The following is a 576,716-nucleotide window of genomic DNA, read 5'->3' on the forward strand; positions in this document are numbered from 1 at the left end:
AGTCAGGTTGTGCAGCTTTGGCACAAACAGCACGGCAGCGCCACAGCATCCCTCCCTGGGCATCGCGTCAGGCAGGAGGCACTCGAGACCCGTTTGTCCATTTTTCATGATAGGAATGTTGGTCCCTTGGCTAAGATGATGTCTCCGGTTTTCTTCTCCATGATAAAGTTACCATCTCACCCCTTTGTAATTAATAAGCAGCTTGTGAAGAGAAACCTTGAGACTATCTAGGTTTATTTCTCATCATTCACCCGTTGATTTTACTGTCCATAAATGATTTTTACCTGAAGCAACTACTGATGTGGTAGCTGCCAAGGGGTGATTAATTCCATCCTTTCTCCTACATTTACTAGTTGGAATCCTACTGTAAGGAAGAGTTTCCCCTTCACCCCCATTCATTCATTCATTCGTATTGGTATGGACTCCCTCATGGATTCTTTTTTATCCTAGAATCCATATCTCTTGTCACCTAAGTCCATTCTCTTTCCATGCTATGGCCCAGCTGCTCATAACAGCATTATTTCAGAGATGACCTCTTAGTTCATCATGTTGGTTCAAAAACCAAACTGAAAAATTTTTTTCAGGCCATAAACTTTATGATAGATCTCCCCTTTGTCGCCCTTGCAGGTTCTAAGCTAGAGCCTGGAAATCCCAGCAGTCTTAAGGGTCCTTGAGCTATTGCTCTGGGTCATATTTTCCAGAGTTACATTAACAATTTAAAATTTTTTGCCTTGTGGGGAGGGTGTAGCTCAAGTGGTAGAGCGCATGCTTAGCATGCATGAGGTCCTGGGTTCAATCCCCAGTACCTCCTCCAAATATAAATAAATAAACCTAATTACCTCCTCCTCATAAAACAAACGAAAAAATTAATAAATTTTTTCGCCTTAAAGCAACGCCTTCATCCATTCCCACCCACCTAATTCCTCTTGGGCCACATGTGTATCGAGTCTGCTCATGCTCATGTTCTGGTTCTTGAGCTAAAGGGGGAGCCCACCCCTGAACTCAGATAACGGGAGAGGGGTAGGCAGAGCTGGTCATGGCCAAATCTGGGTTTCTATGAGGGGAAAACCTGCCTTAGCTGGCAAGGTCTCTCTTTCCTGGTCCTCCCACTCCACTGTCCCAGGGTATTTGAAGGCAGGACACTTGGCTTGTACTGGCAGTTGGTTGCACGAGTCCAAAGGAGAATGCCAAGTCACAAGTCAATATTTGACTACTAAGTACATTATAAGGTTTAAAAAAACAATAAGAACACAAGCGTTTACCACAGCCTTGATTTCACCATCATGTCATTGTGCAAGAAAAATAAATCAGCTATTTAGCGGAGGCAAGATGTGACTTCAAAAAAATCTAAATGTTTTTGTTTTTAGTAGCAAATAGAGCTGACTCAGAATCATAAAGAAACAAAAATTTCATTTTGGGTTCCTCATACCTCTGTCCTCTAAGATGTAGTCCAAGGGAAATTCCTCTCAGGATTTAGCCACTTATAACCAGTATGAGACTTCTCTGGGAATAAGACATCCAAGTGGACCAGGCTGAGCTGGAATGTCTAATGCAGCCGTCCTCAAACTATGCTGATACTGCCCCCACAAGGGGCACTTGGTAGAGTGTGGATGCTTTTCTGTGGTTGTCACAATCAGTAGGGTGGGGGTGCTACTGGTATCCAACAGGCAGGAGCCAACATGTTAACCATCCGGCCATGCACGGGACCGCTCCCTACGGCATGAATTGCCCTGCCCAAAATGCGAATAACATCCATGGAGAACCAATCAAAGAGTTTTCCCAGGAATTTGGAATTAGACTACGATTCCAACTCAGTATAACTGCTCTCTTGAATTGAGGAGTTGTAACCGTAGGAGCTGTTGGCTGTGAGCATCATTTATGTGGTGAACTGGGGAGCACTGAGAGCTCTTCTACAGTGAGAGAGGACTGACTCAGATACATAGAAAGAAATGGGGGGGGGGAGTGACAGAATGAGACTCTCGCTCATTCTCTTATTCAAGCCTGTGGCTCTCGTGACACTTCAGGCCCGTCTACAATCCTGTTGTTGGTCTCTGTGACAGCCTGTTGCTTGCAAAACAGAGTCTCAACTTTGGAGAGATTACCTGCTGTCTTCTGCCACTAGGAAGAGCAGCAGAGAAAGCTAATGTGTAGAAGGAGACAGGGAAGGAGAATCAGAGAGGCATGGATGCTCCAGTGGATGCTGCCTGAGGGCCTTAAGGTTCCTGCTCAGTTTCTGAGGCCCAGCTGCCTCTGGACTAATCAGATGTGGCCTGGGTCCTAGAGGATGGGTCTCTCGAGAAACTGCATTGTGATTGGAGGGGTCAGGGCAGTTCCAGAAGAGGAGGAAGGGCTGGGCAGCAAATTGTACAAGATTCCACTGCACCCCTAGGAGGAGGTCAGCCCAGGCTGAGACTGGAGCTTCTTAACTCCCTCCCATGGAAAGGACCAGCATGAGTTTGAATTAGTGAAGCTGTCCGGTTGACTGCCAGGGGGTTGCATCTGCAGATTAGGGGTCAGTTAATGAAATACCCCTGAGCAGAAAATAAGAAAGTCACTCTCTTTAAAAGGAAAGCAAAACCTGCCGCACTCAAGGGGAAACATCTCTTAAAATATTAGCCTTGGTTTCTTAATTAGCTTTTTACCTGCTTGACTAAGATACTCAAGTCTGTGTTGAAGATGGGAGGTTTCATTTCCGTCACTGCTGCAACTTGATGAGATGGAGAGGGAGGTGGTGGCTTCGTGGTGAATTTCTGTGGGCTGGTGCTTCATCACGTGGCTGTTGCTTCTTGAGCTTTTTAAAAAGGGAAATTAGAGAGGGAGAATATAATTCCAAGAACTCGGGGTTTTGCTAGACTGCAAATCATTTAATGGTGATAAAGTTACGGCTTCAGAAGGGGTAGCTGTCATTTTCACCCACTATTTCCAGGCATGAGTACAGACAGAGGAAGGAAATGTGGTAGGTGAGACTGTACTCTGTGACACGGTTTGGGCTGTGAGATCTGAGTTCTTCCCTGCAAGCCTTCCATCCCAATGTTGCTTTCCTTGGATTTCAAAGGCAATCTGGGATGCCCGTGGCCGATCACCAACCCTGCTCACCTGCGCCTCGACCCTCGGTACGTCCCTACCCAGCGTTCCCTTAACAGAGTCCTCTCATTCCTCCCGCTGTTAACACAGGATTAACTTCAGAACTGGCTGCTTGAAAACATGCATGGTTCCAAAAACTGGATCTCACTTTCAGGAATGGAAACATTTTAAAAAACAAGGCGAAAATCAAGTCTTGTGACAGAGTCATCCGAGTAAATCCCTGCAGCTGTCTTACGTGAACACGTCCCCAGCGGCAGAATTTCACCAGCCCTGCCAAGCCTGAGAAAGCCCCGGACCGACAGGTAGAAAACAGGACCTGACACGTGGTGGGCAATCAGTAAACGTTCGCTGAATTGAATTGAAGCCAAGCCTCAGTTCTAATCCTATTTTGCGCCATCAGTTATCAGAGTGGGCTGGGCCTTGCTTTTTGTATTTGTCACAGGGGAAAACTGAAGGACTGACTATCTTATCTATATAGTGTCTCGCAACCCTCAGATCTATGAGAAATAAAGTGTTTTGTGGTGCAGTTGGTGTTCTGAACCATTTCTCAGGGTTTATGTGTAACATTCTGAAGATTGGTTACGTTATTGACCCCTGTGCCTCTCTCCAGTTTGCTTGTTACATGCTCAGTAGCCTTCTCTCTGATCCATGAATAGGCCAAGTTCTGCCCCCAAGAAATTGCTTTTGCTGTTCCCTCTGCCTGGGATGTTTTCCTCCCACACTCTGCAAGGTTGGCTGCTTCTCATCACTTGGGCCTCAGCCGAAATGTCATCTTCTAAGAAGTCTTTCCTGACGACTGAGCTCCAGGATCTCCCCAAGCCTGACGCTCTCCGTTATGTCATGCTATTTCCTTCTATGCAGAGCTTATAACAATTTATTGTTATGTTTACTGGCTTGTTGGAACCCTCTCCCCCTAGACCACAAGCTCCACAAGGGCAGGCAATTGTCTATATTCTTTCTCACTGTCTCTTCAGAACCAGACTTCCAGGAATCCATGTACATATAATGCCTTTTCCAAAACAGAAAAGGCTCCGTCTTCCTCTGAGAAGACCCAGCCCCTTGCTGGGCACCTGGCTTGGTGAGCCAGGCATGGGCTGGCTTTCAGCCCTTCCGACCAATTGGCCAGGTACCCTTGTCAGTGAACACAACTGTGAGCAATCTCTCTCTGCCCAGCACCATGCAAAGTGCCTACAGGTAAAAGAAACATAATATTAGTTGGACAAATCAATTAACACTATTGAGGTTTAATTTACTTACAATAAAATGCACTGTTTCAAGCATTCAGTTCAATGAATTTTGACAAATGCATGTAACGCAGGCAACCTCTTCTACAATCAAAATATAGAAATTCCATTACCCCCCAAAGTTCCCTCATGTCCTTCTGCAGTTGTCTCCCCACCCCCCACAGACCACTCCCCACCCTGCCAAACGCAAGCAATCACTGAGTCTTTTAAATTTTTTGGTTATATCTCGCTTCTTCACAAAGGAATTTCAAAATGACCTTAAGAGAGAATAAATATATCAAAATTAATAAAAGAGAGAATACAGGGGAGAGAGCACGAGTAAGAGGTGAAGGCAGATATCCCAACCATAAGGGTCAGTAGAGTGTCTGTGATTGAGCTTGAAGGCTGAGGCTTGGCTGTGGCCTCCTTAAAGTCAAGACAAATAGGGAAAGTGGTACTTCAGTTATCATCTGAGAAGAAGATTTCATTCATCTCGAGGGAGACAAATTTTCCCTAGCACAAAGATCTGAGACATTCCTCTCTTGGGTAACCACACAGAAGTTTTTGAAGGATGCTCTGAATCGTACCTTCAAGTGAGAGCTCCATAGCAAATGCAGTAGGAATAGTCACTTGTCAATTTCATCCAGATAATCTTCATAAACGTTCCTATAGCACATATTAAACTATTTGCCCTAAATAAGATGATCTCCCTGGGTTTCTCAGAAAATCAGGATGGCAAACAATTCAAAATTGCCTTCTCTAGTGAGATCTGGAACTCAGGAATTCTTTACTGTCCTTAAGAGCAGAGCATTTGCTTTGAAACCCAGGTGGGCAGGTTGGGAGGGTTAACGCTCAGTTGTGAAACTTTAAAGAGCCTGGCCAGGAGCCCTGTCTTGATCAAAGGCCTCCCCATCCTTGCCTGGAGCTGCTCTGTGAGTGGGGGATATGCCTGAAAAAAAGCTAAGATTTTCTTAAAGAATAATTTTTGGAGGTGGGCCAACATAAGCCAGGGCTTCACTGAGATGCCAGACTTCTATATAGCAGAACATTCAAATACTTGAACATGAAAGATATTGTGGGCAAGTGTCAACAGCTTCTCACCAGAGCCATAGAAATGTCTTTGTAACGTCCTTGGAAGACTGAGTTCTGAGCCATCTCAGCCCTGCCTGTTAGTGGGTTAGAGAGATCCTGAAGTTAATACCCTCTTTCCTGCTGGGTTCTGAATCAATTGAGAAATAAGACAAAGGGGTAAAGCAAATGGGAGCAAAAATAATCTGCTTGTAGGAGATAAGCCCAGTGTTTGTGGACAAGTAAGTTTGCCAGGTCTGAGCCCCAGAATCAGGCAGGCTTTCCCACCCCATTGTAGGCAATACCTGGCCAGCACAGGCTTCTGTAAGAAGTGGGACAAGGAAGGACTGAGAACATCTGGTCCCTAATGGGAACTTGCTCCCAAGGGGGAGAGAGAGAGAGAAGAAGGGACTAGGCACCCCCTAGCCCCCATTCATCCTCCAAACTCACCAGTCAGGAGAGTGGCTCCCTTCCTCTGGGCCACCAGAGCAGTTTATTCCCTATGTGTCTGCTGGGACAAATTAGACACAAAAGTACCAGGGAAGGGCCTGAAGGCACGCATGCACTTGTTTGATATTAACCATTTAAATGCTGGGGCTGCCTGCCCAAGATAGCATTCTCTGTGTAACACCTTTGGTGGCTGAGGGTAAACCTTTCTTTTCAAAAATGGATAGCCGCCAGCACTATTTTCTTTCTACTTTTTGATAAGAGGACTGTACTGGTGGTTGATTTTGGCAGCTGGTATGTCTATGTTATCTAAAAGTGGTGTCGGCCATTGAGATCCATATTAAAAGAAGGAGGAAGAGGGTGGCTCCCAGTGCACTTTGGTTTTACTCTACTTAACCCTCACTTGGTCCTTCGAGGTCATTCTTGCTACTCCTGGATTTGCTAGGAATTTCAAGCAAGATTTTGCTAGGGCATTAAGAACAGTGATTTTCTTTTTTAATTGAAGCATAGTTGACTTACAATGTTGTGTTAGTTTCTGGTGTACAGCATAATGATTCAGTTATACATACATGTATTCTTTTTCATTATAAGTTATTACAAGCTATTGAATATAGTTCCCTGTGCTATACAGTAGGACCTTGTTGTTTACCTATTTTATATATAGTAGTTTGTATCTGCTAATCCCAAACTCCTAATTTATCCCTCCCACCCCTTCCCCTTTGGTAACCAGAAGTTTGTTTTCAATGTCTGTGAGTCCGTGTCTAAGAACAGTGACCTTGATATGTTTATGTTGCCAGATCTACAGCTGGTTCTGCTCAGTGGAGTGCTGGTAAGTGCATTAAAAAAAAAAAGAAAGAAAAAAAACCTCCCTAAAATAAAGAAGTTCTGATTTATACTGTTCTCTATTTTCCGATTTCTGTGGGGTAAATACTCCCTCCAGGGTGGGTTTCAAGCTACCAGTGTGACATGACCAAACGTGGAGGTGGGATGAGGAACACAGCTGCACACCACTTCGTGGTGCTTCCACCAGACGGGTACCATCAGCCTAAAGAATCTCAAGAGCATAGATATTATACGTTAGTTTTTAAAAAGGAGTAAAGTGATTAGGAAGTGATACATTTTGAGTATTTATTACATTTGTTTTTGATACAATTTAATCATAAGTTTATATAATTGAGTTTGTTATCATGGTTGCTTTTAACAAATCGGCTCAAAAAATCCTGAAATTTAAGGATCACCTCTTGTGAGCTGGCACAAGCCAGCTCCAGCACATCACTGGTTCTGATTAACATAATTAACATAATTAAAAGCCAAGAAAAGATCAGTATCACTAAGAGGCGAAAATGTGCCAATCAGTGGTCAGTATGCCCAAGTCTAGTTTGGACAGAGCCCCAGCCCTGCCATTTGTTAGGAAAAGAGCTTAATGTTTTGACCAGCTATCCAGCAACATCAACTGTCCTTTGAAAAAGATGGGATAGTTTCTACTCTCAGTCAATCTAGAGGGAAGATCAGCTCGACAGGGGTTAGAGCCCATCTGTTAGAACTCATCAACAGTTGTGACAAGACATTTTGGCATTTGACATCAACTTGAGTCTTGGGTAGTTTGCGGTGGCTGAAGGCGCCCTCGGGAGCCTACTGTGCCCCACCCCAGCCCGCCTGCCAGCGGGGTGGCCGCCAGAAGGGCTGAGTGAGGGACGTGGGAGGGAGACCAGAGCAGAAGGGCTGAGGCAGAGTCAGAACGGACCCTCTCCTATGTTCAGCAGGACAGAGGCCAGAGGCCAGAGGCAGAGCATCAGTAACCTCCTCGTAAACAAAAATCCAGAAACGTTTCCATCTCATTTTATTTTTTTAAAATTATAGTTGATTTACAATGTTGTGTTAGTTTCTAGTGATTCATTTATACTTATGTTGTTTTTCATATTATTTTCATTACAGCCTGTTACAAGGTATTGAATATAGTTCCCTGTGCTATACAGTAGGACCTTGCTGTTTGTCTATTTTAGATATAGTTGTTAGTATCTGCAAATCTCGAACTACCAGTTTATTCCTCCCCCCTGCTTTTTCCCCTGGTAACCATAAGTTTGTTTGCTATGTCTGTGAGTCTGTTTCTGTTTTGTAAATAAGTTAATTTGTGTCATCTTTTTAGATTCCATACATAAGGGATATAAAATGGTATTTTTCTTTCTCTTTCTGACTTACTTTACTTAGTATGACGATCTCCAGGTCCATCCATGTTGCTGCAAATGGCATTATTGTATTCTTTTTTGTGGCTGAGTAGTATTCCATTGTATATATGTACCATATCTCCTTTATCCAGTCATCCGTTGATGACACTTAGGCTGATTCCATGTCCTGGCTACTGTAAATGCTGCTGCTATTACAGTGAACATTGGAGTGTATCTCACTTAAAAGGGGACTTTTTACCCTAAAGATAGTCAGCAAATGGAGATGATGATATCAGAGCAACAAATTAGCATTTCCTCCTTCTTTTTAAAAAGAAACAAGATGATTTTGCCGCTGACATGCCCAGGTGCAGAGCAGAAAGAGAAGTGTGTTTGGAGTCAGCACACCTCTGAGCAGTTCTGCCTCACAAATCACTTAGCCTCTGTTCCCTCCTCTGCAAAATCGGAGAGAGTGGGCTTCATGCCGTCCTGTGTTAATGTAGGTCAGGTGAGAGTGCGTGTGTGAAAGCATCTCGCACGCTCTAAAACACTAGCAACCCTTTAAAACCAATATGCTGCCCTTGCAAATAGCTTTTAAAACTTTTTTTCTTGTATTTTAAACATTTTTCTTGCCACAGTTTACTGAACTATGGAACGAGACACTTGCCTTGCAGTCCCTCCTCTGCAAGCTCACTGCCCACCCTGCTGAGAACAGCTTTTTCTTTGAGGTGCAGCCCCCTCGTCTCCAACATGGGAGGAGAAACCGCAGATCACCGTCAACATAACAAAATCCCCTTTACTCTTGTCTTTCTGCTCCTCTTACAAAAACCTTTATCTATGCTTTGACTTAAAAGCTAACTCTGAATTCTCTCCATATCTGTGAGAGAATTGTTGTAAGAGGCCATCTTCACAGGAGTGACATTTCTATCTTTGTTTTCAGACCTTGACTGGAGGACAAAGAGGACGATTCTGTTTTCTCCCTCAGCCTTCCGAGTCAAACCAAAGAAAACAAACCCCAAAGGTCCCAAGTCCCAGTGGGTTGCATATCCCTTGACATGGTAAAGACCCTGAAAAGTGACCTGGGATCCTTCCACCAATTTGGCCTTTTTGCTGAGTTCAAGGTCATTCCGGGTTCAGCAGAATGTCATGCTGTTTTTCCAGCCTTTGGACAGCGAGAGCATGCAAAGCACATTTTGAGGTTAGGTTTTACACACCCAGGGTTCCAAGATAAATTCCATACATATGTTCTGATTCATTCACACTTTACTCACTAAATAACTATTTGATATCTAAGAAGGCTTCAGAGTGTTAATGAAAAATCTCTTCCAAGTATTCTTTCCTTTGAACTCAGCAGTCATATTTTCCTAAGAATGAATAATATCCAGAAGAGTCCGTGGGTGTTTGAAACACTGCCCAAATCCCTCTTTTCTCAACTTCAGGCTTCCTTCAAAATGTGTAAGGATTTTTTAAACATTCATATACATGGTGTGTGTGTCAACCATGTGGGCATGTGCCAGGAATTGTGCCAAGCACTTTATATACATCACTAATATTTATAACAATATTTGAAGGTAGGTTTTACTTCTCTCATTTATAGGCTAAGAAGCTGGGGCTCAGAAGGTTTTACGGCTTGCCCAAGGCCAGAGCTGACGAGTCACTATGCCAAGATCCTATTGAACTCCCTCTGTTTGAATCTTCTTAGTTAATTTTGTTCAATTCAGCAAATATTTATCTAGGGCTTCTATGTGCCAGGTGCTGTCCCAAGCCTGAGGAGAAAAACAAGGAAAGACCTTGAGATGCTCTCAATGAAGGGCTTTTTATTTTTATCCATCAGCATGTGATTGGAGATAGAAGGCAATTGCTGGGGGTTATGGGGTTGTATCAGTTAGGATGTGTTTAATTGTAAATAACAGGAAACCCAATTCAAACTGCCTTAAATAATAAGGAAGATACACAGTGGCTGAGAATGCTAGTTATCCCCTAATATTCATTTCCCCCTTCTACCAGGAGAAGAACCCACAATTTTTAGCCAGGCATATGGCCTCCCAGAAGAAAAACATTTCTCAACCACACCTGAAGCCAGGTGTAGCCATATAATGAAGTTCTGTCATGTAAACAGTGTTATGTGCGTCTTCTGAAAAGTGACTTTCCCTTTTCTTCTTCTTGCTGACTGGACTCAGATGTGATGGCAGTAGCTGGAGCAGCCATCTTGGAATACAGAGGAATAAATTATGTGTTCAGATGTCAGGTCTTTCAGATGGAAGGGACTTTTATCCCTGGACTATCTGCCTAGGCTTTTTTTTTTTTTTCCCCACCCTGAGAAAGAAACATCCCTTTAACTTATTTAAGTCACTGTCACTGGAGTTTTCAGTTACTTGCAACTGAACCTAATCCTAACTCATATATTCCCATAGTTTGAAGTCCAGAGGTAGGGTGGGCTTCAGTGATAATTTGATTCAGCAGCTCAATGATGGTGTCATGGAATCAGTTTTGTTCTAGAGGCTGTTTTACCTTAGCTGTCAGTTTCATCCTGTGTCTGGCTCTCCTTCATGGAACAAGGTGGCTGCTAACAAAAAGATGGATACATGCTGCCTGATCAATTTTCAGAGAGAGAGAGAGAGAGTGACATCCAGAAGTATCCTCATGAAAACAATGAAGTTCCCTTACGAGAAACCCTCTGACATCTTCTTACTTCTCGCTGCCCTTAATTAGGTCAGATGTAGCCAGGGGAATGCCATGAACTGATTGGCTTAGTTTGATAAAACCAGTCGCTGTGGCAAGGGAGCCGGGTTGTCACTAATTGACTTGAATTAATCAGGGTCCACTGCTGGAGATGGGGTATTTTTTCTTTTTAAATTCAGGATCATATACTAATTCAGGTTCAGTACAGTCAGTTCTCGGCATTGATGAATTTAACCTTCACAGTCTGTACTGTCCTTGAAGGGATCCAGTGGTCCACTGTGCAAGGGACAACATAACCCCTTCCTGTGTGGTTACTAAGAGGGTCAGTGAAGCACATAGCCCCTCTATTTCAGGAAAACAGAGGCTGGCAGGCTAGAGGGAGGCATTTTACTGGTGAGTCCAAACAATGGAACCATGGAGTCCTCAGATAAATCCCTTGGAAATGTGCATGGCTGGTCGGAACTACCCCCCTCCCAGGGTGTTGTGGCTCAGGGAAGGCTCTACCTGAGAATTTCTCTTCCACCAACACCCCCTGCCCCCCACCCCTCCTCCAAGGCTACCTGAAGTGCCTATAATTCCTGGAATTTCTATTCTTTGGAATTAAAATATCTTTCCAGAAAGTCCTCAGTAACCTGGGGGAAGTGACACATTAAACTTCCATGCAAATATACAAATAATCAGAGTCCCACCCCTCAGCCTCACCTCCCAGCACCCCCTCTACCCCCTCTAACATCAGGGACACTGAGCCAAGTGGATAGGTTGGGTGTCGTCATAGAAAAGAAGAAGTTCCCAGGTTCCAGCTACTCAGAAAGGGCATGGTGGGATATCAAAAATGGGGGTCCTCAGTCCCTGGCCAGGACAGCAGGCAGGGGTAATAAGAGTGATCAGGAAGTGAAGATAGCAGGCAAACATCAAAGTCAATTTCACTGACTTCATAGTTTAGCCCAGGGCTAGCCCTGTGCAATCTATTCTGAATGACAAAATAGCTCTTATTGGAGTTTGTGGCTGTTGAGAGACTACAGCTCTCTTACTTCCCATCTTGGAACCCAGTGGTTGCCAGAATCTCTGAAGCTTTATTTCCTCCCCACGCGTCTGGCCTGTGGCATGCCCACATGGCTCAGTACACAACCTGGTTTAAACGACAGGACTCCATTAGTCTGCCCAGAATGGGAAGGAGGCCGTTCATTCAGTACAGAAATCATGTCAGATAAGGGAGAAGCCAGAAACACTGGCCCAAAATAGGATTAGAGGGAGCTAAGGTATAGTGGAAAACGAAGGTCTTTTCCATTATTTTCATCCAACTCTAGGAGCAATTCTACTGTTATCTTTTTCTGTAGTGAATTCATTGGAGGAACATCTTCCAACAAGCCATCAGTTCGTTAGCTGGTTTAAGCTTATTACTTAAAGCAAGTAAGTATCTGATACTTAACTCACAGTGGTCAGGACCTAACTTATTCCTCTGAAGGGCCATTTCTGAAGTTCTTCTGAAGTGTTTTACTTTACTCTTACATTAGTATTTCTCTAAATGCCATCCCTAGACCATTCACACACAAACCACACAGCAGGGGAAGGTGGTGGTGTTGAGGGATAAAAATGGACACCTCCAAGCTCCACCTAGAATCTACTAAACTAGACTCTCGGGGAGCAGGGCAGAAAAATGAACGTTTTAAACCAGCGAGTCTTGTGATTTTAATACACTCAAGGGTTTAAGCACGTTGGGTTCCTAGAGAGCGCCAATAATGACACCTTACGATTTATGGTGCTGCGTGCTTTACAAAGACTTTTCTATACTATCTCATTTGAGCCTCACCACAAGCCGCAGGGAACAATGGCAGAGCAGGTATCATCACTTCCATTTTATGAAGGAGATTGCACAGCTCTGTGTGGTCAAGCTACCTGCACAAGGTCACAGGCTCATAGGTGGGGTAGCCGGGACTGAAACTCAGCACCATGTTCAGAGCTCCTGCCATCACCCCACATGGTTACCACACTTCAGTTGACAAAACTTGGAACCTCATCTTGGGCCTCTGTCTAAAGGGAAAGAAAACAGACAGTGAGTAGCCACAGGAAGGAGCATTGTTTCCAGAGAGAGAAAATAAAACTATAAAAACTTGGAAGGCATTAATAACCAGCCTACTTAAGGTCGTTAATGGTCTAATCATAATGCTGAATATGTTCAAACTACAAGTTTAGTGAATAATTAGTTTTATTACACATTTGTATTGGGCCTGGTTTGAGCAGGATGAGCACTTTTTTTTTTTTTTTTACAGTAGTGAACCATGTGATTAGAAATTCAATTAAGTGAATGCTAGCCACATTCACTTACTTTTAGTGATAATGGTGTTGAATGAAAATCCACTTGACTCAAACATGAGTCAAGGACATCATTCACACCTATTTTCCTTTTGTTAGCCATCCATGATGTCCCAGTTTCATTCTGAAATTTTAGTGGAATTAAAGCTGAGGAATTCAAAAAATTATAGCATGAAGCTTGGTTACAATGATGAGCGCGAGCCAAGCCTGCTAATGAGACACGCATGGGCAGCTAATTAGTTTCACAACCGTAGCGTTAGGCAGAGTCGTCCCTGCTGGACTCCAACATACATGTGAGATGGTTAATTTTATGTATAGACTTGACTGGGTCACGGGGTACCCAGATATCTAGTTAAACATGATTTGGGGCGTGTCTGTAAGAGTGTTTCCATACTTACAAAGCAGATCGCCCTCCCTACTGCAGGTGAGCAGCACCCATTCCCTTGAGGGCCTGACGTGGTCTGTTGAAACACTGATTTTCTCCTGCACTCAGACTGGGACTTACATCACTGCCTGCCTCCCCGGGTTCTCGGGCCTTCAGGCTTGGACTTGGACTGCCCCAGCTTTCCTGGGTCCCTGACTTACAGATGACAGATTATGGACTCTCTCAGCCTCCACAACTGCATAAGCCAATATCTTATCATCTCAAATCTCTGTCTCTCTGTTGAGAGGGAGAAAGAGAAGTGTTGGTCTGTTTCTCTGGAGAATCCTAACACCCTTTTTCCATCTCGAAGTCTCAGTGGCCGCATTATAGTGTCAGATAGGAGACGTTTAGCCTTGACCCCCTTGCCAGCTATTGGATGTATAACATAACGCTGAGGAGACCTGGGTTTTGTGCTGGGCGCGTATGGAACAGCTTTTTCATGGCCTCAGGCTTGGCTCTACATCACGAGCAGCCGTCTGGCGGTGGGAGAGGATAAGTGGCTGGTTTATAAGGGTCCAGAAGCCCAGCCCCATTTCCACAATTGCTTCAGAAAGCATCCTCTGGTGGGACACTGTATAAGCTGAGTGAGTCCTTTGTTAACTTGGGAGTCTGCACAAAGGTTTAGGTCACATTTGGTGAAAAATGCAGATTATACCACTCAGTTTAACACCACCATAATTAAAACATTTTGCTAATAGTCATTTATAGATTAATTACAGTTGATCTTGAGTTAGAATAAATCCTGGACATTTGGGGGCCACCTGGGTGCACCATGTGATCGTATTTCTGTAAGTGCCAGTCAGGCTGTATATTTTCCCATGACCCCTCTGTCTAATCTTCGATTTTTGATTTTTTATTTTTGTGATCCCAGAAATGCATCTGTCCTCCACCACTGGGATAAATATACTAGCTTCTTTTCTATTTTTCAAAATAGTTTGTGCTTGTTGTTTATTTATTCTCTGAACAACCTGGGTTTATCAAAATGTCAGAAGTGTTTAATAGGTATGAATTCTCCCACTGCCGAGGTGGAAGAAATGTCACTTTATTTCTCTTGCTCAGGGTCTACTCTCTGAGCCCAGTAGTACTTACTTAGGAAAGGGGTCTCGCTCTCCCTTGCCCCTCCCTGGGTTGTGCCAGGCCCTCAGGGCCCACTCAACCTAGGAGGATGGGGAAAGAGGGCTCTGTCATTAATCCATCTGGTCACCACAGAAGATACTCCTTTCCTGAGTGTGCACAGACCTCCAGACAGCTGGTGGGCGCTGTGGCTGCACTCTCTCCTCACAGTGTGAAACAGTATGACAGCTGCTCCCAAGCTGAGGGGCTTGGTACTGGCCTTGACAACATCCCTGCAGCCATCCCCGGCTCAAGGCCCTGCCACCTCCTGGGCACTGTGTGTTCCCCTCAACTTAGAGACCTCAAAACAGAGAACCAACCACTCTCAGCCTGGCATCAGACCTCTCCCCAACTCCAGTCACTGCCTGGTCCCCCATCCCACCCCTCCCCCAGCCCCCTCCTGCCTGGGAACCAGGGCTCCCAAACAAAGGCTTGATTCCAAAACCCAAAATGTGTCCCTTGGGAGCCAGGAACACAGGAACACAAAGGCTGGCTGCCTCTGCTGCGAGGGGTAAGGGAAAAATTCCCTTCAGTCTTTGCTGATGAGTCCACAGCAGGGAAGAAAAAAAAAAAAAACCCCACAAACTTCCACAAAACAATAAACCACAAAAGAAGGCAAGACACCAGATACTTTCTCAATAATTCACTCTAAGTATGACATGTCTATACATACAATTATTCCTGTTTCTCCTACAGATTTGCCTACATAATGTTTCTTTTAGCTACTGCTACACTGCTCATGCTCCCTTCCCTCCTGAAATATATTTTGTCCCTAAAGCTGCTGAATTTATTTCTGGAATACCCATTTTATTCAGTAAGTGATTTTTTTTCCCTCTCACTGTTTTGATGTCAAAACCATATAATTGTCATAAAGACTTAGTTGTTATATGTCTCAAAGTCTAGTAGGATACTTAAATAAATTAAAAAACATTTTTGTTATTCTTGATTGCTCTTTATTTTGGACTAACTTCACATTACTTGTCAAGCTGTATAAATTGTCTTTGGGAAACTTAAGCTGCACTAAATTCACACACTAATTTAAGATGTGTTATCTTTACTGTATTCTCTTCTTAACAAGAAGCAAGGAGATTTTTTGCCTTTATTTTGTCTCCTTTTACTTTTCCTATTATGATGTTTCACATTTCTTTCAATAAGATAAAACAAATTTTTCTTCCAAGTTGAGTTAATACTCAAGAATTTATGTTTTTCAGTATGGAGATTCCTTAAAAGACTAGGAATAGATTTACCATATGACCCACTAATCCCACGCCTGGGCATTATCCAGAAGGAACCCTACTTCAAAAAGACATCTGCACCCCAATGTTCATAGCAGCACTATTTACAATAGCCTAGACACAGAAACAGCCTAAATATCCATCGACAGATGACTGGATAAAGATGTGGTATATTTATATGGAATACTATTCAGCCATAAAAATGACAACATAATGCCATTTACAGCAACATAGATGTCCCTAGAGAATGTCATTCTAAGTGAAGTAAGACAGAAAGAGAAAGAAAAATACCATATGAGATTGCTCATATGTGGAATATAAAAAAAGAAAAAGAAAAAAAAGACAAATGAACATAAATACAAAACAGAAACAGACTCATAGACATAGAATACAAACTTGTGGTTGCCAAGGGGAGGTAGGTGGGAAGGGACAGAATGGGAGCTCGAAATTTGTAGATACTGATAAGTTTATATAGAATAGATAAACAAGATTATACTGTATAGCACAGGGAAATATATGCAAGATTTTGTGGTAGCTCATGATGAAAAAGAATAAAACAATGAGTATATGTATGTTCATGTGTGACTGAAAAATTGTGCTCTGCGCTGGAAATTGACACAACATTGTAAACCGACTATAACTCAATAAAATAAAATAAAATAAAATAAAATAAAATAAAATAAAATAAAATAAATTTATGTTTTTGTTACTCTTATAGAATGGAATCTCTTCTACTACAAGACCACCACTCAGTGTGGTGGCTTTGTCTCATACTCCATAGCGTGTATGTTTTATAAGTATGTGATAACATCATGTCTCACAGATACTTTGGTCCTTCCTGTCCTGTGTAGATGGCTCTGTTTCTTGCCCTTCTCAGAACACTGTTGTCCACTCTTCAGTATCGTGCTGAAAGCAATGACGGCAGAGGGCACACCAGCTCTGATTCTGCTTTGATGAGATTTGTCATTTTATATAATATTGGCTCATAGTTTGGGTTTCTTTAAGAAATTTTAGTACAGAAACTCTTGTTAAAATATTCAGAATTTTCAAAAGGAATACATGTTGATTTGATTTGAATTATTTCTTGGTATCCATTGAGATGCTGAAGTCATTGTACAAGTTTTTCCTAATAGCATGATGATTTAAAACCTATCCCTTGGATGGCTATGCGGGTAATGCAGTAATATCTGGATTTGGCTCATAACTCAAAGCTGACAAACAAAGAAGCAAGCAAGCAAGTAAACACACAAACCAACCCAGCAGCACGGGAAGGCCTGAGCTTCTTTATGAAAGAAGCAGTTTACTTGGGAGTGTCCATCCCCAGGAAGCCACCTCCGGCGGTCCTTTGAAAGATGCTCAGCTGATACCCAGACTGCTTCCTGGCCCCTCCTGCTCACCTCTGCACTCAATTGTCCTGTAGATCGTAGTCAGGCCTCTGCCCGGTGCTGAGAATGCCCTGCTCTGATAGTCTTCAGCTGAGCTTTGCAATCATAGAGCACTCTTTTTGGTCATTCAGTCACAGGGATGAAAAATTTTAGTTACTGCCTCCTACTATGAACCATAGCAGTTTTATGTCATAAGATGACTTTCATATCCCACTCTAAACAGGGGTGGGCTTTCGTTGCTAGATGTACACTGACAATGAACAATGAAGAGCAGATTGTGGTTAAGTAGATACTGAGGGGAAATATTACAACCCTGAGTTACACAATCTTGGTTAAGAGTATTGTGTGATTACCTGTTATATTTTGGACTGTGCCCAATACACTCTGTATTGGTCAATGATGGAAACTTTTTCTTTACAAGCATTTTGTAAAAGAATTCTTTGAAAAAAAAAACCCATTATCAAGTCAACACACATTGAAAAAGAAGATTTAACCCATAGTAAGTGAAGGTGAGGGCGTGTGGCAATGTCTATCAAAGTCATAAAGGAAAATGTGCTTTTACCCAGTCATTCCACTGCTCGGTAGTTATTGCTCATATGCAATTAAATGTGTGTACAATATATACGGGCATAAACGTAGTGTATTTATCATTTAACATATCAAAAAAATCTAGAAATATCTTAAATATGTCTAAAAAATGGATTGATTAGATAAATGATGGCACATCTATTCAATGAAATCCCATACAGCTGCTAAAGAATGAGGCAGATCCATAGGTCTTGATATGAAAATATGACTAAGGGATATTAAGTGAAAAACACAAGGATGTGTATTATGCCCTTATTGGTGTTTTTAAAAAAATAGAATTAGCTTCTATATGTATAGAAAATTCTGAAAGAACACTATTTGACTGTTTTACCATGAGAAGAAATAATATTTATAATGAAAACTTACTGTTTTTACTTAAAGGTAGCATAATTCTATTGCAGAAATTTTAGAAGACGTTGAAGGAGAAAGTGAGAAAAATAAGAATTATCCAGATAAAAATAAGAATGACTTAAAAACAATTTGATATTTTCCTTTTTGATGTTTTTTCCATTCATGTTTATACTTTAAAAAAGATTAGTACCACATGCGCATATGGTTTTATCATCAACCTTTTCTCTACTGGTATCATATCATGAGCGTTTTTCCATATCATTAGTGAATGATGAAGATATTTTTCCTGAATTATCCATTCTTTTTCTCTCTATCATAATGCAAAGAAGTTTTCATTCGATCTGTCCCTGGATGTGTAGCCTGGTGCAGTGGACAGAGAACAGACTTTAGAACCTGAAGACCTACATTCAAGTCATGCTTCTGGTTAGTCGTGTGATCTTGGGCAAGTTGCATAACTGAATTGAACCACAGTTTCCTCTTCAGTAACATGAGTGATATAAAGGCCAGCCTTATCTAGATTATAATGATAGCAGAAAGGTCAGATGAGATCTCACAGGCAAGGTGCTCTTTGAACGGTATAGAATGGTAGGAATCTACCCGCTACCCTGTGGACCGTGAGGTGGCACCTGGATGTCCAGGCAGAGATCAGGCCGTGGGACAGACCAGTCTAATGGTGGGGGCTAGACCAGCTGGAGAGGATTTGCAGCCTGCTAGCTGAGGAGTGTTTTTAAATTTTTATCATTTATTGAGGGTAGCCTCCAAGCGCAGTCACTTTTCTAGCTCACAGAGAGGTGTTCTGGCTGTGAAGAACAAGCAGCGGGCCCCACCCCCGATCAGCTTCTGAGACAGGGCGTGATGTGTAGCGCCCAGTGCCTTGAAGCCAGGTGGCTTCTCAGAGAGGTCTAAAATTAGCAGAGCAGCTGCGCTTGGTGGGTGGCTCACTCGGCTGCGAATTGGGCCTTCCTGCCACGGACTCCGTCTGTAGGAGCAGGTCGGAGATCAAGCAGGAATCTGTTTCTTTGAAGGACTCCCCCAGGAGCCGCATGTCATGTCAGTGTGCTCTAAGGGGACGGAAAATGCCTGCTGTTGCCAGGGGAAAGGGAAAAACAGAGAGGGGTGTGCTAGAAAGGAGACTCACAAAAGGGTGATTTTTCAAGAAAGTGTCCTGTAGCAATGACAGCCGTAAAGGCAAGTGAGGAGGCAGTTTGCACTGGGGGAGTCAGAATTAGGTCTGAAACTGAAAACCTGCTGTGGGGCTCTGTGTTTTGTGCAGAAGAGTGCTATGCAAATGCTTCCTGCTTGTGGTTTTGACTCTCTGGAGTGGTTCAACCTGGCCCCCAGATCAGGGCTCTGCTGCCAATTCCACCAACTGGGGAGGATTTGAGGAGGGGAGCCCGGGTGTGTGTGTGTGTGTGTGTGTGTGTACATAAATAGATAGGTAGGTAGTTAGGTAGGTAGATAAAATCTCAAACCTCAAACAGATGAAAGGCTGGGGAGATTTAGAAGGGGAAGGTAGTAAATGACAGACTGTTCCAGCCTGGTTCCATCATGTAGGAGTCTCCCTGCCTTGAGTTTTGGTCTGCAGATCATCACACATGCAGAGAAAATTAAAAACGGTCGGGTACAGAACTCATCATCTAACTGAAAAGTGAATCAGTAACAAGCTGTAGGGAATTGAAAATCCAGGGGTATCAATTCCCGTAGCATTTATCTGGGGATGCTTTTTCTACAAATACCACCATAATCCCAGATAACCCCAAAGATATTTAGTGGCAAAATTAAAAAAAAATCTTGATGTGTCCCTTGGGTGAAGGTCCTTCAGTGGCACGAGGAGTCCCCATTCCCTGTCCTGAGAGGCGCCCTCAGCTCTCTCCATAACTGCTGGGTGTTGGTGAAATGCCAGGAGTGGCGGTGAGAGGGAGGAGGGGGCATATAAGGTCCGAAAAGGAGGACTTTGGGGCTGGGTCTCCTGGATTAGTATAGAGTTGGAGAAAAGAAACCGCCCAAGCACCTCTGTCAGTGTGGCCGTGTGCGCCCAGATGTGTGCTCTCCTAGGTCGTGCTGTGTCTGTGCTCTGAAATGCTTTTCTTGCTTGGAATATTCTCTGTTGTAATCTTAGATGTGTTTTCAAGGGATTCCTTGGATGAATTTAAAGGGAGCTTCCAAAGCCAGGAGAGCAAGAGAGCGAGTTCCCCTTGTGAGGGAGGGCAGACAGAGTCCCAGTGGCGAGGGAAACGGCGGGGGTGAGTCTTAGTGGTGGGGGCTTTGGAAGGAGGAAGTTGGAAGCAGCTGGGACTGATGATGCCATACAACACCCTCCTTCTTCTTTATTCTTCTTAATTTTTTGTTGACTATTCAACATTCAGCCCATTTACTTACTTACTTATGTATATATGTATGTATGTTTGTATGTATTTATGTATATATTTAAATATCACTTTTTTTAAATTTATTTTTGAGTTTTTTGGGGGGGAGTAATTAGGCTTATATATTTATTATTATTATTTTTTTGTTTAACAGAGGTACTGGGGATTGAACCCGTGACCTCATGTGTGCTAAGCATGGCACTCTACCACTGAGCTATGCCCTCCCCTGACTTTATTTTTTATAGCTGGCAAAGGCTTTTCTAATCCTCCTCCAGGGGTGAAGAGAAACCATTGGGCCAGTGCACTCTGGGTCTCTCCCCAACAGCTAATGAAGCAGGCCAGTGCACCCCCACCAACACACACACAGAGGCCTCAGGCCCCCGAGCCAGGTGTCTCCCCTGCTTCTCAGCTCCCCCTCCTCCAGCCCCCAACTGGGGGTCTTGGTGGCTTCTCTTTGCCTCCCTTCAGTCCCCTCCCCTTCTAGTCAGACTTCAGGGTGTGGTACACGTCCCGGGGCTGCTCACGTTTCACAGATACCCCTCGTCAGCTTGAGCCAATGTCAGGCTACTTGCCAGGCAAAGGAGAGGAATTTCTGAACGTGCAGCTGACTTCGTGGATCATCTAGAGGAGCTATTTATTGAGGGGGTAGTAGGCTCCAGAGAGAACACATCACCCACCTTTATCTGTGCTTATGTCTCATGCATTCAGATGTGGCAGCTAAACCACAACACCCAACACAACAGAAGACCAGAAAGCGGGCGTCTCAGTGTTTCTGCATGCATTACTTACAGGATTCCTTTGACCTTGACCAACAGAGAGCAAATCTGCCCTTATTTGAGGCTGCAGGAGTGGCAGAGAGGCAGGATGTCTCTTTCATGGCATTTCAGGCTCAGTTTATAAAGCTTCTTAAAGTGGTGACGCAGGATATTTTGGTAATAACTTGCCAAAGGAGCTATGAGAAGTGACTACAATGAAGGCTGATGATCTAGACTCAAGGATTCTGCTCCCTTCTTGTCCCTATTTGGTTGACCATTTGGAGAAGCTCTCAGGATCTCCCTTTGTTTCTCTGTAAGCATTACAAGAAGCCAACATTTATTGAATAGCCAGTTTTGTGCACGTTGCTGAACATGTCATATAGTTATATCTGTGAAATTTAACCCTTGAAACAATTCTGGGAGATAGGCGTCTGCGGTCCCATGTTACAGATGAAAACCCTTTAAGAGTCACTGCGAGGTGAAGTAACTTGACAGAAATCTGAGTGCTGATAAGTGGCGGATCTGGAATCCTAATCCAAGCTCATCTGGTGTCAAAGTCCATGTACTTTCTTTACTGCCACCCTACCTCCCAGTAAAGAACCAGACCCCTATTTTTATTGAGTAAAACCTCAAGAGGTTTGAAAGAATGAATAAGGAACTACATGAAAAAGCTTTGATAATTGTAAATCAAAGTATCTGTAGATCTTAGATTCCTAGGTATAATGGAAAGAAAATTGAAAGGGATCAGTTAAAACCTCACAAATTCAAAATGTCTTACTGAGGAATCCTCGGAATTAGAAACTGTGAGTAAAAGCATGGATCTCAGCCTTTTCATTTGGAGGTAAGAAGCTACTGAGGCCCAGTTTTACTGCAGATTCCAAACTGCTTAATGTGTATGTGCACATGGATAGACCAGCTTCCCAAACGGGAAGAGCTCCCAGTGATCAAAAAATGAAGGGTTTGTGATGACCGCAATCTTAAAGAAGGCTATTAGGAAAGGAAATCTAGACTTCTGATGGATTAAAACAGAATTATAAAGAATCTATGACTGCTTTACAAAGTGCATGTGTGATGGACGTAAGATAGCAACATTAATTTCCATTTTTCTGCAAGGGAAGGTTTATCACATTTAATTCAAATCAACCCAACAGTCCTCAGGATTTGGAGACCTAGATCATTCTTCAGATTTGAGCCAGGCCAGTGTACAACATGTACAGACTTTAGATGTCTTAAGAAAGTCATATCATTTCAGAGGAAAGGTGAACACCTCACTGAGGCTCTGAGGATAACCCATGACTTCAAATGTTTTGTAAAGAAAGTGAGACTCCTTTGAACTGTGACCCTCCTCCTAGCACCGCAGGATCAAATCAGCCTAGGTTCCCTGGATAGCTTGGCTTCAGTGCATTTGGTTCTGAACTGCTCTAAACAAAGACATAGTGTCCTTTCTCACCTAAAAAGGTATCTGAAACAAACCAATCAAAAAATGGGCAGATTGTCACTATATGCGGATGACATGATACTATATATGGAAAACCCTAAAATCTCCACACACAAACTATTAGAGCTGATAAATTAATTCAGCAAGGATTTGCCCATGGCCTGCCATTCCTTGCATTTCCTGAATTGCAATTTTCCTGGCTATTCCCAAATAAACCCACTTTTGCTGATAAAAAATAATAGTAATAATTAGTAAATTTCAAAAATTTAAAGATAAAAAATAATTTTAAAAAGGAAATAAAAAAATAAAAAGTTATCTAGTCTACCAGCAGAGTTCTCTGATGGTAGATGCCACCAAACTAGAGAAGATTCCTTGTCTTCTTTTCACAGTCTCTCTCTTTTTGGATAAGATGATTTTCCTATGTGACTACATTCTTCATGTTGGTAACTCCACTTGAAGAATATGTCAGAGCCCATTCAGGCACTTGGCCGAGATTCTGAGAGGTTGCAGGCTGTAAACAGAATGTGTAGTCTCTTTCTGGGGGAGAGAGAAGGAGTATTTACAGAATCTGAGGGCTGGGAGGGGCCTTGGAGAGAACGTGTGATAGGAAGCCTCTGAAATTGCTCCCACTGAGCCCTGCCTCCTGGAATCCATGCCCTTGTGTTCTCCCCTCCCCTGGGTATGGGGCTGGATTTAGTGAGTCAGTTCCACGGAACAGAATACAGCAAAAGCGATGGGATGTCACAAAGACTGGATTCCATCTTGCTGGCCCTACCTTGCTCATGCTAACAAAAGCTGGCCGCCGTGTTGTGAGCTGCCCTTGCAGCAAGAGACCGAGGGAGGCCTCCAGCCAACACCCAGTCAGGAACTGAGCTCTTATTCCAACTGAGACTCTTATTCCAGAATTCAGAAGGGAACTGAACCCTGCCACAACCTCTCGAGTGAGCTAGAAAGCAGATCCTCTCCACGTTGAACCCTGAGATGATCGCAGCCCCAGCTAACACCTTAACTGCAGCCTCAGAGAGACCCTAAGTCAGAGGACTTGGCTACACGGTGCCTGGATTCCTGACCCACAGAATCTGAGATAATAAAATTTGTGGTTTTAAGCCCCTAAGTTCTGGGTTGATTTGCTTCATCCAATCCATTCTCTATCCTCAGTGAGCTCTTGGAGACCTGAAGAGGTTTGGTGCTGTGACTCAGACCAGCCCAGAAGCCAGGCCCCTGAATTCCCAGGTGGGGCTCTCTCGGCAATTTACAGTGCCCTCCAGCAATTTGGCATTATGGAAATTTGCCTGGCGTGGCTTTTCTTTAACTCCCCTTTAAATGAGCCCACCCTTTTTCCTAATAGGATATCTCTGTTTCCAGCTGACGGGGAAGAAGACAGGGCAGAGTCTGAAAGCCTGATATTGAAGCCAATCTGTCCCTCCCATGGCCTCCAGGCAGGGCTCCCCACTCCCGGCCAACCCTATTCTAAGCGCTGGGCTTTCTCATCTACAGTTGGCCCTCTACATCCACTGATTCCACTTCCACGGATTCAACCAACCTCATGTCAAAAACATTTGGAGAAAAAATTCCAGAACGCTCCAAAAAGCAAAACTTGAATTTGCTGCATGCTGGAAGCTATCTACATATCATTTACATTTTACTTACAACTCTTTACATAAATTACATCGGATTAGGTATTACAAGTAATCTAGAGATGATTCAAAGTATACGAAGAGAGGATGTGCCTAGGGTATACGAAAATACTATACCATTTTAAACAAGGGACTTGAACACCTGTGGATTTTGGTATCCTGGGGGGTGAGGATCCTGGGACCAATCTCCTGTGGATACCAAGGGATGACTGTACTCTGAAAAAACCTGAAATTCCTTCATCCCTCTAGATAACAGGTGCTAGCATTTTACAGCCTCTCTCTCTCCTGCTGCAATTTAGAGCTATCTTCTCCTGTTAATTCTTAGTGAAATGAGCCCTCTCTTCCCATCCCATTTTCTTCAAGTCAGATTTACTTCGTGTACTGCTGTTAGCCCTGGGCCTTTGAAGGAGAGGCAACGAGGTGGCTCTGGGAGGGGCAGGACTGTCCCAGCAGCACAGCTTGTGTCTGGGTAGAGGCTGGAGAGGATGGGGTGGGGTGAGGATGGGGTGGGGTGAGCCTGGGTGAATCTGGGAGCAGAGGGTGTGGCTGGGCCAGGGGAGACTGGACCAAGGTAGAGGTGGAAATAGAGAGGCAGTCTTTGCTGGGGAAGAGGCCTGCTGTGTTGTGCACTGAGGGTAGGAGCAATGGTATAAGAGTCAAAACCAGACTGAGAGGCAGGAGGAGCTCACAGCGTGGGAAGCAGGACAGCTAAGAGCCAAAAAAAAAAAAAAAAAAAAAAAAAAGAGTGGGGGCATGGCCAGGCGCGGGATCAGGGCCTCAAACACAGGAGTCAGCATCGAGTAGACCCTTGACCATGCTCAGCACTGGGCCTTGACATGAAAACAGCTGGCTGCCCAGTTACAGCGGGAACCAACCCCGGGCATGGACATCCTTCATCTTCAGAAAACTCCCCACCTCCTATCCAGGGCCCTCACACTCAGAGGAAGGAGGAAGCAGCTCAGGGCTGTTTCATGCGCCACAAACTGGCTCCCCAGGGGCCCCTGGGGTGAGGGTGGGGTGCCAGGCAGTGGTGGTAGTGGGGTGGGGTGTGGTGGACAGTGTGTTTTCTAGAGTATCTGTGTCCAATAATGAAAGGAAAAGAGGGGGGAGGTCTCCTCAGTGGTGGCTGCTTTAAGATTTGGGAAGCAGTGGTTGGTGGGGCCAAGAGGACAGCTGCTTTTTAAGATTCCAGATGGATCCACAGAAATCTTCCTCGACTCCAGAGAGGTCGCCAAGCACAGGAGACTGTCTACCTCTTCCTGCCACCTGGTGGATGCTCCAGCTAATTTATAGACCATTTCTAAGCTTCTTGTTACTGAAATGAACTTTGAATGGAATGGAGCAGGGTCACAAAATGGCAGCCTGCCAGATCCTACTCTGGGATAAATTTTATTTGACCCAGCTCAGTATCAGGAAAAAAAAAAATAAATAGAGCCACTTAAAAGTCAGGCTACTTCACTCAAGTCCAGATTCGTGGCTTTGCTGGCCACATCGGGCCTCATTCCCCTATGGTGTCATGGCGCGGAGGCAGGCAGCCTCCTTCAGATGCAGCAAGCACTCTCCCCAAGCCCAGGCCTCGCTGGTCCTCACTCACACGACAAAGGCACAAACCCTTGAACCTCGTCTACCTGACTCTTTTACCTTATCTTCCTGGCCCCTGTACACATCTGAGATTTTACCCCATGAAACTGAGGGATCAACGTGGCCCTGAAGAAGATACAGGAATCATTATACAAAGATCCAGAGTCCTATACTTCAAATACATTTGCGATACCCAGGGAGGATCTTCACAATCTCCCTAATTACAGGTCTGTTCCATTTGATTCTTTCTTCTGTGTTATACTTGCAAGAGCTCTCATAATAGAAATTGTCTACAAGAGCCAACTGTACTTACATAATTAGCATAATGATGTTGGTCAAGATAAATTAGCTCTGCACAAGCATGGGATGAATAGAGGAACCAGTTCTCATTAACTGAAAGAGGTCATACGGTTTAGATCATATCCAGAGACGCTGGTTTGGTCAAAAGTAATCTGCTCTGATTAAAACAGAAATAAAGTAGCTGAATTATAACAACAGAGCGGCTGCTAAACTCACTGCTGATTTCATCAGGAGACAAGGGATTGGGGATGACTGACGATTCCTGAGTCGCATCCAGGAAGGGGCACAGTGAGGTCATTTTCCCATCTAGTGTCAAGTTATTAGCTATTCAAATGAATATTCCTAGTTAAGTTCAGTCGATAAATTGGATTATTTGCTTGTGCTCCACGTGTTTTTTAATGTGCACCTTATATGAGCATGCTTAACCAACACCCCACAAAACAAAGCCCCACACACAGCTGTTCAAAATACTCTAACTTAATTTGAAAATGTGCTTCTCAAAAAGATCATTGGGAACCAGTGACTTCCGGTTTCTAGTTTGACTTAATTGCAATTTGCTCTATAATATTGAACAGGTGATTTTTTTTCCCGGGTCCCCCCTTTCCCATGTCTCCCACACTCTGGGAAATCATGAACCCAGGGCTGGAGTTCTAGGTCTGTAACAAAGCTCTTTTTTATTTAGGCTGAGGTGCAGGGAGAGACCGTGAGGGTGTGCGGCCTGGAACGCCCTTTCAAGGTAGTGGGCCACCATAGTCACATTTGCCCTCAGAATACTCTCCTGGATGTCACAAGGGATTATGGTTTTTGGAGGATCACATGAGGAAAAGTAGTTAACTTTAAAAAGTAGACAGAATTTAAAAAACTGTACATATCAAAGTATAAAGAAAGAATATAGATCAAACTGTTTCCAACTAGAATGAGGAACTAATATAGAAACGAATATATGTATGTATGTGCATGCCTGGAACCCTGTGCTGTACACCAGAAATCAACACATTATAACTGACTGTACTTCAATTAAAAAATAAAATAAAGAATGCTACTTGGACAGTCGTCTATGCAATCTTATTAAAAGATTTCTGGAAATTAAAAATAAAAAAGAATGACAAACTAGGTCTAAAAAGGATTTAACTATGAAACCAGGAGTTCCTTCGTTATTCAAACACAGACCCCGTGGCAGGCTCTGTGGGTTGGCAACTGGTTCTAAGTCACGATGAAGGGGTACCAGCAAATGATTGTCCCTAAGGAAAGGAATCAAATCCATTTCCACTTGCTGTTCTGGTGCTCCGCATTAATTTAATCCAGTGACGTGTACGGAGCTACTGCAATGCAGAGGACTGTCTAATTAATAAATATTGATAACTGAACAATGCCCCACTCTCAATTTGAAGTTTCCCCTATTTAATGTCTTTCCTACCTGCCGCCACAGGGACTGAAATCTTAGTAAAGACGCATTTCAAGCAGTATGGGTGTGTGAAACGGGCAAGCATGCTGAAAACAAAACTTCTATATAATCTCATTATAATCTGTGTGGAGACCACCAAAACAACAATACAGTACCCTCTCGTTTTGCTGGCATGCAAAAATTTTCTCTCTACTCTCTCTCCAAACATCTGATTTTTTAAAATTTAGCTTTGTTTTTAATATGACATGAACTTGTTTTTTTCCTTCTCCTTCAGAACATATCAGGGGATACGTGCATCGTGGGGTGTGGAGATGTTAAAATCCTACTGTTTGTCCCTGCAATTTCTGTTGCTTTCTCCCATTCCAAGCGTGAATGTTTACCTCCAACTAAGCCAAAGCTGAAATGCTCAGTTCTTTATTGTTTTCTTTTAAGTAATTCATTCTTGGAGAAATGTGCAGTTTGAGGGGAAAAAAGAACTTAGAGTAAACAAGGGGAAGACTGTTTTTATGGACTTGTTAGTGCGGGACAACTGTGCTGGCGAGAGCAGGATGGAGATGCCGAGGGGACCCCCTGGACCACAACCCAGTGTCCATTAGCCTGCCTCGCCCCCACGAGCTGAGTGCAAACCCCTGTCCTCGCTGCAGCAAAAAGGGATGTTTCAATATGAAAACAAATAGATGTATGTGCACGTATGACTGAAGCATTGTGCCGTACACCAGAATGGACACAGCATTGTAAACTGACTGTACTTTAATGAAAATGCATATATACAAAAAATTGAGGGCAGGGGGAATGTTTCTTTTCTCTCTTCCTTCTTTCTTCCCTAAAGCCATCTTTTTCCTGACCAAGGACTCAGAGAGGGTGGGATAAATCTTCTCTCTTTTGGTTAGAAAAGCAAACACACCCTCTGCTCCTCCAGCTTCTTTCTGGCCCAGCACGGCCTCCCTTATCTGCTTTGCTCAAGCGCGGGATAAGCTGCTCTGCCTAACAACCCCGAGCATCAGAGTTCCACATCCCAGCCTCGGATACCCAGCCCCCACCCCCAGGCCTTGGCAGGGAACCCCTCCTTTAATGCATGGAAATTTGATTGTCGCTGAGGCCCCAGGATTTGCTCTTTATCACTCTGAGGCATTTTCTTTGAATGCAATCCAGTCTCTCAGATTCCCACATCCCAAGAAGCTGCTCTCTGTCCAATGGAACATTCTGTTGCTGTTCGCTGTGAAGCAGTCTTATTTTGTTCTTTTTATTAGGGAATGTTTTCATCAGGGGCCTGCGCGTTGAAAAGGCTCCTTGCTCAGAAAGAGGGTGGCTCTGTCTCTCCCCCTTTTGTGACCTCTGTCAGGAGTTCTTTGAGGCTGCAGACAAGACAGAATGGGGAGAAATGCTGAGAGCTGCACTGATAAAATTTTGAGATTTGCAAAGAAACTGCTAGCCAGGCTGCCTGGATATATTAAAATGTCATCTCTACATTTTGGACGTGACTGGCTTGTTTAGTTAATGCTAGCGGGGGAAATAGAGTTTGTTCTCAAGGGAGAGAAGCAGAAGGAGAAAACAGGCAGACGGACAGCTGACAGCGTTCCAGCCACTTTGTCACAGACAGCCAACTCCACCATTATTAAATCCCCAAATCACCAGCCAATTCCAGTCCCCTGGGAATGAAGCGGGGGCTCCAGCAGAGGTGGGAAGGGCCCCTCAACGTGGAGGCAGAAGGTTAGATTCTATTCTATTCGCTCAGGTTCTTGGGAAGGGAAGCAGGGCTCCTTAACATTGGTTAGCAGGTATGTGTCAGGCCCTGGGCGTGGTGCTTTTATGTGTGCTGTTTAATCCTCACGGCAATTCGCATAGTGGGTATTATTACCACTGCACATCTTTGGATTTATTTGATTTATTTTCATTTACATTCACATCCTTACTCAGTCAGGTCACTGCTCAGACATCACCTTTGACAAGCCTTTCCTGAGCCCCCAATACATAACCACAGTACCTGTCATTCTCTATCTTATTATATGGCCCCATAAAGCTGTTAACCTTTGGGTGAATTCCTCCCAGTTCCAATTTGTTAATTCTCTCTTCAACTACATTTAGTTTAGGATTTATCCTACTGAGTCAAAAAAAAAAAAAAGTCAATGGTTATATTTTCATAATTTCTAATTTTCTATCCATCTGTGTTTATTTCACTTCTGCCTGTTTCAATGCAGAATATATTGGTGGCATCTTTTTTTTTAAGGATATAATGCTTTCATTTATCTCTTTAAGGAGTCTAAATGTGTATATTTTCAAGTATTCTTCATACTTTTTTTTATTATTTGGGTTTTTTTTCTTTTTCTGGCAAAGCTCACCTTCCAACTACTGATTTTATTGGCTGTCTTTTTTGGTGTATGATTTCTTCCTGCATTTTAAAATTGGGTTTACAGGACCATTGATATGTTTGATGTCTTCCCCTGCCTTTCTTTTTCTCTATGCATTGCCCTTCTGGGGTTTGTGTTTGAGCCTGATTCTCAAGGCACTAAGCTATGCCCCAGGCAGGGGTGGGCAGCAGGTTTTCCGGCTCACTTCCCAGGCTAGGGAAGTCCTGTGCTGTGAGCAACACTCCGGTTCCCTTGCCTCCCATGGTGTGGTTTATCTGCAGAAGCCAAACTCACAGCTCTTACTAGCTACTCCCAGATCCAGAGCCTGGCAGGCCCTCAGATCAGCCTTGACTCACTTTGCATTTTGATTGTGTTCCAGGACCATGGACATATGGATCTCATTTTTGAATGTGGCTATGACTTTAAAAATTCTCTTTTATGTATCATCTAGTATCGCCATGTGTAGGCCCAAGGGGGCTTCAAAGCAGTCACTTGCAATGCCCCTGAATCTGGTACACAGGAATAGAATCTGGGGAAAATATTAACAGTGGGATAGAGCTGGGAGGTGAAATGGGCAATGATGTGCAGGCTGGAAGAGTAAAGAACTGGAAGAAGTGGTGAGTTCAAGCATCGCTGGCGAGGTGATATGAAGGAACACCAGTTATTAAAATGGAGAGAAAAAGCATACCACTTAGAGCTGGCTTAGATGGCCATGACTTCCCAGGTCCTCCCTCCCTCTCCTTCCTTCTCCTCAAACCCCTCTCTCTCTCCCCCTTTCATGTTGGTGATGCCCCCTAGGCTGACCAGCCATAGGCCCGTCCTGGCTGTATCATTGAAAGTCCTGCGTCCCAGGGAAGCCTCAGCCCTAAGCCATCGGGGTCGGTTGGCGACCTGAAGTCCCTTCCTTTCACCTCACGAGCCCTAATAGAAGCCCCTCTAACACCAAACTCAACTCTGCTAAGGGATGGGCTTGAGAGACAGTAACGGGAGGGGGAGACACAGGAGCAGGCAATGGGCTCTGCATGTTTTGCTTGGATGGAGGAAGCCACGGCCCAAGAAAGACCTTTCACTTTGAATTGCGTAGCAACGTAGACTAGAAAGGGCTCTTTGAAGTATGTGATTCTCAGAAATTACTTGCTTGGAGAAGCCCGAACAACCAGTGCAAATGGTGCTTATTGGGTTCTGAAATTACTTGCTTTTGCAAAGGAAGGTTGTATAAATGTTACTTGATTTGATTTCTCCGTAGTCTTCTTGAGTTCAATAAGCCATGCTGTCATTTTTTAAGTATGTAATATTAGATAATGTTCAGTTCCACTGACTCCATATTCATTATCAGTGATCAAAGTCATACGTCATTTCACTATATTCAGAGTACCTTTATCTTAGGAAAACAGTGGTCAGTCTTACAGCTGTCATCAGTGCAGCCAAAAATACGCTGCCAAGGCTGCCCTTGACTGTCGGTAGTCGTTGCTAACACAACACTAATTTTGTTTGAATGATGTGATGGGTAGCAACAACGTACCTTGACTCAGAGAATATATTAAGATGGATAAATTCAGTCACTCATGGTTGTTCTGTTTCTCTTCGAAAAATACTTTCCCATCCTCCCTTGCTGCTAGGAGTGAAATGTTACCAGCTGGGAACAATGAGACATAAAATAAAAGTTGGCTGGGAGTTTTCCAGGAAACATTTGCTTTTCTGATAAAAGAGACAGACTTGACAGAAAGCTTGCTGCCATTCCTTTCCCCCTTCTTCCTATCTGGAAAATTGATGTGATGCCTGGAACAGAGGTAGCCACATTGAGTCCATGAGGCAATAAGCATGATGTCTAGGAAGTTAGAGTGAGAAAGAGCGAGCCTGAGCCATTGATAACACAGTTGAGTTCTCAGACTACCCTGAGACCATTCCTAGGGACTTCTTGTTTAATAAAAACAAATGTCCTTATCCTTGGAGCCATTGTTGATAGTTATCTCTTTACTTGCAACTAAAAAAAAAAATGTTATACTGAAAAGCAAAGTAAATAATGCATAGCAATGGTATACAGCTATGGAAATGGGGACACATGTGGCCTGACTTGCCATGGTTTGGGGTGGATGTTTTCTCATTCCATAGCTTTTTATGCTAAATAGGAAAGGAAAGACACTCTTTTTGTTCCCCTCAGTCCTCAATGATTATCAAGTACAAAGAAAACACGCTACAATGCACTCTCACTACAGTGGCTATTAAGGGATGAGATACGTAAGTCTATAGGTCGATGATGCCACACTAAAATCCTTCTGTGCATCTCAGAAATTTACTCTCATCTGTGCTATACTGTTTTGGGGCAACAGGAAATAGGCTGAGGACCAGATCTCCCATGACAATGCTTTTGCTGGGAGCCTGGATTAAGTGCACTGCAAGAGCAAGACAATTGCCTGTAGTGGGCTGGGAGCTATACCATGAACCTGCTCCCATCTATAGAACTAAGATAAGAATTCAGCCAGTACTCAAGTGGACCATGAGCCCAACCCAAAGCAGTCCAAACAGCCTCTCCGTTGGTGGGAGGATAGATCTTACCTTGGTCAATGATGAGTAAAGAGGTCAAAAATGAATTAGGTGAGGAAATGCTATAGAGCAAGGTAAAGGGAACATCACCGCAAAGACTCAGAGGAAGAACATGCCTCTGAAAATAGTTTACTGCAGGAACCACATTTGGGGAAATGTGTGGCATCCTTAACAGACAGAAAAAAGAAATGTAAGGAGGAAGAAAAAACACACTAATAGAAACCCAAAGAAACATATATGTTAAAAATGAACCATAAGACCTCTGAGTACCATTACTCTCTAAGAACCTACCATGGACCAGCACTGCACTGGGAGCTGTAGCTCAGAGGTGGCATAAACGTAGCTCCTGACCATCAGGGGCTCACAGTGCAGTGATCCCATCCCAACCAAATAACTTGTTCCAAATTGAATTGTAACAGTGAGCTATGGTATCATGAGATACTACTGTATTTAAAAGGAAACACTGATGTCTTCTGGACACAGTCATTCTATTTCGGAAAGAAATTTAATTACCATCTCCTAAGTAAGTAAATGCAGCAGGGGATGCACAGAGGAATGGAAACTGAGTGTTTTATTCAGCCCTGCTTGTTTCATGCAGGACATTCTAAGAAAATCCATCATTTTTTAGAAGATATATTTCTCCTTGCTTAACAAAGAAGTGATGGAAGATGCCCAGGAAGAGAGGTCAGGTAATGAGAACAGCAAAAACTCCTGCCTCCATCCAACCAGCACGCAGCCTTGGGTTGAGCCGTGAGCTCTTTAAGGACTCAGGTGGGTCTTTGCACCGGCACGAGGACTCGCCAGGGACGCTCACTCACTGCTTCTGATACTGACAAACGTCGATCCAATTCTGGCTGCCCCTCTACCTCCATCCTTCCCCTGCCCTATTCTGAAAACTGAAATTAAGCCAACACACCCAGAACTTCCTATCCTCTCTTCCTCGCCGTTGAGGAGATAGCAGTTCCCAGCAGAGGAGTGCAGGGGTAAGAGGACAACCACTTCTCAACCCATTAACTAAGCTCTTTCCCCAGGACCCTGCCTCCAGGGCCACACTGATAAACCCAAGGGTGAGAGCAGGCCACAAGCTGGGCCAGTTAGAGATTACCACCATGCCCTGGGCACAGTGGCCGGGAAAGGGACAGACAGCTGACCCAGTGGGGCCAACTGCAGCGTAGCTTTGGAATTTATGACCTAGGGACCAGAGAGCACAGTGCCCATTTCTTCTCTGTGGTGGAGACCAGCAGCTCTGAACTCATCAGGATGCTGCTGCCTGCCCTGTGGAGGAAGCTGGAATGAAAGCAATGATACCAGCACCCAGAGGTTCAGGACGCCAGATGCGTTCCCAGCTACTCCCGTGGCACAGCCACACTGAGACCTTCCTGAAGTCAGTCATGTTAGCCTTCCAGACACGTTTTCCTTTAAGTCTAAATGAGTTTAAACTGGGTTTTGACATTTACAACCAAACCAAACCAAACAAAACAAACCCACTGATTGTTATACCCTTTGTATGTTTTGGTTTTCCAAAAAAAATATTTTTTCCTGATTATAAAAATGAGACATAATTCAGTGTAATTTTTTTTAATTACTAGAATTCCACCATCCGGACATAAACACTGTCTTTTAATATTCTTGTAGGCATTTTTTTCCTTTGAAAATAAATAGATCATTTTACAAGAGTGCAATTTTATCACATACCATTTCACCTAAAAATATGTTTTTGTCATTTTGATAGAACAATACTTCTAAATCTCCATTTTAAAAATGGGTATGTAGTATTTTATTACATTAACCATCTTAATTAATGTACCCAGTCCCTTTCGTAGGACATGTAGGTTATTTCAAAAGCTTCATTGTTACAAAGAACACAACAGTGAACATCTTTGTATGCATGTTTTGGACCACTTGATTACCCATTTCTCACTTCTCAAATTCTAATAGTGTTATCTGTCTTTTGAGACTTAACAAGTTTCGGCACCTCTTCCCGTAGCCGGTCCTATCAGTTTCACATATGCCCTCGTGATTCATTCCGTATTCATTCACACTATCAACAAACATTTCCTGAGCGTACATTATGTGCCAGCCACAATACTAGATGTGGGAGAAAGAAATGTGGATAAACTTTGGCTTCTATCCCTAAGGAAGAAAGAGAAATTAGCATCTATTGAAATCTGACTCTGTGCCAAAAACTGTACAGAAGTCTGTATCTCATTTCTTCTTCGTTTACAAGCAAAACACCAACCTGATGCCGTGGTTCATATTATCTCTTTTCTGTAAGTGAGGAAAAGGAAGTTCAGAGAGGTTGAGTAGCTCATCCAAGATCATACAGTTAGTAAGTGCAAAGCTGGAACTTAAACCCAGTTCTGTCTGATTTCTTTCTGTCCCACATAGTTTAAGGAAAGAGGTATTGACAAAAGCAAGCTGTGAGGGCTTTGTAAAATCTGAACAGAAAGGATGTATTTAGGTCCACCAACCATGATGATCAGCAGAGGTAGACCTTAGACAAGTCTTGCAGGCAGCTTTTCAATAGCCTGGGTTAAAGGGTCAAAACCCAACCTTAAATGATTTGCCCAACCCCACACAGCTCCAGGGCGCCCTTTGTAAGCCAGAATATTTGCCAACTGGGAAGTCAGGGAGAGTAGGAGGCTGTTTCTAAACAGCCCCTGTTTAGAGAAGCTGAAACCAGCAGGTGTAATAAAGGTTCCTGGAAAGATCAGAACAGCAGTGAGAGAGCAGACAGTCATAGGAAAAAGGAGCTTGGAGAAAAGGGACAAACTGCCGGGAAGCCTTAGGGCTCAGGCTGGTGGGGGGTGACACCCTGAGTGGCCTCACTCTATGAACAGGTGATGTCCCAGCATCAGCTAACTCTAGGAAAAAGCATGCATTTCACTTGAGGCTGGGCATGGAGGCGCCTGGAGGCACCGCTCACCAGGCATGAGGCTGCAGTAGCTGATTTAGCCTGGATGGTCTGTGACTCAGAGTCTGCTGAGGGCTTTGGATTTGTCTGGACGGGATCCACAGAGCTGACCAGGCAGCACCCCATGGTGCAGAGCCAGGAAGAACTTCCCCAAATGGACAGGCCTCAGCTCTTTCTTTCTCTAAGAAAAGACCTGAAGTGCTGAGCATGTACATGTGAGGAGTTTGCCTCTGGAGCTGCCATCCCCACCCCTCCCTTCCTTGTACCAGTTCCAAGTGGGCTGCTTGTCCTGTGGCCAAATCCCCACCAGAGGGATCATGGCAGAGTGGTGAATTTCCACCCTATTTTAACCCCCTCTTTTCTTTTACAAACAAAATGGAACACGGATAGAGAAAGTAAAAAAAAAAAAAAAAAAAAATGGAAGCTGCTCCTGTCTGAGAGGGGATGCCAGGATTCCCTTCCTCGCCAAGAATGTTGTGTTGGGAATACAGTTTAAAAACCACTACCACCGCTGGCAGAGCCCTGAATTTGAAGTTAAAATGCCCAGGTTCTAATCCAGGCCCTGCCATGTCGAAAGTGTGGCTTTCAATATGTCATTTAACCTCTCCTGGACTCCAATGTTTTCATCTGTAAAACGAAGACAGTCATTCGTGCCCACTTCAGACATTGCTGTGAGCATCAGGTACAACCAGGTGGGTGGACAGAAGCCGCTGTAAAATGCCACATAAGAATGCCACATCCCTTTCCTGGGCTTCTCCACATGTGCAGAGCCCACGGCTCCTCCACATCCTTGGATCCTGGACAAAGCCACACCCCTTGGGACCCAGTGGGATCTTACTTTTATGGTTTCCAAAGAGGAACAGTCATTTCAAAGGTACATTTCTTGGGTTTTTCTCCCCTCCATGTTGTTATTCTTGGATTGCCCTTTTCACTTTTCTCTGACAAGCAGACCTACATCTGTGCCTCAGTCCCCGCACCAGGAGACCCAGACCTGCTGCCCTCAGGTGCTGTCACCTGAATCGGTGTCTTCCACAGCAGGTGCACCACATGTTTCAGCTGATTTAGGACTCTCTGGGAAATCCCTTTTAGTGGGGAGTGACAAGCCCATCCCCTCTCATCCTCTAAGTATGCCCCAGGTCCATACAAAGCTAAAACACCAATTCTTTCCTCTGAGTTGTGCCAGAGAAGCCGTTCAGTCGGGCGGTTCTCCTGGTGCTCAGTACTGGAGGTGGCAGCCCTACACGTGGTGAAAGACAGTCGAAGGTGGTGACAACACACCTGCTCCAGGCCCTCGCACCAGCAAAGCAAGAGATGGTGAGAATGAAGGCTGTGGTGGTAGCAGTGGTTTATTGGAGGGGAACATGTCAATTTCTCGAAGTCATGGGCTGACTTAAATCATGGGCTTGATTTGGAGGGTGGTTCAGTAAATTATGGCACCCATGCTGGTCCCAGCGGCCCCCACTGCTAGAGCTCTCCTTCTATTGTGTGACACTCAGGATGGGTGACCGGAGTTGTAGTTCCATGTTCCCAGATAATCACCAGCTGTATACCAAAGGCGTATGTGTGTTTGTTCTATAAAATTGGATAGACTTGTCTTCTGGGTAGGAGCGCAGCCCGTGATGTGAATTCTACTAGTAGAGTGGTTTCAGGTCTGTGGCACCAACAGTCACCCCTTAAGAGAGAGCAGGGGTGGTCCTCCTGGAGGGCCAGTGGTTTGGATGGCCCATTGTGCGCAGGATAGGAATCGGATTTCAAATGGGGGCAATCATTCTACCCTACATCCCATGGATGAACAGAGTTTAATTTAGCAGTTACTTACTCAAGAGGAGATTTACTTCCTCCTTTCGCACCTGTTTTGACATTTCCTCTACGTTCACAGACCACTTGACTTCAACAGAGCCACAGACTCTCAGGAAACTCATAGCCCATCTTTGCATTTTGTTCCTTCTTCTTAAAAAATCTTGACCCTTCGTTTTATTCAAATTTTTTTCTGTTTTTTTATTGAAGTACAGTGGCTGTACAATATTATGTAAGTTACAGGTATACAATATAGTGATTCACACTTTTTAGAGGTTACACTCCATTTACAGTTATTACAGAATATTGGCTAATTCCCCACGGTGTGTGATATATCCTCGTAGCTTATTTATATTATAATAGTAGCTTGTACCTCTTCATCCCCTGCCCCTATCTTGCCCCCTCCCCACTGGTAACCACTAGTTTGTTCTCCGTATCAGGGAGTTTGTTCCTTTTTTTGTTGTTGTTACATCCATTAGTGTGTTGTATGTTTCAGATTCCGTATGTAAGGATATCATACAGCATTTATCTGTCTCTGTCTGACTTACTTCGCCAAGCATTGCGTTTTCTCTTGAGGGACGCAGCCCAGTGAAGAGAACGAACACACGCGGTGAAAGGAGTGAGGCCCCGGCAGAGGATCCAGCCCTGAGACTCCTGGCAGCTAGAGCTGCCCTTCTCGCCAGAGGGGCACTCGAGGCTTCCACCGTTTGGCCTCTTCCCACCCTCAGCTCTGTTCCTCGATGTCCCTTTGCAACGGGGTAACCCCTCAGGGCCGGGTGTCAGGACCATGGTGTTCTCCCAGAGTACGATGGGGGAAGAGGCAATGAGGTTGAAAGAGACTTTTTTTGTCTCTTTCACACGCTCCACTCCCACAGCCCATCCTTGGGTCTTTCCCTGGTGCCAATGAGACATCACATACACTCCCGGCAGATGCTGCCCACCTCCCTCTTCACAGGCAAGGCTTCCTGTCCTTCAGCCTGCAGGGCGCACATGGGTGTGGTGACACCTGGTGTCATGGTTCCCAGTGGAGCATCGTAACCCCAAGGCTTACCAGCTTTCAAGCTGAAGACCAGCGAACTCATTGGTAAATGAGTGTTAAATGTGTTTTGTGCCTACACCCAACATTTATTTCTATCTGCCATAAAGGGGCTGGAGAGTGTATGGGATAATCGAAATCTTAATTGGTTAATTGGTTTTAAATTCCCTCCCCATCAGGCCTTTTACACAAGCTATTAATTCTCCATTTTCCTCCTTTCATTTTCTCTTTCCAACCTCTGTTTGGGGAGCCATTCAACCATGACAGGACACAAGGCCAGCGGCCGGGGAAGGGGGAAGATGGGAGCCTGGACCCTCTGCAGGCTGGACCATGGGCTCCCGAACTGATAGGATCCCATCTCACAGGGGCGAGTCGGCTCACCACCCTTCACTCTGCTTGTAACTCAGGGGCAGACCTGCTCCGTGAGGCCCCTCCCCTCCATGGAGCGCACCCGCCAGGGCAGAAGTGCAGACAGTGTGACTTTGCTCCTGGGGTGGGAGAGGAGGAAGGAGCTGACTGTTGCCAAGGGAAACAAGGAGTCCTGTGTGAGTCTAGGATGTTCTCAGCCTCAGAACTGGCCGGGTGAGCTCTCAGACATGCAAACCCCCACAGGTGCAGAATGGAAAACAGAAGTGGCCCTGGGTGAGGCTGGAGCAGCGGGTTACCCACTTTGCATATGCTCCTAGGAGGCTAAAGTTAGGTTCTGGGTCAGCCAGGTGGAGGGGCTACATGCAGCTATTCCCCACCACCGAGCTGGGGGCTTGCATGTGACTTGGCTGGGACAGAGTCTGGCTTTCAGGGTCCTGGATTAGGCTCCAGGTCACCACTGTGTTGGGGGAAAGTGGGGGAAAGAGCACAGCTGCTTCCTTCTCCCCCAGGTCTGACCATCACAGATTTAAAATCTGCCTGAAATGGATAGAAGGATTGTCAAGTCTGGCCTAACCATCCCGACGCCGTCAGGTCTACCTCCCTCTCCACTCCTCTCCAGACCTGAAACATCACCAGGTCCCACAAGAGAGGCCCCAGCCTGGCACTGCTCATGGACTCCACCAGACCCGTTTCCGCTAACCTGTCTCCTACCGCATTGCTTGCTTCTGACCTCTGACCCAGTGATGGGCCTTCCTTTCTGTGGTCTGGCCTCCTCCCCTTACACCCCACGCTCAGCTTCTCTGGCCTTCAATTTTGCTTCCTTCCTTCCTCAGCCATGGTTTGCATTTCTTTAGCTGTGAGACTCCTTGAGCCGTGCAATCCCTCAGCTGTGCAGGACTCAGGAGACAGGTGTCAACCAAAGAGTCTAGGGGGCGAGCAGGTCTGCCCGTTGCGTGTGCCAAACGCAGACGCCTGCGCCCCGCAGTCTCGTCAGTGGCGCCCAGCAACCCCAGCCTCCGCTCAGCTGTGGGATCTGAGCAGACCCCTTGAGTGCAGGCCAGGAAACAAGGGCCCTGTCTGCTGTACCCCAGGGCACCCACGCTGTGCTAAAGGCATGGTCCCCCTCTGTGCCTTTGGAAGACTGCACCTTAGACAGAGGATTCTTTTTTGTAAGGGCTAGAGGCAGGGAGGAGAGGGTGGTGGTTTTAGGCAGGATGTGAGGCTTCCAGTGAGCTGCTTTGCATCACAGGTTGTCAGGGATGGATGGAGGCCCGTCTGTCCACAGCGGTCTCCGCGGCCCTGTGTGAGCATGGCAGGGAGGGGAGCAGCCGGGGTGGAGACCGAGGAGAGCTGAGAACCGCTGCCTGTCCCTACCTCGGGCAGCCGGCCAGCCCCACCGAGTGAGCACACATCCCCTTTTTTGGTCCTGGAGATGAAGGGCTGTTTTCTCGTCAGGAGAAAGTTACACATTCTAATGCTTCCAAAACCAAGAGGCTGGCTGTGACTGGATTCAGGTCACCGGGACAGCAGGTGAGCGAGAGGAGAGGCTGAAAAGGACGGTGGGTGACGTTCAAGAAGCTGTCGCCTCTAATCCCACCTGGACTCTTTTTTAACGTGTTGTTCCCAGCTCGCCGACGGCGTGGCCACCACCCGGCAGGCCACTGTGCTCGGCCTGCCGGGTGGTGCCCCGGTGACAAAACAGCACAGAAGGCTCTAATCACAAGGAGTTAAATATCTGATGGGGGGGGGGGGGGAATGGGACCCAGGAACACCCAGCGGGATCTGCCCGAACAAGCATGAGAATTATGTGAGGATAGACAGGAGCCGGGCAGCCATCACAGCACAGAGACAAGCACAACCACGGGGCCCCGAGATCAGCCTTGGAGGTTGATCCAGATTCCTCCCATCTGTTTCCAGCTCTCAAATATTGTTTCCAGGGGTTTATCCTGAAAGAGATGTTGGCTCCTCTGGGAATCATTTGGGAGCACCGTCCATCTAGAGACCAGCTACAATCATCAGGGGCCAGGTCCCTACAAAGCAAAGTCGCTCCGTGTAGATGGTGGACCAGGACCTGACAGAGGAGGACCAGGAGTAAGACTGCCTCAGAAACAGTAAAGTGACCGAGCCCATCAAACCTCCATGCTTAACGCAAGCCAGTCACATGACTGACCTCACACCTGAGGGACTGTTTCACTCGCCTGTCTGTTTCTTCCGTGTGGGAGGAAACAGGTGCCAAGAAAGGTAAATTATAAAAGGAAACTCCTGCCTTGTCCTGATTACCTGGGAACAAACACAGAGAAGGCTTCCTTCCTATAAAAGTTAAAGCTGTAGAGAGCGGAGCCAGGGGTTCTAACCTGGGCACCACTGGCGTTACGGCCTGGAGGGTGCTTTGTTATGGGGGCTGTCCTGTGCACTGTAGGCTGAGAAGCAACATCTCTGGTCTCTGCTGACTAGGCTCCACCTCCAGGTGTTACCATCAAACCTGTGTCATGACACTGTCAAATGTCCCCTGGAGGCAAAGTCGTCTACAGATGAGGGGCTGGGGTCCCTGGCTGCACCAGGGACACACCCTGCCACTTGCTTTAGAAAGGTCTTAACTTCCAAAACGGAAACAGAATCACAGGAGGCTCAGTGGAGATCACTGGGGTTCAGTGCAGCTCAAATTTGAATGACATGTGGGGGCCTCCTCAAGAAAAAAATGTTTGAGGATTTTTCAGTGTGGATGCAAATTACTTTTATAAGATTGTTAGTTAAATATGTACAAACATGAAACTGGGCGTATGTCTGCAGGCTTATAACTTCTACAACTATAAAATCAAAACAACATCATGATTTTGATAACCAAATAGCAAACCAATAAATCTCAAGCTAGCAGCATTAATTTAAGGAGACAGATGGCGTGATTCTGCAGAGTAAACTGCCCCTCACTTTGTCCTGGGCACCTAATCACTTCCTGAGGTTGGGCATCGTCCCCTGACTCAGATCTCACAGAACGTGGTCTCTTCAAACTCCCGTGAAAACTCTGGTTGTGAGCCTTGCATGAGGTCACCTGGCAAACGCAGGCTGTACTCATCAAGGTCACCCGTGTTTTCATCTGGCTGGCCTGAGACAATTGGAACAGCACATCTGGGCCCCAATGTGGTCATCATCACAGAGCAGTGCTGGCGCTGTCAGCTCTAAGGTGGACACACAGAGGACCCGGATAATGCGTGTGTTCTGTAGATTGTCATCAAAGTGAAAGGAATTTCTTATTTAAAAAAAAAAAAGTTCCCATAGAGAACGCCCAAGAATACACTAGGAGACTCTCAAGAGGAGTTCTAATCGGGTCTGATCCCTTTTACAGATGAGGATTGAGGCCCAGGGAACAGCGCGGGGAAACGGTCCTTGAGGGTCAGGGCTGGCTGGCAAGGAGCCTCTGCTCTGGCGGCTAGCGCTCTCCCCTCTCCTCCGGCTGTCTTTCCAGCTCCACGTTCTAGGAATCTCATGGGAAACTATGCATAAGATTTGGCTTATTGTTTTAAATGTTCATGAAACTGAACTGAATACTTAAAGCTTATCTTTCAAAGGAACTAAACTGAATTAGGGAGTTTCTTTTTGCAAATCTTGATCTCTTTCGTGCACGCATGTGCACGTGCATGTGTGAAATATAACATACGTACATAAAAGTGCATTAAACGTTCACATCCAGTTTAGTGAGAACTGTAAAGTGAAAACCCATGAAACCACAGCAGGGTCAAGAAATAAAACATTTCCGGTGCCCAGAAGTCTCGAGTGCTCTTTGTGATCACAATCCTTCCCTTCCTCTAGAAGAAACCACCATCCTGACCTTTATTATGATTTCCTTGCTTTCCTTTATAGCTCTCCCCTCTCTCCAAGCATCCCGAAGCAGACTTAGTTTTGCCGGTTCATAAGCTTTTTCATCAGTGGACACTTATTCTACGGATTCCTGTCCTGCTTCTTTTGCTCAGCTTCTTTTGCTCAGCGTTAATGTGTGTGAAATTCATCCCTGCTGTTACCAGTGGCTCTAATGCTCCCTTATCCTTTCTTTGTCGGGCAGACATTTGGGTTGTTTCCAGCTTGGGGCTATTATGCACAACGCTTCTCTAAACATTCTTGTATATATCCCGGTCCACAGGACGCACACGCATCCACCTCCAGGGCGTTTTCCCACAGCGGCATTTCTTCAGTTGAAAACAGGGTGTGTGAATCTTCAACTTCAGTCAGCAATGGCAGCTATTTTCCAAAACCACTGCTTCCACTGAAACGCCCACTAGCAGCATTTCCCACTCTCTGTCCTCATTAGTCCTTGTTATTGTCAAACTTTAAAATTGTAACTGGTTGCGTGGGTGTATGGTGATATCTCATTACAGGTTTAACTTGCATTTCCCTGAATACTAAAAAAATAAAAAAATTAAATAAAGCATCTCTTGCCACAGTTATTGGCTACATGAATTTCTTCTCATGTGACATCCCTGTCCAAGCCTTTTGCCATCTTCCTGTTGTCAGACTTTAAATTTCTTTTTAAATACATTTTTCTTTTCATCAAAATTTCATTTGACAGAAACATGTGCCCATTTTCCAAGGTACTTCTGTTTACCCGAAGACTGTATACGGTTAAAGGCAAAAACCTAAGATCTGTAAGCTTGGAACTAATTGTTTTTCTACTCCAAATCATTAAAAAGGTTAACAGTAGAGGTCCACAGAAAGTCACCAATCCAGATCTTTTTTCTGTCTCCATTTCCCAAATCTAACATCATTTCATTGAACTTTGCTCCCTCTTGTTTCCCTGTATTTTCAGAGAACAAACATACCCATATATTTATCACAGTCCTTTGTTGTGATCAAGCACAGACAAGGCCATTCATTACCCTATTCTATATTTCCCAGTGCTGTGTGTTGTATGCACTGTTACGAGTCAGCTAAATGTCAACAATAAAGTGGTGTCTCGATTATATACACGACAGCGCAGCTGAGATAATATTAAGTAAAATACACGGCTCTAACAGTTACGCATATCTAAGAAAAGAAACAGACAGCTCGCTCAAGCCTGAGCTCTAGTTTTGCTCACCTTATCTCCTTTAGACATTTGGGGATGAGCTCATTGGCAAAGCGTGACGCCCATATAATCTACCATTAAATAAATTATTCAGTAATCTATGATGTCCTCGTAACGTGAGAATCCCCTGTTAAAAAAATAAATAGCCGCACTGCTTTCAGAGGCATGTGCCTACTATATACAGTCTTTTCAGAAACTGCTTTGCTAGTGAACCTAGTGGGGACTCCCTGGTAACCTACAGATTTGATGTTTGTTGCAGGGTTTCTACGCAAGCCGCTCATTCCATGCATGTATGTGGGTGTGAGATGCAAACACATACGCTCAGAGGACCAGCGGAGAGAGCCCAAGCAGGTGAGAGCTATTTGTTAAACTGGCTCATTCTCCCCTCAACACTTTGGACACTCAAGTAGGGCCAAAGTAACTACGGGTCACCTGCAGATTCAATGACATGCATTCCTGACTGTCTCCCGGCCAAGGGGTCTCTACTTTTTTCAAAGTAAACATTTCAGCTGTCTGCTAAAAACATCAGTTTCACTCACAGACCGATAAAAGCTTGAACACTGAGCTTCTGCTCTTACGTTTCGTCTTCCCCCAGGGGCAAGGATGATGGCCTGAAAGCTGGGGTGGGACCTGGGCCGCATGGAGTTGAGGACCAAGGAGGCAGCTTGCACATCAGAGCTGGGCAGGTGGCCTAAATGAATTCTCACTCCTGAAGGGCTGGAAAAGAAATAGTCAGGTGTCTATTTTTCATAGTTTAATTTTTTGATTAGAAAAAATATTTTATGAATATGGAAATATAATTGGTATGTCGACAAAGCAATCCCCTTTACAATAGGCCCATGAAGGCTAGCATAGCCCATTAACTACACTATTCATGCAGCAGGTGTCATGTTAACTTTTGAGTTGACAGTCACTGAAAACATTTCAACAAAGTGCATCAAGTCATGTCTCAAAAGTAGACACTGATAGAATTCTCAGCATAATAAAAACTGTGTGCACTGATGAGTGAAATGAGATTATGTGAATACTAGCAGAAATTCGGTGGAATATATGAATTTTTCCAACACTTTACTCAGCTGTTTAATAGTAAAGAAGCTTCTGAAAAACAGTACATGAGACAGAGAAAGACAAATACTGTATGATATCACTTACATGTGGAATCTAAAAAATACAACAAATTAGTGAATATAACAAAAAAGAGGCAGACTCACAGATATAGAGAACAAACTAGTGGTTACCAGTAGGGAGAGGGACGGGAGGAGGGGCAGTATAAGAACAGGGGATTAGGAGGTACAACCAACTGTGTATAAAATAAGCCACAAAGATGTATCATACAATATGGGGAATTAGCCAATATTCTATAATAACTATAAATGGAATATAACCTTTAAAAACTGTAAATCACTAGATTGTACACCTATAACTTATATAATATTGTACAGCAACTATACATCAATTAAAAAAAAGTAAAAAACAAAATATTGTATTACAAAATAAAACAATACAGGAAAGCTGCACAAATCAGTTTACAATTAAAAGCTGAAATATAAAAATAGATTTAAAAACCTTAAACCACCACCATGAGATTTCACTACACGCCTATCAGAATGGCTAAAAGAAAAAGCAGTGACAGTAGCAGTTGCTGGCAAGGATGCACAGGAACTGAATCACTCACACGTCGCTGGTGGGAAACCAGTTGGTGGTCTCCTGTAAAACTAAACGGGCAATTACCACGTGACCCAGCAACTGCCCTCTTGGGCAATTATCCCAGAGAATGAACACTTATATTTTATCTTTATACAAAAACCTATATATATGGTATTCTTTTTTTTTTCCTCTTTCAGGGGGGTAATTAAGTTTATTTATTTTTTTTAATGGGGATACTGGGGATTGAACCCAGGACCTTTGCATGCTAAGCATGAGCTCTACCACTGAGCTATATACCCTCCCCCTAAAACCTGTATATATGAATGTTCACAGCAGCCTTACATAATAGCCCCAAACTGAAACAACCCAGATGTCCCTCACTGGGTAAATGGTTAAATTAACCATGGTACCTCCATTCCTTGGAATACTACCCAGCAACCAAAAGGAACAACTTATGGAAACATGCAAAAACTAGGATGGGTCTCAAGAGAATTAGGCTGAGAGGAAAAAGCCAATCCCAAAAGGATACATAGGGTACAATTTCCTTTATACAACATTCTTGACATGACAAAATTACAGCAATAGAGAACAGGTTGCCAGGGGTTAGGGCTGGGGAGTCGAGAAGGGAGCAGGAAGAAGATGGGTAGAGTTATGATAAAAAAATTTTTTTTCACCTATTGAGACTTTAGGAAGACATTCTGGCTTACACGTGAGTCAACTTGAATCTCATGCTAACTAAAATAGCCGGTTTGTGGCCTATCAAACAGACATTGTACACCTGCTTTAATTATTAAAAGAAAGGGCACATTGACCAGAAATAAAGAACGTCCATGCTGAAGACTAAATGCTCCTCTTCCCGAGATGCCAGTGCTGGTACTCCTTTCATGGTAAGACTTCCGTCCCAAGTGCCACGGCCATACTGTACGTGCTGTATATGTACGTGCTGGTCTGGTTTTTTTTTAAAACCTTGAGAAGTACATTCCTGACTTGTTTAATGTTCTTGGTTCTGACAAGATATAAAACAGTGCTGGAAACCATGCTTCTCCGGAGCAGTTTCTCAGAGTCATCTGGGAAGCGGGCTCCTGGGCTAGTCCACAGTTTGGCTCAAATAAAACTCATTTCTATTCTTATTTTTGATGATTTTCATTCTTGATTATTTTTGACAGTTTCACAAAGGCAGCACAAGAGATGGTGACTGATACACAAAACTCCACATGTGGTAAAAGAGCATAGAGCTAAATACACACACACACACACACACACACACACACACACACACACACACGACAAGGGAAATATGAGTAAGATCTGAGGACTATACCAATGTTAATATCCTGAGTGTGCTATTATACCATAGTTTTGCCAAGATGCTACCATGGGGAATACTGGGTAAAGAGCTCGTGGTATCTCCCTGTGTCATTTCTCACCGCTGCACATGAATCGACAACTACCTCAAAATAAAGTGTTTGACTAAATTTTAAAAATTAAATGCAATCTGGTATTCTCATGTTAGACATCTGTTAACCTTGTTGTAGCGAGAAAGAATTCCACTGTGAAGCAACAGAAAGACCAGTGGGGAAGCCTGGAGAAAGTTCAAAGTGGAGGACCAAGGCAGAGGCTAAAGTTATCCCTGCGCCTGTGTGCTCGTGAAGGGGAGGTAATAGCAGAGGTTATTTTGGGGGTGCCAGGGCGCGGAGGGGGCTATTGGCAATGGGGACCCTCTGTGTGCTAGTGAGGAGACTTTTAGAAGCAAAAGAGGGGGACAGATGGCAGCTTCTATGGGGCCCAAATTCCAACCAGGAGTTTAACTGCCGGGGCTCAAACATCCACCATTGGACAGAGCTAGAATTACTCTAGCTGCTGGAACCCAATCTTCTGTGTGTGTGTGATGGATTCCAACCACAGAGAACAGTGGATTATCTTTGGGTGGCAGTGAATGGGGCCACAGCTGTATTAGTCACCGCAGCTTCAATTGTGCTTCAGTTTGGTTACCAAACTGCAACTCCATTGCTACCCGCCTGGGTGAGTGTATCCTCTGTGAACCATGTGAAAAGGAGCTCCGGTTGGATTGAAAACTTGTCCTGAGTTTGTAATTACAATACGACCTTACTTATTCAGGTCTCAATTAACTCAGCTTTAGGATAATCCGAGGTGAAGGAAAATAAAGAGTCGACAAAGAAAGAAAAGAAATGGGTGAGTTAAGGCAGGCATTGGAGTCTGTTGCCGTAGACCTTGGGGGGGGCTCAAGGGAACCTTAAGTCCTGGGCTTACTCTGGGCCCCACCCACCCCAGAGCCAGATGTGAGTGGAACGGACTACCAATAACCTACTAACTGGTTGGAGCAGGGTTAGGAGTCCGGGAGATTAGTGAGAAAAACAAAACAAACTTAGTACTTAGTGTTCTGTTCAAGATTATAAACTTCAATACTGATTCCTTAACAGCAACTCACAGCCTGTACCTTACTGGTTCCTTAATCCCATTTCAGACAGCAAGTAAGTTCTACAGCGTTTGTTTCTTAATAGCTCTAGTTCTGAGTATCTGTCATCTTGGTCCATTTGCTGGCCTTTGGGTGCCGATTGTTGTCCTGTGTTTAAAAGACACCCAATGCACTTGATTCAGGCATATTAATGAACCAGGCATTTTCAGCATGAACAGTGGGGTCTGTTTTTCCCATTCTCTTGATGGCCTACCAGAGTAAACTAGATGACTTGGGGTAAATAATGGAAAAAAGATGAACTTTGGGGTCAGACAGATCTGCACCTGCTAACTCTGTGACCTCATCAAGTTATTTAACTTCTCTGAATCTGTATGGCAGAATGGTTAAAAGTACAGCCTTAAGGATCAGACTACATGATTTGAATCCTAGCCACCACTACATACTGGCTGGGTGTCCTTGAATAAATTACTGAGCTTCTTTAAACCTCAGTTTCTTCACCTGTCAAATACATGCGGCAGCTAGTTTACCTCCTTTCTTAGTAATAAACTCTTAATTTTTAGCTGCACACATGGCCTCCTAAATAAAGACCATATTTCTCAAGCTCTCATGTAGCTAGGTGTGGCTCTGTAACTATGGTTTGAAATATCATGTGCAATTTCTGGGAGGTGTACTTAAAAGGAAGGGTGTGTGCTTTTCTTCCTTCATCTTGTTTCCTGGAATGCAGATGTGATCGCTGGAGCTGAGCAGTCATCTCAAAACATGAAAATAGGGGCCACACTCTAGGACTGGCAGAGTTGAAAGCTAAAAGAAGCTGCTGTCCCTGAACAATTTGAAGTTATTTTTAAATTTTAATGTGAGAGAATACAACTTGTGTATTTAAGCCATTGTTAACTTATATTTTTGGTCACATGATCCTAACTGCTATAACAGAGATCAAAATAGCTACCAAGGAACATGAGTGAAAAAGGATCTTCAAAAAAATCTTTCCTCCATAACAGCAATGAGAAAACTTGCAAAAATGATCAGAATCAACTTTTTTCAAAACTCTGAAAATTAACAAAAGGCTTTTTGGTTAGCCTATGTAGTCAATAAAAATATAGATTTTTTTTTTTTTTCCAAGAAAAACCACTGGATCTCAGTAAGAACAAACAAGTTTGTGGCATTTTAACATGATCCCTCTCCAGTTCCACTGTGGCCTTGAAAACCAAAAGCTTCCAATACTGGTGAGAACCAGAAACCTGCCAGCCACTGGAGGGGGCACGTTTAAAACCCAATTCTCAGAGAATTGTCATTATTTGACCTGTCTCATTATTTTTCTGAACGACTTCACTAGCAAGATTATCTTTATTTGACCTAACTTGGAGCTTACTCAGTGTAAAAAGCCTTTTACCCTGGTGTGTTTGTTGACAACAATTAGAGGGAATTATTTAAATTTACAGCTGCCTAAAGTGGTGGGTAACAGTTGGGGCAAACAATAAGCTAACCAAAAAGTTTAAAAGGAAAAACAGTGGAATGAAATGTTTTTGAGGACTTTAGGAAAACCTTGACACATTCTTGGGAATCTACAAGAATATGTATGCATATGTATAGCTGTGAGCATGTTCAGGGAAGACCTGAGAAAGCCCTAAATTCTCAGCTCTCGCTGACCTTGAGGCTCTGAAAAGGAGGAAGTAAAGGCTAGGACAGTTGTCAACTGCCTGGCTTAGTCTTGAAGGTGTGCTTCAACACTCACACAAAGTCCTCAGCAAAGACTGGGAGATACATTAGTTCTGGGCATTTAAAGAAATTTCTGTGTAATTACTAACTGACCACTAAGCTAATTAAGCAGAGACTTTAATGGCCAACCTAACAAAGAAAACAGACTTAGTTCGGAAAAGCCACTGAACAAACAAACAATGACAAACAGCAGCAGCAAAACAAACCTGGGAAAGGTGGAAAAATCTGATTTCCAGAGTTGTCACATTATATTATTTAAAATATCTAATGTTCAATAAAATATCATCAGACAAATAAATAAGCAAGAAAGTACAGCCCATACATGGGGGGAAAAGCAATCAATAGAAACTGTCCCTGAAGAAGTCCAGACATTGGACTTACTAGACAAAGACTTTAAATCAACCTATTTTAAATACATTCAAAGAACTGAAAGAAGTCATGTCTCAAGAACTAAAGGAAAATATAAGAATTATATATTACCAGATAGAGAATATTAATAAAGAGATAGAAATTCCATATACATATAAAGAACCAAATAGAAATTCTGATGTTGAAATGGAAAATTCACTAGAGGAGATCAAAAGAAGATATGAGCAGGCAGAAGAGAGAATTAGCAAACTTGAAGATCGGTCAATTGAAGTTATCCAGTCCCAGGAACAGAAAGAAAAAAGAATGAAGAAAAAAGGATAGAACCTCAAAGACTTGTGTGGGACTCCATCAGGTGTAAACATATGCAGAATTGGAGTTAGACACAAATATGGAAAAGATATACCATGTAAATAGTAGCCAAAGAAAGCTGGAGTAACTATACTGATATCAGATAAAACATTACACAAATTAATTATACTATGTTATATTAATACATGGCAAAATTTTTGCTAGAGAAAAGAAGAAAATGTTATAATAAAATGGTCAATCTATCAAAAAAGATAAAACAGTTACAAACATATATGTACCTATGAACAGAGTCCCAAAATACATAAAGCAAAAATGACAGAATTGAAAGAAGAAATAGATAATTCAGCAATAATAGTTGGAAACTTCAATACCTCACTTTCAATAATAAATATAAAAATTACACAGAAGATCAACAAAAAAAGAAGAGAATTTGGAAAATTCACAAATATCTAGAAATTACACAACATATCAAAAAGAGAGAGAAAAACAAAGGAAATTAGAATAAAGACTTATATGAATGTAAATGAAAACACAACACGCTAAATCTTACGGGACACAGCAAAAACATGCATAGAGGAAATTTATAACTGTAAGTGCTTATATTTAAAAAGAAGAAAGATCCCAAATTAATAATGTATAATCTCCTACCTTTAGAAATTAGGAAGGTGGAACTTTGAGTCTTTGAAAATATTAAAAAATTGACAAGCCTTTAGCTCCACTGACCGGGAAAAAAGAGAGAAAGCTCAAATTATTAAAATCAGGGATGACAGGGATTACACTTGACTTTACAGAAATAAAATAATAATAAGGGGATACTATGAACAGGTGGACAAATCCCTAGAAAGATGCTATCAAAACTGAGCACATGGCACATAGTAGATACTCCATAAATGTTCATTTCTTTCCTGTTTTCCCCTGGACGAGTGTGACAGAATCACCCCTGTTCATCGGTCTGTGTTCCCTCTCTCATGTGTACTTAATCCTCATTATTTGTGAGTTCTGCATTTGCAAATTCACCTCCTTAACTAAACTTTATTTGCAACCCCCAAATCAGTCCTCATGTTGTTCTCATTCTCATTTATGGACTTGTGCTGAGTGGTAGAAAAAAATTGGAGTTGTCTGACGCACATGTTCCCAGCTGAGGTAAAACAAGCCGTCTTGTTTCAGTTCTTGGGGTATAAACATTGTATCCTTTGGGGGGGGTTGTTTAGTGATTTTTTTCCCCATATTTGTGTGCTTTTTATTGGCAATCTCGCTGTTTAAATGACTTCCAACTGTAATGCTGAAGTGCTGTCCAGTGTTCCTAAGCACATGAAGGCTGTGATGTGCCTTATGGAGGAAATACATGTATTTTTAATAAGCTTCATTCAGACATGAGTTATAGTGGTACTGGCCATAAGTTCAATGTAAATGAGTCAACCATGTGTATTAAATAAGATGTCTTTAAATTGATACACACATAAAATAAAGTTATTATTGATCAGTTGATAAAAATGTTGTATCCAGAGGCTTATAGGAACCTAACCTTGTATTTCCCCTTGGAGCAATGATTCAATATTTTCTATTTGCAACGACTTTATAGACTATAACTACCATAAATAACAAGAATCACCTGTTCATGTACCCTACTGTAATAGGTTAAAACACATGGCTACAATATCTACAGCTCCTCCCATCAAGAGACTATTGCCCTATACTTTGAATCTGGGATGGCCTTGTTACTAGCCTTGACCAAAAGAACGTGGCAGGAGTGCTGCGCAGTTCTGGAGCCTGGGTTGGAGATCTTGCAGCTTTTGCCTTTGTCCTCATGGACCACTGTCCTGAGGCTATCGTGTAAAGAAGTCAGCTGAGTCTACTGAGGCTGAGAAGCCACGTGAGGAACCGAGGCCCCCAGCCAACAGCCAGGACCAAAGCTAGACACATGTGTGAGGACATCGAGGACTTTTCAGCCCTGCTGATCCACCCAAGTACAGCTGTATGAGGAAACTCAAGCAAAACCAGCAAAGAAGTTGTCCATCCCACCCACAGAATCACAAAAATAACAAAGCATTATCGGAAATAAGTTTGGGGTGGTTTTTGTTGTTTGTTTTTGTTTTTACAGGCGCCAACATCTGATACACCTGCCTGCTCAGAGTTCGGTGTGGCCCTGGGTCTCGGTTTTGCAAATTAAGTATGACAATGTCACCTCCAGGTGGGAGCGTTTGTTCTTCCTTGCTTTTTCTCTGCTGTGGCAATTAGGAAAATGTGTGTTGGTAAGGAAGCGCCTTAAAATCGAAATGGAATGCTGAGTCAGCATGTGAAGACAGTTGATCTGGATAATTGCTCAGACCTCAGAAGTGGTCTGCACCATAAATAAACTTCTGCTTGCATAAATCCTAAGGTGGAAGGGCTGTTTGTTACTATAGCATATCTAGCTTATCCTGACCAATTGGCATAGCAGGACTGGAGATTTAAACAGACTTTTGCCATGCAAGGTATTTTTCCCAACTATCCAAGAATTTCTAGACCCACTTAGAAAAAGGAATTTCAGCTGATAAGTCAGCGCAAAGCTGGCACTAATTACAGGTACTAATCAGTCTCTTTGAATCCATTCATTCCATATACAGATGGTGTCCCTACCGGTTAATTGCACAGAAGACGTTGGTGTGAATCTAATAGTCGTTTGGAGAACAAGGAAGTGATCCTGAACCAGGTCAGTAGGTACAGCGTGCAGAGGCGAACAGAAAACTGGGCAGCTGACCTTGCTGTCTTTGCTGAGCTGTGTCCCATTGTCATAGTCAAGTTCACCTTACAGCTCAACTAGCTCGCAACAATTTTCTCATGTGTCAAGTAAAATGAGAAGTAAAATGTGCCCTGAAATCTAAATGGCTGATAAAAACAATGGTCCTTAAAAATAGATGTATTGTCATTTAAGACCTAGTCACCTTCCCTGTCTTTGATATGTTAATATACCACACATGCATATACGTACATATTGGATAAATATTTGCATCTTTATTTTTAAAAAATACACACCAAAACCTCTAATTATCACTATAGGTGGGGCCCTGCATGGAGGCAGACACTAGTTAAGTTTGCAAATTGTAGCACTGTTGTGGTCTGAATGTTTGTGTGCCTCCGAAATTCATACGTGGAATCCTAAAGCCCAGTGTGCCGGTATTGGAAGGTGGAGCCTTTGGGAGGTGATGAGGATCAGGTCAGAGGCCTCATAATGGGATTAGCGCCCTTTTAATAAAAGAGGCCCCAGAGAGATAACCTAGCCCCTTGTGCCATGTGAGGACACAACGAGAAGTCTGACCTGGGGACAGCTCAGTGGTAGAGCGCATGCTTAGTAAGCTCAAGGCCCTGGGTTCAATCCCCAGTGCCTCCAATTAAAAAAAAAAAAAAGAAAGAAAGAAAGTCTGACCTGGAAGATGGTCCTCACCTGTCCGTGCCAGCACCCTGATCTCAGGCTTCCAGCCCTTAAATTTCTGTTGTTTACATGCTGCCCGGCCTCTGGCATTTCACTATAGCAGCTGAATGGACTGAGACAAGCACCTGGTGGACTTCTGTGCAAAACACCCTGAGCGTAGCAGGGTGGGGCTGCATTAACAAGCAAGAAGGATCCTCACTGCTGAGAAGCAGACGTGGGCTTGTATCTGCCCATCACACACAGAGGCAGAAGGTGGATTTGCATGACAGGACAGGGCCAAGGACACTAAATAGTGCTTAACAAACTCTGGAAACATGCGGACTACCAGTGAACGCTGTGAGTCCACGCTGCCGTCAGTATTGTTGGCCTCTTGGGTTTGCTGTCAGTCAGCATTAGACTTTACACCACCGGCAGGGCCAGGTATTTCTGAGTTCCCTGATAACTTGTTTCACCAAGTGGTAATGACTCACTGCCTCTTCTGAAGAACAGTAATAGCTCCTTCGTATGGCTACAGCCCTGGCCTCCGTACTAGTATAACTCATCTTCCAGAACTGCTCGGCCCACAGTTTCCACTGATTCTGGCCAGAGCCATTGTCCTTCCCCAGCTGCCCCCTCTCCTGCAGTTCTGGATGTTGTGAGCCAAAGTTTGGGACACCAGCAAGGATTCAGCTTGAGCCAAACCAGAGGAAATGGGCTTGAATTTGAGTTAAAAGAGGAATGATTTGAACAGACATAAAAGAAGAATTCTTGATAAACACTTATCTCTCGATTTGGAAACAGGTGCCCTGATGAGTTAGGCCAGCCACAGACCCCCCGCTTCTGTGATGAAATCCTCCGTATGTGACCTGCACGTGGCTAAGCACAGTTGAGCTGCCTCTGCTTCCCCTCATGCCCACCCAGTCCCATCCCACTGCTGCCACCCCACTTCCCTTAACTCCAAAAGCTCCAACCAGTAACGAGTGTCTGACTGAAGCTCTCACGGGGAACAAAGGAAGGTGCACGCATATCACATAGCCACATTCCATCCACTTTAGTATCTCTGCTCTTTCTCTGAAGCTCCTCTGCCAACATTTTTCTGCCTCTCCAGCCCCTGCTCACTCTACTCCCACCCCTCAGATCCCCTCTCAGAATCCCATGTCCTTGCATAGTCCCCTGAGAAAAACAGAACCCAACAGAATGACATTCTGCACAATAAGAGACCTGTCGGTCTCCAGTCTGGCCATCATGCCTCTGGAGGTGGAGGGTAAGGCTCAGGTCTCCCCACCATGAGAAGAGCCCCCAAGGCCTCCCCTGAGCTCAAGGCAGGAGGCTGGCCGTGTGGTCTTGGGCCGTCCCCTCAGGGCTGCGTGGTTCTGCGACTTACTTGGTGAGTCAAAGCAGCTGTGTTACCAAGAGCACACGCCCCTGCCAGGGGCCGGACACTTTCCCCGGAGACAGAAGTACTTGTGAAAGTCAAGAATAAAGGGGGAAAGGACAGGTGGAAGTGACGCAGCAGTGTTGCACAGAAGATACTTAGAGGACACGATTTCTCATTTGCTCTGGTTTCAGACTGGCTGTTTCGGGTCTTGGTCAAATCACTCAGTTTTTTGGAACCTCTGCTTCCTCTACTGTAAAAATGGAGACGCCCTTCCTACCTCATAGGGGTTATTGGGAGGCTAAAATGAAACCATGCATAGGAAAGGGTGTTGAGGGGGGGAAAAAAAGGCTTAGCAGTGAAGCAAACAAGCCACCTGCATTTCTTCCCAGCCTGAAGAGTGACTGCAGGATACAGTCAGACCAGCTTTTCCCATGCAAGTTGTTATGGCTCCTGACATGTTGCTACTTGTGCAGGGCTTACTCATTGTTTCAAAAGAAAGCTCCTTTTATTGTGAAATTGTGAAATCATTGCCCTTGCAAATCATTACAGCTTAAAAGAGTAAGAACCCTGATGCGAACGTCAGAATTCTCCCTAATAGAGTGCCAAAGAGAGGTTATTCCAAGGGACAGATGACCTTGAAGGAGCAAATGGGGTTGGGGCCAGCACTGGAGAGATTCTTGCTAGGAACACAGCTGGAACCAAGCCCAAGAAGGCCTGAGAAAGAAGCCAGAATGTCTCAAGAGGGACGGTGGGTGGGGCTGCAGGAAGAGAGGGGAGTACTAACAAGAGCCTTAGAGAGCACACCAAAGTATTCAAAGTGCTTGTGCATCTGTTATTTCACTGACTTCGCAAAAGGACCTTCCATTGTATGTATTACGATGACTCTCATGAAATTGCGGCACCAGCTCAGAGAGGTCAAGTGACTTTCACGACGTCACACAGTAAGGAGTCGAGCATGGCAGAGCAATGAGATGGGGTGATTTGGGAAGTGAAGACATTTGAAATTTTTCCCCCACAACTTCTCCAGGACTTTCCTTTTCCCTGTCATATGCTGATAAAGACAGACGCCAGTCTCAAGAAAGAAGCTATAAATGGCATTTGGAGGTCTAGCAGGGACAGAGTTTCAGTGAAAAGGCAAACAAACAACAATAACAAACAAACAAACCCGCCTTTTTATTTTATCCCTAACTCCTTGTTTATCGCTGAATCAAATCCAGTTTATGAGTCTTCCCAGCCCCACCTGTCCTCTGGCTTCAGCAGCTGCTCTTAACAACCCTGGGTGAATGTGGGGCTCTGTATGTTTTTTACGGATCTGATGCCAGGCCCAATGTGAACGAATGAAATGTGGAGCCCAGGGTCCAGCTTCCCAGTGACTGCCTGGAGGAGGCAGGTAGTGTGGTCAGAACTGTGGGGGAATTAACATGCCATGGAGAGAATTTGACCAGAGAAAGACGGGATCCAGGAGATAAAGTCCTTTTTCTTCCTCTCCTCCCCTGAAGTGTGGTGGATTCCCTTGGCCTGCCTAGAAGACATCCTGTGTGACCAAGCTGAAGGCTGCATCTTCTTGTGACACAGCAGCTGGCTTTTCATGCCCCACCTGGCCCGTCCTTCCTTCCTTCCTGGCCTCACCTCCCTTTCCCCTCACTTTTGCTGCAGGACCTCCAAATTAAGCGCCAACCCACAAACTCTCTAGGGAGTTAAGACAAGTACCCCCCTGACCCCCATCCCTGTTTCCTACCTGTGAGTCCATAGTCCCCACGAGGTCTCGACTGCAGGCCCAGGGCCCCGTCTCCGGGTGAAGCCTCTCTCCAGGAAGAGGACCAGCAGCATTTACAGGGCTGCCATTCTGGGCGGAGCCCTAAACCGGGTGCCTGGGATGAGCATAAAGGCAGCAGGAGGCAAATTTCCCAGGTGAGTTTTTCCTGGTAAAATGGTTTTCTCAGGCCCAAGGGGACCACCCACAAAGATACAGCCTTTGTTAATACAAAAGGGACAAGTCTAAGAAAAGAGCCAATTAGAATCTCTAAATCTAGGGAGCCATTTATATCCAGGAATGAGCCATGTCTGTCAAATGACATTAAGTCTCCCACTGCTTCATAGCAAACGAAGAAGAAAAATAACCTTCACACTTGTATGTGACAATCCATTGTGTACATTTAGAAAAAAAAAGCCCCAGGGTCACAACGCCCATGGAGTCGAGGCATTTTTTAAATCCCCCAGAAGAGGAAGGTTCTGGAAACGTCAGGTGCAGCTGTTATCATTGAGTTTGGGAAGCGAAAGACAGCCCTTTGGGATCAGCCGTGGTTTCCACTCTCCGCCCCCGTCCAGGAATCTGTCACACTTGGCATTTGGTAACTTTATCAGGCAGGGCCATGGAGAGGCCGTGTTTGAGGCCAGGGCACAGCTGTAACCTGAACATCCCACAGAGCGGCCCTGGCTTGTCCCCAGAGGGAAAGCTGCTGTCAGGGGAGCAGAGCCAGCTGGAGCCGGACGGAGGAGACATGGCCCAGGCCCCCTCTCATCGTGTGTGAGCGCCCCACGTCCTGCTGGAAAGGGGGTGCTGGCCTGGACACAGGCGGGAGAGCGCCCGGCCCCTCCCACCCGTCTTCCTCTGCCCCTGGAGTCTGTCTCCTCCTCTTCCTCTCTCTGGCGGTGCCTTTGCCTGGTCGCCCTGGCATCTCTCACACATGATGCAGGCTCCACACTGACCTCCTGACCTCCAGCTTCGCCTCCCTCTCATCCAGGTCCAACATCAATGCATCAGAATCGTGAGGGTGGAGGTGAGGGTGAGACAGGTGCAGGAGTTTAAAATGCAGCTTCTCAAGCCCCTCCCTGGCCTAGTGAATGACGTTATCCAGGCAGGGCCCAGGAGTTTGTATTTTTAACAAGTGTTCCAGGAGATTCTGCTGCAGGCTAAATCACCCTGTCCTTGGCTGCCAGTCTAATCTTATTTAAACACAGATTTGGTCATTGCACCTGCTTGGTTTAGGCACTGGGGTCGGGGATGGGAGGAGGTAAGTGTGTCTAGAAATGCCAGGTGAACTGGTGGGATCAGCCCACCTACAGTCTCCTTACCCGAGGGACCGAGGTGCTGCCCAGCCTGGGAAAGAACTCATCCTAAGAGAGGAGGCAAGACAACCTTGACTGTGAGGATTGCAGGCCTCAGAGAAGGTTGAGGAAAGGTTAGTGTTTGACACCAAATCGATGCCTAGCTAGGACCTACGGACTGGCACCTAAGGAGAGGGGGAGCTGGAAGCAAAAGCTGGAAATACCATTGCACTAAACTTTGTAACACACACACACACACACACACACACACACACACGCACGGCACAGTAGAACTTTTTCGAGGCCCCTTCAGAAGGGCATTTCTCCCACTTCACCCCAGGGTGATCCTAGCCCCGTGAGGACTCCCTGCGTGCTGGCTGGAGAATGCGGAGACGGCTTGAATGGGCAGCAATGCCCGCAAAGAGACGCCAGGCCTCCTGCTTTAAAATGAAGGTTCTTTCCCCTTCTCTCCTCAATGTCTAACCTCTACTTATTGAGTTTTTTTTTTAATTAAAGTATAGTTGATTTACAGTGTTGTGTTGATTTCTGGTGTACAGCAAAAATAATTATACATACATATATTCTTTTTCAGATTCTTTTCCATTATAGGTTATTGCAAGGTATGGAGTATAGTTCCCTGTGCTCTGCAGTAGGACCTTGCTGTCTTTCTAGTCTACATATAGCAGTACCTACCATTTTAAATTCATCATCCTCTTCCCCAGACAAGCACCCTGACTTCTAGTCATTCTAAACTTCCCCTCCACCCGCTGCGTGGAGTTAAGCTGCAACTTCTATGGTAGGTCAGACAAGTGGTGATTGAGGAAGCTAAACTCTTATCCGAAAAACTGAGAGCTGGGGGTTAATTTAAGGCAAGAGAGAAGCTACAAAAACCTGTGTAAATACTTAGCATTCACACATTAAAGTAACGAGGGCATCACACAGAATAAAGACAATAGATGTGATATTTTGCTCATTTTTTATTAGTTTCCATTAGAATTTGTAGAAAAATGTCAGGATCTTCTTTCCCTATATTTTCAAGGAAATCCTTGTGAATTAATTTTGCTTTACCTCCTATGCTATACACACTAAGGTACTGCCTTGTTTTGTTTCTTTATTTAAAAAACATTCTGATTTTTTAAAACTCAGAATTGCCAGCTGTTAGCTGTGGGACTGTTCATAGGTCCCCCAGCGGCCGTGTCACCTGGGGAATTGAGTAACTTGGATGTTTGGACCAAAAACACGCAGTTGTCCCCTTGCCAGGGTCACAGAGTCCTCTCTGCTTGAGATCTTTGGGCCAAAGCTCATGCGTCTCTTGGATCCCACCCACGCTCAAGGCCAAGGTCGATCTCCCCCTCTTTTTTTCCCCTCCACTCCTCCCTGGCCATCTGCTTTCTGTCTCTAACCTCCATGTGTTTGTTAGAACTCCTTCAGCTAACAGCTCTGGAATCAGAGGAAGAGCTGCAGGAAGCCTGGCGGCCCTGGGACCTCAGGGCAGGCAGCTGCGGCCTTGATGCTGCCCCGCCCCCTTTCTCTGGCTCCTCCACGTGGCAGAGGTTGCAGCTCAGTACCAAAGAGAGGAGGGCATCTGTCCTTCTAACTTCCACAGAAACACCAGGCCCCCAGGGGGGCACAGACCCCCTCCTGCACTCACCTCCGAAGGAAGAAGACAGATGCTATGATTGGTCACTGTGTTTACTCACCTCCTTACTCTCAGCCTCCTGTAACCCAGGCTCCATGGAGTAACGGTTGAAAAATGGAAATTGATCTTATCACTCCCCTACTTAGGATTCTCCAACCACTTCCCATTCCAATTAGAAGAGAATCCAAGTGGGGAGGGCATAGCTCAGCGGTAGAGCACGTGCTTAGCATGCATGAGGTGCTGGGTTCAGTCCCCAGTACCTCCATTTAAAAAAAAGAAAGAAGCCAACAAAATCAAATTAGAGGTATAATTTATGTATAATAGAATTCACTCTTTAAAAAAAAGAAGAGAATCCAAGAGTTTGGCCTAGAAGACCACAGGATCTGGCCTGGGTAACTTCTCCACCCGCATCTTCCACTCTCTCCCCTTCTCCAGTTCAGCTACATCTGGTACCTTCTTGCTCATCTCACACTCCTCCCTGCCCCGGGGCCCTGGTACTTGCTCTGTCGGCAGTGCTCTCCCCTGGAGCTCCCCGGCCCACTCCTTCCCTGCTAAGATGTCACAACCTCACGGAGACCTTCCCTAATCACCTGTTTAAACAGCCCTCCTGTCCCTCCATCACACTCAATCCCCTTACCTTGCTTGATTCTCATCACAGCACAAATCGCCATCTGCATCTCCTCCCACAATTATTTATCTACTTGTTTACGACCGTCTCCTCTGACCAGAACATCAGCTTTAGAGGTCAGGGACCTGTTCTCCTTGTAAATGGGTGTGACCCCAACCCAGCCCAGCACCTGGCACATAATTAGTGCTCAAAAAACGCTTACTCTGGACCAGAGAATCCAGACCTGGAGGTGAGGAGGCTTAGGAAGGCTGGGCCGTGGCAGTGACACACCTGCTCCCGGCACCTGGATGTGGGAGATCAGCAGACAGAGGGCTCCGACAGGTGAGCAGCGCTTCCTGGCGGAAGTGGGGGTGTTGGGTGTCCTCCTCTGCCATCTTTTCCAGTCTCCTTGTCCCCTTCCAGTTTCCATCTGATTCCCGTTCTCTGCTTTTCTCAGATCCCTTCTCATTCAAACCTGCTTCCTCAAGTTTTTCGTTAACGCCTATCCCATAGATTAGATGACACCAACGCTTTATTTACAGCGGAGAAAGCTGCTAGGTGTCAACCTGCCTTCTGATACACAGAGACAGTTTCCTTAGCTGGCGTCAAATTTGGAAGCATTTTCCTTTTTAGCTGTTCAGAAGCCTGGTACAGTTAGCAGTTAGATGAATTCGCCATTAAAAATCTTATAAAATGATACAACATAACTATATCGTTCCTTTGTTAAGCAGCTCTCAAACCATGTGAAATGGGAGGGTCAAAGGGAGATAAGCTGTCCCTGAGAAGCGTAACCAGCTTTCTTTTGCGTCTGAATTCATGTCTGTCCGCAGTATGATGAACTTCACAAAATCGCCCTTCCACGGGACCAGATTCTTAATTAAATGAGTGCCAGTGCAGTTCTCGGATAAATAAAATGAGCGTTTCCACATGAATTAGATATGCCAACTTGTTAATAGCCTCCCTGAGGTTTTGTTACAGAATCATCACTGTTTTTGTCATCGTTCAAGCATAACACATACCACATTCCAATCTGGAAATGAGAATGTTCTCCCGGCAGTCAGGTTCCCAAGTGAAGACTGGAGAGGCCATAAGACAGTTTTCCCCCTCATTCCTATTATAATCCATGACAATAACAATGCATGGTTAAAAAAAAATACCTCATATTGTTTTACTTGAATGAAACCCACTGAATTCAGATCAGTTGGAAGATGAAGCTGGTCTGAGCCTATTAAAATTAGAAAATTTACAACATTAAAAAAAATTACTAGGCAATAAACCTCCTAAAGGCAGAGAGCATATGGGACCTATCTTTGTATCCCTAGTATTTAGCTGGTTAATTTGGGCAGGGCCCTTGGCCTCTTCGCTAGCTACCTCAGTTTCCTCATCTGTAAAATGGCCATAATACTAGTACCCAACACTTCTTAGGCTTGTAGTGAGGGCTAAATGCTGGGAAAGCACTCAACCAATGACCTAGCAGGTAGTGAACACCTGAAAGATATTACCTGTTGTTGTTAGACTGGATGAGGAGGAAATGCAATTTGCTGCCTTTCAGCAATGCAGGAGGCCTCCTTCAAAGAATGGATGACTCATTTACAGTTCACAACACTCTTTAAGTGCCAACAATCATGGTGCTAAAATCCTTTAAAGAATTGATTTTTTTTTTAATTGAGGTACCATTGATTTACAACACTCTGTTAGTTTCAGGTGTACAGCAAAGTGATTCAGTTATACACACACACATACACACACACACATACACATATATATATATTTTTTTCCAATCCTTTTCCATTTTAGGTTATTACCAGGTATTGAACATAGTTTCCTGTGCTAGACAAGGAGCTGATTTCTTAATGAAACCTAACATTCCCCTTGCACTCTTGCTTGTCCTCAATTTTCTTAATAAATCTTGTCTTTTAAATAGCATAGAAGAAAGGGTCAGCCCAGCCTGACCGTGAACACTGACCCACGCTGTGAGTTAGCGGCATCTCAAAGAATGCAGCTGTGCTGTGTTTTAAATTCACAGAGCAACAAACAGAATTTTGCTACACATAACCCACATTTGCATTTGAGATAGAGCCTGGGTGTAGTCTCAGCTCAGCGTCGGTCTCCTTTCTCTCCTGGCCACCTCCCCTGCCTTAAACGCCCTTATTTAACATTATTTCCATCTTGGAACAGAGTCTTTGAATTCATTAAAGGGACCTGCAGTGTCCACTTCATTTTTCGTAACTTATTTCTTTAGAAAGTCCCCATAATTTTGACTGGAAGCTTAGCTAGGCATTGCATTATTTTGGCGACTCATTTCTTAGCTCCAAATAACTGCTAGCTATAGCAGGGTGAGAATTCAACAGAGCTTTCAGGGACTGAGCTAGACAGGACACACTCAGGGCGCCTCGAACATCCGTGGGGCCTAGAAGAAGAGACCGAGAGCAGCCCACAGTCCTCGTGCAGGAGACCTCCCCTCGCCCCTCCACTCCAGCCAGGCAACCTCTGCCCAGAAAGTGCCTCTATCTAATTGTTTCCTTAAGTTTCTCAGAGCAACACAAGGCTGGGAAGTCCAGTTCAAATGTAGACTTCCTGGCCTCCTCGGAACTCTGCACTAGAACGCGGTGCCCCAGGTAGACGGTCCTGGTGCCCCGTCTGCAGTCCAGCCCCCTTTCCTTCCAGCAGGTCCGGTGCCAGGAAAGCTCTCCCATGGGGCACGTGGACACCCAGCTCTGTGTCCAAGCCAACCCCCTGCAGGACTCTCCTTGGCCATTTCAGGGACTGGCAAAACAGTCTATCCAGGAAAGACAGGCCTGTAAAGGGGGCTGTGTGGCCCTGAGTACCTGGAGAATATTCTGGAAGGGAGGAAGTGGGCTTATTCCATGAGAGTGCTGCGCCAGGACCAGGACCCCCTCGCCTGGATCTAAAGGAGGAGCTTTCTTCTCAGTGAAGAGACAGTTCTGAACCCACAGTGGGTATTGGAGAAAGGCGTTCAGCCAAATACGAGTGGGTTGTTCCGAATACCATGGTGTATACCACGGTGCACGTCACAGAACTCCAGGTGAGGTCAAAGAGGCAGACGAGCTTGGGTGCGGTCTCAAATGAAGTCGGGGAACGTCGGTCCATCATGTTTTTCATGAGAATTTGTGATGACTTTTTTATTTTATGTCATCGTCAGTCGCCTCATGCATTTTCTTAGACATCTTTTCTCTTTCAGTTTTGTCTGGAAAACCACCCTGGCAAGACCTGTTCTGCGCCCATGTCACTTCTGCCTGGCCCTCCAGGAGGAGACAGCCCCTGAAAGGCCACCGCTCCTGCTCCTTGCCGCCACCACGTGGGCTCACGTGGGCTCGGAAGCGTCCGGGTGAGCTCTGCCCCATCCAAGGGCCAAGAAGGTTTCAAGAGTTTCAGAAGCAAGACGTTTTGTCTGAAACAGGCTGCTCTGGACTGTGTCTACATGACACAGGGTGCCTTCCAAGTCTGGCCCACAGTCGTCCCCTCTGTCACTTGCTTGGTGTTATGACAACTAACAAATCAGAGCAGGAGCACTCACTTTCTCTGTCTATTTTGAAAATGTGGTACTGGGATGGCCTCATGGTGACCTCCAAGGCTCTGTGGAGCTGTCCTGCAGGTGCTTGTCTTCCCCGTGGACCAGAGCCTGTCCTTTCTAATGTTCTTATTTATCACTGTAGAGTTTATTCTTTGGTTTAGGGTATGAAATGATGGTTGGCTTACAGAGAATTAAAGCAGAGAAGACAGGGAAGCAGATTTCTAAGGTCTTCAATGAAAAAGTGAAAGATCATTGGCCTGGATTTTGATGAAGTGGACAGAATTTGGATTGTGAATCACAACTGGTCTTGACCCCCGAGACCCCTCCTGCCCTTCTGCATGCACACACACTTAACTGAAGCCCTTGGCGCTCTGGGCTCCTGGGATGCCCAGGTGGGCGGGTGCGCATCCAGCAGGGGCTTGTGACTTGGGGCCAGGCTGTTAGCCTCCCTCAGCCTCGCCTTCCTCCTCTGTAAACAGGCAATGACACGGGCCCCTCTCAGGGAGAATGGGGCCACTTAAGAAGTGGGAATCACACACTTGGCACTTACGTGGTCAAAACAGATCTTGCAGAGTCAGCATCCTGGAGCCCAGCAGCTGCCTGGAGGACCAGGTGTGGTCCCATTCTGGTCCCAGGGCGGGGGGTCCTGCCCAGCCTGCGGGGTCCTCAGATGGCTGGTTCTACGTGGTTAGCAAACAAAACTAACTGCTGTTTCTGTAGCTACAGCTGAGAAGATTCTGGCAAGTTAAGCACCCTCCTAGGACCCAACAAGAACACATATTATCGCTTTCTTGAAGCACCCCTGAATAATGGAAAACAAATCAAACTTCAAAATACAATTTTTTAAAAGTGACAAACATTTTAGAAAAATAAAAGTTTCAGAGAGTTCTAGATGAATCTGGAACTCAGTTAGGACCCTCCCCAGGATCTGTCATCACACACAGAACCTGTCTGCCCTCACAGAGCTGAGAGAACGTTCCTCAACCCCCACCAGCAGTTTCTCTCCGGACCCGGCTCCATGTAACTGGGCAGCCAGTGTCTCGGGGACACAAAGTCGGAGGAAATTCTGAGCAAGGCCCCATATTTGCTGGGAAGAGAAAGAGACCACTTTCCATTTCCCACTTCTTGCTCAAAGGTGCAGAAAAACGGGCCTGTCCGGCCTCGTTACTGCTTTCTGTCCCTGCAGCCCTCCCGGCGCCAGCCCGCAGCCTTTCCACCTTGCGCATGTTCTGCGAGGATCCCTTCCTGGTGCTGCGCGTCCACCCACGGGGCGATGAGAGGGCAGACACCAGCAGGGAAGCTGCTGTTGACTCACTCTCACAAGTACTGTCCCTCGTATTATCTGGACAATTACAAAATGCTGCTCTTAATGCAACAAGGAAAAGCCCAACTTTGAGGACTGACTCTCTGTATAATTTATCTGCCAACTTTCTATGTTTATGATAGAAGGTGGTGGGTGGAGGGGTGGGGAGAATCAATCCCAGAAAAATGTGGTTACTTTAAGTTCTTCCAGGAGATAAAGAAATTTAGACATTTTCTAACTTTTGTTAAAGAACATTTTTTTCTTTGGCCCCTCTTATTCCATGAGGACTAAAAAGAATGAAAGAAACTGTGATGGATAGCCCAGAGGGCAGGAGTTCAGGAGGCTCAAGGACTTGGGGTGGGAGTGGAGGGGGTGGTTTAGGCTCAAATCAGAACCATTTAAGAAAAGCAAATGAAGTGGCTGCAGGGTGCAGGCTCTCCAAGAATGGCTTAGAAGATGAACACGCCAGGCCTTGCAGAATTTACCCAGTGCTGCACAACTGTTTGAGGCGTCCTAAAGGTCCAGGTTGATGCCAATAGAGAGCTTACCTTCTGAAAGAAGGGGCTCAGCATTCCAGTGAGGTCGGGAAAAAGAAAAAGGAAAAAGGAAACACCAGGCCTGGAGAGCTGAAGAGGCTGAGGGCAGGGGACAGACTGGGAGGAGCCGAGCCTGAAGCCACAGCAAGCCAGAGGGATGCCCAGAAAGGAAGGAGGGACTGCCGACTCCAGGCTTCTCACTGTGGGACAGTAGTGCCCAAGAGCTTTGGCCGACATCTCTCCAAGTGCGGCTAACCCACCGCGGCTCAGAAGCTCTTGGGGGTGCTTGTTAAAATGCAGATTCCTGGGCCATCTCCCGGAATTAGAACCTTTGAGAACGAGAAGGTGGAATCTGCATTTTATACAAATAGCCCGGGGGCATGTCATTCTGATGTCTCTCCAGCTCCCTCTCCCAGGACAGACAAGAAACTCTGGGTCCCCACAGGCCATGGAGAAACATCCCAGGTGTCGTGTGGCTGTGCCAAAGATGTGGGTTTGTGCCCTAAGGTGTACACTCCAGGTGTCCGGAAATCCTCAGGTGCCCGTTCCAGGTCCACTTCCTGGCTTCCCCTGACAGTGTTCCAGAAAGCTCCAGTGCCTCGCTCCTCGCCCTCACCCCCACCCCACCCCCAGTGCCTTGCTCCTCGCTTGTTTCTCACATGGAACAAGTACATTCTAACTGGGCAAATGGTGCATTGCCCAGATGTGGAAGAACGGTCAAGTCAGGAGTAGGGTGAGAGGGTAGTTTCCCACAAGAATCTGAGAACCTCCGGAGAAAATTGTAAACAACAGTACCCAGGAGATGAGGGAGAGGAAATGCTGGGGTGATGGAGGGGGGCTCCACTTCATTCCTGCAGGCTTGGGCCCTACCTGACAAGGTGTCTAGTCCGGCCCCCTCCACTTCTCTCCACCCTCCCCAGTCCCGGCCTGGTTCCGCTCTCCCGGCAGAGCCTCCCATTCCCCCGCAGCATCTGCACTAGAACCCCAAGGTCAGGTCCCAGCAGGCTGGTTAACTATCAAACCAAGAAAGCTGACCACAGGTCTGGCCTTGACCACTGACTACCCTGCGCTTCCTCATTTCACTCTGCAAGAGCTTCCCCTCCCCTCTCCCCCCTCCGCAGAAACTTCCTTACCCCTATTCCAGTAGATCTGTGGCCAAGCCTGTGACCTTGGAGCCTGCTCTTCGAGATGCGGATCCCCAAGGAGAAAGTTTCTGGAAAGCAAAGGAAAGGCCTTTGTCGGAACCCGAGCCCGGGTGAGGACGCAGCGGACCTCCCAGGTCGGGGCTGTGACGTGGGGTTCCTCTGTCACAGATAGGGGTCCTCTCCACCCTCTTCCCAGGACCCCTCTCCCCGAGGTCAGCGCACCTCCCCCAGCACCCGGCTCCCGACAGAGTGGGCGCCTGCGCCACCAAGTGGGCGCCTCGGGAACTGCACCCCTACGACCGCGGCGCCCTCCCGCGGCTCGCGCCGGACACCAAGACCATTAAGGACAATGCCTGGCGCCGAGTGGAGCGCGGGGTGAGATTGCTATCATTCCTGTGCCAGGAACGAATCCCCTTTTAGCAAAAGAAGAAACCGGCATGGTAGTAATCTCAACAATGCCGACGAAGACAGTAACATCTACTGTTTCGGCGGCGCTTGAAATTTCCCCCGGTGTCCTGCTCTGGGCCAGTGGACCGACCGCTTCACAGGCTGTGGCAGAAGCCAGAGGCCTGCGGGACTCTCACCAGTCTGTGTCTTGGGGTCCTGGGCTACACATGTCTCAGAAGCATTCATTCATTCACTGAGCTGCCCTTGTCCTTAAACCTCAGTCCCTGAAATCCAGGGGAAGCTGCCCAGGGAACTGCATCCCCTCCTTCAGCCAGGATAGCTCTCCCATGGGTCTCCGTGCCCTTCCCTTTCAGCCTCGGGAAAGCAAAGGGATATTTTCCCCTGGGGACTTCCCCCACCCGTGGGGTAGAGGAAGGCTCAGAGAGGGGAAGCCAGGCTTCAGAGAAGGGGAGGCTGTTGTGTTTTCATTCTTGCCCTGAGGATGCTGCTTCAAGCCTGGCAAGAACACCTGAATCCCCCGGGCTTGTCCTCCACCCACCAGCCCCGACACTGCCCTCTGGCTGATGTGGGGATAGGAAGGTGGTGCTTGGCGCAGAGCAGGACCCCTCCAGCCGACCAGGTCTGCCTCCCCACGCCTGAGGCTGCTTTAAACCTCTGGATACCTCCCTGCAGGGGTTTGGGAGCCTCCCTGAGCACCACCTGTAGAAAATCAGGTCATTGTGAAGACAAGTATGTATACCTGCATGTAAGTAGGCTTCCTCCCACCAGGTGTTTGCCTGGCTTTCTCCACCAGTTATTCGGGTGTGTCCACATGTCACCTCCTCAGAGGAATTCCCCTCACCACCCTCGGAAAACAGCCCCTGATTCACCCCCTCGTCTCTGGCATCATCCTAGGCAGAGGGGACAAGGGTAAAGGAGGGATCAAGTGACACTCAGAGCCGAGGGAGTGGCAGGAGATGAGGTGGCCATGCACCGGAACAGACGGGGGTGTCAGCCACAGTAAGGGCTGTGGCTTGTGTTCTGAGTCTGAAAAGGAGGGAGATGATCTGATTTACACTTTTAAGAGATCATTCTGGCTGCCACTACGGATGTGGGGAGAATGGTGACAACAGGAGGAGGGGGACCAGTTCAGAGGCCATCGGAAGCGACGACGTGGCTTAGACTGTGCTGGTAGCAATAGAGATGGGGCGAGGAGGTCAGATTTGGGATATGGATGGGAAGAGGGAATGGACAGGAATCCCTGATGGAGCTGGATGTGATATGTAAGGGAAAGCGACATGAAGTCTCCTTCTTAGGGTTCTGTCCCCAGCCACTGGAAGAATGACAATTCCTCACATGCATTTAGCCCGGAACTGTTCTGAACGCTTGACATATTTTAAAGCTGTTTAAATTTGACAACACTCCTATGGACTAGGTGTTATTATTGTCCCCATTTTACAGAAGAAGAAATTGAGGCACAGAGAGTTTAATCCATTTGCATAATTTCACATGGCTAGCAAATGGGAAAGCTGGGATTTGAACTCAGTGTTTATTACATGTCCTCCCTCTTTATAAAAAAGCAGATTAACTGTGCTAGAGAAGGCTGGGGGATGAATGCGGCTTGGGGGAGTGGTAGGGTGTGAATCCAGAGTTCTGGTTTGGACGTGTTCAGGGGAGATGCCTTTTAAACATCCAGGTTGTGTGTAGGACTCTGGTCCTAGGTGGCAGGGAGGGAGCATTTGGGGCTGGAGTAGTAACCATGGCAAGGAGAGAGGAGAGGATGGAAACTGATCTTTCAGAGCAGTCCATCATGGCTTTGGGGCATCTGGAAGGTGTTGAGGAAATTATTCTAGAGGCATGCTTGTTTCCATCTGGACAACCCATGAAAAGCCCCAATTTTGCTCCAGAAAAACTGCCTGTGCACACATGCAGTGTCTTCCACTCAGTTTCAGGGAGCTCATGGGCCCTCGGAGCCAACCTCGGGCCATTCTGCTGTTACTGTCAAGCCTCCCCTCACCACTGGCAACAACCAGATGTCACCACATCCCATCGGGTCTGACGGGACCTCTGACTAAGCCTCCAGAGGTCCCAGCACTCTGTCTGCGGGAGGTAGGAACCACACTGACAGAAAGGCAAGCTCTCTGGAGGGTAAGCATTGAGTCACTTTGGAATGCCTGCGCAGAGCGGAGCTCCTCACCCACCCCTCCACCCACAGGGGTCACAAATGTTTGCTTTGGGCATGGCCCATGTAGACGGGCCCACGCGGAGTCTTTTGCTCTTTCATTCATCTGTAGGTGATGTCATTAACCTGGTTACTCTCTAGGTTTAAAGACAAGACTACTCATCGTGGGCATTTGCTGCTGTCCCTGTGTGTGTGTGTTTGGGCTGCCTGGCAACCAGCCCGCTTCCTGCTTCGGAGGGAATCCCCGTGTGTGAGTCTCGGGGGAGGGAGGAGCCATCAGGTGCTCCCACTTCTCACCCCTGCAGAGCTTGCAGGCGCCCCATCCTGGCCCAGGCAACTGGGGCCTCTGACCTGGGATGGGTAAGGTGCAGGGACAGAAGAGAATTCCTCCGGGGCTGTGGCAGCTTGACCAGGAGACCATGTGTGAAGGCTGAGTTCCATGCCCACGAGCAGCAGGCCCAGCAGTGGCATCCTGACTGTAGCGTGGCCTCGGCTGGGTCTCCTGCCACGAGCCAGCCTTGCAATGTTTCCCCAGCGTGGTCCTCCAGTCTCCCCATGGATGACATCTGTGTGGGTCCCCACATCCATTCAGGAGGCTCCTTTCCTGCTGAAGCCAGTCAGCCAGTTCTGTGCCCATCACCGTGGACTCCCCCTGCCCTGGTTGTGCTGAGCAACCACCCGGCTCTGCCTTCAGTAACAGTGTTTGGGCTTTTTTTCCTTCCCGTCCCTGTAGTTAGGATTCCTGGTCTGTCAAAGCCTTCCTGGGTGACTCCTGCCAGATCCCCACTGATACCCAGTACAGAGGAGGGCTCCTCTCCCAGCAAAGTCTCTGCAAGCAGTGAGCAGCCAGCCCCTATCACAGAGGTTGTAACTACAACCGTCATGTGTCAGGGACAATCTTTTGATTTTCCTGGCTCTAAATGAGGTTTGACCAGTCATCAAATCTCCCCGTCTCATGTCTCTGAAACTTTTGTTCTGACTTCACAGGACCAATCAAGGCTGGATCTACCTCCCAAGGAAGATGGCAAGCCTCCAAGTTGGAGACAGGGCTGGGAGGCACCCAGCTTCTCTTGGGTGGGGCCCGGGCTATGGCTGGGTGATGGCTGGGCCCGGATAGAGATGTCACAGCTTTTCCAAAAGCAGTGGGTGCCTGCAGGGTCCTCTACACTAGGCTGGAACAAACCATCCTTTTCGAGAAGGAGGGAAAACCAGCAGCTCCTGACTCACGACTGTGTCCTCCTGCCGACAGTATGCAGCTAAGGGGTCCCATCAGGAGGGTCTGTGTGTGGGCTCACATCTCATGTCCCGGGCTGGGCAGAGCTTCACCAGTGCACACTACTCACAGCCCTGAGGGTTGTTGAAATCCTGAGCCACTTCCATCCTGGTTAGTACATAGCTGCTGCTCTGAGCTTCTACCCACAACCAGACTGCAACCTGCCCATCATCACCCTGGTCCTTCTGCAAAACCCCCCAGACCGCCCCACAATCCAGCAGCTGGAGGGTCCCACCTGGCACAGCCAGCACTTCCAGGTTCAGGTGGGTCAGGACCAGGGACTAAAAATTTTGGGTATCACTCTTGCCCACAAGGGTTCTCAGAGCCCAATCACTCCTGATTTGTTTCCTGTCACCATGCACACGGCTGCCCAGTCCCAGCACCAAACTAATGTCCAGCCTGAGCCCCTTACCTGCTTCAGGTCCCGCCTCCTCCAGAAAACTGTCCTGATTCCACAGTCCACAGACCTTGCCCTCCCACCCACATCACACTGTCTTCCTCCAGCCTCATATGGACCCTGCTTCACCAAGATGTCTCGCTTGAAGGTGGCTGAGTCTTAAACTCATCATTGCCCAGTTGATTGGATACAGATCCCCCTGCCTTTTTGCTACCTAGTAGCAGGTAAGTGATGTCAGGACCTCTGGGGACAAGGCCCAAGAGGGGAGTGTCCCAGGAAGGCCAGGTCATCTTTGGTTGGGCAGCCTGAGAAGGGAAATTCTTGAGTGAGGCCAAGCCAGGAGGACCCCAGGGCTAGGAGCCGTGAACAATGCTGAGCTGGTCAGCGGTCAGAGCAGGTACACACAGGTGGGGCTTAGGCAGAGGGAAGATCACAGTGTGGGTCACACCCAGAGCAGAGAGAGACAGAGCGGGGGGCGGGGGGTGGTAGGAGGTCAGCTTAGTCACTACCCCTACATGGGGGTGGGGCCTTCCCTCTGGGCCAAGACGGGCCTGGGGTGATAGGCTCCTGCTGGACCGGAGGGAGGCCAGGCAGCACCTACACAGGCCAGGGAGACGTCCAGCCACCCCCACTTGGCAAGGAGGCTGCAGTGAGGGCGGTCTTGCTGCGCCGTGGCACGTACCGGGGGGGTGAAATTTTGGAAACTCAAATCACATTTTCCCATAATGTGTCCTGATTGCTCAGAAACTGCCCTCCTCCACTGCCAGGGTTCAGTGGCTCCTGACATACTGACTTTTAATCTCTCTGTTCCCCGTCAATTAGCCAGTTTAACTTTCTACTGTGGCGCTGACGAAAGCCACTATTCGGCGCCAGACCCAGATCCTGCAGGAGGGATTCCATCACTGTGGAGATGGAATCCAGGCGCGGCACTCCCACTCAGCCACTGGGTGTTCCTCGGGGCTGACTCACAGCCCAGGGCGTGGCAGGAGGCCGTCCTTGTGCACCCCAAACCCTTCCTTCCCCACCCGGATGCAGACCATGACCTCTGCCGGCCAGCTGTTTACCCCTCGTACCCGCTGCGTGCTGCTAAAACCTGCCACCCTGGGAGCCCCCGGCCGAGCCCACAGGAGCCAACCTTTGGCCTCATTGGATCTCAGCCACCCCCGGACACCCAGAGAGGAGTGACTCAGGTTGCACACAGTGGCTCCAGATGACCTCAGGTGACTCACAGCAAACAGAATGAAGTTAACACCCAGTGTTTCACTTACCAATTCACCTTGTCATTTACCCGGCAGAGGCTGTCACCATTTCCCAGCAGGTTTACCCAGCTTGTGGGCAGGCCGGCTGCAGTCCCAGATTTGCCTGTCCTGACACCAAGAGTCTCCATCTGGCTGCGTATACGGTCAAGTCCCTGGGGGAGCACTGGCTGTCACTGAAGCCGCGGGCCTCCTGCGGGATCTCAATTTAATTGGGCATCTGTGTTTCGAGAGCTTTCCAGGTGATTCGAATGTGCAGCCAGGGTTGAAAGCCATGGCTCTCACATTAGATTCTTTTGGGGAGAAGGATACTAAACAGACATGCTATTTCCACCCCCGACATGGTCATGACACAGCACAGCCTGGCTCTAGCCCTCGGTCGCTGGGCCTCTGGAGTGAACTCAGCTGGGCTCATTTCTGACCTGCAATTATTTCTGTATCTAAGTCTTTCTCCTTGAGTTTTCATAACTTTTAGTTTCTGCTTCATTCTCTGGACTGTGAGTTGATTGTCTCATTCTGTAGAACACCACTGAAGGCAAATTATTACATTACAAAAAAATCTAGTTACTGGAAAGTAGGTTGAGAAGAAAATAAGAAAGGTCATCTTATTCTTGCAGCTACAGATCCTGCACCTAAGCTCTGCTTTGCTTCCCTTATGTGTGTGTGGGGTTTTTTACGTCAACACTTTGTTATAAATCTTTCGCTTGTTTGTTTTAGCCTTTTAAACTTTAGAGACTTCTGAACATACACAGAAGTAGACAGAATACTGTCATAAACCAGCACACACCTACCACCCCCTCAGCCCCAGCAATGGCCAAGCGGGTTGCACCCCCCACACCGTCAGCTTAGCCCATCTTCTATTATTTTGAAACAAATCCCAGATAGCATACGATTGCATTTCGAAACGTTCTAGTAAATCACTACAAAAGAATGCTTTTTACATTACAACCAGCAATTCCTAGTGTTTAAGTTTCTCACTTGTCTCAAAATTGTCATTAACGGAGTTTTCAAAAAAACAGTTTGACTCCGGGTTCAAATGAGGTTCACGTGTTCAATTTGGATGCTCTGACTTTTAAGCCTGTTTTAATCTATAAGTTACTCCTCCATCTTTTCTCCCCTTGCAATTCGTTTGTTGAAGACACTGGGTTGTTTATTCTGGAGACTTGTGCACAATCTCTGTCCCTGTTTTTCCTGTAAATTGGCACTCGATCTAGAGCTTAATCACATTCAGGTTTGTTTTGAGTGGTGGGAAATTCTTCCAGCAAGAGGCACATGACGTCTGGTTGTCTCCTTCTGTGATATTAGATGCTGCAGACGATCAATGCCTGAATCTTCTGAAATATCACTGTTTCAAAATAGTGATTTCAGGGTCTATCATTGTCTTCTTCGTAGAAGCATGCCAGCTTATAAAGGAAAGGGGAATGACAGAATCAGACAGACATCACTACCTGCCGTTTGACACCCAGAATAACTGCTTGATTTCCTCCTTTTGTTTACCATTTTCAAAGTAATGCGTGAATTACTTTCCTAGCATCCTCCAACAGGGAACAATGAGAGTTGTTTAGTTTTCAGTATTACTATGAATTCATGGATTTTTAACACAGCTGATGCGTTTCAATTCATTGCAGTTAATATTCTCATCGATGCTCAAGTGGCCCTGTTCTGACCAGTGGGAATCTCTTCCAGCTGGTTCCTGAACCCTTTGAACGTGACCTGAGAAGTCTGGCACATTTTAAACAAGCCTCATCTTGTCCATTTCCTGCCTAGACCTAGAATCGGCCATTTCTCCCAAAGCCCTGATGCCTTTCGGTGGGAAGTGGTGTTTGGAGATCTCACTTCAGATGTCCAGAATTTACATACTCTTTTATCTGACCACAGTGTCCCCAGATTTTAGTCTCTCTATCCTGGTCTTAAGAGTAGCTGCTGGCTTTAGTTCTGAGGCCACTAGCACTGAATCCACAAATGTTGGCTAGCATTAGGTGGGGAGAGACAAAGACAATCTTGAACATAGGCAGAAGTGGAGGGGGAGAGGGGAGGAAGCCTTCCGGAGCAATGTTTCTCGAACATTAATGTGCATACAAATCACCTGGTGATCTCGTTGAAAGGCAGAGTCTGATTTAGCAGGTCTGGGTGGCCTGAGAGGCTGCACATCTAACAAGCCCCCAAGGGATGCAGGGATGTTGGTCCACAGCCGCACTGAGTGGCCAGGATCTACGAGCAGTAAGTAGTAAGCAGGTTGTTGGCACTAAATGCTAAAGGATCTTGGGGGTGGGGGTGGGGGTGATGAGGGAGACTTCATAGAGGAGGTGGCACTTTTGGTGTGACTTTTTTAAAACCTCAGGAGCCACGGCAACAGAGTAGTGGCATCTTCACTTTTAAACTTAAATATATATATATATATATATTATTAAGAGATCAAAGGGAACAAATCATAAAGGTACAGCTTGATCCTGTTTTTGAGCTCTAATTCACACACTGTAGAATTCACACCTTTTAAGTGTACACTTCAGTACAGCCGCAGAGTTGTACAACTGTTGCCACTAATTCCAGAACATTTTCATTCCCCGCCTAAAGAAATCCCACATCCATTAGCAGTCACCCCCCACTTCCCTCTCCCCCAGCCCCTGGCAATCAGTAATCCATTTTCTATCTCTGTGGAATTGGCTCTTCTGGACTTCCTTATAAATAAAATCATACAATATGTCATCTTTTGTGGCTGTTTTCTTTCACTTAAGCATGTTTCCAAGGTCCATTCATGTCATAGCATGTATCAGGCCATCATTCCTTTTTATGGCTGAGTAATATTCCGTGGTATGAATAGATCACATTTTCTTTATCAGTCATCAACAGCTGAGGGACATCTGGGTTATAGCCGTCTCTCAGCTATTATGAATAATGCTGAATTCATTATAATGAAGAATGCTACTATGAACAATGCTGCCACTCACAGATACTTTTTGTGTGTGGCATATATTTTCAGGTTTTTGGGGCATGTACCTAGGAGTGGAATTGCTGGCTCTTAGTGGTAACTCCATGCTAAATTTTTTTTTTTTGAGGACCTGCACCATCTAACATCTGCAGTTTGATGAATAACATTTTACACAGAGCACACAATCATGTCACCACCACCCAGATCAAGAAATAGGATGTTATCAGCACTCTAGTGCCCTCCCCTGCACCTCTACCCTGTCTTCCCCCCCGGCCCCACCCTCGCCCTGCAGGTAACCACTAGTGTGACTTCTGTCACCACTGCTGGCTGGGACTTTAAGAGGTAGACCTGGAGGAACATTCCCTGTGGTGAGAGCAGCATTAGCGAAGACACAATGAACAAGGCAGGGCAATGTCAGCTTTACTTCCTTCTGTGTGGACAGGCATCCGGATTTTCCTGTGGTACCAATGCCTGTTGAGCAAACACTGTGTGAGACCCCCTTGGCAGCTGCTCAGGTCTTGCTCCCAAAACTCCATCCCCGATACAGCCTGAAACTGTCATGGCCCGCCAGCCCACTGTCTGGAATGTTACCACTTTGAGATGAATTTGGGTACTCTTGGAAAGTCACACACATCCCTGGGTGGGCCAGTCTGCCACACATCAGGGCACATTTGTTTATAGGACTACCTGGCTACCAACCCTGAGCTGAGGAGGGCAGCTGCGGGTCTGGGGGTGTGGACGGGGAGCGGAGAGGAGAAAGCTCCTGAGCGCGGTGGCCACAACCAGCAGGGCAGGCGGGGGGCGTGCTGCAGGGGCTCCGGGCTTGCTCCCTGCAGTCCCAGGCTCTGCAGAAACTGTCCCAAGTCAGGGTCTAGAAAGGGAAGTGGGAGGAAGCCAAAGACAAACTTTTGAAAGTTCTATATTGTATACGCACCAGGCAGGGATGGAAGCCAACCTCCCCTCCTGTTCCCCAGGGTCCTCCTGCTCCTGCTTGGCTCCCCTACTTCTTCTCTCCCCACGTGGTCATCCCTCTCCTCCGCTCTGCCCTTCCCCTGTTCCTTTTCTTCGACCTCAGAACAGGAAACAGTCTCGTTTGTTCTAGTATCTCTCTATTAGAGATTTACAAGGCTTAGGGGGCTGGCCTCCATCTAACTATTGTGATGGCACCCCTTATGCAAAAGGCATGGTCTTGCTCTATGTCTGGCTCACAGCAGGTGCTCACCAAAGGCTGGTTAAGTAAATAAAGGAGTGGCCTCACTTTTTTGTGAGTTCCAAATATTAGATGTTGGAGGAGCCTTTTGGAATGGACCCCTATGTGGGTGACCACTGGCTTTCCTGTAGGCACAAATGAGAGGTGTCAGGAGTCCTGGGCTCCCACAAGATTCCAAAGACAAAACCAGGAGGGGCCCCAGGGCCCAGACCTCCAATCCTATCTGATTTCCTTTCTTGCGTCTTTGCAGCTTTTCCTTCCTGGAGAGGTCAGTGGGCAGGGACCAGTGGGGTCACAGCGCCCTCTGCTGGTGTTTTCGTAGTCGGCTTTTTGCATACTTGGGTTCACAGAGACATACACCCTTGTTTTTAGTGGGCTTGGGCAAGCCTGGGAGTGAGGATTTTGAGTTTTATTACAGGCCCATTCTTCATGAATGTCAAGACTGAAGGTGGTACTTGGTGATAAAAATGGGTAAAAGGGTGGGCTCCCGGGCTTTAATAATTTAATTGAAAATAGATATTGTTTTGTTCTCACAACCTCCCCAGCCCAAGTGCCTAAGTGTCAGGTGGAAACAGCTTCTACTCCAGGCTCGGTGCCACATCTCTGATGCCCATAGGGTCTTTCACACGCTTTTAAGAGGCACAGGTATGGTTTTTCCTAAGTGAACTGAGAGGCTTTCCTCCAAGAAAGAGAAGTCCCACAGCAGGACTGGCTCCCGGACAGAGGCTGGCACTGAGCTTCTGCCAGTCATAGCGAAGTTTGGTCCCCCCTCTCCAGAGCCCGGCAGATACTAAAGAGCTCTCATCTCTAGGGGTAGCAGGCAACCCACGGGGGGACAGAACCCACGGCCAAACTAACCCAGACCACGGGCAGCCCCTGGCTCAGAGGGAGGTCCCCTATTTTGCACACACCTGAGGGCATGCAGAGAGCACAACTTCTGACTACAGTGAGCACTCGCGTCACCTGGGAGGTCTCATTAAAACGCGGGTCCTGGTTCTGTAGGGCTGGCACGCAGCCTGGGACTCTGCATTTCTAAGTTCCAGATACTGCTGACACTGCTGGCTCAGGGACCACACAGTGAGAAGCAAGAGGGTAGAGGAAGGAGATTCTGACATCGGGATGCTCAGGTTCAAATTTCAGCTCTGCCACTTACTTTGTGACCTTGGACAGATTACTTTCATTACCTTCTCTCTCTGAGCCGGCTCCTCCTGTATAAAACGGGGAGAAGGACCGTTTAAATGTCTGTTCAATGTCTATTCAGTGGGAAGGCAGGCAGAATGACTTCATAGGGTTGTTGTAAGAATAAGATAAAATAATGCAGAGGAAGCTCTGAGCGCAGAGCCTGCGGGGTCCGGGACAGAGTAGGTATCTTTACACTCACCTGTCCCTTTGGGGAGTGTCCATCAGTCCCCTGCTGTACCCTCAGCACCGCCCTAGCGCCTGGAATAGAGCAGTGGCCGAAACACCACCTCTGCTCTCAAGGAACCCACATTCCGGCAGGAGACAGACAACAAACAAGTGAAGTGTGTAAGCTGCCACTGGGTGCTCAGGGTGCTGGAGAGGAAGATACAGCAGAGTAAGGAACGCTGGGGCGGGGATACTGTTATCTGTGCTGGGTAACAGGGAACGTCTCACTGAGAGAGGTACTTTTGAGTGGACGGCCACGTGGAGAGCTGAGGAAATGGGAGGGGATATTTGCGAGTGCAAAGGCCCTGAGGTGAGAATGCACATGGCGGGTTTGAAGAGGGAGGAAAACAGCGGCGGGAGCCGGGCGAGGCAGCGGGAGGGCCGCGCGTGCGCAGTGGGCGGGCCGCGCGTGCGCAGTGGGCGTGCCGGCGGCAGGGCTGACCCGGAGGCACGGCCGGCCCTGAGCATGGATTCCGCTCCGAGAGGAACGGGAAGCCCGGGGGTGCTGAGCAGAAGAGCAACGTGATCTAACTAACTTTCTAAAAGGACAAGCTTGGCTTGCTGGGGAGAGACTGCAGGGACTCCTCCTCTACTCCAGGACGTTGTAATCGCTCAGTCCGGAGAAGAGGGTGGCAGACCACTGAGGGTCGGATGATACGCACTGAGCGAGTGTCACTCGTGGCTAGAGACATACAGCCATTTTCACTGGTTTTCTGTTGTCCTTTTAAATTGTCCTTTTAGTGAGATGAAGCCACCCCCTTCCTCCGGATGAACATTTGGACAATGCATGACTTCACCGGTCACTCCCAGGAAACCAGAAAGGTCCTAGGTGCTTTCCATCAGAAAGGACTTCAGGAAATCTCAGCTGACTTTGTCTCCATCCTTAAGGGTCCTTCCTGGGCCATCTTTCTCCTTAAAATAAGGGGAAAAAATTATGAAAATTGTTATACAAATAATGCATAGAAAAGTTAGAAATTATAGTTAAGTACAAAGAATGACATAAAAAATTGTCACAATCCTACTACTCAGAGAAAACCACTGTTATTCTTGTGTGTATCCTGTCTTTTCAGTTTGTGCATGCCTCCCTATGTGAGTGTGCACACACACACACATAAAAATTTTTACCAAAAACAGGACTATAATACTATTTCATAATTTGCTTTTTTTCATTTAACATTATATCATTCATAACTCTTGATGGTATCAAATATATTTCAACAACATACTATTCTTTTTTAAATTTTTATTGTTTGATTTATCATGTTGTATTAGTTTCTGGTGTACAGCATAGTGATTCAGTTATACACACATATATATGTTCTTTTTCATATTCTTTTTCATTACAGTTACTCCAAGCCATTGAATATAGTTGCCTCTGCTCTATAGTAGGACCTTACTGTTTATCTATTCTGTACATCATAGTTTGTATCAGCCAATCCCAAACTCCTAATTTATCCCACCCTCCTCCTTTCCCCCCTGGTAACCATAAGTTTGTTTTCTATGTCTATGAGTCTCTTTATGTTTTTTAAGTAAGTTCATTTGTGTCTTTTTTTTTTTTTTAGATTCCACATATAAGTGATATCATATGGTATTTGTCTTTGACTGATTTACCTCACTTGGAATGATGACATCCAGGTCCATCCATGTTCAACAACAAATAATAAAATTAATATTACTTTTAATGTCAGTGGAACACTCCATTTTATGGGTGTGCCATAATTTATTTAACCACTGGTGTCCGCTTATGTTGTTTCTGATTTTTCTATACATAAATGACTCTGTGTTGAGTACCCCGTAGCTAAATCCTGGCGGCCATCTGCAGTGTTTTCCTGTCTTTCAAAGCATCTGATACGTATCGCCAAATTGCCCTTCAGAAATACTGCATAAATTAGACTATTATTGGAGTTGCTCATCACCTCACAAATTCATTGCTCATAAAAAACAAGACAGAACAGAACAAAGCCCCCTCGGTCACCACGTTTAAAAGCTGGTATTGGTATCAGCCTGTCCAGTGGGCAGAACCTCCCGCATTCTCCTCCATCACCTGCTGAGGGCACGTCCTTCACCTTCTCGGTCCCCTGTGGTTGGACCCAGGGTCAGGCTCTCAGACTCACTGTGCAATCTCCAGAATTGAGACTTGGATTGTGTTTGGCTGTGTTTTGTCCTGATATAGAGAGAAGAACCAGAGCCACCTTGATCACAGGCACAGGAGGGTAAATCACCTTTGAAATACTGAAGGGGGTTCAGGGAGGGCTCTGTGGCCCCCTTAGCGAGGTGGATGGGTAGCCCATTGCCATGGAAATGGATACACTCAGACCTGTGGCATCTGGTAGGGATGGGGCTCCCCTCTGTCAGGTAGACGCCTGAGCCCATCCTCACCCACCTTCTGAGGCTGGCTGTAGCCTGTGACCTGGGAGAAGGGAGGCTGGGGGGGGGGGGCGCCGTGCCAGGGCCCAGGGCAGTGAGGGAAATGGATGACACAGCCCGGCCTCATCCCGGCCCTGCCCACCTAATTGCTGCCAAGTGACTCACCCTCCTGGTTCTCTGGTGACTGCTTGAGTTGGGGCTTGGGGCCACAGCACCTGTTCCCCGTGGGTGGGCTGGGTGAGCCCCTCACTCTGCGGGAATCAGGCACCAAAGTGACAGGAGGGGTGCTGTGTTACCAGTCCTCATACCACTCTCCTATTTTCCTGTTGATTGATTTCCTCATACACATCACTACACCCCTAAGAACCAGGGTCATTATCCCCATGTTCCAGATGGAAACACTGAGTCTCAGGGAGGTGAAGTGACTTACCTGCTGCCACAGCACTGATTCATGTCTCGACCCAGCTGACCTGAGGTCTGTCCTCCTTCTTCCTCATCTCGTTGCCTTTGGAAGTACTGGCAGCCCCCGAGAGTCACAGAGCACTGGCCCAGGAGTCAGGAAATCTGGGTTCAGGTCCTGGCTTTGCTGCAAATGGGCTGTGTGACTGAGGGCACCTCACTGTGCCTCTTTGGGCCTCAGAATCCTCATTATAAGTTGAAGAGATTAGACCAGATAATCTCCGAGGGTCTTCTAACTGCGGGGCCTAGTTCAGGCTTGTCTGGTGGTAAGTAACAGCCACTCTGCGGTCCAGGGGCCCAGGGGCTCTCACTGAGCCAAGGCAGGGGCCAGCAGGGCCGGGCCAGACACTGGCTCTTGCATCCCCCTCTCCGGAACTACACGGTCTCCGCTTCTCTCAGCATTTCCGTTTCATTCTTCTCTTCACAAAGTGGTTTCCTTTTTCCATAGATCAGCAATCTCTGCTTCTTTGGCCGATGGTGGCAGATGCCTCCCCATCTCCTGATTACAAATCCTCAATTCTGGGGGCTGAGTCTCACGAAATTCCAATCTCAAATTCCCTGGGAAAGGAGTCCGATTGGGCAGATGGCCTATCCACCTTGCTCTGATGAAGTGGGTCCTCCAGCACAAAGAAGTGATGCCCCAAGTCAGGGAAGTGCCCCCCAAGAGGCTCTGCACACAGGACAGGAATAGCGCATTTGGGAGGAGAGACAAGGTTAAGTACGATTTCCTTCCAGATGAGGTGACATTGAGACCCACTGAAAAGGCACACACTCACCAGCAAAGCTGGCCCATGTGCACTGTCAGCAGGAATGACAGGCTGCGGCTCCCCAAAGGTCCATCCCCAAGGACAGACATGACAGCCGTGTGACAGCCAGGCAAACCTGCCCCGTAACACACGGTGGTGTCCTTCTGTTGCCTCTGCATTGGATGACACGGAACCAGGGCACAGGGGAGCTTGGGAAGGGTTAAGGGACAGGGACTGCAGAAACCACTGCCCCCAGCCCTGGGGGCTTGATCAGCACGGCACAACCACTTGCACTCAGCTGATCCTGGCAGCTGTTTCCCTGACGACCTTGTTTTTGTGCTTCAAATTGGCACTGGTGTTATCTATTGCTGCCTGACAAACTGCCTCCAAATCTAGCAACTTGAATCAACAGGCATTTATTATTTCACAGTTCCTGCAGGTCAGGTGTGTAAGAGACATCTAACTGGGCTCTGGTTCAAGGTCATCTCACGAGGCTGCAGTCAAGATGTGGGCCAGGACTACCGTCATCTCTGGGCTCGGCTGGGGCTGGAAAACGACTCCTCACATCTTGGCAGGAGGCCTCCGTTCCTGGACACGCGGCCCTTCCCCTAGGACCACTTGGGTGTCCCACCACATGGCAGTGAGCTTTACCCAGGATAAGCATCCAAGAGACAGCAAGGCGGACGCCACATGCCTTTTATGATTTCGCCTCGGAAGTAAGACACCATCACTTCTGCCATATTCTGTTCTTCACTATGTCTAGCCCTCCCTCAAGGGGAGAGGAATTAGCTTCCTCTTGAAAGAGTTTCAAAGAATTTCTGGGCCTATTTTAAAACCACCCCAACACAGAACTGAGTGAGGCAGTGTTCCCAAGTGTTTGGAGGTTTGGTAGTCAAGAGATGGGGTCTGGGGGTCCCCTTTGGTAGGCAGACTATTGGCCCCCAAAGATACCCATGTTCTAATCCCCAGAGCCTGCTAACATGTTCCGTTACGTGGCAGAGGGGGAGCAAGACTGATCATCAGGTGACCTTAAGCCCAGGAGAGCGTCCTGGATTCCCAGGTGAGCCCAGTGTAATCCCAAGTGTCCTTGAAAGCAGAAGCAGGAGGCAGAAGAATCAGTGTTGCAGAGTGAGACAGACTTGACTGGCCACTGCTGGCTTTGGGGAGGGAAGGAGGCCACGAGGCCAGGAATGCAGGCAGCCTCTGGGATCTGAAAAAGGCAAGACTCTCCTCTGAGTCTCCAGAAGGAATGCAGACCTGCCAAGACCTTGACTTTAGCCCAGTGAGACCAATTTTGAACCAATTTTGTGTTGTCTTAAGCCATTAAATGTGTGGTAATCTGTTACAGCTGCAACAGGAAACTAACAGCGGGCTATACCCTCCCTTCTCCTTCTCCCACCCCTAATCCACCTCTGCTTTCGTCAGCGGCTAATGATGGTTGTGCTTATTTATACACGGTCCATATTTTTAATAGATGCGTCTACCATCTCTCCTTTAAAACTATAAGCTCCTTGAGGGCAAGGCCTGTGTTTTATTTTGCTTTTGGTTGTTCTTTAAACGTGTATCAGAAGCACCCAAGGCATCACTCATGATGATGTAGATGTTAACAACTTGATCGAGGGGAGGGTGTAGCTCAAGCAGTAGAGCGCATGCTTAGCATGCATGAGGTCCTAGGTTCAATCCCCAGTACCTCCTCTAAAAATAAAAAACCAAGTAAACCTAATTACCTGCCCCCACCAAAAAAAGTTAAAAATCAAAAAAGAAAATATATTAAAAAAAGAACTTGATCAACTATTTACAATAGCCAAGACATGGAAACAACCTAAATGTCCATCAACAGATGACTGGATAAAGAAGCTGTGGTATATTTATATAATGGAATACTGCTCAGCCATAAAAAAATAAAATAATGCTATTTGCAGCAACATGGATGGACCTGGAGGTCATCATTCTAAGTGAAGTAAGCCAGAAAGAGAAAGAAAAATACCATATGCTATCACTTATAGGTGGAATCTAAAAAGAAGACAAACGAACTTTTTACAAAACAGAAACAGACTCAGACATAGAAAACAAACTTACGGTTACTGGAGGGGGAAAGGGAGTGGGAAGGGATAAATTGGGAGTTCAAGATTTGCAAATACTAAAATATATATAATGTAAACAAGTTTCCACTATATAGCACAGGGAACAATATTCAATATCTTGCAGTAACTTATGTATGACTGAAGCATTGTGCTGCACACCAGAAGTTGACACAACACTGTAAACTGACTACACTTCAATAAAATATATATATATAAATTTTTAAAAAATAAGAATTTGATCATTTGCTGGACCATCTAAAAGCTGAAGCAGCCAACTTAGCAAAGAGATGAAACAAGAAAGAGCTGGTGAGAAAAAAATATGGAACCCCATTAATTCCTTCTTCACTGAACCACACCCACGGCGGGGAGGTTTGTTGAAATACGGTTTTCCCTGTATCTTTGCTCTTATTTCAAGCCAGCAGGCAAGCTTCGTCCTCCTCAGTCGAGAGATCTGGGGCCGGACAGAGTGGAGTGGTAGGCAGTTAATGGCTCATCCCCACCTTCAAAGTCCTCTGAAGGGCTAGGTCTTCTTTGAGGGGGGGTGGGGTAGGGGTGAGGAAACCTTCCAGAAGGCAAGGAGGATGGGTCCTTAGAATCCAAGAAAGGGATCCAGTTCATACAAGGAGCGGAGCCTCAAGTCCTGCTTGGGGACAAGACCCCAGAGGGAAGCAGTACTGGCTAGGCACTGGGCGCCCCGGACATGGGGACACACACACACACACACACACACACACACGCACATTCTGGGATCACACAGAATGGCATCTCATATCTTCAGGGCCAGTCCTTTTGACCTGGGACTTTTGCAGAACTGGGGGAAGTGTCAGGAGGCGATGGGGGAGAGGGGAGGGGAAAAACCCCAAGGATGACCCCAAGAATTTTCCACTAAACCATCAGGAAGCACGAGGAAGGGTTGGGGTCTGAAATACGCTGATTTTGATCCAAAAGAAGTGACACCGCACACTCAAGCTGGGGGCTGATATTCATAATGCTGACTCCCGTTTTGGCTTTAAAGGAAGATCTTCCTCTCCGGGTGGAGGGAGCCGGGGCAGGGTGGTATTCGTGAGGGCAGTGAGCCTTGCAGCTCTCGGCTGCGTCCAAGGCTCAAGGAGTCGGGGGAGGTGAACCTGAGCGGAGCTGCCCACAGTCCTGCCAGGGCTCTAGGTGGGAAGCACGTCCTCCGTCACACAGGAGTTGAAGCACAGATAAATCAGAAGGCAGATCCAGATGCCAAGGGTGAAAAGGGTGCCCAGGCCTGGTGCGGAATTGTCCTGTTGCATGGAGAGAAAGTCAGGAGCCTGAGGCAAGTTCAGCTCAGCAGCTACAGAGGCACCCTCCCCTCCATGAGGTCTGTGGGCAGCAGCCGCCAGGCTGGGCTGAGTGAGTCCTTCCTGTGCCACATCCTCCAAGACTGAGTGCGTGGGGCGGGGGGCTAGGGGGATGGCAGCACCTGCACAACCTGGGTGAGATTTGCCAGGAATGCACCCTGGGCACACTGCCTTTGGGAGGCCCGGGCACCCGACTGAGACAAGGCGCTTGCATGGATCTACCTACCCCTGATTGTAGTTGTTCTTTGGGGCACACAACAAACATTTCTCCTGTGGAGGACAGAAACAGCACAAGAAAGATCATTTTTCACTGGTCCAAGATGGCCAGCCTGCTGGGCACCTCATCGAAGTCTTGCTATAGGAAAGGACAGAACAGTACAGTTGCACTTGGAGGGCAGGCACATTTGGGGTTGGGTCCTACTTGGTTAGGGTTTAGGAATCTCCCCAGACCTAGAGGCCAAGCCCCCAGAGCAGACTCAAGACAAGGGCGGCACCGCGGGCTGGGAGAGGAGTGGAACCAGTCCCTTTACAGGGACTGAGAGGGCCCAGGGGAGGTCGGGGGAGAACAGGAGTCCGGGGTGTCGCATCAGTGCAGGGTGGGGGAGGGCTTCACTTACACAGCAAGTCTCACACTGGTGAAGGGAATCCACTGGGTCCTTTTTTGATTTTTGCAGCTGCCATCATCTTCTTTTGAAGACTGAGCGGTGCTCCCTCAGCTCCATCCCTTTTCTCGAGGCGGAGCTGTGGGTCTGTGTCCGTCTTTCCTATTAGCCTGAGTTCTTGCTGCTCCTTTCCTCTTCTAAGGGGACTGGGGAGTCAGGGAGGGGCAGAGTTGGGGAGATAATTTCCAACGTGAAAGGAGATAACCAGTAGCGTGGGTGACCGTGGAAGGCCTTGACTCCAAGCCATGGGACAAGAGAAACCAAGACAGCTCCTCGAAGAGCCTGGGGATCCTCTGAACCCCAAGGACATTTAAAAAAGTGAGGGAGGAGGTTCTTTAGGGGTTAGGAGAGATGGGTGCAGGTTACACTTACAGCTTGCTGTTCTGTATATTCATTAAAACATCCATCTTCTCATCCATATCCTTTTGCATTTCCTTCAAGAGAGAATTCAAAGCTAGAATCATCATCTTGAAGGGCTTCTGACACCCTTTCTCTTTGCCTCACTTTGCAAACCATTCAGAGACCACCTCAGCACCTTACTGCCTCAAGAATCCTCACTGGCCCTGGGTGAGGTGACTTCTAGGATGTACAGGGCACGTACCAGCTCTCCCTTTCCCTTCCCCCATTCCATGGTGAAGCTGAGGCATAGACAGAGTCATGAGGGGCTTGTCCAAACTCTCCATGTGGGTCACAGGCCAGGATCTGTTTTGCCTGATCTCACACTTGGATAGAACCATTATCTGCCTTGGGCCAATGTCTATAAAATCATGGAACCAAGAAAATAAATCTTTTGACCCCCAAAGACACTTCTGACTCCAGAGTTTCACTGTGCACCTAGATTCTGTGTATTTGGATTTGCTCCATCTTTTAATACTGGCGGAAATGGTCAACACAAAATAAAACTGACAGAAGTTCAAAAGGCATTTCACATTCATTATTCACTAAGAACTGAAAGAAGAATAAAATTTTCTTGGTGAAGTTTAAATCTATAAAATTTGACCTGAAGAAACTGAATAGAAGCAGTGGTCACAAAAGAAATCCTAAGATGGCAGATGTTACTGACATTATCTGTTATGTACAAAAACAGGGTTGGACTGAACATCACAGAATACAAGTGAAAAATAATCTGCTTCAAGGAAAACCATTTTGTTAAAATATGAAAGACGTGGGAAGAGTTTACTGATCTGAGGCAGAAAATTGATTAAGGAGTTACACTGTGAAATGGAAATGATTTTTAAAAAAATACCTTCTTGAAAAGCATTTTTAAATGTCACTATAAATTTGGAATAAAATATTGGTATTCATAAAGTCAAAATATCCTTGAAGTCAAAATGTTCCTGGGTCCGAAACATCAGAGTCAAAATATCCCATCTTTTAAAAAGTCTCACCATCACTTCAAACTCATGTCCCAAACTGACCTCCTCATTTTCTCTCCTAATTCAGCTGTTTCCCAACTATCCTTGTCACCACCACTTTCTTCTAACCGTCCGGATGAAGACTCTGCTGTCATCATGGATGCTTCGCCATGGACGATTCATGCTGAATCAGTCACCAAGAATGCCATTTTTCCAGCGATGCATCTTTCAGATTTACCCCTTTCCTTCTGTTCTTACACCTGGTCCAGCTTCCTTCACCTTGAGCGGGGATGCGGCTTCCGGTTTGACAGCCTGGCTCCAGACGGCCCCCACCGGCGCCCCCGCGCCCCCAGGCCACCGTGCACACAGCTGCCAGCTCAGCTTTCGGAAGCGCTGCTCCTAGCAGGTTCTTTGATTAAGACTCTCCAGAGGCCTCTTACTGCTTACACAACCAAGTCCCAACCTGTCTGCCTGTCTTTCAAAAGCCTTCATTATCCCCTGCCTTTGTGCTCGCTCCATTTTCCTGCTCAGGGTTTCCCCCAACGATCCCACTTTGACGACTGATTCTCCCCACTGACCACGATGTGCTTCGCCTTCAGCCGGCTCCCATGCTGGGTGCAAGCTACTTCCGCGCCCGAAATAGCTTCCTTTGTGTCTTGTGATATCCAGTCCTACCCACTAACAAAACGCTCACTGTGTTCACATTTTAATACAGAGATAATATATGCTCTTGGTAGAAAATTCGGACCATACAGAGGTATACGAAAGAAAAAAAGTTAATCTCATCACCTAGCAATGACTGATGTCAACCCTTTTGGTATATTTCTTTCCAGTCTTTTTTCCATATATTTACTTACCTATTTGTAGGGGGGAGTAGACTGACCTACCTATCTATCTATCTATCTATCTATCTATCTATCTATCTATCTATCTTTATTGAAGTGTAGTTGGTTTACAATGTTGTGTTAATTCCTAGTGTACAGCATAGTGATTCAGTTAATACATATATATTCCTTTTCATATTCTTTTTCATTACAGGCTATTACAAGGTAGTGACTATAGTTCCCTGTGCTGTACAGTATAAACTTGTTTTTCTATTTTATATATACCAGTCAGTATCTGCAAATCTTTTTTTTTACCTAGTTGAGATAAGCCTGTACGTATTATTTGTATCTTGTTTTTTAACTTCTCATTATAAGTATTCTTTCTAAACAGTCTCCTATAGTTCTTAATTTTCATTATATGTGTATATCATAATTTGCTCAGCTACCCCTCTACTGTTGAAAATTGTGGTTGTTTACGCATTTTTGCTATTATAGATAATCCTGTGATGAACATCTTTTTATATATACCCATGCTGGCATTTCTGAGCATTCTCATAGGTTAAATTCTGTCACTGAGTTTTGATATTTTTTGATACCTATTGTCCAAATCCTTTTCAGTTTTGCACAATGCCCTCCCACCAGCAGTACAAGAGCATTCCTAAAAACACACAAAAAAAAACACACACACACACACAAAAAAGAAAAAAGAAACAAAAAACCCCCACGTACAATGAATATTTTGTATCATAAGGAAAATGATGCTGTTAAGTCATTTTCAAGAAACAAGTTTCAAAAGCATAATATAAAATTGGATGGATTTATAATAAAATATATAGAGAGTAAAAACAAAACAAAACAAAAAAACAAATAAACAAGAGCAATCCTGCCTTGCTTTGTTTCGTTTTTTTTTTTTTTTTTTCCTGTCTTGCTTTGTAATTGCCACAAAGTCAAACTCAGCTTATTTGAGTGTGGCAGTTATCGCAGTATTATTGTCATTTGCATTTATTTGATTATTCATGAGGGAAAGCTTTTTAACATATTCATTGCTTTTTAGTTATATTCTTCCATGGATTGCTCATACATACCCTTTGCCCGTTTTCCTATTTGGTTCTTACTGATTTGTGTGCGCTTTATATGTTACTTATAAAAACCTTTTGTCTATGTCTATCATAGTTGTGAAAAATTGTTTCCCCAAAACTGCTGGTTACTTTTTAATTCTGTGTATGGTGCTTTTCTGTTATAATTTTTTAATTTTTATACTATTAAATGTATATTTCTTTTGTGATTTCTTCCACTGTATTTATATGTAGACCATCCAGTTAAATACATACAGTTTCTTATAGATTTTTATGTTTTGAATTCACTTTATAAACTGTTTCAGTTTACAGTGTTAAGAGAATTAAGTTTTTCCTCATACGGTCAAGCAGCGTTCTTAATATTAATAATCCCTCTCTTCTCACTGATAGTTTAGAAAATCAGCTTTATTATATTTTATATTTTAAGTTTTATAGAGCTGTGGTGCCCAACTTGGAGTATATAATTGAATCAGCTGGGGATCTTTAAAAATTACCACTGCCTGGACCTCATATTGAGAGGTTCTGACTGAATTGCTAAGGAGTGCAGGCAGGTGTAAAATGGAGGCAGGTCAAAGGCACAGTACAGGCGATTCCAACGTGCAGCCAACGTTCGTAACTACTGCTGAAGTGGTGAGGACCTGGTTCTCATCAGGGGAAATTACCTGAATCACTTACCTGAATTTTGAACAACTGTGCCCGCCTTGGGGGTTTTATTCAGTTCATTTGTGCCAGGGACTGGGTAAACAGATTTTAGAAATCCTCACAAGGGAGTCTCAGGGCATCCCTGGTAGAGAGGCTGTTACAGGGTCTTCTATGCTGGTTTCTTTCATTTGTCTGGTGATCCTTGGGCTACACTGCCTTGATTTGATTACTGTGACTTTATTATGAATGTTAGAATCTGGTAGGGGTAGTGTCCCCTTACAGCTCCAGAAAAATTTATAGATGAATACTTTTGCCTATTTATGCTTCTACATTGCTTGTTCTCAAACTTCTACCTGGGGGACATGAACAAAATCCAAAGGCGCAAGCCCCATCCAAACAGGACTTGGGCTCTGTTTCCTATATTAGTGCCCCAGGTGATTCTGAAACTCACCAAAGTCTGAGAACCACTATTCTAGAATCTAGAAGATCCTTTTAGTAATTATTGAGTTCAAAAATAATCGTATTGGGCTCTTGGTTAGATTTGCATTAAGCTTCCAATGCATCCTTCAAGGCTTACCTTGAGACTCACTTTCTTTAAAAGGACTTTTCTGGTTACCCCAGCCCTCATTCATTCCTCACTTCTCCAAACTCCTAATTCATTGACAGTCAGTCATCATTTAGCTTGGTACTTGCTATTTAATTCTTTCTTGCAGTAGAGTTTGGGTCTCTTACTAGCTTGTAAGTACTCACAGGGCAGGCTCTGGCATCTCCCTCCATGATTCCTAGTATGGTACTGGCCCATGGAGGGCACTCAAGAAATGCTTACCTTCATAATCTCCACGAATTCCTGGAGTTTATCAAAATCCTTGTCCATTACATCCTTTATCTAGTGAGGAAGAAAGGCACAGAACATACTATTGAATATGGAGCTGTCTCTGGGGCATTTTAAGCAAAGGACAGTAGCTGCTTCTCTGGAATGAGATGGATAAAGCTTAACGAATGGACTAACAATGGCCTGTTAAAGCCACTTTCTTCCCAAGAGTCTATGAAGGGACTTGGGTGCAGTGCCATCGAGTCACCACCAGCAGCAGCCTGGGCACAGCTTGGATCTGGCCACTGCAAATCTTCCACGTGGAGCTCAGACCACAGCTTCAATTACACCTTCTTGCTTGAGCATTTCCCTTGTTCACAAGTATGCTGTGGGTGGTTCCATCAAAGAAACAAGAAGAGGGCTCTTGCTCTGCTGCTTGCTCAGGGGAGGTGAATAAAGGGAGGTGAATAATTGGTCCCTGACTGCCCCCAAGTTCCAAGTTAGCCTCTCTCCCTCTGTCACTAAGGTTGTATCTCTCCACCCGTATTGATGAGACACTTTAGAGAGTCCTTATCACTCAAACATTGTGTTAAACATCAAACAAGTAAGAAATACATAACTTAAACACTCCAGAGGATTCGGGCTCAGGTAGTTTGATTGCTTTTTCCATGCAGTTCCTCATTTCCTTCGTTATTCACAGTTAGGCACTGCATTTTCCTTGAAGCTACCCTTTTTCTCCGTGTGATGGGAAATCCTATCCTGTTACCTGTTTTATCTCCTCCATTTTTTCCTTGAGCTCTTCCCTCACCTCCTGAGTTCATTCTGAGGAAATAAAATAGAGAAGGGGTAAAGAAATGTCTTCGATGGAAGGGAAAAGGTCCAAAGGAGAAAAGGAAAGACCCTGGGGCATTGCCAAAGAGGAGCAGAGATAGTTGTGAGGAAGGAGGAAGGAAAGGGGGCTGTTAAGAAAATAGAACAGTGAGACACCCAGCCATCCAGCATCCTCCAGATGTGATGTACTCTGAAACGGTCATAACTTCGCTCGGTGACGCGACTGCCAAAAATGAACAGCCTAAGTCTAATGGTGAGGAAGCCTCAGACAACCCAGATTCAGGGTCACTCTACAAAATGATCTTTCATCCTCAAAAATGTCCCAAAAGACAAGGCTGAAGAGCTGGTCCAGGTGAAAAAAGACTAAAGAGATACAGAAACTGGATGCAAAGTGTGATTCTGGACTGGCTCCCAGACCAAAAAGGTGTCTTTTCACTTGTTGTGAAAGACATTCATGAGGTAACTGGTGGAATTAAAATAAGGGCTGTAGATGAAAACTGTATCAATGTTAATTTCCTGATTTTGCTATTTCAGTAACTGTACGGTGGCTGTGTAAGAGAGTGTTCTTGTTTTTAGGACCTATACATTGAAATTTGAGAGAAACATATGCTCACAAGTGGTTGAGGAAATACATATATTATATATATGGGTGTGTGAATATGAGAGAAAGTGAAAACAATGATAAAATGCCAACATTCTGGGAATCTGGGTGAACTCATTGTACCACTTATTGAAAATTTTCTGTAAGTCTGAAATTATTTAAAAATATAGAGTTAAAAAAAAAAGAGCCAAAAGTAGGGGGGGATGTGCTCAGTGGTGGAGCATGTGCTTAGCATGCATGGGTTCAATCCAATAATAATCATATCAATAATCATATTAATAATAATAATAATAATAATAATAATAATAATAATAATAATAAATTAACTAAATTACCTCCCCCCAAAAAACAAAACAAAACAACCAGGAGGAATGAGTCACAAAAGCTGCCTCAGAATCGTAAATGCCAGCAGTTCATCCGCAGTAGAAGTTGTTCTGTCGGGCCCCCCCTCTTCCCTGTGCTGATCCAACCTCCTGCCTCCTGGGTCCACACACCTACCTTTAGCTCCTTTGTCCCTCCTGGTTTGGTAAATGGCCCTTCTTGTTTAACGCCTTTGTAGTCATATGTCTGTTGGTTGAAAGCAGAAACACAGACAATTGGAAACTGCAGGTGTGGGGTGGCTGAGACAGGAGACATCGCCCCGAGTTTTTGTTCCTCCCTTTGAGCCAGGGCAGAGGTGAGAGCTGGTGGCCTGGCCCCACCTGCGCAGAGGTGTCCTCCGTCCTTCTCTCTCGCCCAGCTCATCTCATCCTACCCCTTCCCGGCCCACTGGGCCTCAGCTCTGTCCCCGGCACAGCCAAGCTCACTCCCACCTTGGGGCCTGTGGACGCCGCTGCCTCCCCTCGCTGAGCCCTTCCTCAGCCTCGCGGTAGCAGCCGACTCGCCCTTCAGCCCTCAGCTCAAATGAAGGCCCTTCCTGACCACCCGGCCCACGGCAGCCACCCGGTCACGTCTCCCTGCTTTCATTCTCTGTGTCGTAGGTAACCCGACCGACATTTTCCCTGCTTATGTACGTGTGTATCTGATTCGAGTGTGCAGTTCTCTGAGAGCAGACAGCTTGCCTGTCCCTCAGTGTTTCCCCCAGCACCTGGGACAAGTCTTGGGCACCAGCAACAGCGAAAGCCCCCTGACTCCAAGACACCTCCCCACGGGTCTCAGGGCTGGCTGCCGGCATGGCCTCAAAAAAGCTTCTTACTTTGATTGTCTCTGGCTTCAATTCCAGGCAAACTGCCTTGTAGTTCTTGCTCTGTGGAGAGAGGGGGTTGGGATTCGGCCTGTCAGGCATCAGGATTGGGGAGAATAAAACAGCCAGCTCTTCACCTAACCTGGCCTGTCCACATGCACTCAAGCCCAGGCCCACCAGGCCCCCAGCACGCGAGCCCGGGCCGCTCCGTTCGGCCAGGGTCTGCTCTCACGAGTAGCACCTGCCCGGGAGCACTGCGAGGGAACTGAAGGAGGCCGTCTAAGTATTATTTCAGGAGCACCGGCTTTGAAAGTGGACAGACTTGAATTCTAGTCTCAGCTCTCCTCCTTACTGGCTGTGGTGACTTAGCCGAGTTATTTAGTCTCTCTGAGCCTCCATTTCTTCATCTGTAAATTGGGTGTGATAATTACATTTATCTAATGAGGTTCTCATGCACCTTAAACATGCAGGTCAGATGTGGGTCTGGCCCAGGTCACGGCTCCCAGAGGGGTCGGGGGTGGGTGGGGCGTTTCAGTGCTCCTTGTCCCAAAAGGGTCCTTCCCACTCCAGCACGAGGGGTTCATTCCCCACCCTCCTTCCAGGCTGAGAGGCCACGTCATGCTTCGAAGGAGAGAGAAAAGCCCGGGTTTGCTGGGGCATTCTCTCTCCCTCCCCACCCCCCACCTCCATTCAGTGGGGGCTCACGGGGCGCCCAGCAGCGTCTCCCCTTTACCGGGCTTGTTTTCTTCAGCTCTGCCTTCTTGGCCGACATGATGGAGGAGGCCAGAGTGTTCTTCGACTTCCCAACCTCCCCACAACGGGCCCCCGTGACCAGGCCACTGTCCTATGCAGGTTACAGGCCAAGGTGAGGGCAGGATGACCACCTCTCTGTGTGCGGAACAGCTGAGGTCACAATGCCCAGGACCTACACGCCAGCCCGGAGTGTCACCGCAGCTTGAGCCTGGGGTGCCTCAGCCACTGAGAAGAGGCCCTCAGGCCAGCTTCCAAAGCCAAGAAGTCTCCCTCCACCACGGCAGAGCGGGGCTCTCCTGAAAAGTTCACCCCAAAGGGCCATGGCTTGTATGGCCCAAGCGCAGGGCACACCCAGGAAAAGCAAAACTTGCCAGCTCCTCCCCAGCAGGACCTCCCCAACATCTCCCTCAACAACAAGCTTCTCCTGGGAGCCCACACACGTAGTCTTCTGACCCCGCCTCAGACTTGAAGCTGTTTTGAGTTGAGATGCCCTGAAGTCTCTCTGGTTCAAAGAGACCGTGTGTGCTAACCCCGGGGCCCTCTGTGCTGTGGGAGGGGCGCCAATCTCCAGTCTCGGCTGGCTGGTCTCCGGTGCTGGGGCCTGACTGCACAGGGCTTCCTCCCCAGGCTCCTCTCCCCCTTGTAAATGAGGAGTTGGAACATTAACATCCTTGGACCACTGAGCTCAGTCCTCCCCTCTCCCCTCCTCCACCCACTCCATTCTTTCCCCCTGGTTTTTCTATCATCCTAGAAGAGCGTTGCAGGCAAGAAGCAATATTCAGACAGTGCTGATGGTGAGAAGCCCAGGTGACGCACGGGGAAGGATACTGAGGCCATTCTGAGGGTAGCTGTGACTTGTGCTCAAGGAGTCAAAGAAGCGGGGCCTCCCCTGGGACCTAACATCATTCAGCACCTGGGTTAGCAAGCTTAATTTTTTCTTTGCTCTTAACCCTGGCATTCCATTCCCTTCTTCTCTCTCATTTCAACTACTACTTACTACAGAAAAGGCCAACCCGGAAGTTCCTTGAACAGACGGCACAGGAGCAAAGGAAAGGATGCAAGTTGCACGTGAAGTCTGCGCCTGCACCCGGACCTGACTTACACACTCACCCTCCCACTTCCTACACCTGTGCCTGCCCTTCCCGGAGGCCCCGAGCGCTGGAACTTCCTTGGAGCCACCTGCAGCATTTCTGATGCATTTCCTATTTTGCATTTATTCTGCAGCCCCCATCCTGATGACAGCCCTCAGTCTCACCCCATCACAACCAAAGGAGAATGTCTGTTACTGTTCGGTTGTGGAGGGAGGGAGGGGAGTGGTGGGGAGTTTCCCAGGCTCCTCTCCCCCTCGTAAATGAGGGGTTGGAATGCTAAGACCCTTGGACCACTGTGCTCAGTCCTCCCAGATCCACTGGCCACATCACAGGACCCCACAGGCTTGTGCAGGGAACTGCCGTGAAGGTGACTGCCTCCTTCCTCCACATTCACCAGCCCCGTGAGAATGGGCACCATCACCTCCTTGTTTTGGGTTGAGCTCCTCCTGGACCTGCAGCAAAGTATTCTGTTCTGGGCGGAGCAGTTGTTAAATGAGCCTCCTCTTAGCCAAGCCTGTCACGTGAGCCCCTGGCCTACAGAGCAGGAAACTGAGTGTAAAAGAAATCAAGGTCTCATTGTGAAACTGCTTTGTAAAGTAGAACATTATACACACATGCACATACACACATCATCATCATTTGGACAGAAATTTAACAACAGACCCACAGCTCCAGGCTTGTGCCTTGTACGTGTGCCCCCAGATACATCACTGTTGTCATCAGGATGTTCTGGAAGAGCTGGGAATATGTTTAATGAACCTAAATAAATGAGTCTGTTATTTTCTTCTCTAAAACTTTGCAACTGCACCAGGCCCTAGGTGGGAGCAGCGCTGCAATCTGGTTATTGCTGGTGTAACATCATTACAGGCAGTCGATGGGGCCGTTCTTACCTGGAGAACGCCAGGTATGCTCTCCCTAACCCGCCTTCACGGCGAAATCCACAGGCCCAGGACAAGAAGCATAAAGCCCTCCGATGTCCAGTGAAGTCTGGGGAAGGGAGATGCCCAGTGGAGAGACAGAGGCAGCCCTGTGTCTCTACTCTCCCAATTGATGGCATTTGGATTTCCTTTTCTTTACAAGGGTCCTGGTTTTTCAGTTTCATGAAGACAGTGCTGCATGGGGAGGCAGGGGAAGAGGGAGGGGGGATTGAAGATGGCCTTAGGCCTCTGCGTTTGGCATCTTGTGATTCCAAGGGTACAGACTTCCAGGATCTGACCTCCAATGCAGCCGGGCTCAGCCACAACTCACATCCAGGCCCAGAGAAGGTGAAGAGAACCGTGCTGAGGGGCCCAGTGTTCTAATGCCCTTTGATCAGGGTGGAACATTTCACAAAGGTGCCCAGAATCGTGACTGCCATGGTCTCCGGTCAACCTCGTGAGACATGGCTCACACACGTCATCTAGACGATTTGCTCCTGGAGCACCCTGCTGACCTGCTGCAGAGTCTGGTGCTGTCCTCCGCCAGGGGGCTGTCTGGTTCCTAGCCCTGGGGAACCTCTCACATGACCGCGTTGTCCCACATAACTGATTTATAGACACCTTACCTCTCCACTGTGCAGGGTTCAGGCATCAGTGACACATGGGTTACCAGGCAATTTCTGATCACTCCTATAAATAGTGTATCAGACCTTGGCTAGAATCATAGTCCCATTTTTTTCTATGGAACAATCACATCCAGTTTCTGTCATGGGAACTTCTAGTACCTCTATTTCAGGAACAAAACATGATATTCTGAACAGTTGATGGTAAATTTCCAGCTATGTCAATACAGCTAATGATAAGTGAAAAGTCAGAGCAAAAGCTTTGTTTGAGGATTGCAGGCTTTTTCGTCCCATGTGCTCACCACGACGGAGACGTACTTGCCACAACCTCCCAGGACAAAGGGAAACTGTCACTACTCCCGCAGCCAACTCTTACGGAGCAGCCTGCCGTGTGAGATAAAGCAGGAGCCACCAGCCATCAGAGGCTGCCCTGTTCCTGCCAAATACGGCTCCTGGGGCCCCTTACTTGGCTGGTGTCCCTTTATCCTCTTTGGATGGAGTCCAAATAGAGGATGGTACACTCCTGCCTCTTTTGGCTTCCTGGCTCTGAGGCTCTCTACAATTGCTATCCCAGGTCCCTAGCCTCCTGTCCACCTCTCACACCTCCAAATTCCCATTTATCACTGAAGCTGGTGCAGCAAAACTAGGGTAGTAGCCTGTCTGGGCTGCCCTTGCTGGGGGACTATGGTGTCCCTGGAGGGTCACAAATGGGAGGATTCCAGGGGAGGTATAGCTCAGTGGTAGAGCTCATGCTTAGCAGGTGTAAGGTCCTGGGTTCAGTCCCCAGTACCTCCATCAAAGAATAAAATAAATTGATTAAACCAACCAACCAACCAACAAACAAAAAAACACAAATGGGAGGATTCCATGGGTTAGTCCTGGGAGCAGCCTGCCTCACTCCCACTCACATTTCTTTGGCTACAACCAACCACAAGGCCACACCTGACCAGGAAGGATGCTGGGATGTAAGGCCAAGTTTCTCCCAAGAGTAAGAGGAAATAAGTTGAAGGAGCCCGTAGGCAATCTCCGCCATACCTTCCTAATGCATCTCATTTTTCCTATTTCACTTTAACAAGTCCTCACGTAAGAAAACTTGGTTTAGACTTCTGTTTTTGGTGTAAGAGGGAGGCAGCCAACTGAAAGGGAAGATCACACCAGATTCTCGAGCTGAGATAAATCTCCTAGCAAATGTGAACTGGCAGAGTTCGGGTTAGGGATCTACCTCTTTGTCACCTGAATGGCCAGTGGGTGAGATGTCGTGACAGAGACTGTGATAATGAGCCTGTCTGTCCAGGGCTTTGCAGCACAACAGTCCCAGTGTGTCCCAGTCTAGGTCTGTCTCGGTCTGCCCCAGGCCCAGTCTGCCCCAGTTCCATTCTGGAGAAGGGTATGCACACCTCCCTTCCCTCCTGCAGGCATCAGAATGTGGGTCTGGTCTGAAGCTTCCCTGGCTGTTGTAAGCCCTCCGAGCAGCACTGGGAGCTGACCTTTGCCAGCCTCTTCCCTGGGGCGTGCTGTCCTCTTGGCTAAGAACCCCATACCTACTTCAGATGAGCCTTTGTGTCTAGTCCCATGAAGCCCCTGAGCATGACCCCTGCCTGGGAACGCCTACTGCTGGGCCCCACCACCAGACATGGACAACAACCCAGACTGGACCAGAGTTTTCCGGAACCTGGAGACACTGGCCCCTGGTTGGCCCCCTGGGGTGGGTGGCGGACAGCCTGGCCAGTGCCTTTTTCACATCTGACTTTCTTCCTTCTCTTGGCCATTCTGCCCCTGGGACCATGAGTATCTCAGAGCTGAGTCCACATGAAGAATGGCCCGGAAGGAGTCCGTTTCCCTCAATAGGAGTTCTGGGGCCCGGCTGGGGAAAGCCTTTCTCCCCTGGAGCTGCGGGTGGTGATGAAAGCGAGGAAGCTGGTAGAGCCCAGGGTCAGGTGGCGAGGTCAAGGATCTGGAGCAGGCTGTTTACACCAGCCTCCAAACAGAGGAGCCAGACGCAGGTTCTGAGAACCATTGTGGAGGCGGTCAGGGTGAGGACAGCTCCTGGCACAGGCGGCCGGATCGGACCAGCCTGGAAGGTTCCCGCAGGTGGCTGAGTTGCAAGTGGGGGAAACCTTGGCGCGTTTAAAGACCGAGAAGTAGGCAGCTCCTACAGGTTTGCTTCTTCCTCCTTGTGACATGTCTGAGCTCTCAACAGGGCTGTGGATTTTTTTCCTCTGTTGGCAAAAGCCTTGTAGAAGGCTCATAAACAGGCTGCCTGGTTTTCTGGATCTTGAATTCAGTGGATTCCATGTTCATCTTGCATTTCATGCCGAAATACTTGGCTGTTCTGATTTAGTTCAGGTTTAACAAAGCCAAGAAAAAGATCCACTTGGATAGGCTGCTGGTGACACTGGGTTTCATTCAGCTCCCCGTCTCGCCGGGGGAAATTCTGCCCAAGTCTCCTGTTTGCAGGTGCAGGTGGGGCAGAGCCCTGGCTCTGAATCAGCCAGTCCCCTGATGTGGGGCTGAACGCTGTCCTGGAAGCTGGGAGCCCAGCCTGTCTCTCCAGCCCTCCCAACAATTAAACTAGCTACTGTGGATTCCTTTTGCAACCAAGAACCTGACTGATGGACAGAGACGGCTGCACGTTCCTGCTAATTGTAGATCTTTGGAAACTCACACATGTGCAGCAGTAACTCCTGGCTGGTGACCCACCAGCACGTTTCCTGGGGAAATGTGGGGGACTTCTGTGTGGTGATATCTCGAGGATTCTTAGAGTTGGTCATTTTAATTAGTGGCAATAAAAAGGGGGGATCTGATGCCTGTCTATTCAAGTCCTGCATGATTTTTTTTACAGTGAAGGCTTTCGCTTGGCTGGTTCTTTTGTAGCCAAACACCAGACAGATACTGTCTTTTGCTTGAGGACCCCTCAGTGATGGCCTTTTCCTCACAAGAGGTTGATGGCTCATCACCCAGGTGCTGGTTCTGCAAGGAGACCTTTCTCCAGTAGGCCTGCCCCCCTGCTCAGGGACTGAACCCACAAGCCTACCCTGGCCCATCCCGGCCTTCTCCCTTCAGGGCCACGGGCAGCACCCTGCTCCTCCCCCTGCTCCTCTCCACAGGGCTCTGCGTGGGGCGGGGGGAGGTCCCTGGGCCATGTGACAGACAAAGGCTTTGCGAAGAACCCTCTGGGCCCTGGGCTCCCACTTGAAGCTGAGGAAGGAGATGTCACTGACGTCGCTCCTCTGAGTGGCAAAAACTCGTGTGAAAATTGCTCCCTAAGGAAAGATGACTTGAATGGAATCGAACACTGAAGCAGGCCACTGTCATTTGCCGAGACCCCCTAAACACAGCATTAATTTATTTCTATCTAATTATTAAGACAAAGCAATCACCCTCTTGTGCCCCCAACCCTCTAAAAAATGTGACAACAATCATCCATGCAGAGAGCCGGGAATCCCGGGGCCTGCCTGGGTCTCAGCCCCACTGCCCACTGGCAGGGCCCCTTACCCAGGCTCAGGGCCTGGCTGGGTCTTAGCAAGGAGCTCTGGGTCACCATTCAGGGGACTCCACAGCAAGTCCCCTGTGCACTCAGCACGTGTTTACTGAGCCCTGACTATGTGCCAAGCACCCTGCTAGGCACCAGGAGCACAAAGACACTTGACATGGTCCCCGCCCTCAGGAACTCATCACTACTGGGGCTGACGGGCCATCAGGAGAATCGCACCTACAGTGTGGTTCCCAGGCTTAGGGTGCTGATGGAGCCCAGAGGAGGGGCACAGCCGGGTTCTTGGAGCTGGCTCTCTGCCATGGTCTTCTCGATCCCATTCCTGGCCTTGTGAGCGTCCCAGTACCCTTTACTTTAGAGAGTTTCTTCTCTAAACCCAGAGCAGGAGGCAGGGAGGGCCATGCTACCTACCATGTGCCAGGCTTTCCCAGCCAACACCTACCTGAGTCTCTGAAGATGACATGTTCCCTCCACCTGTCAGTGGGGCCATCCCCTCCATGCTGGGCCCTGGACGGTGAGTGTATACCTGTCTCCAGCATATCAAATGTGTCTTCTTTCAGCATAGGGTTGCTAGCCTGTCCCCGCAGGTGTACTGCATACCAAATCAGCCTTCTCTGTCTGCTCCATCTGGCCAAGTTCACCTTTACCTGGCCTTGTCACTGTACACAGCACTGCACTGGACTTAAACCTACACATCCTGTAACAGCACAGAGCTAGGAGGTGTCCTCTGAGGTGTGCGTGTGTCTGGCTGAAACTTCACCATGTGGCAGTGTGTGCAGGTAACACACGCCCATTCTCAGAGGTCCTGCGGGTTCCCGCCTCAGGAAATAGGGGGATATTCATAAACATAACAACTCTTGGGTTTGTGCATGAGGTTTTGAGCAACTCTCAGCTCTCAGCACCCAGAGAACTGAAAAAATGGAAGCCCCAGAGACCACACGAAGAGACTTTGCAGTGCTGACCTGGCGTCAATGATTCCTCTTGCCGACCTCTCAGTAACCTTACCTAACCCCCATCCGGCTGCTCCCTGCCAGACACTCGCCCCCTCCGCCCCAATTCTATGAGCCTTCTATTTTGCCTTCAATCCGGTTACCTGTGTGAGTCAGGGTTCTCCAGAGAAACAGAATCAATAGGATATGAATCTACCTACCTACCTATCATCTATCTGTTTAGAGATTTATTTTAAGGAATTGGCTCACTTTCTAGGAGCCTGAAAAGTCCCACAATCTGCCATCTGCAGCTGGAGACCCAAGAGAGCCGGTGGTGGGTGTTCCCATCAGAGTGCAGAACACAGACGTCCCAACCCTAAAACAGGCAGAGCAAGAATTACTTCTCACCCAGCCTTTTATTCTACCCAGGCTTTCAAACAGTCTGGATGGGGCCTAGCCACCCTCGGGACGGTGGTCAGCCTTCCTCAGTGAACCTGTTCAAATGTTTACCTCATCCAAAGCACCCTCACAGACACACCCGGAGTAATATTCAAGCAAATTCAGTTGACTCTTGAACACGGGTTGGAACTGCTCGGGTCCCCGGATCCGCGGATTTTTCTCGGTAGTAAACACTACAGTATTACAGGACCTGCAGTTGGTTACAACAGCAGACACAGAACCCCGGACACCAGGCTGACTGTAAGGTAATTTACTCGGATTTTTTACTGCACGAGGTTGGCACCCCTAACCCCCACGCTGTTCAAGGGCCACCTGTATCTGAGCACCCCGTTACCTGGTCAAGTTGACACGTAAGATGAAGCATCACATTACCTGTCTCTCCGGCCGTCCTGGCCCATCACTTCATCTGCTGGACCACAGCTCGTTTCCTTCCTTCAGTCCCGGCCTGTGTGATCTGACCTGCGGCTTGGCCTCAGGCCCCTTCCCTCGGGACCTTCCTTCCAGGGACGGCCCAGCAGGAGCCCCCACCCCCCACCCCGCTCTCAGGCCCCGCCCCCTCGGGCCCTGGCCCCGGCTGTTCTGATTGCAGACCCTCCGCCCTCCCCTCCCACCCACTGCTGTGGCTGCTGGTATCAGGGCAAAGTCTCCCGCGAAGACATTTCTCTTTCTGCTGGGCTGTAAGAACCGGCCCGTTCCTCTGCTCCCTCCTGCTGCTCTGCCCCCTGAGACCCATCTGGTAGGAGGGTGTTTGTCCGCAACACCCCCATCCCTCGTTCTTCCAGGAGGGACGAGAACACCCTGTTTTTCAGATTCCCTCGAGCAGCCCTTGGGCGCGGCTCAGTCTCAGACCTGGTCTGGAGGCTGCGAACCGCCGCTCGGGGCCCCCCACCCCCAGCCTCCGGGCTCCCGCCTCCCCCAGCCTGCTGCACCGCTCGGTTAGCGCCAGGCGGCTGTGCGGAGTAGCCGGCTGCGTGGCGTGGTTTCCGGGCGCAAGGGCGGGGCCGCTGGGCCTTGGCTAAGAAGGGGCTCCTGGTTCCCCTGGGGAGGGACTTGGGGCCTGTGGACCTGGATTGTCTGGTCCAGTGGTTTCCTGGTGACCCTGCCAGTCTCCCGTCCTTGCAGGTTGAACTAGAGTCAGGGGCTCCCCCACAGGGATACGGGGAATCACTGCAATAAATAGCTAGCGCCTTAACTGAGAATTTTGAACGTGTTTATTTCCCTGAATCCACACAACTACCCTAAGAGGTAGGCACTAGTGTTTCCCTCCTTTTACAGACAAGGAAGCTGTTTAACTCGAAAGGTAAATAATTTTTCTGAAGTCGCAGATGTAGGTGGGGGAGCCGGGAAATGAACCCAGGCAGCCTGGCTGCACGGCCAGCACGTTTAACCCCCTCCCCAGCCCACCTCGGCCCAGGGGCAAGGACCCACCGCCATCCTTACCTGGGGGGAGGACACGTGGACTGTCCCAGCCACTGTGGCCCATGTTGGCAGCTCCCACTTGACATTTGTAAAACGGGTTAAAAGAGATAAATGAGTAGCCTGGGGACCTGCCTGCCTGTAGGACGATATCGCACACAAGGCAGATGTGGGACTCCATCCCTCCCCGCTCTGATTCAGTAGCCCTGACATGAGGCCTTGAATGACAGCCTCGGGGGACACAGCCCTGCGGGGTGGGAGCCTGTGCTGCAACACCAGGCAGATGGGGCTGCGAACCCCAGGTCCCCCCCCTCCCCCCGCTAGTTACATGACCGTGGCAAGTTTCTTAGCCTTTCTGAGCTTGTTTCCTCATCCAGAAAATGGGATACTAGTAAAGTACCTACTTCACAGGGTTTTTGAACTTCATCTCTCAGAATTAAATAAGATAACCTATGTAAGGGGTGCGACACGTGCTCTTGGTGAAGTGTGGCTGCTCCAAAGACCTCACGTTCCCAGGGACAAAGCCTGACTCTCCTCCTCAGGGCAGCAGCACTGGGGATTCCTCTTTTTTATTTCTAGCCTCACCCCCAGCCCCAGGGCTCTGGACTGTGTTGGGGTGAAGATGGGGATAACAGGGGGTGGGGTGGGGGAGATTTAACTGATGTAGATATATACCCAGGCACATGTGGTGTGCACCCAACTAACGTTCTCCTCCCAGAGCACCCCACTTCATCCCTAAAATGAAATAAGATAATAAAAGGAAATCATTTGACACATTGTAAAATGACTATAACTCAATTTAAAAAATGTTAAAAAATAAAAGGAAATCAATAATGAATCTAGTAAGTTTTTGAACCTGCTAAGAGGATTGAAACAACAACCGAAGAAAATTATGTGAAACAGAACAGAAAAGTTCGCACGTACACACATACATTTATACAAAACAAAAAGAATTCAGTCATCTAAGAGATAATATGATCACAATGGGAGATAATGCACATAATAGGCTAATGAAAAAAATAGTCAAATTAGGTAAATAATATTAACTCAGGAAACATTTACTTTTCCCCCAAATTTTGTATTTAAAATTTACCATCTCAACCATTTTTAAAGGTGCAGTTCGGCGATGTTAAACGCATTCACAATGTTGTTCAGCCACCATCACCATCCACCTCTGTACCCATCTGTTACCAAACCGAACTGGGATCTGCTCGCCTCACCGGCAGCAAAGCCAATCTACCGACACCAGGTTGTGCTGAAGGCAAGTACAGTGTTCCTGCAGGGGGCCAAACGAGGAGACGAGGCACTCATGCTCAACAGACCCCAACTCCTCGATGACTTTCAGGGAAGAGTTTCTAAAGGTGACATTAGGGGTGAGGGGTGCAGGGTGCAGGGTGATTAGCTTGTGGACTTTCTTCTGATTGGTTGGTGGTGAGATATCACGGTGATGTTTCAGGAATCTTAATCATCAACCTTCTGGTTCCAACCAGTCTGGGGTCCACACGATTGTGCTCAGCATGTGATCATTATCCTCGTGGGCAGGGTGGGTGGGTGGGGTCATAGTTTGTGCAGAGCAACTCAAAGATATGCGTCAGATTGTTTATACTCTTTCAGGAGGAACTAGGGTCCTGTGACCCTGTTTCATGGGTGAACGATTGTTTCAGCTGTCAATACTTTTCTTGCTTGACTGCTTTCCCTTTGTTTCTGCATTCCTTCACTTCTCTAATTAGTAATTGCTTGAGTCTGCTCGTTGAAACTCAGGGAAGGTCTAGGAGACTAAAGCTTTTTTTTTTTTTTAAACAAACAAGAAAGAGACACGGAAGAGCTTTTATACCAGGGAAGGCCCTGCAGAGTTCCGCTCGGTTTCACATTCAACAACCGTCGCTCCCTCCTTCCCCGGCTCCTGGCAACCGCCATTCTACTCTCTGTCTCTGCGAATTTGGCTAAGTACCTCACAGAAGTGGAATCGTATGACATTTGCCCTTTGGTGACTGGCTTATTTTCCTCAGCATGATGTCCTCAAGTTTCATCCATGTTGCAGCGTGTGTCAGAATTTCCTTCCTTTTAAAGCTGAATAATATCCCATTGTATGTGTACACCACATTCTGTTTATCCATTCATCCTCAGTGGACACTTGGGATGCTACCATGTTTTAGCTATTATGAATGATGCTGCTATGAATATGAGTATACAAATTTCTCTTTGAGTCCCTGTTTCAGTTCTTTTGGGCATCTATCTAGAAGTGGAGTTTCTGGGTCATATGGCAATTCTGTTTAATTTTTTGAGGAACCTCCATACTGTTTTCCACAGTGGCTGCACCAATTTACATTTCCCCTAACAGTGCACAAGGGTCCCCTTATCTCCACATCCTCACCAGCACTTGTTATTTTCTGTTGTTTTGATAGTAGCCATCCTAATGGGTGTGAGGTGGTATCTCGCTGTAGTTTTATTTTGCATTTCCCTAATGGTTAGTGATGTTGAGCGTCTTTTCCTGTTCCTACTGGCCAAAACATTTACTTTAAAAGGAATAAAGTAGAAAAACAGTTTAAAGATCAGTTATTAAACAGAGGTGAGAAAATAAATGCAAAATACGAGCAGCAGTAGATTAGAGTCTAATGGTTGATTTACTTTCCCTCTCAGGCTCCAGTAAAAATGTTTCTTCGGGATGAAGGAAGCAAAGCTGTCTGCCCAGTACTGCGTTCTGGCCCCTAGGGGGCGCCCAAGAGCAAAGGACCTGGGATGGCTCTCCAAGGGATCCAAGCGTCCAAGGCAGGCCCCAGTGGCCTGTCTCCTGAGCCCCGCTGCCTCCCCCAGCGGGAGCTGTGTGGGAATTTAGAGAAGCTGGCTGTAGCAGAACCTTCTTCTAGAGCCGAGATGGCCCCACGAGGCACAACTGTCTTCAAGAGTTCACGTCCACATCTATAAAATTTACAACAGTAAACCATCCATTCATTCATCCAACTGCCCCTGTTTGCTGAGCACTGAGATCTACCTTTGCAACAGAGGATGGTCAAAATGGGTTAGGGTTCCAAGCTGAGTAAATGGTTCATAACAGTGAGCAGGAATAAACAGAAAGGTCTTCTCACCCCAAAACCCCAGTTTTTAGGGTGGGGAATGTGGCAAGGGTTGAGGAGGACAAACTTCCCTCCTCTTTGGGGAAAGGAAACAACATTCATCAAGTGTCTTCTATGAGCCTGGGTGCTAAGTGCTTTATATATATGACAGGATAACAGTTTTAGGTACTAATTAGTACTTTTCTTCTAATGCCTTGGGCAGGAGAAGGACCTCAGGGAGGAGCAGCTGTGTGGGTCCCAGACTCTGGGACCATCCTCAGTCACTGGGGTGGCTCAGCCCTGGTGGGGTTGGCAGACCTGAAATGACAGGATAATGGAGGTCTTAGTGGTGAGCAGTGCAGACAGGGCACACGGTAAAACCCAGCCTCTCTGTTCTTCCCCTACTGTGTGTATGTGTGTGCGTGTGTTGTGGGAATAGTCCTGACAATAGATAAGGCTGAATTTCTTCCTTACCTGGTAGAGTGAGGGCTCAGAGTCAAAAATAAGTTGATTTACATGTTTCCAAGGCATCGGAGTAACTGGAATTGTCATGCATTGCTGGTAAGAGTGGGAAATGTTATAGCCACTTTGGACGAGAGTTAGCAGTTTCTTATAAGCATACATTTACCACACCACCCCGCAGTCCCTCCCCTCGCCATTTGCCCCAAAGAAATAAGAACACAGTCCTTACAAAGACTTGTTCATGAATGTTCGTCGCAGCTTCATTTATACTGGCCTCAAACTGGAAAACAACACCAAATCCACCAGCAGAACAAATAAACAAATTGTAGTATTTTCCTACAATAGAATACCCTTCGACGATAAAAAGGAGTGACCTATGGATGCGTGTGACAAGATGGGTGACTCTTTCAGACATTTTACTGAGTGAAATTCCATTCAAACAAAATGCTAGAAAATGAATCTCTAGTGACAGAAAGCAGATCAGTGGTTGTCTGAAGCTGGGGTGCAGGGCGGGACTACTGCAAAAGGGCAGGGGGACCACTTTGGAGTATTGGAAATGTTCTAAACTTGATTGTGGTGGCGCTTCCACAGGCGCATACCTTCTGCAAAACCAGTCAGACTGTGTACTTAACGTGGGTGCATGTGATTGTGAGTACGCCTGAAGACTTTTGAGTTGACTCAGAGACAGATAAAGAGATGCCATGTTTTCTGTACACTGGGATTTGCATAGTGTATCAAAACCGCTACAAAGATTCATTCATTTAATCCTCACAATTCCATTGTAACATGGCAACTATTACCCTCATTTTGCAGATAAGGAAAACCACCCCCCAGGGTTTCCTCTTGACTGTCTCCTTTACTCTCCCACCACACCACACCCCACCACTTCTGACACCGAACATGCGGGGGTTCCCCCCCTTAAGGAGCAATTCTCTGGGGCACCAGCTGGCTGTCCTACAATTTTCCTCAGCTCTGACACTATCTGCCTGGAGACAGGATCAGATCCCACAGGTTAAGGGTTCAGTCCTACAAGGTTCTCCACTCCCCCCACCCCGCCTCCAGACACCAGGCCCAAGTCCAGGTTGTTAGCTGTGCTTCTGACCAACCTGCTATAGATTAGAGGCGCCCACCACCCCGCCTCAGGTTCAATGAATTCGCTAAAATGGCTCAGAGAAACATTTGACTCACTAGGTGACTGATTTACTACAAAAGGAGATGTGTAACTCAGGAGCAGCCAGATGGAAGAGAGCCCCCGGGCGAGGCCAGAGGAAAGGGCACAGAGCTTCCTTGCCCTCTCCGGGCACCCCACTCTCCCCAAATCTCCATGCGTTCACCAACCCAGAAGCTCCCTGAATCCCATATTTTGGGGATTTTTATGGTGGTTTCATGATGCAGGCATGAGCAATCATTAACTCTGAAGGATGAGGGGGATGGGACTGAAAATTCTAAGCTTCTCATCATGGCTTAGTCTTTTTGGAGGCCAACCCCCAACCAGGAGCTCACCAGAGCCACCATTAGGGAAAAAAAAAAAGACTCTCCTGTTGCTCAGGAAATCACAATGATTTTAGGAGCTCTGAGCCAGGAACCGGGGGCAGAGACCAATATATATTTTTTCTATTATCTCACAGAAATCAAGGCTTAGAGAAAACCACTCAGCTGTGCTTGGCCAGGGCATTGCGGCCACAATGCACATCTCTAACTAAGATCCCGCACAGTCGGTCGTTAGCAGCTCACTTTGCAGAAGAACCCCTGGCTGCTCTCAGGGGTGCTGAGAGCATGTCCGAGGAACAGAGCAAGTGTGGGAGACGTAGCTTCCACTCTGGGGGTGCAGACCTAGCTGGTCTGGGGGAAAACATATACAGAGACTGTGGGAGAGCTAAAGCTGTAGACCCGCACCTCTGGGTGGAACGTGTCTGGGTGGAAATGCATTCCTACTTCGGGGACAGGAGTTTCCATAAACTCCTTTGCTTCCTGCAGCTCATGCAAACCAAGTGTTTGCTCCTGGGTCACCCGGGAAGGCTGCTGCTGCCTCCTCTCTGTTCCTTTTACCCAGTGGGGTTTTCTCACACAACAGAGAGGGTGAGACGGGCATCCTGGGAGCAGGGTTGACCTCGCTCCCCTATCACTGCCCCTCCACGTCCAGGGGAGGGCTCCTCGTTCACGCATGTACTCAAGAGCTCCATGTACGAGGCAGGGTCCTAGGTAGGAGTGGGACTCCAAAGGGAAGAATAATGGTAAATCTCCCTAAAACAAACCACAGCGCTCGCTCTTCACGGAGGGGTGAGTGCTTCGTGACCCTGCGTGGTCCCAGCTTGCAGGGAGCTCACAGACCAGAGGGACAGAAGAGGACGCGTGAGGAATTCCCACCCAGAGGGCAGCCATCTGGCGAGGCTGCGCCTGACCCCACACACTCACTCTCCTGCCCACGGTTCTCTCCGCTCCCAGAGGGAAGCGCAGGGCGCCTAGCAGGGCGCTTAAATCAACAGAGGTGAGGACCCTGGGGGAATGGCCAGGGGGGAGGGTCCTGGCGGAGGTGGGGTTTCGGGGGCCAGGACTGTCAGGCTCGCCTCTGTCCCCGGAGAGTGGCCCTGAGCGGCCTGGCACACACGGGTTCTGCCACCGGGAAGAAGTCATCTGAGGCCATCCCCGCACAAGAGGTTATTGTGCAGGACATTGTTGTCGAAGCCTGAACAATTTTTTCCTCTTTCCCTTTGCCCTTCCAGTCAGAAGGGCTGTTTGCCCTTCCCTCCAGGAAGGGTGTGAAGGGGTGGAGAGCAACAGAAAAGAGTCTTCCAGGCTTTGACTTCCAAAAGCTTAACTCTTAGAGGAATAGAGAGAGCTCTGGGCATAAACAGGATGTTGGGAGGGAGGGAGGGAGGAAGAGACAGACAGAGAAAGAGAGAGAGAGAGAGAGAGCTGCTCTTGGTTCCTCCCCCAGAAAAAGTGCCTGGGTGCCTGGTCTGTGGAGACCAGATTAGGGAGCCGGAGCCTAGACCAGCATGGGGGAGTTCTGGCCTCACTCAGGCAGGACCAGCTGGGGGCGCATCACCTCCCACCTCGTGCTCTGCGGTGACCTGAGCTGGCATTGCTGCCCTGCTACAATTCTACCCTGTCGTCTTGAGCAAGCTCTTTCCCTTTTTGGAGCCACAACTTTCTCCTCCATAAAATGGGGATCATGATGGCCTCTGCCTGGCGATGTGGCTGTTGAGAGGGCGGGCAGGGAGGAGAGGGCAGGAGATCCTGGCCCACACATGCCAGCTCCTTGTCCCTCCTCTGTCCTCCCTCTCCTCTCCTTCCACGGTCTCAGTCTCTTGCTCCTCCGACCCTTGAGGACCCCAGGGGTCTCACCTAGCCTGCCCCCTCCCATTTGACTCCCTGCTCCCCCCACCACCTCCAGCCAGCCTGGCCTGGGTTCGCCCTTCCCGTCTCTGCTCATTAATTACCCATCCCTGTCACTTGTCTTCCTGTAACTTGCAGGAGCACAGGGATCTTTCCTGCTTTATTCAGGCTGCAGCCCCCGCACCTCACACAGCAGCTGGCATGCAGTAGGCACTGCATAAGTATTTGTTTAGTAAAATCTGTCAATCTGGGCAGGAAGGAGGAGGAGAGTGGAGATCAAGTAAGAAATAACCAGCAGGCCAGTCACAGCCTCTGCCGGGAGAGGGGAGACTTTCTACCAGCTGCCTTGTCCTGTCGCAGCCATGTGGGTCCCGGGGCTGGGGCTGTCCCTCTGTGTGACAGGTAAGGCCCCACTGGGACCCACAGGAGGGCACCAGGTTCAACGACTGTCCAGGGTGCTGGCCTCAGGGGAGGGTGCCTCTCCCTGCGGCGCCCAGATTTTGAGGTTGAAGGGGAGACAAGGTGGAAAGAAGTGACTGTCTTTGCATGACAGAAGCCTCCTCGCCTCCCTCCTGTCCAGAGCCACCTGCCCGGGGGCCGGAACCTGGGGTTGCTGTCCTGCTTAGAACCTCACTCATTCATTTCTTCATTATGCATCGATCAACACAGAGCTTAAGTGCTAGTAGGTGCCACTCAGCAGGGGTCCCTGACTTCACGGAGCCTAGCTGCAGTGGGGGTTAGAGACACTCGGCAAGAAGACGGTAAACAAGATCCTCACAGGTGACAAAAGCACTGTGGGAGATAATCAGGGTGGTGACAAGGGACAGTCACAGGGAGAAGCACGTGGGGGATTCTTTAGGTCAAGTAGGTGGGAAGGTTTCTCTGAGGAAGGGAGATGTGGGCTGAGCCTACGGGGTAAATGAAGGAACCTCAAAGAATAAAGTTGGTACAGAGCTGAGCCTAATGGATGAGTCGTGGGGGCGAGGGGATGGGGAATTCGGGGGTCTGGCGAGGCCTTCTATGACAGCAGGCCTGTGGACTGTGGGATGGAGCTGGCCCTGTAACCCGCGGGAGCGACAAGGTGAACATCTCAAAAAGGCCCTTCTGGCCGCTGAGTGGGGAGCATATTGTGACAGAAGCAGAGGAGACCATTGGGGCCAGTGCTGTCAGTCCCAGGGAGGGGATGGGGAGCATCCAGGGTACACGCTGGCTGTAGCACTGATGGGACTTGCTGAGACTGGGAAACCGGGAGGCACCCACCGTGGCTCCTGGGCGGGGACTGGAGGTGCTGGGGTGAGGGGTCCCCTGTGATGAGCCGGGAGGACTCGGACCGGCCGGTCGGCAGGGTGAGCCGGTGAGCCCGTGAGCTCGTGCGAAACGGACAGGCAGACACACACTCCGAGCTTGGGGTGGAGGCTGGACTCCCAGAGTTGTCGGCTCACGGTGTTTAAAGCCAGAAGATCAGCTGGGGCAGTAGGGTTTTTCCAGCTGTGGGTGGGGACCCATGTGATCCGAAAGTCAATCTAGTGGGCTACAGCCAGTGATTTTTAAACAATTAAACAGAAGAGGATTAAAAAAAAATTCAAAGTGAGTCATACATCATAAGAAAGAGTGATTTTTTTCTGTTCTCTTCCTCCCGCCCAGGGATCCTCCAGCTGTTCTCAGCGACAGGCAGCATCTTCTTGGCCTCTGGTGGGTGTCAGGAGTGGCGTTCTTTTCCGCAGGTGCCCTGTCAGTCCTTTCCCGTGTCTTCCCCTGCTATTCACATCCTTGCCCTCTGTGTGCCTGGTTCTTCTTTTTTCTTGCTTTTTTATTTTCCTCTCCAAGGGCGTCTGGTTTGAGGCTGGTTCCTTAAGGCCTAGGCCCCCCTCCCCCACCCCAAGATCTTGGCAGCACATCCGTCCTTCATCCCTCTCTCCCCCTCTGCCCACAGGCCCTGGGTGAAGCAGAGTAGTCCTCACCAGCCCTCATGTAATGGGCCCTCCACCACCAGGGGATGGAGTCAGGAAGGAAAGAAGCACACACTGAGATCTTGGGGTTCGGGGTGAAGTTTAATGTGTTCATTCATTGTTCTCTCATTCATTCGTTTTCATTACATCCAGCCCCTCTGACATGCTGGGCATGGGAAATAGATGGATGAATAAGGCTGGTTCTTTGTCCCAAGTTGCCTGGACCTGGTGATGAAGACAGACAAGCCAGAAGGTCCTTTTCTTTTCCCCGGGGGCTTTAAAAAAGAATTCTGATGCTGGTCCCAGCAAGAGACTCAGATCCTTGTTGTTGGGTGGCCTGGGCACCGGTGTATTTGAAAAGCTCCCCAGGTGGTTCTAATGTGCAGCCCTAGTTACGAGCCATGACACCTCCTACACCAGGGCAGAACCACGCTCTGAGGGCTGCGCCCTGGGAGCCCCGCCTGTGGTCCCTGGGCCCTGGCTTTCTCTCTCCCCACTGGGTGGCCTTGGCTAAGTCACTTAACTTTCAGTGACTTGGTCTTTTAATTTGCAAAACAAGCGTAGTAGTGTTTATCCTGGGGAGTCGTTGGACAGGATTCAATAAGCTAGCGGCACAGGGTGAGCGCTCAGTACACAGGTTCTATCATTATTAAGCACTAACTAAGGCGCGCTGCCTCTTACAGGAAGCCCACCCGGGATGGGGCAGAGGGAAGGGGGGATAAATGGGAAGAGTCGGGGATTGAGGGAACAGGTGGGGATGGCCAGCCTTTCAGGCCAAGAAAGCGGCTTGTGCAAAGGCCCAGAGCTGTGCGCACGTGGAGGGCCGGCGGTGCGGGGCGGCGTGGCAGAGGAGAGGCTGGGGAGGCTGCCGGTGCTGTGGCTGAGCGCCTGGGATTCGGGGGGAGCACGGGGGCAGCCATGTGGTGACCACCTCTCCCTCCCCAGCCCTGCAGCTGACCAGTGACAGCAAGACCTTCTGGAGGGTGGAGGAGGAGATGAGCTGGTACGAGGCCCTGGACTACTGCCGGCGGCACCACACAGACCTGGCCGACCTGCAGAGCACGAGCGGCTGGAGCAGCCTCGCGGCCCTCTACGCCCTCAGCAGCAGCACCGCGGCCTGGGTTGGGCTCTTCTTTGACGGGCATGTGGGTGGCCTGAGATGGTCCAGCGGCTCCACCTTCAGCGACCCAGAGTGGGGCTCCCTGCCGATCTTCGAGGACGGCCTCTGTGCCACTCTGTACTCGATAACCGATGTCCCCAGCCTGGGGGCCGCCTCGTGCACAGCTCCGAAGCCCTTCATCTGCTACTACGGTGCGTCCGCTCCTGCTCTGGGCCTGGTCCTCCTCCCAGTGGTGCTTCTCAAGAGCAGATGAGAAAGAGAGAGGGAGAGAGAGGAAGCATAGGTCTGGCTCAAGTCTTTCAGAGAATAACTGACTATTATCTTAACCCTTTTTGCTATATTCCTCTCTGCTGCCTTGTTTCTATCTATCTCCTCTGTCCCTCATTCCCAGGACCCTCAGAGAAATGGGTGTAAATCAGGGTAGACAAAAAGTAAAATCTGGAATGTTCCATCACATCTCCCGCTTCTGCTGATTAAGGATCTGGGGAAAGAGAAAAAAGAAAAGGACGGGAAAAAGGAAGGTCAGGATGGGGATCCATCTGAATCTACGCAGAAACCAGAGTCCGAGGTCTCTCTCCCCATAAAGCGCAGTGCGGCTTTGCGTCACGGGGTGAGGGGCGAACACTCACTCTCTGGGAGAACCCCTGCTTCGGGGAGGAAGGTGGGTGGGACCCTGCGCCTTCAGGCATCTCTGCAGAAAATCTATTTACTCAGTGCGCATAGTGCTGGCTGTGGGGGAACAGCACTTGATCCTTGCCCCTGTCTGGCCCCACCTCTGCCCAAGCAGTCCACGCCACTGAGCCTTGTCTTAAAGGTGCTGAGGTCACTTAGGGGATGGTAATAGACAGTACTTTCCCAGTAAAAAGTGCCAATTTATGCTTTTCTCTCAGTCAGCCAAGGCCCAGCCCAAATCTATACCACCCCACCCCCTCAACTAGGGATTTGGAGGACCAAGCTGTTGTGTCCACAGTTCTCTGCCACACTGTCTGTCACGGGGCCTTGCAATGTAGCCCAAGGTAGCTGAGGTTTGATCTTGGCATTCCCAGGCCAGTAGCGAGATTCCCATGGGCGGTGCGTGGGTGTGTGGGAGTGGGGATCCCCCTGAAGGAAGGGCTTTGTGTGCAGGGCTTTCTCTGACGCACCCTGGAGTCTTTGGACCCTGCCCAGACCTGTCCTCGCTGCATCCACTCCTCCTCATCTCTGCAAGTCCGCACACCAGCATGGCTCTTCTCGGAGTCTGCCTGGCCCCCTCTGGTCTCTTTTCTACGAGGGAACTCTTAGAATGTAAATCCCACCACTCTGCTTAAACACGTTCAGTCAGTTCTTAGCACTTAGCATCACATCCTTTTCGGAGCCAACCAGGCCCTGCTTGAGCTCTCTGGCCTGGTCTCCTGTGTCCCCAGCCACAATGACTGCTTTCTGCTCCTCAAACCCCGGGGCTGCGTTTCACCCTAGCACTGCCAGGGCTATTCCTTCCTACCTCTCAGCAAGCCTGGCTCCTTCTCACATTCTCTTCAAGAGCAAAGACCTTGCTTGTCTTATTCCTGCTCTTTCCCCAGGGCCTAGAATAGCGTCTGCCACACAACAGGTGCATACACTCTTTCTCTCTCTCTCTATGTATATGTTTATGGACTATATATGTAGGTGGAAACAAAGAAGCCTGTGTACCCTGGAGCCAGGCTTCTCCAGGCTTCAACTTGGCAGTTCCTGGTGACTGCAGACGACCCCGGGCAGCCCCTCTCCCGCCCCATAACACGTGGCCTGTTTCACAGATCCCACCGTCGAGTCCCGCACCTTCCTGGGGCCGGCTCTCAGCCTGACCACCTTTCCGAAACCAGGTACACGCCCAGGGCTTTGCCTTCCCAGGTCTGTCTGGACCAGCTGGCTCCCTGCACCCCTGGCTGGCTGTGGGGTCCCCTGGTTTTGCTGCCCCCAGCCTGCCACCCAAGCAGAGACTCAATGCCTTCGTTATTCAGCTGGCCCCCCCCGGGGGGGGCTCCACCCGGGCTGCAGCCCAGTCTTCTGATGCCCCCATTTTAGCAGCTTCGGGGGGAGGCGTGGGTAATGCATCTTCACAGGCCAGCCCCATCCGTCCGGTGAGGGGGATATTACTGCCTTTGTATGTTTAGAAAGAGTTTCTTCGTGTCTGGTGTAGAGAAATTTCAAAGGAAATGTACTGCCCAATCTGTAAAGTCGGTTCTCTGCCTGTAGGAAAACGCGGAGTTGTGAAGACAGCGCAGGCTCCCAAGGCGGGAGGACTTGCGTTTGAGTCTCATCCTGACGCTTAATAAGGCATGAGCTCGGGCAAGTCATCACGCCCCACCCTGCCCCGCCCCCGTCTCCCTTTTCTCCTCTGTAAAATGAGGTTAATCACACCCGCATCTCAGGATTAGAGCGAGGATTTTAAAAGATGATGTGTGCTACATGCAAAGCTCAGGGCTGGCGAGGACTAGGTGCTTTAAAAAGGGGCAGCTTTAAAGGATCAGTTTAGATAGGAAAATTAAGGAAATAGCAGGCAAATCTTGATGGGGCTTATGTGAGCAGACATGTGCCAGAGAGTCTGGGAGGCCCGATTTGAATCTGTGATTTCCAATTCTGCAAACAGAGGTGTTTCCTTTAACAGGAATCAGTCCCTCGGGTGGTGCCAAAGCACATCCTTTCCAAACTCCCTTTGTTCAGAATCACAGCTGCTTATGTGCTGCAGATGAGACAGGCTGTGAAGGCTGGGGTCTGGGTCTGCCTGGCTCCACTGGAGATCAGGGCCACAGAAGGTGAGCCTGGTCTGCCTTTCGTCTGGCAAGTGTGCCCTTCACCGGGCTCTCCTCTTCTCCCTGGCTGTCCCAATGCTGGGAGTATCACACACTTCCTCTATTCTGCCTCAGCCTTGGAGCCTCCTGAGAGCCGGTGCGCCAGGCACAGACCCTGGATATCACAAATGAGGCTGATTCTAAACCAGATTGTCCTATCTCCCTCATTACCTCCCCGCAAAGTTTAAGTCTACCATTTAATTGAGTGTTTGCGATTTGCATACACTGTGGAAAACCATTATATACACGGTTTCATTTACTCCTTCAACATTAAATAAATTTAGGTACCACTGTTATCCCCATTGTACAGATGGAGAAACTGAGACTTAGACTGGACTTGTAAGGCCACACAGCCAAGAGGACAGTTCTTAACCCCTGCTTTTCCTAATTAATATTCTTCCCCCTAGCTGCTGCTGGGATAGCTCATTCGTTCTCCCAGTCTGTTATTTAGTTTGCCTATAAAATTGATCAGACCTAATAGCTGAGGACCAGGGATGAGGGCCAGGGTCAAACCAGAGCTCCGTCCTGGGGGCGATGAGGACTAAGCAGGCGGAGATTCTGGACCTCAGACCTGCGGTCTCTGTGTTCTCTGCCCGCAGCTGAGGTCCGCATTGGTGGGCTGATCTTCAAGCGATTTGACCAAGAAAGGGACTGGCTGTCGGCCTTGAGGTTCTGCCGCACACACTACACAGACCTGGCCGACCTGCAGACGGTGACTGACAAGATGGGCAAGGAGGCCTTGAAATCCATCACGACTAAGGTTGAGGCCTGGATCGGCCTCTACATTGACAAGGCCTCCGGGTCTCTGAGATGGTCCAGCGACTTGGGACCCAACAGCATCCCCGCCTGGCTGCAGGTGCCCCAGTTCGGGGCAGGACTGTGTGCAGGGCTCCGCAGCTACTGGAGTTTCTCCCCCAGAGTTTCTGCGGTGATCTGCTCCTCCCTGAAACCCTTCATCTGCTTTGACGGTGCGTGATGGTCGCCCCTGCTGGCCCTCGGCCAACCAAGGCTAGGCCGGGGTGGGAGGTGGTTCTTCTTGACAGCAGGAGACACTGGGGAGAGACGTAAAGAAGTACTTCTAGACCCCGAGGGCAATGGAGTTCTGGAGCAGGCTTTATTGTAATTCTGGGGGGATCTTTAACGAATAGGACAGACCCACATCCAGCCACAGGGCTTTAGCAGTTATTACAATGGCAATTACTTACTGGGCAACGAGGAGGTTGCAAGTGTGGGCTTTGGAGTCAGACTTCATTACTTGATAGAAACAAGGTGGGCAGCATCCTCGTCCTCAGCTGGAAAATAAATTCAGCAAAATGGTACTGATGGCCCACTTGATAGGATGGCTTTGAAGAATGGGTGAGAATGAACATAAAGGACCTAACAGAGACCCCAGCACAGAGTAAGCACCCAACAGATACCACCTACTGTGTCTGTGGTTGTCACTGCACACACGTGGGACCCAGAGGCCTGCCTGGTTATTCTGGGTAATACGTGTAACGTGTTCCCCAGCACCAGGCTCCATCCTGCCTGTCCCTCCCTTCTCTCTTTTCTTCTCTTTCCTCCCTTCCTTCTTTCTTTCCGTCTGGTTTGTATCAGCTTTATTGAGATGTAATTCACATATCTTAAAATCCACTCCTTTGAAATGCCCAGTATAGTGGGATTGACTACACACCCAGGTGGTCCAGCCATCACTATCTAAAGATGTAGGGCACCTTTATCACCCCCAGTAAGAAGCTCCTCGCCCTTAGCAGTCATTCCCCATTCTCGCCCACCCTCAGCCCTGGCAACCACTAATCTACTTTCTGTCTCTGTGGATTCGCCTTTTCTTGGCTGTTTCTTTTTGTGCTTTGGGTTTGATGAGAATCATGATCCTTATGTGTAAAATAGGAACGCTGGTTCCTCCCGTGAAGAGCAGTTGTGAGGAATGAAGACTGTGAAAGGACCTATCCTGTGACAGGCGCCCTCCCGAGTTTGGCTCCTGTGAGGGGAGGCTGGTCCCTCAGTGCCTGGAGGGACTTCTCACAGGCCCCTTAGCTGTGGCAGGCCTGGGGGCTGTGTGTCCCAGCCTCGTCAGCCCTCCCCTCACTCACTTTTGGGGTTTTCTTGCAGACCCTGCCATCGGACACCGGGAGTCAGCTGAGCTCCCTCAGCTCTTCTACACGCCCTTTGCAGAAGCGGCCGCGGGGACGGCATCCAGGCCAAGTACACTGTATTCTGCTCTATATGGGTGCTCTGAGCCTGTTCTTGGCTGCATCCTGGGGTCTCCAGGGCCTGGGAAGTGGAGAGGGTGGATCCTCCCCAAAGGGCCAGGGAGGGGCCAGAAAAGAGGTGGTGACCAAGGGCCACTTATGGAGAGAGATTTCCCTGGGAACCTCTCCCTGCAACTCTGCTGGGCCAGCTGGGGTTTGGAGGCGAACTCAGTAACCATCAACCTCCCGCCTTGAACTGGGCCACTGAACTTGCAGATCTGAGGTTCAGTATCCAGAGGGTGAAGGGCACAGAGGTGCCTGTCAAACCCCTTCTGACCTGGGGCATTTCTGGAAGGAGAAATGAGGAATGAGCAGTTGGAACTACGTGTGGGGACATGGCAGGGAATGACAGTGACAGTGTCCCTGTGGCATGTTTAAATTCCTCAAACATTTTCACAGCTATTACTTCATTTTGCTTCCCAAGAGTTCTGAAGCTAACTAGGATGACTGAGGGCAAAATCACAGTTCTTCTGGCTTTTTAGATTCCTACAACAGACAAAGGTATCATTGCCTTTTCTGAGGACACAGAGAAGTTAGGGGACTTGCTCATAGTCTCAAGAGCTTTGTTAATTCCAGGGACACAAGGAAAGGCAGGTACTGTGAGCACACAAAGGAGGAGATTGTCCCAGCTCTTGTAATGATCTGAGGATTTCCTGGCGGAGGTGACTTTGAACAATGAGCAGGAGTCAGCTTGCAAAGGGGAGTGGGGGTGGAGTGGGGACTGCAGGTAGGAGTTGCAGGTGGGTCTGGGGCTCTTAGCGCTGAGTGAGGAGGCCCAGATCCTGCAGGAGTGGGGGCCCTGAGCTATTAAGCAGCGTTGGGGCCGGTGTCTGTGGTCAGATTTGGTTGAGAAGGTGGGTGAGCACCTGTCTTCTGCTTCCCATCAAGGTCTCACCTGGCTTGCTGGAGGCCCAGGCCGTACCTAACGGGCTCAGGAGGCCCTCTCTGCTCAGGCCTGTCTGCTATGGGTGTGCAGGGCCGGGCCTGGGAGAACCGCCCGGCAGCTTCCAGGACCCGGGAGCCGCGGCCGGACGCCGGGTGCCTCCCGCCGCTGGGCGCCCGGCGGTCCCGGGAGCCCCGCACTCCTCCCCTCGGCGCTCGACACACAGAGTGCTCGGCCCGGGTCCCCGGGACAGCGGCCCCCACGGAAGCTCTCTGTGTGCCGTAGGGCCCCGCGCCAGCCCCGCGGGCGCCTCGCACGGCCAGGCTTCGGCGGCGGGGCTCCCGCAGCGAGTCAGCACGGAGCCCGCCGAGCTCGACCCTGGCACCGGCGTCCCCCGCGCTTCTGCCTCCGCGGGCCCCGCGGCGCCCCAGCACCACGGGACGGCGGCCCCGAGCCCTCTGGCCAACCCCGCGTCCTCGGGGGTCAGCGCGGCCCCCAGGGGAGGGCCCTGGACCCCGCCGGTCACCGCCCAGGGCGCATCCTTCCGCCCCGCGGCCCGGGCCTCCCCGGGGACCCCCGCCCCGAGTCCAGCGCCCCTGGGGAGCCCCTCGGTCCCCCGGGAAGTGACTAGCATCCCTCTGGCCCCAACTTCGAGCCCTGCTCCAGGCCCCGCGCCCCCGGAGGACCCCGTTCCCAGGCGCGGGCCCGAGACGCCGCGGGAGGCCGCAGGGAGACCCTCGCTCGGCTTCCCCCGCGGAGCCTCAGCTCCCCCCGGGGGGACCCCGTCCAGCTGGGCCCGCGGCCCCGAGCCTCCGCGGACCGAAGAAAGCACCTCGGAGCCTCCCGGCTCAGGGAGCTCAGCTGCGCCCCACGAGTGGGCAACCCCGAGCCAGGCCTCGCGCCCGAAGGCAGCTGGGAGCCGGCCAGGGCCCGAGACAGGTGCCCGCACCCCGCCGGCCGCCGCGCGCCTGCGTTTGGAGACCCCGTCCGGGCGGGCCCAGCGCCGGGCCCTCTTTTGGCTGGAGAGGTCTGAGGGTCAAGGATTGAAACGTTGGCTCTTCTACTTACTGTGTGGCCTTAGGCAAATTTCCTAAGCGCTTGGAAGTTCATTTTTCTCATCTTTAAAGTGAAGAAAACGCCAATGTTATGAGGTATCTTTCAGTGCCTGGCACCTGGCAGACATTCATAAATGGTAGTTATTACTATTCTAATCTGAATTCAGTAGTGAGATGTTTAGAGATTCACTCAGTCTTCCATCTTTGTCCTTACCTTGTTCAATAGACTGGGCTGGCTTCATTTTCATTTTATTCATTATTAATGACCATGAATGATCACAAGGATTAATTATTGAGATTGTATTGTCTTACAGGGCAGGGGCTGTTTTACGTCTCTGTACCTTTCCCAGGACTAAAATAGTGTTTTGCACATTTGCAGATGATTTAATTCAACAATCATTTCCTGAGTAGCTGTTTTGAACAAGGCAGTGGATACCAAGATGAGCAGAACCCACTTCCTGTTTTTAAAAGAGCTTAGTACAATCAGGATGGTCTGATAAATGCTACCCCAGAAGTGTGAACCAAGAGCCTTGGCAGGAAAGTGACTCCTTCATTCTGCCTGGAAAGGTGGTGGTAGTTGGATGAAAGGTAACGGAGGATTTCGTCAGGCAGCAAAGACTAGAAGGTTCTTCCTGGCAGAGGGGACAGCATAGGCAGAGATAGGCAGATGTGAAAATGTGCGGGATAGGAAAGACAAGCTGTCTGATGTGACTGGAGTGTAGGTCACCTATCTGGGAAAGAAGTGGCAAGGGAGGAGAGGAAAGAGGTGGACTGAGGCCAAATTCTGAAGGACTGGATCCTGCAGTCGGTGCAGCTCTCAGAGGCTTCTAGTAAGTGAAATGCTCAGATCTGTCGTTAATGCAAGCAAGGTGGTTATAATGTCATGGGACAATGCCCGTGTCAGGATGCTAAAGGAAAAATGATGATTCAACGTTACACATGTGACAGTCACAACAACACTGAAAGGAAGCGTCAACCTATGCTTAGCCAAAAAGATGGGAAGGAAATTTGTGACAATGTTAATGGTTATATTTCGGTAACTAGAATATCAGTGTTTCTCTGCTGCCTTTCTGTATTTCTGGACTGTACAAATTTATTCATTTGACTAAAGAAATTTACAATGCTTTGGGTGGGGAGAGAAGGGGACACTTGGAGAGGAGACACAGGAAGTGCACGTGTGGCAAAGAGGCTTGCATAGTCTGGATGAGTGGAACCAAAGCCAGATCTGGAGCACTGGAGAGAGGAAGGACTTGAGAGAACAGATTTTACATCATTTGCAAGTGACATTAACTGAAGAAATATATATAAACACATTTTTAAAAATGCTCAGCTCTGTTCATTGAATCATACAAATGCAAATAAAAGCAAGATGCATTTAAAATTTTTATTTTTTTACTTACCAGTTTGGCAAAGATTTGGGGTGATAATGCCGGTAAGAATGAGAAAATCAGTGCTCTCAGACACTGAATAGCACGGTCAACTGGTGCTACCATCCTGGCAATGCGTGTCAGTTCTGAAATGTGCATACTCTTTCACACTGAAGTTCTGCCCTTGGAAATTTATTAAGGAAATAATAGTATAGGGTGCACACACACATATATACATATCCTCCACGCACAAGTTGTTTATTGCAGCATTGTTTATTACAGTGAAAGACTGGAGGCAATCTAATGTCCATTGAAAGCAGATTGATACGGTACATTCAATGAAATACAGCCTTTAAAGGGAATAGGGTAGATCTTTATGCATTCAAATTAAAAAATTCAAGTATGTGAAGGATATTCTCTAGCAAACTCTTAATAGTGGCTGTCCCTGGCTGGGTCAGGGATGGGCGTACTTTTGGCTTAAATATTTTACAATATACCACGAAAAATTATGGTTATTTCCTTATTTGAAAAAAAAAAAAGACATCTGCAAGGCACTGACAGGACTTTGGTGACTGAACATGAGAGCAAGGGAGAGGGAGTAGGGGAGCAGCTGGGGCTGTGTGGGGTCTGGCTGGAGAGCCCCAGGAGATGGGCGACCACATGGGGGGTGAGGAGGTTGCTGGGGGAGACTGAGCTTGGTTATGGAATGTGTACTTTGAGGTGCTATCCCTTGATGGAGGTGTGTGTGTGGGGGGTCCCTGGGTGCCATGGTGGGGGCTTTGTGTAGCTGGCAGACAACCTAAGGGCACTGGGCCTCTTGGGGTAGGAAAACATTCAGTCCTGATAGCCGGGACTTTGTGAGAGATGATGGTACAGCTGGGTGTATGCACCTCTGGCCGGGACTGAGCTTCCCACACTGGAAGCTCCCGCAGGTCGGTGGCTGCCCAGGCCTGTCTGCTGGCTCAGAGGCAGTCCGCAATCTCAGACCGCTGTGCTCCTGGCTGTATTTGCAGTAACTCCTTTATTTCCCCCTCCTGTAGCTGTGACCAGTGAAAGCAGTGACACCGATGGGAGAGAGACAGCTACTGCCACTCAGGCCCAGCACTGGAGCTCATCTGATCACCCAGATTCTAAAGAAAAAACGCCAGCGCCACAACCAGGTAACTGCTTCTGGTTACCAAGTTCCCACTCTGCACAGCCAAGCAGTTAAGTCTGGACAGCCAGTCCTCAGCACAGGGCACTCAAGCCCTTTTTATGAAAGTCAGCGTGGAATGTTGGGAAGGGAACAAGGATGCGGACTCTAGAGGTAGCTCTCCGACTCCTGGGAAAGCTCAGGGAGCAGATTTTCTCACTTCAGAATCTCCGATCTCATCTGCAAACGGAATATAGTGAAAACTACTCTGCCTACATCACAGGGTTGTCTCAAGTACCCCAGGAGATAATTCTGCAAAGCTACTTTATAAACTATAAAATGCTATACAAATACAAAGTTCCCCTGATTCCAGTGCTCATGGCCAAAGGCTGAGCTTGTTCACAGGCTTAGAGAACTTAGGTGTTTTCTGGGATAGAGCTGGCCTTTATAAATGTGGGCCCAGGGAGAGGTGACTATTTCTAGCATGGTGTGGAACCTCTACTCAACAGACTTATTAAAAGGAAGGCAGAAAATACAGAAGAAACAGAACTGCCCGAGGGTGGCCCAGAAGTGGGAGGAGAGCCAGCCGGTACTCCATGCATGAGACTCTTCTGTCTGCCATTAGCTGGTTGGGGCTGAGCATTTTTCTGGCCAGCAATTTCTTTCTTCTTTTTGAAATCCTAAATCACCATGTGATGATCGCACTGTGGTGTCCAATGGGCTCTCCTGACTGCTAAGAGATTGAAGTTTTCCAGTGACAGTGGGGTAATTTCCCCTGAATCAGGTAGCACTTTGTTTTTCAGGGCAACTCTTTGGCATCCTGAAAGCAGATTTTATCATCCCAATTCTGATGGACCCAGAAGACATGAAAGATCAATTTTTGAGTGAGGTGAGACTTCTGTCCACTTCTAATTTTGATCAGTCAAATGACTTGGTAATGCAGAGCATTACTGTCAAAGCCAATTTATGAGGATGAAAAGCTTTGGAAAATTAGCTCATCTGTTCCCACTGCCATCATTCTGGCCCATGGTGACAGGCTGGTTCATGTGCTCAGATCTTTTCTGACTCTTTCCAACATTTTTCCTGAGCTCTTAAAAAAAAAAAATCAATACAGCATAGTCAGAAGGACCTAAATTTGGGTCTTGGCTTCGCACTTATTAGCTATGTGACCTTGAGCAAGTCACTTAATCTTTCTGAGCCTCAGTTTCCTCATGAATCAGGAACAATATGGTTGGTATTATGATTAAATGAAATATTCCATAAAAAGTGCTTAGCAAATTATCTGGCACATAGTAACTCCTCAATAAATATTAGCTATTATTATTATCAAATTACTGTTCTGAATATACATTTGTTCCAGGCTCTCCCCCCTTTCTGTTCTTTTAAAGTATTATGAGATAGGAGACTGTGAAGAGGAAGCATTGTTCCTAAATATTGTGACAAAAACCTCAAGCTGATTTTCGAATATGTCCTAAAGACACATTTTTCATTGATATAAGATAATAATCATACGATGTCAGAGCCAGAGAGTTCTTCATGGGCCATCTAGCCAAAATCATGATTTTACAGACAAGGAAACGGGTTGGCATTGATCTGGTAGCTTACTGCAACTTACTTATAGGCCAAAGAAATAGCACCCAGGCAATTCATTCTAAAATCTCACAAACTGAAGTTCCTAGGAAGAAAGGTGGTGTGGGGGTGCACATGCCAGTGCACACGCGTGCCTGCCAGGTAGTGGGGAGGGGACTGGAGAGCTTTTGGTGCATTTTGCTATTGAAGGAAGAACAGGGGAAAATGATGCAATTTGGCATCTGATAAATTTTTTAGTAAACATTCCAGTAATAAGACTGCAGTGCTGAGTTACAGTATTAAGTCTACAAAAGTCAAGAACTTTTTTTTTTTGGCAGAGGAGTGGGTACCAAACCAGAAACCATTTACCCTTTGTTTTAAATTAAAGCCAATAATGGGAAAGTTGGGGGCAAGACGGGGAATTCCGTCTTCTGGTCACCTTTGTTGGGATATGTCTACCATATATTAATGGAGAGAATTTGTACCTCACGGATTTAAAGAATGGAACTGGCCGAGACAAGGTGTGTGTGTGGGAAGGTAGAGTATATATTATTAGTTTCAGGAGCACTTAAAATTCCAAATAGAAGGCAAAAATAAACAAACAAACAAACAAACAACCCACCTATTATAGTCAACTTATCCAGTTTCGTGGATGGGGACAGAGGAAACTTTACAACAGACACAGTGCTCAGAATGAGACACGGATGAGCGGCTGAAGGCAGAATCCCCTGAGAAAGTGTCAGCCTGGGCCCACGCCTTAGAGAGGTTCCATTTAACTGTTCAGTGGTGGACCGAAAGGGGCAGCCCTACTCTTATTTTTTCGAGATCCCAAGTGATTCTGATGAGCAGACAGGAATGATGACCCTGATTAAGTCATGTTCCATTTAACTGTTCAGTGGTGGACCGAAAGGGGCAGCCCTACTGTTATTTTTTCGAGATCCCAAGTGATTCTGATGAGCAGACAGGAATGATGACCCTGATTAAGTCATTTGTTTTCGTCTCCTTGGTCATTAAACAATTTTTTTTTTCTTTTTGGGCTGGACGTGTGGTGGGACCAGGGCGGCCTACCAAGCTGCTCTCCGTACTTTCCTACTGGTGAGGGTGCTAATGACAGAAGGCAGGCAGCTGGAGGGAGCCTAGAAAAATAAAGGGTGTGGCAGGACATGAAGAGTGTACAGGTGGACAGTTTAGGGCTAAGATGACTAGGAGGTCACAAACTAGCATCAACATTTTTTCTTTCTTTTTTGATGTTTCAGATCCAAGAAGCCTTGAAGCTTACACTGGGTCATGAGCAATTCAGATTGAAATGGGTCGGCTTTGAAGTGAACAAAAAATAGCACGAGTCTGCTGATCTGGGGTGCCCTCACACAGGATAGTATGTTCGTGCTAGCTCTTTGACCTACGTCTCAGTAGTTTTCACCTGCAATTTGGGAAACTGTAAGACAGTTTTTAATATTAAAGTATACCTTCAGAATAATGTTCCTGCGTAACATTTTGTTTCTGGTTTTCCTCCAAGTGTCCTAATCACCCAGATACATGCTACAAGTCAGACAGCCAATAGGTCAAATACAGTAGCAACTTTAGTCTGAAATGTTTAAAGTTAAAGTTTATTTGTATTCTTTGTAGGAATATCAATAAAAGACCTCAAACGTATCTATATCTGTACATGTACAAGAACCGTCAAAAATTATTCACAGAACAAAAATAAATCTTCTTTTAGAACAAACCCAGGTAATGAAATGCAGATATGGATCTCACATATGGAACAATCTAAGTGCTACTAGCACAAAAATATGGCTTTAAAAATAAAATAAAATCTTGGGTTTTGTTTTTCTAAGGTGTATTTCTCTTTCTTGAAATAAAAAATAAATTATTTAGAGCTATCATTGTAAAATAGTCATGTGTATTATTAACACACTCTTATTAAGGCCCTGGAGATGCAAAACAAAATCAAATTTAGAAGGTAAGTTCCTCACAGGTGGGACTCAGGTTAATGTGCTGCTGTCTGCTTGAGTTAATTTCAGTGTAACTAGGAAATGTCTAAGCACCAGTCACAATTTAACCTTCACTATTTATTTCAAATTTTCTGCAGAATAGTGGTCATTGAGTCAATTAGTATTTAACCTTTCGGTGAACTGGGAATTGAAATTTTTCCCTTGGGAGTTTAAAAATGACACAAGTACGATATTTATTTTTAAATATTTGTACCCTCACACAGATAATCAAGGCCCCTAACACACAGCTTCTGTGGAAATCTCTCTACAACAGATAAACTGGTTTAAGTCCTGAACTAAAACATTTCCTAGGGGAAGACAAGGGCACTGAAAGATGAGAAAGGAGCAGGAATTTAAAATGCATGCTGAACGATGGGCAAAAATGACCACTTTGCTTTCCTTGGTTGGCTCACCACCAAGCCTTGCTGGGCTGGTTACTCAAACACCTGAGGGCTAACTGATCAGGAATCAAAGCTACTTCCTTCTGGATCCTCTCAGATCAGAGATATTCAACTTTCTCTCTATGATTCCCCAAGGTACCAATAATGATATCAAGGGTTCTGGAGACAATGTCAAACCAAATCAATTTCAAGTTTAACTTATATGTACGTGTAACACATACAGTACATTTTAAAGAGGAAGGAACCACATCTAACAAAAGAAAGCATAAAAATCTAAAAAACTCAAGGAAATTTGGGAATCACTGCTCTATAAAATGGACTCACATTCTGAAAAAGAAAGTCCTAGGAATTGTGTGTTTTGTCGGGGTGTGCAACAGGATCGGTTTCCTGGAGCCTCTGGGCCGTGGAGAAGGCTGCTGTGTGTCAGCCGCCTTCTGGATCATGTAGCTTTCTTAGGTTCTTTCACTCCTCATAAGATATTTATTCTCTCATGCAAATTTCATCACTTTTGTCCTTCCTAAACTCAAGCACAGTCATAACTGGGTCATGACAGGAGAATGCTTCTAGAACTAATAACAGTCACTCAAATACCAAAAGAGATTCTATTTAAAATTCAACACACCAACATATCTTGCTTTTCAAAAAACTAGTAAAAGAGGTCATTTCGATTGACATATTGATGAAAAAAGAGTCTTGAAGCTCTTGGCCCGAAATTCTTGGCCTTCTGGTAGGGGGTAGGAAAGAAGCTATTTACTGTGGAAGTGAGCAGGAGATTTCACTACTAGACTTGAGAAAGGGAAAGGGATGCAGAGAAGGAAGCCCCCTTTGTCTCCCACTGTCTGTGGGAGAAGGTGCCCCCCAGTGGTGGCGCCGACAACACAGGGAGGGTGTGGCCTGGGCTGAGCTGGGCCCAGGAACAAGTCTAGTCTGGTGTCCACTCCATCAGGGTCACACGGGCCTTAGGTAATCCCAAAGAGGCTTCCTTCCCCAAGTTCAGTCCCACAACCAGCCTTCTCAGAAACTCCAAACTGGAGACAACTAAAACTAAATCCAGGTGGAAGGTGGAACTAATTGTAATCAAACTCACTTGATGGAAATGGTCTCGCTCTGGGGCTTCCGAAAAGGAATGGCTCTCAACCCAGTGCGCCTCGGAGGGTCGGCAGAACTACAGATACATAAACAAAGACCTGAAAAACTTTACTCAAGTTAATTCTCAAGGGCATACAGCAGTTGTAGACACAAAATTCTACTCTTTCTTTCACTGTCCAGTGAAAGGCAGAAGCAGACCAGAGAAAGCTAATTCTGACCAACTCAATACCAAGTGAAAAAGGCCCAATGTTCCAGCAGCACTGTCACCTCACTCTGCCACATTTCCCTGACCAACAGACTGCCCTGACTTCAGCAGGACCTCGGGGATAGTGCCTGGAACACAGCAAGTGCTCAAGGGTTTGTCACTGTCACCCAGTTAGAATCTCCCCCCGTCACAGCTTGCACTGCAGAGACTCAGGGTCTATGATGACCTGATGGAAATGTCACTCCTTTTGGCAGCTTCGGCTCAGGAAGCTTATTGCTCCAGTGATAATGACAGTGAAATAGCAAGCTCTTTTCCTAAATCCTACCAGCATTGTTCTTGTTCACGGCCACGTCTGGTTGCCAGCCAGACAAGCACTTTGCAAGCCCTTCACCTGAATTCCAAATTCCATTCAGCCCTGGTCTGTGCCGCACCCGTCTGTGCTGTGATGTGCTGGGTGTCAGGAGTGCAGGACGTGGCTGTCTTCTCTCACTCCTTTTTTGTCAACTATGCACCTCCTCCCAGCAAAACAGGGCTAGGTACTTACTAGGGCTGAAGAAAAGCCAATTAAGCAATACCGCCATAAAAATTATCATCTGTTGCTGCCTTCTTCCATACTTAAAAAAAAGTATCTTTCAGGATAAGATCTCTACAGATTGCAGCATTCTTTAAAGAAATCCTCAGAAGAGTATTTGGATAGGAATAAGCTCAAAGGATAATCTAAAATTTAACATCTGGCAACTACACTGAACTTGTAGCTTACTTCTAACTTTATTTACTCTCTTTATTCAAGACGACCTGGTAATAGAGGGCTGCACAATCTATCCAAACGTTTTGGGCATTTAATCTTCCAACAGAGGCAGCCCTCTAAGGTGCTCCCATGATGCTGGCAAGATATGCCTGTGTCCATCATAAACATATTTGATTTTTGGTGTCTCCCCAACCCTCCAATATAGTCTCTCAGCCCTCTGTCATCCATAGCCACCACCTGAGAGCTTCCAAACTTCAACGCAAGACGTCACCCATGTTACATACTTAAGGCCACTGAAACTGACCATTCTTTTACCAGGTTTCTGAAGGCTTTTACAAAGAATGAATTAAACATGGCTAGAGCTGAGAACAGCTGCAAACAAGAACAGATCTATGTTTACATACCCTCTTCTGCAACAAAGGGCACTCCTTCCTTCAGAATTGGTAATGTTTTTTTCCTACTAAAATAAGTGATTTTGGCCACCGTGCACCCTCAGCTTGGAGGGAAGAGATAAGAATCTGTAAAATAATCATCCAGGGTCAAGAAGCTCCCCAAAACACGTGGGCATGGAGCCTGCAGATCAGACAGCCACCAGGACAGCCCCTGTTTTAGATCTCTGGCTGGCAGAGGCGGGGGTGTTACAAAGGGAAATGTTTTCACAGGTTGTGGGGTGGGGACCACGGTGAGGCTGCTGAGACGCAAGGTCCAACACAGAGATCCTCCTGGTGCTGAAGAGGTCGGGATGCCAGCCTGGGGTGTGGGGACAAGGGACGCTCGGTTCTCTGTTGGGGCTTCACCCAAAAGGGGACATAATAAAAGTTCCTTGTCCTCTTATAAATATTCTGTTATGTGGAAACACTAGCTCCATGCATATGGCTTTCTCAGGTCTTTTTTTTTTTGTTGTTGTTTAACCCTCCTCTCCCCTTTTCCTTTTTAAAAAAATTCCTTTAAGTTTATAATTTAAAATAAACATCCTTAACTTATTGGAGAAATGTTGTTTCTCAATATGAACAATTGCTTAGATCTTGCTTAAAGAGATTCAAATCCCTTTTAACATTATATCTGACAGCAGAGAAGGCAGGAACTTTTCCTATTTGTGCAGTCGTATGTACATCTGTGTGGATATATATATGTATATATACTTGTATATGTAATGTCTGCTTAACTTGTAACATTCCATACTTCTGGAAATCAAGGTTGCATTCAAGATGACATTTCACACCTCTGGGAAAAAGGAAGCAAATTAGTTTCCATGAAGGTTTCTGTCCAACAATAAAGCCAAGGATGACAACTAGTGAAACTGGGTTATTATTGCCAAATCTGCAAAGAGCATGGGAATAAAAACTGGAATGTGCTGACCTTGCACTTCTAGTATTTTATTTTTTTATTAAGAGTAATCATGACTTTCAAGAGAGCAATGCTTCAGATGTGGATTTCTTTTCCAAATTTTACTGAGATTAGAGGAAGGAGCAATTTAAAAGTTAAAGACTGAGAAAAAAATTACCCTGCCCAGAGATTTGCTAGTACACTGGATAAAATCTTTATCCCAAACAAAAATGATGACTTACAAATAGAAAAAAAAAAATCAGTAGGAAATATTCAGAGATTTTGGCTATGGTATGGTTAGCCCTTTTCTGTATGGAAGAAAGGGTGTATATTTCAGATGGCTTATGGACAGCATATTTGAATAACCTCTCCAGGGGAGAGTAAACCCTGTTGGTGATGGCTGCTCCCACATGGGGAAGGAAAGGGCAGTGGGTGTGTGAAGATGAAGATGGTATACAGAGACACAAATATTTATAGTGTTGTAAACTCTAAAGAGGAAAAAGAACACCCTTTATTACAACTGGGGTTAAAAAAAAGCCCCCTATCTAAAATGGAAAACTCCCATCTGCTACAGACAGAAGGAAATGAACACGAACAGGAATTCCATTAGAAATGACTCCTCAAGTTCAGTTTTGATGCAACAGCTCTTATCTGTGTCCTCTGGAACAGTGTATCCCCAAATCAGATTAGCTGTCCACCCAGAACTAGTCTTGGTTGATCAATGGGATAAACTATTTTGTTTGGATCTTGGTATTCGCACCTTTTCCTAAAGGACAAGGGAACCAGAGTGGGGTTTTTAAACTGGCAGATGAATCCCTGAAAAATTCATTCCAGCCATGTCCTACTGTGGTCTGCGTGCTCGATCTGACAGACTCGTGGTCTCTACCTACTGAGCGCCGGGCTCGTCTCTCACTCACAGGCGCTTCCTACTCTGCCTCCTCTAAGAACTGCAGTGCTTTCAATGAGAGGACAACAATCATAAAAATAGCAATAGTTAAAAAGGTAATCTACATTATTAACTTCCTTTGGGTATATTACAGTGGTCTTTTCTGTACATGGCCCAGAACTAAGTATTCCCTATGTACACAGAGACACGGGGGGAAAGCGTCGACCTTGTAAGTCTCAGCCTTATGCCCTGAAAGACAAGGTTCCTTTCTCCATTCGAGAGCTTCTCGCCACCCTGCTGTTCTGAAGTAGCAACGTTCTGTAAACCTGGCGGGGCTGGGGAGAGGGCTGGGGGGAGGAGAGCGGGGACACTTCCTTCTGCCTCCTCCCGCAGTCTGTCTATTCACAAAGCCCGTCAGCAGCTGCTGTTTTTGAATTCACCATTCTCCGTGATGGAAAGCTTGGTGGGGTTGGTGGGGGAGATGCCATTGCGGACCTGCATGCTGTACCGCTCCTTCACTTGCGTCAGCGCGCTCATCAGTCTGGTGTTGGCCGAATCCAGCGACACGATCCGTTTTTCCTACAACACACCAATCATGGCTTTATTCTGGCTCCAGGCAGGCAACCACACCGTAACACTCTAGTGAGTGACTGTTCTAATGCTTTCTATCCAACAGCAGTACACGTGATGCTTCCCAGACAAATGGAACGTCTCTGCCTCTTTCTGCACCCTAGTCAGGCCAGCTTCCCGTGAGCTCAATGGGTCTGTGTTTATTTTCTCTCTTTTTTCCTTTCGGCATAGAAGTATTTGTTATTAATCATCCCTCGGGACCCTATGACATGGCGTAAAAATGACACCGTGTGTTACTTAAGGCTATGAAACAGAGGTGTCAAGCTGCCTTACTGTATTAAATACTTTGGGTCAAAACCAAAACATGGGAATTAGGTGGTAAAGAAAGAAGCACCAGAGGTTTCATTTCACAGAGGAGAAGTGCATGTGATCTATGGGTTCTTAGCCCCCAAAGAGGGCACATGGGTCACACTGGGGAAGAAGTCACATTGTGCTCAGAACTGAAACAATACATGGTGGCAGCTTATAGTCACCAACAAAGTGAGGATGCAACAGCAAGAGGGGAGAAGCAGCCAGAAGCTCAGACTGAGGAGTTATCTGAATGTGGGGAGGGAGATGTGGCCGAGGGGGGATGCCAAAAACAGAACACATGGAAACAAACAGAGAACACAAGCTCCTTGACTCATTCCAGCTCAGAGGTACTCCAGGGAAGCTACCCAGTGAAGAGACTGCTTTCATTTTACTTTTGAGTCTTGGGGGGGGGGGAAGCCTTAGAACCAATATTTTGGAACCATACTCATGAATATACAAAAAAAAAAAAAACAAAAAACAAAACTCCACAAAAAAAAGGGTGAAAAAAAGGGCAATCTAAGAGTAAAGCAGGTTCATCCAAATTAAAAAAGTAAAAAATCATCCCATCAAAATATTATCAGTCTCGCAAAGATTAGGAGAGAAACCCTAGTCTTAGCTTTAGCAGCTAGGGAAATCATTCTAGAACCTTTCCAACATGAAGGCGTCATTTTTCAGAAATCAAGTTAATGCTGAGAAGGACCCTCTTTACCTAGGTCTATGAAATTAAAAAGAAAGCAGCATACGAGGAACAACCCCCAAAACCAAAGGAGTTTTCCTGCCCTGGGAAAGCACGTTGGGGACAGTCGCGCTGAGGCTCGGAGGGGACAGACAGGGCTGAGGCTGGGACGCTGTCCCCCGCTATGAAAGCAGAGGCTCTCCAGCGCCCGGAGCAGCGCTGCTTTGCCCCGAGATGTGCTGCCCAAGGATGCAGAGGAGAGATCACTGCCCTGGGGGGAAATTTAGGTAAAAGCACACACACCACCAGCATCAAGTAACGCTTCTCTTTAATCTCCTGCTTTGGGGGTGGGGGTGGGTATCCACCGGGTAGCAGTGCTGGTGGTCACAGTTTCAAAAGTGGGGGAAAAAAACCAGCTCACACTTATTATTATCATTAAAAAAAAGTTCTTCTTTTCCCTGATGGAGAACTCGGGAGGTAAGACATAAAAAAATCAGCATTATTAACTAACCACTAATCTAGTATAAGATGCTTTTTACTTTGGGAAGGTAACTCATTTTAAGGATAGGTAAAACAGAAAGAAAGAAAGAACTACAAGGCTTTTAAAAGATAATAATTTAAAAAATCACAGCCAGTGGAGTTTACTGGGATAATGAGTATCGATCTTTTAAAAACCGGTAAGTAAGGGCTGGCCAGTGGTTACCAAGAAACAGGGGTAGGAACCAGATATGATCGTTCGTCCTATGGGTAGAAATAATCTCTAAACAGAAAGACTGGTAATATCTTGAAATGGTTAAAAAATATTTCAGCATTAGGATAAATTATAACGCCCCAGCTCTAAGGAATGCAGGATTTTCCAGGGTTGATCCCCAAAAAATTAGGCTTCCATGAAAAAATACTTGATTCTTAAAGGGTCAAAAAGGAGACTAAAAATGATCGCATTTATTTATTTCCTGCAAGAGTAAAAGCTGAAGCCGAGCAATCCTCATTCTAAACAGCTGAAAATTTTCAAGTGGAGAAACTCCCTTTGTTACTCCCCCTACTACCAACTTCTTAAAGTAAAATAAAAAGTGAAAAAGAGGGGGAAAAAAAAAATCAAACAGGGACTTTTGAAAGTCAAGTTCAGCTGGCAAAAGATGCCCTGACATTTAGACTCTGCCTGGATTGAAAGGCAAAGTAATCTAGTTCACGGGTGACAGGAAGGGCTTCGAGTGCGGGGAGCGCAGGAGCTGGAATGTGTAGGAGGCCAGTGCACTGGGCCAGGGCTGGGAACTGCTCAGCTAGAGAACGGACCGGGTTACTTGCCTGTTTGAATAATCTCATCTCCATTTATGACCTGTAATTTAACACAGCGGAGATATCACTTGCAACAGTAACTAGGCAGCTGCTTGCTTCTCCTAGGAAGAAGCCCTTCTCTGTTCTCCATCTGAGTCCCATGGAGAGACCCTGGGGGTGAAAGGTGGCACAGCCCCTGGCCTGACGTTTAAGAAACGGTCCCTTAGTACCACCACCAGGATCCCCAGGGTCGTGCTATAGGGTCCAGGACAGGGGCACCAGTGGAGCACTCATCCTTTTCCAGCTCCAGTGAGAAAGCGGCTGACCCGGGTGGGGCCTTGGAGCACGAACTGGCTCTAGGAGATGGAGAGACTGAATTCAGGGACAAGGCTTGTCTGCAGGGGCACAGGGTTGCTGAGAGACATGAAAACAGGTTCACTGAGCCTGGCCTTCAGTGTTCTGGGAAATGTTGGGCTCGACTCTAGTATAAGGAAAGCAACTGTATTCGTTTCAGAAATATTTTTTACTGTCAGCAGCACTACGGCAGATTTCAGGGACATAGCAGTCTGGGTTACCTCACTGGGAAGCTTTCGCCCCCAAACATGTCCTCAGTCTATTAAGTGACGCCAGAAGGGCTGCTCTGCTCCATCAAACACTTGAGACATGAGATTTATCCTTACAAAGGAAAGGATCTGATGTAAAAAGTCATTCATTACAAAGGATGCCAAAGGATGCTCATAGTCTTTTGCTAAAATACGATTTCAGTATATTGACAACAGCTGGAACTGGGAAACCTTCCTTTCAGGGAGATTATAATTTTTTAAAAAACTATGCTCAGTGATTTAAAACTGTTTATAACTTGTGATTTACACAGTTGAGGAGATTCTCCAAGTATTCTTTAGGGATCCATGGTGAGCTTCCCGTAGAAAATTTATTATACAGGCACACCTGGGAAATATGGCAGGTTCGGTTCCAGACCATCTCAATAGAGTGAATATTGCAATAAAATGGGTCACAATTTTTTTGGTTTCCCAGTGCATATAAAAGTCATAGTTACAGTATACCACAGTCTGTGTGCAATAGCATTATGTCAAAAAAAGAAAAAAAACCAACAGTGTACGTACCTTAATTAAAAAATACTTCATTGCTTAAAAATGCTACAATCTGACAGCGCAAGGGTATCACAAACCTTCAGTTTGTAAAAAAAAACACATGATCTGTTAAGCGCAATAAAATGAGGTATGCCTGTACAGTAAGGCTTGTGTTCGAATAGGTAATTGATGGTATTTGGCCAACCTTGGTGTGATGTGACCCAACAGCTGAGAGGAGTCCTTGTTGCGCAGTCAGTAGGAGCAGCTGGAAAGTGCCTGTCTACGCAAGGTGCCTCTGGTTCCACCAAAACAGTCCACAGAATCAAACCATTTGAAAACCACTGCCTTGAGGTATGGACCCAAACTATTATCTAGTTTAGCCAGACCACTCGTCTGACACTGACTGATGCTCTGAGGACAATATTTCTCCCATTCCTGAATGGTGACACCCTCCTGTTAACTGAGAAAAGGTCCTTACTTTCCAGCGCTTTTGAGCCCTGATCACTCTAATTCCCTTCCTTGCTTTCACTGTCTATGCCTATGACTCCTGCTTCATCATCCAGTCATCTTACCCTAGATGTCAAAATTGGGGGGGTGGATAGAAACCTTCAGAAGCTAACGATGAGGCTGTCCGGACAGGCAGCCGAGAAAGGGGAAGTAGCGTGTGCAGAGCCGCGACTACGATGCCCACGAGCCCGCTCCGCCTCAGACAGACATGGCATCAGACCAGCTGAGTATCAAAGCGGTCTGTTTGATCTCATTAGAACCAAAATCTCTTCTGGTGTGGTTACTAATATACCTCTCCCTGCTTTATGCTGTCATACCGAAAACCCCAGAGTGAAAACTTATCCACACTAGTTTTCCTAACTAAACTGCCCCCCTTACCCAGGCTGTTTCTCGGAAGCCTCTCAGGTGAATTTTTACAGTATGTCTAGCGAGATGGCTATGTCCCTGCCACCCTTTCCTCACCCACCTGGGGACACCCAGAAAGGTTTAAAAAAAGGACCAAGTGAGACAATCACAGCAGAACTTTCCTCTGACTCTCAGGGGGTCTAAATATCCAGAAACTGCCGAGTTCAAGGGTCCAAATGTCCCGGGAGCTGTGCTCACGAGAGACCGTCGCAGCTCACGCTGGCCTCCCGGGGCTCATGTGCGCGGCCCGTGACACGGTCCTCCCATAGCTCTGCCTTCAGCCTCACTCCCAATTCCTTTGAAAAATAAACCCCATCCCACAGTAGCCCTGCCGGGAAACCAGACTGGAGGCGTTAAGTGCTTGTGTAAAGAATCTGGGGGGGCTCCACCATAGACCGATACTGGCTGACGTGTACAGGAGAGAGCAGGATATAAAGTCCTGGCTCCTGTTTTTATTTCATGGCTTAGGGAAATGATATGGCATCTAAGGGTGAGAAACGCAAACTGGCTGGGTGGCCTCCAGGGAGGTGACACATTCCGGGGCCAGACCAGCCACGCCCCAGCTGCACCTGCCTTTGTTATTTGTTTCACTCTAAGAAATAGGAGGTGTTGCACTGATGAAATGAACAGGACTTAGAAACATTTCCTGCCTCCTGGATTTTGCTCCGATCACTGACATGTCCCTGTGAGGTGCTTGTGGCCATCATCATGCCATAAGTGTCACGGGTTTGAGCTCCAGTGAGCAGAGAGGCCCAGGCTCTGATTCTGTCAGCTGAAAGAGGCTCTCTAAGCACAGCGGCAACAAAGAGGGGCAGCCAAGCGAGTCCCGAGCATCATCATCAAACCCTGAACCAAAAGAACAACAAGAGAGGACCTTCTGCAACCCTGTCTGTCCCCGGCTGTTATACAGCTGCCCGGGGCTGGAGGCTGATGGCACAGTGACGTGACTGACAAGACCGTGAACATCATAGCCAAGCGATGGGCAGTGGAGGTCACAAGCCAGACACATGCAGTGTACTTCTCACAGGTACCTCTTGGAGAGTGCCCTCCTTTCCAGAAGGAAAGAAGTAAACCCATCATGCACTAGGCTGAGACTCGTCGAGCAACCGCACTAAGCGCGCTAGAGCTTGGCTGGGTTAACAGACTTGTCACCAGGGAAGGAAAGGAAAAGTCATAGAGGTCACACAGAAACTTTTAAACTTTAAAAGGTCGTGCCGAGAACTTTCCAATGACCCATTTTCCAGTGTGTGTCTTGGCATTTGCAAGGGGTGGGAAGTCAGGAAATAACAATTATAAATCAGTGTCTTCTAGTAGCTCAAGAACCTGCTTACCTGTGCATCAATTATTTTTTGCTTTGCATCAATGACTGCTTGCATCTCAGCATGGTCCTTCTTCAATTCCTCTTCCACAGCCATTAGCCTAGAATGGGGCAGGAAGGAGAGAGATCAATGTCTTCAAGGAGAGGGCTGGCCAGGGGAGAGGACGAGAAACCCACACTCACGACAGCTCAGAGCTGCCACGTCTCCCTCACCCCCGCTGCACCGTCTCTCCCACCTTGGGAGAAGACATCCAAAGTCGACTTCTCTCCTGTGATTGCATCCCACACATTTTCATCTCCTCCGGGACACTGTCCCCACGGTCATTCTCTCTCCCTCTTCTATCAAATCCCTCCCTCGGCACAACCTACTTCATCTTCAAACATCGAACCAACTAACAAAACCCAAACCCTCTCCTGACCTTGTTACCTCATAACAACTGACCTGTGTCTTCCCCTGAGCAGCTGTTTCCTCAGAGCATGCTCGATGCTTAGTAGGTCTACTTTCTTTCTCAACTACCACTCACATCTTAACGGCCTGATGTGTATTTAACTCCATGAGATGGCTCTCAGTAAGACTGCTAAATACCTCTGTGCTGCTAAAAACAACTTCTCCTGTCTTTAATGTACCCGACCTGCCTACAGCATTTAACAATACTGGAGCACAGCGCTCATGAGCATGGCCTCTGGGCCGGGACGACCTGGCTTCAAACCCCAGCTGCACCACTAAGTAGCCTTGGGCAAGAGACTTCACGAATTTGTTGCCCGTTTCTTTATTTGTAAAATGAGAATAATAATAATGCCTACCCTCAGAGGTTGGTATCGAACAAATTACTATTAACAGATTAAACAAATTTAATTTGTGAAGTGCTTCGAAAAGGGCCTGGCCCATGGTAAGTGCTACGTGAGTGTCTGGTAAAACTGCCCTCCCCTTCGTCTCCCCTTGGCATCCTTGGCCCTCCCCCTTGGTTCTCTGGCCCCAAAGACAGCCAGTGGAACTCCTTTCCACCTCTCTGGACTTGCTGTGAAAAACTAAGGTAATCTTGGACATTGAATACTTAAGATTTTTAAAATTCAATTTTCCTCTAAGACTTCTCAAGTGAGACACTGAGATTTTATTCTTTCTAATTATTACAATTAAAAGAAAGTACGCTTACCTCTTTCTTCAAAGGAAGTGCACCAAGGGCTCACATTTAGAAGGTTGTAAGAGAGAGAGCCAGTTACACGGCGTACACGGAGAGCTGAAAGCGGCTGCTGCTGCCCCGGCTCTGGGCCCCTGCCCAGCCCACGTCCTCCACGCGGCGGGCCCCTCACCTGCTGATGATGCTCTTCATCTGGCTGTCCTTCTCCTCCTGCTGCCGGCGCAGCCGCTCCTCGCTGTCCTCCAGCCGGGCCTTGTACTCCAGCAGCAGCTTCTGCATCTGCTGCTCCTGCACCAGCAGCCGGCGCTCATACTCCTCCAGCCGCCGGCTCGACACTCGCAGGCGCTCCTTCAGTTTAGTAATTTCCTGTTCGTACTACAGCGGAGGCGAAGAGGCGCCAAAGACAGGGAGAGAAAAGCTGGAGTTACCCTGGTTTTAGACATTAGCGGTTTATTTTTTATGAAAGAATCCCTAGGCATTGCAGCTGGATGCTGGAGGAGCTGCCATTCCAGGTGCTACCAATGTTCTTTCTTTAAAATGATCAATGGGCATAAACGGTAATTCTAAAATTACATTTTGAATCTTACCTTGGCATTCTAAATCTATGTATTTATGTATCATTCTCTACATTAAACTACCAGTTGCTGTAAGCCACATCTAATCTGTGATGGTATCAGATGGGAGCAGGAAAAAAAAAAGATCAAGCACTTAGAAGTCTGACAACTCACTGAAAATAAGCCAAAAGCCAGCTGTCTACGAGAGAAAAGATTCCTGCATCATCACAGGTACTGCAGGATCAGACACGGCTTAACTCATCAGACTGCCCTTCCCTCACTCCACCACAGCCAGCCCTTCAGAGAACGAGCATCATTCCTACTATGTTGAGCTGCTAAACCAATACAGAGAATTTTGTGGCAAAATAGGTGACTGCTTTCTCCCCAACTATAAAAGTGTAAAACAGTCAGGTCATGAGCTCTAAGCAGAAGGCCTACGTGTTCTCTGGGCTGATTACTACTACCTCTTGGCCTGTCTTCATGAAGTGGTTCATTTCTGTCCAATTTGGTACTGCTTGTTGGAATACACAGGTCCGCTTCTCACTAAAGCTTTATTTAATTCAACTGGTTACACGGCCCTTTCTTGCACTGACATTGCTATGGTTGGGTTTGAGTAACTGGAGTGTCAAGTTTCTAGGTGAGGTGAGAAGCATTATGCTTTCCTGTAGACGATCTAATTAAATTCATTAGTAATTCATAGTAAATCTGTATGGTGCTCTGTAAAATGCTATGTATTTTCACATAATGTCCCCATTAATTGACAATCAGACAATTAGCTTCTGCTTACCCAACATCATGGTCCTAAACTATGTCTATTAACCTAGAAGGTCAAAGATGGCAATTCTGATGACAGTTTGAAGAGGTAGAATGCATCAATAAGCATCGTTTAGGAGCACGATGACAAGTGAGCAGAAGCTAGTTGTCTGGCTGGTAATTAAATGAGATAATGCCATACAACATGTCGACGCTCTTATTTGATAATCTTTTTTCTCCTTGTCAGCTTTTCTTAACAAAACAAAACTGAAGCAATAGTTAGTTAATATTTTTTTTTGGTTTCTTCTTTTAGTTAATGTTTCTTAAAAGATCATCTATAGATTTAGTAGTTCTTTATCCAGAAAAGGCAAAAAGAAAAAAAAAAAGACAAAATTATTACAAAGATACAGAAAGGAAGTCTAATTCAAGGGTAATTTGGACCTTGGTTAGTTTATAAGAAACACTAAGTATTCACCTAAAACAACTAGAAATGAAGAGCAGAATATTCTCCCAATTAAGGCAACTGATATAAAAAAAATTAGAGCTAATGTCCCCTACCTCAGCTTGATGGACACTTCTGCGTATTTTCACACACACTGAATTATACGCAGAGGTGTATGTGATGGAGTTGAGTTGGGGACTGGGGGAGACCGTCTTCTTGGCTAAACAACCCTTTTGGGAGCCAATCACTATGTGTGTGGGGACAGTAAATTGACAAAGACAGACCAGGTTCTACCTTCTCAGCATGCTTGGCTTCATCCTGATTTTGCTCAGCTTCTTCCACATCCTCTTCATACTGCCCATTGTTCAGAACCCAGGCTGCTGTCCTCTCCACTGGGGACATCGTGGCAGAGTCCACAGGTGACTGAACCTGCATGAGAAATACTCATTAGCATCTCCCAAAAGAGCTCATCCACTAGTTATTTTTCACAAAGAGTGCTATTCTTGGAAGACCTAACTGTGACCCCTGTTTTCTGATAAATGCTCTCAGTACTAAATAATATTTTCTTACTCTCAGGGCTGGTGGGGAGGGAAGAGAATAACCATCTGTAAAAGAATAAAATACTCTGAAATACTGTGACTAGAAATCACATCAAAAACCTGCCTTTTTTCCCCCCCAGAGACGGAAAGCCAAGGCCTTAAAATTGTTAATTAGTCCAGCGGTTTCATTAGGTCATCACCTAATGAAATTACGATGGTGACAGAATGACAGAACAAAGGCACAACTTGATGGATGGTTGCTCAGGTGAGGAAACATCTGTTTAACCCAAGGACAATCAGGAACCCAAGAACTGAGTAATGCTGAATAACTCACAAGGTACCCATTTATGTTTTCAGAATGCCGAATTCTTAATTTTCACATCAGCTATTTAGGGGAAGAGGAAAAACAAAAAGTGATATTGGTCCTCTTGACAGAGCACTGACTTCTTGATGTTAAGTTAAGCTCACTCAGAAATCCGTATTGTACCAGAAAGTTTCTTGATGAACACAGGGTCAAAACAATGGATGCCGCCTCAGTCTAAGGGACACTTCTCTCCAGTTAGGACAGCTAGATAAACTGGCCTTTTCCAATACAGATACACAGAGTGATGAGAATTCTGGCCTTGAGTAGCAACTCTGCCACTTACATTGTCACTTAACCTCTTAAATACTCTTTTCCAAATCTACTGACCAGGGATGTGACCACCAGCACTATCACCACCGATCCTGACCATCTCACAGGGAGTCCTTAAGGACTGAGTAAGGTAGTGACTGCGGAAGTTCTTTGGAAACTACAGAGTACTATAGAGCTTAGATGTTATTACTATAACTTATGCTTAAAAAACTGGCACTGGATATTAGAGTTTATATTAGACTACTGAACATTAGTGCTTTCTCCATAAACAATGCTGGAAATATACAACAAATTTGTTTTCACTGGCCTTCCCGAGAGACAGACAGAACAAAGCGCTGTAGGTGAGTTAGCCTTCTTATAATTAAAATGAATTTCTATTTTGAGGACCAATACTCTATAATCCCATAAGTGGAAGGGAATTTTCTCTCACATGCAGAGCTACATACCTTAAGAGTCTTTATGCCATTCTGGAATAGAACCCACTTAAACTCTAAATATACAGATATTTTAAAATATAGGTATTTAAATGAGGGGTTTAGGTTTTCATTTGATATATGTACACCTGAGAGGCAAAATATTGTAGTTCTGAGTCTTAGAACATTAATAGAAAGTCAATATTTAAAGGAGACAAACTTTTAAAAATTTTAGAATCTTACCAGTTTACCACACAGGGCACAGGAAAGCCATTTTCCTGTGAAACCAGGATTTTCTATTCAACTGATGCTTGAGATCAAGTAGCTGCTAAAACAAACAACTTTACTATTTGGGATTTGTAACTCCAAGGAAGCTAATTCAATAGCTTTCTGCTTTATAGTTAAGATATTGCTTGAGTAAACTTTCCTTCCCTATGATTGGCTATGAGTAACTATTTATTGAGTGTCAATCCCTAAAAATATACTAAGGAGAGATCTTTGCCCCTAAAAACATATTTAGAACAACAACTCCGTACGTAACCTGGCTGTAACTGTTAAGTGAGAAGAGTTGGTTCTCTTCTTACTTAAAACAAGAGTTGGTTCATTTCACTGGTGATGGTGGTAGCTACCTTATCTTCAGAAGGACTAACAATGTTCAATGAATTATGAGAGAGTGTACAATGGGAACTGGGCATTCGAGTCTATTCCTATTTTATTGGTTGAATCTGTTTTTCAACCATTTCTTAATATATCCTAGCACTTTGCATGGCATATGGTAGGTGGTCAATATGTGCTGAAAAAAATTAAATTTATGTAACTATTCCTTGTATTCATGATAAAAACCTTTACATAATTACAAAGAGATGGAAAAGTAATTTTGAAGAAATCAGAAATAGTTATTGTGTTAGACTGGAAGAATACAGAGGTGATTTTTATTTTAAAATTTTCTTTCAAAATTATTTTTTATTATAATATGCTCTTCGTATGAAAGAACTACATACTACCTTTTACAGTTATTCTATTGGTCTTATGCGTGCTGGTCTTATTTCCCGGTGAGATTGTCAACCCTTGAAGTATGGCACCATATCATAGTTTTTTTCTAAATGGTAGTGACTATGTAATTGCATAATAGATGCCCAATAAAATATTCATTTATTAATACTTTGGATTCTCTTCAGAATTCAGTACCCAAGTATAGTTTACTACTAAGAGAAGGATACCCTGTGTTTTCCCTCTAATCCTTTGGAAGTACTTCAAAGGCTTTCCTCAGTGATCATTCAATCTCCTGTAAAAGCTGCATAGATAGCAAAGTTTATTCTCTCTAGTTTATAGTCAAAGAAATTGAGAAAAGAGGTTGGTAAGGGGTTCAGATCCCATCTTGCTTAGCTATAGCCTTAGGATGAGCATTTTATCCACCCACTTTCAACAGTGGATCATTAAAGAAAATGAAGGACGAAAAGACAAAATGAAAAGGAGAGGGATTCCTATTAGGAATATCTCCCTTTTGAGATAAAGCTTGTATAGGGTTTCTCTGGGAAAAATAAAGATTTAGGGCAAAAGGGCCTCAGACGGCAGGCCCACTGATCCTAGTCAGTCAGCCTGGCTGTGCTGAGAAAGATTGAGAACAGGTCGGTTCCCTGCTCCCTGCTGGTACTTACTAGATATAAACAAGACTTGTTGCTTTCAGCTTCTCCATAGCCTGAAATCGCCAGGTTCCCATAAATGAATAACACTTCTGCTACCAACACCAAAGAAAGGGCTGTCTAAATTAGAGAGTAAACTCTGAGAATCCTTGAAGAGGTTGCTTAGGAGAGGGTTCAACAAACCCAAATGTGAAAACCACAGCATCATTCTGACAGGCTTGTCAAACACCTATTTTAAAAGCCTCTTGAAATTTGAATTTCTAAAGTTAGGTAACATGCTATATCTATACAAAGTCAATTATATATACAGAGTACAAGATACACAAAGAAACAAAATGGAAAGGAAGATGATTAAAAAGAAATCCAAACAAAGGCTGAAAAGGGGCAAAAAATTTAAAGACAGTTTTCTAAAAAAAAAATTCCTTCCCTATAGATTGTTCCACCAGGATTTTATTTCCTTCCCACTCAGAAGATGGAGAAGACTGAAGCTAGTTACACTGCCGACAATGGCCGCTCCTTTGTGCTAAGATACAAGTGGAATTTGCATGGGACAAAGCCACCAATAATTACAGATGCCTACAGAACAATCCCCGCAAAGAAATCCTCCAGTGCTGGGGAGAGAAGAATTCCCCAGCACAAATTTGCAATTAAAATATGTAAAGGAATTTATGTAAAAAATGTGCTGATTACATAGAACATCAGAAGTTGCAAGGGAGTGAGATGAGAAAAGCGTGCAAGAAACAGAAAGAGAAGGAACTAAAAAAACAACGTAAGTTCAAAAGAATAAACCATCTGCATAGAAAAAGCCAGTGTAGAAAACAACAGAAATTTGAGGAATCAAAATACAGTGATTTATGGTTTAACTGATATGACAGTGGCAGTACCAGCAAAGGCATAAACAAAGGTGAAAGTTTAAAACTGTGCTGAGACATCTCACTGTGACCAGGCCCCACTTCACGCTGATAAAATATAGACATTCTCCCACACAATAATGCATGTGGCACAAAAATTTTAAACCGGTTATATGGAGACCCTATGTTCTTCCTACCCCCATGCATCCAGATAGCTTTTTTCCACCCACAGAAACACGTACTGAGTGCTTATGTGATAGGTACTCTATCTTCCTATAGCGCAAGTATCATAAATGACAGTTGGTTTCAGATGCCCACACAAAAGGCTATTCAATTTATAATGGTTAGAAATAATCAGTCTGAGTTGTAGACGCTGGGAACTGAGGACTACATGATGCAGGAGGACAAGGTAAGCATTCTTCTTTCTGTCCAGGGCTGGGTCTAACGCAACTTTTGAAAAGTAGGCAGAGGGCCCTTTCCCAGTCCTGCCCCTCTGCCAATCTGATTGTCTTCTCTACTCCTTATCTCATCCTCAGGGCCCTTGTGCTGCACTGAGCCCCCACGTGGATACTTGCTTCACATAGTATTCCATCTCTAAAATTACTTATCTTTCTTTTCTCCTCTCCGTAAACACTTTAATTCTCTGAAGGGAGTTGCTCTCAACCAGAAGCTAGCATAAAAGCAATGTGTGTACACTAATTCACGGTAAGATGTGAATGACGGATAGTCTCTTAACTTACAAATCAAATGTACAAATATATATATATAAAAGACACATACAAAAAAGCATTTTCATCTAAAGAAAAGGAAAAAATTATTTAATTGCTATATATACTAACATAATATAATCTTTTTTCCTTTTCTTTAAATGAAAATACTTATTAAATCAAATGAATTGGGGAAACTGGGAAATATAAACAGAATAAAAAGGAAAAATTTAAGACTTATTTCTTAGGAAAGAATGACTAGCTAAGAGGTTTTGCCCAGGAAATCAGATACCAGTATCAGCTTAAGTTTTTCACCCATTCCTCTACTTCTGTATTCAAGGATTCTGTAAATGTTCTTATTTTTTTTTTAAACAGTAATTATCAAAGTGGGGGCAAGGGCTCTGATCACAGCAGAGGGGAGGGAGAAGCAGCCAAATCAGGAAATGCCTACCTATAAAAATACAAATATATGAAGGAGATACACTGGTGTCTCATTGCAGCCTCCTCTGACCAGCGATCTTTGCTGACAAAAGGATTTGTCATAGTACTCTTTTAACCACAAAGCTCCCTAATACATATAAAGCATGATTAGGTTTCAAAAAAAATCAACAAATCTTTTTTAGGAGAAAAATCTTTTTTAGCTGAAAGTAAGAAACGTATATATGCATTCATAAGGTTATTAGTTTATTTCGAGAGCAAAGTATGCACTGGTGCCTCAAAATGTAACATGTAAGGAAGAAATGATTAAATTCTTGGGAAACTTTTCTATTTGTGAAGAAAAAAGTTTGATAATCTTCTATTGAGATGAGGTACGACACTGGCTGGGCTTGTCCATATAAATAGAAATGTAAGAGATTTATAAATGCTTAGAGGGTCCTTGTCAATCACCCGTGTTTCTATCTTTCTACCTCTCTCCTTTACTTTGCCTCTGTAGGGGTTCAGTTGTTTATTTTTCCAGCCATTTCCAGGAAAAGGCATATGGGATTTGCCATTTCCAGAGGGAGTTGGGGGATGGAGTAGAGTGCAGTTATATTAAACTCTTAGCTCAGAATGCAAAACTTTATTCTGAAAACTTAAGGAAAAAAAATTAAAGATTAATGTCCAGATTCCCAGAATATATCCTAGTTGATTTGGCCTGTCGATTTCATAGTTGAAGTGTCCAACTATTCACTCAACATCACAGATCTGCTCTCAGTGCAAACTGAGGTGGCAGCTCTGTTGCTGGAAGAGACGAAAGCCACCCCCCACCGCCCCTCGTGGCTGTTACAGTCTCCTGGGGGTAGTGAGTCAAGCGTATTCTGCTGCCTCCCCAAGCCAGAAACCTCCCCAAACTTTTCATTTCCTCTTTCCAGGAAAAGGTTGCAGAAAATATTTCAAAGCGGAATCCCCAAAAGCAACTGGACTTCCCAACGACTCATCTACGCAAAGAACCGAGGAAAGGGCCGGACCCTCCCGCGCCCAGCCCTACCTGCTGCGTCTGCTGCCTCTGGATCGCCCTCACTTTGGGAACAGGGCTCTCCCTGGAGGAAGAGGACTGCTGCCGGGACCGGCTCCCGTGCTGCACAGGCTCAACCAGCAGGGCTGCAGACGCCGCCGACATGCTCCCCGTGCTCCGTAAGGAAGCGCTGTGCGGCAGGGACGGCGGGGCTTTGGCTCGGGCGCCCAGCCCAGCCTGGTCCATTTTCCGGACCTGGGCCTGCCCGGTGCTGCTCTGCCGAGGCAGAGCAAGAGGTACGTGCCTGTCCGGCACGGTGTGCGGCCGGGAGAGGCCCTCACTCTGGGCGCTGCGCCTGCTGAAATCTTCCATGCTGCTGTTGCTGGGCCCGCTGAGCCTGAGGTCTTCACTGTTGCTTTGGCTTCTGGAACTGGCAGTGCTTAGGTTCTCCAGACTGGAGTCCACAGAGGCCTTTGGCACGGCTGGGATTGGGTTGCTGAGGTGATAGACAGGGTTCTGGAATGACAAGGGCTGGAGGCTGCCTGGCTGGTTCAAGGCCGGGTGCAGGGGCCTTCGCACTTGGGGTGCACTCTGGGGGGTGCTCTGGGCTTCCCGCAGCTGTTTGATGCTGGCCACCTGGGTTATGGACAGCTGGCTTCCGGTCAAGCGCACAGGCACATCAAGCATGACGGACGCGTGCTCCACCTGAGCGGCGTGCGTGTCCTGGAGGTCCATGAGGGAGATGCTCCGGCCGTTAGGGAGGCTACTTTCCTTTTCATCCTTTTCCGAGTAAGTCATGCTCTGTGAGGAGGCCTGCTGAACCAGCAGTAACGTTCTCCCTCTGAAATAGCTGTCTGTGTTGTCCTGGCTTGGAGATTTCAGTTTATGTAAATCACTGTGGAAGAAGAAAGGACCTTAATTACTCTTGAGGCAAATTTAACAAAGTTAAGACTCCTCATCTCAGGCATATGAACTCTTCTGAGGGCTCACAGGCCCCATGTGGATGCCTACATCGGTTCCTACACCGAGATGACATCATCACAATTCTTAGAATAAGATCCAACATTTTTAGTTTTCTCCAAAGGTAGAGAATAACACTGTGTCTATCGCTCCACCCTTGACTTTGATTTTTATGAGAATTCCCATCACTTCCTAGTTAGGTTTTAAACCTCCCAAGGTATTCCAATTCGTAGTTAACTGGTTCTGCCTAAACCTTCAGAGGAGAAGCTCTGAGCGCACCACCAAAGGGTCCCTACTAAAGGCACGTCTTGCCAATATGAAAACAAAGTCTAAGCATTGACATTGTATCCTGTCCAGCTGACACAGACAGCTCTGAAATGATTTCAGCTGAGGTTCTCCAGGTTCTTGAATGCTACCATACATGCAAACATCAACTTCACAGAGCCCTTAGCCCTCTATTAAGCAAGACAGTTTTTAAAAGAAAGTTTGTCGAATATATCATAACTCTACAATGTCATTCTAGACAATAAGTGTCCTAGATCTTGTGTTTTTATTACGACAAACAATTGGATTTATCTCAAGTCAGATGATTCTTTCCAACTGCTCGTGACTTTAAAGTTGAAAATTCAACAAGTGAGTTAAATAGATTTTCCCCAAATCTCTATAAACATTATCTCTCTCTGAGATAACGAGTTCAAATTCTCTCTAAAATTCATACCTGTCAGTAGGGTCTTCAAATATTTTCTGCAGCCCAGAGGAGAGGCTCCCACTGACATTTGGACTGGAGTTATGCTCGGTGAAGCGTCTCAGCTGCTGTTGTATTGGTGTGGGGTTAGTCAGAGATTTGGTAATGTCAGCGAGAACACGAGGGAGAGGTCCCAATTTTGCCACGGTCGCCTGTAGGAAGGAATTTTCACCCTAATTGGATAATAAGCATTGCGATATCCACCACAGATTGTTTTTGGGACAACGATGCCCATTGATGGAGAGGTGTAGGTTGGAGGGAAGGGTAGGTGTTTGCGTATGGGAGTGGCAGGTTCATAATGCATTGTTATGGAGCAGCAGAACCATGGCGTCGAGATGAATGGAGGAGGCGAAACAAGATGCAGCAGACATTGAGGAAAGAAAGGAAATAGAAATTAGGATTATGCAAATAAAAATTAAAAAGACATGCTTACACAACCAAACTATTGCCATTCCAACTAAAATAGGCATGCAAAGCAAACTAAATCTTTGGGAGGCTGGTAGATCAAGGTGGGGAGACGGGAGGGGAAGAACCAAACACCTTTTAACCAAAAAGGACTTTAAGACCAGAGGATTGGCTGGTGTGATGAAACTTCCAAAGAAAAGGGATTACGTGAGGAAAGAAATGCATGCCAACATACAAGAAGGTGTTGCATTCAGGGATCCAGAGCACTGCAGGGCACACAGTTGATATTACAATCCACTAGCCCATTTAATCTTGGGAACGCCGACCTAGTGCCAACTGAGTTTGCATTAGCAAGACAATTTTTTGTTTTAAAAAGCAGCAAAATCAGGTAAACTCTTTGAGCTATGTCTAGATGTACTCCTGGTTCCCAGGACCAAACAGAGATTAAAAAGGAGAAAATGTGCTTACACAGCAAAGCCTGTTAAAAAGACCCTGACCCTGAATAAACCAGGTTGATTTCACAAGATAACTGTATCTGTATCCCACTGATGCAGTTATTCAATGAAGAGTAACTTTTTATGACTTGCTTTATCCATCTCAATCATCTTTTTCTTTAGGGAATTCTCATTCTCATGGGGTCTTATGGGAACCCTCAACCATTAGGCAATTTTACATGGCTGCCCCATTGTTTTCTCAACAACCAGTAGACTCTTCTACCCTACTTAAATGAGTACAAACGCCATCAGGAGAATGTCTTTACTTGCTCGACTTTCTTGAGCCATGATTCACATTCAAGAAATTTACCTTCAGCATAGCTGCCAACTGAAAATCTAGCTAGCATTTCTACAAGTGAAGAAGGGGTCACTGAGAATAAGAAACAGTTTCTTACTTTACAAATGTTTTAAGCAGCAGTGGGCATACTACCATTTACATGTCCTCAGGAAACTGGTCTTTGTTAATAGGTTTACTCCCCACTCCACCCCCCATTTTGTTGGTGCAATATTTTTAAAGATAATAGGAAAATGGAGGAAAGCAAACAATCAAATTCTTATCACAGAAAAATAACTTTGCTTTGTGAAGTTATTCTAACATACCACCACAGATATTTATAATGTACCTGCAGCAAACAAAAACATTAATAAATAATTATTGGGATAAACCTAGCCAAAGTCTGTTAGACAGTTTTCCATAACAAATTCTATCCCTCTTTGCAAAATTCCAGAAGGAAGAAAATGATTGGCATGGTATACATTTAGTTACTAATACGACATACAATAAAATCCTTAGGTTGTAGTCAGAAAATAAATGATTAAAAATGATCATTGTTTTCTATATTCTTAATTCACATCTGCAAAGAAAAAGAGAACGTCAGGATTTTCAGATCCCATGTAAGTCTTTAGTACTAATAGTTATATAAAACCCTCTGACTTGCATGATAAAAACAAATCTCATGGGTAAGTTACTTAAACACAATCGTCTCAGTATTTTTCCAAGTCCACACTTTCATTAGAAGTTACTATATGAGGTTCATGTCATTCTACAATACATGAATAAGGCTGAAAACACCAGTATTTGATATTAGTTTCTAGGCAAATACACACACATACGTGTATCTGTCTACAGAAATGTATACCCCATTAATTTATGTAACTACTTCAAACTATGCTAATAATTTCATGGCTTTCTAGAATTTCCTGGTTTGTAGGGCACATATTTTACTCAGAAATAATAACTACTTCCTCCCAGACTTCTAGGGCAAAAGGCTGCTTTCAACTAGCACAAAGCATGAGTGTGATTGCTCCATAGACACTCTCCAGAATTCAGGCCCTTTAGGATTCTCTGCCTCCCATCTCCCATTGCCCTTCCAGCCTACTTTACCTTATCAAGTTGGGAAACCACTTCCCATAGTAAGGAATGCAAAACTGAAAGCTCTCGGCCCAGATCAATGTAGCCATCAAAGCCTGGGGTGTTTGAGATGGTGTCAGGATTAGAGATCTCCAGAAGAAAGCGCTTCATTCCACCCCACTCGTGTTCTAGAAAGTCATTCATGAAGGCCATGTATTCCTCTTTGTTACCAAATCTAAAGTAGAGGGAATGAAAATGAGAAAGAGCATATTCAGGAAAAGATGTGATCACTTTGAATTGAATTCACACTTTTTTGTGGGGGAGGGGATAGGTGACTAATTTGTTTATATCTGTGAGTGATAAATACTAAAATATACTTTCTTAATATTATGTTAATACTCAAAAACTTTGAATAGCTTTCTGTTCTCTCCAGGGGAAAGACAAAAGTCTTTTTTTCTGGTATTTAAAGTCAGTATAAACATTCGTCATCAGTATAAATCTTCAATATCACCAGCTTCTTCAAAGTCTCCCAAATATGTTACCTTCTTTTTCCTCTCCAAGACCTCGCTTGTGCTAGAGAAGAACGCCCTCTCCTCTGTGCCTGTCTAGGTTCTAGCTGCCTTCCGGGCCCAGCTCAAGTCCATAAAACATGTTCCCAAATAAACTAGAAACAACTTGGACAAGAATTAGCTCAAATATGGGTCAACATGCATATTTCAGGGGCACACAAAGTTAAAACAGTGCACTTCTAAAAAGCCACTGTTATATGCTAGAAAACAATGTCTCGTTAAAGTTCAAATTTTTTCCTTCAATACATTGCTACTAGAAACTTATCCTTAAGCTTCAATATTGAGTAAATCTGGGATTGATTCTGCCAGTGTGAATTCCTTCTCAGTGATTTCTTAAAATTATTTTCTATAAATTATAAAAATTAAACAAATTTAAGAAAAAGTTGAAAACAATTCAAAGAAGAAAAAAGGGTGTGTACCCATTCCATCACCCAAATATATCTGCTGTTTCCATTTCAGTGCATTTCTTCCCCAACTGCTTTCACCTAACTTTGTTTTGAAAAATTTAAAGCTACAGAAAAATGGAAAGAATACAATGTACACCCAACCATTCACCTACATTAACCCATTGTTCACATGTTACCAAGTTTGTTTTCACTCTCTCTACATATACATGTACTTTTTTTTGATTGAACTGTTTTAAACCGAATTGTAGACATAAGCTTTAGGTACATTAGTACCTACTTCTCCAGAATAAGTAATAATGGTTATGTAAATCAATGCCATCATCACGCTAAAACTTTTAAAAGACATTATTAATAAATTATCTGATATATAATCGTATTTAAGTTTCACCAATTGTCCCCAAAATGATTTTTATAATTTTTTTTCCCAGTTCAAATCCAATTAAGATTCAAGTACTGGATTTAGTTTCATTTAATCTAGTATAGTCCCTCCTCCATCTTTCCATTTTTCACGACATTGACTTTTTCGAAGGGGCCAAGCCAACTGTCCTAGACAATGTAACCACAGAATTCTGTCTGACTGGCCTTCCCAACTTTCTTGTACTTAGGTTTTTGTGTTTTCATACTGCTGGGATAAAAGCATATGCACCACTTTGGTATCCTTTTCTGGGGTGGCGGGGGGAGCTAAAGTTTTTAGTAGCACTTTTCATTTAATATATCTTTATCATTTTCCATATTATTGGTACTTTGTTAACATAACTTGCAGCAGCTGCTGACAGTCCATTAAATGAAGAGGTTATTTAACCATTCCTCTATTAAGTGAAAATTCAAAGTGAGTCCAATTTTTTTTTGCTATTTTTAGTAACATCACAATGACAATCACATGACATAAATGATGTGGCCCCCACCACCTGAATTTTAGGTCTCATGTACTTTTTTAAACAATGTTTTTTAAAAAGTGGTGATGGTAGCTACACCTACTTGGCAAAGTTGGCCAGGTTCTGGATGACCTTGGCAATGAGCGTTAGAGTCCGAGACGTGCGGTCGTCAGGGTATTCCTGCATGAGGTTGAAGAGACTGGGCGACATGATGGCCGGGCACAGAAAGCGGAGGAACAGCGAGGCGCTGATGAGCCGCTCGCTGATGTCCTGCTTGCCACGGTTCAGGCACTGCTGCTTCCATGACGCAAACACTTCTTTCAACTCACGAGGGAAAACACTGGGGAAGGAAAAAAAGACCAAAACCTCTCAGTAGAAAAGAACCACAACCCAAGAAAGCACAGGTGATCCCACTCTGGCCCAAGAGAGCCAGGCTGGGAGGAGGGCCTAACAGAGCTCTGCCTGACTCATGGCTGAGAGGTGGTGGAAACTTCCGATGGAGACTGGAAATCCAAAGCTGCAAAACTCGGGATCAGTGTAAATTTAGTTTTGCAAAGTGGGAAAACGGCACAAGGCTCCTGACTAAACTGTGTAGTTTACCAGAGTGTATCATAGTCTCTCTAAAGAATGTTCATCAAAAATCTTCCAAAAGTTCACCGATTGCTGGGGTTGGCGTAATGATCAAAAACCGTCAACACACTTGTTGGACACTAGCAAACATGTTAAAAAGTCCTTAAAATTCTTCTGGTATTAGAGAAGAGAATGTGGTGCTAATATTCTGGGGAAATGTTACATTTATGTAGATAGTTCAGAGACACTTCTGCTTACAATGGAGGTTTAGATTTTAGAAAAACTGTATGAGGGAAACTTTCAATTTTTCCCCTAAGCCCTTCCTTTAGTTAGGAAATAACAGTGTGATCACTTTTACTTGGAGGCGTTTAAGTTCCATACGCAGGGGATGAAGCACTGACACCAGCTCACCAGTAAGAATTGATGATCTTGCAGAAAGCCAGCTCACAGCACATCTTCAGGTTGCTCTGATGGTCTGTCAGCTCACTGGATGAACATTTGCTGGGATCCACTTCACAGTTCTCATCTGACTCATACAAAGCTTTGATGAACTCTCCTATTTGGAGAGAGAAGATGATGAATAGTGCAGCTATAAATAGTGTTTTCCTGAATAGAATAAAAGAATTTAGGATTTTTGTACTAAAACTGTATAGTGGGGAATTCTTTCTGATGCCTGACATGGAGGGCACAAAAGATTCTTCACGGAGGGTTCCTGCTCTGGAAGCCAAGAGTTATTTACCACCTCCCAGAGAGCATGTTTATTTTCCTTATCCCGAAAGTGGGAAAACAGTCCTCACTAACATCACCATCATCGTGGTATTTATAAAAATCATAATGATACTACTTTAAACAATGCTACAACGTTAAATCTTTTATCTGAAACCACCAATATATTTAATTAGTAGGATTCATCATTTATTATAAGGCCTCTCTACCAGGATGAATAATGCTTTTACTATTTTAGAAGAATAAATAACCAAGTGAGGGTCTCCAGGCCTACCTCTTGAAATGGGGTAGTCATTCAACATAGCACACAGGAGAATATCCCTTTATATAAGCTGTGTATGTTCTTCCAAATACATTTAGCTTAGAAGCCCCGTTCATAGATCCTATCCTCTGTAGAGATAGGCCTGATATTTCCTGGAAGAACAAATCCTTACCTCATCTGTTTTTTTCTTTTTACCTGATTATGGTAGATTTTAAACCTTTCAAAACTGAGAAAATTCTTTTCACTTTTGAAACTATAACCTATGTCCAATAGTGTGGAAAGTACCACACTGAAAGGCGAAGTCTTATAGACCTGCACCTAGAAGCTCTTTAGCCGACCACCAATTACTGAGACAGATTCCATGCTCCCTTCATGTCTGCTCGCTTTCTTGCCTTTGAAAAAGAGACCAGGGCCAAAGAGGGTGAGCACTCAATATGCTGTTTAAATATGAGTTTATGCCTGGAATGTCCTGTGGTGTGTCTTCTGTGTAAATCATTAACTCATTACTATCTAGCATCCAAATTTCATGTGTAGAAATAAGCCAGTAGGTATGGACATATTATTGCTAAAAGGAAATTTGCCTCTGTCACCAAGGATGGAAATCAGGCCTTTTCAGGGACTTCTTTTTTACAAGTCACAGAAAATGGTGTTTCCTGTGTGTTACAGGACATCAGCATGCAATTTGATTTCAATTAGAAAGGTAAAAGGGGTTAACAGGTAGAAGATTTAATTTGAGTCTAATTGAGGCAGAATCTGTGCTATAAAGAGTAATGCCTTTAATCAGGATAAATGAAGACTGGCTAAAAAGCAGGTAGGTATTATCTAATTTTTAACTCAGTTTTCTCTTGAGAATTCTTCAGGCAACCTGGAAATAACATCTATTTTTTTGCCCAAAGTGTATGAAATACAACAAAACTTTTATTACTGAGTGCTCAGCTGTACTTATTAATTTAAATTAATTTTTTTGTTTACTGAGACTTCACTGTGAAGCCTTTTTATTTAAATCTCACCGTGAAACCCTTCTCAATTACCATGTTAGAGGCTCCTGCCATAGCAAGTACAGTATCCTGTGAAAATAGAGGAGTCCTTCTCCGGGAACTGAAAATGTTGCCATTCTTCAGGGTTACTATTGGAAAATCACTTATTACTATTTTCAGCCATTTAATGTAAGTCTGAATTTACACTGGCGCTAAGACACATGCTGTAAGCTGTTTTCAAAACAGAATTTCTGCCACAAAAATAAAATACAGGAGAAAAATCCTGGTAGGATGTTAAGGCTACCTAGAAATACGGGGAGTTAGATGGGAAGGAGACAGCAGAATCTCTGTCCTGAAGATGCTTACCAATGAATTTGGCTGCGCTCTGTGTGAAGCAGCAGCCATTTCCACCACCCTGGCCCTGGCTCTTGGGTTACAAATATGACAATAGAGATCTTTGTGGGGTAACTTAAATTTCTTCCCCTGCTCACTGAATTAATTTTCATGTCTCATTGAGCCAATCAGCTATTTAATTATTAACTGTCCTATCAAAGGACTTGTCTCTCCCTTTCATTTCAGAAATGATTTCATCTGGAAATCCTGTCTGGCACGCAGAGTGGTAGAATATGAATATTTGATTTTTAAGAGGCAGATGGTCAACAAATATTTACCCTTTTACCTCCCCAGGATAGACTGCTGTTTGGGAAGCTTCAACAGTGCTTTTCATAAGGCAGTACAAATCATTAAAGCAAACCATGAGATATAATTTATGATCTGACTGTAATGAGCTCTTTCTGTGAGACTATGATTTGGTGCCTTGCCTAATGTCAATGAAAATCCATTCTCACCATGCTTCTTATAAATTCCCATTAGATCGTAAACTAAAGCACATGACTTAGAGAAAAGAAAACAAAAACACAAAGATAGAAAGCAGGAAGAGAAAAAATTTATTTCTCCAGGGTAGGAATTAATTGCTACTTCAGTGAGTCTAGGTCGCATAAACACAGTGGTCCTGTTTCTTGAGAAGTCATTCACTTTCACCCTTTCAGCCCAGCCCCTGTCCTCCTGAGCGTGGTCCTCGTCATCACTAATCATCTGCAAGTTGCCGACTGAATAGCCATTTTTATTTTTCAATCTTTACCCTCCTCAATCTCTGCCTCCATTGATACTTCTTTTTCTCTTGGTGTCAAAGACTCAGGACCTTCTGGGATTTCTTTCTTTTTTTGTATGTGTGTATGCACGCTGCCTCTGATCACTTCTCTGATTTCTCTTCTTCCTTAGACACCAGAAACCAGGTGTACTGGAAGATCTGTCTTGGGCCCTATTCTCTGCCTCCTCCTGTAATCTTGTTGCTTCACTGATTCCCTCCACACGGGTAACTTAGTTCTAAATTTCCAACAGCCAGCTGGACAGATGTCTTGGGATTTCCTACCAAGAAGCCCTAGGATTTCCTACTTGAACTTCAAGTTGAATATATGTGAAGTGGAAATGTCATTTCTCCTTCTTTCAAGTCTACCTCTCCTATGTTCTCTATTTCTATTAAGAATCTTACCATTTACCTTGTCCCTCAAAAGGCCCCCAGTTCACTGTAATATCTGATCTCCCCTACCACCCCCTGCCCCTTCCCACAAACTGAAAAGTTGCCATATCCAATCAGTTCAACCTCTTTAATACTTCTCAGATCTACCTTTTCTCTGACTCTTGGCGATCGCCTCACTCAGAGTCTTGTTGTTTCTTGCCTTCCTTACTGCATTGGCTTCTTAACTGGTCTCTGCTTTCAGCTGCTTTCTTCACCAACCCATTTAAATCACTGTTATTGACTGTATTGAAAACACCCTGCTCAAAACTTCCAGTGGCTCACCTGAACTCCTCGGCCAGGCAGTCAGGCTCTCTACTAAGTGGTTCTAATTGTTTTTCTAATCTTTTTTGTTGTTGACTTGTCTTTTCACGTCATTTTCCAGCTAAGTGGTTTTATTCCCAACCTGCCTGGTTCTCTGGCGTCTCTGCACTTTTTGTACAGGAGCTTCTCTCCCCTACGCTAATCCCTGCTGCTTCCCTAGTCCAGTCTCTGTTTTTATATGATCTTGCTACTCTTCAAACTACATACACTTCGTAAATGTACTTCGCAAGAGAAATTTTATAATTCCATCAGCTAGGATCAGTTTTTAAAATTATTTGCAAAGGCATAGGATTCCCTTCCTTTTTGGTTATAGGGACACCCTTAGCTTTCTTATCTCTCTATGCTGTAGGTGCCAGAGGGGCAAAGGTTTATCCATTCATTTGACATATCTTACTGTGTACTCTTGACGGTCACACGTGACTGCTGAGCACTTTAAATGTGGCTCGTGCAAACTGAAGCTGTAATGTAAAATACACTCAGTTTTAAAGAGTATGAAAAAAGTAAAATACTTCATTAATCATTTTTATATTGATAAACTGCTAAATAATATCTGGATACACTGGGTTAAATACAATGTTATTAAAATTAATTTTCACCTGTTTCTCTTTACACTTTTTATACTGTGACTACCAGAAAATTTAAATTACTCACATTTGGCTCACATTATGTTTCTTTAGGCTAGCGCTGCTTTACATTCTGTGTGAAGTACTGGGGATATGGAGAGAAAGAACACGATGCTGTTCTTCAAAGAACTCATGTCTGCTTTACCGTAATGTACATCAAAGTCCCCAGCACGGTGCCTTATGCTAGTGGTTAACTCCTGAGTTTCATGACCAAGGCTGGAACTGCAAATGAGTGGCCGAGTCAACAAGAACGACTGATAGGAGAAAAATTAGTTATTGTGACAAATTCTGTAGGCCTTAAAGGCAGAAACTGGGAGTTGTGGAAATTGGCAAGAGTCTCTTCATTTTTCATGCATGATAACAAAGGCTAACACTTTTAAGACTCAGGTATATACTTATATCATGATATAAATGCCTGGCACTTTGGGAGAAACAAGTCTCCTAGTAGTGGCATCTTGTTACTGATGTTACTAACATAACTGGGCACCTCAGCATCTCAGGAACTCGAGGGCCTGGGGGCAGCTGCACATGCTGATGGCCTTTCTCCTTCCGTACATACTGTAAGACACCAATCTGTTGTTCCTCCACTGGTGACAACTGCAGGGACTTCTGACACCTGAAATGCCACCTTTAACACTTTAATCAGCTAGCACTAACTATAACATCGCAGAGTTTGAGTTCAATTTGGCTGTTTCATGAGGGTGAAATAAACATCGAAAGGGAAAAGAAAGAAAACAGGTGTTTTTCTTCTCCATACCTAGTGCATCATGAAGATACTGCTGTCCCACCAACTTGAGGTACTCCTCAATGGACTTGGTGGCAATGGTGTTCTCTCTGAAGATCAAGACATCATGCTCTCCACAGCGATCCACCTCAGACATCACCAAGTCGGTCAGAAAATCCTGGTAGAATAATGTTCAGTCAGGCAGAAAGCAACTGAATAAATAATATACATTACAAGAGACTGATGAAATATTAGACATCTTGGGAACACGCCTTTAAAACTAAAGCTACTAGATTCATTTGAAAGAAAAAAGTTAGGGTAAAATCTAAGGTGTCACCACCTAAGTTTGAAACTAAAAAAAAAAAATTAAAATTCCTTCAGAGGTTTTTCATGCGCTTTTGATAAAGACCATGATGCAGAATGTGGCTGACCAGCCTCTGTATTTTCTGTTCTATCTGCCTTCCCAGCCTCATCTGGTGCCATTCTCTCTGCTTTGTGCTCCAGTCTCAAGAACCCATTTTTCAGCCCTTGAATACATCAAGCCCTTTCTACCACAAAACATTGTCTATTCACAGGGCTTTTTACAAACGCTGTTCTCCGTTCTGCTTCACGCCCACCCTCGCTCTGCCCCCACCATCATGGACTTCATTCCTCAGATCCTTTGGATTTTAGTTTGCGTATCGCTTCCTCAGTGAAGCCTTCTCTGACCAGCACGGCCCTCAACTCCATGAGTCAAGTCTCCTTAATCCTCATTCTCACAGCACCATATATCTTTTTTACAACTGCACTTTTCACTGTAATCACACATTTATTTCTGTAATTATTTGATTAACATGTTTTCCCCAGAAGACTGTAAACCCCATGAGACCAAAGACAGCATCTATTTTTATTCAACTCTTTATTTCCAGCATTTAAGAGTTTCTGACACATATTAAGTGTCTCATATATAATAGTTACAAATTGGTCCTCAGTATCAACAGGAAATTTCTTGACCTAACATTCGAACTTATTCAATGTTTACTGTTGTTCAATTTGTAACGGGATAACATCATGTATTTTGAATGTTATCTGTTCATTAGGTACTTCAAAAGTCTCCAAAACCAAATACAAAGGGAATGTGCAGATTTACTTTCACTTTAGAATTTAGCATTTTAAACATTAATGGGATTTATTTGGGGGTAGCTCAGTGTACAAGACTTATAGACTTAGGAATCACCATTAAAACTCTTATGCTAAGGGACAGGAAGAAATCTGGGAGTGATGGCAACATGCTGTATCTTTTTTTTTAATTTATTTTTTATTTTTATTTTGGGGGGAGGTAATTAGGTTTTTTTTTTTTTTAAATGGAGGTACTAGGGATTAAACCCAGGACCTCGTGCATGCTAAGCACACACTCTACCTCTGAGCTATACCTTCTCCTCAACATTCTGTATCTTGATTGCTGTGGTTTCCATAGGTGCATAGTCTGTCAAAACTCACTCAATTTTTCACTTCAAATGGGTAGTTTATGGCATATAAATTGTACCTCAATAAATCTGCTAAAAAATCCTACATATATCCTAGAACCTGAGCAAATGAAGAACAGAAAGAACATATCCATACAATTTCAAGGATGAGACTCAAATTTCAAAGACACCTTTGTTAACACCACAAAGCTCAAAATTATAAGCAGAAAATTCAACCATAAAAATGATCATCAATAGGAAAGCATTTAGATAAGGTGTTAAATACTGAATATATTGATATATTCTGATTTGTATCAAGAAATCTTAAAAACATTTATCTTTATTATTTGGTTCTAAAAAAATTATTCTAGCTGTGAACTCCTCTAGATCTAAAACACAATTTTACCATGACCAATTTGCATACAAGATAATGGAAACTTAGCCTTGTTAAGTGACTATGCCTCACAGAGGCGATAATCACTACAGTTCAGGCTGATCAAAGACTCTATTGATTGTTCAGTGTTCTTCATAGAATTAGCATACTTCTCTTTTCCATCTCCCTGAATTTTTACTTCTTTCCAGGTTGGATTGAAACTAAGGCTATCGTAAGACAGCTAACAAATAATACCCCCTGAGTATTTTAATTCCAAATTTAGATGTTACTCTCATGAAGACTCCTGTGAATTACCAGCATGCTTCTGGAATACTTCTTTCTGTGACTATGGGTTACAGTCATCAGTCAATCTTAACTTAAAATATTGGAGTAGAATCATCATACAACACACTTCAGAACTAAATATAAACAATCTTGAACACACTGTGGGCTTATCACACCAAATCCACCATTTATTTTGTCAGACAATAAAAGGGCGAGCTGTGGTATCTATATTCCATTGCAAGTGGACTTTAAATGAATACTTGTTCGTTTCTCCATTTTACTTCTTTACTTCTATAATCCCCAGCTTTTCTGGATCTAAGAACCACTAATAGGTTTCCTTCCTAATTTTTTTTTTTTGAACCAATATAGCAAAGCACATTTCTCTAATGTGAATCACCGCAGTAAATACGTGTTTGCTTCTTCATAAAAGGTAGGGAAGAGAGCTGGGGTAACGCAATCCTCCTTTCCCACTTACCTTTGCTCTGCCAGTACTCTGAAGAATGTGCACTAAGGCACAGGCCAACTCCTCTTTATTTCTCACGCTAATTACTGGTTCAAGAACAGAACACAACATGGTGTAGTTGCTGGTGACAAATTCTGCAAATTCTTTGTATTGCTCCATAGGCAGAATGGTGATAGTTTGGAAACGTGATTTAATCCGAATAGAAGGTCCTCCTGTCTTTCCTTTGTTGGGTGTAGGCGTGCTTACTGGATACCACTTTTCCACAAACTGGCGACCAGTCACACTGGCAGTGGGGATGTTGACGAGCCCTACATAATTATTCTTGTCTTTTTTTTTCTTTTTTTCCACATCTTTATAAATGTGAACTGTGATGCTATGAAGATGTGGAAGGCTGTAGAACTCAAAATGTTCGCCCCAGAAAATATTGTCTGCTTTGGTCTTGCTGGTTGTACGAGCGAAGAGGGTGTCGTCAAGGCACAGTTCACAGAAGTACTTCTTTTTAGGGGCGAGGTCCTTGGCTTCAATGATCCATAAACGGAGGACATTCTCAGCTCGTCTGCAGTTGTCCTACAAAGAAGCAGCAAAGTTGTGTGTGAGAGCTCAAATCCCAGAAGGAGAACATTCTCCTCTTAAAGTAGGTGACGTTATGTACTTCGCTGAGGGCAATCAATAAGTAATGAAGGGGATTTCTATCTCATTTTCAAGACAACAGCAAGCTCTCAGAGAGCCACATACACCCTCATTTTACTTGAGTTAAAAAAAATCATCCTGTAAGTTCTCGTGGCAACTGAATTAGCTCTCTGCAAATAAAATAAAGTAAGTAAGTAAGAAACTTCGTGTTCTAGTCCCATTTCTATCATGTACTTGGTAAAATCACTTGTCTGAGTCTTCTTATCTACACTGGCAAAATCATGATAATATCTGCAATAGGATTATTTTGAGCATAAAATGATATAACATGTACACGTGCTTTACAAGTTCTATCAAATTTAAGGTATTATTACTGTATCTACCTTCTATCAACTTACTGCTTATAGAGTTATACAGTTTTTAGACATTCAAAGTCACCATTACCTTATTTGGTTGAACTGTCCTGCGAAGGTTTTCCATCCACTTATCTCTCTCTGAAGCAGAGTTGCAGCTGAAGCATTTACTTCCACTTAAGTAGGTAACCTTCAACATAAACATCAGAGATAAGGACAAGGAAACATGGCGCTTGAGGGCTCTATCTTCCGAGTTGTATCATTTAAGAGTTAGGGATATGCTAGGAATCCAAATTATACGACCTGGAAATCAAAATGACATTTGCTGGTTTTGTGTGATCTGTATCTACAACCACATTCACTTTCTGCCTTTATTATCTGGATAGCATCTATATTCATCTCCAGGTATGAAGACCAAGGCCATCGAGAATTCAGCTCAGGAACCTAAAACTGGCCTACAGTTTAGAAGGAACAAAACTAAAGACCTTTAATTAAATTTAAACCTGTAAAAATTACCTGCAAATAAATATGCTAAATTCTAAGTGACTTACTAAAAAATAACTAGAAAGGGGAGAGAGTCTCTAAAACAGTTTACCAAATTTCTCGGGACTGCCTTCAGTATAATATTACAGAAGGGAACTACATGAAATTGAAAAGGAGTTACCAGTATTGAATCACTCTGCAACCCATTTCTCCTCTACTAGGCAACCAATCTGTTGACGTGCAGTCATTCATTAGGTTAGCCTGACAATTATTACCACTGTCCTTTAAAAATGAAACACGTTTTCTCTATGCCTAGCACCTAACATTGCGCTTGGCATACAATCTGTCGAACCGAGTTCCACAAATACGGCAAAGTTCAAGGGACTTTTATAAAAAGATCACCAATAAATGACTTGCCCAAATTGCTAAAGGGTGCCCACATATTAACTCAATCTCAGGTTATAACCTAGTAAATTAGATCAGATGTTACGTTCTCCCTAATATGGTAGCTACTAACCACACATGGCTAGCGAGCACCTGAAATACAGCTAGTCCAGACTGAGATGTGCTGTAAGTGTAAAATACACATCAGACTTTAAAGCCTTAGTTTAAAAAATGTAAAAATTTTCATTGATAATTTTATTTTATTTACACATTGAAGTCTAACATTTGGGTTTAATAAAATTTAAAATTACCCATGTGGCTTGCCCTGTGGATAGTGCAGGTCCCCAACAACAGGTATCAAACGTCTTTCAACTTCTACAACATCTAACACAGGACTCATCACTAGCAAATTTGTAAGTTCATGCTAACTGATTAAATCATAACCCTAACAAGCACACGGATGGTTTTGAAATTAACTTTGCAAATGGCCAATTGTGTACATTTAGTTTGGGAGGCGAAAACGACCTTATAAAAGGTGATAGTCACAGTTCTCTGGTGAAGGGCTACTTGTTCATTCAAGAAATCAGGCACCTGCAACATGCCAGGGACTGGGCTGGGTGCAGGGATTACAAAAAGAATTAACACATGGTCCCAGATCTCGAACTGCCCATGTTTTAGTTAGAAAAAATATGGTTTTGGTCAACTTCCTCAAAGAATCATTAAAATTGGGGGCTTAGGCTTTGGGGAGAAAAATAATGTCTTAGGTGATATCTTTATCAATACTAAAAAATTAAAATACTAACTTAATAAATTAGTCTTGTGACCTCTGCTGAGAATGCACTAAGAACTCACTTATTTTGAAAGCAGAAGTAGGCCAAAAGGAATGAGAAGCCGTCATTAATAACATCGATCACCGACATAATTAGGTTAGCAGATTTCCAATTTCCTTCCCGCAAGTAGGCAATTTTCAGCAACTGAAAACCAGTTAAGATGATTGGATCATCAACACCATAGTAATGGAACCACAAGAAGACTGGACAGAAAACCTCTTTGCTGTCTCATTGCTCTTACTTCTTCCTACATTTTTACCTCAAAGCAGAAGTCTTGGCCAAGGATGCTGCTGTGCAGTGGCTTCACGGACACAGGCTCCCCTCTGCCTAGGTCCAGGCATTCCACCGCACTGCACGGGCTCAGCAAGGACTCATGGGAGCGGGACTCTTTTAGTTTAGGCAGCCCACGAGACCTAAGAGTACAAAAAGATATTTATGATGGTGTAACCATTAGCCAACGAAGAAATAAAGGTCAAATGCAGTGGAGACTCACAGCAAAGGTAAAAACGCCTAAGGGAGAACTAAACAAGGAGCAAATTCACAGTTAATCTGTAATAATAATAATAATAGTAGTAGTAATAATAATAATACCATATTCCTGTGGCACATATAAACCATATATATTTGTATGTGCATGCACACACACACACACTTTTTCTTTTTTCAAACAAAACACAAAAATTTACTATAATTTTATTAGTCTCAAGGGCGCTCAATGCCCCATCACAGACATTGTTTTTATCCTCATTCCTGTACTGGAGATGGAGAAATATATACTATCCAAGGTTATCTTGGGTTCTTTTTTATGCAAAGGTGTTATTCCTTTTTTTTTACCCATGCTATAGCTTTGTCCTCTGCTATCACTGACAAAACAGTAGTGGCGGAATCTTCATTCTGTTTCTTTCTGCTTTGGCAGAATGAACACACACACACACACCCCAAAGCCAAATTTTTCAGCACAAGACCCTGCTTTTCAAAAGGTCTGATTTCCACCTCAATATGGAATTCTTTTCTGGCAAGATTTTGGTTCTATCTATGCTTTACTGTACAAATGTGAATAAAGAAAAAAATGCCTTGAAGAAACTTCCCACCCTCAAAAGAAACGTTCAAACGCTCCTCTAGAAGTACAGATCTTTGTCAGCCTTTCAGGCATCCTGGCTGGTTCTGTCCCCGAGTTGTTTAAAAAAAAAAAAAAAAAATGCTGCGAAGCACTTTTGTTACTGCAGAAGCCAGTACTCCACTGCCTTCCCCTTGGAGGAATAAACGAAGCCAAACAACAGGAGACACAATATTCTTGAATCTAGAACTGGCTAGCCATGCAGTTTTACTCAATAATTATAGTATTTATTGACTGAAATGCCCGGCGTTAAATACACATGTTTCAAGCAGAAGTACCTAGTAATAGGGATAAAAAGAAATGCCTTGTGTAAAGACATTTGTTTTTGTAAAACACATGAAATAAGCAGCCTCATTGACTTGCTTGAAATAACCATGTTAACACTCGAAATACCTAGTGCCACAGTAGCTTTCAGTTAAATTATAAAGTAATGAGAGATGGGGAACCAGCACTGAAGGCTGCTCTTTCCCTTCTGTTTCCATTCTAACACTGTTTAATCAAATCCATACAGTTAGGAACATCTTTAGCAACAGGATTTTAGTTCATTCTTCTTTTCCACACACATCAAAAAACAGTCACCATTTAATGTTTGGAGTGAAAAAGTGTGTTCTAATATTCAGCAGTCTTTTTAAGGCAAAAAACATCAGTAATTATATTTACTATTGATAACACAAAGTATGCACAAAAGCTGCCTAGTGTTTTATACGTAAAAACAAAACAATGTAATGGCTCCGCATTTACTTCCTTTCGTTCTATTGGTTAAGACAATGACATGTTAGATACTGTCAACACAGCGCACCAATTATAAGTAACTAAATGCAAAAACAATTTTACTTTAAGGTAATTACCAACCTTTCCCAATATACTTCATAGGAAGCCTGGCTTAGGCAACAGGATATTGCCAGCTTTCTTAAAACACATACGAAACAACAATTCCAGCCCATTTTCCCAGGAGGAGTTGCTTGGAGGGGAAAACCCTCTCCTGCTCTGAGAGTGAGTCTCTCAACAGAAAAGATGAGGCATATTTAAAATAGAAGGAGGCTGACTTTTGTTTCTTAAATTCTCTAGGAAGATATTCGAAAACATAAATTAATTGTATTTCAAACCAAATAAATGTCTACCTACATGAAGCAACCGTACAGCCATCGTGCAGTGCAACCCCAAATCATAGCGGCGCCACATGTCACGGTAGAGCAAGTCACTTTCTGAACTACATCTCAGGAAACAACTCTCTGTTTAGAAGACGAGAACCAAGAGAAGATGGTTTCCCCTGCTGCCTTCGGTTCCTGATAGCATCTTTGGCTAAATGTTTTCCAGGTGTAATTTCAAGTCTTCAGTAGCAGAACAGACACACATACAACAGAACATGAAGCCATCTCCCAAACAGGCTGCAGGACAGGATAATATTCCTTCTTCTCTTCCTCAGGCTGCATCCAGCCGCTCAGGTAACACAAACAAGGTTCCTGGGCTCTAGGCTGGGCCTGTTGCCATGGTGCTACACCTAGAAGGAGATTAGAGCTGAGGGCAGCAGGGAGAAGCTGCGGCTGGAAGGACTCAAGGAGCATGCTCTGCCAACGTGACATCTTAAGACAGAGAGGAAGGAACGGCAAGGCCCCATCCATTTCAAGAACAGTTTTGGAGTCAAAAGCTGTAGGGAAAAAACAGAGGCAACTCTGGGGTGGAGAAGAATCTCCTAACTCTGACAGAGAACAAAGCTGAGAAGTTTCAGCTGTTTCCTAGCTGATCCCCAGCCCCTTCTAAAAGGTATTCGCCACGTCCCACCGTGCAAGTTCAATCTTTCTCTCCTGTCTGCTCTATTTCCTTTGCACTGCTTACCTTCGTTTAATGTTTCTAGGTATTATTTTACATTAACTTATCTGAGTCACACATTTTTTTTTCTTTTAGAGAGAGTTGGATCAAATTCTTTATTCACTCTACTTCCAATGCTGAACAAATTTCATTTTGATACTCGGGTTTAACTTTCAAATACAGCCATTGACAGATATTACAACACAGCCATCTGGAATTCGAATTCAAAACTTTTCCTGGTTACTGAATTTCAATTATTAATGTATAGCTCAGAATCCCATATTGTACAGCATTTACGTATGTTTGTGTGTTTACCCACCTACACCCAGGAATTGAACACTGAAGTTGCTAATATGACTAACATGGCTGATGAATAAGTAAGCAAGGCCTTCCTGTACTGGGAAGAAAGGATCTCTGAGAAGACAGGTAATTCCCAGAGAAGCAGGATTACGGTAAACAGGAAGATCAAGCAGCCTGGGATTGGTGTGCGGGTGGCAGGGAGGGGAGGCACTATCTGTGCAAATGCTTCTATATAGCATCACGAGTAACCCCAAGTCCCCTCTGAATCCTGTTTACCGCCTGTACCTTCCTATGAGTTGATTTTTCTTAGATCTGCTAACTAGAGTTTTAGCAGCTCCATATGGCACTACAGCTTACTTCTCTAACGGAAAGCAGAATGCGGATTTATTGAGAGAATAATATGAGCTTAAAACAGCTTCTCCCAGTCCAATCTGACAATGGCCTTCATCGAGGACCCTGGCCTCGAAACTCGACATTGCGAATCCCTTGACTACTGGTCAAGGTTCTCTTCCTGACCGCTGCAGTCCTACTCCCCAACCCCCAGCATCACAAACACCATGTAATAATTCAGAGCTCAAGTATGACTACTTCTTGGTTTAACTGGGGAGAAGAAGCAATCTTACCTCTAATTAGGGAACACCGTAGCCTTTACATTTTTGCTTTCAGGTCAGCAGACAATCTTCAATTCTGTGTAAACTCCAAGCAAACTAGCAATGTGATTGGTAAGGGTTAAAAAATCTAATTGCTTTGCTGATGAAGATTACCTGCTGCTTCTGACCTATTTAAGAGATAAACTACAGGCAGGAGGGGCTTTCTATTCTCACTACAGTGAATGAATATTATATTGCTTTAACCCACATCCTTATGTGAAATCAGTCTTAAAAGACAAAAGTGAAGGGCTGGGGGATGGGAGCCAACACACACCATTGGATACACTGATGAAGAAAAAAAAGGAGTCAAAGAACTCTGATTAGAGCAACGTTAAGTAAAACACAGCTGCATTTTTCCCAGCTCAACCATCCAATTTTTCAAAAAGCATATTTCCCCCAAAGCGCCAATAGTGCTTGGATGTGCTAGCTTGCTCAATCTGCCACAGGTTTACAGATTCAGTTCCAAACTTGGGAAACTTTTAATTAAAAATGCTTATTGCCACACAAAATCCTGTACTCCACTGCAGGTGAATTTCTGCTTGGTGTGGCAGTTACACGATTCCAGACTGCTTCGCTGAATTCTTGAAAAGACAGCTCAGTCATAAACTCGGTACAGCGATACATGCTTGTATTCACCAGTATGTGTTCCTAACGCACTTCACCTTGTTTGAAAATTTCCCAGGTAGTAACTAACAAAATTCGGTATCCTAATACCCTACCAACAAATTTACACAGGGTCTAATCAGTTTTTTAAAAGCTGCATCTGAGCTTTCACTTTGAGAAAAATGCAGCTTGTGCCCCAGATTTTATAGTTTTTCAACCTGCTATCTGTGAATTCAACTGATGTTTTCTGTTTGAAAGAGCAGATCCTTTCCTATACTATAAAGGTTTCCCTACCTGGATTTTTCTTTTTAAAGGAAAAAAAGAAAAGAAAGAAATTAAAGCTCATTCACAAGAGTTGTACTTGAGTGCTAAAAAACAGCCCTCCCCGGGGACCGTGATGGCACTCGCTGCTCTGATTCACCCGCTGCAGTTACAGCTGTCCCCACTGCTGATGTCACTCACTGGTTTTTGTGTCAGATTAAAAAACAAACAAACAAAAAACACCACACAGCCACTCACACAAAACGCTATTTATGGAAACGTAACATGTACGGCTGATCTTCCTTCTCCCTGCTCTCAGCTGCTAGACAGGATGGGCTAATGAGCCCAGCTACCCAATGGTAAAGAAGGATGTTTGTCAGCCTGAGTTTTTACTTAAAATGAATAAACTCATGGTAAGGAAACTTATCATCACAATCAAAAATGACATTCAGCCTATTCTGGTACATATACATGTGTGCAGACAATGAAGGTGGACACAGAATGAGGACAAGATTATAAATATTAAAACATGTTCTGAAGAGCAGAAAACTCAACTAACCTCCAGTATGACAGACACTAGGAAACAATCTCCTTACAGAAACTGTACCATATCGTAATACACCTCTTTTGTCCTTAAATTGCAAATTGAATAAAATCTACTAATGTCTATGAAACAAACTGAATATAAACATACTCAATTAAAAAACCATGAACTAAATCAAATGACACTCATAAATCAACTCAATCAACATACTAGTTTAAGAGTGAGTGGAAAGACTAGTAACTTTTCGTTCTCTTTGCCTTAGATTTTTAGTCTCATCGTTACCATAAAATTAAGTATAGGTGAAAGGAGGATAAATAAGGAAGAAACTGACCAAGTTCAATGACATTTACTTCTTAATCATTCCTAAATTCATGACTGTTTGCTTTCTCATTAGCTCTCATTTGGTTGAACAAGTGAATCTTTGTATGAATCCATCTATCCACTCAATGGTTACTTGGTGTGCATTACGCATCAGGCAGTGCACTAGAGGTGGATGCCAGGAACAAATGGTGAAGAAGGAAGGCAAGGTCCTTGGCTCACACACAGTTTATATAGTTCACAAGCAGTTATAATACAGTGTGGTAAGACCTATGAAAAAGGATACAAAAGAGGCTCTGTGAACACTTAGAAGAGCTCTGGATATTCAGATGGGGATTCAAAAAGGCTTTTTTTTTGGTAGGAAAAAGTAATGTGATGTGGCCGTAAGGACAGAGTAGAATTAGCTACATGCAGATGTGAAGGTACTGAGAGTTCTAGGGGGAATGACCAGCACGTGGGAAGGCCAGTAGGGAGAATATACAAACCTAGGGTGTTTGAGGAACTCAAAAGAACTCCAAACTCAAAAAGCGTGGCTCTGGTGCAGCTGTGGATGTGTGTTGGGGCTGCGAGAAAAGGGCGAGGGAACAATGAGGACTGAGGGGGTACCATGATTGGACCTGGTGTAACGTGAGTGTTTTGGTGTGACCACAAGACCATGGATGGACAGAGAAAGGCTGTGGGTGGTGGATCAGATGTGCATCTCTGCAAGAGTGCTTTGGCTAAGCAGTGGGAAAAGGAGTACACAGAGGGGAGAGAAAAAAATGAGAGACTCATAGAGACTGGTTCATAAATTGTGACAGGAATCCGAGTAAAGGTCACAAACCAGAGCAGCAGAAATGCAGAAGTGGATGGACCTGGGTGGAGATTAGGGGGTAAGCAGGCCTTAACGACTACAATACTGGGGGCATCAGGGAGAGGGCAGAGTCAAGGACCAGCCTCTGGCTACGAAGACGGTGTCCTTCACAGACGTGACAGGCGATGCTGGTTGAGGAGAGGGTGGAAATAAAATCAAGTTTAGTACAAGTTTGAGGTTCCTGTGGGAGTAGATCTTTGCCACAGATTGAATGTTTGCATCCACTCCAAATTTACATTGAAATGCTAACCTCCAACGTGACTGTATTAGATGTGACCTTTGAGAGGTGATAACTGTCTTTATTAAATAGATCCCAAAGAGATCCATCGCCCATTCGCCCATCTGAGGACACAGAGAAAAGTCAGTCTTTGGACCCAGGAAGCAGGTCCTTACTAGAGACCAAATCTGCCAGAACCCTGATCGTGGACTTCTTAGACCCCAGAACTGTGAGAAATACGTTTCTGTAGGTTGTAAAGCACCTAGTCTATGATGTTTTTATTACAGCAGCCTCAATACACCAAGACAATGTGAATCCTGAAAGACAACACGCAGACTGATAAATGGTCCTCAGAAAACAACCTGAGAAGTGCTAACATTTAAATCTACAAAGCTGATAGAGAGGCTGAAGAATTTAAAAGACAGAAGGAGAACTGGGAGACTCAAGTATCATAAAGCCCAGGGAAGAGAGCTCTTAAGAAGGATGGACTGTCCATTACTGCAGAAGATAGAGTGTTAAAATATTAATAGTAGCCATGGGGTATATGAACTGGGAGATAATTGGAGACTTTGACAAGAGCAGTTTCAGCGAAATGATGAGGACAAAAATGAGACTGCAGAGGGTTGAGAAAATGAATGGGAAGTGAGACAGTGGAGTCCGGTGGTGAATGAGTGGCAACTGGGAAATAGAGGGAGGCATGAGGTTGAAATAGGGTTAAAGGAGGCTTTCTCTAATCACATTTTCCCCTTCAAATAGTAAAGTAGTAAGTGTTCTTGGTAATAAATTCCAAGAGCTCAGAAGAATAGAAGGTGAAAAGTATAAACGAGGGTACCTCCCTCAAGCTTCTATGGAAAACACCATTAACAACTGTGACGCACTCCCAGAAATTTTTTGCACATAGACAACCAAATATGATACATATACATATACATATGTGTGTGTGTATGCATGTTTACACACACAAATGGGATTCTACTATACTTTTTTTCCTTAAAAGTGTATTTTGGAATTCTGTCCACACTGGAACATATAGATGTAGCTTGCCTCTTTTTAATGACCACAAAATATTCCCTTACATAGGCCTACAGAATTTTAACCAGTCCTTGATTACCACCTAAGTTTTTAATTTTTCTTTTCTTTTCTTTTCTGGGGGATTACCACCCAGGTTCAAAAAATATCTTAGTACATATACCTTAAGTACATGTGCATGTATTCATGGTTTAAATTTCCAGATGTAAAACTGCTAGACCAAAGAGCACATATATTTAAAGTTTCGATATTGCTAATCTACCCTCCATAATAGATGGCAGCAATTTAAATTCCTACCAGCAGTGCATGTTTCTATACACTACTGCCAAAATGAGACATGCTGAACTTCAAACACCTTTGCCAGTGTAACTGGTGGTAAGTGGTATTTCATTTTTGCTTTAGTATGAATTTCTTTACTTAGGAGGTTGAGGACATTTTAACATGTCTATTGGCAATCTCAGTTCCCTCTTCTGTGAATTACGAACTGCTATTTCATATTCTTAAACCATTTTTCTATTTGTTGAACTTAACTGATATGTAAATATGACTTGTAAATTAGTACTTTTTCTGTCATCTTTGTAACTACTTCCCCCAGTTTATGCTTAGGAGGGGTTCCTCCATTCCAAGATCGTAAGAACTCTAGCTATATTTTCTTTTAGTTTTTACCCAATCCACTTGGATTTAGAGGGAAGGGAAAAGGAAAGTATAGTCGGGAATATCTTCATATTTTACCAAATTGTGGAAATATAATGACCATAAATTGACTCATTAATTATTACTGTATAGTAATCAACTCTTATTAAGAGTTGTTGTTTTGAGTGTGTGAGTGTATGTATATTTTTCCCTTTGATTCTTCCTTTTTTCTCAGTCATTTTCTCAGCAGGTTAGAATTCCTATCAACACACGCAACAAAGAGTATATTGGAAAATGCACTCAACTTGGAGTCAAAAGCCCTATGTATTCATGTCAGCTCCAGTCACTCACTAGCCATGTGACGTGGAACCTCTTCTTCCTGAACCTTAGTTATCTAATTTGTAAAATGTGGATAATGACTGCTCTTCCTATCTCTCAGTTAGTCTGAGAATCAAATGTAATCATCTATGATTTTATAAATATCTCATAAACTGCAGTACTATACAAATGGGACTATCATTACAAACACAGTTTTTTCACAGTGACATGACATGCATTAGTTCATTTTATGTAAATTATTCATCTGGCTGAGGTTAGGATAGCTATTCTTGAATATATTCTTTGCTGGAAGAATATGAAGACAGAAGGAATAAATGTAAGGAAATAATATTCTTCTATTAAGATAAAACTTTCTAATGAATTTAACATGCTACTGTGATACAATTAGAAACTTCAACTGGGCTTGAATTCACAAAACTAAGGGATCTTTAATTGGCCCATACCAGTAAACACTGGTAAGAGAAACTCTATAATCTACAGCTAGGCTGTATTGATTTAATTAATGGCCTGGAAGCCAATAATTTCTGAGAAGTTGTCATTCTATCCAAGTACACCATACTGGAGAGTCTTCTTCTTACTATCTAGAATTTGTTGGGACACTCCCCTGTTGTCTCAGGCCAAGAAATTAAGTTCCTTAATAGGACAGGCATTGTGGTAGGGATGGGGATACAAAGACTGTCCACTTGAGGAGCTTCCAATCTGCTGCAGTAAGCAGAAACGTGAAAAGATAAATTCAACAGAAAGTAGTCAGTCCTACAGTGAGGTGTATACAGTTGGCCATGGGTGGGTGTGTGGGGTAGGTGCTTAGTCTAGGATGATGTATAGGAAGAACAAGGAAAAGAAGTCAGGGAGCATACGACTCCTGACTTGGGTACTGTTGCATGAGTATGAATTAGAAGTAAGCCTGACAAAGGACAGGGTGTGAGAATAGGCAACGGTATTTGGGATAGAGAGGGCAGCAAGACGAAAGCAGAGAAATATGAAGCAGTATAGTGTAAGTAAATGATGAGCTTTTAGAAGGAGTGGTAGGAGCCAGTGCTGAGAGTTAGTTCCATTTTGTACGATTGTAGATTTCAATAAAATTATTATATACATATGTAATGAGATATTAAAATTGAAGTTTCAATTGAGATTCTAAGATAAAACATGTTGCATACCAAAGTGAAGTACTAGACAAACTGTAGACTTTACAAAGGAAGTGTTTTGGAACCAATTCCATTAACTTGAACCTCTCAGAACAAGACTACAAAAAGTGGTGAGAATATGGAGAAGGAATTTTATCAGAGAGAATTTCTGGAGAAAGCTGTAAGGCTCATCACCCGACCCCACCCCACCACATGTATACATGAGGGATATGGGGAGGGAATGCACACAGCATGGGGTTTGATTTTATCTGGGAAATCTGGACGAGGAGAAATGAGGAACTGTTGGTAGCACAGCCCAAGTTGATGTTTCTGGATTAGGCTGCACTCCTGGAGGTTTGTCAGGGCAAAGGATGTGTGAGTATTTCCTTGTGGCCCAGAGGACTGGAAGGGTGAAGAGGCCAGAACAGCAAGAATTCCTACTTAGAAACAGTAGGAGGAGCTGCAAATGAACATTTAGAATAGAAATGTACTCACCAAACTCAATAAAACCATAGATGAGAACTCTTCAAAGAGGAGACATTTCTGAAGAATTCCTCAAAGTATCCCATTATGGAGGAGTCAGCTTTCGGCATCTGCCAGGCTCAGAGAGTATTATGGAAGGCTAAGAGAGAACTAAAACTTTCTTACTCTCTTTCCCCTCCTTTCTGTCTCCTCTTGCCCTAAATCTGGAGGGCACCTAAAACCACGGGTAGTTCAGCTGGACGGGAAGAGTAGATGAGGAGAGAAGGAGGTGGTTTACAACAGTTCCTTCTCCAAAAGCAAGGAGACTCTCTGCAATTGGCTTGGCTGGGGTAAGTTTGCAGTTTTGATTACTATCTTGAACTGAACACCACAAGGCTCTGAGTCAAGACCTTTTATTTAGAGTAACCACAGATTAACTACATGGATCACAGACCTAAATATAAAGGCTAAAAATCATAAAAATTCTAGAAGAAAACATAGGTGAAAATCTCTTGGGATGCAAAAAAACCCCTAAAAATTGCCGGTGGACATGTAGATTGGTACAGGCACTCTGGAAAATAGGCGGTTTTTCTAAACCTAAACAAGTACTTATCATACAACCCACCAACTGCACTTGTGTATTTACCCCAGAAAAGTTGAAACTTACACTTGCACAACTGTTCACAGCAGCTTTATTCCTTAACAGCCCAAAACTAGATACAAATGCTTTTCAGTGGGTGAATGGTTTGACAAACTCCAGTATATCCATACAATGGAATATTACTCAGCCACAATAAGGAACAAACTATTGACAGATACAGCAACTTGCATGGATTTCAAGGGCATCCTATTTAGTAGGAAAAAAGCCTATCTTAAATGGTTACATACTATATGATTCCACTTATGTAACATTCTTGAAGTAACAAAACTAAAGAGATGGAAAAGAAAAAGTGGTTGATAGGATACAGGGGTGGGTGTGGGGAGGTGGGGATGACTATAAAGGGGTAGCAGAGGGAGTTTGTTTCTGGTAATAGAATAATTCTGTAGCTTGACTTTGGTGGTGGTCACACAAATCTATACATAGGATTAAACTGCACAGAACTATAAACACACAAATGAATGCATATAAAAACTGGCCCAAACTGAATGAAGTCTGTAGTCTAGTTAACAGCACCTGTACCAATGTCAATTACCTGGCTTTGATATTACACTACAGCTGTAAGGTATCCCTACTGTGGGAAGTGCCTGAAGACTCTATGCACTATTTTTACAACTTATGGGTATACAAATTCAAAATAAAGAGCTAAAAAACTAGGTCTAGGCGGGTGGGGGAATAGCTCAGTGGTAAAGTGCATGCTTAGCACACACAAGGTCCTGCTCTCAATCCCTCAGTACCTCCATTAAAAAAATGTTTTTTAATTAAAAAAAAACCCTAGTTCTAATTAGGAGAAACTCAAGAAGCTGAGTATATTATTCCAAAATAACCCCTATAAATGAATACCACACTTATTATTAGGTATCTCCTGACAAAGGACAAGCAGACTACTTTAAAACCATGCTTTGTCAGTGAGCCTCAGAATCAAAGACATTATTGCAAAGGTTTTCACTTGAGGGATGTTTGAAGGAGGTGAGTACATTCTATTCCACATGCTTATCTTTACCTCAAGGTGTTGGTAAATTTAAGTAGCACTTCCAGAACAAATTTGGCAACCAGCCAGGCATTCAGAATCCTGGAATGCCTGACTGTGTGGTATGACCATAGTTTTTCAGCATTTCCTAGTTTTTCAAACTTTTCAAAGCGCATTTCAACAAAAGGCAGAAACATCAGAGTCTTCTGTCCCAGCACCCTTCCACATGACATGGCTTTAATGTGAAGATGCTGCCAGTATTGATCCTACAAAATCAGTTTACTGGCTTTTATCTGGTTAGATGGCTTTGGAACAATGATGACTTTGTGACATCCTATCGATTTTGCCTCTAGAATGTCCCTTCTGTCTTATCTCTGACTCTTCATTCCCACTACCACTACCCTCTTTAGAGCCTTTATTATGTCTTATCCTAGCTTTTTGCCAACTGGTCTCCGAAATTTAGTCTCTGTAAATCAAGTCATTTGGAATTTCACTGCTGGATTAATTTATACATAGCACAATTCTGATTATGTAATTTCCTTGCTCAAAAATGTTTAAAGGCTCCCCATTATTGCTTATATGATAAAACCCAAACTCCTCAGTCTGACATTCAAGGACCATTCTGTGTATGAAATATTGGGTTGAAAATAATCTCCACTCAGAATTTTGAAAACATTGCTCCATTGACTTTTGACTTTCAGTATTTCTATTGAGAATTCCAATTCAATCCTTCCACACCTCCTTTGTATGTAATCTATTTTTTCCTATCTAGAGGCTCTGAAGTTTTTTTTAAAGCCTTGGTGGTGTGCTCTTTCATGATAAGAATTGACATGTGTACAAGTTTTGTTTTTCATTCACTGTATTGGGAATTTGATGGCTTTTCTGATCTGGATATTTATATTTCCTTGTTTTGGGAAACTTTCTTGCATTATTTCTTTGACAATTTCTTCTCAAAATTTTCTAAGTTTTCTTTTACTAGATTCTTCTGGATTGATTTTCTCATTTTCTGTTCCACTTCCTGGAAGAGTGACTTGACTTTAGCTTTTATATTTTAATTTCTAAGCTCTCTTTCTTGTGTCATTGAAGTTTCTTACAGCATCCTGCTATTGTTTCATAGATGCACAATCTTATCTTTTGAAAATATTTATTATGCTTTGAAGTTGTTTTTGGCCTTATGCATTATCTTTCTTTCTTCTGGGTTCTTCTTTCTCTCTCTCCTATTTATTTGTTTTTTCCTCTGTATTTCAGGTTAGAGAATTTCCTCAAATATCTGGTGATTCTTGGCCATCTGTTTATATTTAAGATTAAAGCACTGGGGGGAGGGTATAGCTCAGTGGTAGAGTGCAGTGCTTAGTATGCATGAGGTCCTGGGTTCAATCCTGGGTACAATCCTGGGTACCTCCAACAAAAAACAAACAAACAAACAAACCTAATTACCCCTCTCATTTAAAAAAAAAAAGATTAAAGTACTAAAGAACTCAGTGGAAGCTTTGTGTACTAGAATAGAACTTCCAGATTAATGAGTTTCATTTCAGAGTACTTCCTGGCCAGCTGTTTTTTTTTTTTTAAATCATTTAACATCTTAATTGAGATATAATTAACATACCATAAAATCTACTCATTTAAAGTGTAACATTTTCATTATATTCAGAGTTGTGCAACTGTCACCACAATCTGAGCTTAAAACATTTCATCACTTCAAAAAGAAAGAAACCTCATGTCCATTAACAGTCATTTTATTCATCACTCCCCCTACCCTGTATCTCCAGTCTCTGGCAACCATTAATCTACTGTCATACTGTAAATAGATTTGCCTCTTCTGGACATTTCACATAAATGGAATCATACAATATATGGTCTTTTATAACTGGCTTCTTTCTCTTAGCATGAAGTTTTTAAGGTTTATCCATGCTTTAGCACGTATCAGTACTTCATTCTTTTTATGACTGAATAATACTGCATTCTATGGATATGCCATGCTTTGTATATCCACTCAGCAGCTGATGGACATCTGGGTCATTACCACTTTGGGGCTATTATAAATAATGTTGCTATGAACATTCATGTACATGTTTTTGTGGAGACATACATTTTCATTTCTCTTGGATCTACCTAGGAGTGGAATTACCAGCTGAAATTGTAATGGGGGTACACAAATGTTGGTATCTGTAGGTCTTTTCATCTGGGTTGGTTCAATTTTTCAAATTTGCTCTGTGATAAATGTAAGCCTGGCTACTGGCCTTCTAGAGCTGGGGGGGAGTTGGACTTTTCCAAAGTTCTGGTGGGTGATTGGATAAACCAATCTCCTTCTTATGTTAGAGGCTGCTAGCTGTCTTTCTAATGCCCATCCTTTTCTCTTTCCTTAATAACAGACTCTTGTATTATTGGGGGCAACAACGTATTCAGGTATAACATTTCCTAGTCTTGCAGATAAAGGTGACAATAAGACATAAAAAGAAGTCATTGGATGGTGTTTCAGGGAAATTGCTTTAAAGGGAGTAATGTGGCTGGAAGACAGGTGTCCTTTTATGGGCCCCTGTTTTCCGGTGCCTGAAACATGGATGCTATGGCTGGAGCTTCAGTAACTGGCTTGTGTTTATAAAGAGATTCTGGAAGATCTTAAGACAGCAGAGGAAAAAGCCCACAAAGAGGCTGAACTCTTAGTCCTAGACTGCCCACCCTCAGAGTTCTCATACGTGAGGAATATATAACTCTACCTTGTTTAAGCCGTTGCTGTTTTGAGTATGTGTTAATCAGCAACTGATCTGAATCGTAAGTGACAGACTTCTTTTCAGAATTTCCTTCTGCAGGCAACTACGTCTGATCTTCCTCTAATTTTAAGTAATATATTATCCAGATTTCTCCTAGTTTCAACAAACTAGAAAATGGAGTTCATATTTCTGTTTCTTATACTGTGTCATTTTTAAGACAAAAAAACACAGAGTTTTTTATCTATCAACTTAAAAACTGGAACTTTACCTTTCCAATCATGGCCTACCTCATGCTTTACATATCGTGAAATATCCAGTATTTCTTTTCAAGCCCTGTAATTTCCTACTCTCTGCTTCTGCCTTCTATTTCCATTGTGAGGAATGCTCTCTCCATGTATCTGTTTCCAAGTTCAAATGGTACCTGTTTTTTAAGGTTCACTTCACAGGCCACTGCCCTCGAAAGTCTTTTCTGATCCATCCAACAAGAAGTAATCTCACCTCATCTATACGCCCCCTTCCTAGACATTTACTTCTTTTAGAGGACTCTTTGAGGTTGGGGGCGGTGTCTTACTTTTCTATATTCCCTGGTAGTACATGGCTTTCTAGTCTGTACATAACTGTCACAATTAGATATGCTACTGTGTATCAAGAAATTTGTTTTTTAGAAACATTAATTATTTGGCAAGTTTTCATTCCTTATGCCTATGCCCCACAATTTTACAAAGGAAATTCTGAATTTAAGGATCATTATAAATTGATCCCCAAAGCAACACTGGTACCAAATTCCTTCAGGGCCTTAGAGCAGAGTTTGTGATTTGCAGATCATCGGCTAGACAAACCTGGAGCCATCAGGGTCTTTTTGACCAATTAAGTCTGCATGTTAAAATACCCTATGGTCTTTTGCACAGAGAAGCTTACTGATTATTTGTAGTAAACTTTCTTTAGAGGAAATTAAGTCATTTAAAACTATTTTTCTGCCATCTTAAAGCAGTAACTCAGACCTCACGGGAATAATTTTATCTTTTTAAAAATGTAATGAGGGCAGATAAGGTTTGTGGTTATAAAAGCCTTGAAGAATTCAAAATATCATGATCACTACTTCATTATCCTCCTGATATCCCAGATACACTGTTCCCTCCTCTTGAAGAGCAGAGAGAGAAATTTGCACAGTGTCATAATGAGAAATTTAATAAGAAAGAGATCCCTGGCTTCTTGAGTTTAGCATTCTGGTCAAATTTGGCCAGGTAAGCCACAAAGAAAAAGACTGACAAGTTGGACCAAATGAAAATCTAAAACTTTTATATAATTTAGAGGTATGATTCTGAAACACAAGAAACAGATTGGAAGAAAAATTTAACAGTGTGCGTAACAGTGGCTTACAATCCCTAGTGACAATAAAGCACTGTCCTAAACCATAAGAAAAAGACAAACAGCTCAGAAGAACAATAGGCGAAGATAAATAAGCAAGTCACAGGAGACAACATGTGAAAAGATGGTCAACTTACTAGGCATTACGGAAATACAAATTAAAACAAAGAAATGGCTCCCGCTTGTCTTTATTTTGAGAGGCAACATAGCATAAAGGTTAAGAACGCAGACTCCAGCTTTCAAGGGTGGTGACTGAGTCTGTGGAGAGCCCCCAGGAGCTGAAGCTGTCACATTCCCTCCACTTTAACTTCCTACTGCAAACAATAAAGTCTGTTCATACTGGGTATTTTTTTGTTTTTTTTTTTTAAAGTGTGTAGACCCCAGAGCTAAGAGTTCTTGGATTTGAACCACAGTACTGCCACTTTCTAAGCTGTGTGACCCTGTACAATTTATTGATTTCTGTTTCAGTTTTCTCATCTTCAAAATGAGGTCATGACTATAACTAGGGTTCTTGTAATGATTGAATGAGTTAGTTTATGTAAAGTGCTTAGAACAGCATATGACATATAGTATATATACTGCAGACGTATTATTACTATTCATCCATCATACTGACAAAATGTAAATGGTTGTTCAAAGGATAAAAGTAACCTTAATCTGTTGGTGGGAAAGGAAATTAGTACAGCTTTTTTGAAGGACAATTTGATAATGTGCATACTCTAAACCTAGTAGTTCTATCTCAGAAATCTAACCCAATCACATAAGGACAGAAAGGTACATATCAAAAATGGTCATTACATCCCTATTTTGTGCCAGAAAAAGGGAAACAATTAAATATATGTCAACAGAGAAGTGAAGTACATATGTTACAAAACAATGTAGCATACTAAGAAAGCAGCTGTTAAAAAGAATGATGTAGATTTATACTGACATATAAAGTTGTCCAAAATATTCACACTAAAAAGCTAAGTCACAAAGTTACACGATATGATCTCCCTCACATGAAAACAGGAAAAACAAACATATATGTGCATTTATGTATGGATTTTTAAAATGGTTTGAAAATATAAGAACTGTTAATGAGGTTATTTATATGGGGAGAAAAGGAAGGGAAAGAGGCATTTTAGTTTTTTAAGCTGTATTTATGTATTGGAACTTTTTCTTTTAAACAACAAAGATACAAGCATATTTTACTGTACAACTTAAAAACTGAAAAAGGGGGCTGTTTACTAGGTTTGTCTAGAGTTTCTATTGATTTGATATAAGAATAGGAATGTTTTTCTACTTAGATTTAGATATCATATACCATTTTGGAAGAAAGGGCCTGATTGTGGCAACTGATGGATTTCACACAAGACCAGGGGGTTTTGGAAAATCACACCTGCAAGGGTACCAATTTAAAGAACTCAGTTGATTAATATCTTGTACTTTAGTTCTATTTATCTGTGTCTGCAGATGATCTGAAGGTAAGAGAGCCCATTTAAAAAAACAAAAATAAAAAACTGATACATTCAAACTTCTATTTAGTACATCCCTATATAAGAATAAAGTTTTTGAAACATTTCTTTATAGGAAACTATCATTCAAATGGATTTGAAAAATAGAAAGGGTTGTCTAATGCTTGAGATTCACTAGCACTTTTTTTTTTATTATGCTGTATTTGAGACAGAAAGATACTACTATTGACTGAAGTAAAACACCATAGAAGGCACATATAATGAATTTAAGTCATTGGAAAGGCTACAGAAGCACTGACTGTATAAAAGTAACAGCAGACTCTAGCAGAATATCATCTTTTGGTAATTCAATCCAAGAATCCCTTTAGGCTACCTAAAGCAAAACAGAATAGGAGAGAGCACTTTGAAATTAAGAAGGTGATATTTAGTGCAAGTTTAAAAAATAAAATACATCTACAAAAAATATCTCCTTGTCTCTCAGATTCATACATGAGGCTGCAGAGTTTAAGAAACAGGGTGTTGAATTGGGTGTTTTAGTTGCTGCGCCATATCCTTGTTCTTAAAAACCAGTACTTTGAAAAAATTTGTCATTCTACTTTGCTGAGACTTATTAAAATACTTTGAATTCTTACAATGATGAAAGTTGCAGAATAATAGAAATCCAAGGAAAAATATGAGAAAAAAGGTCTTCTTTAAATGATTACCTTAAAACAAAGAGATATAAAGGATATCTAACGATAACAATTACATTGCAAATTGACAGATTGCAGCTTTCACAGAACATCTCTAATGTGGTTCAGGGCTCTCAGAAGACCTTCTCATCAACTCAGTATGGGGGACCAGTTATTTCATGTATAAAATAAGGAGAGTAATTATCTGCCTGGCAAATCTATAATCTGCCATGATAGAGATTATAGTTCTATATTTCTGTTTCTTATGTAGGTAACTGAAAATAATGGACTGATTACCAAAAGAAAAAAAAAACCGAGTATAAATAAGAGTATCATTATGAATGACAGACATGAATTTAAATCCAAACTCTACTACTTAGCTGTGTGACCTTGGGCAAGTTTCTCAATCTCTTTTGCTTTAGTTCCTCATCTGTAAAATGAGGATAATAATGGTATTGAGGGTTGTATTAAATCAGAGACTATATTAAAAATGCTTGGCACAGAGTAAGCACTCAATAAATACTGGTGATGGTGGTGATGTGTTAAGACCCAACAAGTACCATGTCCTAAACTTTGGGCATCACGGAGACATGAAGTGTTAAAGATATGTTCCAGCACACGCAGTCATCTTAGAACGTTGTTCTCCTTAGCGAGGTATCCATCTGAAGTTTGCTCAAGCCAGGAGTCCTAATTATTGAAATCCATGCTTGCTTTTCATACATGTCTTCTAGATGTGACTGCAAATTAATGAGACTGATTCCATATACTATACCCAAAGAACAACGTAGCAGTGAAGGCCATGGACTCTAGAGCCAAACTGCCCAAGTTCAAATACCATTTTTGCTGTTTACTAAGCAGTACAACCTTGAGCAAGATTACTTAACTTCTCTGTTTCTCAGATTCTTCATCTATAAAATGATAATAATAATGTTTATCTTAATAAAGAGCAAGATCCTACTGTACAGCACAGTGAACTATATTCAATACCTTGTATAACCTATAATGGAAAAGAATATGAAAAGGAATATATATATGTATAATTGAATCACTATGCTGTACACTAGAAATTAATACAACATTGTAAATCAACTATACTTCAATAAAAAACTATTAAAAATAATATTAATCTTATGGGGTTATTATAAAAAATTAAGGAATATAAAGCACTTAGTACAATGCTCAAAAAATGTTATCTGTCGTCAGCATCATCTTATAGTCATCCTGCAAAAGAAAGATATGCCTCTAATCACCAGAACTTGATTCTACAGAAATAGCACAACTGATTCTGAAATAAGTTCTTAGGTATCCATACACTTTCCAATATTGTAAGATTTTAAAACTGGTTGGGTATTTGAGCCACCGTTGGCTATCTGAGCTCCTCAATAGGAGCAAGACCAAAAAGTAAATTCTGTGTCAGATCTTTTCAACAGTCATTCATGCAAAGTAAGAGAAGACCAACATGCTTTATCAAAATCCACTGTAAAACTGCTTTCTTTGTCTTTAGCAAGTTAAGTCCTACCTGTCATCTGTATTGCGAAGTGAGGGAAGTCGAAAGCTCGTGTTTCTGTCAAGCTTTGACTGGCTTTTGGTCCTCTTGATGGAGCCTTTCAGTCGCTTGCTGAAGAACCCCTAGAATGAAAAGGCAGAAGGTGATGGGGAAAAGGGAACCTCGCTGTCTCCTAACTCATCTGCACGCCTTTGCAAAAGATATTCAGTCTTATAATGAAGACTAGAAACAGAACTCAGCTTTTAATATTTTTAATTTGTAAAAAATAGTTGCTTGAAATCATTTGATAATGTGATAATTCTTTTCTTCTATGCTAATTGGGAAAATTAAACTTTTTCATAGCCCTTAATTCCTTATTTCTTAAATATTCTCTATACTAGCTATGGTAAAGGAACTTCTAACTTCTAAGGTAATATGTTGGTGGTCTCAAAAGTGGTAATATTTGGTCTGTGTCACCTTGGATATGGTATTTGTGAAGCTAACTTTTAAGTGTAGCTGAGGGATGTATCATTTATGAACCAACGAAGCAGCGAGACTTCAGAAGAACAAAGTGCCTTACAGTTTTTGGCCCCTGCTTGCCGTCTGCCACTTCTACCAAACTATCTAGAATGCCTTGAACATCTTCCTAGTCTTAGCACCTGGCAAATAGTGGGCATTCAAGAAAGTTCGTTGAATGAAAGAAAAAATTGCAGAGAATGAATGACAGTGATCACCACTTTCAAGAAACAATTCTACTGCTGGCAGATGAAAGGACTTCTTACAGAAGCATTATCAAAATGTCTTAAAAAAAAGGTTTTAAGAGTATTTTGCTGCGTGGAAGTAACTCTTTCTAATCATCTTGTGATGAATATTAGCTTATAGAGGCTCTGTAAATAAATATTTCTACAAGGAAAAAACTATTTTATTTTTTGCAGTATCAGCACATTGAATCTGTTATATGCTTTTAGTTACCACTAAAGGCCACTGTTTTGGGGTGAAGACTGTATTTAAGATAAGCTAGGTTATGCTTGCCTAATCACCCCACAATCTTAATGGCATAAGACATACCATGTCTATGAGCGGGTCGAATAACGGAGATGGGGACCTGGCTCTACACTGTCCTCGCTCAGGGACTGAGACTAAGGAGGCTCCACCTCTGTGCTCCTGCAGTTGCTGCAGCAGGATAAAGGAAGTGTGACACATTACGTACCTGCTCTTAAAGCTTCCATGTCACTTGTGGTCTCCTTTTATTGGACAAAAAGGTCACATGACCACACTTAACTCCAATGGGGAAAGAATGTACAACCCTATCATGTATCCAGAAAGAGAGCTGGAAATACTTGGTCAGCAGCAGCGTGGACCCCAGTGCTTTTCCACCCCAACCAGTTTGTAAACACACAAGAGAAAAATGGAAACCAACTTATCTGAATCAGAAATAGAACTATTTAGCTGGCGAAAGAAAAATGCTCATGTTATGTCTTGCTTTTGTAGCCCAAAGAACGAGGGTAAAGACTTCTAGAGAATATCACACAGACATCATTCCCCAGGCTGTTTCATGTCCTCTAGGCTGTTTTTTTTTTTTTATTATAGGTGTATTGAGATTGATTGCAAGGGAAAAAAAAACAAGGCTATTTTTTAAAGTACAATATTTCTCAGAGACAGGCATTTGCCTGGTCTTCTGTACAATCTTAGCATCATTAGGGAAAGTCACTGTTATTTGTTCTCTAAGACAAAAGCTTTATTTACTACTTGCCATAATTCAGTCAAGATGAGTCACCACATTTGCTCATAAATGTAGTCAGCAAACCAGACCTAAATTTATAGAATTCTATTAGGATCACTTATAGTTGGCTCAGAAACCACTGGCCTTAAGCTGAGATTCAGCCCAAGGACCTGACCAAATACCATATCTAAATACAAGTCTAACAAAAACACAGTTAAGCAGGTAACTGAGAATATACTACTAGACAGTCACTCATTAGTACTTTACCTTTCTGTGGCACTTTATTACATCATGCTTCATATTTTAATCCATTTGTTTATTAAATATTTATTTTATGTGTATATGTTACAAATCACCATACGGTGTTGTAAGGGAATCACAGATAAAACAAATACCAATTCTGCCCTCAAAAAGCCTGTCGTTTAATATAGGATTAGAAATTAAGTACAAATAAATATGACACGACATGCCTTAGGCAGGCACATGTGCCTGGCATATTTAATCACAAAATAAAACTGTCATATTCCTTTGAATCTAGGACACCCGTGACTGCAAGTCACACCACTATTTTATGTGTAAACTAAGAAAAAAGCTGCCAATTAAACTATAATACAGTGCCTTGCCGCTTAGAATTTTAATTTTGTATTAAAGAGCTTGGTTTTTAAAAGACTTATTTAGGGAACTCTTGTCTTATATCACATAGTGTATACACAAAAAGAATATACAAAATAAATCGGTTAAAGTATTCCCAACGCTGCTTCATTCTTCTGAACTACTTTCTGACTCTGAGTAGTTGTTGTTCAAATTTCCCCACAGAATACCATGATATATTCTTTCTTTCAAGAATGTTGATGACAAATAGCATAGTGTAAAAGAGTAATCTACAGAGATTACTGGGATTGCTGGGGTCTTCCTAGTTTACCATGGCTGCTTCCAAACCTTTATTCCATAAAATAATGGTTTGGAGTAAAGCATGTTGTTTGAGGTTCATACCATCTAGATTTAACATCCTTTATCATTCTTTGCTTTTCTCATGCATTAATCTCTTGTTCACTTTCCTTTTTCCATGAAGGACTTTAGCCTCTCACTTGCAATATTTCTGTCTCTTAACTCCTAAACACCATGCCAGTAAATAACCAGGTAGCGATCCGTCTGATATCCTGGCTTCACAATTCCTTAACCCCAATAACCCTTAACCACCTCTCCAGTCACCCACTCCTATACCCGCACACTAGATATTATCATTATTCAGATCTGCCGCCTCAGGCATCTTAGGCAGTAATTCTCTTCTTCCTGACTTTTCTTTCTGACCCAGTATCTCTTTCTCCAAATACATCTGCTCTTTAACTTCACAGAAACCTCCAGTCTCTTGACCACCCCATTTTCTCCCTGGCCCTGTTTTTCTCTCTAGTCAACCTAGATTCCTGGACTAATCATCTGAAGCTATTCAATTACCAGTAACTTCCATTCTCTTAATGATCATCTATCCAAAATCAAAACCAGATCAATGTTTAAAATCTGCTCCCATGATCAGGCTGCTCAGGAAGACCACAGAGCTCATTAGGCTGATGCCCCTAAATATTCACTGTCTCCAAGCTTGGCTTGGTTTCTGCTGTGCCTCTGCCTGGACCAGCCAGGCACTGAGGCTTCCAGCAACATTATCCACTCTGGGAAACCTCAGAGTGTATGGCACGCCCTCTTGCCCACCTGGTCCCTTCTGAGCAATTCCTTACATACAGGTCAGTATGCTTTGTATCATGTACAGCCCTGGCTATAGCTGAGTGGACCAGGAGTGAGCAACTGACCTAAACGTACCTAACAGAGTGGTCCTGGTAAGAGTTCTGCCTATAGGATATGGTATCATCTGGTAGCTACTAACTGCTCTTACCTGACCCCTGGCCATTCCCTGCTTTGTGCTTTACACGCCAGCAACTATAAAAGCCTACAATTCTCTCCATTCACCAAGCATCTTTGCTATTGCTCATCCTCCCTCCTTTTCCCCTGGCTAAGTCATCCTTTCAGACTCAGCTCAGGCATGATCTCTTTCGAAGATGCCTTTTTTGGCACGTCTTGACCCTGCTCTAGATTAGCTGGCCCTCCTCTGTGCTTTCAAGTATCTATATATAAATAGAGCCAGGCTTACATCTAGCACACTGCATGCCCACTGATGTGTCAACAGCCTTCCCTTCTAAACTGTGAAATCCTTCAGCCAGGGACTAAACACTTTGCATTCCCAGGGCAGATCTGATATCTGGCATTTAGTAGGGGCTCAACATATGTTTGTAGAACTGAAACAATAAAGGCAGTGAAATGAATAAAAGCCATCATGGTGTTTTTGCTACAAGTGCCACTATGGAAAGAACAGGCAACTCTGAATCAGGAAGTGTGGCTTCAAGTCCTGGCTCCAATTTCCCCCGGTTGAATGACCTTGAACAAGTCACAACTTCTAAGTTTCAGATTTCTTATTCATAAAATGAGGACTGAAAAATTCCTAAGGCCAGGGGGAGGGTATAGCTCTATGGCAGAGTGCATGCTTAGCACACACAAGATCCTGGGTTCAATTCCCAGCACCTTTAAAAAATAATAATAAAATACCTCCCTCTCCCCCTCCAAAAAAAAAAAAAAAAAAAAAAAACCAAACAAAAAAAACAAACCAAAATTTAAAAAATTAAATTAAAAAATTCCTGAGGCCACCCCCAAAGAATAACTGAATGCAAAAGTACTTTTAAAATAATGGAAAACAGGAACCTATGAGTATTAACTGAACAGAAACCTAGGATGAGAGACTATGAACAGGCTCAGTGAAATCATAATTTTTCCTCTTAGAAATCACCACAACAAAGGAAGGGAAATAAACTCCACAACAGCAGGGATTTGGGGCTGTTCAGTTATGTATGCCATTGCCTGTAAGTGATACTTGGTACATCACAAATGTTCAAAAAACATTTGTTGACTGAATAAAGTTTACTGAAGTCTTCCTGGGTATCAAGCACTAGCCAGGTGCTTTCCAATATGTAACACAATTTAATCCATGCAACAACTCCAAGAAGCCGGTATTTAGTAATGGGCTTTAGTTAACACAGTTAGAAGAGGAGTTAGGATTTAAACCCAGTGTATTGCTAGTACTTAAAAAGCTTCATTTGTTCACATATTTACTGAGTACCTATTATTTGCCAGACACTTTAGGCTCTTGAGATATGTCAGTGAACAAAACAAACAAAAATCTTTGCCTTCATTAAGCTTATATATCGGTGGAAGGAGACAGACAATCAACAAAGAACAAAATTAATTAGCAAAAGACAAGCACTACAGAAAAACAGAGCTGTGTAAAGAGGGTTGGGAATATAAAGTGGTCATGGTAAGCCTTATGGAGGAAGATCACACTGAGTAAAGACTTGAACGGGTGAGTCAGCGTGCAGATATCAGAAGGGAAAAGCATGGCAGGCAACAGGACAAGGCTTGGCAAAGACTTTAAGGTAAAAGCACACCTAGCATGATCAAGAAAGAGCCAAGAAGTCAGTGTGGCAGGAATGGAGAAAGCAGTAAGAAGGGTGGTGGGAAACAAGGTCAGAGAGGCAGCAAGGTGGGGCTGGTCCTGGTAGTGGGGTAGGTGCTAAAGCGTGCAAGTCCTGTAGGCCACTGTAAGGGTGTCACCTTTTACTGTGACTTCTAAGGAAATCAATAATGAGACAAGACCATTCAAATCAGTCATAAATAAATAAGCACATGCTTTTCTGAGAGAAATACTTTAAACTATGAACATTTAACAGGATTTTGAGCAAGAATGCACAATATATGAAGTTCATTTTCTTCAACAGTAGATCACACAGCAATAGCCGAGATACAGGGAAGGTATCTGACTCTTCCCAAGTCACACAGCTGCTAAGTGAGAGAGGAAAACTCCACACTCAGCCAGCCTGACCCTGGAACTCTTGCTTTTTAATCACTATACTGTATCAATTCTCCAATTCTCTTCAAATACTGTAGGCACTATAATATAATGCATTTTCCCCACGTGTACTACTTAATTTCTACACATATCTTACTGTAGAATTATATACCACAAAGAGGCAGAAATACAATATGATAATTCAAAACTGAAAGAAAAAAGAAAACAAGCAAAACCCCCACTAATGTGACATTTGACTTAGAAAAATTTGTTAAGATTCCTATCTATATAATTAAACTAAAGTACAATTGAAATCCTATTGAAATTACTTTTATATGTAACTGATTCAGTGGTCACTGAGAGAAAAATATCCAAATATAAAATTTACAAATAGATGGATGCCAATAGGAAAATGTTTCTTTCTTTCTTTCACATAAAGTTATATCTATGTCTTATGTTAATTTGAAGAGCAAATGATGTTCCCATAGGTGTACTCTAAAAATCCTACAGCATAAATGGAAACAAAGGAGAAGACAACAAATAAACTTGATTTCATCTCTCTGACGCCAATCTAGTCTGAAAGAACATCAATAAAACCCTCCCAAAAATCCTACCTCATCCAGTTCTCCTCTGAAATGCTCTTGCTACCATCTACAATTCTTAAAAAGAGTAAAAAGCTTCTTATTTTAAACAACTACACTGTCATAGCAATGATACAACTAAAATGACTTAACTTGAAGTAGTTGGTACTCACTATGTTCTGTCAAAATGAGGCTTAAAACCGGCAGCTGCCAGTGGAAGGAAAAGTGAAATGGTGTGTTTCTCTGGAGCTTGGTAAATGCTAAGAGAATGGTAAAAGTTGTCCGCTGCCTGCAAATTGGAGTAACCCCCAAAGACAGAATCTGGCTATCAGGGCATGATTGGTAACTGAAATAAAACTGCTGCTACGCAACCACTCTCAGAAGCCTCAGTGGTGGGAATCAGACACGCTGACTTGCCGGCGTCCTGGTGCTGCTGCCAGTCCCTTAAGACACGGAGAAGAGGGAGAAAAGTGTCATCACCTCCCACACAAAAACACAGTGATGTGCAACAGAACCCTGCCTTAATCCTGTCTGAGACTTTTCTTTACCAGCGACCACACAAGGGATTAAGCAATTCATGGTGATTAAGTAAATTTAATAGCAGTTCCTTAAAAATGTTGCATGACTTACACTAAGAAATGTCAACTAGAAAGGACTCAGGTGAGAACTGTTTTCGTTCCTACTTTTTAAGTTTTGGTTTAATTAGTACATTAATCTCTGTGTATTTTGCATATTTCATCAGTTCATATTATTATGAATTTTAATTACATGAGAAGAATGGCCATATCATACATAAATTATTCCCTTCCTCGATCTCGTAACGTAGCTTAAGAACTTGTAGATGTTCGATAAACGTTGACTAAAATCTGATTGCAGAAAATAAACAAGGAAAAGGGAAAAGGAAGGGTGACTGAAAATGTTAAACTCTACTTTTCAGTGATCATGTTTTATTTAGTTTTATCTTCCAGTTATTGCACATCCAAACAGAAAGGAAAGCTAGGTAGTAAGAACAGTAACAGAACAACAGTTACAAAATGCTTTATAGTTAACAAGCAGTTTCAATGTGGGTAATCTCTCTCCTTGTGGGGGTTTTTGATTTTGGGTTTTTGTTTTTGCTTTTATTTTTGTTTTGTTTGTTTGTAAATTTAAACATCACAGGGAAAAAGAAAAGATTCTGTCATTAAGTTACAATTGTTTTTCTAGCCCAGAGCTGATGAATCAGAATCTTTGATCTGGATTTTTGACAAGCATTTAATGATTCTCTTTTATTAAATAAAGTTAGATTTTTATTATGAAACTCTTAAACATACAAAAACATAGAAATTAATATTGTAAATCATACTCCTTAATCAGATCTAACCAATGCTAATGTATTAATGTTATTAGACTATATTAAAATATAAAAATAAAACATGTATATTACATTATATGATATAACATATTATAATTGTTATATATAATAATAATATAACACTGATACACTAGGGGAGCAAGCAGAAGATATTTAGCATACCTTCTCTATGCCTAATAATATTCTTTGTCTTAAAGGTTCATTTTCATTTAACAGACCACTGTTACCTCAGATTTATTTTGATTATTATCTTCCTGTTAAATTTTTTCAAACCTTTTATTTTCAACTTTTATAAATTATGTCTTAAATTTATCTTTTCTATTAAAAAATTAGGTTCATTGAGGTACAATTTATACAAGGCAAAATTCACTATTTTTAGTTGTACAGCTTGATGAGTTTTGACAAACGTATACCACCACAACTGAGATATAGAACATTTCTATCACCCCACCCCAAATTTCTTCATGCCCTTTTATAGTCAACCCTTTCCTCCACCCTCAGCCTCTTGAAATCACTAATCTGATTTGTTGCTACAGTTTCATCTTTTCTACAATGTTATACAAATAGAATTATGCAGTAAGGAGTCTTCTTTCAGTTAGCATACTGGTTTTGAAATTTATCTATGTTGGTGCATGTATCAGTAGTCGGTTCCTTTTTATTCTACTGTATGGACATACCAAAATTGTTTACATTTGCCAATGGACGGACATTTGGGATGTTTCCAGTTTGGGTCTATAAAGATTAAAACTGCTTAAAAAATGTGTGAATAAGTCTTTAATTTTGACATGAATTAAAAGCCTACTTGGAAATTCACAAAGGAATAGCAGGAAAGAAATGACAACTTCAATAAGAATGGCAACTAACAACAAGATGTTAATGAGGTGGGGGGCGGGGATCTTGAGAAGAGAAGGAATGTTTTTTTCCTTTATATTTGAAATAATTTTAGATTTACAGAAAATTTGGGAAAATAGTACAGAAAGTTTTCATTTGCCCAGCTTCGCCTAATGTTAACATCTTACATAACCACAGTATAATTATGAAAACCAGGAAATTTAAATAGGTACCACACTGACTGAAATTATAGACTTAATTCCAATTTCACCAGTTTTTTCCACTGTATTAGTTTTCTATTGCCACTGTAACAAATTACCACAAACATGGTGGCTTAAACAGTACAAATTTATTACCTTATAGCTCTGTAGGTCAGAAGTCCAACACAGGTCTCATCTGGCTAAAATCAAGGTGTCAGCAGGGCTGCATTCCTTTCTGAAAGCTCTGGGAGAATCTGTTCTTTGCTTTTTCCAGCTTCTAAAGGCCACTAACGTTCCTTGGTTTGTGGCCCCCTTCCTCCATCTTCAAAGCCAGCAATGTTGCCTCTCTCTGAAAGGTTCTCAATTTCTAAGGCCTCATGTGATTAGAATGAACCCACCTGGGTAATCTAGGGTACTCTCCCCACCTCAAAGACTTCAGCCTTAATCACATCCACAGCAGTCTCTTTAGCCATGTAAGACAACATAGTCACAGATTCTGTTTATTAGGATGTGGACATCTCTGGGGGGAACCATTACTCTACCTTTCACACATAGTTCATGTAATGACTTTCTTAGGATTTAGGTCTTTTTCTAATATTGTGCAATTATAAACAATGCTGCAAAAAATACTTTGTATTTTCATACTGATGGAAGTGTATTTTCAGGGTAGACTGCTAAAAGCGGGACTGCTGGGTGGGAAGATAAGTGTGTGTATAGCTTTGCCAAAATCCCCTCTAGAAAGGTTGGACCAGTTTGCACTCCCATCAGCAATGTAGGAGAGTGTCTTTCCCATAACCTCACCAACTGAATTTCTATATACTATACTTTTTGCTAAAAGGTGAAATAGTATCTCCATGTTGTTTTAATTTGCATTTCTCTGATTCTAAGTTTGAACATTGTTTTAAAAATTGTTCAGAACAATTATTATTGTTTTTTAGAACTACCTATTCATATCTTCTTTCACTATTTCTATTGGGGTTTTGGTCATTTGTCCCTCATCTTAAAATAATTCTTTATATGTTGTGAATTTTTTCTCCCAGTCAGCTGGTTTTAACTCTATGTTTTTAGCCATGCACTTTAAAAAAAAAAGAACATTTTTGCCTCTGGCTTTTCAGCAATCATTACAGAAAGGTTTTTTTGTTTTGTTTTGTTTTTTCCTATATCAAGGTTAGACAGGATTTCATCTATGTTTTCTCCTAGTAGCTGTATGGTTTATTTATTTATTTGTTTATTTTTAACACTTAGATCCCTAATCCATTTGGAGTTTACTCTTGTGTAAGATGTGAAATACACCTTACATCTAATTTTATCTTTTTTCCCAAATGGCCACTCACTTGTTCCTACACTGTTTATTTTGAATACTAACTCCTCAGAAAACCATTCTTGATTTCTCTAATAGGAGTTAGTCTCTTGCTTCTGGACCTAAGATCTTTTGTTTATAATACTGTTTTCCTCTGTTTTGACCAATTAGTTCTATTCTTATTTTATACTCCCTACTGAGTCTTGACTCCTGAAGGCAAACATTATCAAGCTCATCTTTTTATTTCTTCAATGCTTAGTACACAGTGGGCTACTTAATATGCACCTGCAGAATGCTGGACCTGAATCATTACAAAAATCCCAATTCACTCAAAGTAGAGAAGTATCTAACACATCTGAGGGGGAAGAAAAAAACACCCTCAACATTATTAAAATAAAACCACAACTGGCGTTCAAAGAGGGCAGGTTTAGTATCTGAAATGCTCACTTCTGCAAACCACCTCAGTTCCTGCTAATGAGGTGGCTGTTGATTTTCTTATAACCAGAAGAGACTGTGGATCTTACTCAGAGTATGAATATTAAGGAAGATGGCTTTCAGGGATAAAATAATGAGAAATGAAGAGTCAAAACTAAGAAAGAGAACATTCCCCCTAAGTGAGGTCTGTTAGTCTGTTGGACAGTCTCCCAGAGGTTATCACGGAAGCCTGAAAAGCATCAGATAATATAATGTGAAAGACGTTTTCTCACTGTCAGGGGAGATGGACTAGATGAATTAAATTGAAGTTTTTCTCTCCCAATTCTAGGACTCTAAGAATAAGAGCATCACAGATGAGGGGGAGCTTTGGAGTCTATTAGTTGTTCAAAAAAATAAAATCCTTCCTGCCTCTGGTGAAACAAAATGCACCTAAACTCACATTATGGAAATGGTGGTGAGCAAAAGGTACAAAGTAAAACAATATAATAATTACTCTTTACTAATGCCTATCAGGGTAGATGCTTTTTTTTTTTTTAAAGTATAGAATAAAGTGGGGGGGAGGGAGGGAGAAACACACATGGAAGAGATGTGACTCGGCATATTTATGTAACTTCTAGAGGCTATTTCCTAATGTATTGCATCTACTCTGCAAGCATTTTTTTCCATTATGAATTTAGGCCCCAAAATATTAACAAGTTGGTCCTTACTATATAGTACTTCTTAACCTGCATGGGGTTCTTAAAATATTTCTGTAGTATCTCATTACCATAAAAAGGCACCACAGGCCTTAGAGGAGGTCAAACTAATCTGCTCTTGGTCACACAAGGGAGACACTAGCTAACCATACATTGAAAAAGATGGTTTTTACCACTCCTTTCCTGTTCTAAGGTCCAAAATCTTAAATGATAAAAACATGAAATCTTTGTACTGATACTCTGGCAGAATTAAAAAGGCAGGAAACACTGGCCCTAGATCAGAAGGTCGGAAGAGTACAAAGACTTTTTCAAATGCAGGTACCTGATCTCAATGAAGAAGTGCTCCTGAGTGACAAGGATGGTCCCGCTGACTGAGTAGGAGAGAAGCCCAGGTGGCTAAGGACAGAGCATCAGGTTATGGCCTCACTTCTGCTGGATGTATTATCTTTGTTTTGTTTTGTTTTTTGTTTTTTTTTTTCATTTAACTTTTAAATAGCTGAGAGCAGACCACATTCCTAAATATCCAATTATTCCTTGAGTGAGAAGCAAACTAACCCAGTCCCCATGAGTCACTCTTTCTACCGTTTAATCTCACAGGGCTTCCAGTGAAGGAAAGTGATTTGCTTCTTCTCACTATATTCCACCCTTAATTCTATTTTACTTAACAGATTAATATAGAATCTTAAAAAAAATCCAGTATACAATGCTGATTAACTTAAAGCCATCAACTAATGAAGGTGCTATGGCATGAAAGGTTAATGTCTTTGCAACATGCACACCTTGGGCGATCACGAAAGTCACCCATATATTGAGATTTCATAAACAGATTAGGCAAAAGAAAAGGTCAGTGCTGGAACTCTAAGATGAATAAGACATAGTTTTGATCTAGAAGAATGGTTTCTAAATTATCTTGACCGTGTATCAAGTGAGTAGAATATGGCTGGTGTGCATTCATAAAATATAAGAATGTCCCAATGTATGACTTTAAAGCAGTCAATAACACAAAACGTTAAAAACAGTGAAATTAAAAAAAATCAAAACATTATTTTCTTTCTGCAATGCAAATGGATTGTGCTGTGTACCCTCTGAGGTATGTACATCCCATTCTGGAAACCACCAACTGGAATGTCACAGACCAGACATGGTAAGCAACTATACACAGAATGGCCCTACAATACAATGGTATCAGTATTATGATGGATAAATGCACAGTCCTATGGAAGGACAGAGAAGGTCAAGGCTAACGTTGCCTACATGAGGTAGGGAGAGCTGGAGCTGGGTTATGAAGGATGACGACATTTTTACACAGTATAGAAGGTGGCCTTACTAGGTAGAAATGTGCAAAGATACTGGAGAAAACTTGTTTGGGGAACTTTAGTTTGGTAAAGACGGAGCACTAAGATGGAGCACTCTCTAAGTTTGGAGGCTCTGAGAACTGGGGTTGGGGATGGGGATACTGAGTATAAAAAACTGAGACTGGAAGGGCAGCCAAAAGCTAGACAACAAAAGGCTCTTTGTGCCAAGTTAACTTTGGTTTGGTCATTCTGTAAAACGTGAGTTAAACAGAAAAACCTTTAGCAGGTGACTGATGCTTTTTGAAGGAAAAGCTAGCTAGCTATGTCTGAAGACGTTCAAATGAGGGCAAGGAGGAAGGGAGAGAAGGAGGAGAGGGGAAAGAACCCATTGTGTGAGCCAAATAAAACGTACAAAATTTGATCATGCCCATGGCCGTGGGACCATAGAGAGTTACTAAAAAGCTTTAAGCAAGGGAGAGTCAAGGTTAGTGATTAGGTTTAAATTTTAAAGAGACTGCTCTGGCAGCTGTGTGAAAGCTGAACTGGGTGAAGGAGGACTTGGAGGCCAGGAGATGAGTTAAAGTCTCCACTGTGTTAGATGGGACTAGCTATATATTTTGAGGGGCTCAGTGCAAAATACTAGTGCCCTTGTTAAAAAACCAGCAAAATGGTAGCATTAAAGGCACTAAAACAGTAATCGTTTCCCTTCCTTCAGCAGTTTCTCTCCCCATCTGCCATGGTATTTTTAATTTGTTGTTTAATGTCATGTTCCTTTGGGCACCAAGGCAAGTGCAGACCTTCACAGGTGCCTAGGATCAGGGTCCACAACTTGGTGTGGGGGTGTGTGTGTGTGACCCACTAGCTGCCAAGTTGCTGTTCCGCAGCCACCAAACACACGTGGTGTGCCCTGGCCCCGGGCAGGGAAGTCGAGCCAAGCTTCTTCTCTTCCCGCAGCTGCCATTCCAACTCACTAGGTACCTGGAATTGGGGGTGAGCAAGGTTTGTTTCAGCTGAGTTGTGGTCCCTGGCCACCTGGCAGACACCAGTGAAGGGCACAGGCAGGGGCAGGGACGGCCCCACCATGAGCAGGCCCCGTATTCCCTATTATGTTTGTGCACAGGCCTGCTAGGGTCAGAGAGTGACCGCTGTGGCTGGGTCAGGCAGAGAGAGAGGGGGTAGCTGGGGTTCCTGGGGGTGGGAAAAGTGGGGAATGTAGAATCCATCCCAAAGAGGCAATGGGAGATAGTACCGTGCCTTGTTTCCAAGTCCTTGCACATGTTCCATTGTCCCACCAGACTTCACTTACAAAATACAAACCCAAAGATGAGTCATTAAGAATTTTGAGATGGTTATTAAACTCCATGCAAAGGGCTTTTCTGAGTGTAGGCCCTGTGCACTAAAGAAATTTGTAGTACTACAGAGTCAAAAATTCAGGGGGAAAACAGTTTTGGGGAAATCATAAGTGGGTACAGTTAGGGGCAAACTGAATTTAAATTACTATCGGGCACCGTAACTAAGCATTAGCAGAATACTAACAGAAGACGCTTAGAAGAAGATTGTTCAAACAATATCACCTTCTATTTCCTAATTTGTAGATTATTCATTATCCATTATCCTGATATAAAAGAGTAATAAAAAATCCTTCTAGATAAATTATCAGCTGGATGAAAGTATCTGTCCTGCTGTTAATCAGGAAGCATTGTGAGACTGGAGATGAGCCCCTGGAAGCGTCACTAAGTGTGCTCTCCGAGGCACTCATCCCTCTTCTGCCCTGACTCCACTTTCAGTTTCATTAATAGTGAAGCTTAATGGGCATTTCAGTCTTTTTAAGCTTTAACCACATTAAGAAAGTCAGAAATTGAAGTTTCTATGCCACATAAGGGTAATAATAGTGTATTTTAAACAATGAGAACATAAAAGCCTTAAAACTGAAGGTGGATTTGCAGCACATGGACAGACTTGGAGAGCATTATGCTAAGTGAAATGTGTCAGACAGAGAAAGCTAAATAATGTATGATATCACCTATATGTGGCTGATATGATGTACATATATGTGGAATCTAAAAATACAGCAATCTAGTGAACATAAGAAAAAAGAAGTAGACTCACAGATACAGAGAATAAACTAATAGTTACCAGTGAGGAGCAGGGAGGGACAGTAAAGGGGTGAAGAAGTGGGAAGTCAACACTGTTGGGTGTAAGACAGGCTCAAGGATGTATTGTGCAACATGGGAATATAGTCACTATTTTGTAATAACTATAAATGGAAAGTAACCATTGAAAGTTGTATAAAAATTAAAAATTAAAAAAACCCTGACAGCAGTATCTATTGCTGTAACCACACAAACAAACTTATTTTACTTACTTATATTACCTACTTTGATGCCAAAAAAACTTATTTTTGACATGAGCCACATATATAATAAATTTAGAACATTAACATTCCAAAATTTTTAGCTGGTGCCTTCTTAAAAATAGACAATATAATATAAAATACATAATAGTTTAGTATAAACTATGTAAGCACATTTTCCTGAAAGAAGAGAACCATGGTAAATAGTTGGGGAGCATGTGACAATGATCCTAAAAGAAAGGAGACGAAAATAGAGAGAATCTTTAAAGGCTGTTCTATTTGTCTTGATGTATATTTCACTCTCCCGCTAACCCTGGGTTTTCTATCACTTAACTTGCCTCTGCATAGAGAAATAGAAATAAAAAGTTAAGCAAAAAATAGCTTTGCTCAACAATCAGGATAATCCAGGTCCTTCTTTCATAAGTAATAAAGTTGTTTTGCTGACATGATCTGAATAAATCTGAACTCCCAATACAGCAAAAAAAAAAAAAAAAAAAAAAAAAAAAATCCTTCTAATATGAAGATCTCAGAACTAGAAAAAGCTACAAGAGTATGCCATGAAAATGGAAATGAAAAGAAAGCTGGAGCAGCAATACTTAGACAAAATAGAGATTAAAAGAGATTGTAACAAGAACAAAGAAGGACATTACATGATGATAAAGGAATCAATCTAACAATAAGGTGTAACAATTGTAAACACATGTGTACCTAACACAGCAGCAGATATTAACATAAGAGGAGCAAATATATAAAGCAAATATTAACATAAGAGGAGAAATTGACAGTAAGGCCAAAATGCACTAATAGCAGGGGACTTTAGTATCCCACTTACACCAATGGACAAATTATCCAGACAGAAAATCAGTAAGGAAACACTGGCCTTGAATGATACATTAGATGAGATGGATTAATAGATATATTTCACAACATTTCCTCAATGCACATTCTTTTCGGGTACACATGGGCATTCTTGACCATGGAACAAGTCTAAATCATATCAAGCATCTTTCTGACCATTAACAGTTTAAAACTAGAAATCAACCACTAGAAAAAAACTCCCAAAACAACATGCTAGTAAATAACCAATGGGTCACTGGAGAAATCATAAGAGATTTAAAACTACCTGGAGAAAAATGATAAATAAACACAATGATCCAAAATCTAATGGACGCAGCAAAAGTTGTTCTAAGAGGGAAGTTTATAGTGATACAAGCCTCCCTCAGGTAACAAAAAAAATCTCAAATAAACAGCTTAACCTTACACTGAAAGGAACTAAAACATGAACAAGCAAAATCCAAAGTTAGTAGAAGGAAGGAAATAATAAAAATCAGAGCAGAAATAAATGAAATAGACTAAAAAGACATTAAAAAAAAAGTGAAACTACAAGCTGGCTCTTTGAAAAGACAAGACAAATTGATAGACTTTTAACCAGATTCATCAAGAAAAAAAGAGAGAGGGCTCAAATTAATAAAATCAGAAGTGAAAAAGGAGAAGTTACAACTGACAGCATAAAAATACAAAGGATCATAAGAGACTACTACAAATGACTGACTGTGTGCCAATAAAATGGATGACCTAGATGAAAAGGGCCAATTTCTAGAAATGTACAATCTTTCAAGACTGAACCAGGAAGAAAAAGAAAATACAAACAGACCTACTACCAGTAACAAAATTGAATCAGTAATTAAAAAACAAACAAACCAACCAAAACTCTCAACAAACAAAATTCCAGGATTTAATGGCTTCACAGGTGAATTCTATCAAACATTTAGAGAAGAGCTAACACCTATCCTTCTGAAATTATTTAAAAAAACTGAAGAGGAAGGAACACTTCCAAACCCATTCCATGAGGCCAGCATCACCCTGATACCAAAACAAAACAGATATTACACAAAAAAAAGAAAATTATAGGCCAATATCCCTGATGAACATAGATGCAAAAATCATCAACAAAATATTAGCAAATGGAATCCAACAATATATTAAAAAAGTATACACCATGATCAAGTGGGATTTGTCCCAGGGATGCAAGAATTTTTCAATATCTGCAAATCAATCAATGTGATAAACCACATTAACAAATTGAAGATGAAAAAACTTTTGACAAAATTCTACACCCATTTATGATAAAAATTCTCCAGAAAGTGGGCATAGATGGAACATACTTCAAAATAATAAAGGCCATATATGACAAGCCCATAGTTAATACCATCATCAATGGTGAAAAGCTGAAATCATTTCCTCTAAGATCAGGAACAAGACAAGGGTGCCGACTCTCGCCACTTTTATTCAACATAGTATTGGTAGTTCTAGCCACAGCAATCAGACAAGAAAAAGAAATAAAAGAAATCCAAAATGGAAAGGAAGAAGTAAAACTGTCACTTGTTTGCAGATGATATGATATGATACATAGAAAATCCTAAAGATGTCACCAGAAAACTATTAGAGCTCATCAAAGGAATTCAGTAAAGCTGCAGAATACAAAATACACAGAAATCCGTTGCATTTACATACACTAACAACAAACTATCAGACAGAAAAATGAAGGAAATAATCCCATTTATAATCACATCAAAAATAAAATACCTAAGAATAAACCTATCTAAGAAGGTAAAAAGATCTGTACTTGGAAAACTATAAGACACTCATGAAAGAAATTGAAGACAACACAAACAGACGGAAAGATATACTGTGTTCTTGGATTAGAAGAAACAATATAGTTAAATTAGCCATAATACCCAAGGTAATCTACAGATTCAGTGTGATCCCTATCAAAATACTAATGGTATTTTTCACAGAATTAGAACAAATAATTTAAAAATTAGTATGGAAACATAAAGGACTCCAAATAGTCAGAACAATCTTGAGAAAGAAGAACAAAGCTAGAGGAATCACACTCCCTGATTTCAAACAATACTACAAAGCTACAGTAATCCCAGCACGGAACTGGGCCAAAAACAGACACACAGACCAATGGAATAGAATAGAAAGAACCATGTACTTATGGTCAGAAATAAACCCATGCACTTATGGTCAATTAATCTATAACAAAGGAGAACAGACAGTTTTTTCAATAAGTGGTGCTGGGAAAACCAGACATCTACATATAAAAGAATGAAATTAGAGCATTCTCTAATACCATACACAAAAATAAACTCAAGATAGATTAAAGACCTAAATGTAAGACTGTATGCTACAAAAACTCCTAGAGGAAAACACAGGCAGAATACTCGTTGACATAAATCAGCGATATTTTTTTGGATCCATCTCCTAAAGTAAAGGAAATAAAAGCAAAAATAAACAAATGAGACCTAATTAAACCTAAAAGCTTTTGCATGGCAAAAGAAACCATTGACAAAACAAAGAGACAACCTACTGAATGGGAGAAGATATTTGCAAATGATATGACCAATAAGGGATTAATATCCAGCACATACAAACAGCTCATACAACTCAACATCAAAAAACCAAATAATCCAATTAAAAAATGGGCGGAAGAACTGAATAGACATTTTTCCAAAGAAGAGATGCAGATGGCCAAGAGGCACAGGGAAAGATGCTAAATATCACTAATTATCAGGGAAATACAAATCACAACCACAATGAGATACCACCTCACACCTGTCAGAATGGCGATCATCAAAAAGAACACGAACAACAAATGTTGGTGAGGATGTGGAGAAAAGGAAACCCTCCTGCACTGCTGGTGGAAATGTAAATTGGTGCAGCCACTGTAGAAAACAGTATGGAGGTTTCTCAAAAAACCAAAAATATAACTACCATATTTATTACTCAGCAATTCCACTCCTGGGTATACATCTGAAAAAAACAAAAACACCAATTCAAAAAGACACATGATTCCCAATGTTCAAAGCAGCATTATTTACAATTGCCAGGATATGGAAGCAACCTAAGTGTCTATCAACAGATGAATGGATAAAGAAGATGTGGTGTGTATACACACATACAATGGAATACTACTCATCCATTAAAACATTTTTTTGCCATTTCCAGCAACATGGATGGACTTGGAGGGCATTATGCTAAGTAAAATAATTCAGGGGAAGACAAAATACTGTATAATATCACCCATATGTGGAATCTGAAAAACACAACAAACTACTGGATATAACAAAAAAGCAGCAGGCTCACAGATAATAGAGAACAAAGCAGTAGTTACCAGTGGCGGGGAAGGGGCAATACAGGGATGGGGGAGTGGGAGGTACAAACTGTTGGGTATAGCATAAGCTCAAGGATGTACTGCACAACGATATAGCTAGTATTTTGCAATAACTGTAAATGGAAAGTAACCTTTAAAAATTGTATAAAAATTTTTAAAAAACACTAAATTGAAAAGATATGTGCACACCAATGTTCACTGTGGCAGCACTGTTTTTAACAGCCAAGACACGGAAGTAACTTCAGTATTATCTATTGACAGATGAATGGATGAAGACGTGGTATGTGCATGTATATGTATGTATGTTTGTGTGTAACACACACACACAAGAATATAACTTAGCCATTAAAAAAATGAAATCTTGCCATTTGTGGCAATATGGACGGATCTAGAGGGTATTATGCTAAGCGAAATTAAGTCAGACAGAGAATGACAAATACACCATGATCTCACTTATATAGGGAACCTAAAAAGAAAACAAACAAATAAAACAAAATGAAAAGAGACTCACAGATACAGAAAATAAAGAAGTGGATGCCAGAGAAGAGGGAACAAAACAGGTGAAGGGGATTAAGAGGTACAAACCTCCAGTTATAAAATAAATAAGTCATGGGGATGTAATATACAGCATAAGGAATATGGTGAATAATACTGTAATAACTTTTTATGGGGACAGATGGTTACCAGAGTTATGGGGATCATTTCATTATGTATGTAAATGTCAAAACACTACAGCAGTACACCTGAAAAGAACATAACATTGTACCTCAACTAGACTTCAATAAAAAATAAATAATAAACTGAAATTTACAGATGTTTAATATAAAACAAAGCATTTAAAGATCCAATGAAATGGTACTGGCATTGGTTATAAAATTAAACGGTCTGATGGTAGGAGGACACCTTAGGGGTATTATGGTTTACCAGCAATGCTTGTACCTTGCTGAGTATAGGTATAGCTGAGAAGTACAAAAATACTTTTCTGTTACAGCTAGCCCTAGCCAAATCGAGAAGCTGGCAAGGTTTCCTTTATGTATCTCTAGCTTCATAACTTTGAAGGGAGAAAGCATCGGATATCAATTACACTTAGTGGCCAATTTTATGCTCCCCTAAGTGGATGCTAGCCCTTTAAAACGTTTATCTCTAAGTGTGAGATGAAAGGTGTTAAGCCTCGACTCCCCCGTTAAAGCAGAAGAAAAATTTCTTGACTTGGAGAAGATGGCCATATAGTACAACACCTATAAGAATGAACTATAATTGGGTTCATCCTGTCCTCTCTCTCAAACAGCCCTCTTCTCCCGGGCGGGATAAGTTGGAATCTCCACCAGTGAGCACTGCTGCAAACCTATTTCTTAGGAATGACCATAGACTGAAGAGGGTTTCCATCATGCTCTGATTCTTTCAAGTTTAGGGTCTTGGCAATATTCCCTGCTGTGTCTGCTCCCTTTTCCTCCAGATGTCTGCTTTCTATCCCCCTCAAGGAGTCATATCTAACCTTATTCCTTTTTTCTCTTCTCTAAATTTTATATTTTCTGGGGTATTTCTCATTAAAAGACTTAAAAATTATACCCATTCTGACTACAAAATGATTTAAAGGTAGAATTAATATTTAATATCCTCAGAATATAATTTTTGTTTTCTGACATTCCTATGTTTATTATACCATTTTACCTCTGGTAGTAATATTTTGATAGACACATAGTATGAATACATTCATATATTACATATTCATACATATATGAATATAAATGTACTCTTTATTAAAAGAAGTATCACTGCAGGGTGATCCTATTATGGATTTTAACTCCATGCAGATGATCAGGAGAGAGAAGGGAGAAAGATGAATAAAGAATCTTTAAGCAGCAGAGGAAACTTTAAGTGTCCTGGAATACAACAGCAACAAGAATACAGAGACTGAAATGATATCGTAACTTGGGTGCTATGAATTCAAATGGATTATTTCACCGCTAAGACTGAGATTCCTAGGCCGGTCAGTTGTCACTGTGCCACAATAAAGTCGGTATCTTGTAAAATTAGACTGGTCATTTGAACTGACTGTGAAGGGCAACTGATGCACCACACAGCAACCTGTCTGTGAGCAACCGCAGGCCACTGAGAAACCATTCCTTGCTAGGTTTTTTTTTTTTGTCAGCCTTGAAGGCACAAAAGGTGCTGATGTCCATAAGGAAAACATTGACCAAAATGGGTTCCGAATATTTTAACCAATTATTTAGACAAATAGTTCTCAACCCTGGTTGCATGTTAGAATCACTTGAAAAGGTTTTAAAAATGCAGAAGACTGGGTTCTAGTCCAGAGACTTTGATTTAACCGGTCTAGGTAGCCCAGGAAGTAGTGGGGTTTTTCTTGTTTTTTGGTTTTTTTTGAAGTTCCTTAGATGATTTTTATGGATAGCCAAGTTGAAAACCACTGGTTTGGACAATGAATGTTTTCTGGTCTTTCTCTTTCTTAAGCGGGTATGAAGCTTTCTGTCTCTTTGTTTAACTTGGAAAAAACAAAGATCTTTTTGAGGATTTTGTTCAAAACAGAGACCAATACCAACTGAACCTGATACCGCAATACTTCAGAATGGGTGTAACATTTCTTTTTTTTTTTTTAACAGGAATTTAACTTAGTCTACATTTATTCTTCTAAAGCTTTACTTTCTTTTAAAAACAACGCAGAGATTTCATCTTTTGACAGTCTTTAGTATCTGGTATATAAGACTGGAAATGCTCAGGTGTCATTGTGACAAGAACACAAGGAGGGTTACACAGGAATAGTTCAGCTATGCTTTCTGGTTGTCTTGGCATATATTTTAGTGCCTGAATTCTTTCAGAGCCAAGCCCGAAGCTAATACAAATGAAGCAGCTGCGACTGCATTGTGTTACATTCATATGGAAGGGCAACTCAGACCACTGTGTTATGGAAATGAGGACACGGAGCGGAGCACCTGGCCGGGAACACAAGCGGCTTTCTTTTAGCCAAAGCTAAATGGATAGCATCGTCTAAGGAGAAGTGATACAAAAATCATAAATATCCATAGTCACTTTATAAATAGAATATTAAAGAAAGAAACCTGTTCCAAAAACTCAGGCAAGGTGAAACAAATATATACAATTACAAAATGTTAGCACATTCACTTTCTGAATTACATTTAAGCACCTGGATAACTTTTCATTAGTTTACTCATTTCTTCCCGATCACTCTTGTAATACCATTTAAATGCAGTTTTAACAACATATAATATACAATGGCTATTTAATGGAAAACACAAATATGACAAAGGCAGAAAGTCTAGAAGGATGTTGAAGAAAAAAATGAAAAATAGGAGCTTCAAAAGAGGCCAAAATGTTGAAATGGCTAAAATTGTTCTTGAAGAACCTAGCATTCAAAACCCAGATCTGCAAAAGCATCATGAGCTTACACATATTTATGACATCTAGGGGACTCAAAGAAATATCCACGGAGATAAATCATTAAATAAAGAATCCCATCCAGTTTCACTTCCTATAAGTAGAAATCACATACACTATATACGTAAAACACCATAGCCCTGAATTTCAAATATAAATTAAGATCTATGTTGAAGAAAGAAATCTGTTTTGACAGGTATTCCTCGTTTACTCCAAATGATCTCTTAGTGATTACTCAGTGGTTCTGTGATCCATTTAACTAGAGGTATCTGTAATACCAAGAGAGCAGGTGTGAGTTATACTCACTTGATTCTGGCTCTTAGATAATTCATGTATATTTTATCCATTCAACAATTATTTGTTCAGTGTTTCCTATGTGCAAGGTACTTGTGCTGCCACTGGGGCAGCTACAAAGATAAGTAGGATAGATATTTATATCTAATGAGGGACACAGACCTACAAACAAACCACAATTGGAATTAAAATAAAGAAATACTGAATGTGAAGGAAGAACAGAAAACGTACCCTTCAGATCTCTGCTTTTCTTATGGCTACGACTAGATAAAAATACAAATACACTAAAACATTGCTAAAAGCCAAGACCCTGCCTTAATCCATAGGTTCAATGGTCATATAAGTTCCCTCTTTTATTTCTTATGTTCTTATTTTTAAACTTATTGACTCTGCTGTCTAATACCTGCATAAAGACGGCTTAGACTAAGTAAGGAAAATACATGAATATAATGCTTACTCATTATCCATTTTAAGTTTTAAAAAATATAAATTTGGGTGAATGAGGAAGATACGTAACAGCTGAAAGGTTTTAGGCTTCCCTGCTTTGGGCTCACTGCTACAGTTATTCCTTGGGTCCTTTCTGCCTTATCTAGCAGCAGTCAGCAGGATTTAAGCAGCTCTTACCCACTGGCTTCTAGGGATCTCCTAAGGTGAACCAGTCCTCTACAATTACCAGCAGTGTTAGCTGATAGCCAGCGGTGGGTGCTGGACTGGCCATCTACGGAACGACAGTCAGTGAAAGCAAGAAGAGTCATCTGGGATAGAGTCAACTAATTTAGCAGTACTTCACAGTATTTATATATAACTTGGTTTAGCTATTGAGCCAAGACAAGTATTTCAGTTAAACCAATTTCTAATGCTTTAGTGGCTAGCAAAATTTAGTTAAGCTTGATAACAAACCCACTCACAGTTTTGCCCCAACCTACCTCTCAACCCACTCTCTTGCCATTTTTGCCTGCACCCTTTTCAATTTTTGCCTCACTGAACCCTTTCTATGTTCCCTAGAAGCATGAGTCACCTTATAAAGTATGTCTTCCCAAAATGCAACTCCCTCAGCCTGGAATACTCTCCTTTCTCTGTCAACTACTTTCATTCAGCCTTTGAAACTCAGCTGAAATACTGGCTCCTTGACAAAGCCTTGGCTTACACAGTGCATTGTTAAAAACCTGTGTCACCATGATCATCTACCTCCTTAGGAATCTGGTCATTTTTCTGTCTCCTGCTATTAGACTATAAGTTCTCTGGGATGGAAATTCTGTTGTATTCATTTCTGTTTCCTCAGTACCAAGTAGAGTGCCAAGAAAGTATCAATACTTTCATCAATATCAACTGGTGAATCACCAATACTTTGCCCAAAGTATGCATTCAATAAGTGTGTCACTGTCAATGATTTCCATCAGAGCTTGTTAAAATCTATATCATCAGCCCTCAGTAAGCCTGAACCCAGAGCTAGGAAGAATAGGGCCCTTTTGGAGAGTCCACGATTAGCTATCTTTTGAGTCTTCCTGATGGGTAAGCTGTTTACCATAGTAAAGGCACTTGAATCCTAGAACCACAAGTGCTTCTGCCTAAATCTCATTTCTGCCCCTTTATAACATTAATTCGGAAATGATCTTTGAGATACTACGTAAGTAACTGATTTATCTCAAAGTTTCGTTCTTTTTTGTACTGCTTTCCCATATTCAGAAAGTCCTTTGTGATGTTTATTACAAAAATATTTTGTGTTGATCTAAAAACTAGACATACTTCTTCCTGCATTACATTTAAGTGATGTAAGTCACATTAGGTATTGGTATTATATGGAAATTTAAAAAATACAATGTGCTTCCATAGACATCCCAAGTACTTCAGTGCCTCATTTAGCCAGCATATTTGTTTCTCTTAAAAGAATATAAATTATTTATCCAGCATTATCAAGGAGTGAGGTATTTCACAAACAAGATTTTTCTGGATAACAAGTGTTATAAAGCCTCACATATTTTTAAGATTTTTAAATATTCTCAACGGATCTATATCACACAACATTACACAGTTCCACTTTGTAAAAAGTCCAATACAAACAATATAATTTCACTTTTCCTTGATGATTCAGGATTATTATTATCAATGTCAATTACCGCACTATGTATCACTCATCCTGTAATACAATGGTACCCTTAAGGACTATTGATAAGTATAAGGCTATCTGCCTTTCCCCTAAGTGGATCCAGATTGTTTTTATGACTCTTTGTTTTTCCTTTTCTCTGCCTCTTGCCTCTACTCACTGCCATTTTTTTTTTAATTGCCATCAGTGTGTTCTGACGGTTATTCTTCCAAACAATTGTCTAGGTGAAGGCTTATGAATAGCTAAATTCTCCTTGAGAGCTAAATGCATGGGCTTTGTGACTGTAATTTGCTAGTCAGAGGCCCCTTCGTTCCCTCAATATTTCTAAATCCACATGGTGGCTGAATTTGTCAAAAGAATAACAAATGAATAAATAGTCTGTAAGAAATGCTAGTCTTATGTACATGCATCATTGGTTTATTACTTTTACTCACATAATTAGTCTTATTATTAAGGTAAACCTTAAATTAGCTATCAATTTATTGTTTAAATATAAATGAAAATTGAAAATTGATATTGCTAAGTAATTCAAGTTTTAAATATCCAGCCATGAACTTCAGATTCAATATAGGAAGTACTTCAATGTTACCACATTGCAGAGGTATATTCTTCTTCAGCTAGTGATGTTAAAAAAAAAAACAAAACCCAACAACTTAAGAATTCACCATTCTATTTTAGATGATGGTAGAAAACTTCAAATTCTAAATCAAACCTTTTCACCAAACTCTGTATATAGATGGTTAGCTTCACTATATTTGACTTGTTTCATGAGGAAAACAAGAAGGGGAAGGGAGAGAAAAAAATGCTTTTTTCATTCATGAAAATAAATTTTAAATAATTATGTCTAGAGAACAAAGAAATTTAGTAAAAGGCATGAAGACTCATATTTTAAAATTCCTGTCACAATTTGGTTAGACTATTAATCCAGCACTTGTTTGTGATCTTTAAAAATGAGAAAATTTGTAAAAATTTCAAAGGTGTCACAGTAAAAGATACCTACAAACTCTACAAGGCACTGAGATATAAAAAGGGGAAATCTTGGTTCTCAGGATTAATGCAAAATAAAACATTCACTTTGATTAACTTACAAGTGAAAGCCAGCTTATACAACTCAAAATACCAGTTCTACTTAAAAGGTCATCCTAACTTAAAAAAATAGTATTGGAATAAATAAATAAAGAATATAACATATTAACTTGGCTGAAATAAAAGAAAAAAAAACTTTCTCTCCCCCTATAGAAAAGGCTATTTCTACTTTATACTGATTTCTGCTATATCTACAATAATGATCAACTTCACGGATGTAATTCTTTTCAAGTTTAAAAACAATGAATTTTAGGGCGGGGGAGGGTACAGCTCAGTGGTACATTACATGCTTAGCATGCATGAGGTCCTCGGTTCAACCCTCAGTACCTCCATAAATAATAAATTTTTAAAAACAATTTTAATAAAAAATATGATTAGAAAGTAACTATACTTTTTAATCAATAAACAAAGAAAATGGATGAATTAAAATCTGGGTTATTCCAAGTCATGCCAAAAAGGTCCAAACTGGGGCTGCAACTGGTGGTCAGCTGACCTAATCACTTCCAGCCTTTCCATCTCAGCATTTTTTTATATTTAATACCGCTTCTCAGTACTGCCTAGTCAGTTTAAGGGGTATTTTTAACTGGGATATTTCTTCAAGGGTATTTCTTAAGCACTTTCATGGTCATCTAAAAGATGGCTTAGGCAAAGCACAAGCCAGGTTTCAGGCTTAGATCTCCTAACTGTCTAATTCTCTGCTAATTTGCTGTGCAACTTTATGAGTCTCATCCTTCTCTGCTTAAGCTTCACTACTAAAAAAAGTTACACCCCATCCTTTAAGAAAAAAAAAATACTATCAGCATCTTTATAAAACTGTGATAGGTTTTACCTAGTAACATGATAAAAGGACATCTTACAAAGATTTGCACTCTATAGTTCAGAGAGATTTGAATTTAATGTGTTTAGATACATATTTTGGAAATACTCCATATGTAAAAATAATATTCCCTAAAACCTAAAAAAACCTTATTATTGAAAACAGTGGACTTTAACCATAGTTAATCTATGTAAGTTGATAACTCTGTCCTTTAACCTCAGTATTGCAAAGAAATTCTTGAGAAGAAAAATGTTTTGATTTCTTAGCAACTGCATCTAACTCTAAGAAGAAAGGAGAAAAGTAAAATAATCATTTAGAGAAGGGAAACTACTTACTGGTACTTTGAAGGGTGAGGTATTTGCAGTGTCCATAGAATTGGGTTTCTCTGATGTACTGGTCCCTGAGATACTCCGTCTGCGGGGGGACCTTTCTGCTGGCACCTCTGGTAAAGAAGAAAGAAACATAATTAAAAACTCTAATTAAGGATCTTTCACTAACCTGTAAAATTATTTTTTTCCCACACAAAAAATCCTTTTGCTTTAAAGATGCATTACATTCTATATTCACATAATCTGTCTCTTTATTTCTAAAGAGATACTATCAAGGTACTGGGGAGACTTGGTCACCGTCAGGAATCTCCTTTAGCTTAAATCTTTATCTATGCACGTAAAAAAGTAATTTCCTCTGAGTTATGTTTAATATCCCTAAGCTCTTAATATTTGTATCTCACAGTGTATGAATCTACTTCTCTATGTCAGCAATATAGGAGTTGATAGAATCCAATGAAATTTTTTTATACTCTTGTGAACAAAATAGAGTCTAGTGTTGCACATGATTTGATGGTGTCTGCACAAAGGTCAAAGTTCAGTTCTGTGCAGATAAGATGATTCACCAGCCTGCAACCAAAGGTCTGTGAGAAAACTAAAAGCTGCTGCTGGGATAAAATAACATATATGCCTATGCAGATATAAAAATAGATCAGCTTCTCCTTGCTCTGGCAATATGACCTCACTAAGATCTTACTCTGGAATCCTAAATCTGTTCAAACTGACCTAACAAGCTTCAGATTTCTCAGATGATGTGGTATTCTCCAATTTAATCACTATATACTATATTAAGGTTACATTTAAAATTTTTTTCATAGAGTGATACATATATATATATATGCATATATATGCACATCCACACACACACACAGATGATAGATATATACATATTATACCTTTATCACAACTGCTTCCCATCTCCACTTCAACTGACAGACATATAGGAATCCAGCTTCTCAGATAACATTAGACAATCTCAACATGGACAAGGAAAAAAAAAATACATCCTAAAAAAAGTATTCTGTGTTATCTTCCAGATCTTAAAAAATAAGGAGTAAATCGTGACTCCGGAGACTGACATTTTGATTCCTGCTGTTCTCCCTTTAAAAGACAGATGCAGTTTAAACTTCCATTTCTGGCCTCCTGGCCCCTGGGATCCGTGCTACTTCCACTTAAGAGCAAGCGTTTTTTCTCTCGCTCCCTCCCTGTGTCTTGCTCTCCCCCTCCCTCTCTACAGCTTGCAGAGAGAGCAAGCGAGAAAGAAACATACAGGACTGCAGCTATTCAATCAATCGTTCCGACTGCACATCCTCATTAGTTACTTTCAGGCTATTAGCAGACGCCCAACTGCTGCCTCCCCTCAGTTACAGCAAATTTCACTGTATTACACTAAAGCTGCAGCAAGAAAAAAACATTTACTGAAATTTATATTCAGCTAGTGCCAAAAGGACACCATTTTACACGGACCCAGTAATGCACAGAAATCAATCCCTCCCAGGAAAATCCAGCTGGAAGTGCTTACCCTATTACTATCTTTGCAGCTGGACACTAATTTTCTTCCCATGACTAAACATTTCTTCACTGTGACATCCTGACTGGTAAGACATAAGCCAAATGACAATATGCCTAATGACTGAGAGGCTGAAAACACAGCGTCTTATACGCCTGCAGTACAGGAAAGTTCCATGCTATCACTGTGTTTTAAAATTAAGATCAATAACTGTAAGTCTCTCAACTTCTCTCTAACCATCACCATCAGTGGTTAAATGAGCCTTAATGCACAAAGCCACTTTCAGAATTAGGCACACATGAATTCTAATGCATATTTCTAAAAAAAAAAAAAAAAAAAAAGAGGCAGTATAATTAGCTAAAAATCATGGAAATGGCACAAAGCACTGAATTTAAACACATCAGTTTTGTCAAAGCACACTGAACAACAAGACCTTCAGACTTCAGGAATATGACTTTAAAGGGCGATTATTCAAGTCAGGCAACTCCATGGGGGGTAGGCAGGTGGGGACAGAAGCTAGTGAAAGGAGAGGAAAATCTCATCTTTCCTCTCATAATTACTGATCGCTAGAAGATATATGAGATTGAGTATTACAATATAATATATTTTAATCTCTGAATAAGTGATGGAGAAACCAAATTGGGAGGAAAAATAAGTTCCATTAGCAAGGATAAAATGACCTAGTAAACAGTTTTTCTTAATTTGCAATGTTCTGGCTAAGGGGAAAAAAAAGAAACTTATTTCTTCACTGTCTTCTAAACATCTAATTTTAGTTTTTAGGCATATGAATTCATTAAGTAAATATATTTCAATGCTTTTAGCTATTTAAAATTATTTTGGCTAAAATGAGCAACCACATTTCAAACTCTAACAAATATGTTCTTTGTTGTACTTCTAAAGAAAAAAATTCTTTAGATCCTCTTTCTTTACCATGAAAACAAAATCATAACTCTGATGTAGCTTAAAAAATGTCATTGGGTTCAAAAAGAGGACATTAAGTTATTCTTGAAGGTTGAACAATTGCCATTAAAGAGGGAAAAGTAAGGAAACAACGTATGCTAAATCAACCAGTGGGGTAAGGGAAGGAAGTCTACACTTCTTGACTTTCTCAGACCCCACAACAATGCAACTTATCTGCTAATGCAGAAAAGGCCTTTGAACGTTAAGCGTCTTTAGTTCTCAGAAGATTCATAACTATTTCAAAGCTGAGAAGAATATACACCCCAAGAACCAATGTCCACTTAGAAACAGGGGAGCAGCAACAGCAAGAGCAGAATTAACACCTTGCTACAACAGTCACAGGCTGACCTGCCTTTAAACTAGTCCAGCTACCTTTAACTTTCAATCTCCAAGCAGAGGGAAAGTTGCTACTATGCTCTTACAGCTACATTTCTGCTGATTTGGAAGGAAAATCTGTATCAGTTCCAGTAGGCCAAAATCAGACAGCTCTCTGCCCTACCCCACTCATGCTACACACTACTGTATTATTTTCACCTGCTATAAAAATTAATATTCTTTCATAGTCACAATATTTAATTACAGTCATTTAAAAATATGCTAACTCTCTGAGACAAGAGGCATACAATACTGTTTCGGAAGACAGAGGATTGAAATTGTTTTGTTCACTTTCTCATCCTCTAAAAATACTAATTTTCATCTTCAGATTGAAAGACAAACAACAGTTTTAAAAAAACGCAGTTAAGTTTTAAATTTATCTCTTCATGTCCTTTTCCACTGGGTATGAACTAAGATGAGGTGATGACTTATAATAATGAGAGAACCTCCAATACTGCTCCACATAGGATGATGCACTGAACACAGAGAATATTTGGGTGCTTTTCTTAGCAGCTCTACCGACTATCTGTGTGATTATGTGTAAGCCATTTCAACCTTTCCTGCTCTGGTCTTTATTACTAAGCTGGGTTATTCAGACCAACCAGAGATGAAGACAAGATGAATGAGTTTATATGCTTTAATACAAAATTAGCTTTTTGGAAGAATGGGGCTCTCTAAATCCAAAGTATATTATTATAATGTAATTTCCTTAACATATACATTTTCCTCTGTGTCAATGTGCTTTCTTTGAAAAGAGTGGCAAAGAAATTGACACCTGGATGATTCCAGGGACAGAGGCACTTTTGGTGGAAGCTGTGCCTATTCAATGAACAGAACTCATGTGTTCATGCCCTATAGTTTACTTATAGGAAAGCCAACGTAAAAAAAGATAGTTCAGGGAATGAAAAAGAGTAGGACAGGGTAAGGGAGATAAAGATGTACAGTAATTTTACTACAATAACTATAGGCAGATGCATAGAGGAGGTAGGTGAGAGCCAATACTTAAGTGAAGAGGTCAGCCTTGCAGATTTATCAGGGAGGAACACTGCAGGCAGAGGAGGCCAATACAAAGCCTCTGGGTTAAATGCAGCTGGGAGACCAATGGGACAGGTGTCAGTAAGTGGGGACAAGCAACAGCAAAAGTCTAAGAGGAATTAGGGCATGCGTGCTCAAATCATGCAGGCCTTGGAGGCCTACACATCGGAGCTTTTTACTCTGAAAGAAAAACCAGCTGGTGATATGCACTTCAGCAAAACACAGAAATCCCGTAGAAATGCCACAGAGATACACTTACTGACACTTCCTTAATTATTTTCTTTTTTAGGATTTTGAATAATGGATGTGACTGAAATAATTCTAGAATATTATTATGTTTGGAAAGACAGTAAGGGAAATATTTATCATATTAACTGAGGATTAGGTTCTAAAAGCCTCTGCAAATAAGTTAGATGAGAAAGGTATCAGTTATGTAATGCCATTATGGACGAATATCTATAATCGTCAACTATATTTACTTTTTGTTTAGTCACATGTAACCAAATTTCATATACCACCACGTTATCTATGTGTATACTTAACATAAACAGCAGAGCTTATCGTGTCATGAATTCTGACATGTCTATCTCTCACTTTTAGAATGAGTTACCATAGTTTGTTTCTTTTTAGTAGAGGAAATGATTAAAAAAACTTTTCTTAGGACAAAAAAGTGTACTACAAAATTATTTAAGCACCTCTTTTATGAATAATTTGTCTAGGACAGAAATATTTTTCTATTTTTATGATACTTGGAGCTACTATTGAATGTGTGTTATGTGCTAACCATTGGGTCTAGTTATCTATCTTACTTAATTCTTGGGGCAGCCCCTGAGGTAGAACCAATTACTCTGTTAGATGAAAGTGGAGGCAAAATTTTAAAAAGAGAATAACCTTATCAGTGTAACAGTAATTTCAGAAAATTCAAAGCGAACAATAAACAAAAAGAAGAAAGATGTTTATAAAGTTTTAATCTGGTGGACAAGGATGTAAGGAACCAAAATACCCTTCTCACAGCAAAATTCTCTAGTTATGACAGACCAGAAAAACATGACATGTTCATAGATGCAGTCAGTTTGGCACATACAGTATGTCTAAACACTTCACACCAATAGCAACCCAAGCCAACTCCTAGTAACGCTGTACAGAGAATTATAAAGCATGAACTAATGTGAATGCTCTGCCAGTTATAATTATTCACAGGCCCCTTTAATATTTTTGATACTATATTTAGGAAAACAAGTGTTCCTATATTATTATTATTATTATTATTATTATTATTATTATTATTATTAAAAGGGAATTCTTTAATTCATTTCAATAACTTTTCTAAAAATCAGTAACATTTCAACAAAGCATAATAGAAAATTGAATACACACCAAACTCTGTTCACCCATTCAAGTAACTGAAATTTCAGTGTGTACAGTGCTGCTGTGAATGAATTCACTTCACTGTCATCTATTTTCCCCTATATTGTGTAAATCATGACAACAATAAATAGGATATATGTCCATGGCTCAAGTTATTAATGAATGAGTTAGGCAAATAACTTATCTTCCCATGCTGTGAATTCTAAATTAGGAGAACTGTTCTTCCACAGGAGGCATAGAAGACATTTAAGGAACAGAATAGGAAGGAAAGACTAGTATTAGGAAATGGGTTGTGTACCTCTTCAGTAACGAGGGGCTTTAATAAAAAATGGCAAATGTGAAAGAAAAAAGGGTTTCACAAAACTTAGTACTTTTTGTTGGAGGATTCCTAAAGGTAATGGGAGCCAAAGATGCAGGCAGAGAACAATTTTATAAAGGAAAAGTGACAACAGCAAAGAGAAGAAGATCACATCCTGCCTCTCTGTAGCTGCTAACAGCACAGCACCTGGGTGTCGCACAGATGTCGTCCACCTGATCTGCAGTGGGACGTTTTCTGTTGCGTCCCACTTTTACTGCTGCAAAGCCAGTGCACTGACAGTCACTGACAGTCAACTGCTCCAAAGTATAGCTCCCCAGAGCCACTTTAATTCATCTGATTTGTATCACTCAGACTGCACTACTTCACTCAAACAAGCAGGCCTTTCAAGTTTGCATGCCCGTGACACTTATTTCGATACGTACAAATTGGTGCTAAGTACAGAAATGTGGTGAATTCTCAGAAAGCAGAGCCATCTAGTCTCCCCCATCTTTTCTTTACTTCAACAAACTTATTCTCTATTATTATTATTATTATTTAAAAAATTCTTCTTGTTACTATAATAGGAAAACAGATTTCTGTCTGGTCAAGCAATCTGAACACCCACAAGTATTCCGTTTCTTCAGCTTAGGGTTTCACGTGATGATACTGGATAAGATGACAGAGAACAGTTTTAATGCAAACAGTAGCTAGCCAGAAAGGCTGAAAAAACAGCTCAGGGATATTAACATGGTATCTTAAGTTTCAAATGCAAAGCGTATCTCTGGTTCTTAGTGATAACAACAGGGATCTTAACAGTAATAATAAAAACTTACCAAGGATAACTGTGACATCAAACTATCACTGATTATTCCTTATTCCATGCTAAGTGTTTACGCTAATCTTCTCTGTGATTCTCACCGTGATTCTCTGGAATTGGCATTATCACCCCCATTTTACAGATGAGGAAACGGGGAGAAGTCCTCTCAGCCCTCTGCCCCTGCCTGCACGCTGGTAACGGGCAGAAGCAGGATCAGAACCCACGTGGTCTGGATCTAGCGCCTGTACCTCTAGTCACCACGCATGCTATCTGTTCTCTGTGTGTTTCGCATAATGGGCTGTCTCGGAGAAAAAATAAGATAAACAATCATGGAAACTCCAATTGTCTTACTTCTTCCTAAAAGTAACTCAAAGAACTTTAACAATATGCACACAATTCTTCACATATTTAAAGAATTAAATCATACTCTTTGGGGATAATTTACTGCAAACAAAATCCCATCAAAGAAAACTCTCAATCCTGGAATGCTGATGCTAATAAGGATACCCCAGTCAAGGAACAAAGAGGGGTGAGGCAATGGGGTAAAGACGGAGAGAGGTTCCTTTCATGTAATGGTGAAAGAATGTGAACAGAATAGGAGTCACACTATAAAGAATACCTACTACTGATTCCTTGAATAGAAAAATGACAAAAAACCTTTTCAAAAAAATAACCTGCCCTTAGGGAGTGGGATGAAAAGGTAGAGCACAGAGGACTTTCAGGGCAGCGAAAATACTCTGTATGATACTGTAAAAAATTACACATTTGTCCAAACCCACAGAATGTACAACATCAAGAATGAATCCGAATGTAAACTGTGGACTTGCGGGGATTATGATGTATCAGTGTAGATTCATCAACTGTAAAAAATGTATCACTCTGGTGGGGGATGATGATGCGGGAGGCTGTGCATTAGTGGGGGCAGGGTATATGTATGGGAAATCTCTGTAACTTCCTCTTAATTTTGCTGTGAATCTAAAACTGCTCTTAAAAAGTGTTAAAAGAACCTGCCTTTCTATCCTCATAAAGTAATCTTCAGTACCACTTAGGCCAAACACAGATAGAAAGCATTAAGATTTTAGGTTTTACAAAGAACAAACTCTAAATAACTAGAAAGCATTGTTCAGCATAAAATGACTGTTTTGAATATTTCAATCTAGTTATTTACAAGGTTTTTTAAATCTCATAGCTTCATTTTGGTGAATAATATTTTGTCTTCAACTCTGGGAGACAATACATCTTCTAATTTACACAGATGTTCTAAGAGCTTACTTTTTCTATAGCTGACTTAATATGTTCTCATTACTGGCATGTTTCATATATAATTCTGGGTATAATTAGATTATTCATACCATGATTTCAGTATTCATCTCTAAATCTTTTTTAAAAAAATCTGATCCTTGATTATGCCCCAGGGTTTTTAAAACTAGTTTGGGTTTTACTCCAAAACAAACATTAATAAAAAGCATTGTAAGTATTGAAAACATACAAATATTTAAGCCTCTAATATGAAGATGAGAACTTGGTCATTTACTGAGATATGCATGTGGCACTGTATAAAAAACAAAAACCCTTTACACTGGACACCACTTACTAGTGAAAGTAACAGAAAAGGCAGGAGTCTATGATGTTCATCTGTACCACTTCAGCTACTGGACACTATTAAGTCTTCACAATGACTGTTGGCTTCTTTCTGTTCTCTTTATTTACACTACCATGTATCACTCTAGCCCAGGACTTTTTATTTTTCTCCTGTAAATTATGGCAGGGCCGTCCTAACTGATCTCACTGATGCCTGGTTTCTCTCTGCTTAAAGCTATCCTGCTCACCATTACCAGATTAATCTCCCTAAAACACTACTTTCTTGATGTAATTATCTTCCCAGAGATCTTAAAGACAGACAATCAGGCATTGAACAAAAATCACCTAGCCCCCACCTTACACAGTCACTCTTTTCTGCCAACACTCTCCAACAAATTGCCTTAGTCAGATGATCTTTGATCTTAAAACAGGCCATCTTCATTCCCTTGCGCCTGTCTTTGCTAATGGTTTTCATGTATCTGCCAAATCTTAGGTTACCATCAATACCAATTTCAATTCATCTACTTCCATAAAATTAGGCCTAATTATTCACATTTCTTTGACTTCTAAGTAATACATTTGTATAAATTCATATGACTTGATTATATGCTCTCTAGTTTTGGGTACCAGATTATAGTCCTGCCCATTACACTGTTCTAAAACTCAGGTCGTGTGCTGCAAGATTTGAATAATGGGGATCCTGTCTAGATTTTCAAATAAAACAAATTTCAATAAATATAATTCTCTCAATTTTAAGTATTTCTCCCACAATGCTTCCATAAACCATTTGCACCCATTCTTGCTTGTCTCACAGAGTACTGAAACAGAATAAAAGATAATTGGTAACAACTAAATTCTAACTAAACAACTAAGAAAAAGTTGAGCACAGTCTGGCCACTTTTTGTCTCCTTCAATAAACACGTGTGATCATACATTTTTTTTATATGTTAAGATGGTAAAATATCAGCAATTTCAGATGGTTTAATGTAATTCATAATAAAATCATTAATAAATTTTCTAGCTATTTCTAATTCACAAATGGCATTAAAGTGTACCATCTAGTCAAGTGTAAGAATCACTCTTATTTTATGTATACTAACTTGAATCTTCCACCATAATTGAGATTTTGATAAAGAAGCTTCATGGGAGATCAAGTTTTTCCTTCTATGCACCATTCTATTTAAAAATTCACAAAATTTCAGGTTTTATTAAGAAGCACACTTAAACATAATCAGGTTTAAGTCTTGATGGTTTCTTATTCATTTCCATTTTCTTTAGATAACTGTTCAGCTTGATTTCCTTTAGTTTTTTATTTGCATATAAGGAAAATTTTTGAAAGAACTTCTCTTTTTTTCTTCTTTTCTTTTCTAAGGCTACCCCCTAGACAAAGAAGGTAAGACTTAAAAACCCTAAGGTAACCATGACCATCTGTGGGACTCAATATGGATTCAATTGCAAAGCTTAGGTTTTAGTATGGTTCTTAGCATTTTTTAAAAAAAATTTTAGATACCAGAATGTCCATTTATTCATTTGCAATGAAAATGCCTTATCATTGATTGTAAATATTAATCCAAGTGTGATTCAGCGTTCATTCTTTTTCAGAAGTCAAGTTATATAAGAAATCAAACCATAATTGGTGGTAGACTTTAAACTACTGATTCAATTCCTTTAATGGTTATAGGTAGCAGGCCTACTTACTTTTTAAATTCCTACTACAGTCAATTGTAATAAATTATATCTTTCCTTAAAATGTCCATTTTCTGTAAGTTTCAAATATATTAGCATAAAGTTGTTCATGATAGTCTATTTTTTAGGTCTCTGATTTTCTATAATTGTGTCCTTTCCCCCACTTTTAACATTGTTTATTTATGCTTTCTCTTTTGTCTTGATCAAATCTTGACAGTGTTATCTGTTTTCATTGGACTTCTTAAAAAACAGCTCTTAGCTTTTGACTCTATTACGTTTAATCTCTGTCCTCCACTTCATTATCATCTGCTGTTATCTTCATTCTTTCTTTCCCTATTTAGGTCTATTTTTTCTTTTTTCTAACCTATTGGGTTTAATGCTTCATTGATTCACTTAATTTTATCCTTTTCAATATAAAAGATTAGGGCTATAACTTTCCATTAGTAACTATTTTAGCAATATCTTACAAGTTTTGATATGTGCTATTTTCAGGATGTTCAGGTCTAAGTATTTTATAATTTTCATTATTATTTCTTCATTGAATAAAGAGTTATAATAAATAACCTTAAAAGTTTCCAAAAGTAAAGGTTTTTAAAAGTAAAATTTTTGGTACTAATTTCTGACTTAGTTCATCTATGATCAAGAGAATATGTTTGTATGCTCTAAAGACTTGGATTTGTTGAGATTTGTTTATGTCCCAATCTATTATCTGTTTGCATAAAGATTCCACACATACTTGAGAAGACTCCATAACTGCGGGATGCGTGAATCTCTGATTCCTGTATGAGTTCCTCCCTTCTCCCTCTCAAAAGGTCAGTTCTGTGCCCTTAATCCCACCCTCACTCTCAGACCTATAAAGGATTTTATTCTCTTAGTTATCCTCCTCTCTCGTAAGTTCAATATTTTGCTCTCTCCTCTATCTAAAAATATGCACAAGTCTCCCCAATTTTAAAAAAGGTAACTTCCTTTCTATTATTAGTCACAGATTTCTCCAGGCAAGAGAGGTACCCGTGACTGTTTCACAGTCTGCTGTCTTTCTCAATCCTGTAATATCTGACTACTCCGCCCTCAACTCTAATGAATGAAATAGCATTGATATAGCTTCACAGTTTATCAAGAATCTTCTAATTATCAAATCCAGTAGTCTTTTTTGACTTCTCTTGGGATTTTGTAACCAGTGACACTACTGACCACATTGTTAACCTTTTCTGCCTTATCACTTGCTATGACACACCATCCTGGCTTTCCTCCCCATTAGGATTGCCCAGTGTCTCCTCTTCCTCTCTAGCCCATCCCCACCCCCACCTCTGCGGCTCTTCAAGATTCAGTCCCTGCTCTCTGCTTATTCTTGACAGTCCCTCAACAGAGGTCACCATAACTGCTCAGAGCTTCAACTATCTTCTCTAATGGCTCCCAGGTGTTGCTCTCTACCTGTGACTTCATTTCCAAACATCAAAACTATATTTCTACCCAGAGGTGTACTAGTCACCTCAAAGTCAATATATCTAAACAGAACTCACCTTTTCCCTCAAAAACTGGGCACCCTTCCCCAACTTCTCTATTTCTGTTAATAGTACCACCATCCTCCCAACTTCAAAAACAGTCTTTGACTCATGTTGTTCCCCATTCCTCCTATCAGTCACCAGATCTTTTGTAATCTGTCCATCTTTTCATCGCAGTTACTCATCTGAGCTGTGCAAATGTTCATCTGCAACTAGAGTGCACTGGGTGCTGAAAAGACAACCCCTGCTGCAAAGACAGTTACAATCTAGATTAAATAAATAAGCAAACAACTAACTACAATATACAGGGTTAAGTGTTAAAACAGAGGCATTTATTTCATATCTGGACCACTTAATAGCTTTCAAACAGATTTAACTACTTCTAATCTCTTCCCCCTCATATGACAGTTTCAGATATATCTTCCTAAAGAACTACTTTGACCATATCTTTTTCTAGCTCAAGAATCTTTAATTCTACCCCAACTGCTTTCAGGATAAAAAAAACTGTCACTAATTAGCCTGCCCTGAAAGGCCCTAAACAGTGAGCCATCAAATATCATTCAAGTATCATCTCTCATTACTTCTTTACGTGAACTTCCCATTCTGTTCAAATCCGTTTACTCACTGGGCATGAACATAAATTAATATTCCTTGTAACACTCCCTTCACGCAAAAAATTTCACCATTTCCATGAAAATATATTCTTTCTTTTAAGATTGAGATTAAATGCTATCTCTGTAAGGCAATCATCAGTGTTCCTAATCAAAAATGGTATCTCCCTTCTTCAAATCCCCAAAGCGGTTTTTGCCTGGATAATTCAACTCACAATCAGGTATTGCCATATTTTATTTTCTCCATGGTTGTCTTGAATTATCATTAAATCTTTCTCACTTAGTTGTGCGTAATTCATGTTTAATCCCCAAACTCTGTGCTTCTCACAAGCGGCTTTATCTTATAATCCTTTGTATCCAGCCATAGCACCTAGCATGGTATCTTGTTCATGAGCAAGATAGGAAACACGGCTAGGGTTTTGGAAAGTTCAGTTTGGATGAAGGGACATTGCCAATAGAAGAAACAGCACACACAAAGGTAAGAAAGGGCAATGTTTGTCCAAGATCCAGAAAGTTAATCAGTTTGGCGAAATGTAGGGTCCTCCTCACCCTCAACCTGCTACCATGGAAAGGAACACTGGACTGTCAGGTGGAAGGGCCAGAATAAGTTCCAGAGTAAGGTGTTTTAATTTTATCTGATAGGTGATGAAGGAACCATGGAAGTTTTTAAATAGAATGATGAAGGGGGCACAGTTTTATGAAGTTTCATGAAACAAGCAGTGCACTAATTAATAGGAAGGCCTGGACATCAGGTAAGTGGCTACTATGCAGAGATGAAGTAGTGAAGCACAAACAGCACTGAGGGCTTTTCTTTCGTCTCCTCTCCTAGAGGGAAATCTGCCATGAAACTCCTTAGGCCAAGAAAGCACAGTTGCACAGGTTCTCTGATTCAATGTCCCTTTCAGTTCCACTTGTCCTAGATTCACCATAAAGCAGATTCTTTTCTATTAGCGTCATCACTGGAGAAAGCACATTCTCATTAACGGTAACTACATTAGCAAACGACTCACTGCAAGGGCTCTGCTTAATCGCCAAGCTATTCCAAGCTATATCAATGAGAGTTTTGCTTCTAGTTCCTCTAGAACAGTTTAGTAAAAATCCCGTCTATCCACAGATGGAGGTGTTTGCTGCCTGTGGTCAGGACTGGGCTTCAATCCCCCAAGTATGACCTGCTGACAAGCAGGGCTCGGCCCTGCCACAGCAGAGCCTGGGATACACAGCCATCTACACACTCAGCAACTAACTTCTCGTTTTAGTGCTTGAGTAGAATCATGACTCTGACTTACTTGTGTTTTATCTATTACATATGCTCAGGTTACCTTCCATTACGTGGATAATTTGTAGGAATTTGCGTTTTTCTTCTAAGCATGCTCTAACATCCTTTGTCTGTATTACCCCCATCAATGCCTAAACAGCAATGGGAGTGGGGTGGGAAGGGGCACAAAAGATAGTACTTTTTATTTGCTCATCTCTATTTATTTGATCAAATTCTTTTTAGGCATAGTAAGGTAATGGTCCAAAAAGGAAATACATTAATCTTGAAGACAGATAATTAGAATTCATAAAAATATCATGCAAGAGCAAGGGGACGATGTTTAGTGATGACCACTTTCCCTTCCCACAATGCAGTGGGGTCTAAGTGGTTGGTTTTACTCAGGGATATTTGTATTTGCTTTTCTTCGCTGATGTTTCTGTGTGGGGGGGGAGGGGAATGTGAAGCAAGTAGATTAAGAGCAGCTTCAGAGAAATGAGGAGCTAAGAGGTACATGTGTTTTCTTAAAGTCACCCAAATGCCCAAGGTAAGTGAGGCCACAATAAACAAATTAAGAATAGGATTAATATTTAAATAGATATACCTGAGTCTTTATAGAATCAGAAAAAATTTGATTAGGATGACTCTTCAGATCAAAAGTGCATAAAAAAATCATTTATAGAATGCTAAGATTAAAAACATAATTCAACTAAATAAAACGAAACAGAAACTTATGCTAAATATAATAAAGAAGGTAAAATAAGATAGAGATATCTTTTGGAATGGCAGAAGACTTTTCATAGGTCACAGAGAATATTCATGAGGCATAAATTAGGACACCATAAATTGTGCCCATTTATAATAAAGGTATACTTATATTTAGGGAAATACATTATGATAAATCACATTGATAAAAAAGATAAATTTGAAAACAATTATTAATCTAACAAAGTAGTATTCACACACAGGATTTTTATAAGCATCAAGTTCTATTATATTTAAGATACAACTGGATTTATAACCTAACTTTCCTAGGAATTTATTATATCAGTAATCCCACGATCAATCACTGCTTTACTAAGACATTTATTAGCAAGCACCCACAAATGGGGAGTTAAAGTCATAGCTGGTCCCTGTGTCCTATATTGTATTCTTGGTCGAAATCTTTCATATGAACATTGCAAATATTTCAAGCATTGCATAAAAGCTACTTCTCAATCTGTATGCTGGCTTTTCTTGCACACAAAGCCTACTCACAATGTCACACAGCAAGCCTCATCACCACTGGATTGAAAAGTATAGTAAAACAATAATATATTTTGGCTAGGAGAAGTTCTCTAAATACCATGAACAGCTGACCAGATGACACGGTAAGCCCTGCACACGGAACTGGCACTCTTTGTTAAAGCCAAGCAAACTGTCTCTTATTTCTCATAGCCACTGTTGGTGGCACTATGTCTACAGACATAAACAAAACTTGAAAAGCAAATGGCTTAAACATATTCCGTTAATTCCTCTTCCCCCTTTTTAAAAATACAAAAGTGGATTTTAGAAAATTCGGGGTTTTACTCCCCAAAGTAAGAGAAGTTCAGACAACAAAGGGTTAAAAGAACAAGCGGAGCCCTACCGTACCCAGAAATGACAGAAGGCTCTTCTCCTCTTCCGTGCTACTATCCAACCACTCGGCCACATCACCGGGGGAAAGGAGACTCATTCTCCAGCCAGAAAACTTTTCCATACAGAGCACAATTACTGAATGATGGAGCGGGAAAAGAAAGACACAGAGATTCAATTCTTGGGGGGGGGGGGTCTAACACTTAAACTGCTGGCTAGGCTGTAACGATGAAAGAGAAAATGTGATCCTCCCTCCACTCTGAATTCTGTCTCTGTGACATCAATCTAATACAACGGGGTGGGGAGAGGGGAGGAAGCAGAGAGGGTTAAAAGAGGGTGATAGAAAAGAAGGGAAGAGAGATTTGTCCTTCAGTCTCTTGGTGTTAAGCTTTAGCCTGAAAGAGAAAGCCAGGATAAAAGTGAATAATGATTTGTGTTCAATGTCAGGAGAAAGCAAAGGAAAATAAAGAATAAAGATACTCAACGAAAAGAAACAGGTTCCTACACTGAAGCAGCTTCGATAACCACTCAGCACAATAGCTAATCAGTTAAGTAAATCATATCATCAAACAAAAACAAAGGCAAAAGAACAAATTCAGCATTTTGTTTTGTTCTGAGAAGAAAGGTTTTCAAATTTCCTTTCAGTCAGCCCAAGAAAAATGCAGCCCCCCTAACCCCTTCCTGCTTTAGCTGTTTCAACAGCATCCCAGCCCCCTTTAACGAAGATTTCCTGCGAGCAAAGGCAGGTTGATAAATCTGTGAATAGGAAGCTCTCGTCCCTCCTTTCTTCTGCTCCTCCTCCATTCCTCCCCCCACCTCGCATGGCGACTGCATTGATCGACAATAATGGAATCTGTAACTGACTGCCAACAGCAGCATTAAGGATATTACAAGTCCACTTCATAAGAATTCGAGCCGGTGGTCGGAACTTGGGGGCAACTCTGGGCTTGTTGTCAATAGCTTTGTCTTTCTTGGCGAGAAAGAAAAGGGTGTGTGTGTGTGAGTGTGTGTGTACGCGCGCGCGCGTGTGCGTAAAGGAAAGAAGGCTGAAATCTGAAAGAAGTAAGAGAAGTGAGCTTGTTGGGCTGAAGATTCAAAGATCCATCAATGTAGCAAATGACTGTCCTTCAACTGCTGTCACACTTATAATGTCATTGTGAAGGAGTCAGATCCAGATGGATTTTTTTTTTAACATGATTTACATTACATATTTACATGGGTTTGATTTAGGGTTATTTCACAGGCTTATATCTTATTAATAGGCAGAGATAAAAAAATCAAGCAGAAGAGGTATTTTCACAGACCCATAAATCACTAACATTCCTGTTCTCTGGAGATTGACTGGGTTTGTTACTGTGAGGGGAAAAAAAAGCACTCTTAAAAAGACAGGGCTTTCCTCTGCCTTAGCAAAACATTAGCTCTGTTTCTAATAATCTACGCTTTCTCTGTATTCTAGCAATCTGCCTTCAGAGAGAATTCTCACTGCTTAGAGTTACTATCTCAATATATCCTGAATCCATGCCCTTCTCTCCATGTGTTTCATTATTCTTCATTTGGACCCTTAGTAACTTTGTAAGTTCCCTAAGGACACAGCTTTGTAACCCTGGGGCTGGAGCAGTGCCTGGCACTTACGAGTTCACTTAATATTTACTGAAGTTTTGGTTGGCTGCTCTAAAAGTTTTAACAGCTTCCACATTGGCAGGAGATCTCAGGCTGAATATTTTAGGATCTCTTTTTAAAATTAGTCATTTTGACAGACAGTGACTTAAAAGTAGTTGTAGTAACAGTACCAACTGATTGAGAAGACTTAAAAAAGAAAAGTATTACAAATTCATTCTTTTTTTTTTTTTAACAGCAGCCTTATCAAGATAATAAATACACTGACCAAGATGCAGCAGTGAAGCAGCCTGCAGCCTTGTAATTGGATGTCCAGTTAAGGAAAAACTTGTGTCCCCTTTCTCAAACCCATTTCCCAGCTCCAACATCAGAAGAGTTAGAACCAGAAAAGGAAGGGATACCTATGGATAGAAGGAGTGAAAAAATCAACTGGGCATCTTCCACTCAAAGTTGGGGTGGTGGGAGGGAATTAATTTGAGTATCAGATAGAATTTTAAATTGAAGTAGAGTAAATGGACTGTTTAATTACTGAAAGTAACCAAAAAACTATCTGCTTTGCATTGTATCATTAGAGCTCAGCCTTCCAGCAGTTTTAGCACAGATGGGGGCCAGGACTGGAAGAAACAAGCACCCCCTCCTCCTCTTGGCTTACATGCAGAGGCAGACTTGGGGGTTGAGGGGCCTGAAGCTTGTACAGTTTGGGGGCTATCTTTAGGAAAAATAACACAAAATTACAAACACAAATCTCTCTTTTCTTGTGTTCTCTATTTTATTAAGGTCTTATATGCTGAAAAGATCTTGAGGTTTGGGGCAGCAGAAGCTGCCACAGACAGGAGAACGTAATTCAACAACAACAACAACTCAGTTAAAGGTTTATCAAAGTCCTACAGCCACTTAGAACAGTCTCATTCACAGTTCACCTAAAGACATCACCATTTGGCTACGGTGTAGAAACTATGGTGATAAGTCACTGCCTTGCCTTCCTTAAATGTGTCCTTATGTTTCAGCAGTGATGTATTTAGTGAGAATGAAAAGAGATTCTCAGATTTTTTTGAAGATAATTAATAAATAATACAAGTTTAAATCTCTTGGAAAACTCATTAATGATGTTTACTAAAAAAAATGAGACAGAGTAAGAGGACAAGCACAGCGTCCGTCTGCTGGATGACAAACACACAGTCTAAGGATTCTAAAGAATATTAAAAAGGACAAGTTTATATTATCAACGACCTGTTGGCTTTGGTCTTCCTGGCTTTGTATCTGTGACTTGGGAGAAATAAATAAACATTTTAATATAGTATTGTGATAGATTAAAAGATAAAAACCAAATAATCATATCAAGAGATGCTGAAAAGGCAACTAAAAACACCCAGTACCCCTTCTGAAAGTAATCTTAGAATATCTGGGACAGACTGAAACTTCCTTAACTTAATAAAGGATACAGAAACCAGTGGTAATATTATGCACAATTAAAAACATTTTATCAAGGTTAGGATCAGCATAAAGCTATCCATTATCAGCATTATTTTTTAACAGGATGGAGGCTCACCAGGGCCTATTACATGTTACTGGTAAGAGGTTCTAGCAATGTGGTAAGACAAGCAATAAGGGCATACATATCAGGAAAAAAGAAACGAGTGATAAATATTTGCAGAAAATAAGATGTATTCCTAAGTGGGGATGGCAAAAGGGGATAAGATAATCAATTGAAAAACAATAAAAGGATTTAGTAAGAAGGTTAGAGTAAAGATAAATAAACAGAAATTGAGAGTTTCCTTATGTATCAGCAATTGCCAATTAGAAAAATTAAAGGGAGAAAAGGTCCCATTCCAAAAAAAAAAAAAAAAAAAAAAAAAAGAAAAGAAGAAACTATAAACTAGGGATAAGCTCAATAAGGAAAATTGAGGACATTTGCAAAAAAAATGTGAAACTTTACATATGACAGATGGGGTGCTCTTAGGTCCATGGGGGGAAAGAAAGATTATTCAATAAATATGGCAGGAAAAAGTTATCAACATTAAAAAAAAGTATAAACATGTAAAAACCAGCTCTTGGTGGAGTAAGGATTTAAATGTCAAGAATAAAAATTTAAAACTCCTAATAAAAAATATCTTGAGATCTTGGGGTAGGAAATAATTTTGTAAATAAGAAATAAGAAATATTGACTATAAAATATAAGATTGATGGGTTTGTACAAAATTATGAACTTTTGTCCATCCAACGACCTTAAACACAGAAAGTGAAAAGACTAGTTACAAATTGAGAATATACTCACAATACACACAACTGTTTAAAGGTTACTACCAAGATACATAAAAAGAATGCCTAAATATTAATGGAAAGACCATAACAACTCAACAAAAAATGAGCAAGAGAGGAAAATAATTTCACAAAAGCATTAACATATAAAGCCAGACTTATGAAAGATTGTTCAATATCACTGGTAATCAGGTTATATTAATCACTTATTTTCATTATGGAGATTAAAAATTCTGACAATATCTAGTATTAGGCAGAATGTGGATCTCTCTGGAGTTCATGTACATTACTGGTAGGAAAACAGTCTGGCATTATTTGCTGAAGTTGAACATTTATTCTCCCTAATACCCTGAAATTCCACTCCTAGGTGGAAAGAGGAACTCCTAGCAAAGAGGAACTCCTGCAAATAGATAAAAGAAGATACATAGAAGAAAGTTCGTGACAGCACTGATATCAACAGCAAAGTTCTGTTAACAAACCAAATATCCCTCAATGAGAGATGGAATCTCAGTACCAAACCCAACCTAAAGTTGTCTGGTACATTCGAACAATTTAAAAATCATACAGTAGTCAAATGAATGAGCTGCAGCAGCAACATGGAAAGATATTAGTCATATAATACTTAAGTGAAAAAAGTAAGTCCCAAAAGAATATATAAAACTTGCTCTTTGTATATAGTTAAAAACAACTAAAACTTAGAAATGTGTATGAAAGTTAATTTTCCAACAAATAATCTTTACACTCAGTGGAATTCCAGTTGAAATGTCAACACACATTTTTCTTTTTGGGCTGGAGGTGGGGAACAACTTGAACTCATTTGGAGCCAAACACATTCGGAAAGGAAGAACTAATTAGAAGGAGTTTGCTATAGCGGTAAGAGAAACACCTTAAAATCTAACGCCATTAAAACATTGTGATATTGATGTAATAAGAACAGAACAATAGATCTGTGGAACATAAAAAAAATCCAGGCAGACAGATAGGCATTTAGCTGATAATAAAGGGCACTTTTCAAATCAGTGTGGAAAAAGCAGGCTATTCAATAAAAGGTATTGAGATAATTGGCTACACAGCTGAAAAAGTCTCATTTCAAAAAACCAAAAATAAATTCCAAATAAAGACCTAATCTTAAATTGAGAAAGGTCTTTCTAAGCATGGCACAAAAGCCAGAAATTACAATGGAAAAGAGAGACAGATTGAAAAACACAAAAATTAAAAGCTTCAAATAGCAAAAAATGAAAAGAACCCCCAAAACAACAAAAAAAACCCCAAACACCCTGAACAAATGTGCAAGGTTATTTAACAGTGTCTACCAAAATACGAAATGCAAACTATCTTTGATCCTATTTCTAGGAACCACTCCTACAGAGATATCAGCACAAGCAACTGAACACAGACATATGTAAAAAGATATTTAACACAAAGTTGTTAACGGCAAAAACTAAAAACATTAAATATTTATAAGGAGGGAAATAGATAAATCTACAATAAAATAATATGCATGCAACCTTTAAGGATCTAGAGGTGTAGATACAATAAAATGAAAAGATGTCTTTAATATATTATTTCACTTTTATTTGAAATATTAAAATAATGTACAATGTAAGTGTAGACTTTAATGAATTATATAATACCACAAAAGCAAGATTTAGAACACTGCAAGCAATTCACGTCCCCAAATACTCCATCTCATCCCAATTTCCCCTACCCAATAGAAAACCACAACCCTGACTTCTTTGCTAAACATTCTTTGCTTCTGTTTACAATTTTAGCGCCCAAATGTGTGTCCTTCAATATACAGTTTTATTTTCTCCTTTCCTGAATTTTATGTAAATAATGTAATACAACATACATTTTTGAGTGTGGTCTCTTTTACTCAAGATTGTCTTTCTAAGATTCATTAATGTTGTGTGTCACTGTAGTTTATTTTCATTGCTGTATTCCACTGCGTAACTATCTTACTTTTTGAAAAATCATTTTACTGATTTTTTTCCTAGGTTGTATATATTTGGGGGCTATTATGGATATCTGATTATTCTTGTGCATGTATCATCATGTACATAAACATGTATTTCTTTTGGGTTAGCATTATCTTCAATTTTTCTAAATAATGCCAAATCATTTTCTAAAGAAACTGTATGCAATTTTCACACACACTAGCAATGTTAGAGTTCCCATTGCTCTTATAGCCTTGATAAATTTGGTTTCTTCAGATTTTAAGTTTCAGCCAAATTGTGTGGTAGGATCTTGTAGTTTTAATTTGGGTTTCCTTGATTAGTAATCAGGATGAGCACCTCTTCAAATGGTTATGATCATTTGATTATTTTCTTTTGTAAAGAGCTTATTCAAGTCTTTTGCCCACTTTTCTACTGAGCTTTGTTAATTTGTAGGAGTACATTTTCTTTGTTAGTTTATATAGCTTGCCTTTTTGCTCTCTGAGCAGTATATTTTGATAAACAGAAGTCCTTAACACAGTAAAATTTATCACTTTTTTCTTCTTTACAGTTAGTGCTTTTTCTGTCTGATTTAAAATTTATTTCTATCCTAAAGCTATAAAGATGTTATGATATATTTCAGGGTTATCATTTTTGTCTTATATATTTCAGTCTACAATTTACATGGAACTGATTTTGTGTAAGATGTGAAGAAGGAATCCACTTCTATTTTTAAAATTTGAACAAACAGTTGGGCCAGTACCATTTATTGGAAAGACCATAATTTCCCCACCACTCTGCAGTGTCAATTTTATCATAAATTAAATGTACATATGTGCACATCTGTTTCAGGACTCTTTGCTCCACTGGTCTGTTTCTAAAACCAATACCACTTTGTCTCACTTACTGTAGCTTTATAAAATGTCTCGATAGCTGATACAGCAAGTCCACCCAACTAATATTTCTTTAGAGCTGCTGGTTACACCGGGGCCTTTGTACAGCCGTATAAATTTTATACTCCATTTGTAAAATTCCTCTAAAAAACCCTCATGAGATTTTTACTGGGATTGCACTTTAAAAAAACCCAAAACATCTTATGCTCATGTGTCATTCACACACATACACAAACTCAACAGTCTGGAAGGATAAATACTGTTAATTTTAGTTACAGGTCCAGAAAATAATAGAATTCCTGGAGTGCAGGGGATGGAAGGGCTTTTATATCTGGACCTATGTATTTGTCAGAAGTACCAGTTCTTACTGTTATTTTTTAAATTAAGCTTTTATTTAAAATAGACACACAATAAATTCAATTATTATAATAGATTAGAAAACTGTATATAATCAGAGTGGCACAGAATTGAAACTTTATTCAATTAATTTCTTTGGCCTTCAGATGGGGTTCATTTGACCTAAGGAAAAATAAGACTTAACTTATGATGTCTCACGAAGAAGAGCCTAAGACTCTCAGTCTTAGAGCCAAAAGCCTACATACTTCTATTTCACTCAGATTCTGCCTACTGCTGCGTTCTCTTTTTTCTCCTCTTGATGGATAGGGGAAATAGTCGGTGACTATGTTTTCATGTATGTTTTGTATTTCTGTTTCTCACGCTGGACAAACTCAGTGTCTAAGTGTTCCTCCAGATCTTATTTTCTAACCTTTCCATCACTGAAAACATGCCGAAAGTTTTTAAATATGGCACAAGAAAGAGAACACAATACTCTAGTAAGGATAACAAACTAGAACAGAAAATTACATCTCTTAAGTGTTATGCTTAAAAACATAATCTAATAAACAAAGCAAAATACATAAAAATTCAAGGAAGAAGAGTGGCACAGGTTGCCAGGAACTATGAGGCATTAAATGACAGGCATTTGGAAAGGTCTGTAACTGGAAGGCAGGATTGAAATGGGCAGGAAACTGTCATGATGGTGAGATTATACAACATCTTTACAGGCCCAGGGACTCCCTTAGAGTTCAGATCATTCTTCAACAGCAACATAATTTAAGAATGGATAGGTCTGTAACTTTTTAATTTAGTAATTTTGTAAAATTCAGGACTGTCATTTATCAGTTGATGATAAATATGAAGTCAGCATGCTCATGCTCATCAACAGTTAATCTGGCATCAGAATCTGTTCACCAATGTTTGCACAATTAAACATTTTACTGTGTTTTCCATTATTTTATTAAAAATGGGTAGCAGACTGAAAATGAAAATGCTGATATCACAGAAAAAAGCACAGGCCTCATAAAACTAATATTAACTGAACTGAAATGAAGATGAGATTGTTAATCTGCCGGAATTTCGAGTATCATTAACTTCAATGGGATAGTCCACATTCGACTTGAAAGAGGGCGGGGTGGAAAGCACAATTAAGAATCATGCACGGAGGCTTGGTGTCTGTGATGTGGGTGTGGATGGTACCCGCATCTTTGTTTAGTCCTCTACCTTTGGGTGTAAGTGAGGCCCGGGATGTGTTAATATGAGGGGATAGTCACTCCCTTGATTAGGCTGTATTATATGGCAAAGATGATGGTACAGTCACTCTCAGGACTGTGTCACATTTTACACTGGATTCCACCATAGCAGACTAGAGTAAGATTCTCTCACTGGCTTTGAAGAAGTAAGCTGCTGTGTTCTGAGAGTGCCACAGGAATGGGACCCAAAGCTGGTCTCCAGCAGCTAAGAACGACTCCCTGCCAACAGCCAGCAAGGAAATAGGGACCTCAGTCCCACAACTACAAGAGGACTCTGAGCACCAGGTAAGAATGCTGCCCATCTAGTACTTTGGTTTTGACCTTGTGATATTCTGAGCAAACAACCAGCTACACTCTGCCTGTACTTAGGATCTACAGAAACTCGGAAATAACAAATGGGTGCTGTTGTGAGTCACTAAGTGTGTGGTCATTTGTTCTAACAGCAATAGAAAATGAATGTAGTATGCTAACAGGAAAACACTGAGTTTGAGTAAAACAGGTGAAATATGAAGGATCCACTGGAGAAGACTGCTATAAATAAATCCAGAAATAGAACTAAACACATTCATTTAATGATTAAGAATGGCAGGACAGGATAGAGGGGAAATTTATCTGAGAAGAGAAGAAATGTATGTTCAAGAATATGTCATCTTTGTATTTTTAGAAAGAAAAAGAAGGAAATTAACATTTATTAAGTATCTTCCATCTTTGTGTTGGATACTTCCACATTTCACAGTGATGACAAGGCTGTTTTAAAATGTTTTATTTTTCTTCCATACAAGTAATCACATATCCTTTAAAAGCATAGAAGTATGTTTTTAAGGCAAAAGTGTGTTAAAATCAAAAGTACAGAAAACTCTTATTATTTGTATCATGAAGTAATTAATAACTATATATAAAAATTAATGTGTTTGGTATGAGTACATATATATCTTTATATACACTACAGTGACATATATAAATTGTTACTACTATAAAATACTGAAGACATATGAAAATCAGTGTTTTACGTGGTACACTGAAAGCTTATGAAAAGCCTAGAAGTTCTATTATTCACATACTGAAATTTTGTTTCGAAGATGTACATACAAACCCGGTCTATCAGAGGCTTTCCCCATCTAACCCTTTAAATGACCTCAAATGTTAAGTCCTTGACTGTACACATAGAGTAGCCAGCCTTAAATGTGAGATTAAACCTGGGGTCGTTCTTTACCTCCTCCATAAGCAAAACAGACTTTCAAAGAATATCACACCATCATCCTGGAAGTTTGCTTACAGTTTTTTGTTTTTGTTTTGTGGGTTTTTTTTTTTTTAAAGCAAAGTAGAGAAATTATAGAAATATCTTTTCTCAAACTCTTTACTAAAGGATAACATACATTCAGAATATATCGTACAGGTCAATCAAGTTTTTCAAAAGGAACTCATCCCAGTAACTAGCATCTGAATTAAACAAAACAAAACAGAACAACAACAACAACAACAACAAAGCAGCCTCCCCTGTACGCCCTTCCCAAGTCATTCCCCCATAAGGATAATCACTATCCTGACTTCTATCACCTCAGATGAATCTGAACTCTGTATAAATGGAATCAAACTGTGTTTATTCTTTTGAGACTAACTTTTCATGCTCAATATACATTTGTGAGATTTACCCATCCTGTTGCTTGAAGGAGTCATTTGTCTTTTTCAATGCTGTATAGAATTCGATTGTGTAAGCAAACCACAATTTACACATTCTAGTGCTAATGAACATTTGGGTGGTTTCTAATTTTTAGCTGTTATGAATATTTCTGTACAGGTCTTTTGGGACCCAATGTATGCATTTCTTTTGGGTACGTATAAGGAGCAGAAGTGCTGGGTCATAGAGCAGACTTCTTCAAAGCAGTTGTACAAATGTATACTCTCATCGGTAGTGTGAGAAAACTGCTTTTGCTCCAGATCCGTGGTGGGGAGGGAATCTCTGAAATAAAGTGGTGTCATCAAGGATTGACCTAAACAGTTCTACTGAGGCACAGGGGACAAACAGATATACTACCTCTAGACTTCTGCTTCTTATATTACAATAAATTCCCCTTGAAAAGTACATTCTGGTTCTGTTAATAAAAACGCTTCCAAAGGAGGCGGTTTTCATTTTTTGTAATGACAGCAATAACTCTGAGGATATCTTCCTTACACCATGTTTTTGGTTTTGCTAGTAAAAATGGTCAATAGTGGCTCCAACTGAAATTAAAAAAAAGGTTACTTATTTGGAAAATTTACCTTTAAAAACTGATCATTAATCAAGTATTTACTGAGTGTTGTATTTTTAAGGGAAGGAAATGAATAAAACTAAAATTACTAAAAATATATTTCATAGTTTTAGTGATTGTCACTGCAAATATTTACAAGTAAAATAATGGTACTCGTAAAATAGAGTGACATTTATTGCTTCAGGAAACTACCATGATGTTTCACTTAGCTTCAAGTGGAGATAAAATATTTTAAGAAAAATCTCAAGATGTATGTAAGCTAAGTGTATGGAAGATAAAGATCTTACTTCATTAAAAATCTCCTTAAATTTCAGCTGTTTAATAGAGACTCACAAAAATCAGACTAAATAGTTACTGTGGTGCAATTCCTCTACTAAATGGAGAAATTAAATTATCTATTGCCCTTTCTTTGAGTGATTAGTTTCCTATACTTTGAGAAAATGCTAATAAATATAACTATACAGCACCAACTCATAGAAATGAGCTTTACATAATGAGCTCTTAGTACACAAAGATGATGACCCTTCCTATTAGCAGACACATCGCATCTTGTTCTGTCCTTTGACTGAGCAAACCTAGTTCTCTCTATGTGTTCACACAGCCTAGATTTTTTTTTTTTTTTGGCTCTTCTTACACTCCCTTTGACACACCATTCCTTCTTTAAAAAAAAAAACAAAAACAAATTATTTCATCTACTTAGTTGACACTTTATAGAGTCTAGGTGTTCCTAGAAAAAGAATCATTGAAGTAGGGACCCAAACATCTTACCTTCTCCATCTGACCCACGAGACCAGAAATCAATCAACTACACACAACCCATTTGAAGTATAAGTTAGCAAAAAAGTTACCAACTAGAATATTAAACAGTGAGAGACTATCCAGTTTTTCTAGTCTTCATAAACTAAAGGTAGTATCTATGGGTAGTTAACTACACAACAGTGCTGCTAAGTTTTTCAAAGGTATTCTATTGTCTATGGAATAAAATGTATTACATCAGAGTAAGCGACCTGTCCAACAGGTTGGCTAACCTAGGTGACACTTGATTCTGAATGACACCTGCTTGATCCTGGAAGCTAAAGTTGCTTACCTTTGAAAGTGTGACATAAAAAACAGCAAGCAGAATTAGGTAATTTTTCTTCTTCAAAGAACAGAACTCTATGAACCTAAACTAACTTTTCAAATTGCTGTTTCAGCAATTATTTACTTATAAAATACTGCAAACCTAAGAATGACAGAAATGTGGAGTTGTAGAGAGTCAAATTATTGGTTAAGAATGCCTTACTGGCTCCCTTCCCATGTCTGTAAGTTCAGAGTGTTCCTAATTCAGCAGAACAGTAACGTCTGAGTAGTAGGGGTAAGAAAGGTCCCAGAGAAGATAAAGACCTTCCTCTGAATTTTAATGATGATTCAGTAAGTCGCTCCTACTTGTCAAGTGTGTACAAAGAAAGTATTCTCAGTGGCAATGCTTAAAGCTTCCAAACACAAGCTGACATCATACCTATAATTAAATGTGGAATTTTGATAGACTGAATCCCCATCAGCACAAAAAAAAAAAAAAAGGAAAGAAAGAAAGAAAAGGAAAATAATAAAAAGAAGACAGCTTCGAGAGGATTCATATTGCTGAGTAATAAGGCACATTCTTGAATCACTGTTCACTAGGAAACAAAAGGACATAAACAGTTTTTCCCTCTCCCTACTCAAGAATTTGATATTTCGGAAAGTTTATGCACGTCAAGTGTAAGAATCTGGTGAAACTTATTTCACCACAGTCACCTGCTTCTTCACTAAAACTGATACACAGGGAACTGAAAACAAGAACCACCACGAACAACCACTAGAGAGCGTGAAAGAACAGAAAGAACAAAACCAGTCTGTAACACTGTCCCTCTTGAGAGGCTGCTGAAGGTCATGGCTGGAGCAGGAGGTAAAACACAGCCATGTCTGCGTTCCCAGAGCTTTGAGTGGCTAATCAGGTAACTTTTATGAGTAAAGAATTAAGGGAAAAATCATGAGTAGTGAAATTGTGCCTGCCTTCAAAAAAACAACTGTCAAAAGAAAATTATTTCACGTACACATGAGAGTTTCTTTCCTCATGCCATTCATTTCACTCTGCCCACTCCCTCTCATTTAGTTTGTCTTTACTCACAAAATGGGCACCTTATTACCACAGTGCTTTGCTCTAACACACAAAGTATAAATCTGGTGAACCTGACATTTGTATTCAGGAGAGAAGGAATATGTGTTTCCTTCTAATATTTTTCTCTCTCTAATGTGTAGTAGTGATTTCTGATGATAAGGATGGTTAATAAAGTAGTTTCTTTCAAGTTAGGTGAGTAAAATAGCAGCAATAGATTAATGTCCTAATTGTTTCCAGTATGGGGAGACGAATGCACTCAGGCCAAAGGTCCACCCTAACACCTGTCATACACACACATAACATAATATACGCACACACGTCATGGCAGTCCTTCCACATACTCCAGGCAGGAGAGAAGGAGTGAGGAAAATCTCAGCCCCGCGTAACACAACATGAACACTGTTAAGTTGTAGAGAGCATTACGTCCTCATTCTCACAGCCACCAGTCCTCTTGTAGACAGTGTGCTTTAACAATGGATTCGGCAGTAAGACAAACAGTCTCTTGTTTCCTACTGGGTGGAGGATGCACTTTGTAATTTGGTTTCCGATAGCTGAGAGCAGTAATGAAACTATTCCTTACAACTTACTGCTCCTCCTTCACAGACTTGTGAATCACAACTGCATTTCCACAGACCCAGCTGAAAACTGGAATGAACAGGTCAAGCTTTAACACAAAAAGACTACATCCCTTCACTGTGCTTAGGGCCACATCAGGCTCACTTGTTCCCAGGAGTTGTGAAGAGCCATGACAGATCCTTTTGACAGTGGCTATCTTTACTATTTAGTTCACTAGAATAGTGTGGCCTCTCTTAACCCCACAATGGTCCCCAGAAAAATGGAAAGGGCAGTAACCTTTTCAGGGACTAAATGAAAATGTATGAAGACAGATGTGCACTGTCTGTTGTGACTCTCAAGATCCTCCACTTAAGTTACCCTCTAACACATAATTCATGAAGTTAAGTAACAGAGGACCCTTACAAATCGAGAGAAACAGAGCTGGACCCTGGATAAGGAAGCAATTGGTCCAAATAGTTGGGTAACTTTAAAATGTTATCTTACATTAAAAAAAATAAATTTAGAGAAGGCAGTGAATACGGGATGATTTTTTGCTTCCAGTAAATACATCCAAGTTACAAAAAAAAAAAAAGGCTTTACTAATAAATTATATAGAAAACTGCTGGGTCCTAAAGTCTTTAAAAGATATTAATACCAATTTGAAAGAGTTTTAATTTTACATAGAGATATTCAGGACATGCCACAGCTATGTAATTGCTTATATAAAAGCAGCATCCAACCTATAGTCCATTTCCTTAACTGAAAGCTTTTCTTCTTCTGACAAATATTTTGTCATACACCATGATCAAAAGCATGGTATCAATATTGATTTGATGACATCCATCCCCTAGTATCTCCTCCTCATAAGATTTCAATCTAGGTAGGTTTATGATGCATTTGGTTTTTAGGCAATAACTCAAACGGTACCTGATACCAGCAGATATGGTACAAAGCCTAAATGTAGCTGGTACCATGAAAAAACCAGTCAACTGAAAATGAGGAGACTTGGATTTTCATTTCAGTTCTGTTCTAACACTGTGATTTTGAACAAGCACAACATGCCTTAGACCTCAATGTTCTCAGTGAAAATGGAGAGTGTGGACTGTAGCAGATGCTCTCCTAAAGTCTCTTTGAGATTGAACTTTCAAGGAGCTAATCAGTTAAAGTTGCTAAACTGTCATCTTCTGGCAGAGGATGTTAAAAGCATGCCTTGGGCAAAAAGAACAAGCAAAGTTCTCACCTGAACTCTTAGTGTTGTCTCCATAGAGACATCCAACCTGCTGAACTTGCCGAATGACACAGATTTATTACTAGCTACTGCAATTCAAGCAAGGCTGTTACAGTATTAATGATGGTCAAGATATTTTGTCTCCCTCAGAAAGAAACGGACTGCATCCATGCCCATGTATCTTAATGTTTCATAAAGCATCTAGAGAAGATCCAGAATAAGAATCCACTTCATATTATTAAAAGAACAGTAAACATTGCAGTGTTAGTATTTTGCTGTGATCATTACACTTGTAATTTATCTGAGTTTCTCAGAAGGCTATTCTTGAGCTGGATTTTGTGCTGGTTGCTGACAGCCTCCACACAGTATTCCTGTGAACTCAAAGTAATGAAAACCAACTATTTTTTTTTAAGCCAATAATCACAAAAGTAAACAGTCTTTGCATCTGTGTAATTTAAAAAAAAAACCCACACATTCCCTTTAAATATATACAAACTTTAATTTCTGTCTGAGACAGACTCTAGGAACTCTTACCTGGGGTCTGCATTCTGTTAAGTTTCTGGGTGTTGCTAACATGATCTTTCCGGCACGCCAGTCAGAAACTCAAAACACTTTCTATACGGTACTGGTCCGAGCTCGTTCTCTCGCGCGCTCTCTCTCTGTTTTTTTTTTTTGCTCTCGCTCTATGCCTCAGACAGTTTGGAATGCAGAAAAGCCAGAGCCAACGCCAGTCAAACTGAATCCTTTTTTCCCCCCAGTTCTTTTGCGAGAGCACTGAACAATAGCCATCCTTCCCACTCACAGCGCAGCGCTCAGCCATCCAGCTCAGGAGAAGCAATGTTAGTTACCAAACGAGGTAATTCATTTCCCCTGTCCCAGGAGTAGATGTATATATATACATTTGTGTGTTTTAAGAAGTGATTTATTTTTTTTAAGCAATCTATTTCAAAATCTCTCCTATTTTAGGGACAGAAAAATAAAGCAAACTTCAGAGATTCTTATTTTGAACATCCTTACGCTGAATTAAAATATAAACTTTTCAAAGTACAAAAACCAGGGAAATATCTTACAGCTGATAGAGACAGAAGTCTGCTAACACACATTACTATCTTAAACTCACTCAGTACATCACCTTATCACAACAGAAATATTTTAAATTCAGAAAATTTTTATTTCTCTAAAACCTTTCATCCAAGTCTCAAGCTAGCATTTCACTTTAAAAATAAAGAATAATCAAAAATTAACTTTATAAACAGAATGGCTCATAACTAGTCAGCTAGATGTGGTAATACTATAGATGACAGCACTGTCCTTAGTCATCATTTCGGTTTGTTTTAAAATCTGACATATTTCTAGGGTTTGTTGTTTCTACATTCCAAAAAAGGAAGGCAGGTAAATGATGTAATCGTCACCATTGGTATGATTACCTAACACATTATGCAGCTGCTTTGTTGCTGAGGTTAGCAGGTCAGGATTGATCAATTAAAAAATTCACAGTTTTGGGGGGAGGGTATAGCTTAGTGGTAGAGTGCATGCCTAGCATGCACAAGGTCCTGGGTTCAATCTCCAGTACCTCTGTTCAAAAAAATAAACAAATAAATAAACCTCAAATTACTTCCCCCATTAAAAATTTTTTCTTTTAAAACATTGAAGAAAATTCACAGTTTAAATCACTGATAGATTCCACCTGCCACTTCAGACAGTGGAACAGGATAGACTTGAGAAGAGCACAGTATCGATCTGTCATTTACCACTTAACAAACAGCTGACGGGAATACATATATTCTATGCATTTATATAAATGTGTTATATGTAATATACCTCTCACATACTAGCTAGATACACAGATATACATACGTGTGTGTATCTGTATGTCTATGTGAATGTAAGTATCTTTGGCACGCCTTTTTCCTCCTCTTTTTCTCGCCAAGTTTCAATGGTTTACACTTAAAGATTCCTTTCATTCCATCATAACCTGGTTTTTGTTATCTAATTTCATCTTCCTTCAAGGATCATAATATTTTAACAATGCATTTTCTTCTACCTTTACTTTGGGCTTCCTATTTCTACTTCAGATGAACTGCTCCTCAACTCTGTTGCTACTCAAATAAAAATCATGGTGGGTGGGGAGAGAGGCATAAGCAAAAATTTATACAAAAAAGAACAAACTCAGGGCCTAACTATGAAGACTTACAGACCAGATTCTCACCCTGCCTTGAACACCAACAACCCCTACCCTCTGCTCACCCAGGTGAATACACAGCTTTATCACTATTAGTGTCATTTATAATCAACCTTAAAATAGTGCAAAGCATACTGAAATAATTTGGACTTACTATTTCTCAGAATAATTCTAAGAATAGGTCATGATTTCCATAATTCTATCCAAGAGTTACAGTGTAAGAATCTCAGCAGTGAGTCTAAGTTATCAGGGAGAGAGAGCTCAGCTCAATAAAAGGAAGTTAGGGCCACTGCAAGTGGCTTTCCAAAAAGCCTGCCTGCTTTAAGAGACAGTGACTCCCTAAGTCTTCCCACACAGGATGACAGTCCATTTGATGAATAACTGTAGTGCAGCAGTTCTCCAACTACGCCACTTAACAACCCTGGTGTTCTGATGATAAAACAGAGTAACAGTAATCCTTCCCAAAATAACAGAAAAAAATTCATGTATACGATTTTCTCAAGTGTGAGTTTTTCTTCTTAAATATATTTTAAAATGTTAGAATCTATTACTGTTAATTAACCTTAAAGATGCCTCGAATGGCTCCAAATTCAGATCAGTAATGACATTTTCAGATATCTGAAAGTGAATTATAACAATAATTTATTGTGTTCTGCAAAAAATACTTTTACTTCCTGGAGTTCTGATACTTGAGTAAATATGAGAGCCACTGTTGAGGAAACAATTTTTCTTAAATCCCAGTATGATGTTATTCCATTATTCAGCATTCTTCCAAGGATATTATACATCATATTTTATTAATTTCTATACTAAATCTTTTTTCAAAAGCTTGTATTACTATTTGTATCCCCCTACTTTATGCTTTCTAGCCTTGGTGTTGCTACTTCTCTATCTAGAAGTTCCGTCCTTGCATGGTCTGCCTGCCATTCTCTAATGTACCCTTCAAAACCCAGATTTAAAATTACTTTCTTAGTGCGGTTTACCCTGTTTCCTACCCAGAGTTGATCATATTCTCCTCTGAACTTTTTAACTCTCCACTATTTTTTCCTTTATAGCCTTCATCATTACCTAACATTATATTATGTTTATTGTTTATTTTTTTTCCCCACCAAAACATGACATAGATGGGGGCAGGACTTTGTCTTGTTTTCAGCTTATGGCTAGATCCTAGAACAATGCTTGGCATTAGTAGGTACTTAATACATGATGGATGGATGGATGGATGGGTGGATGGATGGATATAGGTGGATGGGTGGGTGGATGGGTGGATGAAAGAATATATTACATTTATCAAACTTTTTGTAAGTACTTAGACTAAGGAGTGCTTTAGAATAACTTGAGGACAGGGACCATAGTGTATCTACTTTCTGATGCCAGAGCCTACCACTGTGTACGTCATGTAGTAAAAACAAAAATATAAAGGAATTCGTCTCAGGTTTGTACAGTCTCAAGGAACTATTCGAAGTCAATCAAATAATATACCAAGGGAAAATGGTCATTTCATCATTTTACCCAAGTAGGACCTCCCTGTAACAGGTGAAATCCTGATCCCTAGGAGTTGCTTCTTGGAGTAATTTTTTAACATCTATGAACCCACAGCCATGTGTTGTGCTGTCATGGCCGGGGCAATGCAGCTTCTGGGGTAGAGACTGAAGAGACTGATACAACCTTAATCTACAGCAGCAGGGAGGAGTTCTCTCAGGAGCTGGAGAGGCATGAGTAAGTGGCTCACCCTCTGGCCAGGAGCTCAAGTTTAAAGCTACTGAAACCCACATCTATACAGAAAATCCCTCATTGGTTAGAAGAGCCTCATAGAGTCTGAAGGAGTTTCGAGCTGATATATCGGCTCACACAACTAGAATGCTCAGCTCAGCACCCAGGATGTTCGTTCTGACTACATGAGGGCACGTGAGTCATTTTATTTCTGCAAATGGTCACTATGCTGTCAATATCTAGTTTCACATTTCTCCTCTGTATGGAGTGCTGGATGGCATTTCCTTGACTAATCCATTTAGTCATGGTCCAGCACTGTGCTGTTTAAATGGTTCTCTTAGGTTGAACTACCTGAAAATGTAAGTCAAAAATAGTCAAATATCAGTAACAATCAAAGAATATAAAAAATATTCAAACACTGAATGAAGGATTGGAGTAGATAATTTTAAAGGTCTCTAATAGTTCTGGGATTCCGTGTTATAATCCAAACATAAATAAGAGCATCAATCAAATTCAAAGTTTGGTTACCACCTTGTCGAACTATGGTCTTATTTTAACCTAACACAGAACTCTGTTCTTGTCCTTCTTGGAACTTATATAGTGTCTGCCACATAATAAGTGCTTAATAAATATTTGCTGAATAAACAAATAGCTTGAAAATGGGTACAAGTGGACTGCTGAAGGCTGCAGCTCTGCGAGTTTCCAAATTCAGTATCAACAAATACTGGTTTTGTTTCTAAAAGGCTAGGATACTTTTTCCTAGTTATGAATCAATCAAAGAGGGTATTTTGAGAATTTTGAAGAATATAGATAGCATATTTTCTCCCTACCCCTTACAGAAGTAATTATAGATTTCTGACTTTGGTACTGGTATAGAAGTCTATGTGACAGCCATGAAGAAACCCTAAGATCACAGATGCATGATTTTCTAAGAATCAAAGGGCACAAAAAATAAGCTAGCTGCATGTAATTAAAAGTTACTTGCATATCCATTTTATTTCTTACCGAACAAATTAACAAATGAGCAAAAAGACAAAAACCCCTCTTAATACACATCTTCTCCTCTTCCAAGCAGACACACGTATCAATAGCCGTCAAACCGAGGTGTCCACCAGTCTGTACGTGCGCTCGCTCTTTTGACCAGCGGATGATCAGAAACACAGCTTCTTCTAACTATAAACACAGTTTCTTTCAATGTCTCCCCATAAACCAGAGTGACATTCTGATACTGTGGTCTTCCCACAGCATTCTTTTTAGAGTTCATGTTAGAAAAGGAAATCACTGTTTGTTACTGGAATGACAAACACCAAAGTCACCCACTTATTCAGAAAGGTCTGAAATTCTAATTTTTATTTCATTTTATTTGTGTATAATGGGATAAGACACACTTCTCTTCTGATAAAAAGGCATTATAAAAACCAGAGGATCTGTTAGTCATAGGGTTAGCAAAGTACTCGCATATGCCAAACAAGTGACAATTTTGATAGCCACATGATGTTTTTACAACTTCTGGCCAGGCATGAGGACTTTACCTGGCTTTTTCCAGCTAAGGGAATTTGGTAGACTGCATCTGCTCACCTGAAATGGCCGAGAGGAAGCACTACAGAGAGCAGGCAAAATCACACCAGTCACCTTTCTCAATACTCAGGCTCTCGTAGGAATAAGACCATACTTCAAAGAAGAAGAAGCAAAACCTTTGTGGAAAAATCTAGGCAAATGTTTTTCTAGTTTTATTTCAGAGTATGAGTGATATAGGAACAAAAGCAACCCTTCTATTTCGGTGAAAAAAATTCATTAATAAATAGCAAAAAGCAACTAAAAACATTCTGGGATAAGGCTGGATATTAACGGATATCTCAATGTGCTCACAGAGCCAAGGACATGCCTGTGACATTGACTCTATAAACGAGAGCTTAAATTGTACTTTACTAAAGCCTTCAAAAACTCATTTTCTTCAGCAGCTTTAAACACACACACACACACACACACACACACACACACACACAATCAAGGCTTCTTGATTTCCTGTTAAGCTAATCTGCTGTCATAACTGAAGTATTACTAGTCCACCTTTCCCATATAATGCAGATTTCAGTAAAAAAAAAAAAAAAGTCATTAGGCATTTGTTTTGTCTTAATTTTAAAGAATATTTGCAAGTGTGGGCTACTGTTTCCACAAATCCACTTAGAAAAAGCAAAGTACTGTACAGAACAGTCACCTCTGGCATACCACTGATACAACAACGTACGTATGTACTATATACAGCTCAAAACACTACTGCATACTGTAGGTAAAGTCCACGTCACTCAGTTTCCATGAGTCTCTCACAACTAACTGAAGCAAGCTAAAACCCAGCAGAACTCCAAGAAGAGATAAGTCAAGAAGCAAAGAGGACATCAAAATGGACAACAGACATGAAAAGATGCTCAACATCACTAGCCATCAGGGAAACGCAAATCAAACTCACAATGAGACACGTCTCATACCGTCAGAATGGTTATCATTCAAAAGACAAGGGACAACAGGTGCTAGTGAAGGTGTGGTGAAAAGGGAAACCTGTACGCTGTTAGTGGGAATATAAATTGGTCTAATATTATGGAAAACAATATGGAGGTTCCTCAAAAAATTAAAAAAAAATCTGCCATACAATCCAGCAATTCCACTACTGGGCACATACTCAAAGGAAATGAAAACAGTATTTTGAAGAGATATATACACTCCAATGTTTACTGCAGGATTATTCATGGAAGCCAAGAGATGAAAACAACCTAAATGCCCATCAATAGATGAATGGTTAAAAAAAAGATACGGTTTATATACACAGTGGAATATTATTCAGCTATGAGAAAGGAAGATACCCTGTCATTTGTAACAACATGTATGGACCTTGAACACATCATGCTAAATGAGGTAAGTCAAAGACAAGGGCTGTATGACATCACTTATATGTGAAATCTAAAAAAGTCACACTCAAAAAAACCAAAAACAATAAAACCCCCAGAGAATAAAATGGTGGTTACCAGGGAATGAGTCTGGGGGAACAATTGATATTGTTTAAGGGTACAAATTTGCAACAAATAGTAAATAAGACAGTGATTTAATGTACAGTATAATAAACACAGACAACAAAACTGTATTACAATTATCTAACATATAAATATCACAATCATATTATAATATATAAAAAATCAAAGTAATGCACTGTACATCTTAAATTTATACAATGTTATATGACAAATATATTCAATTTCTAAAAAGACAGTTCTGATTATTTTTAATAAAAAAATTCACTCCCCAAAGGAAAATTTAATTCTTAAGCAAGGGAAAAATTAATCTGTGGTACTTCTATCCATCACTACTGAACCATTAGGATGGTAATAATAATAAAAATTAGACCCTTTTATTCAATTATATTCTAGGCTCCAAGAGGGCAGTCCTGTCCCACTTTATGATACTAGTCTTACTGCATTTTCACTTCCAATATTACATTTCGAAATACAATTATTTCCCCCATATTTCCTGAGGAGGGTTTTTGTTTTTTTTTTAAGTTTCTACGTAATGGCATGAAGATTTTCCTTTTTTCTTTTTTTTTTAAGTTAAAATGAATAATCTGCTAATCTGTTAAAGCCAAGGGTAAAACATTGTGGACGTGAAAAACAACTCCATAAATAATCATTTCTAGTTTTAGAAAATATCAGTAAATATGAAAAACAACTTTCAAGAGGTTAAAACTTTCTTGTAAGTTTCTTCACATATGGTAATAAAAAAATTTTTATAGTTACCAAATAAAGTTCTACATCATAAGAAATAAATTAGATACTCTCCCAGAAAAGGCAAAAGGCACAGAGTCAATTCCAAACCAGCAATCCCACAAAGAAAACATGATGTGGTGCAGCAACACACATACTGCATTCAAGGACTGATTTATCATCTGCTTTGAAAACAAGCCAAATTTTCCTGTCCATCACAAGGGTAATGCATTTTCCCTCAGCAATAAAACATGGTATCTAAATTCATTATGCTGAAGCTAAAGACAAAAAATAATCACTACCAATGAAAAACTTGAAAATCCTCTATGAGAGATTTGTTTCAGTGACAGTAGTATGTAATTCCGGTTTAAAAAAAAATTTGCTTTTCAACATATTCAAGAATTATGATTATGTGTCTGTACTATTCTTTAACCTACCTTCAGAAGTGGTTACTATTAACGGATAAATCTGCCCCAGGATATAATAAACTTAGAATATTGCTTGGGTTTTTGAATTAATCTAAAACTAAATAATGTATTTAACATGCTAACAATGTCACATTGATAGGAGACAGAAATAAGTGAAAGACAGCTATATTATCAGGGAAGTATCATATTTAAGTGATATTTTATGGGTGACAAAAATTGAGAAGTAAAAGAGAGATTAATCAGTCTGCTAAGGAAAGAGCTACTGGTGACTAAGGGCAGAGTCCCAGCCCCGCTACGGGGTCTCTCCAGATGCCACCCAGAGAATGAAGGGCAGGGACGTCTGCGTGTGGGAACTGGGGCTATCCCTTTCCCACTCAGGTCAGGAAATAAATACAATGGTTTCTCTCTCATTGGCAAGAGAAAGGCCACAACACTGATTTTAAGGATACTGTTTTGTGCTCAGAGAATTTCTACACTTGAACTTGTAACGTGATTATTACAGGTTCTGCTTTACCCTGTACCCGTCTGTGGTTGCATTAAAATGACCTCTCACAAAACATTCAAAATTTCCTAAAATTCGTACGATACGAACTTTAAGTTCCATATCATACCCATGCAAACATGAAATTAAAAAGAATGTAAATTGGGAAATGCTGAATATTGTGCGTCCTTGTTCAGTGTTTAATTGGACTCAGTATTTACTGAGTGTGATTAAGTGCTGAATGGCTTTGTGGTAGAGACGTCCTCTAAATGATGCATGAAGCTGCATCTTCAGTAAACAGAATTTCATTCATCACAGTTTTTCCTAAGACTGCCAATAGCAACAAAACTCCTACATATTCTGTTTTTATATTTTCGAACTGATGACTACACATCATTTTCCACTAAATAACCGTAAAGCAGACATCTCTGCTGATGAATGTGTTTTTGTAGCAGCACACGGAGGTAAACACTGACAACGTCATAGGACCCAGGAGTACTAAACCCTGCCTCTCATGCTCGCCACTCTAGGGTGGTATGAGCAGGGGAAAGCACAGAGGTAAGGGGACTAACTCTGGGGCCAGATCACCAGCTTCAAATACCAGCTGTGGCTCTTACTACCTGCAAAGTCTTGGAAAAGCATTACCTCAGTTTCATTAAATATTAAAAAACAAACAGGGATAATAATAGTACCAAGAACATAAAGTAAATATTTGCAAAGTGCTTAGAACAATCCCAGGCACAAACCACTATGCAAGCATTTGTTGGGTAAAATAAAATAAAAACAGTACTCTGTGTACTTGGGGTGGGGGTGGGGCTTTAAAAAGTGGGGGGATGAGAAATAAGAACAATTTTTATCATTCATCCCTGATTTGACATGGTATTCTTTCCCTCAAAACGCTTACCGTTTTGTGATAAATATCTTTACGGATTTCTTCATTTACCAGGACTCACAAGCTATCACTTCGGATTCTCTGAAATCAGTTTCTTTTCCTTCCACTTATAGAAATGTTTAATTCTTTTACCAGGGAACACTTTTAATATGTTCATTATGTGGTACATCCCCCTGCAACTATAATCATGGGGAAAAGTCTGCAACTTTGTCAAAACGTATTCCTCTTACCAAGAGCACTGTTCAGTCCTTTGTTCCATACAGAGAACAGCAGAAACAAGACACTACATACTCTATACTGTAACAGTAGATGCCTCGATAAGATAATGCTGACACCTTAAATTATTTAAGGAGAGGTACAAACGAAATGCTTTGTGAAATAATTCTCAGTAGGTATGTGGGACAGTAACTTGCAGAATCTTAGGTATATATTCCAAGCAAAAACATTAAAACAAAATAACACATCACTTATGTCCCTCATATTATGAGCTAGTGTCAGCGCAATCTTCTGGACTTTCCCAGTCAAACAATTTTGAGAAAAGACTGTGCAGGTCTTACTAGCTACCTGATTATAATGCTGTCATAAAGTGGAACATAAATAAACTAATGCCTTCACTCTAGTTGTCAACAACATTTACACCTCGCCCCCCACAAATGACTCTGATGACTTAAGGCAATTTAGTCAACAATATTATCAACCAAGATTTATTGAATGTATAATAAAAGCTGACCTAAATATTGCCGGAGATAGAATCTCCTGTCTTGTTGGTAGCAAGAAGTATGTCCAAAGTGGTTCAAGGAAACGATGTTAAATTTCATCAAATTAATTTTTTGGTATGTACTTCACTTCTGATTACATATTTATTACTTGTGACTTTTTTAATGAAAGGAATTGTTCTCACAAAAAAAGTCTGGCATCTTGAATGTTTTGTCATAATCTATTAATGTATAATTTGTACTAAAAGTCTGAAATTACAGTACCCTACTTAAAAACTAGCTGAGTTTTAAATGTGTCCATATATCAACTGTTTGGAACTCAAGATTTCTTTTCTTACAGAAAATACAGCAAAACTGGCAGAGAGGAAGAAACTAACATTTAATGTGCTAGCACTCTCTCGGGAAACTTAATTTTAGTATCTAATTTTTCACAACCCTGCTGTAGTATCATACTGACTTTACACATTCAAAAGGTTGTTCCCTTAAATTACACATTACTTTATTAAATAATATACGTTCTTTGGGGGGGAGAGCCAACCATACTTAAAATCAAATAGGCTAATAAAAATAGCAGCCCCATAACCCACCCCACCAAACACATCCCTCGTTTTAATTTTTAGCCTTTTCTTTTGGTATTGATCTCAGCATGTCTAAATAAACCTAGTGGTGTAAGAACATTATTAAGAAATGTTGAGATTACACTAAGAAGGCCCTAAAAGCCTTCCATCCTCCTCCCCCAGTTTGGACCGGATTGTCAGCTACACAGCTGCCATCCTGAGACTACCCCCTTCACCAATATTCCGGGGATTGCCTTTGTCATCTTGTCCCTTTTGATTTACCCTGACAGTAACCTGACAGCTACTTCAGCTTGGAGTCTAATTTCAGTTTAGAAGTTACGTTCACTTGGAACTTGAAGGGCACTGCTCTCTGGTCTTAGCTTCTACCAGTTTTCAAAGAAGTCAGATGCTACTCTTTTTCGAATCCTACATGCTGTATTTTTGTTTCTGTTTTAAATCCCTGAAAACTTTTAGAAGGCTCTCCTCATCACAGATGTTCTGAAATTTCCGGAACATGTGCTTCGAAATAGGTCTTTATTTATTCACTATGCTGAGCACTTAACAGACTCATTTAACCTGGAAACTCATAACCTTTAGTTCTGGGAACTTTTCCTTCAAGTCTTCACCAAATGTCTCTTAAATTGTGAGATTTTTCTCTGATCATCTCATATGGAGTAATGTTCCCCGGACCCTTTCTCACCCATAGCACTCCCTTGCTCCATTACCCGATCTCACTTTTTCTCCATTGCGTTCATCACTACATGGCATAATGTGGAGCTGTTTCTTTTTGTCAGTCTGCTCCTACCAGAATGTAAGCTCCATGAAGACATGGGCTTTGGTCTGCACTGCTGACTATTCTGAATGCTTTGTTCGCACAGGCCAGAACACTGTGTGGCACATAACAGGAACAATTTTTAAGTGTATATGATGAATAAAAAGATAACTCCATAAGGAAAGGTAATTTGCTAAGTCAGTCACTCTGTAAGGCTTTGAAGCAGGAAAAAAATCTAGTTGGGAAGAGGAAGAGAAGAGAGACAAGCTCCCACAGCTGCCTGTCAGTATTTTAAGTCATTTTTAAACCAGAAATAGCTGATCAGTAATTGCGATTTGTACAAAATGATGGGGAAGCACCACAAAAAAAGTGGATTTTAAGTCACACATATTTGGGCTTAAATTCGGTTCTGCCACTCCTCTGGCATCAGTATTCTTATCTACAAAACAAGGATAACACAGCACCTCTTTCGCTGTTTCATCTTCGTTATGTCTACCTGGTCACACTTCTTGCTTCTTCACATTTGTAACTATTCTTTACTTTTATTCCAAAAATATAAAGAGAGAAAACTGAGGGGGCAATCAGTGATACCAAGAAATAGGAAGAAACAGAATCTTCTGTGTTTCCATATAAATTTTTTAATTATTTGTTCTAGTTCTGTGAAAAATGCCACTGGTAATTTGACAGGATTGCACTGAATCTGGAGATTACCTTGGGTAGTGTGGCCATTTTAACAATATTGGTTCTTCCAACTCAAGAACACAGTATATCTTCCCACCTGTTTCTTTCATCAGCGCCTTATGGTTTTCAGAGTACAGGTTATTTGCCTCCTTAGGGAGATTTATTCCCAGGTATTTTATTCTTTTTGATGTGATGGTAAATGAGATCATTTCCTTAATTTCTCTTTCTGATATTTCGCTGTTAGTGTATAGAAATGCAACAGATTTCTGAATATGTGAATCAGAGACTCACACTTAAAATTAACCATTTCATGGAACCGTATCTAAAAAAACATGACAGGAGGTGAGATAAAGCTTACACAGCACACTAATTATCCAAGAATTTATCAGAAAAAAGTAAATAACCAAGTGTATTCATTTCCCAGGGATGCTAGACCAAATTATTACGAACTGAGGGGCTTAAGAACAACAGAAGATTATCTCTCACGGCTTTCTGGAGACCACATGTTCAAAAGTCAAGGTGTAGGCAAAGCTGCACTTCTTCCAAAGTCCAAAGGGGAGAATCCTTCCTTGCTTCTTCCAGCTTCTGGTAGCTTCGGGCACTTTTATGGCTCGTGTCTACATAACTCCAATCCTTGCTTTTGCTCCACAAAGCTTTCTCCTCTGCGCCTGTGTCTTCCTCTCTTCTCTCTCTTATAAGGACACTTGTCATTGTATTTAGAACCCCTCCAGATAATCCAGGATGGTCTCATCTAGAGATCCTTCATTCAATTACTTCTGCAAAGACCCTTGTCCCACATGAAGTCACATCCACAGGTTCTGAAGATTAGGCCGTGGACATATCTTTCTGAAGACCACCCTCAATTCACTACGCCGGTATACACTTTGTTCTTCCTGCTGGATTTTGTACTGGATACTCCCGTTGGACTTTCTGTGCTGTTTTTGTAGCTACAAGAATCTGTCAGGTTGTCTATCTTCCTGCCTGTTATGTCTTCAGATTCAAAAACAAATTATGATGCTATTAATTACAGTCTCCATGGTATTTTAATAGTTCTCTGACATCTAGTTTCTAATTTAAGAAGACTTACTAGCCTCAAGAATCCACCTTCTAATGCAAACCGATACTAGAATAATAGCGTGCTTTTGCAAAACTATTAAGAGGTCTCAATGACGGCAACCTGGATATATACAAATACTTAAATTTTAAAAAGAGTTTGGCAATTTTTAAGTTTCATTCAAAATAGAGAAGAAATGTTCGTTAGAAGGACATTATTCAGTTCGCCTGGACATTATCATTACATCAAACTGGTCCTGCAGTAAGGGTCTTACAATATTTATAAGATGGCGTGGCGACAGTACTGCAATGGACTAAATGCTGGTGTCCCTCCAAAATTCATGTGTTGAATTCCTAACTCCCATGAGGTGGTATTAGGGGGTGGGGCCTTTAGGATGTCATTAGGTGATGAGGGTGGAGCTCTCATGAATAGGATTGGTGCCCTTGTAAAAGGGACCCCAGAGAGCTCCCATGCCCTCTCCCCACCATGTGAGGATAGAAGAAGTTGGCAGTCTGTAACCCAGAAGAGGACCCTTAGCAGACATCAAATCTGCTTGCTGTTTAAACCAACCGGTCCACGGCACTCTATTCCAGCAGCGAGAAGTGACTAAGATAAGCACTACACTGAAATGTATTACTTAGGCATAAATACAACAGAGCAGTAAAATTCATTGCTAAGCCTCAGGAAAGCTTATGAAAATTTGAGTATCATTCTAATTTACTAACCGAAGAAACACATTTAGTTATAAAAGCTCATCTTTACCAATAACCCTATGCTACATCACTGAGGTCAAACATTATTAGAAGAGGCTAAATTTTCTCCTCCTATTTTGCATGCGGTTTCTTTTTTTGGGAGGCTCACCTATCACTGTGGAACATTCTAGATTTTAGTGGCTATTCCCACAGCTATTTGTATCTGTTATGCACACTGCTAATGATATTCTGCTTTTAAATATATTTTCCTTTCTTATTTTCAGTCACTCCCAATGTATTATTTCACTGGCCCTCCTCCCTAGCTCCTCTAGTTCCTAACACATACATCTGAATACTTCCCTGCAATTCCTACTTTTAAACCTTAATCACAAAAGCTTCATTTAAATATGTTGTTGTCTCTTTGATGGCACTACCCTGATTAAAGTCAGAGAGAAAAAAACCCAAAGGCCTTTAAGTTGAAGAAATGAACTGAGATAAAGTAATAATTTTTATTACAGTCCTTTCTAATTCAGTCTCTTTTACTTCCCTCTTATCCTATGAATTCATCTTCTTTTCACTCTTTTCTACCTTGGATTTTTCCTATTATTCTCTACTCTCTAGAGTTAGAAAGACCATGCCAAGGACAGGCAAACCAAACATTATTTTGTAAGCAGAAGGAAAAAAATGAGATGGATGGGAATTTCCTGCTGTGATATACTAAGTATCAATCAAAATGGGAAAAAAAATTTTAATGCACAAATTTCTGAAGACAACAGAAAAGAAACAGGCTGCACATTTCAGAGAGAAGCAAGTCGTCAGAACAACTCAGCAAACACAGCAGCTTCATGAGAAGCTTGGGCGCTTCCTTTCTTGAGTAACGTCACTAGAGAAATGAGATGGCAGGTGAGTGCCTACAAGGTCCTTAACACAACAGCCTCCTCCCTGGAGGCAGCTCCATCCAGTCTGTTTTGGACACAAACTCAACTAGATTTTCCACCAGCCTGGTTTATAAATCCTCCTGTTTGAAATATAAACTAAAAAGGCTTTGGTAAATAGCTTAGCCAATTCTGCTGCCCCACCTCCCCTGCCCCTCCAAAAGGGAGGGGGGAGAAAGAGAGAGAGAGGCCGCGCACACACAACTGATGTAAGCAATGTTTAGCAATGTTTACACAATTTTGCCCAACTTATCTGAATCATATATTTTTCCTTTTGGAAAAGGTTCTTTGGCAGCCAAGAACCTAGATCAAGTCTCAAAAATAAATCTTAAGATGTATTATAAACAACTCCACCCCCATCTTTCTACCTCAAGTTACATAACAGGATGGTGAATTATGACTGTACTTTAGAAGAAAGGAATTTGCCAAACTGTGCAAGTGAAAATGGAAACAACATGAGTAAAGTCATGAGATACAGAGACAGGATGCTTCCTAAGACGTCACACCTCACATTTTTTTTTACTGGGTTGATTTAAACCTGTCCAAGCAAAATGAGAAACATAACACTTACTCTATTATCTCACTGGTTCCATGGTTTCATAAGAGTCTGAGAGAACTGAAGGTTGTCTCAAATCAAAATTTATGTTGTTGGTCTTGCATTCTTCTTTCAAATCATAATAAAAATCTCATCAGATAAGGAAGTTGACCCTGAGAGTTAATGATGAGAATCTGAATCCAGTTAAGGCAACTTCAAAGCCTTTGCCATTTCCACTGCCCCACGGCTGCCTCTGATAAAGGCAGGCCTTCCAGAGAGAATGGAGAGTTTCGGTCACCAACATGCAGTTCCTTTCCTGCAGCAGTAAACTCCTTATCTGTGAAACAATTGCCAAATCTGCTCTTGTGATTATGATATACTAATTAATCTCTTAACCTAAACGCCAAATGATGCTATCAACCTGAAATGCAGCAAAAACAAATGAAAATAAAAAAAAATAAAATAAAAGATCACTTTCTTTCATTAAAAGAACTTATTTTCCCTTACCTTTCTGTATAGGAACAAGAAAATAGTTACTAAAAGCTATTTACTACTAACAAAATCTTAGAAGTAAAGCACAGATGCCACGCTCACTGACACAGCTGTGGTTACTGAATCAGGCAGCAGCCGTCTGAGACTTCAGATCTGACATTTGCAACCAGGCACACTGGATGCTGTGACCTGGTAACTTGGACAGTGGCACATAGCAACTAGGCACTTATCAGAACCAACACTGGTAACTGTAATAACAGTTTACAGTCTTTGTGGCCACACAATGATATTAATTCTCTAATTTTGTTCCTAAAATATTTCTCTGAAGTGGATGTGGTTTTCCCTGCAGGGGCAAAAAAAAAAAAAACCTTCCCACATCTAAGATTATTCTTCACTTGGAAGTGCCCCACCTGAAAAAGTCAAGCAAGGGCTTCTCTACTGTGTCCCACATCAATCACGTGCTCAACAATCAAGTCACTCAAGTCACTCGCTCAACCTGCACGTGACAACCTGCTAGTTGCTGTGGCAAAAACGACGTCAGGACAGCAGTTCTGGCCACTAAGAGGTTCCAGTCTGGTAAAGACGACACATACCAACAACTTGATAAAAGCTAAGGACTTGCATTCAGTATGAGAGGTAAAAAAAAAAAAAAAAAAAGCTGTTTATCAAAGATAAATGTTTCGAAATCTGATTAGTGAAATGAAGGAAACAATTGCCAAAGGTGATATCTGACTGGGCCTCAGGACAAACAGGATTATCATACACGGAGGGTGAGGGGTGGAGTGAGAGAACAGAGCCAGACAATCCAGGTAGATGGCCTGACATGTCAAAGCCCACGTATGAGGATGCCCGGGGGAATGAGAGTCCCTGCGGTGGGTAAAGAAAGATGACATCAGAGAGCCAAGTGTGGGTCAGAAGACGAGGCCCGTCAATGTCACTGCACATCTGGATTTTAGCTATAGATAACGGAGATCCAGTCAAAGTGTTTAAACAAGTAAAGTAATGTGACTTTGTTTGTTTTCCTTGCTCAAGTCAGTTTATTAAATACTAAAAACCAGAGGTACTGGAGAGAGGCTCACAAGACAAGTCCTGCTACCCTGCATCTCAGTCTCTGATACAATATTTGTATCCTCACCAGTGAAATAATGATAATGAAGCTTCCTAATCAAAGAATGGATGTGACTTTTAAGGCAATAATGCCAAACAAGCAGTGAAAAGAGTAACAGAGAAGGAAGAAAATAGAGACAAGAAGAGACTGATGGGTAGCTACAATGATATTTAGGCAAAAACAACTGAGTCACATCATGTTAGGAGGATTAGAAGGACGGTGGTCTTATCAACAGAAGCAGCAGTCACATGAGGGTGGGGGGGGGGGAGGAGATGAAGAAAGGAACTACCCAAAGATAACAGCTTTAGTTTCGACCACTCTGGTAGAGGTGTTCAGTTGACCAGTTGGGAATTCAGGTCTGGAGCTGAGAAACTAAAGCCAGAAACAAAGACTTAAAAGTTGGTGGCATCAAGGTGATATTTGGAAACATGAAAATAGGTGAGGTCATCTACAGAGAAAGGACGAAGCAAGCGAAAAAGGGTAAGGGTTAGACCTTCAGACACCTGCACACCTGCGCTTACAGAGAGGGAAACAGAGGAGGCACAGCGCGGGAGAAGGACAACAGATAGCGGGACAGTCAACCAGGTTAGGAACAGGGAGCTCCAAAGAGGGGAGGGAAGTCACTACCACTAACTCGGAACAGAGTTAGAGGGTGAAGAGGACGGCAGTTCTCGAACTTATCACATCTCTGATGGAGGAAATTTCAGTGACAGATTAAGTCAGACTTCGGGCTACAGAAACACTTTATTAGGTAGTGAGCGCAAATAAAGTGCTTTTTGGAAAAGGCTGAAGAAGAAATTAGATAGCCCTAGAGCACCGTCACTTTTACAGTCAGTTCTAGAGCCAGCTAATAGAGTAAAACCTTAAAATGTGTCTGTTACTGGAGAAGGATGTTAAGTGAATGTGTGAAAGAGGGCATAACTGGGAATGACTCAAGTGTGCTGGTTTAGTTTTAACTTATCTAGCTAGCTTCTAAAATAGAGTACATTTTATGGACTGAACACTTACAATACTAAAGTGGGAGGAAGCTGGTTCTCATCATAAAGCCATTTGTCAATGTTGCTTATCACCTCGAGTCTCAGAGGATGTCACCACTGGTACTGATCAAGCATGGAAACTGGCTTTAGTCACAGTCTGATTATTCATTTACTTAGGTTTCTACGTCCTCATTGTTAATTCAATCCCAAATTCACGTCCTGTTGTTTCAGTTCTATTCACTGTGCCGCCTTGTGGACGTCTTCACGACAGCCTTCTGACTGCTCCAGTCTGAACTGGCTGTCCTCACTCTGCGGCTGGTACCTGGCTGTGGAACTGCTGAGGGCTCCCCCTGTCTCTCCTCTGTGTTGGATCTCCTGTAATACAGCCCACATCCTGCTCACTCTTGGTGAAGAATACATTCCATTAGCTTCAGGAGAAATGATGTGTAGGAGGTGATTTGTTTAACCTTGCATGCCTGAAAATGTCTTTATTTTATCTTCATGTGCGATCAGTGGCTTATAGACAAGTATAGAATTCTACACTGAATTTCTTCATTAGTCTGAGGGCATTCCTTATTGTTTTCTAGCTTCTGATATTGCTGATAGGAAGCCATTCTGATATCTGATCTTCAGTTTGCAACCCGTTTTTCCTTTCTTTGGCAGTTTGTAAAACAGCCCCTTTGTCACCAGACACAAACTGAAAATTTCCCCAAAATGTGCCCTGTCATAGGTGCTTAGTAACCCTTTAAGCTGGAATCTCTTAGTAACCCCTTTAGTTGTGGGACATTTTCTTAAATTACTTTGCTAGTGATTTCCTCTCGTTTTTCTTTTTCTGGAACTCACTGTTTTGACTTCCTAGACTGACACTCTATTTTTTTTCCTCTACTTTCTAGGGTATTTCCTCATTTTCATCTTCTAACCCTTCTTTTTTTTCTTTTCTTTTCTTTTTTTTAATTGAAGTACCATCAGTTACAATGTGTCAATTTCTGGTGTGCAGCACAATGTCCCAGTCATGAATATACATACATATATTCGTTTTCATATTCCTTTTCATTAAAGGTTATTACAAGCTATTGAATATAGTTCCCTGTGCTGTACAGAAGAAACTTTTTTAAAAATCCATCTTCTAAACCTTCTGTTGAGTTTTGTTTCTGTTACCATTTTTTAAAATATACAGCAGCACTTTGCCTTTGTAGAGCATTCAGTTCTTGTCTCATGTATGTAATGTTTTCTCTCTCTGAGGATAATGATTTTTTTTAAAATTTTCTACTTCCAGCCTATCTCTGTTCCTCCAAAGTTCTTTTGCCTTTAGTTTTATTTGTCTTTGGCTTTCTCTTTCATGCTGGAGGCTCTCCCTCGGTGTCTGCTAGTCTTGGGAATGTCAGCATCCTTAGGTCTCCCCTTGGCTAGTTAACACCCCGATGGCACTCTTCTGGTCTCTTGCCTGAAGGATAAAGACCAGTGAGGGAGACAGGCGGAGGAGTCTCATTATTCCGTGTGCAGGTGTTTATTCTAGTCCCTTGTATTTGGTAAAGTCCCCTGTGCTCTCAATTTTGCCTGGTGTGCCCCAGTCCAGAGACCCTGTGAGTTTTTTTCCCCCAGAGGATTAACCTGCAGTCTTGTATCAGGGTAGAGGTGGGGATGGGAAGAGCAACTGTCCAGTGGTCTGCAGACTAGGAGAAGACCGAGGGACCTCCCACCTGTGTTCCTGATGCCATCGATTCCCGAGCTATTTGAAGATTCTGCAGCAAAAATCATGTTGGTTCTTGGCTTTCTTCATTGCCGGATTAAGATTTGGCTTTCTTAGGTCAGCGAGGTCATTCACCATACTCCATCTAGTTTCCAGCCTTCAACTTACTATTATGTATGATTATTTTTTGTGGTTGCTTTCTTCTTTGTCACTCTCCTTATCCTTATCCTTGAAGGACCATGTCTTTAAAAGAATATCCCATTACTATACTTATAATGGGGTTTCTGGAAGGAACACAATTACATGCTTATGTTCAGCCCACTGAGTTCCTCCCCAGAAGTCCTAGTGAATCTAAAAACCATTCCTGACTGTTTTTGCCACTCATTATCATTCTCACCCAATTCTCCAACCACCATAGTGGTTTACTAAGATTACTATTGCCTTAGGACTGGTCAGGAGAGGCCCCTCACCTGGGCATCACATTTTAGAGGACTCTACTTGGGTTTGGGGGGACACCAACCCTGACAGAGCTTGAATGTACCAGCCTGGCTGTCCACATGTATGTCTGTGGGGCCTCTTGTGACATGGGACAAAATCTGAAAATTCTAGCCTGACCTTCCAGATTGTTATAAAAGTATATAGTAAACTTGAAGGAGAGAACGAATTTTATTTAAGTTTAAAAAAAAAGTTTAAAAGTTTGTTAGATTAACCTAAATATTAACACATAAGATACAGCTTTCTAAACTTAGCAAGTAGCTGGTCCACAGCTAAATACTGACCTCCTTCATTTCTTCTTCCCAGGTCTTCTGGATTTACAGCAACCCTGACAATAGCCTATACAAATGACTTAACTGAATCAGAAAAGGAATCCTTTATTTAAGACACTTTACTGCCACCTGCTGGACATATTATGAAATAATGACAAATCAACAATGACAATTAACTGACATGGACCCCTTAGTTGCTGGGCAACACATAATTTGCACAACCAGATGGGAAGCACTGCCTTGGACTCACCTTTCACAAAACTGAATTAATCTCTATCGGACCAGGATGAGGATGGGGAGGAAGATAAAACAGCAAATCAAGAATCTAAAGGTTCACTCATAATTTAGCAGAAATTGTGCTTTGGCACCTTGACTTAGAACTGAAAATTGATTTCCTCTTTAAAAAAAAAAGTTTTAACTGCTAATCTAAATCTAGCTCCTAAGAGTGAAATAAAGATGGCTTTAGTGCCATACCAGGACCAGCCTCACCCGCTAGCAGCCGGCAGCCCCAGAACGGCATTGTTTATTTATTTAATGCCATTTGCAGCCTCTTCAATAAATGGTGCTGGGAAGTCAGGACAGCTATATGCAAAAGATTCAAACTGGGGTACTTTTTCACACCACATACAAAATAAACTCAGAATAGATTAAAGATTTAAAAGTAAGACCCAAAACCATAAAACTCTTAGAAGAAACACAGGCACCATGCTCTTTGACATTTTTCTTAGTAGTATTTTTTGGCTCTGTCTCCTTAGGCAAAGGAAACAAAAGCAAAAATAAAGAAATGGGACTACATCAAGCTAAAAAGTTTAAATACAGTGAACAATATATATCACATATACTTTTATACATAAAAATTTAATAGCCAATCTAAATGCTGAATGCTACCACACACAGTCATTATTTATCAACATTTTAAAATCTATTATCTGAAAAATGGAATATGTTTCTTGTAATATGAGATCTTCATTACTTTCATTTCCCCTTCTTTCAATATTATCATTACTACCCTGTAGTTTTATAGACGATTCTAGCATCTTGAAAATACTTCATAAATTATCTAGAAACTCCTAATAGTAAATGCCTTGGGAATAAAAAGTGAGTCCTCATTAGTTTATACATAAAGTTAGAATTCAGGCTAATTTAACAGAGAAGGTCAGAGTTAAAGCTAAGACTTGAATAATCAATATCCTCTAATAATTCTGATTAAAAGAATTCTCCTTTCCAATAATTTTATGAATGCCCTAGAGAGTATATTTTGCTTTCTAATATTCATTTTCTTCAAAATTTCCTCAAATTTTTATCAGTTGGGCCAATAAACTTAGGAAGACAGGTGCAAAGTTGGCTCTTCCTCAAGGTTTTTCCAATTTGATTTCTTCTTTTGGTGGTGTTATTTAAAATTTTTTTGTTTGACTTCTTTATTTACATAAACATGAAATTTCTGCATAGCTAACTTTGACTCTAAAAGACTTCTGATACATTCTTCCCTAAGGCTTGCTAACTTGTGTCAAAGGCATGCTATGTGAAATTGCAATCTTAAGGACATTTAACAATTGGTTCTAGGTTTTGAGGACTCCATGACAATGAAACAAATTTACTTATCACAGCCAGTTTTTTAAAAATCCAGAGATTCTTAAGTAAGACCATGAGGTAATTTTAAGATTTTGTCATAATATGAAAAAACAGAGGCCTGAAGATGCAGCTTTGGGTTAGTTACCAGAAATTTGGTTTTGAATCTGCCAGTTCAATGTGAACCCTTTAAGAATTGAGAAAGTGTGGACTTAAGAATGTTCGCACTTCCTAACTAAACCAGCTTTATGATCATGTTTCTGATGCCACCTGCAAACAAGTATTCTTGCTCACTTGAGGCTCCAACTTTGCTTTGCCCACTTGGACACGAGAGCATGAACTCTACTGGAATGTCAAAGAAATGCAACCACCAGGTTGGACAGGGTTCTCCACCCACCTTTGTGCTGTCCCCCGCAGACAACACGCTGCAGTAGAGACATGTTTTCTCCCATAAACCTGTGTGTCACAAAAATGCTGTCCACTGTTCAGCTTTCGCCCTATTTAACAGTATTCTTGAAAGGTATCTGATGGTTTTTTTTTTAAATGTTGAATTCATGTAGGTTATATTTACACTGAAAATGAAATTTTAGTAGTTCTAGTTCATGTGGCCAGTGAACACACGTCCCTGTATTGTTTACATGCAAAGACCCTATGATCTGAAGAAGTAATTTCCTTTTCATAATTCAGCAAATCATGCTTTTTTGTACGTTAAATTTGAAAAATCTATTTTTGATGAATAAATTAAAATCTGGATAGTGTCACCAGAGGAAAATAGCTTTTTCCAGGTTCTTCTAAATCTGGAAATGGGTGCTTTAGACGTGATGTTCATGTGCCTTAGGAAAGCATCCCATTTTCAGTGGAAAAGAATTTGCTGTATCAAAATCTGTGTCAAACGCCAGGGTAAAAATACATTTTAGTATCCTGGGTAATCTGTAAACTGCTGAATGCAAAAGAGCCTGAGAACTAGTGAGTGAGAAGTACACACTCTGCTTACCCACTCCAGCCCTTCTGCCTCCCTAAACACACTTTATTCCCCTAAGCTCTTGACATTTATGAGGTTTCTTGTCACTGTGAACTTGCTCATGTTAAACAAAAGACAGGCCTTCCCACCTTTTAACTTGCAAGTGTCTTCACCAGTTTGAAATCACTGATGTACAGTAAAGCTGGCGCCACTAACAGAAGCTCTTCACAAATCCTTCACATTCACAGGGCTCCTTTCTGTGCTGACTTCTCTGAGGTAGAATAAAAGGTGTGTGTTTTTCATGAGTGGGTGTTTCTCCAGAGCTGACTGCCTCAGCCCTGAAATCAAAATCTATGCCCTGGTTTTACATCTGCAGAAACTGATCCGACCTCCGTTGGGTTCCTCTGCTGGAGAGGAACAAAGAACACAGACCTTGCAAAGGGAGAGAACCGAGCAAAACAGAAGGGCTTCCCCACACACACTCGGCTTGCTTATTTGGAAACCAAATTCTGGATTTTCATCCTTCTCTGGTCCGTCCCTTGCCAGGGCTTCCTCATCTTCCTAACCTCCAAATGTTTCAGGGCTCCGTCTTGAACTTTCCTCTTCTACCTAAACACATTTCGTGGCTGATTTCATTCAATCTCATGGCTTCAAACATCCTCTGTCTGCTAAAGGCCTGCAATCTGTACTGTCGGTCTGCACCTCTCCATTTCCACACTCACATATTTCCACTTGTGTATCTAATAAGATCCTCAAACTTAACATGTGCAAACTGAGTTCCCGGTCAGCCCTACTGTCAAACTTGCTTCCTCTCCCAGTCTTCCTTCCTTTAAAAAATAACAACTTCCTTCTTCCAGCTGTTCTAGCCAAAATTCTTCACTCTTCTGTTTCTCATTTTCCACGTTGAATCCAGCAAGCAAATTGGCTTATTGGCTCTACCTTCCAATATACCCAGAAGGTGATCACTTCTTAGCCCTTCCACCACTACATTATGGCCCAAGTTCTATCATCTCTTGTCTAAATTATTGCAATAATATCCTAATTGGTTTCTCAACTCCCATCCTTGCATCCCTACTCTCAAGATAGAAGTCAGTGGCTCCCCATCTCATAGAGCAAAACCCAAAGTTCCTGCGATGATCTGTACGACCTTTATGGTCTGCTGGCCAGAGTTCAGTGACGTCATCTCCATCTACTCTCCCCCTCATTCTTCCCACTCCAGCCTCACTGGCCTCTATGCTGTTCCTACTTTACACGAGCTGTTCCCGAGTGGAACCCCTCCCTCACAGGCATCCACGTGTCTTATTCCCACACTTTTATCAGGTCTTTAGTCACATGTCACTTAACAGTGAAGCATCCCTTGGTCACCTCAGCTAACATACTTCGACACTTCCTACCCCTGCTCCCTACTTTATTTTTGTCTTTGCACTTATCACCATCTAGCAGAGTATGTATTTTAGTTATTACTCTTGCTTATTGTCTGTCACTACTCAACAGAATGTGAACTCCACCAAGGGGGTGGTTTTGGTCTAGTTTTTTTCATTGCTACACATCAAGTGCCTAAAACAGTGTCTGGCACATAATTATCACTCAATAATTACTTGCTGCATAAATGAATGTTTTTTAAAAAGTTAAAAATCAATAAAAGCCACACAATATACAACAATAATACTGTGTAATATGAACAGTCATCAATAATCTATCTTCCGAACTACATAAGAATCTTCTAAAGGCAGAAATCTCATCTTCTATTTCTTTTCATTCTTACGGACTGGCATAAAATGTTACATATATAGCAATTACCCAATTAAATATCTGACAGCAGGAATTTTGCCTGAAGACAAATCACTGGGAAATGAAAACAGAACAGAATAATTATCTAGTTCAACATCAGATTGGCAATGTAAGAAAAAACGGCTCTAAAAGTAGTCTTTCCCCTTTAATATTTATAAGTGACAGCTTTCAGTGCTAATGCAGGACACCCACTCCAAATATGCCTGAGGGCTGCCATGAGCCAAGGTGGCTGCCAGACGTGTTGTCAAGGACAGAGGTGGAGGGCTGACTCTGGACTACACAGCGCGGCCACCTCATCTCAGTTTGTCTTTGGAACCTGTACCTGGACTGTTGGAGATGTTTCACAATTTACTACCTATAGCTTTCTTCCGGAAAACCGTAATAATTATTCAGACTATAATTACACTTCCTCAAAATCAGCTGACTTGTGTGGGTCAAAGTGTGATTAATCAAAGGTTCCTAGAGAAGTGGCAAAGACAGTCATCAACATAACACTACAAATAATGACGGCAAAGGAGCTGAAACAAGGAGACTCTGAGCCAGTCCAAGTCACATAGAACTTGTAAGCGAAATACAAACAGGCTATAAAATGGCTACACCCAGACAGGCTTGCAGTATAATTTTAGTCACACCTAAACTGGTTTCAACACATGCTAAAGAAGTACAGTAGAAATAGGATGAGAGAAAAATTTGATTTTTCCCAGTATGACTCGTTAGAGAAAAGTGTTTGCTAACCTGACTAATTTCTAGAAAAGCAACCAATGTCACAGGATAAAAAGAGAACTAAAGGATTCAAATTGTGGCTAAGACTCTGAGTTCCATTTAGAAAATGAAAAAAAAAAAAAATGAAGAAAAAGGCAAAAACAAAAAACCAAAACCCTGATTTTCAAAAATACAACAAGATCACAGAAGTATCCATATTAGCCAACACAGAGACAATAAATGATTCTGTTTTATCTATCGACTAAGTGTCTATGACTAAATGTCTAAGTCCGCTAAACAAATAATACCACAACGGAAAACACCAAAGCAACTCCTACTTTTCAAATTCTTTTTTTTTTTTTTTTTTACTGAATCTTAATTATATTCCCTTAAAACTACCTGACTGGCCTAATTATCTAAACAACCATTGATAAGCATGCAAAATACCAAATAAGGTCATTTGGTAGGTAGGAAACAGGGAAAGAGCTGCTTTCATACTGACATTAATTTCTTTAGTGCATAACAACTCAAGTGGGGTCCTTCTGATGTCTCCCTTCCGTCACCCACTCCTGAGTATAACTTACATGGGCCATATAAAACTAGCTCAGCTAAACTAGCCTGATCTGACATTACATTATACAAGACAACATCAGTAGCTGTGTGAACAGGGCACAAACCACTGAATACTAAGTTCCCATCTCAAACTGGCTCCCGGGTGAATCTCAGTGCTTCAGCAAGACACCTAACGCTCTTTCAAAATTTAAAGCCAAGCAGTAAATTCAGAAATAGCGCATCAACCAACTTACCGAGGACTGCAGGGTAACCTTACCAGTGCTCAGATAAATTTTATCTCTGTAAAATAACTTTGCTGCCATTTGGTTATAAAGAATAAAACTCACCACTGACCTCTAACTCTTGGTACACATACATATTTTAAAGCACTAACTTAGCAGTAAATGCAGGATGTTTTGTTTTATTGTAACACTCAATAACAAGTCCATAAATTACCGGATAAAAACCAGCAATTCCTTTCCTTTCATAAATTAGCTTACCCAGTTTAGCGGCGCCCTCTGGTGGGTACTCAGGAAACTGACCCTCGGAAGGGACACTGACAGTTCTCCTCAGGCATCGTCCTTTGGTGGAATCCGTCTGCTGCTCCTGTCCGCCCTCCACGGGTATCTAGTTAACCAAAAAGGAGATGAAACTCAATAGCACCATTACTACCTTCTGACTGAATAACGTTTTCAGTTAATGAAGATAGGAGCTTTTAACCATCAGAGCCAAACAGAAGAAATGTAGAAACAAAGGATATACAATGGTTAAAAGTATTAGCAATCCCTTTTCAGGAGGCCTTTCTTTAAAAAGAAAACTGAAAGGACAGGAAAGGTGAGTATGTAAATTAGCTTACATGACGTATGTGCCAATCACATCCAGGTGTTTACCTACTTAGGGAGCTCGGAAAACAAAACAAAACACCCACACAAATAAGATTCTTCTACATCAGAAACTGGTTCATAAACCCCAGTCCTGCCCAATGTTCAATAAGGTAAGTGGAAATAAAAGCTGACCACAAAGAGTTTGCTCCACAATTCTCTTAAAGGAAGGTTTGTTAGATAAAAGTAGTAAAATCACCCAAATTTTCTTCGATTTTAGAATTAAGCACTTAGACATAGTTAATAAAATATAGTTTCAGTCAAAATTTGTATAGATATTGACATAAAATGGCATATTTTCTTCCAAAAGTGAGATTAGTTTTTGAAATCCTAAAAATATTTTTTTCTGGCACAAGTTTTTTCTCTTTGTATATGTGGAACGAGAACTGTGAACGATACAAAATATCTCTAATGCTGCTATTTTACAGCTTATGGACTGGTTATCATTGTAGAGAAGTGCAACTGAGAGACATCGCCCACCAGGATCACACCCTGCCCTTCCCTTGAATAATAACCAATTACTCTAATCCAGGTTTCAGCTGCAAAGAGAAAAAAACCAAGAACCAGTTAGAAACAACTAAGCCCAAGATGGCAGAGGATCTGACCCCCCATAGACCATGAGCCTCATTATACACTAATTGTAATACATTAGCATACTAAATGACACACCCACCAGCACCATGACAGTTGGTGGTTGCCATGGCAACAACCAGAAAAGCCCATACAAGGACTGGAAAGGAGAGCTGCATCAGTTCCAGGCCCAAACCATCCCCCTGTTCTCTGATAATGCATGAATATTCCTCCCACTCTTTCCAATTCCCTTCCTTTTACCTTCATCCTCCTACATAAATGGTGTCTCTACCCGAATTGGGTGGAGAAGTTGATTTATGAACTAGGGTCCTGCTCCTCCATTCTTTGGCCATTGAATAAAGCTTGTGCTAAATACGTGTAAAACAAAACAAAACAAAACTTCAATTAAAAAAAAAAAAAAGTGCTGTTCCAGCCTCAGCATCAGTTCGTTGTTGGCTGTGAAAATCAGAGCAGAAAAAGAACCTCCCTGGCAGAGACTAGGGGTCTCTGCTTGGGCTAGGACCCCAACGCAGGTCCAGACAACTAACTTGGTAACAATTAATCATGTTAGTCTCTAACTTCTTATGGCTCCAATATAGAAATTTTAACAAATTTCAATAATGACAAGCATTAAGTTCTTACCAGGTGCAAGGCAAAGGAATTTAACAATGTGTGAAATTATCAGGGAGCCATTATTATTATCCCCTTTGTACAGATGAGGAGTAATTTATTTCTCCATATGATTATAATAGGCACATATCACATCAACTGATCCAGCAAAACTGGGGTGGACACGGACCTAAGTGTATATGCTTTCTGCTTTGTCTCAGTAATCCAACTCTTATGTCTAGGGTCAAGGGGATGATAGCAAGGAAAACTCCGTGTTAGGGAGACTCTGAAGAAAAATTCTAATGTCTTCATGGACTGGAAATTTCACATTCTTTATAGGACTAAAAAGTCCCCATTTCCTCATCCCCATAGCTATGGTTATTGCTTGAACATTGAGAAAAAATGGCAGAATTAAGAAAAGTAAAATTCTAAAAAAAGGGGGGGGGGAGGGTGGATACCAGATAACAGCATCAGTAAAGACACGAACCTCCCCAAAGCTCTCTGTAACACAAAACTTCACAGAGGGTAACCTAAGTCGTCCACCCTCTTCAGGATGGAAATGATCTCTACTTAAATAATTAAAAGAGTAACACCAAGAGGTGAAATAACTCCCTCCCAGTAAGAAAGGTAAAAATGAATCCTCCGCCTGCATTAGGAAAGACTGGGGGTAAATCTGAGGGAAGAAACAGTTTGGATCTTTGAACAAACAGATGAACCTAAATAAACCTAACTATTTTTGTAATAGTTCTTACTTAAAAAAAAAAAAAAAGCCTATTGCCTGAAATAATAAAGGCCTAAGCCACATAGAAAACAGACAGGAGTTATTTTTGATATTTTAGGAAGTTATGGCACGTGATCTTTTCTGTAGAAATTTACAAAGGCCACATCCAGGAAAAACAGTAAGAAATGGCTTCTATATCATATACTTTGCCTCTACCGTATCTAAGAAAATAAATAAATAAAATATATCAAATTCTTATTTGGGCCTAAACTTCACTCACAATTATATTCTCAAAGTTCTAATGTAGATGCTTCATTTCCCACTGTTGAAACTTAAAATATGATTAAAGGTTTTATTCAAAGTATCACACTTAAAGTTCAGGGCCCTTTATACCTGACTCAGAATTTAAGGTGTTTAATAGTGTTTACTTTTATTCTAAACTTGCGTTTCTTTTTTTTTTAATTAATTTATTTTTTATTTTTTTAACATTTTTATTGATTTATAATTATTTTACAATGTTGTGTCAAATTCCAGTGTTAAGCATAATTTTTCAGTTATACATGAACATATATATTCATTGTCACATTTCTTTCTCTGTGAGCTACCATAAGATCTTGTATATATTTCCCTGTGCATACAGTATAATCTTGTTTATCTATTCTACAATTTTGAAATCCCAGTCTATCCCTTCACACCCTCTGCCCTCTTGGCAACCACTAGTTTGTATTCTATGTGTATGAGTCTATTTCTGTTTTGTATTTTTGCTTTGTTTGTTTTTTCTTTTTTTTTTTTAGATTCCACATTTGAGCGATCTCATATGGTATTTTTCTTTCTCTTTCTGGCTTACTTCACTTAGAATGACATTCTCCAGGAAAATCCATGTTGCTGCAAATGGCGTTATGTTGTCAGTTTTTATGGCTGAGTATTCCATTGTATAAATATACCACATCTTCTTTATCTAGTCATCTGTTGATGGACATTTAGGCTGTTTCCATGTCTTGGCTATTGTAAATAGTGCTGCTATGAACATTGGGGTGCAGGTGTCATTCTGAAGAAGGGTTCCTTCTGGATATATGCCCAGGAGCGGGATTCCTGGGTCATATGGTAAGTCTATTCCTAGTCTTTAGAGGAATCTCCATACTGTTTTCCACAGTGGCTGCACCAAACTGCATTCCCACCAGCAGTGTAGGAGCGTTCCCCTTCCTCCACAGCCTCTCCAACATGTCATTTGTGAATTTTTGAATGATGGCCATTCTGACTGGTGTGAGGTGATAGCTCATTGTAGTTTTGATTTGCATTTCTCTGATAATTAGTGATATTGAGCATTTTTCATGTGCCTATTGATCATTTGTATGCCTTCCTTGGAGAATTGCTTGTTTAGGTCTTTTGCCCATTTTTGGACTGGGTTGTTTGGTTGTTTCTTATTAAGTCATATGAGCTGCTTATATATTCTGGAGATCAAGCCTTTGTCAGTTTCATCTGCAAAAATTTTCTCCCATTCCATAGGTTGTCTTTTTGTTTTACTTATGGTTTCCTAAATTTGCGTTTCTTAAGAATCATTTGCTTTTACGACACCATCAGTTGCTTCTTACATAAATTATTCTTTTAAAGATATTGATGTACTTCTTGAAAGTTAGAGGGATAATATTTCAAGTATCTTCAAGTGAACTAAGCTGGAGTTTACAAATTTCACTATACAACTGAAGAAAATCAGTTTCAGAAAAGTCAATTTGAGAAAAGCAATTTTGTCCATTCTGATGGCCCTAATTTAGCTTACTAGTTCACATTTACTTGTTTATACTGAATTATTCTTTAAAAACTATACATTGTCCAAGTTCTGCAGCATGAGAGAAAAAATTTTTTTCTTTCTGTTTTAACCTCTTTCGCCTTGTGCTATGCCTCTGCTGGGTCCTCTTTCCTCAGGGGGAATGGCGGCCGTCACGATCTTTGGCTGCCCACTGTCCAATGCCTGAAAATAGCTGCTAGATACCCTTTTTTTTTTGGTCCAGCCTTACACTGTTTGCAACAGGAAGGCTAGTCTTGTACCAGTTACTCCATCATAGCTGGTGCCAAAAGCCTCTTATGGTCTTTTACCCAAACTACTAACATGGCCTCTTCACTGGTGACATTCTTTCCCTTAAATCTATCCTTTACATAGTTACCAGCGCATTTCCAAATTGCAGTTATGATCGTATCATCCTGAGGCTTACAGCCCTTCAGCTGCTCTCCTTTGCAGTGGTTTTCAAAGCAGTGATGGTACGTTTGTGCGTGGAAGTCTGTGACAAGGGGGTATCTCTCTGCTCCAACCAGAGCATCATCTGGAGTCTGCCTGTTGTACAGGACCTCTGCGCAAGCCTTCTACAAAGGAAGAAGCCTACTAAAAGTGTTTTACAACTACTCTCTTACACAGTAAATGCAAGATCCCTATTGGTATGTTATACCAGGATTTCCCCGAATCAGGCCACTGATGAGCATCCAGCTTCAGACTTCATATTCTAGGAACACCAAATTGCTTGCATTTCCCTAATATATCCCCTATGTTGTAGCTCAGTGCCTTTGCTTAATGTGTTCTCTCAGCCTGAAACATTTTCCCTCACTTTCTTTTCTATTCTATACCTGCCAGGTAAACTCTTACTCATCCTCAGGCTTAGGACAGGCGCTTCCTCTTCCAGGAATCCTCCCTTCTATCAGTCCCCTAAGGGGAAGTGAAGTGCACCTCCCTGAGGTTCCTCCAATAACAGAGCTTTCTCTGTCACTATACTTACACGGAATTATAATTATTTATTTGTGCAACTAATTCCATGTAACTCAACAGCTTATCTCTCAGCAGTCAACCCCCAAACCTTAGAATAGTTCTAACTCACAAATGAATAAATGAATATTTGATAGGTAGAGATGGGGGCCATTCTGGGCAAAGGAAAAAACACAACATCAGCCCAGAGGTTGGTAAGCACACAGGCTTTTGGTTGTTGTTGTTGTTGTTCTTACTTTATTTGGAACAAGGAGTAGGCCAGTTTAGCCAGAGCAGTGGGGTAGAACACCCAGACATATTATAACCACATGGGGGGCTTTAATACCAGGCCATGCATAATTCAGGAAGCACTGGGAAACCATTCAAGTGTTCAGATCAGAGAACTAGTAGTCTCTTAATTGGTCTGTCTCCTTCCTATCTTTCCCTCTTCCAATACATCCTACAGATTAATATTCATCACACATAACATTGATCCCCTTCCTTTCTTAAGCTTCCTTTGGTAACTGCCCATTGCCAACAGCATCTTAATGACACAGATTATAGTCCTTCAGAATAAATGGAATTCTTTCTTTTATTCTATCCAGTTTACTTGTGCTATTTATCAAATACCGTTTTTAAATGGTTTGTCTTATTCCCACAACTAAATGTGGTATTGGGCAGAGAGGAAAGAATTGTGTCTTATTCTTTGTAACTCCTAACACAGTGAATTCACATACGGGGGTATGTCATGTATCTGCTGAATAACATGAACGTGGTTCTGAATGAAATATGCCATGGGTAGTTTACCTCAGGATAAATAACAGTTGATTTTAGCTGTTCGCACAAAGCCTAACTGCTATTTTCATCAACATATCTGAGTGTAAAAACTGCTTTCCAAAAGCAAGAAAAATATTTTGAAATTGTATTGTTACATTGCTGCCTATACACTAGCAACTAGCTTTTAAAATTCCAAATACAAAAAGTAGTATGAATGAAGAAAAAGGGACCCCTAAATGGCTTGTTATTGCTAAAAGGAAGAACTCACAAATTCAGCTTTCCTTTGTATTTTTATACTGGCTGCACCTCAGAAGGGTTCCTGATTGCCTTCGCTACCATTTCCCTCAACTCCTTCATCTCTGGTTTACTTGGGTTTATCTCTCGCAAGCAAAGTGGAATTCAAATGGCCTCCTACGCCCTCTTTGAACCGGGCTGGTGCCAAGCCAGCCAGGGCCTCTCCTGGCATCCGGGCAGGGAAGCATATTTCCTAACGCAGAAGCAAAGTCTGTTTGGCACAATTTGCATGAAGCAATTTACTGACTCAATGAGTCACTTCTCAAGGTGATACTCCTGGCAGACTTCTCTTTCCAGCACTCTGCCCAGACCTACCCTTCTGCTACATTTCCCAGATTGGTAATCGGTGTATTTAACCCTCTTCCCGTGTACAGCCCCCAAGCAGACTTTTTCCCATTTCTGACAGGAAACATGCAGAGTTAAGAGAGAGCATTAAAAGATCCCACACACTGAATACATGAGTGATACCAGACTAATATAATCCTCCCACATTCCAACAGTGCCTGGCTAAGGATTCAGTGTAAATCCTTATAGAACCCTCCTAATTGATCTTATTAACACAGCAATAAACACCCCCGTGATTAGTTGATTAAGGTTTAAAACAGCTTTTTTAAGATAATTTTAGCAGGAAATTCCTTGAACTCCTTGTTTCAAGGAATTCTAAATTGTTCAGCACAAAACTCCAAGGGTAGGAGTTATATTCTTCGTGACAGTGTGGGTGGAAGGTAGAAGAGTGACAGCATATTCTGGTATTTCCACCCCCCACCCCAAAAAAAAAGATTTCTAATCTTTTTCTATCATGAAATTAACAGAATATGAAATAAAATTCAAGTAGCAGGTAGAGCCATGTCTTAACATTTTCTTACCCTAGAGACTTAATCTGAGTTTTTTCCAACTTAATAGTGATAGAACATCCCTGCCTCAGGGCATTAAACTGTGTTTGTAAACTCACCGTCCCTCCGTCATCCCTTAGCTGTTCCACTGCAGTAATGTGACTCTTCTATTTCCTTTCAATCCCTTTGACTCAATTTTCCACATGATCAACAAAGTTACTTTTCTAAGAAGCAAATGTGATGATGTCATAGCCCTATTAAATACCTATCCATGGTCCAAATCATTTCCAGAATAAAGTCCAAATTCCTTAGCATGGCCTTCAAAGCGATTATTCAGCCCTTGCCAGCTATCACTTTTCCTCTTGCAAATTATATTCCAAGGATTCTGACCATTTTGCAGCTTACCAAAGAGATACAAATTGTTTCCTGACTTTGTACCTTTATACATACATGGAATAGCCTTCCCGTCTTTTCCTTTTCTGGCCATCTCCACTTTAAACCATGACGCACCCCAAGCAGTATCTTAACCTTTCTTTTGTGGTAATATTATAATCTTTAAAAAAATGTATTGAGGTGAAATTCACATAATATAAAATGAACCACTGCTAAGTGAGTAATTCAGAGACAGTACCTTCATGATGCTGCGTAACTGCCACCTCTGCATCTAGTTCCAAATGGTTATAACTTTTAATTTACCTCAGTGTGTCCCCAACAAAACTGCATCTTTGTAACCAGAATACTGCACATATAACAGATGCTCAACAAATAAAGATGGAATTACATATTCCAGTGGAATAGCATCGTATGGATTATCTTTCCCCATATTTATTATCCAGTTTTAGAAAAAATATGTAATTAAGCCTCTTGTTGTGGGAAGACATCACACAAAAAAGAAAAAATAGAAGGTTCGTTTCCTCTCAAACTTACATTAAGGAAATTCAGGAATCAAAGTTTATAATTTGGCTTTTTCAAAATTTATTCGACAAATATTTATTGAGAATTTACTCATATGTCTGCAACTGTTCTAAGCGCTGAGGGATACAGCACTGAAAAATAGACAAAAATCCCTACCCTAAAAGCTTATAAAGGAGAAAAGAGACAATAAACACAAAAAATTAATTATATAGCATTTTTGAAGGTGGTAAATGCTATGGGGTGAGGGGGATAGAGCCGGGTAATTAGATCAGGAGTTCTAAATGAAGATAGAGGGAGAGGATGCAATTTTAAATAATTTGGTGAGTGTAGGCCTTATTGAGCAGATGATATGCAAGCAAAGAGCTGAAGAAGGTCAGAAAGTGAGTCATGTAAATATCAGAGGGAAAAGTCAAGGCTAAGTAAGGTCTTGAGGCAGGAACATGCTTGATGTGCTTAATAGCTGAAACAGTGAGTGGGAAGGGGTTGGGGGGGGTGGGGGCTTGGAAGGATGGGACTGTCAGTAACGGAGATGGTTTCGGAGGCAGAATTAGCAGCTCAGTGTGGAGCATGTTGGAAATGACTATTACATATCTAAGCAGAGGTGCATAATGGGCAGATGGATATATGACTCTAGAGAAGGGAGATGTGTAGGCTTCAGATATAAAATCAGGATCATCAGCATTAGACAGTATTTGAAGTCATAAGATTGGATGAGATTCCTAACGAAGTGAGGTCCACAGACTGAACTCTGTACCACTCCCTGTTGGCATGTGGAGAGTAGAAGAGAAATCTGCAGAGATGACTCAGAAGGAAATGCCAGGGAGGCAGGAGGAAAACTAAGAGAGCGCAGAGTCATGGAAGTCAAGTGAAGAAAGTGGTTCTAGAAGAAGGAATGAGTGACTGGTTGCATTAAATGTCACTAACAGATTAAGTAAGATGAGATGTGAGAACTGACCACTGAATTTACCAGTGTGAGGTCACCAATGAGCTTAACAAGAGCAATTTTCACAAAGTGATGGAGGTCAGAGTGTGACTGAACTAGGTTTAAGAGAAATGAGAGGAGCCCTTAAAAGTCCCTGCCTCCCTCCCTCAGTCCCCCACGCTCTCTCTGGACCCCAGTCACACCAGCTGTCTCCAGGTCCTTCAGCATCCCTCGCTTCTGCCTTCTCCTGAGCCGGGGAAAGCTCTAAGCCTAGACTGTTCCTTCTTCCTCCACTTCATCTTCTTAATGCCCGTCCACCCTCCATGTCAATCATTAGAAAACCCTTTGTGCTTCCACCCCAGACTAGTTCACCCCTGGGAAAAGGACAGGAAAAGGAGTCACTCTATGGTGGCTTAGACAGGCATAGAAAGGAGAAAGGGCACAAGATCCAAGTCATAGTCTTCTTGTCTTGACATGATCTATGTGTGTGAATAGCCACCAGGAGTAAACTCAAAACTCAGCTAGACTTTAATGGGTATTATTTCCAATAGACCTTTGGATTGAAGAGCAAGTGGATTGTCCACTTCAAAGTTGATGTGCTTATGTGGGCACAGAGCTGTATATAGAAGACAGAATTTTAAAAATCAAAATATATAAACACTGAAGTACTGGGGAAAAAAAAGAGAGAATAACAGAAGAATTAGAGACAGTGAGTTTAGAAGTTCTGAGAATTTTTGCTGGTAAGGGAAACAAAGGGGTGGTAACTGGAGGTACAAGTGAAGGTTAACACAGGCTTACTTTTTTCTTTAAGATGGGAAAAATAACAGCATGCTGATGGGAATGATCTGGCAGAGAGCAGAGCTGAAGATGTAAGAGAGGTAAGAGAGAGGTAAGAGAGAACTGAAAAGGCAAGAAGTAACAAAATGGGCGTAAGGGGAGGGGCTGATAATCAGACTGTGGGCAGTTCAACCACAGTTAAAGGAGGGAAATCAGGGTTTAAGGAAATAGTTGTTGGTGGACAGACAGACAAGGTAATAGAGTTCTCTTCTGAGTGCCTGAATTTTCTCAGTGAAGCACAAAGCAAAGTAATTAGCTATAATTGAAGGTAATAGAGAAGGAATTAGAATAGAAAAGGAAGTGTGAAAAAAAAATCTTAGAAATCATTTTGGATTGTGCTATTCAAAGTGTGGTCCACAGATCTGTGCTGTCCTGCAAACTGTTAATGGTCCACGATACACAACAACACAGAAACTGAGAAGTGTACCTGGTGTGACCAGTGGATTCACCTCATTGTACAGCACACTCTCCATGAACAGGTACAATTTTTGTAATTTTGTTCCTTCTTTTCTTATGTTATGACTATTTATTGAACTGTAATTTCATTTCTGTTAAACCTAATAAAAATTTGGACTTACATTTTTATCTTTTTAAAACTTTATTTTTCTTAACAATTCATATTACTGAATTCTACTATGCATGATGAGGTAGGGAAAATACTGGCCCTTCACCACACACAGACTGAGCAGCACTAGTCCAGGAGGGCTGGACAGTGATCAGACTGGGAAATGTTCTGTGAAGGCCAAGCAACCCTCACATGAGGTTTGCTGCCATTAGTTTAAACACCATCAGCATGGTGGAGTGGTTTTCTCCAAACACACTATGCTGCTCGGAAGCTGGGCAGGACAGATGAGGAGCAGGATTTAACTGACCTATGACACTGCCAAGTGAGTACAATGATGCAAAAAAAGGACAGGGAAATGGTGTGCAAAGATTAAAATGTCTGGTCACAGTATTCAAGCTGGGAGAGAGGGAATAGAGGATATCAGAGACATGAGGGGCAGAAAGGTGACAGGGACAATGGACCATAAGTCCCAAAAGTACTGAAAAGTTGTTGGGAAAAGGGGATGAGCCAGAAAGAGAGCAGGTGATGGTCAGACAGTAAGATGCACGCAGAGAATATGAAGAAGTCATAGCAATGAGGCAGAGTGGAGGAAAAGATTCTTGGAGGTGAGGAGTACAAGGAACTGAGAGCCAGTGTGCTGAAGCAATCATCTCTGTAGATATTGGACCATCTCAAATTGAGGCTAGGGTACTGCTGCAGATAATGATAATGAGCCAGGAATGAAAATCAACAAAAAATGAGGAGGAATGACTGGGATTGGATGACTACAACATGGGATGCAGGAAAATGAAGAATAGACAGGAGGCGCTATGAGAGGAGAAGGGTACCTCTTTCAGGCAGCATGGTGCGAGGGCTGTGGGAGAAACACAGGACTTCATGGAGGACAGTGACCTCAAGGAAGCTAGACCAAGAAGTTAAGGACTTCCTTCAGAGAAGAGGCAAAGAAATAGCTGATCTGGCTGATGACGGACCATGAGTCGCAGAGGGCACAGTGAAAGGGCTGTAAGACTGGGAAAGGATGAGCAGAAGGCAGGGACACAGAAGGGGATACTCAGAGCCACAGTGGAGTGGAAGATGAGGGGCTCCCCAGAAGTCTAGGGCTCCTCATGATGGCTGGTATAAAACAGGATAAAGTACATAAAAATTGTTTTAGAAAATTATTCATCATGGATAGTTATTTTACGGGACTAAAGTTGTTTTATGGGGCCCAAGCCTGAATTACTCAATTGATCAGTAACATTTAATCCACAGATTACATCTTGCTTCTAGAGAAGCCGTGCTTTTGACTTTATGCTATCCATCTTTGGGCTATTTAATTTCTTACATTACTAAATTGAATAAAATGTAGGTAAGGGCAAAAAGATGGCGTATGATTTGTTCATATCACTCCTGATTAACATAGTTCTGATAAAATACTGCTGACAGAGTAGATTGGTTTAAGTGCACATTTTGAATTATCTGTTTATGCAAACTGGATAGTTAGAAATCTTCTATACTAACATTCACTCCACCAATTTTTATTATGTATCTACTTAATATAAACAAAGCAACATGTACTATACTGCTCCAGAATGGGCTGGCTTTGATTAAATTATTTTAATACAATAAAATTTAATTATATTAAAATACCGGAAAAGGGTCATGGGTAGTGAGACGGTAACAAAAGCAAGAGACATTTTTCAAATGGCTGGAGAAAAAAAAAATAAGCCAGGTCATAGAGGGCACATTCACCAGGCCCTTCCAAATAAAAACTGCCTCTGAAAACAAAAGAAGAAACTGAAACGGCTTTATTGTTATGACCTTGCCTTTACGATATTAAAAATGTTGAGTAAAAGAAGAGGTGGAAGAGAAAAGGGACAGCAAGGGGGAGAAGAGAGGAAGAGAAAAGGAAGGTAGGGATCACAGGCGAGAATTAAGAAAAGTCGTTTCTGTGCCCTGCTGCCTCTGAACTCACTTTTCCTGAGGGATGACTTACAAAACTGACACCCTACCTGAAGCTCTCCAGTTATTTACATATATTCTGGCAATATATCTTTCTCCTGCACTGAATGAGATCTCTTCTTCTCCTTCCCTCCCATTATCCGTCTTCTTTGTCAAGAAGGATACTTCTTCTCATACTCATTTTTTTGTGTTTGTGGAGGTTGGAAGTGGGGTGGTTTTATGGTCCTACCAAGTCAACCAGCTGATAAGTCACCAATAAGCAAATGAATTACTTGGATATGGAAGGATTTGTACCCTGTAATAGTTTGAGGAGTAAAACAGCAATAGTATATGATGAGCTCAAGAGTTTTTTTTTAACTTCGAGGGACAGAGAGTCTGTGTTCTCTAGATGTCATCCCAGAACTAGATGTCTGTGCTCATTCCATTCTATCTGCTAGTCCAGATCTACTCTCTGCCCTTCGCTCCCTTGCTGGGTCTCAGGAAGCAAATCTCTAGAGAACACATCAAAAGCAATCTTTTCCTTTGGCTTCAACTTAGGTCTGGCCAGCAGGTAACACTGGCAAGGAATCAGAAAGCAGGAAAAGAGAGCTGCTCTGTTCGTCCTGTGTTGTGTCTCCTTGCTGGCCATTTGAGGTTTGACAGAGGCTGTGTTCTTTTATAGCCACAGCAACTGCCACGTGGCCCTCTCATGCAACACAGTTCTCCGGGTTCCAGGAACACTGCTCCCTTCCCTTGCCCTGAAGGTCTAGGGTGACAAGTTGCTGGCTCATCACCCTCCGGTGGGTCCCCTATGCATCCCATGCTTCTGGAAACAGTCCCTTCATTAAATCTCTTTCAATTAATCTACTGACTGTGCCATTTGTTACTTGCTAGGAGCTAGACCAATATAATTTCCAATAGTCCCCCTGGACCACTTTCGGGGACAGGCCTACACAATCCAAGCCATTCTCACTCTAAATTACTCAACTCAGTGTCTCTGTCACTGCTGCTCAGTGAAAATCCAGCCCTGTCTTATGGGAGTCACTCCTTCATGGCAATCACATATCATTATGACATTATCAGCCCTTTAGACCTACTTAACAGTGTAACATTCATAAAGCCTCCATTTTCATAAATGCAATTTATCAAAATGCAAGTAAAAACTAGATTATTTAGGAATTTGGTCAGAAAAGGGAAGTAGCTCTTCTCAGAAGTGTCCCCCTCACCTCCTTCTCCTTATTGAGCAGCACCAGCTGGCTGTCCGTGAGGATGCAGTACTTCCGCTCCCATGTTGTCGTCTCAGTGTAGGGTGACTGACCACAAGACAGACGGTGGGTGGGTGGCCCTTTCACATCTGTGTGACGAACACAATAAACAAAAAAGACAAATCATTACCATCCTTGGGAAACTAGTATTTCCAATGTAAGGGTCTTCAAAATCAAATTAAAGAGCTCTAAACATAAGTCTAAATGGCAAACTGAAAACTTAAATTCCTCTGAAGAAAATAAAAAGTTATATACAGAAGGAAAAATTTGCCCGAGAATCTGCAGAAAAGAGGGCTGAAACACTCTCGGAAGAATTGTTAGCACAAACTTGACAGAGTAATCACCACTGTATGTGCACCAAAATAACGGAAGGTCTCTTCAGAGCAAAACCAGTATCACTCAAAATAAAGAGATGGGGGTGACTCAGAGACAAGAACAAAAGATAGACAGTCTTCAGGAAGAAGATGATGTTGAATGTACGTTTGGAAAGTACTACTGATCCAGAACTGAAAGAGTGAAGTTATTGGTAGCCTACACCTTCAAAATGGCTTTATTTCTAATCGGTCATAAGATTAGAAATGGCTAGCATTATATTACCACTAGAGGCCAGTAAGATCTTAAAAACACAGAAGGCAATTTCCTCAAGGGAAGATCTAAATATATTACCATCATGTCTCTTAAAGGCGGAGGTACACAATATCAAATTTCAATGTTTCACCTCTTCTAAACATCTCATTTCCTATGTTACTTTAATATTTTTCAAACTGAGGTATAATTGATATGTAACATATTAGTTTGAAGTATACACCATAATGATTCAGTATTTGTATACACTGCAAAATAATGACTACAATAAGTCTAGTTACCATCCATCACCATAAAATATTACAAATGGGTTTTTTTTGTCTGATAAGAACTTTTTAAGATTTACTCTTTTGGCAACTTTCAAATATGCATGACAACATTATTGACTATAGTCATCACGTTGTACTTGACATTCCCACAATTTACTTATAACTTGGGGGTTTGTACCTCTTGATCCCGTTCACCCATCTCACCCAGACCCTCAACCCCTCTTCCTCTTGGCAATCACTGTTCTATTCCTGCATCTACGAGTTTTATTTGTTCATTTGTTTCAGTTTTTAGATTCCACATTTAAGTGAGATCATACGGTGTTTGTCTTTCTCTGTCTGACTTACTTCATTTAGCATAATACCCTCAATGTCCATCCATGCCCTCATAAATGACAAGATTTCATTTTTTTTAATGGCTGAGTAGTATTCTATACATCCACTGATGGACACTTAGTGTTTCCACATCTTGGCTACTGTAAATAATGATGCAATAAACACAGGGGTTCATATATATTTTCCAATTAGAGGTTTCATGTTCTTTGGATAAATATCCAGAAATGACATTGCTGGATTGTATGATAATACTATTTTTAATTTTTTGAGGAAATTCCATACTGTTTTCCATAGGGGCTGCATCAATTTACTCTCCTACCAACAGTGCACAAGTGTTCCTTTTTCCTCACAGCCTCACCAACACTGGTTATTTCTTGTCTTTTTGATGACAGCCATTATAACAGGTGTGAGTGATATCCCAGTGTGGTTTTGATTTGCATTTCCCTGATGATTAGGGAAGTTGAACACCTTTACATATGGATCTGCTGTCCATCTGTATGTTTTCTTTGGAAAAATGTCTATTCAGATCCTTTGCCCATTTTTTAATCATAGTGCTTGTGTTTTGTGCTGAGTTGTATGAGTTCTTCACATATTTTGGATGTTAACTCCTTATCAGATGTATGACTTACTCCCGTTCAGTAGGCCGCCATTTCATTTTGTTGATGGTTCCCTTGCTGTGCAGAAGGTTTTTAGTTTGATAAAGTCCTGCTTGTTTATTTTTGCTTTTGTTGCCTTTGCTTTTGGAGTCACATCTCAAAAAAAACCACTTAAAATTTTTTATATGAACTATACACTCATTTGGGCTGTTGTAAAATTTGGAACATAACCCCCCTAACTAATCTTCAGGGAAATGCAAATCAAAAGCAAAATGAGCTATCACCTTACATCTATCAGAATGGCTATGATCAAAAAGTTTACAAGTAACAGATGCTGGCAAGGATGTGGAGATAAGAGAACCCTTGTACACTGTTTGTGAGAATACAAATTGGTGCAGCCACTATGGAAAATAGTATGGAGGTTTCTCAAAAAAACTAAAAACAGAACTACCATATGACCCAGCAATTCCACTCGTGGGTATATATTCGAAAAAAACTGAAAACACTAATTCAAAATGACACATGCACCCTAATGTTCAGAGCAGCAATATTTACAAAACTTGGAACATATCTTGACCACTAGTACACATCGTACACATTAGGTCCATTGAATGAGGCTTTTATGACAGTTCAATATATATTAAAAGTTCTTTAGCTATGAAGGACTAATTCATCTCAGGAATATACTGCAAGGAACATTTAAAATACATTACTTATTACTATTTAATTATTATGCTAGAGAAACACCTCAATCTGAAGAAACCCACAAGGGCAAGAGAGTTGTAAATTATAAATAAGCACATATTATCTATTAGGTGAGAGTCTTCATTACTTTCTACAGACTTTTAGTCTTTTTATTACAGGATGATAAGTATTCCTGGTATTGCCTGATTTCAAGGAAATTCACATAATCTAGCTGTTTTATACTGCAGTTATTCAAATATGCATAACTACAGCCGGAGACCTATAGAAAGTAAGCAAGTCAGTAATTAGGGCACTACATGTACAGCTCTCTTCTTACATTCCCTACGTGTCCGATGTTACCTTCAGTGCTCCTTCCGGCTTAACTTCCTGTCCTCTCTAAAAGTCTATCTAAATCTATCTATCCTGTTGCTCTGCATTTTGGAGGAGCTTATCAATTGCCCTCCAAAATAACCCAAAATCCAAGAACCAATAATGTTACTAGGGCTTGGCGAGACATGTTACTAATTCTTAGATGTTCACTGTTGTTCCTGTTCCCCCTTATTTTTCTGCTTTTATCTCCTCTGAACTACACACACCAGGACACGCTGCATCAACAGCTTCTCCATTCCACACCAATGCTCTCTTCCCCACCCTCCACTCTCCCTTCTACTGCAAGCATTTAAATTAAAGTTTCCTTTATACTTCAAAATTTCCTAAAATTACCGCAAAAAGCTTTAAGGAAATTGACTCTTTTAATACTTTGACACGGATAAGAGATTCTTGCCAAAACTTAAAAGCCATGTCAGAGCTGATTTTCTTCACACGATTTGGACAAACAAAAGGATTAGATTTTTAACCACAATGTAGGCCTATCTTTAGAGTCAAATACCAAGCCTACTTCGACAGAGAGGGATGCACCTACTTTGTGTGAAAATGTGAGGTTTTGTGGCCTAGACAAGTTTTCATTCAAATGACTAACCTTCTTATGTAAGTTGACCGTGGGTGACCTAAACTGCCCTCTGTAATTTAATCTGAATAGCAATGTTATGATCCACACTGAGCAAGGAGGCATTGATAGACTTAGAATATAGGAAACTGTATTACAGCATAACCCAGGTTTCCTGACAAAATATAAATCTGCATCAGCACTGAATTTAAGAAAACCTAACTTATCTTCCCTGTGTCCCCCTGAGTACTTCTCTTACAGTCTTCCTTCATGTTCTCCCTTTCTCCAGTCAGAGCTTTGTCCCTGGTTTCTTCACGACATTGTGAAACAAGACAGTGTTTCATAAAGCATGGTGGGACCTCGAATTACTCCTCCCCAGTGCTAAAAGCAGAATGAAATAGTGAACAATGCTTCCATATTTTAATTTTTTTTGTCTAAAGTATGATGTTGATTACCCATGTTGTTAATTTTATAGTTTCACATTTTTTCTATAATCTAATGTCTACTTTATGATCATTTTATAAGAATCTATATAGAGGAAGAAAATACAAAAGAAGTGAGGATAAGTGATTTCTTTCTCTTTTTTTTGGTTCCTTTTAGCATTTCTGGATCAAGGTTTAAAGGGCATTTTTAAGTAACAATATAGAACTAGATTTTTTTTTTGAAGCCTAGAAATTTTATTTATTCATACTATCATATCCTCATTTCCATGGCTAAATAAATGTTTAACAGTATACTCGTAAAGCCTGTATACTGAGACTGTATTAATGGGAAAACTCAGTTAATGGGAAAACTCAGGTATTGCTTTATTTCACTTTATTAATTCTACCTACCCCTCCCTCCCGCCCACCCTCTGTCTCTCTTGTTCCAGCGGCATACTTCTAATTTCTGACTTCCAAGTGTATTTAGTATCTAAAATTCACCAAAGAAAAGGATAACTACCTTAGAATTACCAGTAAGAATCTTAATAGCAAAACTAGAAAGAAATTTTAGATTTGTACTGTTCCATTCCTTTAAGGATACTAAGGACACTGAACACTGGCCTTATTACAAAAAAGTGAATAATTTTAGAAACATTAAAAAGAATCAGAGGTCACTCAATGAATCCCAATGGAAAGCACTTCTTTGGATATTATCATGTATACCAGCAATTCTCCAAATTTTTTGATCTCATGATCCCTTTAGACTTTTAAAATTGAGGACTTCAAAGAGCTTTTGTTTATGTGGGTTATATTTATCAATATTTACCATGTTAGAAATTAAAACAGAAATGTTTAAAGTATTTATTTATTAAGAATTACAGATCTATTGCATGTTAATATAAATAACACATTTTTGATGAAATATAACCATTTTGCAAAATAAAACAAAAAAATAAGTGAGAGGAGTGACACTGCTTGAAGTTTCACAAATCTCTGTAACATCTGGCTGAACAGAAAGCAGCTGGTTTCTTATACCTGCTTCAACGTTCTACCTCTTGCTTTATGCTGTCTCGGTTGAAGTAGAAGTAGAAAATCTAGACTCACACAGGTACACAGCTGGAAAAGGGGAGGATATTTTAATAGCATTTTCAGATAACTGTGGATCATCTTTTCTAATACTATACCAAAAACTGACAAGCAGTTGCTTCTTAAAAGTGAGTAAAATGTGGAATCTGACACTACTCCAATACTTTTCATCCTCTGTTACATTAAAAACCACTGATCTACCCTGCCCTTTGATTGGATCTTTCTACCCATATGCATGAGTTTGGGACACTATGCACTGATCATTTAGAAAAAAATGGTTCACTTAGTTTTGCAGATCTTCCAATGACACTTTTCATTATATAGTATCAAGAAATCACATTCATTAATCTGCAGAAAAGTCTTGATCTCACACTAATCTAATACTGGGAAGCTGTCAAGCTCCAGGTGGCAGATTCAAGTTTTCCAAAATACTGATCTTCATTTTCCGTCTTAAATTTTATCATTGTCAGTAAATACTGTTGCTTTTTTCACCTTAAGAGACAGGTTTATGTCTTTCTTTTTCTAGAAAATGTCTGACAAATAACCAAGACTGAATAACTATAATTTGCTTTTCAGTTGTTCTTTCAAGTAAAAATGATGCTTCATGAAAAACAAATGGTAAGTTTGGCTTGCAGCTCAATTTGCACAAACGCTTTCCACGGTGATAATCACCATACTTCGGTATGCAGGTTACCCGTACCCCCATGTCGTCGCACTGAATGCTAAAAAAGACATAAACACTCGGGTTGAGATTTAATAAAGTTAAAGATTTTCACTGAGTTCTCAAGGATGTCCTTATGTCAGACTGGCTCTTCTCCCTAACACACGCGGCCGAGAAGACCGTGGTCACTGCTGGTGCTTTGGTGTCGCAGCCTTGCTCCTGCTGCTGCACCAGTAGATCTACTCACAACTGCTTTTGTATCAGCAGTGCAAATGTCAACACAGCTTTAAAAAAAAAGGCAAATTTTATTATAAAAACAGTTACCTAGCAGATCAGGAGATTTTTGGGTTCTGAGGTTCCACAGACCACAGTTTAAAGACCACTGCTTAGACAATAGGAAGGCAGTGAGGATTCTAAGAAAATCCGGCAATAGCTTATAAAACGAAGTGGGGAAAAGACCAGAGGTCTTGTACAATGGATGGGAGACTAATGCAATGGCTTGGGCATGGGATGATTAGGGTCATGGAGTGGTGACAGTGGAAACAGAAAGAAAGGGACTATGTGAGCTGGACTTTGAAATAGAAATCCACAGCACTGGTAACTCCGCAGTTGTTTTGGGGTGAAGAATAGCACAAAAGAGATGAGAGAATAAAAAGAGCTATTAATATAAATATAGATTAATAAATCCTCACAAAACAGGTTACATAACTTTAATTCTGCTCTCGTTTTAGCAAGTCCAAAACAAAAGTTTTTCCAAAAAAAAAAGAAAGGAAACTCAAAAGAGAAGCCTTTAAATCTGAATTAAGTTTGGAGGGCTGAATGCAAGCCACTACTACCAAATCATTTCAAAACAGCATTCAAAATATCAGTTTATTTAGTCTACCTGCAAATCTAATAGTCAAATTCCAGGCCTCTTCAAATGCTAATATAAATTTAGTAACTATTTGGCAAGGAAACAACAACAACTAAAAAACTTCTCTTCTGTGTGTAACCCTTCCTTGTAACCAGAGAAGGGAGTAAAATGGCCTGTCACACCAGTTGACAAAGAAGACGCACTAAAATGATACAACAGAACTGGAAATTCCATTAGGCTTATCTATAAATATCCGCAAAGTAACTTTTCTCTTAGAGGGTAAACATCTTGTCTCTTCCAGACTTAGAGAGCATCTCAAAAGACTTACAGTAGGAGAGCAAATAAAAGAATCTGACTGGAAGCAGAAATAGGGATAAAGGAAAGAGGAAAAGAACAAGTCTACGACCCAAATACGGAGACTGTAAAATAAAAAGTTGCTGTGGGAAATTTTATTTTTGTATCACACAGCTCCTTAGAAGTTCATCGGAGTTGCTTCTGAATTACATTGTTGACTAGGCACTTTTTTAAAATAACAACATTATAAATTAAATGCAATTGGTAAAATTCTAAAACTATTTTACTGTTATCCAAAATAAGCTTTACAGAGGATTCTACACAGAGAATCTTTCAGCTAACACAACCCTAATGTTTCATTTAGTCTCAATAGCCTTTCGTCAATTCTTAGCGCCAACCTAAAAAAACAAAAATAAACACAGTTTTGGGAAATCTATATAACAGGGAAGATTTTAATACATTAAAAGTGAAATACATTTCTAAAAAGCAGTTGTAAGCTGCAGGGGTCTGAACTGCTGTAGAAAGACCAGTATTTTCATCTGTGTGTTTATTCCCATGCCAGAGCTAACCTGGCCTAGAACAAACACATTTTTCCCAATATTCAAATTTCAATCATCAGACTTGTTTTGGTTCTGAATTTGGTCAGAACTCAGAGTACAAGCATTATTTTTTAAGTCTCAAAATTGGAGTGACCACTTACTTATTGAAGTAAAAACACATCTAAACAACTTTAAAACAGAGCTATTTGCTACAACTAGCTAAGAACATGTCAATTTCCCTAAATAGACAAAGGGATATTTTTCTCTTCACCAAAATGTTCTAGACAGTTTTCACAGAAGTTCAAGTTTAAAAATCACTTATATTAATAGGCCAACCAACATGCTGTATTTTTAAAAGGAAGTTCTTTATTTTTCTGATAAATTATAAAATCCTTGCCTTGCCATAAAGCTTTTAAAATGTGGTGTATGCTTGGCTATCTTCTATAAGCAATTTCTGCTACAACAGAAGAAATGTTAGAGATGCCACATGGAGATGATTTTTAATAATGCCGCTAACTGCAGCACACTGCTCAGCAAGCAGCAGCCCACTAGATATTAGCGCTATAGGACAAAATTATTCTATAAATGAGTTAATACTGTCTGCTGAAGACCTAGTACAGCTGCCAGCCATTACTGCCATCAGTATACTCTGTCTTCCTCTTCCACTCTTAAAGTACAGAAAGGAAAGACAAAACCAATCAGGACACTAAAATGAAGTTTAGTTTTGTTTATTTTTATCCCCCATTACCTTTCCACCCTCCATATTCTGTCAAAATGTCAGAATATACCTTGTTTCCAGAAGAAACAAAAATTTTCTTTGATTGATAACCTTCCAAACACTAAAATTATTGCCTGTGAACTCTGCTTTGTCCTGACATACGTGGACCTGTGGGCTGGTAAATTACATTACAGTGCATACCATCAATGGCCCCAGTAAATTTAAATATGGTCACACTCACCTTCATGAATAATGAGGGTACTTACGATTCAATGTGTTTAGGATATAAAATCACTAGGTCAGAAATGTTTGCCTTTATGGAATTGTCAGTCTTACCATAAATTCACTAGGAGACCATAACTATTAGTTGAAATGAATTTATATTGTGTCTTTCACCCTTAGCTAACCATTTTCGTTTTCTTCTCAACTCTGGAGGTTTAATTTCCATGCAACTTGATCACTTGTGACTATCACAAGTGTAAATCCCCTATGTTCAGTATCACCCTCTTTAAGAGAGGGTAGGTAGGAGGTAATATGTGACACTTCTTTCTGATGAATAATTTCCTTTAGCCTAAGGTTTGCAAACAGGCCCCTGCCTTCCTCCCCCTCAGTCGCAGCAGCACCAGGACCTGAGCATGGGCCTTCTAGCTCTGCTCTATCACACTTACCTGATAACAATGTAAGAAGTTCCCAGAAGGCATGACTTATTTAACGTTAATTTATCAATGGTTCCCTGATAAAGGTAACACTTTTTCTTTGCAGAAGAACTAATTTTAGTTTGCTACTATTAGGTAAGAATTTTAAGAAGATTGTCCAGGATGGGAAGCAATTCGTATCATGGGTCCACCGTGCTTCTCCCTTCCCCATCACTAGTACACAGTTTGCACTGCCCCTGTCATGCATGCCAGGAAACAGCAGGCTGAGCAGATCATTCAGCTTTCTTTCACCTCTTAGATATGCATTAGAAGACATAATCCCATAACTGCCACACTGGGCCAAGCACTACTTAAGCAACTATATGCCTTGGGGAATGAAATGGAAAGTTATGAATGATGCCACATTGACAAATGGCATCCAATCATATGAACATCTGTATTTCATACTTTTACCTAAACAGAAAAATACAAAATACTCAAAATAAAATAATTCATTTGTATACTCATCCTTAGAAGGAAAAAAATGATCTATATGCAATTTTTTCTTAGTTAAGTACTATGCAAATTTAAGAAAAGTGTGAGAAAATATTAATCAGGCCCTTTAAAACATAACCATGGTGCTGTATACATGATCAAAACTCAAGATCCTTTTTGTACCTCATGTTCCTGTTACTGGCAGAAAAATGAACTATACTAAGAATTAATCTCAAACACCATTCAATACTTTATTCTTTCTGTCATATTTAGGACTTCTTCTTATATTAATGTACCCCCACGCCTGCCTCTTTTTGAATTGAATCTCATCACTTTCCTTTAGGGGCAGCTGCTGTGGGGAAAGAATTAGAGCTTTTAAAGGAATGTGATTCTTCGTGGAGAAAGGAAAAAAAAAGAGTAAACAGTTTACCACTACTGAGAAATCAGTTTCTGGGGTTTTCACAATTGGTTATACAGTCAATCCTGTGTCATTATCTCACTATCTAGGGAGCAGAAGGCAGACTGCATTAAAAATAAAACACCAAGAATTTGGCAGCATTAAAAAAATTTAACTGCTCTAGCTCTCTCCACAGTATCAAATGGAATAGAATGCAGAGCTAAATATGCATCTATTTTGAATGGTGACCTGTTTGAATTATAAATCACTGAACTCACAATGAAAACTATCATGGAGATAATACACACAGGCTTCTCTAAAGAGTCCTATCAGTCACTCAGTAGTAAGTCGACACCCAGTTCCATCAGCGAGGTCCTGATACGAGTCAGCTGACTTACATGAGAAGTGAAAAACCTTTCTTTTTATTAAAAACCACTGACCTCAAATGTGTACGAGGGAACAACCAACTACAATATGAGACTATAAAGCAGTAAAATGAAGCATTTAGCATTTTCTCAATACAGTCAACACAAATAGAACAGATATCTTTCTTATCCAAATTTAATCCATTTCCTAAAATGTGTTGGGTGGCAAATTTTCACGGTAACAGAGACTATATTCTGATTTCAAGTGGAAAAAGAATAATTCAGTTCAAGAATATCTAAAACTCCCAATTAATTTCCCTAAATAATAAATATTCTTAAACTCCTATATACACAATCCACCAAAAAATTCTAAATGAAAAATAAACATACAAAATCACTTAATATTTAATAAACTTGTTAGTGAATATGTTTGTGCATATATGCAATTATCAGACACATGATCACAGAACACAGTCCCATTGGGAAAACAACTAATTCAAGGACAATAGTCTACTCCACTCCATATTCTCTCACTCAGATTAATGTACAACTTCATGTTTTTGGCCAGAACACACATGCAGTTTCTTTTAATGATAATTCAATGCGGATAGTCAACTTTAGGTTAAAAATTTCCAAGTCATCACAGCAAATGTTTAGATGGTGACAGTTCAGATACCAAGGGATACATTCACAATTCCTCAATTCATAGATTAATAAAATGAGGCTGAGGGGGAGGGATAGCTCAGTGGTAGAGTGCCTGCTTAGCATGTATGAGGTCCTGGGTTCAATCCCCAGTACCTCCATTAAATAAATAAATAAAACTAATTACCTTCCCCACAAAAAAATTTTTTTTAATAAAAATAAAATGAGGCTGAAAGATAAAAAAAAATCACTTGTTCAAAGTGACACATCTAGCACAGTTATCTTAGAATTTAGTCTGATATACAATCTAGGATCTTTTTTCTAGTACATCATAAAGCTTCTCCTTGTCTTTCTGTTTCATTTGGTTTTGTTTTTAATTCAGTAATGATTTATGCACTGTGTATTAAGCACTATTCTCAAGCTGAGGATCTAACAGTGAACAAGACAGGTCACTGAACTCACACAATTTAAATTTAGCTGAAGGGTCAGATACTGCACCATTAGCACACGATTAAACAATTACGACAAACACTATACAGAAGCAGTACAGGGTGCTGTGAGAGCATGTAACGAGAGCTATGGACTTAGTCTGGGACATCATTGCAGCTGGGAGCATGGTTAGTGGTGTGTAAGTGTGGAGGGTAAGTATCAGCATTTCGGGCAAATGAAATCGCAGCCCAAAAGCCCTTGAGGAATAAATTGGTTCTGCTCCTCCAACAACAATCTGAAAAGGAGGCCTCTATGACTGACGCAGGGAGCAAGGAGGTAAATGCAGAGTTACAGGGGCTGGGGAAACAGCCCCAGGCCAAGATCATGCAGAGACCTATAAACCAAGTTAAAGATGCTGAACTTGATCCTAGGAAGAAAAGGAAGCCCCTGAAAGGTTTTAATAGAACCACTCATTTGCATTTGTGTAAAGAGGTGAATGGGGGTTTCATTTACTGAGATTAAGAATTCTGGAAGAAGACCCGGTTTAAGGATGAAGCTAATTAATTTAGTTTCAGCCACTTCCAGCACCCCCCCCGCCCCCAGAAAAAAATCAGTCAAAAGTTAGATCTGTCTGTCTAGGTCCAAGACTTCTAACCCTGGCCTACAGAAGAACCTGGAATTGCTTCAAGTGGTCCACAAATGCCTTATTCAAACTTCATTTTAAGAAATATATGGCAACTACTAGGATAAAACGACAGACTGAACATATATAATTTCACCCCTTCTCACCTTACACCAGAGAATCCTGAAAAAGTTCATGGATAGGCCACCACTAGGTATCTCTCAAAGGAGTAGGGGTGGGAAAGAATGGTCTGAAATAAGTACTGGGTAAACTGATTTAAAAATCAGCCAGAGTCCCAAGACTCTCTCTCTCTCTCCAATTTATTTTATTGGTAACTATTCCTTCCCAACTCAGGTAGAAGAACAGAGGTTTACTTGCTTGGAAGAGTAAAATAAACGGTGGACTAAAGGATGACTGTAAAAGCTGAGAAGAGCATCCTGAAAACATATAAGGAATGCTAAGAAGTATTTCTCCCAAAGTCTTCTTTACTCCCTCATCTGACTCTCATAACTGGCAGATAGACTTCTGCTTCCCAGACAGGCAATTAGAAGAGCTCTTTTTGGGTATCAGATCAGCCCAAGAGGATACTAACCAAAGATGTCCTTCCCACAAACAGGCCACCCAGATCACCTTACAAGAAAGCCCTCAGTGGACAAGGCCCAACCTCACACTCAGATTTTCTAGGCAATTTTCTTGTCTCCCATTCTCAATATAGAGTAGAAAAATAAGAACTACCAGAGATCAGAGAAAGCCTCTAGCATTAGATTAAATAGAGGTCAAAACAAACAGAAATAGACAACTTGAAGGGGGACACCAATGATACAGGAGAAAAAAACCAAATAACCATCACTATTCTCAAAGAGATATGAGAAGAAATGGCATCCATGAAACAAAAACAGGATGCTTTTCATAAAAAGCAACATTCATAGAACTAAAAAGAGCTTTTATAAATTAAAAACATGATGGCAAAACTCAATAGTACAAGTAAAAGATAAAGTTCAGAAAATAACCCAGAAAGTAGAAAAAGACAGAAATGGAAAAGAAAAAAAAATAATGAATACTGATTAAAAATATCTATATATCTATATATATATATAAAATTATGGTGAAGAAATTGGGATGATTGTGTATACCAGCTAAATCTTCATCTACCGTAATAGAATATCAATAAAAAGCTCTAAAATTGATGAAAACAAAACAAACAATAAAATAGGGATGATCAAGCAACTATTCCCTTAGAGGTTTTTTGTGAGGTCCAAATGAGATAATACACACCAAGTGATTAACAAAGAACCTCACCATCCCAAGCACACAACAGAAGTTTATTTGTTAGTATCATCATTAACCACTTGGGCATTAAAAAGGTGGAGGAAATCGCCATATCGTCCCATTGTCAACAAATCTGACTCCTATGAAATACAAATTTAGCTGTGCAGTCAGAGGACTAGATTCAAATCTGCGATTTACTGTTTCCAAGAGTTGGGGCAAATGATTTAACCTGAGACTCCACTTTCTCAATTATAAGAGAATAAAATCACAGTTGTGTATCTGTGTGTATGTTTAGAGGAAATTTTAAAAATAGATTAAAAGTGGAAGATAGTTCCAAACAAAAAGTGTTCAAAATTATTTAAGTCTATCTATATTTTCATGTGTCACATGTGTATGTGTGAATGCATGAGTTATTTTAAACTGTGAAGGCAAGTAGTAGAAAAATACTCTTAAGGAGGGGAAAGTGGATGCCTGGATAGACCAGTAACTAGCTGAAGCAGCGGGTAGGGAAGCTAAATGCTCTTTTTCATTTCAATCCTTGTAGTACACACTTGTAACTATGGACATCTACTACTTTGACTTTAAAAGTATATAGCTAGGTCCCACAAGATTAGAAAATGGTTAAAGGGAGGCTCCAGACTTAAACTGATCAATACCAAATGAAGTTTAAAGAACTTCAGTACATCCATAACTCAGCTTCTCTACCATGGTATGGAGTGTGGGTGACACAGAATGCTTAACTTTTTCTATTATTAGAGAACCACCTGCTACTAAGGGAACCACCTATTTTTAACTAGTTCAAGTCTATTGAAGACCCTAGGAATCAGAAAGCAATGCTGGCTACAGGGCTTCTTTTTTTTTTTTTTAATATAAATATCTAGGTAGCATTTGGAACACTGGGCTGAAACTTACACTTCTCATATGACTCTAAGGTTTTAACTTTCCCCAGAAGATAGGTAATACAGCACCTCAATATACAGAAAGGTGATACTAACTCATGGTTCCCTGGCGCATACCTCTGCTAGGATTCTTATACAGCTGCTTGACATAACTCAACCCTGATTTTCGGCACATATGAACTGTTTACAAAGATCTTTGAGAAGAAACTACCAAAGCACAGAAATTTGGCCGTGAGGCTCAGAGTCATGGCAGGACCCATGTCACCAAATTAGGTTATTTGATTAATGAGTTAACGCACTAGAAAAAGCTGAGCACAGTTTCTCAATTTCTGGCACATAGGGAAGTATTCAATAAATATTAGCTCCCATTATTACCACTGTTACGGAGAGGCACACTGGTCAAGTGGTTAAGGGCACAGACTCAGAAAGACTAAAGGAATCCCCATTGCTTACCAGCTGTGAGACTCTAGTCAAGATACTTAACCTCTCAGACTCTCAGTATCCTTGCCTTTAAAATGGGAACAATACGGTTTCCACCGCATAGTGATGTGATAAGGATTAAATAAGAAATGCCCAGCATTTAGACAGTGCCTAACATACTGCAAGCCTTCAATAAATGTTAGCTCTTACTGTTCTTTTTACTTCACACACATCTGAAATAATGGATTCGTTTCTTATTCCAATCTAAACTACTGATGCTAAAAATACAGAAATAAGATGAAAAAAACCTGATTTAAAACTGCGAATTATCTTCAAGATTATATGGTGTATATAAACAAATTTTTCCATGGAAATATTCTGGGGAACAAAAACAAAAACAAAAAAACTACACAGGTTTGCTCTAACAGAAGAAACTTCCATCTGTTACCATTGGACAGGTTCTGGTAGACCACTGTGCCATGAAACTACACATCACTCCTAATGCAAACTTTACAAAGGAAGAGCCAATAAACCTATAGCGATTTGGCCACAGAAATAATTAGAAGCAGAAGTGAATATAAGGGAAAAAACATATTATTTTTTTAAGACTGATTTGGTCAACTTAATGTACATCATTTAAGTCAGCCTACCAATTATTTCCCAGATTTAAAAAGAGAGACTGAAGAAAAAAGAATACAATCTTTCGAATGGCACTGTTTTAATCTAGCCAGTTAGTTCAAATACTCTCAGCTCTATAAGCCTCTTACCACTGTACAGCTGATGGCTAAACTTGAGAAGAGCAATCAATCCTCATCTGTTTCTCTACATGTTTCAATTAGTACAGAAACGTGCATTTACTATTCAAAAGCAATCACAAGAATGTAAAACAATCAGAAAGCCAGTGGATGATTTTTTTTTTCTTTTTTAGAAAAGCTGAATCCAAACTCAAACGACTAAGGAATGGATAGTAAGGCTGTCACTGGTTCTTAAAATTAAAGCCTGAGAAAAAACTAACTAACTAGCTGGCTAACTAACTAACGCTCTCTCTCTCCCTTTAGGTGCTTTTTCAAAACTATCTGAACTCTGTAGGTCCACAAACAAGAGATCCATTGTGGAGATCTGTAAATTGTATGACATCATTGAAACACAAGCACCAATTGGTATCACAGTTTGTGTTTCCAAGGATACCAGGAACTTTAAATACCCTGCAGTTATACAAAGCCCAGGAGCACGACCTTCATAACAATACCAGGAGCCTGCCCACTTTCTTTTTAGTCACTGTTTCCAGCAGAGAAAGGACACTGATTTTGCCTCAATAATTCCTCCAAATAATATTCTCAAGAACATTCCTCAATCATCCAATTATTCATTTTTATATTCTCAACATAATGACAGGAAAAAAGAGGATTAAGAATTTATATAACCCTATTAATTGAGAGATTCTCAAAAGGCCAGCCTAGAATACCTTTCATGAAACTACATTACAGGTTTTTAAAATGCGACACACATAAACACTTCTGATTAATCCCTACGGTCCTCTGTGTTTCGGAGTACCCGTTTAGTAACTCAGAAAAATAATTTCTTCCTTGCGTGCCTTTCCTGCAAAAGTTATTTCTTCTTGCTTAACATTAGCCTTGAACTCAAATATGAATTTAGTATATAAATTTGTTTATCCTAGCTAAACTACTGCAACAGAGAAACATAGGCTAAGTGCAAGGTGATTATAATTAACTATATTATTGTTAAAACTCAAACAAGTTTATAACACTTTATAAAGGACTCTTTTCAGGACTATATTGTTATTAAAGGTCTTTAGCTAAGCTTTTCCCTAATCTGTCTATCCCAAGTTAGTTAGATAGTCTTTACAATCAACTTTATTTGTGAAATGTTTTCCCATTAATTCCGTGAGCCACTGAGATTTTTGAACAGTTCCAGTTATTTTTCTGTTTAGGAGATAAATATTTTAAGCAAGTCTTTCTCAAAATGCAGGCTGGAAACTAACAAGGGAAACAGGGAGAACGTGCAGAGACTTCAGTTGGAGAGTTCCCAAGAGCTGTTCAATGACTGACGGCAGCAGCAGGGAGCTTGGAGCTACGCGACCATGACCGAAGAGCCACACCTTGTGACTTCTCTCTATTATTCTACCTCGCGTTTGGACCTTACAATGCCAACATTAAAGGGCAAAGAAAGAGACTTTCTATTTAACCATTTTTATATGTTTTTTAAAAAGTAACATCACTGATTTATAAACTCCTTTGGGTGAAAATTATAGTAGATGCCTATTTATATTAATTCGAGTTATTAAGTATTGAGTTTATTTTAGGGAGCTTATACACAGCTTAGTACTTTTGAAGATATTTAGTACATTGTTTGAATCCTTAGAAACGTCAGAATCTTAGTGAAGAAAAATATTATTACACAAGTGATTTATTTAACCATTCTTAAAAACTTTTTTCAAAAAAGGTAATGTGAAAAGATGATGTGTGTAAAGGGTCATTTAAAAGACCCTCAAAATACAGGAGACAGATATAAAATCTAGAGACTTTTTTTAACTTTAGAAAGCCATTGTGGGCATTATACAAGTTCCTTAGAGCCTCCAAAAGTAACAAATATTGCCATGTCATCAGTGTCTACATGACAATGTGGAAGGATGGGGAAGAAAACTATTAAATTTAGTGGGGCACTGGTACAATTCTGAAGCAAAAGAAAGTTTAAAATACATTTCTCAAGGGCAATAATTACAACAAAGAACCAGATCATGTGCCTCCCAACTGCAAAGCTGAATTTTGCAAAGGTGTACATCTGTATCAAGACAACTTTTAGTGGGGAGGGTATAGCTCAGTGGTACAGTGTGTGCCTCGCATGCATGAGGTCCTGGGTTCAATCCCCAACACCTCCCTCAAAAAGTATTAATAAATAAATAAACCTAATTACCTCCCCCAACCAAAACAAAACCTAAAAAAAAAAAAAAAAAAAAAAAAGACAACTTTTACATGCAGGTGCATTTCTTTATCCAACAGACCATGATCATAAGATGTGATTAAATATATTTTGCTTGTAATAATCACAACTTTGTCAAAACAGGCATCTACTAAAAGTAATTCTTTAAGTGGAAACACCTCATTGTAAAAGTGCCTAATTTCATTGATTAAAAACCAGGTTCACTGTTAATAACAGTGCTTTCAAAGTGTCAAATCTAGTCAAGAGTTTGAGCCAAGGAGCTATGAAGCTACTCAATAACTCCTGTAATTTCGTATTTTCCATTATACCCAAGTAGGAAGCAAGGAGGTATGGGGAAAAAACGGCTGGGAGCCTGATATACCAGGGCAAAGGAGGAAGCAGTATCAACTGAAGCACAAGACAAAGAAAGAAATGGCAGGATATTACTTCTAGAGGTTAGGCAGGCTGAATCCTTCTCTAGCACTGCAGACCAAGGACCAAACTGTATGTTTTCATAACTATACCAAGAACAATCACATGAAGATGATCTGGATCAAGAGGGTGAAGCATATGAACTACTCAATTCTAGTGGTTTACTATTTCTTAAACTCTTGGTCCTACAATAAATGAGGTAAAGAGGATGGCACACGTATTAATGTATTGATGACACAGGACCGAGTGCAATGGTACATGTGATGGACAACTGAAATACTGTGCCAAATTTAATCACCTATAATCTATTGATAATATATTGTTTGCATAGTCTCATGTCCTTTATCAGTCTTTGAAAATGATTTTTAATGTAGTATTGTACCATACATATGTACTAAAATTTGTTGAATGAATTCCCTGATGAAAATATAGGTTAATTCCAATCTTTCAGTTTTATAAATAATTCTGCAACAAGTATCACATCCAAAGTTTGTATATATCTGATTGTTTCTTAGAATAAATCATAAGAAATGTAATCACTGAATCAAAGGTTTACAGTTTTTAGGACTCTTAAACACATTTTGCCAAAAAATCCTTCAGAAAAGTGTATATAGAAATTTATATTCTCTGATGCAGAAGATGAAAACATCCATTTTGACACATCTTGAGGAAAATGCATGTTACCTAAATCTATCAATTCTAAAGGTTAAAAAAAGGTATTACCTTAACCATTTACTGACTATTGCCATAAGCAAACCATTGTGCTAGACATTAAGGAGAAAAGTAAAGTCCACTATGATACAACACGTAATCAGGTATTAGCAAGACAATGTGGTGCACACAAAGAAGAACAAGAATTAAGTGCTGCAGGTAGACATAAGAAGGAATGATTACTAAACAGTTCCAGGTATGCAGAGATGGAACAAAAGATACTATACCCTTATCAGTGGGTAAGAACAGAGAGGACAACTTAACTGCAACTTCCTGTTAAATGAGGGTATGTATGACTATTAGGAAACAGGTCTAAAGTATACTAGATGCACTTTTTATGTTATCATTGGTTAGCAAATTGCAAGAGTTAGCTAACGTAAAGAATTTTTTTAAAGTTGTACTTGCATACCTTTGAAAGTATATTTTAAAATCACCCATATAAATAATGCAAACCCACTGACCAATCTTTTGATGTGGAGCCAAGCCTTCTTTTAGTATGTGAGTCTACTGATTCATAGTTCCACCTGGTATTTTTGCACAAACCACAGTCCTTTATATACCAACTATGATTTCCAGTTATTTTTTTCTTTTCTTTATTTAATGAAAACTTAAAGACACTGATGAAATAATTGGAATACAGAGTCCGTCCACACTTTTTCACCAGTTCCGTATAGTTGATTCATCAGATTAAGAGTAATTATTTGCAAACAACTTCCCTTTATGGAGCCTTTCCAAAATATTAAATTTAACTTAATGGAAACAACTATTTATATTTCACCAGTTTACAAAACATTAAAATTTAATGTAATTATAATAACAAAAGTAAACTGGCAGGTTTAGGGACAAACATCACTGATTCTTGGTAAGCTTCCAACTTCACTGAAACGTACGTAAGTGAGTGTGCAAGTTGGAGAGCAGCTCTCCAGCCCCAAGTGTTCAGTGCATTCTGAGCAAGAGTCACAAGGTTCACAGAAGGAATGAGGAGCTTTGCGGAATTAATCATATCAGTTAATCCACCACGTCTTTTATAAAATACTCCAGATATTTTAGTGAAGCTACTTATTTAGGCCATAAAAAGACTTCGACTTAAGGATATAAAATAATGCAAAATAATCTTATTTGTAGGTTAATTTGTTTTTTCTTTTTTGGAAGACTCTTTTAGAGGTTTTGTGTGGATCATTAATCAATTTTAAAGTCTGACAGCAAAAGTCATAGTGTTAAACAAAATGAAAATTAATATTTAAAATACTGAAATAATAATTCTAATCAACTTAACTGAGAATAAGATTAAAGCACAAAGATCCTAAAATCTTAAAATCTACTATTACATTTCTCCCTTCCCCAAAACTAAAACAGAAATCTCCCTGTTTAATCCAGTTTCTAAAGAACAATTGTCTCTTATATGTCTTTCTTTAGGTTACTATCATACCATCTTCCATATTCATGTTTAAATTTCTACCAAGCAAAAAATGTTTTTTGTGTCACTGACAAAAGTTGATTTAAACAGAGCAGAAGTCTTAATGAGAACTCTAAAAATGTTAACAAAAGTTAAGACTATAGAGGAAGATAAAACTAGAAACATATGTACAAGATAAAACACACCAATCTTTCTGGGGTTTCCGAGTGTGCTAAAACAAGTTTTACAAATTTATTTTTAAAATAACAAAGTTGACATCTAGTGTGAAGGCAAAACAAAGCTCACATTTCAGGCAATTTGTAAGATCACTAAGTCTAAAATAGAAGACTGTCTTCAGTAACTCAAATCACTAAAGCTGTTTGTGGCTGTACTCTAAAGTCTAAAAAGCAATATAATTGTTATAAAACAAACTATCTGTGATATCAAAACACATGTAGTTTACCTGCCTGCGAAGACAGACATTTCTTTTTATAACAGCTTCACTGAAATATAATTCATATGGAATAAAGTCCACCCACTTCAAGTATACAACTCAATGGTTTGTAGTATATTCGCAGATCTGTGCCACTCCCTTGTCCACTGATTTTAGAACATTGTCATCACCCCAAAGAGACGTTTCATCATGCTGTAACTATTTATACTCAATCTCACCCCTTCCCTTCCAGTTCTAAGAAACCACTAACCTACTTTCTGCCTCTCTAAGTCTGCATATTTCATATGACTGGAATCATACAACATGTGCAATTTCATGTTGCATAACATTTTAAAGATTCATCTATGTTGTAGCATATACTAGTACACCAATGTATGGATATACAAATTAGATTATCCATTCATCGGTTAATACACATTTGAGTTATTTCCACCCTTTGGGTCTTATGAATAATGCTGCTATAAACATTCATGTACACGTTTTTACATGAACATATGTTTTCATGTATCGGGTAGTTATCTAGAAGTACAACTGTTCAGTCATATAGTTATTCTCTGTTTAATTGTTTGAAGAACTGCCAGGCCATTTTCCAAAGCAGCTGACCGTTTTACATTCCTACCAACAGTGTATGAGGGTTCCAATTTCTCTACATCCTCACCAATACTAGTTATTATCTGAGCTTTTAATTCTTTTAGACGGCAACACATAAGCTCTACTCTCTTAGCAAACTCCAATTATACAATACGGTATTATCAGGCATAGTCACCAGGTTATACTTAGTTCCTTAGGCCATATTCATATTACAAGTTTGTACACTTTTACCAAACTTTCCCTATTTCACCCAACCCCAAACTCTGGCAGCCATAATACTACTGTTTCTATGAGCTCAACATTTTTTTAAATTAGATTGCACATATAAGTAATACCATTCAGTATTGTCTTTCTCTGTCTTGTTTATTTCACTTAGCATTATGCCAAGTTCATTTATACTGTTGCAAATAACAGTATGTCCTTTTATTTTAAGGCTGAAAAAAGAATCCATTATACATGAGAGAGAGGGAATTTATCTATTCATCCTCAGATGCGGTTGTTTCCATACCTTTGCTATTGTGAATAATGCTGCAGTGAACGTGACAGTACCTGAGAAAACGATTTTGTTTCATCTGGTTATGCACCCAGAAGTGGGATTGTTGGATCATATGGCAGTTCTAACTTTAATTTCTCGAGAAACCACCATACTGTCTTCCATAGTGGCTGTACCCGTTTACATTTCCCATCAACAGTGTAAAAGGGTTCCCTTTTATCCACCTCATCAGCAGCACTGGTTATCCTATGCCTTTTTCATATGAACCACTGTAGCAGATGCGAGCCAGTATCTATCTTGGGGTTTTCATTGCATTTCCCTGATTATTAGTGATGTTGAGCTTTTTTTCATATACTTGTTGGCCATTTGTAGTGTCTTCTTCAGGAAAACACCTATTAAAATTATTTGCTCAGTTTTTAATTGGGTTATTTAATTTTTTGCTATATAGTTATATGATGAGTTCTATGCACATGTTGAAAATTAATCCCTTACTGGATATGTGGTTTGCCGCTATCTTCTCCCATTCCATAGACTGCCTTTTCATTTTGTTGATGATTTCCTATGCTGGGTAGAAGATTTTTATTTTGTTTTAGTCCTACTTGTTTAATTTTGGATTTGTCGCCTTTGCTTTTGGTGTCAAATCCAAAAGAAATCATTGCCAAGACCAATGTCAAGAAGTTTACCCTCTGCATTTTCTACTACGAGTTTTATATTTTCAGGCCTTATATTCAAGTCTTACCAATTTTGTGTTGATTTTTATATATGGTATAACAAAGGTCAGTTTCATTCTTTTACATGTAGATATTCAGTTTTCCCAACACCACTTATTAAAGAGGTTATTGTTTCCCCATTATATGCTCCTGGCTCCTCTGTTGAAAATTAAATGACCATATACACACGGGTTTATTTCTGGGTTCTTTGTTCTGTTCTATTCATTTATGTCTCTGTTTTTATTACAACATCATATTGTTTTGATTACTATAGCTTTCTGGCATAGTTTGAAATGAGAAAATGTGATGTCTCCAGCTTTGCTGTTCTTTCTCAAGATTGCTTTGGCTATTGGAGGTCTTTTGTGAATACATATGAATTTTAGGATTTTTTTCCATCTGTGAAAAATGCCATTGGAATTTTGATAGGGATTGTATTGACTCTGTAGGTCACTTTGGGTGGTACAAACATTTTAACAATATTAATTCTTCCAATCCATGAACACAAAATATCTTTCAATTTATTTTTGTCTTCAATTTCTATCATCAATGTCCTATTTTTCAGTGTACAGTTCTTTCAACACCTTGGTCAAATTTATTCCTAAGTATTTTGTTCTTATTGATGCTATTATAAATGAGACTGTTTTCTTAATATCTCTTTCCAATGGTTCACTGCTGGTGTATAGAAATGCAACTTATTTTTTGTATACAGACATACCTCAGATATATATCTTGAGTTTGGTTCTAGACTGCCACAATAAAGTGAACGTCAAAGTAAAATGAGTCACACAAATTTTTTGGCTTCCCAAAACCCCCATATAAAAGTTATGTTTACACTATACTGTAGTCTATTAAGTTTGCAATACCATTATGTCTTTAAAAACGTATATACCATAATTTTTAAATAATGCTATTGGGGAAATGGCACAATAGATTTGCTTGACACAGGCTGCCACGAACCTTCAATTTGTTTAAAAAAAAAACTATCTACAAAGTAAAATAAAGCTAAACATAATAAAATGAAGGTGTGCATGTATTTATTTGTATCCTGGAACTTTACTGATTTGTTTACTAGTTCTAACAGTTTTCTGAAGTAGTTTTCAAAATTTTCTATATCTAAGACCACATCATCTACAAAAAAGACAATTTTTACTTCTTCCTTTCCACTGTGGAGGTCTTTTGTTTCTTTTTCTTGCCTAATTGCTCTCAGTAGGATTTCCAGTGCTATGCTGAATAACAGTGATAAAAGTGAGCAACCTTGTCTTGGTGTAAATCTCAGAAGAAAAGCATTCAGCTTTTCATCATTGTGTGTGCTAGCTATGGGTTTGTCATGTATGCCCTTTATTATGTGGAGGTACATTTCTCCCATACCTAAGTTGTTGAGAGTTTTTATCATGAAAGAAGACTGATTCAAAGTATTGATTCTGTCAAATGCTTTCTCTGCATCTACTGAGATGATCATGTTTTTTATCCTATATTTTGTTAATGTTTATTTGTTTGTATACATTTATTGATTTGTACATCTTAAACCACCCTTGCATGCCAGGAATAAATCCCACCTGATCACAGTAATGTGCTGTTGAATTTTGTTCACTAATATTTGGTTGAAGATTTTCACATTTATGTTCATCAGGGATACTGGCCTGTAATTTTCTCTTCTTGTGGTGTCCCTGTCTGGTTTTGATATCTGGATAATGCTAGCCTTGTTAAATCATTTTGGAAATGTTGCCTCCTCTTTATTTCTCGGAAGAGTATGAGAAGAATTGGTATTACTTCTTCTTTAAGGGTTGGGTAGAATTCACCAGTGAAGTCATCTGGTCCTGGACTTCTCTTTGGAGGTTTTTGATTACTGATTCAATCTCCTTACTAGTAACTGATCTGTTCAGATATTCTATTTTTTCTGATTCAGTTTTGGTAGGTTGTCTGTTTCAATGAATTTATCTATTTCTTCTAGGTTATCTGATTTGTTGGCATATAACTTTTCATGGTACCATCTTCTGATCCTTTGTATTTCTATAGTATCATTTGTAATGTCTCCTCTTTCACTCCTGATTTTATGTATGAGTATTCTCTTTTTTCCCTTAGTCTAGCTAACAATGGTTTGTCAATTTTGTTTAACTTTTCAAAGAAGCAGCTCTCAATTTTATTGAACTTTTCTATTGTTTTCTAGTATTTAAATGATTTATTTCCACTCTGATAAGTTATTTTCATCCTTCTTTTTCTAGCTCCCTGAGGTATTACTAAATTAGGTTATTTATTTAAGATCTTTCTTTTTTCTTAATATATGCATTTATCACTATAAACTTCCCTCTTAGAATTGCTTTTCTGCAACCCATTAAGGTTTTTTTGCATTTAGAATATATTACCCAGGATTTGGGTGTCTGCTTTTTTTTCCTCAGATTAGGGAAGTTTTCAATTTTTTTTTCTTAAAATAATGTTTCTGTCCCATTCTCTCACTAATCTCCTTCTCGGACTCCTCTATATGCATATATTGGTCCACTTGATGGTATCCCATAAGTCCCTTAAGTTATCTTCAATCTTTTTCATTCTTTTTTCCACAGCCCCATCTTCAAGTTTGCTAATCCTTTCTCCTGCTTGATTTACTCTCATAATGAACTCCTCTACTGAATTTATCAGTTCATTTATTTTATTCTTTAGCTCTATGGTTTCTGTTTGTCACTTTTAAAATACTTTCTATTCTTTGCTGAAATTCTTGCTTTGTTCATGCACTGCTATCCTGATGTCAGTGAGCATCTTTACCATTAATTTGAACTCTTTATTGGGTAAATCACTTATTCTCCATTTCAGTAAGATAAGATTCAGGAAATATATCTTCTAGTTTTGTTTGGAACATACTCTCATTTCTCCATTTTCCCTGACTCTCTGTGTTGGTTTCTGCACATTAAATAAACAGCCACATCTCAATTTTACTATACTGATCTTGTGTAAGAGATAAACCTCATCAGTCAAACCAATCTGAGCTCCTGGTTGCCTATCAAACCTTTGTGACTGTCCAAATCACCTTCTTTGTTCTTAGTGGCTCCCAGTAACAGAGGGTGTGCTAAGACCCATCAGTATTCCCAAGGCGTAAGAACTGTCCCGCACAGACTCCCAGGGATTACTAACTATCTGACCCTTTGGCTCCCCAAAGCAGGCTAATTGGAAACCTTTCAGGTGGCAACTGGGAGAGTCAAGATAATCAATAAACAATCTAACTCCAATTAGGGAAGAAACTAGGAGCTGAGTATTTTTGCTTACTCACTCTGTGGTAAGCGAGAGGTCATAGTTGCTGAGAGTGCTTGTACACCCAAACAGAACCACCACTATGTTTTGTGTGGTCCTGGGGTACTCGTGAATGCCAAGCCTGTTCCCAGAGCAAGGTGATTTAGAAGCCAGTCCCTTGAATGGCAGCCATAACAGGTGGGGTACTAGATGTGTGGACAACCTCCTCCCAGGGAGATGCTGGCAACTTGATTTAACTGTTGGAGTCAGCCAGGTGGCGATAGCAAGGGATGTTCCCACCAGGTCTATCAGGACCCCTGCAATATCTCAATTATCACATGCAGGCCAATTAGATGCTGAAACTTCAGGGAACAACTAGGAAGGAATGCAGTCAAATCCCTTCCAGGCAGAAATGGTATTTTTGCCTGACTTTCTGGCTGAGCTGCCACCACCTCACCGCCCCCTGCCCTGCCCCAAGGTGGGGAATGATAGCTGCAGGAAGAGCTTGTATGTCTATTTAAAAGCTGAGGTTTTGGGGGGTTTTTTTTGTTTTGTTTTGTTTTGTTTTGTTTTTTGCTTTTGCTTAATATGGTCCTGTGGGACTCATGAATGCCACATCCAATTGGTTATCAGATCTAAATTATATAATAGCAGGTAGCAGCCATACAAATGGGGGCACTTAGACAGGGGGACATGCTCCTTCCAGGTAGAAACTGGAGACTTTTTTTTTTAGTAAGAGCAAGCCAGTAGGAGACTGCAGGGGAAGTTCCTACTGGCTCTTCCGGGCTCCCAGGAGAATCATAGCCAGCACCTAGATGCATGCTAATTAGAAGTTGGACCCTCAGGCATTAGCTTATAAAGTATGCAGTCAAATCCCTTCCAGGGAAAGACTGGGAAATGGGCATGTTTTTGCCTGTTCCCTTTGCACTAAGCCTCAGGGGAATAGTTGCAATGCATGCTCACACAACCATTAGTAACTACTTCTTTGCTACACTCCTGTGGAACTTGTGAAGCCCTGTTGGCTTTCAGAGCTAAGTGATTTGGAGGCCCATCCCTCAGGTAGCAGCTTTAAAAGTTGGGTTACTAGATATGTGATCCAAACCCTTTACTCCTCAGGGAAAGGCTGGGAGTTGAGGATTCCTTCACAACTATATGGTACTGTATCTGGGGTGGGATGCATGGCAAGAATCTGTCTCAGCCTTTCCTACCTGTTTTGATGTAAGTTTTTTCTTGGTTGCCCAATCTAAAGGAGTCACTTAGCAAGTTTCTGGATCCTTGTGCCGCTGTGTATTCAGCATGTCCAAGTCAGGAGAGAAATTCAGAAGTCTCTATGTCACTTGGTGATGTCTCTCTCATTGTGGTTTTGATCTGCATTTCTCTGATGCTTAATGATGTCAAGCATCTTCTTTTTCTCTGCAGAAGACATCTGTTCATATGCTTATTACCACTAGCATATCTTCCTTGGAGAAATGTCTATTCCTTTGACCATTTTAAAAATTGGATTGTCTTTATTTTTGAAATATAAGAATTCTCTATAAATTCTGGATAAGAATCCCAAATCAGATATTTGGTTTTCAGATATTTTCTCCCATTGTGTGGGATTTTCGATGGTATCCTTTAATGCACCAAAGTTTTGATTTTGATTAAGTTCAAATTATCTACTTTTTCTTTTGTCGCTCATACTTTTAGTGTCATTTCTCAGGATCCTTTGCTAAACCAAGATCATGAAGCTATACCTCCATAGTAAATCTTCTAAGATTACTACAGTTTTAGCTTTTATGTCTAGGTCTTTGATCCATTTTGAGTAAATTATGTATCTGGTATGAGGTAAGGGATCAATTTTTGTATATGCTATCAAGCTGTCCCAGAACCATCTGTTCAAAATACTATCCCCCGCAACCTCCACCCCTCACTGAACAGTCTTAGCACCCTTGTCAAAACACAGTTGACCTTAAACATGTGATTTTATTTCTGGACTTCAATTCTATTCCATTGATATATGTCTATCCGTGAACCAGTAACACACTATCTTGTAATAATCTGTAAAATCGGGCAGTATGAGGCTTCCTACTTTGTTACTTTTCAAGATTGTTGTGCATATTCTGGTTCTTGGAATTCCACTAGAGATTTTAGATTCCGCTTATTAATTCTATAAAGAAACCAGATGGGATTATGACAGAAATTGCACTGAATCTGCAAATCAGTTTAAAGAGTATTGCCATCTTAACAATATTAAGTCTTTCAACTCATGAACATGAGGTTTTTTCCATTAATTAAGATCTTTCTTAGTTTCTTACAGTGTTTTAAAGTTTTTCAGAGTAAAAGTTCTGCACCTCTTTTGTCAAATTTATTCCTAAGTATTTTGTTCTCTTTTGATGCTATTATGGATGAAACTGTTTTCTTAATTTCATTTTTGAATTACTCATTGTAAGTATATGGAAATGTCACTGATTTTTGTCTATTTATCTCCATCTTACAACCTTGCTGAACTCATTTATTTAACAAAATTTGAGTGGCTTTCTTACGCCATTAAACTTGAACATATCATTTTCAAATAGAGGTTTTACGTCTTCCTTCCCAATCTAGATGCTTTTTATTTCATTCTGTTGTCTAGATGCCCTGGCTAGGACTTCTAGTAAAATGTTAAGTTAAGATGAAGTCAAAATGGAGTAGGACTCATATCCTTATAAGGAGAGGGAGATTTGAGGACCCAGAAGAGACACACAAAGAAAAAGGCCATGATGATGGAGAAAGAGGCTGTAGTAGTGAACCTAAAAGCCAAGGAATGCCAACAATCATCTGAAGCTGGGAGAGAGGCCTGGAACAAATTCACCCTCAGAGCCTTCACAAGGAATCAACACTGACACCTAGATTTCAGACTCCTGGTCTCCTGAACTGTGAAAGCCAGCTGTGTTTTAAGCTACCCAGTTTATGGTAATTTGTTACAGCAGCCCTAGGAAATTAACATAGGCACTATTATGGCAATCCCAGCAAGAGGGATGGTAGATTGGGACCAAGTGTACGGTAGAAGAAATAAAGGAAGGTCATACTAGAGAACTATTTAACTGTTAAGAAAGACAAAGCTTGGTAATGAACTGGATTTAGTGACAGAAAGGGAAAACAAGGTATTACAGAAGAACCCCCAGTTTCTGGATTATCAAACTAGACGGCAGATTATGATTTCACAACATTTCTTGGTATTTGATCCTTTTTCTAAATATTATTATAAATTATTTGCCTTTAAGTTCTATCTACAAATTCCTCTTGAGCATTCTAGGCCAATGCCTGAGTTCTAATCTTAATAATTAATAGACTATTTCATTCCTCTTTCCAGGTAGCATTTCAGAGATCTGCAACTGAAGCAAAAAGACTAAAAGGAACTGACTGCCAGTCCCAAAACATCACAGGGGAAAGGTCCCCTTAAAAGTAAAATAGAACTTATCTTTAATTTTCTAATCTTCATGTAACTATAAAAATTAAAATATAGAGTTCACTTTTTATTTAAGTATCGATGTTCATATTGCCATCTGGCTGGAATAAAATATTCCTATCCAAATATTCTCCTCCAAGTATAAGTGAACAGAAAAATTCCAGGGTGACTATACCATTTGAATAGTCACAACCTATACCTAGATTACTCCAATTTTACATTTTAAAATGCAACAGTTAATAGGTGTAGAATACAATTTTTCTCTTAATCTTATTTTCAAATCTTAAATTTCTTTCAATTCTTCAGAATTACTTTTCAAATGAAAATTGTTCAGGATGAATCTCAAAGTGAATTATAAGGCACAAAAAGCCTCCTAAGACAATTCTTTAGGTAACATAAGTTTTCAATTACTTTATTCTCTTGAATAACATAACTTTTTACCTTTATTTAAAAAATTATAAATTAGCACTAATTCTGGACTGCAATGAGAAATCAATCTGGCAAATTTGATACTTTGTCCAACCTGACCATTTGACTCTTTGAACTTTATAATAACATTTAGCCCATTCTCGCTAGTTTAAAATAGTCAAACTCTTCTGTAAGATTTCATTTCATATACTGCCTCTACTTGCAATCACCTTTGAAAAGATTATACCATTAATGTTAATGTAAGAATAAAGTAAATAGTTATATTTTTACTTTCCCTAATAGACTTTAAGCATGTGAGAAAAAACTGTCTTACCTTTTTCCATGCATATAGTAGCCACTTAATCAGTAATTACTGAACTGAATTCATTAAAATACAATTCTATTGTGGCAGGAGAAGAGGTTAAATGTTCTTTTAAGGTAATTTTTAGCCCATATTTTACTGTCATAATAATTAATCAACCAATCATTCCTTGTCCCAACTTTCATACTTTTTCATTTCTTTGAAAAGAGTCAGTGGGGGAGGGTATAGCTCAGTGGTAGACTGCATGCCTAGTATACACAAGGTCCTGGGTTCAATCCCCAGTACCTCCTTCAGAAATAAATAAATAAATAAACCTAATTACCTCCCCCAACCAAAAAAAAAAAAAAATTTCTTTTTAAAGAAGAGTCAAAGCTATATTATAATTAAAACTAAGTATAAAAATGAAGAATTACTGTTCAGTCATTATCATAATTTATATATATATATCAATTTATATATATGTATATATATATAATATAATGTTGTAGCAAGAATCTGTGTTTTTAAATGATGAAGAAAACACAAAAGAAAATGTTCTAACAGAAGTATCATCACCCACACATTATACATATATAGTAACTTTGGATTACTAGTTATGCTGATTAAAAACTGTATACATATTTAATGAGCAAGTGAATGTCAATGTAGAGATGAATAAAGTTATATGCTTATATAGCACCTTTCTCCCACAGATCTCAAAGCATTTTCCAAAAAATGTTTTACCCTCTTCCATGAAGTGAGCAGATGGCAAGATTCTTCTAGCTTTAGATTGCAAGATTTAGACACAAAAAGGTTAAGCAGTTTCCCAAAGAGTCCAAGTGAGTCAGAAACAAAACAGAAATAGAACCCCAAACTCATGATTCTTAATCTCACACTAAAGCTACCAGACCTCACTTAACCCTTGCCTGTTCTGATCTTAGGATTTTTACAAAATAACAATAATAATAGCCCCTACTAGTGTAACCCACCACAACAATTGCCACAGCCTGGGAATTGTTCTTCATTTCCTACAGGCAAGGGGATCCCAGCCTCTTTGCACCCATGGACTGGAGACTCCCTTCCCCTTCTTAGAGGCACAGATGGCCTGTTCTGGGGGAGCGCATTCCACTGCCCCAGTCAGCACTATCAGGGACAAGTAGGAGGCTCATGTAAACCAAACAGAACAAAATAGTGCTGCAAAGGGTCTGAAAATTAAATTGTTGGAACCATACCCCTCAATGGCAGACCTGTAACTATAGGCTAGATCTAAATAGGGTAACTGCCTGCTAAAATAAAGGATTTAAATAGGGCCCAGAGTTTCCTAACATAGCAGCCAGAATGTTCAAGATTCAATTAAAAAAAAAAATCCATCGTACCAAGGAACAGGAGTATCGGAAGCTGAATGTGAGAAGAAAATCAACTGAGATGAATCACATGTTGAAATTATCTGAGAAGAAATTTAAAGCAGCTATCAGAAAACTGTTGCTCTGCAAACAATTAGAAATTCTCTTGGAATAAATTAAGAAAATAGAAAATCTCAGCAAAGAAATCAAAGTTATTTAAAAAAAACACATAGACATTACAGAACTAAAAAATATAAAAACAGAAATAAAAATCTCACTAGAACAGCTCAATAGTAGAGTGGAGATGACAGAAGACAGAATCAGCAAGCCTGAAGACAGATCAACAGAACTTACTGAATATAAAAAACAGTAAGTAGATGGGAAAAAATAATTTATAAAGAACAAACTCCCGTAGGACAACATCAAGAGATCCAAAATTCGTACCATTAGAGTCCCAGGAGAGGAGAATAGCATAGGGATAAAAGAGTATTTGAAGAAACAATGGCTGAAGACCTCCCAAAGGGTAGGCAAAGACATAAACCTACAGATTCAAGAGGCTAAATGAATCCAAATAGGATAAATCCAAAAAAAACAAGGACAAGAAACATAATTAAACATCTGAAAACAGAAGACAAAGAATAAATCTTGAAAACAGTCAGAGAAAAATGACTTATTCTCTAGAGGGGAACACTAATTAAAATTTATTTACACACATAAAATGCTTCTCCCCATACATAAAGTGAACTATTAGTCTATTACTATTTTCTCCACAATGTACTTATTATCAAATAACACATGTGAAAGGATCTGAAAACTACAAAGAATCCAAAAAATATACAGGACTTCTGTTGCAATATAGCTCAGAGATCTTTTGGTATCTGTACTAGAGAGCACTCTGTTCTTTAACACAGTTACTCAGCACTCTATTTTATAGCAAGTATAGACATGATTTACATCAAGAATACTCCTTTAGGATAGGTAAGTTCTAAATATATGTCACTACAGAAGGAAGCATGCTTATCAAACTTAAATATTCAGGTTTACTCATAAATTCATTCTGTTTTTAAATCTTATTTATAAATTGTAAACTACTTATTCTTTCCCCAGAATTCCTCCTTGTGTTTTATGTCCTGCACTTCAATTTTAAAACTATATTGTGAAATTAGAATAATGTGGCAACAGAATATAAAAGAATAGCTTAGTTTTCCAATATATTGAAATAAGTATAAATTTTAAAATGCGCCTTGAAAGAACTAATAAATTCTTCTAATAATTTTGTAAAAAAAAAAAAAAAGGTAATAATTGTTCAGAGAACGTAAAATTTGAAAAGAATGTCATAATTTGCAATCATACAATTTTCTTCAGAAAAAAATAAAACAAAATTCACATTTAGCTCTTTGTCTTCTTTAATAATTAGTGTGTAGTTGCAAATTTTGTTTAAAAGATTTAAGTTTATTTTCATAAATTCACATTTCATGTTGTGTCAAGATAAATTCTCAATCATCCTCTATCTCCCCCTCCATACACACACATATACATTATTTAGTATGAAATTTTGGCAACTGCTTTAAATAATTTATTTTAAATGATATTTTTCCAACACCATTTACTCTTGAATAAAAGATCCCTTTATACTAATATCTTAAATAGTCTTTAACACTGAAAAAGAAAAATAGCTAAAACTAACAAAAATGGCTCAATTAATAGTGTTTAAATGAATATTCCTCATTAGTCAAAAAAGATGTAATGAACACTGGGCTTCAGAAGAGATGGTATTCACAAGAAAGTTTTAAGTTCCTTTTGGCTGAACTAAAGGATACATTTAAAATTCCACAGAAAACAGAAATAGGAAAGCATTATTCAAAGGACTACGGTATCAATCCAGGGTCTAATAGCAAATTCTGAGGCATAACTGTCAATCCAGTAAATTGGTATAAAGGCTAAAGAGGATTAATAAACCAGCTATAATTATAATTTCTACTAGCAACCAACCCCTCTCCACTGTGGACAACAGGTATTCATAACACATTGTTTGAAAGGCCATACCCTAAAGTTAAATCACAGGAAAAAAAAGCAACTTAACCACTGATATTAAAATAAAATAATCAAATAGAAAAACTTGAGTTAAATACACACTCAACCAGGCACCAAACTATTAAGAAATATGTATTAAAATTTTTAAATTAAAAAAAGTGAATGTCATTCATCTCTTTTTAATAAACTAGGAAGAGATCTTTATTATCTTATTTTAAGGGCACAACACCTCCATCCAGCTCAAGGACCAGTAATACTACAAGAAGGCTTATTTTTTAAAAATCCTTGGTTTGGGATGCCTTCAAGAGGAAGGAGGTAAATAAAACATAAATGCTTGAGTATCAGTGCCTAGTCTTCACTTAATAGAATAATCGTACAATCTTAAAGCATGTTTCTTACTCTGAGATTCTGGCAAGGACCACTATGAAATGGATGAGTTCCACTAGGTAGAGTTTTGAGCAGTCCCTTATATAGAGAGTGAAGTCTAAACACTTTGAATAAAAAAACGTTCATTATAATTTGCTTAAAATACCATCACCACTACTTAGGAATGTTAATCATGTTTTTCTCAAAGAAAGCTTAAAGAATGGAGTCACAAAGTACTCATGACAGCTATCATTATTTTACCTATACTGTCAGTAGTTTGTTGTATATTATCCTGACAACTGTTTAAAATCTTCATTAGTTACAATGTATCAATAATATATAAAATGCTGTAATAAACATATACCAGGCATGGACTCTGTCTCTCTTTTAAAAAAAAAAAAAAAAAAAAAAAGCTTGGAGCTGAGAATAAACCCACAAATGCTGACAAGAACTCGTATGTTCTAACCAGATACCCACTTTTCTCCAGAACAACAAACCACACACATAACATTCAAAATACCCTTTATTTTCACTACAGTTATGGTTATATACTATGCTGTTATAATTGAATTGGTATCCCTGAAGCTTCAATCTATTTTGACATTTTGGTGACAATATCTAAAAACATGGACACAACACAAGATTTCTGCTTTGTAAAGGCAAATGAATAAATCATCATCAAATCCAGAAATTACGAACTAAGCGAAAAAAAAACTAAGGCTATCTCAAAGAGAAAATTCACATGAGAATGACAGGAAAAATGCCTGTGGTTTACTGACTAAAGCTCAGTCACTAAGAACCTGTATACTCATGTGGATACGGTTTCATAATCATAGATTCACAGTCATTACTCATCTTACTCTTTTCTTTGCTTCCTCACAAAGATATATCGGCCTTGAGCGATATATCTTGCAAATTGACTTGCAAACTGCCTCAGGCAGATAAAAATATGACAATCATCCTGGCAATGGAGACAAATGAACTGATTGTTCACTACAATCAAGCCACCAGTAGGAAACTCTAGATTACACTAAACTAAAAACATAAGTTATGTTTTCATCACAGGTGTAGGAAATTGCTAATTACTGAAAGTATTCAATTAAAACTCAAATCTTATAAATACCTTATACAGATATTCATTGAATGATATAGATACAAAACACGAGCAAAATACCAAAACTGTTACATATTTAGATAACAGATGGAAAACTAAATGCAACCTAAGGTCTCAAAACTCCAAATCATTAATTCAGACACCAAGTCTATAATCATAGAAATTGAGTGGCTCTGCTAATAGACTCTGGTTAGGCTGGAGTAAGATTGCCAGATGTGCCAAGGTGGTAGTTCTAACACTCTCATTACCCTCACACTACATCCTCCACCTGCATGATTTCATCTTCTACTGTGACTGATGCCTATGTGCTGATGACTCCCAAATGTTTATCTTCATATGGAAACTGATATCTACTCTTGAACTCCTGTCCCATTATTCTAAAATGCTCACTGGGTAGCTGGTCCCAGGTTCTTGACAACCTCTCAAACATCATATGCTCATAGAGGGCCACAAAATGGAGAGGTAAGAACAGAGGCTTAGAGTCAAGAGACCTGGACCCATCACTTACTAGCTGGGTGTAGTCTAAGGAAAGTAAATGGACCTTTCTGGCCTCTATTTCCTTACATTTTAAAATGAGAATAATCGCCTCACAGATTATTCAGAGGATTAAGCCAGATAAATGAATATAAAGTACCCAGAGAATGAAAAATTGAGCTTATAAGAAAATCCTAAACACATGTTCACTGCCTTTTCCTATGAATTGTTCTGCTTCTTTATTCTCAAACTTTAAATTGTCACCATTTTCTGAATCTAATTTATTCCTATTTGCTTTCTATATTACTCTTCAAATTCTGTCAGTCTACCTCAGGGAAGTCTCTACCTTTATTCATTATCAACATTTCTTTGATTTAGGCTTTTATCATATCTTACGTAAACTCGAGCACAATTTATCTCTCCATCATCAGTCCACTCCCCATACTAATATAAAATTATCTTCCTAAAAAACAAAGGTTATCTCCTACTTTAAAATCTGTATTAAAACTTCAGCTTGGTACTCAACACAGACCCCTTCAAACGCTGACCCACAACTTTCCTTTCCAGTCACATCTATTCATCTACCAATTCTCTATATTTTTTACTTTTGAACTTCTCACAATTCCCTAAATGTTCTCCTGGTCTTCACACTGTTCCCTTTGTCTAGAAGACCCCTAATGCCTTTCCTTAACTTGGGAGACTTTTATTAATCCAAATCTAATTCAAATGATATCTTGTCAGGAACTGTTTACCTGTTTACATATCTGCCTCCTCACTATGACGTAAACTAGTGTGGAGTGTGAAGAATGGTCTATGTTCATTTCTGTATCGTCTTCAGTGGCTAGTGATGAAGAAAAAATGAAGGCAATCAGTAAGGAAAGATCTGGATCCAGTTACATTAAGAAATCAGAGCCCATTATAAAAAGTCACAGGTTAATTTTGCTTCAAGGTAAATGCCAGAGATGCCTAGAGTTTGCTGCAAATCACAACATAAAAGTTTCAACCAGTGAAATAAACTATTAATCACAATATTTAAAACCAAATCCTTCTTATTTTCTCTCTCTCTCTCTTTTTTTTGCTTTGCTTTGCTTATTAAGACTTTACTGGAAAATCATGAGCAACGGAAAACCAAGGAATTAACTAATCTTTATAGGCTTAAGGACCAAAAACTGACCCATTGCAACATACACCAAATATATATATTTTATAATATATAATATATATATAATATTTAAAATATATAATTTGGATGATAAGGCAAGTTTTAGAATGGCTATTGGGATTTCTACTGGTTTTTTAACCTAGGTCCAAAATTAGAATCTCTGATTTTGGAAACTGAGATTAACAACAAATTCTAACGCTGAGAGGCAGGTACAAGTTTATGGTATTATACCCCTAAGTGGACCATCAGATTACATACCTATGAAGAGAAAATGTCTATTCTAGGTTAGAGGTGGCCCGGTACTCAAGATTATTAGGCATAGCCTAGAAAAACTGCCATATTATTGATGGCACCATTAACTACCATGGTTCAGAATGGGCTGGAACCTTTGCACCTAATAATACCTCAATAAAGAATATCTTCTGGTTATCTGAGGGTTTGGTAATTGCACAAAGATAACTTTAGGTAAATGAACGGCTAGGACATTTTATTCCGTAGGATACTGGCTCTCTCCTATAAATTTATCGATTTGCTTACTGACTTGGTGAATTTAAATTACTTTGTTTTAGATGAGAAAATGAAAACAGTCAGTTAAATTTGTTAAGGAAAAGTCTGCATATAAAGCACATTTTTTTTCCATTTTATTAAGCACACTGCTCAGAAATTACATAACCACATGGAAAGAGTGAAATCTGATCATTTAAGCATGAGACAAAAAGGACAAGAAAATTTTACTTTCAAGAGAAGTTTCGTTGGAACTTTTGATACAAATTCAATGAGGGAAATAAATTAAAATATTCAGGTAAGTTCTTTTAAATGATTATACCTATAATTAGCTAAATTTATATTAATTGGATTTACTTAAATACGAGGTAAAAATAAACACAAATTTTGTTAATGCTGGAGGTTATTTTACTTAGTACTGAAAATATACTGAAAATCCAAGTGAAAATAATTAAAAAACAGAAAGCACCATAATAAAACAAGATGTGGAAAAAGTTATCGATAACAGTGACTGCAAAATCTTAAATCGTCTTTTTGAAAAAAAATCACTGACTAGTCAAGCCACCATGAATGAATTCACTAGACATCATCTCCAAAGTTACTATATTATTCTAAAATTCAGAAAAGGATTAAGTTTTAATTAATATATCTTATTAAATGGACTAAAAAGTAATACATAGTTCTGATCTCAAAATCACTCAATAATAAGATCCAAAACCATTACTATGTAATCTCAAAGGCAAGAACATAGTTACAGATGACTTATCAAAAAAAAAAAAAGTGCTAGCATACCTCGGCAAAAAATACGTCAAACTAATTATCCAACCCATACAGGTTATCCTAGACATTCAAACTAACAGTAAATGAATGATAAAAAAAAATACATCTCAATAGATGCCAAGAAGGCATTTAATATAACTCAGTATTCAACTTTGATTGATACTCTAAAATATCAAAGTTCTTAAAGTAAGAAAAAAGCATATTTAAATCTAGAGTGAAGTCATATTTTCTGCAATAATACTGGCTATTAACTCTAAATATTTTAATAATAATAGGAATTACCAGTGGTTGTTGCTAAGAATTTATCAACTGTGGCTCCTGAAATACCACCAGCAGCCCCACCCCCACCCCCCTTTGATTTATAACATTTCTAGGCCGTAAATAGCCCCACCCTGGTTAATTTTAAGCTATCATTGCACTGTCACTAAATGGGAATTGGGAATAGATGCACAAAACTGGCTTCTGCACACTGGCTCCAGCACACCACTGGGTATTAACTTCCGTTGAGCTCTTACTATCTGACAAGTGCGTGCTCTAGACTTTACCTGTCCCCTTTCATTTAATCCTCTCAACAGCCTACAAAGTAGATATTATTTCACCTTACAAATGAGGAAACTGAGGCTCAGAGAGATAAAGTAATTTGCCCAAGGTCACACTACCAATGAGTGATCCAGTCAGGATTTTAAAGTATCTTTAGTCATTTTAATTATCATACTTTACTCACGACCTACTGTCGTCCATTCATCTACTTATTCGTACTGCAATAAATATCAGTAAAATCATAATTCAACCCCTAATGAAAATAATGTCAGTAACTTATATCACTCCTTCCCTTCATGTCTCCTTAGTTCGCCCCAGGAAAGGTAAATCTTAAGGTTGGTATTAATCATTCTCTATAAAGCCAGGTTTAAATCCCAAATATCTAAAGATTCTTGACAACTACATTACACTGCTTTTTAATAATTTTTCAATATAGATAGTATCCTTATTTTAAATATGAGGAAGGTAAAGCTCAGAAAGGTCAAACATAACTCACCAAGAATTACATAGCAAACAGGTGACACAATAAAGAGTTTGAAAATAGGGCTTTATGTCTCCAAAGACTGATCCTCTTTTCTGCTTTATTAAACTAAATTAAAACATTCTGCTTCAAAAATAAGGTGATTTTAAGTATCAGATAAATAATTAGTAGTAAACTGGAGCTCAGTACAAAGATGAATGCACTTTCTTATCATCTTTAAAATTAACTGTAAAATATGTAATAAAAACAGAGCACAATCCTAACTACAATAAAATATTTGAAGGTTAATTTTTTTTATTAAAAAAAATTGCAGAATTCCAATGGAAAAATTAAGTAAGTCATGAATAAGTCGAAGGAAGTATGTATACACACACACACACAAACACACACACAGTGCTCTTGGTTGGGAAAATCACATATCGTAAAAAATTGCAATAGTCCTTCTATGAATTAAACAATTAGCAAATAGGAAGTATTCTCAGAATTTGAAAACACATTTAGAAAACATTACTTAGACAAAACTGATTTATAAATATATAATTAAAATTGGAATATTTATTAAGTCTACTTCAAAAAGATTCCAGGGTATATCCTTGTAACATACAGCTTTATTTTTAAAGCTACCATTGATTGAGCTCTTACTATAGATAAGATAAAGCACTTATTACATACTATCTGATTTAATCCTTATAACAACTCCATGATGTCTGTATTACTAGTTCTATTTTGTTGTAAAGAAAATGGAGAATCAGATAGCTTACATACAAATTTTACACAGTGATTTATTTTTACTATTATAATTGGAGAAAAGGCTACTTCATTTTGCAGGAAAAAAACATTTATTGTTTTTAGAAACAGAAAAATTTGTGAGATAAGAGAAATTTCAGGGGACATTTTAAACACACATAGAAACATTCAGAATATTTTAAACATACAGTAAAATCATGTAGAAAGAAACAATCTGTTTGGTTCTGTACCTCATATACAACTAAATCAATCCCAGATAAATGTAATTAAGCAGTTCTAAAAGAAAAACTTTTTTAAATTAAATAAGAATTTATTCGTACTAATTGTTAAAATAAATTTTCTAAATAGTCAAGAAATGAAGTCAGGTTTGAACGGCTCTTTTAAACTGTTTCAAATTTTATTTGAAAACAAGAATATCTGGGATAAGTGTATATGATTTTAAAACTTACGAGGTAGAATAACTGAAAATAAATAAATGAAATATTGCTACATATACTCAGATTCCACTTGATAGTTAAGGAGAAAGTCTACTTGCAAAATAATAAATTGTTACAAATATGAACTATCAATGGGAAAATGTGCCACTTCACTAATAATAAAATATAATAGTAATATTATATACCCATTAAACTAATAATTATGAAAAACTTTTATTAACTCAACACCTAATAAGAACTAGGCATCTTCCTTCACTTACTATTTATAAACATAACCCCACAAGGTAGTTATTATCCCATACTTTACTGACGAGAAAATGGAGATTCAGAAATGTTGTATGAAACTTTCTCAGTCATACAACTAGACAACAGCATGGGTAAAAACTTGAACTCATTTATCCAACACCAAAGATCTTTTCCTTTCCCACACCCTGTGCTATGAGTACAACACAAAACTACAACCAAACAATGCTTGAGTCCAAATTTGGTAAGGTCCTGGGGGAAAACTGCACTCAGAAATTGCTACAGGCATTATTAATGTGTTTTATCTTTCTCATAGAAATCCTTACAATACATAATGAGCTATGAGAGTCACATTCCAAGGTATAACCCTTCCTAATATGCTCCAAAGAAACAAGCCAAACTTGGGGAGAAGTTCCCCTAAAAGGAGAAACTGTAATGGAAAAAAACTGTATACAACTGAAATGTCCAATAGAGCCTACTTCAATATTTCAATAGAATAGATTACCAGAGTATCCAACATCCTTGTGATTTTTATTAATGGTCAGTAGATGGGAATGTATATGAAACAATCTTAAATGAAAAAAGGAAGACAACTTATACTGCTTATAACCATTTCAAAAATATACATATACAATGAGAAAAGGTATAAATTTAAAGTGATATAGTCTGCTTTTTAGAAGGCCACTTGACCTCATAACAAATTTTTTTAAAGCTTGAGCATATATGTGACTATGTCGTATGACATTTTAAAATTTATGCTAATATACTGCATTAATGACCTCATAATTGTTGATACATTTGTTCTCTAGGGTTATGGGCTGAACTGTGCCCCCTAAAGTTCATATATTAAAGCCCTATGCCCCAATGTGACTGTGGGCCTTTAAGGAGGTAATTAAGGATAAATGAGGTCATAAGGGTAGGGCGCTAATCCATAGGACTGGTGTCTTTAGAAGAAGAGAAAGAGACACTGCATCACCTGCACACAGAGGAAAGTCTAAGTGAGAATACAAGAGGACAGCCCATCTACAAGCTGAGGCAGCCTCAGGAGAAAGCAACTGCACCGCACCATGGTCTCAGACTGCCAGCCTCCAAATCTGTGAGACAATAAGTTTGTTTTTTCAAGCCACCTAGTCTGTGGTATTTTGTTATGGAAGCCCTAGCAGACTAATACACCCAGAATACATTCATTTAAAAATAAAAGAATTATACTGTTATGTTGAATAATTTCAAATACAATAGAATTATCTATAAATAGCCTAAATTATTAAAGTCTGCCTAAATTATTAAAGTCTGCTGCCTAAATTTTTTAAAACGTATTAATTTTAAAGTTGCTTAACAAGAGAAAACATAAATATCGTAAGTGACAAAACACTGAATCAACAACTGCAGGACAGCTTAGATGCAACAATGAGTGACAAAATGCTAGCTGGGTAGGGGTTATACATACAGAAATGCAGTGATTCGTAGGAGAAATGGCAGGAAGGGAAAATATTTCTCAGTATTTTATAGAGAGGTCTCTTTTGTTAATTTATTATGATGTAAAGCAAACACAAAGCCCAATTATAGAGAAGATCTGAGGGATTATGAAAGTTCTATTAATAACAAGACCTTACCACTATTTTTTTATATGTACATCTTGTGAACTGAGTACTCTGGGTTTTTTTCTAATTTAGTTACTGATTCCCTAGAGTAAGTGAGGAAGCTGCTAGTTACCTAATAAAATAATGTGCTATGTTCCCAGCACCAAGGGCGGTGTCTGTCGAGTTACTGTATAAGGTCCTTCACAATAAGATTTTTTAATAATAAGTCCATTAAATTTGAATGGGGATGTTAAAAGAAAATTATCTAGAAGAAAAAATAAAGCCTCCTAATTCCCAAGTTGGGGGATCTTTTAAAACGTAACTAACATGGAGAGAGGATATTCTTATTACTATGACATTATAAAGACAACGTATTAACTGTAACAAGAAAAGAGAAGTACATAAAGTATATTTTATTTCTTTCCCTACTTTCTTTTTAAGCTTTCGTTCCCATCTCTACCTACTGACAGAGAAAGAAAAATAATTTAGGAATAAAATGGCCTCCCAGTAATTTCTCCAAGTGTTATACACATTGGACATATGTAGTTTACATCCTATGTACACTTACATTTCATAGTTTCTTCTAAGTTTCACATAGCTAGTAAATGACAGTTATGCCGACTCTATGATATTTTATTGATTTGATATGTCATACTCTGTTCAGTAAATCCTCTTTGATTGGGAGTTTCAATTATTTCCACTATTGCAAGCATGTTGACTCCATGCTTAGACATGGACCCAAAGCAGCTGGAATTACTTTTAGCTCTAAGAAGCACAAGTTTTATTTTTCATGTTGTCATTTGACCTACATGTTGTATCAGGTGAAGAAATATGTATCATACAAGAGGAGGATTAAACATAGTATAGTAGTGAAGCCTCTGAGCTTTTCCTCTTTAATTCGTTAGTGATCCTGAGTATGGTATATTTAATCGCTTTAAGCATGAGATTAATTGTAGTCAACTGTGATATAAAGAATTATTACTTGTTTATGCTCAGAACATGCACATGCTCAGAACAAGTTCAGACTCACAGAATTTAAGATTAGAACATTACAATTTATTTGCATTTGGTAATTATAACAAATTCAACAGCCAGGCATTCTCTTTCTCTTTCCTATTTTTTTAAAACTATATCCACCTAAGTTCACTTTCTTAATAGAACAATATCAAATATATAATGAACAATCACTAAGTGCCAAATGCTATTTTAAATGCTTTAAACGTATACTACATTATTTAATGCTCCTCACATATTCCAGTTTATACTGAACAAGAAAAGTAACAAACACCAGTGGGTTTCAAAATTTTAAATATGTTGATTTTCTTAACTATATCAATATTTTAATAATTCCACACCTTGCCACAACACTATAATAGCAACTCTGATAAGAACACATTCTATTCACACAGCATTTGTGAATAAATGCTACATAAACTATAATTTACAAAGCATTTTCAGATTTCATTTATCATCTTGTAAGAAAGAAATTACTATTCCACAAACGCATAAAGAGAAATTCAGAGATTAAATTTCACAAATGAGAACTGGCCCAGATGGAAGCAGAATTCAGGTCTCCTAAGCCAACTGTATTCTTTCCCCTGTGGGGAATGAGAAATAAAGAAAGGTTCACAACTACAGAAAGTGAGAAAAGCACTTATATTGACTCTAGGCTGGATAGAAGCCCCAGCCCAAAGAGAACAGGAAATCTCTTCACAAGAACTAGCTCCAATCTTTGTATTAAACAGCGCATTTCTGTCTTAAGAGCTTGACTCTCCACTAGTGAAGCACTTAGGAGACATCATAGTAACTATTTAATAAAAACTTCTGGTCTGACTGGTAGGAACACTGTTCTTTACCTCCTGGACCTGAAATCCCTTACAATAACACCTTGAACTCTGTATACGCTTCCACTTGCAGAATTATTACATGATTAGAATGTATAAGACATTATGAAGTAATAAATACAGAATATTTTATATCATCTTAAGTAGACCATAAATGTGTAAAAAGAAGGGACATATCCTCAGAATACCTCACATGTAAGCGGGCTGCCAATATGTTGGCATATTTGCTAAAAACTGAAAGTTAGTTATAGAAGTCCAAAAATGTTTGTAAATACAAATATCAAAAGGAAAAAACTCCTACAGCCTTCTTTATCAAATATATATGTTAACCACTAAGAGGCGTTGATTCTAAGAATTTCTTTTAAACTCTTAATTTCCTCTGATGCTCCTTTACTTTGATCATCCTATGATCACCTGGCAAGGAAACAGACATACTAGTATCCAAGGAAATGCAACAACCTAGCCTTTCAAAAATTTTAAGAGAATGTTAACAGAGGCACATCAAGAAGTACTTCACTCTTGGCAATTATCTATAAGCCAAGAAGAAAATCTATCTACTTAATAGTTTAATTAAAACTCATCAATCATAGGAAAATCTGAGGGAGGATAAGGTTTAGAAGTACTGAATTTTTGGCATAAATACAGTTGGAAAATTACTCAATTTTTCACTGATATTATTTTTAAAGGAATTTAATTATGCTCCAATAAGAAAATTTATTCAACAATTTCGACACTTTTAGGAAGAGTTTACACTTCTGCAGATGCGGTCAATCTCACAATAAAGATAAGAGCTTATCCAAAAATGTCCTCTACTCGATAAAGATATTATCAGTGTTAAGTTTCAGTATTAAGGTTTTCAATAACAAAAAGCAAACAAATGTACGTACTAACTCATAATTGAAACAGTTCATCAGATAAGGTCAATCATTCCCAAGGCAATCAGATAAAAATGTAAGAGTTCTTTTTGTGGCTCAAAATGCTACCATCAATATAAAACACTTAAAAATTTAAACAAGTCCTAAATGAGCTTTTTTAATATTGATGATTCTGTTGTTTGAAATGAATCAAACACAAATTTCTATTTTGTCATCTGAACAAATATTCAAGATTTGCATCTTCGGCTTCCATATTCAAATTGTCTGTTTTTATGACACAAGCGAATCAAAATACCAACTTATTAAAAGCTATCAATACAATTCAGCTCTAAATAGTTCTCTCTAATAATATTTATCAATTTTTATGAAGAGATAATAGTAGAAATTCTTTTAATTCTCAACTTTGTCAGGAGAAAATTATTTGACTACTTCTCCCTCTAAATTGCATTTAATGTGCAAAAGTAGATCAATGGGTGTTGAAAAGGATAAAAAACAAAATACTTTAACAGCCTCCAAAACAGAGTTCAAGAGTATAACATAATAAAAATATTCCGTCCAAATCAATTTTTTACTATTAATTACTATCATTAAGTTTCTAAAGTAGTGTTCTTACTTTTTAAAAATTATACTAATTCAGTAAATTTATTTTATAATGAGCAAATAGAATGGCTTAGTTTATTATAAAGCACAGATAATTAAAAGTCCCATAGTAATTAAATCTGAGCCATCCCTCTTTCCCCTTATTCGTCATAATATACCTTCTCTTACTGGCTCATTGGTTGATTCTCCTTTTAGACTCAGCATCCTAGAGAAGCCACTGGAAAGAGTAGAGAAAATGCCACGGATGAAATATCCCTGCTGCTCAGACTCCACTGACTCGGCTGAAGTTGGCCATCGTCTAACAAATCTGATACTGCAGCGCGGTTCTGGCTCTGAAATAGATCTGCTGAATGGAACCCGAAGTGACCGGGTGTTGACCAGGTTCTGCTTCTCTGTTGATGTCCCAAGGACCTTGTCAGCAGAGGAAGAAGCATTATTCCCATCCATCTTTGGCAGGACCTCTTTCTGTGGTTCATCCAAGTCTCCTTTATCACTTTGCAATTGCTCCCTTTTGCCCCCTTTCCACCTAAAACTGGGATGTGTTTGCCACCGATAAGCACCCAGTGGCTTTCCTAGATTGGAAACAGCCTGTTCATTTTTCTTCCTCTTGCTTTTTACTGGACCACGCCATGGATAACTCTTTAAGCTTGTTCCTGTCTCTGAATGTGCATAAGCAGGTTCTGACAAAGATCTTCGATAGCTTGGAGGATAAGGTGATGTTTGTCTCTTGAAGATGCTCATCTTCCACGACTCCATTTTTTAACAGCTTCACGAAACTTTAAATTTCCTCTGCTCTGCAGTCTTCGCAGTTGAACCACACTTGTCCGTGCAGTCCAAAACATTCAACTGCTTAAGCAGCTTTCTTTGTGTGGCTTTGAACCACAGCAGATGTTGCTGCTTAAGAGCTGGTGTCATGTTATTACCCCATTTTCCCAGATCTCCGAAATTTCAGCAAGCACCCAAAAACCTCCTGTCTGAAGCAAATTATCTTCAGAGTGCAGCAAAAGAAGATCATCTTCCTTCCTGCAATAGGTTACATTTCTCTATTAAGTTTTCAGGAAATGGTTTTTTTAAAAAATGAGAAGTGAAATAAAAGCAGCAAAAAACCCACAGACACCTTTATGGACCAATAGCAGTTAAACATTCACCATGTGAATGGTAGTGGGTTAAAAACAGATTGTGAAAGTATTCAAGCTGACACTTTGCACTTTCCGGAAGAAGGAAAAAAAGAACCTTGTCTAAAAGCCTGCTCTTTAAGTGACAGTTCTTCAGAATAGTTTTAAAGTCTGCATTTCAAGAAAATCATTGCTATTTATGCCACAATGTCTCTCAAAGTTAATACTGGTTTTCAACCAATAGGTAAAGTCATATACCATTTTGTTCCAGTAGGCACTGCAAAGAGGAGGAAAAAGGGACAAAGGAATGCCAAAATGGAAAGCCATTTTTAATGTAAATATACTAGGGAGAATTTTAAAAGCATAAGTAAATAGAGAAGAGAACAGGGACAGAGGATATTTGCTATGAACTGTAGCAAAGGAAAAGGAAAGCCTTGAGGCAACATCTTGTGGGAACTGCAACACAGGAACGTACATATTTAAATAATTTCTAGAAGGGAAAAGTTTGCTTTGTAAATCTAACTGGGAAAAGTTGTCTGGAAAAATATTCCCTATCTATTTAACCAAAGAAATTCCTTTATTCCTCTTTGTGCTATTTCCAATTAAAAAAAAAAAAAAGCTGACTATTTAAAATTTTGTGAAAGCAAGTAACGTATATTGAATCAAGATTATGAATGCCACGTTTCTGGCTGGTTAGTTTTTTTTTTCCAACTGTCTGCTCATAAACTCCTGAAAATAGGGGTTTCGAATGGAAAGCCTGACAGATTTTAGAACACCAAAAAAAGAGATATAAAATGGCAATCAAATCACTTTGCAAGTTGTATTAAAAAAAATGATTTCATGTGGAAAATTTAAAAACCATCCATTTATTTATAGAATATGTACAATGAAAACAGTTCTCATACTAAGTGTATTTCTTTTTACTGCCAAACAGTAAAGTTAATAACATACCTATTCTTTGAAACATATTAAAATGTTCTAGTTATTTCCATTATCATAGAGCAAAAATCTCATTTTCATTTGTTTATACAGTCTCTAAATTTATACATTGCTATATTAAAGAAATGTTGAAGTAATTCGCTTTCCCAAAAGTATACTGTATCAAATTAGTGTATTACAATCATAAAATTTTCCCTTGTTTTAAAAAACTTAGAAATGTGAATATATGCATAAAGAGCAAAATGATAAACATTTTAAGTTCTAATCTCTATTAGTGGCACATCACACAATCCACAAAAACTAATGTGTGATGGACAATAAACCTAAATGTAAACTATGAAGCTTATAAAAGAAATCATAAGGGAATACTTTTATGAATTGAGGGTAGGAAAAGATTTCTTACAATACAAAAGTTAATAACCAGGACAGTAAAACATTAACATGAATTCATAAAAATCAAAACCCTCTGTTCAATAGAAGACATACGAAGAAAATCAATAAGCAAGCTACAAAATAGAAAATATTCACAAACATCTCACAATTCGTACCACAATATATAAAGAACTCTTACAACTTACTAATAAAATGAAAACCCAATTTTAAAAACAGGCAGAGAGTTGAACAAACCCTTTACAAAGAAAGCTATATGAATGGTCAATAAGCATACAGACAAGGTACTCACTCTCATTAGTATTCAGAGAAATGCAAATTAAAGCCATTAATAAGATATCACTCACATTCACTAAAACAGTGAATATTTAAAGGGCTAATAATGGCAGGTGTTGGTGAGGATGTGGAGCAACCAGAAATCTCATAATTGGTAATGGAAGCATGAATGGTACAATTACTGTGAAACAAATTTGACAATTTTTTTTTCTACAAAGATAAACATACATCTACACAAAGCACATCAGTTCCACTCACAAGCATTTATTCAAGAGAAATGAAAATATACAAACTTGTTCTTGAGTGTTCACAGCAGCTTTATTTATAATACTCATAAACTGAAAATAACTCAAATGTCCATCACAGTAGAATGGATAAACAAATTGTGATATTTTCATACAATGTTATACAACTCAGCCATAAAAAGAATAAACTACTAATACACAAAACAATGTGAATGAATACCACATATATTATGTCAACAAAAGGAACTAGACACAAAAGAGCACATACTCTATGATTCCATTTCTACAGAGTTCTAAAACAGGCTAAACTAATTTATAATGGGGAAAAAAAATCAGAAAAGCAGTCGTCAGTGGTGGAGGGCACTATTAACAAGAAAGAGGCACCAGGAAGCTTCCTGGGGTAATGGGAACTTTCTAAGCCCTGACATAGATATGAGTATGGGTGTATTTGCTAAAACTCATCCAACTGTTCCCTTTAGATTAATGCATTTTTCCATAATTAAATTTTACCTTAAAAAACTGTAAGCAATACTGAACTCTTAACTAGTAGGTTTCCTTAATGAGTGTTATGGGTTAGCAATTCTGAAACCATTTTCTGTGTATTTTAGACTTGAGGAAAGGAGTAAATACATTGAACAAAAAGAGGAAAGGAAGGGAAGGAAGGGAAAGAAGGCAGGAAAGGAAGGAGGGGAAGGAAGGGAAGGATAGGAAGGAAGGAAGGAAAACAGGCATTCAGGCAGGCAGTCATATATACATACATACATACACGCCAATATTGGAACAAACTAACATTGTGCACCTCCTGATATGATGAACTGTGAAGGAACAGCTTATGAGTCATTTCTGGAAAAAAAATATATATATAACCTAAATCTAATCATAAGCAGCATCAGATAACCTTGAATTAAAAAGATCTACAAAATAACTGTATTCTTTGCTTCAAAAATGTCAAGATCAAGAAAATCAGAGAAAGTCTATAAAACTGTTGTGACTCAAAGGAGACTAAGGAGAAACAACAGTTACGCATAATTTTGGATTTGATCCTAAAGCGAGGAAAAAAGCTACAAAGAACATTATTGGGACAACTGACAAAATCTGAATAAGAATTATGGATTAGATAATAGAATCATATCAATGTTAAATTTCCTGATTTTGAGTATGAAAGAGAATGTTCATATTCTGAGGAAACTCACGCTAAAGTATTTTAGTGATTTAGAGGCATGTTTCCAACTTACTCTCAAATGACTCAAGGGAAAAACTATGCATGTAAAGGTAGATAAAATATGATAAAGCAAATGGGGCAAAATATACACAATTATTGAACCCAGGTAAAGGGCATATGGGAGTTGCACTCTTGAAAATTTTCTATAGGTTTCAAATTACATCAAAATAGGATATTACACAAGTACATTTTTTTTTAATTTCACAACTACTTCCTTTTGGGTCTGTAACACAGATATTTTTATTGTTATTCTGTAATGATCCCTATTTCCAAGTATCTTTTGAGTAATACATATAACAAAATATCTAGTTTTACAGGTTTTGTAAGAGGGAAGTTAATCAAGATCACCCTATTAAAATACCTTAATGAAAAATTTAGACCGTAATTTTGAGAAAAGTTGTACCATAGGAGTAGAACATGAACCACAATGAGAAACTGAGACTCAATGTTAAATGAGAAAATACTTTTACACACTAAATAAGAAAAGTAAAAATAACTATTGCAGTTTCTAAACTCATCAACTCAATTCTTTTGAGGAACTACTACAATTCTTACCATAAACTTCCCTATTTAAGGAATATGGAAGTGGAAAATATTAAATAACACAGAAAAATATTCAAGCGAAATCAAAAAGCAAAAGAATTACATACTAAGGAAGTGACAGCCTCCAAGAAGGAATAATCAAAGAAATGAAGAAGATTCATCTCTCTCACAGCTAGCTAAAGTTGGATTTGACAAATGCTTCAAATTATCTTCCATCATTATGAAAATCTAATATCATTTATGCTAGTTATTTCTCCAAGCTTTATCTTTCATCTAAATTTAAGAATAAATTGACACTCTTCATTTTCTGAATTTTTTCAATTATATAACGAATTTATGATTTTTAAGAAAATATTCACAGGATTTATAATTTCTTAAAATTAGAAACAATGACACTAGTACCACTGAACTTCCACATTCATTATGAATTCTAATATAAAAATTGGCTGTTGACTAAACTGTCATAACAGGAACATTTCTTCCACCTCAAGTATCAACTGATTAATTTATTTGTAATTTTCTTAATAATAATTTGTCATACTAGTACTTAAAGCACAGCTTTAAGAACCACTCTGGTTGCTAAGTCAAAAGAAACATCTGAATATAAGTACTTACATATTATTTAAACAGCATTGGAGTTTAAATAACATGCAAGTACTTATATTCACATAGAGCCATATTTCAAATTGCTATTTAGTACCTACCTCATTTTCAAATTGCTATTGAGTATCAGGTACTGTATTAGGACCAGAGGAACCAAAAAAGGACAGACACTGTCCCTCCCTTTTTAGAACTGCTAGTTGACCAGGAAAGGCTGACAAGAGGAAGGGGAGTCTACAAAATGCTAGGTGTGAGGTAAGGAAATTTTTACTATGTCTAAGGCAAATGGAATAGAACAAATTTCTTTTGAGATTCTCTTGATCTTAAGATTCCACTGTTATACTCAATTTTGCTATACTGTGTGAACAAAAAATACTACAAACCTTATCAGTAAACAAAGAATGCTGAAGCCACCAAGTCATCAGCTGCTACCGCCACCCCCACACAGTGAAGACAAGCAGGCAGCCTGGCCTCTGCAGCCCGAGGGGACTCAGAATGTGAAAGGACAGGATACTGGCCCTCGAGAGCTAGGAGCTAGGCAAAGGAATGATTTCAATGAGCCCAAAAGTTTGCTCCCTCCCATACATAGAAAAATGCTAAATTCTTTAACTTGAGATGTCTGGTTGTCTTCAATTAATGAGTAATCTTTTAATGTTCTGACTACCTGGTCTTTGTTGTGAAACTCCTATGCATCCTGGCTCCTCCCCTACCTCTTCAGAGCAGTCCCTCAGAGCGATCTGAGAGGCTGTCATCCTGGGATCAAAGGGGTTCAAGTCCTCAGAAATGTCCACCAAATTAAACATAAATCTCAACTTTTAGTATATGCATTTATTTCAGTCAACAAATGTAACATGCATTTTAAAAATCATCACACTATACAAAACTGCACAATAAAACTACAAGGCTTATGAGGAAGATGGGGTTGGGAAGTAATGTTCAGAACAATGACACATAAAAAGAGATAAGAAGCTAATAAAAACTACAGACCATTTTAAACATCTTAAATGGTTAATAAACACCTAAATGCTGAAATAAATACAGCACATTATTTTGAAAAAACCCTGAAGTTTGCTTGTGGAAGTGGGCATTATAGGGGCTGCAGCTTTTGTGTTTTTTGAAGTGATGGAGGGAGGGTATCTGAAATCTGAAAGACAGCTGTAACACCTCAGTGGATGGATATGTGGCTCACACATGTATGGGGATCTGAGGTAGCCGGTAGTTTGTCAAGATGTCTGCCAACATCTTGAGTATTTCCTACAGCATCATGGTTTACTGGGGTATAGTCTTCTGTAGTCAGCTAATGTTTCTCAAACAAATGGCACATAAGCAAACACAAAATTCATGTAATGCTCAGATTGTTCCCTACTATCAACTGCATGGTACAAATCTTCATTTTCAAAACAAGCATGATATAAAATAAAATTTTTAAAAATTTAAATCTTAAATATATAATAAAAATAATAAAATAAGATAATCTTTAAAATACCAAAAACCTAAACGACACCAAGCATGATAGCAGAGCTGGCTGTATTTTGTCTCTTCCATATAACTGGTATGGTAAAAACCAGGTAAAAATCAACACAGACCTTACCATAGGAAGGCACAATAAAAAGCAGAGGGGAAACGGCTGTTAACATCAGTGAATTCTGCTCTTTAGTTCAAATTTTTCATTTTTTCTTTTCTTCCTCCTCTCTATATCAGAACAATAAGAACCAGAGGATCAAAGTCGCGATGTGGGCACAGAGGATGGAGCATAAAAAGATAATGCAATAGATCTGCTTCCAGACCAGTGCTTCTCACATTGTAATGTGTGGATGAATCGCCAGGAGACTGAATTAAAATGTAGATTTTGCTTTAGTATACATGCATGAGAGTTTGAGATTCTACATTTCTAACAAGCCCCAAGGTGATACCTGTGCTACAGATTCATGGGCCAAATTGTGAACAGCAAGATGTAGGTAGACTTTTAAATTAAATAAAAGGAATAAAAGAGTTCTCAAGGCCCCCATGAGATTCAGTCAAGTTCAACAAAATAAGAAACTGTATTGGATTTGAGGATAAAGTGAGAACACTTGCCTGAAATATTCTGAGAACATATATATCACATAAGAGACTCAGCTCATGGTAGTTTGCTAACTGAGAATCAAAGACGTAGTAATCCTAGCCAAACCTCTTCCTTGGAGACAAGGCTACTAATAAATAAAGCACAATTGAAAATCCAACAATCTTCTGCATTTTGTGAATTGTAGTATTTTTTTTAATGGAAGGAAGCAAGGGAGGGAGATGCAAATGACCATCATGAGGAGAGTGACCAAATAAGTCACAGTACGTAACTACGTAAAAACAAACATTTATTTATTGTGCTGCAAAGACATACATTTTTTTAAGAGTGATCACCTGCGGGAAGTACAAGTAAGAAATCACCTTAGATCTTTATAGTTTTATTTTTTTAACTGTGAGTATATACCATGTTCATAAAAATAAAAAAACTCAGAAATTTATGTGGTAAGAGCTCTAACAGATAAGGTAAAAAAAAAAAGGGTATATTTTAAAAAGTAGATTCTGATCCCACTTTTATTCAAGATTATCATTAATATGTCAGTATGTACATGGTGGAACATGCATGGTGCTAAAATCTGTTGCTATTTCTTTTAAATATTTTCTTTTTTAACAATAATAAAATGTTATTTTTGTTACTACAAGAAATTTGAATTTTTATATTATTAATTTCTATAATATATGAAATTTTACAGGTGTGTATTTTTATTACTTTTTAATGCACAAAGTTTAAAAAATAAATATATTTTTAAATCTACTCACAGCAAAAATAAAAACCTTAACACTAACCCACGGATTCAGAATTAAAGAGAACTGAACAAGTTATCACAGATTAACTTAACCAACTCTTTCACATAATCAAACAAGGCCAGAGAGAACTTGTCCATGATTAGTTAATACCCCAAAAAACAAAAAAAAAACAAAAACAAACAAACAAAACGTGTATCCTTGTGCATCCTAATTCCCAGTTCAGGATTCCATAACCTCTTAAAATTAGCATTTTCCAAATTATGATCCACAGAACACAGATGAGAAATTTAAGCTTACAGAAGCTTATAGAGCGTGTGACATTAAGTCCAGATATTTTAGTGTTACTTAGTTTAAATGTTAAAAGTCTCTTTTAAAGGTTAAAATAGGATATCAGTTTCTCATTAAATTGGCTTTTTAGATTTATTTCAAATAAGGGAAGCAGGCAGAGATGAAAAGGCAAAACTTGAGCTTTCTCAGTTTACAAATATTAGTCTTCCACCACTTCCTATCTTAAGACACACCTTTTCTAAACTGAAATTCTATCCTAGAAATCCCACGTGCCCTTTTGTAATAGAAGACATGACATATGCTACAATTAACAAAGAGTTCTGTTACTGCAACAAGAGAGTGCAAACCTCTTAGATCGACTCAAGAAAAGCTTTAAAAATAGGATTAACTTTTATAAACCAGAAGAAATCTTTCAAAAATACAAAGTCCTTGTTTATACAAAGCTAAGTAATTAATAACAAAACATCCCCTTCCCATCTCCTATCACTGGAGCACATCTGCTTCCCGATGAAACACTTCCTGTAGCAAAAACTACCGCCCTTCTAAGTAGTAGAACTCAAAGACACACCTGACACGCACACAACCGCTTCTCATTTAAGAGACAAAGATATGTCTAGAAGGGCTAAATAAAGATTATTTTTACCAGACAAGTGTTGGAATCGATCATATTTTTTAACTGAAAAACATTAAAAATAAAAACAGATGACTCCTAATGCCATTATTAAAATCTTTTTTAAAAAAATAAAAAATAAAAAATTGTAGTTTTTCCTCTAACCTCACTGATCACACCTCCTCTGTCTCCTTTGACATTCAGTCTTCTCTATCTAGATGCTGGGAGTTCTTCAAACTGGGTCCAAGACATCCCCTCCATATTCTCACCATGCACATCAACTTTACCACATCAACTTACTCCTGCAGTTCAGATCTTGTCTCCTTTGAGCAACACACTCATATATTCAATTTGACATTTTGTGGCCTCTCAAATTCAAAATGTATAAAACTCAACCCATGATCTTTCCTTTAAAATTTGGTCGCATTCCAATGTTGCTTTTCCTAAAAAAAAGTACCAAATCCACTCAGTTGTACAAGCCCCAAACCTTAGTTCTCTCCTTCTCTTACCATTTACTATCGAATCCATGAGTCTTACAGATTTTCCCTCTTAAGTATTATTTAATCTCTCTACTTCTCACCATTTCCTCTAAATCAACCGTACTATCATTTCTCACCTTGACTGTAAGTCTCCTAAATTCATCTAAGTACATCTACTCCTGCTCCCTGCAAACCATTACTCTCACTGTAGTCAGAATATTCTTTTCAGAATACAAATTTACCGCATACTACTTAAAACCTTTCAATTGCTTCCCACTACTCTTATGAAAACAACACAAAACAAAAGTCCTCAACACAGCCTGGTCCCCATCTACCCTGCCCCTGCGGCCTCCCCTGAATCCTTTCAGTCCTTCATACAAGCCACTCACCGTCCCCACCCAGCACAGGGCTCTTGCCCACACTGCTCTCTCTACCTGGAAAGACCCCCATCCCCTCATCAACTGCCTACTCATGCTTTAGATTTCAGTTCAAGTGTTACTACTTCCTGAGGGAGGCCTTTCCTGACCTCCCTGACTAGCTCAAGTCCCCTTTTTGTAGCCCTTTACAGCCCCATGCATCTCCCTACTACATTTATAGTTCTATTTGGACATTTCCTTGAGAGATTATTAGTGCCTGTTTTACCCATGAAACTGTAACTTCCATGCCTGTTTCATTCTCTATAGTGTCCTCACTGAGTAACATATGGTAGGCACTCAATAAATATTTGTTGAATTAATTAATAAAAATCCAAGAAACATCTAAAATAAAAATATCTAACTTCAGACTAGTAGTAAGAAGAGTCAATATCACCTTTTTGATTTTAACATTATCTCTGATACCAGGAAGATCACGTTAAAATACATACGATGGGGAAGCGGAGCAAAAGAGAGAAGACATCAAATACACTCCAGGGATTTGTTTTCCCTGAACCAAGTGGCTATTTGCTTCTTCAAGGATATGGATAGAGAGGGCTATAACAGAGGAAATTAAAAGAATTATGTGAAACGGGAAAAGGGAAGAAATATTGCTTTAATTGGCTTTTCCAGGTTTTCTTAAAAATCATTTTTAACATTGACATCACTGGAGAAAATCTTAAAGAAGCATAAAGAGATAACTACAAACACTCAACAAGTTTCATATGTTCTTTAATGAACATATTCTTGGAAAATGAACAACATTCTGATAACCCCAAAATAAACACTGGTATTGTACATCTGATAAATAACCAAGCAGCTTGGACTAAGGGAGACATAGGTAAACACCACGATTGAGGATGCCAAAGGAAGGAATTTGTAATATTTTATTATTATAAAGTACTTGCAGTGCCTGTGAAACAATACAGTATCATTGGAAATAACTTGGATTAGTTGTAATATATACTGCAAATTCTAGGGCAACCAAAGTTGAAAAAAAACTAAGAAAAAAATAGAATCACATAAAATGCTCAATTAAAATCATGAAAGGCAAAAAAGGAGTGGAAGACAAATAGAGAAACAAAGAACATGGGCAACAAATAGAAAACAGTAACAAATATAACAGATTAATCTAACTATATCAATAATCACTTTAAATATCAATGGTCTAAATATACCAACTAAAAGACAGAGATTGTCAGTTGGGATCAAAACACAAGGCCCAACTATATGTTGTCTGTAAGAAACCTGCTTTAAATATAAAGACACATATATATTAAGAGTAAAGGGATTGCAAAAGATGTTCCATGCTAACACATATATAACATGCTAATCAAAGGAAAGCTGAAGTAGCTATATCCATTGCAGACACAGCAGAATTCAGAGCAAGGAAAACAATCAGGGATAGATAAAGACTTACATGATGATAGAGTCAATTCCCCAAGAGAACATAAGAATCCTTATATGTATCTAACAGCAGAGTATCAAACTACATGAGGTAAAAACTGCAAAGAGAAATAGATGAATCTTCTACTATAGTTGGAGATTTCAACCACCCCAATAAGAAAGATGGACAGATCCAGCAGGCAGAAAATCAGTAAGGACATGGTCGAACTCAACAGCACCATCCATCAACTGGATATGATTAACAGCTATAGATTGCTTCATCCAACAACAGTGCTTCATCCAACTCATGTGCAACATTCACAAATATGGACCATGTTCTGGGGCAAAAAACACACTTTAACAAATGTGAGACTATGAATCATACAATGTATGCACTCAGACCCACGTGGAATAAACTAGAAATCAGTAACAAAGATTGCTGGAAAATTACAAAATATGTAGAGATTAAACAAAACTTGAAGAAATTTCAAGAGAAACTTCTTAAAAATTTTGAATATTTAGTCCAAATGAAAATAAAACTTATCAAAATATGTGGGATGTAATTAAAAAAAAGTACCTAGAGAGAAATTGAATACATATATTAATAAAGAAGAAAGATCTAAAATCGATACTCTAAGCTTCCACCTAGGATACCAGAAAAAGAAGAGGAAATTAAATCCATATTGATTATGTCTAAATACAACTCTTACTGCAACAATGAAACTCAAATACTTCAAAATTATGATAGGTAAAGGCTCAGATAGCAGTCTAAGTCAGACACCACAGTCAACATGACTCAAAATTTTTTTTTAAAAATGATACAGACAGTATATGAGGTAAGAGAGACTACCTATCAAAGAGGTCTAGTCTAGTTCCAGGAAGAAAGGTAACCTAGAGCTAGGCCAATCCTAGCAACTAGGGAGAGCCTCCACCAAGCTCTGTTCTGTTCTGGCAGAAATTGGAAAACCTTCAGAAGTATTCGGTCCCTAGAAATATAGGATTGTCAGATTACCCCTATTCATTGGGCTGAAATTTCTAAATCTCAAAAGGCCTTTAACAAGCAGTACTGACATTAATCAACTAAAAGACACCTCCCATATTTTTGCATTTGTGTTTGAAAGTACAGCCACATCATTAACAAATAAGGAATTAGTCATGGCAACCATATACACAGTAAATTCTACTGAGATAAAGTCTGTGTAATAGAAAGAAGCCCAAGTTCCTCTTCATCAGACTCTGCCTTTATCCTCAGTGAATCAACCACCTTCTAGAACAAGACCAAAGGAACTGATATTCTGGATCAAAATAATGAACATTCCATCAGAAATGAGGAGCCTGGTTAGATGGTCACTTTCCAATTCTGATTCACTTTCTCACTTGGTTCATACTAGGAATTTTTATAAAATTCTGTACAATTCATAAAAGCCAACACAATTTGATGCTCTACATGAGATTATTCTTCAGACTTCTCTTTACATAGGTCTGTATTATTATTATAATTCTCCTAAGAATTACATCCAAAAATTTACCACATCACTCTTAAGTGGCATAGTTCACAACTAAGTCAATGTTCTAATATTATTTATTGCTATAAATATAAACGTAATTCCTACACTTCATTATCTCAATTTCGTAATAGCTTTTTAAATTATAATCCCATAGTAATGTCAATTCTTTTTCCAGTCATCTAAAAATCGACCCTTTCCCACTGTTTTATTCCTGTTCTTTCATGATATCTTTCGTACCAAAAAACAAAACAAAAGCTCAAGCTTAAGTGGTCGAGTGCCTCCTTAGCATGCATGGGGTCCTGGATTCAATCCCCAGTACCACCATTAAATAAATAAGTAAATAAACCTAATTACCTCCCCCTGCAAAACAAAACAAACAAAAAAACAAACTCACAAAAAAACAAAAACAAAAAAACTCAAGCTATATCACTCAAACTGTATCTACCTACAAGCGTGATGGGCCAACACCTGTTAATGGTAGACACACAGACTTCAAGTATGTGAGTAATAATGTTAAGTGTCTTCATTTCTCCTAGTCGTCCTTTCCCTCAGACTATGAGCAACCAACAGTGATATGCAGTTTTTCATCTGCCTTGCTTGGGATTATTCACTATACTGCTGCCTCTCACATATATCCTAGTACCAGTTCCTATATGTGCTAGTTGGTGTGAGCATTTAGTAGCCCCTAGACTTCACATAAAAGAACCACACAGACAGCATTCTGAACATGCTATTTTTATATTTGGTTAGTTATTTAAATTTGTTGTATAGTTCACTCTATCATTTGTTAGGTGAGTTCTTTTGTAATTTATTCATTGAACAAATACTTGCTGAATGCCTACTCCCTTGTGATGAACTGAACTAGTTGAACATTTACTCTGCCAGTTTTGGGTGACTTCTAAAATTTTACAGGGACTTTTAGACATCCTTTTCCAAACTGTAGATCATCTCAACATGTGCTAGGATCCTAAAAATCCACAAGATAAAACTTCAGAAACTATAAACCGTATTTCCTCATATTTTAGTTCATTATGAATATTAGGTGAGAAAGATTTAAAAATACTGTTCAGGTCAAAATATTCATTCAATTATTTCAAGAGACATTTTTAAGGCACTAATTGTATTCTCAGAGTTGTGCTAAGGATTGGCATAAGTAACAATGCATTCCATATTCCCTCAATGACCTTACAGTCTAGTAAGGAGAAACAGACATGGACACTAATAACTGCCCAGAAAGGCTGGTTAGTCCCAAAATATTCAGTACATATGAATATAATGAGGACAAATGGAAACCTAGTCTACTCTGTGGAAAATGAGGAGATGAGAGAGTACACGAAGGACGTTCTAACAAAAAAAGCAAGTCAGTTTTCCCTGGTTTTAAAGAACAAGGGGTTTTTCAGGCCAAGAGGATAGTGTTTGAGGGCAGAAGAAAGGCACTCTCAGCAAAGAGAACAGCACAGGCAAAGGTTTAAATACATAAAAAAGCATGATCCATTTCAGGTACAGATTAGCATCCAGAGTATAAGAAGAGGGGTAATGGGAGACAAGACTACTGTACAAGCTACTAAAAAAGTTTATGTGATCTAGTAATGTGATTGTGTTTATACTGTTTTAGAAATGCATTTCTGGCAATGGTCAGAAAGTTAGATGGCAATGGATATAGGTCAACGGAGGGAGACCAGCTAGGTTATTAGTGAAAGTAAAATAATGAGAACCTGAGCTGAGACCATAGAGTTAATGACCCCATTGCTGGTTCCAAGCAGCAAAAAGTCTACCAAAGATTTCAGGTATCAAACAAGTAACCAGATGGTGAGGAAGCACCTGGATGAGACATCACTCCAGAAGAGTAAGCCTGGCACTGGAAGTAGTTCTTGGGGGCTTCTGATACCCAAAAGAGATCCTGAGAAACTGAGCTATGTTGTTCAAAGGCAAGGGGGCTAAAGAGATTAAAAAGTCAGAGACCAGGGACACACAGGGTTGAAAACCCAGGTTCCTAATCCCCTTCTCTTTAGCCCACTTTGGACTGGGACTCCAAAGGGTCACCCTAGGACTAAAGTGAATGACAAGTAAAGCAGATTTGTGAGGAGCCTGGCTTTTAGTATTTTAGGTTAGCTCATCAAGAATCTCAAAAATTGAAATTGGATATGATTATTCCAGTTTGTTAGAACCCTCAGTGTATGGCAGGAGATAAAAATCTTATTGAGAGAAAGTAACATTATTCCAAGCCTCAAATTATTTCTAGAAATAAATTTTCCAATAGATCCACTATTCTTTAGCTAAACTTTAAGCCTAAATGTGTTTGAGAATTCAGAAGACTTCACACTTTAGAAAGGTAATATGGTACATATGCCATGTATTGTTGCATCATCAGAGTATAGGGCATCACCCTGTTATCAATCTGATGTAAAATGAACAAACGTTCACACTAAGTTGGATAAAACTAAATAGCTTTGTGTCACTTCACAGCATGTTTGGCCAATAAATGAGTTATGAAAACACTTAGTTGCAGAGCTTTCTGGGTTTTAGGAAAGTAAATAAAGGACTATAATGCTATATAATGCTCAGCACATAATCAAAGATAATAATGCACATGATAAGGCCAGAAATCATGAGCACAAACAAGTAAAACCAACAGGCAATAAAAACACACACATTTAACACAGACAACAGAAGTAAGTATTTGAGTTGCAAGTCTATATAATTACATGGTTACAATACATTGGACAATAAAATCCAAGCTTTGAGATTTAGCAAAACATTACAAATTATAAAAATGTCAGAGTAGATAAGAAAGAGAACTGAACAAAAGTCCTAGAACTCAGAAAAACCATTAGATACTCCTAAAGAGAAAATTAGATCAGACAAAACTATCCAGAATAAAGTGTGGAAAGACAAAAACAGAAAATGTAAAAATATAGAAAGTATTCAGGAGTGGAAATATAGGAGTAAAGAGACCTAGAAGCTACAGCGAGAAAGTTTAACAGGTGATACTTCAGCCTCCCAAAGAAAAGAAGAATGAATAAGGAGGTGTTATTTGAAAGGTAATGACCGAGGATTTTCCATATTTGATGAAAGATACCGATCCACAGCTTTAATAAGCCTGAGAATTTCAAACGGAAATAAATTTTTTAAAATCCAGGAAATGGAGATGAGGTAGGAAAAATAACTTTAAACTTTAAAATAAATAAGTCCTCTTATTACTGCCGTCAGAGTGATTCATGTAGATATTTGCATTCATTAAAGAAAAACAGGATGCTATAGAAAAAAAAGCAGTTATATTACAAGAAAAAGCTGCAGGGAATTCAAAATAGCCAAAACAAAACAAAAAGATAAAAACAAAGCTCAAATACCACTTGAAAAACAAAGTTGGGAAAATATCTTGCAAGGATTAAAAAAGAGGAGCAGAAAAATGAGGGGGAACAAAGATATATAGTTCAATCCATAAGGTATAATATTTGATTAATAAGAGTGCAAGAAAGAATGGGAAAATGGATGGGAGGATATTGTTATATAAGAGAAAGAGAGAAAGAGAAGTTCCCAGAACTGAGGTACAAGTCTTTAGATTAAAAGAATCCACCAACTGTTGACTGAAAAAAGGCTTAACTGTTGCACATCATCACAATATTTCAGAATATTGGGAATAAATGGATGAGCTTAAAACTTTAAAGAAGGGGGGATAAAAATGTCACCTGCAAAGCAATTTAAAAAATGAGAAAGCACTGGACTTCTCAGGATTCATACCAAACACCTTTAAGATATTTAAGTGTTATTAGACCAGAATGACATGCAAGGACTCAGAAATTTCTAACTCAGTGCACCATTTTTTAGGAAGCTACCTGACGATAATGTCTCAGCAAAATGAGAAGTAATTCAAGAAAGAGGAAGACATAGGATCCAGGATATAGCGAATCTAATCCAGAGAAGCAATTAGGGCAAGTCCCAAAACTAAGTCACAAAGCAAATTGAGGGTACCAACAAGATAGGAAGTGGTATACACAAAGCTCCAGGATGATTACCTCTAGGGAAAACAAAATGTGTGTGCAGGTGGGGGAATTTAATATAAAAGTATATAAAAACACTTGATACAACAACATATGGGAGGGGGGGTGGGGTGAGGATACAAGAACAGAAATCAATGCAAGAAGATAGACAGTTCAAAATTTAAGGAAAAAAGAGTAAGATGTACCAGAAAAGAAATATAATCAAAGCATAGTCTCATGTTAAAAAAAAAAGAACCAAACATTCTTTTTTTTCTGATATGAGTAAAAAGTATACTACAGCTATTTGGGGGCTGCTATAGTGAAAGTGGGTGGTATAAGAGTCCTAATGTTTTGTCAGACAAAGAGGTAAATATATAATATCTAAAATCAAGAAATAGAAAAAGAGACAACCTAAAGAAAACCGTTTAAAGAATTTAAAAGTAGTTGCCCTGGAAGTGGGAAGGCAGAGATAGCAGGGATTGGTGTTTTTCATTACGAGCATTCTGCTATGCTATTAACCACATATACACATTAGTCTGATAAAACTTTCTTTTTTAGCAATAAAAGAATCATCTGAAATCCCACCACTCAATGAACATTTAGTTTATTCCCTTGTGGTATTGATTTTTATGTATATATGTGTTAGGTATGTGTATATTTCCTTATAATCAAGAGTATAATATTCTTATTTTATAACACATTTCCAATCATCATTAAAATGCTTTGAGATCATTAATTTTTATTGTCTGCATTCTGTTACATTGAATAGATTACCACAGTTTACCCAGTCATTCCTTTAATGATGATTTTTCATTGGTTTGCTTTGTCTTTGCTTTTAAAAGTAACCTTGTAACAAACAACTTTGTATAGATCTTTGTCTGAATCTTACTTCTCTGGGGTAGATTCTCAAAAACAGAACCAAGGTTCAAGGACTTTTACCAGAGTGGGACTAGGATGGGATCTTAAACTGAAAAAGGAGATAATGGTGACCTGCAAAGAACATGGATGGGCTTTGTAGCCAGACAGCTTTCCATGTGCAGTAGTATTAGCTCCATTTCCTTATCAGCTGTGTAAATTTGCTTGGGCTTATCACTTAACCTGTTTCCTTATCTCTAAAATGAAAATAATACTTCTCTCAGTTTTGGGGACATCGAGATAGCATACCAAGTGTCAAGTGTCACACATACATCTTGTCAGTAACTCTTAGCTGAGAGTTTGACCAAGTAGAAAGGGGAAGGTTGAATATTCAAGACAGAAACGTAATGGTGCAGCAAGGTCTAGTAGGGAATGGGAGGGGGAGGGAATATCAGAGATAAACTATAGGTTAGCAATTTGGTTTCTAAAATGAGATCTTTATTTAAGAATAAAACAGAACGCTACTTCTCTTTCCTCTCTGGCTTTCTTTATTCCTATCTTGCCTGAAACTTTCATCTAAGCTGGCTTGTTTGGGTATATGAGAGCATAAGGGACAGAGTACATACAGCAAGGAAAATATATTGATGAGAAATTTATGTTTAAGGGATGGGCAAAGGACTAGAACTAAGGAACAAGGCTGGGAAGGAGCAGTAGGAAAAATAAAATTAGGACAGCAATGTGAAAGAAACCAGGGAAGAAAGAATTTCAAGGACAACGTCCGGTCAATAGTGCCAAACAGAAGTCAATAATGTTGAGAATTTAGAAGCTGCCATTAGATTTAGCAAGTAGGACTTCTGTGATTTCAGTAAAATATTAAATAGAGATGTGAAATTCTAACAGGCTAAGAAGGAACTCTATTTCTGGCCTTTAAATCATTCAGGAAAGACGCCACTTTATAAAAAGTTCTAATATCTGGTATGGCCTGTTAATTCACAAAAGCATCTATTTTTCCATAAGCATGAAGCAATTTTTAACAGTATCTGAGTGACAGAAAAGACTCTAAATAACTGGCTTTACTAACTGCTTGACTATATATAAAACTATATATTAGTAATTCTAATATTTCTTGTCCTTTTTTTTATCATGGATCGATGTTACACCCTAATTATGCTCAGGGAAGAATCTGGAAGCCTTCCATGTTCCCCCAATTATGAAATACAATTATATTTCATTTGCTGGAAGAAACTACACTGAAATTAAAATGGCAAATGACCGGTCTTTAACCTTGTAAGCATTTTATAAAATAGTTGGAAAAACCCAAGAAACAATTTCCTAAATGGCTTTTATCTTTCTGTATAGAATACAGGATGGATTTACTCAAATCTCAAAGTCAAGAAAGTCAAGATTTGTCAAAACTCAGTGTCATGCTTTATAATTTGTGGGAAATTTCAATATTTGGCTTAAAAGTCATTTCTTTCTTTCAATTCTTTACCTCCATTAAGACCAACAAGTAGCTTTCTTTTGGAGACCATTTTAAAAATGCAAAAAATCTTTCTGTTTATATCACCCCCTTAGGAGGGCCTGCATGTATATGCCTGAGGGAAAAAACAGTGAAATTATCAGAGGTGAAGAGAGGGAAAGTGTTAGTAGAAGGCTGTACTTGCTTAACGCGTGTCAGCCTCCTGGTGGTTGAGGGCTAGAATGTTTGCCTCCAAAAAATTACAGAAGTATCTATAACAGAACTTGCAGACTTTCACATATTCAGTGGTGTATGTAGCTGTAGTTCCTTCACCTTCACTACTATAAAACATACTTCATTGTATGAATTTACTATCATATATTTAACTAATCTACTAGTAATGGACATGTGAGTTATCTCCTAGTTTTTGCTGTTTTGAACTTTCTTACACATGTCTCTTGGTACACATACTCAAGAATTTCTCTAGGGTAAATGTGTGGAAGTGGAATTGCTGGGTCACAGGCCACGTATTTTAACTTTACCAGGTAAAGCCAAAGTATTTTTCAAAGTGCTTGTACCAATTTATAGTCCTTTGAGATGTACTAAGTAAGAATTCCTAATTGCTCTGTATCTCCTTCAGTACTAATTCTAAATATTTACTAATCTGATGGTGTGTGATGGCATTTCCTTGTATTTTAAGTTGAATTTTCCTGATTAGTTACTAGCAATATGTATTTCCTCTTTTGTGGGTTGCCACTTGGAAGTCGTTTACTCATTTTTTATGTGGTGGCTTATCTTTCTTTTATTAACTTACAGCAGTCCTTTATTAGATGTTAATCCTTTGTTTTACACATTGCAAATATATTCTCTCACTTTATGCTTTGACTTTTCCCTCTCTTTATAATGCTATAGTTATTTTTAGCATGGTTCTGGTGAGTGTGAAAGGCCCCGAAATTTGCAAAGCAGTAGATTTTTAGAAATACATAACATTGGCCACTATTTACTTTTTTTTAATCAATGAAAACAAGCACCACAAAGAAAAGGCTTTTGAGAATTAAAGATTCTACTTTCTTAAATTGAAAGCCTGTAATATTTCACATCCTTCTTTCATTTTTTGTTCATTTACTATGGTTATATTGATATCCTTATAATATTTACGAGATCTAGAATTCTCTTAAGTCTTTAATCTCAGGTTAGTGAATTTATATCTTTAATACGTTATAGAATCTCAAGGTTTACATTGAGTCCCTTGAATAGTATGGACAATCTATATTAACAGTATGGGAAAATATGAATATATAAATATGAATATTACATATGTGAATAGTATAAATTATAGGAAAACTGTCAGTAATCTATTTTTTTATGGTCACAACAACAGCCTTGGGATAATGAATCCAATATATTTAATTCAGAGCCCACCATAATTAGTTTATTTTTTTTTCCTGGATATATAAGTGTCGTACATTCAAGAGTTCTAGCTAGAAAATAATGTGTAGTTTGATGAGTAATTTTGTTTAGTCTTGATGTTATAAAAAATGATTCACCTTTGGCAGCAGCTTTTTGAGAGGGAAAACAGCAAGTATGCTAACAGATAATAATACATACCATGTATTGAATAGTTAACGTCTTACATTAGCTATCTTTTTTAATTCTCACAGCAGTCTATGAGGTGGATATTATTCCCATTCTATAGATGGAGAAAATGAGGCCAATTCTCAAAGCCACACAATTAAGTACCAGAGCCACAGTTATTGATCAGTAGAGCAATATTTAGCAAGAGACAGAGCAGTAATTCAAACAGAAGCCTAGTAACTCCTTAACCCTTGTAATAACCAAAATTGAGTATTACCGCAAAGATCACTTACAATCAGCTGTTCAAATGCAATTAAATAGCAAATATTTAATGAACATTTACTATAGGGAAAGTAGTAATGTTGACTGCTGGCAAATTAGAAGTGATTTATTTGGACTGTGGGGGTAGAATATAACCTTTAAGAAAAAGATGAAATCTAGCTGGTCCCACCCACAACTGTCTATTTGACTGACCTCTGAGCAAGTCACTTAATTTCTCTTAGCCTTACTTAAATAAAAAAGGGACCACAGAGGACCTATATTGTGTATGTATATCTGTGCTGAGGGAAATGGAAGCAGGGGTAGAGTTAGGTCTCAGAGTTCATGAATAAAGCTAAGATTGAGTGGAGTCAAAAATTACCCTTGAAAGATCTTCAAGCACTCACAGAATCACAAGTACCATCTCCCACAGTGCCCCAAACAACAATTATTTTTGTTTTTTTATCATTTGAGGATGGCAGGTAGAGCAATAGAAAAATAGTTGGCAAGCATTTGGTGGGCATGTTAAATTAAAAATACTTACATTTAAACCTTAAAACATTCTTTGTGTCAAGTCTCTATAGTTAGATTTGCTTAAGGCTCACATATCTATGAGGCAATATAAGTTGTTAGCTACAAGGAAATAAAGATTAGGTCCCTCTCAGAGCGGACATTTAAATCGAGGCAAAGAAGTGATATATTAAGCACCTGTGTTAGTGCTGACTGGGGTTGGGGGAAGGGGAGAGAAAAAGGATGAAAGAAAAAATTTAAAGAAATTAAAGAAAGGTTAAAGAATTTCCAAATAGAATTAAGTTTTATTAAACATAATGTCATAAAACCATGTCCTTCGTTTTTCAGCACAGTGCTGCTTAATTTTTGTTTTTTCAATACACGGGACTCAAAATTATAAACAACAGTAACTTATTTTACTGTTGTAAGACTTTTCCAACAAATAAACTTCCAGTCAGAAAGGACAGAAAAGCAGGCCTGTGGTATTTACTGTGGACTTCCATATTTGCTTAATAACATGACCCATGCTTATCCTATGAGCCATATTTAAAGAACACCACACAGCTGGCAGGTGGGGTTAGATAATCAGTCAATGTTTGTGAAGTAGAATCAATAAAGGTAAATTGCCACATGAATCCACAGTGATTTATGTCATGGCAGAATAATTTGAAATTGTTAGGATGGGTCCCCTCAAATGTGATCCAGGCTTAATTTTTTTTTTCTCATTGTTTCTTGTTTAGCTGCAGAAATGCAATCCTAAGGGCCTTTATTCCTTTAAAAAATAATTTCCCTGATTCTCAAGTTGTGACTCAGTCTGGCTGTGTCTATCTGCCTCCTGCCAAGGATCAGCTTCTCTGTGGGAACTGGAAATGTGCACATACCCAAGAAGTGATGCAAGATCTGAACTTTCCCCAAGGGCAGTGCCAGCATCCTAGGACTTCAGACTTCTGCACTCCTTCCCTCTCTAAACCAGTCTGTTGGAGATGGAATGCAAAGGAAATAGCTGTGCAGCCTCAGACGGGGAAGTCCTAAAAATTATACACTCATACGCTACTTAGTCACACATTCAAGGCAGAAGACTGTACGCCTCTAAATTCCTTACCATTTGCATCTCCTGTAGATTGGAGGTTAAATTCAAACTTGTCCATTTATTGATGGGTTGCTTAAACTAGCTCAACATTATCTATCATCTGTCTCTGAATTACTGACTTTATTATTTAAAGAAAATATTAAATCCACTTCAATACAGATGTGTCATGTATAACAGCTGTCCTACATATAGCCCAAGACTGACCCAGAAGAAACATAAAAACTTGAAAAGCAATCTATAAACAGTTTTAACTTTAAAATAAACTAGGCATATTTAAAATTTCTTCATTCATGCTTCTATTGCATTTTCTATCTAATGCATTTTACTTTTTATTTTAGTTTGTTTTATGTGTTTCTGACTTATTCACCAGAGTTTAATCTCCTCACATTCAAGCTCCTTGGTGTTCTGCAAGGTGCCTAGCAAAGGAGTCATCAGTAAGTTGTCATCAGATACACTGAAATAAACTGATGGAGTATGATGGGATACCAAGTCTTCACAGTTGAAGGGACAAGGAGAAGAAAAAGATGTAAGTACAGCACAAAGTAACTTTAAAACTCTTGGGGCACTAGTTTTCAATTCCCTTTTCTATCATAACACCTTCCTCTTTTGCCAAAATTTGTTTTAACCAGTGATGCTAGCAAGTTAAAGTGGTTTGAGGTTTTTTTCCTCCCAGTCTGTGTTACAAAGTTAAGAAATACATGCATGTGTTCATCTGACTTTCTATCAAGAATTATTTTTATAATTTGATCCACATAAGAGACTAAGAAACTGTCTTCTTTTCATTCCAGAAAATAAAGCTCTCCTCCATCAGTATGCGTTGATTAGGCCCTTAGTTTGCTGCAATTTATACATTTTTTTATTTCATTCATTAAACAGATTTTTACCAAGTGTCTACCAAGTGCCACAAACTCTCCTCAGTCCCCAGTTCTTAAAGACTGTTTTCACACTTTCTTAAATAAAGTAAATGAATTAATAAAATAACTGATAGACTGAAGGCCCCTTTGGAGTGAAATGAGAGCAGAAAGGATGGACTACCTGAGTCAACTGCGTACGAGCTTGGGTACGAGAAGGAAAGCTTTGCAGAGAAGGTAATATTTCAACTGAGATTAGGTAGGAATTTGTACTTAGTGAGAGCTAAGCTATAAACAGAAGAAAAGGAAATTTTATTTTGAATAATTTCTATTGAAATCAGTATTACTCAAAGCTTAGTTCTCAGACCTCCGGTGGTCCACAAACTGCTATGAGGCTGTGTCAACATGAATACAAAAATAGAGAATAAGTATTTAGAAACCTTTATAGAAGTCTGACAGAGTAATTTCATATCTGTTGAATCTAATAAAAAAATTACAGCTTGTCTTTTATCTGATTTCTCTAGTTACTCATTTTTCTTGTATTTTGCTAAAGTATTGGTTCACAACACATTTAAAAATGTTTTAAAAACAGATAGTTTGAGTGATGCTACTATTAAATGCATCTAATTCTGACTATAACTCTCAAATTGTTCCCTCTTTTAAGCTTCTTTCTGGATTTAGAGGGAGCTCTAGATGGAACACTTATCCCCTGACTTCAGGAAGAACCTCATGTATCAATGAGATGGTGATCTATTTTAATTAAGAACCATGCTAACAATTCAGCTATGCTGACCGAACTCCTTAAGCATCTTAGGAGGGTGAGGAGCAGCTGGTATCACATTCTTTGGCACATGTTATCAAAAGCAGAAGCAACTAGATGGTGATAGAATACTGTTATATTTCATTTTTCTAATACTTGAAGCCATTAATCCTCATCACTCTTTTGTGAGGCCAGCCTTGCATCTTCTTGGAATCACCTTTATTAAAAACACACAAGTACATATAGAAATAAGACATGTTTGGTTCAGATATAAATTCAAATAAAGACAGGTCTTCACTATTTAGAAACGCATGTTCTGAAATGGAAAACTCACAGTGAGTGCTTTTTCCTGCTATAAAAAGGGCTTTTCTTTCCCCAGACCACGAAACTAAAACAAAGTTTAATATGCATAGAATCATGTACTGAAGAAACAAAACCTCAAGTCAGAATCTTTCACCAGAATCATGAGATCATACACTCTTTGTTCTTCACTCAGCAAACAGGTCATTCTAGCTGATGATGGATTCTTCCCTGTCAATCTTATTGGTAGCTGCTTTATTTTTAGATTTCAATGAATCAGGACACTCATTTATAAAATATCAAAAGGTTTGGGAGTATACAGATACTAAGGTTGAACTTAACGAAGCGTAAAAACACACACAAATATTTAAGATACTACTATGTGGGGGCTTCACACATTCTGTTACCTCTTTTCCTCTAAGTATTCAGATTACCCTTCTGGTTTTGCAGAATTCTCAATAAGTACTTTCAGTTCTTTTGGTGCCTATTTTTGAGATACTAGAATATACAGACATACACATAGGAAAGCCAAATATTAGTCTAAGGTGAGATGAAAAAGAAAAGAAACATGGGTTAGACTCACTTCTTTGCTATCCTCCATGAAAGAAGAGGAAATACAGTCTGTAGCAAGGCTTCTCAAATTCAATTTAGACCTGATAATTTTGTGCGCGTGTGTGTGTGTGTTCGGTGGTGCGTGTTGTGAGGGAAAACTATCCTGAGAATGGAAGGGTGTTTAGCAGCATCCTTGGCATCTACCCAGTAGATACCAGAAGCAACCCTCACTCCCCTAGTCAGGACAATCAAAAATGTTTCCAGACACTGTCCTCAGTTGAGAACTACTAATTGAAAGATTGGTAGTATAAAATAATAGTTTCAAACTTTTTTTTCCCGACACACACCATCAGTAAAAAAATTCTGAGCATGCATCTCTATCTAGTTATATTTATTCATAAATGACATACACAGACTAATTTTATTAATGTTACATACATCATAAAACATAAATTTAAACAGAGTGAGATTTTAAGAGATCAACAGAATTGCTAATACTTTTATAACCTAAACTCTAGAGGATTATCTTGTGTACTCCTCAGATGTACACACCACACTTTTGAGACAACTGGTATAGATTACACTCATATATTTATCTCTTTTTTGGCTCAGTTACAGATTTATACTGAGACTATGAGACCCTTGGGTTATGACATATTCATGTCATTTATAAATTGAATATAACTCTCATGTACCATGTAACAGTTATTATGACCTTTGCTGAAAAGTAAAAGAATTCTAAAGTTCCCCCAAAAAATGCATTAATTAAATTCTTACTATCGTTAAGAAGTATGATCTTGAGACCAATGACTCAGGATGAATTCTCTGGTTGACTATGGTCTTTCCTTCTGCTACTTGTACATACTACCTCCTTTTGGTACTTGTACATACTATTAGCTCAAAAAATAATAGACAGTATTCCTAACAGTTCCAACAAAGTTCCACAACCCTTATTTTCAAACTGACTCCACTACTGGACCAGGAATTAGTTATTACATCCTTATGTGACAATTTTTATTAAAAATATGTGAGGTATACATAGCAGGGAACATAGGAACTACAATTGTAACTATTACTAAAAGCCCTTTATTTATGCCATAATGATGTAGCCACAGTGGTTTTGAAGACTATTATGAATCGTGTACTTATAGTGACTCAGGGTTGATAATGATGCCCTGATATCTGCGTAATGGCTCCAGCTTTCACAAAGGTAACATAAATCAACATTTGAAGTGGACGACAATAATTGCTATGGTTACTTGCTTTTATCTTGGATGCTTCTAATAACCATATGGGTCTTTCTTTTATAACTGATGCCAGCGAATACTGCTCCATATTAAGCAAACATAGTGGTCCCATCTACGAATCACTGAGTCAAAACAGAAGAAACATCTGAGAAATAAGGGGGTATAAAATTAAGGAGTTAGGTACTTTCAGTGACTCCAACAGTTCTTCACCCTAAGATAATGCAATTTAGTTCACATTTAGGCTAATACACAGATGTCTGTAAATATTGAGTATAATTTACCTTCTAAATAGTAATACTCCAAAAATAAATGTTTGTTGAATTAAACATAGATTCAGAATGTAAGTTTAAGGATTTTACTATTTCTAGGTTTTACTTAAACATGCTCCATGACAGGAAATATTTTAAATAATCTGTGAAGTAAAATTACTTTAGTGGTAGACTTTTTGGTGACATAATTAATACTGTGCTAAAAATGAAACTATAGTCATCCATTTCCTGCCATGACCAAGTAACTGATATTGAACTTGCCCTCCCTGCTGTAAACAACCAGAAGACCAGACAAAATATATGAAACAAGCTTTTTCAGATATTAGAAAACAGGAAGTACTGAACTGTGATCCCTAGGAAAAGGAAAACGTATCACATGAGCCATGTGACAATCCTGAATTTTAAGCCGGAGGCATCTTCTAAATATTGGCACAGGGAAAGGGAAGACAGGCAGAACACAAATGGTCTCACTGAATTTGAGGAAAAGAAATGGGAACTCAGGGAGATTAAAGCTGATGGAATCTGCAGGATAAAGTATTAGAGAAAAGGAAATTACACAGAAAGATAAAAATCCAGAAATCTGCATGGGGATCCCTTTGAGTGACTGGTTGCATAATTAAGCTGTATGGGTGGAGGATTAAACTTCAGGACTACTGATAAAGAAAACTGTTAAGGAGCTATGAACTGGAAAATCCTCACAACTCAGGCCTACAAGATATCTGAGATCCCTCAAGCCAGAGAAGAAGACATCTTGTTTAATACCCCAAGCATCTGTAGATATCCCCAAAGGTTACACATTGGTGGTAGGACTAAATTAGCCAAGAAAAAAGTCTACTGTAGACTCATTCTAACACAGCTTTATGTCAAGCCTCAAAACTAAGAAGCTGATTCTCAATAAATGTAACCTCAATCATAACTAGAGGAAGACAACAAAAAACAAAAATCAACAATGTAAAGTTCACACTGCCCAAAATCCAATCAAAAGTTACTACCCATGTTAAGAAGTAGGAAAATGTGAAACATAACCAGTTGGAAAATTAATAGTTGCAATACCAGAAATGAAAGATACGACTTAACAGACAAAGACTATAAAACAGCTATTAAAATTCATTTTAGGATTTAAAGGAAGACAAGATAATAGGGCAAGAAATGGAAGATATTTTTAAAAGGACCAAATGTAATTTATGAAACTGAAAAACACAATACCTGAGATGAAAAATTTACTTGATGGATAGAAGAGCAGATTACAGTCCACAAAAGAAAATATCACTACACATGAAGAGAGAGAAATTCAAAATATACCAGTTGGAAAACAGAGGTGGGGGAGGAGGTTGAAAATAGCATCAGTAGACAGTGGGATCATATCAAGCAATTCATGAAGGAGAGGATAAAAAGAAAGGGGATGGAAATAAAATTGAAGAACTAAGTCTGAAATTTGTAAAAATTTGAACAAAAAATCCTTAAAACCAACAACAAATCCCCAGCAAGATAAAACCAGGGAAGCCACACCAATACAATGGCCCTTGAAAAATGCAGGGGAATAGGGGCACCAACCCCAGTGCTTTATAGTTGGCCTTCCATATCCTAGTGCCTCAGTTTAAATTCACCCCGAGGACCTTAGTATGTATTGACAGAAAAAAATCCACGTATAGGTGAACCCGCGTATTTAAAATCTGCGTTATTCATGGGTCAACTGTAATTAAACTGCTGAAAACTCATTATGAAGAGAAAAATAATAAAGTCGGCCAGTGGGTTGGGGGACATAATACGAAAAGGAGCAAGTATGAGAATAACTTGATTATACTCATCAGAAAAAAATTAAGCTTCAAGATGACAGAAAACTTTTATGAACAGGAAAAAGACCTGTCATATTAAATTCCATATTGAGTCAAAAAAAGAGAGAGAGAGAGATTATTTGGGGTAAATGGAGCTAAGTGAATTCACTGCCACTAGAACTTACTTAAGTTTAAAACAAGCAGAGGAAAATAAACAAATTAATTAATTAATTAATTTTAAAAACTGAAAATAGAAAAACAATAGAGAAAAATCAACAAAACCAGAAGCTAGTTCTTTGAAAGGATCCCTAAAATTTCTAAATCTCTACCCAGGCTAAGCAAAAATAAGACAGAAGATACAAATTACCAATATTAGGTGGAAAAGAGGAGAAGCCATAACTACGGATCACATGGACATAAGGATAATAAATGACTATTATAAACAACCCTTTGCCCACAAAATTTATAACTTAAATAAAAATTTTCTTGAAAGACATAACTTACCAAAACTCATACAAAAATAAACCTTAATAAACTTATGTCTACTAAAGAAATTGAATAAATAATAATCTACCGAAAACAAAGAACTAGGTCCAGATGCGGGTCAACAGTGGATTCTATCAAAAATATAAAGAGCAAGCAATGGTAATTCTCCATAACCTCACCTCTTCCAGAAAATAGAAGCAGAGAAACCACCTTCTAACTCATTCTATGAAGCCAGAATTATTTTAATACCAAAATCAGATAGAAACATTACAAGAAAAAAAACTTAAACTAAAGAACAATCTCTCTTATAAACATTGACATTAAAATCCTCAACAAAATATTAGCAAATCAAATCCAACAATGTATAAAAAAGAATTATACACCACAACCAAGGAGACCAATCATGCAAAACTAGTTCAATATTTTAATATCAATTAATGCAATCCTCTATATGAACAGCACAGAGAAAAATCATAAAATCATGTGACAGCAAAAAAGACTTGAAAAAAATCCATGTAATATTGTAAATTAACTATACTTCAATAAAAAAAGGGAAAAAATCTAACACTCATTTATGAATTTAAAAAAAGGCAAACCTTCAGTAAATTTCCTCAACCTCATAAAGAACATCTAAAAAGGACTTATAGCTAACATATTAAGTACTAAGAGACTAGACACTTTGTCCCTAAGACGGGAAATAAGGCAAGGATGTAGTCTCTCACCATTCCTATTCAACAGCCTACTAAAAGTCTTTAACTAGTACACTAAGACAAGAAAAGAAATAAAAGTCATCAACATTGGAAAGGAAGAAATAAAATTGCCTTTATTTGTAGGTGACATGAATATCTGTGGACAAAAACACAAGGAATCTACAAAAAAAAAAAAAAAAAAATCTCCTGGAATCACTAAGCAGCTCTAGCAAGGTCACTGGATACAAACAAAGGTCAACTGCTTCCCTATACAGGAACAAAGAACAATAGGAATTAACAATCTTTTAAAAATATCATTTATAATAGCATCTCCTCTACCCCAAAAAAGCAAAAGAAATAGTTAGGCATAAATCTAACAAAATATGTACAGAATCTATATGCAAAAACTACAAAATACTGGTGAGAGAAATCAAAGGAGATCTAAATAGGGAGCCATTCCATGTTCATGTACTGGAAGACTCATTACTGAAAAAAAGTCAATTCTCCAAATGTGATCTATATATTAAACACAATCCCAAACAAATTCCTAGCAAGTTATCTTGTGGATACCAACAAACTGTTTCTAAAGTTTTACAAAAAGGAAAAAAAGACTAAGAAAAACCAACATAATACTGAAAAAGAACAAAGATGAAGGGTCACACTGCCAGATCGTAAAACTTACTATAAAGCTGCAAAAATCAGGACAGCATGGTATTGACAGAAGGATAGACAAGTAGAAAAATGGAACAGAATGGAGAGCCTGAAAACAGACCCAACACATATATAGTTAGCTGATTTTTAGCAAATGCAAAAAGACAATTCAATGCAGAAACGACAGTCTTTCAACAAATGGTGCTAGAATATCAGATGTCTATATGTATAACAATGAACCCAGAAACAGATCTAACATCTTTCACAAAAATTAACTAAAAATGGACCAAATCTAAACGTAAAATGCAAAACTATAAAACCCCTAGAAGAAAACATAGGAAAAATTCTACATGATCTGGGGTTTGATATTTGGTTTTTAGATACTGCAACAAAAGCACACAATCCATGAGAGAAAAAGTTGATAAATAGGACTTCATTAAAATTAAAAACTTCTGCTTTGCAAAAGATATTGCTAAAAAAAAAAAGACAAGCCATTTTTCTCCCAAGAAAATATCTGTAAAACACATATGTGATAAAGGACTTGTCTTTAAAATATACAAAGAACATTTAAAATCAAACAGTGATGAAACAAACAACCCAACTAAAAAACGGGCAAAACATCTGGACACCTCATGAAATAAAATATACAGATAGCAAAAATGCATATGAAAAGATGATCAAAATCATCTGTCACTGAAGAAATTCAAATTAAAAGAACAATAAAATACCATGACCCACCTATTTGAATAGCTAAAATCAAAAAAACTGACAATACCAATTGTTGGTGAGAATGTAGAGCAACAAGAACTCTCATTCATTGCTGGTAAAAATGCAAAATGGTACAGATCCTGTCATATACACTTTGGCAATTTCTTGTGACACTAAATGCAGCCTTAGTCATATGATCCAGCAATCTTGCCCCCAGGTATTTATACAACTGTTTGAAAATTTACATTCACACAAAAACCTACACAGATGTTTACAGCAGCTTTATGTATAATCACTAAAAACAAGAAGCAACCGAAATGTCCTTCAATAGGTAGTGGTTATTCAATAAGCTATTCAACGAAAGAAAAGGCATGAGCTATCAAGCTACACAAAGACACAAATCTTAAACGCATATTATTAAGTGAGCAAAGCCAGTTTGAGGATCCTACATAATATATGATTTCAACTGTATGGCATTCTGGAAAAAGCAAAACTGTAGAGATGGCAAACAGATCAATAGTTGCCAGGGTGGAAGGGGAAGGGATGCTGAACAGGTGAAGCACAGGGAATGTTTTTAGGCAGTAGAACTCTTCTGCAAGATACTGCAGTGGTGGCTCCACGATATTTATGTATTTGACAAAACCCATAGAACATTATAGCATAAAAGAGTGTATCTTAAAGGATACAAATTAAAAATAAATCATTTAGGAAGTTAGGGGATCCCAGGATTGAATGCAGAATGTGATAAAACAATCTACCTCTCATACAAATGTGTGAAACCACCTCACCGAAGGTGGTGAGGGGAACAAGAGCTACAAGTAACTCTGGCAATTAGCAGAGTCTGTAAGACTGAAAATAAAAGAAATTATATATAAGCACTCTAGGTGGTGAAGTTGTTTCCCACAGAGCTCTGGATTAACAATTCAGAAAGCCCTATACATGTATACTGAAACTGAACAATTAAGTAAATGGGTGTCCGACTGTGGGTGCCAGGTTTCTCATTGTTACACTGGGAATTTACAGAAAAGCCATGGAAGGTAGGTAGCATGATCCATGTGGTAATAGATAAGAGTTGGAGACATCAATATGAACTTATGTTTCAGCTTATATATAGACAACTACATTTAAAAATATTTATTGATATGTGTATATTACATGGGTCAGTATACACACATATATCTCCTTGCTCTGTCAATTTAGAGGGCCTACAAGCAACAGTACCCCTATAAACAAGAACACCTAGTGCCCAGATCTTGAATCTTAATGCCATTCTCCAACAAAAAGAACCAGGGCTCTTTGGAGAAACAGCTGATTCTAGGACTGGGGTAGAAAACATATAAATAGACCAGAAAGTAAGGAAAGTTTTCAACAAAAGCACAATGATGGGATATGTCAAAAGGACAATGAGCCAGCTGAAAAACCTCCCGATGGCCTAGAATAATGTGAACAACAAGAAATATAAAGTAGTATTGGACTGTAGCCTAAAGTATGACAGTATGACATAAATAAATAAGAGAGGGGGGACAAGGAGGAATAGACAAATCTTCTGTGCAGAACAATTTCAAACAATTTATGTAGATACTCCAACTTCAAGAAGATGGAACATAACTCAACACTCCTGACATGTGTAGACCAATGGACTTTCTTCCAAAAAAATACAGTATGAAAAATAGAGGGAAAGAGTGACTTTATAGTGGAGAAACTCAACAAATACTACCTCAGCCAGGTGATCAAAGTCAACACTAACAGTATTAAATCATGTTAAACATAAAATCTGAAACAGTGAAACTACTAGATGAAACATAAAAAAGCTTTCTGACATTGGTCTGGGCGATGATTTTGGGGATGTGACAACAAAAGCAAAAATAGACAAATGGGACTGCACCAAACTAAAAAGCTTTTACACAGCAAAGAAACAATGAAGTGAAAAGGCAACCTACAAATGGGAGGAAATATCTGCAAACCACATATTTGATAAAGAGTTAACATCCAAAACACATAAAGAACTCCAACAACTCAATAGCAAAAAAATCAAAAAACCTGATATAAAAAATGGGCAAAGGCCCTGAATAAACACTTTTCAAATGCCAAACAAAAGGCCAATATATGAATATATGAAAAGGCACTCAATATCACTAGTCATCAGGGAAATACGTATCAAAACCACAATGAGGTATCACTCCACATCTGTCAGAACAGCTATTATCAAAAAAAGATAGAGAGAGAGAATGTTGGCAAGCATGTGGAGAAAAGGGAACTCTTGTGCACTGTTGGTGAGAAATGTAAATTGATCAGCCATATGGAAAATAGGATAGAAGTTCCTCAAAAAATTAAAAATAGAACTACCATATGATCCAGCAATCCCACTTCTGGGTATATATCCAAAAGAAATAAACCTTAATCTTGAAGAGATATCTGCATTCTCATGTTCACTACAGTATTATTCACAATAGCTAAGACATGGAAACAACCTAAATGTCAATGGATAAAGGGATAAAGAAAATGCGAAAGACATGTATGTACACACACACAGACAAAGCAATACTACTGAGCCTTTAAAAAGGAGGAAATCTTGCCTTTCCCAACAACATGAATGAGCCTGAAGGACATTACACTAATTAAATAAGCCAGACACAGAAACACAAATACAGCATGATCTCTCCTATACATGGAATCTAAAATTGTCAAATCATAGAAACACAGAGTAGAATAGAGGTTGCCAGGGATTGGGGATGGTAGAAATGGGGAGATACTGGTTGAGTACAAAATTTCAGTTATGCAAGATGAATTAGTTCAAGAGATCAAATGTACATTAAAGTGACTATCATAAATAATCCTATTTTGTATGCTTGAAATTTTCAAAGAGGGTAGATCTTAAGTGTTCTCAACACACACACACAAAGGTAACTGTGGGAGGTGATGGATACATTAATTAGCTTGACTGTGGTGATCATTTCACAATGCATAAGTATACATCAAAACATGAAATTATACACCTTAAATATACACAATTTTTGTCAATTATACCTCAATAAAGCTTTTTTAAAAAAAGCATTATGTTGATAGTATGTACCCTTGAGATAATGGAATGAAAACAACATTGTACCATCGTCTCTCCAAAAAAACAAAACTCCTAACCCAAGTCTAATCACAAGAAATTGATACATGATTCCAACTGAGGTACCTGATCTTTACTCCATAAAACGGTCAGGGTCATCAAAAACAAGAAAAACCTGAAAACCATCACAGCCAAGAAGCCCCTAAGAGGAAAGTAACAGCTAACCACAACGTGGTATCCTGGGTAGGATCCTAGATGAAAAAAGCACATTAGGTAAAAACTAAGGAAATATGAATAAAGTATGAACCATAATTAGTAATAATGTATCAATATTGGTTCATTTAATTGTGGCAAATGTGCATTAGTAAGGTAAGATGTTAATAACAGGGGGAAATAGGTGTAGGGCATATGGAAATGCCTCAGTATCTTTGTAATTCTCGTATAAACCTAAAATTATTCTATCATCAGAAGTTTAATCATTACATCAGTAAACTATGCATATTGACTGTCCCTCTTGACAAGCACACACAGGCTCTCTTTTCTTCTGGAACAGACAATGAATTATGAAAGAAAAATAATGCAGTGCACAAAATAACAGATAAGATCAGGATGCCATTTACAGATTTCTACCTCCTCCTAGTCGTCAAGGTATTGCTGGCATTTTCAACCTGTAGGGAATTGGGGTGGGAGGATAAAACATAGCAGGCCTAATTTGAACAGGTGGAGGGAAGAGAGGTCAGGGAATTGGGTAGATGTTATTAAAGCATACAAACTTGCAACTAGAAGATGACTAAGAACTGGAGATCTAATGCACAGCATAGAGATTACAGTCAACAGTACTGAAATACAGACTTCAAAATTGCTAAGAAACTGGATCTTAAATGTTCTCACCACAACAAAAAAGAAATGATAATTATGTGATGTGACAGAGGATGTTAACTAAAGCTACAGTGGTAATCATACTGCAATATACAAATGTATCAAATCAACACATTGTACACCTTAAACTTACACATTATATGTCAATTATAGCTCATTTTAAAAAATCAGTAACACAAAAAGCTGATTTCTTGAAAAGATCAGTAAGTCCCTGTTCAGGATTATTTTAGTATTTTCCTGCTTAAAAACCATAGATACTTCTAGTTGCAAAACAAACTAAAAATTGTGGTTAGGGTAGTAATGATGTGTTCTTTTCCTCTTTTTCCAATATCATGTTTTTGGGACCAGATAATTTTGCAAGAGTAGGAAAGGGAAGGACTTAGAAAATTAATAATGTGCTGTCTTTCTTGTTAGGAGTTAATGCTACTTGGCTCAACTCAGATTTTATGTTTTATGAAAGAAGCTACATATCATTAAGATAACTCAGAACATTTCAGTAAAATACATGAATTTTATGTGACTGGTTATGAGCATACAGAAAAACTTTTTAATCTGGCACCTTATCCATCTCAAAGCTACAAATAATAGTAGAATAGTAGAATTTTATTGTAGATAGAGCATCCAGATTAATAAATATTTCATAATCAGTCTCTGAACAATTTAAGTGAATGAATACTCATTCTAGAGGTGCTCTGAAACCCTCTCTCCCCTTGTAATTTATAACAATAGGCAATTTTGCAAATGCTGAATATACGATAGCATATTTGGCTCTTTTTTACCCCAGAAAATTGTGGTTATTTTCTGTGTCATATGAATAAGAGATTGTTATTTATTATCTACATTAGCTACTTTGCTGGACTGGTTTTGTCTGCAATGATGTGGTCACCAGCTGAAGCTGGTATGAATAAGAGTGGTAAGAACAGATCATTAGTTGCAGGAAGGGGGTTGTCTGAACACAATCCCACTTAAGATGTAGTAGCCAATATTATCATTTCTACATTCTGGCTGTCCTGTTGAGAGCGGAAAAATACCATAGTAGGTAGCTGTCATTTTGATAAAAGCTGAGTTAGCCTCTTCCCCGACTCCAACGTGGTCTGAATCAGTAGCTCTCAAATTCCAATCTTAGAGCTCCTTTCTTCCTCCCTCCCTCACTTCCCTTTTCTCTGCATTCTCTTCCAACTCTTTCTGTCTTCCTCAAGTTAAAAGGACAGTACTAGCTAATTTTTATCCAGAAAGGAAAAAGAGTATTATAGAGAGAGTAAAGTCTTCAGAATTAGACTGACCTGAGTGTGAATTCTGCCTTTATCAAAGAAAAGTCACTTTGTTTTTAAGGTCTCAGTCAGTGAGTGGTATGCTAGAACCCGCTCACACTGTTGGAAAGACAATTATGCCCATCTCCTCCCAAATCTCTTTCACTGACTTCGTTCAAAGTCAGTTGATAGCTTGAAATCAGCCATAACTGGAGCATTTTCCCCACAGAAATCAGCAAATGCTACAAATCAGGCTTTTTTTAACCTGAGGAGCCAATGTCGAACATTCAGCAACACATCACTGGCTTAGTTTCCACATTCCTCAGTCAGGGCTATAATGCAAACAACACTAATTTGTTGTAAAAATTTCAAATAACGTAAGTAAAACACCTAGCAAAATGCCAGACACATATAAGACACTTAGTGTGTGGCAGACAGCAAGTGTTATGGTATTACAAAAAAGAGTCTGGCCATATGAAAGCAGAGCATAAAAAAAAAAACTCTGTGAGCCAAGAAATCAATAATAAAAAAATAATAATAAAAATTTAAAAAAAGTATAATAAAACAGTTGAACTTTATTTCAGTACTTTATTTCAGGTTGTGGGATCCTTCAGAATTTATAAACGGAAAAAAACCCACAATACTCCATACAATACCCCTCAATTAATGAGAACAATTATTTTTTGCATCTACTCCATTTTTCCAGGTTCCCCTTTAGTTATAGTCTCCTCTGTTCAAGTTATCAGCCACCACTATACATCACGCAAATGCAAACTTTTTGAGTAGTGACTTGTACACATTCAGAAAGCCACAAGACCTATGAGGAAGCACCATAAATGCAAAGTCATAAATATAGGTAATTTAGTAACTGTAGTTAAGCACATAAAGAACTCAGGTTCACCATTAGATGAATAATGTATATAGTAACTATTATTATTATTATAAATGTGATATTCTCCTAAGCCAAGAAGGGGGAAAAAGGGCATTATTGTGATCAAAAATCTTAGACTGTAATCCCTACTTCTTGTCTGTGTTTCTGAAGCTTTCACAGTTCGTTCTACTGAAGACTTTAGAAATTTGAGCGATATCCCTTGCCTATAGTTTATGAACAATAAACTGACTTGCAATACTTCATTTAAAAAGATCACTTGGAGGCCTCTGAAGTGTCTCAGAGTAAAAACTATTGATGAAACTGTCTAGAAAGACATTGTTTTTCCTCCCTTCATTAAATAATTATTTGAATGGTTATTTTACTTTAGCTCTATAAATAAATGCCAGGTCTTCATTTCAGATTACCACTGCATTACAAACACCACATAAATGAAATAAATTATTTATATAATTTTTTATTTTGTTTCAAGTGGTTAGTATCCACATTTCCTACGCAGTCCTATACATTCTCTGATGCTGACTTATTCCTTGCATTGAAGTTAAATTTTTTATGGTAATCTAATGTCTATATGTTTGCACTGATGTTAAGAAGCTCTCAGATTCCTTTATCACTGACACAAGTCTCAAGATCACTAATGCTCCTAAAGCCAAAAATCAATTCAATAAGCAACACTCAACATAACATGTGAAAACTAAAATCATACAAGAGATAGATAAAACCCTTCAATGAGATTCAAGTTTTAGCTATGAATAGTTTGAAACTTTATGGAAATGCTGAAATGTTTTAGACTGGAAATGTTTTTCTAGTCTAAAACATAAAGGTAGTATGTGGCAGTATCCATTACCAACCACAAAAGTACTCATAGAATCCCTTTTAATCAGGACCTGTGGTCTCTTAAACTAGTTATTTATACAATAGTTGTAGGTCTGTTTCCCTGCCTACCTCTCTGGAACCTTCTAACCCCACTCCTCCACACTTGGCATTATTTGGTTTCCTTAGTTTTTCTAAAACACTATCCTTCCTCAGTCCAGCGGGCCTTTCCAATGCTGTCCCTTTAGGCTGGAATGTTCTCCCAGTGCCCTCTTCACTTTAAATCCCAGCTCAAATATCACTTCCTCAGAGAAATCTTCCCTTATCTCCCAAAGTCAGGTTCCTTTCCTTGACACCATTTAATAGTTTATATATACATTCATTGTCTGTGTAACTAAATTTTAGGTTCCATGAAACCAGGGACCTCGTCTATTACTGTTCACCATTACAACCTTAGGATACAATTCAACTTAAGTCTCAAAATACTGAATCAACATTAGATGTAATTCAAGATCACAATATAATTACTGAATCCCAAATAACACTGATCGGGATACAATATTATCAAAACTTAAGAAGATCATATTGAAGCCTGTTGGTACCACTGAATGTATTAGCTTCCAAAGACATAACTCAGGGATTGTATTTTTTTCCAAAAGCAGGGAGACTCTGAGTAATTCTCAGGCAGTATCACACTCCACATTCATGACACTGTTCTCTCACCTACTCATGTTACCCACTGTTCCATTTTTAAAAAGTGAAGGAACTATTCAGATGAAGGAGATTCTGGAGATAGCAAAATTTAGATCTGTTTTCCATATAAAGGTCTACACTGGTAGAATCCTCCAAATAGATCTTTAAAATGGCAACTAATACATATGGTTTAATATATAATTACCATCTCTGACAACTTGGTACTGGCTGTCTAAAGCACAGACTAAGAAAGATCCTGAGGCTGAGTCTAAGCTCAGAGAAAAGAGAAGTGGGATGGGTTACTAATGAAATGTCAGCCAGGCGTGCCACAGCCCAGGAGAGCAGTGGCATCCACGTCATGTATTTGCCCATCCTGGTTAAATGGCATGGATCTGTCTTATTCATCAGAGAATTAAGTATTTTGTGAATCACATTAAAAAGTGTTCATCTGAACGGGTAACTGGACTAAATGCCAGAATGGGGAAACAGCACAGGAAAAAGGACACTGTACTGAAGGGCTGCAACTACCTAAATGACCACCTAGACAAAACAAAAGGAAAAGAGGCCTCAACTACATAACCAGTTCTGACGGGTTTCTTAAATTTGGACATCTTCGATATCAAATGTTTCCACTTTTAAAATACCACCTCACTTTCAATGCCAGGTGGAAATGGAAAGTTTTGACACAAGTTTTTAAAACATTTGAACCAAGTGGGAAAAAATGATAAAATATAAAGTGCTATATACGTCATTACTACTGCTGTCTGAAAAAGTGAAGGTTCAGAAATGACATCACTTACCGTCTCACCATCTTTAAAATGGAAGAAAAGTGCTAACTGATCATAAATTACCTTCTAATAAGGATCAGAGTATAGTAATGGTCTAGCAAAATAAACTGCATGAATTAAATAATTTCGTTAGCATTAAATAATTACTCTATGGTTATTACTATTTGTCATTTATTTCAAAAGAATGTCAATGTTTAAAATAAATATAGATAAATACAACATAAAATATGATTAAAAATAAAATATAAAATAAATGTTTGGTGAAAAGGGGTGACACACGCGCATAGAATATTTCTGGATGGCTACAATGGCATTAACGGTTAGCTCTGGGAAAGAGGCCTGAGAAGCTGGGGGGGTCTGGGGTAGGAAGTAGACTTCCCCTTTCATCATAGAACCCTGTAATTGTTACGATGTTTTCCATACTCATAGGACTTTTCCCCTTAAAAAGTTAATTAAAATTTTCAAAGTTAAATGAATAGGATTAAATGGGAAATTAATCATTCCCATAACTTAACTAAAAAGGTAAAAAATGTTAAAATCATGGAAGTGAAAGGGACCTAAGAGCATTCTCTCCGTTTTATTAGTGAGAAAACTGAAACAATTCAGAAAATTTTGTTCTCCCGAAGTTAGCAGTCAAGTCAGTTGTATTAGCTCTAAAATCTAGAACCTCCCTATCCTCAATAAGGCGCCAAGTTCTATACCACTCTCTCTATCTCATCTTAGCTGTAAAAGTGCCCAAAGCTCCAGAGAACAGTCAGACTTTCCTAAGAGCTTCCTGTGACTGACTCTAGGAAAGCAATACACAGCAATCAGGATTTGACAATAATCTGTACTGATTTGAAAACAGGCAACTCAAGCTGAAATCTGGCAAGGATGATTATTTTTTAAAGCAAGCTCAGGAAGGAGCTGAATTTAGCTCATGAAGGAACTAGCTGCTGCCTGCAATTGTCCTTGGAAAGTAAATGCCAAAGTCAACGGGTTCATGCGTGAACATTTTACGCTGCTTAAATCCAGAGGCAGAAACAGGAAAACTAATTAGCCTCTCATTTATTAACTGTTTAGGCCTTCTTGACTAACCTAATTATAATTCATATCCAATACAACCAAATCATTTAGGGAATTTGGTCTTAGAAACAGTTTAACTTCATCTAGCCTACAAAATTCCTAGCTTAGGTGTCACCCTGGTAAAAGAAGTCCCCATTAACTCTTCTTCCCCCAGTGATACACTTACTTGAAAGTGTATGTTAGGGTATCGTTCAGATTATATGAATTAGAAAAGCACACATTTTGTCTCAGCAAAAATTGATAAAAAGCTTTCAGCCTTTTCCAATTTAATAAAGTAGAAACTGTATTATCAGGAAAACATTAATCTTAGATAGCAAATAAAAAAGGAAATACGACAAATACTAGAAGAAAGAAATCCTGAAACCAATTCCCAAATGATTAGGACATAGAAAGATACAGATAGGTAAGGGAGATAGATGTTCTAGTAATAGAAAAGATGACTAGGAGGAGATACTATATGACCTGAATTAAGCATTTACAGAGAGGTCTAACAATATTGCTGCCACTTCCCAGGAGGAGAAAAAGATTGTATGCTAACGCTTTTTTCATATCATACTCATTTATTAGGAGACAAAGATTTTTCTCAAAACTTCTTAGAATAAGTAACAGGCCAAAGGAAACGGCCGCATCAATTAAGTAAAACTTGTCCTAACGTCACTGCCTCTCTTAAAAAGTAACTTCCATAAGGATAGGAACTATGGTCACATATACAGGAGTAACTGGAAAGAGGCGTAGAGTTAAAAAGTCTTTCAGCTTTTTATTTTCTTTTTTTAAATGTTAGACTTGATTACAATACAAAATATTTTTTTTTAAAAGCTTGTTTGTCATAACTGATATCTTGGAACGCTTTACCCAATAATTAAAATTCCTCCCCTGGAATGTGGCAGAATAAAGACTCAGTGACAATATGTCAGCTTTTCCTCTGAGTTTTAATGAAATGATTTCAAGAGACCTAAATTTTCAAAAACGGATTTCCTCAATTACAGGATTTTAATTGCTATTTAGTCAAAAGGTACTCAAAAAGGAAAGAAGCGGTGGTTAAAGGTAAGGCTACTCCAATCTCAGTCAATCTCTGGGAATACCATTGTGCTCCAAAGTCCATGGAAAGAGAACGGACCCCTTCCACACTTGTTGGACTATTCAGGACCTCAGGGACTCCTTTAATTGTGTATTCAAAACTATGGACCATTTGCCCAAATTGTGTGATTTTGGGGGAGTATCCAAACCGCGGATTAGGACCTTCTGCCCTAGAAAAGAATGGCAGGTTTATACACTTTCAGCCAAGGCAAATGCTATATTCAGGTGTATGCTACACTGTGATGTTGGCATTTTATATTTCATTTATTCCATGTATCCTATGGTTAAGATCATTATTTCCAGAAACAGGAATACTAAAAATGAGTCACAAATGCCTTATGAGAGACACAATGGACTGTCAGAACAATTTTCCCATTGACCATATCTCCAGGGCAGTGGTTCAAAATAGGGACTGTGTGCCCCTAGAAGGTACTTTGGGCATTTGTGAGGGTATTTTTGGTTACCATAGTAACTAGAGGTTGCTACTGAGGGAAGTTTCGAGTTCTCTCCTCCCTGCCATCCTGGGAAAGGAGGATGAAGAAAAGAATATGAATGTTAGACACCTCATCTTGGAATGCATGGATATTCCCATGCAGTGAAGAATGTCCTACCAGACATTCACGTAGACAAAAATTTAGTTCACAATTAGCTAAGCCTAAAGCTTAAATCTGTTCTACAAATAAATACTAGGTACTCCCACACAATTTTAATATACACTGAATTTCTAGGAATGCAATTACCAAATAAATAAAGATTATATTTTGCTTTGTTTGGAACTTTACTAAGATTGTTCACCTTTTTCGAAAATCATGTCACCAATGGCAACACTACTTGTGCTACTGTAACTGCCAGTGAAGCACATCTTTATCAATCCGCATTTTAAAGTGCCACAATCATGATGATTCCATAGACAGGGATAAGCATCTGACTACCTCACAATGTCTTCTAGTGTAGTCATGCTTAGGCATTTACACATTGAAATACATACGATTTTATTCTGAATTACTTTCCTTATTCTCTCTCATTTATACTACTTAAGGTATTATAATTACTTTTAACTAATGTGAGGTAACTTATACAGGTATGCTATTCTAAATATATTTAATCTATATGTACACACACATATATTCATATTTATTAATTTCGTTTCCGGATAAGATAAAAAGAACATCACAAACTATTTACTATATAACAAGTGGACAGTGAGTGTGACAGAGTTGAGAATCACTGATCTAGGAATAACAATTAAATTTAAATGGAAAACTGTCAATCTTCTTTGTAAACCGAATATTGTTAAATGATGGTTTACAGGATCAATTTTCAGGGTATTTCTGTCCACCTCATTATGCTAGAGGCCAGGTTTATCACCAGCTTCTCTAAGACCACCACCATTTCCACAAGTGACCCAGGTCATAGTCAGAAGTAGCCTTTCCTCTCACCTGAACCCCTGACACACTATTACCTGGGCCAATTTGTAGGTATACTTGATTTTGTGAAATTGCATGGAGGGAGAAAAAGATTTAAAAAGGACTAGCAAATTCTTTAAAAACACATCTCTTCCATGTACCAATTTTTAATTGACAACTTCTTTAAATAGGGCATAGTCAATAATAGTTTCAAATTTAGCCAGGCCTTGACCAGGTTCAAAGTTGGGAAAAGACTGTCATGAATGAATGGAAGAAGAAAAGAACAGAAGGAGGGGAAAGAGAGGGGAAGGGAAAAGAAAAAGAATCTTGCTCAGGTTGGTAAGGCTATCCAAGAACAGATAAACTTTATACACCCATAAACTTCTTAATGATTAAAAAATCTTAGGCATAACAAATCCTTTTAAAAAGCCTTGAACGATAGAACCAAGTACAAGCATAAATTTTGGACATGGTTATTCCCATAAGAGATGGTGAAAAGAGAAAGCAATTAATACTTGGGACGGTTACTGCTCCTGGCACTTCAGTCTCAGATCTCCTTCCAGGCCAAAACTTCGTAAAATACCTCCAAATGGGCCATCTGATTAAAATAGCTTATGTTTTGATTAAATTAGCTTGAATTAAGTACTAGGTAAAGAATTTTTGCCACAGAAACTATTCATAACCTATTGTCTCTACTAGGATCTGATCTACACCAACCAGTTCACTCCAATTCCATAGGTACAATATTATCTGAATGGACAAAGTACAATCTACCACATTTTCAAATAGTCAATGCTTGTTTCCCTCGGAACTCCTAACTGCTCAGACTTTCAAGCCCGAATTGCCCAGACCAATACTTTAGGCAAGCTACCCAAGTATCAGTAATTATTTTTACTCTTCTGTAGAGAAAACTGCTCAGACAGTGTAAGAGTTTGCAGGTTTTATTAATGTTTCCTTACCCTTTACTCTGGCCAGAAAGAAACCAGTTACTAGTTAAACTGCCTGAGCTCCATGGTGTTGATGCTTCTCAAAACAAAACCAGGACCAATGTGGCAGTAAGAATGAGCAGGAACAATGCGCTGATACATCAGATTACTTTAAAAGCTATGTTTTTGTTCCTTATCTTTTCAACTCATATGTTCAGGATTAGAAATTGCTTTTGGATGGCCTAGAGATAGAACATGTGGATAAAAATACTCCATACTCTCAGGAACAACTGGTGCAGAGTGGTGTATAAATTTACTGTCAGATAAGTAAATATTAAATATTAACTTATTAAAGACATAAAGACAAGCAAATTTATGTTGAACAAGAGCATCTGCCAAGAAATTTAGCCAAAGTGAATTCACTGCTTCCATTCAGACTGGCTGAGACAAAGTGTTGTAAAAAAATATAAGAGAAGTGGTCAAGGAAGAAATGGAATGATGAACAAATCAATTCAACAAAACTAAAAAAAGAACTGACAATTTTAAACAGAAGAACATCCAGGCTGGTATGTATGTGCACATGGGCCTGCGGGCATGAGCATGTGTGTATAAGTATGTGTGTGTTTAATTGTAAACAGATGCTGGTGCATGAATGATCAACATTTGAAACCTGAAGATCTGAAAAAAGGCTAAAGATAGATCCAAATTCCTGAATAAATAAGACATATGAAAAGAGCATGAAATACAAATGAGTAGCATGTCTTTCAGAGGATAAAGCAAACAATCAGCTTAAAAAGTGAACACGGAAGGGCCAACTCTAAGAAAAAGAGCCACCAAAGAACTCCCCTTGTAAAGTGTGCTGTAAAACAGGAGAGAAAATTTTAAATAGTTGCACATGTGAATGAATATTAAAAATATTTTAATCCTCCTAAGAAGTGTGTTTCTAATTAGATATTCCTTTTTTGATTATTTATTTTAGTGCAGTGGAGGAATTAACTATGACTTAGCTCTTCCCACAATAGCAGCTGTTAGATTTAACTAAGCAGCTTCCTCTTTTATGCTCCTACCAAAACACGTGTATACTACATCTTAACATACTTCTGGGGAAAGACCAAAGAATTTCTGTCTCTCCGTCTAGCTACTTCCTGATGCAATTACTGGATCTTTTTCTATGTTAAAATAGAGAGAGGAAATCCTTTAATCTACTCCATAAATGTTTAATTCTCTGGCCAATATTTTATTCCTTATAAAATGCAGGTCAAGAATCCACTGTTAAATGTCTTGGAATTTTTCTTAGCAACCAAGTAACAGAGAATATTGTGTATTTTTTCAACTTACCTATTTAGAAATGAGGAAAAATTTAAACCAAACGAGAAAAGACAAATCTAAAATCAGAGTGAGGAGGATGGGAAGGACAAAGTCACACACGAAGTATTTTAAGAGTGGAAAATAAATGTATTCATAATCGCTTAGCCAAACTGCTAATCTATTTTAAAACTTCCATTCTTCCATGACGTGCATTTCTTTAAAATATAAAGTGGAATGTTAAGAAGGAGGCACTCTGGGAAGTATAAACATGCTAGTAATTTTTACATGTTGCTTTTTGGAAAGGCCCACCCACCTAACTCCATCCCCTTAAAACTGGATTGTCCCAGAATTAAATGACATAGCCTTCATTTTAAAGGCTGAAAGTAGAACATTAACTGTTCCCTACACTTGGGATTCAACATATGGTTGCAGACGCTAAAAGGCAAATTCAATAATAAATAGAATGGTAAGAAAAAGGTACAAATTTGAGAATTGTGGAGAGAAATCTTAAAAGGTGTGTCATAACCAGGACCAATAGGACTTCTGCATAACTCTTGTCTTACACTCCCTCTAAGAGTAAAAGATAAAGATCATTGCTTGGACCTACTCAATAGTTAGCATCCTCATTAAATACCCAAAAAGGGAGGCAATTAGTGTCAACTGTAATGATGAAAAAGAACACCTTTCAAAATGAACTTATCCAAGAATGAACCTACTGAAAAGTCTTATCTAAAAGACATATAAAAATAAATGAACACTTCACCAAAATAAAGTCTTCTAATAGGAACTGTCACCAAAGATTCCTCTGTGTTTTTCTAAATTGTGAATACAACTTGTCAATCATAGAGGGGGGGAAAAGTAACCATTACAGTTAAGTGAAACTTGGAGATATTCAAATATAAATAGATTTGGGCTTTTTCCCTTGAGTACACACTGGCTACCAAAAAAAAAAAAAAAAGAGGAGATAGTCATAAAGATGTCAAAAAATTGACAAGTGGCACATTTCAAAGGGCAGGTGGACAACTGTGTATATCAACATTAGAAATAATTTTAAAGATTCTGTCCTCCATTGCTCTAATACTGCTCTAATAAAAGATGAAAACTAAGGACAGTTTCACTGATCTTTCCTCACTGTATTGGAAATCTTAAACATTAAATGAAAAATAGCTTTGTAGTTAAAAGAACAAATTTATAGAGCCACAATTAACTTCAACATTATCATACATGTTCAAATAAATATTAAAAGACTTTGGTTTCCATATACAAGCTGGGTAACAAACTCTACAACTTCACAGAGTAAGAAGCAGTATTAAGAATGACTATCAAAGAGTGCATTCTGTGTGACCCACTACCCGCTTCTCATGTGATGGTACAGACACCCCCTACTGACTGCTGTGAGGCTGAACATAAGCTGTAGACAAAAATCTCAGAAACACAGAGCCTGGTGTGCATTTTAAGTAGTTTCCAAAGCTAGCAGTGCTACTGTTGGGACCTTCGCTCCAGATTAAAGGCAGAACACACCACAATCCCCAATTTTAAAGAGAGACATGAACATGGGAGTAGAAAATAACATACTCAAAACAGAGGTGCCTCTCATAGATTATTGGTGAAAACTTCTGATTACAAATTGGTCCTTTATAAAGTACTTTAAAGGAAATTACCTCTAGAAATTAAGCTAAAGGTATGAAAAGAGGAAGAGATTTCTGGCAATGAGATTTCTGATAAATCTCCTCCTCAGGGGATACTGCTATATCTACATGTTATAAATATGTAGTATTTTGCCAGTAATAAGACAGTCTAGTTTCTGGTGTGTAGTTTTCCCTTTTTGATTTATCACACAATCTAAAATAAGACTAACTTTAGCTATTTGTGTGCTATCTCTGATTTCAACTTTAATAAATGTGTTAAAACTGTAGAGAGTATTTAAGTTTAAAAGTGCACAGGATCTTATAAAGACTAGAACATATGCAGGTGGGAGCTTAAGGAATTTTCTGCCCATTCTGCAGAAGCAGGATGCCATCTGCTCGTGCCATGAATCAAGCTCACCCTCAGCAGTTTCCAAAGTTGACAGGAAAATCTGGTTGTTTAGTTAACACTGAAAACACACTCTGAATCCAAGATGAACTGTTATTTTTTTAAAATACTCTTAGACATAGTTAAAAACTTGTTTTCCCCTTTAAAAGCAGCTGTCTGTCTATATCTTTTTTTCCCATACAACTACTTTTGAAAGAATTAAATTTTCAAAACTGCTGACAATTTCAAAATAGTACTCTCATATAACTGAAAATCTATTATTTTGATTTTTGAAAAACAAGCTCATCTTTTATACTGGAAATTCTTTCTCTCTTGCATAGTTCAGATATCAACAAATAAGAAAAAAGCATAGTCAAATCATTTACATGGCTATGTTTCTCAACAGTTAACTGGAAACTATGAAACTTCATTCTTTCATTCTCTTGTTTCTTTATCTGCCTCTCTAATTTAAACTTCAAGTCTTCTGGGCAGGGCTAAAGTCCACTGTCATTCTGTCACTGTGTTTAAATAGCATAAAACAGTAATAACCAGTGGCTTATGCACATTGTAACTTAGTGTGCACACAACTAAAAGCCTTAAGAAACACTAAAGATGGAAAATCTCTTGCCAGATATTGGAGGAGAAAAAGTATTGCTGGATGTATCAATTAGGAAAGGTTTTTTTTTTTTTATTGTTTTGAGTAACAATTGGAAATGCATTCCTCAGAACAGAAATTAGAAAGAATTATAATAAAACTGTAAAAAAAAAATCCATGTAAATGACTAAAACTTTAAACTAAAAAGTAACCTCCATTCACTGATTTTTTTCTTATTTGTTTCCTTTTTGAATTAACATATTAATAATGAGATATCAACCGTTGTCTTTTAAAACTATACAGAACTTTTAGCCACGTCTTACTCATACTAGGCACCTACTGATTTTAGTTCCATGAGGATATCTGACATTTCATTAAAATTTTTCCCCTTAAAACTGTTGCTATTTGGATAACATGCCTTGAATTTTTTAGGCGTATTAATTTAAAAATCCATTAAGTGATCACACTGGTACTGTCACAGAGCTATTATTTTCACTTCGCAACTCTGACACTGGTTACAAGCACATGACCCACTAAAAAAGATCCCTCCTATCTCCTTTGTTTTTAGCACCTTTAGGAAACAAGGTCTTGTTTTACTTTTAGGAAGCTGAAAACAGATGAATTTGACTTTGCTGAGTTCAGAGAACACTTTATGGGAAACAGGGTTTGTTGACATCTGCAATAGAGATAAAGTGGGTCTGGGGAACTGTGAGTACGCATGTGTGTGCACATGCATAAAGAAGGGGGAAAGATCATGAAAACAATTCCACCACATCACTCATTTATAACTAAGGCCTTTAAAGAGCATCCAGTAAGCATTAGGTTGATGTTTGCTGTGGTCCAACACTTGTGAGCAAGGCAACCTTGGACAAGAGACATTAACTCTCTTCTGGACCTCAGCTTATTCATCAGTAAAATTAGCATAGGGGGAGGTCTAGTTTAGTTTATAAAGTTCCTTTCAATTCTAAAAACCAAACATTCATTGAGTAACAGTTATTAGGAACACAAAAGATGAATAAAATACAGTTCTGGCCCTATGTTTGAAAAACTCAATCACCATGTTCACTGTTTCTGATAATTTTATACACACACATACATATGAAATGTTTGAAGAACAAAAAGATGGGTGTAATAAAAAAAGATGGACAGTGACAAGTGTTGACAAGGATTTGGAAAAACTAGAATCTTCATTCATTGCTGATGGGAATGTAAAATGGTACATTTTGGCATTTCTTCAAAAAGTTAAATATAGAGTCACCATATGACCCAGAAATTTAACTCCTAGGCACATACCTAAGAAAACTGAAAACATGCCAACAACAAGCTTGTTCACAAACGTTCATATCAGTATTATTCATAATAGTCAAAGAGTGAAAACAGCCCACATGTTCATCAACCAATGAATGTGGTATAGTCACACAGCGGCATATTGCACTGTCATAAAATGGAATGAGAACTGATACATGCTGCAATATGCATGAACCTTAAAAACATTAAACCAGGTAAAGGAAGCCAGTCACAAAAGGCCACATTATATGATTCTATACATATGAAAAGTACAGAATAGGCAATTCCATAATGACAGAAACTAAATTAGTGGTTGCCAAGGCCTATGGGAGGGGAAAACGGGTGGTGACTATTAATGATGCATAAGGGGTTTCTCTTGAGGGTGATGAATGTTCTGGAATTAGATAGCAGTGATGGTTGCATAAGTTATTGTGCAATATACTAAAACACCTAACTGTATACACCTAACTATGTTTTAAAACGATGAATTTCACAGTATGTAAATTGTATCTTAACTTTTTTAATTACTTGAGGGGAAAAAAAGAAAATGTGTTTAAGACCTTTGTGAGACAAAAGAGATAGGAAAAGAAAATGGCAGGACAGACACTGAGGTAACCCTCAGCTAGTGGAACAGACAGGAAAAAAGAGGCCAAAGAAACAATCAGGGAATGTGGAGTTTATGATGTCCAACAGAACACCGCCATCCTGGCAACTGATTCTGAGTGATGAAGATGCTTAATACAGTGAGTCCGGCCAGTTTAAGTTTTTTCTCTACAAAAGAAGCCTGGTTACTGTTCTCTCCTCCTTCTCTAGTTGTGGCTAATCCTGCACACTACTGAAAGCAATCAAGCTATCTTCTTTCAAAATGCTCCATAAGTCAGGTTTTTCACTGTCTTTTCTTCATTAGACAAGATTAGTAAATGTTTACTCAATAAATTTAATATAAGTGGGATCCCTTTATTACCAACCTGATCCTGATCTCATTTCATAAGTTTAGTTATTAAAAGGAAATCTATTCTCTTGACTCTCTTACATAGTAATAATTTTATTACTTTGTTTTTATAAAACTATTATGCTTTTTCCCTCTGTACAAGTTCTACTGTAGTTTTCAAAACCACAGCACAATTTTCCCAGAAATAACTGGAAATTTTAAAGTTCTGATCATTTTGATTTTTGCTTTGGCCACACTCATCCAAAGTGGCAGAGGAGAGATTTTCATACTTTGCAATAACTGTCTAACAAGTAAATGCACTTTAGAAAAGAACAGGTGGATGTGTAAATCAGCTTGTTTTGAAACACTTTCCTTGCCTCACTTTGCTTTGTTAATTTTATTTTCTAGGGCATCTGAAAACTACTAGGCTGTAAGCAGACTGTCTGGTCAGCCAAGACAAAGTCTTGGCACTACTTTGAAATAAGATATGCCAGGTCTACCCTCCTGTATTACGTGACTGGCCTAGTTAGAGGATATATATACACACACGATAGTCAAGACAGACATCATCAATATGGATGCTGCGGTGTCATTATCTCATGAGCAATGTTTCTGGTAGCAATGATGTGCATGTTAAATTAAAAAGACTAAAATATGAAAGATAAAGAATTCTAAAGTAAAACCTAAAATACCCAGCATAATACCAACTTACACACTTTAGTTTGAAATACCAAACTGTACAGGTTTAAATTTTTACTCCTTTAAAACTATATTTTGTTTCCCAAGAATAATTTCTGAATTAAGTTTTCTGTTATTTATATTCCAGACTTATATTTATGTATTCTGAGTTATATTTTACCTTATTCCAGTATGATTTCAGTATGATTAAGACTTTTTAAAGACCATATTTTGCCAATATGGAGTTCGCAAAGTATCATCCAGTACTCTAAACATAAGCCTTAGAATCTATGAGTCATCAAGAAACATTTTTTATTACAGTACTTTTTAGGGTTTGCATGTTGTCCCATGTCCTAGGACCTCAGGAATATCAGGATGAAACTGATACCTATAAAGAGAAGTATCAAGTAAATTTTAAGGGAGAAATCCACTTATACATATTTTTATAAGAACAACTTGGGGGTATGAATTATAAGGGAAGAAAGCATGAGGGAACAAAGTCATAGGTACTACTAATATTTTGAGAAAGCTGCCATGATACTAGTGGTTCTTCTGTATACAATAAGAATTGCCACAATTTACGCAGTACCCACCATGTGCTAGATGTAAATGCTACATATAAATTGCTTCATTGAATCCTTAAAAAGAATATTATTTTCCCCATTTTGCAAATGAGGTAAATTAGATTTGGTCAACTACTCTGTACAAGGAAACACACAACCTCTGAGGCAGAGCAGCATTTGGAATCCAAGTTGGTCCAATTCCAAAACTCATTCCTTCACTATACTATAAGGGCTCACCCTTTGTTCTTATAAAGCAAAACTGCAAACTTAAATGCCAACAGGAAGTTTGCGATTAAAATAAAATGCACGCAGTAAGTTAAACAAACAGAGAATAAGGTGATTTTGCAACCAAGCATACACCTGCCTAACTAACCCATCCTCTTGACATATACTGGACAAGTATAAGAAAGCAGCCAAAAAAAATTTTTTTCCACTGGGCACTAATTTTCTGGACACATGTAAAAAAAATTACCATTTGGAAATCAGCAAAAAATGAAAAGCAATCTTAATAAGAGAAGTGGTTAGTAGTTTTCATATGAGATGTATAGGGCCTAAACTAGTCATCACTGAACTAAATAAAACACTAACTCTTTAAATGGTAACTCCTTTACTTTGAATCTTACATACAAATTTTGTAGCAATAATAAACCTTAGAGAAGAGCATCATTTAATATTGGCAGTCCCTTACTTTGATATATAGCATTCACAAAGATGCATCTGAAGGCTGAATCAGCAAGTCTAAAAATAGATGGAAAAAATTAAAATAAAAAGACATATATGCTATAATGGTGGTTATGTTCTCAGAGTACTAAAAGATCTAATCAAATCTCTTAAGTAAGGCTTTGAGAGCACTACCTATTACCTGAATACCACCCTTATTACCCCAACCCGCTACCCAGGGAGCAGCAAATAACCCTCAGAGGCACCTCAACAATCTGTGGCCCTGGGAGTTAGAATCAGGTATTTCTCCTTCGTACAGGCCTACAGCCCTTTCACTGACCAAGCCTCACTCCCCACAAAAGCAAAAACTGGGTGGTAAAATGGCAGAGGGATGACAGAAAGGGACGAGTAGGACATCAGGGAACTCTGGGTAGATGGGCACTACTGTAAGCAAACAAATTCTAGGCTATGGCTATGCGGTGACCCAGAGAAGCACCTAGCAATGTAGAATTTCTGGGAGGCGCCCTCCACCAGGCAGGACACAATGAACTGAAAATATTTAGACTATTGCCAGTGCGGTCTCCCTAAGCTAAAAAACAGTGAATAATCTGAGGCAAGCAGCGCCACAATGCAACAGTTCAAAATCATCAATACTCAGGAAACAGAATAGGTAAGATTTCCATCCCCCACACAGAAAGGAGTTCAGGAAGTCTACATAATGCTCAAAAATAGGATTTTTATGAAAGTCAAGGCCCACCAAATATGTACTATCATTTTATATACAAAAAGAAGGCTACCCATAATGTCAAATATTATAAGAAAAGATGATATACATGAGTAGGCATTTAGGCTAAACAGAATTGCAGACTTATAGATGAAATGCTACATTGGTCTAGGCATTCATGAAATGACCCTGCCAAGAATTAAACAGAATCACATTTTCCAACCTGTCCTAACATTATATTTTATTTTATTTTAACTAGTGTCATCCATCTATATATCAATAACACTGGCCTTTTACATTGTGTTTTTAAGAACAGTATTTATTAGAAAGTCTAACAATGTTTGATGCCTTTAGTTCATTTTCTCTCTTCTCTACCTCCTCTACAGGACCCATTAAATACCAACCATCCAAAAATCCACAACTTCTAAAAAGAATTGCTAAATGGCTCTTAAAAAAGTCTAATAATTTAGCTGACACTAATAACTTAGCCACTCTAATTTCACGCATATTTCTTTCCAAAAAAAAAAGTATGCATCTGAGCTCAGCTGACATTCTGACAACAAAAAATATACATCTCCCCTAATCTGATCCACAATTTACTGTTATAACTACTAAAGTTCCACATTAACATTCATATCATATTCTAAATTTATTGTTTACAAGGAATCCACTAAATCAACACATAACTCATATTCATTCTAGAACTATCTGACATAAAAAGATGGGGAAGAGGTAGAAATCACACAATTAATGCTTGCTTAGAGATGATTTTTATAATGTACACGATAAAAAATTAAATTCAGATAAAGGAGAGAAAATTCTCAAAACAAACAATTTAAATCACTACTATTGCTAAATCAAGAGCTTCATTTCTTTGCATTTACATATGTGCTTTCAACAGCAAATAGTGAATAATTTAGTGGTTCAATTCCAGTATTTAATCTGCCACAAATGAAATCATTTTTAAATCTTCAGTAAGAAATTTGAGGACTGCAAGTTTCTATTATAAGGAGTAATTACCAGCTCCCAGCTGTGAAGTAAATATTACCTAAACAGAACTTATTAAAATATGTTTGCAATTAAATACCTAGTAATCATTAAACAAGGCAGTAATATAAGGTTTATAGGTGGGAAAACCAATGAAGCACAATCTTACAACAGGTTTCTGGAAACTATGAATTCAACCAGCAGATTACTAATTACCAGGAAAAAGAAGGGATCTTGGTTCTAAGGATCTCTGTGACAACTGAGATGCAGATGTAATAGCACCAAACTCAGCCATTCCCTGCACGGAACAGAGGTACAGTATTCTCAACAAAGCCCTGTAGAGCACACCACAGTCTGATGAAAGATAGTCATCAGTGGTAACCAGACATTCATGGGGGCTTTAAGTAGAACTGGGAGAGGGAGTGCAACATATTCCACATAAAAGGAAAAAAAAAAAATCAGGCTGGCAAGATGACAGCAATCAGCAAGATCTGTCTCCTGTGTTCTAAAAGATGTAGGAGGCCGCTTTAGAACTGACTAAAAAAATCTCCTGGAAGACATTAACAGATTTTTTTTTTAAAGGTAACATGTAAATTATAACAATAGGATGTCACCACATTTCTAATCCTTTTTTTTTTTTTCTGGGTTATAATGTACTGAGCTATGTTCTTCAAGGCAGGGGAAGACTTCCTAAAAATGTCTTAAATTTTAAAAATAAAGGGCAAGTTTACCAAGGAAAAAATGCATAAATTATAATTATGAAATCTTGACAGAAGACAAAGAATGCAACCCGATAAAATTACTCAGAATTGAGTAGTCTACATCGGAACGGCATCTATGTCCTGAAATACTCCAGTGCCCTCTGGGCCAAGAGAAGAATACAGAATCAAGGTCCTGTTTCCTAGTATTGTATCTCAGTTATCTGTCTAAACTCTTGTTTATACTTTACAGAACTAGATTTTAGTGTTGAAAAAGACTGAATCAATGACAGAACCAAAGTGAATGACTCCATTTCTTTCAACAGTATAACCAAATCAGTCACCTAGACTCAAAATCTAAGAGTTCCTTTTTTTTTCTTTTATGCCTTATAATTAATCGATTACTAAAAACTAAGTCTTCTCTCAAAATGTTTATCTAATTAGCATAGCCTCAAAATATCTCCCTCAAATACTGATTAATTAAATTATGTGGCAGGTTTCAAATATGTCCACAAATTCTTTGATACTTTTCCTTCCAGGGGATGGAGCTTACTTCTCCTCCTCTTGAATGTGGGCTGGCCTTAGTGACTTGCTTCTACTGAGTAGACTATGAAAGAGAAAAACAGCACTGCAGTGGAGAGACCGGCATATATCACCTTACCAAGTGATCAAAGTTAACATCACCAGTGTTAAGTCAAGCTGATATCATGTATCTCTTGATAAGACACAGTGAGAAGGTTCTTCACAACTGTGGTGTTCTTCCCCAAAATGCGTTAAGTCCAGTCTAATCATGAGAAGACATCAGCCAAACCCAAATCGAAGTACATTCTACAAAATATCTAACGAATACTAAAAGTGTCAAGATCATGGAAAACAGGGAAAGCCTCAGAAAGCATCACAGACTGGGAGAGACTAAGGAGATATGACAATTAAATGCAACATCATATCCTGGACTGGATCTTGGAACAGAAAAAGAGTATCAGTGGAAAAACTGGTGAAATCTGAATAAAGTCTGTAGTTCAGTCAATGGCATTGCATCAATGTTAATTTCCTCATTTTTATCTAAGGTTATATAAGATGTTAACATTAGGGGAAGCTAAGAAAAATATATTTGGTAACTGAGTACACTATTTCTGTAGCACTTATGTAAATCTAAAATTATTTCAAAATATTTTTTTCCAATTTCATGACCACATTTTCTCTTACTTTTTAGAGAGCCAGCACCATAGCTCATAAATAAGCCTTACCACTATTACTGAGATTTTCCAGATTCCCATGTCTTTAAGATCTGCCCTCTCCAATTTATCTGATATATATCAAAGGGCCAGTCTTAATTTATATCATCTCCCTATTCAAAAACTACAGCTTCAAAACTATAAATAACTCCTCAGTGCCTTAATATTATTTATCACTGAACTTATCACGAAAAGGCATCTGCAAAACATCTACATACTGCTTACCTAACCTTCTACCACTACTAGAGATAATTTGTTTTATCTTTAATCATATACCAATGACAATTTTTTAAATGCAGTAAGAAAAACCTTGGTCATTAAGATCAACAATGGAGATTTTTTTTAAAGTATGGATTTTGCTTTTAGAGAACTTATATTCTTGTTTGGCATATGAAGGTTATTTATTTGGTATTTTTATCTTATTTCCTATCACTTTGCCAAATTTTTTTTAGTCATTTTCATAGGTTTTAGTCAATTAATTCCTCTATTTTTTAAGTATCTGATCATATTTTTATAATAAAACAACCTTATATTTCCCATCATTTATATTTACCTCTAAGCTAATTGAAAATGTTGATTAAAAGCTCAATAATTACAAATGATGATATTATAAAATGTTGCAGTAAACACATTAACTGACCCAGAAGAGGATAATTGGTCACAGAATTACCAAATCTTATCAACACACCTTAAGAAGCCTACCTGGAAAGCTTACTCTTCCCTTTTCAGGGGGGCTCTTTCAGTCCATATTAATGGACAAATAGTTTTCCAGCTACCTATTTATTTTAGTTATATACAACAAGTTATTTTATGGATATCAACAAACTGGTTCTAAAGTTTATATGGAAAGGCAAAAGGCCCAGAATCGCCAACACAATACTGAAGGATGAGAACAAAGCTGGAGGACTGATGCTACCCGTGCTGCAAGTATCATGACATTGTAGTATTGGCAAAAAAAAAAAAGACAAATAGATCAATGGATAGAATAGAGAGCCTAGAAATAGACCCACATAAGTATAGTCAGTTGATCTCTGATAAAGGAGCAAAGGCAAGACAATAGAGAAAAGAAAATCTCTTCAAGAAACAGTGCTGGAACAACTGAACAGACACACATGAAAAATGTGAATCTAGACACAGACCTTACATCTTTCACAAAAATTAACTCAAAATGGATCACAGATCTAATGGTAAAATGCAAAACTATAAAACTCCTAAACAATAACAGAAGAAATCTAAATGACCTTGGATATGGTGATGCCTTTTTAGATTAAACACTAAAGACACAATCTCCATAAAAAAAATAATTGATAAGCTGGATTTCATTAAAATTTAAAACTTCTGCTTTGCTAAAGACAATAGCTTTAGAATTAGAAGACAAGCCACAGACCAGGAGAAAATGAATAAAACATGGGCCAAAGACCTTAAAAGACACCTCACCAAAGAAGATAAACATATGATAAAATGCCCCACATCATACATCACCAGGGAAATGCACATTAAAACATGGATAGATACCGGTAACTACACCCCTCTTAAATGGCCAAAATCTGGAACACTAACAATACCAAATGCTGGCAAGGACGTGGAACAACAGGAACTCTCAGTCATTGCTGGTGAGAATGTAGAATAGTACAGACACTTCAGAAGACACTTTGATGCTTTCTTATAAAACTCAACATCCAATTATCATATGAGCCAGCAACTGTACATCTTAAGCATTTACCCCCAAAAGTTGAAAACTCATGTCCACACAAAAACCTGCATGTGGATGTTCACAGCAGCATAATTCATAACTGCCAAAACTTAGAACCAACCAAGATGTCCTTCAGTGGGTGAATGGATAAGTAAATTGTGGTACATTTGGACAATGGAATATTATTCAACACTAAAAAGAAATGAGTCATCAAGCCATGAAAAGACATGGAAGAACCTTAAATGCATACTATTAAGTGCAAGAAGGCAATCGGAAAAGACCACATACTATATAACTTCAACTATATGACACTCTGGAAAAGGCAGAACTATGGAGACTATAAAAAGATTTGTATTGTGGTAAGGGAGGGAATAGGCAGAGCACAGATTCTGGACAGTGAAAATACTCTGTATGATATTATAATGATGGACTTACATCACTATACATTTCTCCACCAAGAGTAAAACCTAAGGTAGACTATGGCCTTTGATTATGATATGTCAGTATAGGTTCATTCTTGGTAAAAATGTCCCATTCTGGTGAGAGATGTTGACAATGGGGAAGGCTATGTATGTGGTGGGGCAGGGAGTATATAGGAAATCTCTGTACCTCCCTCTCAATTTTGCTGTTAACCTAACACTGCTCTTTTTAAAAAAGCCTTAAAATTTTTGGAATTGTATTTATAAATACAACATATATTCTTATCTTGTATTTGATTCTTTATAACTGTTTCAGTTGGTTACTTTGCTTCCCTTTCCTTCTTTTCATTTAACCTTATGAGCCAATTAAACCCAAGTATCCGTCTTACCTTTGAAAGTCATGTGACCTCCCCTTAAATTTATCCTTTGTCTCAGAGCTACAGATGTGGGAAGAGCACTGATGAGAATCAAGAAAACTGGGGTATGAACCTGACTCTGCTTATAACCCCACTTCTCCAAGTTTCAGATTCTTCATCCCTAAAGCAAAGTTTAGAGACTAAATAACCTGGTTCTCTCTAGCCCTTTTTATAATTCTCAGTTAGTAACAGGTACAAGTAAAATAAATGTGAAGGGATTCCGGGAAGATGATGATGAAGGTTGCATACTTTTGAATTTCCCTAAACCCCCCCATAAAAACATAACAACTAGGATACCTAAACTAGTAATTCACAGACAACATTTATAACAAAACTACATTAAGTGAAATACCCAAGAACCTCAAAAATATAAGCAAACAAGGAAATAACACCAACAGCCACAAGACATGTGTAACCAAAGATTCTTTATCAGCAGAAAATGACTTTAAAGTATATTGGCACAAACTTATAAATATGCAAAAACCCAGGGAATATAATTTCCTTGAGCCCTTCTGGAAAACACACTATAAAATGGCACTGTCCAGTAAAAATTTCTGCAATGATAGAAATGTTCTTTCTATCCTATTCAATATAGTAGCCACTGGCCACAGGTGACCAATAAGCACTTGAAAATATGGCTAGTGTAACTAAGGAACTTCATTTTAAATTTTATTTTAATTAATTTAAACAGCTAGGTTGCTAGTTTTTGATTGTGCAGCTAAAGAATGAACATCAGACAACTGAAATGGCTGGCTTGCTATAAAGGCAGGCAAAGTATTTCAGAAAATAGTTTGGCAGACTTTTTTAAAGGTTAGTTATAGAATTATAGTATTACCCAGCAATTCCACTCCTAAGTATCTGCACAAGAGAAATGAAAACATATGCCTAAACAAAGACTTATATACAAAAGATTATAGCATCATTATTCTTTTTTCTTTCCTGATTTCTTTTTTATTCCAGTTTTGAGATATAATTGGCGTATAATATTATATTAGCTCAAGGTGTACAATATAACGATTTGATATGTGTATACGTTGCTAAATGATTACCACAGCAAGTTTAGTTGACATCAATCACCTCACAGTTATTTTTTTTCTCGTGATGAGAACTTTTAAAATCTACTCTCTCAGCAACTTTCAAATATACAACTGTATTTTACAACAACTGTAACAATACAACAGCATTGTTAACTATAGTCACTATGCTGGATATTATATCCGCAGAACTCATGGACCTTACAAGTGAAGTTTTTACATTTGACCACCTTCACCCATTTACCCCACTCTCCCATCCCCCTGCCTGTGGCAACCACCAATATATTCTATATTCAGTTTTTTTTAGATTCCACATAAAAGTGAGGTCATACAGTATATGTCTCTCTCTGGCTTACTTCACTTGGTATAATGCCCTCAGAGTCCATCCATGTTGTCACTAATGGCAGGATTTCCTTCTCTTTTATGGCTAAAAAATATTCCATTGTATAAAAATATACCACATTATGTTCTTTCCATGTCTTAACTACTGTGAGTAATACGGTGAGGAACATGGGAGTACACATATCTCTTTGAGATAAAATTCTGGAGTTTTTTTGGGATATATACCCAAAATTAGATTTGCTGGATCATATGTTAGTTCAATTTTTAATTTCTGAGGAACCTCCAAACTGTTTTCCATAGTGACTGCAACAATTTACATTCCCACCAACAGTGCACAAGGGTTCCCTATTCTCTACATCCTCACCAGCACCTTTTCGTGTACCTGTTGGCCATTTATATGTCTCCTTTGGAAATTTTCTATTTGGTTCCTCTGCCCATTTTCTAATCGGATTGCTTAGGGTTTTTTTGCTATTGAGTTGTATGATGCAGCATTGTTATTAATAGTCAAAAAAATACATCAATTGGTGAATGATCAAACAAAATGTGATATATCCATATAATGAAATACTACATTCAATAACAAAAAAGAACTTATAACTGATGTATGCCACATGGATGAACTCAAAAAAATACTCAATGCTAAGAAGTAACACACATAATAACAATTTTTTATGATTCCATTTACATGAAATGTCAAAAAAACACCAATCTATATAGACAGAAATAGATTAGTGGTTACCTAGGTCTAGGGGCAGAAATGGGAATCAATTATAAATGGGCACAATTAACATGTTAGAAATGTCTTAAAATCAGATTGTTATAATAATTGCGTAACTATAAATATCTATTCATTGAGTTGTTTACTTAAAACCAGTGTGTTTCGTATTATATACATTACACCTCAATAAAGCTGTTTAAAAAAGTCTTGCAGGAGGGAGGGTATAAATCAAGTGGCAGAGGACATGTTTAGCATACATGAGGTCTTGGGTTCAATCCCCAGTACTTCCTCTAAAAATAAATAAATAAATAAATCTAATTACCTCTACCCATCCCCACCAAAAAAAAAAAATCTAAATCAGATCAAGCCCATGGATCTAACCACAAATATACAGGAAATGCAAGCACAAGATGACGTGTTAATGACATGAAACGGATGCAATCAGCAAAACTCAGACTGTAGGAAACTTTAAAAAAACAAAATCAAATCAATCCTATTTCTTCAACAACACATTGCAAAAGGGGGGTCAAGGAAAGAGAGAAATACAGGAAGAACCTATAAATTAAAATATAAATACATCAACGATTGAAATGTAGGAACTTACCTGGATCAAATTCAAATGAACTAAACATAATATGAAATTATAAGACCAGGAAAATACAAATACTGTATGGATATTAGATGATTTTTAAGAAATGATTAATTTGGAGGGATATGATAACAACATTAAGAGAATTCTTATTTTTTATAAATATATACTGAAATATTTATGGATGAAAAAAAACATAAGGGCTTTGCTTCAAAATAATCTGAAGTGTGTGAGTGAGAAGTGAGCTGTTACAAATGAAACAAGACTGGCCATGAGTTGATCACTGTTGAAGCTGACTGATGGTTACATGGGACGCATGACACAATTTTCTCCACTTTGGTGTATGCTTGAAATTTTCTATCAAAAAAAATTAAATTTGTGAATGAGAGAGAGAGATCAGTTTCTATGCCTGCAGAACAAATTATCTCTAAAATTAGAGGCTTCAAAAGATAAATAATCATTTATTAGTCAGGCATTTGAGAAGAGCTCTGCCAGTTAATTCTCACTTGGGGTCTCCCATGTGGTTACAGTCAGATATCAGATAAGGCTACATTCGACTGAAGGTTTGACTGGATATGGAAGATCAAAGTGTTACTCACCTGACTGGCAATGTGGTGCTACTCACTGATCTGTGTACAGCTGTGTACAGTTCTTTTAATCTCTGACACCAAATATATGATGTCTTTTCCAACATCAATTCTCTAATTCCCCAACACCAAGTGTCCAACAATTCACTTCAACTCTGACACTAACTACTCAGAGTTAGCTCAGAGCTCACAGGCTAAAAGCTCAGTCTTATAAGACTGCTAGGTGCTAATCACAAATCTACAGGAGACCACCCACACTTCTGACCAACTGGCTCTAAACTGGGGGTTCCCACAATCCCTTCTTGAGGTTCAATGATTTGCTAGAACTCCTGGAACTTAGGAAAACATTTTACCAACATTTTCTGGTTTATTATAAAGGATACAACTCAGGAACATCCAAGTGGAAGAGATGCATGGGTAAAGTATGGAGGGGCGAAGAGAGGGAGTGCCTGTGGAGCTTCCATGTTCCTCCCAGGCATGCCACCCTCCCAGAACTTCCAAGCGTGTACCAATTGGGAGTTCACCCAAATCTCACTGTTCAAAAGCTCCTAAAGAGCTCAGTATCTAGCCTCTTCCTTCCCTGGAAGTCAGCTGATGGGGTGAAAGTTCCCACCTTTTAATCACATGGTCTTTCTGGTGATCAGCCCCATCCGAGGCCAACATTCAGCGTGGAAGGGGACTATACTCGGGAGTGAATTCCAAGAGGCTTGGATCATTAGAGACCATTCTGGAGGCTGCCTACCACACTATACAATTGATTCTCATTATTTGTAGTAGGTATTTTCTATAAAGTCACTGCAAACACTGAATTAGTGATTACGGAACCATTGCTCCTAGGGGAAATACTAGGTTAAGTTCCTGTGCACCTCTGCTCACATCTGCATCAACTGACCAATATATAATCTTGTTTTATGTGTGTTTCTGTTTAAAATATCTTAATATATATTGTCAACTCACTAACATTGAACTCACAGCCAAGAACACTGTAACTCATGCCTGAATGAAGTGAATCTAACATACATACTTTCTTCATAAAGCATATCACAGCTTTCTTGAGCTTAGGAACATCAGATAGCAGTTAAGGACTATGCTTGGGTGCCATTTTAAACAGCAAAATCACCAACAAAAAGCATAAAAATAAGATAAAAACATGGAATTAATTGGATAGCAAAAAGGGCACAAGTTTATAGTAAAAGAGTTAAAACAAAAAGGCAGAGCATCACATTATCTGATCTCAGCTGGGAACCTGCACATCTAGAGACTCAAATTTGCTGCTCTGCAAATGGCCATGAAAGCAAGAGAGTATTGACTTTAAATTACAAATAAAATTGAACAGGCAGGCAAATTCTCAAATACCAAATCCATAAATAATGAGGAGCAGTTATATATGCAAAGCATTGGGGGAAAATGTTAAAAATATTAATTTTTAATGGCTTCAAGTTACACATCCATTTGGGGAGTTTCAGTCATCATGTGCGTCTACACTAAATAGTTAAGTCCTTAAGGAGACTAGTCTAAAATGTAATACCTTACAATGTTTAAGAGTAGATAGAGCCAACTGAATGAACTCCTTTTTAACATGAGAAATTTCAGCAAATTTTACTGATACCCTTGAAATTTTAGAAGCAACTAGCTTCTTTTTATTAATATTCATTTCGCTTTGTATTTTTAACCCCAGGCAAGCATCTTGTCTGATACAGATGTTTGTTTTCTTTTCCACTGGGAAATATCTTTAAAGAAAAAAAATCTACCAAATTTTCCTAATAATCATTTTAGGGTTATAAGTAGTATTAAAAGTATTGTTTCACCAAAAAACAGAAAATGCACATAAGACCTAAGTAATCTTTTTTCAACTCCAACAACACTAAAAAGCAGACAAACAAACAAAAAGCACTAAAATTTATCCCCTCAAAATGTGTATTTGTCCTTCAGTATCCAAGGGGGGAATGGTTCCAGGATCCCTCCCACACCCGCCCACCATGGATCCCAAAATCTGCAGGTGCTCGAATACCTAAACAAAATGGCATAGACTTTGCATATGACCCATGTACCTCCTCCTGTATACTTTAAGTCTAGGTTACAATATCTAATACAATCTGAAGGCTATGTAAATGGCTGCCTACAAAGGCAAATGTAAGTTTTTCTTTTTGGAACTTTCTGCAATTTTTTTTCCAAATATTTTCAACCCCTGGTTGGTTGAACCCAAGGAGGCAGAACTCATGGATATGGAGGGTCTCCTGTACCATCACCATCTAGGCACCATCTACAATTTCACGTATAAACTTCCCACATTTTGAAACCACAATACAATAACTCATGTTCTTTTTAAAAAAAAATCAGAAAGCTACAGATCTTTAAAAACTGTGAACCCATTCAAAACAAGTGTTCATTAAACTACTACACTGATAACAGTGGAATTCTATTCAAGAGACATGAATTACTGCACTAGCTCTTATACCAGGTTTGGTCACATTATTTATATTTTCTGGACCTAATTTCCTTATCTTAGAAATATAAAAATTGACCTGTAATAAGAACCCTTCCAAATCTACAACTTTATAATTACTTCCTCATAAATTATAATATAGTAAGAATCCTAAACCCAGAGAGAACAATATTTAACTATCAAAACTGTAACTCTAAGGCAGCTGTGCCGGCCACATTCACCTCTCCAATGATTACAAAATTCCCAGTGAAGAAGATATCTCTCCCCCTTTATTCTTAGGTTTTTTATAAATCTTAATTCTCTTTCTCTCTCTCTTTCCTCCACTCTTGAAAGCTCAAGAAAATGTAACCTAAGGATTGAGAGATCCTAAACTACAGTTTAAAAAAAGGATGATGATGATGATCATGATGATGACTGATGATGATGAAGGAATTTTGAACTACAGACAATCCCCACAGAAACAACAAGGATTTAATATTTCTGTATCACAATATTTGAATTTAATCCCTAGTGTCCCCACTAATATAACAACAGGTGATATTTTATCTTCTATGGAGAAAATTATCAATTGATTCTTATTTAGCCTTAAAAAAAAACACAAAACCATTAAGTCCAATACACTACAATTTCTTAACTGAATCAGGAAACAAAACAAGGCTTTTAATTTTTTTTTAAATCTCAGAAAATCTATGAAAGATGAAAATTTGAGTAGCAAGGTTATCTAATGACCTAACAAGGGGCTAATTTACAATCTAACTCTCCTAAAAGAGAAAAATTATTTTAAAAATGGAAAAATTACAAGTTGAACCATCTAAAGCAGAGAGTGACACTAATAGAACTCACAACGTTTATCAACTGAGGTTGTGGAAGTTTCCAAATACAATCCAGTAACAGTCACTCCAAGCCTAATTGTTTCCATTAACTAATGAAGGAAGATAACCAATGGTAAGACAATAGACAATTAAGAATCAGAGTGATCCTATTTGCATGTTAAATGTAATTTATTTTAAGTGTAAAAGAAAATCATTCAGACTGCACTATTTGATTAAATCTGCCTGCCTTCCATTTAGGAGGGTGGCAGAAGGAAAGATGATGGGAAAGTGATTTCATACAAAGAAAGAAGAGCATCCTTTTCAAAATGACTACTTTGTTTCCAATGTGGCTCACAGACACAACTTGGAATCTCCAACTGATACTCAAAACGTTTGTCAAAAAGGTAAATTAATGATTAAGGCAAAATATGTAGAAAGACAAAGACAACAAACACCATTAGGCAAAGAACAGAAAATTAAGAGATGACAAGCAGAAGGGGAAGACTGCCATGGTTGAAGAAGCACTGGCAGATATATTTAGGATAAGGGAAATCATGAATTAAAACTACAAAAACTTTAGTTTCTTTTATTGACAATGTGTACAGCAATCAGAAACAAAAAAATCTACTTTATGACACATGTTGCACTTAATCAGATTCTGGCCTGCTACTTAAGAGGTTAAAACTCCTACAAGTAAGTGCCTACAATATTCCCTGTATACAGCAAATACTCAAAAAGTACCAAAGAACATAAACTCTTCCTATCTTATTCTCCATAACTTAGGAATCTGAAAGACTTCTAAGTTTTCATACCACTATGCAGCGCATAAATTAATGAAGAGTTTAGAGATACCTATGTCCTAGAATGACCTAGCTCAACAAGGACATTTTTACACTAGTGTAGATCATCTTACATGGCACAACCCTCTCTAATGAAATACACTTAATCACCTGTATTTAAAAGAAAGAAGGAAGGGAAGATGAAAGGAGGGGAACAGAGAGAAAACGCATGCACAAGCTAGCAAGCACCTATCACAGTAGTCCTGTTTTTCCCCGGGTTAGAGAAACAGAAGGTAAGTAGAAAATTATAGTAAAAGGAAATGTAATTTGCAAAATTACAGTGGTAATCTCCAACAATGCCTAAATAAATCCATATATTTACATGCCGATATTCATGTAAGTGCAGTAATAGCTTTAAGTGGCCACGGACAACTCCCCAAATTTCTCAGCTGTAACCTAGTAAAGAGTAAAGAATAAAATAGATGAGCCATATTAAGCCTGTTGATTATGCTCGTGATAAAAATCATTGTGTTTAAATTCGCCGTTTAGGTGACAGTAACTAAACAGTTTTCCTTCATATATATATGAAATTTGTCCCTGAAGGGTCAAAATTAAAAGTCAAAGTGGTTTACCAAGCCTTACTCTTTTTTGTTACTTCTTTAATTCCTTACTTACGGTTTTATACCCCTTTTTAAAAAATGAGTGAAGGAAAAAAAAAGACCATCAGAGAAATACCAGTTACTCCAGTGTAGACGCTTATGGTAGACTAGCAACTCAGTCTTTTTCTGGCAAGGCTGGAAAACGGTCGCTCAGTAAGGTGGGCTTTCTCCAGGTGTACGTATGTGTACAGCAGGGTTCTCTTACTGCGTCTCAGACCACCAGGGGAAAAAACATCTTTCCTTGTATATTTTTCTTTTTTGCCAAAGGGAGCCTGTGAGCTGATACATATTTTAATAGTTTGTTCATATTTACTTACCCATTTTACTGCTCATATAAAGAAACTTGAGGAAAGCAGAATAGAAGGTAAAGGTGAAGACAAAATATCTGATCCTCCTAATATAAAAGTTCAAAATAAAACAATTTGAAGAATTTACCATAAGCATCTACTTTGGCATAACCAATTCAAAGAAAGATTTAATTATAGCTGTATTTGCATCTTCATAAATAATCCGCGTGATATGAAACAAATGAACCAATCTCAAGAAAACTGGAAACAGCCAAAGGCTATTGCTAAAAACAAGCGTTTTATGCCACTAAGTGACTTTGGCATTCACACCAAGCCTTTATATAGACATCTGCACCTGCAGGTTAGCCTGACATTACGCCATGCTGAGACTAGGTCGGTGTGGGAAAGGTTACTGTCATCCATCACTGTGAAAATTAATAGCTTTGTAATAGTTGAAGGAATAAAGGTATGGCACAGCAACCTTGCAGCAAATATAATTTGCTACCAAAAAAGCGTAGGCAAAATCCATTCATAACATTCCCTTCTCAAGGCCACCTACAAGCTAATTCATTATTCAAATGCCAAAGACAGCAGCAGGCACACATACTCAGCCAATAAGTCACCATTATAAAAGCTGCATAAACACTTCCAGCTCAATCATCTAAGAATAACAGAATGAGACAGGAACATGTTTCCCAAGCATCTCATCAATAAAACTTGCAACAGCTTTGAAAACACCATGATTACATGCAAAAATAGGCTTAGCTAATATTTTTTGAGTGGCTCATAGAATAATTTATACACCCCAAGTTTTCTCTGATTTTCTTTCTGAACATCAGAAAAATGAAGAATGGAATCTGACTAGAACTGGTATTTATATAATAGCTAAATAAAGCTTGCAGTGCTAAGACTACCTCCATTTGTGAAAGATAATGTCAGAATCCCCTTAGGACTCCAGAGCCTGAGTCTGGAGTTTTTACTCTGAGGAGTAAAAACAAGAAAGATTATTCCTCTCTATAGTGAAAAATCAAAGTATAATCTGTCTTATTTCCCAGAAGGGCCTTTTTAAAGCCCTCTGAATAAATGTGCAAGGCAATCGTCCGTGCTCATTCCAATAAGGAATTTACAAGAAAGACCTTGCTAACAGATGACTAACATTAATTTATTGCAAATTTGCAATAATCAACAAAATTTTAAGAATTACTTATTGTATCCCAGTAGAAACAGAGACTATTATTTCCCTCTCTGTGGTAGAGAATGCTACTTTCCTATCCAATATAAACTCTCTCTGCTTTCCTCAATAATAGAACCCCAATTTTATTCAGGCAGCAATGCACCTAGTTTAGTTTTGCTTATAGCCGGGTATGACCACATGTCTAAATTCTGGCTAATGAGATTAGGTGGAAATGTTGTGTGGGACTTTCTGGGAACGCTGCTTATTATGTAATTGATTCAACTGAACACTGGAGTCTTTTGGCCCTCTCCCCTTCCTCTCTGCTGCTGTCTGGGATACTGACACAACGGCTGAGCACAGTGGTCCATACAGTTACCTTAAAGGTGATTCCAAGAAGACAAAATAATTTTAGCTATTAAAATGGTTGATGGCCTTCCAAAGGGCCACAACACATAAACAAATACACATGATATCTAAGATTATTAAAATTTCATGGTGGAGTCTAAACGGCTCCTTGAAATACTGCTTTTCCAGACCAACAGGTGAAGAGCTCACAAATACACAACTGCCAAAAACTGAACCAAACAAGATGTCCTTTGAGAGTTGAATGTATAAACAAATTGTGGTACATCCATACAGTGGAGCATTATCCAGCAATAAAAAGAAACATTACCAAGCCACAAAAAGACACGGAGAAAACTTAAATGCCTATTAGTAAGTAAAAGAAGCCAGCTCGACAAGGTTACACATTATATGAGTCCAACCATAGACTACTCTGAAAAAAGGAATACAGACAGTAAAAAGATAATGATTGCCAGGGATTCAGGGGGAAGAGGGTGGAGGATGGATGAAGAGGTGGAACACAGGTCATTTTTAGGGCAGTGAAGCTATACTGTATGACAGTATAATGATAGATACGTGATATTATGCATTTGTCAAAACCCATAGAACTGTACAACACAAAGAGATGAAACCTAACCTAAACTACAGACTTTAGTTAACAATAATGTATTGATACTGGTTCATCAACTGCAACAAATATACCACACTAATGACAAACGAAATTGTGCACATGTTGGGGAGGGTTGGGGGGGTGGTATGGGAACTCTCTGTACTTTCTGCACAAGTTTCTGTAACTCTAAAACTGCTCTAAAAAATAAAGCATATTTTTTAAAAGGCTGGTGGCAGGTGGCTTGGGTGGGGGAGATAATGAAGAAAATGTTGTGGAGCACTGATCTAGTCTAAAAAGAGAGGCTCCAACTATTTCAGTTTTAAACTTTAATCAGCTTTCAGAGGTTTTAGAATAATAATGTAGAATTGGTTCAAATCCTGACATTTATTACTAAGGTGATAAGCTCTTTAACCTGTTACAGTATTGTAAAATGGAGGTTAAAATGTCCACTTTACACAGGGCATATGCAAAAAGGAAAATGCTATGAACAGCAAAGTACATATAAGTGTACTTGGTAAAGCGCTCGGACTTTGACAAGAGTACTCTTCCACTATCTTATCACAAAACAGCAAAATCTGTGTACATTTCATTCTCATGAAAGGTAATAAGGTGTCTAGACTATTTTACCACTACTTTAATTTGCTACAAAGAAAACCATTCTGCAAAAATCTATGTTAAAAAAAAGTGTAACATGGCAATTGATAACTTTTGATGACAATTATAATACAGCATATATTCATGTGATTTAGTGAACAGTACAGTACTGCACCAAAATAAACAACTTTCTTGTTTTTCCCCCCCTTGTCACAGACAACTTTCCAACTGGTAAAAACTAAAGAATATTTTGTCTATAGCTCTGTACCAAACTGGTACTCAGAAAGAAGAATGCAATAATGGTAAGGAGTTACTTTTTAAAATTCAAAAGCTCAGTAATCTTCTCTCCTTTGTATTTATCTATAATATTAAGGAATTTAGTTTTCTTTTTCAAAATGCCCAATAGAAAATGTTTTGTATTCCACAGTGGAAAGGTATTACATAACCTTAAAATTCTAAATAAACCAGCCAACCACAGTTGTCACACTTTAATAGACATTTAAAAACTAGCTAACACTGGGGGAGAGTATAGCTGAGTGACAGAGTGTGTGCTTAGCCATGCACGAGGTCCTGGGTTCAATCCCCAGTCAGTACCTCTGTTAAAATAAACCTAATTACATCTTCCCCTAAACAAAAACAACAACAAAAACCAAAAAAAAAAAAAAAAAAAAAGCTAACACTTATATAGCATTTATAGATGTCAGGTATTAAGTGCTTTATACATATATACTAATTTAATCCTCAGAAGAATCCTCTGAGGTAAGTACTAGCCATCAAATCTATGAGGGTGGCTGGTTGCTCTCATCTTACCAGAAGGTATCAACAAAAGATTTTCAAATAACTTCATGTGTATTGTCATCTGACTGACAGTAAGACACGGCAATCATAAATATATATCCTGATTTCAGAGCACTTACAACGTTAAAAAAAATAAAGTTTGCAGTTCAGAATCAAAGGAAATACAGCATTTCCATCCCATTTAGAGATGCGGGAACTAAGGAATAAAAAGGTTCTGCTGCTTGCTCAGGGTTTATATGGCTTATAGACAGAACCTTACTACAGCTCTCATTCTGAAAAGAGACCAACACAGCGATGCCTGTGATGAATTACAGAGAGAAGATGCATGATAAAGTCAGTTCTAATTCATGTCACTGTTCTGAAAAAGTATTCTGTGAAAAAAATCTTACATTTGAGGTATATCCCTATGAGGCATAAAAGAGCCACCATTATGATAACGGCCAGGTTCAAGAGTGTATAATATCATTCATCTGACAATGTCAAGGAACTTGAGGAGAATTAGCTCATGTCTTCAGAATGGTTATCAATTATTATTCTCCCCTTTCTATAAAGGCACCCAAAAGATCTTCAGATTCTAAGCAGATTCCTCCCTGTGTAGTCAAGGACAGACATCAATCACCATTTTTCTATTCCTACAACAATCTGAATACTTAACTAACATATCTAAAAATAGTTAACCTTAATTTTAACTTTGTCATTCACGTGGAACATTTGTCAAAAACATAAGAGTGACAGAAATTTTATATTAACCAGCTTTAGGAGCTAATACGTAAACTTTCTCTCAACTGAATCTTGCCAATGACTTTATTCTTTAGGACTGCACTTGGGAACTTATTTAAAGGACATAATGAGTAGATGCAATGCATGATACCAGACTGATACCAGTTTGCAAAAAATGAGTTGTAAAGGAATTTTGGGGTTAAATGGATCACTAAAAGAGATGAAAATTTACTAAAATGTAGAGAGAACTGAATAAAAAGCAAGTTAACATTAAGTGTTCAGACAATGGTAGGCTTAAATGGTGGGAATTTAACTTTTTCTGCTTATCTAAATACTTGAGAAAATATAAATTATACATTTTTTAAGTTTCAACAATGCACCTGGACTACAGTAATAAAAGTTTTTTTTTTAAAGGACAGGAACAAAAAGAAAGGAAACACAAGAGAAGGGAAGAAAGAGGGAAAAGAAAAGAGGGAGGAAAGAGGAGGAGAGAAAAGGGAAGGGGAAGAAAGAAGGAAGGAAGGAAATGGAAAAGAAGGAAGGACAGACATGGCTTTAGAATTAGACTGACCTGGGTTCACATCCTGGCTGCATTACTTAAGAAGTTTATGACCACGGACAAGTTACTTAATCTCTTAACTTCAGTTGCTAGAGAATATCACCTGTGTTATGAAAATAAAGGGATTAAATGAAACAATTAAGTACTACCTAACACACTAAAGACTGATTAAATATTAGTCATCTTCCTCTTCCTTCTCCACTGCTACCAGAAGGTAGGAAAAGCACCAGTTCCCTCCTGAGTGCTTCTGGAAAGTGTGGAGTGGGCGAGAAGTGAGAGCATCTCTGCTGCCATCTGTTTGGCAATCCAGGGCAGAAATGGTGAAAAAAACGGTACCTACTACAGACACATTATATATTTTTACTTAAAGAGTATTTGGTATTGGTTTAACCAAATTATGAAGTCACAGCCATGATGTTTTGGTCACAAACAAATTATTTCAAAAAAATTCCTAACTCTACTGTTGACTATTTTTGAAATGGAGCAAGATTCTGTGGGGCCCTCCTGGGTACAAATCCTTACTGTGTCTCCCCTGCCCGGACCTTTGTAGGAAATAGGCTTCATTTAGTCTCCTTGACCATCCCTGAGTTCCAAAGGGCAGACTCAAATGGTTGCTTATCAGAGAAGCGAGGGAACGCAGTAACTAAAGAGGAACAGTCAAAAAAGGAACAACAGTGCAGCCAAATGAGGTAGGGTCCTCAAGGAATATACATAACAATACCTTTGAGTAGGAACTGGGGCCCACATCCAGGTGGTGGAGCACAGTAACTTCAGGCTTAACCCAAGATTCCCGGAACACAGCCCTGCTATCTTACCACCAACCAGTCAGAAGAAAGTCTGCACACACTGGAAGATAACTGACCCTCTGACCCCCTCTCTAAATGATTCTCCTTTTAAAAATTTTCATGGTCTATGCAGAATCTTAGAAGTTGGCTTCTGAACATCCACCATCTCACCAGGTTGCCGGCCTCCTGAATAAAGCAAACTTTCTGTCCCTAACAGCACATGTCTCTTGAATATTGGCTTTTCAAGCAGCAAGAAGCCAAACCTGAGTTTGGTAACATTTTGAAAGTCAAAACAGTTGACTATTTGAAAGCATCAGTCAGCATCTAAGGCTGACTCTTCCTAAAAGCACTCTGCCTAAAAGAGTGTTCATTCTGTGAAATAAAAGGTAAAGTCCTTTCAAAGTTAACAGAGGTTAATAAATTAATCCCCAATATTATTCCCTAGTACATATTCCAGATGAGACATGTATAGTAACAGAATGTTGTTAGCATGAAGAGAAAAAAGGCTATGGGAGTATATGCGTCTTCAAAGTGTTCCAGATAATCTGCTTAGCCAACACTAAAAACTGTGCAACACTTCACAGAAAAACAACAGAACAGACAGCAGAACTCACTTCAAATGTTCAATTCCTAACTTCCTTAAAAATGCAGTAATTGGAAGAGGACAGAGGGGAAAAAAAAAATTCTAAGAGCAGAAACAGAGAGAGGAGGGGGAACTTCTATCATCTCTGCAGTTAATTTAAATGTTCTACTAAGAAAGGATCATAAATCTACATGGCTCCCCTCTAGAAAATTTTATTCATTGGATTTTGAAAAAAAAAAAAATCTTGAAATCAAGTAACAAACATTAGGTTTTCAGATTCTGAATAATAACAGAAAGATATACTCCTTCTCTGGGATTAACTGCAGCACACTGTCTCAAAATTTTTGGAAATCAGAGTTGCAGTCCTTATGGATTTAAACTCACCAATGGCTTCCACCACACTTAGGATTAAATACAAATGAATGCTTGCCACAACCTCCAAGAGCATTAAGATTTGGCTCCTACCAACCTCTCCAATCTTATCCCCACTCTGTGCAGGCACAACGTCTTTGAAGAGCTCACTAAACTGTCAAGCTCATCTTCACCTATAGCCTTGTGCATGTCATCTCCGTTGCCTGCGCAGGGCTGGACTCTAAGGCCTCAGTTTAAATACATCTCCTCAAGGAAACCTTTTCTGACTGCCTTGTCTTTTCATTCTTTAAAAGAAAGGAGTAAAATGAAGGTAAATAAGATTACTGAGTATCTAAGAAACACGGGGCAACCCTTCACATGATTTCCATTTAATCACCACAACAAACTTCAGAGATTGGTACTATTTTCATAGATGAGGAAACAGACTCAGAGATTAAATAGCTGATCCAAGGTCACAAAGGTAATATATAACGGAGATTAAAGCCCGAATTTGTCTAATCCCAAACCCACGATCTTTCTGCTGCACTATATTGCCTCTTTATTTAAACAGAAACTATCTTACTAGGAGGAAATGTTTAATCAAATACAAAACTACAAAAAGGACTGAAGTTTACATAAAGACCTATAAACTGACAGTCTGGATAATTTACTATACTCAGAACTCTCATTTGGTATCTGCATCTCTTTTATATTAGCAATTAGCTTACTAGGATCATTAAAGGAACAATGGCTTTTTCTCCTGAGACTCAAAAAGTTCATAAGATATACTTAAAATACTGCTATTTCTCTTCTATACTTCATATATTTGGTATAATAGGTAAGCCAACTAATTAAATTACCTGAATGTCTGAGTTTCTCCTAAAGAGTTCAACTAATACACACTCAGGAATGGCAGGTTATTTTGTTGCTTTTTTAATGAAGGGAAGATTTTTTACATTCCTCAATTAAAGATAACAAATTGGGGGGGGGGTATAGCTCAGTGGTAGAGTGTGTGCTTAGTATGCAGGAGGTCCTGGGTTCAATCCCCAGTACCTCCACTTTAAAAAATTAAATTTAATTTAAAAATAAATAAACCTAATTACCTCCCCCCAACAAAATTTTTTCAAAAAATAAAAATTAAGACAATAAATTGAAACTATATTGAGGCAAAGTTAATTTGAGAAAATTCACAAGTACTCTGGAAATTTATTTTATCTTGGTTTCTTACTGTTTACATACATGCCTAACTTTCCCAACTGGACTACAAAATCCTAAGGGGTAGAGTCTTTAACATAGGTATATACCCATAATTTATCTTGCAATGGAAGGACTCAAAATATTTTTAAATGCCAGATATTAGAAAAAAGAAACCAGTTTCCTTTTATATCCCCTATGTTAGTTTTAAAATATGTCCATAAATTCTTCAGCATTCCTCCCATTGAAATATGAAAACTAATTCTTCTCCCCTTGACAGTGGGTTGGCTTAGTGGCTCCCTTCTAAGAAAAAGAATAAGGCAGAAGTGACAGTATGTGATTTCCAAGACTAGGTCACAGAAGGCACTGTGCAGCTTGCTCCCTGCTCCCTCTTTCGGATCACTCCCTTGAGGGGAACTAGCAGCCACATCCTGAGAACACTCAAAGAGCTCTACAAAGAGGTCCACTCGGCTGGACTAAGGCTTCCTGCCAATATCGAGCCAGTGAGGAAGTGAGGTCTCCTAACAGCAGCCATGTGAGTGACCAATCCACCTGCCCCAAACAAGCCTTCAGATGATTACAGTCTGGCTGACATCTCAACTACAATGTTAGGACACCCTTAGGCAGAACAACCCTGCTAACTGGCTCAAAACCCTGCTAAATGGCTTGTGAATTTCTGGCTCACAAAACTGTGTGAGATAATAAATGTTCATTGTGTTTTAAATTGCTAAATTTGGGGCGGGGTGGGTGGTCTGTTACACAGCAATAGATAAAGGATTAAGAAATCTCTCAATTATTAAATTCCTTACAAATTCCTTACATTGATTCCTATGAACACCTGCTTCAACCTTTTTCCTTTCCCAACACTCATCAGAATCTTGGGGAGCCAGGTAGCTATTTATTTAGAAAAGGCCCTCCCACATGATCCTGTCACACTTCTCCCCGACTTGACAATTACTGATGAAGAACATAATTATCTGAAAATAAATGACATACCCTTTATATGTTGAGAAAATATAAAAGGCTTTGTCAGACTTAGCTAGGACTAAGGACTCCCTAACTGGTATAACTTATCTAAACCTCAGAGGGTTCCCCCTACTTTCTCTTTCACAGAAGTCCTATGAAAAGGTTTTCACAGGGAGCAGGGTAAGAGCCCCACCCAGAATGTTTATTAAAACTCTAATAAAGTAACTAATTACATATAACACAAATTTTCAAAGTTTTGTTAGACAGTAAGTTATAAAGCAACTAAAATTACCACTCTTCCCACCAAACATGCCCTCTCACTCCCTGCAAAAAAAAAAAAAAAAGAAAGAAAGAAAAAAGAAAAGACCAACAACAGGGAACTGTTTTCTAGTGGCACTTTTTTAAGCATCAGTTTATAAAAAAAAAAAAAATGCACCCCAGTGTTCATAGCAGCACTATTTACAGTAGCCAAGACACGGAAACAACCTAAATGTCCATTGACAGATGACCAGATAAAGAAGTTGTGGTATATTTATACAGTGGAATACTACTCAGCAATAAAAAGAATAAAATAATGCCATTTGCAGCAATATGGAGATCATCATTCTAAGTGAAGTAAGCCAGAAAGAGATAGAAAAATACCATATGATATCACTTATATGTGGAATCTAAAAAGGAAAAAAAAAGAGAGACACAAATGAATTCATTGACAAAACAGAAACAGATTAAACAGATTCACAGACATAGAAAACAAACTTATGGTTACCAGAGGGGAAATGGGATGGAAAGGGATAATTTGGGAATTTGAGATTTGCAGATACTAACTACTATATATAAAATAGATGAACAAGTTTCTACTGTATAGCACAGGGAATTGTATTCAATATATTATAGTAACCTATAATGAAAAATATGCAAAGGAATATATGTATGACCAAAACATTATGCTGTACACCAGAAACTGATGCAACATTATAAACTGACTATACTTCAATGTGAAAAAAAAAGAAAGAAAAGAAAAGTACCTTCCTAGCACACATGCCACATGAAGTTCGTCCTGCTGTTCATAAAGCTGCCAGGTTTATTCATGGCTGATACGAGACCAAAGTGATCACAGAGAGACGGATGGCGGGCATTTCAATTCATGCCATTTAAAAAAGCCCTCGTGGAAAAAAAAAAAGAAGCAAAACACGTAAGAGAGAAAGGACACAGAAAAAGAAGGATGATGGCAAACAAAGCACTGAGCAATAACAGACACCAAATTATACTCAACTCACGGATTTCATTTCTCTGCTCCAATCAAACTCTTGTAAAAGTATCATTTAAATTTCCAAAGTGCGAAAGGTGAATGAAAGCAACATAAAAGACATATAAATCATACAGTTATAGTACTCATCCTCCAAACCTCAAGAAAAACCCATCCTGTTGTTCAAATCCATTCTACAAAATGACAGTACAATAAAAATTTAGGGATTGGTCTTTTAAATAAATCACGCTTAATGTGAGTCATGATTTAAAATGTGCTACACCTGTTTTACAAATTGCCCTGCTGAATTTGGATATAATACGAAAAAGACCTGGTCTATATCTGAAATAAAGATTTTCTCTCCTCAATTATGCAAATGTCCATATTCTATAAAAAGCAAAGGGCTATAATACTAGTACTTATTTTAATTCTAAAATATATATCTTGATAATGAGCCTTAATATTTTAGTTTAATTACTCTAACTTACTGTGCCGGTATCAAAAAGAAAAAAGCATGTTTCAATGTGCATACAACATATAAAAATTTACTAATATTACCTTATAGTCAATTGTTTTTCAACAAAGATGCTAAGACCATTTGATGAGGAAAGGATAGATTTTTTTAAACAAATGGTGATAGGATAACTGGATATCAACATGCCAAAAACAAAAAAAAGCAATGTATAGACTCTTACCTCATATTGTACACAAAAATTTAATTACAAATGGATCACAGACCTAAACTTAAGAGCTAAAACTACAAAAACTCCTAAAAGAACCATAGAACATCATCATGATCTTTAGGTTAAGCAAAGAGTTCTGAGATATGATACCAAGAGCTTAATTTATAAAATAAAAAGATTGACAAACTCTAATTTACCAAAATCAGAAACTTCTGCACTTCAAAAGAGATCGTTAAAAAACAAACAGACAAGCCACAGACTGGGAGAAAATACCTTAAAACTGCATATCTTTTAAAAGACCTTGTATTCTGAATATATCAATAATTCATACAATCAAATAATAAAAAGATAATAAAATTTAAAAATGGGCCAAAGGTATGAATTGACATTTCACTTAAAAAGATATAGGCATGTCTAATAAGCATTCAGCATCACTGGCAATCAAGAAAATGCAAATTATGAGGTACTCAACATCACTGGCAATCAGGAAAATGCAAATTAAAACCACAATGCGATACCACTTCACACCTACTAGGATAGCTATACAAAACACTCACACAGAGCAAATACAGGTTGTAGAGGATTCAGAGAAACTGGAAGCCTCATACATTGCTGGCGGAATGCAGAATGGTGCAGCTGCTATAGAAAACAGTTTGGTATTTCCTCAAAAGGTTAAACAGAGAGTTATCATACGACCCATTCCTTCCAATCCTAGGTATTGTGAAATAAAATTCATATTTAATGGCAAGACTGGAAAGACGTAAGTATTTTTCTCTGCCCTTTGGCCGCCTCTCTTCCCCATACTATGCACTGTGTATCTGCATTATGCATCAACCAAACCTTCCCCATAGGCAGAAATACTTGCTCAGCCATAAAGAGCAACATTCCCCTGGCATCAACAAGACAACTCCTTAACAGATAACATTTCTTCAATGTAAGGGGCCACAATGATGACGCTTAGACCTGGATTATGCAAACTGTCAATAATACTTTATCTGATGTAGCATCCTCTGTCTCAAAAACCTTATATAACTGTACTTGGATTTCTAACAGGCAGAACCGTTCTCAGAGCTTTCCCAGATGCTCTTTCCAGGTTATATCCTCAAATTTGGCTCGAATAAAATTTTCCATTTCTTTCTTAGGTCAACTGATTAACTTTTCATTGACACTATATATTTAAGAAAATTGAAAACATAACACAAAAACTTATACATGAATGTTCATAGCAGTATAATTCATAATAGCAAACAAGTGGAAACAACCCAAATGCCCATCAGTTAATGAATAGATGAACTAAGTGTTATATATTTCTACAATGGAATATTATTCAGCCATAAAGAGAAATGAGGTACTGATTCATGCTATAACACAGATGAACCTTGAAAACATTATGGTGACTGAAACAGAAACCAACCACATATTATATGATTACATTTATATGAAATGTCCATAAAAGGCAATTTAGACAGTTGGAAAGTAGATCAGTGGTTGCTTAGGGCTGAAAGTAGGAATTAAGTGCAAACCGATACAAGGGAACTTTTAGGGGTAATGGAAATGTTCTAAAATTGAACTGAAGTGATAGTTGTACAGTTCTATAAATTTACTAAAAATCAGTTAATTTTACAATTACAATAAATGAACTTTATGGTTCACTTTATACACAAATTGTCCCTCAGTAAAGCTGTTTAACAAAAAAGTTGTACAAAAAAATGTACACAGTATTATGTTTCAAATCACATAAATGATTCTCTTCTTCCTGTTATGTGATCAATTTGAGATACTGAGTTATTCACTTAATCCTCACAACCAGCTAGATTTCTATTATTACCTCCATATCACTAACCAGGAAATTTAGACACAAGGAGATTAAGTAACCTGTTATTCAGAACTGGGATTGGAACGCTAGTTAATCTGATTTCAAATAAACAAAAATTGATAGGTACTTCATGTGTTTATAAAATATAATAGGCATTTTCTATATGGGTCAATATTTTGAATTCTGAGGTTTTCAACAGGAAAGAAATTCTTTAAATCACCAAAGAAATCATAAATACCTAAGAAGTGATATAGAAAGAACACTCCATCAGGATCAGAAGGCCTGAGTTGATAAACCTTATATGAAAATGAGAACTGAACTAGATTATCACTCCAAAGTCCTTTCAATTTTGTCTCACAAAATAAAATGTCTCCCAAAGAAAGCAGACATTTTTCACAAAGGTGTTCTATAGCTTTCCACGACATAGCCACCATGGCAATCATTACTCCCTCCCAATTTTTCATATGCCTTAGTAAGCAGGGTAGAGAGGTACTGCTTTCTATCCAGCCCTCTTTTCCGCTAGTCATTCACTGCAAACTTTATTCTTTACAAACAAAGTAACAATGCCAGAATTCAACTGAAGTTATGCACAACTGTCCTGATCAGAGATTGAAGGGGAAATGTGTCTACAGGCTAGGGAAATATATGTAGGAAAAGTCTAGATTTGAGAATAAGCATTGAGTAAAGAAAGACAAATATACTAAAGGCCCTTTATACCAAGATCACTGCTATAGTTTATCTCCAGCCTAAAAATAGCAAAGTTACAAAATGTAATGTTCGTTCCATTTCTTCTGTGTCTTGAGTTTCATTTATATCATTTACATACCAAATAATGTACCCTGGAAATTTTAAAACTCAGAGGAAGCACTATCAAAGGAATCATTTTTACTTACTATTTGTGGATGGAAAAAGTTAATGCTGTTTTTGTTATTCTAAAAGGAAAAAAGAGACTAAGACTTCCTTGTGCCTTTGAATGCTTCCATTTCAGAACAGAAAGCACTTTTTTTATGTTGTCTAATTTTTAAGAGGCTGTAATATCTCATCAAAACTCAAGAATAATTCCAAGTCAAGAGAAAACACTGAACTTAAACATACTTAAATATACTATCATTAAGTACTGGATAATAGTAATTGTTAGAAGGAAAGTTACTTTAAAAACATGAACCACCTTTGCTAAGTCTCTATTTTCAAACTATTCTACCCTCCTATTTATGACACATTCTGGAAATAATAAAATTAATAAAAGAGTAGAATCAACCTATAATCTGTGGGTCACATTATGACTGAGGCAAAAGAAGCTATACACTGAAGGACCAAAGAATGAAAACCAGTCTTAACGTTCTAGCTGCTCTAAGCAGATGTCTGCTTCGCTTGCACTGAAGGCCAGGCCTCAATCAAACCACTGAGTCAGTTTTACTCAGAGTCATAAGGAGGCAGACTACACATGACAGCATGCTGTGTAATGCATGACACACCCTGTTTCTGAGCACAGACCTGAAGTATTACAACAAAGTTAACAAAAGTCATTTACGGGAACTGAATGAATGCAGCTGTTCCCTTCTCTTCCCTCTCCCCATCTTCTTCCATGGACTATGAGCAGCAACTTTCAGAGGGTAGTGCAAATAGAAATCCCTTGGAAAAGCAGGTAGGCTGTAAAATATACTGATTCTTGAAGCTTTCCCACATTTTCATTTAAATTCATTTCAAAAACAAGTAAGAGAATGTTAATCAACTATTCAACATGGATAAAAAAAAATTTTTTTTAACAAGCAAACAAAAAATGCACTGCCTAAAAGAATGGTGTTTCTTTCCATCTTATGCACACAGAGGGCACACGCACTGTGCACGGCCCATCTCAGCTGCTCCTTCATATTCTGCAACAGGACTGCCAGAGTCAAGAATTCTGATTCTGCTGTACTATGCCAATCCAGTCAGCTATCTGGACCCATCTTTCTACTTACTGCATTTGTTTACAGCCTACAATCTTTATATATGTTACATCTTTGCATGTATTTTGAGAATGTCACCTTGACTAGACTACAGGTTATTTAAGGGCAGAAACCTTGTCTTCTACTTTGTGGTACAGAGTACAGGTTAACAGGGCAGGCTCTGGAGCCATACTACCTGGGTTCAGATCCAAGCTCCACCAACAGTTCTGTGACCTTGACCAAGATATTTACCTTCCATATACCTCAGTTTTCTTATCTGCAAAATGTGAGTGACAACATATATAGATGTTATAAAAATTACGTAAGTAATAAATTCTGAGTGCCTAAAAAGGTGTCTAGCACACAGTAAGCACCATAAGATATCAGTTATTATAATAATCTGTATCTCCTACAATAACTAACACCAAGCCTTGCTCCTTTAGATGTTCAAGTATCTGCTAACTGGCTAAAACAAACAAACAAGCAAACAAACAAAATATATATATATACACACACACAAAATGTATCAGTTGTACAATTTCTCTCATTAACACCATATAACTGATAAACAATGAAGTTACAGTACTGTTCAAGAATGCCTTCTTTAATTCTTCAGGATGTTTTGTGCAATTGGTCTAAAACACAGCATCACATATCCCTATTTTTCAGTCTAGTGCTAGACTACTTTCCGTGCACAATTTTTAATAGCAAACTACTATGATAAAACATTTTAAATACATTGTTATATTTTCTTGTTGTAGTAGGGAGACAGAACTTGACCCAATCCAACACCTTTGTGGCTCCAACTCACAAGACAACATAGTTCCAAAAGACTCAAACTCATGGGAGGTTTGCACAGAATGACTAGTCACAGCAAAACTTTGCACTGGGGGTGAGAGAGATATGAGCAAAAATCATTTGTTTGGTAACAGAACTAGAATTGCAGCTTTTTTACACTAGTGAGTAAGATGATACCAGCAGTAGAGAGGATGCCGATGTGTATGCTAGGAGAGTTTGAGGACGAGGTTAACAAATTACTACTAAAGTACAGAACAGATTCTTCAGTTATTTGTTCTGCATCTGTTTGACAGTCCCAGGTACTAACTATAAGAGAGCAGGAAACCTAGGACAATTCAACTTCAAGCTGGTTAGAATATCACATACATTATCAGAACACAGGAACGTTTATTGCTTTTTTTTTTAATAAATAATTTAAGTTCTTAATTTCAAAAGCAAAACAAGATACTAAAGTTAGACATTTTTCATAATGTAAAAAAGATAAAAAAAAAACCCTGTGGTATTAAAACTACAATGAGATACCACTTCATACCAAGTAGAAGACTATTATCATAGAAAAAAAGAAGAAGAAAGAAGGGTGTTGGCAAGGATGTGAAGAAACTGAAACCCTTGTGCATTTCTGGTGAGAATACAAAATGGTGCAGTCACTATGGAAGAGTATGATGGTTCCTCAAAAAATTAAACACAAAATTAATATACAATACAATTCTACTTCTGGATAGATACCCAAGTGAATTGAATGCAGGGACTCAAAGACTACCTCAATGTACACCAATGTTTATAGCAGCATTATTCACAATAGCCAAAAGGTGAAGCATCCCAAGTCTCCATTAACAGATGAATGGATAAACAAAATGTGGTATACAATACACTGGAATATTACTCAATTTTAAAAAGGAAGGAAGGACACTGTGATACATGCTACAATATGGATGAACCTTCAAGACACTATGCTAAGTGAAATAAATCAGTCATAAAAGGACAAATATTATATGATTCCACTTATAAGAGGTACCCAGAATAGTCATATTCATAAAGACAGAAAGTAGAACTGTAGTTGCCAGGGCTGAGGGGAGGAAGAATAGGGAATTATTATTTAATGGGTACAGGGTTTCAGTTTGAGAAAATGAGAAGGTTATGAAGATGAATGGTGATAATGGTGGCACAATAATGTGAATAATTAGTGCCACTGAAGTGGACACTTAAAAATGGTTAAGCGGGAGTATATAGCTCAGTAGTAGAGTGTGTGCTTAGCATGCGTGAGGTCCTGGGCTCAATCCTCAGTACCTCATTTTAAAAAAAAAGTAAATAAATAAATAAACCAATTACCTCCCCCCCCCAACAACAACAAAAAGAATTTTAAAGAAAAGATTTGTAATGACACAACACTGTAAACTGACTATACTTCAATTTAAAAAAAGAAAAAATGGTTAAAATGGCCAATTTTGTGTTCTGGATATTTTACCACTATATGTGTGTGTATCTACTGGTAGGTAGATAAATTGATTGATAGACAGATTACAGAGGGAGACAGAGAGAGAGAGAGGAAGAGGACAGTCCCTTAGAAGACAGTTTGGTAGTTTCTTACAAAGTTAAACATACTCTTACCATACGACCCAGCAACCCAATACTCTTAGATATTTGCCCAAGAAAAATAAAAACATATGCCCACACAACCTGCATGCCAATGAATATAGCAGCTTTATTCATAACTGCCAAAAATTGAAAACAAACAAAATATCAACTTGTAAGTGAACAAATAAACTGTGGCACATCCATATACTAGAATACTACTCAGCAAAGAAAAGGAATGAAATCTAACATATTAAAAATCTTTAAGTTGGAGAATCTCAATAGCATCAGGCTAAGTTAAAGAAACCAAACATATAAAGCTATACACTCCATGTTTCCATTTACATGACATTCTGGAAAAGGCAAAAGTACAGGGACAGAAATCAGATCAGTGGTTGCCAATGACTGGAAATGGGAAAGGGGACTGATTGTAAAAGAGCACAAGGCAGGTGGGGGTGGATATAGCTCAGTGATAGAATGCCTGCCTAGCATGCACAACAAGGTCCTGGGTTCAATCCCCAGTACTTCCATTAAAAATAAATAAGTAAAAACAAAAGAGCACAAGGCTATCCTCCGGATGATGAAAATATTCTCTATCTTGATTGTGGATGGGAGTTTACATGCCTGTCTCTACGTAGCAAAGTTCAAAGAACTGTGTACATAAAAGGGATAAAATTTATTATATGTAAATTATAACTCAGTAAATAACAAAAGCCTGGAGTAGTATGATCAACTTAAACATTTCTGCTTTCATAGTAAGTATTAATTAATAGGTATTCAATATGTAAGACAACAGCTAACCACCAAATTTTGTACTACTGTGTACAAATAGAACAGGTAAAAATCATGCTTCTAGTTTTGTCCTTCAAATTTGCATTTTATTTCTAAAGACAAGGGATTGAGTTCATCATGACAAGACACTAGAATTAACCAAAGGATGAGCAATAAATTGAACTATAGGTTATCATAACATAAGCAGTTCTTTGGGAACTTACAAATCACAGTAACCAGACACAGGCAGCAGTTTCCACCTAGTGTGAACTCAAAAGTGCTCTCCTATATACACAGAACTAGCAAATACCACATAAAACAGGATGATTGTTCATTTCATTGCATGTAAAATTATTTTCAAATGCCTTCTGTTTCTAGTTAAGAAAATTGTTTTCCACCACTTCCGTGCTGAAATAAAATAAACATTAGGTAAAACCTGTGTTATCCACTGTGATTGACCATAAAACTGGGTGAAATTAACAACTGTTGTTTTCTATATCCACAGAAAATGTTGAAGTACTACATTTTCTACACTTTTATGGAAAACTTCATGCCCCGTTATTAGGTTCCTAACTGACCCAAGTTAGTAAGTTTATGTTCATACACATACGACGAGATGCCATCCTAATGCCTTATGGGGAAAAGAGAGCCTGGGGGAGAACTTTTAGATAAGGTAATAGAACAATATAGTTCCAACAATCCTCACCAATCAGTTACTTCAATTTCTCCTGAAATAAAAAGCAAAAATGATCTGCAGTAATATATAATGCTACAGGAATTGCGTAAAATGCTACACATCCGCTGTAGAGGAAGTAAGGTAGAAGGAGGCATTTTGGAACCAGAACTTCCTTAACATACTTTTTCTAATTAACGTTTGGGCATCAGTTCCCCCAGGATATTTCTATGACTGGCTGTTAGGAAGGACCTAAGGAAAGTAGGAGATAATTTCTCAAAGACTGAAACACAACATTCTAAACTCAAGGTTTTTCTCCCTCTGTGGCACTTCCTCAACACTGAATGAAAATGCTGCTACATTAATTAATAGAAACAAGTTTATGGAGAAAGATCCTACAACTAGAAATTTTTTTTTAAGCCAACCCACTTTAAAAAAGGTGATCAAAAATTTCCTAAAAAAACCCCATCAAATCGGCTGATGAAAGCTGGTCATAAAATAAGAGAACCACCCCCCAAGAGGGAAGGGCAATTCTAAAAGAGAGGCTGTTGTCCTCTCATACTGTGCACATCTAACAGGCTATCATACATAAAATAGAAACAACATATTTTCTTATTAAAGATTTTGCTAAAACTATTGAAAGAAAACTTATGTTTAATTACAGTATCTGCCAAATAAACACCCAGATGAAAGAGTAACCTAACAGCAACATCACGACAATTTACCAGCTACTCATTTACAAAAACACTGGCTTCTTATCCATTGATCTCTTATTGACAAAGAATATGGTCTGTAAACCAAGCTATATTTTAGGATATGGTCTATAAACTGAATCACATTTGAGAAAACCTGTTTCCTTCACACAGGGCTTCTCAACCTAGGCACTACCGACATCTGAGGCAGGAGAATTCTTTGTGGTAGGGGCCGTCCCGCGCACTGTCAAATGCTCAGTAGTACTCTGACCTCCACGCGCTGGGTATCAGTGGCTCCCTTCCCATGTAACAACCAAAATTGTCTCCAGACGTTGCCAAATGTCCCCAGGAAGGCAAACTTGTCCCAGGTTGAGAACCACTACTCTAAGGATCGAACAGCTTTGACAGCATTTCAGACTCTCCTTTCTCTCTACGCATAATTTAATATGAACTACCTCCCTTCCCAATGGTTTTCAAATTTTATACCCAAGGCCCTAGAGGACCCAGGAAACGCCTCAAGAGCACCCATGGGGTGTAACCAAAGCAGATCATACTTTTATTTTCTGGGGTTCTGGATATTTCCTTTGGGCAAAAAAAGCTTGAAAATCCTAACATAGATGAACATAATACCAAATTTCATACAGAATAAGAAACCTCAAGTTTTTTCCCTCCTTCTCTTTTTATATTTTAAATCAGATTGGAAAAACTGACTTGTGAAAGAACACTAGGAGTGAGAGAGTACAATGAAGGGCAGACCAGAAGGCAATTTCAATGCATTGCGTATCTGTATTTCTTCAGCCCAATAGGAAATGGGAAGTAGCCTTTAAAAGCCTCCCAGTACTTTCTCACGCTTTAACAAATATTCAAAAGCCCTACAATACAAAATTCAAGTCCAAGCTGCATCCCCAGGAAAAACCAATAAATTAAATTAATACTGTAATTATATGTCAGCTTTGTTTTAAAATTCTAAAAATATATTTTTCTCCCCTAGGGTGATAAAATTCTTTTTCTCCCCAGATTTATTGAGAAATAATTGACATAAATCACTACATAAGTTTAAGGCAAACAGCATATTTGATTCTTAAATTGAAAATAGATATCTTGCTCTTCCTTGCCTTCAAAGATCTCCTAATTTAATCATCTTGAACAGGAGAGCAATATGTGTAACATGCTAAATTATCTTTAAAAGGAGATCTCAAACTTTATCAAGTTACCTAAGTGCTTGTTAAACATAAATCCTAGGCACAGTTTCCAGAGATTTTGATTGGTGGGAGATGGGAGTAGGAAATGTAGGGGATCTGGACCCGTTAACAAGCATTCCTGGTGATTCATATGTAGATTGCCTGAAGGACTTTTTTTTTTTTTTTTTTTAACGGACATATAGTCGGTTACAATGTGTCAATTTCTGGCTCACAGCACAATGTCCGAGGAAGGACTCACTTTTAATAACACTGGTTTACATGCTGAATTTGGTACCAATGTTACATATGTCATGATGAAATTCTAGCAATCTCTAACCAGACTATACCATACTGGGTACTTATTACCACTAGCCTCTAGTCAACTCAACTAAGATCTAAAAATAAAAATAGACTTTAAATAGTATACAATTAAATGCTCTAGAGTAGTGTGAGAGCAAAGAAATGAAAAGTAAATATTACAGATTAATTTTATGATAAATGGCTAGAATATAAAATCTGATAAATCTATATCATTAATTTCTCCTTCATGCAAAAACTACACTTACTGAGGCTATAATTTTATCCCTAAATAAAAAAATAAATAAATAAAACTTCACTGGTCATCAAAATCCTAGCTCTCTGATAAAGGTTTTTCACGCACCACAAACATACTTGCCCCTAACAAATACCAGTCAGTTCACGAATCAGTCGTTTTGATTCACTGTCCTCCTGGATACACATTAAAATGACGGGCTAGAATGCAAACAGACAAATGAATTCTCATGTCACTTTGACATACAATCATTTTTACTGCATTCCTACTACAGTCTTCATTCCAAAGACCTGAAAATATTACTTAAGCAAATGGCCATGTCAATTTCACTTTTTTGGTCATTTTTGACTTAAGCAGAATTAAAGCAGACAGCATCATTCTCTTTTCAACTTAACGTGCCTCCCAAAATACTCAGTTTTTTTCAACTCTGGCATTGAAAAAACATAAAACAGATGAACAATCCCATACTTGTCTATTTCTTCTTATACCATATAAAAATAGGATTGTTAATAAAGTACACTAATGTTTTCACATTTCACCTAATATCCCAAACTCATTCAGTTGAACATTTCATGAGTCTCTGGCTGGTAGTACATTCACTCATTGACTTTTTTCAGCAGTAACAACAGCAGTCGGCTCCATGGATTCCATGCTCCTTTGAAAGACTCAGGGTGCCCTTTGTCTTCAAAGTACAGAATACCATAAACAAAAAACGACGCAGTCCTAGAGTCAGGCTTAGCTTTTAAACATCTGTTTCCAAAAGCTTCCAAAGTATCACAAAGACTAAAATCAAAAAATGAAGTGAAGTTAGTGAAAAATGCTAAAGATAAAAAAGCAGGGCTGGGTTTTTTGTTTATTTTAAGCTATGTACAGAGAAACATAAAGCTAAGAGAGATCTAGAGTTTGACAGGAAAGAGTGTAATGACAACAAATCACAAAGAGCAGAACTCCTTGATTTCTGTTAGTAGAAAGTAGAAGTACTGGATTGGAGTTTCTGACTATGCAACTCACAACCTGTTTCAGACTCAGCTTCTTCATTTACAACCCTGTCTATTTCACAAAGTTGCGGTGAGGAACACATAGGAAAATGTCCATCTTATATGCCCAAGAGCTACAAAAATATAAGGTTTAATACATTAGTGAACAAAATATGTTTATTAAAGGAACGTTAAAAGGAAATTAGAAAAAGAAAAAAAATTTACTCACAAAACCCTGAAGGTGATCTGACATGAAGAAAATATTGTACTGATCTTCATAAAGGAGTCAGAGGTGGGTCTCAGAAACCTATCAGTTTAGAAATCTAAATCACTAGTAAGACTGATGATACTCATCTGAAGAAACGTGAAAATGTATAATGAAACAGGAGAGTTTTAAAAACCTGGGGGAAAGGAGGTTACTGGGATCCTGTTCTGATTCCCTTTAATACATTAAAAGAACTTGAAAGAATCGTATTATCATATTCCAAATCTTAATCATGCTTTATTTATAAGATCTTGCTATTTCCTTCACTCAGGGTACATTTTATTCTTTCGTATAAGTAAATCTATTTTAAAATGCAGCTTTACTAGTTACCTGGAAGACACATTTAAGGACTTTTTTTAAACTAAAATATGAAAACATCATACAATGCTTAAACAGAGTAAGTTAGAGTTGAGTTCATCTCAGAAACTGAACCTGATCGAGATGACAGCCCAAAAAGCTATTCGAGTCAAATCATCCAAAACATTACAATGTACAACAGTATGAGTAACTTTAGTACTCAAAGGGCTTCCCGTTAAATCTATTAAAGAAAGTAAAAAAGAGTATTTTTATCTTTGAAAACACAAAATAGTTTCACCCAAGGTCTTCAAAAATATCCTTCAGTATATGGCATGGGTCTGCAAAATTAGAACAATACTTACCTTACCTATCCAATAGGGCTGTTATAAGATTAGACTGAGACATATTATGTATGAATATGTTTTGAACAATTAAGTCTTACATAAATGTTAGGTATTTTATAACTCTATGATTAGCTCAATTTCAGAATGATAAATTAAATCAATAATTACAAAAATTAACAATCTATTTTGTTAAGAAACATTGAGCAAAAGCATATTTAAATGGGGGGGTGGAGGGTGGGAAGGGATAGACTGGGATTTCAAAATTGTAAAACAGATAAACAAGATTACACTGTATAGCACAGGGAAATATACACAAAATGTTATGATAACTCACAGAGAAAAAAATGTGACAATAAGTGTGTATATGTCCATGAATGACTGAAAAATTGTGCTGAACACTGGAATTTGACACAACATTGTAAAATGATTATAAATCAATAAAAAATGTTAAAAAAAAGCATATTTAAATGTAGTTTCTTTTTTAAAAATACGGTAATTTTAATAGCAATTGATGATCTAAAAACAAAATCATGAAAGATCTTTCTACCATTATATTACCCTAGTGAATTTTTCTTGTATAGAAATACCTTAATGTACACAGAGCTTTAATTAACTGAAATAGTATTCCCTCATGGAATCCACACCTTCATAAGGCCATAGTATTAAAGAAATTTTACTGTTAAGTTGTGAAACTACCAAATTCATTGAAGAACATTTCAGTAAAGAAACAGTTACTATTAGCTGTGAGACTATCAAAACAAATAAAACTCCCAATTAGCAGCTTTCAATACAATGAAGGATATAAAACATACACACAAATAAGTAGAATATAACAAGTTAGATGATGAAAAGTTCCACGTTAAGAAATGTGAACATCGTTTAACAGAAGTTCAGAGAAGGAAAAAGTAAACGTCTAAGCCATGGGGGAAAGTAGACAAAGTGATGTCAGGAAAGAAGTCATATTTGTGCTAGGTCCTAAAGGATGAAAAGGACTTTGAAATATCCCTAAATAAAATACACACTTTCCTAGAACAAAAATGCTTCCAGTTCTCAGGGGGTGGGGGGACAGGGACTGTCTCTCATTAAATAGTACCAATATCCTTTCAGTACTCATTCACCATTGAACTATAAGTTACCTTTTTCCTATAGTCCCCATCCTTCCCCATACCTCAGTGCCCCATATCTAATCCTTTACCAAATCTTATCCACTTTAACCTCCTAAATAATCTCTCAAATCTGTCTACTTCTCTCTTCTCCATCACCACCTCCCTCGTCTGACTTACTGTCATCTCTTGTCCAAACTACAACAATAGCCTTCTGACTGGTCTCCCTGCTCCACACCAATCTATCTTCTACACTGAGAGCAGAGTGGTCTTTTCTAAAGCGATTATACCAGATATATACCACATGTATCCCCTTCCAGACCCCAATCCTTGACACCTGGCTACTTCTCTAGCCTCATCTTACACCATGTGCCTTCTCACTATTTGCAATCCCGCCACCCTGCTCTTTATTCAGAGTTCCTCAAACTTGCCAGGCTCACTAACACCATGATCTCTGCACATGCTACCCTCTTCGTCTAACACTCGCCCTGTCCTATCTCCCTTCACCTAGTTAACTCCTCTCAACCCTTTAGATCTTAGGCACTTCCTCAAGAAAGTCTTCTCTCTTCTCCCAAACTAAGTTAGATCATTTGATTATATACTCTTAGGATACCATGTACTTTCTTATACATTATTTGTTAGAATTGTAATTTTATATTTGTGTTTATTTGCTTAATAATTACCTCTCTGACTAAACTGTAAGCACATTTAGGACAGGGCAAAATAATTCTGCCTTAGGTTAGACCTGCCAACATACATACTTGTTCCTAAGTCAATATGTTTTCTTTTCAGTCAAAATAGCTACAGTGAACCAAGTATAGATGTCACTGCCCGCCTACACGACAACATGTAGTCTGTAAGCCAAATGCAGTCCCCTCACCAGCTCCCCTCCATTCTTGCTTTGCATTGTCTATTTGGCAAAATATACTTTATTTTTTAGCCTAATAATAAGCATGATTTAGTAGCTTAATTGCCTGCCAGTAAGAAGCTTAGGAAGTTTAGTTTAGTCTTAACCTAGAAAAATTGACTTTGCTTGCCAAAAATCAGCACCTTCAGAAAAGGAAAAAAAAGTGTTTCAGTGTTTTATTCAGGTCAAATAAGCATTCCCAACTTCTACTCCACCATTTACAGGAAGAGATGTGCTGTGAAATTTGTAGTCAGGGCTTATGCCATTAACAGTTTGTGGCATATCTGGAGGAATTTAAAGTAGCATATGAAGGTTTTTTTATTGTACTGAGTCAGACGGCTACATGAGTGCCACCAAGGAAATACAGTGACCCCCCCTTGGAGCACTGACTTTAAATAAGCAAAAGGCACTAAGAAACCAAACTTGTCAGGGCTTCAATAGCTCAAGATCATACCTTCCTGAAGAAGTGAAAACACCAGATTTGAAACTGCAGAAAGAAAAAAAAAGAACACTGCTGTTTTGCTCCAGGATGTTTTGTCATTCAGGACCAAACCAGATATGGGGGTGGGAGGGCTTCCATGATCAGACAAGATAGATAAATGTAAAATGTATCACAACAATAGCACAAAAGCCAGAAAGTGAAATACTTAAGTATTAACGTTATAAAGTTCTTATACTATATCTGAAGAAGCATAACATCACTTTAGGTAGACAATTATAAGTTAAAAGATGTATACTATAAACTATACAGCAATCACTAAAGTAATACAAAATAGAAAGTAGAATCATAAAAAATACACAACTGGGGTGGGGGGCATAGCTCAGTGGTAGAGTACATGCTCAGCATGCACAAGGTCCTGGGTTCAATCCCCAGTACCTCCATAAAGAACAACAACAAAAAATACACAACTAATGCAAAAAGCATTAAAAGAGTAAAAAGAAAGAAAAGTACAGATGTGACAATTAAAACAAACAGTAAGATAGTATATTTAAACCCAATTCAATTTAAACCCAACCAAGCACATTAAATAAATATAATCATGTTAAATATCCCAATGGAAAGACTAGATTAAAAAAAAATCAAGACTCAACTATATGTTGCCCACAAGGAACCCACTTTAACTATAAAGAAACAAGTGGGTTAAAAAGTAAAAGGATGGAAAAAGATATTCCATGCTAACACAAATCACAAGAAAGCTGAAGTGGCTTTATTAATAGCAGATAAAATAGATTCCCAAAGAATATCACCAGTGATAAAGAGGACCACTTCATAATGATAAAGTACATAATGATATTATGTCTTCATCAGGAGGGCATAATACACCTAAATGTTTATGCTCCTAATAACAAAGATTCAAAATATATGAAGCAAAACCTGATAGAACTGCAGAGAAAAATAGACAAATTCACTGAAGACTTCAACAAATCTCTCAATAATTGATAGCAAATCAGGAAGAATACAGAAGGATTTGCACAACACTTATTAATCAACTAGACCTAATAGATATTTATAAAGCACTCCACAACAGCAAAATACACATTTGTTTTTAAGTACACGCTATATTCTGGGCCATAAAACAAGTCTCAGTAAATTTAAAAGAATTCAAATCATACAAAGTATATCCTGACCACAAACTAGAAATTAGTAGCAAAGATACCTGGAAAAATTCTCAAATATTTAGAAACTACATAACACACCTCTCTAAAGCCCGTAAGTCAAAGATGGTATCAAAAGGAAAATGAGAAGTTACTTTGAACTGAATGAAACATTCTGCAACACATATTTCAAAACATATCAAATTACACTTCAAATATGCGCAGTTTACTGTATGTCAAATAATTATATCAAATTATTTTTAAGATGTATGAATTGATTAGAATGTAAGACGATAACTCACTTCCCACTGCTATATTGTCCACAGCTCAAAGAATCTCAGATTTCAAAGAACTGCAATCTGTTACTAGGAAAGTTAAATTTTCAGAACTGATTCACACAGTTTACTATGTTTGAATCATGCTTTAAGTTTGAAATACAAAGCTTAGGATATGTTTAAATTATCAACTGTATGTAACATAAGGACAGCCAGGTTCAAGAGGAACTAAGATAAAAGCAAACCAGGCCCACTAAGATGCCAGTGTTCCTGGACTTTTAGAAAAGAACATGTGAATTCTATAAATATCCTAAAATGTCTTTTATATGGCCTAGCTCTGATCAACGTTTGAGTTTACCTGGCTCTATGAATGTGGATTCTCTTTTCAGAATTTCTTATCAAAGGCAAAAGGCACATGAACTGTAAATCCTAGAATAAATAAAGCTATGCCCCAGATAAATACAATTCATGGTTCTTATGATTGTGTGGCCTCTTAAATTTCAGCATTCTATCTTGGTCTAACATAAATAATAGGCCTAGAAAGGCATGCTTTTATAAGGTAAAAAACTTTTTATATTTTGTATCACTGCTAAAAATACATAAATTTTAGATAGCTAACAGACTTCGTACAACCTTTTTAAAATATAGAAATATTCACACCACTCACCCACATACAGCTTTCTCATGTTGTCTACAGTTAATAAAACTTGGACAACTCTACGAAAATTTTCAATAACATCATGGCATCCAAAGCATATCTAGCACATCAAATGTCATTATAGTGCTATACGAAAACACATAGGTAAACCACAGGTTCAAGGTTCAAATTAACAAACATCACAGTGCGTGTTTTTTATAATAACAGTTTAAAGTTTTTATCTGTGAGAAGCCAAATTATATAGCAGTTAAGAGCACAGACTTGAGAGTGAACTGCCTGAGTTCAAATGTCACACTAGCCACTTACTTGCTGTGTAACTTGGCCAAGTTCCTTGACATCTCTATGCCTCTGATTCCTCATCTATAAAATGAAGATAACAGCATTCACTCATAGTGTAGTTATGAAGATTAAATAAGTTAATAGGCATAAAGCACCTAGAACTGTGCCTGGCTCACGGTAAGTACCCAAGGAGTTTAACATAATTGTTGTTGTTATAATCACGCTTATGATTGTCACTGTTATTAGAGTTAAGATTACTATATAGGATAATTAACACTTACCACTGATAATTTGAAAAATACAAACATATCTACCAAGAATTAACATAGAAGTAGCACTTGAATAGGCATTTCTCCAAAGAATATACACAAATGGCCAATAAGCACATGAAAAGATGCTTACATCACTCATCATGAAGGAAAAAAAAAATCAAAACAACAATGAACTATCACTTCATACCAGCTAGGATGGTTTTAATAAAAAAGAATAAAAAATAGCAAGTGTGGGCAAGGATGGGGAGAAACTGGAACTCTTGTGCATTGTTGGTAGGAATGTAAAAAGATGTAGATGCTGTGGGAAAGTTTTGGCAGCTTCTTAAAACTGGGTATAGACAGTGGTGAGGGTTACAGAACATTGTGAATGTATTTAATGTCACTGGATTGTATGCTTATAAATGGTTAAAATGAAATCTGGTATGTTAGAAAAACATAAAAATGCTATTGTGAATAGCTTATGATGTATTTTAACACAAATACATTAAACTGGAAATAGTAACTATGAACTTAGATAAGAGATGGGGTAATTCTTCCCAGAAAAATACTGGATTGGAACCAAGATTCCAACCTTACTCAGATTCTAATATAACTTCACCAAGAATCTTTAAATCATTAACTTTACAACATTACTTACAAATAAAATGGAGAAAAGATTTATCATGTTTAATAAATTTGTTGAAAGAAAAAAATACAGGGGATTTTGATATCATAGAAAAAAAGCAACTTTGTAAAAACATATCATTTTATATAATATGCTCACAGGTAAATGGAATAACTACTAGTTACATAAGGAAACATTATCATTACTAGTTAAGCTACAGGTAAAGAAAGATTACTGGCCAATAGGCATCAAAAGGTAATGTGACCATCTGTCAAAGTATGACAAGGTGTATATGAAAAACAAATAATGTGCAAATAACTAAACATTTCCTCTTAAACTCATGTAGTATGTGCTTGAAAAAGAATGTCTTAGTAAATATAAAATAAAATGTTTAAAAATCTTTAAATAAATACATAAATATAAAATAAAATTTAATAGCTCAAGTGGTAGAGTGCATGCTTAGCATGCACAAGGTCCTGGGTTCAATCCCCAGTACCTCCTCAAAAAATAAATAAACAAATAGACCTAATTACCTCCCCCCAAAAAATAAATAGAAAATAAAATAAATCTTAAAAAAAAAAAAAGAATGACTTAGGACTTTCTGACCTGAACAAAACAGAAAGAAATATGGCCATATCAAATCCTTTAGAGTATTTTCTGTTTCAATAGGAATCACATGATACTGTTCTCTCTTAACCATGTTACCAAACAAGATTCAAAAATTAGCATATAAATCTTCATTTCTGTGAAAATGAAAACTACTATGAAGTCTTTATGAAGCCAGAAAATACTAAAAGTAGAGGCATTTTTTTAGATTTGAGCCATGTCTTTTGTTAGTTGGTAGCTACTGTACCGGGCATCTTTTTCACGGTCTGTTCGTTGATACAGGCTGATCACCAACTACCGGACAAAATTGACCCATTTCAAAACAGGAACACGCACTAGGAAGGCCTTGGGCTTCCTCACTCAGGGATATTCTTGAAATTCACAAATACACAGAAAATTATATAGAGTCAAGCGTAAGGAACTCCTGGGAGCCAGATACTTACATATAACATCCTACCCAAATTTAAATCAAACAAAATTTCCTACAAACTTCCACAATATTAACTGGATACGGGATTCTTCATTTCACTCTCAAACTGCTCTATATCATTAAAAGGTAAACTACTTTGCTTCGTTCTACCTTTGCTCCTATTACACGCTAAACAAACAGCTAGTGGATAAAAGAAAATCTGGTATGATTCCAACTTTATAGCATTCTGGAAAGGGCAAAATTATGGAGGCAGTAAAAATATTAATGGTTTCCAGAGGTTAGCAGGTAGGGGGTAGGTAGAAATGAACAGACAGAGCACAGAGGATTTTTAGGACAGTGAAAATGCTCTGTATGATATCATAATGATGGATACATGTCATTAGACATTTATCCAAACCCACAGAATGAACAACACCAAGAGTAAACCCTAATGTAGACTTTGGGTGAAAATGATGTGTTAACGTAGGTTCATCAATTGTAATAAATATGCCACACTGGTCGGGGCTGTTCATGACGGGGAAGCTATGCATCTGTGGAAATAGAGGGTATGCGGGAAAATCTCTGATATCTTCTGCTCATTTTGCTGTGAAACTAAATCTGCTCTGAAAAAAATAAATCCTTTAAAAAAAAAAAAGAATATTTGGTTAACCAGTTAATGATCTATATAAACTGTTCTTCAATCCAATTCCTACTCCTGATCTTTTCTTCTGAAGATTTGAAACTACTTTTGTCGCTAATATTAGTTCTTGTCGCCATTCCTTGAAACTGGCTTTGTTTGACATTATAAAATTCCTTAGAACATACCTAAATGAATCCCATGCTAAAAACTCAGCAATAACACAGTGCTATAATATATATAAGGTATACACCTCAGTCATCCATCCAGTTAAAACTAAATGAACCTATATTCCAATCATGGATGTCAATTCCTTCTTAATACTATGAGAAACAAAAGGCAGAAGGAAGACACAAACAGCTGAGATGAAAACCACTATGTTCTTAGAGTATCTATAACATTACGTATCTGTGTCAGGTTACTTCAGTTAGAGAGTCTAACAGCATGATCCTGGACTTGACCTTCAGCACACCAACTGCTTTGACTCTTAAACTCATATCCTTCCCTCATTCACTTGGAAATATGCCATTTATTAAAAGGAGTACCACCGGGGGGAAAAACTCAGTCTTATAAATATTAGAATTCTGAGCACATTTAATATGTACCAAAGAATGTTTAAGGCACTACATGAAATCTATGTAAACATACTTCAATATGCTGACAGTAGCAATACAGAAGTGGGACTTAAAATTATGAGCCATACTTTCATATACTTGTGGCAGGAACTGCTTTCCAGGAAGGTCACACAAATTTGGCACTAAGTCTCAGGCCTTTAAAAACATACTCTTCAAGGAATTCAACCTAAGGAGTTCAATTCAAAGACTTGTCTACAAAGAGAATTAGTAGACTGCTAATATAAAATTTTTGAAAAATGTTAATGTCTAAAATAGGATAATAGTTAAATAAGTTATGTTAAATTAGTCATTAACAAATCATATTTTCATATTATAAAGCCTCAGTAATAAAGCAGTGTGATAATGGCACATGAATATAGACAGACAACAATAACACAGTAGAAAATCTTGAAATAAACCAAATTGTATATGACAATCTAGTAAAGGATAAAGGAGTCGTCTTAAATCAGTGTGGGGAAAAAAATGAATTATTCAACAAATGGTGTTAGGACAAGTGGAAAGTCGTCTTTCTAAAAATGAAATTGTATCCTTATCTCAAACCGTATGCCAGGATGAATTCCAAATGGATCAAAGATTTATATGTAAAAAATGAAAACAAATAAGTACTAGACAAACCATGGGAGAATTCTTTTATAACTTCAGAACAGGAAAAGCCACTCTAACTATGACATAAAACCAAAAAGCCCTAAAGATTGATACATTCAACTGTATAAAAATAATTTCCTCACAGAGGAAAAGAAAAACAAACAAAAGACACATGAAAATACTGGCAACTCACAGCAGTCAAAGGGCTCTTAACATACTAAGAGTTTCTACAAATTACTAAGAAAAAGATCCAACAACCCAATAAAAATAGGCAAAAGATATATTCAGTCACAGAAAAGGATATATTTAAATGGCTCTGTAAAATATTCAATTACATTTAATGTAAGAGAGATGAAAAACCAAAATTAAAACAGCCTTTTTTTATAGTTCCCTCTGCTATATAGTATAAAATTGTTATTTATCTATTTTATATGTAGTAGTCAGTATCTGCAAATTTCAAACTCCCAATTTATTCCTTCCCACCCTCTTCCCCTTCTCTGTTACCATAAGTTTCTTTTCTATGAAAACTGAGACTATTTTTTTACCTTTTAGATTGTCACTTTAAAAAATTGATAATTCTCTATGTATGCAGAAATGTGCACTTTCATACATTGCTGGGGAAATATAAATAGGTACAATTCCTAAGAAGAGCAATTTGGGAATATCTTTCAAAATTACAAAAAAACGCTATCTTTGATCTAGCAATTCTATGAATTTTTCTTACAGATATACCGACACACTACCACAATGGCTTATATTCAAGATTATTCACTGCACTATTACTTGTACCAGCAAAACTTGGGGACTGGTTAAATAAATTATGATTCATCCAGGCATTATGCAGCCATAAAAAGAATGAGGAACTGCTTTACAAATGGACAGGAAAATATATCCAAGATATATTAATAAGTGTATGTGGAGGGGGGATGTGAGGGAGGAATAACACAAGGTGCAGATCAATTTCTATAATGGGTTACCATTTCTGTAAAAAAGGAGAAAAAAAGCACATACACAGTAAAAACTATGATGCTGTTAACTCAGATACAAAGCAATTAACAACTGGCTCCAGACCCTCGAACTCCCAACCAACTTCCTTTGTGGGTTTGTTCCAGTCATTTCATTAATGTTGCAATAAACACGACTCTGCTTTAAACTAAATTTCTTGGATCCCACTCTTTGCAGAGTTTTTAATCTATCTATCTATCTGTTTCTATATGCATGGAATAGGTATGGAAGGAAACATAAGAATTTCGAACATTGATTGATTATGTGGAGGGGACAGTGATGGCCTTCCAGGTGGCATGTGAGGAGTAGGGAGGAGGGGTGAGAGATACCTCATGGCATATCCTTTTATACTGTTTGAATTCTGAAAGAAGGAAATGTATTACCTATTTTTAAATTAAATTTAAAAATAAAAACATTTGAAAATATTTTCAAAAACATAACTAAATAAACTGTTAGAAAAAGGCAGGATATAAAATAGATGTAGTATGATACCAATATGTACAATCAAGTATACCAGTACACAGGAAAGATTTGGAATAAAATACAGTAAAATAATAAAAGAAGAAGTATTTCTGGGAAGTGGAATTATGGGTGATTTTCATTGTCCTTGGCTTTTCCCGTAATTCAAATTCTGTAAGCATGGATTATATTTATATTTAGGAAATAGTATTAAATTTTTAATGATATGAATCAGATTGCTTGGAAATTAAAGGGAAGGTAGAAAGTTATTAGGTATTATCCAGGGTTCTAAGGATCATAAATGAAACATTCAAATTTCCTTAAAAGATCACTCCAGTCACAGAATAAAGAATTTAGGAAAACAGAGGTGAAAAAGATCTAACCTGATCTCTAGGCTACCTCTTACAGATCAGTAGGAGATTATCCTCATCCTCCTACTTTCGGGATGTTTTGACCATTTTTGTTTTCTGTTACCTAGGTAATAGTACTTTCAGTATTTCCCTTAAATACTGTGAAACTAACAATCTGCTATTTCTCACTGACCTACAGTTTTGAAAGGCCATCTCCCGGAGGGAAAGCAGTCATATCCAGAAGTTAAAACAGGAGGCTGAGGAATTTATCTGAGGTTAGAAGTTCTAATCCTGACAAACTGTGGAATTTGTCTACAGTTTTGGGAATAAGCTAAACTTCCTGAGCCAGTTTCCTTAATGAAGAAACTTAAAGGATTATTTTGAAAAATATTTAGGAGTATCAACTTTAAAGTTCCGTTTTAACTTTTCACAATATGCTTCTGGATTTTGGTTTTTTTGCCTATGTTAGAATTTTTCCTCTCTAAATTTTCACTCTCCCAAACACTATCTGCTAGTATTACCAATCTCTTAGACTCAGGAGTGGGGTAGGGGGTACCTCTAGAAAGCCTGCTGAAAATGACACAACGTGAACAGAACGTGAGCCATGCTGAAGACAATTTATGGAGGAGTAAGAATGCAATCAGGATCTAAACTGGACAATGCAAAAATCATTGCATTAACTAATTAATGTAACCAACACTTGGTAAGGGAAGGTACAACTCAGACTCCTAACATCTGAATCCTGCTGGCAGAGATAAAGAAGAGGGTAACTTCTAAGTCACAGTCCAGCAAAAGAAGTTTTCTCATGCTTTCAAGGACTCAACTTTTATTTCTTTTGTTTACAATACACCCACTAACACCATTTCTCTGGGCCTCGGGAAAGTCTTTTCTTCCCTACTATTTACGTATCAGGTACTTCTTGATGGCTGCTGTCCCACTAGAAAACCAGCTGCATTAAATTTGTAAAGGGCTCTCTACCAACAGGTCTTGAGAAGCACTTGATAGCCTTTGGGAAGAAAGGTGTTTTTACAAACATCAGAGAGCAGTCATCCCTTTGCCAGGGCCAGGTGAAGCAGTTTCAGTGGTGCCCTCAGCACACTTCAAACTCCTCCTCCTGGTTAACAAGACCAAACACCTCTCCAGCTACTTAAAAGTTATTCCAATAGGGAGGGACAAGGGAGCAGACAGCTGAATTTTTTCTGGATTAACTCAGTCATTAGTTGAACGCTTTTTTGTGGTTCACCTACTTAAAAGGTGATCAAATCACTTTGTGCCACTGAAGAGAGCAACTGCAAAGAACAATCACATAAACCCTCCGCTTCAACTCACCTCATCCTTCTAATAAAACAAAGCATTAGAAACCACTGCCCTGCCACCATTTCCTCAGTAATCTCAGTAAAACCTACCTTGTCATGTGAATCCATTTTCTTTTCCTTAGCAAATCAGAAAAATGTATTTCATTCAATATAATAGGACACAACTGTACATCATTTTTCAAAGTGTATGCACTGAACCTCAATATCTGAAAATGATAAAGGCAATCCTTATAAACATGCTATTCTCAGGTAAAAGGGGGCATTCTAAAACTTCGTATTATTTACATCAGAGAAGTTGTACATATCCTCAGTTCCATACCTGCAATTCCTAAATCCAAAAAGCTCTGAAAACCCTTTTTTCATAACTTCTCTAGCAGTAAAATCAGACCTGCACAGGCATCCTGCTATTTATAGTCCTACACCATACTCCATGTGAATGTCCATTTGTTTAATTGCAGAAATATTAACATGACTGATTCCTGGATGTTGCTCTAGACACCACTAGGGGGTTTACGTCGCTGTATATATACCATATTTTCTAAAATCAAAAGTTTTGAATTCTGAAACACTCTAGTCCAAATGGTTTTGGAAAAGAGATTGTAGATGTATAGTTCCTATCCTTCAAAAATATTTTCATTCTTTGAAATGAAATAGCATAAGCCAACATGACAGAGGGTTGGAAACTACTAAGATGTTGTAAAGGAAACTGTCCACCATCTGTAACATTAATGGAACACACAATTTAAATGAGATACACAAGTTTTCCTTCAGAGGAAGGAAAAAGGAAGCCATTTGGAATCAACATAATTTAAAATAAACAGTATATGCCTAGACCTTCTTAGAAGTTCTCTCCAATTTCAGTGTAGAAGTGTCTGCTCCTACTGTGTGTAAAATGTATTTGAGATCATGGGAAACTAATATGCCAACACTCAAAGTCAATGCCCCATCGTAAGTATGGAACTCAAGCTTAAGATTAGAAGAATTTCTAAACTACTAATACTCATTTGTAAAAGTTCTATTAACAGTATTTGAGGAAATTAAAACACTTATGTAACACAAACATGTTTTGGGATATACTGAGCACACATTCACTGATTTTCTTCTGGCAATCAATTAGCTAGAGCACGTGAAACTTTCAGTCTTGGTCGAGCAATATCATTTATCGACATATTAACATGAAACAGGAGTCATGGGGTGCATACTTACGACATGTAAGAATGAGTGATATGCTAAAAATATTCAAATTTCATTATGTTAAGAACATTCTGTATAAGATCAATGACTTAGTCACATCTAATCCATACTGGACCAAAATGAAACAACTTCCTGGACTCATAACTGGTTGCAACATTTTAAGTAAGCACAGAGACATATTCTCTAAAAATGCAATGAAATGTACCTCATCCTTTGTTTTAATTCGTGAAGCATAAGCAGTATTACTTACTACAACCAGGTAAGACTTCTGCCCCCATCAACTCATATCCAGTTCATGAGAAATTCTTACCAAATTCCCACTGCCACATTTCTAGAATTATATGGTATTGGATGCAGTATGATTAATTCCCTTTTTCTTCTGCTTGCTGAAATAGCACCAGCCTTCAGAAATTTTCCAGCAGGTCACTATCAATAAACAATGACCTATACATTAGCTTAATGGTAGGCAATAATGTTGATGTTATTTATTTTATTAACTGAGTATTTTATATAAGTCCTGCTGATACTATCAAAATTAAAAACAATACGGTTTCTTGGTGGTCACTTCAAAAGCCATCCAAGAGCCCATCTGTGCGGATACTTGCAGACCTGTTGTACTGAAGGGTGCAGAGCTTCAGTGCAGGCACTGCTAGAGGCTGGGATCTTTCATCTCCCCCAAACAGTGTCCTGCACTCACCGTCCATTCATGGTAAAGTAGTTAATTTTAATGTCCTCATTGTTTACCACAAAGCACAGACAGTGAGGCTGGCTTCACCGCTCCCGTTTCCTTTTGCTGGGCTGCTGAGCTTTTTCAGCCAATTGACTTCTCTTTGAGGCTATAAATATCTGAAAAATGTTCTGCATTTGATGCTCTTGGATTCTGCATCCATATTTAGCTGTTTGTGGCATGCCTTTGTTTAAGCGACTCTACCACCCATACAGTCAGTCAGGTTGAGATCTGGATAGTCAAAGGACAGACAGATCAACATTCAACAGTTTCTAAAAGCAAGGTATTAATCTGCTGGACACGGTGACAATGAAAGGAGTGGCAAGATAGGAATACAGAGATAAACAAAACACGCAGGCTCCCTGGTGTCAGAAATGTTATAGTCTTAATGGGCATGCACGCAACTTATAATAATACTGCAATAAAACAAATGAGACATTTTACAACTAAAAGAAAAGTAAGGACAGCACAGCATAACTGTTTTCTCTTAGCTATGTCTCAGAGATATGCATTTGTTTGTGTTCTAAATATAGTCTACCTATTATAAAGCTCTGAGCATATTCCAAAAAAGTTTTCCAGTCACGACAATACAAAAACTCTGGATATAGGTATTATCCACCAAGGAGCCGACCTGTCAGCAGCAAACTCAGAACAGTGCCCATTCTTCACATTTTGTAAGGCAAACTAATAAGATATTGTTTCTAAAAGCTTTCTGTTAAGATATCTGGGGGTAGGAGAGTAGTTCTGTTCTTGTTGCTGTCTGCATACTGATGAGCTCGACCTGAGATCCCCATCCCGACCTTCCCATCTTGTGAAAACATTCCAAACAAATATACATCTGCCCTCAACATTCCTTCCTTCAAAACTCAGTTCACTGACCTTTTGATAACAGTGCCCCTCAGAATCCCGACAGTCACAATTTAAATGCATTAAAGGCTTGCTGGATGCCGGAGCCCAAAAGTCAGGCTGGAACTGGGAGGCCAAGTTGGAGGTCAAAATAATAGGGCAGGCCATGGAATTAGACAACTCTAAAGCTAAAATGTACCACAGATACCAATTACTCCAGATTCCACATTTTATGTAGAAACCTAGACCCAGGGACTTAAAATTACTTACCCAAAGTTAGACAACAATTTGTGGCAAAGTCAGAATGAAAACCCAGGTTCTCAACCCCCAGCTGCAAACTCAAGACTAGTTTCTGGATTTCTCTGAAGAAAAAAAAAATTAGACTACATTCATCAAAGTCTCTTTCAATTGTGTAAAAGACCCATGATGTTCCAAAACAATCAGGATTTTGAACACACAAAACAAACAAAAAAACCAAAATGAACCAATGTTTTCCAAATTGATTTTCTACATTCTGTTTTTACTTCAAAGCTTTTCAAAGAATTATACAATAGGCAACTTAAAAACTAGCTAAGGACACAGAAAAGCCAAGAGTCATTCAAATAGTTCTGGAATATTTACATCAAACTAAAGACAATAAAGTAGTATCCAGGATGAGCTGCCTCAGAGGAAGGAAAGCAGCAGTACTGAACAGTAAATAAAAACAACTCCTGGTTCATTGATAGAGAAGACAAAAAAGTTACAAGGCAGTGGAAAGTCTACAAATTGGCTCTGAAATGTACACTATGTAGTGTGCGTGAGAGAGAATATATATATATATATATATAGGTATGTATATACATGTATATATTTAAGAATACACACACACACACACAAACACACACACTCACAAACCTAGCCATAGGAAGGGACTACAAAAACAAGTACATAGTTTTATGGATTGCATGCAAAGAACATAGTTAACACTAGGTCTAGAAAACCCAGACAGAATAGTTTCGGACACTGAAATATTGAGTTATCATATACACATATTCTTGCAGTAACAAGGCCCTATCTCTAACTTCATACAAAAAATAATATGCCAAATAAGTGCATAAGGGTAAGAAGAGGGAGAGAACAGGAAAAAGTTGTAACCACAATGTACCCCAATTCAAGCTCATATTCCGATTCTCATCAACCTTTGCTATAAATTATCTAAGTGGCATTAGCAGGTGGGTGGAAAATCAGGCACTAAAGTTTTTAATCTGCTGAGAATGAACTGGGTTACCTTGTATCATCTCCCACTTCTTTGCTTTAATTCTTTCAGCTAATTAAAATAACATCAAGCAACATTCATAAACATCCAGCAAAATACAAAGTGCTATACACATAAATCCTTAAGAATTGGTTATAAAATAGCTGGATGTCTAGAACTGCAAGAACCATTAAATGATTATTTAATCCAATCCACTCATTTTACAGACGAGGAATCAGGGATCAGAAAAGTGACCTGATCTGCTCCAAATCACATAGCTATTTAGCGGCAGAACTAAGACAAAAACTCAGATCCCTGGACTCTTAGTTCTATGATCTTTCTGATAGTGATGGGCTTTTAAAGTTTTGAAATCTCCAGGACAACAACTTGGAAGTCACGGTCACTCTCGAATGGTAAACATATACCGTGTTCAGAAGAATGGGAAAAAAAACAAACATGTAAGGTAGTTGATCACTACAGGCTTAAATGCACATGTCTGCAGGATAACAACTTAACATTGTGTTTGACCCCAGGTGCTTCAAATCTGCCATCTTATACTCGGCCACATTACTAATGTCTTTTGCATTCCTGTAAGCTAAGTGATAAACACCTTGACGTTTCAATATTTTGGAAGTCATAGCTCAGTCCTGAATGCCAGGCTGTAAATCCTTGGGCTATGAGTTTTCAAAACCAGCATGGTTTTAATGCTGCCACAAGGCTCACCCTAATAGAATCTCATCATTCAGTTTTAATTAAAGAGGTGGTTGCTAGGAATGCAGAAAGGGAAAGTTTTAGTGTGTTCATCACTTTTTAACTTGCTGAGTAGCAACCCAGTCACTTTACAAAGAGCATCAGAAACAATAGTGCAATCTGAAACAATCCACACCCCTTGGACTAAGTGCTTACCTTTGGAGAGTGAGGTTCAGAAAGAGGTTATAGAATTAGATTGTTCTCACCAAACAAATACTTCTGATTTTTACTTTATTATCTTATCCTCTGCTAAGCTTTTTCATAATACCTTGGTTTCCAGCCTTGCCTCACTCAAGAGAAAAAAATGAAATCTCATTCACTTGATTTCACGGTGTGTTCTTGAAGGTCGGCTGACACTTAGCCTCGAAGTAACCACCTGAGAATTTCCTGCATAGCCCAACCCCACCTTAAACTTACTGCAGGTACCCGAAAAGGTCCCAAAACCATACTCAGTCACATCTCTCTACCCAAGTACCATTCTGGAGAAACTTGTCAGAAACGCACCCAGAACAAAAAAAATTGATGTGGGAAACGGACCCAGGATGGATGGAGACTGAGAACGGGACTGAGACCAGGAAAGGAATTTCAGCCTGAGCAAAGAAAGATAAGAAACACCAGCCTCTAAGACGGCCTTTAGTCCTTACCGTACACTCGGACCCAGCTCTGCTGCTGGCACACGGACTCCAGAAGGATCCGATCCAACATGCCACCGGCCACGGCCCCACTGACTGGGACAACCGCGTCCAGTTCCTCCGGGGGGAGCGGGGAGTCGGACTCCAGTCCCGGGAACATCTCAGGCCAGGACAGCGCCTCTGCGGCTCCTCCGGTCGACAAGGAGAGCTCCATGGTGCCCCGGAGGGACAAGGCGGCGGCGGCGGGGCGGGCGCGCGACTCCGCGCCCTGCCTGCGGGAAGGGGAGGAGGAGAGCGCAGCAGCGGGGGCAAGGACCCGCGCGGCAGCCGGCGCGGACGCGGCTCACCTCCTTCCCCGCCGCCCACTGCCCGCCGCTCGGGCGCTGCAGCCCACCTGCAGCCGGCGGGCGGGACCCAGGCCGGGAGGCGGATCCAGCGTGGCCCCGGGCGGGGGTGGGTCCGGGCTCAGGTGTGGGTCCCTCCAGGGAGGGGACGGAGAAGAACCCGGGAGGGGCGGCTCGCTCGCCGGCCCCCTCGGTGCCGCCTTCCTTTGCCCCCGCCGGTGTCCCCTGCGGTCCGAAAGGGCCGGGGCCGGGGATGGAGTGGGGCCGGGCACGGCTGGGCTGGGGGCGTCGCCGCTCGGGGCCGCCCCCTTTGACCGGCTCCCGCCGCCGCCGCCGCCGCCTCAGGGGCTCCGAGTGTCCGCTCTCTTAGCTTGGGTGGGCTGGTGGCCCCAGGTTCTGGCCCGCCTGTCCTCAGCACCCAGTCCAGGAATGAGCCGACCCGCCCCCCTAACTCTGAGGCCACGGCTCCGCCGCAGCTCCGGCTCCGGCTCCGCCGCGGATCCCACAAGCCCGGCAGCCGCGGCGGTGGCGGCGGCAGGCGGCATCCCAGGGTGATAGGCCGGAGCAATCGAGGGCCGAGAGCCCAGCCGCGTGTGCAATCGAGTAACGAAGAGGAGGAGGAACTGCCGCCGAAGGCAGGAAAAATCGGATACCGAGTTATTCATCCGGCCAGTCCCGCCTACTTTCCAAATACGCTTTCCCAGACCGCCCTGCAGTACGTTTCCCGGTCTCCTGGTCTCCCGAACTGCTGCTGAAGTGGACCCGGCCGGCGTGGGGAGGCGGGGAGGGAAAGGCATGCGGGAAATTTAAAAAGAAAGGAAAAGAACTTCCCTTTCCCCTCCTCCCACCCTTTCCTTTTGTGTATGCGTTTGTGTCTTTACTTATTTGGACCAATATTTCTTTCCTGTTGGACGAAGAAATTGGAGAGGCTGCTTTATTTTACAGTCACCCTGGGGGAAACGCCTCCTTCCTTCCCAGAGAGAGGAGTTGGCAGCGGGATCTGGGATTGTGGGATATGTGTGGGATCCGCGCTCTGTGCCCTGTCTGCGCTGAAGCTGGACTTGTCATCGGTTTAGAATAGCAAGTTTAGGAAGTGTGGTGTGGATGGATGGACGGGCTTCGCAAGGACATGAAATGCTCAAAACCCAGTATTAACCAAATATGTTTCTCTCCCCCCTTTTTTTTTTTTTCTTTTTTTTGCCTTTGATCTTTGCGCAATATGTTGGCTTTTTTTCCAAAGCCTCTAATGATGTCACTTGCGTTTTATTTTTGGTCTGTTTGTAGACTGGCTCCCTTGACCTTGGGTTTAATTTTATGCCCACTAGTTCAGATTTAAGAAATTGCTGGAAAAGTAATAATAAAATCGAAAAGTATCAACTTAAAGTGTCTTGCACTTAGTAGGTCTCCAAGAATGTTTCTTGATCACCGCGGCATACAACAAAGCAAGAATTCCAAAAGTTTACGTTGCTTTTTTTTTTTTTTTAACATCTTTGGGTAGGGAGGATTGTTTAGTATCCCCACCCCACCCCCCATTTCTCCCTACATGGCACGAAGAGACTGGTCGAAAAGGGGACATTTTCTTTTCCTGGTTTTGTGGTATCCTGGTATATTATTTGGGCTTATCAAGAGCTATGGGGACGCATTTTGTAATTTTCTCCAAACTCTTATTTAGAGTAATAGTATCTCAAAGCAGGAGGTAACCTTAGCGATGATCTCATCCTGCCTCTTGTTAAACAGGTGAGAAAACTGAGGAACAACCATGTCACCTGGCAAAACAACCACCAATACAGTTAGGTCTGCAGTGTCTCAATGATATTGGCTACTTCAGCTTTGTTCCCTCAAGAACTTTTTGTGATTAAGCTTGCTGATGTGTGGCTTGGTGATATATTGGAGTGATCATGTCCAGTTCTAGCACCCTGATTTCTTACTGTCTGCCTCCATAGTCAGACTTCCAAGTCTAAATCCTCGTACCCTTCAGTGTTTGAGTGGACAAAGGGAAGTGTTGAAGCTGGAGGTTTAGAGCCCTGCATTGAACAGAGATAGAGCATTTTTATTTACACTATATTACTGTCGAAGTCATGGTAACAGAAGTCAAAGAGCAAGGGAATTATGGGCAGCAGATGTACAAATATGAGCATCTCTTTATTAGTCAATATATCAGGAATTTATTTACCCAAGCAATTATTTCAAAGCAGCATTAAGAGGGGTGTGTGAAACAGTCACAGAGGTGTTGGGGGTGGTTTGTTTTCTACCTTGCTCTCACTGGCATCATCCGTTCTTTTTCTTACTTATGGTGGGGGGGGGGGTGGTAATTAGGTTTGTTTGTTTCTTTCTTTCTTTTTAGTGGAGGTACCAGGGATTGAACCTAGGACATCCTACATACTAAGAACATAATCTGCCACTGACCTATGCCCTCCCCCTAGCATCATCCATTCTTGAGCTGAAGAATAAACTTCTGCCAAGCCCCAGTAATCCTACTTTCTTCATCCAGATTCCCCAAATCCCAGCTCCTGCTTCACTTCCCCAGCCTGACCCCAGACTGGCTGCAGTGGTTATCTAGTTACTTAAGTAACAGTATGTCTGGAATTTATCTAATATTTATAATTTAAAGAGAAAATACTTTCACAACCTGAGCAATAATTCTGTGAGATAAGCAGAACCAGTGTTTTTTATTAATCACCATTTAGCCCGTGGAGAGGGGGCGGGGGGAGCATAGTATTCTATTAAGCAACCTACCTAAAGTAATATAGCTAGCTAATAAATTAAAACTCTAGTTTCTTAATTGGTTTTCTTTTCTCCTATTTGTGTAGGTAGGGGAACGTAGTTAGGTTTACTTATTTACTTTTAGAGGAGGTGCTGGGGATTGAACCCAGGACCTCAGACATGCTAAGCATGCACTCTACCGCTTGAGCTACACCCTCCCCTCTAGTTTCCTAATTTTTTAACTCACTGACAGATGTAGATTCCTAGGGGTTGTTTTGTTTCATTTTGTTTTGTTTTGTTTCCCTTTGGTGGGTAGAGTTTTTCTAACAGTTGTGGAGCCAAAAGTAAATATTTCGTGGTTTTTGTAAATTATTATCACTTAAGAAAATACTGAAGAAAAACAAAACAAACAAATAAAAGTGATAAACCAATCTACATTGCTGGGAAGCAGTTAATCCTACTTGGTTTTATACCAGTGGTATCTGCCTGCTGTAATCCCCGATCTTAAAGTGAAGATAAATCCTTTGCTGATAAAGTCTTGGTTTCCATTGTAGTTTGCAAACAGGCCTTTGTGTGTGAACTACAATAGAGCTAAAGTCTCATTTCTCTGCCTGCCCTAACCCCTCCTCCTTTTTCTTCCCCCTAGAGCTTCTGACACCAAGCTCTCGGAGGTAATCTACATATTTATTGTCACTGGAATTCAACTCTAAGAATCAAACCCAAGACCCAGAACAAGAGGGAACTAAAAATTGGGGAACTATGGAGGAGAAAAGATAATAAATTATTATCCCCATGTAATATTCTGAAGAACAAAAGCTGGCAATAATCTGAGATTTTCAAAAGAAAGAAAGAGGCCTTGGGTTCTGAGTACCCATTGCCAATTTTAAAGAGAGGTGAGTATTTGGAATCTTGGCTATCACAACCCGAGGACCAGGTTCATGTCCAATTTTCTCCTCTGTTCACCTGTCAGAAAACACACACATAAGAAGTTCCCTCATCACAAATGCTCTTAACTATTTTATTAAAGCCAGTTCCTTCTAAGCTATCTAGACACCACCTCTAAACCCCTAATCTCCCAAGCTGTACAACTGTGGTTCACCAGCCACTCCCTTTCAATATTCCGTTTCATCTTGGGCAAAATGGTGCCGCACTCTCCTGATTATATTCTATAACATTGACCACTGCCCAGTTCATCACTAGGTAGGAATTTAGGCATTTCTCAAGATTCTGTCATCTCTCTTCCTCCGGCCTCACTCTCCAATTCCCTAGTGATCTATTCACTGCCTTGATTTCAGCTCTCACTTGGATCATGGATCTCCAGCCCTATCCACAGTACTGCGGTCCAGTCAGGAGTTTGTAAATGTTGGACACACCTCCACTAAGTTATGCTTCCTGTGCTTCAGACTCAGTGCATAGAAAGTCAGTTCTTTCCCCCTTTCCCCTGCACAAACACCCTTCCCTACTTGAATTTCCCTTCTTTGTTAGTGGAAGTAGTAGGTCCTACCTCAGACTTACTTCAACATGGAGTTACCTTTGAGTCCTCTCCTCCCCGCCAACTTGCATAAATCCACCCCCTCCTTGGAATGCTTTACATTCCCGCTGACCCCATCCTAGCTCAGGCATGGTGAGCGCTCACCAGGATTGTGCATTAGCTTTTTAGCTGTCCTCCTGCTCCTGAGGCCTTTCTACTGTGCTGTATGTGAATTAACGTAAAGCACAGTTCAGACCAGGTCATATCCAAGCTCAAAATACAGCTCCCTACTGCCTACTAAGTACAATGCATGCTCCATCGAGAGATTAAAAGGGCCTCCCCAATGTGGTCCCAAACCACCATTGCTACCTAACTGATAGCCTATGCTCAGCCACCTCAAATGTCTCATGTTCCCCAAATACACCCAGCTCTTTCCTTGCCCCTAGCCTCTGCTTATTTCTTCTATCAGGAATGAATGTCCTTTCCTCCATCTCTGCCTGCTAAAAACTCACCAACCTTCAAGCCCCTCCCCCCAGCCCCATCAAATGCCAGTAACTTCCTCCAGCAAGTCATTCCCTATCCTCCAAGCTGCTCCGGGTTCCCATGGCCTTTGTTCCTGTCTGCCTTCTGGAACCAATCACAGTTTATATTCTGATATAGACCTTTGTGTAACTCTGCTTTTAGGTTATAAGCATCTTGAGGACAGAGCCCTTGTGTTAATTCATGTTTCTCCCCCGCAACGTCTTTCACATATCAACCCCTCAATGAAACTAGAAGCCGGGAAACAAGAAATTAAACTGAAAAAGAAAACCTGGTTGGTTCACAGATGTTTGGGGCTGCAGAAGACACTTTGAAAATCAATTTAATGAAGCCCCTGTTTTCTCTCTTGCCTCTCCCCAGTTTTAAAAAAGAAACATGCCTAGACCTGGGAAAAGGACATGGCTTGTCCAAAGTCACACAGCCGGGGACACAGGAAGGATTAGAATTCAGACCTCCTGAATCTCGATTCATCAACTCCATCAACAGATTGTTTCGTTCCTGCCCTTTTCTGTCCTTCTCTAAATGGATGTTTTTCTGTTGATAAAGGTTTCCTTGGTAATTTTATTCTTTTCCATATTATTTAAGCTTACAGCATTTGTGCCACATTCCTGGCCCCACATATAATTTTAGCAAAATTATACTTTTTTTTTTCAAACCAAAGGACCAAACAGAGACATCAGAGAAACATCTGGTCTGATTCATCAGCGTAGCAGCAGCATTTCTATTTATACATGAGCATGGCCCTATCTTTGTAGCTCTCAGCTGTTCCTCATTGCTCAGTATGTCCCTCTTTTCAACCTTGTCTGTCCCTCATCAAGAGAGCATCCTGCATCCTGAGTCTTAAGCAGAATCGGATGCAATGGAAGAAAATAGATTCCCTATTCCCTCGAAGTGGTCTGTATTTAAAAGGAACAATTTCTCTACTTTCTGTCTTTAGTTCAAGAGCCTGGGATAGCAGCCTCAAGAGGCTGGGTGGCTGCCATCTATTCCACTGCCTTCTGGGTAGAAAAAGTTAGAGAAAAACCAAAGCCGTGGCATGAGTCAAGTTTGAAAGCAGGTCAGAGAGAAAGGAAATGAGTGTTCCAAATGGGGAAACTGAGGTCGATGTACAGAACTTAAGGAACACTGACTCCTCATAGCAACATTTGACAATGATTATAAATCAGAAACTGTTGGATCTTAGGCATTCGTCGGTACCAAGGAAAACTTAGGAATCTTCTTGGGTTTTACGAGTGCTCCTTTATACCTGACCCATGTTCCCTAAGAGAAAGTCACTGTTTGTACCATCCAATGACTATATTGTTTGGGAAAACAGTGGAACAGGCCAGAGACAAACAGACCTCCACCAGTCATTTCTTCTTGGCAAATCTCCTCCAAAATAATGACCTCACCTCAGCATTCAACTAGGAATGCAAAAAGAATAAAAACAGTCAGATGGAACGAATGGCAAGGGCCCCTGACATCAGGGCCTAATTAAAACCTTAGCGGTCCTGAGCGCTGAAAATAACAAAACGCCCTTCCTCACCCCATGTAATTAAAATTTTTAAATTGCCGAGTGTTAGAAAGAGTACAAAGTTCTGATTTTTTTTTTCAGGGATGACCACTGAACTTGTTTTAGAAATGGCAAATATTAAAATTTCCGTATGTGTTTTTGTGTACTCCTGCTTTTGCCAGCACTCTAAACACCATATCATTTCCAGCTCTGCTTGGAATTCATAGTGCCAAACATCTATGAACTAACACAATCTATGAAGGGGGTAATCTTTAGCAAATTAATTTCTGTGTTTTCTTAGTAACTGTTGAAACACTAAATTACTTCAGCCTAGCCAAAGCAAACGATCACTTCCTTAGCATTATGGTTCTGATGACTCCTCAAAAGATGCAATTAAAAAAAAATCAAAGCCAAATGATTCTAGAGGAGAGATTTTTTTTTTTTAATGATTTCACAGTTCTCATATTACCCTGAGAGTGATGTTGTCATCTTTGGTCAATGTGTGGAGGTTACAGTGGCCCATTTTTATCTTGCCTCTAGCATAACAAAGGTGTCGAGACATGGGTCACAATAGTTGGGGCCTATTTAAGACTCTTGTGAGCAAAGACCAAAAAAGATCCAAAATATCTCCTTAGAAGGCTGTCACCTAAGTATGGGTTAAGATGATCATAGCTCCTGAATGTCTCACCATTATCGATTAGGGTTGATTGCTGTTGGGAATAAGAACTCTGGAAAGTTTTTAAAATCATTTTCCCATTGGTCTGTAGCAAGATATCCTTAGCAGGAGAACTAGGGAGGAGATAGAAGTTTAGAAGTTAGTAGTCAGAAAGTGGGGTACAGGAGTTTAAGATTGATGAGGTGTAATGGCTGAATGATGACAAGACACAGAATGTGATCCTGGGAGGTAGACACCTGAAACAGAGTGGACGAGAAGGTCACAAGGACTAAGGAGGTACAAATATTAGGAAGGTAAGTTATTGAATTTTTAGGATGGTGGTAGGAGGTGGGATAAAGAAGGCAACTGTGAGTTAAGTCTCCAAGTCTTTGGGGAATGAAAGTAAGCGACCAGAATGTTGGTTAGTGGCAGGGAGGAGGAGAGGGTAGCGTTCATCATTAAGAGAAGGATTAGCTGTTACATGAGAGTTGAAGCGTGATGATCCAGAAGCAGCAGTGGGGCTACCAGCAGCCAAATGCCAACCCCTGCACCTTGACTCCCTCTGGAGCACAACGAAACAAAGCGTACCAGAGAATGAACAACCCCAGCTAGAGGAATTTGCAGGGCAAATCCTAGTCTTGAAGAAAAACCCCTTAATTCAAGGCAAGAAGTGGAGCATACACTCCCAAGAAGAAACATTGAGAAGGTAGAGTATATTATTAGAATGGAATAATGATTGCAGATGTCGTGGTGGCAAGTATGAGTAAGGGGTTTGTAGCAATAGGTACAAGAGATGAGAAGGAAGGGGTTCATAGTAATAAGCTGAAGAAGCGAGAAAGTACTAAACCATTAAAGGGACGAGGGGAAAAGAGAATAGGTGACTAGAAGCATTTCCCTTTAATCAGTGACTGAGAATTATAGGGGTAAGAAAGAGACAGGCTTCAAATATTATACTTTGGTACACATTCTTTTGGTGTCCCAATTGGATAAAGCTGCAGTCAAAATACAGAGTTGTGGCAAGGGCTGCCACAAAGTTTTTGGAGAGACTATGAAGACTGTTCTTAAATGAACTGTGTCCCTGTGCTTGGAGTTGTAGCAGTGAGCCTTATTAAAACAAAGCTTCTCTCTAAATTTGTGGCTCAGCAAAGGGGCCATTTCTCCATTTCACGAGGACTTGAATCTGTTTTCTGTTTTATTTGACTCCTAGACTCTCTTAGTCCCATGCCCTGCCTAGGACTAATGATTGTTCATCTGAAATAATCTCACACCAGTCTCCTCCATCCCCGTGCACCCGGTCCTGCAGCATCAACTCTAGATCATTCCTACGGTCTGCTTTTTTTCTACTCCTCCTTCTCAAACAGCTGAGGGCTAGAGAAAATCACATAATGTAGAGTCTTGTATTGCTATGGATTTGAGCTCATCCAGGCCCTCAGGGACTCCATCAATCCCTTAGCTTATCTTTGATCTACTCCCTCTCCCATTCTCTCCAGTAAATATACCTATTCTTTGTCTCTCTCTTCAAGACCTAGTCAACTCCCGATCCTCATTCTCAACATGTTTCTGCCTCCTATTTCAAGGAGAAAAATTGAGGCCATTGATCAAGATTTCCTTCAGCATCCCCAGCTCACCACCATCTTTTCCTTCAGTCTCAGAGGATGAGTGGTCCCTCCTCTTTTTTAAAAGCCAAACTCGCCCTCCTCTTTCAGGGCTTAAGTGATTATCTTCTCTCTTCTTTCTTTCAACCAAGCTTTAGTCATGGAGGGCTTCTTCCCTCAGTTTCTGATTATCTCTCCCATCTAATCAAAAAGCTCCTGACCTATGAACACACAGATGTCTCCAACTTTCTTTGAAGTACATCTGAAAAATAAGATGGGTTGATGGATGGATAGATGGATAGATATATGATAAACCAAATATAGCAAAATCCTTTTTGTAGAATTTAGGTGGGAGGTACATAGATGTTCACTTTACAATTCTTTCAACTTTTCTATATGTTTAAAATTTGACATAATAAAAATGTTGGGGGAGTGGCTCACAACTCAGCATACTCCTCAAATTATCATCCAATCTTTCTTCTTCCTTTTTCCATCTGAACTTTTTGGAAGAATAGACTATATTCACTGTCTCTATTATTTCCGTAACTCTAAGTCACTATTTTTGCTTCAGATCTTTAAAAAAGAGATAAAACGTTGTAAATACAGCTGCAGCCCCCTTTATATCTCATCCAAACCCTTTTCCTCCCAGCTACCATGGTGTCATCACTGTTCTAATATTGGTATGTATCTTTCCCACATGCACATGCATGTGTGTATGCAAATCCTTTGATGATTTTTTCTATTGAATTTGTGTTTTGTGCCTTCATGAAATTTCTATATACATAATATATCTTGGCATTTACTTTTGCATTCAGTATTGTGTTTTCAAGATTTATCTATGTTGATACTCCAGGATCTAGTCCATTCATTTTAACTGCTCTGTAGTTTTGTATCATTTGAATAGTCCACTATTAATCTACATGTTCCACTACTGACGGTTGTTTCCAATTTTTTATGGTTGCAAACAATAAAGCAGTGACTATCCTTAAGGCAATTCTCCTTGTGCATCTGGAGAAGTGTTTCTCTAGATATATGTCCAGAAATTGAATTGCTGTGTAGTAGGGTACACACTGATTTTACTCTACAAAATATTGGCAAATTGCTTTCCACAGTGATTGTACCAATTTACTTTCTTACCAGCAGAGCATGAGGGTTTCTTATCTTCACATCCTTGCCAATATGTAGTATTGTCAGATTTTTAAATTTTGCAATTCTCATACATATGGAAAGCAGTCCAATTTCACATTTACATTTTCCTCTAGAAAGGTTAAGCTTCTCTTGCATATACTATTAGCAGTTTGGGTTTCCCTTCTCTGAATCGCCTGTTCACACTCATTGACAAGTTATTTTTCCATTGCACGTTTGTCTTTTTCTTATTGATTTATAAAAGTTCTCTATATGTGCTGTGCCCTAATCTTTTGTCAGTTATTTGAATTGCAAATATATTCTTTTTAGTCTTGCCTGTTAACATTGTTCATATCTTTCTCAACAGAAATTTTAATTTTAATTTATCTTTTTTGTTTGTTTATGGTTTAAGTTTTTTCATGCCTCAAAAAAGCCTTTCCTACTGGGAAGTAATGAATATATTCTGCACTGTTATCTTCTGAAAGCTTCATTATTCTGCCTTTCACATTGGAGTCTTTAATCCAATTGATATTTATTTATGTGTACAGTGGGAAGGATCTAATTTTCCCTTACATGGATAGCTAATTGACACAGCACCATTTATTGAATAGTTCAGCTTTTCCCTATTTCTTTGTACCTTCTATTGTACACCAAGTTCTCATATGTGTTGCTCTCTGTTCTACTGGTCCATTTACCTATTTATGCTCTGATACCACACTGTGTTAATTTCTCTCCCTCATTTTTCTTTTTCAAAACTGCCTTGCCTATTCTTGGCCCTGAAGTATTCTGTGTGTATTTTAGAATCTGTTGGTCAAATTCCACAAAGCACCCTGTTGGGATTCTGATTGTAAATTAAACAAAATTTATACATTAAGGAGAATTACCTCTTTATAATACTGAATTTTCCCTTCAAAAATATGGTATATCTCTCCTATTTTATATCTATCAATAAAGTTTTATCATTTGTTTATATAGGTATTAGATTTTTTTGTTAGATTTTTTTTCCTGAGAACAATATGGCTTTTCTTCCCACTCTAATTTCGGTATTATTAATTATTATTATTATTATATTTTCAAATTGGTTATTGCTTATGTATAGAACACCATCAGTTTTTGAATATTGATTCTGTGTTTATCAATCTTGAAAAACTCTTATACGTATTGATTTCATGTCAAAAGATTGTCTTGAATGTTCTGAGTAGATAATTGTATTATTTTCATTTAATGACTATTTTGTTTCTTTGTTTCCAATCCCCTCCCTTTGTTTGCTTGTCTTACTGCATTGGTTGGGACCTATAGGACAATGTGGAATGGATACAATAGTCATGTCTTGTTTCTGACTTTAAAGGGATTACTTCCATTATTTCACCATTAGCTACGATGTTTGCTGTAAGTTTTGATATTAAGGATTGTCTGATCTATTTCTAGTTCTCTAAGAAGAACATTTTAAAATCACAAATTGAGTGTTAAGTTTTATTAAACATTTTTTGTATTTATTGAGGTGATCGTTTAGTTTTTGCCCTTAATTGGATGAGATAGTGAGTTATATTAGCAGATTTCAAAAAATAAAGTATCATTATATTTCTGGGTTTAAACCCTTCTTGATTATATTATATTTTTAAGGAACTGTAAATATTTTATTTAGTTCTTGTGTATCTATATTTATACGTGAGACAAGCTGATAACTTTCCCTTCTGGTGCCGTCCTTGTCTGGTTTGACTATCCTTCCTGGATATGCAAGGGAGTTACCTCTCTACACACTCCTCAACCTGTAACTGCTCTATGACAACAGCTCTCAAAACGATATCTAAGGGGGTGAATTTAAAGCCCATATTGCAATGTCTCTGTTACATCTTACACAATCAATTCCTTCTTAAAATTTACTCATTAATAACACTCTCCTTGTTCTCTCATACATCTCTGAGAATTCCTTCTCTACTTTCTTTGTGGGCCTTTTAATCTTCTCCCTGGAATCTCCCTTGACCAACAATCTTCTCACTCTGCAAGGCTCCCTAGGTGATCTGACACATCCTCATGGTTTCAGCTACCACCTGTACAGAGATGAATTTCAGTGCTGTCCCTTCGTCTCAGATCTCTCCCTTCAGTTCCAGCTTACCCTGGCTCATTCCGGCTGTCCCAAAGTCACCTGCGACTTCACATGTTTAGAAAAGAACTCCCCATCTTCTCCATTAAACTAGTTTCTCCTCCTGCAGACGCAATCTTAGCTCATGACCCCATTAGCCATATTTGTCATCCAAGAGGGAATTCTTTAGGTTCTTCTCCTTCATTTCTCAAATCAATTACCATGCCTTGACAGTTTAGCTTCCTAAACATTACTTGATCTGTTCCACCTCCCCACTTTTATTTTCCAGGCCTCAGATAGGGCTCTCTTCACCTTTTACCTGGACTAGCACAAAAATTTGCTAAAAAATCTCCAATCTCCTTTGTTTTGTCTACTTCAAATATAGATGCAACTGCAGGTGTCACCACCATGACCTTCTAATTGTTCTGTTTACAATCACTGAAATAATTTTTTAAAAACTCTAATCTCACCATGCCACTTTGCCTCAAAGCCCTACAAAGTTTCTCCATTGCGGATAGGATGGTCTGCATTTTTTGACGTGGCATTCAAAGCCCACCGTTATCCTTACCTTTTTCTCCAGCTTTAATTACATCTTAATCTTGTCTCCAGCAACTCAACTGCTTGTAGTTCCCTATGCATTTTTTTTCCTTCCATGCCTTTGCCATGCTCTCCCTTCTAGAAGGCACAGCTCCATTTCCCTTCACCTCTAACTCCCCACCCCCCATCTCTACATGACTAACTTTTCACATCCTTTAAGATCCAAATCAGCTGTCAGCTCAATCAAAACCATTGCTAACACTGACCCCCTCCTGCAGGCTTCCCTAAGTGCCGCTCTTCAAAGATCTCATAGAAGTCATTGTTATTACTGCATTTTGCATTTACCATATTGCATTGTAATTATTTGCTTATGTATCCCCATTGGACAGTGAACTCATCAAAAGAAGCCATTGAGCTTTATTCATTCGTATTCAAAGTTTGAGAACCTACAAATATTTGTGGAATTCAATGAATAAATGATGTAGTTGAATTGAATACGCTCTTTGCAGAAACTTTTGGTCTTTCTGATTATTATTGCTTAAAATTTAGTTTTCACTAGACCTTTCCCACCAGGTAGACTTCATAAATTAATTTTTTTTGCTCTGGCTAACCAACTCTAAGAAAAGTAAAAAAAACAAAACAAAAACCAAAAAACTAGTGACCTATGAGTCTAGCTAATATGGTCTAGATTGGAGTATGGAACCACAGAGGAACATAGAAACAAATGAAGTAGGATAGAATGAAAGGAGAGAATACAATTGGAACACACACTGTCAATCATCCCTAACTAGGGTTTTCACTAACGCTATGGGGAGGAGTGATTACTATTTACCAGTGGGATCACATTGTTAGTGGCTCCTGGATTATCTGCAAATCCAGATATCACCTTGAGGTTTATATAAATTCATCTGGAAACCCCATCCCATGTCTTATGGGAAAACCAGTGCTCTCTGCAAACTCCCTGCAGTTTTTCTGGGCTCCCCATTCTCTTGATAACCTCAGGGTTTGCTTTCTGGCTTCTGCTGAATTCCCATTTTTAATTCTCTATCTTGCAGCTGTTTCTTTATTTTCATTTGGCACCAACTCCAGGGTGGGTCCAGCCCTTCCTCCTAGATTTCCCACCCCAAATTCATGAGGGGCAGCTGTGTGTAATAGACCCTTCCTGGAGATTCAAAGATAATGTCTGCCAGATAGGGAGCTAAATGGCAAATACGCAGCACTCTTCAGCAGCTAAGTTAAAACTGAAAACTTGATTTTCTTGCTCTATTCCTACTAACCCAAAGTTAAGCCTCCTGACATTTTCTTCAACCTTCACCTCCACTCTTCCTCGTCATTTACTTCTCTTTTCTTCCCCAATTTCTTATGCATAATGATTTTGTGATCTTTTGTTGTTTCTTTCCAACACACACAGAGCCTCTACTTTCACTTCTTAGGCGTTTCTCAAGATATTATTCTAAACAAAGACAATCTTTACCTAAAGAGAACTCTTGTGCCAGTTTATAAAATAATATTTCCTCATTTCTTGACTAATTTCTGTTTATAAGGTATGTATGTTTATGTGTCAGGTAACTAAAAATTCAATATTGTTCATTTTAAGCCATGTGATTGTTTCTTCCTAACTTAATCTTTTGTAAAATCTTGTGCAGCAGAACACCTTTAGTTATTGCCAATGATTGGTGCTGGAACCAGGTAGTCACCATTGTCATTTTCAAGTCGGGACAACCAAGGAATAGTCTTTACAGAGTTATGTCTGAACTGGGTCTTAAAATAGTCTCGAGTTAATGCCTTTAAATGAACTTTCCTCATGTTTGTATGTATGTATGTGTGGCTAACCTGAATAAATCATTTCTGAACAATAGCAAATATTGGTGGATCCTAAATTTTTGGAATCCCAAAGAGATTTTTTTTCTCTTTTGGAAAGACTTGAATTCGTTATTTCCAGCAAATATTTGTCAAGGTCCTACTGTGGGTCAAACACTGCGGTGAACCCTGGGAATTGAATGGAGAAGAAAAGAGTTGAACTCCCTGCTCCATTGGAGCTTAGATTCCAGCAGGGAACACAGTCAATAGGAAGGAAATAGACAATCACATACTGTGGTAAATTCCATGAAGAAAGTCAACACGGTGATTTGACAGAGAACAAGCTGGGGGAAAGGGAGGTACTCCCAACAGGGTAGTTTGGGAAGTCCTCTTTGAGCTTTGACCTGTTGTCTGAGACCTAGGGGGCTGAAGGAGACAGTCATGCAAAGAAAGGAGAAGATCAATTAAGAGGCCCTTGTAGTAGCCCTGGTAAGAGATGACAGTGACTTCGACTCTGTGTTTGTGCCAGTGGAGAGATAAGAAAGGAGTCCAACTACGTTTTGGAGGCACAGCTATAGTAGCATTTGCTGATAATATATGTATTTAAAAAGAGAAAGAAAGTCAGGGATAATTTCTGTGTTTGTGGCTTGCACAACTACATAGTTAATTTTGGCACTAAGATGAAGACTAGAAGAACAGGTTTAGGTTGGGAAATCTAGTGCTCCGTTTTGGACCCATACATTTGAGATGCCTCTTGGACATTCAAATGGAGATATTGGATTTATGAATCTGGTGTTCTAGGAAAGGTTAGGGCTAGAAGTGTATTTTTGGAGTAATCAGCACAGAGATGCTATTTAAAGTCACAGAATTGAATGAGCTCTCCAGCAAGAGAATTAGCTCTAGAGATGAGGGACCATGCCTGAGCACAGAGGCACTCCAATGTTTAGAGGTCATATAGAAAAATGAGAGACAGAAAGGGACAGAGAAGGAGCGGCCAGTGAGGCAAGATAAAGCCAAGAGAGCATAGTACCTTGAAGTCAAGGAAGAGGTGGGACAATTAATGCAGGACAGAGCCATGTCCACTATCTATTTGCATACCCAGTGCAAGATTCTGCCCAATCTATAAGTTTTCTTAGCCCGCAGATAGAAGTCAAGGAAGGTTTCTAACATCCAATCTTCCAGGAAAGGTTTTGCAACCTATTTGGGTATCTGAAGAGGCAGCATCTCAGGGCATTTGCACATGTTATGGTTCTTCTAGGCTTGGTTGAACACAGTAGCGGTAGGCAGTTAACAAGTGACTCCAGGCTCCCTTCATGTTGGCATACATTTGTTGGCTGATTCTCAGTAGATAATTCCAAAAGATCTTTGTGATGAGAACGAACTGCAAAAGCATGATTATAAAATTAGTAAAAGCAGGATCATCTTTGTTAATTTGTGCCTAATTACTTTTTGCAGGAGGCAGTGATAACTAGGAAGAAAGAGTGGTGCCTCCTTGTCATCCAGTTCCTTGTGGTCAAGTCCAGCTCTAGAAGCATCAATGGAAAGAAACAACTTCTCATCTTATCTTACTATAAACAGCACTGACATTCTAAAACTCATTGCTTGGATGGCAAGTCCTGTGCCAACGTAGGATACAGCCATTTTGATACAGGCTGTTTTGTTGTAGTCAATTTGCTGACACACAGCTTTGACACAGTCATTTTGATGCCAGGAACATCTTGATGTGGCTGCCTTGAAGTGGCTGTTTTGATATGGGAACATTTTGACTCTGTCTAAAAACAAACCAATAAACTTTTCGCCAAGAAAAAGTTATTACCAAGTAATGTGCATTGACAGACCTCCTCACCCACTCCCTGAGCCCCATCTCATCCCCACCCACCCCCATAATAGGATCTGGACTGCAGAGGAGGACAAGGGGGCCCCTGAAAGGAGAAAAATCACCATCAGAGGGGGAGAAGACTGGAAAAGGGGACCCAACTCAGCAATACAACCTGAAGAAAGAGAAATTCTGTTCCTGAACCTATCCTCATTTGCCCCTTAAGAAGAAAGCCAGCGCATCTCCATAACACTGCGAGGGACTAAAGGGACTCTCCTGGAAGAGAAACCCCCATCCTCTCCTGAGAGCTTGCCAGAGCTGTGCCATGACCAGGCATTTCTTTTCTTTTTTTTTTTTTTTCTTTTTCAAGCAAAAGGAAAACAAACAGAAGTTCAAAAACATGTATACTTCCTGTATTAGTGGGAGATACCCAGGAAACTGAGTAACTCCAACCAGGCATTTCTTTGACAGGACATGTACCATTGAATAAAGGACATACAATGGTGCAGGGAGGTTAAAAAGAGCCACAGCCCTGCACACCCAAACAGGAGGCAGCAACTCCAGGGTACCAAGTGATTGATGTGGGCATGGAGGAATCAGACGGTTGGGTTGATCCACGGCTGATAGTTTGTCATTCAGAAGTGACTAGACAATAGGGAAAGGGAAATAAAATGCCTTGGGCCCACTGTTCCACTCATATTATCAGGGATCCATTAGGAATCTATTATCAAGTGTCCTATTAGTTGAATGGAGAATACAGACTGACTTCCTCTAGGGCAAATTCTTCTCCTTTCTAAGAACTCTCTCTTTAAGCAATAATAGAACTAAAACACTTGGAAACCAGTTAAATCATTAATATGAGTAATGGTATAATTTCTCCAGTACTAGGAGTTCATATCATTTAAGCTCATGAAATAAAATGTTAAATATTTTCAAAAGATGAATCTCTGTCTATTTCTGCCACCATTATCTCTTTAAAGACTTGAAATGTTATTTAATTGAGTTTGAAGATGTACGTGGAGGGTGTTGAATGATATGCAGTATGAAAATCTATGCAGGGCACGTGATTTGTTTCCTGGAAATATGAATTTCCCTTCTCCTCAAGCCCATCTTCTTCACCTTTCATTGCAAGCATTTCCTATTTTGTGTTAGTTTCAATCCTTTCCATTTACTCTGATTTCAATTTAGGCCAGCAGATACATATTAAATACTACTATGTGCCAGTCATTTTGCTAGGCACCACAGGGAACAAAAATGTAAGTATGAACGGGAAATAGCCTCTGCTTTCAGGGAATACATCAGGGGCGATGAGCCTTGTCTAGAAACAAAATACAAAACAAATACAGATATCACTAGGCACTCATGCATTTGAATATCATCTGATAAATTTCAGATGCCACAAACTGGCGTAAGCAGAATGATTTGGGACCACAATGACCAGCGTAATTAAACCCTATTGAGAGAAGGAAATGGAGAAGGCATTTAACTACATTTAGCCTACTCTGCGATAAGCACTGTGCTAAGTGCTTTACATATCTTATCTCTTTTAATCCTCCCAGCAGCCCCATTTTACATAGGAGTAAACGGCTTCTCAGCAACATTAAGTACCTTTCCCAAGGTCACACCGCTCAGGTTTGGGACTGGAGGCCAAATTCAAACCTGGAAGAATCCACACTCCTTTCAGTCCCCTCAAGGAAGGCAGCAGTGTGGATTACAGTTGAGTCCAGAGAAGAACTGGCAGCTTTTGACACCGATGTTTGGAAGGATGACTTTGGGTTATTAAAACTGTCTAAACAGAAGGTAAAACAAATGGTAGCCATAGCCAATCTGGATCCACCATTGAGCAATTCAGCAGGCACTTCGATCAAAATAGCTATTTGGTAAATACAACTTTATATAAGCTTTGTCAGGTTGTTGGTGATAGCAACAAAAAAAGTAATAAAAACATAATGTTTACCTTTTTAAATGAATATACCAATTCTTTAGCTTCTTGAATGTAGAAAGTTACGTTTGTCTCCAATGAGAAAACTTAATAATAACAAACATTTACTGAATATTTACTAACGTTGGGCTCTGTGCTGAAAATATAGAATTAGGAACTGAGAGCATGGATTTAGAACCAGGTTTAGAGGGTTCAAATCTTAGCTTTACCACCCATTAATTATTACCTTCACCAGGTTACTTAACCTCACTGGGCCTTAAATTCTTCATCTGAAAGACTTCATAGTGTCTGGTAAATAAATATCTGGTAAGATTAGCTGTTATTATGAAGTTGGAGTATGTTTAACTACTGTCCTGGATAATGAGGGAGGTTCCTGAGTACACCCACCCAGGAATAAATCCAGGCATCCATCTTTGGGGCTCACTGCAAGGTGGGGGTCACACAACAGGGTAAGCATAAAGAAGCCAAGATTCAGAGCATGGTGGCCACCACTCCTGCTAGAGGCCCTGTAAAATAAGGGGAAGTCTGCTGTAGAAGAGAAGTCTTTAAATAACACCAAAGGGAAGTGAGGCTGGCAGAGACACAGTGCTGAACAAAATTCCAGGGAAGTCAGGTAGTCCGCTCCCACTCATGCCTGGCTGCTCCAACAAGCCCCTGACAGCATCTCTGATAGCCAGGCTCTGAAATAACCCCAACGGCCGACATCTGTTAGTAGTCACGTTTCCTACAGTCCCCTCCCACATTGCACCAGGGTTGATCTACGTACTAGGGCAGAAGTGATCGTAGGACACAGCCAAGATTAAGTAATAAAAGACACTATGTCTTCTGTCTTGGTCTCTCCTCTTCCCTCTTTCAGATCACTCATTCTGGGGGAGGCTGTCTGCCATGTCTTGAGCATCGCGACGGAGAGGCTTACATGGTGAGAAATCAAGGCTTCATTCCAATAGCCATGTAAGTGAGCTCGGAAGTAGATTCTCCAGCTCCAATCAAGTCTTCAGATGATGGCGGCCCAGCCAAAGGCTTCACTGCAGTCTCTAGAGAGACCTTGAGTGAAAACCACCCAGCTAAGCCACACCCAGATTCCTGACACTCAGCAACTGGGAAATAATCAATGTTTATTTATTTCCTTTGACTGCTAAGTTTGGGGGTAATTTGTTACTGCGCAACAGATAACCAGCGGAGTGTCTGGCAATAGATAACTTGCTGAGTTATCCCTCATTCCTTTGGGCTTGGATCTGATAAGTCTTGACTTCTCTCCAGTGACACCATCCTACACACACCTGTGCACACACAGACACACACAAACACACGCAGACACCCTTTTCTCTCAGTTCCTTTTTTTCTCTCCAGGAAGTAGGGAATCTTTTCTACAGGGAAAATCAATTGCCCAGAGACAATCCTTCTCTTGCTGTTGGCTTCAGATGTATTGTTTGCCTGGCCTAATCTTCTTAATAGGTTTAGGTGTGCCCTAATTAGGAAGACACATTTTTTTTCTCCTTTTTTTTTTTTTTTCACTTACCCTTCCCCAATCTACTTCCAGGAGCAGATCACACAAAAAAAAAAACAAAACAAACAAACAAAAAAAAACAGTTCCAGGAAGGAAATTTGCTAATAACTTAAAAAGTTAACATATCAAAAATATCCCACCAAATGCATCATCTCCTTTAACAAGCCTATGAGGTACGTGTCCATATTATCTTGCTGGAGGTCACATAGCTGGTCGGTAGCCTCAGCAGGATTGAATCTCAAGTTTGACTCCAGAGCCTGAGCTTTTAACTATCCACACCACCTCCTTACACCAGTTAGTTCAATGTCGTGATATTAGAATCTAATGGAGTGCGGGAGGGGATAGCTCAATGGTAGAGTGTGTGTTTAGCATGCATGAGGTCCTGGGTTCACTCCCCAGTACCTCCGTTTAAAAATAAATGAACCTCATTACCTCCCCCCAAAACAAAACAAATAAAAAAGTAGAATCTAATGAAAAGGTGAGATTTGTGGGGTCTGCTTATCCACAGTAAATACAGCACCTAAAATGAATCATTAATGAATATTAACTCTAAGAAATATTTATTTATTCTAAGTCCAGTTAAGTAGCTGACGTATCCACCTATGTTTCAAACTTGTTTGTAGAGTAGGATCAAACACTTGCCCAGGCAAACTCCTAGGTCTCATACAAAGCAGGGAATTTGGCTGAATGCATACACCACAGTGGGTGGGGTTCTCCGACTTCACTCCAGACCCGGGGAACCCTCGCGGTACGTTCCCTTCCATTCTCCAAAGCAGCTCTCTTACAAGTTCTTGTCTCTCTGCAAATCTGCAGCCATCCTTCCCACCCACACAGATCACTTCTCCTTCCCTCTCAGCAAATGACTCAACATCCACTGATAGGGAAAGTACAAGGCACCGGATGATAACCACCTCAAATTCCTACCACAATCCTGCAGTCTGACCTCCCACCAGACGCACCTCATCCTCCTTCTCTGTGCTCGTGATGGAAGTCTTCCTTCCCCTCTGCAGCTAAAGCCCCTGCCTGTCCTTTGAATCCCAGACCCTCCCACTGTCCTATTGATTTCTCCTTCTCTCTTCATTACTCACCTTTCCCTCCCCAACTAAATCCTTTCATCAATATTTTAAAATGTTCAAATCTCTGCATAATCAATAAAAACAAAACAAAACAAACAAACGAGCATCGTCCCACAGCCTCTGCACTTTCTCTTCCCCTTCTCAGCCACACGTCTCTAGGAATTGTCTACACTTGGTGTCATGACTGCTCTATCCCCCACACACTCCTCACCCCCACCACATCATGGCACACGCCATCAACGTTTTTGTCAATCTGCATCTCTGAGGGTACCAATGACCTTCTTATTGCAAAATCCTAGGGACACTGCTCACTCCATTTATTTCTTCACCTCTCAATGTTTTACACTATGGTTCGCCATCTCTTGAACTGCTTTCTTTGCTTGGCTGGATTTTCTTTCTACTTTTCTGGCTGTATTTCTTTTAAGCTTCTCTTTTGCCAGCCATCTCTTTCCCTGTGTTGGGTCCTTTTCATTTCTCAATCTACACACTTACCCTGAGTGGCCCCATCCACTCCCTTGCCTTTAGTTACCATCTATTTGCCTGTGATTCAAATCCACAATTCTGGCCTAGATCGCCCCTCTGGGACTGGTATGTGTGTATATCAACCTGTCTCATGAACATGTCCACTTAGATGGTCTGGAGGCACTTCATGCTCTTCAAACTCTAACTGCTCCAAAGGCACCTACCTTTCCCTCCCAGCCTCTTCTTTCTGCTGGGTTCCCTGTGCCAGTGAATGGTCCTACCATTTACCCAAAGCTAGAAATGTGAGTGTCATTCTCAACTTCTTCTCCCTCATCTGTACCCCATTTCCAGTCAAGTCTGAGTCTGATGATTATACCTTTAAATATCTCTGGAATCCACTTACTTACTTTCATTTCATCTACCACTGCCTAAGCCAAGCCCCCATCTTTTCTACCCAGGATTACCCCAAGCAACTCCTGGCTGGTCTGCTTGCCTCCAGCTTGTCCATCTCTAATCCATTCTCTATCATGCAGCCAGTGATTTTTCTAAAGTGCAAATTTTTCAAGATAAAACCCTCACTTCTTGGCATGGCATGTGTGGCCTCTTATGACCTGGCCATCTGTCACCAAGCTCTCCTTTGTCCCCTCTGCTCCCAGACAGTCTTCTATCTGGCCTCGATGAGCTGAGACTGGATTCTCTGCTAGAAAAAACTTCCTAGTCTCAATCTAACTCCTCCTCTGGAACATCTTCTCACCTCCACCAACTTATATGTCTGTGTGTTCCTACCTCTTTTGGATTAGGGTGAAGTACTTTCCTAGGCAGGCTCTTGAATCTCATGCAAAGCAGGGAATTTGGCTAAATACATATGTCATGGTGATGGGCAGCTTAGGTCGACATATCCCTTAGATACTTGCTGATGTCCCACACTTCTTTCAGTCATAGTACACTTGTCTGTTTTCTCTCTTTAGACCCAAGGCACTTCGAGTACAATGGTTAAGAATTCGGGCCCTGGAGCAAGATTGCCTGGATTCAGAATCAGACTCTGCAATGTCCTAATTTGGTGCCATTAGACAACTTGCTAATCTGTGCCTTCGTTTTGCCATCTGCAAAATGGAGATGCTAAAGTACCTACAGAGTTCTTGCTAAGATGAAGTGAGAAAAGCTAAGTATAGCATTTTGAATGGCTCCTGGCACATAGTGAGCACTCCAAAGAAGGCTGTTACTACTTCTGAAGGCAGGTACTGTGTCATTTATCTCCACAGAGCTCCTCACTAAATATTTATGAAATGAATAAATGAAGGAAATGTTTGTATCTAAACTTGTCATCAAAATTCTTAACATTAACCCCAAAGTGAATAAGAAATACACTAAGCACCACACATAAAAATTACATCAGTATGGTTGCTGGTCACTTGGAGCTTTTTGGAAATGAGGTCATTCTATTTCTACCCGAGTGCTCAGGGAATTATACTCCCTTGAGGGGGAAGGTCTGAATCGAACAGGACACCTCAAGGTTCTTGAAGGCGTCATGACTGACTCTGAGGTAATGTCTTCTTTACATAAATGTGACTGTTTAAGAGCAAGGAAACACGAAGGTAACTGTTTTAACTTGTTTTCCAACAATTTAAGACTGACGGGCCCTCCCTTCTGCCAGTGTCACAGACACCTGTGATCTCACTCATCCTGCTCAAGGAGAGGGCTGTGTTCCGGGGGTGCTTTCCCTTCCAGAGTCAGAGATGCCAGACTTTACCATTTTTCATTTGTTTGGGTTTATTTTGGTGGGGGGGAGGTAATTAGGTTTATTTATTTATTTTTAATGGCAGTGCTGGGGATTGAACCCAGGACCTCATGCATGTTAGGCATGCACTCTACCACTGAGCTATACCCTCCCCTCTGATGCTAGACTTTAGTTCAGACTTCACGAACTTGTATGATTTAAAAGTCAGTTTTTAATAGTGACACTATATTCCTACCACAGTCCTGCAAACTGGCCTCCCACCAGATGCTTAGTTTGATCAGAGAAGAGATAGAAACAGAGTAAAATTGTTTAACAGAGGTGGGTTTGTTTCCAAAAAGCAGTCTAAGAGGGAACTGAGGCCACCTAAGAGAGTTTCAGAGTAGGAGAAAAAGCCGGACCAGACTTAGGCATGGCACCAAGCTGCCAAATGTGTGTGTGGGGTGTGTGTGTGTGTGTGTGTGTGTGTGTGTGTGTAAATAAATGTGCATCTCACTCTTATTACCGCTGATCTTCCTCACGGGCCTCCTGTCTCTTCTAGCGTTAGAGAAACACTGACATAGTATTTCTGTCTTCATAAAGGAAGGCTGTCATCTAGGGAAATGACCTTGATAGACTGAACTATAAATACAATATTAATCAGAGCAGTTTGCTCTTGCGTGTGCCCCTTTTCCCAGTACCCCAGAGCAGTCCAGGAGACAGGCAGAAAAGCACAATCCCTCGCCATTCCATGAGCGTGCAGGTAAAGGGCAAATACTCCAACACAGTGGGACCGTGACCTGAGTCTGGCTTCCAGGGAAAGTGATTTTCCAAGACCGGCTACATCTAAATGGATCCCAGAGGCTGCACCTCTGTGCTAAGCGGTCTCTGTCTTGGTGTCATAGGGCAAGGTACTAAGGAAAACAAAGTTAGGGGTTTAAATCACATAAAACTAGTCACCTTTGCTCTCTGCACCGCCCTTGCTCCAGGGCCAGCCGTCCTGCAAGTGGCTGACCTCCAGGATGCCCGAGGTTGGGAAGAACGCTCTGAAAGAGCATCACCCAGATTGCCACGAGTGGGAAGCAGGAACTCACAACCCCTAGCCCATGGGCAATAAGAATAGCACATGACATCAACTTGTTCTAGACTCTCACTGGACGTGAGTGTGATTTTTCAAACAAATGCTTGATTTCGACAAAACCAGTACTCTAGACGTACCCCAAATAAATGTCGTCCAGTGGACATTCTGCCCAGTGAAAAGAATGTTTTCAGCGTCGAAGTTGAATGTGGAAAGAGGGGCCGCCTGTTCCTCCTTGCCTAAGAGCTTCGGCGGCCAATTCAGCTGCCCTTTAACAAGTCAGAAACTGGTTTTCCCACTGCCAGCACTGGGTCCTCTACGTGAGGCTGGAGAATTCAGCTGCTCTCTCTCTTCCTCTAGTGACCTGCTGGGTAATTAAGGTCTGTGGAGTTTCTTTCTTTTCTTTTCTTTCTTTTTTTGTTTTTAAATCAGAACTAAGCTGACACTCTTCCTGACGACGGGGAGGGCAAGGGCAAGTTAAAATCCACCTCCAGCTCCGCAGGGAACCAAGACGCTGAGGCTCCTTCCTGTCAGCAGGTGTGAGTCAGACATGCCAGGGAGCAGCAACATCCAGTAAGAAGGTGCCATTTTGTCGTCAGTGTTCCCACCACCGGGAATAAATAGTTTGAGAAAACGATCCAGGATAAAAGAACGATCCGGCTGGGAGTCAGCCTGAATAGAAGGTTCCCATTGAATACTGCTTCATTATGCAACTCGGCCTTTCACTGAGGGATTCCAACTCTCAGTGGAACCAATTGTGACAAGGAAGTGCTGACAGCCCTGGGAACCAGCAAAGCAGGTCTTTGACTCGTCGCTTTGAAGCCCAGTCCTATCACTGAATTGTTCCTTGAGTGTAAGCAAGTGAACTTGGCCTCCTGGGTCTCAGATTTTTGTTTTTTCTTTTCCAATCTGGAAAGTGGGATCTGTAGCCTTTACCTTTAGATTCATGTTTTCATATTGTGCCTGAATTGGAGAAAACCATCATGCCACTTTTTAACCATCCCTCAAACTTCCCCAGAGATACTCCTCTTGTCTTCCTGTTTGTTTTACACCAAGAAGGTTTGCCTTTGCATCTCTTCTGGTCCCTGCTGGAGAGATGGCGACTGGCTTGATGTTTAGCCCACACTAGGTAAGCATCAAAGGAACCTAAACAGACTCAGGACATCACTGTCCCATAACCAATTTTCTAATGAGGGTGATCAGAATTTAACCCCACAGCTTCATTCCGTATCATTTATCATTTCTGAATGTTTAAGCTTTAATTGTGTATTAAGCTAGATGTAGTTCATTCGAAACACATTTTGAAAGGAGAAACTGCAGTTCATCTCAGAGAGTGGGAAGATTTCTATAAATCCTTTCACTTGTTTCATTATAAAGTCCAGAATTTTAAGCAGAAAACCCCACCAAATATTATTTCACAATTTCTGTGGTTCTTAACCTAAAGTGTACATTGAACATATTTTGGGGCCCCACTTGAGACCTGCGAAAGCAGAATCTCTGGGGTTCTTGGGCAAGTGAAATTGGCAAACTTGCCACCATGTGATTCTGATTCACACACTTGGATAAGAACCACAGAAAAAGTTACTTGGATCAAATGGGCCCCAGGTGACCCTGGTGAAGCCTTTCCTTTCTCAAGTGATGCTGATTTCTTCCTTCCAGTGGCTCTGGCCAAGAGCCTTGGCATCATCCTTAACTTTTATTCTCACACCTCACATCAAATCTATCAGCAAATCTTGTTGGCTCTGTCTGCTTTCAAAATATACCCAGGACAGAAAAGAAAAAAAATGTTTTCAGACAACTAGGATTTATCACTTTTGCTGATATCCTAACATAGTCTTTTTTCTACCAAGTAGCTTAGGGTGATTCTGTTAAAATTTAAGTCTAATCATTTCATTCCTTTGCTCAAAAACCTCCTGTGGCTTGCTCTGCCCCTGAGAGTAAAAGGCAAAGTTCTGGCCTTGGCACTTGAGAACCTGCTGATCTGGAACATGCCACCTGCCTGCCCTGTCCTCCTTGGGTCTACTGCTCCAGCCACAGGGGCCTCCCTGTTGCTCTAGACACATTCTCAACTCAGGATTTTTGCATTGACTCTTCTCTCTTTCAGGAAAGTTGTCCTCCACAGGCATCCACATGGCTAACTCCGTCACCTCCGTCAAGTCCTAGTTCAAGGGCCGCCTTCTCAGTGACCTCCCCATGGCTACCCAGACTGCTCTATTTCACTTGCAGCCTCCTTCCTTCACCCCAGCCCTCCTAGTTGCTCTTACTCTGATCTACTTCTTTCTCCCCCAAAGCACTTATCATCTTTCAATATATAATCTATTTACTGTGTTTTCTTTATCGTTTATCTTCCCCGGCTAGACTGTAAGACCCATAAGGGCAGGAATCTGTGTTTGTTATGTTTCCTAACGTATCCCAAGCGCCCAGAACACTACCAAGCATGTAGTAAATGCTCAATAAATATTTGTAGCATTATAAATAGAAATTTTTGAATGCAGAGAGAGCAAACCTGGTGAGTGATACATCTTGCAGAAGGCTGCCTCCACGGAGTTCACTTCTAATTGGATTTGCCACTATGGGGACAATCATAGCTTTTATGAGGTTTTAAGGCCTTTGCAGGGCTGTATCCTACAAATGCCATGAACGATGCTGCTCCTGTTTTTCTAATCAAGACCTGAGCTGTTGAACTACTTCTGTGCTGACAACCAACAGCTAAATCAAAATAGTTGCTAGAAATTTTACTTTAGCTTCATGTCTGAGTGTTATTACATAAGAAATGGGGTGTAACAGAATATGGCTTTGGTCCTGGGACCTCCAGCTTTGACCAGATGGGTAGGAGTCCAAGACCACTGTCAGAGGGTCCCTCTTTGAAGTGTGTTAGTAATAGAAACTCAATACATTGCAGAGAAGATGTTTCTTTTTTAATGTTTTTTTTTTTAAAGAGAGCTGGAGATTTCACTTGGCATATCTATTTTTATATCATTGGGCTTTATCACGATCTCCCTCCAAAATGGTTAGCCCAGCAGGGCAGAGAGATCAAGAAGCAGCGGCACTCGCCCCTGGTGGAAGCCGTCTCTGAAACCTTCCCCCTCACAGGACAATGCTCTTAATTAGCTGCACCATATTTCCCAGAGAACAAAAGCTCCCCACCCCTCACAGGAAAAGCTTTTCCAGGAGATATCTCATTGGGGAAGCGCCAGGCACACAACAGGGGGAGGAGAACAGACAGGCTGTTCTGGGCTCTGCAAAGAGACACAAACTCTGGATTCCCGAGGGAGTCGCAGAGGTTAGCCCGGCACATTTTTTCTCCACGTGACGAGCATGTGCTTCACACAGCCTGACGTGGCTGACTGCAGAGGCCCCTCTTCTCCTCCCACTCCCTCAGCCACTAGCTGGGCTTAGGAACCTTGTGTGCGTGTGGTGGGGGCCCAAAATCAGCAGGAAGAATCTTCAGAATCGAGCATCTGGGGAGCAGTAGGGAAGGAACTGGGAGTTTATTTCAGGTGACAGACATAGAGCAGGCCCCGATTTTTTTTCCTGAGACTATAATAATATTTCTGGAATGGGGATGCTTGAATCATATGTCTCTTCATATCACTGTGTGGGAAGTCTCAGTTACAAGCCTAACAATGGAAGAGACAGTGGTGCCTCTCGGACGTGGTGGGGGCCCAGCGGAGGCGTCTGGAAGCTTGCTGGGGGCGGCAGTAGGGGTGGTGGGAGGGCAAGCAGAAAGGGCAAGTAAGGGGGAAGAACTGCCTCACCTGGGCCTCTTCGGGGAACCAAGAGGAGGGGCCTGAAAAGTCTCTCCACAACAGTTTTGCTCCCCCACCCCGCCCCACTTTAAATGTGTATTTTGAAAAACACAGAGGGGAAAAAAAAAGTCTTGTTTAAGTGCCTCTTCCTGAGTAAGTCCACTGTCAGGAAAGGAAAATCCAAATGCTCAAATAGTCTATTTTTGTGCCCAGAGGCTCCAGACCCTGCACACAGACTCTTCCTCACTCCGAAGGAAAGGAAACTGGGCGTGAGGCCTCTGTGAGAGGCCGGAACTGAGGAACTGGCCTTACTCGAAGGCCTGTTCTCTGTGCAACCTCCATTTTAGGAAATAAGGATTCAAAGCAGGATGCCTTGGGACTGGCCTGAGGCTGGCGTTGGTTAAAAACAAACAAAAAAGCCTTCTCTGATTATTCTGTAGGCAAACAATGGTGGAGGTAGACTCTCATTGGAAAGCTCAGTCAGCTGCCTTAGTGTTCCGCTTCTCCGGGTTAAGGTTTACTGCCATCACCTGCCTCTCGGCTACCAGGCAGATAAGGACGAGAGGCTTGATTAAGAGTCTTAAGCTTTGATGTGGAGGCCAAGCCAAGTCATAATCAGTAATAAGCATAATAAAACAGCAGCTACCTGGGTGGATAAGGCCTCTGTCTGTATATTTTGCATGCATTTTCTGTGCCATTCACAGGTTTTTTGTTTCTCCTCTGTATGGCCTTTAACCAGCTCAAAAGAGGTGCTTAGGGCATCCAACCAAGGAAATGGGGTTCAGATCACTCCCCATTTCAGTCCAGCATGGCCCTGCCTCCCTCTTCACTTTGCCCAAGGTCGCCTTTTGTGAGGACCAAAGGGTACACTGAGAAGGGCAGTCCAGCTGGGAATAGTCACACCTCTTAGGCTATTTCTGTCTCCTCTGCTCTCTGGCTTGTGAAGCTGATCTTAAAAAAGGACCTCTGTTTTTAAAAGGTTTGGGCAGAGGAGGTATGGGGGCGCAAGGGAGGGTATGGCTCAGCGGTAGAATACATGCCTAGCATGCATGAGGTCCTGGGTTCAATTCCCCAGTACCTCCATTAAAATATATATATATAAATAAGCCTAATTACCTCCCACAGCCTTCTCAAAAGAAATAATTTTAAAAATAATAATAAAGTGTTTCCTGGGGAGCTGGTGACTGGGGATGGAGGAAGGAAATTGGAGACGTCCCGTTAAAGGGAGAGACTGATTCCTCTGGCTTTCCTGGCTTATTAACGCTGACCCTGGCGCAGGGAGAGCCTCCTAAGATGCAGATCTGATCATACTCCTTCAGTGGCCCCTCCGTACCCTTATAAAGTCCACATATCCCCACTGACCTTTACAAGTCTCCTCATGAGCTGGCTGAGTCTTGCCCTGCACACCCTCCCCCTGCCCACCACGGTTTAGCACACTTCTCCCGGCCCCCTCCCCAACTCTGCCAGCTCCGCTGAATTTCTTTCAGTTCCTCAAATCTCTGCTTCTTCTCTCCCTCCGCTTTCAAATATGCCTTTTCTTGCTGCTCCTGACTCATCCTTTAAGTTCTTCCACTGCATCTTTCTACTCCAGGAAGCCTTCCTTCATCGCCATGACTCCGAGTTAGGCTTCGCCCCATGAGCTCCCACAAACCTCCTACTTAACTGATCACTTACACGCTACTTTGTAATTATGTGTTGGTTTGTCTCTCCTGCTGGACTGTAAACACCCGAGGGCAGCACAAAGGCGTCTGTCCTGCCCACCATTTCCCCCAGTGCATGGCCAGTGCCTGGCACACGGTAGTGCCCCATAAGGATTTGTTGAATAAATGGGCATTATGCCAACATGACCAAAGTCCCAGTGGTCCTTCCCAGCTTTGCATTTGCCATGTTTATTTTAGTTAAGTGTCTGCCGGGACACAAGGAAGAGCCCTGAATTAAAAAGATATGTGATGTATTTGGGCTGTCTGGCGTTCCTTCTCATTTCCCAGCGTGCCTTGCCAGGGACCCCGTGTGCAATTTTCTCCGTCAGGTTAGGCCTTCCGGTGGAGTTCCTTGTTTGTGTACATATTGTCCCTGTTTGTGTCAGATTTAGCCATTTATTCTATTTTTCATTAATTTGAAAATTAATTTATCATTATAACTATGTTCAAATGATTTCATATTTATGCCTTATCTTCCCCACAATTTTGTTCAGAGTAGGAAGAATGCCTTCTTTTGTCAGTCCCTTTAATACCTAGTGTTGTTTTGGTTCACAATTTGTGTTTAATGATAGGGTGATAGGATGACTTAAGTCCAATTTGTGTTTAAAAACTGAATTTAGCCGGGAGGGTGCAGCTCAAGCGGTAGAGTGAATGCTTAACATGCATCAGGTCGTGGGTTCAATCCTCAGTACCTCTAAGAATAAATAAATGAGTAAACCTAATTACCTCCCCCCACAAGCAAAAACCTGACTTTATTACAGCGCCATTGTGGGAATTCATGCTAGATATATTCGGTGATGTGGCAATTGGACCAAGTCTCTTAAAGGAAACTGTGGTTTCAGGATGGGCTTGGAAACCATAGCCCAGAACTCTCAGGGCGCCGCAGCCCCAGTCGTTTGGCAGGAAGCCCGCAGCCTGGGAGAACTGTTGTTCCAGGGTGCCCTCTAGTGATCCAAGGCCCCACTAGGTCGGAACCCAGGGCCAGAGGCTCTTGAACTTCAGCAAGAAGCAAGATCAATGAGAGAGCCTCATAAAACTACAGATGCCAGGATGTCAAGCCAGCTGGGAGGCCAATCCTTTGAATTGATACCTACAGGGATCTGACGCACGGTCCACGGCTCACACGTTGTGAAATAGTGACTAGGTGATGCCCATCAAAGGAAGTGTTTCAGGTATGTAGTTTGAGGACACCCAATCTCCTTTCGCTTGGAGGAATGGGTCACTGACTCACTGCTGACTACTCAAGTGTGGACGCAAGTGAGAAAGGGAGGCACAGAGATAGCCTCGACCTTTGGTATGAAATACAGTCCAGGTCACACAAGAACAGCCAGCAGCAGTTTTAGCTGGACCACTGAGCAAATGTTTCAGGGAGGACTGTGCTACCTTCTCTTGATGCCCGTTCTTCAGTCTAAAGGAGGGAAGCCCCCTCCTCTTTTTCAACCTTCCTTGGCAATGGGTTCCTGGTTTCTACTGAACACACACTCCATAGCCAACACTGTGTCAGATAAGTTCATGTGTAGCAGTGTATCATCTCTGGAAGTCCCTGGTGAGGGGTGCCTTATACCATTCAAGCAGAGGGAAGGATTGTGGGCACCTGGGTTCAAGGATAGGCAACAGCTAGAATCTGCTTTCCTGCACTCTGTACTTGTGCTCTGTTTAAGCAAATTCACTAGAAAGAGAAATTGACCAACAACCACATCCTTTACTGTAAAAGAGCCAATTCCTGCTCAGAAATCAAATGATGTGCACCAATGATTTAAAAAAAAAATTGTACCTCTGAATCCCTATCAGTACAGTCATTCCTTGGTGTCCTTGGGGCATGGGGGTGAGGAGAATTGATTCCAGCACCCCCAGCAGATACCAAGATCTGAGGATGCTCAAGTCCCTTACATAAAATGGTGCAGCACAACCGGCTTCCACATCTGTGGGTGCAGGACCCATGGATCCAGAGGGCCGGCTACACTTATCTTCCTCCCTCTTGATAATTTCAGTTGAAGGCTGTTGCTTTAATTAGGGGCTGTTACCACATTAAAATGTTTGTTGAACCTTGCAAGGTGATAAATTACTCTGATTTGCAATCTAGTACTTAGGTCTAATTATTTTATGTGCTTTTTATATACTAATAGCACCTAATGAATTCAGTTAAATGGTAAAATCACATTTATTGAATGTCTATGTGTCTGGACACTGTGTGGGCCATGGAAATATAAACGAGGCTGGGTGAGGCTGAGTGCCTACCCCATGGGGGATCAGAGCCAGGAGGGGCCATTATCTCTGAGGCAATGTGATGAGAACCTCACCAGAATTATGAACCCAGGGCTAGGATAGCCCAGCACAATGACATCTCTCCTTGGGAGCCAGCAGAATAGAGAAAGGCCATGACAGATACACATTAATATTCTAATAATTGATGAACATTACAATTTCCATCAGGAGTGGGGAAAACTACATCGCTCACTTCCAAATCATCTTGCACAAAAGAGTTATCAAACCTCTCTTCTCACAAATAACAATGTTTTCTTTCATACTACCCATGCCTTCCCCTCTCCTCCACGATTCCTGTATCTTTAAAACAAAACATGAAGTGCTGGCCTGACGCCATCTGATTTAAGTCCTGCTTATTTGCTTGTCCGGAGAACTTTTAAGCATAGGCTCACAGAGTCCTTAATGAGAAAGCTCATTAAAAAGCCGTCTGAAATCGGGAAACAAATTACAGGCACAACACAGTCCACACTTTCCCTCTTCGTTTCCTTCTCCCCCTCCCAGGCTGCAACATTATAAATGACAAGGCGGCGTGAGTCATCAGGTCGAAAAAAGGCACGGCCCGGATGGGTCTGTCTTTACCTTCCCGCTTTGATGACACTTCTCTTGCTTCACTGCATGCACTGAAATGTTGCCTAAACAGCAGGAGGGCCCTGCACTTGTAATGATGGCCTTGGTAAGCCTTTGATTGTGTGTATTTGGGTGGAACTTGAGCTTGTAATTGGCGATTGCACACACTGTCTGATTTCAGAGCCTCTCCCTAGAAAGCTTGTTTAATCCCAGGGGGAAGGGGAAGTTTTTTTTCTTCTAGGTGTATCTGTGATCACCCTCTGAAGGTTTCGCCAGGAGCATTACTTCAGTGTGGCAGCGATCATACTCAGGGCTGGCCCAGCTGCAAAGTGTCTTAAGAGACCCCCTATTCCTCTCCAGTCTGGAATTTCATGAGCTAGGCTAGGCTTCCTGCCTCCTGGTTCAAAAGGAAGTGATGGTGGTAATCGTCCACTGGGAGGAAGAGATGGGAGGTGGGCTGTTTCTTTTCTTCCTTCTTCTCATCCTGGAGTTTGTGAAAGGAAGGCTACAAATACCAAACAATCCTTCCACACCTGGTACCTGGGGGCAATGTCTGTGGGGAAAAGGAAATCCTTCCTGCCACCTTGCCCCTATATATAATTCGCCAGGGCTAAGGCACTTAGAATTAAATACTCACAACATGGTTCTTTTCTGTGCTGAGGCAGAGAGGTTACATCCTTTACAGACAGAAGGCTAGGGTTGAGGGCCTGCCTTTCCAGTTGCTAGCTGTTTGACTCTTGAGAATTTGCAAAATCATCTCTAAATCTCACCATCTAACATGTGCCAGGCTTAATGAGAGATGTCACTGAGAGAAGTCACTGGCTCAACCTTGAAGTTCTGCATAATGTCCGGGGGAGACACACATTGTCACAACACAATAAGGTCCGTGCTTTACCGGAGCTACAGAAGGGCTCCCAGGAAAGTGAGAGGAGGGCACTGTGTATGTTTTGGAGGTGGGAGAGACAAGGGAGAAGAGGAGAGGGGGTGAGACTATGGTTACAGAAGGCCTCCCAAATCAGGAGCTTGAGCAGGATTTTGAAGAAAAAAGAGAATTCACAGAGAGAGAGAGAGGGGAAGCTGACAACATTAGAGGGGTGGCAGAGGAAAGGAATCTGAGGACAAGACTGGGGAGTGGGCTGAGAAGTAGGAGGAGAACCAACAGACTGGCTTCAAAGGCTGCAAGAGGCCAGCTACCACGGGGACTGATCGGCACCCACCGGACCAGCGGCATTTAGGGGACGATCACAGTGGAGAGTGAGTGGGAGGAGAGCAACAGAGCTAACGAGCATGTTCTCTTAAAAATTAATATTATTGAGTTGATTTACAATATTACATGGGTTTAAGCATAGTGATTTCAGTATTTTTATGGATTATAATCCATTAAAAGTTACTACAAGATAATGGCTATAACTCCCTGTGCTGCACAATGTATCCTTGTGGCTCATTTCTATTATACATAATAGTGTGTATCTCTTAATCCCTTACCCCTAACTTATTCCTCCCCCATTTCCTCCCTCCACTGGTAACTGTGAGGTTGTTTGATACGTCTGTGCATCTGTTTCTTGCTATGTTCACTGGTTTACTTTTTAGAGTCCACATATAAGTGATATTATACAGTGTTTGTCTTTCTCTGTCTGACTTGTTTCACTAAGCATAATATTCTCTAGGTCCATCCCTGTTGCTGCAAATGGCAGAATTTCCTTTTTTATGGCTGAGTAATATTCCATTGCATATATATATCCAACATCGTCTTTATTCATTTGTCTGGTGATGGACACTTGGGTTGTTTCCATATGTTGGCTATTGTAAATAGCGCTGTTATGAACTTTGGGATGCATGTGTCTTTTTGAATTAGTGTTTTCAGTTTTTCCAAGTGTATACCCAGGAATGGAATTGCTGGATCATATAATAAATCGTTCTCTCTAATGGGCATATTCTTAACATTCAGTGGACTTGGTTGTAAGGAGAAGAGTAGGGTGTTGCTAGAGAGGGATGAGAGAGGAAGGAAAATTTTTGTTGTTTTTGTCTATGATTGACGCTTGGATGTAGTTATATACCACAGGGAAGGAGGCACTGGGAGAGGGAGGAGTTAAAGGAGAGAGATAGGATTAAATGGGGGGTTAATTCCTACTTTGTGGAGTCCTTTGGAGGATTAAATGAGATCACCTGGGGAACCCTTTGTACTATACACATGTGAATATGATTATCCTGCTACTGAAATAAAGCCACCATGCATCACAAGGCATTTGAGCTCACTTATCACTGGGCTGCTGAGATAGGCAAATCTCCCTCTCCAGAGCTTTTTTGTGTGAGCTGTTTTCCTATTTCCTCTTTCCACTACTTTAGACTTAGAGCCCAAGAATGAACTGAGCCCTCCTTGACATTTCTTCCTGCCAAACAACACAACTACCAGTTCCTCTGGATCACAACAGGAAGCTGGGGGTTGATAAGTGAGAAGTGACTAAGGGCGGGGACAAGAGGTTCCTCTTTGTTGGGAGGTAGGACTTACATCCAGACCTCAACTTGGAAACTTGCTTCGACAGTTTATTACGTTTTTATCAGATAACCCTGGGGCCACAGGGGCTATGAAGTAGACTGTCCCCTCACAGACACCCGTGGCCCCTTTTCCATCTCAACTCACGAACTGCAAGTCCCACGAGGGCAGAGATTTTTGTCTGTTTTGTTCACTGCTATACCCCCAGTGACTAGAACGGTGTCTGGTATAGGGATGGTGTCTAATTAATATTACTAAGTGAATGAATTCACCCATTCATTCAGCCTCCCATTGACTCAGTCAAAGTGAGTGATGCTATTGGTCAATCACTAAGTTCATCCTTGACGAACAGAGTTAAATATTCCAGTAGAGAGTAGAGCTCAGGGGTAGAGTGTGTGCCTAGCAAGCATGAGGTCCTGGGTTCAATCCCTAGTACCTCCATTTAAAATATATAAACAAACCTAATTAACTCCCTCCCCCAAACAAAACAACAACAAAAAAGAAATAAATATTCTATGCCAGGCACTTTACATACATTAGTTCGTGGAATCACAATCATTTTACAAGTGGGGAAACTGAGACTCAGAAAGAAGTCACTTGGTTGAGGATATATAGCTGGAAAGTGGCTGAAATTCCTCACTGTCTGATTCTATGCTCTTTCTATACCACCATCTGCTTCTCCAGCCTCATCCCTCACCAGTCCCCAACTCAAACTGTAACTTCTGGCATAACTGCCTGCCTGCAATTCCTTGAATGAGCCACGTTCTTTCCTGTGCACTCTTTTGCCTGGGACACGTTTAGCTGTAGCTTCTGTCTGGTTAATTCTTCCTCATCCTTCCCCTGGGAGGCTTTCTTGAAAGGATGCTCTCCGGATGGGGTAGGTTGACCTTCTCTGTGCTCTCGCAGCCCCCTTTGCAGCCCTCTGTCATAGGACACATCACAGGCATTTAGAAGCCTATTTATGTGTGTGTCTCTCCACTAGATGGTGAGAGGTCCAAGGGGAGGGACTGTCTTCCTAATAAGAGCTGCCATTTGTAGTGGGCATAGTTGTTATCTTGTTTAATTCTCACAACCACTCCCACGAGGGTGTTATTATGATTGTTTTATAGATGAAAAAAAAAAAAAAAAGGAGGCTCAGAGAGGTTAAACAACTTTCCCAAGGTCACAATGAGTAAGTGGCTAAGCCAGGAATTCAACATAGGTACATGTGATTCCAAGGCCTAGATTCTTTTCCTTGTGTTACCATCAGAACCATCCACAGGGCTCACAGCTTAGCTGTTGGGATAAACAGATAAATACCACCTGAACAATGAGATTAGTGAGCTAATCCAGGTTTATACAAAGTTGTTGGGGGGAAACATCTGGATGGGAAGAATTTGTTCTCTCTGGGAGAGGTGGTGTTGGAAAGGCTTCATAAAGTTACCAGAATGCTTGGGAACTTGTAAACTTCAGGTGGAAAATCGATCCTTGCATCAAATACGGGTGGTTAGTTTTGGGGGCCATGGCAGCCATCACCTGGGTCACCACTGCCTCCAAATGAGTCCATCTGGGTGCCAGGAATGTAGCCCAAACGCCTGTGGGTACCTGCCTCAGTGATGGCTGGTAACCAGGCAACCCAGTTAGCACAGTGTTTCATTAAAATCACGTTTGTGTGTGTGTGTGTGAAAATGACTTTATATAGTCAGTTTTAACCTTACACACTCTCCTTTAAACTTAAATAAAATCAATACATTTGCAAGCCTGTGGCTCTGCGGAGTAGGATGGTGCTCCTAATTATGTGCTAACTTCTCCACCTGCTCTTGTCTCCACTGCAGGCATCCCCGGAGGCTGCTTTCTCTCTCTCCCCTCCTTCAGGGAATTCATCTATTTCTCGGTTTGAACCACTGTAAAATTCCTATAAAATTAAACTTAAAACTACAGGCAAAAAGCACAGCTTTAAAAGGTATGGTACAATACCTTCCTTGTCTGCTGCAGGGGGCACGGTGGGTGGCCGGGCTCTGGCACCAGGCAATTAGGAGGCTTCTAAACTGCTTCATTTCCTGGCTGTGTGGCCTTGGGCAAGTTACGTAGCCTCCTTACGCCCGCATTCCTGACCTATAAACGCGTGAACAGAATCGTATCCTAGTAAAAGGACTATGGTGAGGACTAATGAGATAAGGCACAAGGGGCTTAGTGACTGGTTTGTTAGAAGTTACCAATAAGTGCAAGATGTAAACAGTAATTGTTGTCCCTCTTATCACTGGCAGGAAGAAGCAATTTGGGTGACAGTGATTTGAAACCTATGAAGTACTATGAAAATGTGAAATTTTATTACTGCATATAGTGTTGGGTGAATTCTAAAGAGCTCAGTAGAAAGAGAAGCGAACAAGAAATCAGGAAAGGCAGCTCCTAATGCTCCTTTGGCCACCTATCTGCAGTGTGACCTTAGGACATTCTCTCTGAGCCTCCTGCTTTCTCACATGTAAATCACGCACTTTGATTAGATTGCCTTGAAGCTCCATCCCAGCTCTGAAATTCTATATTCCACAGTGTCATCAGAGCAAATAAGTTATGTGACAAATCTTACATTTAGAATAAACTTAGAATAACCTAGACGGTTAATATGGTACCACATATATCGATGGCCAAAGTCCATCTCTGAGGTGGAGAAAAGTTAATCCCAACTCCAGCAATCAGGAAGAGTAATCTGGGGGGATTCAATGAAAAGGCAACTACAACACACCTCGTCTTTTCGGTAGAAGATGACAACTTATCTGGATAATGGCAATATTGAACTAGTCAGAAGAAAGATCAGATGATGCCCCGGCAGCTGTATACTTAGGCAGGAAATGCAAGCCCCCTTCACATTTTTTTTGGATGTGTCTTTTGGATAGTAACGTGCTGGCAGCTCTCCCAAACAGCTTGTGGGGCTCTTTGCTTTCTCCCTTCCTAACATATGGAGAACCTGCTGTGTGCCAGGTGTGCTGGTACCCTGGGCTACAGACACAGCCTCTGTTCTCAAGGAGCTGACAGACTATTGGCTAGAGCATTTTATCTGCAGGGGATACTTCTACATCTTCAGCGTAGTCCTGTGTGGTGCTTATATTGTTTGTACTATTATTCTGTGAAAACATAGCTGTTTGTGTGTTCTCCCTCAGCCCTCCAGCAGCTTCTGGATGTTAAATATTATCACCTCGTGTACGTTGTACCAGAAGGAAGAATCATCTGTTACTCTTTCACTTCCTAATAAGCCCTCAAACTAGTCTGCAGGCCAGTGAAAGATTCTTTTTCTTTCCAGAGGACTGATGAGTTCACATTTAGCTGCTTGGTCTTATTCTCCCCCAGGACTCAAATTTTACTCTTCTTGTCCGCTTTCCTCCCTTACCGCCACATGAACCAACATAACCAGAAACGATAACAAAAAGGAGACAGCAAGGTGTTGGCAGCATGTTGATGGATAAGACAAATATTTCTTTTGCTACTATAGCAACTACTATTAAATGCCTTATCACTTACCTTTGAAGCTCTTTGGAAAAGTGAAAGCTATTTTGCATATAGGTGCTTAAAATCACCTCAATTACCTAAGATACTTTCATCTCCCTCCAAGATTCTTCTTATAGGGATTTCTGCTATTTTTTTCAGATATTGCTATAAATGAAGAATGAAGTATTGATAGATTTCTCCAAAACGCACTGATTTTCATATTCCCTGAGAATGACAAGGATATTATGAAAGTGACAGTGGAAACATTTCTATAAAAATACTTAATCAAAAAAAAAAAAAACCCAACCTGATGCCTAAAGATACTTCCAATTATCTGGAAAATCGATACTAGATAATTGAGTGCTCATTCAACACTTTAGTAGATAAGCATGTATTAAGCGCCTAAAAGTGTTGCATTGTGCAAAGTACTACAAACATAAAAGAGATTTAGAAATGGTTGCTGCTTTCAAGGAGCTCAATTAAAAGTCGATAGCTTTATGTCTCGTATCAATACTTAATATCTTACAGAACATTTTCCATACATAACAATTCATTGCATCCCCAGATCAGCCCTGGTTTCACCACTTCATAAACTTGAGATTTCTTGTTGCTCACTGTTACTGGGCAAGCAGAATGTTCATTTTGATAATATTTGTATGTCTCCATTATTCCTGGTTTAGAATAATTTACAAATTGTCTCATTGGAAATTTAAGTCTTTCCACCTTCTCACCTTCAAGTCCCTGTTCCTCTACTGTGGAGATTCCCCCTGAGGGAGGCAGGGCCTAAAATGACTTCAAATTCCCTGTGACTGCCCTTAAGATCACAGTGGATCTCTACTACATACCTGAGGTAGGAAACTGGTTTTTGAATTCCTTTCCCACCAAAGCCTTTAGGCCATAATCTCAGAAATACATTCCTACTTCATTTTTCCTTTATCCATTCCTGATCATTCCTTCTGTTATTCTATGCTATCTTGGACTACAGTTTCCATCAAAAAATAGAAACAGAATTTAGCAATCTAGAGACTCTGCCCAATGCCTTCACTTTATGGGGGAGGAACCAACTCCACAGCCAGGAGGATTGTCAAAGCCACACAAATAGGTGGCAGAGCTGGGCTTGCAACTCAGAGACTGTATACTCTTTGCCCAGATGTAAGACATCATACTGTCTTTAAAAGCTACCTGTCAAATGAAACATTCTTCCCAAGATAGCATTCTCTTACATTGCCAGTGTATGAATATCTGGCTGCTGTTGCAACAGAGATCTACCCAGTTTCATAACACTTCACAGATTATAGTGTTATGTTCTCAGTTTTTCCATAGTGTACCTGTTCACCTCGTTACATCATTGAATCAATTGTTGAGCTTCTACTCTGTGCCAGGCATAATATAGGTGTCAGGAACAGGAAAACTACCAGGTCTGGGGCTGACTTTAATTGGAAGTTTTCTTTGAATTTGTGTAGGATCATTTAACATTGGATTACTAGTAACTGTACAGTTTTAGTACAAATGGTCCTGTAAGTGGGAGAAAATTACTAACAAGCATTGAATCCTAATAAGATGTTGAAGGCAGACATCAAAGTTTTTAAGCATTTAGGATTCCTCACATCCAGAAGACCCCCCACTCCTAGCTATTTATTTATACATTTGTTTTACTGAAGAATAGTTGATTTACACTGTTATGTTAGTTTCAAGTGTACAACAGAGATTCTATATTTTTATATATTACACACCATTTAAAGTTATTATAAAATACTGGCGGTCTTCCCTGTGCTGTACATTACCTCCTTGGGTGTGATTTATTTTATACCTAGTAGTTTGTACCCCTTAATCCCTTTCCTCTATTTTACCCCTCCCTGCCTCGCCCCCTCCACTGTTAACCACTAGTTTGTTCTCTGTACAAGAACCACCAAGTGTGGTTTTAAAAGTCTCCCGAATTTGCTACAAAAAGGCCCAAAGGTTAATCTCGGGGACTCTCTTTTTCACCTGTTTTTCTCCACCCCCAGCCCCGTCCCCCCCCAGGCGGACTCCAGGTCCAGCGGCGCCCGGGAGAAGCACAGCGCTCGGCTGGTGGGGCAGGCCCGAGGCGCGCTCGGGTGGCGTCCGAGGGCCGCGTGGCCGGGCGCCCTTCCGCTGTCCCGGGCCGGGGCGGGCCGGGGCGGGCCGGGGCGGGCCGGGGCGGGCCGGGGCGGGCCGGGGCGGGGCCGGCGGCCGGCTCTTCCTGCAGTGCTCGGAGTGCCCCCTCTGGCGACCCTTGAGTGGGGCTATGGCGGCGGCGGCGGCGGTGTGGGGACGGTGCTGGTCTCGGGCGTGGCTCTGCAGGTGCGACCCTGACTCACCCCCGGGCCCCCAGAGGCGACCCCCGGTTCGCCCCCAGTAACCCGGCCCTTGTTCCGCGTTGCAGGAGGGCTGGGCAGGGCTGCGGCCGGCACTACCGCGCCGCGCTGTGCGCCGAGTTGAAGCAGCCCCTGGCCATTGAGGAGGTCGACCCCCGCCCTGTCCGGCCGCACGAGGTAGGGTGACTGGCCTGGCCCCGGGACCCCTGGACGTCCCTTTCACTGTCCCCGCGGCCACCAGCCACAACCCGCCGGCTCCGTCCCGGGTCGAGTTCCCAAGTGCTCGGCTAGGGGGCGCCCGCGAGACTGGAGCCCAACTTCTGGCTGGGCTTCTAGAAGGGACGTTTCCTGGGTCACAAAAAGACCAGAGTTCTAAACGAAGATTGTTCCTCAAAACACATGTAGGCATTTTTCTGAAGACCTTAGAGCTGTTGCCTTAGAAACTGACAGTTTGATTTGCACACTGCTTTGCATAACCACCTGCACGTTATTGATTTAACACAGATAAATGGACCCCATCCTTTGCTTCCTCTTTTCAGTGTGAACATCTAATTATCCACCCCCACCTCCTCCCCCCAGCCAGCCCTCGAACGCCCTTAATTTCCATGATAACGTGCCCTCCTCTGGTGTACTGCAGTGATTTGGGGTGGGTGGGGCTAGTTTAGGGTTGTGGGCATTTCCCCACAGTTGGAGTGGTGGGAAATGTGGGAGTCACTTTGGGTTTGCCTGTTGATCCCCCAGTAACACTGTCATCTGGCGTGGATAATGAGAACCTCTGACAAAGTGAAGCAGGCAGTGAGGCTCAGGGTTGCGGACCACTGGTGAGGGGGAGGAATGTGGCTGCAGCCCTGAAGTGTCACCAACACAGACCCTGTGGCTCAATGGATTATTTGGGTGAGCATCTACTTCCTGGGATTCACATGCTGAAAGACGTTCACCCTAAATCACGGTGGAGTGGCTTGAGAATTTATATGGGCTGCACACATCAACAGCTGTGTCATGCACACCATGTGCGTAGGCTTGAGGGCTGGGATCGTTTGTTCTGTTATTTGTCCGGACGCTGCTTTGTCAAGAATTAGCTCATGAGAGCTGGGCCTACGTGCGTTGACCCACCGTAAAATCCCCATAGTCTGGAATGGTGCCTGGCCTGTGGCGGATGCTTAAAACATTGTTGAATGAATGTGTTTTGCCCATAAAATGTCTTCTCACCAATATGGCCACCTCTGTACTAAATTGGAAATGCAAACAAACAAACAACAAACAGCTCTCACCAATTCTGTCTCAGCCTTCATATCCTCCTGTGATTCCAAGCCCTGTTGAGTTGTGTTGGTCTTTGACAGGAGTTCTCTGACGTCAGGCTGCATCACAGTCACCTAGGGCTTGTTCAAACAAGCTGCATCCCCAGAGTTTCTGATTCAGTAGGTTGGGGGTTGAGAATTTGAACTTCTAACAAGTTGCCAGGTGACACTGAAGCTGGTGTTCTGGGGACCACACTTTGAGAACTACTGCCTAATAAAACTTAGAGAAACTCCTGCAGGCCTGCCTCCGATCTAGTTTTGTTATGAAACCCAGAAACTGGGGACTCTAGGACTAGCTTGTAGGATTCCTGATTCTCCAAACAGTTGATCATGTTACCCTCTGCTTAAAATCTCTTAATGGCTTCCAGTATTCCTGCTATGAACACTAAGATCCATAATAAAGCTTACAAAACCTTCGATGGTGTGGGTCTTGCTCTCTCTAACCCATCTTTTTCTCCTCCTTGTCCTCAAAGCACACTGGTTTTTCTTTTGTCCCCACCACGGGGCCTTTGCACATTGCCATTGCTTTTGTCTGTGCCAGGCTTTCCTCCCCACTACCCCCAATTTTGAATAATTAACTCTTAGCTCTTCTTAGTTCAAGTGTTACTTTCTCAGGAATTTCTCCTGACTTCCCCAAACGGGTCAAATCCCCCCCACCCCATTATGTGCTTATATAGCACTGTACATTTGTATCTTTAACATTTTGTGTAGGAATTGTAGTTTAGCACATAAATCTTCATAATTAATTTGGTTAATGCCTGTCTTCTCTACTATATTCTTAGCTTCATGAGAGCAGGAACCTTGTCCATTTTGCTTCAAGACTGTGCACTGGTAGTTAGTTCAGTACCTGGTATATAGTAGGCGTTCAGCAAATATTTTGATATAATTGAATGAACTTTGTCTCCACAAATGTGTACTGCTCTGCCTTGTTGCTCTGTTTCCTTTGCAGGTCAGAGTTGATGTCCATTTCTGTGGAGTTAACTTTGCGGATATTTTGGTCTGTCATGGTCAATATCAGGAAAGGCCCCAACTTCCCTTCACACCTGGTGAGTATGAAGGGCGGCCGAGGGACTGCTTCAGGAAAAGAGGGTCTAGAGAGTTTTCAGAACCATGTGCTTCATCTCAGGCGCTGTGATAGTGGTGTTTGCCCGCTGCCTGTGGTGTCTCAGCTACGTCAACCTCACTGCTAATTAGAATCACTAAGTTGCAAGTGCTGAGAGCGAAGGTTCTCTGACTGCCTTGCTCAGCCTTATTCCCCTACCTGCCCCCCGTTAGCACTATTGTATCTGGCTCATAGTAGATGTTTAATAAGTACTTGATTGATTGATTGAAATGTAGTTGATGAACAGTGTTATGTTAGTTTCAGGTGTACTACATAGTGATTTGACATTTGCATCCATTATGAGATGAGCACCACAATAAGGCCAGTAACCATGTGTTCCCATACGAAATTATCACAATATTATTGACCATATTCCTTATGCTGTGTATTACATCCCTGTGGCTTATTTATTTTATGACTGGAGTTTTGTACCTCTTAATCCCCTTCACCTATTTCACCCATCCCTCAATAAATACTTTAAAAATGAACAAATGAACAGATAAAATTTTGTATATCATTATGTTCACCAGAATTCTGATCAGAATCATCACTGGCCCAGGTCATTCCCTTTCATTCGTTGACAGTGCCTCAATTTTGTTTTTTCACTGAAGGATCATAAACATCTTGCTGCAGCTAAAACTCTCAGTCTCATGAATACATGCCCCAAGAAACCTGATACGAAAGGATCAGAAAGAAGAAAGAGTTTATACATTTCTTATCTGATTTGCATTATTCCCAATCTGATTACATTTAGTTCCTGAATCTGTGGACCAATGACTGATTTTTGTTGTTGACATTTATTAAAAGAGAAGTATAGTTTAACATGTATATAGTACGTGTATATTTTATACAGATATACACTGTTTAGGGCACAGTGGTTGCAGAACAGTTGCTGTGTTTTGGCCTTAGGGATATTTGGTTATGTCTCAGCACTGGGAGCCATTTCCCTCAGTTTGTATTTGCTGTAATGCTGGATGGGGGGGAAGGTGGTGTCATACTCAACGGACTTACTCTTCCGGCATCTCAAGTGGGAAATATATGATCATTAAATTAAGAAATTTTGGAAGTGGAAGAGGAAAGGGCAAACAGTACCAGTTCATCCAACTGAGCCAAGTGCCATGTGAATAAATGTAGTTCATGTCCTTGAGGGCCTCAGAAGAGGAGACATGGAAACAAATAAATACAACACAATGAATGCTGTCATTGAGGTGTGGTAGGAGCCCAAGGCCCCAGTGGTCAAGGTCAGAAGCACTTGTATATCTGTGATTCTCTATGCTTTTGCCAGCTCTTGGAATTTTCATTTGCGTCACAGTAAGAATGAGCCTGCCATAGCTTTACAGATTGTGACTGTGAAGTCTTAGATCACTTTCCTGTGCCTTGGGGGACAACACTCTTCCATCCCTCCCCTGGGTGGGAGGAACACAGACCCTCTCAGCTCCAGAAAACTCATAGGATGGTCTGTTGATCAGGGTCTTCTCATCTCCCTGGTGCTGGGCTTTACAGATAACCTAGTTTTTAAACAATTCGTTGTAGGAATGGAGTTTGCTGGGACGGTATTGGAGACAGGAACGGATGTCAGCGCGGTGAAAGAGGTAAATTAGTTGAAATCTAGGGAATTGATGTATGGCCAGCTATGAGAAATGTGCTAACCTCATTTGTAGCCCGAGTTCTTGCTTCTCCTGGCCTTTGCCAGCAGAATCAAAGGGAAATCAAGGTGGAGCGGGCAGAAACTAATTCTGAATCGGGGGAAAGTAGCCCGTGGAAGTTCCTGGCTTCGTCAAACGTTTTATTACTAATAAAAGGCAGCACCTGGGTTTTTAGTGACTGAGAAGATAGAGAATTCTCAAGTTTCAGCTTCTTGTGAAAGAAATTAACATCAATATTCTAATTCTTATCAGCCTTTTCCTTACCCCATCCTATCCTGGTCCAAAATGTGCTCAAATTGGCTTGGCAGCCTGGTGGGGGTATTGAGAAAATGACTGAAATTAAACATTAACACGGAATAGATAATTAAGGGAAACCTGTGTCTTACTAGGTCAGAAAGGAGGATTTTCTTTCTTTTTTGGATTAATTTGGGAAGGGTAAGTGGCAAGGCCATTCATTTGAACATTGCTGGTGTTTTCCCTTCAGGGAGATCGAGTTATTGGCATGAGTGGCTTTAATGGTATGGCTGAAGAATGCGTCGTTGACCACAAGGTAGCCCTATCTCTTTAATATTAATGCTTGGAGATTTTTTTTTCTTCTTTCTTTTCTTTAATTTCCATCTGTCCCTCATTCCTTCTTCTTTCCCTCTCTTTGTATTCTTTTGGTTATATCTTGTTTCTCAGCCAAGCACTTCTTTCTTTCAAATGCTCAATCCCTTTTTTTCTGTCCGTCAGACAGCCCTTGCACAAAGCTTTGTTTGTGTAGAGTGGTTTCATGAAGCAAGGCATTTTGTTTTCCGAATCCCAGAGCAACTGGCTGGCTGTCCCACTGGACCACAGTTTGGTAGTTTTGGTAGAAAAACTGGTTTGGGAGCTTTGAGCTGGGTGTAATGGGTTTCTCCCCCACACCAAGCTTGTGAAAGAGGGAGCCCTGGAAAGGGAGCCAGCCAGGGCGGTGGGGGCATGTGGTTGTGCGAGGTGTGAGTATTGCCCCCTGGTGGTGAACAGTATACTCTTTCCCCCAACAGCTTTATCTGAGGTAAAATTTTTGTCCCATTCAGTTCACTCATTGTAGTACAGTGGCCTGTGTTACATCCTCCATAAGTTGGTTCCTTCCTAATCCAGATACCAGCCTTAGGATTTTTGAAGATGGTTGCCCCCAGGTCTTGAACTTGGCCACAGCTTGCTTGGCCTTGACTTCCACTGGGCTTGGTTCCTGACATGTGTTGCCCTTTGCAAATCAAATCATCATAGGTACTGAGCAGCCTTAATGAACAGGTACAGGTGCTTAATGCGTAAGTCACTGTTATGTCTTTTATAGGCACTGTGGCAGATTCCAGAAGGTGTCCCCCTCCGAGAAGCGGCGGCCCTGCCTGTATCTTACAGCACTGCTATCCTGGCCTTGGAGCATCGGGCCCGGACCCAGCCTGGGTGAGGACTGTGCAGACAACAGAGGGCTGGCTGGTACCTTCTCTGATACCAGAAATGCCCACCAGTCCTTGCCCCTCGACTCCCCTCCCCTGACCTTCACCTTGTGTTCAGGCTGTCTGAGGAAAGGCCAAAGGAAGATAGTGACCCAAGACTGGAGTCTGGTGACAGAGGGGATATCCTTTTGTCTGAGAGGGATGGTAGACTGTGAATTGGCCAATATGAATTTGAAGAAATCTCTCTCTCAAATCAGGCCCCTCTGGAGATCACCTCCTAGAAAGCCCTAACTCTTAGAGGGTCGGTTTATGTAAACTCACTTCAGTCCGGCTTTGATGGAGGCCTGTGGTGTTTGCTCCTGTGAGGTTTGGTCGGGTGTGCCTACCTGTGGTATTTCAAACTCAGGTGCTGAATTTCCCGCTTTTCCCTGGAGCGTAGCGTACAGCTTCTTGCTCTTCTCATAGAGCCTCGGGATTGCTCCAGAGCGATGGGTGTAGTTGAGCTGTGGCTGCTACATGATCATCACCTTCTAAAATTTGCCTGTGTTTAGTGAAAACAATTTTTAGACAGAACTCGCAAAGTAAAAATTGGAGGGGTAGCCCCAAAGAAGGCTGCCACTGGCATGAGTAAGAGGTTACGCAGAGGGATCAAGGGATCTTTTACCTGGGAAGACTTCAAGACTGGACCAAACCAGCACTGATTTAGCCACCACATACATAATCCAGCCCAGGAGGCCGGAGGGTGGATGTATACGTGTCCATGTACACGAGGGGTTGAATGCAGTGGCCTGAGAGTTCTCTTTTTGCTTTAAAATTGTTCGTGGAATCACATTGCTGGATGATTTTTGGTTTCTTGGGTAACACTCCTCTTTCTTGGGCACAGAGAAACCGTCTTAGTGACGGCAGCAGCTGGAGCCACAGGCCTTGCCGTGATAGACGTGGCAACAAACATTCTTCAGGCCAAGGTATTTGCGTGTTCGATTCTCCATTTAAAAATATCACAGTCCAATCTGACATATGTGTCATTTAATGTACAGGAGCCAAACTGCAATAAAGGTGTTAAAAAAATAGAAAGATGCTTTTGCACGAAAAAAAATCACAGTATTTATTAAAAATCACAGCGTATATATTCATTTATTTGTTAAAAATCACGTGCAAGGCACTGGGGATATAAAGGAACCTGGGCCAGGGGCTTGCCATCTCTCTGCTTGCAGCCCAGCGAGGGGGCTTAGGAGTAAACCACTGGTCCTTCTGGTTCCCAGGAACTTAGTGAGGTTCCACTCACTTCTCAGCTTCTGCAGACCCTATTCCCTCTCCCTCCCCTCTCAGCTCTCTTCCCTGCAGTTCAAATTCAAAGTCAGATGTTTGCCTTTTCAGGGAAATATTCTTTGTCCTTCAGGAGATGTTCCCTCTGCCCCCGACTGTTTGTATGTGGTCTCAGAGCATCCTGTACTTCTCTTTCATAGTGTGTAGTTAGTCCTTTACTTGTGTGCTTCACCCTGGACTTTAACCCCCATGAAGGCAGGAATAGTGTCTGGTCGGTTCATTATTATAGTCCTAGCACCTAGCATGGTACCTCGACCATAGTAAGCACTCAATAAGTATTTCCTGAATGAGTGAATGAATACATAAAAGAAGAATCCAGCCCTTTATAGGGGCATCTCTCTTAGCCTGTGGGCATCAGAGAAGGAGGATTTCTTAGAGAAGGTAGACATTTAAGCTGACTTTGCAGGACTGGTCACAGCTGTATAGAGGAAGAAGGGACAGGAAGGGTGATTCAGTGATGGGTGGACATATTAGAAGACAGAGACCTGGGTACCAACCTGATGCATTCAGGGAATTACAAATAGCATCTCTGGAGCAACGGCACGGGGTTGAGGGGTGGGAGTGGTAGAGGGTGACTCCAGAGCGGTGGGCAGAGACAAGATCATGAGGGACTGCAGAATTTGAACATTTCTCGGAAGCTATCAGGAGCTACTGAGGGTTTTAAGTAGAGAAGTGACATGATCATCTTTGCGTTTTGCAGAGTTCCCGCTGGTGGCAGTGGGCATGAGGGATGGGGCAAGGTCCAGGGCAATCTGGACGCAGTAGGGCAGACTCTTGGAGCAACCCAAGCCAGAGGTGATGACACTTAAGCCCAGGCCCTGCAGGCGATGAGTGGAGAGAGACAAAGTAGAAGAAAATAGAGAATTTGGTGACCGGATAGCATCCTAAGAGAAGCTGAAGGAACAAGGACGTTGGAGTTAGCCTTACCTACGTTCAGATTCCAGCTCTGTCTCTAGCTTAATAGTTTCAGTTTCCTCGTTTGTACAACAATGCTCTTCTCATAGGGCGGTTGTGGGAATCCGGTGCTTGCTGGAGGGTGTGGCGTGTGCTGGAGGATCCTTTAAAAATGGTCCCTGTTATTATTAGACATTGAGGGGAAGGCACCGACCAGGCTCACTGGGGGACTGGCCATTTGTTGGGACTGGGAACCCAGGAGGAGACGGTGAGTTCAGCTTTGGACGTGGTGAGTGTGAGGCTCCTGTGGAGTCCCAGTTGGGATATCCAGAGGCGCAGAGACACTGCGCAGGTTTGGTGAGAGTTGGGCTGATCTGGAATTGCCTCAGGTGGCATCGCTCCTTCCTCACATTGACTTTCTTTGGGGAAGGGCCTGTGAGTTCTGAAAGCAAGAGGCTCCTTGTGAAATATTAATGTATTTCAACTCAAAAGTAAGGGCTTTTAGCACCTCTCTTAGCAGGGGAGACCAAAATTAGTCATTGTGTAGAACCATTGACTATTTAACATTTCTGGGAAGGTAAAATCGTACCATTTGTTTTAAATAGCCATGGGAAGTTAGGCAGAGAGAAAAATTCACTTCAATTCAGATAATAAAATTAATCCAAGCTGTATTTTCTTTAGCAGCAGTAATGGTTTTAAGCAAAAGCAAACAGGGAAAAAAAATAATAATGTCATCACGCCACCTACTTGGAACAGGTCATTTTGAGAACACGTCCCATTCACAGCATCTCATCCTGCTTGTAGAGTGCCTCTGCAGCAATCACCTCACCCTTGGCCCTCACATTACCCGGGAGATGGGTAATGGAAGTGTTTATTACCCCTGTTTCACAGACAAAGAAAGTGAGGCGTCAAGAGAGAAAATGGTTCACAGCAGGCCTGACCGGGACCCAGGGAAGCCTGGGTTGGAGGCTGGTACCTGACCTAGTCTGGCGTGTCCTCGGAGGCACTGTGTGCTGACAGCCCTCAGCGAAATGCAGCTGTGTGGGGGCTGCCCTGGGGAGTGTTTGATGGTAGTTGCAAATAGTTATGAGTGAGCTTAGATTCTTTTGGGGACACGGATGTTCTTGGGTTTTTGACTGCAAGTTCTGAACGTCACCTTGGGGCCAAAGTGCTTGGGCTGGTGGGCATCTCCAGGCAAATTGTTGAGTGTTTGAAGCTTTTCTGGAGACTTGCAGCCCTCAGGCCACTTCACAGTGTGGCCCACAGCCATCTCTGCCATCTTTGGCAGGCCTCAGACATGGCTCTGTCCCAGGGTGATGGAGTGGAAAAACATGGGCTTTGGAATCAGGCAGCACTGGATTTGAAACTTTTCTTCCACCTCCTACCTGTATGCTCCTGGGTTAAGTACTTAACCTCTCTGGATCTGTATCCCTCTACAGGAGGGGAGTAAGTATACCATCCCATGATGTGCTGTGGTTTAAATAGAATAAAGGGTTACATATGTTTAACAGTGTGTGTAACACTTTGTTTTCCCAGTGCTTTATATACAATATTCCATTTAATTTAAAAAATACATCTTCTTTTAAGGATGAGGTAACTGAAGCTTAAGAGAAGTTGGCTGGAAGTATAGAGGTTCAAAGCAAGAATTCTAGAGACAGATTACCTGGGTTTGGATCCCAGTTCTACCTCCTATTAGCTGTGTGATCTTGGGCAAGATACTTGATTTCTTTTGCCCCAGTTTCTTCATCTCGAAATTGGAGATAATAATAGTGCGTATATTATTGGGTTATTAAGATTGAGTTATTACAACATAGGGAATACAGCTAATACTTTATAATAACTACAAATGGAGTATAACCCTTAAAAGCCATGAATCACTATATTGTGCACCTGTAACTTATATAATGTTGTACAGTAACTATACTTTGATTTAAAAAAAAAAAGAACAAGAAGATATGGGTAAGGGAAAGGACAAATCCCTGGGTCCTTAAAGTTACACCACGCTATAGACTGAATGTTTGTGTCCTCCTCAAATTTGTTAAATCCTAACCCCCAGGGTGATGGTATCTGGAGGTGGAGGCCTTTGGGCGGTGATTAGTTCACGAGGGCAAAGCCCTCATTAATGCAATTATTGCCCTTATAAAAGAGACCCCCAGGGAACTATTTGCACCTTCTGGCATGTGAGGGCTTAGCCTTCGAAGAAGCAGGACACCAAATCTGCCAGTGCCTTGATCTGGAACTTTCCAGAACTGTGAGAAATAAATGTTTGATATTTATAAGCCAAAAAAAAAAAAAAAGATTAAGTGAGTTATTAATGTATGTAAAGCATTTAGAATAGTGTCTGGCACATAGTAAGTGCCAAGTGTTGGTTCTTACTGAGTAATTTGCCTTGGGTACCACAGCAGTTAATAGCAGAGCCAGGATTTGAATTCAGGTCTGTCCGACTTCAAGGTCTTTCCACTGAGTCATGTTTTGCCCTCTGAGAAGCCTTTCCTGATCTAATAGATCGCAGGTGGATACCTCTCGTGCTCCTGGACCCCTCTGAGCTCCCCCTGCTATACCGCTGGGTCTTGCTTTCTTGACTCTAAGCTTGCTATTTAGCTTGTGTCCTTACCACTTGACTCATAGTATGTACTCAATAAATAGGGGTTTTAATTTGCATTTGGAGAGGACTTTGTGTCTCCTGAACCATCTCCTACGTAGACCCGTTGGAGTTCCAGGATTCCTGGAGATGTCAGTCCCATTGCCAGTGGGGCACGGAGGGGCCAGTGTGATGGTGCTGTGTGACGGACCTGATGTGTTGGGTTGAGGCTGATACTGGGACAGGGAATTGGCTTCCTTGATTAGTGCCTTTTGATTGGAGGCTGGGTGGGTGGGGTAAGCCCCTCTTGGTACCTATTCTGGACCATCAGAAGCATTGTGTTCTTTGCGCAGGTAATAGCTGCTGCGGGCAGTGATGAGAAGTGCCAGCTGGCGATGCAGCGGGGTGCCCACTCCAGCGTGAACTACAGTCAGGGCAGCCTGAAGGAGGCGGTGAGGAAGCTGGTGGGCAGTGGCGGGGTGGACGTGGTCATCGACACTGTGGGAGGAGATCTCTTCCTGGAAGCTCTCCGCAGGTACGCACAGGGGTCTTTCCCAGTGGGCTAGACTTGGGGCTCTGCTGAAACCTCTCCAGACCTCTGTCTTCCTTCTGGCCTCGCTTCTCTTTCATCTTTGCTGCTCACTTTTCCTGTAGGCACCGGCATCATCGAGAACAGCTGAGTGGGTGGGTGAAAAGGAATAGAAGCAGAGGGGAAATCAGGAAATGCTTAAATATAGCGAACACAAAATATCCAACTGGAAAATATCCAGAAAGTGACTGCAGACTCTCCAGTTGGCAATACCAAATGCTTTAGAAATTATACATGCGTTAAATTCAGCCATGCCGGCACCCACTAACTACTTAATATATAGGATGTGGGTAATTCTTGAGATCGTTGTCCACATGTTAGAATTACGGGCGTGGCAGTCCCCCTGTTCACTGGGCACCAAGGTACAGACTCTTCTGATCTTACTGGTTTCTGAAGTAGCCACCAGTGTAAGTGTCTCCTTGATTTGTTTAATTAAAAAAAAGTCACTTGAGACTTAACGCGACTGTTGTATCCACACCAATTCTCATTCTGTTTTCAAACAGGGACTCTGGAGTGCTCTGATAATATTAGCTTCATTTCTTGTGTCATCCTGGGAAGCCCAGTTTTGTGGTTTATCTCAGTTTAAATTAGGAGAAACAGAAGCAGAGAGAGCAACTTGCCCACAGAAGGGATCCAGTCGGTTCTGTAGCCCCTGAACATCACCGCACTGTGCCTGCCACCGTGCTTAGAGAGGATGCAAAGGAAGAAGTGCATTGCGTAAATGCAGAGCTGGGACAGAGAGCTGCGAGTGCACACCCTTGTCTTGCCTGGATGACAGTGTTTGGGCAGCAGCCTTTCATTTCCCCTCTGAAGAAAAGGCAGAAGCAAACACAAAATAAACATACACGTACATAAAAGATGCTAACAAAATTTGCTTTTATAATTCATCGCTTCGCGTGTGCTGTATGGTACTTCTTGTAATGGGGCGCAGGATACTTGTGTGAATTTTTGTAGATTATTCAAAATTCTCTCGAAAAGTATGAGCCCTAAGGTAAGTCTTTATGCAAAGCAAATGATGCTTCATTAAAGCTGCCTGACTAATTATTCCTGCTTCCTAAGTTCAAAACCTTCAAACTGAGTTGTCTTGAAGTTCAGCATATGGAATGACATCTGCTTATACCCGATTCCTTTTCGCAAAGTAGTTGAGTAGTTAAATAGAAAGCCTTAATTCTAAAATGGGTCCCCTTACAAAACGGTCTAGTTCTTCTGGCCCCTACTGTCTTCTTTATAGCTTAGTTTTATTTTCCTACTGAGGAGTCCAAACTGGTGCAGAATGGTTCACCCCAGCCAGTTTGTACCATCAAGAGGAATTCACACCTGGAGGTTTAATGCATGTTGCTTTTTTTGTTAAAAAATACGGTGAAATATATGTAACCTAATATTTAAAATTTTAACCATTTTTCAGTGTACAATTAAACATGCTCGCAATGTTGTGTAACCATTCCCAACAAAAACTCTGTATGCATTAAACTGTCCCCTCCACCCCCTGGTAACCTCTGTTCTACTTTCTGTCTCTTTCTGTCTCTTTGAATTAATGTACATTGCTTTTTTTCCCCATTCTGCGCTTTTTATTGTGGTAAAAATACATAACGAAAGATTTTCTATGTTGATCATTTTAGAGTGTACAGTTGGTAGTGTTAAATATACTTACATTGTTGTGAAACAGATCTCCATAACTTTTCCATCTTGCAAATCTGAAATTCTATACTCATTAAGCAGCAACACTTCTTTTCCCCCTTCTCCCTAGCCCTTGGTAACCACCATTCTACTTTTTAGATTTTATTTTTATTGATTAATTTTTTTTTGTTTTTGGGAGGAAGGTAATTAAATTTATTTATTTACTTATTTATTTTAACGGAGATACTGGGGATTGAACCCAGAAACTCATGCATGCTAAGCACACACTCTACCACTGAGCTATACACTCCCCTCCGCTGTTCTCTCTGTTTCTATGAATTTGACTACTTTAGATACCTCATGTAGGTAGAATAATATATTATCTGTCTTTTTGTAAGTGGCTTATTTCACTTAGCATAATGTTCTCAAGGTTCATCCATGTCTTCTTATGGGACAGGATTTCCTTTTTGTTTCTCCATCCATCAGTTGATGGACATTTAGATTGTTTCTTGACTGTTGTAGATAGTGTTTCTGTAAACATGGGTGAGCAAATATCTCTTCAAGACCCTGCTATCAGTTCTTTTGGTTATAGACGCGACATTGCTGTATCATATGGTAGTTCTATTTTTAAGTTTTTGAGGAACCTCCATACTGGTTTCTATAGCAGTTGCACCATTTTATAATCCAACCAATAGTCCATGAGGGTTCCAATTTCTCTAAATCCTTGCCCACACTTATTTTCTGTTTTTTTTTTTTCTTTTTAAAAATAGTATCCATCCTAATGGGTGTGAATGATCATTACTTTTTATAATTGTTTTTCTTTCTCCTTTTTGTCCGCAGCCTGGCATGGGAGGGCAGGATTGTGGTGGTAGGTTTTGCCGGAGGAACCATTGCTTCTGTGCCAGCCAATCTTCTGCTTCTGAAGAATGTCTCTGCTATGGGGCTGTACTTGGGCCGATACCGGGACCAGAACTTTCCCCTGTTCTCCAGGGGCCTGTCCTCTGCAATTCAGTACTGCCAGCAAGGGCGCATCCAGCCACACATCGGAGCTGTTTTTAAGCTGGAGGAGGTGAGACGCTCTTAAGGGATATCATGTAGATAAAGCCAGGAAATAATCTGTGTCAAACTCCTGGACAATTTCTTTCTAGATATTATAACTCCTCTGTTTATGGAGTTAAAGGGTAAAAATACAATGCAAAATAATGGGGTTTCACAGGCTGCAGGGTCATGGGACTTCTCCCTGTCTTTTGGGTTGTATGGCTGTGGACTCAGGTATTGCAAGCCAGTGAGAAACTGAGTCTGTAAAGACTGTGAAGGATCTGGGTTTTGAGGGGATCTGTCTACATCACTGGTGCTTTAAACAGAGGGATATGATAGTACTTTAGAAAATAATTTACCCGTGTTGATATGAACTCTGAACTCCACAACGTACAAGTCCAAAAAGGAAGCACTTAACTTGACCTTTGTAGAATGTAGACTCTTAAAAGTATAACCGGATGATCTAAGCTGGAGTTTTGTGAACAAAACACCAAATCATGCCCAGCATTGTATGACTGTAATTCATCCATTAGTCACTGTAGTTAATTTTGTTGGCTCTTCACTCCCTTTTTTCATTCCCTCACAGCCCCATTAACGTGGCTTAAACTTCCTCCAAAGTGTAATTGTGTGCATGCATATGCAATATAGTTGTAAATGTGAATCTGTTAGGCATTCACTGTGAAGGTTTTTTTTTTGGCTTAATTTCTTTTAATGTTCAAAAAACCATTTTGGTAACTCTAGTCAGCCACTGATGAAGGTGATGTTTTGTTCATATGCAGATTAGTGGAGCCCAAGCTGTCACTGCCAGCCTCGTTGCTCTCCAGCCTTCCAGTTTTTAAAAAAAATTTATTTTATTTTTTTCAGGGGAGGATAGGTAATTAGTTGACTTGTTTATTTTTAGAGGGGGCCCTGGGGATTGAACCCAGGACCTTGTGCATGCTAAGCCTGTGCTCTACCACTTGAGCCATACCCTCCCTCCCTCAGCCTTCCAGTTTTATGTTTTTTTTTTAAAACGTTTTTTTTTTTTGTTGCGTTATAGTCATTTTACAATGTTGTGTCAAATTCCAGTGTAGAGCACAATTTTTCAGTTACACATGAACATACATACAGTTTTATGTTTTTTGATGCACATTCTTCTCAAACACAGTTTGCTTTCTTCCTCATCTTTGTGGCATGTTGGTCAAGAAGGTAATATTCAGTGGTAAAAAGAGAACCTGACTGACGATCAGAAAACTGGTTGGATTGTGTTTCTAGCTTTGCCCCTGTCTTGTTGCGGCTTTGCCCCTCACCTTTCTGACCTTCAGTTTCCACGTCTCTAAAATTGAAGGGTAGGACAGTATCAATGGCTTTCAGACTGTGCTTCAGAGCCGCATGCAGGATGCAGGGTGGGCAGGTTGAGACTTGAGCTGCCCAGGTTCTGGGACTCCATCTCCGCTGGGGCCTGAGTAGCTGCGTGTTTTTACCTTTTTGTTCACACTTCCCTTTTAAGAACGGTTTTGTGGCTTGCAATCTCGAAAGCCACCAGTTCAGAGAATTTCTGGGTCCCTTTCCAACTTGTGACTTTTATCATGTGACTCATAAGCTGATGTTTGCTTTACCTGAGGCTCACATACACCTGTCCACAGAGGATAAGGACAGGTGGGCAGGACCAGAGTGGAAAGGCAGGCTAGTTGGAGCTGTTTCTTCTCCTCACTGAGGTGTTCTAGGTGCCGCTCAGGCAGGAAAGAAAACCCGAGGTGGATTATTGTTACAGTTACCCACATTGAAGTTCTCTCTCATCTTAAGCTCAAGTTAACTGACTGCTAACTTGCTGTCGGCTTCTGTTTGCCCTTCTCTTTTCCAGCTAGGGCTCTGCGCGTAGGATTTTCTAGCTCTGCCCACTCTGCTGACCTTCCTGTTATCAACTGTTACCTGAGGCCAAGCTCCCTGACACATTTTAAGCATCTCATTCACACACCATCCATTCACTATTCCTTCCCTTCCTGCTTCTTTCACTGTGTAAGCTATTTAGGATAATAGTGTTAATAGTGACGGCAGCTCACAGACGCTAGGTGCTTACATACAGTAGGTCAAGAACTGTGCTAAGCACTTTGCAGGCATTTTCTCACTTAATCGTCACAGCAACTCTTTAAGGTATGAGCCATTTTTATCGTAGGTTACAGATGAAATCAAGACCTGTAAATGCTGAGAAATCTGCCCAATGTTATGTCGTAAGTGACAGACCTGGAATCCAGTCCGGGTTGGTCTCTGACCCCGGAATGGGGGCTCCTTATGGCTACATCATTCATATTCTCTCCTCAAACAAGCCAGAAGCTGCTTTTTAGAAACCTTTTTCTAGAGCACAGAATTTATCCATCTATCATGAAATTAGCTATGTGAACAAGCTGTCTTATTGTTAAAATGAACAGGAATCTTGAATTTTCCTAAGCAGTACCAGAATTTATATATTTTGTTCTTTTAAAATGAAGATGACTAAAGGAAATTATAATTAATTTCACTGAACTTTAAAGCCTAGGTAATATTTTTTCACGTAAATCAGTTAACACATTGGAAAAAAAATGATCAGAATCTGTTTGGAAAATGACTGCAGTACTTAACATCTGCATAACACCAGAGATGCCAGTGCTTCCCAGCTTACATCTTCTCCTGAATATGTGGGCTTATAGATTTGACGTTGATAGTTGGTATTAACATGACCACGTATTTGTATTATAGACTTTTTAGTAGGCAACAGGTGTGAGCATCCGTAGCACTCTCTGCTTCTTCTTCATCCACTTGTGAGGACTTGTATGATGCCCGTCATTCCCAGAGGCCCACATGCTGCCTGTACCTCCAGATCCCGGCAGGTACTCACACATCTCTTCAGTGGATGATCGTGGGTATGGGTGAGGCCACTGGCGTTCAGAGCCTGGCGCTGCCACTTAACTGGCTATGCGCAAGAGACTCACATCTTTGTGCCTTGGTTTCTTCACCTGTGATGAGAGCAGTAACATGCCCTACCTCCTACTTGCTTATGAGGATTAAATAACGTAGTACGTATAAAAGCACATGGTCAACCCTCAGTATATCGTTTAAAGCAAAATACATAGTCATTATAAAATACAGAGTTGAGCTTTTGCAGGTGCCTGAACTGTAACACTTTTACATTGACATTTTAGAGGCAAGATTAGAGACGCAGTCTTCAGGTTTTGAATTTTAACTAGCAGGTATCGTTTTCTGAAGGGTGGTATCCGTGCCACGACAACGGGTGGGTTGTGAATTAGCCCCAAGATCTGTTCAGAGGAAGACATTATTTAGATGTACCAGAGTCTGTTTTCTCTAGGGAGCTGCCCACACACATCCCAACCTGACGCAGGACTTAAACCTCACGGAGCTGAACGTGTTTATTATGTGAAGGTGGGGTGAGATCACCACATGAACAGATTTAATGGATAGAAATTGTCTGTTTGAGGTTTCCTGAGTGTATCTATGGAATATTCTTAAAAATTAAATTGCTCTTTAAAATTTTTTATTTTTTTTTTTTTTGCTGAGGGAAGGTAATTAGGTTTATTTATTTAACGGCAGTACTAGGGATTGAACCCAGGACCTCATGCATGCTAGGCACGTGCTCTACCACTAAGCTATGCTCTCCCCTACCCCTATTCCTTCAGTTTAGATGGAGTATCAGTTTTAGTCCATTGCTGTAGACCCAGTGTAGGGGCCTCCCCACATCAGCCGGCCCCACCTGCCCCAGGCCTGGGCCTCTTGTCACACTTCTCCAGTGATGGTTCCCACTGCCCACCCCTGCAGTCACACAGCCCCGGCCCGGCCCTCGGGCCCATCTCCTGACACTGTTGATAGGCTCATGCTTTCCCCCAGGATAGGGCTGACGTGAGGCGAGGCCTCTGTTTTGCCCATTGGGGCAAGAGATGCCATTGCTCTGGTGCAGAGGTCTGACCCAAAGGGCCTGCTGAAGGTCTGGTGGCCCCAGAAACCATATGTGGGGTCTGGGTAACCACCCAGAGGTGGGGAGGAGCTCCTGCGTGGGCAAGCCTGGGCACATGGAGAGAAGAGATAAATCAGTTGCCTTTCCTCTTCCCAATGGGCCATTTCAATGGGCCCCGGGTTCCATACGACCTCTCTGGAGCAGACCCGTGTGAACAACAACCAGCTGCGTGTCCCCCCGCAGCTCGGGCCAGTTCCGGACCAGTAACACATGCCTTGTGGTTCCTCTTCCTCCTTCCTTGATCACCCCACTCTCCCCTCACCCTCACCTCCCTGGGATTGCCATGTAGCATTAGGGCATACATTTTGATCAGGCTGTATTTTCTAAGGAACCCAGGCTGACACTTAATTTTGAAAATTTATTTAATTTTGTGGTTAGTAATACATGGCTTGACCTTTTTTTTTTTTCACAAGTCAGATTTATTTTTAAGGTTACTAGTAGGTAAAGGAGATGGGAAGGGATAGGTTGGGAATTCTAAAACTGTACCTCTTGGGGAGTGATGGAAATGTTAGCAATCTTGATTGGTAGTGGTTTCATTGGTATACACTTCTATCAAAATGCATTAAATTGTACATTTGAAATATGTGTAGTTTATTATACAGGAACCATACCACAATAGAGGTGTTAAAAAATAAAAGATGGGTTTATTAAGGGATGATTTATATACAGTAAAATTCCCTGCAAATTGTAAATTGACAAACATGTTTAGTCATCTAACCCCCCCTACAATCAAGATATAGAACATTTCCATCACTTCAAAACGCTCCTTTGTGTCCCTTGTCGTCAGTCCCCTTCTACCCCCACAGCCCCTGGCAGCCACGGATCTGTTCTCTGTTCCTATAGTTTTGTTTTTTGCAGAACGTCATATTAATGGAATCATACAGTATGTAGCCTTTTGAGTCAGCTTTGCATAATGCAACTTTGCAACATGCTTCACATGTTTTTGCATAAGTCAGTAGTTAGTTCTTTTTTATTGCTGAATAATATCATTGAATGGACGTACCACAACTTGGTTTTTTCCTTCACTTGTTAATAGATATTTGATTAGTTAGTCTTTTTGGTGATTATGAATAAATCTTCCATAAACATTCATGTATAAGTTTTGTATAGACTTATGTTTTTATTTACCTTCTGACTGGGATTTCTGGGTCATTCACTAAGTATATGTTTAACCTTTTTGTTAAATTTATACAGATATTTAGTTGGCTTTATTTACCGAGCAGCTGGTTCTTCCCTAGCCCGTCACCCACACCCCAAGTCTCCAGTGGTGGCTAGAGAATGTCATTAGATAAGAACGTCAGTTCAGAAGTAACAGATGTTGATGCCCCTCAAGAAGGGCAAGCTGGCCAAGCCAGCAGCTCACTCTCTGTGCCTCAGTCACGAGAAGCAGTCTCTACAGCCCATGATTTTGAAGACAGGGATACTGTTAACGCATTCCTAGCAAAGCCCACAGTACGTGGGTTTATAGGTTTTTCTTTTCCTTCCTTCCTTCCTTCCTTCCTTCCTTCCTTCCTTCCTTCCTTCTTTCCTTCCTTCCTTCTTTCCCCCTCCCCCTCCTTCTCCTTTTTTTGATGTATTTTGGATTAGAAGCTGGTGCTCCAACGTACAGTGTTTGAACATTTCAGGATTTTGTTTATACTGATTTGCTTCTACATGGTTACCTTTTAATAACTACCAAGCTGCTTATCAAAGTGGTGGTATTATTTTGCATTTCCACTGACAGTGTGTGAGCATTGTTGCTTTGCATCTGTCAGAGCTTAGTATTGTCAGTTGTTTTCCTCAAGTTTAGCCAATAGGTGTGTAGTGGTAGCTGATGGTGGGTTTAATTTGCATTTCCCTAATGAAGAATGATCTTGAGTATCTTTTCATATGCTCGTTTGCCATCTGTATCTTTTCTGGTGAAATGCATTGACTGACTTTTAAAAGAGGATTCAGATTAACTTCTATCAGAGCAGTGAGCCGATGCATATAATTCAGCTGTGACAGTGTATCGCTAACTAAACATGTCTACCTTTTAAAAACAGTCCCACTCAGCCCCCGATATATTCATTCATTCGTGAGTTTATTTTATTCGTCAGACATTCACTAGGTATATTCTGTATGCCAGTCAATAAAAAGTAAGACTTAAGGAATTTATTTTTCAGTTGGGATGGTCTTAGGACAGTGCTGCGAGAGGGGAAACGCTAGTTTCTAATGAGAAGGATGAGTCAGCATAATATATTTAGGGAATGATAGTTAACTCTGATTATGCCGGTTTGATGAGCTAATTAAGAATTCCAACAGAACCTAAAACAAAAGCAAAATCCTCACCCAGCCCCCGAATTCCAGGTTGCATATCTCTGGAGACAAATTTAATTCTGGCTTCACCCACTGCAGGGCAGAGAACCAAGATTCTGGGAACAGCCTGTGTATCTGTGTAGGCATTCGATTCGTGTGGAGCAGCCTCCCTCTGCGTGACACAGCCTGTAGAATACAGGAGGGGACAATGTCCCCAGGCATCTGAATTACCTATCAAAACCCTCTGGTCTAAAGCCTGGTACTTCACTTCTTAGTCTCTCACTCAGAGACTCATCACTCGTATTAAACATCCAGCCCCTAACACAACTGGTTGTCTGTTTTCCCTACCCAGATAGAAACCACCAGGTAGGAAGGGATAGAGCTGGGTTATTTTTAGAAGCCGCTATCACAACAGAAGTGGCAGCTAGACACAGAATTAACAGAACATCCGAAAAACAGAGGGCAAAATAACGTATGCTCAAAATTCTGAGATTCCCAAATCATGGGACAGAAAGATATGCTTCCCCCGCCCCTCATAATATCTTTTAAAGAAGTCAGGTAAATATGTGCCACATTTTTATAAAGATCTATATGCAGAATGATTAAAAATAAGCTTTAGCATTGGCAGAGACAACTTTCTTTTTATGTTAACATTTATTTGCAGGAGATTCCTCATTTCTCAAGGATGCCAGGTGGAAAGAAATATCAGTCTCTCCAATTATGCTTGTTTTCCCAAGTATTTCTGTTGTGGGCTATGACAGATCCCTGGGAACAAGAATCTTCTAACTGACAGGGAGCGTGATGCAGCTGTGAGTCGCCTGGAGATGTACTTTGAGTGATGGACAGGGTGAAGACGAGTGTTTCAAACATCTGTCTTAGCCCTCTTCTGCCTCCTCCAAGAACATCTAAATTTGCACAGACTGGGAAGGTCTCTGTAAGGCCCAAAGGCCTGAAAGACAGATGTTCTCGAAATCAGGAATTTCAGGCTGCAGAGAGATTGCCACGATTGATTGGTTTCTTGGCTTATTTTTATTTATTTATTTTTCTTATGCTTTTGGGGAAGGAGTCCAAGTGGAAAGGGTTGGTTAATCGTAATCCTCGTTTCGAAGCACATCTTCCTGGCTGTTGGCACGAGGCCCGTCTCTGGCTTTTACGTCTGTATGTTTATGGCTGTCTCTACTTACTCTCGTTTTCTGAGTCAGTCTCTATCATGTGTTTGGTACATATCTTTGGATTTATGTTTCCTTGTAAGACACGCAGAATCATTTTGTGTGCTAATTTATTTTCAAGTGACATAAATGTGCTGTAGATCGTGTTCTGTTTTTTACGTTTTGCACACAGTGCTGCTTTTCTAAGATCCAACTGCATTGCTGGTCCTGTATCCAGTTCATTACTTCCCACCGCTGCATAGTGTCCATGGTGTGCATCTACCATGGTTTACAGATCCATTCCCTAATGATAAACCTCAAAGTTGACTTGATTGCCTGCCGCCATAATCGGTGCTACAATGAACAGTCTCATAGATAACCCTCGGGACTTGTGCAAATGTCGCTTTGGGGGTATCTTCCCAGGACTCGGGTTGGGGGGTCATAGGATGTATGCATCCTTCATTTGACTGCCGGCTGCTCTCCAGAATGACTTGCCCTGTTTATGCCCTTCTCAGCAGTGCATGAGAATTCTTGTTTATTTGCCACCCTGTTGAAATGTAGCATTTGTCCACTTTCTGATTTTTGCCAAGTTGATAGGCATAAAGTGGCATTTTATTGTTATTTTAATTTGTATTTCCTCGGTTTCTCATTAATTTAAGCATCTCTTTATATATTTGCTAGCCATTCAGGTTTCCAGCTCATTGCACTGCAATTTAAGCCCTTCAGGCAGTTTTCTGTGAGACTTTCTGTCTCTTTCTACTAATTTGCAAAAGCTCCGTGTATAACCTGTGGTTCTCAAATTTTAATCTGCACGTGAACCATGTTAGGATGCAGATTATGACTTAATAAGGGTGGGATGGGGCTCAAGACCGTGCATTTGTAATAAGCTCCCAGATGATGCAGAAGCCTGTGGTCCTGAACCACCCTGTGAGTAGCAAGGTTCCAGATGTTCGTTTGAGGCTTTACAAGTCTGTCCTTCCAAATTTGTCATGTGTCTGTCACTTTTTTCTAGATTTAATACAGTCAAACATCAATGTTTTGTCTATGGTTTGTGTTATTTGGGACTTGTTTAACAAATCCTTTGTCATCCCTGAATCACAGTGATTTTCTCTATTAACTGTGTTCTTTTATTTCACACTTAAGGATTTAAATCTATCTGAAGTCACCTTTGTATTGGGTATAAATTTGGTAACCAGTTTCAGTTCTTCTCTTTGTACTGAGCTTGTTTTCTCAGACCTAACAGTTCATTGTTCCTCTACTGATTTGTGGTGCCACCTTTGTCTTATTTCAAATTCCCAGATATACATGTAAGTGTCTGCTCTCTGCTCTCTGTTCTGTTCCCTTGGTTCACGTATCTGTTCCTGTAATAATACCACACTGTTTTATGTTTATAGCTTTGAAGTATGTTTTAATATCTAGAAGAGTAACTCTTCCACCCTGTGTTCTTCTTTTTCAAGTGTGACTAAGCTAGTTGTGAATCTTTATCCTTTTAGATAAATTTTGGAATACATTTATTTAGCTCCTCAAAGAATCTGGCTGCAGTTTTGAATGGAATTGTGTTGACTTTAGTGGTGAATTTGGGGGTAATATTGATATTTTTTACAATTTTAATTGTCTCACTTGTGAACAGGGATATATTGCTACTTATTCAGATTGTTCATGGTTTTGAATAGAGTTTAAAGTTTTTTTCCCTTAAAGTCTCCTGGATTATTCTGACTTATGTTCATTACAACTACTTTATTGTTTTTGTTGCCTTTGAGAACAATATTTTATTTCTGTTCTATTTCCTAGTTGATTATTTCTGATATAGAGAAATAGCAGTAATTTTTGTAAGCTGATCTTGTATCTTATAAATTTCCTCCATGTCTTTTCATGGCTTGATAGCTCTTTTTTTTTTTTTTTAATCACTGAATAATGTTCCATTGTCTGGATGTACTACAGCTTGTTTACCCATCCACCTACAGAAGGACATCTTGGTGGTTGTGCGCAAGTTTTTGCAAATATGAACAAAGCTTCTGTAAATGTTCTTGTGTAGGTTTTTGTGTAGATGTAAGTTTTCAGCTCATTTGAGTAAATACTTAGGAACGCGATTGCTGGATCATATGGTAGGATTATGTTTAGTTTTATAGGAAACTGCCAAACTGTCTTCCAAAGTAGTTGTATCATTTTTTGTGTTCCCACCAGCAGTGAATGAGAGTTCCCATTGCTCCACAGCCTCATCAGCATTTGGTGGTGTTCCTTTTTGGATTTTAGCCACTCCAGTAGGTGTGTAGTTGTATCTCACTGTTGTTTTAATTTGCAGTTCTCTAACAATATATGATATTGAGCATCTTTTCATATGCTTATTTGCCATCTGTGTATCTTCTTTAGTAAAATTTCTGCTCAGAGCTTTTGCACATTCTTAGATGGGGTTGTTTGTTTTCTTATTTTTGAGTTTTAAGAATTCTTTGTATATCTTAGACACGAGTTCTTTATCAGAGAAGCATTGTGCAAATATTTTTCTCCCAGGCTGTGGCTTATCTTTTCATTCTTTTAAGTGTCTTTTGCAGAGCAGATTTTAATTTTAATGATGTCCAGTTAACCAATTTTTTCTTTCATGTATTGTGCTTTGGTGTTGTATCTAAAAAACTCATTGCCAAACCCAAGGTACCTTACTTTTTTTCTTATTTTCTTCTGGAAGTTTTATAATTTTGCCTTTTACATTTATGTGTAAGATCCATTTTGAGTTAATTTTGTGAAACATATAAGGGTGGTGTCTAGATTCTTTTTTTGTTTTTCTCACATGTGGATGTTCAGTTGTTCTAGCACCATTTTTTGGAAAGGGCTGCCCTTTTCCCATTGAATAGTCTTTGCCCCTTTGTCAAAGATCAGTTGACTATATTTGTGTGGGTCTATTTTTGGGCTCTTCTAATCTGTTCCATGGACCTTTTTTTTTTTATTCATACACCAATATCACACTGTCTTGATTACTGTGACTGCTTTTTAATTTATGTTTTATAACCTTGTACTTCTAAAAATGGATTTGAGAGAGACTGCAGTTTCAGTTATACTGAAAATAGGACCATTTTAATAAAAAGATAAAAATGATAAAAAAATTCAATGATTGATTCTTCTGGCAGTAGCTCTATTCTTTTAAAAGCTAGAACACACAGAAATATTACAGCAGAGTATGGACAGGCCTGAGGACTTTTCACCTGCTCTCATTTGCCTGACAACATTAAAATGGTAGTTTAGAACTGAGGTTAGGTTATTCTTATTGTTTTCCTTTGAGTTTGTGGTGATCAGTTATTGAGTTAATATTGCACAGTTAGCTGTATACACTTTGTTGGAGACATATCTTAATACTTTAGCTCTTTTAAGAACTGAGCCAGCAACAGATGTTTGTTGAAATGTGCATATATGCAAATCTGACCACATTTTTTTCTGGATTTATTTTTTTAGGTCAATGATGCCTTCCTTCATGTCACACAGCGCAAATCCACAGGCAAGGTGCTTCTGTCCCTTAAATAACTCCTCACTTCAGCAGCAAACTCAGTGTGTCTAAATCCAAACTCGTAATGTTTCCAAAAACCCTGATTTCCCTTCTGTGTTTTTAAAGGTTTTACCACCTTCCTCATTAACACAGTTTCAAAATCTTTTAGAGTCACCTTTGAGTCTGTTTTCTTATTCCTAGTTAGTGTGATCATATACTTTATTGTCCAAATTTGGACCCATTTGAGAGTGAAAGGATGCTAGGAAGACAGATGTCCCAGACAAACTAGGATGTCTGGTCTCCCTATTCATAATGTATCAATGGCCAGGTTCTGTCATCCTCACCTCTAAGAGGTCTCTCACTTCCATATCCTCTTTTCCATTCTGACTAATTATGTCACATCTGCTAATTCCAGTCACCTTCTAACTGACTCTCCTACCTTCAAACTACCCTCGCCCCTCCATCTTTGTTCTACATTATTGCCATGGCGACCTTCCCAAAGCACAGCTATGACTGTGTATGTCTCAGAACCCAGCAGTGGCTCACCATCGTCTGCAGGGTGGAGCTCAGACTCCTCCAGCTAGATTTCATTATGACCAGGATTTCGTCCCTCTGTGTTTCCAGCTGTATGTTGGACAGCTCCACCAGCCCTTCCGTGTACACTTGGATTGCCCGCCTTCCCTACTTTGCTCTGCTAAGCAGTTTCTTTTACCCCTTATCTCTGTTTAACACAAGCTTTCATGACCTCCAAGACCTACCTCTGCATGAGCTTCTCCCCTCAGGTGGGTGCTCATCTCTTTTGTTTCCCTTCTACCTTCCTGAAGCTTCTCCCCTAGGATGTGTCACATTCTGCCTTGCACCAGCGGGAGCAGCATGCCTAGTGGAATGAACATAGGATTCTGAATCCAAGATGTGGATTTGAATCCCAGTCTCAGCACTTGAGAGGTGGTTACTTAAGGTCTCCAAGCCTTTATTTCCTTGCACAGTGAGTTACCCTTGAACTGAATTGAATATGAGTGATCTGCAGGTCTTAATTTGTGAGATTAAATTGAGAATTAGTTACTCTGGAAACAGCCCACATGTTCATCACAGATGAGTGGATAAACAAAACATGGTATATACATATAATGGAATATTACTCAGCCTTACAGAGGGAGGAAATTCTGACACATTCTACAACATGGATGAACCTTGAGGACACTATGCTAAGTGAAATAAGCCAGTCACAAAAGGTCAAATATTGTATAATCCCACTTATGTGAAGTACCTGGAATAAAATTCATAGAAAGTAAAATTGTGGTTGCCGTGACCTGGGAGGAGGAGACAGGGGGGGAGCTGTTGTTTGATGGCTCTAATGTTTCAGTTTGGGAAGATGAAAAAATTTTGGAGATGGATGGTGGTGATGGTTGTACGACAATGTGAATGTACTTAATGCCGCTGAACTGTGTGCTTAAAAATGGTTAGAATGGTAAATTTCATGCTATGTATCTTTTACCAAAATAAAAACTAAAAGAATATATTACCCCCACATCGAAGTGAATGCATTCAGAGACGAGAATAGGGAGTGTGAGGAGAGAGCCCAGCTGAGGCTGAAGTGGGCTCCAGTCGCTGCCCCGGCCCTGGCCTGTGGGGAGAGGCCCTTTGCCTTTGCTTGGTTATAGCATTGCTCTCTAGCCCTCCCTCTAGCATGAGTGGTCATTCCCCGAGAGGAGGGGATTGTGGGGATAAAAGCAGACACCTGATTCTTATTCTTCACAAGGTCCTGTTCCAGGAAACATGGTAAGAGGCTCTGTTTCTTGATAGGTACCCAGGCCATTCGAAAACACCCATCTTCTCAGGGTCTCCTCACCAAAAAGCTTTTGGAAGAATTGAGTTCTAAAAAATAGAAAGGGAGCATTTAGGGAAAGAATTTAAAACTGAGAAATTAGCAGAAGGAAGAGGGAGGGAGAAGAGATCAGGGAAACCGCCCACGTGTCTGTTGTGGGCCCACCTGGTGCTTCCACGAGGGCACGGGCTGCCGTCTCCCCTGGGCCCGGCTGCACATTTTCACCTTCTGGGGGCTGCACGCCCTGTGGTTGCATTTAATAAGCCTCTCTTCACCTGCCTTCACCCAAACTTACTTCTTAATTTGAGCTATTTTTGAATTTAGTTAGTTTTCAAAAATATCAAGACACCAACTTCGAGGCTCATTTTAGAATCTCTGGACACCCTCTGGGATAATTGAAGACATGCTGGATAGACCCCAGGGGAGAAGGAAGACAAATCAGGATTGAGAAAAGTGTACATGCCCCACTGGGAGCTACCTTTTCCCACCTTCAGAGCTGACGGGTAGATGTCACTAGTAATAAAGGTCGATTGTCCCCGGCTCGCTCACATCAAAGTGACTTAGATTGAAACGGGCAGTCATTAAGGAGCGTGAGTTTCTTCTGGTTTAACAAGTATTGGTTAGACGCTCTAATGACCTGCTCTCTGCTTGCCTGTGTTCCTGCTTCATTGGCATGATTTGATTTGAAAGCATTTGACTCACATTTTAGTCATCGTTTGGTTGTTCTGAGCCATTAGTTAGTCTGAAAAAAGAATCAGTGCAGCTCCAAGTGACAGCGTTTATTCTATATTGACAGACTTTTCCGGGCTCTCCCTTGTAGGCTGGCTGCCGGAGAACTCACTCCCACACAGCTACCTCTTCTTCCTCACTAACTGTGGGTCTGTCCACCTGCACACACTTCTCTCGACAACCAAAGTGAGGTTTTGTGCTTCAGCTGTAGAATAATCCTGTCTGTTTGTCCCTGCTCCTTCCTCTGCAATCTGTGTGGCTTTAGAAAGCTGTCTTTTTCCTTGGAACTTTGGTAAAGACGACAAAGGATTTCTTCTTTGGCAAGTGAAGGAAAATAAAGATATCTTCACGTAATCACTTTTTTGTAACAACAACCAAAAGAAAACTGAACCAAGAAAAATTCACGGTATTATTTCTTTCTCTTATTTTTCCTTCCAGGATTTTATGAGTGAATTAAAAAGCAGTGATTTTTCAAAACGTTTGTTGTTTATACAGGTCAGGTGAGGGAAGACCTAATTAAGCCAACACATGCCGGCCTCTCCAGTGGTTCTCTTCTTTGTTCCCTCTTCATCACAGCTAATTGATAGACCTAAGATCTGAGCTGAAATATGCTGGTTTCTGCAACTTTATCATTGTTGAGGAATCATACACAGAGTGGTTATTATTATTTTTCTTTTTGCCGAACATAGAAATGGCCAGTTTCCTGATCTTCAGTGAATTGCATCATTATTTTTAAAATGGTATTGTTAAAATAATTTTGACCATACCACGGGGTCATTGAAAAAAGTTAAACCAGCAGAAAGTTGATGTAGAAATTGCTGTACTGTTTTTCTCTGCTTTGTCTCATTCTTATTCTCCAGGTAAACCACTATAAGTAGGTTGGTGTTAGTCTTGCAATTTAAAAATTTTTTATTTTAATTTTTTAATTGAAGTTTAGTTGACTTACAATATTATATTAGTTTCAGGTATATTGCAGACCATTTAAAACACATACATGCCTATGCATTCACACAGAGATAGCTGTATTTTTTTTAACAGGTTTAAAAAATAACTGATCACAGTTTGCATACTGTTCTGTAAGGTACTATTTTTAATCAGTTATACATCATGGACCTCATTCCATATTAGAACATGTAGACTTATTCTTTTTATCAACTGCTTAGTGTTCCATAATGAGGATGTTTATCACATACAGCTGTTTCCTTACTAGTGAGCTTATTCCTTTATTTAAAAACGTTTATTGATGTGCCTCTGTGTGCCAGGCCCCGCACGGCACGGGGAGTACAGTGGTGAGCCAGAAGCCCACAAATCTGGTGGGGGAAACAGATGAACTAACTCAGGGAGGGCAAGGAAGTTTTCCCTAAGGAAAGACCCTTGCGCCTCTGTCCGAAGCTTGATGCGTCCAAGAATTGAATTTTAGGAATTTAAATAGGCAGGGAAGACAAGGAAGAATGTTCTAGGACCTGTGGCAAACGAAAGAGTGGCAAGTAAAAGGGGCTGAACGAAGTGGGGCTGGAGGTTGAGAAGTGAAGGCGAGAGTTGTGGGACAAGGGCAGGCAGGGCTGGTGGGCCAGTTCCCAGTGTGTAGCCTTTACCTGACAAGCCCTGGGATGCCACTGCAGTGCTGTAAGCAGGAGTAGGGGGGGTGTGGCGTGACCAGAATGGCATTTTGGTGGACGAATCCCTCCAGCTATAGTGGGGAGGAAGGGCTGGAGAGGAATAGAAGTCCATGAAGTTCCAAATGAGCGAGGATGGAATCGTGGACTAAGGCAGAGATGTTGGGCAAGGAACGAAATGGACAGAACGGAGAGCTCTGTGGGAGGTAAAAGCCCAAGGACTCGGTGTTAGACCGGACATGGGGGCGGGGTTAAGGGGAGGGGGAAATGTCAAGAGGACTCCTGGGCCCCTGGATGGTCTTTGAGGGGAGGAACATCAAAAGACAACTGGGTTTTGGCAGTGAAGGGAAGTATGACTGGGGCAGCAGATGCAGACTCACACACTGAGATGTCCAGGAGATGTCAAGTCCGCAGTTTTGTGCCTCTCTGGTGCTCAGAGGGGAGATGTGTCCTACAGATGTAGATTGCGGAGTCATTTGCACGGAGGGGCTGATGATGCTTGTGGTGTGGCTGAGACTCCCCCCTGGATGACATGTAGAGGGAGAAGGGAAGAGGGTCTAGACTAACCTTAAACAGCGTTCCTTTCAGTAGAGGTATCGACCATTTCATGACTCTGCTGTGGCCGCAGAAATAGACTTAGAAAGAGGTAGTTTGGGGCTTTAACTTAAACCGCAAGTCTTCATAAGGAAGGCTGTATTGCGCAGTGATTAAGCCCCCTTCTCCCAGTGGGCGGCCAGTGACTGGGGCTCTCATTCCAGCTGTTTGACCTGGGACGAGACTCATCTTTCTACTTTTCTCATGTGAAAAATGAGGATAATCGTAAGTTTTTTTTCTACCAGGCGTGGTTCATGTGGGGGTCAAGGGAGATAATGTATGTGAAATTGCTTTGCAAATTGCCATTTTCATAACAGATTACAAGGTTGCCTGGTAGCAGTATGTTCAGGTTCGTCTCAGAGTTGAAGCAAAAGGTCTATTTTTTTCAGCATATGCCGGGCTGTCATGGAGCAAAAGAAATGCTTGCTTTTTAAAAATGTCTCTCAAATATTTCTACTTTTGATTTTAGCCGAAGTCATTGTGCTCTTTCATACAGAATAATGGACAGAGGGATGGGGGCCCGATGATCTGATACACCGCAGAGACACCCAGAGCCAGACAAGGTCTAGAGAAGGACACGTAAATTGATCGAGAAGGTCAGGAGAGTCCTTTGTGAGGGACGATAAAAGAATTAGGGCTCCTCACTGTGGAAAGAATGTGATCGAAATTTATAAAATAATGAACATCACAAGATAAAAATATGAACTTATTAAATCCCACAGCACAAGAACTAGGGACAACTTTATTCTTTAAAAGAAATAGTTTTAGGGCAAAGTAAAAATAGCACGTCTTTCCACAGGAATGGTGAGCACATAGAACTCACTACTCTGAATGCTGGCTAGGACCAGAACCAGATATTGTAAGAGAAAGACATATTGTGGGAGAAGAGAGCCACGGGAGATTACAAAATGCAGTGAAAACCATTGGGGGTGAATCTACCTCATCTTGGAGGATGACACCATAGAGACTGACCGGGAAGCCTTCTTGTCTCTGCCGGCATCCTTGCCTGCACTGGGCTTCTGGGTGGATATACCAGAGGAGACAGTACAGAATTTGAGCTCAGAGGGTCTGGCAGCAAGTTCTACTTCTCTGACCTTAGGGACTCACTTCCTTTTTATGTACCTCCATTTCCTCAACTGTGGAAAAAAAAAAGTAATACAACATTAAAACCTGCCTAACTATTGTGAGAGATTCAAATGAAAGGATGTTTCTGGAAGTGCTTTGTGGTTGATAGATATTATCCATCTGAGCATAAGAATTTCCATTTTAGGGGGGAGGGTATATCTCAAGTGGTAGAGCGCATGCTTAGCATGTATGCATGAGGTCCTGGGTTCAATTCCCTGTACCTCTGTTAAAAAAAACAACTGATTTATTCCCCACCCCCCACCAAAAAAAAAAAATTTCCACTTTTATTGTAGCATTTCCAGTTCTGTTTCCTCTAGGTGGGCTGACCTCCATCTTGCCCTTCCTGATCCTGGCTGGCCTCAATGGGGAGCAGGATTTCCCAGCTCAGAAGTGAAGGCGAGGACTGAGGGCAGGGAACTGCCCCTCATCCTCTCGGGAGGTGGAGAGAGCACAGAGACCTCTTCTCTCATCCCTGTTCCTCCCTGAGCAGATGGAGAAGCAAAGCTAAGGAGAAAGTTGCAAGCATCTCTCTCCTCCTTCAGATGTTTTGGGTGGTAAGATGCCACCTAAAAAACTAGTTCTAGTCTCTGGGCAACTTCGAGGGTTCTTGTGGATCTTGGGAAAACTTAAAAAGGCAATACAAGAGCCAGATGAGAAAAAACTTATGACTTCTCATTAAGCTTAGGATTTAAGGGAGAGAAAAAAAAAAAGCAGGGCTCTGAAATTTCCTTTCAAGATGGCCAGTGCAGTTCGCTATGGCAGGAAAGCTGATGGAGGTCTGGAGGGGCAGCGTCTATCTCGCCTGGCGGGTCCTCTGAATTTTGCGTGTGTCCCTTGGGAATCTGAGTTTGGCAGAGTAGGTAAGGCAACAGCAGGAAGACAAAACTGATAGCAAATAATTCCTCCCTTGCAAATATGGACTGCTCCACCGGGCCACCAAGCACTCCACCATGCAGCCTCCCCTGACCTCCTTTCCCCGGGGGGTGTAGTGCAAAGAGCTCGGCCCACGAGCCATGCAGCCCTGGATTTGAATTCTGCCTTCACCGCTAATTAGCTGGGTGGGCTCAGTCTCCAATCCATAAAATGCTGACGATAGAAACCCCCTTTTTCCCTGAGTTGCAGTGAGGGGCTGTTGAGATTCTAGTTGTGCAGCACTTAGCATTGTGCCAGGCACATCATAGGCCCTAAATGAATGTCAACTTTTGTCATGACTCACCAGTACCCTCTACTCTAAGGAAACTGACTGTTGGACTGCAGCTCTGTGAAAGCAGGCACGGGATGTGTTTTGCTTACCATTGTGCTTTTGGTGCACGCTCAGTGCCTAAAGAAACAAATCTCTTCACTCCAAGAACCCTTTCTGTGCATGTTGGATCCATTGTGAGCTCGGCTGAAGTCCCCGTGAAACCAGCTTGTATTGCTCTTGGTCTCCAAGGAACTCCCCCAGCACATGATTCAGCCCCCGGGTAGCCAGGGGTTTGCACAGTTGTCTTGTTGCACTGCATGTGGTGGCCGTATCCTTCAGTGATGTCCAACATTTGGGGAACATTTGCTATGAGCAGGAGCGTGGGTTAAAGCCCCAGGCAGGATGTCAATTCCTTAGACTCAGGACCTAGCTCTGATACTTCTTCCCCTGCCTGGGACCCAGGGCTGGAAAGTGCCCAGCTTGTCCCAGACCTGAGGGAAACTGCCTGTCCTTACATCCTGCTGCTTTTGACACATGACACGGAGGGATGCTTTACAGAAACCTCTCACTCTGAGGTCCCAGGAGACATGGTTTCTGGCACTTAGAGCTTCCCTGCTCCTCATATCTTCGAGTCGATGGGACAGCTGTGCAGGGGGTTTATATTATTGCTGATTTGTCTCAAAAAAACACGAAGCAGTGCTCAGAATATCCTTCCCGTAAGAGCAGCATTCACACGTCGGTTGGTGCCTCTTTCAGATACCGTAGGGCCATGGCTTAAAAGATGCCCCTTCTTTTTCTTTTGTTCTGAAATTGCCAAAGCCAGTGGTAGAAGCTGGAAAAGGTCCGCTGACTTTCTTTCTCCCTTTCTTCTCTGAAGAAAGAATCAAGGGCAATGTCTTTTGAAGGCAGGCCTGGGGAGGTGGCACCCACACCTGCATGTCTCCTGCCGTCAGTTTCAGTCCAGGCCCAGTTTCCGATGCAGGGCCACCCTTCTCAGCTCTGATGGGGCCAGGAGCCGCTGTGACCCACCAGGGACCCCTCCCTGCAGCTTCCAAGTCAGGGTCAATAACCGAGCTGTTCCTATTTAGTAGTTCCCTTTTGACTTCAGCTTGTAACATTTCTGAGATATATATATATATTTTTTTTTTCATTTTTATCTTCTCCTTTTCTTTAAAGGTTATATTTTTTAAGTTAAAAATAAGCACAAGGAGGCCTTGTGATCCTCTTCTCACTAACCCAGATATTTTAAGACCTGGAGGATTGACAGCAGCTTCTCATCTGGGGATACAGGCCGGCTCTCAAGAGCCAATTAGCTAAATGTAATGATAAAATATTAATTCCGTTTCCCACACATAAAGCACTCTCCTTGTTCTTCCTTACCTATCCAAACCCTCTTCACTCTTCAGTGCATTGTAGAGAAAGCAATGGACTTGAGGATAAAAGACTTGGGTTCAACTCCTGGCTTGGAAGCTGACAAGCTGTCTGACCTTGGGCAAGTCACCTTATGCCAGTTTCTTGGCCTGTAAAACAAGAGATACTGATAATCTCACGGAGTGAGGGTTGAGGGCTTAGGGTACAGCCCAGCGACTGAGATACACAGAACAGGCTCCAAAGGAATACTTGTCAGACTCCAGAAAGCCCAATTTGAGTAGTCACGGAGTGATTAATCTCTCCTATTTTTGGATTTCTGTATTAGTGAGTCTGTCTACACGGCACAATCTTAAGAGTTAACTGTACGTTGTCTTTAACATGTGGCTCTAGTTTCTTCGCATCCCTGACTGGTGGGTGAATATTCTTTATGGTGCATTTTATTTTTCTTGTGTCAATGTTACAATAATCGGCACTTAATCCTTGATAACTGATTGATGGGGTGCACGACTTTTTCAACTAAATTTGGGTTCTTAGCACAACACGGGTTATTTTCTTTGTCTTTATCGCTCCTTCACTGCTTGCTGCTAATGGTGAGATAGCAGGAAATCTTTGAGGCTTTCATTATCTTGGCAATTTGTAGCTTCTCATCAAAAATATGCTCCATGTGTATTCAAAGATACTGCTGACTTCCCCTGAACACAAAGTCTGTTTGAATTGTTCATCTGTGGTGAGGATGGGTTTTCCCTGAATCAGCTCTGTTTTCTCGCTCAGGCAGGGCTGAGGACAGTCCACGGAGCTGCGTGTGTGCCTGGTGAGACTGGCCTCCCCCTGCTTGGACACTGAGGTCTGTAAAGAAGCCTAAAGCTGGCCTTCTACTGCAGTGATAGGCGAGTAACAGGTTTAATAGAGGCCCAAAGGCCTGTGTTCTTCGGATAAGACCGCTATTCCCAGCTGTCCCACCACTTCCATGAATTGCCCGTTGTGGGTTGAACTGTGTCCCTCTCCTACTCCTGGAAGATATGTTGAAATCCTAGCCCTCAGTACCTGTGAATGTGACCTTATTTGGAAACAGTGTCTTTGGAGATGTCCTCAAGTTAAGATCAGGCCATACTGGATTAGGGTGGGCCCTAATTCCAGTGACAGGTATCCTTCCAAGCAGAGAGGGACTTAGGCACACAGAGGGAAGACAGCCGTGGGAAAGTGGAGTCGGAAGCTGGAGTGGTAGAGCCACAAGCCAAGGGATGTGGGGGATTGCGGGGAGCCACCGGAAGCTAGGAAGAGACAGGAAGGATCCTCCCTGAGGGCCTTTGGAGGGAGCAGGGCCCTGCTGACACCTTGATTTCAGACTTCCAGCCTCCAGAACTAAGAGAAAAGAAGTTCCTGTTGTTTTAAGCCCAGTTTGTGGTCCTTTGAAATGGCAGCCCTAGGAAACTAACACATTGCCTAAGAGTCTAAATAAAATACAAAAGAGAAGCTCTAATTTGAATGGATTACTCATCTTCCCCAGAAAGGCCCCATCCATCACGCCTTCCCTTGTGGTTACCTCACCCCAAGACTCCCAGGCCCCCTTCCCCACACACCTTCGTACGTCTCCTTATTTGACTGTATCTCCCACTCTCCTCACCCCCAAGCCCTCCCCAGTGTCCTTAGCCTCCTCTCTGAATGTCCCCCTCACCTTTTGGCTCTGATACCTGACTCATTCCTGGGAACGTGGGGACACCCCTCAAGTGTCCCAGGGCCCTGATGGTGGGGTAGATGTCTGCTTTGCTTCTCATGGCCACTTCCAGACCACGGTTCCTCCCTGACCACTGCCTCCCTCCCCGCCCCCCGCTTTGAAGGACAGGCCATCGAATCTCCATCAACCTCCCACGCCATGGTCATCCACTAGCCTGCGGTCACTCCTCATCCAGTGAAGCTCTGAGCCCTTCTGACTCACCTCTACCCTCTTCACACCCCTACTGTGCTCACTCTTGGTGGCTGGCCCACTTAGATCAGTCAATCTCAACCCTGGCTGCACTCTAAAATTATTTGGGAAACTTAAAACCCCAAAACCCAAACACAACTCCCTTGCCTCCTAACCAGCTGAGCTGGAATCTTTGGGGGTTGGAGGCCTATGTATTTCTTAGGAGCTCCCTGGGTTCTTCGAGCATGTGACCAGGTTTGAGATGATCCAGTGTAGGTGATCCAAGTAATATTCTGGCCTCTTGGATCCTTAACCTCCTTACTTTTTTTAAAATTGAAGTACAGTTGATTTACAATGTTGTGTTAGTTTCTGGTGTAGCTCACAGTGATTCAGTTATATATATGTGCATATTCTTTTTCATGATACATTATTATAAGATATTGAATATACATCCCTGTGCTATACAGTAGGACCTTGTTGTTTATCTCCTCCTTACTTTCAACAATCTTTCTCCCAGCTCAGCTACTCGCTTTTATAGTAACACTCTGGTCTTTGTCATTTCCAGTTCTTGCCCCAACTCATAAATGTTGACTTCTGGCATCTCACTCTGACCACCAGCTCACTCTCTCTGGAACCCCAACTCCAACTATCCTTTGACTTCACCAAGTCCATCAGTCCATCATCCTTACACCTTTCCACTGTCCATCGTGGCCCCAGGCCTTGACATCCACCCACCCAACCTGAGTCCATGGCCCAGGCTCAACTCCCTCACCTTCTCCCCCTCAGATGGCAGGTGCCTGGACCTCACTGCACTCTACTCATCTATTCATGTGTGCATCCAAGCGCCAAGTCTCAGAATGTGGCTGGATAAAAATACACACCAAAAAAAAAAAAAAAAAAAAAGAAGGCTCAGCAGTCTTAATTTTATGAACACAGAGCTCAAGTGGATTCTCAGTGCTGCCTCATTTCCCTAGTTAATTCACTTTCCTATTCTTTGAGAGGCTCTTTTACACCCTCTCTCTCCAGACCAGCTCCCTCCAGTATCTCTGGCCTTCTCATGCCTCCAGTAGGCCACTCTTGTTCCTGCCTCACTCTGTTTCCACTTGTTCCCCAGATCTTGCCTAGAGCGCCCCTCTTTGGATTCCTCTGTCCTTCTCAGGGAAGTGTGCCCTGACTCTTCTACCTAAACTAGCCCACTCAGCCCTGATGCTCTCTATCCTCTCTTTCTGATTTTCTTTAGGGAACTTTCCACCGTCTGATTATTACACAATGGCTTTATTTTTGTTTGCTTGTCTGTGTCCCTTCCCAGCATGTAGGCTGCAGGAAGGCACTTCCCTTCTGGTCTGCCTAGTTCAAGTCTAGATCCCCAACGCCGCGTAGAGTGCCTGGCACACAGCAAGTTCTCAGTGAATGGATGAATGAATGAATGAATGAACAAAGGAATGGATTTATATTGTTTGTGAACTGCTGACTTGGGAGGCAGTATAAACAGTGATGAAAGATTCATGCTCTTGATTTCATACTAGCCCTGTCTTCAAAGTTTGGGTCTATCCTTGCAAGCCGTGGGACTTTGAGCAAATTACTCACTGTCTCTGACGTTCATTTGTAAAGAAAGGGAAGGGTCTTCTGGGTTGGTGAACACGTGAGATATAGGGAGAGGGGCATGCTGGGAGAGGGCGCAGATGCTCCACGCAACTTCCCGCATACCTCGACCTCTGCATCTCTTCCACCTGGCTGCCCCAGAGTTTCACCCCCCAAAATAATTCGAGATGGATCATGGACCTAAATGTGAAAGCTGAAACTATAAAGCTTCTAGAAGAAAAAAAATTGGAGAATATCTTTATAACCTTGGGGGCAGGAAAGGGTTTCTTTCATGAGATCCTAAAAGCACTACTTTTAAAAGAAAAAAAATTGATAGATTGGACTTTATCAACATTAAAATTTTCTACTTAACAAAAGGCAGTTAAGATAAACAACAAGTTTATACTGTACAGCACAGGGAACTATATTCAACACCTTATAGTAACTTATGGTGAAAAAGAATATGAAAATGAATATATATATATATATATATATATGTACACGTATGACTGAAATATTGTGTTGTACACCAGAACTTGACACAACATGGTACACTGACTGTACTTCAATTATTTATTTACACACACACACACACACACACACACACACACACACACACAAAGGCAGTTAAGAAATGAAAAGGCAAGCCACAGATGGGGAGAGACTATTCCCAGTAAATGTGTCTGACAAAGGACTAGTATCCGGCACCAGAACTCCTACAAATCAATAATAAAAAGAAAAATAAGGTTTAAAAAGAACAAAAAATAAATAAATAAGAGAAGAGGGATAATAGGAGTTACTCCAAAAGGCTGCTGTGTGGGTGACATAGAATTATATGTGAAAAACTTTTAGCCTAAAGCCTGCAACACTATAAGCATTCAACAAATGTTAAATAATAGTAGTAATAATAACAATAGCGATGACTGTTATCATCATCATCATCATCAGACTGGAGGTATAAACCATAAACTTTTCTAAGTGATTTTTCTATAATGATTCAATTTCTATTCACAACAATCCATGAGGTAGTTACCAGTAACCCTGTTTTACAGACAAGGAAACTGAGGCCCCGAGAGATTCAGGGACTTACCCGACATCACTGGACCTCAGAAGTGGCAGAGCCAGGACCTCAGCCCGGCGACGTGGCTTCAGAGCCCAAGCACATCACCGCTGTGGTATACTGCCTCTGCTCAAAACCCGTTTCCATAATCTCTCCTGGGGAGTTCAAGGTGTTTTCCCATCACTTGACTCAGTCTTGTGGTAGGTAAACATGAGATTTTTGGCCCATTGTTGTGAGTAATTTAGTTTAATAGATGGAGCTTAAAATTCTTTCAAGGAGAAGCATTTGTGTATGTTATTTTCTGCTATGGGTTTTGGTTCAGCAAAGACTGAGCTAATTCCTCGAATCTGCTGATGATACTGCCAAGTACATGCCTCCAAGATCCAAAAGGTATGTATTTGGGAGCATTGCAGTCACTGCATTTTCTACTTTTTATTCAGTTGTTTAGTAACATATGGACAGGTCTGTAATTTCCCCAATTTACCCAAGATGTCTGGAGCCAAGGAAGATGCAGGTTTATGAAAATACATATTTTTGCACATTTTCCAAATGTGTGTCTTTTTAAGTATGGGAAGCGTGTGGAAGATGAGGACAGTAGATGGTCTTCAGATCAGGGTCACGAGTCCCATGTAAACCAAGGCCCAGTATTGTCAATAATAGCCTGACTAGTAGAAGTGTTCTCGAATAAGAACCCTCATATTTTGAATATTCTTTCCCATTTTTTAAATTGACGTATAGTCAGTTTACAATGTTGTGTCAGTTTCTGGTGTACAGCCTAATGTTTCAGTCATACATAAACATACGTATATTCATTTTCATATTCTTTTTCACTGTATTTCCTATCCCTTTTTGTATTGATTTATTTTTTCACTACTCTTTGAAATTACCTTAGGTTTGTCTCCCTCTCCTGAACTCTCGTAGCTTTTCTGTTGACATCACACATTCGGCATTTAGTTACATTCTGCTTTTTAAGGATTTCTATTTGTATCCTTCATTTCATCTAGTTGAGTGATTATTAACAAGATAACAGGGAGTAAACTAATCATAAGACAAGGTGGCAAATGCAGGTCATATTTAAATATTTTTTGGATAAATCCAAAGAGGTGCTTTTTGCATATAAAGCAAGAATATGATAATTATGTCTTCTCTAGTTATGATAAGTCAGGTTAGGCAGGATCTATTTTTAATATTTCCAGCACAATGTTGTGAGATGATCTCTGAGAGCCAGAGCCCTAAGTTTTACTGTGTGAACTTGGGCAAATTATTTAACCTCTCTGAAACTCCATTTGTATCTAAAATGTTGGGTTGAATTCAAGATTCTTTTAGGCCTCTACTTTGGATTATTTTTGTAGTTGAAAGTAAAAGAACAACACTTATTTTTAAAAGTTATTTTTAAAACCATTCTATAATTTAGAAATTTTACCTAAATCAAGTCTTTTTCTCATTTAAGTTTAAAGTTGAGAGCTTCACCCATTCCAGAGTAATGAATAAATACCTACAATAGAAGCCTTTTGATTTGTACACACGTCTACTTGATACACTGCCCTTCTGGTGATAGGACATCTTGAATTTTCTATGATTACCAATTGAAAAAAATCTCTGTGTGATTGTCCATGTAAATAGGATAATGTAACATGCAAGTACATTCATATACCTTACTTCATTTTAATTCAGAAAATGTGGCACATGGTGAACTTTCCCGTGTTTTAATTATGTAAAACGTGGTGGCCGTTGATCAACACGATCAAATCAATACATTTCCAGTTTCTGGCTCTGTTGCTGAAAGCAGGGATTGGTTGGTCGATTCTAACGCCCTTTCCCTCAATGGGTATTTTCCCAAATGATTTCTGAGTCCCCCTAGAGACGTGATCTGAGGCAGTATGGATCACAGCCCCGTCAGCGACATCTCAGTGTGCGCATGTGCCGCGGGACCCGCCCTCTGCACCACACAAATCGCGGCAGGGCGTGAAGATGTGACCCACATCTGACACGTCAATTTCAAAGGAGAGGAGGGCTGTGTGAGGCCTGGGCTAGAAGAGCGTTTTACAGTTCTCTTTGGCATGGCCTGTCTGTTTCAGATAAGCACAGGAACATCTTTAGAATTCTTGAGTGTATTTGGAACACAGAGGAAAAAACCCGAATCTATTTAAGATTCAGCAGAGGGCCTCAAAAGCATAAGAGTCAGGCAAGTTACCACTTGTCAGTAATTTTTACATAATAGAAACAGCTTTATTATTTCTTTTGATGATATACATAATTTTTTTTCTTAAAAAAAGATTGAAACACACATAAAATAATAGAAACTAAAATAAAAATCATCTGAAAGCCCACCACTAAGACATCCAATAAACACCTTTGTAAACTCATACATACCTCTCTTTAAACACACATGCCATTCGTATACAGGTAATTTTATACTAATGGTATGTAATATATGCTGATTATTGTGAAGCCTTTAAAAGTGTTACTTACAGGGGAGAGTACAGCTCAGTGGTAGAGTGTGTGCCTAGCATGCACAAGGGCCTGGGTTCAATCCCCAGTACCTCTACCAAAAAATAAAATAAACCTAATTATCTCCCCCCACCAAAACAAAACGTTACTTACATCCCCATCCACTGCCCTTGCACATCCTCCCCCTCGAACAAAGGAAGTTTTATTAATTACCAGGTATATATCTTTTGTATACTTTTACCTATATAGATACATAAATAGTCATATATAACCACAATCATATATATATATATATATGCATATATAATAGCATATGGGATAATATACTTTTTCATTCAATAATATGTCATAGAAACCCCAAACAGAATAATATTATACCTTTTTTTGGCTCATAAATGTGCCATAGAACCCCCTTCAAGCTCTAATTTACTATTTGTCATTAGATACCTGAATATGCCATGACATGAATGTTTTATAATCTGTTAAAAATCTTCCTATTCATGAGCATTCCACTTTTTCAGTGTTTTGCCGTTACAAGTTCATAATTTTTTTTCAGCTCAAGCTCATAATTTTTAAATGAACTAAAATCTGTAACACTGAGTCTCTAAATTTTGCTTTTTCACTTTCTAATCCTGATTTTTTTGGTCAATTATTAATTTGCTGTCCTGATTATTTAGAAGGTCAACATATTTAGCTTCCTTTTGGAATTTTCATTTAGACACACAAAGGAGTATGTGCTTTCTTTCTGTAATTCTGTAATAAAAGAGGTAGTGGCCTCTTTTACTCTGACCTTCTCATTATGGTGGTCGGATCATGTTTCCAGCTTCAGGATCTGCACACAAAATCATTCCGTTGGGAAACTGTTGCTGGAGCAGAAAGGTTCTGAGCAGCTGACGTGGCAGTACAGTTTACAGTGTCTGCCAGTTGTGAGTAACAGCAGGCTGTCATCATGGGATGGAGCAGAAGCAGCAGCAGCAACTCCCGATTTAGGGGCAAAAGATGTAAGTATTTATTTTCACTATTAACCAATTAACTCATACTGAACTCAACTTGAAGAATGCTAAGAGGGTATACAATTCTCACTCAAGACACTTCTAGCAGATTCATTTGAGAAGCAATTGGTCTCAACCAGAGCAGAAAGTTATCAAACCAGCACATGGTTTACAGCAAAACGAAGAACCTCACAGGGTCTTGTTTGAAAAACTTCAGCTGTGGCTAATGCTGCTTTCAAACCCTAACTCCTCGAAGTACCTGCATACTCTGGCAGAGGCTGTCCCCTGTGGGATGGAAGGCATTGCTAATATGCAAAAGGACATGTGATTTCAACATAATTTTTTTAGGCAGGTTTGATTATGGGAAGACAAAAGGAGGCTTAGCAGTTACAGTGTTTGTGGGAGAGGAGAGAGCCTGTTAAATATTTTAAGGTGGATTCAAGCTGGTTAGAGTTGACTTAGAGGCAACAGTGGAAACTTCTATTCTCGAGCGATAAAGATAACTAGGGGTGTGGTGCCTGCCAACCCAATGACAAATGAAACCCTGGTGTGGATCTTTAGCTTGAGCTGCTGTTCCTAAAGCTTCCATCTTGGAAATCATGCCTGGAGTTTCTGGCATTTTCAGAGTTTCTAAACCATGTGTCTATGGATTGGTGTTTTGGGGGTTTTTTTTGTTTGTTTCTTTCTTTCTGTTGAGACCTTTTACTCTGATGCTCAGCTCTTCATGAAACCTCAAAAAGGACCAATAGTTGTCCACCCTGAGTGTGGTTAACTTACTAACAGATATTTCTTTTTAAATTGAAGTATAGTTGATTTACAATGTTGTGTTAGTTTCAGGTGTACAGCAAAGTGATTCAGTTACACATGTATCTATATATTCTTTTTCAGATTCTTTTTCATTGTAGGTTGTTACAAGATATTGAATACAGTTCCCTGCGCTGTACAGCAGGTTCTTGTCATTTATCTATCTTATATACAGCAGTGTGTATCACTAACAGGTATTTTTGATTGTCACCTCTATGCTGGGGACACCTACGTGAATGAGACGGAAGAGGTCTGTGGCCCTGCCAGCAGGAAAAACAGATGTTATGAGAGAAGGAATGAACAGTGGGCGGGGAGTGAGAAGACCTGGATTCGAGTCCTGGCATAGATCCCATTCACCATATGGCACTCTGGGCTTCAGTTTAGGTGCTATAAAATGGATGGGTGGGAAAGATAATGTCGTCAGTAATTGATTCCTCATCTAGTGTGAGTTTTTCCCTTGCGGAACAGCTTTTCACACAGCATCGAATTTGCTCCATGTCCAATTTGTGAACGGGTGTTTTATTTATGAGATGGATCTCACATGTCACCAAGCAGGCTTTATCAAATTGTGATTTTCTGTAACAGAAACTTGAAGGATCCTTCTGGATGGGCCCACATCTAATATGATATTGGTAGGAGCAAAGATTGTTTCCCAGAAGTATATCTTAAAGTTAGCAATTCCACACAGACTCATCTTAAATATCTGAGTTTCTATTTTCACATGGTTATTGATTGGAACAAGTACTTCTCCAACTGCTACTGATTTTTGAGGAATAAAGATCCAAGAGCCTAACACACTAAGGAAAATGAAATGGCTCGAAATAGGTGTGACCCACAAGCTACAGCTTGGACGAAATTAAAATGAGTCAAACTTAAGCCAGGCTCTGGTTTCAAATAGAAAATACAAAAAAAAAAAAAAAAAAGAAGAAGAAGAAGAAGATGAATAATAGAATACCTACCCCCACCCCTGGTGACTGTGTGATGCAGCTCAGCTCCCTGAAACTCAGCACTGTCAGCGCAGTCATTTTTAGCTCTGGAAATCATGGGCATCTCATTAACATGCTTTAATAGAATGAAGGATAAAATCAATTTCTTCAGCATAATTAGTATGTATACTTTTCCCATCAGCCTTGCCTAGCCTAGCTCGTAAAATTATCCACATGGACATTCATACATCCCTTGCTGCCTCCCTCCCTTTTCAATGGCAGACATGTAATTCCCGACCCCTGAGGAATCCCTTGTCCTGGGCTCTGAGTTCCATCCGCCTTGGCCTCCTAAGGGACCACATCCGTCCCTCATTTCCCTTATTCCTCCATCCCTTTGGTGTCTCTTCTACGCCAGCTTTCCACCATAAGTAAAAACACGTGCCAGTGCCTCCCATTTTATACCAACCAGCCAATGAACAACCACTCATGGTCCCTCCATACTGTCCTAACCCTCTTTTGACCGTTCCACCCTATGGAATCCAGTGGATGCATTCAGGTTCTTATAGTCACTTGATCTCGTACTGTTTTTGTTCTTGTACCACCTCCTGTCTTGACACTCTTCTCCCTCAGCTTCTGTGATTTTGTTTCGACTCTGCCTTCTTAGTCTTCATGAATTTCTCCTTCTCTGCCTTGTAGCTTGATTATTATTTTAAAAATTTTGAAGTCTGTGCTTTTTCTTGACAATCTCATTCACGTTCGTGATTTAAATTATGACTTGTGTGCTAATAACACGTAAATCAAAGCACATCTAAATCTTCAGGGAAGAAGCAACATATAAACAAAAGAATACCGCCCACCACCCGTGTGAGTCCCTGCAGACTTTTCTCAGGAGCTCCTGACGCATATTCATTGCCTGAGACCCCCTCCAGTACATTGTCCTGCAGTAATTCAGCTTACCACGGCCCAGCCTGAACTTACCCTTCCTCAGAAAACCTGCTTCTTCCAGTAAAATGCACTTCAAGCCACTTCAGTCTTGATCAGGGACATCGCCGTCATTCTTCACCAGGCCAGAGCTGCGTAAATACAGGGAACCTCCAAATCTCATTCATTCTGCTTCCTTGTTCTTCCTCAAATCTGACACCCAGCCCCTGCTCACTTTCCCCTCCATTGGTCCTTTCATTTGGTTTGCATTGACTTTAAAAGGGAGGATGATGGTGACTGCCTCTTAAGGCTCTCCCTGCCTGCCGTCTGGCACTCCCCCAACCCAAGCTGTTTTCTACATGGTGACCTGTCTGGTTTTCTAAAAGGCCAACTTGATGGTGTCACTTCTGCGTTGGATCTTTCAGAAGCCCCTCAAAGTCTTCAGCAAAAAGCCAAGGTTTTCACGATTCAGTCCCAGTTTGGCCATCTGGCCTCCTTTCTCCCACTCCCCTGAGTGGGTATTACCCTCCAGTCTGACTGACGTGGTGGGTCACCAGAGCTTGCCCAGCTGGACCTCCCCTCCATGACTTTGAACTTATTACTGATTCCTAGTATGGAACCACCCCTATGCCTCAGTTCACCTGGTTGAGTCCTAATTATCCAATAAGGTTTAGTGAGCGTTTTTTCCCCTAGGAAGACTTGCTTGAGTTGGCTGGCCTTCCCTGATTATTTAATAATCTATGTAACATTTATCACATTTTACCAAAGTGATTAATTCACTTTACTTGCCTTGCCAGTTGATGGTGAAAACCTAAAGAGCAGAATTATGTCTTTCATTTCTGTATCCCTAATGCCTACCACAGCTTGAGGCTTGGACTAGTTATTCAATAAACTAGTCTCGAATGAGTGGATGGTGGACAGATGGCTGCCTGTGGCTCCAGGCTGATATTCTGTTATCTCAGTCAACCCAATGGGAAGCACATTTCTTTCCCAGTAGTTGAAGTGTAAGTTCTGGGAACATGCTCCTTGGGCGCATCCCTGGGGACGTGCTAATTGCCAGATTAATCTCTGTGGCCAGGGGGGTGCAAGGCCCTTACCATGTAGGTGTGAATTTTGTGTCCATTTTTAGAACAAGGAATGAGGTCCGTTCCATACGTGCTCTATAAACTGAGAGGGGTGCAGGGAAGTGCATCAGAGGAACACTGATGATTTATGACCAGGAGCTGGAGGACAGGCTGCCTGACAGGCAGAAAGAGCACATGTTTGCCGAATTTTGTGCTAACAGCCTAGGTACAGGGGACAGCTCTGCTCCTTGCTGGCCGAGGCGGCTGGGGCAGGCCTTTCAGTCTCAGCCGCATCACTTCTAACTTTATCCATTCAGGCTGCCATGATGTGCTACCATAGCCTGGCTGCCTTATAGACAGCAGAAATTTTTTCTTACAGTTTTGGAGGCTGGCAAGTTGAAGGTCAAGGTGCCGGCAGATTTGGTGTCTGGTGAGGCCCCACTTCCTGGTTCCTAGACAGCCATCTTCTCACTGTGTCCTCACAAGGGGTGTGGGACCTCTCTCTTTGATAAGGGCGCTAATCCCATTCATGAGGACTCAGCCCTCATGACCCAGGCACCCCAAAGGCTCCATCTCCACATACCATCACATTGGGGGTTAGGTTTCAGCATATGAAGCTTGGGGAACACACACACTCAGTCTACAGCAACTCCTTTCTGCATTCTAGGCTCCAGTCACACTGAACATAAAACCTATGGTGCTGCGCGGAACACACAGGCCCTCCTTCGCCTCCAAGCCCTTGTCACATCCATCCTCTTGCTCAGAACACCTTCTCTCTTGCTCTGCCTCCCCTCCTTCCAGGCTGACATTCTCACATCCTTCAGGTCTCCACTGAGACGTCCTTCTTTGCTGGGGAGCCTTGTCTGACTAGGGTTGGCATCTCTGCTGTGTGTTTCATCTGTTTCTCCCCGCCATCCCCTCCTAGCCCTGATCATTAGAATTGCCTGTTTCCTTGTCTGCAGTAAAGTCCAAGAAGATAAGGAACAATCTCATGCTGGTCACTTACCCCCTAGGGTGATGCTTGGCACATGGTAGGCACTCAGTAAATACATGATGAATGAAGTACTCAGTTTCTCACCCATATCTAAGTTATTAAATAGGAACTGGGACTCTTTGGGGTTCCTTCCACATAGTCCTTGGGGCTTAGCAGCTTTCTTAGAGAAACTATGCAGAGCTAGCACATACAGGAGAAAATATTCTTATTATAAGGGATAATGAATTTATATTTATCTAAAATATTATTTATTCAGCGAAGGAAATAATTTTTAAAAATTCTCCTAGAAGTGAGGCTATATACCCCAGTCAGATTCACTTAGTGACATTCCTCCAATGAATGACATTTGGACCAGCCTTAGGGCATGGGGTCATAGTGCCATGACATCGTGGAGCATAGAAAATATGGCATCCTTAGTGAAAGAAGGGAATATTCTTAGGAAGCTTGTTCAGAAACCACGTCACAGCTGCAATGTCGGGAAAGGCAGTAAGTGTTTGCTCAGCATGCAGAGAATCTGTAACATTCATTCAGAGAGGCTCCCTGAAAAGAATGACCTCTGGCCAGCTCCCTTGTGATAACTGCCAACATTTATGCTTAGAAAAGAAACTTCTCCATCAGCTTGTGGTGCCCTTCAGTGTCCTCCAGAAACTGAAGTATGAGCTTTGTTTTTTGGCATCTTAAGTGGCTCCAGTGGAAATTGCCCTGATGTGCTAAATTCAGCATTAGAACAGCACTCCTGGGGATCTCTGCTCTATCTGCAGTCAGTTATTCCAGGCCGAGAGAACAAGGATGTGAGTGCCACTGAAATATGTGTATGCACTCATGCTGTGCACACACATGGGCTATTTCTGTACGTGGTGGAGCCAGCGAAGTGGTATGCACCTTAACTGACTGACAAATGGGACAAGGAGGAAATAGAGAAATTCATCTTTGAGCTTTGTTCTTATGAATATATATTCATATATGTATGTCAAGTTGAATTTACACTGAATGATAGCTTTGAAGATTATGAAATGGATTATTATTATTATTTTACTGAATTATAGTTGATTTATAATGTCTTGTTAGTTTCAGGTGTATAGCGAAGTGATTCAGAATTACATATATACATTCTTTTTCAGATTCTTTTCCATTATAGTGTATTGTAAGATATTGAATATAGTTCCCTGTGCTCTACAGTAGGACCTTGTTGTTTATCTGTTTTATATATAGTAGTTAGTTTCTGCTAAACCCAAACTCCTAATATATCTCCCGCCTGCCACTTTCCCATTTGGTAACCATAAATTTGTTTTCTTTGTCTGCAAGTCTGTTTCTTTCTATTTTTTTTCTTTTTTGTGAATCTGTTTCTGTTTTATAAATAAGTTCAATTTGTACCCTTTTCTTTAGACTCCACATATAAGTGATATCATATGATCTTCTTTCTGTCTGACTTACTTCACTTAGAATGATAATCTCTCAGTCCATCCCCATTGCTGCAAATGGCATTATTTCATTCTCTTTATGGCTGAGTAATATGGCATAGATTTTTAAATAATTGCATTTTTATGCTGAATATGTCACATGGCTATTACTAACCAGTCTGCTTTTCTGAACAAAGCTTTAACTAGACGTGCTAGAGTTGGTTTTCCTCCACGTGATGACTAATACTGACATTGCGTGAGTTTGGTGAAATCTCTCGCCTTTCTGGTCTCCCTTTGATTGGCCCCCAAATGGACAAACTCTGCTGATACCACTGGGTAATGAAAATAAAGAGCCAAGAAGGCCCATCCCTGTGGACGACAAGCTATGAATACAATGGATTATGATGATGAGAGAGAGGGCAGGAGAAAAATTAAAAATAAAAAGCTCAGATCAGATTCTAAGCCAATAATGAAGAACAGCTAAGATGAAAGTTAAATATGAACTGCTATGATGAAAGAACATGAGAACGTATACCCTGAGCAGCCTGGGAGGGAGCTCTCTTGCTACGATCTTTTATACAACAGCATTTACAACCACCGCTTGGTGAACCCTTACTCTGCAGGCGCTGTGCCAAATGTTTCTGCTCGGTGGTGCATTCATCTATCCATCACATGTTAACTGAGCACCTCCTACATGCCACGAGCGGTACATTGTCTCATTTATCCCACAACAACTTTGTGAAGATATCCATTATTATACAATCCCTTAACAAGTGAGGACACTTAGCCTGAGAGGGTCCGAATCTGGATCGACGTCTCACAGCTAGCCAGGGGAGGCTCTGGGACACAAATCCAATTTGAATGGCAAAGCCTGAACTCTCCACCACTACCCTGTACCATACTCATGAGCCTTGTGCACAGTTCAGCTTCTCATGCCTTTAACAGCAGGTAAGGATCCTGAAAGAGGAAGAGGCAGAGATTTATTCAAAATGTCTATTTAACAGGCACCTTGGTGTTTTGCCATATATCATTTCATTTCAGCCACATCACAGCCTGGTGAGGTACTTTTTAGACTTCATTTTAAAGGTGGGGCTCCTGGAGATTCAGTGATGCTTTTCCAAATACAGTGACTGGGAAATTGCAGAGTTAAAACTAAATGCAGGTTTCACTTCCTATTTCCTTTCCCCTGGGCCTTTGCTACTGTCCAGAACGACTGAGGGAAGGAAACTGTATGAGGAAACATAAACAGGATTGGGACGTGTAACCCGGAGAGGAGGAGGCTGAGTGGCTTCATGCTTTCCTGTGTTCTAAGAGTTTAAATGAGTCTGAGTCAGGCATGTGTGTTACCATCAGGAAGAATATCTTGACTCTAAAATATTGGCATGTATTTCTGTAGGGAGTCTGAGGACTGACCGTAGCTGCAGAATAAATGCGTCCTGCCCCAGGTAAACAGAGAGTCGCTGGCCTCCTGGGTACCCTGTGGAGTCTGATGTGATAGGGGATTTTTGTCCAGCGCTTCAAGTGAAGCGCCGGGGGTCTGTAAATCAGAGAGCTGTATGCCTTGGCCTGAGTCTCCTGGCTTAGACACTGCTTCACCTGCAGGGATGGATTCCTTCCAGGAATTCTTTCCAGCTCATCAGTTATGTGTCTGAATGTCTGCTCTTGTTCAGAATGTGTCTCTCAAACGTTTCCACCAAATGGCAGGGGGTGCAGGGTATGTGTATGTGAAAGTGTGTGTGTGTGTGTGTGTGTGTGTGTGTCTGGGTGTATGTGTCCCATTGCAAGTATGAAGTGTTTTTTGAAGTTTCTCATGCTTTGTTGTAAAAATGAATACAAATTTGAATTTTATTTCATAATATTCAATAACGTAAGATTTGTGTTTGTTTAATATTAAAATAATACTTTAGTTTTTATTTTTTTAGTTGAAATATAATCGGTTTATAAAATAGTATTTTAAATTGCTTACAAAACAAAACTGGTATTAATTCTGTGGCAACCTGCATGGTTCCTGGGCCTACAAGTGCTCCAGTGTGAGAAGCACAGGGCTGCATTTCGTGAAGTTTCTAATTCTGATGTTCGTACCTTAATGCATCCTTTTTCCCTATGGAGTTGTGTGGCTTAGTTTCTCAGTTCCCCCTGACCTCATGATTGAGTGGGGACCCTGCATTCAGGGTAAAGGAGCAGTTGTGGGTTTCACAGCAGTTGTGGGTCCTCAGTTAATCCCTTGCCGATGACTCACGCAGAATGCTTCCTGGGCCCTTTACAGCATCTTCAGGGAAACTGCAGCAGTTCACATTTATCGAGTGTTTACTGGATGTCAGGTACTTTGCGGGTTTGTTTAATCTAATTTTACTCTTACAATAACTGTCTGGGGAAGGTTCTGTTATGATCCTCATCTTATAGATGAGGAAAAGGAGACATGGAATAACCTGCCCGAGTCCACACAGCCTGCAGATGGTGGAGCTGAGAGTCACACGCAGGCAGCCTTCTTCTGCCTGCGTCCCCTTGGCTTTGGGGCTTGGAGGACACTCCCAGCATGTGATGGCTTTTTCTTTCATTTAGCAGTTGTGTGAGTCACCTTTGCCTAAAGGAGCTGGATGTGGGGTTATCCACCTGCCACCCCACTCATCCGGGTTCAGGGAGCAGGAGTAAAATGGGAGGGGGAAGGGAGGAGAAAGTGGGGCCACCGCTGCCAGCCCAGGGCTGATGAGGAAGAATGGAGTCATTCTTCTTCTCAAACGGTACGCTCACTTTCTAGTTCTGGCAGCAAAAGTAGGTGGAGGTAGGGCAGGTCTGCAGGCAGCCACATGTGTGGCATTTAGAGGAGCCCTTCTATCAGGGCTCACACGCAGGGTTCCTTGGTCCCGTAGAAAACCAACACAGTGTCCAAACCTTCACTTCCAGGAATGTGGTCAGAGCAACCGTCCCCACATTGGCATGGGTAGCTCCTGGTGCCTGTGCCAGGCTAATTGTCTCTGGCCCTTGGACCGTGTTTTCCGGCACGCATCCTTCCTGATAACTGGAACTGCTGACAGGCACATGCTGCTCTGCCTCTTGCCTGCCATCTGGCTCACCTGAGGGAAGGGGTCCAAGCCTTGATGGCCAGTCTCTGGCCGGGGCTGCCAGCTCCATATCTCCAAGGCTGGCCCCAGGCGCTGGCTTTGCTGGAGTTAAGAGGCTGCTCTGTACTCACCCTTCCCCCTGACTCCTTCCTGGAGCCGGAGCTACAAGATGCTGGCTGACTAAAAAGCACCTCAGTGCATCAGATGTTTCTGGAAATGCAGGTGCAGACATTATTCAGTCATTCTCACTGTGACTATGGTTTTTTTATTTTGAATTGTGATTGAATGTTTTTCTGTCACTGTCCAACTGGAGAGGGCCCCTTAAGTATTTCTAGGCACCTCAGTTTAACAAGGCATGCAGATAATTTGTGTGTGTTTATCTTATTTATGTCCAACATGGCATCCCTTTATCCGCTCTCTGCTCAGCCCCCTTAACTCATTGGCTCAACATTTCTTTTACTTTCTCTAGAAATTCCCTGTCAAAGTTTAATTCTGTACTCAGGCTGTGAAAACTACTGGGTACAGTCTGCAGATAGGCTGTTGCTGCTGTAAATTTAAGAGGTCCATTCACTTATAAATAAAACTTTATTGAGCTCTTGTCATACATCCTGCACTGTGCTAGGCATTGTGGGTACAGCAAGGACCAAAGCACAGATGCTCATTGTTCCCACGAACCTTCAAATCTGTGAAAGTGTCCAGTAACAGCTGCACTTCCTGCCTACCTGTTCCTCTGAGGACATGTTCCCAGTTAAAGCCCACCCCCGTTTTCCACACTGGCCAATCCAAACCTTCATAATGCTTCTTCGGTCTCTCACCAAATGCTCACCGTGATCCCTAGCAGTTTACTCCCCGAGAAGTCTCAGTTCCCAGCACCCCCCCCCCCTTTTTTTGGTTGTCAAATAACCCTTGGTTAAATAAGTTTCTTTGCAGTTAATTCACTGGGCTTTCCATCCACACCGCTGTTGATGTCACCTTTGATGCCGTGAGGGTGGTGGCCATCAACATTGCAGCCCACAGACTGGCCAGTCCCCGGGATCTCTTTAGTGGTTCCAGAGAGTTCTCTAGCTAAGGACGGGCACCGCACTTGTCCGGCAATGCTGACAATCTCATCAAAAGTGAAGCGTCCACTGTGCTTCATGTGTTTCTGCTTTTTTCTGTCTCTTTGTGGTTCCTTGAGGGCTTTGATGATCAGGACAGAGGCAAGAGGTTCCACCTCAGTCTGGGCCTGTCTCTTCTGAGTGGTCAGTTTCACTGTAATCCTCAGACCCTTCCAATCACCAGTTGCCTTGGTGATGTCATCACCAACCTTTTTTGGAGACAGACCCAGGGGGCCGATCTTGGGGGCCAGGACAGAGGTGGCACTGACTTCCCCAGGGATGCACCCCAGGTATAAGACTTTGATCTTGCTGGGCTGTCATGGTGGAGGTGGCTGGTGTCTGTGTGATGAACCCGAATTCGGGACAACTGAAGAAAGTTGCACCTTGGACTCCTCTGAGCCAAAAGCCAAAAGCTATGTCTCTTTTTGTACAAACTTGCCTCCATTGATGCTCATCTTCACCCCCTTTATCCCTTCCTCTTAGCTAGGCTTGACTTTGGCTTCTATCCTCTGGATCCCATGTGACCTGCTTCTTTTGAGATTAGTACCTTTAGTAATTGTATTCCTTTTCTGTCTCTCCAATATCTCCATATGAATCGGCATATAACTCTCTTTTGTTGTCCACCCTCAGCCAGTACTGCAGCCCCAAGTGCCTCACTGGAGTCCCAGCTATCGTCTCTGCTCCATTTTAACAACTTGGGTGCGTAATTAGTTACGGATATGACATCACAGTGGGATATAGTATTGATTAAAAGCTATATTGAAAAAATGTTAGTTGATTTTGTCTTTCAAAATATGTTTATTGCAGAAAAGTTAGAAAATATGGTTGAGTAAGAAAAGGAAAATAAAATCATCCACAGTCTCATCACCTAGACAAATAATTACTGCTCACCTGTTGACAGACGGCCCCTCAGTGTGTTTTCTAAGCTTTTACTTTTAGTTAAGGAATGGGATCAAGCCTGGGGGATGTCTCAGCTGCTGGGCTGTCCCTTGCAGGAGTAGCCAGTCATTGAATCATCGTGCTCGTGGCTTCATGGCAAGCCTGTCCTGGATCTAAGTGGGTGTTCACATCTATCAGAGCTAATCTGGTGGGTAGAGATTAGCAGAATTGTGAGCAGTGATGATGCTTTTGTTAGACGTCACACTAGGGTAGCTACTCCTGGTTGAAGCAAGATCCTCTTTCTGACATTTGGAAAGGAGGGCAGAGACTGGGGGAGGAAGTTCACAACTGTTAGCAACTGGCCAGGGCTCCGATTCTAGTGGACAGTTGGAATGCAGAGTAGGACTCAGGCAAGAGGACAGGACGCTGGGGAACGGATAATGTGAAGACTGTAGCCATTCCAGCAAGTGAGAGCCTATGGGACCCACCACGGCCCTGCAACCAGGACTTGGGACCCCAAGACTAATTTCAGCCCCCCTCCTGTTGGGGATGGGCGCTAATGCGTTGTCCAAATGAGTGCATTTTGTTAAAAAGCAGGAAGACTTAAGCTGCCAGGTTGAAAAACTTAGTAACTGTAGATTTGTGGGGCTGGGGAAGGCAGGGACTGATAAATCCCAAACCTTTTGGAATGGGGAGATCCCACACAATCTATTTCATTCCATGACCCATATAACTGTTGTATGCCATGTGTCCATGTAAAATAATTAAAGCTAATTAAAATTAATTTTGGTTGGTGAGTGTTTGAAGAGTTTCATAATAACTCTTGAGATAATTAGAGATGCTTTGGGATGTCACAAAAGGAGCATTTGGAATAACTGGGCTAGATATTTAAACCAGAGATGGGCAATGAAGCCTAGCAACAGAAAGATAATTCTGTGGTTGAAAGAACACTGGAATGGGGGCTAGGAGTTTGGGGTTGTAATCACAATGCTGGTAAACTGGTCATCTAAAAACAATCTGACCTTGCAGCATTTGCCAGTTTCTGTGGTGGAAATAATCCCATCGTAGTGGATTGCAAATTACCGATGGCTTGACTACTGGCTCCCGTAATTCCTGAATATTTAATAATCAGTTCCTGTAGCCCTATGGCAGGCAGGTCCGGCACATCAGTATAATCCTGATGAGCTTCTAGGTAGCTTTGTGGTATTGGGTAAACTACTTCATCTCTCTGAATCTTAGTTTTTATCATCAGTGAAGTGAAGTTGCTAAAATAACCTGCAAGGTCCCTTCTGAAGTTAACATTTCAGTAACATAGCTGGTGTCGTAGGGCAAGACTAGTATCATATTATAAGCCGAAAGAGTTATGTCAGATTTTCATGCACGTTATTGTGAGCTATTGGAACATATAATTTGATATTTGAATCTGTGTCATAATCAGCCATATCTGATTCCTGCTGTCAGTGTCTGTGTCCCTCTCCAGTACCTCTTCCCAGGAGGACTAAACATGGCAGCACAGCCATTAGTGAGCCAGACTCATGGCCCACCCGTCGGGTAAGAAACCGTGACCCACAGTCAGAGGATTCTACATGCAGTTGTCAGGTTCTAGGAGTCAGTTGAAGGGCTGAGACAAAATCTTATAGCCTAGGTACCTTACCTATCTGACCATGAGACCAACCGTGGTGGTCTTCCCTGGACTGGGAACAGCATGAGAGGTTAATTTGCTCAAAGCTTTCTGAAGAAAAGGGCTGTGTCCTTCATATCTACGTGTAATATCCTGACACATAGTAAGGACTCAGTATTTGCTGAAAGAAAGAATAAACCATTTAGGATTTTTTAGAGCAAATTCTGAGTGTTATTTATATTTCCACCCAGCTGTATTGAGATATAATTGATGTATAACATTATGCAAGTTTAAGGTGTACAGCATGATGATTTGCTGAATTTTAATTAATCAATTAATTAATTAATTAATTTATTTATTTTCCATTCACTTTTTAATTTTTATTTTTAAGCTTTATTGAGGTATAACTGACAAATAAAATTGTAATATATTTAAAGTGAACAACATGATGATTGATATATGTTTACATTGTAAAGGATTACCACAATCAAATTAATTAACACAACCATCATATCATATATTTATCTTTTTTGTGTGAGAGCTCTTAAGTTCTATTTGCTCAGTAAATTTCAATTATACAATACAGTATTATTAACTGTAGTTGCTGATTTGCTGAACTTTAAAATGTTAATTCAAAAGCAGACACGTGCTTCTCTGTGTTTACCTGAAGAAATGTATTTTTCAAACAAGAGAGATTATATTCTTGTTGTAATAGAAGAAACTTTTCAGTGCCTTCAGTTCAATATTGGGCACTTAAATTTGCCTCCCATCCAATTAACTCAACTGATACACAACCAGAACCCAATGGAGAGAAACACGAATGAGAAAAACCCAAACCAGACAAGCCGGGCACTGACTACCCACCAGAGAGTACTCTCCTGCCTCAGCCAGGGGAATTAACTCATCTCTTGTGAAAGGAAAAGATAATACTTAGTTATAGAGCATACATAATTATAAACCATGTGCCACTTCACCAACATTTAAAGGCATATTTTGTTTTATATCGCTTCACTTTATTGTGTTTTTTACAAACTGAAGGTTTCTGGCAACCCTGCGTCCAGCAAGTCTATCGGCACCGTTCTTTCAACAGCACTTGTAAACTCCGTGTCTCTATGTCACATTTTGGTAATTCTGGCAATATTTCAAACTATGTGTTATGGTGATCTGTGATCAGTGATCTTGGATGTTACTATTATAATTATTTTGGCATTTTTTTAGCAATGAAGTATTTTTAAATTAAGATACAGACTTTTTTTTAGACATACTATTGCACACTTAGACTACAGTATAGTGTTAATGTAACTTTTAAAAAATTTTATTTATCAATGAAGGACTCTAAATTCTATAGTGCTTAACAATTTTCAAAAGTTTCACACACATGATTTCATACAATCTCATAACGACCTTTTTTCCCCCACCTCCTTAATTCCCCTCACCTCTTCCCTCTCCCCACTGGTAACCACTAGTTTGTTCTCTATATCTGTGGGTCTGCTTCTTTTATGTTATATTCTTCTATTATGTTATATTTATGGTTTTTTAAAATTCCACATATGTTTAGATTTCATATGATATCATACATGTAAGTGATATCATACAGTATTTGTCTTTCCTTTCTGACTTACTTCACTTAGCGTAATGCCCTCCAAGTCCATCCACATGGCTGCAAATGACAAAATTTGCTCTTTTTTATGGCTCAGTATTCCATTGCGTGTGTGTGTGTGTTTGTGTGTGTGTACACACCACACCTTCTTTATCCACTTATCTGTTGATGGACACTTAGGTGGTGTCTGTCTTGGCAATTGTAAATAGTGCTACTATGAACATCGGGATGCAGGTATCTTTTTGAATTAGTGTTTTGGGTTTTGTTTTTGTTCTTTTTGGCTATATACCCAGGACTGGAATTGCTGGGTCTTATGGTAGTTCTATTTTTAGTTTTTGTGAGAAAGCTCTACACTGTTTTCCGCAGCCGCTGCACCAATTTACATTCCCATCAACAGTGTACGAGGGTTCCCTCTTCTCCGTGTCCTCACCAACATTTGTTATTTGTTCTTTTTGATGATCGCTATTCTGGCAGGTGTGAGGTGGTATCTCATTGTGGTTGTGATTTGCATTTCCCTGGTGGTTAGTGATGTTGAGCATCTTTTCATGTGCCTCTTGGCCATCTGTATCTCCTCTTTGGAAAAATGTCTGTTCAGTTCTTCTGCCCATTTTTTAATTGGGTTGTTTTAAATGTAACTTTTGTATGCACTGAGTAACCAACAAATTCGTGTGACTCACTCGATTGCAATATTTGCTCTATGGTGGTGGTCTGGACAAACCAGTGATATGTCTGAGGTCCACCTGCAGTCCTCATAGTGACCCTCATAAGCTAAGTATTGTTATTCTCCTTTCAGCGAAGAAGCTGAGACTCGGACGAATTAAGCAATAGGGCCAGCCTGTGGCCCAGCCGTGAGTCACATAGTATAGAACGGGGTGCTCTTCTCAGCAGGCCAGGCTGCCTCGGGGCTTGCTGGATTTCCTCTCCCTCGGGTCTCTGTTCCTTGTTTGCTGTGGGGTTTTGGATGCTTTCGTATGGGAGTGAACCTGGCTCAGCCCACGACCAAGCAAACAGAAGCAGGAGCCTGGGACAGGGTTCTGAGCAAACACACCAAGCCAGGTCTGTCCGACGGAGGGAGCGGGGCCGTACTTTGCCCTCATGAATCAGCTCCCTGGGGGCCGGGCAGTTGCAAAGGTAGCTGACAGGCTGTGGGTCTGAGGGCCAGGTGGGTCTCGGTAGATGTGGCACCTGGACTTTGACAGTCTCCCAGAGGGAAGCAGACAGCCCTGGAGCGGCGCTGAGGGGAGGCGGGGAGCCAGGCGCCCGAGCAGGTTTGTGGGAGCGCGAGCTTCTGTCTTTCTCTTCGCTGTGCTTGCAGCGGCGTCAGATTAGGAAAGGCAAGAGTGCTCTTCCTGGGGCCAGGGAAGGTCATGTATGTGAGCGTGTAAGTGTGACTTGTCACTGCAGATGCAATGCCTTCATTTGGAGAATCTTCAGTGCTTTTCATCTGGGCTCCTTAATTGTAACCTGAGGTCTAACCTACTGGAGTTATATCTTGGCCACAAAAATCAACTGGAGTTGACTTTGGCGCAGAGACTGAACATTGTGTCTTTGCAGTGGGAGAAGGGCTGTCTGGGGACAGTATCTGGGGACAAGGTGGAAGAGGCTTTCTTCTTGCTGAGCTTCCTTGTGTCCCATTGGTATCAAGTTCCAAGGGCCTTCAGGAAAGATCCAGCTACCCTTTCACTGTGTCTGGGGCACTTGGTCTTTGCTGGGAGTTGCTGGAAAAGGGTCTCATTGTGCCTGGCTTTTTCCAGGAAGGGGGCTGATGCGGGAAGGAAGGTGCAGGTCGTCCTGAGCCGTGACTGCTCCTGAGGTGGAAGGCACTTCTGCGCCTTGCTCTTCAGGTATGTTCTGCTTACCGCTCTCAGCTCATTGCTGTGGACCCTGGCTCCACGGCCTTCGAGCAGAGTGACGTCTTGATTTCAACACACACCTTTGACCTTTTGTTCTGATATGCATTTTTATGTTGGGCTGGGAGTTTCAGGAGTGGGAGCAAGTTAACTGAAGTGGATCAGACTCTTTCGACCTAAAATGGTTCTCAGGGGAGGAGAGACACGGGGTCTGGCTGAGCTCTGCATTCTCCTAACACTAGAGAGCCGAGAACAGGAGTGAGGTCTGACATGTGCTTTTTCTTTGGAGGCAGCTGGATGCAGGTGCTGCTCTGCCATATGGGCAGAGAAGCTTGGAAGGTAACTTGTTCTCTGGAGCTGTTTCCCATTTTTGAAGAATAAGTGGGGAAAATCAGTTTAATGCTGGGGGAGACTTCCAGGTTTTAAGATCTCTGGCCAGGAAGATGACTGAGACATGGCTCTCTAGCTTGCCACGGAAGCAACCCCAAACTTGTGTCTCATCGGTTCCCCTGGGGAAGGGATGGGCATGGCTGGATTATAGGGCCTAGTTCTTCTAAGACTTTAATTTAAAATTTCAGAAGAGATGTCTCTTGAGGTCACCTTTTAAAAAAAATTTTTTTTGGAGGAGGTAATTAGTATTACTTATTCATTTATTATTATTATTATTATTATTATTATTATTATTATTATTATTATTATTATTATTATTATTATTATTATTATTTTAAATCTTTTTTTGTGAGGGGGTGGTGGAGGTAATTGGGTTTATTTATTTATTTTAATGGAGGTACTGGGGATTGAACCCAGGACCTCCTGCATGTTAAGCATGCATTCTACTGCTGAGCTATACCCTCCCCCGACTTGAGGTCACTTTAAGCTTCTTTTTGTTTAGAAAATGCCTTCAGCTCCTCACACTACCCTAAGCTTTCTCTGATAACACTAATTACTATTTGTTGAACAATTACTATATGCCAGATGGTGTGTTGGGCACTTTCTGCAAGTTAGCTCTAACTTTGACAGTGACCTGCACCTAATCATTACGGTCCTCATTCTGTGGGCAAGGAAATGAAGACTTGAAACATTTAATTAGCTGACAGCTAAACAGCAGAGTTAGGATTTGAACTGTGGTCTAGCTCTGTCTAAGGTCCACTCTATTTCTATGACAACAAAGGGCCGCCGTAGTACGTGCTGAATAAACACTTGTGGTGGCACAAATGAGCAAACATTTATTTAATCGGAATATTCTGATACTGTTTTCATCTGTTACTGTTCTCTCTCTCCCATGCCTCCCACATCTATTGTTGCTCCAAATATACTTTTTAATTTTTACAGCAGCATCCATGTAATTATCTAGCCTGTTATTTATTTCAAGTATCTGCTTGGGATTTTTTCAGATATCTCTACATCAGCGCCCGTGTGGTTTGTTTCAGATAGAAGGTTATGAGGACCATAGGTGCTTCTTCCACAAAACCTAATCAACCATCAAATTCGGACATGGACCTAAAAATGATGATTCATTTATTTTTGTCTTTTTGTTTTGTCTGCAGGAGGATAAAATAATTACACAACTGACTCAAAATACGGGAGAAATTCAGAGGGTCAGGGATGGAACCTTGGGTTCCCCAGTGGCCGCCTCAGCCATGGGGGAGGCCGCCAGCACCATCAAAGGATCCAGACCGAGGGCTTAGGAGAGATGGATATTATCCGCCTGCTCCTCACTCTTGGCACAATGGAGAGAAGTTCCATCAAAGGCAAGATGTGGGCAGGAGCCCCCAGCCACAGCAGGACCCCAGGGCAGACCACCAGCAGCCACGTTACGTGCCCAGGCCTGGGGAGTGGCGTCAGCCTGTGTCCAGGGTTACCTATTATGAAGGTGGTTATCCCAGTCAGTTGTACCCAAGGTATGGGCTCAGAGCTCGGAACTGACCCGACTCTCCTAAATGCCTGTGAGCAGATTGTTCTTTTCCTTCTCCTTTTATTTCTCCTCTTTTTTTTCCTTTTTTCCATCTCCGTCCTACTACACTGACTTAGCTAAACCCTTTCTTCTCCCAAATTGGATTTTGGTGACCAAAAATACAGTATTTTTCTCCTCTTTATCCACTAGGGGAGCTTCTTAAAGACGCATCACAGTGTGATTGGGTGTTGGGGGCAGGGGAGTGGGTAGAAAGAATGATGCAATTCAAGATAGCGGATGAGACCCTCTTACTGTGGGATCACAAAAGGCAATATTTGTAGACTACGGAAAAGTTTTTCTCATGAGTCCCAGTAAAAGGTTCCTTAGCATCTTTGGGTGACTCTGACCCAGGGTTAGCACCCAGAAGAGCCCTAATGTCCAGAACAGTACCTATAGTGTAATCAGCACACAGAAAAAATATGCATTAAATGAAAGAATAGAAACTTAAAAAACAAACAAAACAACAAAAACCTCAGAGAAAGCAAATAGAAGCTTCTATACTCCAAATTCAGAATGAAGAGGTCTCAGTGAGGCCATTCTAGGAGAATCTAGAGTTCCTGCTCCTGGACTTAATATTTTATGAACTGTTCAAGCTGTCTGTCTTCTACTTTGATAGACAGGGGTGATCATTCCTGCCTCCAGAGTTAGGGTTGAAGTTATGACAACTATGGTAAAGAATTCTGCCCCTAGGGAATACTAAAGAATTACTAATTGATAAAAATATTAACAACATGACCCTTTTCGTTTTGTCCCTTTTTGTATTGTTGAATTCTGGAAGGAGGTTATTTTAAGAACAGAGGTGATAAAAGCAATCAGATTTAAGATGGCCCAACTTGACTTTTTAAACATTTTTAAAATTTGCGTTCTTTTTTATTGGAGTACAGTCATTTTACAATGTTGTGTCAGTTTCTGGTGTATAACATAATGTTTCAGTCATTCATATACATACATAGATTCATTTTCATATTCTTTTTCATTCTAGGTTACTACAAGATAGTGAATATAGCTCCCTGTGCCATACAGTATAAATTTGAACTTGACTTTTTCATCTCATTTCCATCTGTAATATGCATGGGAATTACAGTGGCCTATTGGGTACTTACACAGTCATCTCGGGAAGAGGTTTCCTAAGATGGTATCAGGACAGTGTTTTCTCAGAAAATACCTTGTGCTGTTGGATGTATGTATTTGAGGACGAAGAGGGGTCATGGAGAAGGAGAATGAGATACTTGGCTATGGTTTTGCAATAAAAATCCCAGGCTTGTGCTGACACAAAGGTCCTAGTTCTACTCTGATTCTGGATTTTCTGGTTATAGGATCTAGAAGGAACTGTGGCTTTAGAGCAGATTCTAGATGGGGTCACAAGTCTGTCCTCTGAAGTCGTCTGGTTTGTCAAGTCCCCCACTGGTCTCTCTCTCTACCACACTTATCCTTGAGTGACGGGCCTTCTTGGTGGTTCTCTAGGCCGGGCATGGAGGATCTGTATCAGAGCTATCATTCCCCAGCCCTAAGGGAAGAATACGCCTATGGAAGTTATTACTACCTTGGACACCCGCAGCAGCTGCAGGAAGAAAGAGGTATGGAGTCATCTCCAAGCAGCCTTTAGGACAGTGCAGTCGGGCTGACAGACCAGAGGCCGACAGGGCCGTGCTCACAGCCTCACCCTGGGTCTCCTGCTCTGCCGAAGCTAGAGCCCCGCCCCCACCCACTTCTTTCTCAGCCGGATGGGGCCACTGCGGCTAGATGTCTTGAGGAGAAGAGATGGAGGTAGAAAGCAGTCATTTTTCTTTGTATGTGTGGTTGACGATACTGAAACTGTCATTACGTTACTAGTATTATGGATGGTTTGCACTTCATCCACGTTTTTCTTCTCCTCTTCATTATAGCCGAGATGATAGCCTCTGATAAAGTGACAGTGAAGTCAGTTCTTAACAGTGAAGTCACCAAGAGTGGGACTGGGCCGTAATGAGTCTGACCATCATTCACCCTGAAGGTGGCAGATACGCACAGAAAGGAATGTATACTTCATACCAGTAGTGAGGCTATCATGAGTATGTGCTAATGGCACTTCTGACCTGCCAGCAAAGAGAAAGCTGTTTCCACGTGGAAAACACACACAGGGCCCCTACTGTTGTACAATTGTATACAGCTGTGCTAATTTATTTAGAGGGGACTGAGAAGCAGCTTACAGACGTCCACTGTTAGCTTTCACTCATCATTTTTAGTCAATTTGGCAAATGCAGCCAGCCTTTTGTGTCCATGCATGGGTTCTGCATCTGCCAATTCAACCAACGGCGGATTGAAAATATTCGAAGAAAAAAAATTCCAGGAAATTCCTAAAAACTGAATTTACTGCTGCAGGAAACTATTTATATAGTATCTACACTGAATTTACAACTATTTACACAGCATTTACATGATATTAGGCATTATAAGTTACCTAGAGATGATTTAAAGTAAATGGAGGATGTGCACAGGTTATGTGCCAACACTACACCATTGTATATAAGGGACTTGAACTTCCCCGGGTCCTGAAACCAATTCCCCTCTGGATACAGAGGGATGACTGAATGTTTTTATACCTGCTGTGCTCCAGTAACTCTGCTTTACAGATTGCTACTATTCTTCTGAACTTTCAGGAGTAGGAAGTGACCTGTCTTTATTTTGTTTTCTCTGAGGGTGCAGTGCCAAGGCAAGGGAGTCCTTACATCTGGCATGAAGATTATCGAGATCAAAAGTGCCTCAGTGAACATCATCGTGAAGACCAGAGTAGTGAGATCCAGTACCAGTAAGTGGGAAAGAAGAGACCAGTTCAACACGATTCTGCCAAACTCAGACTATCTTAGGCAAACCTTATGTCCTCTGGTGCTGGCTCCTCATCTTCGGAAGCCCATCTGCTTTTGTTCTGGCCTCAGGGATGTTGGGGGAGCCCAGGATGGCCCAGGCCAGCTGTTAACATGGACACTTGGAGGGAGGGAGTCTTAATTCCGAGACACAGCTCCCCAAACCCGCGTGAGTCCCCAGATCTGTGAGGTTACTTGAGATCCATCCTAAAATAGGGCCTGAATTCTATGTTGGCCTCAGAACAGATGTGGCCTCGCAAAAGTTCTCATGATTGGGTCCTGCCTGGGGCTGGGGTGCCTGTCCTCTACCCACTCCTGTGCCCTGAGAATGGGCGATCCCCTGAGATACGACCAGCAGGGAAGAGCCTTTTGTGCTGGCACCTGTCCTGGTGCCCTGAAGTCTGGTGCCTTTGCCCTACTGGAACTCACCAATCCAACTGCTCTAATTTAAGTCCTTCCCGGATGTCAGGCTACAGAGACCGAGCCTTTTCTGCAGGGTTTGGGGCCACTTCTAGTAAATGTACTATGAACCCCAGGAGCGCCTGCTTTTCTGGTATTAATAGATCGAGGTGGTGAAATAGAGGACAAGGCTTTTCCCTGTGGCCCCTGGGGCCAACCTGACTCCTGCCCACGCTTTGCAGTAGAACATCCTCCAGCAGAGAGCAGCTCAGCCTTGCTGGCCTGCCCTGGACCCCTTCTCACCTGCTCCTGTCATTTTGCTGCAGATCTAAGAGTCGGAACCATTATAAAAACAGCCCTGCTTCCAACTCTGGACAGGAGAGGCCTGGGGACCTACTTCCGGGGAGTCTGCTAACTGGGGCCCAGAGAAACAAGGTAACCTGAGTGACGTGGGGCTGGCGATCTGTGACAGCGCATCACAGCTGACACGCTCCTCAGTGGCAGGGCGGGCCGGTGCGGGTGGGGGTCCCCAGGGGCCAGCAGTCTGAGGGGTCCCGTTCCTCCCCTCTTGGCAGAGCCTCCTCTCCTACCTCCTCCTTTCCCTGCGTCCTGTTTCATTCTTTTGGGTCTGAGGCCCTGATCTGGCCTGTCTGCCTTCTTTGCCAAGTTGGCTGGATCAGGAGATGTCACCCAAGCCACTCTGGGGTGCCGGCAAAGAGGCCTCCGGTGGTCTGGCACTTTGGGGTACCCAGGAAGTGGGAAGTTGCTGGCATCTTTTAATTTAGGTCTGAAAGTCAGAACTCGAAAGCCTTCCTGACTCTTTCATCTCTCTCTTCTAAAATCTTACCGTGTGTACTTGCTAGGCTACAAAGTGGAACTCTTGAATTTTTAAAAATAAACTTTAACTTTTGCGATATTTTTAGTTCTATGGAAAAGTGGCAAAGATACTACGGAGACCAGCCCTTAATTTTTGACTTGTCTTGTATCAATTTTGTTTCCCTGATCAGATTGGTATGATTTAGGGGAACAGTTTCCTCTGATGCAGAACAGGGTAGGGTGCATACTATGACAAACGGTAACAACAACACAGTAACAGCAGCCGTACACCCATACAGCACTTTACAGTGTGCAGAGAGCTTTTGCATCCATTGTTTGCATCCACTATTTTACAGTTCTCCCAGGATGTAATGTTCCATGAAGTTCTTGTACACCTTTATCCCCAGGGAAAGCACTGAACCAGAGCATAGTACGTGCTCATCAAACAGCTGGTGAATGAATGTAAGAGTAAGTACATGAACTATATAGGGTAGGCATTATTGTCTGCTTTACAGATGACGGTACTGATCTGAGAGTCTAAGTTACTTGTTCAAGGTCATAGCCGCTAGGTATTGACAAAGCTGGGACTTGAATTCAGTGCCCCAGGCCCCAGGGCTAACACTCTTTCCAAGAGGCCATAACGAATCCTTTAGCAAACACTTATCAGTTGAATGATCCCCTCTTTTTGTTTCAACACACCCACATTTACTATATTTATTTGTAAGTTTGAATTTTGGTGCTTTGAAGGATAACTTGGGAGGACCATCTGTTTGAAGGTGCTTCTGATTCTTTCCATGCATTTTCGTTGTTTTTAATTTCCAGCCGTCACTGACCGAGGAGTCCAACCTTCTCCGGCAGCATGAGTCTGGTCTCAGCTCCAGCAGCTACGAGCTCAGTCAGTACATGGCAGATGCTCCTGAACTGTCTGACCCCATGGCTTCCTCAGCTTGGAGTCCAATTCAGGCTGGTGGGTGCTGAAGTCCTCAAAGGAGTTGGTTGAGTCTGGTGAGAAGAGGGCTGGGTGGCACATCTCTTGGAAAGTCACCTTTAGCTCTGTTTCCAAGAGCAGATTATTGTCTGCCTCATTTGTGTATGTAGGTCTCCTGGGCGGAGTGGCCAACCTTGGCTCCATTTCCCACCTTTTCCCTTGTTCTGGAGGTTGCATCATAGCTGATTCTTGGAAGGGAACACTGCCCCTAGCCATCATCAGGCTGGGAGAGGCGGAACTCAGAGGTCCTCTTAGGTCCTCAGAGGTGAAGAAAGTAGAGTCAGTTTGGTAAAGCCAAGGCAGGTCACAAAGGTCTGGATGTAGGAGACTTGCCATGATTACTGGAGCTACAAGAGCCGAAGTCCCTGGCTTGTCACCATCACTGAGGGGCTGGGCCTGGTGCATTATCCTTTGGAGCAAACCATCAAATCCTTGCATTAAATTCTGACATATTCTCATAGTCTCAAGTCAGACTTGAAGTGTGGCCTTCTAATTATGTAGCCCACACAGAATCTTATCTTGGTCCCAGGTGGAATTTGGAAACATATGTGTCTGTGGAGTATTTCTAAAGTAAAGCAGTGGTGGTAATGCTAACAGTGTCTACCTGTGTCTGTTGGTCAGAGGACATCTCAGCAGCTGGTCCCAAGGCACCCATGAAGTTCTATGTCCCTCACGTGCCTGTGAGTTTTGGACCAGGAGGTCAGCTGGTGTGTGTGGGTCCCAGTTCCCCCAGTGATGGACAAACAGCCCTGGTTGAACTGCACAGCGTGGAGGTAAGCAAGATTTTGTGTCCCTGGTATGCCAGCATGCCACTCCCTGCTTCCCTTTGCATAAGCCTGGGCATCTCTAGAAATAGGGTGCTCTTGTGGGGGACTGGGCCATCCATCTTGTGGAGTGTCTGTGTTTGTGTGTGTGTATAAAGGAATGGGTGGGGCTCTTCTCTGAAAGAAGTAATGCTAGACTTATGTTTCCTGAGATGCTGTAAGTTCATATTCAGCAACTGGAGAACTGATTTTGTCCATCTGCTTTCTCCACAAGGCACCGAGCCCTATCCCAGGACCACGGCTCTGGGTTCTGATCCTGGACTTGGCTGAAAGGGCCATTGGGTGAACAGAGTCTTGAAGACCAAACTTGATTTTTTTTGTTCCAGGTTATCCTTAATGATTTTGAGGAACAAGAAGAGATGAGGACTTTCTCAGGACCCCTGATTAGGTAAATTACCCTAAGAGCTGCCACATCAGGGCTTTTGGAACCTACCACATCTTCCCGCCCAGCTCAGCATTTTGGGGATTTGTTCTTGGCTTCCTTGAAAGAAAATGTCTGTCCCCGTCAGAGTGGAATCTCTGTGTTACAGGATGGAGGCAAATGTGGCCCAAGCTATTTTGACAAGCAATTTGAGGGTTGAAAGCAGAAAGAAAAATTAACTTAAAGGTTTAAAAATCTGAAATCAGTTCTGTTTTACAAAGGCTACGTGGTAGGAGGTTTTAGCATGCTGTGTACTAACAGTCCTTAAGCCGCTAGAACAGGGGCGCACAGCCTGGGAGATCATAGGCAAGTGGATCACGTAAAAAAATTTTTCTGGGGAGCTAAGTAACACGGTCAGCATTTGAGTTACCGGACAGAGTGCAGGTCTGCCCTCTGCAGGACTGAGCTGGAACTGCTTTTACATTCCGAGTCCTGCTTCTGATAAAACATTCAGGACGCTCTTTGCTGAGCAGTGGAGTCCTGGTGGTGTCAGAGGATCTGGGTTCTAGGCCAGGACAACCTACTAACTAGAGCTACCATGGCAGACAGGTTAGTTAGTCCTCTCTGAGCCTCAGTTTTCCCTTTAAAAATGAAGTAACCCTGGCTGTGCTACTCCAGTGACGGCTGCGAGACTCAAGAGAGAGAATGCACACTGAAGTCCTCTCAGTCTCATCACTGCTATATAAAGGTGTTCTTACCTGAAGCTTCCCCCTCCAAGAAAACCCTACAGTATTTTGACAGTGCTTTCAAGTAAAAATGAGTGCTGTCTCGATTTCTGAGACACAGGTAGGTATATAGATGTAAGGCAGAGCACTGGGTTGGGTGTTTGGACATGAGGTTACTGGTCCCAGTCTGACTGATTTTATTGGATGAGCTCAAGAAAATAATGATTCCTGTTCACTGGGCAATTATACATGCTACACAACTGGCTAATTCATTTTTGTATGGGGGTAATTTTTAATTTCTATTTAAAAATACTTATCTATCTACATTGTCTTTTTTTGTTTGTTTATTTTTGCAGGGGAAGGTAATTAGGTTGATTTTTATTTATTTTTGATGGAGGTAGTGGGGATTGAACCCAGGATGCACTCTACCACTGAGCTATACCCTCCCACCGAAGTAGATTTTTAAAAAATTACCCCTATGTTAGGGGAAAGAGCAGAGGCTCAGAGGAGATAAAAAACTTACGTAAGCTGAAATTCATCAAACTGTACACCTGAAATAAAAGTAGTTTACTGTACAGGAACCATACCACAATAAAGGTGTTTAAAAAAAACCAAAAAAATAAAGCCTACAAACATATTTCATTGAGAAAAAAAAAACTTATGTAAGCTGAGGAGTGGCAGGCTAGATTTAAACCCAGGGATGTCTGACCAAAGTCTGCGTGCTCTCTTACCTGCTACCCTGACAGTCATTTCAAGTCTCTGAGCCTCAGTTTCCTCCTCTGTAAAATGGAGAAGGAGGGCCAGAGAATCTCTGTTCTGCAAGGAAACTATCCTGTAGTTACAGCCTCACTACGCCCGTCCTCAGCTCCAGCCCAGGCAGCAGCCTCGCAGGGTAGGAGGAGCCTGCGGTCCTACAGGGAGGTGGGGGGGAGGGGTCTGCCCCTCATTCTTTGCTCCCTGAAATCTCTCCCTAGGGAAGATGTACACAAGGTGGACATCATGACATTTTGCCAGCAGAAAGCAGCGCAGAGCCGCAAGTCCGAGACACCGGGGAGCAGAGACTCCGCTCTACTGTGGCAGCTGTTGGTTCTCCTCTGTCGGCAGAACGGGGTCAGTATTACCGCTCGGGTGGATGGGCAGGTGCAGGCTGGCTTGGAATTTAAGCCTTCCTGGACGGAGAAGATACGGTTTATGGCAAGATTATAAAAGGTAACATGAAAGAAGCAACACATGGCCCCAAGGGGAGATACTGCTCAGACGACACCACAGTTTTCTAAGCCTAACCTTTGCCCTGCCCTCCTCCGCTGGTCTGGGGTTGCCGCCCAGCTCTTGGGTTACTGCGCCAGGCAGACAGTACACCTGTGGGAGTGTGCATATTTCTGGTCATCTTCACGGCTCCCGACAGAAAGAAAATAACCCTGAGAGTGAAGCTGAAGTTTGAAATACAATAATACAAGAAGGGGCTGTCTTGCGTTTGCATGTCGGCCTCCCGCCTGGAGAAGGCTGGTGCCCCGGTGCCTTCCTTCTGCAGCCTGGGCTGCCGGCGTGAGGACGGTGAGGACTCTGCGTCAGGACGGCCCCCTCTGCCTTGCAGTCCATGGCGGGGTCCGACATTGCGGAGCTGCTGATGCAAGACTGCAGGAAGCTGGAGAAGTACAGGAGGCAGCCGCCCGTGGCCAACCTCATCAGCCTGACGGACGAGGACAGGCCGGTGCTGAGCTCGGGCCCCCGGAACCTGCTCACCGGGGAGATTCCCCCAAGCGTGGAGACGCCTGCGCAGATCGTGGAGAAATTCACCAAGCTGCTCTACTACGGAAGGAAGAAGGCAAGTGCGGCCCCGCCTCGGGCTTAAAAAAGTACCCACCGCCCCAGCCACTCTCCTCTCCCCCAGCTGTGACAGTCATTTTACAGCCCCTAAGATGTTCAGAGAGGTACAAAGGAAAAAAATTAAAACACCTATAGTCTTACCATTAAAAGATAACACCCATTTACATTTTTAAACATTTTTTATTGATTTATAGTCATTTTACAATGTTGTGTCAAATTCCAGTGTGCAGCGCAATTTTTCATACATGGACATATACACACTCATTGTCACATTTTTTTCTCTGTGAGGTACCATAACATTTTGTGTATATTTCCCTGTGCTATACAGTATAACCTTGTTTTCATTTACATTTTGATTTATTTACTTCTAGTATTTTCCATGCCTGTATGCTAAAAATCAGATTATATGGTAACTCTATTTTTAGTTTTTTAAGGACTCTCCATACTGTTCTCCACAGTGGCTGCACCAAATTACATTCCCACCAACAGTGCAGGAGGGTTCCCTGTTCTCCACACCTTCTCCAGCATTTATTCACCTGAAACTAACGCAACATTGGAAATCAACTATACTTCAATAAAAAAGTTAAATTATATACACAATTATTTCTTTTTTTTCCCACTCAAGATTATATGGTGAAATATTCTCATGACATTAAAATATACCATTTAAAAATGGACTATATTCCATTATTTAAGCATATCATGTTTTATTTAACCAATTCACTGCTGTTGAATATGTAGACTATTTACAATTTTGTCACCCGTTATAAATTCTACAAGTTGAACATCTTGTTATAAAAATCTTTGGCTGATCTTTTTATTGTTTGTTAGGATAGATTCCTAGAAGTGGAACCACTGGGTTAAAGGGTAGGCACTTTTAAAAAGTTCTTCACATATACACTAATATTAGTTTCCAGAAAGTTTGTTTACAAATGGTACCCCCATCATATCTAAAATATACCTACCAATACTGAATACTTTAATTCCATAGATGAAGTGATGCCTTGTTTATTTGTGGTATGTAAATTAGACTATTTTAATTTTTATATTATATATTAAAAATTTTAAGTTGAGGTATACTTGACAAATAAAACTATACGATACTTAAAGTGTACAATATGATGATTTGAGACACTTACACTTTGTGAAAGGGTTTCCTCCATCACCTCACATCAGCTATTATTTTATGCCTTGTTTAATTTTGAAGTTGAACTCACATTTTACAAAAGTCTTAGACTCAGTCCTCCATGGCCTCTTCCCCATCTGGCTGGAAGGAGGATGACATCCGGAAACCTTGGGGGCTCGATGTTGGAGACGGTGGAGGCTCACACAGTTGAGTCCCTGAATTGCCACACTGGAGGAGGGCTGCCCCGGACTCTGTTCCCCTGCCCAGTGCTCTCCCATGACTAGAAGGGGGGCTGCTCTTTTGTTGAGCCAGCATACATAGCAGTTAACCTACCCTCCTAATACTGTAATTAATTGCTTACTAACCATCAAGTGCTTGTTAACTATCAACTTCATATGCCAAATTAATGACACCATGAACTTGGTGACATGGGTTGGAAGACGCAAATTTTAAAACATACACACAGACACACACACACACACACGTTCACCTCTTCATTTAATTTTCAGAACTGTTGAGTAAGGGCTTGATATGTGAGGTTTTGGCATGGTATTAATTTCCTTGGTGCCCCCAAATAATGTGATTTTTGGACAGGAAATCACTAATGAGGTATTTCCACCTCCAAATGAAAATTGATTTGATTATCCCAATATGTTTCATGATATCTTATTTAAAGAGAGAATAAATTTAAACAATCCCAGGAAATTCAGCCTCACATCCAGGACAAGTAAAAAAGACATAAAGATTGCTCTTTTGGCGGGGGGCGGGGGGGGGGGGAAGACTGCTCTTTTCGTATGTTCTATGGGCCAGACCCGGAAGCTGCATACATCACTTCCGTTCCCATCTGACGGCCTAGCACTCAGCCACATCTAGGTGCCATGGGGGTAGGAAATGCTGCCCACTTCTTGGCCCAGGAAGGAGAGCATGGATTTGGGTGAGGAACTGCCATAATTGTTAATAAAGAAACTGTTCCTCTATCGTGCCTCCACGAACACCATCTTGGACTCGTCTTTTGGGACTCGAGCCTTGGGGTGAGATGCTTCTCTCAATTTTGGTGCTTAGCTTCCTGAAAGCATTGTGTGACTTCTGCCAAGGAGAAAAAGCTAACTGGAAACAATGTTTGAGGGGAGCTAATGAAATTGCATAATGGATTTTGATCAAGTGAAGGCTGGAGAAAGGGACAACTGAGAGAAATACATGCCAGTGAAAGCCATTCCCCAAGTCTTCCTTTTTCATACTCACATGAGAGGCTCTGCCAGTCTTCTGGAAGCCCAGCCTCCTCTGCTCAGGGGGCAGCAGTACCTAAGCACAGTCGTTTGTTGTTGGTAGAGGAAGGGGGTCAGGCGGCACTGAAGGCGATGTTTGTGTTTTCAGGAAGCCTTGGAGTGGGCCATGAAGAACCATTTGTGGGGCCATGCTTTGTTCCTGTCCAGCAAGATGGACCCAAGGACCTACAGCTGGGTCATGAGTAGGTAAGCTGGGGAGACCAACGGAGCCGAGAGGCCTCCCCTCCAAAGATGGGGGTGAGGGTGGGGAGAAAATTCAAGGTGCACGGAGAAGCCCTACATTTCAATTCTAAGCTGGACATGGCATTTCTCTTTTTCAGATTCTTATAACCCAGGCACAGACACATTCTTCCTAGTTGTTAAGTTGAATACAACATTTTAGTAATGTTTCCCAGGGTCAGAGTTTCCAAAAATTAAGTAGGTTTCTACATGGCAGTAGCCTTTCCTCTTTGGAGGGTCTGTTCTAGAGAGTTCCATTGGTGAGGGGACAGGCGATCACTCAGCGTTAACTGACAGAGCTTTAGGACTGAGAGTTAGTGACTGTCTGCTGCTCAGTCCCGCAGTGGGGATGTGGGTGTGGAGAAGTGGGTAGGGATTCAGGGTACCAGGAACGTGAGCTGTGGTAGGGAAGGGGTTTATAGGGCTGGGGAATAGATCGAGATGTCTTCATCTAATGGGAGACGTCAAGACTGAAGGGCTGTGTTCAGTCATAAATGATGCCAGCACATTGTGATCCGGGTCCAGGGGGGACCAGGCAGAATGCCCAAACCAAGGCGAGATAGGGATGGAGGTGTGAGTACATAGCCAGGAGTGCAGAACAAGGGCAATGAAACAGCCAAACAGAATCAGAATTAAATGGAGGTGGTGGGGGCAGGGGGCGCTGGAGTCAGTCCTTTTGGCTGAATCTAGCATCCATGGCTTGTCAGGGACAGACGTGTGGCGGGGTGGAGTAGGGCAGGGGACCCTCCTATAAGGAGCAGGCTTGGGTCAGACAGCAAGAAGGATACTTATCTTCTCACGTTGGTTAAAGCCGTGAAACTACCCTCTCAACTTCTCTTATATTTAATTAGTTGATTAATTAATTTTAAAATGTCGGCTCTGTATTTATTGATTTTTTTTTAATGGAGGTACTGGGGATTGAACCTTGGACCTTGTGCGTGCTAAGCATATGCTCTACCACTGAGCCACACCCACCCCCTCCTCAACTTCTCTTAAATTTAAATTGGCTGTAAGTCCTGTTGGGCAGAGTTGATAAGAAGGTGATCACCCCCACTTTAAGTTCGGTCTGTGGAGCTAACCTGGGAGCCCGTTCTTCATGATGGCCTCAGCCAAGTCTCTGTATTACTCTGACCCTCGGTTGTCCCAGGGACTAGTAATTCCACCTCGTACTTCAAGACGTTCAGAGTGAGCAGCACTGAACGTCTGTTGGAAGAAGCACTCTGAGCCCTGAAGGAAGGGTGCTGCTCAGTCAGCGATGTGGGCGGGGACGGTGGCAGACACAGCTCAGTGGTAGCCTGTGCACCTAGGATGCACGAGGTCCTGGGTTCAATCCGAAGTCCTTCCATTCAAATAAAAAAAAATCAAAGATGATGCTCCGAGGGGTGATTTTCCCTTCGGTTTTGGAAAGGAAAATCTTCACATTGTAGCATACATCTCCACTCCAGATTTTTGCCCTGGGCCATTGGTATTTGATGGAGCCCAGTGAATCGTGAAAAGTATCCCTTACTGAGTGGGCTTAAATCTCAAATCAGCCTATAGAGCTCATTATATCCTTGTTAAGCAGATCCCACGGATTGTCATCAGCAGGATCATTTCTGGTCTCTGTTCTCCGCCTCTTTGGTCACTGAAATGACTATTTAGTGCTAGTGAGTAAAAGCACTGCAGACGCAGGCTAGCGATGAGCCCGAGAACCAGCACCAAGGGCTGAGGGCTGAGGGCTGAGGGCTGAGGGCTGAGGGCTGAGGGCTGAGGGCTTGACTTGGAGGAGGGCTGCCGTAGGGGTGGCGGGCAGCAGTGGAGGGCGGCCAGGGGCGGGGGAGTGGCCCACGGAGAAGAGGCTCAGGTTAACCTTGTGCCTGGGTCATCTCTGCGATGACCGCGATGACCGAAGGCCAGCAGAGATGGTTACTCGGGAGTCAGGGTGTCAGTGCCCAAGCGCGGAGGATCTCCCCCATCAGTGAGCTCTACTTGGGCCGTGTGGTGGCGTGGAGATCGGAAAGTGGGAGGAGGTAGCAGAGGCACAACTGAACAGCAAAGAGAAACTCAGGATCCAGGAGAAGCCGCTGCAGTCCAGTAGGCATGACGGGGCTTGTGCCCAGCAGGCATCGGATAGCAGGCTCTCCTGGCGGGGTACCCACTGACGGTCCCCTCTCTCTGCAGCTTCACCAGCACGCTGGCGCTCAACGACCCCCTGCAGACGCTGTTCCAGCTCATGTCGGGGCGGATCCCACAGGCAGCCACGGTACCCTTCTCGACAGGACCCCGCCAACACCCCAGCATCCTGAGGGTTTAGGGGGTGGGGACTGCTCAGAAGTGAGGTGATGGCTTTAGAGATGAAAAAGAAACAGTAACTGTTCCTGAATCACCTCCCATGTGTCTGGCCTTGTGCTAAACACTGTGATGCACATCATTTCATTTAATGCATGGAGCTAGGAATTATTATCCCTGTTTTGCAGATGTGAAAACTGAGATGCAAAGATGGAAAATGAGGGGGGAGAGGGTATAACTCAGTGGTAGAGTGTGTGCTTAGCATGCACGAGGTCCTAGGTTCAATCCCCAGTACCTCCATTAAATAAATAAGCAAATAAGTAAGCCTAATTACCTACCCCCCCCCAAACAAAACAAAACAAAAATAAATAAAATTAAATATTAAAAAAAAAAAAGATGGCCAGTGACCCAAGATCACGGAGCTAGGAGTAGGGGAGTCAGGATCAGCCAGGGTCTGTCTGATTCCAAAGACCTTGCCCTTCCCGCAATCCCACGGCTGCCTGCTGTGTCTCCAATAGTGAGAGACCGCGTCCATGCTTCCCGCAGCCAGGCTTCCTTTCTTCCCAGCACTGCACGTCCACCCTTCAAAGCTTGGACACGTTCGCTTTTACATGTCAGCAGAGTGCTGTGTGGCTCCGGAGAGGTCTGAGGCCAGCTCACTAGTTTTCCTGTAACAAGAGACTTGATCTTTTTGTCCCAAGACACCCCTTACTCATCTTTGAAGTCCAGGAATTTACTAGGATGTATCTTGGTGTTGTCCGTGTGGGTGAGTTTTTCCCTTGGGGTACAGTATACTTACTCTTTTAACATGTGCACCTTACAGTTCAGGGATGTTTTCTTGAATTATATCCTTAAGTAATTGCTTTGTTCCATTGTTTTTGTTTTCTTCTCAGGAATCCTTTGTATACACATTACGTGTATCTACACACATGGGACTTATATACATGTAATTTTCTCTTTAATTACAAAATCCCTTTTTTTATTTCAGCTCTTTCTGCCTTCTTTTTTGCTTGTATGAGTTCCACCCCGTGTGTTCCTCACTGTGTTTTCATCAGTGTCTCTGGGCTTTCGAGCTCTCTCCATTCCTGTCTTTATTCCTCTGATTTTTCTCCCATGTCTCTCCTGCGCTCTGCAAAAGAGCCCACAGTCACCTTCTTCTGTTTTTTCCTTAAACTCATGATGAAATGCTGGGTGACCATTCTTTGCGTCATGGTAACATTTTTTCTGGTGAATGTTCTACCTTCCCCCTTCCTTTTATCTTGACAGTGTATCTGTACCTGTTCCTCCACAGGTGTTGAGTCTTCCCTGGCCCAGTTATTTATGGGATTTTGGAGATGGGGAGGGGCCGGGGCCCGATTCCAGGCCGGTCAGCATTTCCATGTGACCTGGTGTCTGTGAGGGTCTTTGCTTCTCCCTCGCCGGGGAGATGGTTGTGGGACCCCCTCCTTCTGCCTCCTGAGCCCACCTCTGTTCAATCGTCATTACTTCTGGAAGCCTTTTCTTGTATTTAGAGGCTTGGCTTTTCGCTGACACCTAGTTTTAATGAAAATGGACTTCATGCTTTTGCTTTTTGGTTCTTCTTATTGCTTGTGCACACTTTTAAGAAAAGAAAAGAGAAATGATGACTTTCACGCCCCATCGTCAAACCAACTGGCTGGACTGGAGCATGGGGTGCACTTCCCAGTTCCGCTGCATGCCTGTGCTCTGCAGTGGCATTGTCTCACGTCCCAAAGCACTAAATGCAGGAAATGATGTAACTACATGCAGTCCACTGGGTCTCATCGCATTGCTGGAGCTCGCTGATTGTTCCCTGCTTCGGGGTGAGAACACCGAGGAGCCAGAGGTGATGTGCCAGTGCAGTATTTGACCTTAGTGTCTGAGAGTTCCCCAGCATCGCAGCATCCAGGAAAAGGCCAGATTCTGGTACTTTTAATAAGAAGTGTAGTGGGAAAAGCATGGCAGCTGGGAAACACGGATGTGGGCTTCTGTCACAGGCCTCACCTAGACTCCGCTCCACACTGCCGTGTGACCCTGGCCTTGCTACTTAATCTCGGAGACTCAGCTTTTCATCTTCGTGGGCATTTTGATGCCCAGAAGAGTTATTGTGAAAACTAAAGGAGACAGAATATCTGAACATATCATCCGCCGTGCTTGGTGCATTGAAGTTCGTTAATAAGCGTTCTCTCTCTCTCTCTCTCTCTCTCAAAATCTCTCTCTACAGATCTGCCCTCCAGTGATTTTCTTCCCCCCCAAATCACCTGGGGAGGGGACAGAAGAATCACTTCTAAGTTTTTGTTCTTTTAGCAAGGGCTTTTCTTTTGCTGATTCCTTTAGTTCCAGCGTGGAAGAGCCTGGCTCACATGTTAAAATGGGAATAATAATAGGACGTGATGCATGTGCTTGTTCATAGGAGAAATGCTTAGCACGGGCTGTGGCCCACGGTCAGAGTGCAGTCAGTGAGAACTGCTGTTGATGTTGTGATTTATTCTCGGCATCAGCCTCATTCACACTGCACTGCCCAGGTAAACAAGGAGTAACTGTACAATGGAGGTGGACAAAGCATCTTTTGTTCTGTGGGACAGTTACAAATACAATACCAAATAATTGTGAATTGTTGGACCCCCAGATCTCAGCTGTGACTGTCAGTCTCCTGCTCTGCCCGTTCTGTGGACCACATTGGAGAACCGGCTGGTCTGCACATCACCTCTTTCCTTTGCTGGGCTTCCCTGCGTGTGTATTTGCACCTACATGTCATTGATAAAGTGCAAACCAAGCGTAAGGCGCTACTCTCTGTGCTTTTCCTGTCTTATTTTATGATCAACGATAACAGGGTAGACATTGTGATCTCCATTGAAGAGATGAGGAAACAAAGTTTCAAAGACATTAAGAAACTTGCTCAAGAGGTAGGACCCCTGTGGAATCCAGGACCTGTGTCGTTTTTATGACATGTGTTGTTTCTTTGTTGATATTTCCTGCCTGGAAGTTCCCCTTCCTTCAGGATAAAGGTGGCCCATCCTTTGTGTGGGACTTCTGCTTGCTTCCCCTGCTCTGTGTTACCCTCTACCGCCCCCTCGTGGAGTTCTGCTGCCTCTGCATCGTCACCAGAGGCAGAGGACAGAGCCCCCCGCTGGAAGGAAGATGGAGATGGAGGGCTGTCTGGGCTTGGTTTTCTCACTACTCAAGGGGCGATAGGAATCAGACTTCACAACGTTGTTCTGAAGATTAAAGAAGGTGATGTGGGGGAGAGAGCTTTGTAAAGCCAGAAAACTTTAGCCATTTGGTAATATATTAAGGAGTCCATTGTTCCCCTGCCTTTTATTATTATTATTATTATTTTAATGGAGGCCCTGGGGATTGAACCCAGGACCTCATGCATACTAAACACTACACTCTACCACTGAGCTATACCCTCCCCACTCTCCTGCCTTCTGACAGGCTAATGTGGACTCTCCTCATGAGCCAAGGGTATTTGATCTTCCTTCTCCCACTGAAACATCAGGGTTTTTTTTTTTTTGGATTCTGTCCCTAGCTATTGGGGTTAGGGGCACCAGGAAGAACTTTGAAAATTAGTGACCAATAGTGTCATTTTATTTCTCTCCCAATATCCCTGTGTATGTATGTATGTATGTATATGTGTCTGTCTGCCTATCCATCTTTCTAAGAATTTTTTGGTTTGTTTTATATATATATAACTGAAGTGTAGTCAGTTTACAATGTGTGTCAATTTCTGGTGTGCAGCATAATGCTTCAGTCATACATATACATACATATATTCGTTTTCATATTCTTTTTCACCCTTCTAGGAGTTTTGCTTTTTGAAAAAGAGCACCCCAAATCGGTGGCCGGCAGTGTGGCAGGCACTATAATGGGCGCTCCCTGCGAACCAGGAAGTAGACAGCCACCTTCCTTACCGACATTGCCTGCTCACCTACATCAGTGCAACATCACTCAATTTTCAATTTCTCTGCTGCTTTTCAGTGTTGTGGGGACAAGCAGTGGGGAGACTGGAGGCCTCACTTGGCTGTGATTCTGTCGAATCCGGGTGGGGACCGGGAGCTGTATCAGCACACGATCGTCACCATGGGGGACACCCTGGGTAAGCCGAAACCCGCCCCTCCCCTCCTCTCCTCTATCTCCAGGCAGCTTTAAACATCCTGGGTTTAGCGGCTTAGGTCCTGTGTTGGGCCCAAGTCTCTGCCTCAAGCTTTCTTTGACCCAGAAACTCAGTGTACTGGGGACAGAAAGTCCAGAGAAAGGAGGCTCCGTTTCCCAGATTTCTGCTGTGACCCGTGCAGGCCAGGCCCCTGACACTCTGGTGTCCTGTTGCTGTAGGAGGCTCCTCGAAGTCATACATGGAGTTAACACCTGGGGCCCCTCCCCTCCTGCTGCCCTTGGTCCCACGGTGACCCCCCCTCAGCCAGATAGGAAATTCTATTTTTGCCTGAACCACGGAGGGTAATTGCATGGTCTTTATTTCTATTATCTCTCTGTGAACGTGGCCTTTTAAACACTTAGGGGCTGTTGAATGTTACAGATCAGTGGTTCTCAGATTGGGTCAAGGGGCAGCACATGGCTTTGTGGAACTTGGTGAAACTTTCAAAAGAGCTACGTGTACGGTTGTGCCCAAATGTCAGGTTGCTGGGCACCTGGGTAGAAAGAGAAGGAACTTTTGTTGAACCTGCTTGGGTGCCGGGCCCTGTGCTGGTTACCTTACCCATTTGAATTCATTCAATGTTGAAGTAATGGGAAAACGTATGGGAGAACACTGTAAGATCGGGAACAATTTGGTAATGAATGTGATTTTTATGAGCACCGGGGAAAGTCTTCTATTGTTTATTTTAGCAGGGGCGGCATTAGTGCCCCAAGAAGCCTGGTTTAAAAATGGCTGCTCCCCATGGCCCGCTTCTCCTCCCAGGTGCATGTATTTCTACTCATTTCTCCCCCTCTGGACGGACTAAAACGCCTAGAAGCTCCCTCATCAAAAATCCATTAGGTGGGGGAATGTGAAAGACTGCCTTATTCTGGCTGAAGACAAGCGAAATGTAATGTCGAGGCCAAAAATGCGGTGGGAGGAGTGGGCTCTGGGGTCTGTTACTTGTGGTGTGAAAAGCTTGTTCTTCTACTCGCATGAGGCTCCGACCTCCGGGCGGGGTCTCCAGCCCTCTCCCCTCTCGCCCAGAGGGGGCGTCCCCACGTGGGCGTGTCCCGTGACCCGGGCTTGTTCTCCTGCAGCTGGGAAGGGGCTGGTGGAGGCCGCTCACTTCTGCTACCTCATGGCCCACGTGCCCTTCGGCTACTACACCGTGAAGACAGACCACCTGGCTCTGCTGGGCAGTAGCCACAGGTATGCGGCCTTCTTGGGGGGAAGGGGGTGGGAGGGACGTCTTCCAGGAGATTGTTTCAGCCCTCGCTGGGTTTCACGGCTCCATTGTCCACTGTCTTGTGTGAATTTCGGAGACAGCTGGTCCCCTCTTCTGGGATGGTTTTCGGCACCGGTAGGTTCTGGGCCAGGGGATGTTCGGTGGGTGCCGCATCGCACCGCCAGGGGGCGTCAGGTCCAGGCTCTGTTCGGGGAAGCTGTGAGCTGGTGCCTGTGGGTTGTATTGCGCCTCTTCCGCCACGCGGTGGCGCCCTGGCTCCACGACCAGAGACTGAAAATGCTAGTGAGAGGCGGTGGCTTGAGGTCTACAGTGAGGCAGCCCTGAGCCTGTTTTCAGAGCCCGCCTTGGGCAAAACCTGAAAGTGGAGGAAGTTTACTTTTAGCCCCCACACCCTACACTGATTTGGTGCACAAGCTACTCAAAGTCCTGCCTGTCACTTATTCAACCTGCTGGCCATAACACTAGGCTTTTCACAGAAGGACCTTAATAAGCCCCTAGAGAATGAATAAATGGACAAAAAGACCAGTTTTGCTCTGTTGCTGCCCTCCACATTCCAGATCTTTCTCCCTCCCTGTAATAGTTAAGATTTCATAAGCTCTTATATTGTGCTAGACTTTTTTTTTATTGCACTATTTCCTTAATCATTATTTGTTTACCCTGAGAAGAAGGTACATTTTTCATCTCACTTTATAGAGGAAGGAAACTGAGGCACAGGACTTGGAATCTAGACTGCCGGGCTTTTCTTTGTAGAAACACACCATCTCACGGCCTGTCAAGGTCATGGTCTCTGATAGCACGTAGTTAGTTTGCCAAAGAAGCCAGTCTGAGCCAAATGTGACAATAAGTGAAATGGGTTAATATGTCTCCCTTGGTGTTTCTCTCGTATGAGGATGTTTCTGGGGCTTGGCCTCGTTGACTGTGACTTCAAACACCATGCAATTGTTTTCGGGTCCATGGGAACTCTGAGGGCTGCTGAAATCACATTCACCCAGTCTGCTGCCTCCCTGAAATGAGCATCTGACCTAGGGACCATCATTTGATTTTTGGCTTAGCCTTTCCCCCCTTCCTCTGCCAGGCCTTCCTTCTCCAGTTCTCCTGCAATGTCCCATCCCTCCCTCTTTCCTGCTCAGGCGAGGGTTCAGGGGGGGGGGCGGCCTTTCCTGCGCCCATTCCAGGATCTCAGCGCACTGAGGCTGGCTCTCATGCACTGAAAGGGAGAACCCAGTGCCCCACTGAGCTGGGAGAGAGCAGCTTGCCTTAAGTGACCCTCCAGCAAAGAAGGCAGGAACCCCCTCTGCGCAGTCTCTCTCCCCTCAGTGCCTCTTTCCTCTCTTGGAGCTGCCCCAGGGATCAGCCCGGGACAGAAACTCTACCATGAATGGGTGCAGCTGGTGTTTGGCCATCAGCTAGGATTGAAACCCACCCCCACCTCAATCTCTTTTATTGTTATTCCCGGTTATAGTCAAGAGTTTTTGAAATTTGCAACAACTGAGGCCATCCAGAGGACGGAAATCTTCGAGTACTGTCAGCTGCTGGGCCGCCCCAAATCCTTCATTCCTTCTTTCCAGGTAACCGAACCCTTGCGGGGCTGCCGCCTTAGCTGCGATCCGCGGCAGCGGGCGGCTGGATTTTCAGCCTTGCTCTTGGCACCTAGTCCCTGGGCTAGGTCATCTCCTGGACTTTCCCTCATTAGCTGGGGTGTGGGAAGGGTTTGGATTTCTTTCCATGTCCCCTAAAATTCTGCATTTTAAGATAGAAAAGCAAAACCTTGCAGCAGCTTCTCGGCGCGAGGCTCCTGCCCCACTCCTGACAGAGGAGAATCGTGCCCGCAGCCCCGGGACCCCAGCTCCCGCCTGCAGCCGTGTTCTCTCTCCAGACGGCTCCACCTTCTCCTGGTCCACGGCCATCCTGCCGGGACGGGAGCTCGAAGGCCCAACCGGGGCTGCTTACCCTTCTCCCTCTCCTTCTGACCCGCCTCTCCCGTCTCTTTTGTCTCCTCTGTCTTTAACTCTGCCGATTCCTCCCTGCTCTGTCCTTGGCCCCCATCCTTCCTTCTTCCCCTCAGGGCTGCAGCTGTGCAGGTGGCGTCCACACCCGGGTTCTGACCTCCCTTCTCAACTTCTCTGCTCCCTGCCCTGTTGTCCCCTTAAATTCAGAGACACTCCTTCAGGGCCTGTGTTGAGAATGTACGTGGCGGTGGCAACACACACACACAGACACACACACACACACACACACACACCACGAAACATGAAACAAAGCCTTGGATATGAATGAATTACTGTATAGAGGGAACGACCCAGGTAGTATCTTCTTCAAGAGTTTTACCAAAGACCCACCTTCTCCAGCAAAGCCTGGCCTGACCAGCTCCTTTGGGTCCTTGCAGGTCTTAAGTCTCTTTCTCTCTCGTCTTTAGTCATCCCACCTCCCGGCTGTCTTTGGGCTGATAGCAGTGAGACTGGCTGGCTTCAGGGAGCGTGTTCCCCACGCCTGGCACTGTGCTATGACGCCTTTGCTGTATGACTTCTAATCTGTGAGGCAGACGTGATAACCCCCCTTTCACAAAAAGGGAAACTGAGGTTCGGAGGAGTCATGTGCTCTTGGCTGACATCTCTTGCGTACCACTTGTTCCAAGGCCTTCACGTGGGTTATCTCATTGACTCTTTACAACAACCAAGGGGTAGCTCGTATTATCATCCCCATGTTGTAGCGAGGAAACCAAGGCACAGGGTGGGGGTAGGGTAACCAGCTCAGTGTTCCACGCCCAGCACGGAGCTGAGATTTGAACTTGGGTCTGTCTGGTTCCCAGCCCTCATGATCCATCTCGCTGTCGCTCCCGCTTCCCTGAATACTTACCTGTATCTGTCTGTACTGTCCTGTGGGCGTGAAGCCCCTGCACTGGAGTCATTTTTCCTTCTTTTCTACATTCCCCCTGGTGTCTGGTCCTGTGTCCCCATACGCCAGGCTCCCCAGAGACGTGGGCTGCCTGAGAAGAGTCCGGTGCATTTCCATGGTGACCAGAGCCTACGGAGATTCAGCTGATGTGACTTCCATCCCTTTCTCCAGAATGCAGGGCCTGCGGGCTGGATTTGGAATGGTGCCTGTGCACAGCTAGAATGCCCCACAGGGCACAAGGCCCTCTTTAATATTTGGATCCAGAGTTAGAGGAAGCTGGCAGTCATCTGACTTCCAAGAAGTCTTATCTCCATTTCCCTCTGTCTGTCCCTGCCCGGACGGACTCGTCACTGGCCCTGCTCCTCTTCGCAGGTGTATAAGCTCCTTTATGCTTCCCGTCTGGCAGATTACGGCCTCGCATCCCAAGCCTTGCATTACTGCGAAGCCATTGGCACGGCCCTCCTGGGCCAGGGAGAGAGCAGTCACCCTGTGCTATTAGTGGAACTCATCAAGGTGAGCTTCTCAAAGGGGTCCCTGCAGGTGTGTTATCATCAGTGTTCAGAGAAAGCTCTTGTAAAGTGGCCCCGACTCCCCGTGTCATCTTCTTTGAATGCGCTGCCAAATTGGAGCCCGTGGCTCTAAACTTTGACCACGTGCGCATGTCCAGATGTGATAAGGGGAGGCCTGACACTGCACAGAGAGCGATGCTACGGGCAGGGGTGGGGGAAGCAGCGACTGGGGGCCTGCAAACCAGGCGTGTGCTGTGCAAGAAATTCCTTCTTGCATCTGCTTTCTTGGTACAGTAAAACTGCGTATTAACGGTGAACCGTTCTAATTACAAAAGCTGGGCTTGGAAAAATATATTTTAGTGATTAAAACAGGAAATGTTCCTTATTAAAAAGCTTTTAAATGCATGGAATATTTTATCACATGTGAGATACATTCCAAAAAAGAAAACAGAAACATATCAACTTTTAGTTCCTGGGAAAGAAAACAATCAGGCGAATAGATGTTCCAATTAATTGAAGAAAAAATCCATTTGCTGAGAGTAAAAAGGCAGCCTGCCATCAATTCTGGCTTTGCCTTAGATGAGGCCCCAGGCGTTGGATTCTGGTACCAACAAAGTCTGTGGTGCTGAGCCCTCTTTAATGGCAAATTTCCGGCGACAGGATGATGGCTGTAGGAAGCTCAGGACCCTGAATGGAAGGGTAGGGCAGTCTGGGGACTTGATGAAGGACTAGTCTTGCAATACCGGCAGTCCCTCCACCAGCAGCAGGGCATCACCTGTGAGGGAGCTTGTTAGAAATGCAGAATCTCGGGCCCTGCAGACTTCTTGGATCAGAATCAGCGTTTTAACAAGGTCCCAGGTGGCTCCTATGAGCCCTGAAGACTGAGAAGTGCTGCTACTGAGGACAGCTTTGCTGAGACAGGAAGCCGAGTAACAGTTTCTGCTCATATTTTATTTAATGTCTAACACCAAGATGGGGTAAACTGTTTATGTTGTGATGTGGGGGGGGGATGTCTGCTGAATCTGCTGCCTCTCAGTTCTTCTTTGTTTGTTTGTTTTTTTGAGTTTAAGTGAGTGAATTTAAGTGAGTGAAAGCTCTCTTCTTTTCTCTGGCTGCCTCTCCCCGTGGTCTGTCCTTTCCTCTTCCTTCTGTCCCTCCTCTTCCCTCTCTTGCTGTCTGGCATAGCTGGCGGAGAGACTGAAGCTGTCAGATCCCCTGGTTTTAGAACGCCGCCGCCCTGGAGGCAGGGACCCGGAGCCCGACTGGCTGGTGCAGCTTCGAGGGCGGCACGAGGAGCTGCAGGTGAGTTGGGGGAGCAGGTTAGCTCACATAGAGGGTCGTGGGGCCCCCGCCACCCGTGAGGCGCTGTCTGACCTGGGAAGGGGTAGCCCTCAGCTCCCCCGCTGCTGCCTCCCTCCTGGGTGGAAACATTTTCCTGCATTGGCCTGTGAGACAGGGGGGCCCTCTTCCAAATCCCCCTGCTACCCTTCTGCGGTCCCAGAAGATACATTTTTATGACCATCAAAGCTTCCACTATTCCGTGAAGAACAGTGGATCACGGCGGCCCCGTGTCACTTCCATGTAACGAAGGGCAATTGCTTAAAAGACTTCCGGGCTTTTCCTTTTTTCTTCTGCCAATTGATTGCAAAAGCTGCTGGGAGTAACTATAACAGCCATTGGAACAGAGCCGCCTCTGTTTTCTTTGTCCCTCTGACTCTGAGAAAGGGCAGGTAGGTTTTTGAGGCACACACGGCCCTTGCTTCCTCCATGTGCTGTGTGATCTGGGGCCCACAGTTCCGTTCCTTCCTCCCGTCTGGGAGAGGATGGGTCCCTGGTCCCTGCCTGCTCCAGGCAGAGCTGGGAGGCAGGAAGGGCTGAGGCCACCCCCCCCCCCGCCAAGGACCCTCCCCCACCAGCCCCTGCATTCAACTGGGGCGTCTTTACCTTGTCACTCCTGAAGTTTATTTTTGACTTAATTTTAACCATGGCTCACTCCTTTTGTTTGTGTTGCCTAAAAGGATTTTACTTTATTTTAATAGCAAAAGGTAGCAGGAGACACGGGGGATCCTCGTTCTGCTCACTCGGCTATTTCGGGAGCCAGGAAAACAACAGGTACCCAAACCAATGAGCTGAGCATGTAAATCACTGACTCTCGGGATCAGATTACACTAAAGAATGCAAGCTTAAAACGTACTCATCCTTCCCTTCCTGGAGCGCCTTCCTTGCCTGTGTCAATCTGACCCGGTGGCCCAGGCCCCCTCTGCACACAGCTCTGCCGGCCACAGGCACCCCAACACTTCTGTTTCCTAAGTATTAGAGTTTTTGCTTCACATCTGGGTTTTTCTTTTTCTTTTCTTTCTTTTTTTAAATTGAAGTATAGTTAGTTTATAATGTTGTGTCAATTTCTGGTGTATGGCATAATGCCTTAGTCATACATATACATACATATATTCCTTTTTATATTCCTTTCCATTATAGGTTACTATGAAATATTGAATATAGTTAGTTCCCTGTGCTATAAGAGTAGAAAATTGTTTTATCTATTTTGTATTTTGTAGTTAGTATCTGCACATTTTGAACTCCCGATTTATCCTTCCCCACACATTTTCCCTCCTGGTAACCTTAAGTTTGTTTACTATGTCTGTGAGTCTGTCTCTGTTTTATAAATAAGTTCATTTGTGTTTTTTTTTTAAGATTCCACATATAAGTGGTATCAGATGGTATTTTTCTTTCTCTTTCTGGCTTACTTCACTTAGAATGACAATCTCCAGGTCCATCCACGTTGCTGCAAATGGCATTATTTTATTCTTTTTTATGGCTGAGTACTATTCCATTGTATAAATATACCACAACTTCTGTATCCAGTCATCTGTCAATGGACATTTAGATTGTTTCCATGTCTTGGCTATCGTATATAGAGCTGCTATGAACATTGGGTTGCGTGTATCTTTTCACACTTTCAGATTTTAATCTTGTTATGCCATGTTGTTATCTAATTGTTTCCCATATGGTAGTACCGTCTTCCCAGCTGAATGCATTTCTTGAGGCTGGAGATGGTGGATCATCTGTATTCCCTGTTAGTGGTGGGGACACAGGAGGCACCTTGAGCAGTAACTTGCCACACCCATGTGGAATAGGTTTCAAAGTATTTTCAACAGATCTCTCCTTTCTCTCAGGATGCCTGAGTGTTGGGTCGGGCAGACATTATCACCCCAGTTAGCTCTGTGCCCTTTCCCCAAACGAGGCCCCACAGTGGAGTCAGGACAGGGCCTCATCTCTTTACTTCCCGCTGCTTCCCAGCCTTCTATGCTCCCCTCGGGGTGAGAGAGGGGAGGACAAGGAAGGGCAGGCCTTGGTTTCTTTCTCCCAATTGTGCTACTAAGTCCTGGAATCTGAGGCTCAAGGGCTGCAGGAGAGCAGGCTTGGGTGTTTCTGAGTGGCTGCGTTGCTAGCAAGTAGCCATGTCTCCTAATCACACTGGTGGGTCAGCCGCCACATCAGTCCCGAGACCTTGGGCCAGCCGTTGGACACGTCCACACCTTGGTCTGGCTCGTCAGCAGAGCCACAATGAGTACCATCAGTGTCCCTGCTTCTTGAAAAGCAGAACCACCATTTCTGGAGTCTGATTTGGGTTTTAACTGGAAATTTTGTAAGTTTCAAGTACCCAAGTCTATTAGGACATCCTTAAAGCAGAAAGTTTATCCCAAAGCAAAAAAGTGTGGTGTTAAATGAGATGGTAATTTCTGCCCCACTAACCCACTGGTGGAAGGTTCAGAGGTCATACAAGGTGGTGAGGGAAATGGTTTTGTAAACTCCAAGTCATAAGCGGTGAGAGGTATTAACTGTCACTGCTGTGTCATACTTGTCATCGCATTAATGACAGCTGCATCAAGCAGCTTGTCCTTGTCACTGCTTTCCAAAGAGCACATGGGCAGGAATGTTCCTGGTGTGATTAGTCCTCACAAATGTCACATTTCAGGTCTCACTTCTTCCTCTTTGCCCTGCGTCCTTAGAAAATGCTTTCAACCAGGACCTTTCTGGGTATCAAGGCAACTCAGAAGCCGCTGGGGACCAGTCAGCCCTGTGGCCAACACTGGAACAGATGGGCCCAGGCCGGCCCAGCCCACAGCAGCCCCTTCCTCTCCAGCCCGGCTCCTACCCAGCAGGAGGAGGTTCCGAGCAGACAGGGGTCCCAGTGCCTCCTTACTCCATTCTTAAGACCCATCTGCCAGGGACTGGTGGCAGCGTGGCAGTGACAGGGGCTCCTGGAGGAAGGGCCTGGGAGGAAGCCCAGCAGATACACCTGCCCCCTGGTAAGACCTGGCAGCGAGGTGGGAAGCCTTGGGTGAGGAGGTGTGGAGGGGAGCAAGGAGATGAGCGGGGTGCAGGGACCGCTGGGAGGAGATGGGGTCAGAGCTGTAAAGACCGGGGCAGTGGGCATGCACATGATTGAGGGCCTACTGTGTGTCAGCCCCAGTACTGGGGCTTCGCATACACCCAGGGCCACTGCTCTCCTCCGTGCCAGTCTGCCTCTCTACTGGGAAGAGCAAACATAGCATGGCCAGTAGTGGCCACTCCTGCCTGCTCCGTGGATTCTGTAGTTCCTGGGAAAGAGGCTGGAGAAGGCAAGAAAATGCCATCTATGTCTCGAGCTGTAGTTTCAGCAAAGTCTTCTTTCTGAAGGTGTCACTGTCAGGGACTATTGGCAGAGGCCGTGCTTCTGTCCTGTCCCATCAGGCCTTGGATGACAGGGCCGAGCCGGGGGGAGCATTGCCGAATGATGCCAGGGAATGGCTGGAAACCAAACAGAAGGCTCTGCTCTCAGACCTTCTAAGATAAGGTCCTGTCCAAGATGGGAGACTCAGACAGAGGGGAGGTCAGGGAGGATCCCCATGGTCCAGCTCGATGTGACCCTGGTTTCCAGGATTCCTAAGGAACGACCTTGGTTTGGGCTGGAGGTTGGTGAGCAGCCTGTCCTGGGGCGGCTGGAATTGAGAGGGTTATGCAAATAGACTTGAAATTTACCATGATGCACTTGGGCTCAGAGCTCCAGCTGCTTGGCGATTAAGATAGCGGACTGTGTCCCCATCATCCTTCTTCAGGAGCGAGGGAAAAGGCACAACCTCACATCACTATTTTTGTTGTGTTTTGTGCCATAGGAGAGAACACAGTGTCTCCAGGAGCCTTCCAGCATCCTGATGATCAGAAGGTCATTTCCAAACCACAGGTGAGAGGACAAAGGCCGGCACATGGTGGGGGCCCACTCGGAGCTGTGGGTTTTCTCCAGTCGCCCTAGTTTCTTATGCAGACTCCTTCCTGTGCTTTGCACCAGCCCTCTCTACCACCTTTCACCTTGTTTCTTTCTATACCAGATCCTGAGAGGTGGGGAGGAGGCTTTGTTCTCGTTTACGTTCAGTCCCACCAACCTGTGTCCTCAGGGGCAGCAGGGCTGGTTAGTCCTCTTACGTCCTCTTCTAGCTGTGGCACCGAATGCTGACTATGCCCTGCCCTTGCCGCATCATGGAAGACTCTTGATATTTCTTTCTTTGAATTTTTACCTTACTTTATTTCCAAAAAGGACCTACGGCAGCTGTGTCTCTTCTCCTCAGGTGGGCTGTCAGATCATGGAGATGACCATGCCTAGTTAGCCATCCATCCAGCTGTTGAATGACCAAATCTCTTCCCCCAACAATGGGCGTTGCTGGTTCCAAGCATGAGATGTTCTCTCGCTTTGCCTGGTTGGAGGGTGATATTATAGAACTTTCTCAAGTAGTAACCGGGCGACAGACCTTAAAATACTTCTATGATTTACTTTTTTTTCCCCCTGAAAAACAGAAAGTATCATATAAAGAATCAAACAGACATCACACATAATCCTACAGTCAGCTGTTTTGGTTTATTTCCTCCCAGTATTTTTCCTGTGTACAGGTTTCCCCTACTATCTGAAAGCAGAGTGTTCCTATGAAGCCTTTCATAAGTGGTGAGAAGTGAAGAAGCAATACCTTAGGACACATCTTGCTAACGATGCACAGAATAAATCGAGATAAAGCATAGGTGCTCACAGACACAGTTCGTAGCTATGAGATGCTGCGTGGAGTTCCCGGGAAGGAGCTTGGCGGGGCCGCTCTCATTGTTCCAGATACATGCTTCTTCTATAGCGACTCCTGCAAAACCAAAGTTGAATGCTGTTTTTTTTTTTTTTTTTTTGCCTTTTTTCCCTAAAAGCAAAAATCCTCTTTGGATTTTTGGGGGGTAGCAAAAACAGGTACTAATGCAGGTCTCCGGTAAAAGCCAAGTGGCATAATGCTAACTTTCAAAAAGCAGGGGATACTGGTCTGTGTATATATGTGAGTATATAAATGTGTATACATACACACATATGTGTTTTTAAATGGTTAAGAACATATGGAGATGAAGCTTTATTTCCTATTTAATACAAAAAAAAAAAGGTTTTCCATGCTATTCCTAGATATGACTTTTAATACGGGTGTGAGAAAATCTGTTGTATGAAAACACCATCATTCATGCATTTATTCATTCACAAATACTGATTTCCTTCGACATACCTGGCACTGTTATGGGGGCTGGGGAAACACAGGGAACCAGCCAAAGCCTACCCTCTGGTGCTTCTATTCAGGAGGTGACTGCAAATAAACCACTGTACATGTAAGGGATGTTATTTTAGGTAGCATGGCCAGGGAAGGCATCTCTCAGGGAGGTCACAAGGGAGGGTGGACAGGAGCCAGGTGAGTATTCAGGGAACAAGCATTGACGGCAGAGGGAACAGCAAGAGCAAAGTCCCTGAGATGGGACTGACTTGGTCCAATCAAGGAAGAGCAGGAATCACTGTATCTGGAAGGTAAGGAGCAGCATGGAGAAGGCTAAGAAGCAAGACCAGAGGGGCAGAGAGAGGCAAGGCCATGGAGGGCCTGGTAGGCCCTTTAAGGAGCTCGGATTTTAATTCGTCCTTCCCACATTGTTACCTGCTTCAAGTGTGTCTCTTTTCCTTTCCTTTCTTCCCTACTTTTTTTTGCTACTCTTCTCTCCCCTTCTCCTCATGTATAAAACACAGTGATGGACAGTCTAGTATATAAGCCCTTGTCTATTTCTTGAATTATTCAATTAGGAGAAATTCCAAGAAAGAGAGTCAGATTGCTTAGGTTCGAATCTTTACTTTGCCACTTACTAGCTGTGTGACCTTAGGTTGCTTAACCTCTCTGTGCCTTAGCGTTCTCATATGTAAAATGGGACAATAATAACAGTACCTACCTCACAGGACAGTTGTAAGGATTTAATGAATCACTATATATGAAGCGTTTATAACACTACTTGGTACACAGTAAATTCTACACTCATTAGAATAAAAATATAAAGCTTTTTCTATATTTACCAAAGTATTTTTGAAAAATTATACCAGTTACGTTTTTTTGAGAGTGCAAAACATAAAATAACCTAGGAGGACAAACACTTTATGATTCTACTTATATGAGGCACCTAGAATAGGCAAATTCATAGAGACAAAAAAAGTAGAGGTTACTAGGGGCTGGAGGGAGGGGAAAATGAGGAGTTAAGTTTAATGGGGACAGAGCTTTTTTTAAAAATTGAAGTACAGTCATTCATAATGTGTCAATTTCTGGTGTATAGCATGTTTCAGAGGGACGGAGTTTCTGTTGAGGTTAACGAAAAGTTCTGGAAATGGTCATTGGTGATGGTTACACAACATTGTGAATATCCTAATACACTGAGTTAAACACTTAAAATGGTTAAATGAATAAACTTTATGCTATGTGCATTTTACCACACATACAAAACTAACATAAGGAGACGGGGGCATCTTTTACTCCCCTCTGGTGCAGTTGTTCAGTTGATCTTGAACAAGTCTGCTAGGAAGTGGGGTCTAGGGTGAGTTAGGTTTGAAGGCTGTCACATTGCCTGTCCTTTGGGCTCCCGGGTCCCTGCGGGGTGTTTGCCGTCTCTCTTCATCTCCAGTGGTGGCAGTCCAGACCCCTGCTCCAGGCCTCGGCGGAGTTCTGGAAATTTGATGTTTTCTGGGAGGTAGCGCAGTGGCCGAAACCCTCAGGATTAGGGATAATCCGAGGACTGGGGTTGGGCAAACCATTTCCCATGGCTAAGCCCTAGTTCCTCATCAGAAAAATACGATCCTGTAAGGCCACCCGCTCTGACTTACCGAGCAGGTCGGGTGCGGGAGTGCACGTCAACATGCCTTTGTCACCTGTCAGGTGCTATAAAAATGTTCGTTCTATTTTCTTTACTTCCAGGGGCCGCAGATGCCCAGAGCACGAAGTACTTCCGAGAGTTCCACCGTTTCAGTCAACGAGAATGAGGAGGAGTCCTCCAACGAGGAAGATCAAAAATCTTCCCCCAATCCCGCCCGGAGAGGAAAGCCCGGAGACGGGAAGGAGAAGGTGGAGCGCCCTGCTCTCCCCGCGGCCCCTCCCTTCCCTGGGCGGAGCAGGGCGGGGAGCCCCGCCTCGCTCGTGGCCCCGCCTCGCTCGTGGCCCCGCCCCGCCCGTGTCTCCCGCGCCACGTGGGGCGGGTTGGCCTCGAATGCAGACCCCCCCCCCCCTGCAGAGCTCGGGCTTCGGCTGGTTCAGCTGGTTTCGCTCCAAGCCCGCCACCCACGCGTCCCACTCTGGAGATGAAGACTCGTCGGACACCCCCGACTCTGAGGTAACCCGTGGGGAGGCCCTTCCCTCGGTGCTCCGCGGCCTGGCGCTGGCACCAGGCTCCGCCCTAGAGGTTTTGCGATGGGGGATTTTGTGGTGGGAAGTAAATTGGTCCAGTGAGGGCAGAGGCAGATGGTGAAAGGCCTTACAAGTTAGGGCCGCGAGTTTTACCTCTGGCGGGCCAGCAGCAGTTTGGAGTACTGAGCAGAGGAGTGGCACCCAGGAAACGGAGCTCTGGAGAGACAGCCCGGCGTCCGGCTGCGGGTGGAGGCGCGGCTGTGGGCGCCCAGGCGTTCACGCACGTGGCGCGGACCTGTTCGCCCCCGCTGCCCCTTCTTTCTCCACTCAGCAGGAGACCCCCAGAGCATCGTCCCCTCCCCAGCCCAGCCCGGGCCTCTCCCTGACACCGCCCCTCGAGCCCCAGCCTCTGCCGGGCACCTGTGACTTCCCCAGGGATGCAGGTACCGCCAAACCCCATGTCCCCCCGGCCGTCTGTGGTCCTCTCTGTGCCGCCTGGGGCAGACGGCGGGGGGGTGCCTTCTGGGAGTGGGGACTCCTCCGTCCTGAGCAGTCGGGACCCCTCTGACTCCTTGCTTTCCAGGTGGGGGTGAAGTCCGAGGATCAGCGTCCAGTGGGGGGACAGCCGAGGGCACTGGGAGTGGAGGCTTGTCGGGGCCTGAGGTGAGCTGCTGCCCACTGGGCCCCACTGGAGGCCTGTGTGCGTTCTGTCCTTTCATGAGGCTGGAGGTGCCACCCCGTGGGGACCTGACTCGTGGAGATATGGAGAGAGCTTCTATATTCGTTTGCTAGACCTGCCATAACAAGGTGTCATAGACTGTGCCCTTTGAACAACAGAAACTTGTTTCCTCAGGGTTCTGGAGGCTGGAGATCGCAGAGGAGGGTGGTGGCAGCGTGAGCTTCTCCTGGGGCCTCTCTTCTTAGCTTGGAGACGGCCATTTCCTTCCTGTGTGTTTGCATGGTTTTTCCTCTGTGTGTGTCTGTGTCCACATTTCCCCCTCTTATAGGGACACCAGTCATGTTGAGCCAGGGCCCACTCTACTGAGCTCATTTTATCTTAATTACCTCTTTAATGATCGTTTCTCTGAATACATTCCAAGGTGCTGGGGTTAGGATTTTAATGCATGAAATTTTGGAGGAGGGGTACGAGTTAGCCCGTAACTGCTTGCTTGGATGAAGTCTAAAGAACGGCTTCTTTTCCTGTCCCAGTAGGAGCTAGAGCTCACCAGTATCCTTGGCAAGGGCTGTAATAAACCCTCAATGAATTGTCCACACCGGTATGGATTTCATGCTGATTGCTAAGAAAACATTTTTATTTCTCGTGGCCGGGTTACAGCTCTCTTGCAGTATTTTAGGCCTTTCAAAGAATATGAGATTACTTTTTATGGTGCTATTAGTATAATTTATTGTGGCCTTTTCTTCTCATGTACTCCAGGTGCACCTGCGCCCCTGTAGTGCCACCAAGACCCACAGGCTGGCTGTGCACATTGGAACCATGTTTGTTTGCTCAGGATTCCCTGAATTCTGCCACATCTGCATCTCTTGACCGGAGCTGGTGCTCAGGGACATTCTGGAATCCGAGAAGCGGAGACTGATAGGATTTTCTGTTATCTTCCATCACAGGGTGTGTCCTCTGAGCTCCACTTCAGCCCTGGCGTTCTGCTCCCTCCTCCCCCCTTGACAGGGTCTGTTCCCCTCTACAATCCATCTCAGGTCCCCCAGGTAAGGAAGCTCTGAGGAAAGGGGGGTTAGGAGGACAGGTTTTGGATTAAGGGGACCCAGGTTTATAACTACTTAGAACAACTTTCTGGCCATGAGTTCTTGAGCAATGACTAACCTCTCCTAAGTCTGGTTTCTGCATCTGTAAAAGGGGGTTAGTAGTAACTGTGTCACTGGGCAGTTGTGAGGATAAAATGCGCCTGGCACACAGAAAACGCTCGATCAGTGTCATTGTGATTAACCCTGCTCTTGACCTTTCAGAAGTCTTGAGACTCCAGAGAGACAATTGGTGTTGGTGTCAGTGGTGTGGCTGCACCATCACTGTGTCCTGAGGGTGAGGGGATCGTTGCACACTTTGAGACTGATCACTCTAAGGCATCCTTGGCTTCCCTTCTTTATAAAATCAAATATCTTTCTCTGTGTTTGAGGTGAAGGTGTTTGTGGAAGTGAATAATAAGAACACCACTGTGGGAAGCCAGAGACAGCTGCAGGGCTCTAGACTCTCAGGATGTCCGAGCTCAGCCCAGCCAGCCAGCCCTGGGTGGCATCATGCCTGGGGCTATAATCTGGTGCGCCGTTTGGTTTGGTCTTTTCCAGCTCTCCACGGCTACCAGCCTGAACCGGCCAAATCGCCTAGCTCAGCGCCGCTATCCAGCCCAGCCGTGATGAGAGTGACTACCCATCCCAGGCTGGTCTCCCTGAAGCACAATTTTCCTGTTGCTCTCCTTTCTTAATCTCCCAGTCCCTCTGCCATGTTGGTGCTCCCAAGAAGGTTGTGCTAGCTCATTGCCTCCGCTGGATGTGGAGAAGGCAAGGGGACGTGGTCTCCCAGGAGACAGCTCCGTTCAGTCTCTTAAGATTTGCTTCAGCAAGTGGTGGAAATGACTATCGATGGAAAAACCGGGTGTAGCTGCAGGCGGGAGGGGAGCTGAATGCCGTGGGGACAGTACTTAGGATGTAGCTTCGGACCCTCAGGGAAGTCAGGGCCTAAGAATCCCACTGCTGGAATCAACCATGACGCCTCTGGGCTCGGCAGGAGGCTCGGCAGCCAGAGATTACTCGGGGAGGGCCACTCAGGGCTCTAGACTAATTTTGACTCCTTCCCCAGCCTTAGTTACGGCCCAATTCCTGGTTCTAGTTAGCCAAAGATTTTTATACGGAAACTTGATCATCGCTTCCTGTCGTTAATTCCCTGTTGGGTGACATTTCGGCAGTTTCCCTCTTGGTTTGAGTTCTGTGCACGTTTTTTTTTTTTTTTATGTGGTTCAGACTAATTATATTTCTCTCACTTTCTTAGCTGGTCCTATTTTTTTCACATTCTGGCATCTGGCTATCAAGTTAGATGGCTGTAGGCATCATATTGTCATGGTAACTACTGAACCTAATGATGCCAATGGATGGAACATCAGTATAACAAAGAATGGAAAATGTGTCCTAAAAATTCACCCCTTCCCTGAAAGAGGAAGGATGAGTGCCTGAGACTGTTAATACCTCCCTCCCTCCCTCGGGCCTTTGCAAATTGATGTTCGGAGGGTCACTGGAGCCAGAGGGAGGAGGGAGATGTCCTGGAAATTTCCATTTCTCCTTCCAAACCCCCAATAAGAATGACTCTTGCTGTTTGTCAGATTTGCTGAAAATTGCTCCTCACAAAGAACATTTTTTGGGTATGTAATTGCACATACAGGCTTTGCGCTCTAATGTACTGTGGTTCTGATGTTGATAGCCATTAAACCAGATAACTTTACAGCAGATGCTGGTCTCTGGCTGGTTTTTCCAGAGGGAGAGAGCACATGCCGAGTGGTCTCTATCCTGAAGTCTTTCTAATAACAGCTTCATTGTGTGATGAGGTGCAAACAGCTGGAAAAAGCCCTTTGTTAACGAAGAATCTAGCCACGGACAGATCCTCTTAACTTCCAAGTCTACTGTCATTTTTTTCAATTAAGAAAATATGGACAAAATCTCCTCGGATGCAAATGAGCCCCTCTGTTCACTCAACATTGCATATTCTCTTCTCTAAACAGTTTATCCATCTCTCAGATTAAGTTAGGGAATGAACGCAGAGGCATTTTGCACCTAGAGGGCCCTCAGTAAGTGCTGTTCCCTTTTTCCCCAGAAAGACTGCAGTCCCTCAGTAGTGGACACCCAGTGGTGGTACCATGCCAGTCGTTTGTGAGTTTCGTAGGCACCAAATTGTTTTAGACTTAAATCCTGGCTTACCCACAGTTCACCTTCTAATCCTGGGCAGGGTTATCTAAATGCCTTGTGCTTCAGTTCCCTCACCTACAAAATGAGAATGATAATTACAGTAGGACCTACCACATAGGAACAGTGCAAGAATTAAATGAGTCAGGCTCTTAAAATGTACCTAGTATGTGCTAAGTATTATATGTGTGTGTTTTTTAAAAAAAAAAGCATTATTAGTATACAATCTAGTAAGTATTGACTGTCTTGTTGCCTACCAGATTAAACTCTGGAGTTTTCACTCTTGATACAGGTATGTGATGGGAAGAATAATTTAAGACTACTTCTCAATACGTGTTCTTAAGACTAAGCCAGTTTCTCTTCCTGTATCCCATCTGCCACCAGCGTTAGGCCACGTGGCTTCGTGCCTCTGGGAGCAGTGACGCAGGGGAAGTCCTACCCCATAAAAAGAAACACTTGCCAGGAGGAGAGTGAGGACCAGAGAGGAAGGCGACGACGTCAGCTGCCTGTGTCCTCACTTCCTTTGGGATTATTCATGGAAAACAGGTGACGAGAGTGTCAGCTCAGCAAGCCCTGAGCGGAGTTACTTCCCAAGCGAAGGAACATCTGCAGCAGTGGACACACGTTCTGAGGGGGGAGGTCAGTGGGTTTTGTGCACTAGGACGGGAGGAGGCATGGTATTTATGCTAATTCCTGATTGAAAGCGTGCACTCTGGCAGAGTCAGAAGGCGTCCATTCATCCGTGCATGGCTGGTTAAAACAATCCTATTGTTCATGGGTCAGGAAAGAGCCCTGGGTTGGGCCTAGTGAGGGTCTGAGGAACCGGGGTCCCTGAGAGTTCTTGGTTGTTCATCAGCTTTCTCAAGTGGTGGTGATGGTGGTGGGGTTGCAAGAGGTCATGACGGCTTTACAGCTTCAGCAGTTAAACCCAGTTGTGGTGAAACAAAGCACGTGCGGCTGTTAAGAGGAAAAGACTTTTTTCCTCCTTTGCAAGGTGGAAGCTTGGGGAGTGGAACAGGTTGTGCTAGAAATACGCCGCTAGGAAAGGGGGGTCTGACAACACTGGGATCGTGGCCCCTTCTGCATTCATAGCCCCCGAGAGGCCGGGAGCCTCTGCAGGCAGAGGAGAGGCTGGCTTTGGCTCGGGGGCGTAGCGGCTTGGCCGTGGGGATGACCATGCAGCCTGGTGTACGTGCACTTTTGCAGGGATTTTTGCACAGTGTCCCAAAAGGCCACAAGGGACCAGTTGTGCCCAGCCAGTGCCAGGTCAGGACTAGGCCAGACCAACCACCTGCGAGGAACAGAGCCGACTGTGTCAGCCCTAGGCCTTCTCTTCCATCACCAGAAGCCATTCTGGGGAGAGAAAATAAACAGAATGGTCTCTCTTAAAAAAAAAAAAAAGGAATGACCAAAAGACACTGTTTAAAAGGGAAGAGATAAGATATTATTAATAGGCAAGTTTGTTTCTCCCCCTACTTCTCAATGGGGTCTGAGCTTGGAGGAAGAATCATTATAGGAAATAAAGCAGCTACATTTTCCTTAAAAAAACTGAGTGGTAATGTGCAAATTTGCGATCCTGCTATATACATATAATTTCATATTTATATGGAAACATTTAAACCTAATGTTCAGTAATTTGGGAGAGAACAAACCGTTAAATTCCATTTAAGTGTCTTTATCCCATATCACCATTCCTGCCTTCTGTCTAATCCCCTTTTATGGCTGTAAAACTGCAAACAAGCCTTGATTCCTTTGTCACCTCTACACACTCCTCTTTCAGCCCGAACTCAAGCTTCAGGTCACTCAGGATCAAAGTCTCTGCTAGCTTTTCTTTCTTTACCCCAGAAATCATCTTTCTCTTTGGTTTCTTCCTCTGAGCCACCAAGAAGACGAGTAAGAGACTGCAGCCACCTCTTCACTAAAATCAGAATGTCTGCTTGCTGAGAGGGAAACGTGCAAAACACTCTTGAGCTTGAAAAGAATGCTAGGTGTGTAATTTGGGTCTCTCCACTCCCCGGGGTTTCTCTGACGCTCCCCCTGCAGCGAGTGGAACGGAAGTGCCTTTTCTCCTCTTGGCCACCGTTAGCTGCGGATTGCATGTGGCGTGATCTGCGCGTAATAGGATGTTAGCTGCTCACCTGCAGTTGCCTCAAACACAGCCTCCAACACTGCCTGCCCTCGTGAAGCACTTACCCCAGGCACCATTCACTCAGATCCTCCAGAAACGGATCCTTAATGAGATTTAAAGTTATTTCGAATAAGGATTAAGAGCATATTAAACTATTTTCATTGCAGTCTCACTAAGTAGAGGAATCTGCTTCCCATGCTCTCTTCCTTTTTATATGTATCTCCAGGTAGTGGTACTTGGCGGGACCCAGGTCAACAGCAGTGCAGCTCCAACTTGATTGATCCAGGCAAACTGCCTGTTACTTGAACGTGCGATGCTTTCCTGGTCTTCATCCATTTTAGAGAGAGCCAATTAAGTTTCCCGTTTTAAAAGCATCTCAAGAGAGGATTCCATGGCTTCCCTTGAGGTTTCAGCCTAGGGTTTCACACTCTCAACATTAGGAAGCTATTCCTAATACTTTATGCCCAAATCACTCATGTGGCTCTTTAAGACTCTCAGCTGGTCCTCGGCGGAGATGGGGAACAGCTGCTCACCACCACCTGTGCCTGGAACTCTTCCGCATCCTGGAAGCCCATTAAATCATGTCTCAGCTTGTGAAACGAAGGCTTACAAAATGGGGTTTTCTTCACCAGAGTTGGGGGTGAAACCAGCTAGATGCTTGGAATCTTTTGGTAGCCATGGTGACCAGACATTCTGAATTTCAATCATAACAGTGATACGTTTATTGAGTACTTACTTTGTATCAGGCACTGTGATGTACGTTCTATGAAGTGTATATTAGTATTGCAAAGTTTTATAGATGGGGAATCTGAAAACTCAAGATATTAAGCAATTTGTCCAAGGTCACACAGCTAGTGAGGATGGAGCTGGGATTCGAATCAGGGTAATCTGGCCTCAGAATCTGGGCTTTTAGCCACATTGTTCCTGGACACACGTACATTTATTTGTTCACTTATTCATCAAATAATTAATTCATCAAATATGCATCAGGCATTGCATGCCTTTCCCAGCAAGATGGTCTTCACATTTAAAATACTCTAGTGAGGGAGACAGATATATGGACACAGAAATTACTGCCTAATATGAGAACCATTATACTTAAGAATACATTTAAAAAAAACGTAGTACCTTGCTAGCCCTTGATAATATAGGGGTTTCATCTATTTATGTAATTTGGGGGCTAATATGTAATGTGTTCAAATTGTACCACCTCATGAAGGTAAAGATCCAGGTTAAGTTTGTTGCTAGTGTGTAGGATAGCAAATTTAAACTTTGTTGGCCCAAGTTTGGAGTGGTGTTAAGCCGTGGTGGGTGGGCATGAAGTCTGGAGGGACAAGAGTAATGGTGCCCAGTGATCACAAGTACCGGGGAGCTGTGGCAAATGAAAGGAGGCTAATCTGGTTTAGATTTGCCAAACTGCCACCACAGAATTCCTTCTTGCCTCTTCCTGCCCTTTTCAGGGTTCTGAGGCAGGAAGAGTCTGTGATGATTGCAGAGGAACTCTCTGAAGGGAGGGGTCCACGCTGGGGTGTGTGTGTGGTTTTTATGTGTGTTCACCTACATGGATGCCATCCCATGAAGTTCCCTTCCCACTGTGTCTCTTGTCACCTATGCTCCCCCGCCCAGACTTTTACATCCTCTTCACAGTTACTGCTTATCCAGAAGAGAGCCTGTCTGTTGAGCGTCAGCCAGGTGACTGACACTAGGTGACTACCCGTGAAGTCCCATTCACCAGAGTGGGATGTGGCAGATCCTAGGTCAATAAATCCAAACCTGTGGTTAGAACATTTTAGCTGGTTTTTTGTGCCCCCTCAAACTGGTTTCTTAGAAGTCAAAGATCCGGATTTTTAAAACTTGCCTCCGAGCTCTAAGAGTGCGTTTTGGAATGTAAAGGATGATCCCTGACTGTTTCTTTTTCCCTATTTTTGTGTTTTACAATTGGCATTTGATATCACAAGGAGACCTCATTGTCCTGGAGTAGAAATAATTTGAGTACTGGGCCGCAAGATTTTATTTCCACTTCCCTGGGTATTTGAATGAGTACCCATGAATTAAGAACAAATCGGAGCCTTACAGTCATGAGTTCTTTATGTAATTTTTCAGCTTCTTCTCCTTGCTGACAACAACAAACCAACCCTCAAGCCCACAGATGGTGTTAGTCATCCTGATAACACGCCTCAGTTAATATCTCGAGTAGGGATCCAACCGCCCTTGCTTTGTGCAACAGGTATTCGAACAACAAGCTGCAGATATATTGACATTTGCTAAATCAAATTAGGCTTTAAATGTACTGGAGTGGCTTGCAGTTTAAAAGTAATTGATGTTAACTGCCTAAAATAAAAAAATAAAAACTGATTTGCCAAGAAAACCATCACTCCAAATTGATCACTAGCTTCGTAGAGGCTGACTTTGTAGTCTGGGGGAAGATGGCTGTAGTAAGAGAGAGAAGATTTCCAGTTCTAGGCTCACATCTCCCACTAACTAAACTGGTGACTGTAAGTCAGTTATTTGAATTTCTCAGTGTCCCCAAACTTCTCAGCTAAAAACTTGAATCTGCTCATTTAACAAATGAATTAGGACCTCCCATGGGGATAGACAGGTGAACACAAGTACTAGCTCTAAAAGAGCTCACAGATGAGATGGGAGACGAAGTGAGCAAGTGTATCCCAGGGTAGTGGTTACTCCAGGAGCCAGTGATGGGCTGCCGAGGTCCCCGGTGCTGCCTACCGGGGAAGGAGGTGGTTGGGAAGGTCCGAACTTTATTAATGAAAAGACCATGGACCGAAGAAGGGGTTAATCAATTTTCCTAAATTACCTTAAAGTTTTGATTTCCAGGCTGATGGTCTTTTCCTTTGTTTTTTCTTTAAAAAAATTTTTAAAACTTACTTAAGGGAGGTACTGGGGACTGAACCCAGGACCTCGTGCATGCTAAACAGGCTCTCTACTACTGAGCTATACCTGCGTCTTCTTTTCCTCTGAGTATGAGAACATAGTTTAAAATGTCAAGCATTTTTATTATTACATTAAGAGTGTGTCTGGAGTAACAAAAATATCAATATAATAACTAAGCTTTTGTGCTGGGTATTGTTATAAACGTTTACATGGGTTATTCATTAAATTCTTTTAACATACAGTGAAGGTAGGTATTTTGAACAAATTAAGCACAGAGTTCAAAAAATAGCTTGCACAACGCCGCACAGCTGATGAGGGAGCCGGGAAAGCATCGCGCTAGGCGCTTCACGTATGTTGTCTTCTTTAATCCTTGAAACAACACAATCAGGTGGCTTTCTTAGCCTCACTTCACAGATGAGAACATGAAGGCACAGAGAGTTTAAGTAACTTCCTTGAGATCACACAGTAAGTAGAGAAGCGGGGATTTGAACCTGTGCAGTCTGGCCCCAGAGCCTAGACCCTTACCTTCTGTTCACTTAGTTTAAAGTGGTTGCATCTGTTCTGCAAACCCAAGCAGGACCTCTGAACCTTACCCTTGACCTGACACTGCCGTCTCAGCTAGGGTGAATCTCCGTTCCTCTGTTTCCATCTGTAACTGAGGAATATTACTCACTGTCTTAAGTCTTTATGCTTATGCCTGTTTTCCCTTAGACTTGTGACTTCTTGGGGACAGAGGCAATGCAACTTACTCATCTTTATATTTCCAGCACCTTGCACAGAGCCCATGCCTGAAATAAGGGCTTAATACTCAAAATAGACTGGAATGAATAATTGCCCATCTCGAGAACTTGGAAACTGTTTGCAAGAAAATGTCCACAGATTAGTTCTGGCCTAGAGGTTGCCATGTGTGGTCATCCTATTGTTTGAATTTGATCCATCTCTGCATCTTTTGAAGTTGAAACAGGTCTCGGTATATAGTAAATGCTCAAAAAAAAAATAATCTAAATGGCTTGGTAAGAAAGGAAAGGGGGCTCAAATGAGAGAATCATGGCAGCTTTTGGGAGACTGTCCAGGGGAGAGATGATAGAGATCTTTGGGAGGGCGAGCTCAGGCTTCTTGCAGAGACCCCCAGGCAGGCAACATTCTCGGCAGCTGATGGAAGGGAGGTGCCCGCTTGAGGTCACGGTAAGTGATGCTTTGCATCGACAGCTCCTCATTTAACCCTCAGGGGCACTTACTTCTGGCAGAAGCATCTCTTGGTTTTAGAAGGTACTTCACCGCTCTGTAACCTATGTAATTGCCACTGGAACGCTGTGCACTGTTAGTGTCTTAATTAGGTCAAATTTTATACCATGGGCTTTAGCTTGGTGCTGCATTTGTAATTCTAAGGCCCCTTCCTTTCGGCACTGCCAGGAAACGTTCATTTTCTAGACCTGGGGACTCTCTGACCCAGAGCCCATTTTTGCACCGTTCCACAGTGTAGGGTAGGGACAGGATCCGGGTGGACCCAGGCGACAGGAGACGTGTGCATCAGGAGAATCATCTCAATGCTTCTGGAAGGAAAAGCCTGTCTCTAAGTTACCCTGCTCCAAGCACCGCTGGGATGGAGATTGCTTGGATAATTGCAGGATCCCAGGCTGTTTGCGTGTAGTTAAATTATATAGTTTTGCTCTCTGTGGGTTTTACTGAAAAGCCACCTTTTTATTATCTGCCTTTTATCAAGCAGCACACACCCCTGGAGTTACACTCTTCCACTCCTCACCAGGCCACCCCAATAATGAGACGGAAGCCATCTGCCAAGAAAACAAACACAATATAAAAATTACGCAAATACATAATCCTCAACCCAGAAGGGAAGGAGCAGCTGTCACCTGGTACCAAACAGAAAACAGTTTAATATTTATCCAGAAGAGAAGGTCCCCAAACAGGCTGTAATTCCTCTGTGGGGTAGGGGGTGCTGAGGGGAGGTCAGCGATGGGCATCGCCTCCACTGGCCGCGTCTAAATAGGGACACGGTGGGAATCAATTCCGTGAGCTCAGTGTTGCTGTCCCCTGTCACCGGGTGCATTCAGGAGGCACCCGAGGAGGCCATCAATCTGTCACCAGAAAGGAGAGAGGAGGGGGGTGCGCAGAAAGGAGGTAATTGGAAATGAGTGTCACTGGGGACTTTTCCTCCAGCTGGAAGCGTCGCTTGAGAAATACAGAGCAGAGCCATCCCCAAGGTAAGGTAAATTGGGGCTTTTTCCCCTGGCCTTGGAGAGCGATGCCTGAGAGAGATGAAGATCTGCTCTGGCTATAACATTTCGGACAAGCCTCTTGTCTTCCTCCTGATCTGGTCCTGGATTTTAGTCCCCTTGCCTGAGAAAGGCACTTCCCATCGCTTCAGTCGACTCAGGGTTTGCACTGATTCCTGTATAACCTGCCTCTAATTCCTTAATCAAATGCTCTCTGAGTGAATAGAAATGCAGTTATTAGAAACTGTGCAACGCATGGGAGCGAGTCAATCTTCCATTTTATTGATAAATCGGAGAGTGTTAAAACAACGCTGCCAGTTGACATGACAGTTCTTTCTAAGGAAGAGGCAGTTTACAGGGCTGTGGTTTACAGGGCTGTGTAAATCAGAAGTGTCCTTAAACTGTGGTTGGGGAGACGTGATATGGCAAAATGTCTACCAATAAAGTGGAGTATTATGGCAAATTACCCAGTATATACATGCAGGTGAAGCTTCGTTTCTCATGCCATGTTCGAGAGCCCATAAAGCTTGCAAATGTGATGGGAGCCACTATTTCTGCCTCTGTGCAGCTGTTTATCAGCAGCTTTTTAAACACATTTCCACATATTAATGAGGTGGCATAGCAGATCCAGAGTTAGAACAGTGGGATGTATCATTGTCTGCCTTATCTGAATATATGCCTGCTGTCAGCATCGTTACCGGGGTGTGTACAATGGAAGATGGAAATTTTGGTGGATGCAGCACGTGTTTGGGACCCCCCACCTTCCCCATGCCCCTCATCTCTGACCAAACCTGCAGGGGCCCTGGCACTGCTATTCGCAGGTCTTGCTGCATTTTGCACTTGGTCTCTTTGTTTCATAATTTTTTCTTTTATTTTAATTGAAGTATAATGGACTTACAATATTATATTAGTTTCAGGTGTAAAACAGCGATTCAATATTTTTATACACTATGAAATGATCAACACGGTAAGTCTAGTTACTACTTGTCACTGTAGAGAGTTATTCCAATATTTTCGATTATATTCTCCATGCTGTGACATTTATTTTATACTAGAAGTCTATATTTCTTAATCTCCTTCACCTGTTTCATCCCTCTCCCTCTCCCCCTGGTGATTACTGGTTTGTTCTCTGTATCTATGAGTCTGTTTCTGTTTTGTTTTCTTTTTTAGATTCCACATGTAAGTGTAATCACATGGTATTTGTCTTTCTCTGTCTTATTTTACTTGGCAAAATGCCCTCTGGGTCCCTTCAGGTTGTTGCAAATGGCAAGATTGCATTCTTTTTTATGGGTGAGTAATACTCCATTATATGTATCTATAGCTCACATCTTCTTTATCCATTCATCTGTTGATGGACACTTAGGTCGCTTTCATATCTTGGCTGTTGTAAATAGTGCTGCACTGAACCTTGTTTCATGATTTAGGTGTCTATAGGGCTTGTAAATTCTTCTTTTCGTCTCCATTTCCTAAAATAGTCCCTGGCATTTCCTGGGTGCTCCATAAATGTTGAATGAATGAATGAATGAATGAATGAGTGGGTAGGTGGATGGAGGAAAGTGTTTATTCCCTCAGCGACTACCCTCTGCAGGCAGAGCCTACCTGTCGCTGTGGCTTCAAGGAGCAAAACAGGTATGAGCCATGGTTCTCCTTGAATCTGCATACAAATGGTAAAATGACAGATGAGATCTCTAGACTAAAAGCCACCAGAGATCATACAAAGCATTTAACCCAGAGATTTACAAACATGGGTCTGCAGCTGGGGCCAGATCACTGCAAAGTTTTCGCCAGTTTGCAATGAGATGAGAAAATAAGGCCTACGTGGTGAGTTTTCATAGATCTACGTGAATTCTCTGCTGGAATTCTGAGATGCGGTCCTTCCACTTTATTTGTCACTAAAACACCCTTTCTTTTATAAGATGATGCTAATAGTGGATGATAGCTTTTTAAAAATGCCTTTACTTGGCAAAACAAAAAGATCCTAAGTCCCCCACATTTTGGGAGGATGGGGAGGGGAAGTTTAATTAGGCTGTGAAACCCCAAGGTTTGGTGTGGTTGGTTTAACTCATCTCTGTCTTTGAAAAAAAATCACAGAAATCACCTATTGGCTTTAAGTGAGGCACCTGGCTGCTTAAAAGAATTAGCTCATTTCAGCAAATGATAAGATGCTTCAAGTCCTACAAGCACCTGTCCGTCTTGTCTCTTCAGAGCAGGAGTCCAGGCTGGCCCACATCAGTCTTACAGTCATGCCATCACTAGGCTATAGGAGATTTCTTAAATCCAGGTCAGTCCTTATAATGGGAGGAACACAGAAGCCAATATACTAATGTCTAATGCGTTCTCTTCTGCTCCAGACGTAGTTGCTGCTTTGTCTTTGGGGAGAACATGTATGTGCTCTGACTGTGTAAATACAGGGCACCTCTCTGAGCTACAAGAATTCAAGTCGGTGGGAAATGTGGGGGGAAAGACTCTGAATAGGCACGTCTGTGCAATCACATCTCCTTTCTCTGAATCCCTGCAGCTCTTACTGTCTGTGCCACACAGCATAGCCCTTTGTTTTAACCTTGCCTTCTGTGCCCTGTTTATTATTCACAAGTCTTATCTCCCCTAAAGAATGGGAACACTCTGTTCAATTCCTGTTATTAATTGATAAACTTATTTTTGTCAACACAATCTTTTTTGGAAGCTGTTGGCCACTCACGGGTCTAGTACATATGTCGGAGACATCAGAGATTCTGTTGACCTGGTTTCCAGCCCTGGCTCTGTGACTGATGAATGACAGGTGTATGAGTGAGCGCTAAATCTCGCAGCACCCAGATCCCTGCGCTAAGAGGGAATAACAGGACTGACCTGCCTCCCGGAGAGAAGTGTCATGTGCATTAACTGCCTAATGACGCTAAAGCTTTTTGAGAATATAAACGTGAAACATTATCATTATGGTTAATACTAGTCTTCGGTTTTTAAGTTTTTTTTTTCGTCAAAGAGGAGAGGCAGAAAGATTACTTAAAGAAAGAGTGAATAGAAGGCTAGAGTTTGTTCTTAATTCATGACTGACTTTGATCAGAATGGCATAAGCAGTGGGGATGCGATCTTGAAGTCCTGAAGGTAATTATTTCTACTTCAGGGCATGAAGACTTCTTTCTCCTCCTCCCATCAAGGGAAAAAGAAAGAAAGAAAAAGCTAGGAAAGCTAATGCGCTTTAAAAATAAGATGATTTCCATATGTCAGGTCCGGAAATAGTGTTTCCTAAAAGCTCCTGCTATAAAAGAGGCCAAGCTGAGTAGGCAGAGCTGGCCTCAGCCTGGAACATCTTGCAATGGAAGGACTCAGAAGCAGGAGAGGCTGCAATGATTTTTTTTTTAAAGCCCCCATAATTTCTTAGAATTTCAAGAGTAAAAGGATTCTTGGAGATCCAATAATTCTTGTCCAGCACCCTTTCTACTTGTGACAGGCCTTGGTGGTTCCCCAGCTGTATCAGTCTCCTATTGCTGCTATAACAAATTATCACAAACTTAGTGCTCAAAGCAACACAAATATATGATCTTACAGTTCTGGAAGTCAGAAGTCTGAGAAAAGTCTTAGGATGCTAACAGTAGGGTGTTAGCAGGACTGGTTCCTTCTGGAGGACCCGGGGAGGTGGGGGGGACTCTGTTCCTTGCCTCTTTCACCTTCTGGTGGCTGCCCACATTCCTTGGCTTGTGGCCACATTACTGCAGCCTCTGCCTCCATCATCACATGGCCTTCTCTTCGCTACCAAATCTCCCTTTCCCTCCTTTTAATTACACTGGACCCACCTGGATAATCCAGGATAATTTCCTCATCACAAGATCCAGGCAAGATCCAGAACAGCAAGTATAAAGGTCCTGAGGTAGAGAATGCTTGGTGTGGGAGTGACGGCCATGAGGTCCGCATCTGAGGGGGCTGCAGGGGGCAGAAGGGGGCAGGTCACATAGGATGCAGAGGCCAAGGCAGGGGCTTTGGCCTTTACGCCAAGTGAGAGAGAAACTGCTGATGGGTTTTGAGCAGAGGAGTGACCGATGTGATCTGTCTTACACTTTTCAAGCGTCACTCTGGCTACTGGGTGGAGACTAGACTCCGGGTGGGAGACAGCAGGCTCTTGCAATATTCTAGGCAACATGTCGCAGTGGCTGGACCAAGGTGGTGGCTGTGGAGATGGTGGTGGGAAGGGGTGGAATTCTGGGTCTATTTTCAGGGCTAAGCAATTAGAATTTGTTGATGGATTCACTGTGGGGTGTGAAAGAGGAAGAAGTAACAGCTGACTCCTAGATTTTGACTTTAGCAGCAGGAAAATGGGCAAAGCTGCAGGAGGAGCAGATGTGGGGTGGAAGATGGAGAGTTTGGTTTGGGCACATTAGGTTTCGAGATGTCTACGAGAATTACAAGTGGAGACGTGCCCAGCCAGGCAGCTGGATTTGTCAGACTAGAGTTCAAGGGAGAGCTAGGGGAAGACTTCAGAAAATAAATACTCAAAACCTGTAATGTTTGCTTACTTGCTGAGGGACAAAGGCCAAGTCCTTTAATATGACTGAAAGTTTTCTGTGGGTTGGTTTCAGCCTCATCCCTCACTGAGCTCCCAAGCCCAAGGCTTCAATCACTGATATTTTTCAACCCCCCTTGCCCTTTCCTGCCCCATAGTCTCTACTCGTGTTGTTCCCTCAACCTGGAATGTGCTTCCCTCTTTTGCCATCAAAATCCTGTTCATCCTTTAAGGCCTGTGCGCCTCTTCTCATTGCTTTAGCTGAAATCCATGATGCCCTCTGTGTTCCCAGGTAGACAGACGGTGTGTTCCTCCAACCTTGGATATGACTATGTGTGTCTATGTCTGTATCCTCACCAGATTGTAAGCTCCTTGAAGGTACGGAAGGACCATGGGTCATAGGTCCTTATATCTCTAAGATGTCTCCATAATGGAGACAGACAGAGGTGGGATCCTGAAAATCAGAATCCTCAGTCAGTCAGTTTATCATTCCTGGTGTTGATGTAGAAATGCTTGGAGGACATGGCCAGACAGCCAGTACACTATTGATTACTGCACAGTGTTGGCCCAGAGCCCCATGTGGAACCCATGGCCCTGTGTGCTGGCTTTGCCATGTGTGACCCACAGTTTCTTCTTGGCCTCCTGAAGAGCTCAAGGACTGGACTGAAAACTGGCTTTCCTGGTCCCTTCCTCTGAGGCCCTCACCTAAGCCTTGCCCGCTCCATGTGAAGGGAAGAGGGCAGGGACACCTGAATCTCACAGGTCTAGGGAAAGACAGCCTAGAGCGCAGCTGGCCTCGGTTAACCCCTGAGGCCTTGGGAGATGGGAGTCGGTAGGAAGCCAAAGAATTAACATCACACTAACCAAATATAAGGACACAACCTGGAAATGAAGTCAGAACTAAATAAGGAGGGGAGAGAGCAGGTCAGGAATGCAAGAGCACTTGACTTCTTGTCTATTGCACAGAATCTCCCACCCTGCATTACGGCCCAGTAGTGCTCCAGGCAATGTCCCACATCAGTGTGCCTCCTCCTCGGCAGTGATGCAGCGAGGGGAGCCTGACTGCCACCACCAGATGGAGCCCGCCCCGGCATCTAGCCCTGATTCCTAGTAGCAGGTGCCCAGTCAGGTTTCATTGGGTTTGCAGAACTGGACAGATCTCCAGGAATGCACATATATTCCCAATGGAGAGGCTTGGGGGTTATTCTGTGTCAATGACAGCAAGTGAGATAAAAATCTAAGGTTTTCCTGGGACCCTAAAACATGACATAGTATAGTATAGTGGGTAAGAGTGAGGGCTCTGGTGCTGTTTGATCTTGGATAAGTTAGCCTTCCAGGGCCCCAGTTTCCTTATCCGCAGAATGGGAGTAATGATCATTTGTCGCCTCACAGAATTTTTTTGCATTGATTAATACGAAAAACAAGTGACTTAAGACTTGTAAACACTTACAGCAGTGCTGGGTGCATAGTGAATGTGGGATCCGTTCTAGCCATTTTGTAAGAGTCGCTGAGCTATGGAACGTCTGTCATCTGTTAGAGGATGTCGCTAGGTCTTTGTTCTAAGTTAAGTTTAACATTTCCGAGGAAGAAAGATTTAGATTTTATCGCATTGTCAGTCGCTTTTACCTGAATGTTTTCCCTGAATATGCAGCCCATGTGCGGACTGCTCAAATGACTCTTCTTATCCAGAGGGACAATCTTTCTGGAGCTGGTTCGGGGCTCTTAACTTCAGCAGCTGCTTTTTGGCTTGATCCCAAGTACAATGTTTGAGCTGACTCTTCCCTCAGGCTCAGAAGTTACCTGGCTAATGTGAACTTGACTGGTCCTGGGATGCTCGGCTGGAATCTCTGGCTTGTGTCACACCAAGCAGGTGGGCTGGGACCAAAGGGACAGTAATTGGCAACAATGGTTGTTGGAAGGTTACCAAGGCTAGTGTGTGGGCGTTCTCATCAGCTATGTGTGTGTCTGTGTATGTGTGTGTGTGGTCTCTACAGATGAGTTAAAAGGGCCTTACTTGGAATCTTTGATGCAGTATTTTCTTCCCAACTTCCCTGCTTTCATTGTTCAGACTTTCATGTTTGTCTTGGTCTTTTGATTGAAGTTTGTTTGATGGTCTTTTCCGTGCAGCTTTCTGTGGTTTTCTCCCTCTTATTAACATTTGTCTGACCAGTTAGAACTGTGACCTGGGAGTCCTACATGCCTTCCTGATGGTGTCCTTTTAACTCTTTCGTTTACCTTTCCTCTCATTTCTGTGGGGATCATCCTTGAGTCATAAAAACTCTTCGTGGTAAGAGGCATCTGGCTGGGGCAGAGGGACTCTTAGGTAAATAAAGACTTTTGTTTTGCCGTCTGATTAATTCACCCCACCCCTCGTCTTCCAGTGTCAATAAAACTCCTGTCACTTTCTCAATTCCAAGAGGAGGATTTCCTTTTGAAATCAAAAATAAAAATCAGCGCTTAAAGGTTTCTCTTTTTTGAACCCTATTTAGTTGGATCAGGTACAATCTTTTATTTCTCATGGTAGGTTTTACACAAGAATATTCATTTAACGAATATTTGCTAAGTGTCGGGGCAAGTCCTGGTTTTAGCGCTGAAGGGGAATATCAAATATATAATATTTCTCCATCTCTATGCATATGATGTAGATTATAATCTAATAAGGGAGACAGAACATATGCAAAAGTGGGGGACTGTAGGGAAGAAAAAGTTGAGAAACAGTGCTTTTGGACCTCATGACTTTTGCTCAGTTTGTTGTTAAAAAAAATCTCTAATTAAATGGAGGAAATAATTCTGGTATCACTT

General features: G+C 41.0%; 5 protein-coding genes, 4 long non-coding RNA genes, 2 other non-coding genes and 1 pseudogene across 23 annotated transcripts; 6 read left to right on the forward strand and 6 right to left on the reverse strand.

The window, feature by feature from the left end:
- Positions 1–40,802: 40,802 nt before the first annotated feature.
- On the reverse strand, positions 40,803–57,860 carry LOC116658634. Of its 2 annotated transcripts, XR_004313856.1 has the most exons (4): positions 57,578–57,860; positions 56,607–56,739; positions 53,524–56,390; positions 40,803–44,338 (listed from the first exon to the last, which is right to left on the reverse strand). It is a non-coding gene; the product is annotated as an uncharacterized LOC116658634 (long non-coding RNA). The 2 variants fall into 2 exon arrangements; XR_004313857.1 differs by lacking the exon at positions 53,524–56,390.
- A 19,982-nt stretch (positions 57,861–77,842) lies between these two features.
- Positions 77,843–97,228, forward strand: LOC116658635. The gene is made up of 3 exons (XR_004313858.1): positions 77,843–77,917; positions 82,334–82,339; positions 97,219–97,228. It is a non-coding gene; the product is annotated as an uncharacterized LOC116658635 (long non-coding RNA).
- On the reverse strand, positions 83,500–100,790 carry TEX35 (testis expressed 35). Its single transcript, XM_032463665.1, is given in 10 exon segments — positions 83,500–84,649; positions 84,933–84,976; positions 85,324–85,377; positions 85,379–85,514; positions 85,741–85,802; positions 90,092–90,151; positions 90,843–90,898; positions 92,003–92,075; positions 92,704–92,754; positions 100,011–100,790. Coding segments are annotated over 10 exon segments (654 nt in total). The 5' UTR covers positions 100,068–100,790; the 3' UTR covers positions 83,500–84,588.
- Positions 100,791–110,536: 9,746 nt separating this feature from the next.
- LOC102503851 (putative C-type lectin domain family 20 member A) lies at positions 110,537–124,834 on the forward strand. Its single transcript, XM_032464751.1, has 8 exons — positions 110,537–110,572; positions 112,081–112,486; positions 114,068–114,133; positions 117,212–117,304; positions 118,520–119,173; positions 121,697–121,816; positions 122,592–122,677; positions 124,614–124,834. The coding sequence occupies exons 1-8, from the start codon at positions 110,537–110,539 to the stop codon at positions 124,692–124,694; spliced, it is 1,542 nt and encodes a 513-aa protein (XP_032320642.1). The 3' UTR covers positions 124,695–124,834.
- A 113-nt stretch (positions 124,835–124,947) lies between these two features.
- On the reverse strand, positions 124,948–428,457 carry RASAL2 (RAS protein activator like 2). Of its 9 annotated transcripts, none has more exons than XM_014561394.2 (19): positions 322,030–322,904; positions 277,465–277,592; positions 264,164–264,290; positions 208,607–208,713; positions 181,757–181,866; positions 162,403–162,556; positions 160,538–160,636; positions 159,476–160,030; positions 156,931–157,075; positions 152,097–152,241; positions 151,219–151,455; positions 149,298–149,499; positions 146,988–147,166; positions 145,343–146,204; positions 139,382–139,516; positions 137,511–137,713; positions 136,213–136,300; positions 132,909–132,939; positions 124,948–130,585 (listed from the first exon to the last, which is right to left on the reverse strand). In XM_014561394.2, exons 1-19 carry the CDS (start codon positions 322,625–322,627, stop codon positions 130,443–130,445), a joined length of 4,248 nt encoding a protein of 1,415 aa, XP_014416880.1. In that variant the 5' UTR covers positions 322,628–322,904; the 3' UTR covers positions 124,948–130,442. The 9 variants fall into 9 exon arrangements, with proteins under 9 accessions (XP_014416880.1, XP_014416879.1, XP_014416881.1 ...); XM_014561395.2 differs by lacking the exon at positions 322,030–322,904 and adding an exon at positions 427,576–428,457 and having other exon boundaries at positions 125,186–130,585; positions 146,988–147,187; XM_014561392.2 differs by having other exon boundaries at positions 125,186–130,585; positions 146,988–147,187.
- LOC116658636 lies at positions 231,296–256,283 on the forward strand. The gene is made up of 4 exons (XR_004313859.1): positions 231,296–231,783; positions 244,298–244,472; positions 253,896–254,182; positions 255,863–256,283. It is a non-coding gene; the product is annotated as an uncharacterized LOC116658636 (long non-coding RNA).
- Positions 395,515–395,586, forward strand: TRNAT-AGU. The gene has a single exon. It is a non-coding gene; the product is annotated as a tRNA-Thr (tRNA).
- Positions 428,458–440,502: 12,045 nt separating the features above from the next.
- LOC116658637 lies at positions 440,503–446,656 on the reverse strand. Its single transcript, XR_004313860.1, has 2 exons — positions 446,433–446,656; positions 440,503–443,289 (listed from the first exon to the last, which is right to left on the reverse strand). It is a non-coding gene; the product is annotated as an uncharacterized LOC116658637 (long non-coding RNA).
- Positions 446,657–450,528: 3,872 nt separating this feature from the next.
- Positions 450,529–450,602, reverse strand: TRNAV-AAC. Its single transcript has one exon. It is a non-coding gene; the product is annotated as a tRNA-Val (tRNA).
- Positions 450,603–467,920: 17,318 nt separating this feature from the next.
- On the forward strand, positions 467,921–493,992 carry LOC102503602 (quinone oxidoreductase-like protein 2). Its single transcript, XM_032463670.1, has 10 exons — positions 467,921–468,062; positions 468,145–468,253; positions 470,324–470,420; positions 472,010–472,068; positions 472,607–472,672; positions 473,441–473,550; positions 474,427–474,508; positions 478,698–478,879; positions 481,391–481,619; positions 492,440–493,992. The coding sequence occupies exons 1-10, from the start codon at positions 468,007–468,009 to the stop codon at positions 492,506–492,508; spliced, it is 1,059 nt and encodes a 352-aa protein (XP_032319561.1). The 5' UTR covers positions 467,921–468,006; the 3' UTR covers positions 492,509–493,992.
- A 24,989-nt stretch (positions 493,993–518,981) lies between these two features.
- Positions 518,982–519,808, reverse strand: LOC102524545 (annotated as a pseudogene).
- Positions 519,809–524,346: 4,538 nt separating this feature from the next.
- Positions 524,347–563,570, forward strand: LOC102521092 (protein transport protein Sec16B). 4 transcript variants are annotated; one of them, XM_032463671.1, is made up of 27 exons: positions 524,347–524,536; positions 525,023–525,112; positions 526,666–527,019; positions 528,537–528,649; positions 529,749–529,860; positions 530,641–530,749; positions 531,953–532,097; positions 532,740–532,891; positions 533,269–533,330; positions 535,003–535,138; positions 535,623–535,853; positions 538,356–538,453; positions 540,647–540,728; positions 544,733–544,850; positions 545,987–546,098; positions 547,598–547,703; positions 549,403–549,543; positions 550,725–550,841; positions 551,579–551,651; positions 553,553–553,852; positions 554,699–554,766; positions 557,819–557,965; positions 558,132–558,230; positions 558,576–558,687; positions 558,828–558,907; positions 559,868–559,966; positions 560,561–563,570. In XM_032463671.1, exons 3-27 carry the CDS (start codon positions 526,724–526,726, stop codon positions 560,627–560,629), a joined length of 3,177 nt encoding a protein of 1,058 aa, XP_032319562.1. In that variant the 5' UTR covers positions 524,347–524,536; positions 525,023–525,112; positions 526,666–526,723; the 3' UTR covers positions 560,630–563,570. The 4 variants fall into 4 exon arrangements, with proteins under 4 accessions (XP_032319562.1, XP_032319564.1, XP_032319565.1 ...); XM_032463673.1 differs by having other exon boundaries at positions 524,350–524,536; positions 529,758–529,860; XM_032463674.1 differs by having other exon boundaries at positions 524,353–524,536; positions 529,758–529,860; positions 558,579–558,687.
- Positions 563,571–576,716: the final 13,146 nt, after the last annotated feature.

This window comes from Camelus ferus, chromosome 21, assembly GCF_009834535.1.
Source record: "Camelus ferus isolate YT-003-E chromosome 21, BCGSAC_Cfer_1.0, whole genome shotgun sequence".
Taxonomy (NCBI): Eukaryota; Metazoa; Chordata; class Mammalia; order Artiodactyla; family Camelidae; genus Camelus; species Camelus ferus.

Coding starts and splice junctions, on each gene's coding strand:
- LOC102503851 (XM_032464751.1), top strand. CDS start 110,537: ATGAGCCGGGAGGACTCGGACCGGCCGGTCGGCAGG. Junction 121,817..122,591: donor AACGCCAGCGCCACAACCAG/GTAACTGCTTCT, acceptor TTTGTTTTTCAG/GGCAACTCTTTGGCATCCTG. Junction 122,678..124,613: donor AAGATCAATTTTTGAGTGAG/GTGAGACTTCTG, acceptor TTGATGTTTCAG/ATCCAAGAAGCCTTGAAGCT.
- RASAL2 (XM_014561392.2), bottom strand. CDS start 322,627: ATGGAGTCGTGGAAGATGAGCATCTTCAAGAGACAAACATCACCTTAT. Junction 160,637..162,402: donor GCCAAGACTTCTGCTTTGAG/GTAAAAATGTAG, acceptor TTTATGTTGAAG/GTTACCTACTTAAGTGGAAG. Junction 137,714..139,381: donor AAGCCAAGCATGCTGAGAAG/GTAGAACCTGGT, acceptor CCTCCGCTGTAG/TACGAACAGGAAATTACTAA.
- LOC102503602 (XM_032463670.1), top strand. CDS start 468,007: ATGGCGGCGGCGGCGGCGGTGTGGGGACGGTGCTGGTCTCGGGCGTGG. Junction 470,421..472,009: donor CCAACTTCCCTTCACACCTG/GTGAGTATGAAG, acceptor AATTCGTTGTAG/GAATGGAGTTTGCTGGGACG. Junction 478,880..481,390: donor TTCCTGGAAGCTCTCCGCAG/GTACGCACAGGG, acceptor TTTTGTCCGCAG/CCTGGCATGGGAGGGCAGGA.
- LOC102521092 (XM_032463671.1), top strand. CDS start 526,724: ATGGAACCTTGGGTTCCCCAGTGGCCGCCTCAGCCATGGGGGAGGCCG. Junction 547,704..549,402: donor CCTTCATTCCTTCTTTCCAG/GTAACCGAACCC, acceptor TCCTCTTCGCAG/GTGTATAAGCTCCTTTATGC. Junction 558,231..558,575: donor CGGACACCCCCGACTCTGAG/GTAACCCGTGGG, acceptor TTCTCCACTCAG/CAGGAGACCCCCAGAGCATC.